At 50.6% G+C, this 562132-nt stretch overlaps 11 protein-coding genes across 25 annotated transcripts; 5 read left to right on the top strand and 6 right to left on the bottom strand.

Annotated features, from left to right (window-relative positions):
• The first annotated feature begins 87887 nt into the window (after window positions 1–87887).
• Window positions 87888–144084, top strand: UNC5B (unc-5 netrin receptor B). Of its 2 annotated transcripts, XM_049811027.1 has the most exons (17): window positions 87888–88034; window positions 126621–126842; window positions 130572–130715; window positions 132432–132535; window positions 133443–133623; window positions 134189–134356; window positions 134686–134850; window positions 135625–135657; window positions 136730–136924; window positions 137384–137779; window positions 138218–138305; window positions 138395–138563; window positions 138682–138915; window positions 139842–139991; window positions 140271–140435; window positions 140526–140710; window positions 141128–144084. In XM_049811027.1, exons 1-17 carry the CDS (start codon window positions 87938–87940, stop codon window positions 141291–141293), a joined length of 2862 nt encoding a protein of 953 aa, XP_049666984.1. In that variant the 5' UTR covers window positions 87888–87937; the 3' UTR covers window positions 141294–144084. The 2 variants fall into 2 exon arrangements, with proteins under 2 accessions (XP_049666984.1, XP_049666985.1); XM_049811028.1 differs by lacking the exon at window positions 135625–135657.
• A 3112-nt stretch (window positions 144085–147196) lies between these two features.
• On the top strand, window positions 147197–156772 carry SLC29A3 (solute carrier family 29 member 3). 2 transcript variants are annotated; one of them, XM_049811071.1, is made up of 6 exons: window positions 147197–147254; window positions 148009–148272; window positions 152389–152471; window positions 153516–153742; window positions 154936–155098; window positions 155819–156772. In XM_049811071.1, exons 2-6 carry the CDS (start codon window positions 148021–148023, stop codon window positions 156483–156485), a joined length of 1392 nt encoding a protein of 463 aa, XP_049667028.1. In that variant the 5' UTR covers window positions 147197–147254; window positions 148009–148020; the 3' UTR covers window positions 156486–156772. The 2 variants fall into 2 exon arrangements, with proteins under 2 accessions (XP_049667028.1, XP_049667027.1); XM_049811070.1 differs by lacking the exon at window positions 147197–147254 and having other exon boundaries at window positions 147961–148272.
• Window positions 156773–167449: 10677 nt separating this feature from the next.
• Window positions 167450–380243, top strand: CDH23 (cadherin related 23). Of its 4 annotated transcripts, XM_049810212.1 has the most exons (69): window positions 167450–167480; window positions 178394–178465; window positions 183400–183477; window positions 218516–218658; window positions 221864–221911; window positions 222151–222243; window positions 263105–263299; window positions 266322–266450; window positions 273509–273587; window positions 285786–285898; window positions 287929–288117; window positions 296777–296926; window positions 297727–297885; window positions 313195–313259; window positions 313822–314059; window positions 314730–314835; window positions 315235–315362; window positions 318636–318708; window positions 319004–319120; window positions 319713–319825; window positions 321902–322009; window positions 323237–323426; window positions 324317–324462; window positions 324782–325001; window positions 325654–325806; window positions 326842–326955; window positions 328179–328327; window positions 337392–337452; window positions 337809–337957; window positions 338884–339019; window positions 339223–339611; window positions 339688–339789; window positions 340746–340748; window positions 341848–341997; window positions 342801–342929; window positions 343051–343179; window positions 344461–344688; window positions 361430–361651; window positions 361734–361853; window positions 364058–364238; window positions 365102–365235; window positions 365474–365683; window positions 365863–365970; window positions 366505–366607; window positions 367477–367602; window positions 367688–367891; window positions 368124–368582; window positions 369464–369580; window positions 370152–370376; window positions 370460–370629; window positions 370911–371048; window positions 371214–371333; window positions 371779–371956; window positions 372744–372955; window positions 373489–373683; window positions 374003–374113; window positions 374298–374427; window positions 374611–374874; window positions 374999–375160; window positions 375277–375533; window positions 375804–375901; window positions 376002–376122; window positions 376304–376383; window positions 376703–376743; window positions 377046–377106; window positions 377550–377679; window positions 377761–377883; window positions 378066–378179; window positions 379128–380243. In XM_049810212.1, exons 2-69 carry the CDS (start codon window positions 178399–178401, stop codon window positions 379452–379454), a joined length of 10080 nt encoding a protein of 3359 aa, XP_049666169.1. In that variant the 5' UTR covers window positions 167450–167480; window positions 178394–178398; the 3' UTR covers window positions 379455–380243. The 4 variants fall into 4 exon arrangements, 3 of the variants coding, with proteins under 3 accessions (XP_049666169.1, XP_049666168.1, XP_049666167.1); XM_049810211.1 differs by lacking the exons at window positions 328179–328327; window positions 337392–337452; window positions 337809–337957; ... (38 more) ...; window positions 378066–378179; window positions 379128–380243 and adding an exon at window positions 328100–328159; XM_049810210.1 differs by lacking the exons at window positions 167450–167480; window positions 178394–178465; window positions 183400–183477; ... (42 more) ...; window positions 367688–367891; window positions 368124–368582 and adding an exon at window positions 368588–368660.
• C9H10orf105 (chromosome 9 C10orf105 homolog) lies at window positions 330526–343376 on the bottom strand. Its single transcript, XM_049810215.1, has 2 exons — window positions 343324–343376; window positions 330526–331028 (listed from the first exon to the last, which is right to left on the bottom strand). The coding sequence occupies exon 2, from the start codon at window positions 331021–331023 to the stop codon at window positions 330607–330609; it is 417 nt and encodes a 138-aa protein (XP_049666172.1). The 5' UTR covers window positions 331024–331028; window positions 343324–343376; the 3' UTR covers window positions 330526–330606.
• Window positions 348486–359764, bottom strand: VSIR (V-set immunoregulatory receptor). Of its 2 annotated transcripts, none has more exons than XM_049810214.1 (7): window positions 359564–359764; window positions 354218–354670; window positions 353410–353457; window positions 351907–352014; window positions 350192–350219; window positions 349540–349727; window positions 348486–349262 (listed from the first exon to the last, which is right to left on the bottom strand). In XM_049810214.1, the coding sequence occupies exons 1-7, from the start codon at window positions 359625–359627 to the stop codon at window positions 349225–349227; spliced, it is 927 nt and encodes a 308-aa protein (XP_049666171.1). In that variant the 5' UTR covers window positions 359628–359764; the 3' UTR covers window positions 348486–349224. The 2 variants fall into 2 exon arrangements, with proteins under 2 accessions (XP_049666171.1, XP_049666170.1); XM_049810213.1 differs by having other exon boundaries at window positions 348489–349262; window positions 354218–354673; window positions 359564–359763.
• A 283-nt stretch (window positions 380244–380526) lies between the features above and the next one.
• LOC126042734 (prosaposin-like) lies at window positions 380527–385423 on the bottom strand. 2 transcript variants are annotated; one of them, XM_049810324.1, is made up of 14 exons: window positions 385327–385420; window positions 384980–385104; window positions 384589–384663; window positions 384363–384488; window positions 383950–384144; window positions 383508–383651; window positions 383263–383319; window positions 382789–382896; window positions 382477–382563; window positions 382182–382365; window positions 381909–382078; window positions 381728–381808; window positions 381499–381606; window positions 380527–381408 (listed from the first exon to the last, which is right to left on the bottom strand). In XM_049810324.1, the coding sequence occupies exons 1-14, from the start codon at window positions 385403–385405 to the stop codon at window positions 381373–381375; spliced, it is 1575 nt and encodes a 524-aa protein (XP_049666281.1). In that variant the 5' UTR covers window positions 385406–385420; the 3' UTR covers window positions 380527–381372. The 2 variants fall into 2 exon arrangements, with proteins under 2 accessions (XP_049666281.1, XP_049666280.1); XM_049810323.1 differs by having other exon boundaries at window positions 382182–382563; window positions 385327–385423.
• A 3956-nt stretch (window positions 385424–389379) lies between these two features.
• On the bottom strand, window positions 389380–414425 carry PSAP (prosaposin). 5 transcript variants are annotated; one of them, XM_049809983.1, is made up of 16 exons: window positions 414320–414425; window positions 403490–403623; window positions 402371–402445; window positions 401546–401671; window positions 401082–401276; window positions 399984–400127; window positions 399409–399465; window positions 398235–398243; window positions 397042–397104; window positions 396456–396569; window positions 395405–395500; window positions 395018–395204; window positions 394694–394845; window positions 393002–393082; window positions 392311–392418; window positions 389380–391717 (listed from the first exon to the last, which is right to left on the bottom strand). In XM_049809983.1, exons 1-16 carry the CDS (start codon window positions 414360–414362, stop codon window positions 391682–391684), a joined length of 1620 nt encoding a protein of 539 aa, XP_049665940.1. In that variant the 5' UTR covers window positions 414363–414425; the 3' UTR covers window positions 389380–391681. The 5 variants fall into 5 exon arrangements, with proteins under 5 accessions (XP_049665940.1, XP_049665935.1, XP_049665937.1 ...); XM_049809978.1 differs by lacking the exons at window positions 397042–397104; window positions 398235–398243 and adding an exon at window positions 394488–394529 and having other exon boundaries at window positions 399400–399465; XM_049809980.1 differs by lacking the exons at window positions 397042–397104; window positions 398235–398243 and adding an exon at window positions 394488–394529.
• A 15672-nt stretch (window positions 414426–430097) lies between these two features.
• On the top strand, window positions 430098–439476 carry CHST3 (carbohydrate sulfotransferase 3). Its single transcript, XM_049810946.1, has 3 exons — window positions 430098–430221; window positions 436875–437111; window positions 437266–439476. The coding sequence occupies exons 2-3, from the start codon at window positions 436975–436977 to the stop codon at window positions 438494–438496; spliced, it is 1368 nt and encodes a 455-aa protein (XP_049666903.1). The 5' UTR covers window positions 430098–430221; window positions 436875–436974; the 3' UTR covers window positions 438497–439476.
• Window positions 439477–447704: 8228 nt separating this feature from the next.
• AIFM2 (apoptosis inducing factor mitochondria associated 2) lies at window positions 447705–453995 on the top strand. The gene is given in 9 exon segments (XM_049810891.1): window positions 447705–447854; window positions 447856–447982; window positions 448874–448989; window positions 450436–450555; window positions 450929–451021; window positions 451341–451449; window positions 451661–451813; window positions 452580–452780; window positions 453542–453995. Coding segments are annotated over 9 exon segments (1122 nt in total). The 5' UTR covers window positions 447705–447806; the 3' UTR covers window positions 453697–453995.
• A 262-nt stretch (window positions 453996–454257) lies between these two features.
• Window positions 454258–483946, bottom strand: LOC126042623 (core histone macro-H2A.2). Of its 4 annotated transcripts, none has more exons than XM_049809996.1 (9): window positions 483069–483946; window positions 475346–475578; window positions 467078–467184; window positions 465504–465701; window positions 463761–463871; window positions 461897–461996; window positions 460859–460948; window positions 458687–458861; window positions 454258–455141 (listed from the first exon to the last, which is right to left on the bottom strand). In XM_049809996.1, the coding sequence occupies exons 2-9, from the start codon at window positions 475515–475517 to the stop codon at window positions 454976–454978; spliced, it is 1119 nt and encodes a 372-aa protein (XP_049665953.1). In that variant the 5' UTR covers window positions 475518–475578; window positions 483069–483946; the 3' UTR covers window positions 454258–454975. The 4 variants fall into 4 exon arrangements, with proteins under 4 accessions (XP_049665953.1, XP_049665956.1, XP_049665955.1 ...); XM_049809999.1 differs by lacking the exon at window positions 483069–483946 and adding an exon at window positions 482735–482757; XM_049809998.1 differs by lacking the exon at window positions 483069–483946 and adding an exon at window positions 476016–476832.
• A 15896-nt stretch (window positions 483947–499842) lies between these two features.
• On the bottom strand, window positions 499843–561874 carry COL13A1 (collagen type XIII alpha 1 chain). The gene is made up of 40 exons (XM_049809995.1): window positions 561854–561874; window positions 559230–559265; window positions 558582–558608; window positions 556779–556829; window positions 552937–552972; window positions 551435–551461; window positions 550304–550330; window positions 549175–549201; window positions 549041–549067; window positions 548727–548753; window positions 546600–546656; window positions 540891–541007; window positions 540350–540391; window positions 539453–539479; window positions 538657–538692; window positions 537256–537318; window positions 530901–530933; window positions 529983–530009; window positions 529283–529345; window positions 527184–527237; window positions 525988–526074; window positions 525222–525275; window positions 524972–525016; window positions 524259–524327; window positions 523670–523693; window positions 522549–522602; window positions 521977–522021; window positions 521498–521650; window positions 520571–520669; window positions 519903–519956; window positions 519046–519087; window positions 518504–518530; window positions 516591–516671; window positions 514071–514106; window positions 511477–511530; window positions 511133–511186; window positions 510318–510353; window positions 506226–506312; window positions 501864–501902; window positions 499843–500305 (listed from the first exon to the last, which is right to left on the bottom strand). The coding sequence occupies exons 2-40, from the start codon at window positions 559248–559250 to the stop codon at window positions 500303–500305; spliced, it is 1932 nt and encodes a 643-aa protein (XP_049665952.1). The 5' UTR covers window positions 559251–559265; window positions 561854–561874; the 3' UTR covers window positions 499843–500302.
• Between the last annotated feature and the right edge of the window lie 258 nt (window positions 561875–562132).

Here is a 562132-nt window from a genome sequence, read left to right as displayed (position 1 = left end):
ACCTTGATTTACGCCGGCAGAAGGGCGAGGAGGAAGCGATGGGCTTGATTTTTCCTCTGCAGAGGGACGGCTCCGGGTCTGAAAAGCTCAAGAGTTTTCTCCATGGCCAAGCTGGGCTGTTCTGGCTGGGCTTTGGAGGCATCGCAGCCATTCGGAGTGCAATCTTTTCCTTCTTTAATTTTCTATTTTCATTTCATCACCATGTTCAGGACTGAGTGGTAACAGGCAGGTCCCCAAATAACCTCGTCTTCATCAACAGCATTGCTTTTCCACTGCAAGGGAGAAGAGAAGGCAGTATTTCTAGCATAGGTTTTTCCCACGTGTGGCTTGCATGCCCCCGTGGGAGCTGTGGACTGTTTCTAGAGGTCTGGGGAGGGGGACTGAGCAAAGCGAGCCCGTTGCCAACAGGTCTGAATTCACCCCATGGGGTTCACAGCCCCACTGGAAAATCCGTAAAGCTCCACAAATCAAAAGGTTGAAAAATCCCTGGCCTGGAGTCCTGAGTGCTGTAAAAAGGCCTGGGGATACACAGCCAGTGATTTGTGTGAAGGAGGATTTCTCTGAGAAATAAGGCTTCAGACAAACTTGCAGAAGTGGAAGTGCAGCTTAACGGCAGAGCTGGGTTCATTTGTCAAGCCCCTTTCTGCTTCTGTACTTAGGAGAGTGAAATAATAATTGGGAGCAAAGCTTAGGTTAATCTACGCTGAGAACATGATATTCAGTAGCTTTATTAAAAGAAGGGGTGTGGGGGGAAGCACGGAGCTTCTTCGGCTCATTTTATTTTTCAGCTTCATCTTTGATGCTCTCTGGCATTGGAAAATAACCCTCTTCTTGACTGACGGAAGCATTGTGTAAGGAAGAAATCTCAGCTGGAGAAGATGGAGAAGTTGTTCCCTTTCAGACCGGCCTCCTAATTGTGAAAGTGCCGTTAGACAGCTTTTGAAATAAGCCTCCTAGGTGTGAAAGCTCCTTTCCCTTTGCAGGCTGAAAAGGCCAGCGCGGCATTTGTAAAGCCCTGGAGAGCATTGTCGGTGTGAAATTTCCCTCTGTCCCCTTTCTAAATCCAGCTCCCTGCCAAGCTGTCCCCGAGCAACTTGGGTTTCCTTCCCACTGCAAGCCACGAGAAACCTGGCTTCTCTCTCTTGTTTTCTTTCATGGCAGGCTGCTTATTCCAGCACAGATCTCCACTGAACCCAGCGGTGGCTTTTCCACTGGTTTGGTCCATATGACCAACCTCGCGTGATCCAGGATGCTTTGCCAGGTCACCGTTCGCCCAAGAGGGAAAATAAATGCCAGTGTCTTCCAAATCAGGTTATTTTATTAAACTAGAAGTTGAAGGGAATATAGCAGAAGAGGAAGGCAGGCTGGGGAGGGGGGAGAGGAAGAAATCCCCTTCCCCCAAGCTGAGTAGCTAGATCCTGTCCCTTGTAAGCCTGGCTTGCTGGGAGGTCGGGCTGCACTTGCACCAAGCTGATGAAGGGCTTTTCAGGTGTTAGGTAATGGCTTGGGATGTCCCTGGGACCCCTTGAAGGAATTATAGGGCCATAATTTACAGCTGCTGCTATCTGAATCTCCATACATATGAGCGCCTGTCAGGAATTTATTACTAATGTTTTTATACCAGCCTTTATAATACATAAAGAAAGACTCCAGCTGCCTCTAGTGACCTTTTAATCACCTAGGGATGCATTCAGCTAAAAGCCCTACACCTGAGGTGACAAACACCCAGCCCATTGGTTGGAGCCACTTTGCTTGATGTATTTATGTGAGCTGCATGGCTTATTCTATAGCATCTCACCTCTCACAGAAAGAAAAAAAATGGCTTTCTATCTTTTATGACTGTGAAGATAAGCCTTTCTGGAGCGTAACTGGTGCAGAAATGTCTTTCCTGAGTCAGCTCAGAAAGCAAGCAGTCGTGGTTCATTTAAAGCATCTCGGGTAGGTACTTGGGTATCGTGTTTGCTAGCTGGTGGGAGGGCAGAGCGTGAAGGAAGGTAGGCTGCCTGCAGTAATGGTGTTGGGGCCGAGTGTTCTCTTCTATACAGCTAGGGAGAATCCTTTTGGTTGTATTAGTTAACTATGTTATAAAGGAACGGAGAGGGGTCAGTCCATTCAGGATGAATGTTTCTGTTTTAGCAGCACTGTTTTCCAATGTGGTTAATGGCAAGGATTAAATTTCTTTGCAGGTTTTCAGAGGAGACCCTGCAGGTCTCCAAAATTGAGGCAGACCAAATTATGATACTCTAACAGATGCCCAGACTACAATGGCTCAGATCTGCCTTGCTGAAAAATGCCCAGGATCAGTCAAAACAACAGAGTTGTAGCAGTTTGCTCCAGATAAGTGGCTTAAGAGCCTCAAATTTCTGTTCTCGTTGTTACAGCAGGGAAATGCAGCTCTCCTTACCAGGTTGCCTGAAAGTGTAAAGAACAGAAGTAGAAAGGAGATAAGCAAGAGCACGGTGCTCTAGAAGCCAAATAAGTATCTCAGCTTCTTCCAGGTGTTGAGACACTCTGTGAGCATACAGAGAGATAAGGGCATAGGAGGTCCTGAGGTGGTCTCCTAGTTTTGAAAGGGGGGGTGGGGGGAAGGTTTGCTGGAGTCCCATGTTCACTGGAAGAATAAACTTTCACATTTTTTTTGGCACTCTCTTGCCAAATTCCCCCTTGCTGAAGAGACAAATGCTTTGTGTTAGTGGAAGAGTTAGGCTTCTTCCCTGGAAAAGATGGGGATGTAGAAAAGGATAAATGGGGTGGAAATGGGACAAAAAGAGCAAGCTGCTGGGCAATGATGACCCTGAAACTTTACTAGTGTGATTACACAGCTAGTCCATCGATACTTTTAAACTTGCTGTTGCCCACCCAAGGTGCAAAGTAGTGTGTAACAACAGTGGTACATCCAGATGGGAACTGGTACGTCTACTTCATGTGACTAAGTGAAATCAGTTTAGTAGAGGCCGCCTTCTTGCCCAGGAAGGACTTCCCATGTGGATTCACCAGTTACTGCTCCTCACCTGGGTTTACCACTCATGTATTTTTAGGAACTAAAGCAAATTCTGCCATGCAGTTAGTAGGGTTGAATTGTCAAACAACTTTGTGCGGGATCTTCTAGAAATCTGAATTGTTAGTGGGCTCCAACAGTGATGAGACAATTCAAAGAAAGGGCCCATTATGGGATATTGAACACAGAAACTGAAATATAGCCTTTAGCTCAGAGTATGGAAAGAGCAGACTGCTGGGAGGGTAGGTTTAAGGGAATAATGCTCTTTTCTTGCTGTATTTTTGTTCTCTTTCCCAAGATTTCTGCTGTTGAGCACAGCTTGGGGAGGAGGTGGGTTGGATATTCCTTGGGTATGACATTGAGCAGCTGCACTGGTGTTCCTATGGCGTGTGCATATCGTGACAGTATCGCCACCAAAATGTGTAAATCCCTATGATGCGTCAGCTCACAAAGTTTGTCTTGCTTGACCGTACCCTGTTTTTTCACTGCAAAGCCGATGGTTTTAGAGGGCCACACAGACAGCTATATCTGCAAGCTGACAGCAGAGAAGGGTCCTCCACTGACCCTTTTTGCTAGCATCTCTAGGAAGTCCAGGCAGATTTATCATGTAAAGCCTCCCCATAGGTTTTGCTCTTCCATCAGACGTAGCAACAGCTCCTGGGAGTTTCTGGAGAGCTTCCTGCTCAGCTGAGAGCCAGGTTAAACTCAGTTTTCCTGGGAAATGTCTCTTGATGTATTTTACAGTTTAATATTTGTCCTGTGTGAAACATCTTCCTTCCATGCTAAATGCACGCCTATTATATGCATGGTTTATTTTCAAATTCCTAGAGGAGGCTGGAGGCTCAGGCTGTCTAGAGCATAGAAGAATGCATCTCTCCAGCACATCTCAAGCAAGGAAGCTTCCAACTTTAAGTGACTTTCAACCTAGCACCTTGGGAGCTGGGTTTTCCCAGCTGGGTTTCCTCCATGCGTCCCAGAGTACTCGGTTAGAGGCTATATGTGCAAGCTTCTCCCAGATACAGGCTACAAGCATTAGCAAGTTCAAGGCCAGAAAAACATTTTGGAAGGGCAATGTGTTGGGTTTTTTTCATTTGCTGGGGAAAGCATTTATCTCTGGATTTGTAGAAGTGACCTCCTGCAGTCACTCTGCAGATTTAGGAATCTTATCCCACTGTCAGTAATTTTTACCAAGTTGTAAGAGCTTGATTTTTTTCCACTCTAAAGCTTGGCTTATTATTTCACTTGTCATCAGCTCTGGGGTCCTGCTAAAAGAAGGAAAAAAAAAAAAACCAACCCACAACCAAACCTACCCAGTAGATCCTAGACTTTTACTTTGCCAGTAGCAGTTTGGGATGGACTTTGGATTTTAGCAAAAAGCTTCTCCAGTCCTCCTGAATTTCAGTGCGAGCTGTATTCCCAGCCACCCTCGCTTCCTGCCAATACCCCAACACTCAACCAGGGTTTTCGTTCGGTTTGTTCTGAAGACAGGGCATTTTGTAGGTTACTCATTGGGATGTATAAGTGGACGTAGACAGTGCTGAGAGGCTGGTGGTCCTGCCTGCGGTCCCGTGCTTCTTGCAGCATCCACAGAAGGGTTTGCAAGATTGAGGCGTGCTCGTGCTGCCGCAGCTCTCCATGCACAGCAGGCGAGAGAGGCAGCACGTAGTCGTTCATCATTTTGATCAAGCCTCCTGCCGGGAGCCGTGCGAGTTTCAAACGCTAAATTAAATGAACCAGTGATGTTGTTGTTTCAAAAACAACTGGCCACAGTGACTGGTGTTGACATGCATCCTAACAGCTGACGGGTCCCCGAGGAATAAAGAAAGAGGAAGGGAGAGATGGAGAAAGTATGAAAGTACATCACTGGAAAGCAAATCTTATCTTGGAAGAGTACGAAGAAGGACCTTTACTCCCTTAATAAAACTTCAGCGTGAGGAGCCACCTGCTGAGAGAGGATCCATTTCAAAACAACATCTCGTACAGAACAAGCTCTTCAGTTCACTTTGCTGGAGAAATGCCTTTTGCTGTGGTGGTGTTTGCATTGCTGAATTTTATTCTTTGGGTACTGACAGCATCTGAAACCAGAAGGGGGGAAAATGGGAGTTAATTTGAAAACATTAGTCCCTGTTTCCATGCTCCCAACTTTCTCTTGAAAAGAATCTGACCATGTGGAATTGATGATCTCCTCTTTTCCTGTGAAAACTGAAAAGCCCAGAAAAAGCTCCCAGGAGAAAAGACAGGTACAAGATCATGGTGGGAAGCTTTTCTCACCCTGAGCTGGTAGGCAGTGGAGATCAGGGCATCGGTTTGGCATCCCGGTGGCCCAAGCAACAGCATTCCCAGTGCAAACCAGTCCTGACCGCGACAGACTCGCGGGAAAGTGCAGGGCAGGTTGCTTTCCCCCCGCCGCTCATTTGGGGCTTGCAAGATAAATGTTGGATTTGAATGACTAGACTGTGGGCAGGCAGTGCAGAAAATCAATTAAAATACCAAGCAGCTTAGAAACAGGAGCTTTAATTACTCCACAGGCAGGTCTTAAAGGGGAAAGAAGCCATCACCCCTGAGTAAGACCTCCTCTACCCTTGTGCTTTTTATCCCAGGGGTTTCGGGACACCTCTCCGGCATGTTGTCTGCGCATCAAGAATAGGTGGCCAGATCTCCTTTGTGCTGAGCAAAGTACGGGCACAGGGCTTGCATCTTGTTTTGTGGCGCGTGAGCTTAGTCACCTCGGGACGTCGGCGGTGGGGGCTCCCTGCCGCGCAGGTTGTAGGGGTCCGACGGTGGCTGGGCTTTAGCAGCTGGGTGGCAGCGAGGGATAAAACTGCCCGGTAGGCAGCGTGGCCGATCTCTGTGACTAAGGCTTAGGCTTTTCATCTGGAGTAAAGGCGGGTCTCTGCAGGACCTGCGGCTCAGCAAGCACTTTGTTTATCAGTGGATTGGGTCGGCAAGCCTGCGAGACAAAAGATGCCCTTGTGCTCACAGACTTGCTGACAAAGTGATGGCCATTAGAGGAAAAAAAATCATACTTTTTTTTTCTCAGGGAACACCAGGCTGTAGAGCCTGTTTATCCTGTCTGCCTGTTTATTTGCTTTCTGCTGACTTACTGTAACATATCCAGCATGGGCCTTCAGCGATCACAGGAACCACAGGGATTTCAGCGGGTCTTTAGTGGCAGCGACTGGCCCACGGTGGCCCATCTCCTCCCTCTTCAAAGCAGCCCAACGCCGTTTGCTGTGCTGTTGCACAACCCAACCAGCATGTTAATAATACCCTGAGCGTGGAAAGTATAGAACAAAACAAAGCATTGATGAAACTCTTGCAGGCTTTCCGGATGCCTGTCCACATCAATGTCCTGCTGGGAAGTACACAGAGTGAAATAAGGCTTAGTGGGAGCCAGCCAGGGAACGGTCTGCACTTCTCCTCTCTTTTCCCAGCTTGGTGGAAGAGTCTCGGGACACAAGGTTGCTCTGCAGGACGTGCTGCTGGCTGCCAAGGGAATGAAGGAGCCTGGTTTTATTTTTATGTAACTTTGGGGTGGGGGAAGGAAAGAAAAGACAATTCTTGCTTTATGATCTGCATCAAAAGTTTGGACGCACAAACTTTCAGCTCTTCTTTCTCACTGCCTGCAACAAGCAATTCCAACTCTTCCTGGGGCTTGCTGCTCAACTGTCATTCCCCCACCTCAAAAGGAGGCAGGAGGATTTGGGGTTTAAACTCCTCATCTAAAAGAAAATAACAATAATAAAAAAGGAATCTGCCTGGAAAGAACAGAGGAGACTTCTGCCTTCCTACAGGGAGGAAGAGATTTAAAAACATTCCCCGTTGACAGAGAGATGAGTTATTGCAATCCCTGAGCAGCCTGGATGGGGCAGAGCTAAAAGCCTGCGCTGTGCAATGGGGGAGTTATTGGGGGTCTGGCGGAAGGGGACTCACACCATTGACTGCTGCTTTTTGGTGGGGCCGTGCTCCTGGCCCAGTTTGCGGCAATACTGCTCCCGGGTCTCGGATAGCTCAGTGTGTTTGCACCCTGGTCCATGCTGTCTTGGTAGGTTATTTCTAGTGGGCGATGGAGCCAGAATGGGGGAGCTGGAAGGGACCCACACTCTTGTCTGCTGAGCACTGTGCTGCCAGCTCTTGCTGTTCTTGAGAGAGTCTTGCAGCATCTGGTGTTGTTTCCTGCTATTAGCTGCGTGGCTATGTGATGTTCTCTGCTTTCGCTTTTCCTTTCTAAAGAAAGTTTCCAGGCTGGAGGCTGCCAAAAACATCTTGAAGGCAAAGACCTGAGCTCACCCAAGGGCTTAGGAACAGGAAGGAAGAGCAGTGAGAATCCATCACTGCTAATCTCCTCTTCCTGGGGAGAAGGGAAGGACCAAATGCTCCTTCTGGATCTTTGGGCTAGCGCTGGTGCTGCCTTGGGATAAGGGGGACAGGACAGGGTTCCCTCCTGAGTGTCTTCCATGTCTGCATCAGGGACTTGAGGTGCACCGTACCTGGAGCAACCCCATGCTCCTGACTGGTGTGTCCAGCTCTCTTGCAGCTGAGACCTTTGGAGGGTGTCACTTGGGCACCAAGCGGCCGTGGGCCATAGCCTTGTCCCTTATCTGGGGTCAAGCCACTTCGGGCTGCTCCCAGTGCCGCAAGGGACTGGCTGTTCAGCGCCCAGGACATGCAGCCCCATCTGAGTGCGGCTGTGTTGCGTAAACACCGGCTAACAAAGCTTCCCCCATGCTGAAGCCAAGAGATGACATTGCAGAAACAGTCTAGGTCAAAATAAATTGCTTTCTGGCATTCTGAGATTATTTAAACCCTTCCGTTTCCCAGGATGAAAGGGAACAAAGGCTCTTGCCTGCTCAGGAAAGAGCCTGGAATACCATTTCTGTGAGCCACAAGAGCTTATTAGGGGCGAGGGTAAACAAAGAGATTTGGGGTTAATTTACTCAGGAGGGGGAGGAGGGAAGAGCAGGATGCTGTTTTTTTAAAGCCTGCCACTTCTGTCAATAGCAGCAGGTTGCTGGTTTGGGTTGTCGCAGGCAGCAGTGTCTTTTCAGCGTATTGACTGGCAGCCCTGGGTGGTTTCTCTAACGGCACATTGATTTTACATGGACTCTCTTCCAGCTCAGCAGCTGCCCAGTTGATTAAAGCGGTGGCAGTGCTACCGTGTCACTTCTGACGGAGCGAAGGGGGCTCCGAGTTAGCCCCGGCTGCCCGGGGAGGGTTTTTTTCCCTGCATGGGGAGCCCTGTGGCTTTTTTTCCACTCAAAGTCTGTCCTCTTGCTGTATTCCCCCGCTCACCCTCCCATCGCATCTTCCTCCGCTCCTGCCGTCTGCTCGGCAGCAGATGCCGGTGCATCTTCAGAGGTGGAGGACGCCGGGTGTTTTCAGTGCTGTGCAGAGCTGGCAGGCAAAGAGTCCGTCGGCAAATCCCTGTCCTGGGTGAATACAGCTGTTGGCAGCAGGCGGGAGCTGTTGGGACCACTGATGGTGGGACCAGTCTCGGCTCCCAGTGCTGATCCCCATCCCCAGCACAGAGGGATGTTCTCCTGAGGCGGTAGCTCTTGCTGAGGTACAAAACTGTACAGAACCAGCAACTAGTAAACCTAGGTGTGGATTAAAAAAAATTTAAAAGCTGTTTCTTTGCTTAGTAAGTGGGTTTAGTGACCGCATGTTGAAGTTCTTTTGCTATGGGAATGTCTCCTCTGGGTTAGATGTGCATGGCAAAGAAAAGGCTTTTCCAGAGCAGTATGCTGAGCCTCCATAGCTGGGGATTTTCTCTAAAGTTTCATAAGAGCCTCATTCTTTCATGCCCCTGGAGCCAGGTCACTGAGAAGCTTTCTAGACCTTGTTCTAGCACAGACAAGCTTGCTCGGGTTTGGAAATGGGAAGGACATACAGAGAGAAAACCATATTTATTTATTTATTTTGGTTTTTTTTAATCTTATGGGTTTGAAATGCTTGAAAATTGGCCATGGTGGAAGCCTTTCTTTCCAAAAGGCATGTAGTTCCACATTAATGCTGTCCATGGAGAGCCATGGCATGAAGGGAGAATTCCTTGCTCTGAGCTTCCAAGCTGGGGACTGAATAATAAAATCCCTCTTCCCTTCCCCCCAACCTCACTTTACTGAGTGCTTTTCTCCTGCTTGGGAAAGAAAGGAGCTAGGTCTGTAGCCTAAAGGTAAATCTTTATGTCTCTTAGCAAAATCAGTTCCTGCTGGAGTCCTGTCAGGAGCAGCTTGGAGGGTGTTTGTATCGCTGGAGCGGGGCAGGTCTGGCTTTCCCTCTGGAAGGAAACCTCTGACTTTCAAAGGAAATGATCGTTCTCATCTGAATGCAAAACTGAGAGCACTTTGATTTATTCATGGAAGTACCTTGTTTTAGCAAAGAAAAATCTAAAACTTTTCCTTTTCTCCAACCCCCCCCCCCCCCCCCCAATTTGTAATATCACAGCAGATCTGCCTGTTGCGCCAGTGTTTCCCAGCTGCCCGTGGGACTCCTTGGAAGGAAAGGCCGTGCTTCCTACCTTATGGTATAGACCTGTGAATACCTGTGTACCTTGGTTTAACGGTAAGCGCCTGCAGCTTCCCCCTCTTCTATGGCAGAGCTGTATCTTGCATGGCAGGAGCATCGTGGACCAGGCGTCTGGGTTGCCTGGTTCCTTGCCAGGTGAGTTGGCAAGAAGCTGCACATCACTCCTTTAAATCCTCCATGGGGTTTGATGGACGTTTGCTGCTCAAAGCGTTTTGGTTCTGTTTAATTGTCAGGTTTTGATGAACAGCCCCTTAGGCAGGAGGTTCCCACCTTCCACTAGAGAATTTCCAAGGTTGGCAGAAGCTGTAGGGGATATTTGGGAACAATCTCTTGCGTTTTCTATTCCTGAATTTTGTATTTGGAGCAAATACTTCCATGTGGGCTGAACCTTAAAAGGATCATCGCTTGGTTATCATCATCTAAGAGTAAAACTTGAACCTCCCCATCCTCCACCTCGGGCAGATGAAAACCATGTTAAAAGCAACCCCTTCTTTTTGTTTGTCAGTGCATGAAAACAAAAACCTGCTGGGGGACTGAAGTTGAAAGTCACCTCTCTGGGCAGATTCAGAGCTTCCAGAGAGAATCCCAGTTCTCATCCAAAACTAATAGAGAGAAAATTTCCCTAGGAAATATCGGCATGGGCCAGAGAGCATTAAACTGGAACTCTACGCCAATTAATACTCATATAATTACAACGTGTCCCCTCCTACTTGCTGCTGACTTCCCCATGTAATTTTCTTTTAATTTTTGCTTAATAGGCACGCATGAAAGATTAGTTACTTGGTGCGCTGCTTGCATTTGATATGTAGTAGGCTCAACAGTAAGGAAGACTTAGATGTGCTTCATCCATCCTGGGCCAGCCCAAGCTACAACAGAGTAGCCTGCCAGAGCAAGGAGTGTGCTGGAGGGACTGATGCTGCTTCTCAGCTCTTCAAGGGATGGAGGAGCTTAAGAAAAGTGGAAGAAAAAAATGTCAAGGCTGGAAAGGAAAGGCAAAATGGTGAGTAGAGCTGCTTGCTGGCTCGCAACAGGACCATGGCTTTTGCTTGCTCTTCCCCCAGCCCCTTACTGTGCTCTGGTTTGGGTCTGTTGTAGCACCCAGCACCTTCTGTTCTTGCTCATTTTCCCATGTGAAAATGCAAAAATGGCATCTTCTCTATCACCCAGAAGAGTCTGCTTTTCCCTTGCAGAGGGAAGAGTCCTTCCATGCCAGCCCTGATGTAAAAGGCAGAGAAACTTCCCCCAGCCATGCTCTGCTGTACCAATTCCAAGGAGGGGGAAAAAAAAAAGGTCAGAATTGGAGATTTTCACAAGCATTAAATTAAAACAGTGCGTAGGGTCTGTTTTGGTTCCCGGGCATGAACATCATATCAACTCTCCACTCTGCCCGCTGTCTGATAACAGCAGTACCCACCGGCTAGGCTCAGCCTGTGGTATGATATGCAAAAAAAAAAAAAAAAAAAAAAAAAAGGGAAAGAAATAAAAAGCAGCAGCCTTGTAGCCTGGTAAATGTAATTTCAGGTGTCTCAGCCTCTCTCGTTACTCCTGTTCCCTGGCTCCCAGGTAATTAATTCTGCAGAAGGAAAAACCCAAATGTCTGATTGAGTGGCGTTACCCTGGAAGTGGCGTGCTGTGGGAGCTGGAAGCTGCTTGGGCTGTGTGCTTAGCAAGCACACCTGTATTTCTCGATGGGTCCTGTACAGGGAACAGTGTGATTTGACCCAGAGGAGGTGACGATGCTCAACTGGAGACCCACAGCAAGGCTGCGGAGACGCACGGGGGACCGAGGTTAGGTGAGAGCCCCTTTTAGGGACATCCCATAAGGATGGGTGGAAATGGGGCTTGGCAGATGGTGTCTCCTCATTAACTCTCCCTGCACAGAACAGGAAGGTTTGTCGGGCGCTCAGCCCCTTGAATATGCAGGTCCCAAGCCCAGCGTGAGCCACACCACGCAGGTTTGGTGCAGCCCCTTTTCCCGGCTCCCGTTGCGGCAGGGTTTAATGCCCCGTAGGGTTTAATAATGCCCCGCAGGGTTTAATGGTTTGCGCACAAACCACCTGAAGAAGCTTCTTGGCCGTGGCACCCTTTGCAGGGCCTCTCCCTGATGCACTTGTGAGGTAATTAGATAACTGCTGCCAACAAATACAGGCATTTAATAAGTATGCTAATTGGTATTGACCAACATGTGGCAGGCACTTTGTCACGTGCCAATTAGGAGTGCCTAAGAACTGCTTGAGTTAAAAGAGGCCGGTGATTAGACATCTAGGTAGGGATGCGGGGAGATTCCGGCTGCTAACCTGGCTGTCCTGGCACCCTGTGCCCGGGCAGGACCCTGCAGCCCTGGCAGAGAGGGATGGGACAAGCACAGGGGTGTGCAAGGTCCTATTTATCAATCCTATAAGCAGGCAGGGGCTTGCCTGTGGTGGATTAATTTGATCGGTAGCAACCATGCATGGTGTTTTTATTTATGCCTCCAGGGGTGTAGAGGTGGGATAAACCAGTTGGATTAAAGGGACCTGCTTTTACCTGAGTACGTAAGGCAGGGCTGGGGCAGAGCAAACAGGACCGTGTCTGCGGAGGAAAGAGTCCTTCGAGTTCAGCCCACGTGTGGTGGCAAAGCTTGTGCTGAGCACAAAAGAGGGGGATAAATGGTCAGCCACAGCTACTGTCCTTTCCCTGGGAATGCTCTGTGCTGGCCCGTGCTCCTACTGCAGCCTGGTTTCACCCCGCGTATCAAAAAAGTGAGAGTTAGCTCTTCCTTCCCTTTAACAGGTTTATTCCTTCATCAGACATGCACTACAAGAAGCTTTCCTTTCCCTATTTTTTTTTTTTTTCTATTGTGTCCCCAAGAAAACTCATCTAACCAGCTCTCCTCCCCAGGTAAAAATTACAGAGGGCACATGCTGCTGGATAACCAGGCAGAACAGCCAAAAAAACCCCTTTCCCACCCATCAGCTGGCACCGACTGGATGCTGTGCAGTCAGCAACTCCAGCACTCTCCCTCTGACCTATGGGTACTGCCAGCTAAAATTTCAGCCCAAACCAATAGAGTGGTAGAGCGGTTCGTCCACTGAAAATTACAGGTGCCTTCCATGCAAGCAGCGTGGGGAGGAGGTCCTGAGGTGCTCACGGGTGGTACCACCTCGGTGCTGGTGTTGCCCAACCCTGCTGCGTGGCCAGAGCTGCTTTCCAGGATGCCTCGCTCCTCTGCCGCCATCCACGTTTGCAGGTGTTTGGCGACGGGGTGTCCATCACCCCAACATCGGTCCCGCTCCCACGCGAGCTGCTTCCCACTGTACGCCTGCAGCAGCCTCCTCGGAGCGGCTCAGATGCTCTCATTCGCCTGGATTGGTTTATTTATTGCCACCATTAATTAATTTTGTTTGGGTAGGAAGGACAAGTCCCCCGAGACTGTCTGCACGCTGGAGACCATTACTGCATTGGTGTCTGAAAGCTTCAACGCACAAAACCCCCTCACTGCTGTCAGCCTGGCACAATTAATTAACCGGCACCATTCAGAAGCTGCAGTCCAGCGTGTGTCTATTGTATAACAAGGCTGGCCCTGGGACATCTTTACTTAAAGACCCACTCGGGATAAAAGGGCCTCAGCTCAGAGGCACTAGCTACTGCTAAGACCCCAAAGCTACACCAAATCCACCATCTTTTCCTGGGAAGGGGCCCAGGCGTTGCATGGAAAGGTCACCCATCTCTCCAGGTGGTACTCGTAGGCTTTTACCTTCCTCCTGATGGAGGACCTCAAGGTGGGAGCTACTGCTTCCATCTTCTGCTGTCTGATGGCTCCTGGGGCTGTAAGCTTAGCTGAAAAGCCAAAGCAGAAGCTTGTGATGGTCCCTCTTGGCCCAAATTCAGGCTCTGCATCCTTTTTATAAGAGCAGAAGAGAACGAGCCTTGCTTTCTCCAGGCTGTGCTACTGTCTCGGCACAAGTGGCTGGTCCTAGAGCACCAGAGCAAGTGAAAAGGAGCAGGAGCTGGTTGGTTTTTATAGGCTATCAGGAACATGTTTCTCAGCAATACAGTGACCTAATCTCACTCTTATTGATTTTGAGCTATATATATATACACACACACAGGGAGAGACACACGCTGCTGAAAATACAAAATCCAAACTCCTGGAAGGGCAGAAGTTGTTTCCTCTAGGTCTGTTCTCAAGCCCAAGGAAGCAAAGAAGCAGGCAGGGGGCCTGGCCCAGCTCCTGGTGGGTCTCTGAAATGGGTCCCTGTTCCCAGCCCCATGGCGTGGTCCATGTTGTATTTATGTAGGTGCTTCTTCTCAGTTCCAGGCCTGGAGGTATCAAAGAATGTTGCTTTCTGTTATTACTGCTTCCCTCCCTGGAATACGCAAAGTGGGAAGAGAAAAGCCCCAGCAAATTAGTCAGAGCCGTTTATCTGACAGGTCAGCGCTCTCCCAGATAAAGGAACAAACAGAGTTTGTCTCATGGTCAGGGTGACACTGCCACAAAAGAAGAGCAGGGAGAAGTTAATTAAACTCTAAAGAAGCCATTTATTGCAAAAGGAAAGTAAGACATGGCTTTTCTTCAATACTGGAGAAAGGTTCATTATAGAGGGAAACCATTCTTTAGCAGTTAATAAACTATTTTCTACCACCTGGCTTTGAGGAATGGCTAATGGAGTGTCCATGGCTCATTTTAATGTGTATTTTTGCAAGGTGTCCATGGCCCATTGGCTAAAATTAGTTTAGAAAACAGCTGTCTGAAAACTAGGGAACTGGAGAGCTTGGCAGGTCAGTAAGCAAAGGTAGAGCCTTTGGTGCATCGTTTTCCATTTGCCCTGCCACGCAGTCCCTACTGTGCTCTGTTCCTGCTGGGGCATGCTGGTGGCAAGCTCCGTCACTGGGCAGAAAGGACCTTTCTCTGTCCGTACCTACAGCAAGAGCCAGGAGTCGGATGCGGGCTGGGTACTGGCTGGAGCACATCTGGAATGCTTATTCCAGATGTGCTGGCAGGGACAGCCTTTTCCTGCTGAGGGCTGACACTTTCAAGAATTCATTGCCACTGGGTATATTTTAAAAAACCCAACCGAACATGATTTTGGATGACATAGACCCAGCTTACGGAGCCAGACACTAAAACAGCAACTATAAAGCCCCAGCATCTCCATGCTGAGAAACCATTTAAATTCTGACTGTTTGCTCCCAGCTGCATTCGATTTACCCTGATGACTCTCTCCCTTTGGGGTAGGAAACTAAAACCCTCTTGTTTTCCTCAGGGTCTGAAAGCACCCACTTTCACAGAGGAGCCAGTAAATACCATAGTTACAACTCCAGAGAAGAATTTACAAGCAATGGAAAAGACTACTCATTTTAGAGAGGCTTTTTCTCATTTCAGCTTATGTTAGCTACGCTAAAATTCAACAGCCTTCTTATCTATAAAGCCAGTATGCATGGCGGTAGATGTGACTTTCCCACTTGCACCCTGCTCCCCTGTGGAGGATGCTGCCTTGAGAAGATGCTTATGCCCTTGCTGATGGTATAGGACTGACGTCCACTTCATCGTGCATCAATCTGGCTGCAACTCCCTGAATTTGGGGCGTCCAACCGGGTCTGGGGAAAAAAATGAAATAACAGTATTTTCTGGCAATGCTGAGTTAATACCAGAAAGATTAAAATACAGCCAACCTCCAAGAATGGGAAAAGGACCTTATGATACTTAGTGAGTGGATAATAAAACGGCAGATGAAATTCAGGGCTGCTAAATGAAAAACAATGCACAGGGGAAAAATCATTCTAACTTTACACATATAGTGATGGGCTCTGAACTGGCTATTACTGCTCAGGAAGGAGATCTGAGAGTTATGCTAGAAATATCTATCAAAATGACACTTCATGCTCCATCGTAGTCCAAAAAACAAATATAACGATAGGAATTACAGGGAGGTAAGAGAGAGTGAAATGGGGAATGTTACTGTGCTGCTTAATGAATGTCTGGTATATCCCACCTTGAATAATTTGTGAGTAGTTCTAGTTTTCCCATCACAAAAAAAAATGGATGGGAAGAAGCCTAGAAAATTATCCACTGAAGGCAAGGATTGATAAATGAAGGGCCAGATATGAAATCATTTGTATCATAGAGCTGAAGAATTAATCAGCAATGATGGTGCAGTTTGAGGAACACTTGGTATCAGGAGTAGGGTTCCAAGAGAGGTCGGAACCCTCTAGAGAGGTTCCAAGAAGCAAAGGCAAACTCTTTACCCAGCACTGGCTTAAAATTAGAACTCGCTACCATGGCAAATTATGGGTGCTGAAAGCTTACATAGACTCAGAAAGTGGTTAGATACTTTCACAGAAGAAAAAAAAGTGATGCTGTGTGCGATGAAATGGTTGTTTCTCCCCGTTTCTCCCCATCTTGCTGTAGAGGGGCTGTGTGATTTGGCAAACAAAAGGAGCTTTGATGGCGGCTCGCTAGGACCTGCCCTGTGCCGCTGGCAGGAACCGATGGTCCCATCCACCTCGTGGCTTCGGCTTTCTGCCTTTCCCACCTCCATCCAGACCTGCTGAGCTTATTTCGGAGGCTTCTGAGCAGACCGGCGCGCTCCCAAACGCCATCTCTGAAACGGCTTCCTTTGGCCAAGCGTGGAATTAAATTCACTTATTATTTTTACTGTGAGTATTTAAAAAGCACGGTGAAGGCATTCATGGTGTTTTCCCTCTATCGCAAATGCATCGGGAGCAGCCCTGCAGCCTGCCTGGCTACCCATCCTCTCCCCGCGGGGTACGTGGGATCGGGGTCTCCTTCCCTGCCGCAGAGCAGGGGCGAGCAAAGCCCGAGCAGACTTTTGCAGACGCAATAGTCCTCAGACCTGGGAGGTGACGCTTCATTCCTCAGCGGAGCCTGGCTGCCGGAAATAATCTGCCCAATGGTCCACTTTATGGCCGGGCAGACAGGTTGAAATTCACGGCCACCACTTACCAAAGAATAATGAAACATTTCCTGAGACAGCAATAAATATCTCCTGCCATGACAACACTTACCAGTGCCTCTTCGATCCAGGAAAATGTTTTAAAACTCAGCAAAGTGGGATTTTTTTAATGCCTCTCTACTTGCTGGTTGCAGTTGCCCTGGCTGCTCCCGGTCGGGGGTGGAGGGAGCGGCGTGAGATGGTTTGTGGCTCCCTGGGGAGCTCCAGCTCTGGCCCAAAAGTGGGTGCTGGGGGGTAGGCTCCTTCCCGGACTGGACCTATGGGCCAGGTAGCTGTGCACCATCCTCCTCCTCCCATCCGCGGCCTTCATCAAATGCCCCTGACGCTGATTAAAACAACATGAGTGAGTAGCTTATCGGTTACAAGGGATCAATAACCCCTGGCTTGTATTCTTCGGTCTAAGAAAGTCTGAATAATGTGGGGCGGGGGGGGATCGGAATAGTCATCACCGATCGATAGCTCTCCCCATGCGAGCATGCGGTGGGTCAGTGGGTGAGGGTCATTTATCAATGCCACCCTCCCTCTCCCCGGCATTGCCCCGCGTCATCCTCAGAGGCTGCAATTAATTCGTCCCTGTAACGCAGAGCGAAGCAGCGCCTTGCTTGCTCACCTCCGCTTCTGCCCGTGCTGCCTCCAAGCAGCATCACATCAAATTAGCGGCGCTTAACGATAAACAAACGAGCCGGAGCGACGCATGCACGTGCTTACGTGGCTGCCCGGGTGTCAAGGAAGCAAAGCTGCCTTTGAAAGATGTCCTTGAGTCAGGAGGATGACCGGGAGGAAAACTCCTTCTCCCCAGGCTGATGGAAAGGGAGAGGTTTGCAGCTGCTGTACCCTACCAAGGGCCTTCGTTCTGGTCCAGAGCAGCTATTTCCCACCGCGAGGAGAGGCTGCCGGCATGGTCCATGCCAGGGTCTGCTGGAAATAACGCTGCACGCTCAACACGGCTGGCTTGGCTGCTTCGCTCCAGGACAGTTTTCCAGCAGAGGAGGTGCACAGCGTGGCTTCTTGGTGTCAGGCTGATGCAGATTGCAAATAAAAGCCACCAACTAGCAAAAATTATCTCTGAGGGCCTCTGGGCCCTAACATGAGGCTCAGGGGAGCCCAGCCAAATGTGGTCGAGTCCTCTTTAGGCAGTGGCAGGGCTGACTATAGTGGATGCAAGCCAGTCTGCACTGGTTTCCCCAAAGGGCTGGGCTCCCTCCAGTCCACAAAGACAGAATTGCCACGACCAGGAGAAAGCTCCGTCGGCACCCGCCACGCTGGGGACTCATCCTGCCTCTCCCAGTGCTGAGGCTAACCAGCCAGGAGCCAAAGCACAGTGGCTAGACCCGATGCCCCTGTGCACAGGGCAAGGGCGAAACCAGGAGGAGATGGGGATATTCCAGGCTGGGTCAGGGTCAGCAGAGGGCTGGGGGGATTTTGCTACCTCTGGGCTGGGTGAGAGCCTAGGGATGGCTGTCCTGAGAAGAAATGCTCTTAGCAGCCCTGGCCACAGAGGGAAAAGGAGGTGTTTGATAGCAGAAGAAAAGCTGATGGGGGGAAAAAGCATGGGGAAGCGATAGATTTTTAAACACCCAGCCAGTGAATCAGTCTCATTGCTGTGGTCACTTTAAAACAGATCAGCAGAAATGAAGTGGGTTTAAATCTGTAGTGGCTTGGGGAAGCCTGAGCAGTAAAACGAAGCCAGCAGCACGATGACTTGCTTGCGAGCCAGTTGGGGTGCAGCCCGCGAGCATGCCTCATCTGGGAAAAGCTTCGGAGGTCTGCTCCGTGGCGTCTAGCACGCAGGAGAGCTGTGCTATGCACCGTGCGTTAATGCCCAGCAGAGCAGGCAACCTCCCAGCACAGCCTGGACCGTAACGTTGCAGTCCCCCACATCTTTCTGCCTTCCTCAGAGGCCGTAACAGCTTATAGGCAGCACAAGAAGAGGGATGAGAACACGCAGCGGGGAGTGATGGGGAAGAGGGAGACATCAGATGGCAACAACCAACAGAGAAGATATTGACTTAATGGGATCAGCCCTCATTTTGTTCTTATTATCAGCACCTTGGGAGTGCAGCTTCCTTAATTAATTCCTTTGGTCTCTAAAGCATGCAGCTGAGGCTTGTGTCCCATCAGTGACTGCTTGCACTGGTGCTCATGGGTCGTAGCAGACAGGGAAGCATGGAGGTCCCTATGTAGTCAGTGCCAGGTATCTCTTTACAAACCTCTTCTCAAGCAGTTTGGCCCTCCTTTGGAGGAGAGAAAGGGCTCAGTGGGTTTTAATAACTCAGGAGGGAGGACTTCTCCTCCTGATGTTGTTATGGGGGTTTTTTTTGTTTGTTTTGCAATATATTTGCAATGTTTTTCTGTTCAAATTACATGGGGTGGGAATGGCTATTTCCAGAGGAGCTCTTCTTAATCCTGCTTGGGAAAGAGTGAGCCCTTCCACAAAGCACTAGCATCTTCCAGAATCAGCATGTATTTTGAATGTGTTTGATTCTAATGTGGAATTTTCTTGCTAGCTGCAATAAGTGCCCGGTGTGCTGAAATGCAACCAAACCTGGGTCTCCCTGCTGTTGTGTGGCCATCGATTCACTGGCTCATGGGGGAAAGTGTTTCCCTTAGTCTCCATTGACGGTTCACTGGGTTTTTAATGTGAAGCAGGAAGAAAGGAAGAGCTCAATTTATGCTCCTGGTATCACTCAGCATTTTATATGCCTTTGGTAAAGTTGCGATTGTTATCAAGGCTATCGAAATCTCCAGAGTCTGAAAATCAAGGTGAAAGCCTGCTTTCATGGATTATTTCCAGTCACTTTTCTTCTGGCTCTGCTAAAAATAACCCAGGAATAGCTTTCTTCAAACTTTCCTATTCCCTTCTGGCTGGAACAGAGAAGGTCAGGAGGATGAAAGTGAAGAAAGAGTGGGGGGAAGGAGTCATGGCAAACTCTTCACATGTATGGGGTTGGGTGAGATTGCTTGCTGCTTTGTTTGGTTTGTTGTTTTGGTTTTTTTTTGATCTAAACCTGATTAACTTTCTTTCTGCATTTCTTTCCTTTAGCTGATGCAATGGTGAAGGCTGGGTGTTTCAGTCCTTCTGGAGCAGAAAACTTGCCATTTTTAACCATTTCCCTTTGAAAGTTCATTAGAAACATCCCCAGACCTAGAGGTTGGTCTGACAGTATTACCCCCTGTGTTGTAGGACCTTTATCCAAGACCTCGGGATGATGCTGGGTTGCATATCTTGTGTTAGGATAGCTGACCTGCTTTCCCCTGCAATGGCTATAGGTTTTGTTAATTACTGGGGTGCCTAAATTTGCTGCATCTTTTTAGTCTGAAGTGTCTCCATGTGATCTAACAGGAGATAATGGTACCACAGGAGATAGCCAAGGTGTTATCCCAAGGTGCGCATCCAGGAGAGGAGAACTCCTTTAGGCCACTCAGAAATGGCAGAATAATAGCTTCTCCCCAGAAAAAGGGAAGAACAAGAAGCTTGGGGCTAACCCCAAGTGGGAAGGCGTTGCAGCTGAAAAAATCCTCCTATGGCAGAGATTTCAGCTCATTACAGAACTACTTCAGTCAGCTGCAAGTTTCTGAATTGTGATGATATTTTTCAAGCAAGGCGATAATGTGATGTTGTTTTCTTCAGCTGTTCATTAGTGGTGTAAGTAACAGTGGATCATCAGGTATCCTTTCCCATCCATAACCTCACACTGCTTTTAATATCCCTTCTTAAAAAAGGAAGACAGACAGTCCAGTCTCACTCATAAGAGAAGGCTCTTTTGCAAGACACGTGTTTGTTCTTGACCCCGGCTGCCGTAAAGGCTCCGCTCAAAGCCTCTTTATTCCTTCCTGCCCACTTCATGTCAGGGACAGGTTGCCCCTCTGCAAGGAGATAAGGTGAAGGGTCCGTCCCAGCTGCCACGTTGCTCGCTGCCATGGGTCAGCCTCTGATGGACGCCCTCCTGCCCGCAGGAGGCAAAGGGAGAGGTGTTCCCTCAACTGTGGCGTTTCCAATCGTTCCCTTTTTGCCATTTCCTGGCTCATGGTGGTCTCTTCCCCTTATAAATTGATATTCTAACCCAAGCCTAAAAAGCTGCCTTTCCCACCCAGCCCTGCTGCCCATCACACCGGATGCCAGCTGCGGTAGGAGATCACACTGCAACACAGCTGGTGCAGGAATTTCTGCTGTGGCTTGGCTAATGAGAGCCTAACTCTATCCTCGAATGTACCTCAGGTTAATTAGAGGTGGAAGCGGCCTTTTATTTTCAGGTGAAATGTGTTCCCTGCAGTTTTGCTGCTTGCCCTGAGCTGGCACAGCAGTGCTTACATGCAGGAGTGAGCGGTCTGCAGGAGCTCGTATGGGGTCCCAGCCTTCTTCCCCCCAAATTTCTGCCTCTGGGCTGCCCCGAGGACATCCAAAGAGCTGAGCTGGCTTACCACGTAGAGGAGATGCCCCTGCAATAAATTTGTGGCAGATTGAACCCTGTGGAGCCAAGAAAGACCCTCTGTTGTCATGGGGAGGAGGTCATGGGGGCTTCGTCGGGTTGGTGGCACTAGCAAGTTCCACTAGCTTCTTTGGTCATGGGTTATTGATATTGTGCACCCGCCCAATGCCTAGGCAAACACCATGTTGCTGACTTGTGTTGTCCCAACCTTTTCAAGAAGGGTTTTTTCAGAGACATCTCCCAGGATGTGAGCGGCGGGAGGACAACCTCAGAAAATCAGTAGGGGAGGCATGCGTTTTCCCAAGACTTGTGACACAAACCTTAACTCGGTGCAGGGCTTGGTGAACAAGACGTTACAGGCTATTTCCAGCTTTCTAAGCGGGGCAAAGCCAGAGTTTCCCCACTCTTCCTGCATTGGTGTAAGTGGTGCAAGGATCAGGCCCTGCTCAGGTTTTGAAGCAACTTCTGCAGAGGTCAGATGGGTAAGACAAGAGGGTCATTGAGGATGATGAGGATGGCCCCAGGGGGGACTAGAAGAGAGCTGCAGCTAAACCTTCTGGGTCCTGAGACAGCAATAAACCCTTCAGCCGCAGCGCCCTGGAAGGCACCAGGACATAGTCCGGCGCAGAGCCAGCACTGTGGGAGAGCATCCCAGGGCGGCCTGGGGTATTGGGTGGGATGCCTGGGGATCAGCAGCCACCCGAGGGACCGGCTGAGGCAATGCCAAGTGCCAGGCACAGTCGTGGGGACAATGGCCAGACAGGAAAGCTCCAGGGCTCTTTCAGCAGTTCTCCTCCTGTGTCACTTAAGGAATTAAATAATAATGTATTTATTGAATTTTGCTGTGTCATGCCATGTGCTGGAAGCAGCAGAGACACAGCAGCCTAGGTAGGCTTTAAAAATTAAAAAAAGCAACATGTGAAAGTGTTTGGCAAAATTTCTGCTGAAAGGAGGAAATAGATATTTATATGTAGATATAGTCCATCAGCTCTGCCAAAAATGTGATCCCCCTTGCTTCTCCAAAGAGAAGGGGAAGAAGACCCACAGCACACCTGGCAGGTAACGTAATGTAATGCTGTATTTTTTGGGGGGGGGAGGGTGTGCAAAGCATTGCTATCGTAAAGAGTTAAGCTGAAGCTGCCACCATGCAATATGTTCTCAAAGCCAAGAGCCAGATAGGCACTTACAGGAGACACAGACGTTAGTGGAGTGGGGGGACAGACCGCTTGGCCCCCTATTCCTTGGTAACTAAGTACCACTTATTTATAGAAGCATATTATGGGCAGAAGCTGATGTCTCTGCCTCTTCCCCATGGGGGGATAAGTGACTGTGGAGACCCACGCAAGCATTCGAGCGCAGTTTAGAGCAGCATTGATCAGACTTTGTCTAGCCGCTCCTCTCGCCGCTTCTGCTGGCAGGGCTTTGCTTTTGTTTCCCAGTCGTGCGATGGGGCTCTTCTCGCTTCCCGGTTTCTCTGGGTGGGTTTGCAATGACGTGAGAGAAGCTTGGGTTGTATAAGGAGGTCAGAAGCAAGGCAATAAAATTAAATAGCATCACCTTGTGACGTAGTAGTCTACCTCATTCTTAGACCAGGAAACATTATCTTCAAAATAATTGTTTTTGTCATTCTAGGGTGCGGGAGTGTTCTTTTATATTTACTCATTTTCTTCTCATCTCCTAAGCGACGTGCTGGCAGGCATATGATGAACCTCAGCCCCAATCGAGATGCACGTGCTTATATCTCCAGTGTGTAAAGTAATCCACAGGCATTGATGGGATCGCTAAAGGCTTGGTGTTAACGCTGGCCTTAAGTGGGTGTTCAGCCTCAGATCCTATTCATTGTGCAGAAGTGGTCACTGAGCAGCTTGTGCGAGCCAACGTTAGCCCATGGATCATCTCAAGTGGTCACTCCAGCTGTTTATTATTCCTTATAGGTAGCGTGTGACTGATCACCAAAATTACCCTCTGTTGCTTCTGCGCTCTGATTAGATTCCTGCAATTTTGGAAGAAGTGGGATAATAAATAACAAATCATGAGAAGCGAATAACAAGTGCCTCTGTTTGTGCCGAGGGGGCCTTCTTTGCATGCCGAAATGGGGATTTATCTGCTGTTGCTCTCCTCTGCCTGCTATTTTTTATTAGTCCAATGAGTTTAGGTGTGTTTTTCCCAGCAGCAGCAGCCTGGGTCTTGCTGAAGCAAAGAGCAGTTTGCAACCTGAATGTGCGTTAGCCAGGGGAGCTGGCAGCATTTGGCCAACTCTGAATCCACTGAAAAGCCTTTAAGAGAAGGAAAAGGAAAAGGAAAAAAAAAAAAAAGCTGGGGGTGGGGGGGGCGGGCAGAACCCAACCCTAATGCTTTTTGTTCCAGCAACTTTCTGCCACCAGTTAAATAGAGAATCAAATATGATCAGCCACGTAGAAAAATGAAATGAAGCCTGGGTTTGCTTGACATTTCTGCTTTCTTTGGTTGCGTTTTTGTCCTGGTGCACGTGGGCTGCAGCTGCTGACATAGTGTTGGCCGTGTCAGCAAAGGCTAGGAATAATTTTTTTTTTTTTTTTTTCACCTGGTTGCTCTCTGCCTGCTGCTGTCAGCCACTCGGACAGAGTCACCTCCCTGCATCACCTCTTCTTCGGTGTCCTTTGAAAGGCGGCAGCATCACCTTTTCGAAAGTGAGCATAAAGCTAAAACTCTTCTACAGCTTTACTGGAATGCTATGGAAAAGTGGCAGTAAAGTTGACTAGGCAGGGAGATAAATTGCCTTTGTCTGCCCATCAAAAAAAAAAAAAAAAAATCCTTTCTCTGCGTGGATTGGAAAGATATTTTTCCCCCAGTTTTTCCTCCTCTGTGCTGGTGTGGTGGGTTGACCCTGGCTGGACGCCAGGTGCCCACCAAAGCCGTTCTATCACTCCCCCCTCCTCAGCTGGACAGGGGAGAGAAAATATAACAAAGAGCTTGTGGGTCGAGATAAGGACAGGAGAGATCACTCACCAATTACCGTCACAGGCAAAACAGGCTCAGCTTGGGGAAAATTAACTCAATTTATTACCAATCAACCAGAGTAGGGTAATGAGAAATAAACCCAAATCTCAGAACACCTTCCCTCCACCCCTCCCTTCTTCCTGGGCACAACTTCACTCCCGGATTCTCTACCACCCCCACCCCCCCAAGCGGCACAGGGGGACGGGGAATGGGGTTTACGGTCAGTTCGTCACACGTTATTTTCTTCTGCTTCATCCTCCTCAGGGGGAGGACTCGTCACACTCTTCCCCTGCTCCAGCGTGGGGTCCCTCCCACGGGAGACAGTCCTCCACGAACTTCTTCAACGTGGGTCCTTCCCACGGGCTGCAGTTCTTCACGAACTGCCCCAGCGTCAGTCCTTTCCACGGGCTGCAGTCCTTCAGGCACAGACTGCTCCAGCGTGGGTCCCCCATGGGGTCACAAGTCCTGCCAGAAAACCTGCTCCGTGGGCTCCTCTCTCCACAGATCTGCAGGTCCTGCCACGATGTCAGCAGGAGGTTTGCTGTCAGCGTGCATCGGGGCTGGGATGCCACGCTGGGCTTTTGGTGTGCCTGCAACCAGATGTGACTTTCTAATGCCGTTCTGCAGCGCTGAGCGCGGCACAAGTGTTTGCAAGGGCAAGGCTGAAGGTACCGGCAATGCTCGTGAAGGCAGCTCTGTGGAAGCTAAAACCATATCCAGCCCCTTTTCTACTAGCAGTGAGTTAAAGTGCTTGCAAAAGCAGTCTGTTGCTCTCGGCTCTGTGCACTATAATGGCGTTGCAGTCTCCTCCTTGCTCCTATTTTATTTTTTTTCCTTTTTATTTTCCCTAAGGACTTTTGCTTTTGAAATACGCTGTTGATTTTTTGATCTCCTCTACTTTTGAAAAGGCCGCCAGGAAGGTCTTGTCAGCAATTTAATGGGGAGATAAAAGAAGAAGGAAAAGGGGATTGTTAACAGAGGGATAGCGCCTGACATCTGGACGGGGCTAATGCGTGATAAGACAGGAGGGTTGTAGGCAAATCTGCTGCGCTTGATCTCTCGCCAAGGCAGAGCTCGGACTCGATGGCTTTAAAGCACGTCTGTGTGGACGGAGCTCAAGGGATGGAGGATGCTTGTAGGATGTGAAGTTAGCAGCCAGGGTTTTGGGGGTGCTGATGTCCTTCCAGAAAGCTTTGTGCCACGCAGAGCTCCTGGGCGGTCCACCCGAACCTCCGCATGGAGGTGGTTGGAGCAGGCACTAGGAAGAGCAATCTCTGGCTTGTTAATTATTTGGTTTGTCTTGGTGCTTTTCCATTCCTCCAATGCCTTTGAGCTGGAGTAGCTGGTTTTTAGTAAAAACCAAGCAAAGGAATAGGAGGATATGTTTAGATGCTGGCTTGAGACTCTTCTGGGGCTTCAAACACCCTTTGGCTCCGGTTGAATTGAGAGCTAGTGCTTTAATAGATTGGGTTTGTAGCAGATGGCACCCACCACCTTGTCCCCAACCTGTGCACGACCTGGGAGGCAGCTCCGAATCTGGGCTCGGTTTTGCTGCTTGGGGCCCATTTCTGGTTCCTGTGGGCCTCCTTCTGCAAAGTTTTGCTCTGCGCTGGAGAAAAACGTGACAACAAAAGCTCAGCGCTTGGGGAAGTACTTTTCCTATAAGTGCAGAAGTCTGTGCGCAAGGAGAGGCTCCAGCAAAGAAATCGATGTTGAATGCACACTACCTTCCTTTTTTTGGTCCATACGTAGGAAAAGAGACGGGTTTGGGTTTTTTTTTAAGGGCAAAGAAGGCAGCGGTTAGCCATGGAACTAATTTTGGCTACTGCCTGCATTAGAGGGAACTCTCCATAAGAGATGCTGGCTCAGATGCTTCTTTCTCTCCATCCACAGGTGAGAATAGCTTCAAAAGTTAAATCCAATATATAAAGGCAGAGAGGGAAATGTTTAATTGTCCTGACTCTGCTGCAGGCTGATAAGCTCACATTGATTTTCTGTAGCAAAATCTCCAGAGTGTACGTGTTGGTGTGTGTGCAAGTACGTGCGTGAATGTTCCTTGCTCCTTGGGTATTTCTAATCTCCTGTTGCGTGGCGAGAGCTCGATGCTTCCTCCAGAAAACGGCCATTTACAGCACAAGTTTTTATATTATTTTTCCCCCTCCTTTTCATCCTTTCTATTGGCTTCCTACAAACTTTCCACCAGAGTGGGGAGGGAGTTCTCAGGAAAGATGTCCCTTCACAACGCGTATCCCTCAACCTGAAGCTGAAAGGCAGGTTCATATTCACCACATCATTTAAAACCATCCTGTCCAGGGGTCTAATCTCTGCCTATTTCTGCTTGTAAATACAAACAGAGGGAATAATACAAATAAAGGCAGTACCCAACTGGGGCTTTACCAATAGCTTGAACTATTTTGTACTAGAGAAGCACAGAAAAATATCCAGTTAACTCTTTTTCTATTTATTTTTATGGTTTGTTGGAAAGAAAAATAAACGAGCACAGCAAGAATGGATAGTCCAGCAAGTTTTATAGCTCATCTCTGAGGCCTACGAGCTCCAGAAATTTGGGATGTCTAGCTGGAACCTGGCTGTTTATCTCACCTGAGCATCCAAACTCACTGAGATATTTTTTTCCCAGTGCTAATTATAAAAAATTTGTTTGTCTGTAGTGATGGAGAAATGTCCAGAGCAGCCAAAAAGGAGACAAGCAGCATTTAGATGGGAGGGTGGGGGGTAGGAAAAAGAAAAAAAGCCAACCTCCCTGGAGATGTAATAGGCTTAGTAGGCCTGCTTGACACATGTCGGATAAAATAAAAAAAAAACCCACAACAATGTTTATAAGAAGATTAGCTTGAACATGGTGAAATTTCTCTAGGGACTGTCCATGGCTGAAGCTCAAACCAACAACTCCCAGGGCCTTATCAGAGTAATGAATTTCCACCACTTTGGGCCATTAGAAATCCTCCCCCCGGCCCCTTTCCCCACCCAAAACATCTTTGATTTGGGGCGCATCTGCTGGGGATGGTTCAATTTGTGCTGTCCCCCTCCTCGGTGGGACGGAGGTGCGGCGTTGGGAGTTAACTCACTGGAAATAACGTGATGTGACTATCTAATTTGTGGCTGCCACCCCTCCGGGAAAAAGACCTGTCTCTGGGCAGCAGATTATCCTCGGGCTTATTACGACATTGTTCCGAAACAAACCCTCAGGCTCCTGCCTATAATCACTTTTACATACGTGTAGGCAAATGTCTCTCTTGCCACGTCGCAGGTGGAGATGGAGCCAGAGCTGCATTACGCCGGGGAGAAGAGATGTGGCCATAACTGCTTGCATGGGCAGTGGCTGGTAACCACCGGTATTAACCACTGGTTAGGTTTCAATCAAAATTAGAGTTAGGTTTCATTTTCCTGAAAACCAGTAGACAGGGGGTTGGGGTCTTTTTTTGGTTGGTTGGGTTTGGTTTTGGGTGGGGTTTTTTTGGTGTGGGGTTTTTTGGTTTTTTTAGAAAAGCAACTAAGCAGCAAATGTAAAGAGACCAGTCTTCAAAAATTTCATCTTAAATTCTCAGCAGATATAAGTATGTGGGAGAGCAGAGAGGTTAACCCACACTTCCCTTGACTCTTTTTGCCCCATCCAGCAGTGCCATGGAGCTGCTCCAGTGTTTTCGGGGTCGGCCCCTGCAAGCCATGCCTTGCTGATGTCCTGGGGCTGCGTGCCACAGAGCTCCTTCTGCCTCTGCCACCGCTTTTTCCTTGAGTGCTCTTCTGCTAAAAGCCATAATTATCACGTTTTTAATCCATATACTTTGGTGAATCAGAACAAACACGCTACTGAATGCAACAGCAAAGTGGCCCTTTTATATCCCCTTAATGGTGGGAAGTGCTGAAGACAGGGCCAACACCAAAAGCAAGATTTTCACTAGTGGTAGCCAGTCTTTAGAGACCGTTTGGGGACCTGTTTGGGAATATTTTGGTGATAACTCTGGGGGTGCTTCTCAGGGGGCTGGCGGGGTTGGTGGGGGATCTGTGGCACGTAGCTGTGCGTTATTTCGAAGATGCGTGGTGGCGGTTTTTGTGGGGTATTGGGCGAGCAGGTTGTGATATTTGGGATGGTTCTGGTATATGGAGGGCACGCTTGTACTATGAGGGACATTTGAGTGGGATTTGTGATATTTAGGCATTCAAATCTGGAAGGTCTGAAAGAGCTTGTTGTTTTGGGCAGAGTTCTTCTGTGCGGTTTTAGACCTCTTGAGATGGCTTCAAGAAGTACAATAACGCTGACTATTTTCAAAACTATCGACGGCCAGCTCCAGCCAGGTTTATTTCTTCTGGTGCATCAGAATGCATCTGCCTGTTGTCCTGCTATTAGCTGGCTGCAGCAACGTGCAAGCTCTCGATGAGCGATTGCTTTACAGCGACCCGAGAGGGGCTCGGTGCTTGCTGAGACGAGACAACGCGCAGCCTCAAGAGCCTGCGCCTTGAACTGCCTGCGCGGCTAAAGTGGCCAGAAGCTGTCTAGAGACAGAGGCCAATGTTTGAAGCCATCGGTGGTTTTTTTCCCAGTGTATGAAATGCCTGGATCCGGTCTGGAGCAGCTGGCGGGGGAAGGACCCCGTGCCGGCAGCCAGCACTTGCATCGCCGAACCTGGCATGGTTTGGCACACTCGCCCATCCCTGGCAGCCTGCTCCTCCAGGATTACAAGCAATTAAGCAGGCGTGAAAACACAGCGACCCTCCCTCGCCACGCAGAGGCAGGAGCGAAGGCGTGGATCCCCCTTCGCCCTCCTTCCCACCCCCTCCCTGCTCTCCTGGGCATCCAGGGGTACGCGGTTCCTGCTGGCCCTACAGATTCGTATGGGAAGAGCCGTGCAAAGGGCTCGGGAGTAGCCCTTGCTTTAAAAATTGCTTTTGCAAGATTTTACTACGCCCTCGGTGCAGCAGACATCCTCTGGGAGTTTGCATGGTGCACTGCAACACATTCCCCGAGCACCAGGAGATCTCTGCCTAGTCTGCCTATGCCTCCTTTCCATGAGTTATGATCCTCCTCTTGTCATCTCCCGCTCCACCACAGTGAGGAAATTATTTATTTGGGAGGGGAGGGGCTGTTAAGGGAGATGGATTATGCGTTTAAGGTTTAAATACATGGAAAAGGGAGAAAAGACTCTTCTTCCTTCCCCCCCCGCCCCATCTCCCTTGGTGGGCTCGGCACTACATCCCGTATTTTTCATCCAAATGGAATGGTTTATTTTTACCTCTTTAGAAGAATAAGCATTAAAAGTTACAAGATGGATCGCCCGCATGCAGATCTTCAAGGGCTGGAGGCGAAGGCTGCGGGGAATATTGCAACCGAGAGGCGGCTGAAGGAATAAGTCAGTAATATGTGTGGAACTGAAAGGCAGCTGGACCATTCATTCCCATTATGAAGAGGTGCACTACCATTAATAATCATTTTAACAAGAGCTGGCCTGAGCTAGCAGGTCTGGGCTACATTTCTGGAGAGTGAATTTTTATTTAATAAAAAAAAAAATACCATGCATACAAATGAAAAGGTACGGCGGGCTCACTTCTCCTACCTGATATTTATTATTGCTTCACCTGCCTTGGAATAGGAACATTTATTTGGCTAACACATATTAAAAGGGCTGTGCATGCCATATTTCCTTTTCTACAGCACTCAAAACCCAGCATACTTTAACTTAAAGCTCCAAAAGTGCTGGTTTCTGAGCAGCTGTAACCTTTCCAAGGAGGAAAGGACCACCTCACCTGGATGAAAGCATCTAACCATCAGAAATCCTGTTTTTCTATGGGGGGGGTTGTACGAATCTCGGAGGCTGCACAGGAAGGCTGGAGTTTGCCACAACTTCTGCTTTTTGCTCAGGTGCTTTTCTATAGCTCTGGCTTGTCTGGAAAATCAGCAGGGCACAGGTTCAGGAGATGGAGCATTGGTGAAGATTTTACCCATAAAACCACATCCTTTAAAATAGATAATGTGTTCCTTTTTAAAGGAATAAATGAGTAAAAACCTTTGGGTCTTTTATGAAGCAGCCATCAGGAAGAAAGCTTTTAATCTTGGCGACTTAAGAGAACAGGGAAATTAGCTGTTAACCAGGCACTCCTCATCTACTTTATATTTTAGGGGAAAAAGCGGCAAGGCAAAGAGCCAAACCTGAGATAGGGGTGTTTGGGCTGCAGGCTGGGAGCTAACTGAAGCCCACCAGTACAATCCCCGCTCCAGCTGTGTTGCCCAAGGCTTTGGGGATGTGGGAAGCGCGGGAGGTCCTCCTGCTCTCCCATGTGCCAAAAGCATCCGTGCACCCAAATAGAAGTACCTTTATCACAGTGTACCAGTATTTGTGTCCACACACGCCAAGGCAAGTATGCAGGACAGGGGACGTACAACCAGCTATGCAGGGAGAAGGTCTTACTGATGGGGGTGAGCTGTGGCATCTTGAAGTGCCACCAGAAAATGTTCAAAAGGGCAGAGAGGTTGGGCAACGCTAAGCTAAGGTGTTCGTTTAGACGTGAAGGTCATGGCTGAGATACCTCTGTCAATAAGGAAAGGACAGGCAAACTCTGGAGAAGGACTATCCCAGAGAACTTCTCATGCCATGGTGGTATCAGAGCGGTCCTGGTCTCCTGGCACCTGATGTGGCATCCTGCAGGTTGGGATGCTCTACAGGCAGGCTTTTCTCTACAGACAGACTTTCTGCTACATTAAAGTACTTGGATTTGGGCACAGTTAAGGTCTGAGAGGTCTGCAGGGCATCCCTGTTTGTTTTATGCTGGTGGTGGTACGATCATGAAGTGAACTTAGCCAGTTTGTCCTCAGGAAAGTTGTGGGGATTTTTTAATTTATACCAAAAAAAAAAAAAAAAAAAGAGCAAGAACACAATATCAGCTGGGCTCCTGCTACATCTGACACCTTCATCTTCCCCTCCTGACGCTGCTTGGCCAGGCTGTCTGGTAAACATATTTTATGTTTTCTTCTCTAGATGGGTTGGGATAATTGATGCTCGCCTTCTGCCAAGCGCAGGGTACCACACCTGGGAAGGCACGCCACGTGAGCCACGTGCTGCGCCCTCACTGGGCACGTCCTGGGGCTAGCGAGAGCTGCTGCACCAGCAGCAAAACCCTTATTTTGGATAAATAAATCTCTTTTCCCAGCGACGCAGCTTGTTTCCCTCTTCGGACCCGGTTATTCGAGCATTGGGCTTTCAGAGGTGACTCGCCGTTGCAAGGACAGCATATCCGATTGAAGAGATGGGGGGTTTGGGTAGTGCCAAGCAGCTGTTCTTTGGAAATGAAGGTGATCCTAAGAGCCGAGGGACGGGGACGGCTCACTTTCATTAGTCACTGTTAAGATCTCGGTCCCTGGATCTCGCAAAGGCCAGGAGAGGTTGAGGATTTGCTATTTTCATGGTGTTGCAGCAGTAGATGCTACGGGCTCAGTATCTGATAGGAAGCGGAGAGTGGAAGAGCTATCTCCCTGGAGGAACCAAGGAGATAGGGAGATATCTTGTCCTCCTCGTTTAACTGAGCTTTCCTGCCTTTAACTGAGCCATTTCAGCCCTCTCCCATGGTAGTACCTTTGTTCTGCTTTTAGTGGGGGCACTTATGCAGCATTTGTCCCAAATTTATGAAGATTTGCTACTTTGAGAGCACTACCCTTCTGCCAGCTTTGCTTTAAAAGAAAACAGTCAAAAGCTAATAGCAGGTGCTGACGTACAAACACGGAGTGGGATCCCATGTGCCTTTTCTCCTTGGGAAATGAGAAGAAAACTTAAATTACTGAGGTTTCAGTTTTCTCTCTGATGATTCATTCACAGCCCTCCCATCTTGGTAGCCAGCTCGCCGCCATACCCCCACCTCCTCTCTCATACCTGCTCTTTCTCCATCTCAGAGATTTTGGAAATTCAGATCCATCTGGTTCTTTCTGATGGCAAGATAGTGTATCACAGGCAACGCAGGCAGGGCCCAGGCGGAGCCGCAGCGTTAATTAATGGTAATCCCTTAATCCTAGGGTGATGTGAGAGACTGCATTGCCCACTTTGTCCCCTCCTGAGCGCAGAGAGGTGTCAGACCCATAACAGCAAAACTGCCTGTCCAACACTGCACCAGGCACCAGAGGTGGGTTTTTTCCTCTGATTATCTACATTTGAATAACTAGGTATTATCACGGGTGGGGGCGTGGGTTCCTGCTGTTGGTTGTCCTAATCTGGTGAGACCACCTTTGCCACAAAAAAAAAAGAAGAAAATTATTTCATTTGCAATTTTAAGGGGAATTCGGGGTGGAGTTTGCTCGGACAGGTTTTCTTCCCTTCTGCCCTTCCCCCTGGGGTCAACATTTTTATTCAGAAAGGAGCCCCCAGTGCCGAAAAGCACTTGGACAACTTACCGTGTTTGATCTGGAATTTTCCTGAATGCTTTCATCCAGTTGATCAAAATTGTTCAGCTCTCAGCTATCCAACATAAAATAACTTTTTTATTATTATTATTTTGTGCATGTCAGTTCTTCAACACCTACAAGAAGCAACAGGAGAAAACGTGAAGATCACATAATTCCCACAGAAAATTGCATTTGGATGAAAAAGCCATTCTGCACCCACCCCCCCCGGAATAGCAGTTTGAATAAAATAATAATAAAAAAGAAATATTGACGAGTTCTGATTCTGGTGGTGCCTGTGTTTCCTTCTCCAAAAGGAAAGCACCCATTCCCGGCGTATGCCAGGAGGCACTATTGGGCTGGGAGTGTTAAGGCCATACTGACACAACCTGTATCCTTACCTCTCCTATTTCCCACCAGCAGACTCTGAGCTTTCAAAGTCACCAACCCAGTAGGAAACAGCAGAGCAGTGTTTTGATGGCCTATATTCCATCTGAGTCACCTGAGCTATGCCTTTCTTCTCTTTAATTTGCACTGGTTTTGTTATATTGCCTGCTTCCACGTTTCCCATTGTAAGTCAGCCTTGGGTCAAGGCTACCATTAAGCACATTCAAGCCTCCAGAGGAGCCTGTTGATATCTTGTGTTGGGTCTGGCACACGGGTGAATTTTATTCCTGGATCATGCTGACCTGGAATTTAAAAGGCCAGGAGATTTCCCCAGCTGCAGTGAGATGCAGCGCTGCCCAGGCTGGATGCTCACACAAGCTCCAGTTCTTCTGGGCTGTGCTGAGGTCAAGGCTAGCAAACCAGAGCATGAAAAGGAGGGTAATGTTTTGCTAAAATTTGCTATCTTATGACGTGAAGCTCCTCGGAGGGTCTCACACCCTCTCCAAGGATGCTCAATGCTTCCTCTTGGACCATCCTCACCAGCATGGTCCGGTCCTCCTCCCAGCATCCCCCTGCCCCTCCCTATGCTCCTCGGGATGGGGGGATTTACCCTGGTTTTGCCTGGGTGTAAGATTTAGGAGCGCTTTCACCTTTTCTCAGCATCAGCAGAGTTGTAAGAAAACTAAAACCTGGGCTTCAAATTAAAAATTAAGACTGATAACATTCTTATATGTGTCATTAAAAAACTGCTGGGTTAAGTACGGCACATTTCCACACACCCAAGAGTGCTATTCTAGGTCTAATGAAACCTCTTCCTCTAATGCAGAAAAGTATGAATGTTTCTCCAAAGCCCTCCCTTTAACAGATTCATCTCTGCTGTAAACACCAGCCATCTCTGAGGGTCTCCGAGCGACTGCTGTCGGGGTCAGTCCTGTCTCCAACCTTCATTTGCTGCTCAGCTGCACGGAGGCAAGCTGGGATGGGTTAACAGGTGAGGTGTATTCCCAGCTAAGGCCATTTAATCGAGTGGATCCAGCTGCTGGGGGATAAAAAGGGAAGACCTGAGCAGTACTGGATTGGTGAGGGCTTGCTGGGTCTCTGTTACTAGGCTTCTGCATGAAGAACTCCAGGTTTGCTGTATTTAAATTTAAGATTAGTGTTTACTAACCCCCTAAACTTTTCTTTTTTTTTTTTCCTTTATTTCAAGAGCTAAAAGGTTTTCTGGCTGTGCTACTATTTGCTTTCTGTGCCTTTTCTTTCATAGTCTACGAGAAGGGTTTGGGGAGTTAGAGCCTGTCTTTTCATCAGCTGTTAATATATTCAAGGGCACCAACTTTTCTTTCTTTTTGGTGCTTGAATTTCCTTATCTTGTAGTGCTTGGAGCAGCTTTCAAGTTTATGAAAGCTGTACGTGGGAATGCCTGGGAAGTCAGGAAAGAAGCCTGCTGAAAGCATCTCGGTCTGTGTGTAGTAACAGCAGCAATCCTTCACGTGGGAAGAAAAAATAGTGGAGGAGCATAGGTACTGCGATATATGCTGATGCTGTGTGTGTAATAGCTGTGATGTGGATAAAACCCCAGCTGTGTTTAGCCTTAGTTTTATATTGCTTTGGATGGGTGAACCGGAAAAGGAAAGAAATTAAAAAAGGAGTCAAACATGCATAAAAATTAGAGGTGGAAAGACCTAGGTCATCTACTCAATACTTTCCTGCCACTGGATGATTGTTCCTGGACTGAAATCTCTGCTCGGAGTTGTGGCTGGGAATACATTAACCTTTAAAACAATAGTATTAGAGTGTTATATATTTTCTTTAACCCAGATGCTGGAAATCTGGTAGATGTGAAGTGCGGGTTATGTCCGAGTCCTGCAGGAAATTTTTTTTTGGGGGGGGTGAGGGGAGAGCTTTCTTTGTGAAGGAGCTCTCAGCCTGCTGTAGTTCACCTGAAGGTAGTATTGACCTGGAGCACAGCCGGCCAGCCCCTCACCCAGGTGGGACTGTGCTGTGTCCTGCCAGGGCTCTGTGAGCACCAGTGCAGCAAAATCTAAGCTGTCGGGGTCCTTGCAGCAGCAACCCGGCACTCGTCCTGGTCCTGCTGTAGCCAGGACTGCTCTCTGGTCTGTCCGTGGGAGCCCCAGCTTGACCTGTAGGGACAAGGAGCGCGTTGCCTTGCAGGCGTGCGGTTGTTTTTTTTAACCTCTCGTGTATGGTATTTAAATGATACTCTGGAGCTGAACTGTAGAGGTCCTGGGTAATTTCAGTTCCTGCTTCTGTGGCTGTTTCCTGGAGGTGGAGGGCAGAGAAATCTTTCTTCATATCTCCACATTTCAAAGCAGCATAGAAACCGTCAAGGGAATGTGTCTCCTTGAGTTTTGTTAGTGCCCAGGAAGGCACTCCAATAGCAATGGCTTGCCTATGGCTTTCAAAGTGGTGCTCTTAAACTTCTGTCGGGGTTTTTGCCCATGTTTCATGGGCAAGAGGACTGGGACACCAAATTAGAGGAACTCTGGCTGGTGCCTTATCTGCTGAGCATTTCTTCCCTTCCTGAGCCTCTGCTGCTGACTTCTTATGGGCTGACATGGTGTCTCAGTTGTAAGTGGCTGGAAACTTTATCCCAAGGCAACAGGTTGGTAGACTAGGTCCAATCTGAAAACAACTATTATTTTTTTAATCTTCTGTTTGGACTGTTGTCTGCTGCTTTTTCTGAGTTGTTCAGCAAGTTGCAACACAAAGACACAGAGAGGGATGTACTGTTATTATTGGTGGTTGTTGTTCCTAAGTCTTTATTGATTTTTATGAAAGAAATAATAACAATGTGCATGAGGTATCCAGCTAACAAAAGAGGTCCTGCAGTACTCATCTCGAATTAAATATATAGAAGCAGAATCCAACTGGGATATTGACAGGCAAATACAAAGCTTTGTGATTCAGCGTAGTGCTAGAGTGAAAGCAGGACTTTGCCTTACCACAGCCCACCTTGGCGAGGAGAGACACAGCATTGTTCTGCTCCGCAGCTCGTTGAGAAACATGTCCAAAACATCTTTGCCTGAGGCCAGAAATATGTGTGTTTATCAGTAGGAGGGACCTGCTACCTGAGATTCGATGTTGGGCTGATCTGTGCTAGCTGGGGGGGAACTGGGATGCCCCCATGGCAGCAGGAGTGGGGTTTGAACCCATCCCCTTGTAATGCAAGAAGGTAACTCAATCAAACTGCTGTGCTTGAGCTCGCCCTGGCTGAGCAGATCTGTTTCTGTAGAGGGTTTCCGACAACCATTTGTTGTTTGTCTGGGTTTCTGGTGTACATCGGCTTGGGGCATCCTGCCTTTCAGCAGTAAAATGGCCATGAGGAGGGAAAGCAAAGAGAAAAATCTGTAATTGGTCTCTTTTTTTGGCCCTGCTGGATTAACCTGCCAATGGTTGATGCATCCCAAGTAGGGAAGAATGTCAGGAACCAGCTCTGACATTGCAACTGCTCTGAACTCCATCCACTTTCAGCTGATCCTAACAGAGGGGTTGGAAAAGCTCGTTCTCCTTTTTTCCCCTTACTTTGGCATGTTCTCATGTGGGTCAGAAAGACCATGTTGCTGCTGTTCCACCTGGGAGCAGGAGCTACAAGGCACAACATGAAAAGGCATCGTGGTCTTTGTAGGTTTGTTGCCCGATTCTCACTCCAGAAAGATTGAGAAATTGGAACGAGGCTCAGGTAATCTTGTAATGTCAGAATTTGTCTCTCCCTTGACTTTACAAGGAATTCCTGAGCACGATATTGAATCACAACCATATCTCTGCTCTTAAATCATTTCCTCTAGCAAAACATCACCCCATAGAGGAAGTCCTTTCAGCGAAGACAAAAATGAAAGCGTTTATCGGTTTGAAAAGATCCCTCTGTGTGCCAGAATCAGTGAGAGAGAGAATGGAAGTGTTAGTGCCTCTGGCAATGCCTTTGCAAGGCTGTTTGTCATCCCAGCACAAGAAGAAGCTGAGCACACACAAATATTAAACTAATATTTTTGGCGCTTGGTGAATTTTGATCGTCAGTTCATGCCGCCTGAGGCGGCAAACAGGAATGAGATGCAGTATCCTTAAGCTTTGTATTCATGGCTGAATTGATGCTCCTTTTATATTTATTTATAAGTATGTATGACTCTTAGTATTGCTATTTATCTGTTGTGCGAAAGAGAGATGCTAATGATAGCCAGTAGCAGGACCCAACCAAGACTGCCAAGTCAGGAAGTAAAACAGAAAATAAACTGGTTTTGGTCCTCAAGATGCTGCCTACACTGAACTGATGACATGGCAATTTTCTGCTCAACTGTGAACAGAGAAATGGCTGAGGATGTGCAGGATCACTGGAACAGACTGCGCATTTCCCAAATCTTTGCAGTTCAGTGTCAAAATCCTTCATCCTACCTAGGTGTGGGGCAAAAAAAAGAAAAGGAAAGCTGAGAGCTGGTTAATCACCAGAAGGTCAAGGCTAGCGCTGAGGCTTTTGCACAGCTGTAGGATGGAAACCTGTCCTCTTCCTCCAGATGTGCCCTAAACTGGTGTTACCAGACTTGACTCTGAGGACCTGAGTTGAGGGGTTTTTTTCCCCTCTTGGACAAACAGAGGAAAATAAACGAGGCTGTCAACCCATGACCCTTCTGCAAAGACAAGGCCACCCTTTGTGCTCCAAATAGCCACGCTGTTGGCGGAGATGTACTTTGTAGAGAGTGTACCAGTTATGTGGGCTTTTTCAGAGCTTGGGAGCGGCATGAGCTGTTATTTTCTTGAGTGAACAAGGAAGAGGCTAAGAGGTGTGAGAGGCAATAGCTTTGCGAGGAAACTGCAGTTAATCCATAGTTAAATTTAACTCCCAGGGAACATCAGGAGCCAAAGCCAAGCTTTGTGTGTTGCAGCACATGAGGACAAGCACCCTCCCGGCTCACTGTGGGTGGTTTCATGGAAGGAGCTGGTCCAGCACTGGGCTCGTTCAGCTTCTTCCTATGGGAAGATGCAAGGAAATTCCCGTGTTGTGCTCCTTGCTTCAGCCTGGGACAAAAATGAGCTGACTGACAAAGAGAAAGGAGAAGAGGTGCTGTCTCTTCTCAACCATCTTTGAGGGTGATTCATCCTCCCCAAACTCCTGGCAATTTCTCTCGGTGACCAGCAGCTCTGTCTTGTGTTGCTGACTCATAACTGCTGGAAGCTTCTTTGGCTGAATTCAGAGTAAGGAAAATTTATGCGTTGGCTTTGATCTTGCATGAAGTTGTTTTATAGAGGGCAAGGGGCAACCCGAGAGAGGGGAGGAACAAAAGATGTAGTGAGGAAGCAGTAAAGATGAAGGAAAAGGAGGTAAAGCCCAAGAAAGGAAACGTGTACGTGGATTTTGAGCAACGGGGGAAAAACATTCAGCTGATCTGAAGCCAAACACATGAACAGCATGATGAATGACACAAAACAATGTGCCGCAGTTGGTTTCTTATTGCGGCAGTGATATTACTAATAAAATCAATACCAGTAGTTAGCTAGGCCTAATAACTACACAGATCGGATCAGATTGATAATGCTTCTCCTAATAACCTGCTATTGTTGCTATTGCATACTCGGTAGGAACAGATATCATGTCTTTTAATTAAAACAGGGTCTCCAGCACTTACTCGTAGTCATAACTGGAAATGGCTAGTCCTTACCCCAGCAATTAAATCTGTCCTGGAGGGTCTTACAAATGAAAATAAAGAGAGAATCCTTTGAGAATCCCCTGCCTGACAGCCTGGCACCGTGGGCATGTGTGATAATCAGGTGAAAGGCATGGAAAATCAAGGCAATTAAAACCAGGCTTGCCCTCAGCTTTGGACCTCTCAGAAGACCCAAAATAGGCTTTGCAGCAATTTTTGAGGTTCTGACATCAAGTGTTGAGGCTACATTTCATGCTGGAGCACAACCAAAGGCCTTCAGATGTTTGTTGAAGAAGGCTGTGTTGAAATATCTGCCTCCAAGTGAGACGGGTCAGCCTGTGGGTCACCACCTCCCCCTGGCTTGAGGTGACCACTGTGCCCAGCATCTCACCTCGGAAACCTCCCTGGTGAACTCCTGGCCTCAATCAATGTGCTTCCACAAAAAATGCCAGCTTAGAGAAAACAGCATATTTAAAAGCAAAAGGCATGCCGGGTTTTATTGAATTTGTTCCAAACAGTTCTACATTCAATCACCCAGAAACTGTCTCCCTGCAGGCAACAATATCTTTTACTAACGAGTGTTTGCTGTACAAAATAGCCTGTCTTGTACTTCACAAGTTCTTTGCTCTGACTTTGCACCTGCCCTGTGTTAGGGCTCCTTCCTGCTTTTCCTGTCTCTTTGGGCTGCTTCATGTTAATGAAACCATCTGTGAAGGGGGAAGGAAAGGAAAAAAACCCAAGATGTGAGGTCACTTCAGGTCTGAAATGTGGCGAGAAAGGTGTTCATCTCGGATCCTAGCCCTGAGGGCTACAGGAAGACACTTTGGGTTGCTCTCCTGACCTCCAAGCAGAGCAGGTTGTAGTACATACAGCATTTCTGCTGAATTACAGCCTGGGTGCAGCCTTATGTGCTGTGCTGCGCTGCAAGGATGCTTTTGGCTTCCGTGGAGGGTGGGTGTGTATCGGCCACACCAAACTGATGGGTACCATGCTTTGGCTTGTTCTGACCTGATGCTCTGCTCCCACCAGCTTTATTCTGGCGTTTCTGCGGTGCAGTCAGGGCATTATGGAGGAGCAGGCTGTCCTGCACCATGGTGTTGCAGCCCACACGACTACCTTTGACCCTCTTCCACTGGTTGCCTCCTTGGTTTTAGTTTTTTCTTTTTTTTTTTTTTTTATAAAGCAACTGAATTACTACTTGAGGGTGAAGTTTGTTCTCCTTTCTCTCTTCTCTCCTATCTTTCTACTCCCAAGTTGTGGCCACAGTCTCTGGTGTTTCACCCACAGGACTGCTGGATGTCCCAGCTGTGTTGGGGCAGGGATTTAACTCCAGCCTTGGGGCAACTTTGCCAAAGCAAGATTAAAAACCTGACTAATCAATTTGGTCAGCTGAGTGTGGGTTAAGTGAAATGTCTGCCTTGCATCTCGCAGGTGACAGCCACCTTTGGAGGGGAGAGCTGGAGGAGCAGGCTGCTCCTCTCCCTGTCCCTGTCAAACCTGCGCTTTCAGAAACAACGGGAGCTTTGGGGTTTGTGTGTCTTGCAGAGCTGGAAGAGGATAAAACTCTCCAGCTGCCCAGGAGGGAAAGAGAGAGAGAGACTTTCAATTTCTTCCCTTAAATCATAAGCCACTCTAATTGTTTTCTTCTTTCCTATTCTGCTTTTTCTCGCTCTCACTGCCTCCCTTTGAATCAGGGATTTATCTTCTCTGGCACACATACACAGGGCTATCGCAGACAGCGTTGTCTAGCAAAACACCCGCAGAGTGAGTAGGTGCTGATGCTGCCGCTGAACTACTCTCCACACCTCCAGGAACCTCCCTCCCTCCCTTCCTTCCCACACCTTCTGCGCGGCAGCATCTCCCACCTCACTCCCATCAATTGAGGTGCAAGAGTTTATTAGCGAAACTGCTCAGAAGAGCAGCGAGGATGCAGCAAGGGGAGCAAAAAATGTGCTGAAGAGACTGGGAGGCGGGAGTCGGCTAACCTGAAGCACAGGAGGAAAGCCTGCAGGATTCCCAGGGTAAGGATCATGCTGGGGGGCTGTACTGCTGCCCTGTCTTGACAGCATCCCAAGGTGGGACGCTGAAGGACAGCACACATGCAACAAGACTGATTCTGCTCCAAGGTCAGCTAGCAGCCACGGCTGGATTTCCCCTGCTGTGGTTTTACAGTTAAATATTCCCAAACTTTGCCCATCCCGCCAAACCTGGGTGTAGGTGTTGTCCCAGCCCAGCCAGTGCTCCAAAAGCTGCAGGGTGTGGGTGAAGGGATGCTCAGAAAGCATCTGCATGGACATCCACCCCTAAAGCTGCTCTCCCATCGATGCCAGAGGGGTATATCTGCTCTGTGCAGGGAGACAGGTACCCCACAGCGTGCCCCCTTCCCATGCAGCCATCCTCGCTGCATCACTGCTGCCTCGTTGCAGCAGCCTGGTGGCCGTTGGCAGTGCATCCAGCCTAAAAATAAAAAGACAGATTGTCCACTTCAGCTGTAATTACTGACTGAAAAGACCCAGTGGGGGAAAAGAAGGGGCGGGGGGTGTGGAAGGGAGGACAGAGAAGGAAAAGAAGAAAGGGAGAGAGCAAGAAACACATCCTTGGACAGGTTATATCAATCATCCAGGTTGCTGCCTGTGCAAGGTCCCTCCGTGGTCCCCAGGAGGGATAACTGCATCCTGCACTGGGGAAGCGCTGCCTGAGTCATTAGCTGGAGCTGTGGTTTCCTTGGGGTGCAGAAGGAGGGGTTTCACCCTGAATTATTCATCCACCCCATTCCTGCTACTCCCCAGCAAGCAGGGCTGGCTGAGGTTGCTTAGCCTTGCCCCGGGGCCAAGCCAGGCTCTTTTTCAGGCAGCATCGAGCTCTGTGGTGTGTTTGGCTGGTCTTTGATCAGCCCTGGCCTGTGCCCACATGCAAAGCTGCCGGCGAGGATGTGCAGAAGGGGTTCTTCTTGTCAGGAACCAGGACTAAAATGCACAGGAACTCTAGATCCATGAGAAATTTTATCTGGGCTGCTTCTTCCACCCTCCCCACCCCATATGTATCCAATTTGCTTGTTTCTCCATTTTTCTGGAGTCTTTAAATATCATCCTCCCCACCAACTGGGTCCTATTTGTAGAGCTGTGGTTTGGCTTATAATTATTTTTTTGTTTTTTTTAAGTGTATCTCCCTCACCCATTGGAGAATTTGATGCTCTTTGACTGGACCGAACAGGAGGGAAGCACAATGCTGGTGCTCCTGGCACTGCTGCCGGTCCTGGCCCTTCCTCTTGGCCCAGCCCTGATGAGTGATGATGAATCCTGGGTGTCAGAGACAGCGGGGGATGAATTAGCTGGGGAAGCAGAAAGCTGTTCGGGTGACGTTCCCAGAGTCGCTGACGTTTCTTGGCACTGCAAGGTGTCGGAGGCAAGGATGGGTCCTGCAGGAGAGGTGGCACAGGTCATGCAAAGGGTCAGCAAGGAGAAGGCAGCGATGACCTGTGGGAGGGAAGTCGTGGGGTTGCAGCATCGGGGCTCCCGTGCCTGCTGCAAGATGGGTGCAAGGCAGCTGCTCCCGCATGGCTCCGCGAGCCAGAGATGCACCCTGGGGGGACAGTCACCTTGCCACCCTCGGGCTTCCCACCCCCTCAAGCCTCCTTGAGCACCCAGCTTGAGAGACCATGTACGAATCGCTCCCTGGGAGACTGGAGAAGCACTACAGCTGGCCAGAGACAGCATGACAGATGGAGAGGCGCACGCATACCCCAAGCCTATAGCTCAGTGTGCGCTGCCTCTCTTTAAAATGCCAGCAATGTCCTGTCATTATCAGCTAATGCCCTCTAATGGGTCCATTAAACAGCTCTGTCTTTGCCTTGGCTTCTAATTCCCCCTCCCCTACTCATAATCAGGCAGCATTACCTGCTTCAGAAGATACGATTACACTACTTAATTCTTTCTAAATGACAGCGCTGAGCCAGCAGCAGAGCGCCGTTCACCCTTACTTGGCCAAGCAAGACCCCTGGATGCTGGACCGAGGGTGGCAGCAGTGGCAGGGGAGACCCAGCTCTGGCACCCAGCTTTCCCCTTCACTGCTGCGGCAGCAGCGTGGCTGTCCCTGAGGGCACCCTGCCTGTAATTATAGCAGATTTATAGCAAAGAGTTCCTCTATCCCCGTCTCCCTCCCTGCGGAGCAAAAGGCTCTTTGCTTTACTTCTAACCTAAAGCAAATCTTACCAACCTGCTCTTGACCACAAAGCTTGCTGCCCCTCCAGCCGTGTCAGCCCAGATCTTTGCTTGCTGCCAGGACAAAATCTTCCACGAAACCCAGCAGGACAGACAGACACCCAACGCTGGCCCCTGTGTGCATGTCCATGTAATAGTCTCTTAAAACACTAGAGGAACAGGGACTGGAGTGACTCAAAATCGACTGCTTTTTGCTCGGTACTTGGCTGGCTTTCTCTGGAGTTTGGGGAAATTTTTAATAGCACTGACTATTGATAATATGTCACTGGGAATTTGCTTAGCACTTCATGGCACAAACACTAAAAATACAAGGTCCTGCTCCCCAGAGTGCTTGGAAACATCGAGAGAAAGCAAACTCGGAGAAGCGGTAAGGTCATGGAGAGATGTGGAAGTCCCAGGGGCATAGCCAACTGAGAAGGCTGCTGGGGGACCCAGAAGAGAAAAGGGAGAGAAACGTGGGTCTGTTGGAGGCTCAGTGTCTGCACTGAAGGGCTGGCGGAGCATCATGATTTTGGGATCCACCACCACCGTATGTCCTTGGGTCAAGTAATTTGCTTTTTTTCTACTCCCCTTTCCCTGAATATGGGGAAAATGGGGCTTGGGGGGCTCTTTGAGATCCATGCATGGAAACCACAGTGATACTTATTTTGGTTATTTGGAGGAAGGCTAAAGGAAGATGTAGGCAAGAGGAGCCACAGACTCGAGAAGCATGGTGAAATGTGTGCAATGCTCTGCATCCTATAGCAGAAGGTTATTTGTAGCATAAGGCAATGTCAGAAATAGCCTTTAAGACAATATCATAGAATGATTTGAGTTGGAAGGGACCTTAAGGATCATCTAGTTACAACCCTGCTGCCACAGGCAGGGACATCTTCTACTAGACCAGGTTGCTCAAAGCTCCATCCAGCCTGGCCTTGAAAGCTTCCAGGGATGGGACATTCACAACTTCTCTGGGCAACCTGTTTCAGTGTCTCGCCACCCTCACAGTGAAGAACTTCTTCCTTACATCTAATCTAAATCTACCCTCTTCCAGTTTAAAGCCATTACCCCTTGTCCTATCACTGCATGCCCCTGTAAAAAGTCCCTCTCTGGCTGTCCTGTAGGTCCCCTTTAGATACTGGAAGGCTGCTATAAGGTCTTCCTGGAGCCTTCTCTTCTCCAGGTTGAACAACCCCAACTCTTCCAGCCTGTCCTCATAGGAGAGGTGCTCCAGCCCTCTGATCATCTTCGTGGCCCTCCTCTGGACTCCCTCCAACAGGGCTGTTCCCTTATGTTGGGGGCCCCAGAGCTGAACACAGTACTTGAGGTGGGGTCTCATGAGAGCAGAGTAGAGGGGAAGAATCACCTCCCTCAATCTGTTGTCATGCTTCTTTTGATGCAGCCCAGGATACAGTTGGCTTTCCGGGCTACAAACACACATTGCTGGGTCGTGTTGAACTTCTTGTCAACCAACACCACCTCCTCAGGACTGCTCTCAATCCACTCATCGCCCAGCCTGTATTTGTGCTTGGGATTGCCTCAACCCATGTGCAGGACCTTGCGCTTGGCCTCGGTCAACTTCATGAGGTTTGCGCAGGCCCACCTCTCAAGCTTGTCAAGGTCCCTCTGGACGGCATCCCTTCCTTCCAACATGTCGACCGCACCACACAGCTTGGTGTTGTCAGCAAATTTGCTGAGGCTGTGTTCAGTCTCACTGTCCATGTCACCGACAAAGATGTTAAACAGCGCTGGTCCCAGTACCGACCCCTGAGGAATGCCACTCGTCACTGGTCTCCACTTGGACGTTGAGCCATTGACCGCAACTCTTTGAGTGCGACCATCCAGCCAATTCCTTATCCACTCTTCCTGCAAACTTACTGTGCATTTTACTCTCTTTTATGTGTAGTTTTATTCCTAATGACTTCTGATATGGCAAGTGGGCCTTCATCTTCTCCTTTTCATGCTGGACTGTACACTACTTGAGGTTTGTTTTGGGTTTTTTTCTCCTTTCCATGTTGCTCTGTTACAGTGTCATGCTGAGCTGCTAAACTCAACTGCAGTTTTGACAGATGATGTACTAGTTCCCTCTGCTTTGGATTTGACATTTTCATGAGCACTAAACACACATGCTTACAAATTTTAAAAAGGAAAAGAACCCCCCCACCACCACCACTCTCTCCTGGATTTTTTGTTTGGCTTCATTTTGGAGTTGATGAAAGATGCCAGATTAATGGCCCTTGAAACTGAAACCCTCTATTTAGCTGCCGGACAAGCGGGGTGAGGGAGGCCACCGTGCGTGCTGCTCCTCTGCTGCTTCTGCAGCAAACCTCGTCCTGATGGCAGCACTGTCCCTGGCACGCTCACACCGTGGCTTTGTGCCTCGGCTGCGGCGACGATGCCGCTCGGAAGGCATCATCTGTGCCATCAACCTCTCCTGTTGCTCCGTGGCTCTGGATTTATCCCGCGAAGGTCTAAATATTTCAGGACTGCGCTGCTAGATGCGGCAGCTCTGTCCTTCTTTGCAGCCAAGGTGGTGGTAGGCAACTGGTTTGAGAGAGATGATCTTCCAGAGGATGGGAGCAAGGCTTAATCCTAGAAGGGAGCCCATGCTTGAAGCCTTGTCTCCCGGCAGAGAAAGAACAGGGGAAAAGGTGGGAAGAAATTTAAAACAGCCTGTGCTGACATTCTGGGGGCCAAGGGGAATTTTTTCCTTCCACGTTGACGGAAGCAGGATCAGGTTATTTATCTCTGATGAAATGCTAAGAAATGGTTGATTGTGTTTAGAAGCATCAAAAAGGTATAATAAATAGCGCTTCCTGCTCTGAGACAAGATGAGAAGTGAGAGCGAGGAGACCAGATCCGATAACGATTTGCACACATCCTTTTTTTGTGCTGTGACTGATTGCGACTCAAGTATCCACAGTGGATCTTGGGCTAGAGAAGACACTGAGGTCTATCATCGTTTCTGCCACCTGAAGAGCTGACTAACCTTGTGTTGGGATATTACAAAACAGGGAGTACTCTGGCATGGCAGATTGTAGAGGTCCTGTTTCCATAGGGTAGCTCTGGATAATGTAGAGGGAGATGCTGTGAGTTATTTTACAGAAGAAAGGCAAGCCTAATTCTGAGGTTGGTGGGGCTCACCTAACCTTGGAAAGCCAGCTGATGAAGATCTTCAAACTCCAATCAAGGCAGAGAGGAGCTCCAGGCTGCTGTTTCGTGTATGAAAGTGCTATGAAGAGAAGGCAGCAAGGGTTTTCTGTGCCATCAAATATCAAATCAAGGGCAGCTGAAGGAGGACCTCAACACATGTAGAGGAAATCCATCTGAGTCCATACTTGGCACCCTCCCGATTTCTGTCTAATGAAGTGCTGATCCTATTACTGGTGGAGCTGAAACAGTGTGAGATTTAAGAGGTTGGTGTAGATGACTATGAAGTTGCCCCCGCGAATGCTGGGTCAAATCCTCTGGTGGGCTGTACCCAGTTGCATGGTGTTGGGGCTGCAGGTGTTGTGGCAGAGGCAGCGTTTTGGTTTTCTGCTGCCATCTCACAGAGGTTTGGTCTTCAGAAACAGCAGGCAGTGTGGAAGCCTTCCTCTTTCTTCTTTTTTTTAAATTGAAACCCAAACAGGTGAAAAAGAAATCTTTTTTTCTTTCAGAGAAAGTAAATGCTTTCTTGTAACACCTTAATTTTAAATGTGGGGGAATAGGATTTTCCTTGATTTGGGCCCATTATCAGCCCATCACGGTTACACTTCATCAACTGTACTTTGTCTGAGTTTAGATTGCAAGCTCCTTGGGCCAGGACTGCCCTCGTACACAAACAAGGGGTGTAAATAAATGGAAAAATAAACAGCCTTGCAGTGAGAAGCGGTCACCAGTTTTGTGTCAGTGCTGCTTTGGGCACTTGTGGAATAGAAGAGGCATTGCACCGTGGGTCAGCTCTCCACCAGCCAGTATGCAGATATTGACCTGCTTGCTGCCACCTCAAGGAAAAGGCAGGTGCGTTGTTCCCTCATTAATATTTTGCACTGAAAATTGGAAGTGCCATGTAAATCCTAAATGCCATTACTATTTTTTTATTATTATTATTACTACAGAGCCAGAGGAGCAGCAGCAAGCAGGAGCAGGCATCGCAGCATCTCATCGAGCAGATGGTTTTGCCTTTGCTGCCCACCTGCTTTTGCTTGCACGGGAAGCACTGACCCATGGCATTGCAATGGGTGAGGAGGGAGGTCAAGTGTGAGAAAGGCAGGCGCAGGCAATCAGGTAATATTTCCCTTTACTTGTCACAGAAATTAATGCTGTCTAAGGCATAAAAGGCAAAAAAAGCAGAGGATTTGATCTTGCTTGCCGCTTGCGCCTTGCCCCAAGCGCGGCAGCAACTGGACATCACCTTGATGTCCCTTTCCCCACTTGGTCCCTGGGGCAGAAGCTGACGGTGTGTTGTACCTCCGTGCTTGAGCATCAGCCCTGGGGGAAATGATGGGCACGGAGGAGTGGGAGCAGAAGTCCTCGAATACAGCAAAGCTGGGCTGCTGCTGAAGACAGCACTCCTACTAGATGCGGTCTGGAAGAAGATGGTAAAACAACAGGGGCAAAATTTTGCCGGCATCGTGACCATGCTTTTCTCAGGGCCCTCTTCATCTCGATCCTACATGCTCCACTGAAAAGAGCTGGCGGATGACTCTGACACACACACACCATCCAACTCCACGGGAGGAGCACATCTTAATTAATTTCAGGGCTGAACGGACGGGCAAACTCCACTGCTGGAGGAGCGCCCACCCTAACATCCCCTCTGAGATTTCCCAGTCAGCAGCTTGTGGTGAAACTCTCCATTTTATTTCAAATCCAGGGCAGAGTGTGGCTGGGCACCAGCAGGAGAGGTGGCTGAGCGGGAGCCCGTCGGGGTAGGAGGCAGCGGGCAGAGATGTGGCCATTCATTTCCCACCAAGGTGTTCTGCCAGTCGCACACGGCAACGCTTTACACGAGGAAATTATCAGGGAACAAACCCAGCTCCTCATCTGCACCCATGGGACCACTCTGGGGCACCCCCAGGCCCCCCCAGCACAAGCGATGCCAGGGAGAGCGTCAGAGGTACCGGCCCTGCACCGAGAAAAGAGCAGGGGTAGGTAACGGCTACTCAGGTGATGCCTCCTTCTTTTTTTAAGTGCTGGTGATCTGGGTGAAATGCATTTGTTTGGGAGATTTGAACAGAAGTGGCAACAGATGCACTGTGTAATAAAAACACGAAAGCCACTATTATGTTTTCAGGAAGAGAACAGAGAGGAGAAAAACTGCAGGCATCAGAGATAAACACAAGCAGAATTATGGAAAGGCAATATTTAATAGTTCACCGATCACGTTCTCATTTCCAAGGTATGTTACCCCTAGAGCTGAATTAAATATAGAATTATTTTTTTTTTTTAAAAAAAGGCACAAAAACCAGAAAATAAAACACTGGCTGCTGCCCCTGTATTAGAAGAGCTCTCCTATTTCTCACACCTGCACCAGTGCATCCCCCATTTTTAGGCAGTCCGGGTCAGTTCTTTTTCACCATCTCCTGGCAGCCCCTTCCCAATGGCTCTGCCCAGGGGTAAGTCACCCCGCTGCTTGCAGGGGCTATGCTGTGTGCCCGGCAAGGGGAATTGGGCAGTGGTTTTTTGGAGCCTCTCCATAAAGGCTGTGTTTTACCCTTCACACCTGAATGTTTCCTCTAGCACAACCCCCCATCTAGAGAAACTCATGCAACTTGATGGAGGACTGAAAGAGGCAGTAGGGAAGGGGCAGTTATGGGAGCTTCTTGCACCAGCTTCACCTCTAAAGGCTGCAACAGGGTGAAATCGAGGTCTATCTAGACCAGTATCTTTCCTCCCACAGTTGCTATAGGCATATTTTCAGGGAAGAATAAAAACAGGCAAGCTGATGTGACTTGTCCTAATCTCCCCATCTTCATGTCCCCGTGCCATTGCTTGTTGTTTCTTTCAGCAGTGGCAGTTATTCCCCTGTGCGTGAGGCAGAGATGCCAGGTCCCTCAGCTACCGGCAAAGTTTGCATTGATGTGCTAAGGCTGCTATGGATCAGCTGCTCCATGGGTCTCATTCTCCCCTGGCTATCAGGATCTATCTGGTGGCTCTTCCCTTACATCACTGTTGTGGGACCCTCCTGTTCTGCCCTAATATCTCACCAAGTACAATAGGACTTGTGAATAGGCCTTTTAGGCACTGCATTAATACCACAAATAAAAAAAAAAAAAAGAATAACTGTCCCTAAATGGAATAGCTCTTTCAAGGAGGTATTACCTTTAATCATTTTTAAATTCGTGTAAGGCAACTTGGAATTACCTACAAAGGACTCTCTATAAAGCCAGATTGTATTGCATTTAATACCTATGCTTTTAGCCCTCTCTTTCCTTATTTTCTTGTACTTAGATAGATTTTCCTTTAGGAGACTTCATTTTTTTTTTTTTTTTTTTTTCTTTCCAAGTGTCTGTGCTGGCTCAAAAATGACTCAGTACTTGATCAATACCTCTGGTGGCTGTTGGTACAGCCACTGATGGGAAGCGGGCAGAGAATTATTCAGGTGAAAGCCTCCGAGAAAAATCAGTCAGGGGAAGGTCAGTTAGTTTGCTTGTTTTAAATCTTTCTTGTTTTCAGAAATGGGGGGGGAACCAGACAGACAGACAGAAAATAGATTTTGGAGCATGCCAGAAGTATTTAAATACTCAATGGAGGGAGGTGGGAGATCATAGCAACAAAACATATTACCAGTAAAACAAAAAAAAGGCACGTTTCCAATACCACTGCACTTTGAGGTAGGGAAAAGCCCGTAAGGACATAAGAACAGACCTTTTTGGTTCAGCTGAAGAGCATGTGTACTTACCACAAAGGCTGTCCTGACCCCCAACTGTTTTCCTCTCCGGGGAATCCCGGAGGCTGATGTGATTTCTCTGCCTAGTAACACCCAACAGATTTTCCTCCCTGCCTTTGCTCCGTCCCCCCGTGAGCATACACCAACATCTTCCTCCCAAAGACGTTAAAGGTGCAGAGCAACGGTGTTGAAATTTGCAGATAGGCACAGGAGGGGAAAAGTCAAAAACTCTTTAAAGGGTCAAATTTCCTTGTTCCCTTTTACCTCGGTATGTGCTGCTGTCGTCTTCTCCAGCGCGCTACCTCGGCTTGGAGTGAGCAGGAGGACCCCCCCTGCCTTTCCCTTCTTGTCCTTGGGAATGAAGTTTATTCCTGATGCTTGCAGGGTGTTAACCCTCCCCAAAACCTCTTTTGATGCCAAGTGACGCAGGGAGCGGTCCCACCGCCTACGATGGGGACCAGTCCCATGGGAACCTGCGAAAGTGCCGCTTTCCACCTGGGACTGAACCGGGTCACACCGTGCTGCGGACCCTTCAGTGCTCTGCTCAAGGGACGCTCCGCTGTCCAAATCCTCCCCGGGCACTTTCCGCTCCAGCAGAGCATCTTGACCTTACAGCACTGAAGGTACTTGAGAAAAGACCCACATTTCTTCTGCGTCTGGTTTTGGGTAGCTGAAGGGTGGAGCAGCAGCTCCTCAGCACCCAACAGACGTCTCTGCTTGGGAAACCCAATCCCTACTGGCAACCCTTTCTCCGTGAGTCTCGCTTTCCTCCCGTCTCGCTCCAGCCCTGTGCAATGGGTGCTGTGCTACACACCATGTGTGCCATCCGTCTTTCTAACCATGTGCTATCACATCTTCCAGGTAGGGGCAGGTTAACAAATTGGTCTGGAAGGGGTTTCTTCATTAAAGGGAAACTGTTTTGGTGGGACAACAGCAACCTGTATCCCTCACCGGTCTCCAAGCACTTACAGGTGATGCCTGTACTCGGGCAAAAAAGATGTGGGGCCGAACTTCAGGGAACCCCTTGATAAAGTGTTTGCAGCCCATCGCTGTATCGGTCTGTGAAAATGTGACTGTCACCCCCAGGCTAAACCCAGCACTGAGAAACCTGACAGTCTAGGTGAAACCAGCCACAAGTGACTTCTCCCATCCTCCTCGGGAGGGAAGATAAATGTCATAAGTCATCAGCCGTCACAGCTTATACAAGGCACATTTTTCTCTCCCTCGTGCTGAGCTGAAACAGCTCTGGGTAGAGGGAGGGCGAAGGGAAAGCACGGGGAGGGTGAGGGGCGGTGGGGAGCTGTGAATCCTCCTAAACTTCTCATGTCCCTTGGGCGGGTCTGTCAGCACCGATAGAAAAATGTATGTGTAAAACTGGGGGAAACAAGGCATGCAACCACCCGAGCACTGAAAAGGCAGCCAAAGCAGGTAGATAGATGGGTGTCTGGATGGGTAGACATCTGTGCAACACCCAATCCTGCAGAGATTGAGCACAAACTCTCAGCACCTTCACCTTTGCTGAATAAATGCTCTTTTAGCAAGCCACCGCTGAATGCAAGCAGTGATGGACCACGGCGGTCAGGAGCAGTTAGAGGGGCTGAAAGTCCTCCACCCCTTCCCAGAAGCTGCCTGCTCATTTTTGGCATGGGTACCTGAGCTGAGCAAGCCCATCCTCCACAAGTCCCCTTCCTTGACTGAAGTTGCACCTTAACTGCCCATCAGGTGGGCACCCATCCTCCTAGCACCCATCAACCCCAGCCCCCAGCTCCTTCTGTGCAGCCCAAAGGCCACGGACCACATTCTTCTCCCCATGCATGGGAATAAATGAGTGCAAGGGAAACGTTTTCAGTGCCGAAAAGTCCATTTTCTTCCCTTTTGCTGTCTTCAGGAAACTCACGCAACCCAGCAGAGCTTCCTTATTCTGGGCATGGAGGATCCGGCTCTGCTTTCTACAGAGTAAAAGTCATCCCAGTGGATCGCGAGCAAGGCGGCCATAAGAAACCAGCGGGCTGGAAAGGGTTAGAGCAAGGGGAGGAGATAGGCCAGGAAGCCCAGCTTCCAGGTAGTTTAATCTTAATGGTAAGTAACAATTCCTGTAAAACCAGTTAATTTCCCATCGCTGTCATTTCACATTCCAAAGGCCAAGAAAATATTTTCAGCGCAGCGGGCAGTGCTGGGCTGCACGACCTGGCAGGAGCAGGCAGGGATGGGGATATTCATCCCATCAGGCTGGTGCGTTTTCTGCCAGCCAAATTCTGATTTGAGTGATTCCCCCCTGCCCCAGGTTTGGATGGGGGATGAAATTATGGGTCTCCCCTGAAACCCTGGTTGCTGCTGCTGCTCGGTCTCACTTGCCAGGGTGAGAGGAGGCGATTCTCATCATCAGTCCATGGCAGACGCTTTCCTTGGGCATGCCTGGAGCCAAATACAACTTCTGTGTATTTGGTAGTCTGTAGTGGAGCGTTACCCATGATCTTGTCCAGTCTCTCCTGCAGCCCACGCAATCTCTTGGCATCCGTGGCACCCTGTAGGAAGCGGTCATGCGCTCCAATGCCCTCTGTTGTGTGAAGAATCACTTATCCTCTTCCGACAGCATCCCCAAGCCATGGGCTCTGCCGAAACGCTTCCACCCCTGTTGAGGACCACCATGGTATTTCTGCTCTCAGTTCACCCCAGGGAGAAAAGGGCAAATCTTGCTGAATCCAGGATGACTTTGCATCATGCAGATTAAAACTCCGCCGCCAAACTTTGCTGGGTGATGAGTATAGCCCGGCAAATAATTCCATGCAAATAGCTTGCTAAGTGAATCGAGCTTCTCTCGCCTCTCGCAAACCGCCCATGAACACGCTGCGACCTGTGATGTCCTCAGGTAAACCAGTTATTGGAAATCATTCACCACTTCAAAATTTGTTCTTGGGCTTATGGCGTTCAATAAGCGAGCTGTGCAGATTGGCAGCGGCTAGTCACATAAATCACGAGGTGGGTTTTTTCCCTTTCCTAAACATGCCAGAAGTCAGTGGAGTGGGATGCGTCCTGGAGAGAGACGGTGGACACACAGGATTACTGAATTTTGGACTGAATTTTAAACCTTTGCCTCTCTGAGTAATTAAGCCTTGTGTAACACATCACTCCAAGGGAAAATGGACCCTGGCAGAGAACATAGTTCAGATTTAATCTTGCTGTTTTGAGTTCACACATAAATAATTACCTGTGAACTTGCTGCTTCGATCTGCCCCACTGATCAGCCTCTGTCGAGGCCTGGGAAATTCTCTTTAGTTAGATGTTTTGCATAAGATGAGCCAGAGGAGAGGTGCCAAGGAGAGGAATGTTTTTTTAACGTGAACACATGAGGCAGCATTTGCAACATTTGCCCAGAGGATATTCAGTCCTGGTATCGCTATTTTCGTGGTGGCTCTTTGCAATGATTAATTTAAAGTGCCGGCATCAGGAATCATGGGAACATATGAGAAACCCAGTTTTTGTTTTAAAATAGAAGTAAGTTTCCTTCCTGACGTTACAGAAGAGACTTAGAAAAAGGTCATCATTAAAGACATGTAAAACACCCCTCTGCTTCTCGTCTAATCCCATAGTTTTTCATTCCATTTCTTAATTTGGAGAAGAAACCCTCTCATTTGGAGTGCACCATATGGTTGCAGATCACCAAAATGGAAAAGACCATATCATCCAACCTTTAGCAGCAGATGCCCCAATTTCCCACAGCCAGGGTGCTCAACAACAGGCACGCCTGCCGCCACCTTACGTACGTCTTTCGAGAGCTTTCGTGACGAAGTTGGGCTTGTGGTTCCCAAAGCAGTAAGCAAGGTGTGTGGACTGGGGATGATGTCTCCAACCACCACTTCCCTGTGTGTAAACTGAATCTTCCCCCTTCCCACCCGGCAGTCCTTCTTGGTCACTGCTCTGTCCCCGTTCAAGGAGGAGAATTCCTGCCAGCCCCTGTTCTGGGGTGCCTTGTCCGTGCATTGTTTGCCTGCCTTGATGACGCAGCCTACTTCTTCAGGCCATCTGACAATGTCACCTTTTAGGGACCTTCACGGTGGCCATCCGCTCGTCTTTTCTTACGCTTTGTAGCTTTTGACCTCTTTACGGCTGCTGTGTGGTGCTGAGAAACGTGTGGCCTTTGGTTAGGTATGTGGAGGAGGTAATCTCTATGTCCCTCTGTGTTCCATCTCAGATGGGACCTCTTAACCAAGGGTCTTTCTATGTTTGTTTTATCCACCCACTTAGGATGAGGCATCTCATCCATCAGCTGGAGCAGGGATTTCTGAAGCATTTCTGCCACGTCCTTAACCCCAAACCCATCCACTTTTGCATATGTTGCGTGCACGTGTGCTCTGCTTCATCCCCGGTGACCCTTCCCTGCCTTGACAGTTCACCGAACAAGTCCCCTCCTTGTGTCCCCGTGCCTATCCCGAGGCTCCTCCGTCACCTTCTGTCATGACATCTTGCCTTTATTATACCCTGTGCATCTCTCCCCCCTCTTTCCATCCCCTTGTGTTAGGCACCCGGGGGCGAATCCCATCCCTTACAGCAAACCCCTTGCCTTTAGCAAGCAGAGGACTCGCAGTTATTTACTGGAGAAAGGATAAGCTACAGCGTTTATATAAAACATATTAATAATTTCGCCCTTTTCCCTCCACATTTACCAAATTGATTTTTGAACTGCTAGCAGTCGTATTGCAATAAATATAGTTGAAATCCATTGCACGTAATGGTTTATAAATTGTGAGTCATAATTCAGCGGGAGCCTTGGGTTTGGTTTGCTGGCTTCTGTCGGTGCGTGCGTGCGCGCCTGTGTTTTCCTTTCTCCAGCCCTTAAGCCTGCACAACTCTCCAGTGGAGTAATAAATTGGGAATAATAGAAGCTCTGCTAACTAAATTTCACTTGTCAGTTGGAAGATTTCATGCTGTGCGTTAAGTTCTTGCAAATAGTGCAAGGTAAAAAATAAAATAACACCCCCCGCCCCAGCGCTCCGGTCTGTGTTATCAGCATGTCTGGATGGGACGAGAGGTCCCGTTACCCTCTCCCAGCGGTGTCATCGGTTTATCCCCACCATGAAAATGGCCCCTCGTGCCTCCGGGCAGCATCGGTACTGAGGGAGGGAGTAAGCTGGCAACTATTTTGTGATGGGGTCCTCTTGCCGGGAAGCCACCAGTCCCCCTGCCAAGGTGGAGATGGAGAGGGGGCATCGGTGGGGTGGATACGGTAGCAGCGGCGTCAGGTTATATATTCAGTTCACAGCGTGGGGTCCTTCGTTTGGCTGTTGTCTGAGACGACTGTTTTCAGTACATCGCTGGATCTGTGCAGGGGGAGGTTTTGGCATCAAGCATGGGAAGGTCCTTGAGGTGGAGGAGACCTGGATGGGAGCAGCTTTGCGCTGGCTAATTCCCCAAAAGTTTGACCCCAGCAAAAGAGAGATGCTTGGGAAGAAGGAGCATCTGACAGCAGGGCAATGCCCCCCCCAGACGGGGACGGTGATGACCGCTGCCTCCACCAAAATCACTTTTGCACAACCACGCACAAGATGCCGTCCCTGCAGCCACCATCCCCGAAAACGTGGCAGCAAAGGCACCGGACAGGAGAAGCAGGAGGGTTTTGCACAGGCGGTGAGATTCCCCCAGGGTGCAGAGACCGAGCTGGAGCTCAGCGCAGCGGCCGGGCAGGAAAATCCATATCTGCCACAGATTTATCATCTGTTGGGTGAAATGTAGCACAGATATTTTTAAAACGTGGGGCCATTAAGCTCTCCAAATGGGCTGGCTCACCTGCTATTTTAACAACACGTTGTGACACCATCTTATTTTATAAGTATTCCTCTCGGACTTATTAACTCTAAGCTGTCGCATCCCATTTTGAGGGAGGAAAATGCCATCGAGATGACCGCTCCGGTCACACTGAAACTGTTTAATGAGTTTTTATGGGGCACAGGAAATTTAAGCGCCAGTCCAGGACTTTAGAGGGAAAAAAAAAATGGATGAGTTAGGAATGGTGGTATTTACATTGCTTTTCATTTTCCTGCTCTTTTCTCTGCATGGCCTCGTGTTTATTGTGAGATGGGTGCACAAGAGTCCATGAACTTCATCTGGGTCCCAGTGATGAAGAGGATGGGAATATTTAAAGCGTCATCCCGGCAACATGAAGTGTCTGCAATAGTGGCACGTTCCTGGGTGCAGATCCTTTTTTTGTGCCAAAACCCCCTTCTCCTGAAAAAAATACTCCCCCGGGTGCTGCTGGTGGCCAGCACGTGCCCTTGGGCGAGGGAAGAAGCAGCGCCAAGAGAAATGGGGGTGAGGTCATGGAAAAGGGAAAACAAACTACGTCTCGCGTCTGGGAATCGGCTGCCAGCGCGGAAGAAGGGCGGAAAAAGGGACTTTGTGGCTTCCCAGCCCTTCGGAGGCAGTGGGGGGCTCGGGGCAGCCCTGGGGATGTGGAGGGGGTTGGATGCTTAGATGTGCAGTCTGAGTCTTTTTTGCCCAAATGAGCTTATTGGGGTGGGGGGGGTGGGGGGGGGGGTGGGGGGGGAAGAAAAGAAAATATTAAAAGCTTTGGAGAAAAACACATCTCGGAACGAGATGCCGGGAAGCTGGTGAGTTTGGGGGATGCCTCCAGCACCGCCGCTTTGTCATGCCCAGCGGAGTGGCACGTCGACGGGGGACTGACCCAGCGAGCTGCCGCTCGGCGTAGGACCATGGCCCCCCCTGCCAAACCCTGCTCTCCATGTGCGAAGCAAGCCGGAGGGCTGCAAGCGGGGGCTTGGCTGTGCTATATACCCTTGATGCATGCAGCGTGCACCCTGATGCCAAGGCTGGGGTGTCAGGGCGGGGGTCTCGGTGCCCACTTTCCAGTGCCAGCCCGTTGCCCCTTCCCTGGAGCACAGCTTTCCAGCAGGAGCCGAGCGCTGGCACCCGCGGTCGGAGGAGCGAGCCAAGTAGAAGCATGACACATCCCAGAAAAACAACAAAGAAATGACTGCGAGGAGCCGGATTTGGAGGCGAGGAATGACAGCGTTTAACCCTTGGCGGGACTTGCTGCTCTCAGAGACGGTTCATGGGATGGACCAGCTGCAGCAAGGCAGGTGAATTTTGGGAAAAGAGCCAGGTGCCCAAGAAAGGCACCGGTGATGCTCGGTCCCTGCCTTTCTGTTGCCTGTTAGGGATAACCATGTCCGCCTGCAGAGGTTTTTGCCACATCAGGGCTGTAATCCCTTCACCTGCATCCTAACCCTGCTATCGGCTTTAAAGGAGGCTCGTAGGTGCCGCTGTTGGTTCTAGGATCTGGTGGGCAGGAGGTGTCAGATGAAAGTGCTTGGGGACCCCCGGAGCTGTGGGATGCACAGGTAGGAGATACAGCAGCTATAGCATAGCCATGAGAGTTGAGTGTCTATCACAGAGGGGTTTTGTTTGGGTTTTTTTACACATAGCTCTTAATAATTTGCTGAGGCCCCTGCTCTGCTACCAATACCGGCAAAGGTTTACGTTTTGCTATGCTGTTCGCTCCCACCCCACCAGCAGAGCTGTGCGAGCACCTGGTTTTCACCTTTAGAAATGGAAAAGGAAGCCTTGGTCCCAATTCCTGGCAGAGCAGTCTCCAAACTGCCTGTGCTCTGCCTCGCTCCCCTTTTAACGTTACAATCACAGCAGAGCTTTGCTTGGAAAAATTGAAAAAGTAGCCAAGAAGAATACACACAACTGCCCAGGAGAGATAATCAGTTGCTAAAACATGCCTGCTGCTCTAATTAGAAAGGAAATGAAATTGGGTTTAAAGCGGAATTAACTGAAGGCTCTCTTATCCTGTCCATCTATTGTGCTCTCACAGCCCTTCTGGACAAACGTGATGGAAACAAAAAAAGAAATCTGTTCCTCTCTGAAGCCTCCATCCCCTGGAGATCCTTCCAGAGCCTGGACTTGAGCAATGCCAGAGAAAGATGCCCAGTCCCTTCTGCTCAGCCAAAATGTACCTTCAGTATCACCAGTTGTATGGGTTCATGCAGAGCTCATGTTTCACTGCAGTCTTGTGCTAATTTTTGGCATCGAGGGAATAGGGAGAAGTAGATTGCCTGTGTCTAATAGCTGATTTAAACTGTTATAAATGATTTTCTGTTTATTAAATCTTAGTTGATACCATAGGTATCTTCTACTTCTTCAGGTGAAGGGTTAAAAGCCTGTGTCATCGATGCTAATATAATGGCAATAATGCTAATAGACTTCGCCTCTCCTTTGAAAGAATAAGCACTCTGGCCCTTAAATCTGTCCCCTTGGGAGGAAAGTGTGCAAATAGGTAGACTGTGTTATGTGGTCAACGGGCTTTTGTTGTCTGCTTTGTGATCCTTCCCCTCTTGACAACAGGGTGATCCATCCTTTGGTCTTCTCTGGAAAGGTCCTTTCCCTCCGAACGCTTGTCACTGCTCTTTGCTGTTTGGGGAATGACTCAGGGTTTCCCACACATGGCTGAGGGTTTCCAGGATGCTAACAGCTCTTAAAAGTGGGTGAAATTAAATACTAGCAATGATAAAAAGAAAGGGTAAGGTACTGACGTGACCCTAGTAACATCTGCGAGGACACTTCCCGCAGCGCATCGTCACCCTGCCTGACACCTTTTACAGTAAAACACCTTCTCTCTGCTTTGACTTCAAATCTGGCTTTGCAGATTCAGAGAAGGAAAACCAAGATGTTAGCACTGTGTCAGGAGTTTGTCTGCAAAACCAGAAAAGATGGGTCTAAAACTGTCTCAGGGTGGTGATGGGGAGCTCCAGGACAGGGACCAGCGAGGATCTCTAGCAGCATGCTGTTTGCAGGTATCGGTGGGAGAAGCCCATCGATCAAAGGGAGGATTAAAAACTGGCCCATGGGAAGACTTTGCCAACATGAACGTCACGTTGAAGTTTGAACTGCAAGTCCCAGCAGGGAAGGCCTTATCTGAATACCAGCTTGCATAGCAGTAGCTATGCCAGTTTTTATTCCTGTTGGCTGATTTGGATGTATTTATTGGCAGAAGTCAATGTTTGGAGATATTTGCTGATTTTGACATTGCTAGGCGAGCTCCTTTTCAGCCATCTCATGCCATGCAGCCTTCACCATTACCTCTGAGCCGGAATGCCAAGGGCAGGACCCTTCCAACCAGATGTCCCGAAGAGCTCAGGCCCTGGTTAGGCACTGGAGAGATGCTTCACTGTGTGCATCTTAAAAAATTTGGCTCTTCCTCTTCTCCCCATCGTCTTCCCAACATCTCCTCTCTGTTAACCTTTGCATTTAATACCTGTGCAACGCCAGGAGTTAGCAAGGTAGGAGCAGTGATGCTAGGGCTGGCAAGAGGTCCATGCATGAAGCCATCGAGGTTGGAGCAAGACAGTGTCATGGGGCACTGCACCCTGAGGCAGTGAGTTCCAGCAGTAAATCACACACACCCACCCCCCCTCAAGAAAAGGGATCTTTTTCCTTTTACATTTAAATCAAGCTCCCACCCCCACATGTATTCTTGCTGGGAGAAAGGGGAAATACCTACCTGGCACCATTAGTTACGTCTATGCTGTATTATGGCCCTCTTATTCAGCTGCTTTCTGAAACTGCCAGTCCCTGACCTATCAATCTCTCCTTGTCTCTGCTGGTTTCTATTACTCATCTCAGAGCCTCCTGTGTTTCTGCTATGTCTTTTCTTGGATTAAAAATGCAGCCTTATATTATATGCCCTCTGAGGAGTTAGGGGAATCTGATGAGTGGGCTCTTTGGAAATGCAAACGCTCAGGACTAAGGAGCTGCTGTACGTTCAAGTTCATCTTGATGTGCTGCTAGATGCGTACCAGGGTGTTTTGAAATGACACATCCACAACATATTAGAAATCCCAGCTGGGCCGTGCACGAAGGAAGTCACTTCTGGCTTTTCCCTTGGATTGAATTCCTATAGATCCCAGCCCTCTGCCCGACTGTCATGGCTTGCTCGAAGGAGATCCTTGCTGATAAATGAGCAAATTGCTGGATGGCTGAAAAATGTGCACTCTGCATCCTCTGTAATTTGTACTGCCACACAACTGTTTGTGGAAGTGAAATGCAATCGATGGATCAGACCAGAAGGCTCCAATTTCATCTCTGCAAACACTGAAGAGTCAAAGTGTTCTCTTGCCATCTTTTTTTATTTCAGTTCCACCAGAGCCCCATTCCCACCAGGCTCAGACCAAATCTTCAGGTAATTTCATACCTTTACACTTTTTGTTTCCTTTCTTTAGATGAAACTCCTTCCTTTTCCACGGGGTCAGCAGATGTACCGTCTAAATCCAACAGAAATCCTGTTTACCCTGGTTAAGGGATTGGCAAAAATGGCCAAGTGGGGTTTATCTGTCATCTAGTTCACTGGCTGTCCCGGGCACTTTTGCTGAGAAGAGCATCTCTGATGGTTTCTATCATTTCTGCCACTCATGACTGCATTGTGGCACTGCTCTCTTTGATTCAAGACCCAGAAACCACATCTTGTCCCTCTTGCACTTGCCTGCCTGCCTAGAGGATGGGTTGGGACCGTGTTCTTTGCTCCGAAGGGTTTCTGAAGGCATCTAATTTGGTTCAAACCCAAGACATAGCACAGCCCTTTGAACCAGCATTATGGAAACCTCATTCACCAGGAGGCTTGTCTGCCCTCTCCAACCTCCAGAGCTGCAGAAAGTCCACCACGTAGCAGCTGTGAGATGGCTGATCTGCATAATTTTGTGTTTTACTTGTTTCTGGGTGTTTTAATCTGTTGCAATTAGCTAGCAAGCCTTGTTTTCTTTATGACCATTTGTAGCGTTGATTGTTTGCCATATATCTCTGGGCCTGAGCCAGAGAGAGCGGCAGTCTGGAAACCAGCTGGTACCTGAAGCTGGTCAGAGCACTGGACTGATGCACAGATTATTTTATGATGACTTATTTTGACTCAGACCCATGAAGAGGTAAAAGTTTGATCTTTACCACTCTGGAGTATCTTTCCCCTAAAAAACAAACACACACACACACACCCCCCCCCCCAAAAAAACCCCAACAAACAACCCAAAAAAACCAAAAAAAACCAAACCAAAAGCAAAACCCAAGCCTCTACTTATTGACTCAAACGTTGGCTCCTTCTTCAGGTCCAGTTTACACTGAAAAACTAGTGAATAACTGTTCTTTACGAGTTGAGGAGACTTTATGCTTGATGGTGATCCACAGGAGATGGAGATTTTGGGCTTGCTCCATGAGGCTGTCAGCTGCAGAAGGAGGAAGGCACCACTGCTAACTCCTGCTTAAGTTACCTCACTTGTGCCAGTTCAGAAAAGACTTGCAGACCAAAGAGTGTAAGGACTTGCTCTCAGAAAGTTTGGGAGGAAAAAAAAAAAAAAAAAGGAGTTGAAAGCTGCTTTGCAAATCTCTTCCGTGTTGTTTGTGGAGTAGGAGTGGATGGATGTGTTAAAAGAGCAAATGTGTCTTGGGGAGGTAAAGCGTGTCCTCGGTGAGACTTGCAAAGTTGCCCGTCTGCAGGAATTGGGGTGCCCCAATTAGTGGAGAAGCCTGGGTGGTACAGGCATTGCCTGAAAGCATTTGGAGGTGGGGATGTAGAGACACCAGCCTTGCTCTGCATGCTCTCCTGGTCCTGGTTTTTCTAGGATGCACGCAGTCTGAGCCTCTCTTGCTTGGCTGACACCAGTCAGGGTCTCCCAGCAAACTCTTCCTGCCACTGCAGACCCCAGTAAGCCCCACTTACCTTCCCAGGAGGGCTGACACATAAGAGGCAGGAGCATCAGCCACCTGGGCAACTTGGGGGTTAAAAATAATCAGCCATACCTAATATAAACTCAAAAATCTGCATCACCTGAGCACTGCCACCGTTGCTTTAGCCGTGTCAGGAGGTGTGGGCAGGTGGGGACAAAAAAGAAAAGGGACTCCCTTTTTTTTTTTTTTTTTTTTTTTTTTTTTCAGGATGCAACAAATAAACACCCATGTCTTTTCAGTGATGGTGTTGTCCTTTACCGTGTCCCTATGCCTGGGCTGCAAGGCAAGAGAAGTCCCCAGGGCATAACCCTGGTGCAGAAGGGAGGCTGGGAATGGCGAGCAGCTTTCGGGTATACCTCTCACCCTCAGGATGCTGCTGTCTCCCAGGTATAGTTATGGAGTGGAGGAACCTTCCCCATCCCTCCCAAGTATTTGGGGTGTCTGTTTGAGAGCTGGGGCTGCTCAGGTTTCCTGCTGTGCAAGACGTTGCACAGAGTCAGCCTGGGATCGCAGGTGCTGCTGGGTTAGAAAGAAATAATAATTCATGTCTCTCTTCCTGGGTCACACTTGAAATTAATGAATGGCGCTGAAAAAATGGGCAAGTTTCCTTTTGTTAATATAGTTTGGACTTTTTCTTTGCCCGTGGGTGTCCGGGCACAATTAGGTCATGCTTTCAAGCTCTCTTCCAACCTAGAAAATACCAGATTTTCTTTTGTAATGAGAACAGAGATGCTCTGCTAATCACACGACTCCTGAAGCAGGGTCTTCAGTGGGGCGAAAAAGCAAATATAGTAAGCAGCCTGTGAGAAAATCGTGATCTGGTGTGACTGGCACATGTACATATCCTTCAGTAAGAGACATAAAAGCCCATGCCAGGATTCACAGGGCTGTAATGAAATCATTGCAAAGCATTCACTGCCGGCTGGCTTCCTAGGTCCAGCTCTTAACGGGTCTTAATGGGCCAAAAAATGGGAGGCTGCAAGGGGGACCCTGAAGTGAAGCCCTGATTGCAAGGCAGCGTGGTGTAAGTGGTTCAGCGCCCTCTCCAAGCGCTGAGCTTTTTCTTACAAATGGATGAGAGGAGCACGAGAAGTGGTGTTTCTCTGAGACCGCACTGAAGACGGGTATTTGGCAGGTCCCTTGTCAGGAAGGATTACTTTTTAGGCAGAGATGCCGGAGGAGAGGAATATTAAGGAGAGTTTGCAGATTTTTTCTTTCCTGGGGGACTTTGAGGGCTGCACACATGCTGTTGTAAAAAGGAAAAGCCCCCCAAAAAGCTGCTGTGGCTTGAGCATCTCTCTTGTGGAGCTCAGCCTTGGCATGGGACCCCTCCTGCAGCCACTGGGGACTCCAGGCCACTTTTCCTTCCAGCATGACCCATCTCACCTTTATCCTGCTTTTAAGACGTTAAAATGTTAGTTTGGGGGGTGGGATTTGGATGCGAGGCTGGCACCCCCTCCTGCTCCACCTACGGTGATGGGCGCTGGGGTCCAGGCACCCCAGGGCTGTGTACATGGATGCTGGTGGCCACAAAACAAGAGGTAAAAAAGGAACCGCATGCACAGGAGGGGAAAATAATCAAGCCGAGGGGAAGGAAAAAAACAACTTGTCCTCTTATAACATAAAAGCTCTCCTCCCCTTGAAAGAAATAAAAGCCAGAGTGAAATGAAGGTAAATGCCAGAGGTTTAAGTACCACACTGCAGAGTGTGTTTTAAAGGTTACCTTTCAGGGGGTTGAAGAGAGAGCGAGCGACGGAAAGGGAAGGAGTTGGAGCACTTCCCATTGCGAGGACCACTCCAACTCTTAATGGATTTTTATATCCCTGTCTGCTTTTCATGACATTATTAACATTGCTTATTCTTAATTTTTTTTTCCCTTTCTTCATCTGGGGGAAGGGGTCGGGGGGGGGCAGGAGGAAAAACTCTGTTGCCATGGCAATATCCAGCTACACAATGCACATCTGCATTGCTGATTTGGAGTAAAAATGAAGTTTTGGGGTAGTTCTTAAAGAGGAGAGAAAAAAGCCGTGTCTGGGAGCGTGTGAGTGCACACATGCATGCACATGCCAGGACAAAAGTCACAGGGTTTAATTACAAGCGTAGGAAGGTGACATTTCCAGTGCTTACCTGGCCAGGGTAAAGAAATGAGAAGCCTGAAGCCAGGTAAAATACCTGTGTGTAATGCGAATGCTGTATGGCAGACACCCCCCCCACCCCCCCGCCGCCTTGCCTTACACCTAGCAAATATATCCCCATTTGCTATTCAAAAGTTATGCCAAAATTGATCTCTGGTTTAGGGTATATGCCTTTACCTTTGGTAGGTTGTGTATGTGCCTGGCAGACCTGGGAGATGTGGGTCACTAGCTTCTAAAAGTGGGGACAAAATTGCTCTCAGATGGCAAGTATCATCTTTCTGCACCCCAGAAGGCTCCCTCTCAAAATCAGCTTGCAGGGTAAAACCCAGGTACCGCGACTGGCCTCGGCATCCGACAGCCTGGGGTACCAAAGTGCGAGGGGCTGATGGCACAGGACCTGGCAACGCGCTTGCTGGTCCATTTTTTCAGTCTGAGGTGGGCTCCTTGGCATACCCCCCCACCTTTGCCTTCCCAGCTGGATAGGCGGCAGGAGGGCCACCGAAATACCCCGGCAGACAGTTTTGCAGCGGGAGAACATCCCAGCTCCTCCCCAGGACAGCCAAGGATGCTGTCTGCCTGCTGGCCAGGGCTTGGCGTGGTTTTGCCTCCAGAAGGAAGGAGGTCTGGGGAGCATCGTGGTTCGGCAGCGCTCGCCAGCCCCCCCCGGCACGGCTCTGAGCTGTCGTGCAAGCTGCTGAAAGATGGCACAGCCCTTCCTTCGGCCCTTGACTCCTTGGAAGGGTGATTTCAAAGACAGAAACGGAGAAAGCAAAGATCTGCTCTCTCTGAGGGAGGGAAGAAGCCTTCCTCCCACCCTACATCCAGGCGGGTGGGAAAAAAGCGTACGCCGAAGGTGTCTGCTAGGCTTTTGAGTTCTGCTTTCTCCTTCCAGTTCCCCGGCCCTTTGACTGGGTTTGCTCTCTTTAATCTTGTTTTCCCGTCAGAAGGCAAACCCAAGCTGCGCATCCAGTGATGTTCAGATTCCATCGTGGCCGAATGAGCTCAAAATGACTCGGAACAAGCTGCCTGCCCCAAAAGCCCCGTCTTCCCTGCCTGCCCAGCCATAAGGGAGAATCCTATTTCAACACGCCTCCTGAGCCTGGCTTTGTTATCTGCCTGGGTAAGCTCTTTGCTCCTTGCCTCTCAAATGCCTCATCCTTATGACATGCTGGAAAAAACCAAAAACCAAAAAAAATAACCCCCAAGGGCAAGTTTTGAGTTTCTGCATGGGATAAACAAGTCACGCTGGGGCTAAACTTGGATGAGAACCAGAATTCCTGCTGGTCACCGCTCTTTTTTTTCCCTGTGCAACTGAGAGATGTCCAGGGCTGCTTGCTGGGAGCAGGGTAGCATCACCTGGTGCTTAAAACACTGATCTATGCCAGGGCTCACTCTCTTTCCTATAATGCCTGGTGGGCATGGGATCCTGGGGTGTTCAGCCTGCAGCACCCTTCTTTTCCCAGGAATGGGAAAGGATCTCGGAGTGCTCAGCCTGCTCTGACTCTTGGGCAAGGGAGATGCCTCTTCTCCGCTGCAAATCTCTTCTGCTCACGGAGCAAAAGCACGCAGAGCAGAGGCGAGAGGCGATGCAGAGACTGGCATGCATCAGCCTCGGGTTGCTTTAGCAAGGTCTGGTGTAACCTGACAGCATCCATGAGGGCTCCGGCCCTCCTGGCAGGATAAAAGGGCACAAACCTCCCCCGGGAGGGCTCAGGAGGTGGCACGGAGGGAAAAGTCCCCAGCACAACGGCAATCTCCACCTCTGCGGGTCCCAGCTCCCCCACCAGTGCCCTGACTGGGCTCTTGCTGGGTGTCAGATGGCCTCACGGAAATAAATTATCGCCTTGGCTGGGGAGGTTGATGTGATTTCATTTACTGCTGCTTTTACCAGCCACGCTCGGTGCTCAGCAGGAATCCAGGCACCGTGGCTGCACCGGCGCTGGGGGAGGCGAGCGGAGATGATAGAGGGGTCTCCCCTGGCACCGAGCTCAATTTTAGCCACTCTCACAGCTCCTGCGGAGAGGGATTTGCCATAATCACACACTCAGCCGGAGGGAGAGGAGGAAATCCCATGGCATAGGCTGCCCTCACGGGGTGGCTGGGCAGAGCAGAGTCCCCTCCTGTGGGAGATGGGGGCTGCAGCAGCCCCCATCCCACCTGGCCACAAGTTTTGCCTTCCATGGGAAAGCCTTCAGCAGCGATCCCAGCTCCGGGAAGGGGACCAGAGACAGTGAGAGGGTCGGTGGATGCTGCCTCTGCTTCGCCCGCAGCCCCCTCTGTGGATGCATCGGTGGGCTGCATCCGTACCCCCCGCCGAAGTGCCAGGGTAGGGACACAGAGAGACACCCCCTGCACCCAGAGCTCACTCTGGTGAGCGGCACAGCAGCCCCTGGCTTTATGTCACCGAGCCCCCCCTTGGAGGACCTGCCATCCCATCACCGCACCGAGCTGCCCCGACACGTCGCCAGACACTGTTACTCCAGCAGATTACTCCCCCCTAGGTGAGAAAAGAGTTAACTTGTTAAAACTTTTCAGCTTCACATCTGAAATCTGTGTTTTGTTGGCAAACAGGTAGTACAGCTAATAAAATGAACCTAATCTTTACTCCAAAGATGTTTTTTTTTTTGTTTTTTTTTTTTTGTTAGCTCCAGGGGCTCTGGTAACTGCTGCTTTGCTCTTATTTCTTTTGCTTTTATTTCCTCAGAAAGCCCACAATAAAAATACAGTGGAAACGCTTGGAGAAAAATAGTTGTCAAGACAAGCGGTTATGTGAAATACTTGGGGCCGAGGGGCGACTCAGGAGTCACGCAGCAACCAGGCAGCGCAACCCCGCCAGCTCCTCCTGCGCTGGGAAGAGCTCCGCAGGGACGAACCTTTGCCAGGGATGGGCTGAGGCTGGATTCTGGTGCTGCGCCGGCCGTGGCTCTCCCTGCAAGGCAGGAACGGAAAGGTATTAGTGCTTTTTTTTTTTTTTTTTGGTCCCCTTTTTTTGCAAGAGCAGGGTTTAGCATCCACACTTAAGGAGAGCAGCAAGCACCTACTTGTGCCACGCTCGGGCTTGTTTATGGCATGGTGGCAAAGGAGAAAGGCTGGGCAGAATAAAGAGGGAGCTGGGCTATCGGAAAGAGGAGGGGAAAAACCCACCGGTCAGCCCCTCCTGAGACTACGCGGCGCGTGCCAGTGTATATATTTAGGTTTTGGTTAGCTTTCCTTGCCTCCCAGCAGCCCCAGAGTGGTACCCAGGAGACCCAGGCCAGCGCTGCAGGAACATGCAGGCGTACCCGACGCCCGCGGTGATTGCTTAACGTGGACAGCACTCGATTAGGACTTGCGTCTATTGCTTTGGTTGATAATGCCGCTACAACGCGGCGGAGGGGGGGGAACATGAAAGCAAGAGAGATGGAGATTTAATTGGATAATTCTCACTGAAGCATCTCCTGGTTAACCAGCCAGAACCCCACCTGCATCTTTACATTATTTTGCATGTTAACAAGGTCTGCGTCCCGTGAAGCGGCTGGTGGGGCATGAGGGGTTATTAAACCTGGCAGCGCCGCTTCCATTTATCCTCCAGGGCAACTAAAGGATGTCAGTGCTCCTCTCCCGCAGCCCTTTGGGATCCGGGTGCCTGGCGGGGCGGCTGGGCTCCTCTTAGGATGCTCGCACACGGAGTTGGAGCAAAATGCTGCTGTTGAGGAGCTTGGACAGCTTTAGTGTCATTGTGAGCAGACACTATCCACCAGCAGAGAGAGAAATGATGAGGCTTTAATATATAATCTCCATCAGGGTGAACAGGGCTCCTGTTTGTTCAGGAGCCCTGGCTTTATTTTGCCTTTTCCCTTGCGTTCGACCAACGAGTAATAGCACAAAGCAGGGTAGTGGGAGCAGAACCATAGAATCACTTAGGTTGGAAAGGACCTTTAAGATCATCGAGTCCAACTGCTAACCTAGCACTGCCAAGTCTACCGCTAAACCATGTCCCTAAGCAGCACATCTACACGTCTTTCAAATACCTCCAGGGATGGTGACTCCACCACTTCCCTGGGCAGCCTGTTCCAATGCTTGATAACCCTTTTGGTGAAGAAATTTTTCCTAAGATCCCATCTAAACTTCCCTAGTGCAACTTGAGGCCATTTCCTCTCATCCTGTCACTTGTTACTTGGGAGAAGAGACCGACCGCCACCTGGCTACAACCCCCTTTCAGGTAGCTGTAGAGAGCGATAAGGTCTCCCCTCAGCCTCCTTATCTCCAGGATAAACAACCCCAGTTCCCTCGGCTGCTCCTCATAAGACTTGTGCTCTTGAACCTTCACCGGCTGCGGTGCCCTTCTTTGGACATGCTCCAGCACCTCGATGTCTTTCTTGTAGTGAGGAATGGAGCAACCAGGACAACTGAAAATGCCTGGGGTTGTTTATTTTGCTCTCCCTAATTAACCAAAACAACCTGGATGGATGGATTTCTTTCTTCCAAGGCCGGGCTGGGCACAGACATTAAGCTGAGTGGGAAAGACCTGCGAGAGACGGTCACGGACAAATGCTTAAAAATATAAATATATCACTGGAAATTTCTGGAGCTCTTCCCATCCCAGACAACCTGACCTTCAATTTGTTGAACTCCATCCCATGATTTTAATGGTTGTCAGTGCAAATGCAAGCCGGTTGTTCCTGGAAACACTGAGCCTTGAGAGAAATTCATGTTGCCCTTGTTCCCCCCAGGAGGTTTCGCTCCAAGCATTTTATTTATCTCAGAAGCATCGTGCTGTTCTCTAGGAGGTTGCCCTCTGCTCCAGCCCTTGGAGAACATGTCCTGAAAGATGTCACTTGGTGGGGAAGCAAGGCATAAATGCATTTGTCTGAAAAGCTGCAGAATCAGGCTGGGGAAACAAACACCGGGAAGGTGGAGGAAGATCTCAAGTTGTCCCCTCGCCAGCTTCGATAATAGTCCTAGCAACGAGTGGAGAGACAGGGAGAGAGCCCCTGTAAGACCCACTCCTGCCACAGGACCCCCCAGTCCGGATATTTTTTGCATTGGCTTCTAATAGGGGGAAAAATGTGAATAAACAGCTGCTAATCCCAAATTCTCAAAATTATTGTGGGTAGTTAAATTAGCAGCAGCAAGTGGAGGTAGGTGACTCAAACTGACTCATAACGAGTCACGGGGAGCATCCTTCTCCCAGAGCGTGGTCACAGCTTGTCTTGACGTAGCCTTTGACAGGTATCTTGTAACCAGAGGGAACCTCTCTGAATGCCATGAAATGCCATCAGGTTTGCCCGTGTCGGCGCCGAGTCCTGCTTTAAAGGGAGGTGCTTTTCTGGTAATTAAAATTAATGAGCTCTTACAGCTTGGCTCCATCCAGTTTTTCCCAGGTAATAAGTGCCATGGGAGGATTGGTCACTGCATGAGCTGCTCCCTGAGCTGCATGGCTCAGACCGAGAAGGGACATTTAAAATCCCTGAGATCCCTAATCCAGACATAACATTTAGACAGGGAGCACAGCTGGTAGTAGACATTAGAGACTCCTCACCAACACCCATCCGCTCCAGAAACACAAACTCCTTTCAAAACCAGGCACCTCTGCCCCTGTTACTCACAGAAAGAGACGTCAGGCTCTGGCGATCTCCAAAGCCTTGTGCTCTGGGACTTTGGATTTAGGTCAACGTAAGCACGGTGTTAATTTAGCATCAGCAGGAAAGGCTCCAGTCCCTCGAACCCATTTCTGGTAAACACGCACCGCCCTGCTTTTGGGATGGGGAGGGAGGTCTCTACACCGGCCAGCAATGCACGGCACTGTCCTTAGTGTCTCGCCCAAAAGACCAGTGTTGGCAATAGTCGACACGGCGGAGGTGCAGGCAGCAGGCACCTCCACGCTATCGGGAAGCCGCAGCTTCGGTCAACTGCTATGGTCTTTCTCCAGCTATCGTGACGGTCTCCTTTGCTGCCCAGTAGATTTTCGCCCACCCCCTTGGCAAAGATAGCGGGAGGCTTTGTGCCAGCTGCCCCTCCTCCTGAGCGGCTCTCGTTTTCATCTGATGAGCCCAAAATCAAGCAGCCACCATCCTTCTATGCTTCTCCCCTTTACCCAACATGGGGTTGTGGTTGCAAACGGAGACCTCGAGCCCCATTTCAGCATGTGAGGATGAGAACAGCATTTATAGGGAACTGCTTTTTCCCTTGACTTCACTACCACTTACTTGGTCATGTAGGACGTAACACAAAGCGTGCTGGATTGAGCTGCGAGATTCTGGCTCGCTTGCCTCCGTGGTGGTGGAAAACCGCACTGCGTTTCCCTGACAGCAGAGACCGGGAGCGCTCAGCACCTCCAGAGCCACCAGAGACCCATCGCGCAGCATCATCCGCAAGCTCTGGATGGCTTCAGCCAGCTGGAGGACCGGGAGACGCCGATTCAAGGCTCGTCGCAAATAGAAATGCACCGGGACTCATGGCTGGAGACCCCAGACCCTCCAGCCCGTGCCCTTCCCGGATCCGGCCGGTCTGGCGGATACCCCCTGCAGCACCCCTGGTACTGGTGCTGTTGGCAGGTATATTGCAGGAGGAAACTGGGCTTTGCCTCGGAGAGCGCCGGGCGTCATTCAGCAAAGGATGTTCCCAGCGCTGGGCAGTGACACACATTGTTAGCAAGGCCAGGCTGAATCAAGAAAAACAAGTGAAATGACACTCAGTGATCAGTAATTCCTCCCCCTCACTCATAACTCTGTCAGCCCTTTCAGCTGGATTGTCAAAATACGTTTGTCACAGAACAATTCCTGCTTTTTTTTTTTTTTTTTTTATTATTATTTTTTCCCCTTTTTCAGACTCTGGCTGAACTCATCCTTTTGGAACAAAACCCAATATTCATTTCCTCTCTGGGCAGTTGATTTTATTATTGGCTCACCTGCTCCTGTGGTTGAAAAGCTATAAGACTAGCTGGGTCTTCAAAATTAAATTCTGTTGGGTTTTGGGTGGTGGTTTTTTTTTTTTTTTTTTTTTCCCAGCCTCACGTATTCCATGACTGCAGGTTACTGGCAGAGATTTGAAGATATACTTGGCAAAGGTACTTTCTGTCTGGGATGGGGATGAGCAAAACAGGAAGCCTGCTTCTCTCCAAATCAGCGTCTTTCCAAAGGCTCAGACTATTCCAGAGCAGGACAGCCCTGGCTTGTGCCTTGCGCATCTTTTGCCGAGGGTGAAATGGAGCAGTCACTTACTGTTCCACTGGGCAGATGAGGCTAAAAGAGGAAAATGTGGGTTACCTTGGGGTTTTTTTCGTGGGGTAAGGCTCCTGCTCAGCCCCAGCTTGGCAGCTGGGACCCCTGCCAGGCTAGGATGGACTTGGGATGTTTCTTGGTCTTGGGATCCTTCCCAGGCTCCCTAATTCCTGCCATGGCAGGATGAATTTTGCTGCTTTGGGGACTGTGTTCAGGAGGCCAGGCTCAGTTCTGCATTGCACTGCCAGCTTTGCTTATTTTAGTTACTGATCTCCTCTGCTGGTCTAGTAGAAGAAAGATTTTGGGACAGGGAGGGAGGGACCCATCTGCATCGCTAAGACCGGCTCTCCCAAGCCAGACCCAAAATGTTCCAAGGGCTGCTTGGAGAGCTGTGTTAAGGACTTAGAAACTCCCAGTTAGCCACCACTGGATAAAACTCCTCACCTTTCTGGGACTAGGTGATGTTATCTTCAGTCTGCAGCCAGAGGAGTGAGGCCCAAGGGTAGGACCAAAACCCTAATCTCTGTTGACACCAGCTTTCACCTCCCCAGCAATATTCTCTGCCTTGCTTGTCCACGCGTGTGTTTTCCATGCCTGTCTTTTCCGTGGGAATCCTGGCTGAGACGTTTGCTCCCTCGGAGTTCCCTGCAAATGCTGAACGAGGTGCCGAAGCCAAAAGCTGACCTCATCGTTTCTCAGCAGGAAATAAGTTTGCCAACAACTGGTATTTTCACTGACCTCATATCATGAAAGATCTGCGTCCCGTCTTACCTGGAAATGCCAGCCACGAGACAACGCTGGTAGCAGGAGCCAGTGTTTTTACTGGAAGGAATATTTTTAGCCTGGCAAGGCACTGCGCTGGGAAGCTTATTCCTTCAGACAGTAATACCTTGGTCTGTCAGAGCAAGCGCATGGGCTCTCCGGCTGCAGCACCCAGAGGAGCAGCCCGGCCAGCCGGGAGCTGCGCTGGCACCGGCACCATCCCTGTACATCCCCGGCACCGCGGACGGATCCAGACCTGCCCGCCCGCCAGCGCGGGTCGAGGTCGGGCGTGTGTTAGAACACGAAAAGCAATCGCAGCTGAAAATGAGAGGAAGGGGAAAGTGTGAAGAAAACCTCCTGGGTGTCAGACAAGCCCTCCCCGAGCCTGCCCTGAGAGGTCTCCCCGTCGGATAACGCCCGGGAAGGGGGCTGCTCCGGCGTGCACGCTTGCATTACTGCTCTACCCCAGGAACTCGGTGCCAAATTTTGGTGGCCTGGGGAAGCTGGATGCTGCTGCGGTGTGTGGCATCGTGCTGAGCCGCTGTTACCAGAGCTGCCAGGTGCTCACCCGCACCACCACGCCGGCAGAGCATATGGAAATGCGTAAATGGGGTTGGGTATCCACGGGGCGAGAAGGGCCGTGTGCTCGCACTGCCTCCAGGCTGGAATTTCCCCTGTGATCCTCCCAAAAAGCCGGGTGCGGAAGGATGGAGAGCAATACGAGCTGTCATCTGCTGTGCCCGCAGACTGACTGAAAAGAGGGAAGGAGCCAGCAGACGTTACATGCCCTGTGCACCAGACTGCCCGGGCAGTTTTCTCCCTCCCAATTACCAGCTGCAATAAAGGAATGGGCAGGACCAGCCTTTTTAGTGAGACTGGGACTGGGACGGTCTGGGCTAAGTTTGCAGCCTCTGTGTGGGCTGTGCTGCTGCGCCTGCATCTTGCAAGACAGACCGAGCAGTCAGAGGGAACCATGCTGCGAGCCTGGAGCTGGTTCCCGAATAACTGGCTTGAAACCCCAGAAAAGGAGGATAAATCCCACCAGAGTGCACGCAACACCTATATTTTGGAACGTGGGGGACCGTAGGAGGGCCCAGGGGGACGCAGAGCAGGCAGGCTGGGGAAGCCCCTCTGCCTGCATCCCTGACCCGGCATCCGCACCATCGGATAACACGGAGCGGTTGCTGCCTTCGTGCTGGTCTTCCCCTAGCGAGCCCCCTTGCATCATTCCCCTTCTAAATAAAGATCTCCGGCCTCCCAATATCGGCACGCCGTTTTCCCAGGCGGTCCCAGGCTCCAACGTGCCCTGCTGAGCCCTTGCCCGTGCTGTCGCAGCATCTGGCAGCAGGAGGGGGAGGCGGAAGGAAAAAAGGGAGATGGCAGGTGAAGCTGGGGGTGATTATTTTATTCTTTTGGAGGAAGGAGGAAGCAATTTCCGTGTGGCACTCCCTGGGTATACCTGGAGGGCACAGCTGATGAATAGGACTGTTTTACTTGCCGCAGGCTGAGCCACGCAAAGCTCAAGAGAGTTTTTTTCCTGAGCTGCTCCATTAACACAAACAGACAGCAATGCTAGCTGCTGACACCAAGGTTAATTAAATCCATCTCTCCATCAATTCTTATTCAACTATTATCGATGGTCATTAGATCAGCGACAAAGTGACAAGCAAACAGTAATAGACTCATCTTAACCCTTGCGGTGCTGGAGAAGGGTAATCGGACCAGGTGAGCGGGGAGGTGGCTTCTCTGGTCAAACTCTGGCTCCAACTCTGCTTGCCCTCTCTTAGAGCATCCCACCCCTATTTGAACTGGTCCCCTTGGTAGGGCAGGTCACCACCCCTGCTCCCCCAAGGAGCAGAGTCTGTGCCTGTGTCCCTCTCTGTCCCTTTCCAACGGCTTCATGGCCCGAGGTCCCCCCAGGAGCTGTGCCGGTCCTCAGGGATGCTGGGGACAGCAGGTGCCATTCATGGCACGGTGACATGTGGATGGAAAGCAGAAAGATCCCGCTGCCGTGTCCTTCTCACCGCAACACAGAGATGGCAGGGTGCTCTGGGGCAGCTGTGCCTTAGTGGTGGTCCACGGGGGCAAAAAAATCCCCACTCTCTTTGCAAGGTGGCCCTGAACTGCACGGCAGGGTCACGGCGGTGATGCCGCCCTCGGAGGGGGGACCTACAGACCACGGGAGAACTAGTTACTGGAATAACTCCATCCGTGAAAGGACTAACAAGAATAAGGGAAATGTATGGGGTTTTGGCTCCTAGAGACCGCCCTTCTTGCAGCAAGACAGAGCTGATTTCCACCCCCACCCGTGTCCTGAAGGCCCTTCCAGTGCCACTCACACTTTTGCAGTCAAGCTCGCGGGGGAAAGCTGCTGCTGCTGCTGCTTTCCTCCCTCTCCCCCTCTGATTAACAGCTTAAATGAGAACTGAAGGCTGCCCAAGGGCTGCAATACATTTTCACGCTTCTGCCGCCGCAGCCAACAAGCCAACGTCCAGCTCTCTTCAAGGTCACTCACAACCTTCAAGTGACTTTCCAGCTCGCTTGGGGAGTGATGCTCGCGTCCCGCGGTTTTAACTCGCTGAGCAAAGAGACGGGGGGTCTCGCTGGGAGTGCTGGCGTTGGGTCTTGGGGGTGGCTCACATGGGACACACGATGACGGGTTATGAAAAGCCTGCGATAAAATAAATATGTAATTCTGTGCATATGTGAAGGTAAACAACCGATATGTATTTACCCTCATTTTTGCCTCGGCATAGGTGAAACCCTGTGCCAGCATTGCCTTTGGTGATCCATGCGAGTCTTTCCAAAAAACTGGGGTAGTCCTTGGAGGTTTTACATGCAGGTTAGATAGCCCCTTGGTTAGAAAGGATGAGAAGGACTTCTTGAGGCCACAGGGCAAAGCCACTACTGTATTGTCCAGTATTGGCAGGAGGATCGCTGTAGCCCAGAGGTCTCCAGCTTTATGCTTTCTACATTAGCAAAGTTACAAAGTGCCACCAAACACCCACCTTCAGACTGGTGGGATGGAGCTTTCGGTGCTTGTTGGCTCACAGTGGAGGCTTGCTCTGACTTCTTGACCCAGCATGGTGCCGGTAAACTATTAAAAAAATACATTTATTACCACTTTTCTCCCTCTTCCATTCTTTCTTGTTCTTGTCTCGCTGGAATTGGGCTGGCCATGGCGGTAGGGCACAGCCAGGCAGGGGAATGGGGCACGGATTTCTGGAGAAGCTGCTTGAATGCCCCCCTTCCAGGCCCTACCCAGAAGCTTTCAACGTGAAGACAAGATTTCTGAGTGCTGGTACAAGCGCCTCGTGATGACCCATCTGCTCTGCCATGGCAAGTGTTTCTTCTTGCAGGATTGCCTGGGGATTGTGTTTCTGGAAGTAGTTAATAATCATGGCACTGGTTCATCGCTCTTCGGTACATGCTGCTGCATCACTTCAGTGTTTTTGCGGGGTTCAGAGATCTCAGCATGCACTGCAAATAGCTTGCTTTGTGTAGCTCTTTACAGTGGCTTTTAACACCTGCAGAAGCTTCAACACGCTTGAGAGCCGGTGAAGAAATGCTTTATGAGTTGGTAAACCCTTCATTGCTGGAGTCGGGAAATGGGCATGCACGAAGTGAATGGCCGGGGAAAAAAAGAGCCAGGACGTTGCAAGGCGTACGTACGGCAGACCTCTGTCTCAAAACACAGCTCTGCTGCTGAAGAAGGACCTTCTGGGTGCTGAGGGAAGACCCAGTCCTTGCTCAGCGTTGACCTCTTGCAGGGTCCGTGCTGGTGCCTCACCAACTTCTCGTGCCGGTGAGAACCACAGAGCGGTGATGGCAGGTAGTGAATGCCTGCGATGGGCTAATCCTGGTCTCCTGGCCATCGCCCCAGTCCTTTCTTTGGAGAAGGGAGACCTTAGTCCCAGCAGGGAATGGGGCACCGGTGAATGGAGAAGCAGAAATGTAGTAGCTTTTCCACATTCATCTCTGTAACTGGGATATATAAGTCTCTGACGTTCCCCCTGTGCACATACCCAAGGCAGTATTTTATCCCTGCTCTTCCTCAGTGAAGGAATACGGGATGGGCACGTTAGGAAATATCCTTTGTTCCTGAGCCGGAGGAAACAGCACAGAGGGGAAAAGTTGCTTTAGGGTCAAGTGGATCACCTTAGGCTAAGGGCAGAGCCGCGAGGGAGAGCAACCGCCTTCCTAACCGCAGTCCTTGGCAGTTCCCTCGATCCAGCAAATTGCCTGTGCCTGGCAGGGACCCCCAGCTTTGCTGGAGGGCAGCCAGCCTGGGCCTGAATACGGCATCGGGAGAGATAAGAGGTGGCTCCGCGGCGGGGCGAGGAGGGGGCAGAAGCGCTGCGTGCGGTGGTCCGCACTCCTGGCCGGCGAGCAAAACCCAAGAGCAGCCCTGCGCCGGGTAGGGAACGCGGCTCTGCTCGGCAGCTTAAACCTCACGCACATCCCTCGCTTCTGGAAAAAGAAAATAATTGCCATATTCATTTGTGGAGGGAAATAATTACTTCATTCATGACATGAAGTCAATTTTTGTCCTGAACCGGAGGGAGCCCTGTACTGACAGAGGGAATTTCAGAGAGAGCAAAAACAAGCCTGGCATTTGTACGCCACAATTAAAGGCGAGAAGGAGCCAGCGGTGAGGTTTGGGTTGGTTTTTTTTTTTCCCTCTCCTTCTGTTTTTTTGCACATCAAATCAGATAACGGATAAAATGTTCTGGCTTCTCCGGCTCAGGCTGGGGCGGGGGAGGAAAGGTCTCCCTTAACTTCGTTAGCCGTGCTGAAATGTTGCGGTTCAAAAGATGACTGCGGCAAGAGAGAGCTTCCCCCCCCCATTTGCCACGGTGGCCAGGCAAGGACTGATGGGCAGATTGAAGGAGCCTGTCGGTCGTTTATCGGGGCCAGGAGAGGCACAGGCAGGCACTTAGCACAGGTTAAACAATTTACGGGAATTAAAAAGGAAAAGAATAAAAAAAAAAAAAGGGCTAGAAGGCCCTTCTGCTTGTGTCAGCGATGGGGTCAAATCTGAAATCTATTCCTTGGAAAGATCAAAAGGGCTGGGCTGGGATTTCTGGGTGAGCAGCACAAATTGCTAATGGACTCTGGGTTAGCACGCTGCCGCGCACAAGCGCACCGGCTCGGCGGCCGGTGTGGGCAGCGGCAATGGTGGGTTTTCCTCCGTGGGCTCCCAACGGAGGTGAGGCATCCCCGTTGCAGCCGGGGAGGGTGCAAGCCCTTCCACCCCACTGCGTGCCTTGCTGTCCTGAGTGGGGGTCCCTCGGGGAGCTGGGATGAAGGTGCCTCTCTGCCACGGGACCTGGTGTCCAACACGTGAAAAACGGGGGTCCCGAGAGCCCCGGGTCAGGGGAGAGGGCAGCTGGCATCCTGCAATGGGGGCACGCAGGCTCTCGCTGATAAATGATAAGCCAGAACCTTTGGTATGGCTCCTCCGCTGCAGGGCGGCTCCGGTTAAGTGCCGAGGGCCTTGCTGCAAAGAGGTTTCCCGTGCTCGGTCCGGATTGTCCACCGCTCGCTTCTGGCTGCCCTCCCAGCTCCGAGAGGGAAGCTGGAGGCACAGCTGGCTCACCCAGAGCAGAGGGGGAGGTGATATATGCATGGACTAATTGATACTAAATTATGTGGGAAAAGAGGAAACTGAAGGCGGGCGGTTCTGTAAACATATCTATTTTTCACAATCTGCACCACCATGATTGAAGCTGGTGTCAAGGGTGATATATGATAGAAAATTGATGAAACATTGATGTCAGGGGATGAATATTTCAGAAGGAACTGTATACGTTGTACAGTGCTTTGCTTAAATCTTTAACCAGTGTTGGATAACCTTGAGAGGGGTGTTTATAAGTTTATTTTGTGGCAAGGGGGAGCAGGGAGCCTGAGGGGATTTGGGGTGTGCGAGGGGATTTGGGGTGTGCGAGGGGATTTGGGGTGTGCTGCCCCAGGGAGGAGAGCGATACCCCGGTGCGAGGTTCAGCGCATCCCAGCGCACGAGGCTGCCCGGCTAAGCCAGCGCCGCAGGTAAAATCCTCGAGGCTAACATATGCCAAACCTTTCCCGGCTCTGAAAGCAAGCGCAGGACGGAAAGGTCAGCCCTGGCTCCATCTTCCTTCCTACAGCCCTCGGAGCATCCCCAGCCTGCGGCTCTCCCATTGCACCGGCTACAGCCGCTTCCCTCGACCTGACCTAATCCTGACCTCAACCTGCTCGGGCACAGCACCTCCAGACTGATGGAAAACAAGTTTACAAGCTGCTTTCTCCTCCAGGTTGACTTTTAAGCATCGGCACCTGGCTTCAGCAGGGAGGTTGTCCTCTTTCGGGGGTGAGAGTGACTGGGAGGCTTGGGGTCCAGCTGGGGAGAGCGAGGCCGAGCCGTGAGCAATTACAACATGGAGGAAGCTCAGAGCAGCTCACTGCCTGGTGAGTGGAAAAGTCCTGCTGGCTCGTAGCTATTTTGAGGTAAGGCATTAATTGTGGACCAGAGGGAAAACAATAAAGCTGTCCCCGAAATAGAAGCTGTCAAAATACCGTTGCTAGGAGTGAAGCTGAACCCGTTGTTTTTTGTTTTGGTTTGGTTTTGGGGGGTTTTTTTGGGTTTTTTCCCGCTGTTGCAGAGAGCCTGTTGGCTTCAAAGCAACTGCGAGGGGGCCTGAGTTTGGGGTTTTTCTTTGCTCCCACCAAAATCAAACTTCCCGATCTCCCCTGTGCCCAGAGCAGGGGCTGCGGGGGCAGCGGCAGCCGGGCACGCGTTAGGACTAATGCTTTTCAGTGACATTTAGAAGACGCCTAGAGGGCCCTTTGCATTTGCTGCTCTGAAGATTTGCTTGTTTATTTTGGAAATTAGCAGCATTCAAGCTTTTTTTATTAATAAAACCTCTAAGAAAAAGGCTTTTTTAACATGGAGGGAGCATCGGCTGGAGGATGGGGGTTCAGTGGGGTTTTGTTTCCAGGACGGGGAGCGAGAGGAAAGATTTACAAGCAGGAGGGGTTTAAAAATGTCGATGTTTCATGTACAAAACCAGTGTTATTGTAACACTTGGGTGTGCCTTTCCGGCAGCAGGACCTCCTGCTGCACCAGCCTGCTTGGGGCTGGTACCTGGGAAGTGTCATCATCAGCCCAACAAGGACCAGCTTCTCCCCAGCAACCCCAAATGGAAGCAGAGCTGGATGATTTACGCTTCTCCCACCCCACCCTACCCCTCCATAACCAACATTTCATCCGAAGAAGCCTAAGTGGAGGGGAAAAAGGGAGGAAAAAGCCTGCCCTGCTCCCTGTCCCGTCCCCAGCTGGGCATGTGTGGTGGTCCTTGGGGGCTGTTGGGCTTCTTTCTTACCCCACCCCCCCCCCCCCGCCGAAAGCTGCAAATCAAGACCCTGAGGCATCCGCGTAGCACCAAGATGACTCTTGTATATCTTCTTTAAAGATATATTTTTTCATTTTGCAGTGTTCAAACACCATCTGCTGTTTTGTACGGTGGCACTTTCACAGGAGGCGGTCATTTTTAGGTGTAAATTGTTCCTTAAAGTACATATTGACAGTACCGGAGGCTGAAACGGCTGGGAAAAGCCTACAGCGAGGACAAAGTACCACAGCCCCGGTCTGTAATGGCCATCCTCATCGTGTGGGGACTTTGCTTCTTGCCTTCCCACCTGGAAGAGCGTCTTTCGCCCTCGGTCCCCTCCAAACCCGGGGACAGCTAGCAACTGAGGTCCTGGTCCTGAAATACAAGTTGGAAGAAAAAAATCCCTGATCGCTTGGCTGAATCAAGGCCAGCATCACCCCACCAAAGCCACTTGGGCTTATAAAAATAAACTGGCAATGCTGCCTGTGACGTGTAACTTACGGAGGATTGTGGTTATCGGGAACAACGAGGCATCGTTTCACAGGGATGCGCTTGGCCAAAACCGGGATAACGGTACAAACCCCCAGGTTAATCCCCTGGGCACTCGGCCTCTATTTCAAGGTGAGCAAAGCAACAGCAAATACCGAAGCGAGTTAGTCCCTGATCTGCAGCTCTTAAACAAATACGATTAAAATAATCGCTGCAGCCGGGTGGCTGCTCTCCCATTTCTTGTTACGGAGTATCGCCGCGACGTAATGACTGCAGCAGCATGGCCCCATGCTATTTCGACTTTAATTTGGTATCTCATTTCCAGCTATCACCTTATTTATTTTAGAAGCTTTAATTTATGTCAGGCCAGGTATGCCAACTGTCCCAGTTACGCAAAGGTCGGGGAATGGCTCCTGCAAACAGCACGTGGGTTGGAGCTGGGTGCCGCAACAGCCTCTTCCCTGGGATCTCCTCCTGCCGCACCGGGATGACGCTGCTGGAGCTCCTGCCGTGGTCCAGGCTCAGGAACGCTCCATAGACCAAGCATCTCCAGCCAAGCACAGGGAAGCAAATGATGTTTTTCGTGTGTGGTTTTATTTTTCCTCCCACTTTTCTATTTTCTCTCTCTCTTTTTTTTTTTTTCCCTCCCCCGTTCTAGCTTCTTGCTGGCAACAACAGACGTTATATTTTGACGAGTTAATAAACATCTCCCCCGGGAGCAAAGGAGCTCCAGCATGCTCTGCTTCACCATGTTTTATGTCTGACTAACAGAGTTTGCAGAGCAAGAGGTGTTTTTCTAATCTGAGAACTCGGTGGCTCACGTTTCAGACTTCTCCCTGAAGCTGCTTCACTTCTCTGCGTCTCGGAGGCTGATACCACGATGCTTCTGTGTTATCTCCTGGGGGCTAACCCATCACTGCAATCTCCCCCGGCCCTTTCTGCCACCCTCCACCCACTCTCAACCCCAAATCATCACTTGGATCTTGTCTTCTTAAGCTGTTTATCAGCCTCAGATGTTAAGATACTGCTGTACATCTTGCTCTGTGGCATCTCTGGGACCTGCACGCTCCCAGGGCGCAGGGTTCCTTCCCATGTCGACGGGAATCCCTTCGCCGCCGGAGGGGTCACCAACGAACAGCAGGCACTGCTGCAGTGAGCTGCTGGTGGATGCCAGGTCTCTGCATCGGGGATGCCCCATCTTGCTCCTCCTAAGCACCTCCGTCTATTGCTCTGCTAATACCGAGTCCCACAACCTGTGGTTTTCATCAGCCTTTCAGACCCCAAAACCAAGAGTTCTTGACAATTTTGAGACCAGCTGGTGAGGAAGCCCTTGGAAACCTGAAGAGCAGGGACAGATGGACATGGCTCCAAAACCTGGCGCTTCTAGGATGCCCCTCACGGCTGTATCAACCTGGAGGCGGCTGCTGCCTTCGGGCCTTTTGGCAAGAAGAAATGAGACCTTGGACATGGTGCAAGGCAGGCCCGGGAAGACGGCGTGTGGTCCGAGGAGCCAAATGCCAGTTTGAACTTGTAGAACATTATTGCTCGTGAATTATGGATCGTTATTGCACCTCCTGGACGATAAATTATTGAGCTGACGTGCTGGATGGAGAGCAAGGAGCCAGTGCCATGTTTATGGCAGGCGGATCTGGCACCTGGTGTCTTTGTGGGGAGATGGGGATGTTTTTCTCCCTTTCCTTCTGAGCACAAGCATCTCCGCCTGAAGCTGGGGAAACAGCAGGGCTCTGCCCACCGTAACTCACTGAGTCAGCTGGGAGGGCAGTCACAGGCAAAAATCCCTGGCAAGGGATCTCGGAGGAGTTTGGGGGAGGTTCTCCCCAATCCCACAGGTTTTTCTGCTTGCACTTATTGGGTTTGCACTCTTGCTGGAGTTTGGGAATGGATAACGTTGATCGGCAAAAGGAAATGAGATGGGTTCCTTAAAAAACCAGGTATAGGGACGCTCACCCAAAGCAGGTGCTGGCCCCTGGCTGCAAAAACCAGCTTCTTCCCCCTCCATAGCATCAGACGTTGCTTTTGCTTGCAGAGGAGGGAAAACTGAGCGTAGTCTATTCAGTATACAGTCAGCTGCATAATATTTGTGTTGGAGATGGAAGATAAAGCAAGATAAGCAATTCTGTAAATGCAAGGGTGCCTTTCAAACACCACAGTGTACGCAGATGCAGGAAACCAACCGGCCAATATCTTAGCAAAAAGGATTTAACGGGGACCATGGCCATGCCTTCTCAGCCCGGGCGCTCATCTTTCTTACACGATGGCTGAGGACTCTTCCCGGGGAGCTGCACAAATAGCTCCAGTGCTCGGTCTGATCCCAAAGTTCGCCGTGGCCCTGGCTCACCAGCTGGCCCCCCCCCCGCTCCTGCCCTATCTCCCCAGAGCAGCCTGCCCAGCAGCTTGGCAGGGGATGGGGATTTGGCACCTCTCTGAAGCGGTCGTTAATCACCCCCAGCACCTGCTTTGGAGAAGGGGCAGGCGGCAGGAGCAGTCACCCCGCGGTTTCCAAGCCTGGCTCGGTTCAGTTGTGAAGAAGGGCTGTGAGCTGGTCCCAAGGCAGGGTGGAGAGACACTTGTTCCTCCGCCGCTTTGCTCTCCGGGGCTGCTTGTGCCACCCCGATGTGGCTTTGCAATACCCCGGGCTCGGTGCCACCCTGCACTGGGACACGGACGTAAACCCTGGTGTCCCTCCATGCCCCGCTCTGCCTGTCCTGTAGCACCATCCTGGGCACTTCTGAGGTCCAATAACCTCGCCCTTGCCCTCAAGAGGATTTGGGGAACAGTTTATTTAGGCGATGAGGCACACTATCTATTTATGTCCCACTCTGAGCTGGTCCAGCATCCCTGGCAGGGGATGGCAGGTCTGCCGAGCCCCTTGTCCCACGCGTGCTCCCGGCAGCCCCGGGCTTAGGGACTCCCTGAGGTGGCTGCTCCGTCACGTTTAACAGACCTTGACAGACCTATGAGCCCCTAGAGTTTGCCTAAATGCTTTCTGGGGCCTGTTTAGGCTGTAGGTCTCCATAGCATCCTGTGGCAATGAGTTCCATAATTTAATCACGGGTGGCGCGGAAAAAGCGCTGTCTTTTGTTTGTCCCTAAATCTGCTGCCCGATAACTCGATTTGGACACTCCTAGTTCCTGTGTTGGAAGAAACAGGGAATTATCACTGCCTTTGCACCTGCTCCACAGCACTGGTGCTTTTATACCGGCCCGCTTCTGCGGCTTTTCTTTCGCCTCTCCGTCATTCCTACCTCCTGGCAATTTCCCACTCCCCTGCCAGCCCGGCCTGGCATCGCACAGAGGATGGAGCCAGAAAGGTCTCTGCTCTCCTTCGTGGCTGTGTTTATCTCCACTTTTCTCCCACTCGCTTCTTTTATAGGTGTGGGAGAGATGCTCAGGAGGCACTGCTGATGCCGGTCCAGATGCCGATGGGCTCCCTCTGGAGCAAACCGTAGCCTTGACAAAAATCCCGAGAGCATCTTCTGGTGATTTTGGGCACTGGCTCCTTCCTGCCCGTTGGGTCCGTGCGTGCACGTGTGGACCTTTCCCCAGCCCCTCGTGAGGAGAACGGTTCATAACGCGGCTTATGGTCACCTTGGGCATTACTTATCTCCGAACCAGGCTTTCCTGGCCCCAGGAGAGTGGCTCCCACCTCCGTCCCGCCGTGGGACAGAGATGCCGTGAAGCATCGCCCAGGCTGGAGGAGAGAGGTGGCACGAGAGTCGAAGCGGGGGACAGCGGGGTGTTTGTGTCCGCCTCTCCCCCCGCCAAGCGGGATTTCCGTGGCATCTCGAGCTGAAGCCAAGGAGGCTCTGGTGTCGGTAGAAAGTGAAGCGCTTTCCCTAATCGAATCACACGCCAGTGTCACTTCTAAAGCTCTGCAAAGCAGAAAGGACTTGGGAGCCACTGAAGCACAAACACCTCCTCCCTCCCCAGCACCTCCGTGGAGACCCTGCCTCTCTCCTTGGCCGTCTCTCACCCACGAACACGGTTTGGGAGGGAGCCAGGGCAGGCGCTTGGAGATCCCACCTTTTGCCCCGTGTCTGGTGCAGGGCCATCACACCACGTACGCCATGGGCTTGAGGATTTTGGGAAATATATATGGTGCTTTGGGGTTCTTGGTCTTCATCTCTGGGGATCTTCTGCCCTCTCCGGTCATCTCCCTGACAGGGATGTCTCCCTCCAAGCAGGTGCTGGCCATGCATCATGTCTCGCTAGTCCAGTGGGTCTTCTCCATCCTCAGCTTCCGTGAAGATGCTACATCTTCTCCTGCGCCTTGTTCAGCTCCTTCGCGAGACCCTGCCAGCCCAAGCGTGGGACGTGCACTGTACAGCCATCCCGTTTGGAGGTGACGGGCAGGAGGACAGGCCCTTGCCTTCACCTCCCCGACCCAAGCCGAAAGGGGTAACCCGGGGCGCACAGGACGCCTTTCCCAGCAAGGGGTGGGGGAGCCCCCGGAGTGGGAGAAGGAAGGGTCTGTGCTGGGGGTTTCACCCTCAGAGAGCACGGGAGTTGCTGACGGAGGTGGACGTTTCTGAGCAAAGCCCTTCGTTCGGGTTTTGACGGTGCGTCAAGCACCGAGTACGTTGCTGCCTCCGAGCATCCCCACGGAGCTGTGCGCAGAGCAAAATTAGCAGGGAGGCTGGCTAATGTCGAATCGAGAGGACAGGCTGGCTCCATCCAGGTGCCCACCAGCAACAACCTACCCAGCAAAACACAGTGGTCCGCCTCTTTTGCAGGAAAAACCTGCCCTCTCTCTCTTCCTCCAGCCCTTTTTCTGCCCTAGCCCTCCCTACGTTACAGAGAGAAGCAAATTTCCCATCCTTTACAGGCAGCGGCTGGGATTTCTCCGCGGCAGTCAACGGCGTTCTCGCAGCAGGTCCGTCAGTGACAATTTCCGCAGCCTCCTTCAGTGCACCCAAAGCACGCAGGCGAGGAAATTGTCAGTAGCAGGGAAGAAAAAAAAAACATATCAGCCGCTGCTAAACTCGGTGTTTACTTCCTGCTGGGGCTTTCTTGGTAACAAGCAGCTCCCTAGAAAAAAATCCCCCCCTTTAAAAAAAGCAGGGGGATTTCAGCCCGGCTGGATTCCCAGAGCAGGGAAGCGGCTATTTGTGGAGCGAGAGATGTGGCAGGGGCTGGCTGAGCCTCCTCCTGCGGCGGGACCAGCAGAGTTCAGCGATGGCTGCTTTCCCGCAGCTGGAAACGTGCAATTTTCCCCATTTGGTCCCTGCTGCTGCGGGTGAGGCGGTGGGGAGCCGATGCCAGGCTGTCTTGTCCAGGCTGCAGCATCCCAGGGAAAGCAAAACTGTACAGCCCCAGCTTTTCCTTGCTGGGGAAGCCCTTCCCCGTGTCTCGACCCCACGTTAGCTGTAGCTTTGCTGCGTATCCCCTCTTCTTCCCCTGTGTGCGTGTCTTCAGACACTCTCTTCCTACTAATGCCTAATTAGGTTGGCGGGACTGTTTGGCCCGATAGCACGGTTTTGGATAATGCAATGCAAATTGACTCGAAGACCTATGAACCCCCAAATAGATAAGCACCTCCGGCTACCCTCGTGTTTAGCTGCCTGCGGCCCTTCCAGCTGACCACGGCTGCAAATAGCACGTGGGGGCTTTAAAGAAAATGCTTTTAAAAAAAAAAATAAAAAAATCATCTTCCTCCCCCCCCAGTAGAAAATTCTTTATACCATAAAGATGTCTTGACATCTCACTGCAATCAAGCCCAGCCTTATCCCAGATAGCTGAGATACTTAGTGAGGAGCGTGGTCACCATTTGAAAGAAAAAGGCACTTTTAGAGGACATTTCAGCCCGCTTAAGGTCCACTCTGCCTCCGAGGTTTGGGTGGGAAAACCTACCCACCCCTCCCGTGACAGCGCGACCACGGCTGAAAGGCGCCGTGACCTGGAAGTCTGAACAAGCGAGTCTTTGTCCCACCTCCTGATTATGCTTTGGGAGTTTCCTCTGTTTATTATTCATCTGATTGCAATCTTTTTTAACGCTTTAATGCACCCTCCCCCCCTGCGGCTATTGCTAGAGACCCGAATGCCTGACCGGAGATATGCACCGGAGAGGTCGGAGGGTCCCTGCTCAGATGCCGTGTGCTTCACCGGTGGGACGTGGACCGCTGGTCCTCCCGCATCCCTAAGCGGGAGCAGTCCTTCCCCATGCCCAGTGCAGAATATCATCAAATCAGGCGTCCCATCCGATGCTGGCCCTCTCCTGAGCCATACCCAAAGCGGGTGGTGCGGACCCTTTCCCACGTGCCGACAGCTTTCCCTCGGCACCATCGACCTCCATCCCTCCGGGGGGCCGCAGCTGAGTCCTGTGCAACTCGTCGCACCTCTCAATCGGCTGCTGGGAGGGGTCCCACTGCGCCGGGGATTCGATTGACATGTGCATGCCAGGCCATTAGAGGAAAATGAGGGGTAATATGTAAACACCTGGGAGGAAAAACAGCCCTTTGCCTTAATGATAGTTTGTCATGTCGTATTTTTCTAAAATTGCAAAATAGTGGTAGGCTAACCATTAATTTGCATTGCTTTAATTCATATTTTGAATACCAGACAACGACTTAAACGCCACCCGATTTAACCCACACGTTCTCGCTCATTTCTACAAAAAACCCCAAACCTGTAAAAAGGAGCACTCTGCTTCCAAAAGCGGGCGCCCTGAATGCCCGCCGGCTCCTCCGCTCATTAGTACGGATACCCGCACTGGTAGCAAGCCAGTCTTCCGAGCCCCTCAAAGTGCTTTACGCACTGGCCCGAGTGTTATCTGTGTTATTTAATAAAAGAATAAACACCCGCCCAGGCTCAGAGCCCTCTCTTGCACGAACGATCACTGAGCACAAGCACCCGGGCTTCGGGGCTGCACGTGGGGCCAGAGCCAAGTGCCGATGCGCCCTTGCGTTACGCTGCCACGAGCTGTGCGTGAGCCCAACGTGTGGCCTGATCCGGCTGGAAAATAGCCTTTTTTGCTGGTTTATTTTCCCAGACCTCTCACCCCCAGCCCTTCTGCAATGTCTTGTCTGCATCAGGCGCATCCCTTCCCCTCCCTGTCCAGCCAGGCTCTTCTTTTCTGGCTTCGCCCCATTGACAACAACTGGAAATGAGAAATTTTTTTTTTTTTTTTTTTTTTTTTGGCTCTTAAGCCTTTTCCAGCATGTCTCACTGCTCTGTAAATACAGGCTGAAGTGCAGCCGAGTGTGGGATGCTCGAGGTAGCACTCAAGGCAGCCGTATTGCTGGCGACATGCAGGTGGCCCAAGCAGCGTGGCACGAGTACCCCACGGTTTTGGGGTCTGGCCGGGGGTACCCACAGGACTGGTAAGGTGGGAGAAGGCAACCGGGAGAGCTCATGACAGCTCTGAAAGTTTTCCAAACGTGGATTTTCTTTTTTTTGGGTGATGCCCAAAAGGCCCATCCCAAGAGCAAAGGCCACCCCTGGTGCTCCTGGGTCACCCAGCAGAACCCCACGCTCCGCACGCAACACCCCAATTCACCAGCAGAAGCCGTCCCCCACCTTCTCCATCCCATCAGGGTTCGCGCTCCCCCTCTGAAGGCGACAACCGAGCTCAGGCCAAGGACCAAACCCATGGCCTGGAGAGAGCCAGGGCCAAACCCGGTTCCACCGGGCTGGCGGTGAGGCGCAGGCTGTAATTACCACCTGCCTGCCAGGGGTTTTTTCGCCCCCACTGCCCTACCCGAGAGGAACTGAGCAGCTGCCAGCAATTAAAAGTAGTTAGCAGTTCCCATGCTATTTTAACCATTTCTAGGCAGCCACGGTAGCCCCTTCGCCCTTGGTGGAAGAGAGCGGTTCTCGCTGTCGTCCAGCTCATTGCAGCCCTGCTCGCGGAGATGCGGCAACGCTGCGCTCCATCGTAACGCAGCTTGGCTGAACTTGGGGTTGTCTCATCTCCTGGGTGCCCCTCCGGTGGCGTTTAAACCATCGCGTGGAAAACTGCAGCCTCGCCGCTCCCAAGTTTGCAAACCTGTAAGTTCGTTTTCGGTTCCTTTGCGAGAAGGAGGCGTACAGGTATTGGGGAGTAGTTGCAGGATTATATCCTTCGATGTGTGATTTTATTTTTAATATTTTTTTTTTTGGGGGGGGGGGGGGGTGGTGCGTGTCTGGCTTTTTTTTAATACTCCCGCAGGTCTATTCTGCAGCCTGGGTTGGCGGGGACGTAGCAGTCCGTTCCGTGCTCCTACGGCACTCCCATCGCTAGGAGCAAAATCACGCGGTTTTTTTTCACGCCTTCAAGTCTTTTTCGCGGCGTGTTTCTCTCCTCGGCGGGCACAGCGGGGTACGGCCACGCCGGGGGGGGGGGGGGGGGGACCGGGAGGATGATGATCCGGTTCCCCGGGGGCCTCTCGCATCTCAGCGAGGGGAAAACCCAGCGCCGACCGCGTTGCGGGGCTCCCCCTTGTGCCCGCACATCCCCACTACAGACCGAGCTCCGCCGGTTGGGATTTAACGCTGGTTTTTAATTTTTTTTATATTTTTTAAATTTTTTTTTTTTTTTTCCCCCCATCCCTGCCTCGCAGTCCATCTCCCGGCTCGGCTTTGTGTCTCCTCCCGTCCCCCCCCCACCCCATTTCACCATCTCGCCTGCCCGAGGCGGTGATGAAGGAGGGGGGGGTGGGGGGTGGCTGAGACCGGGCGCAGCTCATCGCAGGCACGGCGCCGGGGCCGCCCCCCGTTCCGCCCCCTCCCCGGGGGCCGCTCCCCGCTCCGCCCCGCTCGGCGCCGGGCAGCCCGGCAGTGTGTGGCGAGGCGGGCGGGCAGGCAGCGCCGCTCCGCTCCGCTTCTCTCTTTCTCTTTCTCCCTTTCCCGGCCCCCGCCGCCGCCGCCGCCATGCCGCCTCCCCCCGGTCCCCGCCGCTCCGCCGCTTTCTTCATCCTCATCTTCATCTTCCTCCCGCTGCTGCTCCGCCGGGCGCTGGCCGCCGCAGGTAAGGGGGAGCCGGGGGAAGGGGGGGGGGCAGAAGTTTTGGTGGGGGGGGTGGGTAGCGTGTCCTGCTCCTTCCTTCCTCTCCCCCCCACCCCCAAAAAAAAAAAAAAAAAGTTCACTGCGGTTTACCTTTTTTTTTTTAGGGGCAACTCCAGGGGGGGTCCAATCTTGGGGCGTTTATTTCCTTCCCTCTTTTTTTTTTTTTCTTTCTTTTTTTTTTTTTCTTTTTTTAATATAAAGGTTGAGGGGGGTGCAGGGGAGCGCAGGTTTGGGCCGGGGGAGCTGAGCCATCCTCGGGGCCGGGGGATGCTCCGGGGGATGCGGGCTGGCAGCGCCGCCCGCCCTGCCCCGCCGCTGCCGCCTGCTGATATTTTTATATATATATATATTTATTTTTTTTTTTTCTTTCCTTGGGAAAAGCAAAACAAACCCAGCCCTGTTTGTAGTGTCGCCGGCTGTGATTCCTCAGCGGGTCAAATAAGTTAATTATTCAGCTTGGATTTTTTTTTTTTTATCTGCCTTTTGATAAACCGAGCTATTGATGGCCAAGCAGCTAAGTGGTCTTTTCCTATGGCTCTTCAAAGTTTCCTGTGCGCAACCCAATCTTGTGATTGAGATGCACTTAAATCCAGCCCTTCCGTTGGTAATCCCTGCCACAGACAATAAACAGAGGCGCGTCTCTCCTGCTGCCCTCTCTCGTTAGGACTCCTGTGATCAAATTCAGCTTTTCCGCTATATTTCACACACCACCACCCCCCCAGCAACTCCTGAAAATCCTCTGCGGCTCAGGACTTTGTCCTTTGTCATCCTCCGACGGTGGCAAAGCGAAGGTGCCGGTGTTTATCCTCCAGGTAGAACAAGATGTCTTCAAGTGTAGAGCTCGGAAGCGGAGCCCTATAAAGTTTGGTGGCTTTTTAGAGGTTTGGTACCTCTACCCCAACCATAAGCATCGGGGCTCCGGTGATGGGCAAGGTCGGCATCCCCATGGGAACTCGGGAGGAGAGCCCATCGCCCGCTTCCCACACCTTGTGGCAAGGGCTCGAGGACGCGGCGCGTAGCGCAGATCGGTCTTGGTAGTAGTTAAAAGCGTCTCCTGACAAGCTGATTTTCTAGGAAAATGAACCAAGCCTTCTTTTCTGAAGCGTAATTAAGGTGACGAGGAATTTTGGGGAGGGAGCTTAATGAGATTAATATTTTTTCCGCCTCCGTCACACAAAGATCTAGTGTGTTTCGGCAAATGGAAAACAGAAATGGCACTATTGACTTGCTCGGTGGCCTGGACGTTGCTGCAGCAGCATCCTCCAGCCAGAAGAAACTCTCCTTTGCTGGCAAGGGAGAGGTTTGAGACCTGGCAACTGGTGGGCAGCGAGGGGACCTGCGACTCGGCACGGCGTGGGATGCTGTGGATGGCAGGGAGCTGGGAAGGCTGGATTAGCCAGGCTGCTGTGGGTCAGGGTTTAGCTGTGGCCGAGCAGCCTGGGGATGCTGGGGGGGGGGGGGGGAGATGTTGGCTGAGTTGGTGGTACGGGACCCCCGTGCCTGGCTCTGTCCCGCGCAGGGATTGCATGCACCAAGTTCACGCAGGGGTTGAACTCCAACTGGGCAGGAGGGAAAAGCAAAAAACAAGTTTGACCTGACCAAGCTGGATCAGTTTGAGTCTGGGGAGCTTTCTGAAGGCACGCTGTTAATCTGGCATACGTAAATGTGTATACAAAGTTTTTAGCTGTAGAGCTATAATTAGTGTTTCTCCAGGAGTGTTGTGCAGAGATTGCATGTGATGATGCAGAGGAGGGAGCCAAGGTGGGTGCTGAGCCCCGTGCCTGGTTTTGAGGAGGGAGGGAGGGAGGGAGAGACATCGCCTGGGAAATAATTTTTAATAACAGAGAATGTACATATTGTTCGTGTCGGGTTTTGCAACGAGGCGGGGGGGAGACGTGTCGTTTCGGACCGGGGTTTGGAACGCCGAAGCGGTCGGCCCGCTCACCGCCCGGACCGCTGCGGTGCTCTCCTCCGCTCCTGGGGGAACCCCAGCTCCCACCCGCGGCCTCCCAATCCCGGGACTTTGCCTGCGGGGCTGCTCGCCGGGCTTCGTTCTGCTTGTGTGTGCTACTCCCGATAGGAAAACAACTTGGGGTGAGGATTTCGAGCTTGCTTGAGGGCCTTTCCCAACGAGGCCAGCTGTGCAGAAGGGCTGCCAAAATCCGGAGGGTGATGCTGGATGGCGGGCTTAGCCGACGAGGGCGTTTGCAGAGAGTGTGACGCTGCCGTTCTGGTGAAGGACCGTCCTTCCATCCCTCCGTTGGCGCTACCGTCAGGAAAACACCTGGGAAGGGGATATCGGCACCGGTGTCTCCCACCGGCGTGGGTCACGGGCTCCCGCGCATCGGTGGCAGGAGGCTGCCTGCCCGCTGCCGTCGTCGCGAGCGGATGGCCGGGAGAGAGATGCTTGCTCCGAGACCTGTTGCTCATCAGGAAAGCCTCTGCCCTTGCAGGAGGTGGGGGCTTGCTCGCTTGAGGACAGCGGTGCGTGGAAGGATCTGCTCTGTTTTGTGGGTTTTTTTGTCGCCTTCTCCTTTAGCTTCTTGCTTATGGAGCCTACTCTCTTAGAAGTGGGTGCTCTCTGTGCACCGTAGTGGCAGAATGAAATAGTGAAACAAGAAAAAATGGAGAGAAATGGAAAAATGCTACTTTAAAGAAGGCAGGGTCTCTTGGAAGGGGGAGTTGGGGGGTAGGGGAGAAATCCAGATTGCGTTTTCTCTGTTTAAAAAGCAAAAGTGCACCACTGCTGACCCAGCAAGCAGCTTGGAGGGTCCTGCTGTGTCCTTTATCTTCTCTTCTATTTTAAGGTCCCATGGGTCCTTTTGGTGCTGTGCACGCTGGCTCCCTTTCTGTCCCTGTCTTAGCCGTACAGCAATTAAAAAAAAAAAAAAAATTATCTGTATTTTGGGTCAGTTAAGCAAGCCAAGATGATGCAAGGAGCCTGGTTTTGCTTCCGTTTCTAGCAGCAGCAGAGCTTTCAAGTCCTCAGCCCTGTGGCTTTCTCCCTCCCGGCGTGTTTGGGGCCGGAGGGATGAGCCTGCCGGCCCCGTAGGTTATCGGGAGAGTCGGTGAGCTGGGTTTTCCTTGGCAAAAGCCAGGCTCGCAGGCCGGTGCCGGGGAGGCGGCAGGAAAGCGCCGGGCTACGAGGTGAGGACGGAAGGGGCTGGATGGAGTCTGCGAGGAGTTCATTACAGCAGATGTCGGTGCCATAAAGCCACAGGTTCCTGCTGTTTCCTATTCACTTCTATCCTCCCGGCTTTAGCGATGCTAATGCAAGTGAAAACACTTGCCGGAGCGAGGGACGGGGGCATAAATCACCAAGCCTGTTCCTTCTGCCCCCTCCTGCCATCCCACCCGCGTCTCGCCTTGGGAAGCGGGGAGACTAATTCGGGTGCGAGGGATGCCTGAGCCGGCCGCCGTCGGCCCCGCCGTGGCATTTGAAGGCCCGCTGCCTCTGATTTTGGTTTTCCTTAACGAGCAAAGCTGTAATTGGCTGTAATCGGTTGTGTTGTGCAAGCCGCCCCTGCTCCTGAGTCAGAGCGCGGTGGCACCGAGCTGACACAGCCCTGGCCCTATGGATGCTGGGGGGGTGAGGGTCTGGGTCTGGTGGCACGAAGGCTCATTCCTCTTCATCCTGGGGTGAAGGGAGCTCGGGTAATCCTTCCCAGGCTCTGCCAGAGCTCAGGACCTACAGGAAATGTTGTGGGAGATACTTTTCCCCCACCAAACCAGAGCCTTTGTGGCGCTCCAGGAGCGGTGAAGGGGTAGCTGTTGAATGATGTGGCTCCCCACATCAGACCAGGGCACTGGAGGGAAAAAAAAATAAAAAATCCTGTATGACCTGCAGTGGGGTTGCACCAGGGCTGGAAAATGCGGAGCTTTGACTTGGGAGAGGCAGAAGGCCCCATAAAGCTGCTCTGATGTCTGGTTTCACACCCGCCCTCCAAGGGACCTCTCTTGGTGGGAGCCTGGAGGCCCCTGGCTGAATGCAGCACCCTCCCTAACACTCCCTAAATCCTCCGGCTCGCTGTCCCCGCAGCCCTGCAGGCTTGGCTGACGCTTGAATTTTTACTGTCGAGGCAGTTTGGGAGTGTTGGGTTTTCTTTTAGCTTCACGCCGGGGTCCCGGCGCGGAGGGTGATGTTGTTCTCGAGGGTCCCAGCTGGGTTTTGGTTTAAAATCGGTTTTGATCCCGGCGTGGAGCAAAGTGCTAAAAACAGGGGCTGCGTGCGTGGGGGAGGCTGGGGAGCCAGAAGGCAAGCAAAGCATCCCGGCTGCACGGAGTATTATTTTTGAAGCCTCCTGGTTTTTCGGAGGCCTGACTCACGGTGCAGGAATGCGCTGGGCTGGCAGCCCTGGACCTGCTCCTTGGTGGAGGGGAAGAGCTGCCGTCTCCTCCTCCCAAGCCCGTTCCCCATCCCCTCTCCTCCCAAACCGCCGGGCTGGGCTGGTAGCAGCCACATGTTTGCTGAGCTTGGATTTTTAGGGGATTTCTTTTTTTTTTTTTTTTTTTTAACTTTGTTATTTGCTTTTTTCACATAGGGGCTGCTTTTTTTTATTTTTATTTTTTTTTTGAATGGGGCTGGGGCAGCTCTGCGGGTCGTAGCGAGGCACCTTTGGGTTGCAATCGGCTGGTTGGAGGCGAGGGAAAGGCAGAGCGAGCCCGGAGATCAAACGCAAGCCAGGCTGGGAAAGGCTGGGTGAAGCCACGCTGGAAAACGAGGAAAGGGAAGGGAAGCAGGAATTATTTAGCACGGGGCTTGCTCCAGCGTGTCCTGCACTCTGCCTTTAATCTCCTGCGAGTCCCTCCCTGCTGCAGCCCGGCACGGCCCCGCTCAGGTCTCCTTTGCTCCCTGCTGCCTTTGGTGGCTTCTCCCAGACCTGGCTTGGCTCAGTTTTTTGGGGGGGGGCTGTTCCCCGTTGCTGCGAGCTCCTCTGGACCCACACGGGTGTGTTAGATCTGGGTTAGGTTTGTGGTGAAATGCCCAGGGTGGTGGGTCCTGGTCCTCATCCCCAAACTGGGGGTTCAGGTGCTGCTACCCGGTGTAAGTTGGGGGGTGTTGAAGCTGCAAGCCTTAACCCAAACTCTTGGTGGTTGGGAGGGTGCTTTGGGGTAAATCCGGTAAAGGGACCGTCATGACAAGTTTGGCTCCCTGTGTTTCTCAGTGTTGGGCTCCGTGGAGAAATTCAGGTGGGGAAGGGGAGAAAGCAAGCTACCTGCCGCCCTGATGCTGAGCAGCAGGCAGGGCATCTCGCAGCTCAAGAGGAAGAAAGTGTTTTCATCTTTGGTGTGGGCTCTGCTTCCCATCTTTCCTCTCCCCACGAGTCCGGGCTCTGCCGGGTCCTTTGCCTTGCCTGGAGCATCCATGGATGCCACTGTGTCTTCCCTCCTCCTGCTTCAGCCCTCAGCCCCTCTCCAGAGGGGATTGGTGGCCAAGCACCCACTCGTTTTGGTGCTGGGAAATATTCCCTTTTCAGCTAATATGTTGCTGACCTTGGTCTTTGCTCCGAGGAGGAGGAATTACCAGTTCCCAAGGCCTGGGGGTGGCAGCAGAGCCGCCTGGGGCACGTGCGTGGGCTGCGGGGCAGGCACGGTGGAGGCACAGGAGTCCCAAAACTGGGCTTTCCCCGTGAGACAAGGCTTCCTCCTAGAGCTGGATCAGTCCAGGCAAAATATTTATCAGGAGGCGCATCCCATTGCCTGCCATGCAGGGCTTGGTCTGGATGGATGGGGCTGACACTCCCCCAGGATCTAAAAAGCAAACATTTTGAGCCAGTTTTTTCCCCTTTAGCTTTGCTTGCTGGAAGTTAAAGGCAGTGCTGTTTGGGTTTTTTTGTTATTTTGGTTTTTTTTTTTGGGGGGGTGGGGCTGGTGTTTTTTTTAACCCTGGGAGATGGAGGACACAAGCTGAGACACTTATGGAAGAGTAATATACCCGGTTATACAAGAAGCAAACTGAGCAGAGCTCTAGCCTCAAACTTGGAAGCTTTTCTGTGCTTGCATTTGGGGTCTGGGTTACCCCTTTCTCTGGGAGAGTGAGTCCCTTCAGGTAAGGAAGAAGACCTGTATAGATTTGCAGAGCATCTTTGGCGGTCTCCTTCTCCACCTCCATCCCTTTGCCCCACAAGTCTGGTCAGCAGCAGCCTATAACACACATATATACACACGTATAGCACAGCTGCCCTCGCTTCTCTCCCCCGTTTATTCCCGTAAAACCTAGGAGGAGAGAAAGGGCTTATTTGTACCACGACCGATCCTTTCCCTGCTCAAATACCCGGGGCTCCGAGCACGGGCTGTCCTCCTAATCGGTACAAACATTGAGCCAGACACAAAAGTCCGATCCCAGCATCTCTCCTGCTTCTGGGGGGTCCCGCCGGTGTGGTTTCCATAAAGCTCCCATGGGTAACCTTCGCTGCCCCCGCAGCTCCCCTCCTTCACAAGCCTATGCCGAGTGTGAAAGCTGAGGGATTGTTTCCCTTTGAAAGAGCGTGGAAAATCTCATTTGAAGATGTTTAATGCGTATTAGATCCATCTGCCTTTCTGTCGAGCGGAGGCCGCCGCGGGAGGAGAGGCGAGGACTTCTGAGTGCAGATGCCCAGAGCCCAGGTGGGCTTCGGGGCTCTGTGGGAGCGATGCTGTAGGCATCCTCCTCGGCTGGAGGATCCGTGTGGGTGCATTGCATGGAATGTTAGAAGGAGGTGGGGACGGGGGGGGGGAACCCCACAAGACTTCCCCAGAGGTGGAGAAATGCTCTTGGTATTGATGTCACTGCATGCAGGTGCAATTGTTTTGGATGCTTTGGCTTGCCCTGGGGATGGGATTCAGCACACCTTGATATATTGTACCAAATGGCCGTCAGGTGCAGATAAACATCTGTGCGAGAGGGTTTGAGCGCAGAATGGTGCGTGGGGAATGCTCCTGTAAGGCACGATGGTGCTTTTCCCCACCAAGCATCCCTCCCTGTTGAAGTTCTCTGGAGATGGACGTGGTGGCTGTTGATAGGAGCCCTGCAAGGGGGAGGCTTGCGCCGGGCAGGGAGGTGAGAGCACGGCTAAGATGAGACGAAGCTTTTCTCCACCCTGACTTTGTCCTGCTGTTGCTTCATGAGTCTTCCCTTTTGCAGAGTGACTTTCCTCCCCGGGAGAACCCACCAGCCTGGAAATGATCCCCAACCGCCCCCTTCTCGCCACGCTCCCTTCTCGGTTGGCAGCATTTAAACGTCTTTACGTGTTCTTTTCCACAATTTAAATAAGGAGCAGTGTGGGCTGCCCACCTCTGGGGGGGCTCCTGGCTGTACCTGCGTCTCCTGGGGTGGTGGCAGGCTGGAGGGACAAGACGTTGTAAAAACAAACCCAGGCTTCCCGGCTGGGTGGCTCGCGGAGGCGGGAGGCTATTAAAAGGGTTGTGTTGCATTGTATAGCGTGGGAGTTTTCCTTAGGCAGGAGGTTAGAGAGCCCAGAAACTCCTCAGGACAGATTTAAATGGGAGAAGGGACACGCCTGGGTGCAGTGTTGCTGTCTCCTCCTGTCTGAGGTTGCTGTCAGCGAGTGTCCTCAATGCTTTCTAGGCTGTGAGGTTTTGGGCTTATTCGCCAACAGCGGCACGCGTGGGCGCATCCACCCAGCAGCGGCTGAAGGCACCAAGAAGGTCCTCAGCAGAAGACCTCGCTTCATCGACCGTCCGGTTTTCCAATGGACTCGCCTGATGTGCCGGGAAGTTGTAGTTCTTCCTTCGGATGATTCTGACTGCTGGTTGGAGGACTGAAAGCAACTGGGATGGAGGAACAGGGATTCGGATGGTGACCGCTGGTTGGAGGACCGAGAGCAATTGGGATGGAGGAACAGGGCTTCGGAGGGTTTTATGGAGGTGGATGAACAGAGCTTCCTTCTACTGGGTTGACTGGCTCTGCCTCTCTACCATCTTGAGGGGAGGTCTCGTCCCCGCCTTGAGTGGTCTGTGAGCGGGGGCTGATCTCCTCTGCGTGCCTCTTATCCCCCGTGGAGACCTCACCATCCTACGCCATCGCCCGGCTGCGTTATTGGCTCTCTCTGTTTGGGTTGGCTTGAAGAACAGAAGGAGGGTGTTTTCCAGGAGCCAGAAAGTGGTTGCTATTTAAAACAACCAAAAAAAAAAAAAAAAAAAAGCGGTCTGCTGCTTGCTTTTCATCCATCTAGCCAAATGGAGCCGAGCAAGCATCCCCACCCTCACCTGGAGGGGCATCTCTGAAGGCTTTGCAGGGCCTGCGAGCGAAGCTAGTAATTAGCGCTGGTCATGAGGGTGGATCTTGCAACGTGGCTGTGCTGTCTGCTGTGGTCTGGCCTGGGGCCATCGCCTCGTTTCGGATGGCCGCTGCCCAGGTGTGGGATCCCAGCAGCCTCCCTCCACCCCTGTTTATCCCAAACAGGCTGGGGATGCCGCTCGGGGTGCGGGTACCTTCGCCTCCCCGCCTGGCGCGGCTGTTTTTACGGTTGCTGGATGGTGCTGTGGTGTTGCTGCGCTGCAAAATTATTTTGAAGGTTTTTCTTTCCCCCTTGACAGACGTGAAATGTAAAGACGTGCTTAAAATGAAAGCATGGCTCCTAAGTCCAATTACGCAGCAATTAAAAGTAATCGGCGGTCTGGGTCGCTGCATCGGAGACTAGGCTCGTTGAAGGGTTTTCTCTTCCAGCCTATCTTGGAGAAGCTTAAATGTCCTGGCTCTTCTGCTTTCTGGGACCTGACCGGAGGACATCTTCCTAGAGCGGGTCAAGTATTGCTGAAAATCTGCATTCGGCTGGAAGTAAGCGGCTCCCAGTGCTCAGGAGCTCCTCGCTGGGGCTGTGGCATCCCTATGGGACTCCGTAGGGTCTCCGCTGAGTTGCACCAGTCTGTCCGCTTTGGGGACACGGCGTCGCCACTGGGTGCGTGCCCAGCTCTCTCGGAGCTGCTGGGGCCGCAGGCTAATGCTTTGGGCTGGAAGGAAGAAGAGGTAGCAATTGGGGCTCCTTTGCAATCTCCACCCATGCGTTTATTTTCCACCGGAGTCTGCGGTTCCTCTCGTCCTCCCCTGGTCTTTAGGAAGAGATACTTGACTCGGTTGTGGAAGCATGTTTTCCTGGAGGACGCGCGATGCCTGCTGTGCATCATTTTGGCTGCTTTTTTACAGTCGGAGCCCTGCAAACGCCGCCTTCCATGCTCCAGCGTCGGCACTAAAGGGATTTGTTTCAGGAGAGAGGATTTGGCTGCACGGCTGTGCAGCACGGAGCTGCTCGGTTGACCGGGGTCCAGAGTGTGATGAAGCCAGGGTGCGGGCTGCCAAGGGCTATAAAACTTACGTTCTCCCCCTTCGCAGTCCCTCTTTTTTCACGTGGGTCTATGCTAAATGATTTGCTACTGGTGAATGACTAGTCTGTGCTTGGGTGAAGCAAGCAAGGCTGGGAGGCGCGGCCGTGGAGGCTTTGCACGTTAAAATCCCGTGGTGTCATAGTCCAGGGATCCCGGTTTTGGATTGCAGGAGTTACAGCCCTGTGGTTAATCCCTATCCTGGGTCATGGGTACTTCAGCTACCCTGTTTTATATATACATATATATATGTATAAAACAAGGTATGGAGGCACCTATTTCAGACTCTAAAATTTATACACCAAGATAAAAATGTTGGCTCTGCCCAAAGCTGGAAAAGCGAGCTCCAAAAGCTGGGAAGAGGGTTGGGTTTTGTTTGGGCTGAACAGTGACTAACAAGAGTTGAGTTTTTAAAACAAATGCTTGGGATAAACTGGTTATGCAAACTGGGGCGAATTGGGCAGGTTCCTTTGTAGTTTACAACAAAACCCCGGGAGTCTGGGGCGTGTTGGGGCTGGTCCTGCCGGGGATGGAAAAACCCACGCACCGGCTTTGCAGACAGGGTCCCAGCCGATCGGGAAGGATCCCGGGGGATACGTGGTAGGAAAGGCCACAGGTTACTGCGGGGCCTCATCTGTCCAGCTAAAACCTTGAGTAACGCCAATGCTAAAAACACAACGGGTCAAAAATAGATGATGCTTTTTTTAAAGTGTGGTTTTCTAATACCTGCTAAGAGGAATTCATGCTGTGCTCAGCTCCAAGAAACTGTCAGGCTTGCTGGTCCTGTGCCGCCAAAAATATATAAATTCAGAGGATCTTTGGGGTTTTTTGCCGCAGCATTCATCGGCCGCGGCCGGGAGGATGGTGTCGGATACGCAGGCGCGCCAGCAATGCTCGGTATGCTTTGCAAAGGCAGTCGGGCTTGCAGACCACAAGGCTTCTGGTTTCTATCACAGCCTGTGCTGTTTTGGCCAGGGGCATCCATCTATCTGTCCCTCTGTCCATCCCACAGCGCTCCCAGGCTCTGTGAGGCTCCCCTCGAGTGTGGTGCTTTAAGGACGCTAGGAAAAAAAGCAGCGGGTATGAGGGCCCTTGTGAATTTTTCACTTCATCCCGTGATGCGAGCCGGGGGAAGGCGATGCCTTGCTTGTCCGTAAGGCAAAGTAATGCTCCGTAAAAATCCCTCTCACCAGCGCCCGCTGGATCGGTCTTCTGGGCTGAACAAAAACCAGCTTAGGCTGCCGTCGTCTCTTAGTGGGGAAAAGCCCGGCTGCTGGATGAAGCAGAAAATGAGATGAAAACTGCCTAACAGGAGAAGAAAGATGATTTTTGCACGCGGGGAGGGGGGGAAAAGAGGAGGTGAAGTTGCCGCTTAACCCGGTCGGCAGCCTGTGCCTGCCCTTCGAGCATCCTCTGACCGCCGGCACCCGGCGGTGCCTTGGCGTCGCTGTGCCCGTTGGCCGTCCCCACATCCTAAGGGCTCGCTGCTGTTTTCCCCTTTTCTCCTGCTGGCGGAGAGGGATGAGGCTGGAGGCTTGAGCAGGGTGGCTTTTCGGTGGTCCCCGGCCGGCTGGGGAAGGCAAAGCTCCGTTTGCAGAGCGGGTTTTTGTTGTGCGCGCGTTCGCTGCCTCCCCCTTTCCGTCTCCATACCCCAATGACATACTGGCTCTGTTTTCATTAGTATTTATGGACTGGCTATAAGGGGATGCGGTGGATCCAGCCAGGCTGTTAATGACCCCTGCATGAAATAGCAAAGCCCACTTAGCGGTCTCGGCCGAGGGGTTTTACTGCGGCCTCTCCCGGTCTGCCTGTGCTCCAATCCTTCCCTTAAAGAGAGACGGGGAGGGCTGCCGGCACGATTTCGCGCTTGAAGAGAAAAGGGCTTGGATTTGTGTGCCTATGGGAGGTGGGGGAAGGAGAGCGTGTGTGAGGGTATGGAAAGTATAGGGGGGAGAATGCAAACCATATGTTTCTGCGAGGGTCAAGTTGCAGAGCTAAAACCAGCGGGGAAGCAAAAGAAGCCGGAGTCCTGCAGTTTGGCTGCGCTTTGCAACCCGGTAGGTGTGGGGGGGGATCCAGCGTGGCCTGCTGAAGGATGATTTTAAAAAATAAACCCACCCTAAAAGTTGATTCGGGTCCCTGCCTGGCACTTTGCAGTGTCGCAGCTGTCCCGTGTATTTAGGGCTGGGGTCCAGGACCGTTTCCAAGCCCTTGGGGCTCCTGTAAATAAATGGTGGGGATGCTGGGAAGAAGCTTCTCGGGGTTGCCCTGAGTTCATGGCGTTCGCAAGCTTGATAGGAAGTCGAGGGAAGAAACTTTTTTGCGGGGAAGGGAGTGCCTTCAGCTTGCTGGAAAAGCAAGGTTGATGTTGTGCCACGCGCCACGGCTGTCCTTGCGTTCTCCTTCCAGCTACGGAGAGGAGAGTCGGATGAAAAGATCCATTTTCCCTTCTCGGAGTGGAAAAAGTTATGTGCAGGCAGCCCAGAGACTTGTATAGACTTCAGACCCAAGCGATGTGAGCTGGATTGAAATGCTTTTAAAAAGAAACCCGAAAATAGGGGGACCAGCGAGCAAACTTTTTTAGCAAACTTTTTTAGCAGGGAGACATCTTTTGTTTCCAAAACTAAAGGCACGGAGACAATAGATATCTGATTCCCGGACCGGCTCTATGGAGCTGTTTGCAACCTGTCAGCTTGGTAACCATCTGCTTGCAGCCCGCAGGGACCGTGCTATATATGGGACGCGGGAGGAGAGAGGCATTGCCGTGACCCCCCCGGGGAGCAGCCGTGGGCTCCAGCCCCTCCGCAGAAGGGACTGCGGGGCACAGCATCTCCTTGGCCCATGCACCAAGAGGAGCTCCTGCACCTAAGATACCAAAAATCCCGATGGATTTATTTTGTGGTTATCTGGCTTATTTCAGGGTTTTTTTTTGTTTGTTTGTTTGGGGGAGATTTCTTTTTTTTAGCTTAATTTCCTAAAAAAATCCAGATTTTTTTTTTTTTTTTTTTTGCAGTTGTGCTGTTTGTGTGTCTGCAGCCCTCCCCCTCTTTGACTCAGAAGTAGATGTCTCGCAATTAAGCGCCTGCCTGATTAGGAAATTAGCAATAAAGTTTTTATCTAAGAGAGCTGGTTGGCCAGTGAGAGGGATCTATTAATATCCCACTAAAAAAAAACCCAACAGCATAACACTTGCCACCTACTATTGGGGAACACAAACGCCACGTGGGCGTGAGTATTTTGAGCAGCAGATCTATAGGAAAAGCAGGTTTTGTTGTGCCGCTTAAGGGACCGCATCACTTGAGCTGAGCTGGGGTACCTCGAAATCAATGAAGGACTGAGAAAAAGGTTGGAAAAACCTTAGGCAAGGTGAGAGAAGTGCTGAAAGGATGCCTTCAGGTCACGGCAAAAAGACGCTAGTTGGCAGATGACCTTTATTTGTTGTGGAAGGAAATGGTCCTTCGCTAATGATGGTTAAGTGGCTGAGAGCATCCTACCCCTGGGTCAGCAGGGGAGAGATGGGGAGGGAAGGAAAAAAGGATGGGCTTCCTTGTAGCCTACACACACGCTTTGGAAGAAATTGCTTGGCATGTTCGATGTGGCAGTTTCTTGGAACTTGCTTTGCCAGCACGTGTAAAGAAAAAAAGAGTTTAGAAGGCATTTATGTGAACTGCAGGGTCTAACGGCTGGAGGAGTTTGGGTTACTTCAGACCTCTGGGTCAAGGGTATTCTGCAGCTTTGGCTTTTCATGTTTTTGGGGAGCAGGAGTCTCTGACCTCTCTGAAAATGGAGCATCAAGGGGAAAGATGAGGGGAAAAGAGCATCTTCCCGTAAGCATCCTGCCAGCCGCTTCTGCAGGTCCTGAGGATCTCTGTGGGGTTTGATCTGGCTGGCATTTGTCCCTAGATAAGTGCCATAAGAAACCTGGCCCTTGCTTCACCGCCAGGGTGGCCTCCTGACTCGTCCCAGCTGTGGTGGGTTGACCCTGGCTGGATGTAGGTGCCCACCAAAACTGCTCTATCGCTCCCCTCAGCTGGTCAGGGGAGAGAAAAATATAACAAAAAGCTCGTGGGTCGAGGTGGGGACCATGTTATTTGTAGAGACAGTCTCAGTGCAGTGCAGAAGGCGGCTTGAGAAACCATGAAGAGGTTCTCGGGAAGGTGGTGAAAATGAGAAGCTGGAGTTAGGAAAGCAAAAGCGTGTCTTCTTCCCGTACCAGGATGTTTATTCCAGATAAAACACAGATGCAGAGAGATGGCATCCCTTTTAATTTTAAAAAATTCAACCCCAAACCTCTATTTTGAAGCTGCTGAGAATGTGACTGCCCCTTGTGATGTTTCACAGCTGAGATCATTTCTGGCTGAGTTAAATCCACTCTGGAGGTTTCAGTCTCAATCCGGCTGTATGGGTGAGCTCAGAATCTGGATTTTTACGGGGGTGGAGGGGGGATCTCAATTATTTTAGACCAAAAAGTAAAATAAAGCTATGGAGAAGCATCAGTGAAGAGAAGACTTTCAGGTTTGGGGTGAATTGTGATCTGGAGCTGCTCTGCTTTAACTGTAATTTTGCGCATACAGGTAAGCGAAACAAGAAATGCAGAGCATTTGCTAAAAGAACATTAGCAAAAGCTGGAAGGAATTGCTCTTCTTTTCAGAAATAGGCAATAGGCATTATTTTTGGAGTAATTAAATTTCACGAGTGCTTATTTAGAAAGACATTTAGTCCGTTCACTGTATTAAAGACTTTTAGAGAAGATAATAAGTCCAAGGCAAGCAGGCTGCCTCTGGGAGCAACCGAGACTCAGAGCAAGGCTTTAATTTCGGCGGTGTATCAGTGTAATAGTATTGTTTATAAGCTTCTCTTGCCACATGAAAGCAACGTTGCATTATCCTGGTTGGTCCTAAAAGCGGCGAACCAGCCAGAAGAGGCCTGATTACAGAGCAGCAGCTCTTTCTTCCCATCACTACAAAAGAATAGACAATAGAAACCGGGATCCAGTTTTAGCTCCAGTAACGCAATGCCCTCCTTCTGGTGGTCATGTCACATGCTGCCTGAGTAATTCCCATCCCTGTTCTGCCTGGAAAACCGGCCTCGGAGGGAGGGAGCAATGGCTTTGGGTGGGTGATGCTGGCATCGGGCGCCCTGCTGCGGGTGCAGGCTGGTGGAGATGGTGCTGCGGGTGGACTTTGGATGAGGCACGGAGCTGCAGGTTTGGGGAAGGAGGTGGCCTTCGACGTTCGTAGGGCCGGCAGTGCTGCGGAGCTGGGGGGTTGTTGGTTGGGGGGGGGGGGCCATCGCTCCTAGAAATGGGGAGCAGTTTGGCTGGAGCCTGGGGCTGGCTTGGAAGACTTGAGCCTGAGGCGTTGGAAGAAGAGCTTGCAATGGAAGACTTGAGCCTGAGGCGTTGGAAGAAGAGCTTGCAAAGCAGCTCTGGGGTCACTATTTGCTCGAGCCGTAAGCTTGTCATCCGTGCACGGGGGGGGACAAAGGCATGGCAAATGTGGATTTTTAATTTTTTCCTTCAACAAGAATAACTGACTCGACCTGTGGGTAGGTGCGGGACGTGCAGGGCAGCCGGGAGCTGCACAGCCTCCCTTTTGGCCGTGGTTCCTGTGGGTCAGGTTCCCGTATAGCTGCATCTTGTGCTGCTTCTCGCCTTTCTAAGGTAGTTTGGAAATAGGACAGGGTTTTGTTTCCAGCTTGTTTTGTGTCACTTGGCTTCTCCAGCTTGGGCGATCCTCATGGGATTTGACAGGTGACTGGAGAGCGAGTGACTGCTAAGGAGGAGAAGGGGGACCCCTCTGAGGTTGTGTTGAAAACTCCATCGTTGCACAAGATGTGGAGAAAACTCCTCTGGGGGGGTCATTTCTTAAAAAGCAGCTACAAATCACAGCTGGCTTGCTTTGACCAGGCATTCCCGAAGAGCTGGATGTGAAACCGGTGCAGAGAGAAACCCGCAGCGGAAACTTCCCAGCGCTTTGTACCTCGGACAAAGAGTTGGTTTGGAGTTACAGGGAAGAAAAGGAGTGCGGTTGGGGTGGGGGGGAAGGTGTTGTAAGATGGGTATTGGGACTGGGACATAGCGGGGGAGGCAAATGGGGCCCTAATGAGCAAATATGTTGTTGGGGATGATTGAGGACGCTGACCTGGGGGGGGGGGGGGGGGGGGGGGCGGGAATATCTCACTAGCCTGGTAGTGGTATGGATGTTGATTTTTCCCACTTCTCTGCAGCTTTAAACATGCAGGAGACAAACTCTCCCTGGATGCCTTGGTGGCAGGAGATGGGTGCCCCACCATCAGCATCCTCCTGCTTAGCCCCCAGGAGTGTGTGCCAGGGATGCCGCCTGTCCTGCAGATGAACCCCAGACCTGTGGCCACCCCCCAGCCTTTGGCCTCTGGTTTTCTTTAACCTTATTTTCCCCCCGCTCATTCAGTTTGCAGTTAGGAATACCTTTTATGTGCTGAAGACTTATGGTTCAGCCTGAATGTTATCAGTGCGGTGTCTGATAAGTTTTCTGCCTCGAAGCCCTGGGGAAGCGCCTGTTCAGGGTCGCTGCAATGGATTTTCCTCCTCTTTCCCAGCTGCCTAAGAATAGTGTGATTTTTATGTACTCCTTAACTGAACGGAATTACTTTCATCAGTGGAAAGAAAAATGCACGTCCTAGCCAGCATTGTCCATAAAGGCTTGTGATGCCTCTCCCTGCTTTCATAAATTCATAAATGGGTGGCAGGATGTGGTGTTAGGAAAGAATAAATCTCTGATTATTCGGATGAGCTTGGACCGTATGAAGAATGTGGCAGGGGAAGGATAAAGGGTTTGTCTCGGTGGGTTGCGGAGCTGATGGTCTGATCGTAGATATGGAGATGATTGAGGGTGGTGGTGGTGGAGAGGCACGATGGTTTTATGTGGATGGCGTAAAGGCGGAGCGGTGGAGGCACCAGGACACCGTGTTTTGTGAGAGGAGAGATGCTGAAGCATCCCTTTGACTAAACAGGCTCGCGATGGGGCTTGGCGCCGACCGTCCTCTGACGGCTGCGAGAGGTGAAGTGCGATGCTCAAAGAGAAGGGTTTTTCCCCAAGCTGACTTCTTGCCGCTCCTCTTCCCACCCCGCTGCTGGGTCTGGCTGGTGCAATGTGGTTGCGGAGCTGGGATTGAGGAGAGCATCCCCAGGACCCCGCTGCATAGGGGGGTGTCAGTGAAATTTTTGTCTCTACCACCCATTGGGATGTGGCTGGAGGGATCTGTGATTTAAAACGGTGTCAAAATAGGCATTTGGGGCAGCTTTGCCCAGGCAAAGTGAGGATGTGGCACTTCTGGAGCACCCGCTGCCCAAAACCACGGCACTCGAGAGCTAAAACATACACGGTGGGGGATTGTGCCGCCCTCCTGCCCCTACAGGGAGGGCGATAAAGGGGTCCCTGTTGTAATTCGGTAAGGCTGGAGGAGGTACCGCATGGCGTGGGATGCCGAGCATCTATGGAAGAAGCAGCCTTGTGTGCATTAATCAAAGAGCCTGCAGCTCCCCTTTCGAGCTGTAATAGCCAGAGCTGAGCGAGTCAATCCATATCTATTTAAAGCACTTCAATAAATAAAGATGCTAAATAAAATCGCAATGGCCCTGTACTCTCTCCCTGCTTCTAGGATTTCTCTAGGGGAAGGAAAGGGTGGGCACTGTCGGGAGTCTTTTAGCTTGGCTGGATGACCTACACCTCTTTCTTACGGACCTTTTATTAAAGGCAGTTTACCTGCCTTTCCCGGTGCAGCGGAGAAGCCACGATAGTACGTGTGCTTGCTTTTTTTTTTTTTCTGTGGCAGGGAGGTGACAAGTGGGAAGCTGTCTTTGCAAGCCCTCTGTAACGCTAATGGGAGCTGCAGGTTGGTGTTCCCCGGAGTTGTTTTTTATTTGTTGGGTTTTTTTTTGTTCCTCCTTCCCAAAGACTAACCCGGGAACACTTGTTGAAGGATAAAATTAAAAAGCCCATGGCAGTTTATATTGAGGACAGCGTGTTTGCTTTCGCATCACGCTGGAGGGAATCGCTCTGCTACTGTCAGCAAATAAATAAAATAAGAGCTTTGTTTTAAATTAGACTTTCTTCTGGTAGCTAATTAGGCGAGCTGATACCTGCAGTTGCATTACCTAGGCACCAACTGTACCGTGCATATTTGAGGCATATGCTTGGTGTCGGCAGCTTCTAAACTTCATTAGCCCCTTGTTATCATTTTTTTTAAAGTATCTCTTTAATTGGATACAAGTTCCTTGGGGCTCTGGTGGCATCAACAGGGTCCTTCTTGGGGAGGGGGTGCCCATGAAACCCCTGGCAGGGATGAAGCCGAGGATTGCCGATACCGCCCGGCACTCTACGGCACCACGCTGCGAGCGCAAATTCGCCGCCAGCGCTGGTGCCTGATGCTCGCCGGCCACCGAGCGGAAAGCTCTGGGTTCCTGATGGCAAAAAATAACCGCTCGAAGCTCTTTTTTTGGGTGTTAGAGCATCCGGCCCTCGTACCGGGAGGGAGCGCTGGGCTGGATCCGTGGCTCCTATCCTGCCTGGTGTAGCAAGCGGGAGGAGAGCCAGGAGCTTGGCTTTCGCCTTCTCTCCTTCCCTTCGCTGTTATTAAAACCGCTCGAAGTTCTCGTCGGGCCTGTTGGGAAGGGAGGGCAGCCCGCAGGCAGCTCCGAGTGCCAGCGTCACCCTCCTCACCGGGGAGGAAGGCTCGGGGGGGGCCAACCCTCCTCTGCCTCCCACCCTGAAGGCTGCTCCTGTCCCCAAGCTGAGCCCTGAAAGGTTTTGGGCTTTATTTTTTTTTTTTTTTGGGGGGTGGGGGGGAATGGCTCGAAGCCTTCACCTTGCATCTTTATGGGTGGGAGAGCTGCCTGCCAGCTGGGGGGGAGGAAGCGGGGCTCCCCCAGGCCCGTGCCCATGCCCAGGGCTTTTCCCAGTGGGATCAACCCAGCCCTGGCTCCTCACTCAGTTTATAATTTTATTTTTTTTTTTTTTTTTTTTGGAGCCAGCCTACCCAGGACTTGACTTTATGGGGAAATGAAGCAGAGCAATTATCCCTGGGATAATTACACGGCCCTTGCACAAGGCGGTGGGGGCTTCCGACCCCTCGGGCCCCCCCCTCCAGCCCTGGCTCCCCAAACCGTGGGGTGTCCCCCCCCCACCCCGGGGGGGTCCCTGCCTCCCACCCCTGCCCTGTTCATTGTGCACAGGGGCTGTGGTGGAGGGGGGGTGGGTTTTTTCTTCCTTTCTTCCCCCCCCACTCCCCCATCTCCTGGAGCTGTTGTAAGGGGCTGCCCCCATCCCACATTCCTCTCCGGGAGGAGATAAGGATCCTGTCTGGCGCCGGGGTTTCAAATGCGCTCCCTGATTATCAGCAGGCGCCGGGGCAGAGCCCCAGGCACCAGATAAAGAGGGGAGAGGAGGAGGAGGAGGAAGGCTGCCGCCAGCTCTGCCCCGCTGCTCCCTACCCCACAGCCCCCCCAGACCTCGCTTAACATCACCCACTATGTGGAGGAAATTGTTAATCCCACTTGAAAGGGTATTTTAATTTTTTTAAATTTTTTTTTTTTTATTATTTTTTTGGGGGGCGTGCGCACCCAGGGCTCCTGGGACGTGGTGGCTGCCGGAGAGGACTTGCATGTCCCCCACCAGCCCCTTGCGTTGCATTTCTTGGCCTTGCACATCCCTCACCAGCCCCTTGCGTTGCACATCTGGCCTTGCATGTCCCTCACCGGCCCCTTGCATTGCACATCTGGCCTTGCATGTCCCCCACGAACTCCTTGTGTTGTGTGTCTTGGCCTTGCACGTCCCCCACCAGCGCCTTGCATTGCACATCTGGCCTTGCACATCCCCCACCAGCCCCTTGCATTGCACATCTGGCCTTGCACATCCCTCACCAGCCCCTTGCATTGCACATCTGGCCTTGCATGTCCCTCACCAGCCCCTTGCATTGCACATCTGGCCTTGCATGTCCCTCACCGGCCCCTTGCGTTGCACATCTGGTCTTGCACGTCCCCCACGAACTCCTTGTGTTGTGTGTCTTGGCCTTGCACGTCCCCCACCAGCACCTTGCATTGCACATCTGGCCTTGCACGTCCCCCACCAGCACCTTGCATTGCACATCTGGCCTTGCACGTCCCCCACCAGCGCCTTGCATTGCACATCTGGCCTTGCACGTCCCCCACCAGCGCCTTGCATTGCACATCTGGCCTTGCACATCCCTCACCAGCCCCTTGCATTGCACATCTGGCCTTGCATGTCCCCCACCAGCCCCTTGCGTTGCATTTCTTGGCCTTGCACGTCCCCCACCAACCCCTTGCGTTGCATGTCTTGGCCTTGCACGGCCCCCATCAACTCCTCAAGCTGGGCTTGGTCAAGGTGCCCTCTGGGTTTTGTGAGCTCTAGGGCAGGGTCTTTATCAGTCAAGTGAGCTCCGGACCGGACAAAAGCTCCTATCACCTTTGTATCCCAGCGTGGCATCTCTGTATGCAGTTAAACCCCATGTGTCTCCTCTCTGCCAAGGAATCTGGAGGCAAAGGAAGAGGCTTATCTTCCTGCTGGTGGCTGGAATGTTCTTGCAGCCCAAAGGCGTTTCTCTGCTGGGTTAATGCTGAGATCTGGGGAAAAAAAACCCAGGGCGTTTTGCCCTCTCTTTTCACTATTAAGCTTATAAATAACAGCACAGCATCCTGGGGAGGGGTGGTGGGTTTTGGTTTTTTTTCCTTAACTTTTTTTCCTCCTCCAAGTGCAACTCTGGGCTGATATCCCAGGAATGTGATCTCTCGAGCTCATAAAGCCCAGCTTCTGGCCTCCTCCTTTTTCTTCCTCCCTTCCCAGGCATTAAAAAGCCAGGCCTTGGGGATGAACTGGTGGGATCTTGCATCCACTGGGATGCTCCACAACATATGGGGCTTCTGGTTTCTGGTGTGATCTCTCTGAAGCTTCCTGCATTAATATTTGATGCTCTTCCTTGGGGTGAACATTAAAATGAAATGACCACCACCACCAAAAAAAAAAAAAGAAAAAAAAAAGTGCTTTTTGTTTTTACTGGGGAGAGAGAAAGGAGGGGGAAAAAGCTGAAATGCAATCGTTTTTTATGGCTTCCTGGAATGGCTTGGATGTGGGTTGGACGGCAGCGGGTCAGAAGCAGAAGGAGCAGATAGCCCCCATGATTGTCTGCCGACTTGCATCTTTCCCTTTCAGGTCGTAAATATAAAACCACTACTTGAAAAACAAAAAGCTCGTTAAGCTGTCATCGGGCTCCCTCTTGGAAGGCCATAAATGTGTCTCTTAGCAGTGGCTTTCGTTCCGTCTCGACTGGGGCATAGGCACCAGGTCCCCCACGGGGCTGGAGGGATGTCACTGCCCGTAGGGACACCAGTAGCTGGTGGGATCTTCCTGACCCCACTGACGAGGGGAGTAACATCCCACCACCACAAATTTGGGGCTCCCCATCCGTTCTTGACCTGTGCCTTGGTCTGCCATGTGGACCTTGGAGTATCACCTGGAGGTATGATGGTGTTCTAGTGGGGCTGAAGTGAAGCAGAGCGTTGGCTTCTCCTGTAAAGCTTCTGGTAGGGTGATAAAAGACAATAACATATTTGAAATTAAATTTACTCTTGCGATAATGGTGAGCTGGGCGTAGGGTTAAGGGGAGAGCGTCGCGAAGCACGATGGAACACCTCGGCCAAGCAATCTCCGAGCGCGGTTGGGTTTACGGTTGCGTCGGCAATGACGAGCGGTGGCCCTCGTCGACTGCCCTGCGGCGGGGGCAGGCGCCGCGGGCAAGGGCACAGGCTCCTGCCTCTGCACCACCTCATTGATTTTAGCGCAAACAGCTCGGCTCAGCTCCTTGCAACTTGCTGAGGCGGGTGTTAAGAGATGATTCAAATAAGCAGCCCAGCAGAGAGGAGGAGGAGGTGGTGGTGAAGAGCGTCCCATTGCCTTCTCCTGGGAAGATGGTCTGCAAAGGAGCAGCCAGGAGAGTCGGTTGGTTTCGTGGCTGGTGGTTGACCTAAACGCAGGTTGTTTTGGGATGTCTGTCGTTCTGGTGGGGTTTTTCCGCTGTCTCTGGCTGCGTTACGACTAGGCAAAACAACCTTGGAGATCCTTCCTGTGCCCTGGTGTGGGGCTTGGATGTGGGGATGGCGAGGGAAGAGACCTGGAGCGGGCACCCTTGTGACCTGTGGGCATCGGGCAGCTACCAGTGGGTGCAGAAGCAATCCATCCTGGTGGGGAAAGGATATCGATATTTTATGGCCTGTTTTTCTTCTAGAGAGATATTGTCTACACTGAGAATAAGGACGCCCATCCCCGTGATCTGTTTGTCATTTAGAGCCCCGATATTTTTCTCTTGGTTACACCATGTGCTGAAAATGCAACCGCTCTCGCATTAACATCTAATTAGCAGCAGCTAAAAAAACGTGCCTGAAACGGGAGGAGAAAGAAAAGGGTGAGAAATTAAAGATGCAAAAGACCTGTTAGATCATCTGGCCCTTCCTTTGGGATTGTTTCTGCGGTGTTTTGTCCAGTCTTGCTCAAAAGTCTCCAGGGCCATTACCGCTTCCCTCAGAGGCCATTTCATTGTGTATTGAGAGAAACCTTTATAAATGTAAAAGCTTTATACAATTGAGGTAAAAGAAACAGATGGAGTCATTGTATTGTTCTTTGTAATCAGCTTTGCTTTTCATTAATTTCCTCCCCAAAGCCTTATTTAGGCTGGGAATTTTAAAGAAAAAGCAGGGAAACAAGCACGTGCGAGGGATGGTGGGAACAGGGCTGCCCGGCTCCGGTGGGTTCCTGTGCATCACCCTCCTCGCCCCGACAGCCTGGATGTGTTCAGACACCTTCGGGAGCCTGTCTGCCTGCTCGCTTGGCCAAATTGAGCTGCGGCGTTGCACACCGGGGACTGGTTCGGTGCTCTCGCCGCCTCTTGTGATGGGGTCCGAGTGTAGCCTTTCAATTTAGCTATTTTTAATGATGACAAGTAAGAGCACGCAAAAAAAACCCAAAACAAAACAAAAGCCACAGGTGGGCATCAGCTGGTGCAAACGTGGCTGAGAGTCACAGAACAAAGTCGGACTGGGCTTTTGCGGCTGCAGTGGCTCGAGGTCCCTGGTGCTCGGCGTTTGGGAGTTGTGCCCTTTGCCGCAGGGCGTGCAGCGAGATGGAATTGGGCACGCAGCATCCTATATCCCTGTCCCTGACACATCGGATGCTTTTTGCTAGTGGTGTGTTCTGGGTGAGGCTTCTTTAACTAGGTCTCTATATCCTCTGGTGTCCCGGTGTTTTTGCTTTTTTAACCTTGCCAGCTTGCTGGATAATTTTTTCCTTTCAAGTGCCTTGGTTCTTTCCCTTCCCAAACCACTGTCCTTCCTCCTCTGATATTTTTTTCTTTCCTCTTCCCTGTTTTGCTCTCTGACATCCCCGTTCTCATCCCTAACGTCTCCCTGTCACTCCCCAAGTCCCCTGCCTCGCGTCTTGGCTCTCCAAGGGGAAATGCTCCAAATTCAGGCAGGCTGCCAGCATGGGGGGCAAAACACCCCCAAAGAAATGCCCTTGTCCTTCCTCCTCTTGTGGGACACCTGAGCCACGAGCGTTACCGCCGTTGGCCTTCGGCGCTCCTGTATGCCACCGTGCACGTGTACACGATGAGAAATGAGCAGCGGGCGCCAGATGCTGCGCAGCCGGTTGCCGTTTTCTCGCCGGCGCGGTCCAGCGCCGGACCGGCGTTAATCCTCCCCGCTGGAAAACGTGAGAAGCTAATCCCAGGCTCTGCCAGAGCAAATGGCAAATATATCTCTGCCTGCGTAGGAAATGCAGAGGAGATGTTTTGGGGGGAACTGGGGTTTGCTTTGGTTTTATCTGGTGAGCTGGGGGGATCCCATCCTGTGCAAGGAGCAGCCGGTTTGCTCCGAGGAGCCGAGTGAAGCTGGTTTGCCAGAAGTTTGGTGCTTTGCCCCATGCCCCGACGCAGCCGGTGGGACGGCGAAGGAGGCAGCGTCGTCGCTCCGTGCGTTTGAGCGCGGTTATCGCCTTTCCCAGTTACAAACGCAGCTGCTGTGACCCAGACCCGTCCTAAGCATCGCCGCTTTTTCGTCGCAACCACCCCCCCGCTAGCTAATAACTCTGCGGGTTTGCTCGCATCCCTGTGCCCCCCTTTTTTCTCACCCCCGGAGCACCCCGTTGGCTGTGGGCGGGTGGAGAGGGAAGACGTGGGATGGCAGCTTGGGCTGGCGGCCACGGGGGGGAATTCCCCCGTGCGGAGGGCCTGCCGAGCCGGCTTTCCTCCCGCGCAGCCGGGCTGGAACCTGCCCAAACATCAGGCCCTGCAACCTCCGCAGGCTTCCCCGGTGTGTGCGTGGGGTAGTGCGCCGGGCGGCTCTTTCTGCAGGGCTTTTGGGGGAGTAAGAGCAGGAGATGAGAAACAGAAGAAGAAAATATCCCCAGCCCCTTGCATCTGCTGGGCAGAACCTCCTTTCTCCTGCGGAGGAGGATGTGGAGCATCTCTTGGGGCTGGGAAAGCGTGCCCTGGTGCCAGCCTGCCTCTGTCCCGCAATGCTCGGAGCCTCTACTAACGTGTCTTGCGATGCTTGGGGCATCCTTTAACGCTCAGAGCCCCGCACAGGGCTATTCCTGCAGTGCTTGGAGCGTCCTCCAATGCTCGAAGTCCCGCACCGGGATGTCCTGCTCGGCGGTGACGTGTTCCTGGGGCTTTCCACCCTCTGGCAGAGGAGCTGCCCATGCCCACCATCGCAACGGGCTGAGACGCCCGTTGCGTTCCCCGTGTGGGAATAGCAGAAGGGGTTACTCATTTTGCCCGGCGCAGAGAGGGACGGGAAGCTCAGGAATTGCATTGCTCAGCCAACGAGATGAGCCGAGTGATGGGCACAGCTTTCCCCAAGGAATGCCCTTTTGGGGCAGGGGAGGGGGGTTTGGGTACCCGTGCTGATTTGGAAGCGCGAGAGCAGGTACCCGGAGCCGTGCCGGAGGCTGGGCTTGCAGGATGGCCGGGGCCAGATGTTTCCCAGATGTTACTCACTTCCTGTCTGGCTCCTCCGCATTTAGCTTTTTATGTACTTGTTTGTTTTGGACTACAAACAAAATAAAAAGGGTTTTTATAACCCCGTTCCCATGAGGCTACGAGTTCAGGATATAATCTGAAGTCTATTCACTATTGTCTCGATCCCTCTCCCTGCCCTCGGTGTCGTCCCTGGGCACGCACAAACTCACACGCTGCTTTTGTTAAAATAGTTTTTTTCCCACATGACGTCTTTTCTCAACGGGCCACCGGGCATTTTTCCTTATGACCTCCTCCAGTGCTCAGGAGAGCGGTGGGAATATCCCTGGCCAGTGTGGGATGGAGGCAGGAGGAGGAAACACTGTGTTTCTTGGTCCTGACCTGCTCCTTGCCATGGGCTGTACTGTTAGAAGGATTCTCCTGTGCGTCTGAGGATGGGAAACTCATTGCACTGATGGTATCCAGCATCCCGACGGATTGTCCTTGTGTCAGCACTTTGCCTTGCTGAGGATGCTTGGAGCGGGATGGGGGGGATGCGGAGAGAGCAAAAGAGCCACATAGACCACTTTTAAAAGAAGAAAAGATTAAACCACTTGGATTAAAGGTGTTTGTACTTGGTCAGGTGAATGCAGGGGTTAAAAAAGAAAAAAAAAAATCAAAAAGGGGTCAGGAAGGGTATTATATAAGGGAACGCTCTCAGCTTAGGGGTAGGGAGGAGGGGAAAAAAACTTATCTAAAAGTATCGTATGTTCTGGCATGTCAGGAAGTCCCAGCAATTGCCGTAACCAAGAGCTGTTACAAGTGCAGCGACGGAGTTTTCCTCTCCTGGAAAGGACCCGGAGCAGAACCGGTCCTGCTGCTCGGCCGGCTCCTTCAGCGGATGCTCCCCTGCCTGTCCCCCTGGGTCTCGGGCATCCACTGTAATCCGCTGGGGCTCAGACACGCGGGGTAACAAAACGAAGCTGCCAGCATCCCTTTAAAATGTGTATGTTTGGCTCTTTCTGGTCTCCTCTCCCTTCATTTATATAATTTTTTTTTCTGCCCGTTGGGGTTAAGGCCCCTTTCCCTCTTTTCTTTCTCCTTCTCTCTTAATTGCCTGTTAAATAATTTAAATATTTAGGACTAAAGGGCTTCAATTATCCATTAATTTACATTAGTAATTTATATATCAGGCTGAATGGACACACTGTTAGTGTAATGGGTCCCCACGGACAGGCAGAAGCCGTGCTGCAGTGCATTTTCCTGGAAGCACAGCAGTTTCTTTACACCTCCCAGCCTTTATTTCAAGCGTATGCATGTGGGGCCAGGCTGCTGCGGAGCCCGGCACGCTCCCGCACGCTTGCAGGTGGCAAACGCAACCCCGGCTCCTTGCGAGAGGGTTGCTTGGGGTTTGATGCAGCTTTTTTTTTTTTTTTTTTTTTTCCAGTTTGAGATGCCGGCGCTGCCGGGTACAATTCCTGCACTATACAGAGCACACCTAAATATCCCCCTCTGACCTCGGCTGCAAGCGACCCTGTCCTTAGCAGGTTGTAGCTTAGACTTAGCACTAGATTTGAGACTAAACCCTGGCTTTAAGTTCAACCAGAAGGGTTGTATCCCTGCGTGGGTCTGCATTTGATGGTTGCTGCTTACTGGGGCGGAGGAGCCCTGGTCGGGGGCTCCTGTAGGCACCAAGCGGCTGAACCGGCGGAGCTCGGCGTGCTTCCAGGAAAACTCGTCTCTCTAGGAGCAGGGAGAGACCTGTGGGAAGGTGCTGGAAGATCCTCAACCCCGTCTGCCGCCTCCTTGGCGTGTGCGTGCGTTGCAAGCCCCGAGCTTAAGCCTCGCCTATAGATGAGCCTATAGACGAGCCTATAGATGAGCCAGGCTCGAACACGGCGCGCGGTGGCGGCTGCCTCCCTTAGCGACGACAGGGTTAATTTGGGAGGCCCAGCGCGGGGCGGCGGGGGCTTTCTGAGGCTAAGCCCCTTGGCCGCAGGCTAAAGCCACCCGTGGGTGCCGTGGGGATGCCGGGAATCGGATCTGGAATGGTGGGTGGCTGGTTCTTAGCCTCAAAGGCCGATGTCCCCTGGGGTGGTGACAGCTGGTTCTTCCCCCCCTGTCACCCTGCCCCAGGTCGGGGATGGGGCAATATCTATTTTCTGCATTCAGAAATACCATTTGGGGGGGTTTTGGGGTGCTTGGACACGGTTGGTTTGAACCCAACCCGATCACCAGCAAGCCCTGGGCTTGCTGGCAGCCGCGATGGGCAACTGACGGTGCCGTGGCATCGCCGGGCAGGAACAGCCAGGATCATCAGAATCCGTCCCTGCCGCGGCACGGGCGTCGGGCAGCATCTAGATGCCCCGGTCCAGGGCAGGAGGGAGGCCATTTACTGATTGGGCTCCAGGGAAGAGCAAATTGGAGCCGAGCTCCATCGCTGGGGATGCGGGAGTGTGTCCCGCTCGGAGGGGGGAGGCTGGCCCATGGCCCTGGGCGAGGGGGTCCGCAGCAGCCCTGCCTGCCCTCCCAGAGCAGAGGTCACTTAATGACTCTGATTACCCACAGCGTGGCCGTATTTAAAGCAATTAGCGCAAATCACTTATGGAAATGCAGCCGCTGGGGGACGGAGAGGAGAAGAGGACGAGGCTGGGGGGCACGGTGCTTTTTTCTTCCTTTTCCCCTGTGCAAGCACGCTTGATGCTCAGTACGCGTGATCCTTTGCCCCTGCTCCCTTGAGACCTTTCTGGATCACCTCTGGTCCCTCTCTCTTGCTGCACATCCTTCGGCGATGCCTCCGAGCCCTGCAAAAACCCATTTCGCTGCTAGCCTGGCTAAGGCTATGCCTCGGGTGTCCCGCATCCATCCTCGCTACGCTCCAGTTTTGAGGTTGGAGATGCTCAGCGCATTTGTCACTGTCAAGTCTCTGGATTCAGCATCCCAAACTTCATTTAATTTGGTAGCGTTGCACCTTGCTAGCAAGCATCCTCATTTTTTAGGGCAATTTTTATTGATGCCTTGGGGTCCTGTAGCATCGAGTGAGAAGGGACGAGAGGGGAAGGCTCGGGAGGGAGTGTGACTTGCGTGTCGGTGTATCGCTACGTGTGGGTCCGTACAGGTCGCAGCATCGGGGAAGATGCTCCAGGTGGGGTATCACCCCTGTGGGTCGGCACAGACCCCCAAAGCCGGGGGACATTTCCAGCCCTGGCACCTCCGGTGCCGAGCGTGGTACCCGCGCTGAGAAGGGAAGGATGCTCGTGGGGAGGCTGGCCCACCTGGGAGTCGGGATTTTGGTCCGTGGGGCAGAGCGGGAGCGCGTGTGCCGGAGGACAAAGGGAGGAAAGAGAAACTCAGCGCTGCGGGAACACGGACTGCATCCAGAGAAGAAAAGGTGGAAATTCCCAGCGGTGAGAAAGGAAGAAACTGGCTGCAGCGGCACGGGGTCCCATGGTATTTAAATGCCAGGGAGGGGAGGAGGGTGCCAAACAACATTAGGAAGCTCCCGAAGGCTTCCCACCATGGTGTTCGTGGGAATGGGAGCAGGAGGGAAAAGGCTTTGTTTTTTTGGAGGGGTTTCCTTCCGCTGGAGCATGGTGTGTTTCTCCCCCCAGTGTGGGCAGGGAGGCAGCGATGCCAGGCAAAGGCAGGCACCGAAAACAGGCACTCACCAGAAGACCCCCCCCCAAACCCTCCCAGCTTTAATAAAATCTCAGCTTTTTGCTCTATGTAAAAGCAGGTGCGAAGTGGTAGGAGCCCAGCTGGCTTCAGGGTTTTAGAGGGGAAGGAATAAAACTAATCAAGGTAATTGCTAAAATCCTTCTGCAACCAGCCGGAGACCTCTCTCCGTGCTGCGATGGGAAAGCCGAGCTCTGGTCTCGGGTACCTGCTCTCCTACCTGCTCTTGGCTGCAGGGATTAAAGTATAATGGAGGCAAAGGGATGGGGAAGCCTTGTCCTCTAAGCTACTCTCACCGATTGTTTGGGTTTTATTCTTTAATAGGGATATTGCTGAAAGAGTAGGGAGAGAAAAGTCTTAATATTTGATATTCAACATCAGCAGGGATTCCTTCTTTTTTTTTTTTTCCCCCCCCTTAAATCTTTTTTCTAACCCTGTTCTCCTCCCTCCCCCCTTTTTTCCTTCTGTTTTTTCCCTTATTGTCGCAGTAAAATGAGAAGGGAAGAAAAGGGCAGAGAAAGGACAATGAAAAGCAAAATATTTCCAGCCTCCATTTGTGGTGGTTGTTTTTTTGTTTTTGATTGTAGCAACAAATCTGAAAGATTAAGGGCAACTTTAAAGACTGTTTAATAAAGGGACCTTAATCAGCCGCTCTTGTGATGTTCCTCCCCCAGCTGAATTAATGGGGGATGTGAGGCATCGAACGGGCTTATTTTTATGATTAGAAAATAATGCACTGATTAAAATGATTTAAAATCAGTACAGCGTTACACCCAGCACCTTCCTCTATGGAATTGGAACACCCCGCAGGGTGGGAGATGACCCCGGCCGGTGGGGCTGGCGGTGGGAGCCCTGGCACGGGGAGCGGGTGCTGCGGGTACCGGGGAGCGGGTGCTGCTCCCAACCCACGCCTGCCGCCGAGCGAGCTGTGGGAGAAGAGTGGGAAAAGCGTCGGGGAAAGTAGGGCAGCGTCTGGCGAGGGGCCTGCGGAGAGGCTGGCTGGAGGCGGGGGGAGCATCCTTCCAGCCGGCTTTGGCTTCCCGGGGCTTGCGGGAGATGCTGGGGAGGAGAGAGTGGGTGAGAAAAAGACAAAAAATGAGGAGGAGAGAGAAAAAAAAAAAAAAAAAAGCTTTCTCCTTTTGCACTGCTTCTCCCTTCTTCGCAGCCAGCTGCCTGAACTTTTTGCTTTACCTTGTTGGGCTCGTGCCATCCCTCGCTCCCCCGCATCGTGGGACACGCACGGCCCTCCGGGATTTTGGCACAGAAGTGCCACTCGGGACCATCAAATCTCGTGAGCCGCTTTTAGAGGGCATGGCTGGGTTGTCTCCCCGCCTCGAGGTTTGGCATCTGGATGCTCAGAGGGCAAAACCTGCTCCCCTCCAGCTCACGGTCCCCGTGTGATGTGCGTGTCCGAGACGGGATGGATGCTTGGAGCTGGGATGCGCGGTGGGCAGCAGAGCGTCCTTCTCCTCCCACGGAGCACCAAGGGGGTTCGCAGCCCCGCTCGCTGCTGATTTCAAGTTGCTTGTCGTGCCCGAAGCCAAGGCGGTCGCCTCCGGATTTGCACGTTGAGGAAAAAAAAAAAAAACCAACCAAAAAAAAAAAAACCCATTGCAGAACAGCCGCCTGGAAATTGCACTCTCAGGGGGAACGCTGGGGAATTTACATTTTTAAATATGTATGTAATTTGGGCGAGGGGGAAATCGCTTTCTGTCTGCGAAACCAGCAACTTTCTTTCTCACGGAGTTAGCATTTTAAAACTGCATTGCTCATTTGAACAGGAGACCCCTTTTTTTTTTTTTTTTTCCCCTCCAGTGAGATTGCATCTTGCACTTGATTTACTGCAGTTTGAATGATAATTAATAATTCCTTGGACTTTCTGGCATTAACCGGGGCAACAAGTCCCTGTTTGTTCCTTGGTTTCTTTTCCCTTCTCTCTTTTCTTGTTGAAATTATTATTCTTTTCACAACAGAAACACAGTACATGCCATACATGTGAATAAACAGCATATTACTGCATTATCCGCTGCTGGCTTTTTTCTTTTATGAGCCAAAGCAAATAAATAAAAGTTTATATAATTATTATATCCATTAAAAATAACGCTGTAGCTCAGTAAACAGAACAAACTATACAAGAGTACTGCGACAATGGAATTAAAATAGCACAAAGAAAAGTGTCCGTGCCCATAACAAGAACCAGCACTAGATGAAATTTGGAGATAGTTTTCAAACATAACTGCTTCCCTGAAGGAAATGTGGAAAATAGCACAAAAGAAGCGAGCACAATAGAGTGTAACAGGGATTTGCTACATAATTCCTCCTCCTTTTTTCTTTCTTTCTTTTCTTTTCTTTTTTTTTTTTTTTTATTCATTCCCCTTTCCGTGGGTATTTACGGGGATTCACGAGGCTCACAGCTCTGCTCTGTTAAAACCAGAAATAAGGAACAATTTACTCCAATCTGCCCGTGCCGTGTTATAAATCTATATAATGAAAAATGAAGAGGTTTGTACCATAAGGGATCTCAGCTGTTTACACTTCTCAGGAGGCTTCGCCTTTGATTATCATAATCATAAAGATAAACAAAAGAGTAGTGGCTCCATAAATACTCCAGCGTAATGCATAATCAACAAGATAAATCTCTCTCCTCTGAACTCCCAGCAAGTGAAGTTGCTGCCAGAGCCTGGGTGTTTCTTCTCCGGGGATGGCGGTGGTCAGGATTTGGGTTGAACCCTCTTAGCCGTGGCTTGCAGCGGTACGGGGATGCTCTCGTGGGATGCACGAGGATGCTGCGGTGGGATGCCCCGTGCGAAGGCACCCTGCTTTTAGTTTTTCTCTCGGGCTGCTTTGCAAAAGCCTGACCTGGGGATTTAGCTAAAGAGATGATTTTTTTTTTTTTTTTTTTCAGTCAGGTGAAGTGGTTTTTGATCGATAAAGCCGTTGCATGCAATAACATCCTTGGCGCTGCCTTTTTCCCACTCTTTTCCCAGCAGAGACTTTGCTTTCTGTTTTTTTTTTCCCCCTTCTCGTCCGGTTCTGATTTAATAAAGGTGCGCAGCGAGGGAGGCCGGCTGCAGGCTTTTCATTTGGCTGGGAGAGGAATCTGCTTATTTTTTTCCAAGGGTGTAATTAGGGCTGGCGGGGTGCACCCCCTCATTACCCACGCTGGGGAGGAATGCTCTCTAATTATAATGTTTGCCTGCCGCCGGGCGGGGGGGGAACTGCTAACCCATCTGGGATGCTGCTGCGAAATGTCTGTCTGTCCCGGTGTCCGTCTGTCCCGGGCTGGGTGGGCTCCAGGAGGAGCTGGAGGTGATGGGATGGGGCTCGCTCCTGGCTGGATTTTACCCCGGGGGGGTGATGCCAGGTTTGGCAGGAAGGGGGATGCAAAGGGACGCTAAAACTCCTGGGAGAGGGCAATCGATGGAGGAAAATGAGCCGGTTTGTCAGGCAGAGATGCTTTGGGGAAAAGGTTAAGTGGTTTTTTTCCAAATTTAGTTATTAATAAAAGATGGGTGAGAACAGAGAGGCTCTATTGTGTTGCATGGGGGCTTTCCTGGCTGCTGGGAGCAGGAGGGGTGGCCTCCACTTTTTTTTTTTTTTGGGGGGGGGGGGGGTGTGGATGGAGAGGAAGACCCTAGAAACGCACAGCCCCGAGGTGGAGCGACACCTTCTGCGGACCTCGGCGCGCCGCCGGTAGCGAGGGTTGAACACGACAACGTGTCACGTACTGTGGTTTTGTGGTGCAGCCTTTGCTGAGTTACCATTGCACGTGCTTGGGGAAGGTGTCAGACGCCACGGGGATGGGCACCCCACGAGCACGTCAGTGGCTGCCCATCCCCGTGGCTTTTTGACCTCCAAATCCAACCTTGCTCCAGGTTGGCGAGGAGATGCCAGGTACCAGTGTTTCTCCTTGCTACCGCTGAAGGCTCCATGCTCGGTTTTTTGGCCTCTGCGGGCATTTTGGGTCTGTCCCATCCCATCCCCTCGGTCCTCCTGCGGCAGGAGAGCTTAACGAGCGCCACGCTGAGTTAACGAGGCCAGGGGGTTACATCAGCAAGCTGTAGCCCTTGGGACGACGGTGCCGAGGGCCTGTTACATCCCCTGCATCTCGCTTTCATCAGCGCTTCCCAGCTTGTGTCCGAACCCGCTTTAAACTCTTCGGAGGGTTTCGAAGGCACGGGATTTGGTGGGCTCTGTGCAAGGAGGTAGCAGGGCGAGAGCTGGGGAAGAAGCTTCACTCGGTGCAAGTGGCTTCAAATCTTCCGAACCCATCCTCAACGACACTTTTTATTTCGGGTCATCCTCCTTTCTCCCCGCTTTGCCTCCGATGGTTTGCGTCCCCGTAGAAGGGGCGGTGGGTCGTGGCTTTGCGCAGCACCGCTCGGCCTCACGGAGGATTTGCCGTTGAAGATGCCACGAGCTGCCGGCACCTCCTCGGCAGCGGGGTTTGGTGTTGGGAGACCACGCTGGTGCGCGGAAAGCTGAATTTGTGCGATGGGGAGCAGAGCAGGGAGGGGAAGGGGATGGCTCGGGGAAGAGACGGTGATGTTTTGGGGAGAGAGGATGCTCACGGTGCTTTTAGGAGGAAAACCTCGGCTATGTTTTACTGCTGGACCTGAAATTATCCCAGGAGGACATTCTGCAACGGGAAGCCCTTGGGAACAGGGAAAGCCGGGACCGGTGATGCCGGCTTCCCCTGAGCTCAGGGATGGAGTGAAACGTGGTGGGATGAGACCTGCGTCCCATGCCACGACTCCGGCATCACAATTTGCTGGAGCTTAAATGGCAACAGCGCTAATCCCTAAATGAGTCCGTTCATACATTTCCCCCAGAGGCAATAGGAAGGGAGATTTGGGGAGGGGGTAGAGCCCTGCTCCAGCCTTTCAGACACCTCCTTGAGCCAAACCGGTGGCCGGAGCATTCCCACCAGCTCGGTCTCTTGAGCCGGAGCCATCCCCATCCCTACGGGGGGATTGGGAAGGCAGGCGGCTCTCCTCCTCCAGTGCTGGAGATAAGCTGTCATTTTATTTTTTTTTTTCATTTCTACAGGAGGATTTCTACCCACCCCGGCAGGCAGGAATGGGTTTAACCATTGCCTCTCAGGCCTTCGCACGAAATAGCGCTCACCCTGAGACAGGCGTGAATGGGGGGAGATGGAAGCAGAAGGGGTTAAGTGCCCACCGCCGCTAAGATTTAGCTGGAGAAACCCAGCCGGAGAAACCCAGGCATCCTGGCTTAATCCTTACATCGCATTCCTGCCTGCCCGGTGCAACGGGGAGGGATGCGTGGCCGTGGGTGATGGGCACCGGGCTTCGCTGCCGCTAATGCTCCTGTAATCTTCCAAATATTTGGAGGGATAACAATTGCAGGAGAGAGGATTTTAACGCTTTCCTGCAGAGGTTTGCTCGGCCGTTGCTGCAAAGGGAATCGCTTTCTGGGCTCGTCATCCCTTGTGCCATGTGTTTTGGGGTGATGGAGGGGTGATTAACGCTCGAACCCGGCCCGGTGCTGCTCCCCGTGCAGGCTGCTGGTGTTGGTTGGTCGGGGTCATCGATCTTCAACCAAATTGCAAACGCTGGCTGCAAACATCTGCAAGTCACCCCCCGGGGAACAGCTGCTGTGGATAATCCAGCTCAACCCCAGCAGATTAAAATGTGTGATGAAAGATGGGGGAGAAGAGGCCGGAGAGGAAAGAAATCACCAGTGCTTATTCCCCTTCTCCCTTTTCCGCCTTGCTGCTCCTGTCGTGCTCATCCCTGGGGCTTCGGGGGGGGGGGGGGGGGGTTTGGTCCCACAGGTCAAGCCCGGAGCTGCCCCTTCCTTGCCTCTCCTCCCCCCAAAACAGATATAGTACCCAAGTCAGTGCTCCAGCCCGTCCCGTAGCACGTCACGCCGCGACACCCGACCGCGTGCCCCCGAGTAGTGTGAGACTGTGGGGTGGCGACAGCCTGGGACTTCCAAAAAGAAAAAAAACAACCCAAAAGGGAGCTGGGAAGCAGGCACCCACCTCCAGCGGGAAGGAGGGAAGCCGGCAGATGGGAACCCCCTGTAGACATCTGCCAGGGAGATGATGATTACAGTCAGTGTAGCGCGCTCTCAAATATTTATTAGTTTGTCGCTGCTGGGGTTTTTATGGCTTGTCTGATTGCAGTACTGGAAAGCCCGGCTGTGCAAGGCTCCTTCCCTGGCTTTGCATGCAAAAGTGTCTCTCTTGCGTTGCGCTGCTCCTGCGCTCAACGGGCCGAGTTGTCACCTCAGTTGGGATCAGAGCAGCGCTGGGCGAAATGGAAGGTGGCATCCGCGCACGTGTGGGTTAAAGCAGCCGTTCCCAAGGGCGATGCTTACCGCCAGCTCCTTGCAAGCACCAGTGCGAACCCTCCTGTTGACCAGGTCTTCACTGGTATTAAAACCGTCTGAACGTCTCAGTGCATAGCCCCAACCTGAGGTTGGCTGCCCAGCCTGGAGAAGCCAGAGACCTGCTTCTTGCAAGTTTTCTTACATCTATATATAATGCAACCATAATAGGAATAATAATGATAATAATAATAACATGCAAGACCATTGGAGGGGAAGTTGTCCTAGCCTTTACGGGGCTGTTTATCGATGTCCTTATTATGCTGGAGCAGACCAAAACCTTTCTCCAGCCCCTCTATCCTCTGCTCGTTTAATTCTAACACTGACAGCACTTCGTCCTGTCTATGCTAGAGCTATTTGCCCCCTGTCCTATGGGGGAAAGTGATGGCGTTGCACCACTGGGAAGGTGCTTTTTTTTTTTTTTTTTTGTATTTTGCAGTGGCTGCTGGATAGTCGGGGCAGCCGGGAGCAGCAGTCATTCCTCCACATGGCATGAGCGGGTGTGCTTTCCCCCCCGCCTCGACTGTACGTCAATTTTGGGGGGCCTCCACCTCCATGTGCGTTAGCAGAGCGAGAGGTTTCCCATGCGGCGGGTGGCCAGGCGTCAGGAGTGGGGATGAAAGGCTGGGTTGATGGCTAATGATAAATATGCCCAGCATGGTTCCTCTCCCTTTTCTCATCCAAAGTCCCTGTTGTTCCTCTGCCTTAATTCTTCCCCAGCACGTTTAAATACCAACGGCCGTATCCTGCTGGAGCCAAACGCCCTGCCCAGCTGCAAATACTTTTCTTCGGTCGCATAGGGCTGGTTTCTGGATGGAGAAATGAGTCTCCCCCTTGCTTTGGTCCCATCTGTGGGCAGGCGGGAGCCTGGGGGAACCGTGGGGTCAGAGCTCTGCGGCATGGCATCGGTGACGAGTCTGCCACAAAAACCCCATCATCTTTTTCCCTGTCTCCTGTTAGAGCTGCTTTTTTGGGCCCCAGATCTCTCTTGGCCAGAAACAAAAGATCTCTCAGCTGTTGCGAGTTTGCAGAATTTGAACTTTCCCAGCAGCTAGGATGCTTCTAACTTTAAAGTTTTGGGGTTTGGGGGTTCAAACCTTAAAAACAGCAAGTTTTTATAGCCACAAAAAGCAGGTGCTGGGTCTGGCTAGGGCTGGGGAGATCATCCTATTCGACTACCCTCATCCCCAAAGTCACTGTGCCCCCTTGAAGAAACCTGAAGCGTCGAGTTTGAGACCACCAGCATGGATTTGGGTAGACCCCTTTTCGGGACGGGGGGTCCGGATGGGACCCATCGATGTGGGGGTCGGCGGATTTTCAGTACCGCTGGTGGTGGTTCAGCCCCGAACCCTGTGCTGGGCGACCGAGGTGGCTCCCACCGCAGCCCAGAGCGTCACCCATCCGGCTGCAGATGATTGTGCGTGAGTCACAAATCTGCGATTTTCATCCCCGTCAGGCCGTGACTCATCCCCTCCCCGCTCCCAGATCTTCTCGGATGACCTAAAGTCTCATTTAGCATCACCAAAGTGGCAGTGGGGTGGGAGAAAACGTGTCTTTGGTGTTGGCTGCTGGAGGAGGACTTCTCCTTGCCCGTGGTTTTGGGTCAGGGGACACGTGCGCTTCGAGGTGTCATCCCCACAGGGGAATTTCCTTCCGAAAATTGGCTTCTTCAGGGATGTTGGGGCTTTGTGGGTCACCCTTACGGTGCCGGGCAGGCTGCAGGACTCCTTGCCTGCATCTTGGGGTGTTACCCCTGGCTTGGGGAGAAGACAAAAAAAGTGGGAAGAAAGAAAAGAAATAAAAAGCAGCTGGCACAGATACAGAAGAAAAACTTAACGGGGAGCTTCAGGCCCGCGTTACGGCCAGGGTTGATGTATCTTGGAGTATTTAGCATCTCTGCCACTGCCCTCAGCGGTGCCTCGGGGAGGCTGGTGCTGGGGGGACTCTGCCAAGAGTCCCTGGGAAACTAATGGGCTTCAAGTGTTTATATTCCTTATAGTAAGCCTGCTTTCTAAGTCCACCTGCCCTTAGAGCTGTAAAAAAAAGCCCGGGAGCCACTCCTGCATCACACCAGTGGGTTTCGGAGGATGCTCTGCAGCGCGCGCTACCTGCGCCCTTTGCCGGCCGCCGAGCTCGGGACCGACTTTGCAGGCTGCGCGCTGCAGGGATGCGGAGAGCATCATTTCAGAGAGGTTTGCACATGAGCCCACGAGTGAAGTTTTGTTGGCTGCCTCTGTTGGCAGTTGGATTATCTCCTGCCAGCCCCCTTTGCCAGGGAATTTAGATTTGTGGCATCGAAGCGGTTTTAGAAAAAAACAACAACAAAAAAACCCCCAAAACAACAACTCGGTGGATGCAAAATTGAATAGTAAATTAAAAAAAGAAAAAAAAGTGATATTTGCTGCTGTGATAAGGTAAGAAGCTGCTCAGCAGGAGAGGGGAGCCTGACGCAGGCACGGGGAGAAGTGGGGGACAGTTCAAGGTGGGGGGCTCGCACCTCCTCACACCCCCGTGCCCCTGCCCGCGGCGGGGCGCTGGGAAAATTACAGGTCTGCAAATGAGCCGGGGGAGGGAATGGCTGGCAGTGGAGAGGTGGGGAAGAGCCAGCCAGAGAGAGAGAGAAATTAGCCTGGAGTTTAATTCATTGTTTCCAAAAGAGCAGTTAATGGATTATGACAAATGTCCTACCGCTCTCCCTTAGTGCTGTGTTAAATGGAAATGGAAAGTCAATTTTCCTAAATGGATTTTAAACGACTGACCTCGCGTGGTTTTTTTCCCTCACTGATTTTTGCTCGGGAGGCAGCTTGGTCATCTTGTTTTCTTGATGCGTCTGATGATTTTTTTCTTCTTCTTCTCCTTACACCTCGGGATTCTCTGAGTCTCTCCGTGCGGCGCTGCTCCTTGCCAAGGGTGATGAAGGGAGTGGGCTCCTTCCTTCCTTGCCAGCTCCGGAGATGTTATCACGGGGCTGGGGATATTTACTTTTTCCCACACGCTGCAGTGCCTGGAGTTGAGAATCGCAGCTCTCGCTGGAGAAGAGAGGAGGAGGAAGAAAAGCTCATAATTCTTTTAGGTGTAAAGAAAAGCCTCGTGATGTGACCTGACTGCTAGCGAGGTGCCCAGAAACAACAGGTTAAGCAGTAGCATCCCAGCGCGTGTATGTGTTTTATCGGTCCTGCAATATTTGGGGTTGATATTGATGGGCGAAATGGCTAGAAACCCGTTTCCTACGTTGGATGCTGCAGGTGCCCCTCGACGTCGGTCACGGCATCTTCTCAGGCCAGTGCTGGGCATGACCTGCCGTGAGGCTCCCGCTCCTCAGGGATTACGTCCCTGGGGGAGCCCTGAGGTGCTTGCTCCTTTTCAAGACTTTTCTTGGCCCGACCTGACCTCCTCTTCTGGTTATTTTTGCATTTAGATTGTTTTTGCGAGCAAACAAGCAGGAAGATGGAGATCACCGGGGCGCTGACCCCCTCTGGGTTCTGGGGTGGAATAGCGTGAATCCTGAGTGCGTTTTTGGGAGACGTTCTCTGGAGGTGGCTGGGCTGGAAGCGATCGCTCGCCTGTGATGGGCAGCGAGCCTGTCCCCGGGGGCTGTGCTGGCAGGGGCTGCCCGTGCCCCCCCCCAGCCCTTGTGCGATGCCGAGATCCGTACAGGAGCACGAGCGCTGGCAGGGGGTGGGATCCCAAATGTGGCTCCACCAAAAAGCGGGATCTGCGTGATTTGTGCCGTCACCACGGTCAGCGTTCCCAGCACAAGCCCTACCGGCGTTTAGCTCGGAGCGTGCCCGTGCATTCCTCAGGGCTGCGGGAGGGAGGTTTGGGATGGGGGACACCAACCCCTACGGAATCTCTCTGTGTCCCTGTCGCCATCCCCGGACTTGAGTTTGGTTTGCAAAAGCTGTCCTCCAGCAAGATTACCCAGGCTTTGGCGTCGGCCAGGGCTCGGGGCATGGATGGGGGGCTGGTACCCAGGCAAAACCAGGATGCACCCCGCAGCAGCAGCTCTCTAGCTAGCAGAGATTTGCTTTTTTTTTTGCTTTCCCGAGCATCCTCAGCAAGGGCTGTTGGTGACACCACCTCACGCAGGGCAGTCCTGGGAGGGAGAGGGAGGGATGAAGCGGCGTAGGTAGGAGTTGCGTCCCTGGTGGGACGGGACTAAGGGCACCTCCTGACCCTCTCGCTCCCCTGGCAGGGCTGGAGTACAGCGACGTGCTGCCCGACTCCTTCCCCTCGGCCCCGGCAGAGACCCTCCCTCACTTTCTGCTGGAGCCGCAGGACGCCTACATCGTGAAGAACAAGCCGGTGGAGCTCGTCTGCCGCGCCAACCCTGCCACCCAGATCTACTTCAAGTGCAACGGGGAGTGGGTTAACCAGAATGACCACGTCACCAAGGAGAGCCTGGACGAGGTCACCGGTGAGCAAACCCACGCCGGCATCCCCCTGCCTGCCCTTCCCCTCTCTTCTTTCCAGGCGCTTCGGCCCTTTTCTCTCTTGCACATCCACGCTGGAGATGATTCTCCTCCAGGTAGACCAACAGGTCTCTCTGATTCCTTTCTATCATTCCCGGGTGACTGCAATCTCATGAGGTCGCTTTTGTATGTTTTCCACCTCCTTGGTCCGTGCACAGCTTGCCTCTCTTTCCGTATCATCAGTGAATTTTAGTAGAGGAGCTGCTCCTTTCCAGAGCTTTGATGAAGGCTTGATGATGGCATGGGTCACCATACCCCATAGGAGCTTGGGGAAGTCAGCCCACGTTACCCTTTGGCAGGACTTGGGGTTGTTAAATGGGATTTGAAAGGCAGCACGTTTAAAACGGATTAAGAAAAAGGAAACGCTTTCCTGCAAAATGCCTAATCAACACGTAGGAGTCATTGCCACGAGGGGTGGCAAAGGCTGGCAGCTTACTCAGGTTCGCAAAGGGATTAGATGTTTAATGGGTAATGAGAACATTTGCAGGTAGGATTTGAAATGCCTTTTAATGGCAGATGAGCTCTTCCCTGCCTCGGAGGGTAAGTCAGCTGCTGGCTGCCTGAAATGGGGGGGTGAGAAGGTGGTTTAGGCATTTTAGGGGGTGTCTTATTCCATGGGACGGGGCTCCGCAGAGCTGCTTGCCCCGGGCTTTGAAACGTCCCGGCATGAGAACAAGGTGCGGGGGTTGGTTAGATCATGTAATCAAGTAGACTTGCTAAAATTGGGATGTGTTAGCTCGGCTCCCACCTTTTCTGCACCAATTTTGGTACCTGTGCCCTCATCAGGAGAGGAGGAAAACAGTCACGTTTCCCATGTAAGATCTGTTCTCTGCAAATCCCTGAGCCTGCGGCATCCTTCATCTCCAGAGGGCTTTAAACCAAGGCGGCCTTTTGAAGTGCTGCAGCGTTGGCCCCAGAAGGCAGGCTGGGCTTAGAGGAGAGAGACTTTGTCAGCCTGGAGGAGCACAAGTACTTTTATAGAATCTCCTCTTGTCCTTTTTTTCCCCAGCCTTGCCCTTCCCCAGCATCTCCTCGGCTCTTCAGCCAGTGCTAGCCGTGAGCCGGTCCTTACTTGGACGCGTCTCTGAACCTGCTCTGCAAAGGGAAGATCATTTCTTTTTTCCCTGTGGCTTTCTGAGCCTTTCCTAAGCTGCTTCATCTGTTCCTGGGGTGTTTTTCTTCCAGAGGATCTCTTTGTGAAGGATGGCCGAAAATGCATGGGAAAGCTGTCCCCTTGCTTCTCCGGAGGCTGTTGGGAGCAACTGGCAGCACCGTTTCTCTCTTGCGGGGTTCATCTCCACCTCCCAGCTCTCACAGAGGCCAGATTTGAAACCCTCACTGCTTGAGGGCAAAGTCAGCGCTGATTAATGACCGAGCAGCCTTTGCCAAGGGGTTATTAATTTATTTATTACCTGTGGCCGCACTGGGTCGAGCCAAAGGTTCGTGCGCCCTGCGTGGGGCAGTGGGGGATGCTTAGGGGAAGAGCATTGAACGGGGACGAGGATGGGGTGATGGGCCCCCCTCTGTTACCCTCCCAGCTTTCTACAGACCGTGGTTAGGGATTCCCTGGTCCAGCGGCGATATCGTAGCAGCGTGGTCCAGCCCTGGACGGATTCTTCCCCTGTTTGTGCGTCTAAATGCCAACAGGACTCATTCTCCTCCAGGTTGCCCCAGCATCCTGTAGCAGGGAGTTTCATGGCTTAGTGATGTACAGCGTGGAAAAAGCACTATATTTCTGGCCCTACCGCTTGATCCACCTCTTGAGTGAATACCCCTTACCGAATGACCTGCCTCGTGCAACTCTTGCGCAAAACAGGCTGGAGAAAACAGCAGAAAGTCTGTGCAGCAGGATCTTACCCTGTTTTAGGGGGGTCTCATTTGCTTTGGGCCAGCATCTCCCTCTCAGATCCCAGTCTGCACATGCAGAACATGCGGCAGCAATTTGGGAAGGAAACGGCGTACACCTTCTTCGCCCAGGCTTCAAAGATGGTATTGCTGCTATCAGTGAACAAACCTGACAATACCTTCAGTGCGGAGGTGATGCCGTGCATGTAAAACTCTGCCAGCGTGGTCATATCTGCCCGGCAGCTACCCTGAGAAGAAAGGAGCTGGAACCAAAATGGTTTTTACTGTGCTAAAAAAATCTGCGTTTGCAGCACCTGCCGTTCGTAGGCAAAGGTGCTGCAAAGAGCATGGGGAACGGCTGGCCACAAAGCGACGGGTTAACACGGTTAGGCGTTTGTGACTTTTTAAGTGTCCTCAGTTAAAAGCTTGGAAAAAGGGACCTTTAAAAAAAAAAAATAAAAAAAAGCAACTTTCAAGATGACGTGTCTTGAATGAGCCAGGCTTGGTAATGCTCTGACTGCATCTGATCCAAAACATTTCATGCGGAAGAAAGCAAAAATAGGCCAAGTCAGAGAGTATAATTCAGCTGGACAAGAAGGGCTGGTCGGTAAGAGCGGCTGTATTTGGATGCCTGTAAGCCCTTTAAATAGTCACCCCTGTGAGCCATAAGCTCAGTCTACGGTTTTGAGTAGTCTTTGCTTTCGGAGGTTATGGAGATAGCAGGGCATTTGCAGGATGCTCCCCACCTTTGCAGGGCTGTTCAACCCCCCCCACCGGGGCTTTCCAGAGAGACAAGATGGTTTTGAGCCATCTCCATCCTGGGTCCTTCTAAAAGCCCTAATTTCTCCAAAAGTGCTTGGCCCAAATGCCTTTTCTTTTTTTTCTTTTTTTTTTTTTTTTTTTTTTTTTGCCCCCTTAATAGTGGCAAAATAAATCATATTTCCTTGGCGCGCGTTTGTCAGCTCTTTTGTGGGAAGGTGGCAGAGAGACAGTAATTGCTCCTCGCAGCACTGGGAGCAAGCTAACAAAATTACAGCTGGGGAGCATGCGGCTCTCTATCGCTGCGAAATTGAGGCCTTTTTATAAATAGAAGCTGCAGAAAAAGGGCAGGTATTGCTTAATATAAGGAAAAGTAGCCCCGAGTCCCTCCCACCCTCGGCGATGGCCATGCTGCGAGGGGTTGATGCTTCAGGCGAGCCTCAGCGGTCCAGGGCACCGTGTCCTGGACGTGGTGGTGCCACCTTTGTCATCGCACCCCTACCACGGCCAGGGTGTCCTGGCAGAGTTCGTGGGGGGGTTGGGGGGTTGATGGAGGTATGTAACCTTTTTTGGAGTCAGTGGGCATGAAATGCCATCATTGTTGGATGAATTCCGTAAGATTTTTTTATTTGCCTTGTTATATTTGTATTTAAACAGCAGCTGACAGAGACGGTTTCTCCCCCCAGCAGAGCCTCGGAGGCATCCTTCAAACCCGGGTGGGTGGGAAGGGGTCTGGGCAGGGACGGGGACATCAGTGCTGGGGGAGAGGGGCTGGTGGAGGAGAGTGATGCCTCTTGAAATGGTTAAGAGGTCCTAGTCCTGCCCGGCCAGACTAAGGGAGAAAAAAAAAAAAAAAAAAAAAAAAGACAAGACTCCTCCACATCAGCTCCGAGTCACCCTCCGGAGCGAACAGTCTCCCTGGTTTGCAAAGGTGCCAAACCCAGATGCCTCCAACCCGCTGCCTCTGTCCTGGAGCTTTATGCAGCCACCAGCCCTCTTGGGTGCTGCCTCAGTTTCCCTCCTCCCGGCTGCTCTTGCCGAGCTGATGCCGTCCCTCTGTCCCCTTCCAGGGATGCTGGTGCGGGAGGTGCAGATCGAGGTCTCCCGGCAGCAAGTGGAGGAGCTCTTCGGCTTAGAAGATTACTGGTGCCAGTGCGTGGCCTGGAGCTCCGCGGGCACCACGAAGAGCCGCAGGGCGTACGTCCGCATAGCGTGTAAGTGCCCGGTATGCGTAGTGCTCGCTCAGATGTGACCCCTCCGGCAGCGGTCCTGCTCCCTGCCCCTCCGCGAGAGCCGCCTGCGCCCACCCGCGCTGCCTCCGTTCTTGTTTCGTGTACATCAACGCTTCTCCCACCTTCTTTTTTCCATTTTGGGGGGCCCCAAAAGGTTTCCAGAGGGTACGACCCACTGATTTTGAAATTGTTTGCAAAGCCTGAAGTGTGACCCTGGATCCCAGGCTGAAAAAGCAGTGGTATCGAGCTACGTGGGCGTGCTGCTTCTGGTAGGAACACCAGCTGAAATAGCGGCCGTTCCCCTTCATTCCCAGCTTCCCGGGATCCCTGAGACACGGTGGGTGCAGATGAGTGGGGTTGGCCATTTCCAAAAGTTGGCTCCCTGTTGAAAGCAGTGCTTTTTGATCAGTTGGAGGTGACCCATGCTTGCTGCATGGCCCTGGTCTTACCTTCCCATCCCAGTTCTGGCTTTGCATCGGAGCGGGCATCATCCTGACCTACCTGGGCGAGAGGCCGTGGCACTACCTGGGTTAATACCGCATTGCCCATCAGCCTGCTCAGCTCTTCCAGGTGCTTTATTATCATTAATGACCCAGCGGTTAGCACCTTGCATGCTTTGCCTGAATCAGCGAGTCCGTGTCCCTGGAGTCCCTGCTGTCATATGTCACTTCTCTAAGCTGCTGTTTGTGGGTGTCAGCCTGATTAAGGGCGAGTTAATCAGGCTGTTACAAGGCTGAATTTGCAAATGAGATGGCAAAGCTGTAGGAGAACGGCCAGGCTTCCCCAGTCGTAAACAGAGTTTGCTATTAGAGGGCTAATAATCCAGCACATGATCCAAAACGGAGGTGGCTGGTGAAGCAGCTATGCCGCTGAAGGATTTAGTCTGAATGGGGAAAATGTTACGAGGCGCAGGGCTGGCTACTGAGGGAGCCCTTTTGTCTGGCCCCAGCCAAGGATTTGGCGTTTCTTGGTGCGGAGCAGATGAGAAGAACCGAGGATTTGCTGCCCTGGACCAGTGGGAGCTGCAGCTGTAGAGGGCTGGGTGCTGTAACGCAGGATTGCAGCACCATCTAGTGATGCTGCTCCTTTCAAGGCACGCCAGTGGGACCCTGCCACGTCTCCCACATCCCTGGGGGGCTCTGCTCGGCTTCTCACCTCTCCCTGTCCCCCAGTTTGGCACCAGAGCGCGATGGCCAGGTTTCCAGCAAGTCTGGGGATGCGGCTCAGCCAGGATCAACTGGGCACAGCCAAGCAACAAGCCCCCGTAGCCCTGAAATTTGGGGATTCGCTTCGGTGCTGACGTGGGAGCTGAGCTGTTGCTCATTTCCCTCCCTTCGAGCAAAGAAGCGTCCTGGTGCAGAGTCTAGAGCGGGGGGGAAAGAAACAGAGGGTTGAAGAAAGAAGGGTTAAGCTGAGGTTTAATCCTAAAAGGAAAAGGGGGTATAAGCTTGCAAGCGCGTGAAGGAAGAAAGGCTTTGTCCTCAAGCACCGTGTGCTGTCCTGAATCCATCCTGGAAAAGATGCTTTTTCAGCCCCTTCCTCCCAGGACATGTTTCGCTCTAGCCGTGCTATGCCAGAGGGCTTTCCCTACTCGTGGGCTCCTGGTGCCAAGGCGATGCTCTCTCCCCCCCAAGGTTTTGCAGGTTGCCCTCTTTCTGCAGTGGGCTGGTAACCCCTGGGTTTTCCTTTCCCTCCCAGACCTACGGAAGAACTTTGACCAGGAGCCGCTGGGCAAGGAGGTCCCGCTGGAGCACGAGGTCCTGCTGCAGTGCCGCCCACCCGAGGGGGTGCCGCAGGCCGAGGTGAGCAGCTCAGCAGCCCCCAGAAATGCCCGGTGGGGTGTCCCCTCCCGTCCCGGGGAGAGACGGGGCACGTCCGTGCGAGATGGCTTGCGGCCGTGATGGATGGCCTCGTGCCGAGACCGTCGGCTTTCATTATTCAGCAGAATTGTTTATTTTGGGCAGTGGATCTGTTACTCTGACATCTAATAACACATGTAACCTCAGCACCTGCTCAACCTACCTCTCCAACGCTTCCTGATGTGCTGTTAACCCGTTAGAAGGAAGATCTAACAAGGAGGCACCCAATGACTTGTCTGAAGGGGAGCGGTCACAAGTGAGAGCCAAGGGCTGGGAAAGTCAATACAGATGGGTTTCCCTAGCACGGTAGCGGTGGTTTCCTTGTCCACGGCTCCGTCAGGCCCCAGGAGCTGCGTGTTGGTGATAGCCATACTGTCCCATCCTTAGCCAAAACAGCAGTAACGTGTCCCGGTCAGGCCTGGTTTGGCCCAGCTTTCAAGGAGAAATAAATACAGTCAGAGGCAAGGTTGGCCAGTCAACGGTTGTGGTGCTGAGGACATCGGTGGTCTCAGTGATGAAGATGGGGAAGGCTTTGGGGCAGGTCAAAGGCTGGTCCGAGGGGTTTTGCTCTCTATCAGGGCTGGTGATTTTAGCCCCTCCGACCTGATGTTTCTCCTCGCTTGTGCCCGTACGCACGCTCGGTGACGGTATCGATTCACGCCCTTCCCAAACAGCCTAGTTAAGCCGTTGTGTCCTAGCTTAGCTTTGGGGCTCTTGGAGACCCTCGCGGTGGGGAGCATGTGGGATGGGCGTTTCCACCGAAACCCGTGATGAGCTTTCCCTGGCTGAGTGTTCAGTTCTTGTTCAGCTTAATCACTGTCCCTACCCATCCCTGCCTTTGCCTCGCCAGGTGGAGTGGCTGAGGAATGAGGATGTCATCGATCCCACCCAGGACACCAACTTCCTGATCACCATCGATCACAACCTCATCATCAAGCAGGCCCGGCTCTTGGACACTGCTAATTACACCTGCATGGCCAAGAACATCGTGGCCAAGCGCCGGAGCACCACGGCCGCTGTCATCGTCTACGGTACCGGCCCTTGCTCTTGGGAAGGGGACCTTTGCTGCTGGCCATGTCTCCAAGCCAAGGGGAAATACGGGCACTTTCTGGGAGTGGTAGGAGTGAACCCCACCAGGGCATTGCATTAAATTAGGTAATAGCCGATGTCTGCAAAACCGGAACCTCTACTAGCTTGCACAGGCTATTAGGAGAAGTTATTAGGTGTAGGTATTTCCAAGCCTTCTCGGTTGGGTACGAAGGTGGGTGGAGGTTGAACCCAGCTGGGTTGCTTAGACTCTCAAAGCAGCCGAAAAGCTGCATTTGGCTGAACTTTGCTATGAAACGAAAGATCTGCTGTGGCCAGATGCAAAAATATTTGCAAAGTGGAAAAAGGACCAAAGCAGGCTTGAGCATCTTGTGCGTGGGGTGTGCGCCACAAGGAGGAGTCTCGGGATTTGCTTTTCGTGAGGCTGAGCTGTTCCAGGGTGTCACAGAAGATGTAAGGACAGAGGACCCGATGAAGCCTAGGCTTAGCTCCAGTCCCTGCTGAAATGGGCTCCGTTGATGTGTTACCGCTGTCCGTCTCCTCTTGCAGTGAACGGTGGCTGGTCCACCTGGTCCGAGTGGTCTCCTTGCAACAACCGCTGTGGCCGGGGCTGGCAGAAGCGCACCCGGACGTGCACCAACCCTGCGCCGCTGAACGGCGGCTCCTTCTGTGATGGGCAGCCCTTCCAGAAAATCACCTGCACCACCCTCTGTCCAGGTAAGGCGGGTTCAGAAACCAGCTTGCCCGCGCTGCCCGTCCCCCAGGTTGCACGGTCCAGCTGTGCTCCTGGTGCTCCCCAAGGAGACAGGGGCTCAGGAGACCAGCCCAAAGCATCTTGCGGTCTGTCAAGACCTGAAAGAGCTGGAGACGTCTACAGAGACACAACAGGGCTGGGTTTGCTGGGAGAACGCTCCCCAAAGGTCTCTGGAAGTCCTGAGATGGGCACGGGCACCTTTCTGCTGCCGGAGACGTGCCGGCACCGGGGGGATGAGCCCCGAGGCCGTGCCGAGGGGTGTACCGACGCGCCTGTGTTTGGTGGCCCGCAGTGGACGGCGCGTGGACGGAGTGGAGCAAGTGGTCGGCGTGCAGCACCGAGTGCACCCACTGGCGCAGCCGCGAGTGTGCCGCCCCGGCCCCCCGCAACGGCGGCAAGGACTGCAGCGGCGTGCTGCTCGACTCCAAAAACTGCACCGATGGGCTCTGCCTGCAGAGTGAGTATGCGGGAAGGCGGGCAGGGACCGGTGCCGGACACGATGCCGGTGGCCGTGGTGCTCCGGCGCTCGGCCACGCTGTTGTTGGCCGTGCCTCCAAGTTGATGGGGCAGGCAGCAGTGCCGCTGGCACCTGAATTTTAATTTGTGTCTTGAACAAGGATTTTTTTTAACCAGACTTGCCCTTTCCAAAGCTAGTTCTCACTTGCTGGAAAGAAAGGTTTGGGAATTTTTGGTGGGATCTAAATGTCCCACCAAGCTTTCCGAAGCGGCGCTACGTTTGGGGTCTCTGCTGAAATAAGGCTGGTTGTGGTTAGTGGGGTCAAGCCAGGGTGGGTTTCTCAGCCCCACCATGAAAACACCCGACCTGGGTCATTGCTTGGTAGGAGACCTGGAGCAGCAGCTAGGAAAAAACCCCAATAATCATAATAATGGTGCTGCTACACTATGAGTGGGCACGCCGAAGGCTGAGCAGCCGATGCTGCCACCTGCTGCTGTGTGACACCACTGTCCCTTTAAAACTGCCGCAGCCAGAAATGCCCAAAGTCCTGTCAGCCGGGGACACGTTCCCCAGGACATCCTCATCACCAAGCTTCTACCTGGCTTTCTGCATGCCTCGGGGAACGATTCTGCTCTCCCATCCCTCCCCACCATGCTGCGGTTCCTCGTGCCCCGCCGGGCCGGCTTCCCCCACCATCAACTTTTGTTTCATCTCATCCCCATCGCACCATCGCCACCTTCACCTTTTGTTTTCTAACTTTTTTTTTCCTAACAGATAAAAGAGTTCTAAGCGAACCCAAAAGCCACCGTAAGTGCTCATTTCATGGCCATTTTGTTTCTTTGTGAGGCATTGCTTTGGTTTTGCTCTGTCGCATCCATGGTAGGGCTCCACGGCAGCTGGGGCAGGACAAGGGTGGGAAGAGGGAGCAACTAAAGCCCACTCCAAAACTCCAGTGTACGTTAAATCCCATGCTTTGCTTGAAGCTATAAATACGACCAAGTGGTGTCACACCACCAAAGCTACTCCAGCATCGGCACCCCTCCACGAGGATTCCCTTCCTCGAGTTAGGGGGCCTGGGAGTGCATCAGCGTTCCAGCTTCTGGCACGCAGAGGAGGGGGACTTGGGGACAAAGTGACACCTCCCAGTAGTGGCATAGTCCTAACGCGGCTGAGATCGCCAGGCTTAGGACAGGGCTTCGCTCCGGCGCGAAACCATAGAAACCAAGAGATGCGGGCGAGCGTGGAGCGGGGAAGGAGAGAAGGATGGGCTGAGCATGCTCAGCTCCTGCTGCTGGAGCCTTCACCGTGCTCTGCCTTCCCTCTTCATCGCTCTTCTTTCCGAGCAGATATAGCCAAGATACACCAGGCGTTTAAGGATCGAGAGCCTTGTGGCAGGGGAAGGGAAAATGGGGAAGCTGAGGGGTGTCTGTTATATAGATAGAGTGACGCTCAGTCTTTCTGGATGGACGCATAGCTCAGGTACCTATATATGAGATGCATGGATAGGCGTTACGTTTACTCCTCAGGGCTGTCTCTGTTAGGATGTGAGGGTTGATAGCTTTGTAAATCCGACCGCACAAACCTAATGTTTCTGGGCTTCTTGGTGCTCAAGTGAAGTTTGCACGAGCCGTGGCAAGGTGTCCTCCAAAGGCGTGAGGGCTTCAACCCCATCTCAATCTCTGGCATCACTCTGACTTCTGGACTGCTCTTAGAAAACACCCTCCATCCTCCTGCCACAGCCTTTCCAGCAGGCCCAGTACACATCTGCCCCTTCGTGCCTATGTCCTGAGTTAGTGGTAGGGCTGGGGAGCACTGGTGGGTCTTGACGTGCATTTCTGGTGCTCCTTTTTTCACCTCTATTCCCTTTAATCCCTCCCAGTGCTGGAGGCCACAGGCGATGTGGCCCTGTACGCCGGGCTGGTGGTGGCCATTTTTGTCTTCATCGTGATCCTCATGGCTGTGGGGGTGGTGGTATACCGGAGGAGATGCCGGGATTTCGACACGGACATCACGGACTCATCAGCCGCTCTGACCGGAGGCTTCCACCCTGTCAACTTCAAGACCTCCCGGCATGGTAAGAGCCACAGCCCATGCAGGTCCTGCTTGCCAGCTCAAGCCCAGGCAGAAAGAAAGTCAGGCTGCAAATCACAGTAGGGTACAGGTCCCCGGTGGACCCCCAGCCCCAATTTTCTAGGAGAATATGCTGATTTTTGAAGGCTGAGGGCTCCGTGGAAGTGGTCAGGTGTTGATGGTGGGAATCGGGGCAAAGCATCTGCAAAGCAGACGCGGTGGGGATTTACTGTAGGATGCTGCTCCTCACCTAGTCGTGGTGCGGAGCAGTTCCCTTCCACGTGCCCGGTGGAAGGCGGACGGATGCAGCCCAGAGCTGTCCCCGTCGTACCTCCTGCGCACCCTCTATCCCTCGCTGGGCGAGGAGGGCTTTTCGCAGGCCTATCTCCCAGTCAAGCAGTGCTTTTACATCCCCTCGTCGCCACTGCCGTCTTCATCCCATCCGTGTTTCCTCCTCCTGCAGACAACCCGCAGCTGCTGCACCCCTCGATGCAGCCGGACCTGACGGCCAGCGCGGGGGTGTACCGCGGCCCCATGTACGCCCTGCAGGACTCCTCCGACAAGATCCCCATGACCAACTCCCCCCTGCTCGACCCCCTCCCCAACCTCAAGATCAAGGTGTACAACTCCTCCACCGCCTCCTCCTCCTCGCCGGGGCTCCACGACGGCACAGACCTGCTCGGGGGGGTCCCCGCCACCGGCACCTACCCGGGGGACACCACCAGGGACGGTCACTTTGCGAACGTGCGGAGCAAAGCCCTGGGCTCCCAGCATCTCCTCAGCTTGCCCCGGGAGCACGGCAATAGTGCCAGCGGCACGTTTGGCTACCTGGGGGGAAGGCTCACCGTACCGGGCACTGGTAAGCCCCGGGGTTGGGGAGGAGGGCTCATTTGGCTGCTGAATGATCGAGGAGTTGCTCTTGTCCCAGCAGACCTGCCTGCCGTGAGCAGCCCTTTGCTATCCCAAAGCTGGCTCAGGGGAGGAAGGCAGCAAGCCATTCCCAAGCCGGGCTTCTCCGGCTGGAGGTCGCAGCCTCCTGGGACTTCGCTGGCCGGCCCTGCCATCCATCCAGGGCCTGTGCCTTGCAAAAAGATCCAACCCGTGGTTTTCCTTCCTAATACAGTGGCCTGGCTCCTCCCTGCAAGCTGAGGAACATCGGGAGATGTTTCTCCTGGGGCACTCTGGGCTGCCCTAGCTCACTGCTGTCCTTGTGCTCGCCAGCCGGGGCGGAGGGGGTGGTTTCTCCGTGGTGGTTTCTCCTTCAGTTTGTGACTAAAGCCTGTGTGTGCCGTGCTAGGGGTGAGCCTGCTGGTGCCCCACGGGGCCATCCCCCAGGGGAAGTTCTACGAGATGTACCTGGTCCTCAACAAGGCAGAGAGCGCCCTGTAAGTCACGCCGCGCCGCCCGGGCTTCTGCTCGCCGTTGGCCGCCGTGAGGCTTTCTTTCCAACCGGTGTCCCCTCTCCTCTTCCCAGCCTGCCCTCCGAAGGCACGCAGACGGTGCTGAGCCCGGCGGTGACCTGCGGACCCACCGGCTTGCTCCTGTGCCGTCCCGTCGTCCTGACCATTCCTCACTGTGCCGATGTGGGCTCCTCAGATTGGATTTACCAGCTGAAAACACAGTCCCACCAGGGCAACTGGGAGGTAAGATGGGAACGCAGCTCCTGCAGCCAGAGAAGACCACGAGCGTTGTGGGACGCGGCTCCTAGCAAACAAACCCCCCCCGGATGGTGGGCTGACCCCCAACCTTGATTCCCTGTAGGAAGTTGTGACCCTGGATGAGGAGACCCTCAACACTCCCTGCTACTGCCAGCTGGAAGCCAAGTCCTGCCACATTTTGCTAGACCAGCTTGGCACCTACGTCTTCGTGGGAGAATCCTACTCCAGGTCAGCCATCAAGAGGCTCCAGCTGGCAATCTTTGCCCCCACCGTTTGCACCTCCCTGGAGTACAGCCTCAAGGTCTACTGCTTGGAGGACACGCCAGACGCTCTGAAGGTAACGCCGCCGGCGCGAGCTGCCCCTGCTTCCCCAAGCTGTTTGCGCTGGAGGCGAGATGCCGCCTGGTGCCTCTTGGGATGGCCTGGCCCCAGGGAGCAGACAACCTGATGCAACTGCCTGCAAAGTGACCACAGTGAAATAATAAGCGTGTTTACTGCTTTCCCCGTCCTTCCTCACCCTCTCCGAAGGCGACGATGGGTGTGTTGCTTAGCTCCTGTACTGGGCCCCATTTCTGCAGACGTTACGTGAGAGGTTTTGCTGCTGCTGGGTGGGTTTTCTCTCTCCTACGCAGAAAACACTCGCTGCTGTGATTTGCCTCCATTTTCTAGAGATGCTGTTATTCCTGCGGAGAGATGTGTCTCTCCCCTCCTTGGGAGGGTTTTGTGACATAGGTAATATCGAGCGCAGCACGGGAAGCTTGAGTTTTGATGTTTTGGCTGCCTGGACCACCAGCGCGGTGGCTGTTTGAATTCCCCGTGACTTGTCCTGTGGTGTCAGGATTGCTGTAGTGCCTCTAGGTGGAGACGTAGGCAGCGCTCTGGCTCCTGGATTGCATTTTTCTCCTAAGAGCTGCTGGTGTAATAGTGGGATGGTGTTAAAAACAGATAGGGTGGCACTCCTCAAGAGAGCGCCCGACCTTTGCGTTGTCTGAGGAGTAGAGAGGCGTATATGGATGCTCACGTGTTATAAAATTCAAGCTGTAGGTGGGGCTGGCGCGTGAGATGAGTTGGCAAGTTCTTGGAGAGCAGCTGTCAGGGTGGCAAAGGCTGCTCTCCTGGGGACGACTCCCTGCGGGTTTGTTGCTGCTGCTGGCTCGTCTTTTGGCAGGAACGTGCCTGGCTTTGGGTATGGGGGAGAGAGGGGGAGAGCAGCAGCCCCTGCTCTTCTCCCGGGTCTCACGCTGCCTGTCCCGCTGCCCGCAGGAGGTGCTGGAGCTGGAGCGGACGCTGGGGGGCTACCTGCTGGAGGAGCCCAAGTCCCTGCCCTTCAAGGACAGCTACCACAACCTGCGTCTCTCCATCCACGACATCCCCCATGCGCTGTGGAGGAGCAAGCTGCTAGCCAAATACCAGGTGAGGGGCTGAGGCGGGGGGCAGCCGGGATCCCAGAGCGGGGGGACACCATCTTCAGCCAGGCACCACGGGGTTGTGAGTGTCCCGGTCTTGTCTCCAGAGTTGTCTCCCAAAGGGATGGAGGAGGAAGGGGGACCGGTTTTCTGGTCTTTTCCTGGTGGGATGCTGTCTGTGGAGTCCTTCTGTCCCGTCGCATCCCCGTGGGGTGGCTGGAGGAGGTGGGATCTCCCGAGGGAGCTGCTGGAGCCTTCGCCGAGCCCGTGCTTTGGTGGTCCGCAGGAAATCCCCTTCTATCACATCTGGAGCGGCAGCCAGCGAGCCCTGCACTGCACCTTCACACTGGAGAGGTACAGCCAGGCTTCCACCGAGCTCACCTGCAAGATCTGCGTCCGGCAGGTGGAAGGGGAAGGGCAGATCTTCCAGCTCCACGTCACGCTGGGAGAGGTGAGCGGTGGGGAGGTGGGTGGACAGCAAGGGGACACGCTCGGGAGCCGCTTTGCGCTGCAACGTCTCGCCTCGTCCTTCCCCTCGCAGCACGCCAGCTCCTTCGACACCCTCCGCTCCCACCACAGCGGTGCCGCCGCCACCACCACCCAGCTGGGACCCTACGCCTTCAAAATCCCCCTCTCCATCCGGCAGAAGATCTGCAACAGCCTGGATGCTCCCAACTCCAGGGGAAACGACTGGAGGCTTCTCGCCCAGAAGCTTTCCATGGACCGGTGGGTCTCCCCCCAGCTAGGTTATGTCCAGCTATATAGGTCCACCCATAAATATGGATATAGCTATGCATAGTTATACCCATCTAGATGTGTGCCACAGCGCCGGGTCTCTTGTCGCTTTGAACTGGCCCTTATTTATCTGGGCCGGTGCTCGGGCCGTTCCTGCCGGGGTCCCACCTCTGAGGACCGAAGGAAGGGAGGGTCATTTCAGCAAAACAAAGCTTGCGTTGCTTTCGCACGAACGCCAGCTCGGTGTAAAAATCGAAAACTGTGCCTCAAGGGCTTTGGCCTTTGCGTTACGGCATTTCCATCAGGGTTCGTGCTGCAAAGAGGTTCGCTGCTCCGGCATCCTCCCTCCTTCCGTCCCCCGAAGGGCATCGCGCCGACCTGGACCTCCTCTCTGTTTCCCCTTCGCAGGTATCTGAACTACTTTGCCACCAAAGCCAGCCCCACCGGGGTGCTCCTGGACTTATGGGAAGCCGAGCACCAAGACGACGGCGATCTCAACACCTTGGCCAGTGCCTTAGAAGAGATGGGCAAGAGCGAGATGCTGGTGGTCATGGCCACGGAAGGCGACTGCTGATGATGCTCCCCACGGCTGGCTGGCCAGGAGGACGAAACGGGGAGGGGGGACGAGGCCGGGGGACCCTTCCCCGACGGTGGGGGGAGGCACATCCATCCCCGGGCAGCGGCTGAGCGAGGAAGGGCCGAGGCCGTCGCTTCGCCCTCCCTCCCCGCATCGCTGTCAGCCTTAGAGACCCATCCTCAGCGTTTACAAGCAATTCAAGTGTTACGCAGCATTCCTCCTCCTCCTCCTCCTCCTCCTCGTGGCGTGGGGAGGAATTAGGGCTTCTCGAGTCGGGACGGGGGCTTTCCTTCTCCTTCTTCGTTTAGGTTCCCCTCTTCCTCCTTTAATAGCAATTCTGCGTTGAAGAGACGAGTACAATCTAGGCGAACGGCTTACTTCTGTCAAAAGCTTCAGACAGCTTAACAAGGCAAATAAGAAAGAAAAAAGGAAAAAAAAAAAAAGTTTCTTAGGAAACGCAAATAATTTATTATCCAGATCTTTGGATGAGTCCTTTTTAAAAAAAAAAAAAAAAAAGAAGAAGAAAAAAAAAAAGAAAAAAAAAAAAGACAGATTTATAAATCTTTTTTTGTGCGTGAGAGCAAGAGCGTTGCTGTGTCGGGGTGGCAGAGAGAGAGAGATTTAAATGAACACACTTTTGTAGGGAAAAGCGTGCGATCCAAGTTGAGCAAAACGTGTTTACATGTCCTGGGACCCCCAGGGAGTCTGTAGGGTGAAGTGCCTCTACGCCCCTCTGGTTCAGGGCCAGCTGAGACCCTCCCCAAGATTTTTTCCTTGCAAACTCCCCTTTCCCCAGCAGCAATGCCCAGCGGAGCAAGGGAACCCCCTCCGCCTGCCAGGAGGGATGAGGGATGCTGCCCTGCATTTAGGGTTCGGGGAAGGGGGGGAGTGCAACCAGATATGGGTATTTTTAATGAATTCTTCCCTGGCATCGTTTGGGGGAGCTTTTTAGGATGACTACGCCTTCATTTACATAACTTCAGTACAAACCAAAGAGTTCAGTCCTTGCACCAAGCTACCGACCCACAGGCCAAAGGGGGGGATGTTTTAAACCCATCAGGATTTTGCAGTGAGCACCCCAAACCTGGGCTCGGGGGTCAGAGGGGGGTGACGAGCAGCTCGTGGGAGGGGTCCAGGGACAGCAGAGGGCTGGCGAGCCAGGATGCGGCCCCTCGCAAACCGTGTGGGTCTCGGGTCCGTGCACTCGTGCCTGGTTTTTGTTGCAGTATTTCAGCAGGGATTCGGGGAGGGAGACTTTGGTATCTGCAAGTTGCAAGCCAGGCTGAGCGTTTTCATGCGAAGGGCGGCATCGTAAGCGGTGATCGGGTTTCCATCCTCTCATTCCAGCTCCTTTTTTTCCCTGTAACAGACTTTATGTAACGATGGAGAAATTGTGGGATGAATGGAAAGCAATCAAGGGGTAGACAGGAACGAGGTTCCTCGCAAAGATACGGTGTTTCAATGAAGGTAAAAATTTAGATTGCCTGCAGATAGAAATAGTTACTCAGTGAGTGCTATATCATAGAAATGTGTCAGTTGTTTTAAAAAAAAAAAAAAAATAGGAAAGGGATTGTAAGCTCAGGATTAGACTAGATCACACAGCAAGGCTGTGGATCCTCCATCAGTGGAAGTATTAAGAGCAGGGTCAGAGAGCAGGTCCTGCTTCGGGCTGTGATGCACGGCGTCCTGGCTGCGAAGCCCTGGACCGGTGTCGCGGGATGCCTGCAGCATCCTGCAGCGTGCTGGGGACCGGAGCAAACTCAGGGAGCCCTGCCGCGAGCGAGAGCAGGGCAGCTCGGGGGAAGTTTTCAGTATTGCTCGGGGACGGGTACGATTCCTCTCGGCAGCTCTTGAAGCAGCAATTGAACGCGTAGAGCGGCTCCCTGCTGTTTTTCGGGGTCTCCGGGCTTCATCTCTTGCTGGGTTTTTAAGGCTGTGGGAGAGAGGGGGATCTTTTTCATTTGTGCTGGATGGGAAAACTTCTGCTGGGTGAGCTGCTGTGCCACGTGGGAAGGGTTTTATCCGTCCTTTAGGTTGCGTTTGAGCATCTGATTTCTGGGACCCCGTCTCTGAGCTGAGGGAGAGTAAGCAAATTTGGAAAGAAGCAAAGAACTGATGGATCAAACTGGCTGCTGGCATTTTATAGGGCTCCTTTCTCAGTGCCGCAGTGCTCTCCGTGAGATGAGATGCTCTTCTTTTTGGTCGCTTCTGAATCTCTCTCGCTCTCATTCTCGCTGTCTCTGGTTCACGGATCACTGCGCCGGCATGCACACCTGTCTGTCCGTCCATCCGTCCGTCCCGCCCGCGGGTGCCTCTGCCTCCATCCCCATCCGTCCGCGTTCGTCTTCCCCTTCCTTTTGGTGGGCAGCAGCTGCCTAGAACCGCCGAGCTGCGTGTTTGGGGAGGTTTTCCCCATTTTGCAGACCAGGGAACCTGTGTCAGGAGCAGGACGGGGGGAGGCAGGGCTTGCCCCCCACCCCGGTCCTCTGAGCACCTGCGCCCATCTCCCATGGGTGCCAGCTCCCAGGAGCCCTCCGTGCCTCCCTCCGCAACCCGGGGGTTTCTCCGGCCGGGCCTTTTGGCAAAGGCAAACCCACGGTCCGTGTCATGCTGGCAGTGTCTGTCTCTTGCTCCGCAATCTGTTTCCATATTTATATGTCTGGGGGATGGGCCTGGTGGCATCCTCTAAAACCGCATCTGTTTATTCTGTAAACTAAAGAACTGTAAATAAAGTTTAGCATTCCTATTGTAACAAATTAATTTTTATGCAATAAATTATATTTCCTAGTCTAATAATAAAAAAAAAAAAGAAACAATCTGCTCGCTCCTCTCGCGTTCATCACTCACCAGTTCCTGCTGGGTTTAGCATCTGCAGGGATTCGGGTCCAGCTTGAGCAGCAGCAGCAGCGTGGAGATCCCCGCGAGCATCCCTCCAACCTGGCTTTGGGTCGGATGCCGCAGGCGTGCCGGCAGCGGGAGGATGTTGCTGTCGGAGTCCCTAATGGAGGTAAGCTGGGGAGATTGATTTATGGTTTGTTTTGGACTCGCATGGGTGATTGCAAGGCGGGAGACTGGTGCTACAACCACGTCTCGTGGGCTAAGCCACCGTCTCCAGCAGTTCATTTCCGAAAGCAATGCCCCTTCCAGCAAGGACCAGGACCAGGGTCCCTAATTTGGGACGGGGGAACGGAGCACGGAGCTGCGCTCCACGACTCTGGCATCCCTATCCTCCAACCCTCGCCTCGCTTCTCTGCCTCCTCCTCGCCTCGCCCCATCCCTGGCTTTGGGAACACCTCTGTCCCGCTGCTCCCCTGCTTCAGTCCCATCGCTCCGGCTCTGCCAGAGAAAGCAAAGCCAGAAAGGTTTGCGGGGAGAGGTGAGGGTCCCGCTGCCCCTGCCCACCCTTCCTGGGCCGCTCGCCTTGCCCAGCTCATGGGGACAAGGTGCCACCAGAAGATGGCAACGTTGCCTCTGCGCTGGGCAGGCGTGGGGATTCTGCAACCAGAGAAAGAAATGGGGAGAAAATTGCTGCCCTGACGCTGTGGCGATTATAACGCAGCCACGCAAAGATGCAAAACCCTCCCAGCTGGGTTATCTGGCTCCAAATCCAATGCTGGAGCAGACACCTTCTCAGAAGTGATAAGCTTTTTTTTTTTCCTTTGCACCTTCATTCCTTTAACCTCAGTCTCCCAAGTTGCTTTCACTGGGTACCTTTTGCACTAACCCATCGTTCCAAGGGCCCAAGTCTGTGATAGCTTTGACCAAAACGGTGCCTGATTTCATCTGATGTTCTATTGAAATACCGAGCTTGCTATTTCCCCTTAAAATGAAATCATCTCTGCAGTTGATATATTGAATCCAGACCCCATGACGGGTTCAAAAGTGGCTGCTGTGCCATCACTAAGTGACAACAGATTTATTCTGCCGGCGAGAGGACACCCGGGAGCACCGGAGCAACCCACGTCAGGGTCTCTTGACTTTTCCATTGCGTTTTTAGGAAATTTCCTTTGGGCCAGTCCCGCTGGATTTTACAATTCACTCACCGTGAGCCGCTCCGTATGGTGGCAAGCAGTACCAAGGGGTGGGGGGAGCTGCGCTGTAAATCCCGCGTAACAAATTTCAATCTCTTAACCATTACTTACACCCCCTTTGCTCCGTTCCGCCTCCAGCGCGGCGAGGGCAAGCAGCGCTATGGGATGCCCGGTATTCCTTTGGGGTAACCGGGAAACCTCTCTGCTCCGGCACAGCTCACTTTGCTTTCAAACCAGTACTGGCCCTGTGTTTGAGGCTGGGGTGGAAGGGAAACAGCTCAAACCCCGCTTTGAGTATCAGGCTGCCCCTAAAATCCAGCCCGAGCCCACATGGAGGGTCTGTGTTGTGGAAGGTCTCTCGAGTGTGGGTAATATTGACTCGAGGGGCCGTCACGGCATCGGTTAAGCGTGGACTGGCTTTGTTTCCCCTGCTCGGCTGTCACGGTCTCTTGTGCTGATGTGATCTGAGGCTCTTCTCCAGCAGTGGGTTTTTTGACATGATAGGTGGCAGCAGGCCAGAAATATCAAGCGAATCCCTCTGAGCTGATGGGTTACTGACTCGGATAGGCTGTGCCATCTCCTCAGGTGCTTTCCCAGCCTGGCACGTCAATGCGGATGAAAATCCCAAGGAGAAACCTCTGGAGAGAAACCCATGCGCTCCTCTAAAGCCTTTCCATTTCAGCACATCGCCGGTGGGTTGATCGCGTGCTTCTGCTTGTTTTGCTCACGAAGGAAGGGGAAAAAAAACCGGAGCATGCGTGTGTCTTGGGCTATTTTGACATCTGGGTGGCCAAGGCCATCTGATCTTGCCTCCTCGAAGGCTCGGAGAAGCTGGAGACGGGTGGTGGCCGGCCCTGGCTCCGCGGCGGTGGCCAGCTGTGCGTGCACTGGTGCTGCTGGGAGGTGTCTGGGTCTGTCTGCTTTTGTCTCGTAGGCAGTTGTACATGGAAAAAAATCCAGCTCAGACCGCCTCGGGGCCTTCTGCGAAAAATGGGGACTATTTTGCTTTGATGAAAAAAGGCTGGATACATGTGCAATGGAGGAAAAAGCAAGAGAGAGACCCAATTTGGTTATATTACCTTAGATAACGGAGATGGGGAAGGGTAAAGGCAAACAGCTGGCAACAGGAAACATAAGGTGTAAAACTCCACTAATTGCCAACACAAGCGCAAACGAATTGGCAAAGCGTGTCTGATTGTAGTGGGGTCGCAGAAAAGCCGGGGCCTCACCGGTTTATCATTTTCCCGTGTGGCTGCCCACGTACGGAGGAGCCAAACCCATCTTTGGGGAAGGAAAAAGGGCAAAGAAGCGTAGGGGAGAGGAGGAAGCCTAATGGTGTTCTCCTTCACGGTCCCACGGTGCCCTCAAGGTGAGTGTTTGGGGGAAATTGAGGACTTTAAAGTGAAATTCATCCCGATGAGGCATTGCAGGAAATTCATGGGGCATTGCAGGAAGCGAAGCGAGTTAATGGAGGAGCTCGTGTCCCGGCTCTGGTAAGGGGCCCTTCATCCCATGGAAGATGCTCCCCATTCCCCAGCATCCCCAGGAAGGGAACGACACGCTGGCGCTTTTCTGCCTTCCACCGAAACCCCAAACCCTGCCAGCACCTTTTGTTACTGCCAGGCCGTGATTAACGCTGATTTGAAGAACCCGCTCCTGATGTAAAACCGGGGGTGAGGAGGGGAGAGCCCAGTGCTGCACCTGCAAGAGGTCAGATGGAGTAAATAGTCGGGAAAAAGAGGGAAAAAGGGCAGGGAGAGAGACAGCACAACCCATCGCCTCCCTTCCGCATAGCGCGGGGCCGGGCCGGGGCCGGGGCCACGCCCGGCGGGGCGTGGCGGGGCGGGGCGGGGCGTGGCGTGGCGGGGCGGGGTTACCCGGCTCGGGGTTAACCCGGCTCGGTAGGGAAGGAGCCGGCGGGGTCCCAGTAAGTGCTATGGTGGGAGAGCTGGGATGCGGGGGTCGGAGGGAGGGTTGCGAGGCTTCCTCCTCCTGAAATGGAAGGGGGTGGGGTTTTTTGTTGGTTTTTTTTTTTTTTTTCCAAATCCCCGGATTTCTCTCTTCCTCCCTCCGCCGGCAGCTCGGCTCGGCCCTGCCTCCCGGGGGCGGCTGGGTGAGAGTTTGACGAGCAGCTTTGCAAAGGTTGTCGGTGCTGCGATAGTTTACAAGTCGTTTTCCAACGCTCGATGACGTCGTGCTGGTTTATGAGTCATTTTACAAAGCCTCGATGATGTCGTTACGTTAGTTTACGGGCCGGTTTGCAAAGCCTGGTGGTGTGGCGTTAGTTTACAAGTCGGTTTAGAAAGCCTGCTGGTGTTCACGCTAGGGTGCGGGTTGCTCTGCAAAGCCCGATGGCGTTGTTGGTTTACGAGCTGTTCCTATTTCCTGGAGCGAGCAGAGGTTTCCTGCTTTTGCAAGGCTAAGGGGATGGGTTAATTATTAATTACCCATGGAAACATGGGTGCTGCTGCAGCAGAGCCTGTCCCCACCGTGCCTCGGTCCCCTCTCCCCCACCTTTTAAGGATCCAGCCGTCTCCGTGCTGAGCCGGTTCAGCTCACTCATCCGGCATTGACTGGGCGATCACGGGCCAAAAGAGGAGGGAGCTGCACCCAGCAGCTTGCGTGCAACGGTTTGCAACCCTCATGTGAGAATATCTTTTTCGGTGGTTGGTTTTTTGCAGCGTGCCAGCGCTATGCACCCGCCAGCCGGCGGCTTTCCCCCAGACGAGGAACCTCTGATCGAGAAGTCCACGGTGAACAGGTACAGCCGGCAAAAGCCGAGTGACCGCTTACATGGCACCTACGTTATTTTTTTCCTCCTGGGCATCGGGTCCCTGCTGCCCTGGAATTTTTTCATCACGGCAAAGCACTACTGGATGTACAAGCTGCAAAACTGCTCGGATCGGGCAGGCCCGGCGGGACAGGCAGCGGCATCGGATCTGCGGGTGAGTGTGCTGCTTTTGTGGCAGAAAAAACAGCTGGGTTCCTTCCTAACTTGCTCTTTTTCCCCTCCACTTCCCCAGAAGGTGAGTGAACGTCCTCTGGGGTTTTGCTTGCTGCAAACCAGGGGTAGAGGTTTCTTTGGGGAGCACAAACGGTTGTAAGAAAGTTGCTTAAAACTAAAAGGCGTAGTACTTTGTGGTCTGTCTTTTACCTGGATTTGACGTGCTGAGGTTTAAGCTGCGTTGAAAAAATTTGACTTAATCTGCCCCATAAGCAAGGCTGCCTTTCACAGGACGATTTCTACAGTGCAAGGTAAAAATCTTTGTGGGGTTTTTTTTTTTGTCCTTCACGCTTGGTAAGCCCCTGAGCGCTGCAGGGCTCTGTGCTTTTCCAGCCGGACTCAGGCTGCAACGCCCTGTGGGCTGGGAGATAAATTGCTCTGAGCTTCTTGCCCCATGGTGAGGCATCGAACACGTTTTAGGCATTTTCTCCCTTGCACTGGCTGGTGCGGCACGTCATTCGGAGGTGGCAGCAGGGTTTTGCGGGAGCACCAGCCCTGGAGCTTGTGGCTTGTGAGAGTCTCGAGCCCCCCCGGATGCTTTACTGCTTTTCCTTCAAGATCTGGCAGGTGTGAGCGGAGCATCTCCTTGCAGCGATGAACATCTGGCTTTTGGCATATGGGACAAGGAGCTTGTCACGGGGCGATTGATGAGCCGGCCTTGGGGCGGCAGGCTTGATGGCCTCTCTTTTTCTCCCTAAAAAAGCTGTTTTCTCTTGCTCCTCCCGCCACGGCAAGATTATTTCCCTGTGCCCCACTGACAAAGCAATGTTGTTTCTTTGTGGCTGGAAAAAGCGTTGGTGTGAGGAGGCTGTGTGCCGTCCTCCTCCCATTGCTGAGCTTGTTCAAGTGGTTTGGGCACATTTTATTTTTATATAAACAGAGAGTCAGGTGTGACACCCACATTTTCGCTATGACTTCTCACACCAGTACCGCATCCACAGCTGTTTTAATTTTAATAGTTGTTAAGCCGGCTGTATTTTTGATGGGGAGGAAGCAGAGTGTCACTGACGGTGCTTGTACCGGGATGCTGAAGTACTGGTGTGCCGGAATAAATCAAGATACTGGGTGGATTAAACTGGTGGCGACCAAGTCCCCGTCGTGCCCGAAAATCGCAAATAGGCTGCCCCTGTGCTAGCAAGGATGCTCAGAGAGGGGGCGAAGGGTGTGATGTCCTCCCACGTTCTCTGCATCCCACCCGTTCCTCCTGGCTTCTACGTCACACTTAGCCGAGGCAATTCTTGAAAAAGCTGTTCTCAAGTAGACTAAGTATCACCAGGTGTCTTCTTCCTAAAAACTCTTGCACAGCTGTATTCCTGGTCGGATCAGCCATTACTTTGTCAAAAAGACGTTTCTCCTCTTTCCGTATGGCCGTGGCGCAATGCTTTTGACCTCCTCCTGTGAAAAGCAACCTGGCTTTTCGCGTGGTAGTCGAGTCTGATCAAAAATAAACCAGTCGGCCCCGTTTCTGCCCTGAGATGGTGAGCCACGGTGCTGCGGCAGGAGGGCTTGCCTGCAAACAGAGCTCGACTCCGGAAAGATGCACCTGTGACTGGCAGCCTGCTCTTGGCTCCAGCCTGCTCAGGGCTGCTAATTTCATGCTCTGTGCTCCAGGTAACGCTCTGGTACCTTCAGCCACCACCGTGGGCCTGGATTGCTTTTCCAGCCCGGCAGGAGCCCAGCTGCTGAGTCCGGGTTGAAGCAGAAGAAACACTACTTTGCAAAAGACGTCTTGGCGACGCCGGTGACTAATTTGCCACCGCGATGCTTTGTTCTTGTTTGGGTTTTGGGTTTGGTTTTTTTAAGGTACCGAGTGCACGGCGTGCATCGTGGCAGCGCGTTTGAAGATGCTGTAGTTAATATAGGGTCAAACACCTCCTTTATGTGCCTGAGGATGACACCTTCCCCGCGAGAGGCAGAGGAGGTGGGAGGAAGGCGGCTTCGCCTGTGGAGGAAGATGTCAGGTTTGCTTTGGGGATTATTATTTGTCATTAGCCAGGAAAGGCGTGCCAGTCTTTCAGTGTTCGCGTTTCTCCTCGAAAACCATGTCGGCGATAGGGAGCTTGGCCTTTGCGAGCAAGGGATGCCTGGAGGAGATAAGCCGGCCGGTCAGGGAGGGCTCAGCAGAAAGGGAGAAGAACTAGGTATATCTTGTATAGCCAACAGTTTGCTCTGAAAGCATGTCTGTGGTGGGTGGGAATACCCACGCAGGGAGAAGAGTTACCGTCTGAGCTGGATTCACACCTAACGAGCAGGAGCAAAGAAGTGGGATAAGTATGGAGCCTGATATTTTCCCTTGATCTGGGTATGGATTGAATTTGCCACCCGCCATTCTGCTGCCGCGTTAAAAATGTGGCGTGAGGGCTTTCCTTTTGCACAGAGATGACAGCAATTGAAACCCTTCTGCTTGGCTTTTCTTTACCAGCAGGGTTTGGCCGTGGGTAAGGCAAGGTGAAATTTCCCAGTGCAGTGCAGGTTCCTCAGTTTCTTAAATGCTTCCCCAATTCTCTTCCCACCGCTGGTGTGAGCACGGTTGCTGGGAATGAATGAACATTTCCCCAGGGTGCTCAAAACGCAGCATCTCTGCCGGATTACTTCAAGGACACTCCTGCTTGGTGGAAAGCATTATGAAGTCTTTTTTCCTCCCCAAAAGAAAATGAAAATTAACTTGGAAGTATATTAAATATCCCCAGGCTGGTTTGGGGGTTTGTTTTAAGTCGGTTGGTAAGTAAGTCTTAGTTTTAGCAGCCAACTTTGCATTTTGCTTTGTCTTTTCTCCTATAATTCATCATATGGCCATAGAGCTTTGAGCCTCCTGCTTCGCCGAGCCGATGCCGTAAGTGCAGGCATTCATGTCTCCATCTGTATGGACCCTCTAGGAGCGATTATTAGATTTGCTGTTGCTTACAGTAAAGCTCCTGATAGGGAAGGATAAATGAACATGCTTGTAAACTGATTAAAAGACTATGATGCAAAGCTGCAAAAAAAAAAAAAAAAAAAAAGAAAAAAGTAATGTGCAGAGAAAACGTGCCAAGTGCCTTCTCACGCTTGGACGCAATGTGGCCCCATCTCTGTAGCTAGCTAACTGCAGAAAATGAAAGCCCATCGCGATGGGGATGGATATGTAGGTCATCTTCTTTGCGAGCATCGTCCTACCTGCTGGCTGAGATTCCCGTAGGAAAAACAAGGGATTAAGCACCTCGAGGGGAGAAGATGGAGCAGACATGCTTTAACAGCATAATACATAAAATGAATTGAAAACAAAGCATTTGGCTGCAGTCTTGGCAAAGAAATCTCTCTCTCTCTGCTGTGGTTATTGCTTTCCACGTGCCCAGCCTGGCCTCTGCGCGAGGTGGGCTGGTCAATATTGACTGATGCTGCAGCCGACTTGCTCGGATGATATATGAGTCCCTGGAGTCAATGTGTATTGAGTCTCAATGTAGTTTCTCAGTGAGTTACATGCATGCAGAGGGGGAGACCGGGAGGAAAAATAATGTCCCTGTGTCCCCACTTGGGCTGCTTTTGCTCGAGCGCGTTCTCAGGCACGGTGTCCTGGTCGCTCCGCATGGAGAGGGATGCGCAGGTTTGCTAGCTATCGCAGGCTTGCAAGGCAGTTAGCTAATAATATTAATGCTTTCGTGTCCTGATTTATAAAAACCAGCCCTCACGAAGCTCGAGTAGGATAAAACGGTCAGGGGGTTTGTCCAGGATGCCAGAGCCAGCAGGAGAAATTCAGACCTCCTTATTTCGGGTGCTGCCCCATGGGGCCAGTGCAGCGGTAAGGCAGGTATTTCCTTCTCCATTTTTGCTTCTGAATTTGTTATGTCCCTAATTTCTTGAACTATCCCAGGGCTGCTGCAGGACAAAAAAGCCCCGGGACCCCTTCCCGCTGCCTGTTGTCCTGAGCAGCTTTGCAACACGTGCTACAATGCAACGAGGTGGACACCTACATCATAACTCGCCGTTTGTGCTGTATTGTGCCGTATTTAGGACCTGAAATTCGTGTGTTGTTCCCCCGCTAACATTTTTTTTTTTTTTTCTCCTTTCTCTTTCCTGGCAGGACTTTTTTGAGAGTTACGTCTCCATTGCTTCGACTGTGCCCTCGGTGCTGTGCCTCATCGGAAACTTCTTGCTCGTCAACAAGTAAGCGCTGCTCCGTTCCCGGGTCCGCTGGCCACGGCTCTCCCCGGCTTTGTCTGCGTCACTCCTGCCTTTCTCTGGCTTCAGCCGTGGCTCCCAGCTCAGCCTTCCCTTCCCTTGGGGGGGAACCCACGGGGCATCGTGAGCACAGCCTCCATGTGCAGCCAAAATCCCCGTGCCTGCCCCTGCCCAAACCGCAGCCGGCTGAGATGAAGCGGGGTGAAGCACCCTGCTCCCCGCCGGCAGCACCCATGCCTGGAGTTGGCTTGAGTTGCACCACTGTAAATAAATTCCTGATAAATTCCTTGGTTAATTGCTGGGCAAAGGGTCTTTCCTCTTAAAAATACCATCGTTGTTACCAGGGGACCAGCTGATGAGAGCTGGGCTTATCCAGGCAGGAGTAACGCCTGGCTCTAGTCCTACCAGCCGCTGAACTGGGTTAAGAAATGGACCATCTGTGCCTTGTTGCAAACTTGATTTACATCTAAAATAACTGCCTCCCCTCATTTGTACCGTTCCTTATCCCGCGTCAAACTCCTGCACTTTTGCAGGCGAAGGCGAGTGTGTTTGTGTGCTTAATTTCTAGATCCCGGCTCCCTGCCTTTCTCCCTCGTTCCTTCCATCCTGCCCCCAGGCCAGCCCATCCAGTCTCCTGGCTGGGTAATGAGCAACGTCCGTGCTCAAACAACTAATTATCTCGTAGTGACGTGCCCTGATTGCTTTCGCCCAGCCTGCTGTGTTTCCCAGGCAGGCTTTATCGCTGCTGCTCTACTTTGCTCCAGTGATGGGGATAGCTCCTGATTTCTGGGAGAAATGGGTATTTACAGCTCAGCTGGGCTTATAAACTTAGTCCTACTGATGGCAAAAGTGAAAATTGCAGAGTTAACATCTAAAGGCTTCTGAGAAAAATCATTACTTTTTATTCCTCATCTCCCTCCACCTTTATTTTCTTTGACCCTTCTCACAGCAGAGGAGTTGGTGTCCTCCGCATCGTGCCTTCACTTTATAGTTTTAAACGCAGAACTCTCTCCTTCCCCTTGTCCCCAGGGTGCCTGCCAGCGTCCGGATCCTGTCCTCCCTCTTCGTCATGCTGGCCGTCTTTCTGGTGATCACGGTGCTGGTGAAGGTCGACACCTCCGCCTGGACCACCGGCTTCTTTGCCCTCACCATCGGCTGCGTGGTCGTCGTCAGCAGCGCCTCGACCGTCTTCGCCAGCAGCATCTTCGGCCTGAGCAGCTGCTTCCCCATGAAGAACTTGCAGGCGCTGATCTCAGGTTGGTGCCCTCCAGCGGCGCCGTCCCGGTGGGATCGTGCTCTTGGGTCTTCTGTGGTCGCGTGGTTGGTTCTCTTTCTCTCCTGCATCTGGTGTTTTGTCACACGGGGTTTATTTTAGAAACTTAACTTTGCCTTAAAGATAAAGGGAAGTTGCTGAAGGAGAATCATGCTCGATCACATGAGCCGGTGCTTTTTTTTCTGTAAATACCCATAAACCGAAGTGCTGAGGGCTCAGCAGAAGCGAGGAGAGCGGCGGTCCTTCACTGTCCCTGTCCGCGGGGTTGAACATGCTGCGGAGCAGCTCCGGCCAGCGTGACAGCTTGAGCTGGGTGTTTGTTCTGTGCAGGGGGAAGAGACATGTCCCTCAGCTCCTCTCTTTGCAGCTGGAGGAATCTTCAGCTTTGCATTGTCTCCTCCTTTCTGTTCAGCTTTTTCATGCGTTTCCATGAGTGATGAGGGGCACGTTGGGAGCTGTGAGTGATGAGCTCCCTGGAGGGTTGATAACATTATAAATGCGCTGTGGAACGGCTGACAAACCGAGAGGGGAAGGGGAAAAAAATCAAGACGGAGAAGTTTTTCCCGGGGCCGAGACAGGAGTGTTTTAATGAGTTTAGCCCAGTGGGGGAAATCACCGCATCCGTGAGATGGCATAACTGTTGCTGGTGGCTTGAATTCCTCTCCGGGGGAGTGCAGAAGAGAGGTGGTTATACGTGTGCCCATGGAAAGCCAGGTTTAGGCTTTGGGCAGGCTTTGGACCTTCTCCGCAAGACTTGGCACGTGCGAGCCCAGCGGGCTGGGTCCCATCCTGACCCTTGTGCAGTGCCGTGGCTGTGTTGGAAGGGGATGCAGGATGGGACCTGGGCTGCGATGCAGCTCCACAAATAGCTGTGTTGCAGCGAGGCATGGAAATGGAGATGAGGGGGTGTGTGAAGCTGTACCCTGAGCCAGCTTTGGGGATCAGCGTGTGGGGCAGGGGGGGTGAGCTTCTTCCCCTCGGGGGGGTTTGAGCGCACCAGGAGGTATTACAAAGAGGATGCTGCTGTTTCTGGGTTCCCCCTCCGCATCAACGTCCTCTTCGCTGGAGGTGCTCTGGGTTGCTCTCTGCCACCTCGATGGCCCTCAGCTGTGCCCATCTCGGTCAGGCTGGCTCGGCCCCAGGTGCTGAGCTCTGGTCTTCTGGTCCCTTGCACAGGTCAGGCCATGGGCGGCACGATCAGCGCCGTCGCCTCCTTGATAGACCTGGCGGCAGCGGCCGACGTTACGGACAGCGCCCTGGCCTACTTCCTCACCGCCGACATCTTCATCGTCATCTGCATCATGGTGTACCTCCTCCTTCCCAGGCTGGAATACTCCAGGTGTGTGCACCGGCCTGCCGTGGGCATCCCACAAGCACGAGTTGGGAGGATTTGCCGCTGTCGATGCCGAGCGGGGTTGCTGGGGGGGACCCATGGGATGTTTGCTGTGCCGGTCCCTGCCCCGGCACCCCCCGGCATCCCACCCGGCACCCCACGCGCTCTGTCTCCGGCGCTGTGCCGCTGCTGGCCGCACTTCCCCATTTGACCGAAACCACAGACTGAAACTGGGTGCCCGCCCCAGCGTGTGCTGAGTTTCTGGCAAGCCTCCCCGGGGGGGGAGAGGGGTGCTGACGCCGGGCCTTCCAAAATGCATGAAGTCAGCGGAAAGCTGTAATCTGGAAGCAGGTGGGTCCCTGTAGGGCGTCCGTATCTGCAACATCATGCACTGATGTGCGTGACCCGTTGGTCTTGTTGGTGCTCGCAACACCTAAAACCACCTGGCCCCCCAAACGCCTGCGTGCAGTAGGTTTTCCCCGCTGTGAACCACCGAGGGTGTAAAGGAATCCCTGCTGTGGGGAAAAGGGGTTGGTGGGTCCCTGAGGGTCACCTCTGCGTTCGAGGAGGGAGCTGGAGGTGTGACGGGGTCTTTGCCACCGCCTTTGGTGGGTCCAGCGGACGTCTGTGTGTCACCAACTTCTTTCCTGCTCTCTCTCCAAATCTGAGTTTGTGGTTCCCCCCCTCCACGCTTGGCTAATAATCTCCCTCCTTCTCCTTTTCCAGGTATTACATGAGCAGCCAGGAGAGCCCATCTCTGGCCACCGTGCCACCCGACAGCTCGGTGGAGGACGAGGCAGAGCCAGGAGGCACCGCAAATACCCCCTTCCTTGCAAAAAGCACTGGCATCCCCCCACTCCGCCCCATCCTGCAGAAGACCGCCCTTCTCGGCTTCTGCCTCTTCTACGTCTTCTTCATCTCCATCATCATCTTCCCTTCTCTCTCTTCCAACATCGAGTCGGTCAGCAAGTCCTCAGGAAGCCTGTGGAGCACCAAGTACTTTGCGCCACTTACCAGTTTCCTCCTGTACAACCTCGCCGACTGGTGCGGGAGGCAGATCACCGCCTGGATCCAGGTGCCCGGCCCCAAGAGCAAGCTGCTGCCCGTCCTCGTCCTCCTCAGGACCGTCTTCCTCCCTCTCTTCATCCTCAGCAACTACCAACCCCGGGCTCACATCCAGACGGTGCTCTTCAACCAAGATGTCTACCCGGTGGTCTTCACCGTGCTGCTGGGGCTGAGCAACGGCTACTTGGGGACGCTGGTCATCATCTATGGCCCCAAGATCGTGCCGAAAGAGCTGGCCGAGGCGGCTGGGGTGGTGATGACGTTTTACCTCATGCTGGGGCTGGCCGTGGGGTCCGCCTGCTCCGTTCTCATTGTCCACCTCATGTAGAGGAGCAGTCAGGGGGGATGCCCTCGGTTTGCGGTGCTGCTGTTGGGTATTTAGTTTTGGGGGTTTTTTTCCCCAAAAAAACAGGCATGCCACGGTTTTGGGGCAGGCTGCCTGTCTTGAGGGGGGGGCGTTGCATCCAGGGGGAAAGCCCTCCTTCTGGGAAGGGGTGTCCCCTGTGCTTGGGAGGTCCCGTTGGATGTTTGTCACTCCCCGGATCAACCAAAGCAAATGGACCAAAAAAGCCTTGTGCTCCCCAGGGAGCTCAGGGAAGCACCAGGGCGGGGGGGGGGGGGTGCGCACAGGGAAACTTGTCCCTCATCCCAGTGCCAGTGGGCAAGGGTGGGTTGCTGGTGCCACCACGCCGGTTTTAAACTGAACCCGGGGCTTTTGACGGCACTTTGGGTTTCGCTGCCTCGTTGATACAGGTTTAGCCCTGCAGTGGTTTGGTGGTCGTGAGGGGATCCCCCTTCATCAAGCTGTGATGGTGGTGTTAAGCTAAAGGGAATTTGAGCCCTGGAGCACCTTCGAGCAAGCTCCGGGAGCAGAGAGTAGCCGCACGAGGGAGCAGGGCACTGTTTCGGGGGGGGATTTCATACATTTGTGCCACAAAAAAAGCATATATAAGGGAAAGCCTTCCACTTGAACTTCTGCTTGCTTTAATTTTTCCAGGTAAGATTGAAGGAAGGGCTCATCCACCTCCCAGCACGGTGCTACTAGCGCTGGGGCTGTGTGTCGTGGCCAACCGGAGACCATTTCTCCTGCTGTGACCGCGGTTGTGGACACCAACTTACCTGTCTGCAGCTGAACCCCAAGGAAAGCGAAATGCTAAGGGGTCCTAACCTAAGGTTTTTAAGGTGCTTTTAGTCTGCATTGAGGAAGGTCTTTAAAAGCCAGGGGGAGGTATTAGAGAGGCTCTGACGTGATGGTCACAGCAGAAAGCTGATTAATTTACATAGGCAGGCGGCATATGGTCTCCAGATGTTTTCAGAGGGGTGAGCTACTGTGACACCCAAAAATACAGCCCACCCGAAGAGGACTGGCTTTTAAAGTCACTTTAAATATGCAAATGCAACCCAGACCGAATACAATAATTGCATTTATTTTCTCAAATTGGGTGGATTTATGGTCTAGGAGAGGTGAACTGGTAAGCAAGGATGTAACGGCATAACTTGGCATTGGAGCTGATGCCTCAGGGCTACTATCTATGGAAAACACTTCCTTTAAGACTGGGTTGTTAGCAGGTGTTCTATTAGTGGGATGCTCTCTCAGCATCTCCCACTTGACGGAGTAGCGGCAAAGCTGCTGGGCTGGGTCGTGGGTCCGTCTCCCTGCTGTGCTGGATGTGGTGGTTAGCAAGAGGGAGGATGCGGGGCTGGTGCCTTTCCTCCCGTGGGAACCCTGGCTTTGCTGGGACAACAGCAGGATCGACGGTGGTTATTGCCACGGGGTGACACGTTGGCTTGGTGGGTGTTGGGTTTTTATTTATATAAATCCTTTCCAGTGTTTAGTTTGGGCTTGTTGGCAATACACATGCAGTTTTGCTTTACGGCTGGTTTTTATTTAAACATAAAATCCAGACGTGAGTGGAAAATTTACAGGGCGTGCAGTACCAAGGAGCAGCTTTACGGCACGCGACTTTGCACGTGCGGGCTCTTAATCCCGTCGCTTCAGTAGGTTTGCAGCCCTTTAGCCCCTGATTCTTGGCCAGGGGCTGCTTTGGCCGGTGTTGACCCAGGCGAAGGTCCACCTCAGCTCGAAGGGCAACCCAAGGGTAGCAATGCTGGCTGGGTGCCGCTCATGGGGGTGAGCGCTCCCATCGCCTCTGTGGGTGCTGGAGCGTTGCTTGGAGTGATGCGGTAGTCGGTCGTGGCTGAAAAGCCCAAGCCAACCTCGTGTGGCAACCGAAACGTCCCTTTGTGGCCTTCAATGCTTCACACTTGAGAGCTTCTTCAACTCGTACGTTTTCCCCCGGTCCCAGGTATGAGATTCTGCTTGTTTGCTGACTGCTTTGCACCTCTGCTGATCCTCTCCCTCGTGGTCCAGACCAAATACCTCTCGAGACAGAACTTAATTATCCGGTACCGTTGCTAATAAAGTTAATTCTTGATACTGTGCGACTGCTGGTGTCTGGAGTGATTTCTCTTGGAGACCCACTGGTGCATGCAGTTTTAGCTTGTGTTTTTCCTTCTGGTCATCCTTCTCTCCCAGCTTGGATTGTAAACTTGGAGAAAATCCCTGACAAGAGCCGGGTGAAGGAGCCCCGAAAGAATTGCTTTGAAAGCCCGGTTATTCTAATTTAATATCTCCAAATGACCTGCAGGTAGGTGTGGAGAGCATACTTACTGCATCTGCAGGGGGAAGCAAGCAAAAAGGGAATTTATCCTTTGTCTTTGATGGTATTCAGCTAAGGAAAGTTAGAGAAATGAGTGGAAAAATCAATACAGGTTCAAGTTGGGCAAGAATCAGGTCTGGGTATAAAGCAGGGACTGCTGGTGGGAGTGCGGCGGTACGGGGATGGATGCTGACGGGCAGCCTGAGCCATGAGCGTGTGGGTGATGCCCCTGCAAAAGGGGACGGGTAATTTATAGAGTGTTGCATATAACGGCAGGGAAGTAATTACTGCCGTATACTGCCTGGGCGAAGTCGCATCTGATGCCCTGTGTAGGCTGTATCGAAGAGCTCAAGGTAAAAAAGCAGAATGACGAGGGAAACGGTGGTTGCAGGGCAGAATGAAGGATCCTGTATCTCAGATGCGCGAGTCGAGGCACAACCACAGTTTCTTTCTTGACGGTTTTGAGTAATGTATCTTTGATAAGGAATGCAGCCTTCGACCCCAGTTTCCAGTTCAGGAATGATGTGTGCTCTCTGCTCTACACAAGCATCGAGGTGGGACAGCCAGCAGAAATACTGCGGGGGTCAAAACCCAACTTCATGGCATTTAGTCAGGAGATTACACCTTTTTTTTTTTTTTTTCCTAGGTCTCAAAGAGCTTTACAAGAGGCAGTTGCTCCCTAGGTCTTTGGACCTGGGCCACCTGAAGACCTCGGGTATGGGCAGGGTTGGGAGCTGAGCTGGGTCCATGGGTCTTCCTTGCCTGTCCAAACCGGCACTGTCAGGTTTTGTGTCTTTCTTTAATTAACACCATCCCTTCAGCTGCTTAAGAAAGACTAGCAGGGTTGTAAATGTTTTCACCATCTTTCAGCCGAAGAAAGCAGGTTGTGAGGTGGCCGGCGGGGGAAGGACCACGTGCTCTCTGCAGGGCTCGGCCTCATCTCACCCGTGGGTGTAAAACGAGCGATGCCGGCGCTTGCAAAATTCATGAGGGTGGGCCCACGAAGTGCAACTAAATCAAAGATGGGCACGAAGCCCTGCGTGGTGCCAAGTGACAGAGCCAGTGTTTGCCCAGCGCTCAGGGCCAGCATCGCTGGCAAAACAACCCGGAGGATGGAGAGTCCCCAGCTCTGCAGAGGGCTGGCAGCCTGGCACGGTCAGGATGCTGGGCCTGCCCCACGCTGGCTTCTCCAACGGCCTTTGGTGTTAAATCCAACTGGCCGAGGGGAAATGAAGGCTGTGAACTGGCAAAGCGACACCGGCAAGACGGGAGGGCGCGGGGAGCAGGAGGGGGTTGGATGAAAGGGCAGAAAGTGGAGGAGACACATCTGTTGCAGCTTCTGCTCAAAGGAGACTAACGGAGCCTACGCCTGACCTTTTTTTGTCCGCTCTCTCAGCTTAGTGGTGCCAGTTATTCCTCCCTGTTTCAGAGCTGGAGCATTGAAGTGTAGGCTTTCGGGGCTTTAAAGCAAACAAACGCACTCTAGGAGGGAAGGAAACTTTTCTTATGGATACTCATCTCCCAGTAGTTGCAAGTGACTATCCCTCTTTCTCTCTGAGCTCCAAAGCCTTGTCTCGCCCGTCTCCACGGGGTGGAGTGCCCCACAGGGTAGAAATGCCACCTTTCCATCTGTGATACCAGCCTTTGCCTTATAGAGGCTTTGGCGCAGCATTATCACCCTTTGGGAGGTGGAAGCATCTTTGAAACAACCTCCTTATCCTTCAGCATCGCCTCGGTGGTGACCGAAGAGAAGCTCCGCTGCCTCTCGGCTGCTCCGCTGTACGTGTTTTGGGGCAGGACTCATCCTTTCAGTGTTTTGTTGGGATGCGCTGCAGGTCAAAAGCCCAGATGGCCAAACTGGGACTGCCTTTGGTGGCTTGACTGCGGGAGCGGGGGCTGCTACGGTGGTGGGACGTGGTACCTGGCATGGCGTCCACCCGGCAGCGCAGAGCATCCCTGTGCATCTGCACCCGCCCCTGTCCCCGGCATCTCGACGAAGCTCTTAACGAGCTCTGGCGGTCCCCGTGGCCAGCTAAGGGCCAGCATGCATGACCTCGTTCTTAATTACTGCCTTGCGGCAGGTTCATTTGTATGGGCAGCGGGGTCCCCGGGCAGCGCCCTGTTCTGCACGGCCGCTCGGGCAGCGTGGGGAACCATCACCCTGCTACAGATGAGGTGATGCTCTCCGACCCTTGTTCCTCCAAAACCCTGCCGTCTCCCCCTCTGCAGCCACAGGAAAGGTATTTTCAAGGTGTTTTAGCTCTCGGCCCTTTTTCCCCTTCTTGCACACTTGCGTGCGCGGGGTTGAAGCTTGCCAAGCTCCGCGGCTTTGCGGCGAGCGTCCTCCTGAAAAGGGATGCGTGAGCCAAGGGCTCGGAACGCCGGCGGTCATCTTCTTCCACGGGGGCTCGGGGAGGGCTACGGTCCCCAGCAGATGAGCCGAGCTGATCCTGCCCCTCTGCGGGCGCCCCAGAGAAAAAAAAACCCATTCGGCTTTGAAACCTCGCCAGCCAGCTGCAGGCTTGCCCGGCTGCTGTTCTCCTTTTACATGTTTTATGGAGTAATTTGTACTATATTTACACGACGGTGATAAACAGTTTTTAAAATGGAAGCGAAGAAAACGCTGTTGAATGAATTGTTACAAAAAAGCCCTGTTTGCCATTCCAGCAGGGGGAAAAAAAGGGATAAAAATCACCATCCTAGGGACATGCTGTTCGTCAGATCTGGGTATTTTTTCCCTTGATTTGTGTGCCTAATGTGAGAAGAAGAAGTCGCAGATGCATGCTGAATTCTGCAGGGAACATATGCATGCATTTAAATCATTTACAGCATTTACTGGTGCAATTGTAAAGCACATTATTTTTCTGCATTTGTAATTAGGCTCTAAACAGATGGTGAAGGACTGTAGCTTCTGATTAGACAGGCTTGTGCTCTGTTGGACGGCACTGTGAGAACAAACTGAGCTGAGAAAGTTTTCTTCCTAATTTATCACACCAAGGTGGGGGGGTGTAGAGTATCTGGGGCTGGCTGAGCACGAATTCCAGCGTGCCCGTAGCGGGCTGGGCAAAGCTGAGTGAACCGGCGGGTCTCCTCCCTCTGCCATCCCTGCTCGCTGATGGATGGGGTGTACACATCCCCCCCCCAAATCAGCTTCGATTCCAGATTTTGTAACCCTGCCTCGCTCTACGCTGCACAGCTTTGGGTACCCAACAGTGCAGGATGGAGCGCCTGCTTTGACAAATGCTTTTAATATGAAGCACAAGGCTTGGGTTTGAGAAGGGGTTTTAACGCGGGAGCAAGCTCCGGGCTTGCGGCTGCGTACGAAGAGCAAACGCGCGTGCCTGGCGTTAGCTCTGCTCTTCGGCGTTGCCTTTTTTCGGCCGCCCTGGCGAGCCCTCGGCTCGGAGAGGTGCGTAGAGCTCTCCCGCGCCTCTACCGGGGGCAACGCTGGGAGCTTCGATGGCAAGGCGTGGTTGGCCCATTGGATCTTCATCGCTAGGACCTGGCTCCCATTGTAAATGCATCACCTCAGAGCCCTGCTAGCCTCATTTTTTGACCTCCAACAGCAGCAACAGCTCTTCACAGCCAAAGTGCAGGTACCTCCATGCTGAGCCTGGGTTCCCTCACGTGCACCCTCACTCCGGTTGGTGAGGAGTCACCCCCCACTACCCTGTAGTCACACAGAGGAGAATTTGTTAGGTGCTATTTGTACTTCTTCCTACAGTTTCTCATTGTCCTGGCTTACCTCCTTAAATTACAGGTGCGTGAACCCAACCAAAATGGATTAAACGGAGAGGCAACTGGAAGAACAGAGCGACACAGAAGAGGAGCACGCCGTGGGCCTGAGCAGCTCAGGTAGACCTATGGGGCTGGAAGTTGGGTGGCTGGGCGAGCAGCAGAGGTGCCTTCCATGTGTGACCAAATTGACTTTGCGTCCCCTTTGCTTGCTCCCTCCCAGCTGTGCAAACTGGGATCACCTTCCCCCGGGTTTTGGTCTTGCTGCTCCATTGGGTTACCATCAAATTTGCACACAGGGGTGCCCAAGAGCTGACCAAAAGGGAGGTCATCTTCTGCTTGGCACAGCCCTCTGGGCAGTCCCTGACCCCCCCAAAAAGGTGGACAACCCAGGCACTGCAGGGAAGGTGACACAGCAAAAGGGTACGGTGACATGCGATGGGAGGGCACATCCAGCCCGGCCTGGGCAGGGGAGATGCGGAGGGCTGTCGTGTGGGTGCTGGGCCTGTAGATGGCACCTTTTACTCTGCCTCTGCTGAGGAGGAGGAAAGAAAAACGGAGATTAAAAAAAAATAAAAAATAAACCAACCAACTGGCTGGTAAGGTAGGGCTCCAAGCTAAGAGAAAGATGCTTTTGGTGCGTGGCACGAAGTGACTCAGGGTAGTCATCCTCCGGGGAGGAAGGAACCCAAAACTGTCCCCCTCTCACCGTAACGGCCTGTCGCAATCGTCGCCAAACGGCCGCTACTCTCTGAATTTACTAACGTTCCCTAGCAGTAGGAAATTACACCCAGGGCTGTTTCAAAAGCCAGCAAAAAGCACCCCCAGCTGCTCCGAGAGTTGGGATGAAGGTGGTTTGGGGATTTTTTTTTTTTTATCCTCTTAACCCCTTCTGGAGATAAGAAGCCCTGCCAGGGGCCACTGGGCGCTCTCGGTGTCCTTAGCAGGGGACGCGTCCTGCCTACTTCCATGAGTAAAGCTGGGGCTACAAAGGCAGACGATGCATTTTGCAAACGGGGTCGGTTTTGTTGCTTCGGGGTCTGCAAAGGGCAGAGCTTCAGGGTTTCAGCCAGCTCTGTTTGGGGTGGTCCTGCAAGGCTTTTTGGAGCTCACGCCTTGACCCTTCTGGGTGCGTGTTATCACCGTGCTGCAGCTCCGGCTCTTCAGTTCCCGTTGTCCTGGCCCAGCTGGGGATGCTTAGGCCAGGGCTAGCTCAGCTAGACCTACCTCTAAAAGTGAGCTGGAAGGTCCCCGATGAAGGATGCCACGTGAATTGGGCATGTGTTACAAGTGTGTGCCCAGCTCCTGCCCATCCCACCCTCTTTAAACACATTTACTTTGCCCTCCGTATGGACTACCACCTTACAAAGACGCAATTTGAAACGCAGTACTTCTCTATTTCTAAAAGAAAAAAAGAAACCAGCTGCATTTTCAGCGCTTTTCTTCTACAGAGAGAGAAAACGCGAGCAATCCCTTAACTTTGCTCAGATTCTTCTCCAGCCTCCTTCCCTCATAAATTCCTAAACAAACAGCGTGATCCTAATATTAGCCTTAAAATTCTGTGTGAAATGGACCTAGAAATTAATTTCACACCGGAAAAACCGCCTCACCGTCAGCCGCAGCACCGGTGGTCGAAAAGAAAACCCCGCGACCGCTGTACAAATTAATTCTGCAACTTGGGTGCGAGGGTAGCACCCGGGGGACCTGCCTCCCTTGTGCTGCCGTCACGACCAATGTCGCGACGTGGGGTGCTGGAAAACCACGGATGGGGGAGAATACCATCATCTTCCAGGGGCTTGTGGTCTTGGGCGGGGGGACACAAACCCACCATGTCCCCCAAGAAGCAAAAGCGGGTGGCACGGGCTGCTTCTTCCTGAGCGAAAAGCCCTCCTGCACTCTAGCACAGGTTTTACTTACTGGAAAAAAGGATGGTAGTTTGAGGAAGCACATCGAGGGATCCTGGTGGGAGACTCCTGGGGAAAAGGAGGCGTGAAGAAATGACTGATGGTACAATATTGCACGCGCTGGTTGTCAGGCAGCTGATGTCCGTGCAGACCCTGGGGTCCACGGCAGTACGTGGTCCGTGGCAAGCAGAGATAATTCAGTACCTTAGTCGGGCAGGATTTTGCATGTGCCTGCATTTTACCTGCTCTCCATGTGATACTTTGTCTATTTAAAGATTTAGAGATGACGGCGATCCCACCTCTCGCAGCAGAAGGGCCAGGGAAGGCAGAGAGAGGAGTGATACACCGTGGGGATAGTTGGATGGAGAAATGTTCTGTGGTTAGATAGAAAATGAGAGGGGGAGAAGCCCTGCAGTACAATTTCAAGGTTGAGCGAGTGGTGCCAGGAGGCGGCGAAGGCTCTGCCTAGCTGCTCCGCTTTCGCAGGCAGGGCGGAGAGGGGAGGTCATGGGATCTGGCTCCAAAACAATAAGGTTTCCCAGTAATGAGCCCATGGAGAAAGGCTGGGATAGCAGGGAGGTTATCCTAGCCCTCCTGCTAACTGCCGCGCTCTCTGCCTTGTAGGGTTGGCACTAATTATGGTGGCCTCCGATCCCAATGGCAACAGGGAGCATCCCTCTGCTCGCAATGCATCACTTCATTTTAGTCCCTTTTTTTTCCCAGCGATGAGCTTGTTACAAGGCAATCGTGAGGGTGCATCGCCCGCGGGCTGCGTCTCAGAGCGCCGTTGCTTTCTTCAAACAGGAGCTTGGGAACATCAACTCAGTTTTGTGAACCCATGCCGTGAAATCCCACTAGTCCTCCCCCCTCGATGGGAAAGGCTGCAGCCTGGGCTCTACTGGGAATTGGACCAGGAGACCAGGCCAGACCCGCAGGCCAGGAGGAACTCAGCTTTGTTAAAGCTGACTTATGTAAAACAGGTGACAGGTCTTCAAACTGGTCAGGAGGTGAGCCGAAAGCCAGCCGCCCAGCTTGCACGCCGAAAACCGTGGTGTGGAGCCCAGACGTAGGAACCAGGCAGTGATAAAGCAAGAGAGGTGCGCTGCTATTTCAACAGAAACACTCACCTGAATTTATCATGAGACTCATTAAGTGAGACATAACTTGTGCAAAGCCAGAGTGGCTACGGACAACAACCAGAACGTGCCTTCAAGTTGGTTAAGGTGTGGTTTTGCTTTGGTTCCCCTCCCTTTTTGTTGTTTCTTCCCCTAATTAGTTCCCTGACTTTATGGACGTGGCTGGGATCGGCACGGCGCAGGTATCCCGGCTGCATACACGCTGCCTTGTGCCGATGAAGAGGACAAGGGAGGGATGAAGAGCCCAGGAGAGATAAACCACCCGGACCAGCACAGGCTCAGCTCAACACGATGCTCGGAGCCCTGCACCAGTAACGCCTGCGCCCTTTGCGCTCCTCGTGACCTGCAACTTTAGGACAAGCTCAGGTAGCAAGGGCAAATCCTCGGCAAACTGAGTACAACCCAGGTGTGATGCGAGGAACTGATTTGCCAGCACCTTCCTCAACTGCAGCCAGCTCATCGCATTCAGCTGTTTGTCAGGGATTTTTGGTTTTAACCCCAAAACAGCTGCAGGTGTGCCAGGGCTGGCTCTGGTCTGCAACGTTAGTCTCAGCCCCCACCTACAGCTTAACCAGGTTTTAGGGAGGCCCCCGCCCAATTCAAATCTATCAGCCCGGGAGCTGTAGTAATTGTCAAATTAGCAGAAACTGCTCGAGAGAGGCAAGGGCTTAATTATCCCCTCCTGCTCCTGCCGAGGCGCTTGCTCGCTGCTGCTCCAGAAGGAGGGATGCAAAGGTGAGAGGATGGGAAGGCTCCCAGTATCCCTCCAGGGGGGGCCTTTAGCAGCCCAAACTGCACTTATTTAGTGTTTTAATTAAAACTGCTCGGGATGAGGTCTGGTGGGAAGGTAAAGCTCCTCTAAGCCACAAGTGGCTGGAGGTTTGTGTGTGCGCAAGAGGGGCAGGACCCACTGCTGGGGCTTGGGGACACGGGGGGGCTGCGTCACCCCTTTGGTGCGGGGACCGGTGTCATTGCGGGCTGCTTTCCCTGGCTTTGTTGCTTCCAAAAAAGCAAGAAATGGGGTGAAGCGGTGGGATTTAGTTGCCTCCTCTAAAGCTGCTTGTAGACAGGGCTCGGACCGGAGATGAGGATTTGCCCCGCGATGTCCTGCTGGGTTTGGGAAAACTGGGAAGGCCGGGAAGACCTGGGGGCAGAGGGGACTGGTGGTAAGAGCTGAAGAGTTGGGCAGAAACGTGCATGGGTGGCACGGCAAATACAACGCCGCGTCTGTAGAAACTCCGAGTGCCGGAGGGAGAGATGCTCGGGAGGAATAATTGCCATGTGGCTGTCTTGGCGTGCCTGCCAACGCGCTGCCCGTATCGCTTTCCCGCTCATGTATGATTTACGCCTTCCCCAGGCCTGCCGGCCGCTCTCGCACAAAGGTCAGAAAAATAAACAACGCTAACAACCCCCCCCCCCCCAAATTAAACCCAAAGAAGCCGAGCTAAACTTCGCGTGGCCAGCGCCTGCCTCGGGCTGGAGTTGTATTTGAAGAGGGAACCTTTATTTTGGGGTGTCCCCCTCCAGCCAGTAAAGAGGGGGGGGGGGTTAAGCTCGGGATTTGGGGGGCCGGGTGTCCCCCAGTTTGCGGGGGGGGGGGGGGATGCTCGGTGGAGCCGGCGCTGAAATACCCGTTACCTGGGCGAGGGGCGCTGCACCGCCCCTTCCTCCTCCTCTTCCTCCTCCTCCTCCTCCTCCTTCTCCTCCTCCTCCTCCTCCTCCTCCTCCTCCCGTGGCGGCTCACTCGGCTGGCAGGGCGGCGGGGGCCGGCAGCCGCGGGGGGGGGGGGGAGGAGGAGGAGGAGGAAGAAAAATAAAAAAATAAAATAAATAAAAAAAAAAAAGAAGGCATGGGGGGTCGTCGTTGACACCGGGACCGGCCGCCACAGGTAATGTCCCCGCGAGTTTTCTTTATTCCGCCTTGATTTTATTTTTTTTTGGGGGGGGGGATGCGCTGGTGCGGAGCCGCCCGCCGTCCTCCTCCCCAGCCCTCGCCTCTCTGCTCCCACCGAGGGGGCAACTTGTTTGGGGGGGGGGGGGGGGGGGAGAGCTGCCACCATCATCATCATCACTAGTAGTAATTTGGGGGGGTGGCGTTCAGCGCGGTGGTATCGATGGCAGGAGGTGGGAAGCCCAACATTTTTCCCTTTGAGCAAAAAAAAAAAAAAATTATTAATAATAATAATAATGTGTGGTGGCATCTGCTGTCCTGCCCCTGGAACAGCAAGCGCTGTCGTACTCCCCCCCCCCAATCTCCAAACCCACCCTGGGTTTTAATTTTGAGTTTGGTTTGGAAGGAGGAGGCGGTGAGAAGCTGTAAAGTTTCTCGGCTGAGCCAGGGCTGAACTTCTTCAAAGGTGTGGGGATGCTGCGCCGCAGCGGGACTCGACTGCAATGGAAACGGTGGGGTTTGGGTTTGGGGTTTCTGTTGTTGTCGTTGCATCCCTTCAAAAAAACCCATATGGGAAAACAGCTTTTAAAAAACGACAAACTTGCCCTAAATGGTTGTTTCTTATTTTTTGAGAAAATGCTATATTTGAGGTTTTTTTTTTTTTTAATTCCCCCACTACTTTGCTTGCTTCTCTTTTTCCTTAATCTCTGACCTGCAATCCTCTTTTCTTTAAATAAATGTTTTCCTGACCACCTCAAATACTCACCCCTGCACATATCCAACTTGGCATTGGCCAGGCATCTTTAGCTTTGAACCTCCTGGAGTTGTCGCTGGAGCCTTTATTTAAAGAAAATGCTCAAACTTCAAGAGTCTGGTCCCTATTAAAACCAGCTAGCTAAATTACGTTACCCGTCCTTTTAACTCGCAGAGTTGGGGGTTCGTCAGGGGTGTTTCGGCTGTAAACCCTTTGTGGCAGGGATAGCTTTTCCCCTGGTGTTGTGTTTCGGTTTGATCTACCCGGCACCAGCCCCTTTGTTCTGATCCACGATTTTTGGATGCTATACAAAGGTAAATAATAGTCCGTGCCCGCTTGCAACTGGAAATACAGGTGTGAGGCTTCATTACTGGCATTTAATTGGGAAAATACAAAATCTGTGGTGTTGGTAGTAAAGACCTGTCCAGAGGAAAAAAAAAAAAAAAAAAAAAAAGGAAGCTAATGAGGCTGTTGATAGAAAAGGCAACAGTTCTTTTTTTTTAAAGAGAATGGGCAGAGCTGGGGTAGCTTATTTGCCCAAATAAAAGGATGCGGAGGACGGGTTGATGTGCTGCTTTTCTGCAGGTGAATAGCAGAGCTGGCTGGGGCAGGGATGCAGCCCAGGACTCTCCCCCGGGTACCCTGTGTGGGAAGGGCAAATCCAAACCCAGTCCCGTGCCAGGGATGCCTGGAGGTGCTGCCAGCACCTTCTCACCAACCACTATCCTCTCCCCAAGCTGCCTCTCGTCTCCTCCCCACCAGTGGTTTATTGGGGGGGGGGGGGGGGGATGATGCTGGAATAGGAAGTTTTCTATGCTGGTGCATGGGGGTTTTGTTGTTGGTTGGGTTTTTTTTTTCCCTGTGCTGGGGGAAAAGCCCTGTCTGGTGGCAGATCCCTTGGGCACGACCGATGTCGAGGGGTCGGGAGGGCTGGCAGAGCTGCTCTTTCCCAGTGCTCGCCGTGGCTGGGCTGCACGCAACAAGCCCGGCTCTTTCCCGGGGTCTTCCCAGCGCATCCTGCGGCAGCCTGGGATGCCTCGTGCCTATGGCCTCGGCGCACGATAGCATTACAGGATAAAGCTGGTGCGTGAATTTTTTTTTCAAAATTTTTTTTTTTTTTTCTTTTTGGTGAGGCAAGGTATTTCCCTGGGAAACTCGCATTCCAGCTGGGTGTTTTGAGGGAGGGAGTTTTACCGGTGTGTCTCCTTCTTCCCCTGTCCTGGGGAAGGAGGAGGGGAAATCCCTTTGCAATTCCATCTCCCTTCTCCCCCACTCCCTCCCTCCCCACCACAAAGATCTCTTGTTTCGGAAGGCAAACTGTGGGTTTTGTAGCACCAAGTCAAGATGTGTCGTGAAAATACAATGTTTTTTTTTTAAGACCGAGTTGTAAAACACTCCCTTTATGAGTAACTGTAAAAACTGATGTGTGGGTTTTTTTGGTTTTTTTTTTTTGGCGTGTGTGATAAGTGGGAGAAACAATGTTTGCAAGAAGCAGGAGCTGCACAGCTTGGCTGGTTGCTGTAGCTGGGCCTGGGAAGAGCACCCAGCTCCTGTGCAAAGAGGCTGGTGTCCCTCCCTGGGGGGGCATCACCTGAATATAGCAGGGAGGTAGCAGCAGAAACATTTTCTACTGCCTGGCTGCAATAGTCTCCAGAATAATGTTCGTGGTATGGTAGCTTTTCTGCTGAGCTGATGGAGGTATGCAAAGAAAAAGGGCACTGCAATCCTCTTTGGAGCATACCCCAAGAGCAGCCGGGGTGGTGAGGACATCTTAAAAAGGATTTAATTTGTGAAGTTTCTCAGATGTTCTGTGCAGATGGTCTTGAGCACAGATTATTTTTAAATTTAAGAAGCTTTAGGATATGGGGTTGGCTTGAGGAGGGGCTGGCCTGTGGCCTCTCATTAGGGTGTAAAATGTCCCAGCTGCTTGCAGCTGGGCTATTGCAGCCCAGCTAATTTAGCTGGAGGTTTGCTTTGTGAGCATAAATAGTTCAAAGTGCAGCCCAAAACTTGGGCATTTTTTCCCGCTACAGTGTCCTGCTTTTTGCAATAAGACTTTCAATAATGTTACAGGAGGATGAGGGTTAGTTTGGGGCTTTTATGGCCCAAGACGTACAAACATGGAGCTTCACGCCTTGGTGCTTGCGTTGCTATCGGACCCCATTTTAGCGTGCAGGTTCTGCAGCTGAAATGGGGAATCCCGGTGACTGAGGCTCACCCAAAGCTTGCAGGTGTCCTGGATCTCACCCGTGGTTCGGTAACGACCAGGACATTATAGCAGGAGCTGGAACAGTGTTTACGCACAGGCTGTAGTGCCGAGCTCAAAGCTTCGGTCAAGTGGGAAGGAAACCTTCGGTTGTGGAGTTTGGTGGCTTTCGGTCCGTGAAGGTGTTGGCACGTGGCTCCGGTGGGTGCTTGCTGACTATGGTGTGCTCCATAAATGAGGAAAGGGGCCATCCGGGGTACATGTTGCCTCTTTTTCTGCTGGACAGTCTGGCAGAAGCATGTGCTTGAACCCCCGCCCCAGGACTGAGGACCTTGCTGGATGTGTCTTGCAATGGAAACTCGGAGCTGGATGTGGGAGGGCTGTAATGTCCCCTCCCCAGCCTCTGCCAGAGCCAACGTTGCAGTGAGGCTTTTTTCCATCCTTAGCCTGAATTGCTTTGCCCTGGTCTGTGCATTTGATATAACAACTGCTCTCCGGGGGAGAAAGACGTTCTGCTTGGAGTATGCTGGGGAGAAAGTCACTGGGGACAAAATCCTGATGGAAATGAGGGGGGGGGATATGTTGGTGCCTGGGCTGCTGCAGCCTTGAAAAAGGCATGTAGGAGAGGGACTGGACAGCTTAGAGGGTCCTCAGCCATGGCTGGGGTCCTAGGAGGGCTTGCATGAACAAGCCTGTCACTGGTGATGAACTACTGTCATTAATCCAAATAACTTCATCTCTGCTGAATGTCTTTGTCTTTCAGTTTGACCCCCTGCTCTCGGGGGCTGCTGTTTGAGATTGAGGGATTTGTTTTTTTTTTTTCCTCCCAAGTAGCCTCATCTTCCTTTCCCTGTGCTGTCTCTTGGTTTTTTTTTCCCCCCGTCCTGAAATTTCAGCTAGCGAGTGATTAGCCACAGCGTGCCCACAGTGTTACTCCATCAGGCAAAGCCTCACTTTTATTAGCTTGAACAGCCAGTGGGCCTTGAAAAGGTCTGTTGCAGCAAAGTGCCTCTCGCTGAAAGTTAAGTGAGCTTTGTGCGAAAGCAGCAAGGACACTTCTCTCTTGATTTGGATGAGGCAAGAAATGGTCTGAGAGCTTTTGCAACTCAGGTTGCTCAGTGTGAGGGTGTTTTTTTGGATTGGGTTGGGTTTTTTTTTTTCCCTCCTCTGAAGCACCCCCATTTCTCTCTCTTTTTGAGAGCTCCCTTCCCAGCCTGCGGTTTGAGTTCCCGGAGGACTGAACAAATAGCCTTGTTGCTTCTTTTTAGTGATGGAAATGTCCAGCCTGGAGCTTAGGAGTAGCTGGAGACGGGGAAATCCAGGGTGCGCACATACCCGGGGTCCTGTGCTGATGAGACTTGAAGCGGTGTCTGCTGCGACGAGTGTTTGCCAAGGAAGATGAAGTTAAATAACTAACCCATCTTCTTTGGCAGGGCTTTGAAGTGTAGTTTGCTTACTGATTGTCAAGAGCTCCTGGTTCTGTGGCTGATGGCTTGCTCTTGAAGTTGATGCTGAATTTTTTATTGCGTTGCTCGCACTGTTACGGGTGTACTTCTTAGAGTGACGCTTCTAATGTGCTTCGTCCTGCCGCTGCAAAAAGGTGATGCTCGTGTTCAAAGCTGCACCCGAGTGTGGCAAGGAGCGAGGTGCTTATTATTCTGTAAATGGAGTGGGCAATACCTAGATGAGCGCTTTTTTTTTAATTCCACTTCACATATGTCTTCTCTTCATTTTTTTCCCCCCCTCTCCTTTAAAAACCCCAAACCAAACAGAAGTTGTGTGCTTGCATTTGAAGCAGCGCGGGCAGGAGTGCCCTAGGATATGCAAGCACAGGCTGCGTGGCAGCGTTACAAACTCGCACAAAAATGTTGTGTCGGAGCCTGAGGATGTTGGACGCTTCTGCATCGTTTTGATGGTGGTGCTTGGAAGTCCGGCCAGGCTGATGCCCGGCCTCGGTCGGCAGGGAAGCCTGCCTTCTTCCAGGCAGGGCACAAGAAGAAAGCGTCTGGCCTCCCGTTCCCCAGCAGATTTTGGGTCAGGCCTTCAGCATCTTTACATTTGCGGCTTTGTCCATTGCCGTATGTTTTTTTTTTTTAAGAGTTTGGAGAGAGGCTCCTGTGTCGTGAGACCAGACTGTGCACGCCACTTCGCTGAGTTCAGCTTTCTACCTCCTCCTAAAGCAAGAATTCCCACCCTTCTTCCCTCTCCTCCTTTTCTCCTTTTTTTCTTTAAGCTAAGCTCTGTTGCTCTTGGCTGCTTTTCCACCTTTTCATCCCACGTTAGCATCATCCGCTCTGTAGCCCTGCTGCTCCTTTCCTGCCTCGCTGCCGTGTGCTGGGCTCTGCTTTGGTGCAGCCCAGGAGCCAGGAGCCTGTTGGCTTGGTCTCATACCCCATCCCAGGCTGCCTCCAAGTTTAGGAGCTGCCGTTCTAGATTAAGTGAGGTTTGGTGATGGAAAATGGTTGCTAGTCACCATAGGCATCATAGCAACCGGTGCTGGAGACTCAATAGAGCCAGTGCTGCCCCACTCAAAAAAACCCCAAACTAAAAAACAACACAAAAATCACCCCCCCCCCCCCCCCAAAAAAAAACCCAAACCAACCCCAAACCAGGCATCGCCTCTTCCACCTACGCAAGAAAGATACTGTCTTTGCTGTGGAAGGGTGGGTGGCCATGCTTGCTGCAGCAGGGAATGGGGGTCCCCCTTCCCTAAGCCCCCAGCATGTTATTTTAATATTGCATGAATGAAGAGGTAAACTGGATGCCTGTACTTGTAGCACTAAATGACTTTTCCTTGGGGATACCGTGGTTGGGGTGTGCTGCAGCGGAGGGTTTGCATTTTGCTAATGCAGAGCTGGGCAGTTACTGGGATTATCTTATGGCAGTTGCAATAACTTGGAAAATCAGTTTCACTTCCAACCCAGACAAAGTTTTCCTGCATGGACTGAGAAGTTCAAACATGGCATTTTCTTCTGGTCTTGGGCTGTTGGTTAAACAATGTGTTAATGTTGTCTTGGCGCTAATGCTTGTTTCCTATGGGAAAGCAAACCTCTCGCAGCCCCAGTCAAAATGTTTCCATTCCTGTCCTTGTTTTGAAATGGGAGTAAACTGCTGGAAATGTGGGAAACTTTGGTGTTAGTGGTTGTTGGTAAGTAATAGCTCTAGTTTTTTCCCTGCTAGAAAACAAGGTTTAAACACTACCAATTAGCACTATGTAGGATGCACAGAGCAGCTCGGACTCGCTGTCGGCATCCCCTGGGCTGGGTGGGGAGAAAACGCTCGTGTCTCCAACCTCAGCTTTGCTTTTGGGATGAAGGAAGGGGAGAGAGCACCTTTCACACTCTTTCTCCTACAAGCACCGTCTCGGGGCTTAGGTGGGTTGTAGCAGCCATCGGCAGCCGTGCCCACTTGCTCCCTGTTCTGTGTGCATCTGCTCCCCCCGCCCCCCCATGCATACAAATATGCTGGCCTGTATTTATTTAACAAGGGAATTTTTTCCTTCACTGCAGGGAATAGAAGAAAAAAAGGGCAAAATTTTTCACTGGGAACAAATCTCATTTTCAAGAGTCCTGACAAAATGAGCCATAAAATTACAATATTTCAAAGTGCTTCGTAATTCTAGTGCGGACGGCTCTTCATCATGGAATCTGAAAGCTCAGAAAATATAAAACTCATTAGATTAAAATAAACCACCTACCGCACGGAAGAAAAGCTTATTTATCAATATCAATTTACTTCTGATTACCCTGTTCTGCAATTTGTTATTTTTAGGAATTATGATTTGTGTATAACTCATGCCAATATGGGGGGGTGGTGGTGGTGGAATTAACTTTTACTTTTTTCCTTTTGAAACCTACTTATTGTAAAGACCTGGCCAAGAAGCAATAGGAAGAAGAAAAGGTGAATTTCTAGTCGTGCTTCCATTTGAGGAGCAGAGGGATGGAAAAGCCGGGAAAGCGGGAGCCGCTGTGCTTCTGCAACTGGCTGTGTTTTGGCGTGCGGGTTGGTGCCAAGCGATGCTCTTTGCCGAAGAGGATCGCGGGGGCGGTTTCTCTGATGCGTGTTTGGTGGTGACCCTTGTTGGAACATCTTCCAAGGTGGCCAACGTGACGGAGGAAGCTGGGGAGAGCCGGTCTGGATGGTGTGCCGGGGCGAGAGGGGTCTTCCAGCGGCTGGCTGGCTGCCGTGGGCACGGTGGGCTCCTGGTAGCACCTCAGGGACTTCCATTCTGCCTACGAAGGAGCAAATGTTGTAGGTGGGCAGCGCTGGCTGCCGGGCTCCCCTCTTTGGGGGACGTGATTTGTGCCGCATCGCAGGAGAAGGGGCTTTTTGGGAAGGCGCGTACAGTTTTCCTCGCATGGAAGCCATTTGGGAGACGCTTTGATTTACACTTTCATTTCTTCTTTATGCTCCTGGAACAGCGCAGAGCAAACAGAGAGGCTGACGCTATAAATCTTGAGGCGCAAGTGTCGCGGTGCCATTTGGGGAAGGGAAGACCAGGTGGGGGGGGGGGAGAGGGGCAGGGGGTTTGGGGAGTGATTAAAAATGCCAGCAGCAGCTCGAACGTGAGAGCATCTCTGCCAGCAAGGCACAGCCGTCGCCGAAGCTGCTGCCGCTGCTCTGATGGAGGCAATTAAGTGCGTTTTGTGTGCGTGCGAGCCGTTCTCATATGCAAGTGCCCCAACAGTGCATTTAAAAATAACCAATACAGGTGCACAGCCTGGAAGCTGGTGCTTAAGCACCCTGAGAGCAATATGTGGTCCGGGCTCGAGAAAGCGGCAGCATGTCTGCTCCGGGGTTTCGCGGAGGTGAGATGCTAGAAAGCTCTTGGAGCCTTGTTGCCAACTTCACTCGGATTAATGTGTGCTGAGGACCGGAGCATGCGCCGGCCGGGCTCTCTCTGCGTAGCCAAGCAGGTGGGATCTTTGCCACGTTTAGGGATGCAGCCATGCTGTTTAAGCAGCAAAAAAAAAAAAAAAAAAAAAAAAAAGCCACTTCCCAGGCTTGGGAAGGAGGCATTTGGGGCAAGTGGGCTGCAAAACCTCTGCTCGACCTGAGCTGGTTCCTAAACTTTCAAGGCCTGGACTTCTTTGCAGAGCGGTGTTTCAACGGTAGAGGCTCCTCCGATTCCCATCCATCACCATTTAGTGCGGTTCTGTCTGCTGCTTCCCGTGCCTTGGGGAGCAGTTGCCAGCGGACTGGGAAATCTCTGGTTTAACATTAGTGCTTTTGCAGCCAGGAGACAACAGTTAAGTTCCCAGAGACGACTTGCCCAGAGACATTATTATGCTGGAAACTGCACTGAATGCTTCCTACAAAGAGCCTCTTTCAGGCAGAAGGTGCAATTTAATATGCTCTTAGTCACAATTTTTAAGTTCTCCCCGGAGGTTGCTCAATCCCGTTCCTAAATTTGCAATATTTGAGTGAACCATCTCGGAGAACCAGTGAAGAGCTGCAGTATTAATGAAGACAGACAAAATCAAAATGACATTTCAGGCAATTACTTACATAATGAAGTGACTGGCTTGGAATATACAATATTTAGATTTATCACGACACTTGAAAGGGGATGCTGTCAACCGCCTTTATTTCTACATCACGTAAATTGTTTTTCCGCTGCCCTGTTGCTTTTTAAACATGGTCTGTGAAGCCGGAAAATAATGTTTCCGCTCACTTGGGCTGATAGCGGTGCTGTTTTAGAAGAAAGTTAGCGTTTTCCTCAATGGCATTTTGGCACAGCAGAAGGCAGAGGAAGAGCTCGAGGTTGGGCTGCCTCGCTCCTCTCCATCGCGTCTTTTCTGGCGACAGCATGACGAGTTTTGGCTCTGCACCCCGGGTTTGATGCTGGTCAAGGGGGCGCAGGGGGGCCGAAACAGCAGCGTTGTCTATGTCAGAGACTTTCTCCTCCCTGAAACCTATCAAAGAAGGGGGAAAGTAGAGCAGTTTGAGGTTTTTCTTTGTTAGAAGAGTCTATTCTGCTTTTGTTGGCCGAATCTAAAGATTTAAAGGGCCCGATGTGATGCCTGGCTCCTGGGAAAGAGGTAATTTTTGTTTAGAACCTGGGTTTTTTGGATGCTCAGCTGGCACCAAACACTCAGAAGTCAGAAACTTGATGGGGGGGGCGGGGGGGTGGACGATTGAACTCTTCTGCCCTGTCCATGTTTTCTGGGGAGATTGGCACGATACGCCTAAAATCTAAGCAGCGCTGATCCCAGATGTCTTCTCAGGCTTGTGCTGAATTTCCTAAAGATGCGCAAAAAAGACCACAGCATCATTTTTCTTGCCTAGGTGCAGACCTCTTCCTTCCAGACACTCTCTTGTGGCAAAATAGCAGAAGAAATTAGAATTTAGGGCCCTTTCTATGCTGACCAGAGCTGTTACTGACTGTCTGCTGCTGTGACATATCCATCAGCAAAAATACAATGTGTGGAGCTATTGCTTTGAAGCTCCTTTAGGAGCGTCCTCTCGTTCTTGCTGGGCTGCGGGCTGCCCTGCAGAGGTAAGAACCCCCACTGTGGGGTGCCCACACATCTTTTAGGGTGGCAATGGGGTGCAGACCCCTCCACCCTTAGCTGGGCTCACAGCTGCAGCCTGTGCCCAGCACGGTGCCACGTTGGGGGGTAACCGCGCGCTGTCGTCGAATTTAGCATGTCTAGAGCAGCGAGCGGTGGGCGAACCAAAACTTGCTGTGTATGAGACCAGTCACAAGCGTAACAAGTCCCTGCTTAGGCTGATAAATAGATGTGATTTATTACTCGTTTCAGCCCTCACGGCTCAGGTCAGCGCTTGGTCTCGGGTGGGAGCTGCTTATGCATTTAACTACAGGTTCATCTCTCTGTTTGCTGCCCAAAAGGCTGGCTGTCACATACGCTCTCTGCCGTTCGTGTCCCTGGGTTTGCTGCTGTGTGGATGGGCTGAGCTGGTAGGAAAATGTTCCCCTGCCCCACACCTTTCACAGCATCTGCAGAAATCTGGAGAGCTTCAGAGATGGGTCACTGAGATATCCTGTCTGCTTCAGGCTCTCTGTGAGCTGCCTGGGGGTTTCTGTTGTGCCTATATGCTCTGTGTAACGTATATGATTTATACTTGCCTCCGAGGTGGAACGTTTTAAAATACCACGTGTATGAATTTCCTTGCAAAGGGGGACTTTGCCGAGGTTTTGTGGGGTTGGTTTGCAAAGAGCTTTGTATTTAATGGTCTGAAAACCGTGCGAGGATGCAGCCGTGCTAAGCAGCTGCCTGTTACTGTTTTATTCTGTTGCCTCGTCGTGAGGAGTCATGCGCTGTATCGAATGCGAAGCTGGGGAAATTTGAGAGGCAGAGCAGGATGCAGGCACGTTTGCAAGCCTGTCTGCTTCCAGTGCTCTCGCCAGTGCCTGTCTTGCAGCCGTCCGGGTGGTTTTTGAGAGGCTGTACTTTGTCCTCCGAAATCCCGGTGCCTCTTCAGCGATTCGGGGTCAAGCTTCCCACGCAGCTTTGCCAAAACTTCTTAAAACCCAGTGCTGATGGCTCGCTGCTGTGTCGCTCCTGGGTAGCAGCGGCTCTTCCTTACCCTCAACATCTCCCTTTGCCGCTCGAGCGGCTCCGCTCAGCCGGGGCCGCTTCTGCTCCGGTCCTGACCGCAGAGGTCACCGTGGCTTATTCCCTCACACGAGCTGAGCAAGTATACTTTGGAAAGCGGAAAATAAAATAATGTATCACGTACGCCAGATGAATCCTGGTTTCAGTTTGGAGCTCGCCAAGAGGGTGGTTGGGGCTGCATGAACCAAGAAAGTGATGATTATACTCTTGGGTGAAGTGCCCCGCATAAAAACTAAGCGTTAACAAAACGGTGATCTCCTGGGTGTCTCCCTGCAGTGCTGGGGCAGGGCTGTATCCCCCGAGCCTCTTTTGGGGAGACAAGGTAACATCCATAAAGCGCAGGACTTGACGCTGCTTTTCTGCTTTGACAGGAACCATGAAGCGTCACGCTGCTGCCGGCAACTTTCTGCTTCTCCTCTTCTTCCTGGAGCTGGTCTCTTTGGGTAAGTCATCTCGCTGTCTGTCCAGCGCTGTGCTCTTCTCTCTCCCCTCCTCTCCCTGCTGGGGTCTCATGTTTGCAAGGTACAAGGCTAATATTTGCTGTGTTTGTGGCCTTGTGATGAATATCCGAAGGCAGAGCAGCATTGCTGTGGTGATGGGGAGACGCGGCTGTGATGGGTAAGCGGATTGCCCATCTCCATTGCACGCAGTCTCGGGGACCTGCACGTTGTGATCCCGTGCAGCCGCTTTTCTTGCAGTCAGTAAAAGGGCACGCGTGGCATCAGATGGCTGTTCCTGGGAGAGAGCGGGTGGGACTGGAAAGCGGCTTGGAGGAGGAGGACGTGCTGGTGAACCCGACGGTGGTAGGTGCTGCTGGTGTATCCCGGTGGGAAGACCTTGGCAACTTCCAGACGTGGGTTCGTGAAGTCAAAGCTGGTGGCGGACCTGGCAGTAGACACGGTGTTAGGTCATTTTACGTAAATAAAACCTAAAGGAAATTAGAGGGAGCGGATAAGAGGCAAGGACGTAAACCAGAAGCTTGTTAGCAGAGGTATTACTGGCAGGGCTCTCCCTGTGCTTTCAGCAGCAAAATTATTACCCAAACTGTGCTTTAATATATGCTGTGCGGGAAATAACTCCTCTCCAAGCTGCAAAACCTCTTTTCTAATTCCAGCTGGAGGGAAGGGCAGGGCTTTGGGCAGGCAGAACCTCCGGGGTCAGCTTTCAACCCGGTGCCAGGCTCTGCCCCGTGAGCGTGATGCTCTTGGTCTTCCCCTGGTCCTTCTGGCAGGGGGCTGTGGGGTCCAGCCTGCCCCCCGGGTGGGACCCGGGGGGATGACCCCCTTCTGGTGGAGCAAATGTGCCTCTTGGGCCGGGTTTTGGTGTATCCTGGGATGCATAAGTACTGTAAACATACAGTAAAGCCCCGTGAAAATTGGGATTGTTGCATGAATGGGCTAAAGCCCCTGGGTACCGGTGGGGGGAGAGGGACGCCAGGGCGGGTGCGCCTGTGTGGCGCTTGCTGATAAACAATAGCGAGCGTGTGTCCATTTGATAGCGCTGTGCCCTTTGGAATAAAGGCTTTTCTTTCTTTTTTTCCCCCTACTAAAGCCTCAAGATGGCTCGCCCAGATTGGCAGCCTGATTAAGCAGTCAGTGGATGACATTAGCTGTGACTGACAAGCGCAGTCAATCTCCCTCTGGTGTCATATTGGATCAAGTATAGCCTCACTAGTTAACTGCCCTGTCACTCCTCAGGAAGGGGAAAAATAAGTAAAAAAGACAACCCAGTGAGTCCTTTGCCCCAGTCTGAGCCTCCTAAAACTTGCCCCCTGGAGACATCACTTGCCACGAGCGGTCCAGTACATCCCATTGGAGGCGGACTGGTGGGTCTTGCTTGCCTGGCTGGGGACTTGCTCCTTCATCCCACCCTGTGCGCTTGGTCGCAGCACCCGTAGCTGGTGTGTGCACAGCCCTGCTCCGGGTGCCCGGCTGGATGCAACAGTTAGGCAATAGCAAACTGCAAAGCCTTGGAGAGGCAGCACAGGGAAATGGGGATTTGGAGGTTTGCAGATCAGCAACGTGTCAGCCCCTCTCCCCTGAACCCTGCCCTGCCCAGGGCTTGGTTGTCATCTCCCTGAGGGGTGCCTGCCCGCGACAAGCAAGCGCTGGCACATCGCTTGTGCCTGGGATCGGGAGGAGAAGTGTGTGGATGCCCTGCCATACACCCTGGGGGCTGTAGGTGATGGAGGTCCTCTTCTCAGAAGACTTGCAAAGCTCCTGGTGAAGCAGTTGGCTAGGGGAAATGCAGCCCGAGTGGGCTCGTGTGTTTGGAAGAAGGTGGTTTAGCTCTGGCGTGGCAGTGGAATCTGCCCACTCCTGCCCAGCTACTGCTGCAGTCACCAGAGATGGGCAGAGACCTTCATCATCTCCAGGTTAGAAGGAACGGAAGGGTGCTAGCTGGAAGAACAGCTCTGCAGGTACCGTGTTCTTGCATCAGGAGTGGCCAAGGATGAGAGTACTGACTCTGAAGGGCAAAGAAGCAGCAGGTTCTGTGGGAATAGGCATGCAGGGAAGAAAATCTCCAAGCATGTCAAAACAATGTTGATCATGATCCCTTGGAGCCTGTTGGTAGCAACCTAAAGGAGGAATAAAGGGTTACAAGAGTGCGGTGGAAGTGATGGTTTTCTGCCGTGCACCTTGCTGGGGTGCCACGAGCAAGAGCCGTGTTGAGGGATACAGCGATGATCTGTCCCAGGGTATGGCTGGGTGGTTGTGGCAGTCTGGCAGAAGGAAAATCCAGCTGATGATCCATTAGATGAAGCCACAGATGACAGCTGGTTCAGAGTGATGCTTTTGGGAAGGCGTGAACTCGCTTTTGGTGGGTGGCTGTGATTCCCAAATTAATTTGTGTGAAAGGACTGGCGTGCCCAAAGCCAACAAAACATTGTCAGTCCTGGATTAAATGTGAAAGGAAAACTGGGATCCTAGAGTAGGTGGCAGGACGTGTGCGTGGAAGACTTGTGTTTCGCAGACTGGCAAGGCACCTTTTGACAGCAGCCAGATTACGAGAATAAGACCTCATGGCTAGATCTGAGATGGTGAAAAGATTCCCAAAGGCGCCCCAGGGATGCAACCCTCGGCAGTCGTCTGGGCTGTGGAGGAGTTGGAAATATCTGTGGCTGGGACGTGAGTGTTGTGGCTGGCCGGGGGGAGAAGCCTCATGAGGCTGGGGCTTCAACCGCAGCATCCCTTTTTTATTTTTCGGGGGGGTTGGTTTCCATTCATCATAGCATGCATCTTTTGACCTACATTTTCGTATCCTTCAGACGCTTTCTCTCCCCTCCCTTCGCGCTCTGCCCTTCTGAACGCTGACAGTGCAGCAGTGTGGTGACAGTCTTGCTTTTTATCCTGGGATTTGCAACCCAAAGCAGCGTCCTGCCTCCAGACCCTCCCTCAGCTTTCCCCAGCTCTCAAGTGCCAGCCGCCCTCCTCTCTTAACACACAGCTCCTGTATGCTCGCAGACTGGTGGTTTGAAAGCCTCCCAGCGCTCGATGCAGTTGGATTTGGGAGATGCAACTTATTTTCAGTATGCCGGTGATATTAAGAAATGTATTTTGAAATAGAGGGGGTTGCAGAAGTGAGTCCCCTGTGGTAAGAGCTGCTTGGTGTGTTTTAGCCTCATCTGCCCCCTTCAAAGCCTGCTGACCCCAGCACGGCAGCCAGCTACGAGTGTGCTTCGAAGCCTCCAGAGATGCCGTTAGCTCTAAATAACCCATTTTGTTGGGGTCCTTCTCATTTTCTTTCCAGGCACTTAATTCCAGCGGCTGAGATTTAAATGTGCCTTTGCAAGAGTGTGCTGCCTCTAGTGCTTTCCCGCTTCTCGAGGTGTTTAACAAACCTAGTGCCTCGGGAAAGAGGGCAGCGCTGAAAATCCTGTTACGGAGGGAGCCCCGGAGGAGCTTAGGCTGCTCCCCCATCCTGTCCCCATGCCCCCCCCCCCCCCCCGAGTGGGTTTCCCATGGGTGCTGAGCAGGTTTGTGTGGGAGCACAGCTGGGACGTGCGCTTGAAAGGTCTCGGGAACATCTTGCTCCGTCGGGAGCTTGGGCAGGCGAAGAGGATGCTGAAACTTGGTCTGGTTCTTGTTTCTTAAGGTGGGATGCTGAAGCGCAGGGCGTGAGGGTGGTGGCAAAGTGTAGCATGGTCAGGAGGGAAACCTGGATGTCCGATTCATCCGGGGTTTGCTACGCTTTTGCTTCAAGCAATGTCTTTGCTGTTGCAGCACAGCTGGGGAAATGATGGAGGTGATGCTCTGGAATGGCTGTGTTGAAAGGAGCCTGCCTGGATCTGCATCTGGTGTGGTGGGGGTTTGTGAGGGGGTGTCACGCTGCCACTCCGGCAATCTTTTGTACTTGCACGATCTTGGGGTTTGGCTCGGCTCACGCCAAAGGCGGTTAGGAGGGATCACAGCAGGGAAGCGCTGCCCTATCACTTCCAGCGAGTCCCCTTGCCAGGGGCTCTGCTCGGGACCCCGGTCCTGCCCGTCCCCTCCTGGGACTCCCCATCAACAGGCGTGAACTATTTTGGTGAGACCAGTTCAAAACTCTGCTTCCCCATGCACAGCCCTATTTTTGATGCTTGGCAGCTGAACTGCATTTCTTAAAGCCTGCGGGCTTGGCCGGCTCTGGCTGCGTACCGAGGCAAACCCATTCCTCAGACGCAGCCAGCTCAACACCAAACCTTCTTGGAAAGTTGTTGTGTTTCTCTCCTGCCACCTTTTTTCCTGCATCCTTCAAATGGTAAATCTTTCCTGGTTGACTTTTTTTTTCCCAGTTCAGGCTGCGGTGGTTGTTCTCCTGCACGTTCTGCGCTTGACTCTGTCACCTAATGAGGCTGCGGTGCAGGGTGCTGTGGTTCGGGGACAGGTTTGCAAGCTTCCAGCTCCGTAAAAAAGGGAGTAAAGAATTGAGCCTGGTTATTAAAGGTGAAAGGAGGCAATTAGAGGGAAAGGCGATCGGGTGATGGGAGAGGGGAGGTGCACCAGGTTTTGCTGGGATGGCTGACAAGGCAAAAGGCTCTCAACCGTGGGAACAAAGCAAAGGTATTAATCATGTGCTAAAACAATAATTGATGTTCCTGGTCCCTGAGCTGTTGGTTTCCCCCTTCCCCTCTGCTTCCACCCTGCAAAAGAAAATACTAAAAAAAGAAAGGCTGGCGGAGGGAAGCAGCTCCCCAACCAGCTTCTATGGGGGACCCCACGGTGCTTTCTGTCCTCCTCTTAGCCTTCATCTCTGGGGTTAGCCCTCACCATCACGATGCCAAGTGGTGAGCGCGGTCCCCCATGTGCATCTCTCCGTGCCCTGAGTCTCTCCCAGCTGTGCTGGCCCATGTACGATGTGCCAGGGAAATAATATCTTGCTTTTGTCCTCTTCCCAGGTCAGGGCAATCGGCTGCCGTACTTTGTAAACTACTTCTTCGATACCTACCTGCTGATCAACGAGGATACTCCTGTGGGTAAGTGGGGCGTGCCTGTGGGCAGGGGGTCTGCTGCTGCTGACCCCCTGATGGAAAAGCATTAAAGGAATGCTTTTCTTCTGATTGACAGATGTAGCTTATTTTTCTTTCTTTATTTAGCTAGGGATCAGTTTTTAGTAAATGCAGAAATCGACCCGGTCATTCTCGGCCTCTTTCCAGACTCTCAGTCCATTAAACTTGTGCTCTTCAATCAGGGCTCGTGACTGGCTTTTAATGCGGGAGGAATCGATTGGGAGCGGAGGGTGGCTGGGATGGAGGCTACGGAGGCCCCTTCTCCCATCTACTGCTGCCTTCAACCATGCAGCCCCAGCAGCACCCCCCTAAAAAAGGGCTCTTGCCGCAGCTAAGTCGTCACCGGAGCTGTCGAGGGTTGGAGGACTCTGGAGACGTCTCCTCTAGTGACTGCTCAGCTCAACCAGGGCTTCCAACTGAGGCTTCTGTCTCTTCTTGGGGTTGCATCTTTTGCAGCCCACGGTGTCCCGCTTGTGGGGTTTGGCGTGATGTCTGGGCAGGACATGGAGTCTTGGTGGCGAGTTTCGGATAGACGGTGTGGAAGCTCCTGGGTGGTAGCCGAGCTCTGCATGGAGATGTGTCCTCGGGAGAAGGCTTGCTGGAGCGGCAGCAGTCTGCCTGGGGAGTTTTGCCTTGCGGTGATGCTCAGGTTTATTTGCAATGGGAAATAGTACTGAAAACCACTGCTCGGGTGCCTTTGTTCGCAGCTTGCCTTCTGCAGTGCTGTGAGTAATGTAAGGAAAGGAAGGACCTGACTTCACTGTAATTTTTTTTTCTAATTTTTTCCCCCCTGTTGACTTGCAACCATGTCATTTTTCATGGCAATTCTTCAGCGAGCCCACCCCTTACGGGTTGCTTCACACCTGGATTCTTTGCTTTGCTCTCGGTATGCTCCTTGCCCCTCGATTGCCGGTGTCCCTGCAAACACACTTAGTGCTGGATGTGGCCCGGACAAGTCCCAGGGAAGGAAGCAGCTGTGCAAGAGCAGGAGTGAGAGCTGGTTGGGAACGGCTTAATGGAAACGCTTCCTCACTGACTACGTGGTTCTTGAAGTACTTGAGCTTGAAATACCTTACGGGAATTGGACTGAACTCCTATTTTGGCAGAAAATGGGGGAAGATTTCTGACGGTCTGCTTTCCAGTGAGATACTGCGCGAGTAAAATTGTTTGTGGAATTACTTTGGGGGTTGAATTTTATTTTTTTTTTAAACTTTGTATTACACTGTACAGAAATGAAATTCACTCTTAAGAATATTGGCACCCTGGGATTTTGTTTTCAGATGTACCAGAGGGAAATGTCAGCCTTGAAAGTGTTGACAGTGTTTCTGTGTTTTCTGCTGTTGGTAGCTATTTTCTGAGTTAGGCTTATTAACTTTTTTTTTTTAAAAAAAGGCATCATCTGGAAACACCTTTCTTGTATCCTGACTGGACTGTAAGAAGCAGAACAGTATGTGGCACCTCTTACCTCCAAAAAACGCGGCTCCTTTTTGGGGGTCTGTTAGAAGTGCCCATCACCGTGGCGTTAAGCGAATGCCCCGTGCGGCCCCCTCCTCCCCTCCCGACGGCATCCCCGGGCGCAGCCTCCCCTAGCACCAAACCCAGCGGTCCCCGCCTGCTGCCTGCCATGCTGAAAGGAATCTTAAGCAACAATTAAGAGATCATTCCCCCTCTAATCACTTACAAGAGTAAATTAGTCTTGTCAGGAGCTATTAAGACAGAGAGCTCAGAATTCATTAGACGAGATTGGGCCGAGGGAGCTGCTGGCGCTGCCGCCGGTCCAGGCTGATTAATTTCTCCCAAAACATCATCAATGCCCATCTGTTTCATTTAGGTCCAGGGAGAGCAATTTTCAGGTGGACTGACCCTCTAGTCAGTTATTTCACCCAGAAGTAATGGAAACACACACACACACGTGCAGAGGGAATAGGAGACGTGAGCTTGAGGAAGGCGAAAGCGATTGAAGGGGTCGGGGAAGAAATTGCGGGAGAGAGGGGAGATGCCTGGAGAGGAGGAGGAGGAGGGATAATGACTGCTTGGGCCGTGGTGGCACGAGCCCACGTCAGCTGCCGGTAGCCGGATCGCCGCGTGTTTTACTCCGAAAGCAGCAGTACCGGCTGGTTAACAGCCCTTAGAAGCAGAATTTGCAGGAGATGGACTGTCTGTCTTTATTGTGCCGCTCGCTGCCTTAAGCAAAATCATTCCAAGGGCCATTTTGTTGAAGCCCCAACCTTTTAGAGGGCTGCGGGTAAGGGAGAGCGGCGTGGCTATTGATGCCAGATGAGTTGCTGGAGGTGTCTGGCAAGGGGCGATGCTCGCCGGCGTGCTGGGGTTACCTGTAGCCCTGGATTTGTCAGCAGGTGGGGATGGGCAGGCAGCGCTCTGGGTTTCTCTTGGTTGGGGTCCCCCCTGCTGCAAAAGGGACGTCTTCTTAGCATAATGTAATGACTGGAGTCTAATTGCCCAGCAAATGGATTTGCTGTATGCAGGACAGGAATGGGAAAATGAAGATGATCCATCATGTCAGGTCTGTAACTAGCCTTATAACCACCTAGCTTGGATTCACCCGAGTCTCTCTGAAAGCTTTCATGCCTCAACGCCTTGCAAAATGCATGACAAAAGAGGCCATTCAGACGAGTGCAATTCCACTTTCCCTTCATCCTAGCGATAACATTTTAGCATCACTGGAATAATGTTGTCTTAAAAGAGTGGGAAACGTTTTAATCATTGCACCCGAGCTGATAGCATACACTTGGCTTTGCTCTCGGGCCACGCCGTGTTGGGCATGGTTGCCCGAGTGGGTTGGGGTCAATGTGTCCCTCCTGCCCGTCAGACGTTGGTCCTGCATGCCCTGCTTAAAACTAGGAGAGGGGACTAAATCTGGAGGATCTCCTCTGTGAAGCCTGCTGAGGTTGAGCAGTGCGCGACAGAGGGGGAAACCTGCCAGGATTTAGTTGCAAGGCTTGATCACCCCCCCCCCTCCCCCTGCCACCGGGCAATGTGAGCGTGAGAAGATGCTGGTGAAGCTGGGAAAGGTGCCTGGGATGGCTGGCAGGTGGGGAGGCCGGGCTCCTCTGGGGGCTTCTGCCAAGGCTGTCTGCTATTTGGTTCCCTTAGTTATTTCTGGGCAGGAGAGCGTGCAGCTGAGGCTCTCGGCTCTCTGCCCCACCAGCTTGCTGGGATGCTCTCCTGTGAGCATCACTGGGATGCCTCCAGCGCCTGGTGGGATGCTCAGCCCCAGGTCCCCCAAAGTTGGCTGCCTCAGCATCTCCTCCCACTTGTTACCCTGTGACGGTGTAGGGCCAAGGAGAACCTCTAACTCGGCAAGTCCTGCGGTCAGGGTTGCTGCTGAGCGACAGCCCCGTGCGGTGCTGACTCAGCACTCGGAGCCTGGCTGGGTGCGGGGCTTTGGGGCTAAAGGCTTCGCGTGCTCCCCCGACTCAGCAGCTTGGTGCCACCGTGATGTGGAGGGATGGGTGGTCGGGGGATGCTGAGCAGAGCACCCGCGAGGAGGAGGGGACGTGTACGTGACAGGAGGTAGGGGGTGGGTTGAAATCGTAAGAGCATACGTGCAGTGTATGGGGCTGTGTTTTCTGCTCAAAGCCCCCTTGTTCTTTCCCTTCAGCTCTATGCCTCTCCCAGGAGGCATGGGCCGTGCTCTCCATCCCCTGGGTTCACCATGCTCAGAAAGCAAGGCGGATGATTGATGGGGAATTTTACGTGCTTCTGCCCCCCTTTGCTATGTGCAACTTTTGCTGAGCTGGTAAACAGACCATAAATAGCTCGTGTTTTGGGAACAGGGTGGGTATGCCTTTGCGAGCTTACAAAAAACCCTGCTCATTTGGGGACTTGCAGATGGTGACTTCCAAATGCTGTTGCAGGAATTTCAGTTAAATACAGTAGAAGAGAGGGTGATTGCTGGAGACACCCAAATCTCTTGGTGGCATTGACCGAGTCGCAAATTCTGCTGGGGAGCGGGCATGTGGAAGCAGTCTTGCTTGGGCACCTGGCTGTCTGTTGGCTGTGCCGTTGGATGTTTGAGGATCCCAGTCTGGCTCTTGGCACTGAATAGGAGAGCTTTGCTGCCTGACAAATTTCTGATGGTGTGGTTTGACTTTCTGCACTGGGGAACTTCGACTATGCTTTCCCAGGGCAAGCTGGAGCCCTTCCATGGTGGGCTACGTTGAGCACGCCACCTCCTCTGCTCGCAGAAGGCGGCACGAGGAATTTGAGATGAAAGCTGAAATTTTTTTTCCGGGGAAACCCACACCAGCTAAGGGACTCTGAACATGTGGATGTTTCTCCACTAAGTTCTGAGGGGCAGAGCTGAACCTTGCTCTTTGAGACCTGCTTCACCAAAATGGGCCGTAGTAGACGTTTCCCATGGAGTTGGGGCTCTTACTGTGCACCCCAAGTTGCTGCACCCTTAGAGGAGCTGGGGATAGCGGGGCACCGCTGCAGTGTAGGTGTACTTTTTTGGCTGGTGGTGATTAAAGTAATTAGGTTGATGCGTGTCACTTCTTGCCTTTCAGGGCCTTCTGCGATGGAAGCTTATTTCACAAGAGGACTGGGAGAGGGACTTGGTATTTAGCTGGCAGGGTGCTCGCTGGTAACTCTGCACGTGGGTCTGAGGCAGCACATCCCTCTGATATTTGTGGATGACTTGACTTGATTCTCCATCCCAGGCCAGGGCCAGGCCAGAGGGCTTTTCTTCTCCAGGCAGGGAAGGCTGCCATCCTCCGTGCGCTGTATCTGTAGTTTCCAAAGCAATCATCTCTTCTGCCACAGCCTTTCACTGCGGTGCTGTGGTCCTGGGCAGCCAGATGCTTTGGCATCCGGGTAAAGTCCCCGGGGGTGCCGGGCAATTCAAGCTGCTGCTGAAGATATGGTTATCTGTGTGTGATTGAGCACAGGCTGTCTCGGCTAAACCCTGCCTGCATGTTTGATCCCGCAGCTGTAGGCATCTGAGGTGGCTGGGCTCCTCCATGATGGCGCTTGCCTAATGCATCACTGGAAGAAAAGAAAAAAAAAGCGCTGGCTCTAGTCTCTGCGTTCTTCTGGACTGATTAAATTGTTGCAGAGCTTTCTGGGCCAGATATCTACGCATGAGGCTTGTGGATATTCTGGTGGGGACAGCTTTGGAGGGGGGACGGTGGGTGTCTGAGCATGGGACCCTTTTCCTTTTGGTGTCTCCTGGCCCCCCTCCTCGCTTGCAGGGGGTTGCAGCTATTGCTGGGGGGGGGCTGCCCTAGCATATCTGCTGTTGTGTCCCTCTTGCTCAAAATTAAATACTAGAGCTCAAAAGTGAAAACTAATTTCATCTCTGTGCACCACGGGGTTAAAAGTCACCCTGGCAAGACCAGAAAGCATTATGGGCATCCTGTTAATGAGGTGCTAATTGGGTATTAAGGAGGTGTGACACAAGAGCACAGAGGATGGCTTTAAAGCTTGGGCTGAATTCCTTCAAAGGAGCAAGACAGCACAGGGTGCTTTGAGAGTCCAGGGCAGTGCAAGAGCCTATGGGAATGATACAAGGTAGGCTGGCTTTTAGCAAAACCTGGTAAGTTGGAAGATGCTTTGGGGAAAAATGCGGTGGCACTGGTAGAAGAGTGGATGGAGAGCTTGGGAAAGCCTACCTCTTTGTAAGCAGCGCGTGTTAAAGCAGTGGTTGTGCCCTCTTCATGCTGGTGCTGCCGGGAACTTCTTTCCCGTGACTGCATACTTGGCTGAGTTTGTGGGGAAGGGCCTCTGTGCCTGTGTTCGGTCTAATTAAAGAAACCACCTGCCTTCCCTGTAGAGGTGTTCCGTCCAAGGTGGCTGTGCGCTGGATGAAGCCTCCGTCCAGCATCACCAGCTCCAGCCATGCGTTACTGCCCTGCCTGCAGCCAGGGCTGTGCTGAGCTCTTAACACCTGCCGAGTTAGCAGGAAAACTATCCCTCTATTTGTGTGCATGTGTGTTAGTCTGCTGAAACAGCTCCAAAAATGCTCCAAAGAAAAGCTAATAGCCTTTCAGGAAGGCAAGGTGCAATGTGCAAGTGGGAGGAAGGTGAGAGCTCAACAGCCACAGGACCTTTCCCCACCCCAGTTAAACCAACGCTATGTGCAGCTACCATCTACTTGTTCAAGGATTTTTCTTCTGGTTTTCAGCTAGACCAGCTTTTAGGTATAGTTGATGGGAGAGCTGCAAGATCAGGTGGACGTAGAAGTCACAGGAGTCAAGATGGTGCAAGAAGGCAAGGGAAGCCATCCCTTTGCTGTGCTGTTGCCTCAGATCAGCTTCAGCTGATGGTGAAACCACACTGCTGCATGCTGTATATAAATAATATCTAGCTGGGAGGGCAAATGCATAGCAAAACGAGTGAACCAGTGCATGGTGGAAGTTGGTCCGTGGCTGCTTACCTAGTTTGGGGACCGCACGGCAAGTGTCCCAGCCACCCCACTGTGTTAGCACCGATGCGGTGGCAAGGGTTTCATAATGGTAAAAACCTAGCAAAGATTTTTTTTTTTTGGTGATCTGGCAGGCAAAAGGTCACTTGGCAAATATAGGTAGCCCCTAGGCTCCTTGGTTTGCTGCTGGTGGATGTTCTTAGCCATAGACCACAGGGGAGGACACCAGCAGGGGTTAAATCTGGCCTGGGGTCCAGCCTGGGATATTTCTGGTAGGTCCTGAGCTGGGTCCCCCTAAGGTTATCCTCTTCCCAGGGCCAGAAGTAGTTTGCTACCCTTGGTAGAGCCTGGGGAAACATTGCTTTTTCTGCTTTTAAAACCATCCCCTCAGCTGGACTGAATTTGGTGCCATCGGCCATCGTCAAAAAGGCCGCGTGTCCCCGGCACGCGCCCAAAGCCCACCTATTTTAAACGGCCTCTACTGCGAGCGGCTTTGGGGTTCGTACCGCCTTGTGTTTCGGGCTGGCGTTACGGCACGTACGTGCGGGCTGTTTTCCGTACAAAGGCAGGGACCGGTGTGCCCCTTCGGGCTGACAGCGCGAGCGTGTACGTGTCCATCACCCCAGCGGGGCGCGCGCATGTGTGCAGCTAGCAGAATTGATTTGGGCTTTTACAAAGGATAATTCCGGAGGAATATGCTAGTCTCTGACTGTGAGAGAGATTGAGATATTTTTGAATAGGAAACCTGCTTTGTGAGCTTCGTTACGGGCATTGCTGAGAGTGAGCGTGAATATTTCCCTTTAGAAAGGGAGGCTATAGAAACATCACCTTCGTCCTCAGTATTAATTGAAAGTGCTGTTATCCAACGGCTACTTACTGTTTAAAACTGAATTTGCGGATTTCTTGAGTGCTCTGCGGAGGAGCAGCCTTGTTTCTAAGTGTGGCATCGACCCTAATGAACAACAGTAGTTGAGGAGTATTTTAAGAAGGGGATTTCGGCTCTTGTAACTCGAGCCCTTTAGGCCCATTGATGAAATTACTTGTTGAGCTGTAGAAAGTACAGCATCGTTAATGAAAACTTAAGGCTAGAAAATTAGTTATTCCCAACATCAGGAAACTTAAGGAAAAAAGCTCTTCCCCCCCCCTCCCCCCAAACCCTTAACCCTGCATCATTAAATTAATCACTTCATCAATCACTTAAACTTTCATATCTGCTTTGCTAATAGGCAATAACTTTAATGTTTACGTTTAAGAAGGGAAAGAGAGAGAGGGAGAAGGAAGAAAGTATATTTGCAATGTGGACTCATTAACATGTCAGGGTAACCTTGCTTTTGGTAACCGCCTCATCAAACCATTTGAAGGTTTGATCTCGCCACCTTTCACGTTCGAGTGCGTGAGCCCTTGCAAGGGGGCTAAGCCCTTTCAAAAGAAACAGAGAAAGATGTGTGTTTGTGGTAATGAGGTCTGGGGTGGTTTTTCTGTCTGAGATGACTTTAGTAGCATTAATTATCTGTACAGAGCTGCCTGTAGGAGCTTTGTTTGTGGGCTGGCTTCTTGCTGGGCGTTGGGCTCTGCTCCTTGTTACCTTGGAGTGTCCAGGCTTGGATGTCCACACCGTCCCAGCTCGGTTAAATTGGGCCTTTTTCTTGGCCAGTTGGAGGCATTAGCATGGGTGCCAAACCTGATATAGAACAGGGATGACAATGTGAGTCAAGCTTGCTAAAGCAAAAAACACAGGGCAGGGGAAAAGTATATGTGCGCGTATATGTGTGTATACATTCAAATTACAAAGCTGTATATATATATCTTTGTGGAGGTATTAATATTCTAAAGGAATGTATTATGAGCCAAGAGTATTTCCCTGTACTGTAGGGAAATACTTGCTTATGCATACACTCATAATTTTTATTTTTGGTCTGTGTTTTCACTTTCAGTCTATCAATGGGACCTCTTAGAAAAAAAAAAGCTATGGTTGCAAACAGTGATAAACGTGCTTGTACATTTTGCCAGATCAGGAACTTGATGTAGTTGAGTTGTGTGAGCTTAGAAAAGAAGAAGGTGGGGGGGGGGGGGGGGAGGTACACCCCACTACCCCCTAGTTCTGTGTTTGCATGCAACATTTTCATCTGAGATCTCTGCAATCTGGATCTGCTCCACCACTCTCTGGCTAATTCTCTTGACTGAGGAGCAAAGCAAAAACACGTGAGAGGCGGCAGAATGACTCCCTTGCATTATACAACGCTCCGGCAAAGTTCATGCCACGTCGGAGGAAAGCGACGGAGCGTTACACGTCATGCTCTCGCGTCTCGGCCCGTTTTGCCATCCAGCCTGGGGCTGCGGTGAAGTGGGAGGTGTGTTGAGTGAAGGGTGCTGGGAATAGATGGGTTTGAGAAGGGCTGGCACCCAGCTGCTTGCGCAGTTTGAAGTTTATAAATGAAATGCTGCAGAGGTGCGTGGCCGGCTCCCAAATTAGCCGGGTGAGAGGGGGAACAGCTCGAGGCACTTCCCTGTGATGCTGCAAAAGGTATTCCATGATAGCCTTCATGACTCTTTTTACACAATTTTCAGACTTCTAGCCTTGAAAAAAATTAACCTTTTAATTAAACTTTCCGTGATTGGCCACTGTGGAAGTACTACTTTGTCTTTAACAAATGAAAAATTCAAACTATTCACCACCACTACCAGCTTGTCATTGTTGCTTTTTGGTGTAAAAGAAGTCATCAAAAGCAAAACAAAAAAAAAAGGTCCAGCTTCTCTCCTGCATCAAAATCATCCGAGCAATTAAAACGTGAAAATTTACTTAGTCCTCATTAACGGAAACCCACCATATTCCTGCGTGAAACCAAGCAGGTAGAAGAGAACCCTTCTGGAAACGTATATACGTGCCACCGTGGTGAGATTGCAGAATAAAACTTGCACTGTTGGGAAGCGTCTAGGCAGAAAACTGCCGTTATCCTGGTGAGCATCGCCTGTTTGGGCGTTGCGCTGCCCTGGCTGGGCTGATGGCGTGGGTGGCAGGGTTGCCTCCGGGGAAGCTTCTTTTATCGCTGTTTCTGCAATTTTAGGGACCAGAGGACACGCAGGGTGGTCACCTCGATGTTGTCGCAGGAATCCATCCCCTCCCCATCTCCTGGCTTTTAAACCGATTTATCGTCATAGTGTGCTAATGCACCTCTCTGCCTTTGAATGGCTTAATGTGCTTGATTGGCAGGGGGAGTTAATAAATTGGTTCCTCTTGTCAAACTGCTCCCGTACATTGATGGCTTTTGAATTAACTGTAACCACTCGGGGGGAAAAAAAAAGCTGGAGACAGCGTTGTTGGACAACTCGATGAAAACATCTGTTCAATTTGCAGCAGTGGTCAGAAGAGTGAATAAGCTCTGTGCGCTCCCTCTCTTAAAGATTTATTAATATTGCTCTTTACGCAAGGGGGAAAGATTTCAAACACTTGACATTTAATGGTTAGTAACTCAATTTTATTCCATTCATCTGCATGGGTTTGTCAAGTGCCTGCTCTGTTGAGGCTCCGGTATTGTATTGCGTAGGCTGTCTTTCTGCGTGTGCGCAATTAGGAGGGCGATTCGGTACCTGAATACAGAGGAACCTCTTTCTTTTTTTGTTTCTAATTGATTATTAGGTTTGAGGCGAGAGATCATATTATGGAACGTAACACCCTTTCACAAACAGTGATGTGGCTTCGTCTCTTACTCCGCTGTTCAGTTTCAAGCAGTTAATTTGAAAATAGGAGGGGAAAAAAGACTTTAAAATGTAGAAAGTCCAAGGCAGACTAACAATTCAGGGTACGGGGAGAAGCGAGGAGCATTCTCACAGGCAGAGATTAATGGTTGTTACTAATGATTTTGGGAAATAGAGGGGAAGAAATAGATATGGCAGAAGACTGTAAAATAAGTAACAGCACTGCGGAAAACCTTGACTCTTGAAACGCACCTTTTCCCATGTGACAGCTGCATCAAATTAAACACATCCTACCGGATAAAACTATTTCTGTACAAAAGAGCACTGATGTAAAACTCGGCGTAGTGGGGGACGGTAAGGCAAGTAAGCGAAGGGACCATGCAGAAAGCACCATCCTGCATACGTATCTCTCCCGCTGTCCCTGAAGCAGCTTTCCTAGAGGCATAAAGGAAAGGGTGGGGAAAACCCAAATTTCTCCCTGGCTTCTGCAAGTTGTTCTTTGTCTTGGAAAAACTGTTGCAGTCCCAGGGATGCTGTCTGCAGTCCCGTCAGGTACGGAGCTGGGAGTGACAGCTTGCAGAAAGCACATCAGCCAGAAGCCATTACCAGCCTACTTTGGTGGGGTGGGGGAAATAGTCATAAATTAAGGCTCCGTACTGGAGAGGGCAAGGCGGGGGGGGGGGGGAAATCCCAGGCTGGTATCATCATGCTGCAACAGAAACCATAAAAATTGGCAGGATCCTCCCAAGTTTACGCAACCCTGACAGCGAGGGACAGAGGAGGGTGAGCCCCACGGGCACTGGGATGCTTCGCAGCCGTTTTCTGGCAGATGGCAGGTTGAAAAAGGTGTCCCCTAAGGGGTGGGGGAGGCTGTTGCCTCCCTGGATTTTAAACCAGGAGCTTGGTTTTGCATTCCAGGTTGTAAGTTGGAGGTGTATTTTTTTTATTATTATTTTTCTTTACATGCTGCTTGTTTCACACGTCGAGGAAGAAGAGAGCTGGTCCTGTTGCAGAGCAAGCTTGCAAGGTGTGGAGGGGAAGCATTTTAAATATAATTTGCTGATTTGCTTTGCCTTTTTTTTTTTTTTTTCTTTCGAAAAATCCAGATTCTTTCAATTTCACTCGAAAAGTTGCCATCGGCTTGGGGAGTAGTTGGACTGAGCGAGACATTAGCTGGCTGCGTGATTTCATGTCTCCATCTCCAGTGTTACCCTTGGCTTTATTGTAGCCCTCGGTACAGAATCTCTGGCTCTCAGGGATGCCCCTGGGCATCGCTTTGGGATCCTGCTGGGTGGGGGAACGGGGGCAGTGGGCTCCATCTCCTGCATTGCTTCTGCTGGGTCTCACCCACCACCCATGGCACAGAGCCTCATACGTTACGCTGTGGAAAAGGAAACCCTGTGAAGGGCTTGTATGGGACACGTGCAGCGGAGTCTTGAATGCAATTAATACGGCTCGAGAATAATTTCTTACTTTCAGGACGGCCCTTGACTATTCTTTTTAACATTGGGCTTTATGGCTTAATTTAATATACTGGCTCCCTATCCAAGAGTGAAAAAACATGGCAATAGCACATGTGTGCAGTGGTAAATATTACAGCAACCTGGTCTATCTTGCCAGGCTGCTGAGCTGGAGAGGCGTACAGGAGCTGTACGTTTTGCAGGCTACACCGAGGTGGGGAAGGCTGGCTTGGCCTGCAGTATAAATAGCAATTAGCATCTGGATGCTTTTGCTGGACTTTCTCCATAAAATGGTATAAAGGTCCCTGGGCTTGAGGAGAACTGGGGCATTTTGCATGAGAAGATGTTTCCTTGCACATCGTGTCAGCAGCCTCTTGGATTTTGCATCCCTCGGGCAGTGCTTGGGCTGACACAGCCGATGATGTCTTCAGTAAGGACATCAGGAGGGGGTTTCTTTCCCCAAAACTTTCTCCTCTTCCAGCGCCTCTAAATAAAGGCCAGAATTTGATGGTTGTGGCTTTGCACTCAGCAGCGAGTGCCCAGCTTTTCTGGCCTTGGCTTCCTAACAGCAGCAGCAGTCTGGGGAAAAAAAGGCTCAGGGTCCGTTTGCTGTTCACAAAGAGCTCGTTAGTTCATATTAAAAGCCAAAAGTGCTGTGGTTGGTGGGTATCCAGCTGTCCAATCAACTGGAATCTGTTGGAGATGCTGCTTTCCAGTGTTTTGGGTTCCATCCTTCCCCCCTGAAACAAAAGCTCATCCCAGGGACCAGCAATACTGGAGATGTGGTTCGGTCCTGGTTTGCCCCTCACGTATCCTGTATCCAGTGGCATCATCCAGGCAGGCAGAGGGACAATTTTCATTGGGACATTGATCCCAGAAATGAAAAGAGTGCCTCCCATCCTCCCAAAAAAGGCAAAAAAAAAAGAAAAAAAAAAAGGGTTGGGGGGGGAACTTTGCTAGCACAGATCCGCATGCAGCCTCTTTTGAGCAAGAAACATGGATATTTGGCTCCGCTGGCTGGAGGGTGCCGGTGGGGTTGTATGAGGTGGTGACAAGGGGCTTGGCTGGGCAAGGCACTTTGCCAGGCGTGGTTTCATCCCTGTTATCTGTTAAACTCACCGCCTTGTAAAAGTGGAAGTGGCCCCAGGTGGTTGGATAATGGCATCTTTAATTGTGCTCTGAATGAGATTAACTTCTTATCTGACAGTTTGACATCTTTATTGTTATTAATGTGTGAATAATACAGCGCAGGTTTTTTTATACGTAACTTTGGTAGCAAATGTTTTCCTTTTGTTTAGCAGCGTCTGTTACTTTGCTGGTTAGCCACCTTCAGACTCCCAGGCTCCAAGGGCAGGGACGCCTGAGGTCGAGGGATGCTGCTCCGAATTCTTTCCTTATTAAATGGTAATTGCCATTGCATTGCGGCTATTCTCGTTTAGTTATTTTTTTGAACGGTGAGTAGAGGTGGCGGCAAGCAAGTCCTCCGGTGAGTTTGCAGTTACTCAGGCCCATGGGAGGGGTGATGGGATGGGACACGGGGGGGGGGGAGCGAGGGACTATGTCTCCCAAAGGCCAGCTGGGAGGAGCAATATCGGTGGGCAGAGAGGGATGGCTGGCACTTTTCCGGAGAGAGAGATTATCATGGCCCTAAAAACTGGGTATAGGCTTGCACCATTTATCGTTGCCTGGCCAAAAGGGAGAAAAATGATTCAAAATGCTGTTGCCTTACAGTGGGAAAAGTGCTGGCCGTGGGAAACAGCTGCTGCTGGGGAGGGGGTTTGGGATGCTGCCAGGGATGGGCGCAGGCGCCAGTGGGGCTGCGGGTGCTCTGGCAGGGGCTGGGCCGGCTCTCCGAGCGGCGGGGAAGGGAGCTGCGGAGGACGGGGGGCGGCTGCAATCTGTCGACTCCACAAAAAGTAGTTTCTGTGATGTAACTTGCTATTAGACGGGATAACAAGGTCAATCATGCCTTTGCCTGGGAGAGCTTCAGCCAACACTTCTATCAAAACCAATATTAATTTTCACTAATTAGGAGCTGCAGCTAATGAGTGTCACAGCTAATTTACCTCATCCATAACGAGGGAGAGGAGGGGGTCAGGCGTGTGGGATCAGCGCCCGCAAATCTGCCGCCTCCTCTGCTCTCCCTTTCTCTCTTGGCCAAGTGAGCGTTTGTCACCTGGGTGGCTTGTCGTCTGGGGGGGACGTGGGCACGTGTGTGGTCCCCCGTCCCCCCTTCGCCTTCCTCGGCGCGGGGGGATGCTTTGGGGAGGCAGAGGAAGAACCGTACGGGGAGATGCGCTGTGCGGCAGGTGGTGTCGGGTCCAATCTGAAAGGAATGAGTGAGTGATCAGGTGAGGCGGAGAGGACTCGGTAGCGTGGCATTGCCCAGCTGGCAGCATGGGGCAGAGCAGGTTCGTGCCAAGGGGGAGGGCAGGCAGGCGACCTGCTGGCTGCCTGGGAAGAGTGCGAGAGGGTTTCTGGAGCTCAGCTCAAAGCAGTGAGGTTGGGGGGGGGGGGAAAAAAAAAAAAAAAGGAGCTTGAAAAGATTTGCAAAGGAAATTTTGGGTGACTGTTGTCCTGAAGGGGAAGTCATAGTAAAGCGTGTTTGCTCTCGAAACCCTTAAATTAATTTCAAAAGCCTTTGCTGTACTTTTTGTCCCTGGTCTCTTCCATACCTTTTATCCAAATGACTGCTGTATGCCAGGGCACACAACCAGGCTGGAAAGCACCCTGAACACAAAATGATGAAGCAGTTTGTCTGTCACCATTCGTACGGTCTTCTGACTCGCTTTAGGGAGTCTCTTTCCCTGATAGAGTATTTCTGCGGGTCTTTGATTTTGTGACAAGCTGGACGAGCATTGCAAAGGACAGGGATGTTTGTGGGGATTGAATTTTTTTACCAGGTAGCTTGTGTGCTGTGCAGGTTGGCTTCCTGCACAGGTTGCAGGCAGGAGTATTCCGTGGACATTGCCAACAGTACTAATAGAAAGCGAATTTCTGATTTGGAATTATCCCTGTTGGTCCTATAAACTCGATCTGACGGCTCAGGCAAGGGAAGAAAGGGTACGCCGTCTATTGTGTCCTTCTAAAATGGCTTGGGTTTTATAGGCTGTTTTCTCTAAACAAGCTGGAGACTAAGAATTATCCACAGAGATTAGTGTTTTAAGTAAGAATACTAGAGAAATTTGCAGTCTGCTCTCAGACAGCTCATTGTTAGGGATGGCCAAAATTGACTGAATAAATGTTTCATTGGTTTTATTCATATTGCCCTGACTATAAACCTCAGGAGTCTTCCTTGTCGGAATTGATCCGTTCTGACAGCAAAAGGTTGGGCAACACCGTCAGCCCATCCTGACACGTGCTTTAAAGAGGACAGAAGAGCTTTTGCGTTGTCCGAGGCAGCTTTCCTAACAGACATCCTCCTGTTTGGGGTTTTCTGAGGCCTTGAGAAAAGGGTTTGGCTTTTAGGCATGCCCGGAAAAACTCACACAGGGAAGTGATGGGCAGAGAAGTGCCTTTCCTGAAAACCACCTCACCGAGAGCATCTTTTTTGAGGTGTCCTGTGAGGTTCAGGTGGAACCTGCTTATGGTCCCGGCTCTCATCCGTATGCATGGTGGGCTTTGCCTCTGGCAGCCCACCAAGGTGGTTTTGCTGCCTGTCCATATCCAGCTCCCCAGCTAGTCCTGGCTTGGGCTGGTTTATTACATTTTTTTTTGAGCTGTTGGTCTGTGAAATTGCCACCCAGCCTGTGGTAGTAGGTCCCAGCAGGCGTTTTGCCTCTACCTGCTCTAAGGCTTGCTGTACCCGCAAATAGCTGGGTTTCTCGGCTTGTTCCTCACCAGCTCCTCCCATACCTGTCATCAGCCTTGGTGGAGAGAAGAGTATAGCAGCAAAAGTGAATGGATTTCATATCCATATCCTCAACATGCTCAGAAATGGTAGGGTCAGTGCTCCCCTGTTTGTCCCAAAGACTTTGGTCTACAGCAGGGACAAGGGCAATTTCTGGGTGAGCAAGTCCCAAACACCTTTATAGCTTAAAACACAAACTGTGAGCCTGTAGGCTTTCCCATAGCCTTCTTTACCTTCTTCATGGAGATTTTGAGACCACAGTCAAATGCCTGCTTTCAAAACAGGTTAGAAAGGAGGAAGAATAAGAAGCAGAGAGAGCAGGAGGTAGCCCGTTCCTCGGTGGTGCGGTTCTGGTGAGAGAGTCTGATCTATTTCCAGCTACTTATCCAAAATCAGTCTGCAGATAGGTCCTCTATGTCCTTTTACAGCCTTTAATACATACGTGCAACCTACCCAGAGGCACGTGCAGTCCAGTATTTCCTTTGGCCAGAGCAAACCCAGTGGATGATACGACCCGAGCTCTGCTTGGGCAGTTGGCAACACAAACTTTTGAAGGGCAGAGAAAACTCCCTGTTAGCATTTTTCTTCGCTAAATTTGCTGACCCCTGCAGGTCAGCTCTAATCTGAAGAGCAATAGTTAGTAACATAGTCCTCTGCTGCGTCAACCCCAGGACAATTTTTCCCCTTCTTGAAACCTCCCACCATCACCAGCCTAGCTATCTGCAGCAATGGTAGCAACAGTGACAAAACACCACGTACTGTAGGTAACGACCGTGGGTACGTGCTGCGCGGATTGACCCTGCTTTGAGCAAAAAGACACAGTTTGCTAGTGTGTTGCCAGCACCAGAGGAATGTCTTGGAAATCTTAGCGGGGAAATCCCATCCTAGAGAGATGACGCCCCGTGACTGCGCTGTCTTTGGATGACAAATATGTGGGGGTTTGTTAATGTGCTGGATGAAGTTGTATTTTCAAGGTTTACCCCGATTTCTGCGGCACCTGTTGGCTGTTGGAGTTGCAGTACCAGTCACGCTACAACAATAATAGCGTGGTGCTGACAGTGAAATATAAGCAAACAGCAGCATCCATGAGCTCCTTGATGGTATTTGTGCATAGGAAGATGTAACCTCATGCATCAAACGTCTTGTGGCAATGGATTCCCGATCCTTGAAAAAGAAGGGTTGGAGGGAGTGAATATTGTTTGCAAACCTCTCGTCTTAGCTGGATCCGAGCAGGCGTGACTTGCTGTGCTGGGTCAGATGGTGGACTCTGTGTTTTCTCTGTATGTATGTATATGTAATACATTGAGGATGTGGAGTTTAGGGTGGGGGTCTCAAACCAGGGTGCGCTTTGCTTTTGCTCCCGGGTGGGAGGCTGCAGCCAGGGCCCTGCTGGCATAACGTGATTTCCCACCGAGCAGACGGGATCTTTGGGACTGCTCGGGCAACCCGAGGTTGGGCACGTTTGCTGGTGGCTGTCCCCCTCCCCTGCTCTCCTGCGTGCCCTTTGGTGGGAGTCAAGGTGGCTGAGAAAGTTTCTCTGCACTTACCGCCCAGGAAAAGCGACCTTCAGGCAGAGTAGTTCTTGGGGAAAAAGCTTCCCCAACCGTGACAGATTTGACTATAAATCTCCAGTATTAATGCCCAGGTTCCCAAGGTCTGTCATCCTGCATGCCGGCGAGGCACGTGAGTTGCTCAAAAACAACGTACTGACTCATCAGTCATTTTGGAGGCATGTCAGAAAGCTGTTGCTGCAAGCGGGGAGGTTGAAGGAAGCCTGTGAGCGTGCTTGGGTGGCGGTACGCAGGACAGATGGGACAACATCCTCAGCTGGGAGGGCGCACGGGCAGCCCAAAACCTGAGACGGCTGGGATTTATGTCATGTGCGAGAGACGGAGTTGGAAGAGAAGGAAGAGGTTTGCACGAGGTCTTTTAACTGCTTGAAAATATCTGGAGTGAGGGAGGCTCAGGTTCGGAGCCCTGGAAGTCTCGTCGCTGTTAAATGGCCGAAACCCCCATGAGATCAAGTCGAGCTGCGCAGCGGTCCTGAGCCCCATAGCCGCCCAGGGTGGGGGGTTTCATCCGCCACTTTGTCCTCTACCCTTTTCGGTACTCGGGCTCTCTGTTATACCCCAAATTGCCCTGCGCGCTTTGGGAGCAGACTGCAGGTACTGCTTGAAGCCATGTATTTTCCTTCGGTGTGCAGCTGTGCACACCCAAACCGGGCTTGCTTTTGCAAGGGTCGCTGCCGGTTCAATGCCGCGTTAGCGGTGAATAATGCCGGCGTCCAGCCAGCTGCCACCCGCTGCAGAAGGACAACTCTGTTGCAAGTGGTGACGTTATTTTGTTTCGTTTTCTGTGACTGTCTTCATGAATAATTCTTAGAGAGGAAAAGAGTCTCTCTCTTTTCTTTCTTTCTTTTTTTTTTTTTCCTCCTTATGGAAAGAGTTGGACTGGTTTTAAAATAGCCTCAGCATGAGTATCTCTTATTGGTACAGGTATTAAGTTAGTTATGAATTTCTTGCACTTTGGGTCCTAGGAAAATCCTTCCTTTATTCCTTTTGCATTCACTCTTGGTTAATAAGGCTTATTAGCACTCTTTAATAATGACAGATATAATCTCAGCCCAAATTTGAGGAAATTTTGGGAGCTACCTAGGCCAGGGTGCTCTCTACGTCCTGCCAAGGACAAGGGCTAGAATAAAGGACAACCAAAAGAGAAGAAGAAGAATGGCTGCCCTTTAACGGGAAGGAGGAAAAGAGGTGCATTTCTTGCTGATGGCAGGAAAATGCTCACTGCCCATAAAAGAAGCACCATATGCGAGTGCCTTGTGGCATGGTTGGGTTGGTGGAGTGAGTTTGGTTTGGGTTTTTCTTTGAGGTTTTTAGCTGTGTCTCATGCTGTGGAGATTTCTAACACCTGCCAGCTACTGGGGCAATGTCCCTGGGCCCGCAGGATTGCTCATCCTTTCAGGTCTGATGCACTAAGACTCAAATCCCCAGGGGGTTGTTCTGTAGAGCCAAGGGGCAAAATGACTGGCCGTAGACTCGCAGTCTGCAAATCGGAGTTTCAGGTGGAGAGAGTAGGGTGGATTTTCTTCATCCAAGAAATGGTCAAATAGCACAGGAGAAGCTCAGCTCTGGCGAACAGTTTTTCCCTTGTTAAAACCCTTAGCACTGAGCTGCCCCGTCCATGCTTCCATTGTACCCTGGGGAGGAAGGCACGCATTTAGACCCTGTTCTTCCTCATGGGAATGTCACTCTGAGCAGGCATCACTTCCAGACCGGGTCCTTGACCCCTCTGGCACGTGTTTGTGGTGCAGCGCTATTCAGCGCAGCGCTGTGCAAAGCCCTTCAAGAGAAGGAGGATGAATTTGTCTGCAGGAGCTGGCAGCGTAAGCGTGGATCACCGAGAGGGCACTTGAGAAGCGCAGGAGATTTCTGAGATGCAGTGAAGGGGCTGGTTTTGCATGCGAGTTAGAGGCTGGTGCTGCCAAAGGGGCTGGAAAAATACTCGACGTACGTGGCGCAGTCGTCTGGGCAGAGGTGGCTGGGACTTGTCTGTGATGTGTACAAGTAGCTGTTGGCAAGTAGATGCTGAATTTGGTGGTCAATACCCATCTCTCCCTCAATCAGGGCTTCGGGGGAAAGAGAAGCTTTGAAAGTCTTCACTTTGAGCAATTGAAAGCAAAAGCCTAAAACTGTGACTTATTGGATCACTTTTCTCTTCATAGATTTCCACTTTTAGAACAGTCTGTGAAACCTCAGTGATTGCTTTGTTTTTGCCTTCAAACAACCCAGCAGCTGGGATTTAGCGTGGAGTTTTGTTTTCAGTTTGGATTTTAGAATTTTATTTATTTTTACGTATGACTAAGGGAGGTTTTTTTGAGCGCCAGCTGGTCTGGACACCAAGCGAGAGGGTGCAGAGACTCGGACACCCCTTGTAGCTCTGACCCAGCTTGCAGAAAAAGCTGCATGCAACTGGGCTGTTGCAGGTCGCCTTGGCCATGGGGAACGTCCCAGGCTGACTTGTGCCTTCGGCTGGGGGTTCTGCTGGGATGACGGACACGGGGACTTGGGTGGAGGTCTTGGGAAGTCTACTGTTGAACGTGGCAGTGTTCTGGGGTAAAGGACCAGGAGCGCAAGGTCTTCCACTCGGTATCTCTTAAAATTGGGTCATCTGGCAGGTCTTCTGCCTTGCCCCTAAGAGGAATGTGACACTGTAGAGAAACAGCAGCTTGCAAAAGTAGGTGGTGGATGAAGACTGAGCACTGCTGACATCCCTGGGACGGGGTCCTGCCTGCTACTGTTCGTCTGCTTCACCCTACGGAGCTTTAGGTCTGGAACATGAGGGTTTCGCAAGCATCGCTGCTTCCCTGTTGCAACATTTGCTTCTCTGTCTTCTTAACGTGGTGATAAAGATCATGGAAAAACCTGTTTCACTTGTCCGAAGCATAAAAATTGACTTGTTCTTAATCAGTAAAGACCTACCCGGGGTGTTGTGTGGCCCCTCACCCTCTGCCAAAATGCAGCAATCTCTGGAGCAAAGCTTGGGGGCAGCAAGGGAGACAACTGCCTTGGAGCAACGCTGCGTAGAAGACTAAAACTATTCTTGTAGGAGGATTTGTGATTTCAGACGTGTCACACGTACTGTACAGGCTACAATTTGTAGTACACAGGCAAGGAGGAGTCCGGGCTTGTTGCATGCCCGAGGGATTACATCAGTCTTGGAAATAGGCCTTCACTACTTCCTTTCTCACCCAATTTTCTCTTGCTGCTGTGATGAAATTCCTGCAACAAGCATTCCCTGGAGTTTTGAGACAAAAAGCACTGGGCAGATAGGATCCTGAATAAGGAGCCCCGTGGATGCTTGCAAGGTGTTGTAGAAGTTACCAAGAGATGTTTTCACTGGTCTTTTGCATAAAGTCAATTAATTCTGGTATTCAACTCTGTTCCTGTTCTCTTTGTGACAACTTCAGTGCAAGTTGTTTTGGGTTTTTTTTAAGGAAATTCAGGCAGGCTGAATGCTGTGCATTTGCGTGAGGATATGGTCTTATGCAGGTGCTTCCACAGACCCTTGGAAAGCTCTTTCTGGAGGTACATTGCATTCCATCAAGATGCAAAGGCGTTCCCACCTGACCACAGTGACCATTTACATAGTGGCAACAGCCAGTTGCCAACACTCAGAGCAACAGTTGTAGGAGCATTTAGCACGAAATCCTTTGTCTGAAATATGTTTTTAATAAACCATTCACTGAATATATTCAAATAACAAATAAATTCCTGCAAACCCAAGTCTATTTGCAGACAACTCACAAATGAGACAGGCTAAATTAATTGAACGCTTTAGTCACTAGGGATAATGGTCCAGCTGTAACAGATCTCCAGATGTTTGTTTGCAGAAGAGTATGCTTTCATAGGAAAAGAAAAACACTCGTGGGTATATTAACTCAGAAACAAGTTTACAGCTGTGTGGTTGTGCGCTCTGCCTTGCACTCCCACCAGCGACTGCGGAGCTCTGTTCCAAGGTTTCCTCTTGAAATAAACAGCCTCTTTATTTCTCGCTCATTGTCCTCCTGGCCACGTTTAGACATCTGTGACGTGCAAAGTGAGGTAATGGCCCTGTGAAAGCCTCCCAGGCTTCAGCAAATATCAGTCTTGCTGTGCTCCGGGGTGTACCACATGTTGCAAGTACAGCTGGACCGCTGCTGCTTCCAGTTTAGGCTATGGCGGCTTAACTTTTCCCTTCTATTTGGGTGGGTTTGCTGCACAGGGCCGTAGATTGGGAGAACAAGACGTTGCGTGTTGTGTTATGGCTGCTAGGAGCTTGCAGGGCCGAGTGGAAGAGCTTTGGTGGTTGGAAAGGGGGAATGCTCTTGGTTTAATTTCATCTAAAGACGGGAGCTTTGCCCAGCTTCTACCGAAGGAGCTTGGCTTTATCAGTACGTTAGAGTCATCAGTCCGGTGTGCTCCATCCATTTCCCTTGGTCTTATTTTGTTTCTGTTGTTAAACAGCCCAAGCTGGTTTTGAAGCCCCGTAGCTGAAGTGCCCCATTACTCACAGGCGAGAGGACAATAGAACATGGGGCCGCTCTTAAATGTCTCTCCACGTCGGCGTCATTAATAACCGTAATGCTGGCATCACTTGCTTCTAAATAGCCTCATTTATCAACAAGCAATTTACTGCAGCGCTGTGGCGGGGACGCAGATAAGCTTGTGCCTTGGATACCCAGGCACTGCCTGCCAAGTCTCTCCCCATCTTCTCTTTGGCATTTGAGAAGGAGGAAGAAAGAGGGAGGCAGGCATGGTAGGAAATGCTCCTTCCAAGACGTGGCAGTTGTTGCCAGCCCCAAGGAGTTGGGTTGTACTTGGAGGAGGGCCGCTTCAAGGCCAGGACCGAGGGATGGAGGGGCTGATGAGTTGCACGCGTTGTATTTCCCCAGGCTGTCGCCTTTGTGGAGACCCTTCCAAGCATCTGGTTGTTTCTCTTGGTTCTCTTAAAGACTTTGTTTGCTTTTCAAGGGTTGAGAGGAGCAGGAAATATAACTATCAAAACTGGCTGCCTTGGACTTCAAATTTCTGGCCCATTTCTGTAAGTCTTGCTTTTACTGCAGCCACATCTAGGAGATCAAGAGGTGCTAACTCAACTCCAGAGAGATAAATCAAGAAGGGATTTCACTGCATCTTCATCATAACGAGGCAGAATTCATCACCCAGCACATGCTTTGAAACCTCAGAGAGTTACGGTGACAGTCCAAGGCCAATTTGCTTACGGATCTGAAGTCTGCAGACAAAAATCTGACCGCTAGTAGCATTTCCTTCTGGCTTTGGGACTTTGACGCACATACCAAAGCACGCTTGTGCTGGAGCAAAATACCCTGCAATATTTGCGATGAGGATGGTTATATTTATTTGTTCCCCTGAACCATTCAGAGCGCGGAGCAGCTGGGCCGTAGGCAAGCTGTAGCACTAAAGGTTTTGTATTCCCCGTGAGACTGAGAGCCTCGGGGACGTTTCATCTTTTGTAAGGCGCAGATGAGATTTCAAACAAGACATGAATGAAACCCGCTCGAACTTCTCTCGCGCAAGTAAAATTTGCTGACGGGTTTTTTTTCTTTTCCCCATTCATATTGATCAGCTCCTCAGCTTGACAGGGCTGCTGGTGGAGGAAGCGGCTCTCAGGCAGCACTATTTCAGAGGTGGCATTTTACGCTTTGGCTCATCCCTGTTACTGGAGCGCAGCTGGCGGCGTACCGACATGCCGTCGATGGAGCAGTTCAGCACCGATGTTCCCGTGACTCCTCCGTTAGCGTTGCTGGCATCGTTGCCTTGCTGTTCTGGGGGTGTCTTGAAGTCCTGCTCGGTGCCAGGACAGTCCTGGGACCTGGTCCGTAGGCGTTGCAATCTAATAAGCTTTATCTCTGACCTCATAATAATTGCAGAACAGCTTCTCTTTTCTAATTAACACAAAGCTATGTTACCTTGTCTGGGTAAGATGTGAACTACTGCGTGTGTCATCTTACTCATAAATCATTTATTTACACCAAGTAGCAAGGCACCTCATTAACTAGATTTCTGGGGTCCTGCTTTTCTTCTGTTTGCCCCGATGTATTTCCAGAAAGCTTGGTATGGCCAAAGAGAAGCAATGAACTTGAGGACGATGGGTCAGCTGCACCTTCTAGTCTCCTCTGCCCTCCTGCTTCCTGCACTGAGTGAGAGATTGCAGTGGGCATGTACCCCTTTTTTTCCAAGTTGAAGAGAGGTGACTCCCATTTGAATGATGTCGGTGGAGCTCCTGTTAGTTCATTGTATCTACTAAGTAGAAAGTAATCCCTGGAGCTAGGATTTGGTTTCAGTCCTCACTACTGTCCCAGCCGGCGGAGCTGGTTGGTACTCTCTGGACATATGGTAACTCTCAGTCTTCCGCCTGCTCTGGACCACCCTTTCTGGGAGGGATGGCAACATCTTGTCTGTCTTGATGGCACGTTTTGGCTCGATTATCCCTTACGCAAGCGTTGTCTAATCTTTCCCAGTGAGAGCGCATGGCTTGCTTCAGCTGGTTACCCAGTCTTCACGCCCAGCTGGCAGATGCTTCTGAAAATACGGGTGCTCAGCATTCCTGCTGCTACTTGGTTTTCACTGGCAAGATACCTCTTGGTAGTCAAAAAGGGAGGCCACAACAGGTCACCCACTGACATAGTTGCTTCTGACCTGTGGAAGCTCTTTGCGTGGTGTCGTGGTTTCTCTGGCAGGATCGGCAGTCTCTTGTTATCTGTGTTCTTGCCAGCTGGCAGTCAAAATGCAAGCTTGCCTGGCTTTGTTTAGAAAAATAGTCCTCTGCCCTTTGGCTCCCCAAACGGGACTGACCCCACCACTGTGGTGCTGCTGCTTTAGTCTCTGCCCTTGCTCGTACAGCTTGTTTGGTCAGTTGGCATAATTTCTCTTTTCGGGGAGCACGGTGACTCTACGCTAACCTCAGTCACTACAGAAAGCCCCCAGCCCTGTGGTTCTGACCTCAAGATCCACGTTAATTTAGAGTTCACCCCATGTTGATGGAATAGCTGGCAACCGTGTATTTTAAAGAAAAAGGGTTGTGACCCTAAGGAGGCACACTCAGCTTTCCCTAGTTCAGCTATTATTTTCATGAAACTCGTAGGAATGCTGTGTTTTCTGTGGTGCAAACCCTTCTCCCGTGTTCGGCTGTAACTTGCCAGGGAGGATCCTGAGTTGTTGGGGAGGGGATGGTTGTGGTCATTGCTGGGAATGCCTGCTGTGAAAGTACTCGTGCAGCCTCTGGTGGGTAGGTCATTGAATTAACCGGGCGTCCCACCTACGTGCACGTCCATTTTTTTGAAGTAGTGTGGTCTTCTAAAAGCTGGGTGCAACGTAAGTGTTGGTACCTCAAAAAGCTGCCTTCAAAAATGGCATTTGGGGAAGGGGGTGCTGCAGCCTGCATGAGGTGTGCGATTTGTACAGGTGGATGTGTGCGCATCATGGGCCCTTCTGATAAGGGAAGGGTGAGCGTAAGGGCAGGTTTAGTGGTGAACTCTTCTCCCTAGCATTAAGTATACTCGGTTAAATATCTTAACAGTGACCAGCTGTCCCGTGTCCCCTTTGGCGGTCTCTGCCTTCATCTTGGGGCTTGCCCAGGCACTGGTGGGAAACCAGGCTGAGGGTGAAGGTCTCACCATCGCTGATGATCTTGGTTTTCTGTTTTTTTACTGAGCCGTGATATTCGTGCAGAGGAGAACTGGGTGATGTTGCCCTGGTACCTGTGACAGAGCTTCCTTTGACCTATGAGTGTTTAATTAGTTAAAAAATGAACTCTTTTCTTTTTGGAGGGAGGTGGGGAGGTTGGGAGAAGGCAGGAAAGAACAAAGGAAATATTCCTTATTCTTTCTGGGCTGTTTCTTATTTCAAAAATTAATTAGAAAAGGATATTCTATGGATTTAGGGTTTAAACTTTGTGTCAGAAATGTTAATCAAGACCGCATTAGCAAGATTTTCCTTGAGGAGTGAGGGGGGGTGTGTGTACAGAGTGTTCAAGGTGGCTCAGAGACAGGCACGAGGCAGCGTGAAGCGGTGCTCATGGAGATATTTGGCAGCACAGCCATGCGGGGGGAATGGGTTTGCCTTCACAGGTGGGGAGCACCCTCCTCCCCCCTCCCCAGAGCTGCTAAAATTGGGATTTGGATCTCATCTAGTCAGTGCTTCTGGGACTAGTCCAGGATCGGTTTTGTAGCGTCTTTTCCAGGCCAGTTTTAAAAGCCCCTAGGCGATGTTGGGGCTTTTTGCCATTATTTAACGCCTCAGTAGATTCCACTGCTGGGATGTTTCTGCTAACCCCAGATTTATGTTTTCCTTTGCTTTTTCAGTTCATCCTGCCTCCTCCCACCCCTGTACATGTGTCTGGTGAATAGGTGTTAGTAGTCACGCGAGGGCAGCTCCAGGGAGCAAGGCTGCATCTAATATTTAGGGTTTTTCAAGAATCTCCTTCCCCAGCCTCCTGGGCAAAGCTGTGGAGGTATTGATGAAGATCTCAGCCTGATTTCCAGTTGGCAGTGCTCAGAAACGAAGGCAATATTCCTGCTGTGGTTGAATTGGAAATGGTCTTGCCTGCTTTGTACAGTCTTGCCTATGCTCCTGAGAATTGCCCTGGTCTTCAGGAAACCTCAGGCTTTGTAAGGTGCTACACCGAGTCCTCTCCTGGGCTGACTTGTGCAGTCCCGTCCTTCAATTTACAGCTCTGCTGTAAAATATCAACTTAATCTCGTGAGCTTTTCCCCCTTTATAACTCTACCATGCTCAGTGCTTATGCTTCCCTTGGTGTTTGTCCCCCCACCGCTCCCCCTTTTCTATTTATTCTGTAAGTTTACCAAGCACAGACTTTCCACTCTGGAAAGTCTAAACGCTTTAATTTCACAATTCCCTGTTGTTCTTCTTGTTCTCTGACCCTTCTCAGACAAAGGTGTGAGTGAACCACCAGTTAATTTCCTTTAAAATTAGTTTAAAATTAAGTGCCCTGGATGGTTGGCTCACCTGCAGACCTCATCCTTGTCAGGGGGCTGCTCTCCCCGCTTGTGCTCTGGGCTCTGCTTGGGAACAGGATCGCATCCCGGCTGGAACCAGCTCCTCTCCTTCCCCCTCCTGTTGTGGGGATGAAGGGGGAAGGACAGATATCAATAAAAGTGAATGAGACTTTTTGACAGAGCAGCTTCTGTGAGGGAACTTTTTTTTTATGGCGCAAACAATGGATGGAGCAGAATTTGCATAAAACTCATTAGAAAAAAGTACAAGTTTCATAAATCTTGTGATAAATTAATACGATATCATTCCGAACATGATGTATTAATTTTAGGATGAAATGAATGGGTCTGTGATCATTGTTGGTAATTATGAGGCTCCCAGGCAGTTTGGAGAGGAAATTATTTTTAAGAGGGCTTTTAAGTGCGGGAACCCTTTTCACACCGCGAATATCTTAACAGACCCAGATTCCTTCTTTTACAAGTGTTTCTTTTCTTAGTTTACTCTCCTGGGGTTGGGATTTTTTTTTTGATGCAATTGTATTTACTTCCCTCTTTCATCCTGATACAGCCTATTCCTTCCTAAACAAAAGTCCTTTCAGTTTTTGCAAACTATCCGTGTTCTCCCTTGTCCCAGGGATGGCCTTGTGGGTTTTGTAGTGGACCAGAGAGCAAGAATCGCTGGATCCCTGGCTGAGCAGGCAGGGAGAAAGGAGAGGCAGGCACCCCCTGAGGCCACTGCTGTTTGCAGGTGTTTGCCCAGGGTTGTGGGTTTTTTTTTTTTTTTTTTTTTTTTTTTTTTTAATCCCTTTTTTTTCTGGGCAGATCTGGAGATGCCATAGTGATACCAAGGCATATCGGTGATTTCGACAGCAATCCACCAGGCCGGTTGGAGAGTTTTGGTTAATAAACTGCTGTCTCCGAGCCAAGGAGGTGCGAGCCAGCGAGCAAAGGCTGTGACCTCCATCCACTGCAAAGGCACAGCACCGGCATGAAGACATAGTTTTAAACTTGTTTTGGAGACCTTGCTTGATATCTGAGTTGCTGTAAGACTTGTTTGAAGGTTGATGGAGGGAAATTGCTCTGTCTTAACTGTGTTGATATAGGTATTGACTTTAATTGGAAGGATGCCACTTCTCTGCCCGCGTGCATGCCAGCAGCCCAGTGACTGCATGCGCAGCATCTACCAGGAAAACCTCAGGTATTCCGTTTACTTTAATGATAATGTCAAGAAAGTTCAATATACCATTGATTTTTGTATTTCACCCCCTCTCCCCCCGTTTCTCTTGTAAAGTTAACTGAAGTGCTCGGTAAATAGCAAAGTAAACCAAAAAAGTCCTCTGTTATGGCTGCTATTCGTGTGCGCGCGTGGCTCTCCTTTACCTGCTGCTGCCTTCTTCCTTTTAAACAGCTTTAAACACCCTTTTTACGTGTCTCTACGAGAGCTGGGGGGAACAAAGGCAGGCAATGCCTCTTTCTGAGGTTTACCACTGGCTGTCAGGTCTGCTTATGGATTCCATCTCGACGCTTGACTCCCCACTTAAAATAACCACATGCAGCAGAGAAATTACAGGCTCCGTCTCCTGCTCTGGCTTTGAGCATCTGAGGAACTAGGAAAAACTCTCTGCTGTGCCTTTCGCCTCCCAGCTTGATAAACTCCCTCAGAAATGGTTTTGACTGCACAGATTTGTTTTCCCTCTTCTCTGTCACCTCTGTGTTTGGCTCCTTTCTCTCCCGCACGTGATGGGTGATGGCAGTGTAGTGCACGTGGTTCCTGGACCAGCTTGTCCTGGGCTTTTTCCGCCATAATTGGCGAAGACCTGTTTTTCTGATGGCAGAAATTGGTCTTTCCTCATTTATTTATTATGACCCACTTTTCAAAAGGTGCTGGTGTCTCCCTGCCCTTTTTCACTTGCTCTGCAGCACAGTAATCAGAGCAGAGGCAGCCTTGGTGGTGGGGTAAGCTGATGCTTCCCATTAGCACCTGGAAAGAGAAGTGTGTAACGTTGAGCTCAACTTGAAATGTAGGAGCGGAAACTTTCTTTGAGTTGTTCTGGAAAGTTTTGGCTCAAGTGGTTGAGCCCTTTCTGAGAAGGAGGCAAGAGAGTATCTGTTGAGGTTGCGTTTATGAAATGAGCTGGTAGCCACCTCCTTTGAGAGAAAGGCTTGGAGATGGAGGAGTGAGTTGCCCTTGTACCCGTGGTGTGCTTTTAGGTATCCCTGAGTGTATCTGAATGATGTTGGCCAGAGTTTAATCTCGGCGTGCTTGCGCGGCATGAGCTTTGCTATATATTGCAGTTCACCCAAGGTGTGCTCTAGCTGTGAGGAGCAAGGTCTGCCTGGCAGTAGCAGTCTGGAGCATGTGGTGGTCGGCCTTTGGAACCTCACGTCTTCTGCATCATCTATGGCCATCCATTGCACGGACAGGGAAACTGCTCCAGGAGGCTGGGACCAACTGGGAGGAAGAGATTTCCTGAGCCTGGGTGTGCTTTGGTTGCTCTCCAAGCCCCCTGCACTCGCATTTCCCTGCTTCACGTCAGCTGGGGTCTCCTTTGTGGGCTCTGTCCCCAGCTCTGGGCTCGTCCTCTCTGGGAAAGCGATGAAGCCTCACCCCAAGCACGGGAGCAGCTCCTACTTGCTGCAGCCTCCTGCTTGAAACTAGATTTTGCTTCATTTTCCTTGCTAGGGACTCTGTCCTTTCCTCTCCCTCACGTTGCTCAGAGATTGCTCAGCAGCACAGAAATATTGGCATTTCATCTTTTCTTTTAAAAAATCTTTGGGAAAACATCACGGAAGGGCTTTTTTTCTTCGTTTATTTTTTTCTGAAAGGTGAAAGAGAAAATGAATTACAGGCGAAGAAAAGGGAGCAGGTGACAAATGAGAAGAACAAGGTTTGAATTTCAAGATCAGATCCATCAAATCCTGACACCAAGTGCATCAGAGGCCAGTCTGCTCTGATGAACTGGGCTAATTGGAGATGCCTGTGCTGGGATGACTGGGACAGGAAGGCAGGGCTGCTGGCTAGCAGCGAACATCAGGAGTGTTGTGGGAGAAGTAAATGGGACGCGATTGTCCCATCTCCCTTCCAGGGAAGGAAGGAGGGGAGCCAAGGAAATCTGATGGCACCTACTTTGGAGCAAAAGCGTGGTGGTGGCCTTCATGTAAGGGGACTCCTCGCTGCAGGGTGCGGATGCTAAGATGATTTTTATGTAAATAAATTTGTGCTGGTTTGAGAAGTCGAATAGCAACTGAGGGCTCTCTGCCAGCTTGTGACCTTGGTCCAGGACCGTAGGCACTGCTCTTGGCATAGGGGCTGTGTCCACGCTGCTTCCCTCCCCAGTGTGCCCAGTGCCTCTGATCCCTTTGCTGCTGCTACTTAGAAATTTCTGGCTTTTTATTCTGCAACCCCCCTTGTCTGTAAGCTGAGCGCCTGTGGCGCTGGCAGGCTCCGGACCGCTCTCAGTAGCGATGGCAGAAGATGGGGAACCAAGAAGCTGCGTGGTGACTGTGCCCATGGGTACAATCCAAAGCTGGGGAAGGGTGAAAAATGACAAGCCACGGAGAAACAGGCGCTGGCTTTTAAATCCTAGAATCATAGAATGGGTTGGGTTGGAAGGGACCTTAAAGATCATCTAGTTCCAACTCCCCTGCTGTGCACAGGGACACCTTCCACTAGACCAGGTTGCTCAAAGCTCCATCCAGCCTGGCCTTGAAAGCTTCCAGGGATGGGACATTCACAACTTCTCTGGGCAACATGTCTCAGTGTCTCACCACCCTCACAGTGAAGAACTTCTTCCTTACATCTAATCCAAATCTACCCTCTTCCAGTTTAAAGCCATTACCCCTTGTCCTATCACTACATGCCCCTGTAAAAAGTCCCTCTCTGGCTGTCCTGTAGGTCCCCTTCAGATACTGGAAGGCTACACTAAGGTCTCCCCGGAGCCTTCTCTTCTCCAGGCTGGACAACCCCAACTCTCCCAGCCTGTCCTCATAGGAGAGGTGCTCCAGCCCTCTGATCATCTTCGTGGCCCTCCTCTGGACTTGCTCCAAAAGGGCGAGGGATTTAAAAGCAGGGATTAAAATGTTTTTAATGTTAAAGTCTAGCTGATGCCTGAAGTCTTGAGCTCAAAAGCCGGAGCAGTCAGTGGAGAGATTCCTATTAACTCTACTTGGCTATGGATCAGACCTTTTAAGAGAGCACCTTATTAAGCAACTAATTAGAAACTTGCCCCTTCCATTGGATCCCAGTGTCCTCCATCCCACCCCATTCCTGTGCAGGCTGTGTCAGCATCTTGCTGTGGCAGCTTCTTCTCTGCTCCTGGAGCTCAGTGCTTCCAAAACTCTCCAGGAGCTCTGGGATTCTCCTGGAGAGTTTGTTTTTTCTCTTTTCTCATCCAATCGATAAGAGTTGGGAGGGCCCAGCCCCTCTGCCTGCTTTCCTCCTTGGCAAAATGGAAGGGCAAGAAAAATATACAGGTTTACAGCTGAAAGTAAGATGCTGAGACAGGAGTTCCTGGGAGGGGAAAGTACACTCCATAAAGCAGCCAAACCTAAAAAAAAATTAATAAAATCCTGGCAGGAGCAAAACAAGAGGCAACAACAACAAAAACATTCCCGAGGTCAATCCGAGTTCAAGACTTGGAGAAAGAAGAAAATCTGTGTATGTGTGAGAAAGAGGGAGAAGTAGCTGTGATTGAGAGAAAGGAGGCAAAAGGAGACAAGATAAATTGTGATTATCTGGTGGAATCAAGACACTTAACTGCCCTGTCTGATTCCTGAGGGGAAACAAATGGAGTCTATAACTTTGCACTGCAGAAGGATAATTTGTTCCTGTTTCCTCAGCCCTTGCTGGAGCCAGGTTGACGCTTGGGCTTGCGGTGGCTCAAACAGCATCCTCAGCATGGCCCCGAGGAGAGCCTCGGCAACGTATTTTTCTTTGCAAGTGCCCTGCGAGGGGTTTCTGACAGATGTGGTACTCCTTGGGCTCTGCATGCCCTGGCTGAGCAGGGCCCTCTGCTTTTTGATGATTTCCCAGTGATGCAGACACCCGTATGTGAATGTGCTAGCGCTGCTTTTGCAATCCTTTGGCAATTCCCGAGTCGCTTCCAGGAAAGAGAGCGTGGAGGCCAGCTGTGGAGCTGCGTAGCGCTAGGTCAGGCGTTTGCCTCGGTCTGGCTTCACCTATGGGTGGGACAACAGCACCTTCCCTGTGATCACCCTGGAAAATGGAATTTCTTGCGGTCTGTTGAATGGTGACCGTGGCACAGATGTTCCAGCTGTGCGCTTGTCCTGTGCTATCCAGCCACTCTGTTCTTCCTTTCTTGGTGCAGTAAATTGAGAGGGGGGAAAAAGATAGGAGGGGACAAATAGGATTAAATAAACTGGTGCTAAAGAAATTGGTGGAGGGTAGGTCTCACAAACTTTGGTTGTGGTGGTGAAGGAGCCCAGCGTGCTCCGCTGCGGTCCTCTCGCTGCATCCTGCACTCCCGGTTTATACCACACGCCTAAACTTAGCATTCCCCTGGGGTAAAGCTTGCAAAAATCAGAACAACAAATGACAAAGCAATTGTGAAGCCTCATTTCTTATTTCAGGGATCTGTTTCTCATTATCTTCTATTTAATTTGTTATTTTATTCTGTATTTTATGCTTCCTTTTTTTTTTTTTTTTTTTTGGTAATGAGTTCAGAGGTGCTCTTAGGATGGTTATTACTGACTGAGGGACAGGAAAGGGAATGGGTGAAAGAGCTCTTAGTTTTTGGTACCTCACTTGTAAGGGTTTGTTTAAGATGGTATTTTCCTGTGATACAGTGCAGCTTACACTTTCATGTTCTGAGTTGCCCTATCTATGTCCTAATGAAGTCTCTTGTTTCTAACAAAGAAAAGGAAAGAAAAGTTGAGGAGGGTATAGGCTCTGAATATTCCTCACGTGTTTCCCTTTCCTCTTCTTTTACCTGCTAAATCTGTCCTTGATTTTGATACTCTCAGACCAGACAGCAGTCAAGCCCAGCATGCTGTTTCACATGGATCTAACTCTGCACGTCTGCAGACTGCCAGAAGGAGAAATGCAGGTGGGATGATGCACTCTGCCCAGAAATGCCTTGCCTTCCACGTTATCCTGAATTTAGGAACTAAATTCCCTGAGAGTGGGAGGTAGCTGTAATGCAAAGAGACAGAGAAGAGTTAAATGTTCATGTGCTGGCTGATTTTTTTATTTTTTTTTTTGTGCAAGTGGGTTTGCAGCACACAAGCCATAAACCTGACTGTGATTAGAACTGGGTGGGATGTGGTTTTCCTATTCTGCAGGATTTTTTTAAGATCATTTCCCTTCCACTGAGATGCGACTGAGACCTTTTGGAGTTTGAAGTATTTGCGGTTCCAGAGGGGACTGCAGATACCCTGTTGATCTAGGGTGTTTGAATGAGATGTAAAGGGGGAAGGTCTGTTTCTCCCATTAAATCTGGCAGAATAGAGAGGTACGACCCTGGATTTGTCTTGTCCTAGTTACTGGCTTTCACTGCTATGGGGACAGTCACAGTCTTGCATGTTTCCTGGGGGAAAGAAACCTTTTCTAAGGATGGCTTCAAATGTCCTCCAGAATAAAACCAAGCTAGTAGCTTGTTTCATATCAAGGCTCCAAGGTTTGAGAAAGTGGGGAGTCACTTTGTATCTCTGGTGTCGGCTTCACTAAAGAGATGGGAACGTTGCAGATGAACCAGCTGATCACAGTGGTTTGGATAAGGACTCTTGCTTTTGGGTCTTTGTCCAAAATGTCTTTGACTGTGCCCCATCACTCGCTCCTGTGTTGGTGGAAGGAATTTTTTTTCCAGTGGTTAATTCTAATTTCTCTTTGTAAAACAACTGTTCTTCCTTCTCCAAATAGAAATTTGTCTGGGTTTGGACATTGAGTCTTGCTGTGCTTTCATGCTCTGGAATAGTCATTTTTATGTATTTTAATTTGTCCTCTTCGTGAATGTGCTCGAGATGGTTTGAGTCATCTCATTCTTCTTTGTCATAAATGAAGCAGCTCAAGTTTTTAAAGCCCTTGTTAAGTGTAAAGCGTTTTTGCTACCTCTTGAAAATTTGTGACGACTTCTTGCATCCAGTCCTGAAGGCAATGCAGCCAGCCAAGCAGCTTGCAGAATTGCAGTCTTGGCAGAACCAGCTATATAGCCCTCCGAGTCACTCTTCCGAGTGCCCAAAGTGCACCATGGCTCTTCCAGCCAGGGCATGGAAAGAGCTTCTTGTGTGCTTAGACCCCCAAGCCTGCCAGAAAGGCTGTTTTTTGGGATGCTCTCCTCTGCAGCTGTGGTCTACCAACCTTTTTTCAAGGGCATTTGGAGCAGGGTTGTGAAAACAGATTTTTACTAAACAAGCCCCAGTTACCAAGCTTTTTACCTGGCTGCTTGGTCCTCCCTGTTATTTGCCGTGCTGTCACCCGAGTTTGTACCGACAGCAACTTTACATCACGTTAGAGTATCCCACTGACCGTGGCCGGTGGCTTGGGGACCTGCCAGGCAGCTGGGTCCTCGTTCGAGTGCGCTTCGTCGATGTCATACAGCACTAAATTTTTAATCAGAAAGTCACACAGTGCTAAGTCAAATGCCTTACAAAAGTCTATTATTTCTTTGCAGTTACCTTTATCTGCCAAAATTGTAATCTCATCAAAGAATAAAATCAGGTTTGTTTGACAAGGCCTATTTTCCATAAAATTGTGTTGACTGGCGTTAATTATGTTCCTATCATTTAATTCTTTATTAATGGAATATCATATCAGCTTTTTCCATTATTTCTGCTGTGATGGATGTCAAGCCAACTGGTCGATAATTGCCCAGGTCGCTCTGCTCGCTGAGCTACACCACCATGTTTGCCCTTCGGTCTGCTGGAGCTTCCCTCCTCTTCCCAGATGGATGAAATTTTGGCATCTGTTCTCCTCGGCCAGATGATTTGGTGTCATGGAGTGCTCTCACACTGCCAAAGATGGCTCATGCAGAGAATGTCCCCCCTTCCCCCATCCTCAAGACCAGGCAGCCAAGGGGATCTCCTGTCCTTATCTCCACCCACCAGCTTTTTTCCTCCTATTTTCTCCCCACTTCTGCTGAGGAGGGACTGAGAGCGGCTGGGTGGGTGACAGGCAGCCAGCCATGGTCAACCTGCCACAGCAGACTTTGAACGTGCTCAGAGGTGTCACGGAGAGGCCCAGAATGATTCAAAGAAGTTCTTATGGGGCTGAAATGAGGCTCCAAGGGTGGTGGCCATCCCTTGCTTTTGGAGCAGTAGAAGTCATCCCGCTCTGGGAGCGGTGTGTAGATCAGAGAGAGGACACAGGGCCCCCACAAAGCAGCTTCAGAGGGTCTGGGTTGCCTCTCGGGTGCCGTTAGGAAGAGACATTTACAACCGCATGCCTGCGAGGGATGGCTGAGCAAGGCCTCTGTTGTCTGGGATATTTAGGATGCTGCAGAAGATGGTTCAAACATGATTTGGCAGAAAGTAGCGATGGATATGTCTCAGCAGCATTCATGACCTCTGGGTGCGTGGGTTCCACGTATGCCAGAAAGACCAGGATTTGCTGCCGCTGCTGTGTTTAAAACAAACCTCAGCTCTGTGTCTGGCTCCAGGCCCTACTGAATCCCTGAGCCTCGAGGCACCTGTGGGCATCGTGTCTGTGTTCTTGGCCTTGGGATGTTCGCCTTTAACCTGGAAATGTTGTTGAATCTGCCGGTGGTGCCCCTTGGTGGGGGAGAACGCGAGGGCAGCTGGTAGGCACTTACTCAGAAGAGGCTTGGGTTCCTCCACTATCTCTAGTGCTCAGGATGGCCGTGCTTCTGCAGATCTAATGTGACTTTCTCTTTTTGGTAAGGGTGAGGGAGGAGAGGAGCTGTGGTTTGCTTTATCTGTGCTAGAGAGAACAGTAAGACCATGCACAGCTTGAATCCTCTTGCTGCTCAAGGCATTGTAGCACCATGGGAAAATAGTTTGGGGATGACTCAAGGGAGGAAGGCAGAAGACCTGTGTTCCCTGACAAGCCGAATATTTTCAGGATTTCTTCCTCTCTGTCCCATTTTGCTCATAATTTCTTTTCTCCCCATCTCTCCCAGGTTCCTCAGTGACCCAGCTGCTGGCCCGGGACCTGGACAACGATCCCCTGGTCTTCGGCGTGGTGGGCGAGGAGGCCAGCCGGTTCTTTGCGGTGGAGAGCGTGACCGGTGTTGTCTGGCTCAGGCAACCCTTGGACAGAGAGGTAATGCCACTTGTTGCTGAGATCATCCTCTGCTCTGAGATGTGGCCTGGGTGTTGCTCCCACGTGGAGTTGGGAATCCAGGTGTGTCCACATCAGGGTGTGTCCCTAGGCACCCTGTCACTGTCCCCAGATCAGTGGGGACATGGGGAATAAGCAGGGTGCTCTGGTTCCATCTGGCTTGTTGGTTTTCCTGGATCCTAGAATAATATTTGCAAGTTCAGAAGTAAAGAAAATAATAAATGGAAATGATCTACTAAAGAGCAGGATGCTTATGCATTCAGGGAAATTTACAGGCTCCCTCTTTAAACCTATATTCCGATCCTTTACTATTTAAAACAGCGGGTGAAGAGATGTGAGGTATGCCTGCTTATTCAATCTCATCATGATTTTTCATCATCTTGTAGATTCAGGCTGCCAGATGCTAATTTTGGCAAGATTCTTGCCTCAAAGCTGTTTCACACCCCTATTTTCAATGGTAGTTTTGGTGTGCAAAGATGGTATCCCATCCAGGTGCCTGTTTTACAAAAGCCCTGGCCTTTGCTGCATTCCTGGTGCGAGGAGGAAGGGATAGCACAGGTGCTTGGACCAGAGCTTGGTAAGACTGGGAAAATACAACACGACCTAGGCATCGTGCTTAATTTCCCCTGTGCTTTGGTTGCCTGGGTTTAGTACTTCCTTTGCCAGCAGTGGCATTGTGAAGATAAAACCCATTAATAGACGTGACAGTCTGTGCTGGTGGTCCAGGCTGGATTCAGCCAGATGTAGGGATACAGAGGAGGAGGACAGTGGATACTGCTCAAGCTGGGGAAGGGCAAACCCAATTTCACAGCGTTAAGAGCAAGGCTCTGGAAAAAGAAAGCGTTTTTCTTCACCCCTCTCCCCTCCGCCTCCCCGTGCCAACAGCTGCTGGCATGAGTCATAAATCTTCCCTTATTCAAATGCCTCCCGCTTCCCAATACTTACAATAACAGCTTTAAGCCGAGGAGGGTGATCAATAGATTTTTAGGTGTCTTTTGGTGGAGGATGGGAAGGGAGGGAGCCGAGCAGAGCTTGCATGCGTGGCAGGGCTGAACTGGGAGAGCACCCTGCACCCATCGACTGATCCCAGGGGCTCAAAGTCAGCGATACGTGGAAGAGGGTGAAGACGGACATGTGCGTAGCTTGGAATGGATACGGGGAAGGCGCAAATGGCAATTTATAGTGGAGGAAGCAGGATGGCATGGGAGGGAAGCGATGGAGGTAGATGACATGCTGGGAGCAGAGAATGCTGGCCTGGATGCATGCGATCGAAAAGTCAGGGGAGAGAAAGCCATACAAGAAAAGTGACGGGGAGAGAAAAGCAAGAGATCAATTCTTGTACAATGGAGGAGAAAAAGAGAGACTTGAAAAGGGAGAGGGAGTCATAGTAAGGTAAATGGTGCAGGAAAAGGGAAAATAGAGAAAAAGAGGAAGGAGCGAACGTACGGAGGCAAAACAATTTTAAAAGATTTTTTTACTCCCACGAAGATTGGGAGGAAAGCAGGTTTTAAAACAAAGATGGACCTGGAGTCTAAAAAAAAAAAAAGTATGTGCTAAAAGGAAGGATGGAGACAGAAATTAGCATGTGGCAGCTTTCTCTCATTATTTTATCAAGTTTCTAAAATTTAAATACTTAACAGGTTGCTGTTTATTTCCTGTTTTTCCTTTCTTCCCTACTGCTTTGTCCCTCGCGGTGGTACTGATGAGCAGGGGGGAAACAGGGGTGAAAAGCGCTGACGCAGCAGGGTGGGATGTCACAAGGAGCAGAGGTTCTCCTTTCCATCAGTATTTCAGCTCTTCATTCTGCCTGCAAGCGTTGCCCTGAGGCAGGAGCTAGGAAGGGCTTTCTCAGGTTAAATTCCCCAGCTGTTTGCATGGGGGGCCTGGGGCAGGAGGGGGTACACGCTCTGGTGAGCTGTTCCCCAAACCCTTCTCCAAGATGAACTGTTACTCTGGTACAAGCAGAGCTCCTGATCTGGGCACCAGTGCCTGCTGCCTGTCCCTAAGCCGATCTTATTAGGAATAAATCAACCAAATCTGCAGCACAGAGAGCCATTTCAAGCTTGCTTTCCAGTCTTTCCTGCATGATGCTTTGGAGACGTCAAGTTGCTGTGTTCTAGCAGCTCCGGGGCACTGGGGGTGGGAAGGGATGGCTGGGACGAGGGGAACTGAAACACCAGATGGTACCCAGGTACCAGGCAGGCGTGGTGGTCCGAGTCCTGCTGTCCATCCCTGTGTGCTTCCTTGGTAAAATGTGAGCGAAACGATTGCTGGTGGAAAAGAAAGGTCAGGAAGAAGTCGTCTGCCTCCACTAGCAATGTCCCCCCGTCCTGACACTGAAATAATCCCCTCTTCCCCACTTGTCCCTCACCCCAGCACCAGTGACTTTGATATATTGCTATTTAAGACCAAGCTGTTAATTTAGTTAAAGCAATAACGGGCAGAGGCGCCCGCACAGGCACTTTTTTGAATGGGCTTATGGGATTTCAGCCAGTTCTTACTACAGACCCTGGGCTTATCCCAGTGTTCCCAGATATGTGATATCCACGTGGCAGGTAAGTTGGGAAAGAAGCAGCAGCAAGATTTAGATGTCCTCGGTGAGACTGTATTGTATTGTCATCTCGAACAAAAGCTAATTACACAGCTTTTTCTTTAGACTTTCTTCTCTCTTTGCATCGTCCGTGTATGTTGCAGTCGGAGATGGTGCCGGGTCACAGTACGCTGTGGGTGGAAAACTACTTTTCTGTGCCTTGCTCTTACTCCCTCTCGCTGCTAAAAGCAGGCAGCCTGTGGTGTCGGGGACCGGGCAGGCTTGCAAAGAGAGCCGGTGCCTGCTAGCATGCTGCAGAAGGTTAAACAGCGGGATCCTCTCATCTACTTTAGCCTAGATGTCCGTTTAAAGTTCTTGGTGTCTAGCTGGGGAGTCGGTCCTTAGCCCCCGTACCCTCCTGACCCAGGGCAGAGCGGCTCCCCGTGCCTGTGAAATACACTGGAGCCCCGCTGGCATTAATATTTCTCAGCATTTTATACTCAATGTAGGTAATCGCACTCAAGCGCCCCTTCTCTTCTTGAAGGTCCTGAAAGCATTTTGCATGTAATAATATTGGCTAAAAGTCCCAAGCCTGCCATCTGCAGATAAACACTACAGTATCTTTAATTATATGTTTTTCTTCTCCTTCCCTTTCAGACTAAGTCAGAATTCACGGTTGAATTTTCTGTCAGTGACAGCCAAGGGGTAAGTGTGACTTCTCATTTCATGGTCTGCGGCACGGGCAGAGGGGAGCGGAGAGGATGAGCGTGGGCTGCTGGGGGACCTTCTGCATCGCCCCGGGGGGGGTCTGGGGAGCAGGACCACCGCTTGCCATCACTTGCCAAAAGCCCAAGTCAGAAAACAGAGCCACAAGCTTGCTTTAGGTTTTAAATCCAGGCACAAAGCTGACACCCCGCTCCCCGTCGTTATCCTTGTGACCGCAGGTGATCAAAGGGACGGTCAACATCCAAGTTGGAGACGTGAATGACAACGCCCCGCGGTTCCACAACCAGCCCTACAGCGTCCGCATCCCAGAGGTAGGGATCGCCGCAACCTCGCCGCACAGCCTGGCTTCTGGCTTTTCCCTCGGTGGCCGTGCTTGCTGTCTGGTTGCCACCGCAGAGCCGGTTGCGTGAGGGCCACCAAAGTACAGGACCGTCCTCCCGCCCTGGACCCTCACTGGGGTTGGGAGGAGGATTAAATGCCTGGAAGTTATTGTTGCCTGAGGACGGGCAGAAGCAAAGTGGCCGTGTTTTGGGTGTTGGGGGGAGGCAGGTGGAAGAGGAGGTTTGGAGCTTAGTCTTCACAGCCTTGGTGATGTCTTTCCCATGACCAATGTGAAGTTTGAGAATAGCTGTAAATGGGAATCTGTTTCTTTTCTTCTTCCTTTGAGCAAGAGGGGATGTGCAGCCCTTGTCACAGAGGTGACCTGAGGCAGGAATAGCTATTTCTCCAAACACCTGATTTCTGGCAGAGTCCTGCCCAAAGGCTGCTGCCCTTGCTGGTGGTTTCCTTTAACAGCTCCATAGCAGAACTTGTCCCATGATGTCCTAGGAATAAAATAGGTAGGAAGGGACCGCAGGACATCATCTGGCCCAAGCTGCCACTAAAGCAGAGAGAATTTTCTTGTTAGATCATGTTGCTCAGGACTTTATCCAGCCAAGGGTTGAATATCTCCCAACGACAGAGTTTCCACAACCTTCTGCCACTCTTTCTCCATGCTGGCCGTTGCAAAGGAGGTGACACCTGGTCACATCACCAGGAAGAGCTTCTTCACCTAGAGCTCAGCTTGGCAGAAATACGCCAGGAACTTCCAGATCTGATGTGAATTTAGACTTTAAAGATGTGGAGTGAAAGGTGGATGCTGGTGCTAGGCAGGCAAGGTCAGGGTATTACATTTGAAACAGGGGATTAATAGGGCATTTCATGTCCTCCAGTGGAGGAAACCTCTCCTTCTTGCACCCTGGTGCCGGGGCAGAGCCCGTTTTTCCCAGAGCATGCCTCGGGGTGTGGAGGAGGTCAAGTGTGCATCTGTGTGTGTGAAATCAAGCAGTCTTCGGTAATTGAGAGGTACAAACGATTGTGTTACAACGGTTTATTTAATATGCTGGCTGCTGATGCCCTGCCGTGCTGGGCTTTGATCTTTCCCTGTCCCTCTGCTGTGAGGATGAGGTTTCTTCATTAAGTTGCTTGTGATGTATGAGCTGGGAGTTTTAGTCTCATCTTTGCGCCAAGTCATCTGAAACCTCCCTTTGAGAATGACACTGGGTCAGAGTCATTTCTTCTCCTCTTTAAAGCACGAGCGGTGCAGAAATGACTTGGCAAAACCTGCATGAGCTGCTCCTCGCTCTCGCCTTTCTGCTCGGACCTCTGGAAGCTGATGGGTGGCCGTCTTGCCTTGCTGCCACACCTCCTGGTGATGGTCTGTCTGCAGAGGTCTGCAAAGCAAAAGGAATGTCGGTAGGACCGAAGGAGAATCGTCTCCTCTCCCCTGCCCTCAGATTTACCCCTGGTTTTGCTATTTACAGCACCTGGTACAGAGGACTCCCTTTTCCATGTGAAAAGGGAGATGGAGAGTGGGTTTCTGTCTCTCCTCCGGGAACTGGTGCCGTGTTAAGCCTCGGTGTTTATATACCCAGAGCAGCTGTGCCATATCTCTTCTTGTTCGTCGCTTCTGCCCTAAGAGCTGATGTTGCAAACCTTAAGCCTTCCACATTTCTGATCTTAACCTGCGTCAAGCCTGGGGAGCTGGGAGGGCAACGGTTCGGCGCTAGTTTGGAAAATTAAGGCTGGCCAAGGAAAGGGAACTGCGAGCACGCGATCTGGACAAAAAAAATAAATGAAAAGGAGGCTGAACCCCAGAGCTTCTCTCTCTCATGTCACACTGCGTTGCACGTGAGCCGTGGTTCTGTTGGGACGGGATTTCCAGGACCGTCTAATTGTTTGGGGTAGAGCAAGCCCAGTGCTTCCCCCCAGTGCGCCCGCTCTGCCACTTGGCCTTCGGAGCTGTGCTTTTCTGGAGGTCGGCCTAATCTAATTATAAGGCGTCGAGTGCCAGTTTCCAGTTTCCATCCGTGATCTTTAACCAAGGGCACTGATCAGAAGTAATGAGCCACAAACCTGTTGCTCAGCCAGCATCCTGAAGGCGCTTCTGTTCTTCTGCCGGGGAAAGTGCCCTTCCTTGTCAGGCGCTGCGAGAGCAGGGGATGGGGTCCCACCACCCAAGCATGACCCTCCAAGGGCTACAGCCCACGGGAGATGTGAGCAATGAACTTACTCTGCAAGTGCTGGCACGGCTCTTGAGGAAGAGATGCCCACTTGCTTTGAGAGCTTTGCTGGGCCACAAGTTTTCCCTGTTGCTTATCCAGAAGTACTCGAAGCTGGAGGTGATGTGGCATGGAGATGTGCCTTCAGAAGCTCATGGTAGGGGACGACAGTGTCCCCAGGTCACCCCCATGCTCCAGACAGCTCGGGCTAGGGTGAGCAGCGAGGGTGTGGGTAGCAAAATCTGTCTCAAAGAGCGCCCAGCCAAAGCCGAAGGGTCTATAGCTAATGAATAATCAGGGGCTGGAGCTTGGGGACGGGGAAGAGGCTAGCAGAAGTGCTAGTGCGGCTTTGCATAGACTGGCTCTGCACAGAATTGGCAGCTAATGAGGGTTTTTCTCTTTTTAATTTTGAGATAAATGGATATATCGATTTGCAGTTGTCCTAGCTAATGGAGCAGCAACAGAAAGGCTATTTAAACCTCACTGCTATTGTGTGGCACTAGGAAAGTCAAAAGAAGAGTGTGCATAAATAAATGGAACATGAAGTAAACTGACCTTTAAAAACAATACTGCCTCTAAATACCCGTCCTGGCGTTTTACGCAGTCCGCTTGATTTGAGAATGGGAATTTATTTGGGCACGGGCTGCAGGCTGCGATTCCTCTCTAGCGTGGGGAGGGGGGAGAGGATGCCCAGTTTAACCATGGGCTCTGCCATGTCGCAGCAGCTCCAATTACCCAGACCGGGGATCGCTCCTGTGTCGGGCTGATGCCACTGGTCCTCTGCGTTTGTTGTGTCTTAATCGCATCCCCGGCACCTGCCTGGAATAGCTGAGTGAGGGCCCGCGTGCCGGGAGAGGGACGTTGCTCCGGCGTAATCGTCCGTCCTGTCTGGGCAAGGGCGCCCCGTGATTTGCTTGTCAAAAGGCAACGAGGCGGTGCGGACGCTTTCAAGTCTGTAAAGAAAAGGGGAATCCTGCTAGAATTGGCAACTTAATTCACCAAGCTGGCCTCGACAGAGCTCATTAAGTTCTCGTGTATTCATTTCAGGCTAATGGCTGTCATGCTGACTGCTGTTTGATTTGCTATAATAGACTTTTATGGCTTTCCAGTTTGCTAGGACGTGTGTGCCTGTGTCTGTGCCCTGTGGTGCTGCTGTAGTACATTAGTTAGCCGCTCATGTGCTTGCTACTCTGACCTTCAGGGTTTGTTCTCCTTTTGGTTGCATCCCTTGCAGTTCACCTCTTGCACGTGCTCTTTTTTACCCCTCCTCATCCTCACCCAGCCCCAGGGTACCATATTTCCAGGAGTCTCAGGGTTTGGCTTCTCAGACAGGAGAGAGATATTGCTGAGCCCTTGGCAGGCTGTTGTGGCGATGCCTCAGTTTCTGACAAGTCCGATCTGCTTTATCTAATCTCTTTTTCCATTTGACTGGATCTGTAGGAAACCCAGTCTTGTTGGATTGTCACAGTTCAACGCTTTTACGTGAAGCGAGCGAGTGAAGAGGAGCCAAGCCCCCGCCTTGGTTTTGCGGTACCTGGTGTGGCATTGGGGTTGGGATGGACTGTCCCCCCTGCGTGCCTGCTAGGCTTTCCTCTCCCACCTTCCAAGCATGAGACCTTCTGGGGCACACAGCCCTCCGTTTGCCTTTGGAGCGAGCAACCTTTCAGCTTATGCTTAAAAGGCACGGCTCTGCAAGCCTCTCTTCTGCCTCTGCTCCTTCCAGGTGCTACACAGTCTACAGGACCACGTCATGGGTCCTGCTGAGGTTCCTCAAACGTTGAAGGCCATTGCGTGGTGTGGTAACCAAGTCTGGTAGCTTCCTGTGAAGAGCTGTTTTCCCCCGTGATCCACCAAAATCTTGAGCTTGCTGATCAAGTTCAAACCGTCCGTGCCCTTCTCTTGGCCCTGGAGCATCGGCAGTTTTCACGTGCTGGCAGAAAAGTCCCTTAATTGTCGGTTTCTTTGCTGAATGTTCCCTCAGGAGGTTTCTAGCGAGGTTTTCGCTCCTTCGGTGCTCTCCTCACCTCATTCGTCCTCTTACATTTAACACGCGGAGTGATTTATGAAGTAATATGTATTACGGGGTAACATCTTCCAGCAAAAAGCTGTCTTCAGCCAGGCTCTGGGCCAAAGACTGCCATTTAGAGCCCCAACCATTCACAAGATGACAGTTGCACCACGGAAAGGTATCTGTAACTTGACAGGAGATAGTAATTGTAACGGGGTTCTGTTTTCAAAAGGCACTCACTGCATCTAGTGACGAACCACAACCATCCAGTTTGGGAATGTGCTCCTCTTGTCTGGTGTTCAAGCAAGCTCTGGTAAAAGGCAGGGCTGTGGGAAAGAGTTTAAAAATAGGAAGTTTCTGGACAGCACGCAGCATCGGCTAGGTAACTACAGTCCAGCTTGCAGGTATCGCATCTCCTGAACTCAGCCCTGATTTACCAATTTATTTTAATTGGGAGGCAGGCAGGCACTTACCAACGACAGCAGTCCCTTCTGCTCAGGGAGTAGCCTTTGGGATTGAGCCTTCACAAGCTGCTGGTCACCGTTTCCATCCTTAATATGGTGGTGTAGTTGAAATAGTGGCTTTTATGATTTTATTTTTTTAATTGTGCAGAAAAGCGTTTGACGGGGAGGGGGAGAGAAAGAGTCACTGCCTTGTCCCATTGCACAGCCTGAAACCAGACCATGCTAGATGGTGAGCAGGGGCAGGGAGGGTCAGAGAAAGCCCCAAAAGCCCTGGCTATAATTAAAATTATTATTTTGCTTTAAATGGTAATAATGTCGGTAATTACATCAGTTTCCCTGCCATCCTGCCCGGGAGTCTTCAGGGGCTCATATAATTCTATTGCGATGGCTCCGAGGCCTGATGCTGTGCATATGAAGCAGCTGCAATGAGCTTGAGCTCCCACTTCAGCCACATTAGCCATTCCCTTGCACGCTCCCAGACACCTTTTGGGTTTGGTGTTTCGTTTTTTTCTGCCCCCTCCCTCCTTTAAGTAAAGAGCCTTTAAATTGAAGGAGATGATAACAGAACTGATAAGAAAGATGTTCCTGCCATGTTGCAAAATGGCCAGTAATCATTGCTGGCTGCTTTCCTTCCTTGCCTTTTTTCCTTCTTTTTTACCCACTTTTCCCCGCTCACTGTTTTCCTTCTCTCCCTGCCCTTATGCTTCCGTGTGGATTTTAGAACGGCACAAATCATTTACAATGAATAACTTATCCACCAAATCCAGCCTTCCGCTTCCCCCGCCACCTTTGTGAGCACAAAATTTGCAAGCGTACCGAGCTCCTCTGCAGCACTTCAGATGCTATTTATTTATTTATCTATTTATGGTGTTTGGGCTTTTTTTTTTTTTTTTTTTTTTTTTTTTAAATTTCATAGAGAGGCAACAAAAAAGTTAGCTAATAATTCAAGCTGTGTTCATTAAACACTGTTGGCCAGAAGCAAGCTGCTTCTCTTTCCTGGGTAGGGAAGCATCTCCATCTCCCCTCCACCCTGGTATCCCATCGGCACGGCCGGTGCTGGGGACCGAGGGTGATTTCTCGCCGCCGGTGCCTGTTGAAGCGGCAGGTGAGGTTTCGACCGGTGCTCGCCGCAGCGAGAGGGTGTCTGTTGCACAGGTACGTGGTGATAATCTGCCGCAGGTGAAACATTTACCAAACTTGCCGAGCAGCCTCGCTTTTTACTGTGTTCATTGTTGCTGAGTTTCAAAGCCAGCCTCAGTCAGCCCTGAGGGAATAGTTGGCTGACAAAATAACAGGTTAGATCTCTATACCATCTCTCTGGCTTCGCAGAGCTGGTCACTATGCGTTTGTTCCGATGTTTCTCCTTTCCAGATATTTTTTTTTGTTATTATTATTTTTGAGCAACCTTTAATTACTTTCCAACTTTGTCCAGCAAACTCGTGGAGGCAGAGACACATTGTGAAGGGTGTGTCTTCCCTTCAATAGTCTTAAGTGCAGGTGTGCTGTCCATCTATTAAAAAGCCATCTTTTAGCTGGATGAGATAATTCTTTTGAGAGGGTTTCATCTGCTCTGTAATCACTAGGTAGAATATAATATCCCTCAAAGAAATCATGCCTTCTCCCCTCCTCTCTCAACCCCAGCCTGCATGATCCGCCAAGATGGGGCTATTTCTATATTGCTCGGGAAGATTGAATGTTAAAACGTATCTTTACACGGAGGTTTTGCCAGCAGTGCTGTGGGATGCCCTTTTTCATCAGTCATCGAGAGGCCATCTCCTGGCTTGCACTGGCATGGAAGAGCAGAAAGAAGGGGAGCTGAGAAAGTAGCAAGTGGATAGGGACTGAGGGATGTGAATAATGCACAAGTCATCAGGCTGAGTTTCCTCTGACGGGTGGGATGCCATGTGTGTTGGCACGCTGGGTACATGCGGCTCTTGGGCGAGTTTGTAAATATTCATAAAGATCTCCACTTTCCACGTGCAAGCAAAACGTAAAGGGGCTGTTTAAGTGCCGGGAAGTTCAGGCGCTGTCTTGGGCATTTGTTCTGGCTTTCAGATGCTGGCAGTTCCTGCGGGCAAGAGCTTGGAAGTGCACCAGGCAGCGGCTGCCATCTTCTCCCTGCTCTTTTCTGCCAGCACCGAAGAAAGGCGCTTAAACGAAACGGGCTGCAGTGCATTGAGTGAAACGGCATTTGGGCTAAAGGGTTTGCGCAGCCGACATCAGAGACGTCTGCGGGATTTACGTAGAAACTTTTTTTTCAAGGGGTCGGGTGCTTATTAAAGAGTCATGCTGCATCCGTATGATAAGACGTGGAGGATTTGAGTGGCGTGGCTTAGGTACGGGGGGTTGCACGGGGCTGGGAGGTTTGTGGAGGTCTCTCCTTTCCTTGCACGGAGAAAGCTGTTGTGTGATGAAGCAGGGGCTCAGCTCTGGAAGCATCCTTCCCGCTGAAGGTCATCTGTGTGCAAGTTTCTTGTCATTATCGCTGATGCGTGTGCTGTGACGCCAGATGGAGAACGTCAAAGGGTCTTGAGTGACGTCTCGGGGAGAAAGAAAGTCTCCACCTCTAGCAGTCCTGTCGCTTGTCTGGCTTCACTGATGAATAGGAGGCCCTGGTCCTTTAAAACACGTGCCCGAGGAGTGAAATGAGAGACGCAACAGAAACTACTGGGGCGGAAAACTCCAAATGGCGTGGAAGTAATGTGTAAAGTGTCCTGGAGATAACAGTCATTTCCACCAGGCAAAACTTGGGCTCTTTCTGGAAGGATACTGCAGCAAGGGAGGGGAGGGGGGGCAGCCTGAAAATTAGAAATAGTCATGCTGTTCTGACCAGCATAATGCTGGGGTAGACGAAGGGGGACAGGGGAAACCAGAAAGGGGAGAAACCGGCAGATTTAGAGCTGCAAGGAAAGCTAGGGCAGGGCAGCAAGCAACTCGGTGCCTCTGTGGAGGAGCCGTCGTGCTGGGAAAATAAGACTCCCGGAGCCAAAGAAATAATCTTGGGGTAGAGGAAGAGAAAGTGTACAGAAGCATTCTCCAAGCAAGGGGCACCCAGACAAAGAGGGGAAAGGTAACTGAGACAAATCGGGAATCGCTTCTCTCAGAAGAAATGGGGACAAGGAACAACATCCTCGCTCGCCGAGCTCCTGAGCAGTCCCGGGACACCGGCACGCTCTCGGGTGCCCCGTAGGAGTTTCTTCATATGGGTGCTGAGGCCCTGCATCTGCCCATCCCTTGCTGATTTTCAAAGCTCTGCCTTCATTGCGGGTGTCTGTCCCAGACCCATCCCCGAGGTCAGGATGAAGCCTGAGCTCGGGACGGCAGATGAGAGTTCCTCGGGATCCCCTCGGTCCCGCTGGCAGCAAGCGACCGGGTTGCTCAGACCGGGCAATCTTCCTCCGGAGCAGAAGCGATGGCTTGTGGTCCTGCAGCATCTCTTGCTGCAGCAAGAGAAACTTAGGCTCGGGCTGAAAGGCTGCTCCTTTCCAGGGGACTGGAAGCGCCCGCCCGGGGCGTTGGAGCCCAACCCTTTCGGTATAATTACACTTACACATCTGGGCAGCAGATGGCTTCAAGGTCTCTTCCACGTCCCCGGCAGGAGGAAGGGCTCTCTGCTGCCAGAAACGGCCAGAGGAGCGAGGAGCTAATGAATGTGACCCGCTAGCAATTAGGTTTTGGTTTATCTCTCTTTCCTCTGGTTACGATATTCTCCCAGAAGCCTGGGACGTAACTTATTATCTCGTGCTAGCCAGCAAAGGCCGCGTCCCCTCCCTTTGCATCCCCGTTTTGTTTACCTCCCTCTCTGTACATCATCTTTTAAGTCAGCAGCGGGAGCGTGTCTGGCCGTAGAAATGTTTATTAACACATTCAGGCTGCAAAGGCAACGTGCGGGTAGCAACAGCTTGGTGCAAGGCAGCAGAAGAGCCTTCACTTGAAAGTGTTGTGGTGGTGGTGGTTTTTTTAAATTTCTTTTTTTTTTTTTTTTTTTTTTTACTCGCGTAATCATGCGGTTTGTTGTTTCGGGCTCCTTTTTCAGTTGTGCTGCCTAAATTAAGGTATGATTAAGGTCATACTCAAATGCACCGTGCTGGGGGATGGTGCCCCAGCCGCTGCCATTTTAGGTATACGGGCTCTTTTCAACCTGAAATAATTGAGCTCAGCAGCAGACCTACGAGGTGGGCACATGTTAGCATCCTTGCTCAGTGCAGCTAGGGAAGGTGAAGCTAGAGCTGGCAGAAGAGGCTTGCCAAAGCATTTTTTTCAATAAAAATGCTGGTTTTAATTAAGATGGAAATATTTAGGAAAAATGTTGCCATTTTGACAGCAAAGCTGGGCAGCAATAGTGTTTCAAAAGAACAATAAAAATCACTCTTGCAATAGATTCATTCCAATTTCTTTTTCAGAATTGCATTTTGTGTTTTATTAGTTTGTAATGTGTCGGTGACAGCCATGTATAATAAGCTTTCTCCTGCTGGTCATACTTTGTGCTAAAATAATAACTAAATCAGTCTCTCTATATGTTTTTTTAAATATTTATGTGTGAACTGAACTGTTTGTACCAGTTTCAAACTCTTTTCATTACAAATGGAAGAAATTTGATCCAGGAAGAAGTTTCAATCAGTATTAGGCAGCCATTGCTTAATTTCAACCATTAATTGCTGTTGAAACTTAAAACGGGGTTGATTTATTTCGTCAGTGTGAATAATGAAGAGAGCAGGAAAACTGAATATAGGGTTCAAGGCAATTTTGTTTAAAGAAAAAAAAAACCCCACAACTGAAAGTTTTTAATTTCCAGGATTTACTTTACAGGAGATTTGAAAAGCCTTTTTTTTTTTCCTTTTTTTTTTTTTTTTCTTTCCCTCTAAACGAGGGTGCAAACCAAATCTGGGTAGACGTGGGTTCAGACAGTGGATGTTGTGTGGGAAGGCTTGACCCGGGGCGGCGTGCTGCCGAGCTGCTGGGCATCTATGGAGATCATCTCCACTGCTGCAATATTGCCGTCAGGCCCGCTCCCTTCTGAGCAGCAGAATTGAGCAAATGTGCAGTAAATGAGCTTTGCAAATACGCTTTTGCGGTTTTCTTGCCTCCCCGCCACCCCTTTCCCGGCTCCTGCTGTGTTTCTGCTGCTCTGCCTTGCTCTCCAAATGTCAGGCTCTGCTCTTTTTTTTTCAGCATGAGCAGCTTCGCGAGGCAGTTTTGTGCACACACGCACTTGCACGTGCGTGCAAAGGGTCTCGCCAAATAGCCGTGCGAGCCAGGCTCTGTGTCCTAATGCAGTACGTCTCCAAATAACGAAGGGAAGCGTGAAGAGGGACGCGGGTGGACGGAGGGAGCTGGTGGCTCTTGCCCTGTGTCGCAGAGCCCGTCACCCACCCCTGGGTTTAGGGATGGGAGTTGTTTGTCCCTGTCTTTTGAGGGATCGACCTTATTCAGGATGCTCCGGGGGTCTTGCTGGGGTGCCAGCGTGGTGTATTCGGCCACAGCCCACCCGTCTCCTCCAAGCTCAGGCGATGGTTATACTGACAGCCTCCTTGTTTTTCAAACCTGCCTTGGTTTTCATCATGTTGATAAGACACTTCCAGCTAGGCTTGGCCCGCAATTGTAAATCAAACTTGAAAAGGTAATGGGAAGGAGGGAAGGGAGAAGAGGAGATAATTAATCAAGTCGGCCACCTCCTGCCCAGCTTGCATGTGCCGAGTCTTGGTTGCTCATACGCGTTTGGAGGCACCTCCTGCTTAGATGACCTGGGATCTGGCTATTTGTGTTAGGGTGGCCACCAGCACTACCTTCATACTGGTATTTAAGGAGGGGAAAAAAAGGAGTTTGTAACTGGTAGGCTCATCCAAGGCATGTTTTTTAGCAATTCTCAGTTCATTACCAAGAGTGGAAGATGTAAATATCTTTCCCTGATTAGTAAATCTTTATTTAGAGGTAAGTTGAGAGCGCAGTGCTCTGAGCTTTGGAGGAAGAGGGACCTACCTTTGCTTCGTACCATAACCAGACCTTGATGAGCAATCTGAATGGGGAATAATTTCTGCTGCGTGTGTGATTTGGAGGACCCCAAACCTCCGCGGGTCACGAGCTACTGAGCCAGCACTTGGGAAATCGCTCTATTAAACGTGCTGGGAACACACGGCCAGATGTGCATGTGCAGTTTTCTCAGCCTCCCAGGGGAAAACGCTGCCCTCTCTGAGATGTGCTGCCCGTGCCTCACCTTTAAGGTAGGCTGAGAGGGTTAAAGCATAAAGCTGTTCCGCTGCAGTGGTTAGCTGATGGCCCGTGAAGCATCGCAGGGATTTTCAGCTGGTTGGTGAAATAGCGGGACAGGTGGATATTTTGTTTTCCTGTATATAATTTGCGCGTTTGGGGAAGGAAATTTTGCAAAGAGGCTGTTTCTTCTGGTACGAGCCCCTGAGGACTACGGCACCGTGGTTCATCCCAGTCCTTGCAGCCAGCGGGCAAATGGGTGTTGGGGCTAAAGGGCAGGTGTCAGGCAAGTGGGGCTGTCTCTGCCCTGTGGGACGTAGCTGCAGCTCTGCCTCTGAGCACACCTACCTTGCGTACAAACTCCTGCTCAGGTCCGAGGGCTGTGTGAGCTTCAGGGAATGAGCTGAGAGAAAGCTGGAAGCCTTGCATCATCCTACCGTGGGTGGGCCAGCCAGGTATTCCACCACGTATCACAGGGGACCTTCTCTGCAAGACTTTCCCTTGACGACCTCATTTCTGAGGGCCTCGAACGCAAGACCTATCCCTATCTGCAGGGCAAATGGTACTTTTTCAGTAAGGTTGCACCTCCAGAGCACGTGCTTCATCATCGGTCCCTCAATCAGCATCTCGCTGCGTGCTCGCAACGTCATCTTTGATCTGCTCAGATGATGTCAGGAGGAGGTCGGCTCTTCTCTGGAAGATGGCAGGTCTATTTTTTTCACTTTTAGTTGTACGAAGTAGCGAACCTTCACCATGTTATTTTCTTGTTGTGAGCACCTCTGGGGGGAAAAAAAAAAGGTATAAGTGGCTGCATTGTGCTGACCTGTCTTTGTGGGGCATACGGGGGTGTCAGTGGTCCAAGCAGCAGTGATGGTGTTTTCTGCTTGCACCTAATGTGCATCTCTGAGGAGCCTGACCTCTGTGCATCTGGCACTTTGGGTTTGGGAGCTCAAGAGGCAAGCGGAGGCTGGAAGAAGAGCAAAAAGGAGCCTGATCCCTGGCAGGAGGGTGCCTGGTAAGGAAAGGAGAAGGCAGCCTAGAGGAGACCTTCAGGGAAGGTGGGCGGCAGGGCCAGGAGAGCCAAGCCTCATGCCAGCAGCAAGTCGCATCCCTTCTGCACGTTCGCGCTTGAGGCCGGGCTGCGGCAGGCATGCTTTTTTTGGGGGGGAGCATTGGTTAAAAAGCCTCATTGGAGCGTTATGGAATCGGAATGCGAAGGGTAATTGAGCTGAAAGCCATTCTCTTCCCACAGCCTGTGCTGCGGGACCTGCTGAAGCGCCCTCAAACACCAGCCCAGGAATCTTGCTGGAATAGCGGGAGGCAGGGGGAGCACCCCCTCGGCCTGGTACCCTCGGTCACCCTCCTGTTCCCAGTGCTTGTGGGCAGGGGTAGGAGATCGTCCCTATAGGGGTGACGTAGAGGAGAAGCCGGACTAGTGACAGATGAAGGTTTTGTGTGAAACAGGCACGGAAAGGTAAATAGGTTCCTGAGCGGCAATCTTCATTCTTGCAGGCATCGGTCTGCTCTCCGAATGAGTCTCTGCAGCTTGGATGGCATCTCCCTGCATCCGTCTGTGGTCACATCCTTCCACTGCACCCCTTATCCGTGCAGGACGTCGGAGCGGAGCCCCACCAAACATCCCCATGCCCCTTTCCCATGACACCTCTTGTGCAAATGCCACCCATGTGTGGAGAAAGGCTCCGGACCATTCACTGGCATGGCCAAATGGGTGCTATCCTTGAATAATTGGAAGGATTAGATTAATAAAATTAAAAAAAAGAAAAGGAACGTGGCTAGTTGGGATGAACGTCATTATTAAACACAACTGTGAGATGTTAGTCAGCGCTCTGGTCCCCTGCCTCTCCAATGGAGGGAACACGTGGAAGGGAATGGGGTCTTGGAGAGCTGCCGATGCGACGGCAAGGAGGGGATTAGCAGAAGACCCCTCCGTTTTGGATCTCCAGCACAGCGACGGTGTGAAGTGCGTGGCCCAATTGTGTACCTTGTCGTGAGTTATTGATTGCTGAACAGGCGCAGTTAAGTGCCTCTCATTAATATTTGTTTTGGTCTTTTCCCTGAATTCCGATGAGCGGAGGAGATGCTTCTTATCTCTCTCTTGCAGGTTTTCTTTCTAGAGGATTCCTCTGGCTGGTGACAAACCTGGGCTTTGTAGCCTCTCGTCCCGCTTTTGGGAGGAGGGGTGAGTTAGTAGCTGACGTGAAATCTTGGGAACTCTGCAGAAAGACAGTGAGGAACCAAAATTAACACAAAATCAAGAGGCAAAAATGCTCTGCTCACATCATGCAGATGAAATATGGATTTCCAGGCTTGGTTGGGTGTGTAAATCTCTTAAAGGGACTCTTTGGGCACATAGGTCCTGCTGGCTAAACTTTTAAATGTATGAGCAAGGGTGAACGGTGTGAGCTGTGGAGCAGGTAGCCAGGGCCTGCTTCCCAGTCAGTGCTTTTGTAGCTGGTTTTGAGGTTCCAAATTGAGAGCAGAGGCTGTGACCAGTGGCTGTATTGTCCTTATCTTCTGGGCTGTCATCGTGATGTTGGTCCTTCAGCATCTCCATCATCTAGAAGATGGCCTTCTCTTTGTTTCCATTCATCTTTCTGTTCTGGAAATGAGGCCTGGTTTGTCCATGCCTGTGACTGCTGGCCATCTCCCACTTGCTGAAGTGCAGGCTTTTGTCAAAAACAGTATCGCATTGTGGCGGTGCCACTCTGGCATCATGCTCATTTGTATCAGATGTTGCTTTTGAGGCAGTTTGCCGTGGCCGCTCGTGTTGAGAAGCTGCCTGCAAAGGTTTCTCACCTCAGCTGCTCAGTTTGCCTCCCTGAACAACCACCTTCTTGCAGAGCAAGGCATGGAGGAGGTTGTCCCACCTGCTACGTCACATGCTGCTCGATGTCCTATGTCTGGAGTGGGTCCTTATTTCTCTCCTCTATCCCTAACCCTGGTGTGTGGTGGATGACTCTTCTCTCTGCTTTTTGTACCCCTTTTCCCAGGTGACGGGGGACTCTAGATGGCCATGCAGGTCTGAACCGTTGGGTTATGGCCAGTCTCTCTCATCAACTAAGTCACAAAAGGTGCTTCTGTAACTTGACTGTAGCTTAAATAGGGCAAAGCACTATTTCTTTCTGTCTTGTATGAAATGCCTTGTTTGTTAGGCTTGACTAAACCGCAACTGGTCCACCCAAAGCTATTGAAATGATTTTGAGCAGCCGTTTCTTTCTATTCAGGTTGTGCTCCCAGGCACTTAGGTGCAGCTCCTGAAATGAAAGATTTCTGGCGTGCCCAAAAGCAGTGAAGAGAGCTATTTTAATGTGGTCGCTCCTCTGGCTTTTCAATGGAGAGTTGGGTTCAGGTCTGCTATGAAGTGATATTAGAGTCCATGGAGCATGAGAAGCTGCATTTGTTTGTGGGTTACAAATGAAGACCTGTCAAAAACCTTTTTAAGCAGTGACAGAAGTTTTCTTTTTCATGATACATTTAACTTCAAGGCTTTGCCTCCCAAGGAGGCTTGGCTCTTCTCTTTCTCCATTTCTACGAGTTCGGAAAAATACAGTTGGCAAAAGTTGCTCTTGTCCTTTTCCTCTATCTCCCCATCCATTTGGTGGGGTGTTTGGATCCTCTGGGGAGCTCTTGCTTCTGGAAAACAGTGTAGCCGGGAATGGAGGGAGTGACGAGCACTGGGAGAGAGGGGGAGTGGGACATGGGACCCCTCCTTGTGCTTGAAGCAAGTGCTTTACCAGCGTCTTGTGGGAAAAGGGTGCAGGTTATTTCCATTGATTTGGTGTCAAGAGATGTTTTTCAAAGGGTAAATGTATTTATAGGATTTCTGTCCTTTTGTTGTAAGAAGTAGGATGTTGTTCCTGGACACGGGAGTTTGCTAGAAGAGTGTCACATCGGTTCTTCATCAATGTGTTTCATGTTGCAACCCCATTCCTAGGTGTGCTATGCGGATGGCGTGTGAAACGTGGTATTGCTCATTGCCATCCACTGCGACTGAAGCTTTTATTCGGTGCAGGGCTCCGGACAGGCGTTGGGAAGCTGGTTTCAGGCACCATACCTCAACTTGTGTGCTTCCTTTTGAGCAGCTGAAACATCTGCCTGCCTGGCTGTGGGTTTAGGAATATGATATGACTGGACACGTCAGGGTTGATGGGATTAGTTTTTGCCCACCCCAGACTCAGCTCAAGAGTTGTCTTAAAGCATTTGTGGGGAGGGTAAGAAATTGTCACAATGAGTGTTTTCGTGCAAGCTCAGGAATGTGGATGCTTCCCTTCCCACCCGCAGCTTAAATACCAGGGGAGGATAGGGGATGCCAGACTGTGGGCTGATGGGTTTCAGCCTTGATGCAGAGCGGTCTCCTCTGGTTTAGGTCTTTCTGCACCAAGACTCTGAGGAGTTGTCACACCTTTTTTCTTTCTCCAGTTTACGGCACTTCCATTACCATACCTGGGGAAAATTGGTGTAGTTTGTAGCCTTCCTGGCCTTCCTTAGACCAGTTGGTTGTAACGATGTCCTACAAATAATGAGCAGAGACGCTTTACAGGAGGACACGTGAATCTCCAGCTGTTGAGCTACCCAGGAAAGTTCCTCGCTTTGAAGGGGGGATAAAATAAAAGCCGTACTCCATGTTCCAGCTGAGCAGGTCTCATCGCTAGTTAGCAAGGGTTCTCTGTTAGGAGAAGTTTCTTGCTGTGAGCTGCCAGCCCTCTGTGTGCCATGGTGCTGTGCTGCTGCCGTTCCTCGGGTCCCAGGTGGGGTCATGGCTTTGGTGGGGCTGGTGGGTTGTGCAGAAGTTTCCAGCTGCTCCTGGTCCATGTAGGACAACAAGCTGGTGTTAGGTGAAACAATAGCTGCACGTTTGAAATCCACCGGCAATGTGCTCCTGTGACCGTATATTCCACCACCCGCAGAAGGTCTGTCACAGCTGTGCTTGTTGTTCCATCAGAGCATCACGTTTTAAAACAACCCAGATAAAATAACACGACAGAAGATGACAGTTCCCTCCAAAGCCTTGGGATTGACCCCCAGTCCTGCAGAAAAGTGACTACAGCCAGATAAGATGGAATCAAACCAGATGAAGTAGCAACAATTTGCATCCTCTTAGCACATCTGACACAAAGTTAAATGGATCCTGCTTTAAGGTGAACTTAAACCCGAGCTGGCAGGAAAAGCTCAGCCAGCTCTGTGGCAGCCTCCTTCCTTCACGTTTGCTGTGTGCAAATCTCTGGGAAGACCAGTGGGACTGCCACCCCCAGCACTTAGGATGACTTACAGAGAAGATGGTGGTCCTCCGTTTCCTTGTGCGTGCTCCAGGATGAACCAGGGTCTCCACTAAGGAAGTTGCGCCACTGTAAATCAGGAGTATCTGCGCTCCTGCAGCTCCTTCTTAAAGAAAGGATTGGATAAAGGCATCGATAGCTGTTCTGGGTTTGCCTGCCTCGGTTTCCTTAGACATCTTCTTTCTTCCCCTCCTTTTGCCTTGTGCAAGGAGTGGGGGCATCCCTCAGCTGCGGAGTTGGTGGAGCAGCTCCCGGTGCCCACCATCCGTGTGACGTTGGAGCGGAGGCGGTGAGGCATGGCTAGGGCTGGCCGGGGTGCCTGAGACAGCGTTTCTACTTGTCTCCAGGTCATGGAGGTAGAGGAAAGATGACAAAATGTATTTTGCCCTGGACAGTAGACAGGTAGGACCAACTCCCGGTTTCTATCTTCCATGGGCTCTGAGTACAGCTGCTCATGGCCAATGCCATGGAACTGCCCCTGCTTGAAAAACTGCCCCTTTCCCCCTCTTTTTTTTTTTTTTTTTTTTCTTCCCCCCAAGTCCCTTTGCTCCTGATTTCGGAATTAGTAGCAGAATAGATCTTGCTTGCTTCCAGCCTGGCGTACTCCTGCTCTGTCTCTTCTCATCCTGGGTACCCGTGCTCCCACCAGATGCTCGGGCTGCTTGAGACCATCTGTCTTTGGGGTCCTGGGGTCCACAGGCATGTCTGATTGCTTCAGAGCCTGTTCCTTGTAGGTCATATCATGTTCTCTGCCGTAATGGTGAATGGAGGACCCCGAACATTTCCTCCCTTCTTCCTTGCTGTCTTTTTCCAGCAGGGATATCTCTCGCAAAGCTTTCTTGTTGCAGGCCGTATATTTTGGGTTGGCATGCCGAAAGTGCTTTCAGTTAACAGATCTTTTATCGGGGTCGATTTTCTATTGCTTTTTTCCCTTTGGGTGTGCTTGGGGGAATTTATTCTTTTTAACAGGTTTATTTCCGTGTCAGGTATTGGTTTTAAAAGGCTGGGGGGGGGCCTTTGATTTGATGCCTGGAAAATGTATTTGCTTTCTTGTCCCCTCCTGGGACCGGGAGGGAGGGAGGGATGGATGGAAAAGGGGAGGAAATTGCAACCTCTCCTGCCTGTCTAGCAACAGCTTTCTCATCCTGTGTGTGTTTCACACTCGCTTTTCTTCCACTGTCACCACCAGCTGAGTGCTGCCGGTGGTCCTGCAGGAACCCTAGCGCAGATAAGGTGCCAGACATCTCCTTGTATATTTTAAGTGGCGCATCTCTAATTCTTGCAGGTAACCTGTACCGGGACGGTTAGCCGTTGGCATGTCTGCTGGCTGCCGTTACTATTTCTGGTGGAGCTGTACTGGTGTTATCAGCTGTAGTGATATCTGTAGAAATAAGCACTTTTTCAGCTCTTGTTGTGAAAGTGTGACGACAGTGATTTCACTCACAGAAAATGTGCGAGCTGAATGAAGTCCGTGTCCAAGGACTAGGGGAATGGGGGCACAGAGGCAGGATGATTTTTTCTTTTTTTCCTTCAATGCTATTCTGCCTTTATTTCTCTATTATGTTCCACAAGTCTTGAGTTTCTCATAAATGGAACTAGAAACGGGGTTTTGGTTTGATTTGGTTAAATCACTAGGAGTGATTAAATTGAGAAATACCCCCATACATCTCCCTTGCAGCTGAGGGCAAATTTAACCACTGATTCCAGAGCTTCTGAAAATGGCTTTGTCTGAAAATGAATTTTGGCCTCTCAAAGTTCAAACATTTATCCTGAGCCAGAAATATACACAGATTTGCTCTCTAATTTAATAAAGCCATCCAAATAATATGATTTCTCCCATAACCATCGTTTATGTTTCACAGCGAAATGATAATGAGAAAGTCATTAGAAGTAATAAACAAAACAAAACCCACACAGCAAATCCTTCACCGAGCCTGACTGATGGGAAGAAGAAGAGCATTTGAGTCTTAGGCCACATAATGTTTGCCGGGTGCAGCTGTTTTGAAGTAGATGCGTTCTTGAAACATTATTATGCTTGTTGCATTTTAATAGGATTTTGCTGGCGGAGCAGGTGGGCACCAACAGTGCACGGGAGCAGGTCTGCAGTTGGGTTAAGTACCGCGCCAGTGCCAAGTTGGCATTTCTTCTTTCACCTCTTGGGGGTTGGCTACAACGGATGATTAACGGGCATCATTCATTCCTCTAAATCCTTCTCCTTATCGCGACTTTGACAAGGTGCTTTTGCTTTAATTTCCTGGTTAAGACTTATACCAAGCGCGCGCTGAATGTGTCAAGAACAAGAACTGCATCAAGATATCAAAAGTCCTCTCTCTTCTTTTTATTTAGGACTGTGTGTGCGCTTTGGGCTGCAACCTGAGTATTTGTTTCTGGGTTATCCTCATCCAGGCAAAATTTCCTTTGCCTTCGGTGTTTTGCTTCTGTGGGCGTGCTTAGCTTTAATAGCTCTTTACCATTAAGAGCGTTTACTGTTGCTCTATCTCCCTTTTGTTACCCTTTTGCTACCTGACTGTGTCACTTAAAGACATGGTTTAGTGGTGGACTTGGCAGTGTTAGGGTTATGGTTGGACTCGATGATCTTAAAGGTCTTTTCCAACCTAATCAATTCTAAGATTCTGTGACTTGACATCGTTCTCCCTGCTATGAAGTTGTTCCAGCCGGGACCATGCGATGTGGCTGGTCCGTGTCGCCTTCGTTTTGGGGTGCTGGGAGGACAAAGCAGAGGTGGCCAGAGGGACAGTGTGCCGTTGTTGGGGGTCTGTGCCCGTGCCAGGGCTGTGCCTCCGGCACAGCGTTTCCAGAACTGACATCGCTGCGGTTATTTGGCCAACGTTGTTACGCCATTCCAGCTCTGGCATTTGTTCTTTTTGGCCCCAAATAGCCCACATCTGTTGCTGCTGAGCATTCATCCACTGCCTCTCAGCCAGGCTTTGGGGGGGCGGAGGGATAGGATCTCAGGAACAGCTGGTATCTGGTGGTTTGTTGGGACTGTCGGGCTTCCTTACAGGTCTCACTCAGTGGTTTTCTGATTCAAGGACACCTTTTGTTGATTTTTGTGCTTTTAAAATCAGTGAAGGTATATGGACCCAACATAAGCCTGTTTTCTTTGTTCTCTTAATTATAATTTTAAATACAACAACGTGAGCTGCTCTTTTATGCAGAGTCAGGTCTGCAAACTGGGTATGCTGAGGGCACAGACAGATCCTACAAAACATGTGCTTTCTCCACCCACAGCCACTGCACCAACTCTTTCTATTTAGCCCCTGTGCTCAGGGGAGAGCACGATGTCTGCTCGCAGTCAGAGGATGCAGAGTGCCACAAGGTGTGAAGGTCTGCGTAGGTATGAAATGTCTCTTCCTTAAAGCTTGTTTTTCCTGCTCCCACTTGAACTTTTCTTATTTTTTCATGCCGGTTGCTGTTTTGTTTTAATCTGTTGACCCTCCCCAGACACTGAGTAGTTGCTATGCGTGTGTAAAGGTTAAATCCCATGTGTTTTGTGAAACTCAAAAATGGAAGGGTTGAGTTGCCCTTTTCTTCTTTGTTCTGTTTTTCTGGGGGGTCGTCTTGCTTTTTGCTGTGAAGAACAGTCACTTGCCTGGAAAGCTGGCAGGGAAGGGATGCTGGAAGCAGCAAGGTTTAGCAGTGCAAAAGGTTTGGCTTGGTCAACGTGGGGTTGGATGGAAGAGTTTTCTCTTGCTGTCCCCCTTTCTCAGCTCCTGCTGTCTTCTGTCCCTTATCCCTGGGCTTCACCATCCTCCTAGCTCCCAGAGGAGCTCCAAGGGCTGTTTCTGACACTGAGCCAGACGTGTCAAAGCTCCTCCGAGCTGGAGGCTGCACGTGCGGCTCCCTTTCTACTCCTGTCCAAGAGGGTTAATGAGTCCTCAGTTTTTGACCCTTCTTCCCTGACCTGAGCTAAGTGCTAACAAATAGCTCCTCCAATTAAAAAAAAACACAACAAACCAAACAAACCCGCAACCAAACAAAAAGGCAGCTCATTTTTTGTTCCTCTTGTATACATTTAATAGAAAATAAATAGTAATAAAAGAAACTCTGCTGGAAGAAGGTTTCAGAGAGCATGTCTTGTGCATTGCTCTTTTCCTGCTGTATAGCTCCTGTCCAGGCTGATGAACTAAATGGTGCAAAACCAGAAATATAACAGCTCTTTTTACCTTCCTTTGACAAAGAAATAGTGCATCCAAGCTGTCCCTGGACAAACTCTTGCCTGCTGACATTTCAAAAATTGCTCTTTTAGGGTCCTCCTCACTCCCTTCTTGCTTGCGCTGTGATCTCCCTCCTCTCCCCTCCTAAAAGAAAATCTTATTTATGTTTTCACCTTTGAAAAATGCTTTTTTAAAAAAAAAACAAAACAAACCCAAACCAAAACCAGATGTGCACACGCTGGAGCTGCATGGTGGTCAGAGAGGAGACAGCTGTTCAGGCTTTTACTCTTTTTTCCTACCCAGATATGCTGTGAGCAATTGGCTATCCCCTGAGAAAACGAGACTCCTGGGTCTCCTGGCTGCTTTCATCCAGGGGGAACTTCTGTATTTTGAGTGCACTTAGCGCTAAGTCGAACATGAGTTTCCCCCAAGCCAGTGAGAGCAGCTTCCAGCCTGTGTTTTCAGCAGAGAGCTGCTGGGTGCGTGAAACCTGTGCTCGACGAAAAGCTGAAATGCCCAGAGGCGTGCTTGTCAAAAATGTGCTCTCTCCACGTTCAGAGGGCAGATCTTTGGCTGGAGGGGCACGAATTTGTGTTTTCCAAGAGGCTGATCTTAAGGATGCTTTTGCGGGTGTACACCTGCCATATCAGGGAAAAGCAAAGTGATATTGTTGTCCTGTGTTGTCTTAGCTGCTAGGATGCTCAGATGCTCAGCTCTCCCTGGAGAACAGGATGGTTCGTGTGGGTAATGGGCTCTGCTGCGGCTGAAAACAGAAGTAATCATCACTTGGGAGTGCTGGGGGAGATCCTGGTGGCTTCCCGTGGCTTTACGGAGAGGTGTAAAATAGATAGACTCGTAATTTTCTGGGGATGTCAAAGGCTCTGTAGAAAGGGCCTTGCGTGTAGCTACAGCGTGAAGGAGTTGAGCAAAGCATGGAAATTGCTCTTTAAAAGATGCTGATGGAACATGACTGTCTTTTGTAGGAAATAAGGGGAATTGACAAATCTGATTTGTTAATGACTGCAGGGATTCTTTGGGTATGCTGGCAAAAACAAAAGAAGAATTGTAAACCCACGTTTTCTCCTGCTGCCTCTTTTTGATGCATTTCTGATAGAAATGCCAGTGCAGAGGGCAAAATGCAAGAGCCTGGTTACCTAAAATCCCTGTCGGGATGTTACCTGCCACCTTCCATCCTCAGAGCAGGGTGCACCCCAGAAAGAGCAGAGCTCCCTTTTGTAGCGGGGCTCTCGAGCCTTTGCTGGAAAGGTGTGAGGAAGATGAGGGGTGATGGGGCAGCCGCATTTCGCCGCCCGGCTTCGCAGCTCCTCGCAGAGATGTGGCAGCTTCCCAAGGCTAAATGCCCACCCTCGGAAAGGGCCCGGCATCCCTCCGAAGGCAATTCTCATTCAGCGAACGGTCGTTTGGAAATAGTCAGTCATCAGGCTCTTATGGATCTTTCAAGCCCCTCTCTCTCCCTAATAATCCCACCTCTTGGGAGGTATTGATTCTCCGCTGTTGGCTGCCTCTTGGTATTCCGCGGTCCATTTTTGTCTGTGTAAATCGCTGCGCTGTCATTTTCACGCAGCAATTACCTACTCTCAATTTCTTTCATCCCGAGTCCTTTGCCAGAGATCTAAACTCTGTATTGACAAACCACCCTGGAAGAAAAAGAGGGGTCGGGGTTTGGGAAGAAATTTTACACAACAAAAACTTTGGGGAGAGTTTCCCCTGCGGTGTGATCATCTCAAAGGTGCTCAGTCTGGTTTTTCGTTGTTCTTTTGGGGTTTTTTGTTTGGTGGGTTTTTTTGCTGTCCAACGTGAGAGGGATGCTGCAGCTCCCCAGCCTACAAATGTGACTTTATGCCTTGTTTTTTGCTTATGCTGAAAACATAGGAAATTCTTTGCCTTGCTGCTGTGCAGAGGATCAGCCTGGAGAGCTGGGGCAGCCGTTTTCCAAGTTATCCTCGATCCTCTGCTGAGGAATGAGCACCTATCTATGTGAGCTGTGGCCTGCTATAGAGAGGTACCAGGTCAAGTTAGACCAAGCACATGTGTCCGAGCAAGCTGTGCTTTGGGTAGACAAAAGCCCAAGGTGCGTGATAAGGCAGACCAAAATCAACAGCTCTGTCTACCTGAGGGAATTTGGGGCAAAAGTTTCCCCATGCTCTTGCTCTGAAGAGCTTGGGTCTGCTCGTGGTTGCAGCAGGGCTGATGGAGAAAGCAAGGTGGAAAGCTTAGGACAGGTCTCTCCTCCGACAGAAGCAGTTAGGATCAGTCAGCGTGGGTTTTAGGTCGCTCGCTGTCTCTTGTGCTATTAAACTGGTGCCTCATGTGCAAGGAGGTCACCCTGGCTTGTCACCCGAGACGGTGGCTCGGCTTTGGGCAACCTGAAAGATCCCGCAAGCACCTGGGTGAGATGCTGCGAGCAGCTGCGCGTGGGGACGGGGTTTGTCAAGCGTGGGAGGTGTCGGGCTGTGACCCCGCGGGGTGTGCTGGTGAGTGGGGATGGGGCTGCGTGGGGGGGCACCGGAGACTGGGTGCTCACGGACCGGCGGCATCGTAGGCAGAATGGACAGGCACCTTCTAATCTTCGTGATCTGTTTATGTTTTCAGTCTGGATTGCAAGGAAAAGGGCTGAAAATGCCTTTAAAAAAATGGAAGCAGATTCATACTGACATTTCTAGGTCCCAAGAGTCACCAGGGAGAGCAAACGCCTGCAAACACGGGTTTCGGAGGCCCTTTGTTACCACAGCGTTTTTTCCTAAAGACGTGGGCGCAGTTGTAGACAAAAAAAAAATACCAGACCAAATAAGGGCCAAGAAAGGTTCAGCCTCAGGCCCTTGAGCAGGAACTTTATGGTCTTGGGTAGTTCTGATGTTGATGAAGGTATCAGGGCAGTAGCTGTGAGCTTCCTCTTGCTTTCTGGGAGGTGGTCCTTTGATTCAGGGTTATGGTTCAGCCGTCTGGGAAGGGGAGAAATTTGGGAATTGGTTTTAGTCCTGGGTGATTTTTTTTTCTATTTTTTTTTCTCTTTCCAGGAGGCTGAAAGTTGAAGGAAACAGTGATTTACAGCAGTGGGGTTTCCTTCAGCCCCGTCTGCTGTGGCACGGGAGCTGCAGCCCTCCAGAAGGGGCAAGTGCTGTATTCAACCTGGCACAAAGTCACACCTCCAGACTAGAAGGCATTTTGTTATTAAAAAAGGCACGCCTGGCCGGTGAGGGTTCTCACTTGAACAGAATCCCTATCCTAGCAGAGAATAAATTAAAAAGCCAACTGGCCGCGGCTGCCTGAGGAGCGCCGGGACCAGAGATAGGGCCAGAAGTCAGATAACAAACAGTGTCCAAAATTGCAGCGCCTGGTGCAAGGCGTGAAATTAAAACCTTTTCTGCCTCCTCCTGCATGCTGTAACAAAACAGCTCCTGCCACAGTCTGCCAGCACCAGGAGTAGAGAGGAGAATAATTAAATACATGGAGATTTTTGCATCTGAGGGAAAGTCTTCCGAGGGAAAGGGTGATGCTTCATTGCCACGGACTTTGGTGCTTTGGTCCTGCAGCTGGGCTAAAGCTGGGAGGAAGGTCTGTGGGCTGCCCTGCTACCCGGAGGTGGGAGGAATCTCTCTTTTTCTGTTGTTGTTGTTGTCTTTTCCTCGGAGTTTTCTCCCTCCACCTTCCCTTTTGGGCTTAGCAGCATCCCTGGGATGTGCCGGTATCATACTGGCTCTTCTCTCCCCAGACCTTGCAGGCTTTCCAGACCTCTGGAAGGACGTTTCTCTGGAGTTACCATGCAGGAGTGATGAAGAGGGCAGCACTTTTTAATCAAAGTTACATTAGGTGAAGCTTATATTATTCACTCTGCTTTATTGCAGCTATTTTTACACGGGGGTTAGAAGTTAATACTACCCAGCGAGCCTGGTTTTGCTGAATTCTGGCAAGCACCAGAATCCATCAGCACACCCAGACAGGGTAGGAAAGAGCCCAAACAAAAAATAAACTCACTAGCTGAACTGAAAAAGCAGGCAAAAAAACCCAAACCTTTTAAAAAAACCCAGACCCTCGATAATAGAGGGTCTGGTCTGGAGGGGCAAAAACCAGCCAGGACCATCAGCTGTAATCAGCAGAAGGGCGAGATTTTGCAATCAGCGCAGAAAGGGGAGCGGGAGCCGTAGCAGGAGGGCTCGGTGGGCTGCGGTGCTGCAGGGTTAGGTTTTTTTCCCTGCCCTGGCAAATGAGCCTGGTCCTCTCCTGGTCTTCATCCACAGCTCTGGACGATATGACATTTATTCTGATTCTGCCGAAGGGATGTTAGCGCTCGGGAAATGGCTGTTGATTGCAGCCAGCGTCTCCAAGTGAAGAGTTTCAGCAAAGAAGGCTTTGCAGGGTTGCGTGGGTTTTGGTTTGTGTCGGGTTGGTTTTGTTTGGTGTGGGTTTTTTTCCCCAGGTAATGTCAAAGGTTTAAGCCATGCTAATTCCTTGGACCTGGCAAGGATGCTGGCAGAGCTGGGATCTCTTCTGCTGGTTGAAAAAAGACGTGATGAACCGAGAGGGAAGGAAGGAGTTGTCGCCGTGTTTCTAAAAAAGGGCCAAAATGCAATTTTTTTTCTTTCTCCTTTGTTTTCTCTCTCTTTCTCTGTTTCTACCTTTTTCCTGTTCTTTAACATAGAGATCCCTTGTTGGAATATGCTTTCCATGCTGGTGCTTTCTAAGCCTTTTACTGGTGTATTATCCCTGCAGGAGATGTTATGGTGAGCCTGTAGGACCCAATTGCCTTTGTTCTTGTGATGTTCCCAGGGGTGTTCAGAGATTGGGGCCCCTTTTAAAAAAAGACCCAGCCCAATCCTGAGCACTTTTATAATGAAACACCAGGTACTTTTAAAAACCACTTAAGGTATTTTTAAAATCCACTTGCCACAATTGGTGTCACCGATGGATTGCTTTCGACCCCTCTTCTGATGTGACTTCACAGCATGCTTGGTTGGTTCTTTGGGCTGTATTGCAAAGGCTGGTTCCTTTGGCAACGCTATTAGAAATTAAAGAGAAAAATTGTTTGCCTTAACGTAGAGTTACGAGGCATCGGGCCGATGCGCAGAGTTGCGGCAAAAAGCGTCATCCTTGCCCCAAAAGCTGATAAGGTAGCAGTGAGAGGGGTGCGAGGAGGCAGTCGGAGACCCTTGGTGCTGAGCAAAGAGCCGGGGACTTTCTTGCTCGGCTGAGGACTGGTTCAGGTTGTGTTGTAACACGCAAGCAGAGCGCCGTTGGGTTTTGCTACCATCCCTCCCAAAAGCGAGCTTAGGGACTGGCTTGAAGGAGAACTCGGTGGCTTTGCAAGAGCTTATAGAGGCTTTCTGCTGGCCGGGGGTGGAGGCTTCAAAAGCCTAACGATGCCAAATGCAGCCCAGGACTGCGGAGGGCAAGACCGCTGGAGCTGAAGGAGCTTGCAAAGGAGACGGGAGGCTTTAGGAGAGGGCTCTCAAGGCTGGGTGCGAGGCCGGTGCTGTTCCCTTGGCTATTAGCTCAGGAGCCTTCAAGGATATTCTCTGGAGCTCTCATGGAGCGTGTTGACAATTTAGGATGATGTTTAATGTAGCATTACTGAGCTACAGTATTATAATTGCTTGCTTGTATTAAAGTTTATCCACAAAGCTTTTCTGCAAGCAGAGAGGCACCAGCGTGCCCCTGACGAAGGTTTGAACCCTGGTTAGTGCAAAGAGCATGATGAGCAGGGGTGAGGGGAGCAGGCAGGTCTAGGAGTGCATAACAAGCATCCCTGTGGAAAGTCCTGGGCCAGTGGTCCTTCCGAAGAGAAGGGCAAAAGGAAGGGAGCCTCACACGGCGACTGCCTTGTGCTCCTGTGAAGAGTAACGTGTAATGGATGACGAGCTCGTGGCCACATGGCTCAGTCCTTCCTCTGCCACCCGTAAATCTCCCCAGCGAGGTCTTTTATGGAAGAGACGTATGGATGCTTCTCAGGCCAAGTGCTCTGGATGGAACTTTATGCCTCCAGTTTCAGTCTGGAAATGAAGAGTACGAAAGAAAAATTGATGTTTTGGCTTACCCCACTACTTGTCCCTGGCATCCCTTGCTCTTCCACATGGCAGTGGGGGCAGATCGCCATGTCGCGACATGCAGGGTATGGGTAGCGGCAAGGGAGAGGCTGGCAGGGAAGTGTCTGGGTAGTTTCTGAAAACCTTTGCAGAAGCCTCAGCTCTTCCTGGTGTTTCTGGGTGGTTTGCGTTGCTCTTGGAGATGAAAGGTTTAAGGAATAAGAGAGAAAAGGAAAAAGTTGTTATTTTTAATGTGAGGATGCATCTAAGCCATGTCCAACATGATTGCTTTTGTGGGTCCACTTGATAAGCTGAGGTTTTGAAATTTGTCATTAGAAATAGGGTGTTTGTGCTGTGACTTAATCGATGAGGCGACCAGCCCTGACCGTGTCCCACGCTGATGTTCCTGATGTTCTCTGCACTTCCCTCTGCCTCCGCTGCCTCATTGCAGCCTCAGACTTTGCCAAGGTTTGAACGATCTCCCCACCTCCTGGTCAGGTGGTTCCTTGGGGATTTAGAGGCAAAACCAGCCAATTTCATTGCTTTAGTAGCGCAAAGCTGTTGATTGTGCCAGGAGCAGGTATTTAAAGCTGTGGTGTGCGGTTCCTCCGGGGTATCAGCTTGGCACTGGTGCCTGCTCAATTTGGGGCCACCTCTTCTCCTCCAGCCTTCATTTAAAATCAGGGGAGCGGGTGCCAGCGTGTGAATCGGTGTGCTGTGCTACGATGGCACGGTTTGCAGCATCTCAGCCTTGTAAACGAGGGGTGGTAATGTTATTCCCTAAGTAGATGCGATGCAGGGATTGTTTAGCTTATCCCCATCTTCAGATTATAAGAGCAGAGGTATGATGAGTTGGGTCTGTGCTGGCTGATGGCATTCCTGGTGTAACAGCATCATGCCTAATGGTGTACCCTGCCCTTCTGCCTTGCTTTTTGCCAAAATGAGTCACCTGAAGGTCTTCAAGGTCGTGCCAGGAGGTTGAGGTTGTCTGGTGCCTCATTCGGAGTTTCAAGTCAGCTGAAGGAGAGCTCGGGCATGGTTGGGGTGCAGAGCATGCACCTTAGCTTTAGGGCTTTTGGCTTTTGCTTTCCTGGGGCTTGTCTAGGGTGAAGGGGATGGAGAGAGAAACTTAGGTGGGCTTAGAAACTTGAGCTCACCTAAGACCGACAGACAGTAGGTCCCTGCCAGACATTGGCAATAAGCTTCTGATGGTGATGACAAGGAGGTGAGTGAAGGCGAGAAACAGCAAAAGAAGAGAGGGGAAACCCTGTTTTATTCGTAATTGTGAGTTTTGTTAAGTTTGTAACCTGTAAGCCAGTGACGCTAAAGAAACAAAGTTGGGCAAGTAATCCATTTGCTCAGCTGTGAATGAGAGCAAAGCCGAGGGAAGAGAAGAACTGAAGTGACCCATGTGAAAAGAAGAAGAGACTTAACCCCATTCCTCGGGCAAGGTTTGGGGGGATTAAGCTGGATTTGTGCCTGTTTCCCCACCGTGCAGATGCTGCCCTGAGCTAAAGGTTTTGGCCTAGAATGAATGAAGGGAATTCCAAACCATTGCTCCTTTAAGTCACCCAGATGTGCCAGTCAGTGCAGCCGGTGAGCTGAGTCCTCTGAGGAAATCCTTTTCATTAGGAATCCTGCTAGACGGGGAAACAGCACGACACGAACACAGTCATCCCGGCTGATGTCCCAAGATCCCAGCCTGGATTAAAGAAAAGCAAAGCCGAAACAAAACAACCCAGAAGTTGAATGATTCAAAGAGCTTTATTGCCGCAAACAAGCCCTCTATATTTTAACTGCGGCTCGGAGGGTATGTTGCTGACCAGAGGAGGAGAAGAAATGCCCCGGCGATGTGGCTACGCAGGCTCATCCGATGGTTTGTGTCCTTCCCCTTGCGCCGGGCGCTCCTCTGAGAGGAAATGAGCTGGAGAACTGTGAAGCGAGGAGACAGGACCTCAGAGCTGCCTTTTCCCCATCACCTGCATGGAAACCCACAGCCTTGCTGAGGGCACTGATGGGACCAGATCTGTCTGTCCTTTCCTCGGGGTAGGACCTAAAACTTTTAGTCTAACTTGTTCCGCGACGCTTCGTAACTTCCTCCACCTGTAGCCAGAGGTAAGGATTACGTGCCTCTCTCTCTTTTCTCAAGAGGCTGATGACTTTATCGACCCTTTTCCTGCTAATACTCCGTTTCCAGTTCACAAATAACTGCTGTGTGCGTCTGCATGGTTAGCACAGTCACAGTAAATTCAGAGCATTACTCCTCAGTCTGTGTTTAGCGCTGAAGGATTTGTTCTTTTTATTGTTCTGGAGTTGAACATCAGTGTCTGATCTGACACAAGGCGCTGCTTCCCTTTACAGACCTTGCTGTGCTCCCACTTGCCCCTTTTCCTCTCCTTTCAAGCCAGGTTGGCTCCTGATGCTCTGTGCTCAGGCACCTTCTTTCAGGACTAGGAGCTTCTTTATCATGTACCTCAGAGCTCTTGGGTAATTTTTCCTGCCTGCCTTTGCCTCTGATCTTCCCAGGTGGGAAAAAACCGTATTGTCATAAGAAGGTGTGAAAAAACCAACTGTGCCATGCAGAGTAAGATGAGCGTGTTCTGCTTAGAGCAGAGGGCAGGCTCTGTCCTCAGGGTGCCTCATCCTCGATGTCGGTATGTGGCATCGAGTGTAACAGTGAGACAAAGCTGCTCTGCACGTGGGTACGGCGTCTAGCACTAAGCAGGGAGTTTTCAGGTCAAAGCAGGGAAAGCTGGGTGTTTTGTGATGATAAACCCATCTTTCATAGCATGCATGCTAGCAGAGATGAGTTTGGAGCATGTGGCACATATGCCATTCCTCACGCCGTCGCACCGGGATGCCGCATGAATTGGGATTCTTCCTTTTTCTTCCTCCTTTGGGTTGCTGGGTCTCCTGTCTTTATTATATGTCTTAATTAGCTTGATCTAGCTCCTTTGCTGCGTTTTCCCAGTCTAGCAGTTCAAGGGCAAGTCAGTAAGTCATCATATATTGTATTTTTTTAAAAAATATTCCCCATACACTCCTTAGTCCCAGGTTTGTAACCACCCCTTCTGCCTGTGAGCACTGCAGCGGTGGTGGGAGACGGCAAACTGGGGTCTCTCTGGGGGAACCATGTCACGACATGGCTCAAGAGAAACGCTTCGTGCTGGAGTTTGCTGGTTTAGCACGAGCGTTTCGGCAAGAGCAAAGCCCGATGACGAGACCCGAGCTGAACTGTTATTGATCCTTCCTCTGGTAATAAAGCCATCTGTGGGAAGACAGGGAAATATATTTTGAATCAGCACAGCTGTATGGATTTTGCTTTTGCTCATGTTGAGAGCGATACCTGCTCTCAGGCTGCTGCAGAGGCTCTCGCAGGAGTTTCTTTTTGATGGATCTTTGGGACCTACAAATCACAGACTTCAAAGTGAGATTTTTTTTTCTTTTTTTTCCTACTTTTCTGAGGACAAATTACTTGCTCCACCTACGGTCAGAAGTGAGCCACTCTGTGCTGTGAAAGGCGCTTTTAGCTTTTCTACCAGAACAGGGGATAAACAAGCAGTAAAATAAATAAATAAGGTGGCAAAGCGGGCAGGTTTCTGTCTGCCTGGCTAAAACGGTAGTGCAAGAGATGGAGGAAAGAAAGGTGATCCTCTTTACAGGAATGCATGTGCTAGATCAGAGGATCTTTTGAAGACTCGAGATGGTCATTGAGTGCGTGTGGGATAAAAGAAGGAGATAGCAAGAAGTTCTGGCAGTGAGTTGACTTGAAAGCAAGTCCCAGTTTCTCCTTGGCCAGCTGGGCTGGCCACTGGGTCCTCCTCCACGGTGGCTCAGGACCGCTCAGGAGCCAGGGAGAAAAAGATACCGGGCCGGCATGGAGAGGAACATGTGAATAGATAATCACCCACAGATTGCATGTATATATTTGCAGTATGCTGTATTAATGAATGCAATACCTAATGATTCGTGGCTATTATTTGAAGGGCCCCACTGTTAGAGATTTATTTGTCATTTCTTGTAATAACACCGATGATAATGAATTCATTTGTATTAATGCGGGTGTCGTGGACTTCCGTTGATATTCTGCATTAATTAATGTACCATTAAAAGAAAGTGTCACCCAATTAATATCAAGGAGAAGCAATACTGCCAGTGTCCTGTCATTAGGGTTTCATTTGTAATGCATTGTATTAACGTTCTGCCTTAATGGAAGTCATTTGCAATTCGGAGCATCACCCGATGGGCTGGCATGGGGGTGCCAGTTTGCACCTCTTGCGGCAAGGGTTACCCAAGATGAATCGATGGGGACAGGCTGCCATTAAGAGTAACCCCCGCTACTGCCTGGGCTCGGGCACGGCAGCCTGCAGCACTCCTGTCCTCCCCGGCTCTGGCACGGACGGCTGCCGGAGGTTGGTGCGCTGCTTCCAGGCATCCTTTCTTCCAGACATCCTTCCTTCCCAACTTCAAGGCTGGTGCGTTAACTTAACCCACCTTCTTGACCTCTCCCTGGGTTTAGAAAGTAAAAGGTAGTGGCGACTGCAAAAAAAAAAAAAAAAAAGGGGGGGATATAAAAAATAGGATCTGCCCAGTTTATGGTAACACCCCAGAGCAGAAATCAGAAAAGGGATTTTTTTCTCTTGCCCCATAACGTATGTTGGCTGGTGATTTGATTTTGCTCCTGAATTTTAATATTTGAGAGAAGGGATGGTGGAAAATCTCACCGGCTGCTGCGGGTCAGGGCTGCCTTTGCTTCCCCAGACAAAAGCTGCCTCTGCCAGTCCTGAGCGCTGAGGCAGGAGTGGAGACCTTGACTGTGGCCACCTGGATCCACCTGGTCCATGCCCACCATCTCCAGCAAGATTACAGCCGAAGGGGTGCTGGGCCATCTGCGGTGCATGCCCTTGCTCCGAACGCCCTCTTCCAGCAGGAAAATCACACCAGCAGGAGCGAAGCGGTACCGTCGAAGCCAGGAGCTCTCTGACTGACAGGTTTTCACATTCTCAGCATTTGCTTCTGACTTTCAAACGTTTCGTTAGACCATCTTGGGTACCCATCTGCTGTCTCCGAAATTGAGACTGACATAATAGCAGCCCAGGAAGGCAGCACGGGCTGCCTCCCAGCCCTTGCTCCAGCCCTGCCTGGCTTCTGGAAGGCTGGAGATGGATAATGGGCAGAAATGGGAGAGAAACGTGGCTTCTCCAATGGGATTTGGCTGCAGGTGCTGAGTTAGTGAAGTGTTGGCTGCTTCACCACCCTCTTCTTCTGTCCCCTCCCAGGGCAGTGGTAAACAACCTGCTTTACAGGGTGATCCCCCTTCCTAGGAGAGCTGTGTTTTTTGGTTCAGATATAGGACTCTGCAGTTCCACGTTAAAAAAATAGATATTGGTTCAAACCAGTTGGCAGCAATCTGCTTGATGTAGACAGTCTGTGCCCTTTGTTGTTTACCCATCTCCCAGTCTCTGTGTTTTCACTCTTCCAGATGATTGGTAAAAATGTCAAATAATAGGCAAAGACCTGCAGGTTCCCAGCAGGAGTCCATTAAAAATACACTTGCCTGATAATATTCCTTGTTTACAATTGTATTTTGAGGGCTCCATGCTAGCTGACTGTGTTGATTTTGAATTATTCTGTGTTCATCAATCTCACAGAGCACCAAGTCATGTGGCTTAGAGAAGATGATGTATGTGACTTTGACTCCATTGCCCTTTTCGACCAAGATTGTTGTCTGGTAGAAAGACGAGAGAGAGAATAGAGCAGGATCTATTGTCTGTCAGTCCTGTGGGAGGTGGTAATGCTGCTACTTCCCTTTAATTCCCTATTAGCCAAGAGTTACACTGAGGGGTTTGTTATTTCACTTGGAGTTGATGTAGCTGAGAGGTCTGAAGTCTCTCCCATTGGAGAAATCCTGACAGCGTGTTGGTCACTCTGCCCACCCCGCTGCCGCTCCTAGGTGTTTGCAGGGCTGCTGAAAATCATCAGGAACGGTCCAGTGAGCACCTTGGCCATCACCTTAACACTCCTTGGCAGGAGTTATCAGACCTGCTGACTGAGATGTGTCTCGCTGGAGGAGGCTGAAAACGTAAAGGTAGACTGCTTTGTCCCTGCCGGAGCTTTCCCCACCTCTTTTCCGAAGACGGAATGATCAACCTGGGTTTTTCTGATCTTTTGGACCGTGCTTCTGTGCTCACTACTTTATGCTAGCCTAGCTGTATGTTTGTAGCAGTCCATGTCGGTGGCTTTTTGGTTGCTGGAAAAGTTCCCCTGCACAGAGTATAAGCCTGCTGGCATTAGCCCTGCTCCTCTTCATGACTTCTCGTGGAGCTGGGAGAAGCCGCTCATGGTCTCCTGAGATCTAGGGCAGCAAATGCAAACCCAGGGCGCAGTGTAATAGCTCGAGTTACCTCGAAATAGGGGCTGTCGAGGGAAATGAGCTTCGACAGACAAAGCTGGCTGTCTGCTTAAATAACTTGGTAATAGTGTGGGCAGGATGGCTTCTTGAAAGCTGGTGCGGAACTTGCTTTCTTCTCTTTGCTCTCTTTCTCCTGGTGTTTCACCCACCTGGCTGCTTTCTGTCTACTTGTTGGCAGGCATGATGGTGGTTGTGCAGGGCAGGGCTGGCTGGGGATGGGGAGAGACGGAGCACCGAGATGAAGGCAAGGTTCGGAGGGAGGGAAGAGAGGAGCAATTCCCTGGCTCTGGTGGTTCGGGCAGGGATGGAGGTCATGGTGCAGCTCCTGTGCAAGCCCAAGCCTTGCATTTGCTGTGGTCTAGGGCAGGCAGCTCCTTTTGCCCCCTGAAGCTGTAAATTAAAGCTCTGCTGGATAGTGTTTTTCCTTTCCTCGCTTTCTCTTTTGAATATAACTCCATTCTGGATGAGTGCTTGAGCCGCACGGCCACTCTGCCGCTCTGGAGAGCGGAGAGCAGGGGTTGACAGGTCCCACTTATCATATCACTGCCTGGAATGAGCCAGTTGGGAAGTTATAAATAAGAGGAGGAATGTTGTGGGTTCGTTCATTTTCTTATTAGCATTTCCTTCCTCTCCCATCTTGCCTCTCCTGGGCTTGCCCCTCAAGTCCTACGCTGCAGAAGCGACGGGAGCCACGAGGAGAGGTGGCAGAGCTGCTGTGCGCCCAGTTTTTGGGGACACTGTGCTGTAAATCAGCCATCTGAGCTCCGTGCTGGCAAGGACAGACTTATCTTCAGTGGGAAACGGGGCAGCTCTGGGCTAGAAAAAGCCAGCAGCTTTATCCCACGGGATACCAGAGCATCCTCTCGCATTTGTGGCTGTTTGCCTTCTGTCTGCTGAGTGCTGTTGTCCTGCCAGCGTGATGAATTCCCCCGTGGGCTTGCTGGTTGCAATGTCCCTTTCTTCAGCTCTGTGCATCGGGTCGGGCCATATTTGCCGTGAATAAACGCTCTCAGCTCTGAAGGTGGTTATCCAGCCGCTAATTCAGTCTCCAGCTCCTATAATGCATGTATTCCAGCTGTGTTTATGGTGTTTTCAAAAGCCCCTCAATTGAATTATAGCTCTGTGGTGGCCATTTGCCAGTGTCACCCAATAATGAGGGAGGTCACTTAATAGAGATAGCAACAAGAGATACATATTAACGAGAGCTGATTGAAAGGTGGGGTGAAATTCAACCAAAAAAATAAAAAAAAAGGAAATTATCAGGTTTTAAAATCAAACTTTGAAATTGGAAATTGCTTGGCTCGGGCTAGCAGTAATGCAATTAATAAATGTAATTAAAAGTGTAATAAAGAATACAGGAATTGGAAGTCCGTGCACATCAGTGCGAGCATTTAGAGCTGGCACGCGAGCGAGGGACCCAGTCTGGCAGTCAGGCCGCTTCTGAGATGGAGCCTGGGGAGGGAAACCAAAACCGGGGGCTGGTTTTTCTTCTCAGCAGAGTCTGGAAGAAGGGCTGGCACTCATTCTGGCTCTGCTTTCACTGCTATCTCCTGCAGCAAACAAGACTCGGACAGGAATAGGCGACTTAAATGCATCCCGGGTAGTCCAGGGATGAAGGAGCCAAGATTTCAGCTGTAGCAGAAGAGCACTTGGATTCAGTGTCAGCTCCGTTACGCAGCACCTCTGAGATGCCCTGCCTTGAGCAAAAGGCATCAACCCCTCCTTCCTGCCCTGCGATGAGATGGGATTTGTGGGAGCGTCTTTGACTCAAGCTGAGGGATGTCTGAGCCGGCTTTTAGCAGAGCGCAAAGCTCCTTTCATCTGCCCTGCTGCGCGGTGGCGAGAGGCAGGGAGAGGGAAAAGAGCCGCCAGGAACAGCAGCAGGGAATTATTTAAGAGTAATGGGTTGACCTGAGATATAACAGGAGCACGAAGCAGCGAAGCATCTCCTGATGGGAGCGGTCAGCTCCCACCTTGATGCAGGGGGAAAAAAAAGCAGGACCCGAAATAGGGCTGGCGAGACTGTTTCAATGCTGATGTGAAGATCACAGTGCGGGCGGCTCGGTAGGCTGCCTGCTGCTCGAGCCCTCGTGCCCGTCGCTGTATGCCCCCCAGTTCGTTTGCATCGCCTCCTCTCATCTCATCGACCTTCAGACAGCTGTTCGGCCAGATTGCCTGCCGTTTTTCCACATTATTTGCATTGGTACAGCATGCGCGCATCCGCATCCTAATCATTTCTACCAGCTTCTGCTGGGGCGCTGCTGGGTGACTTTGCCCTGGGAGGTCAGATGGAGGTCCTCTACGTGGCCAGCCGCTGGAGATGGGGAGCAGGCTTGGAGGGACCATCCCCAAATAAACCCGACTAAACGTTTCTAGTGCCCAATCAAAGCTTGTAACAACCTGTCTGCAGGTTGGAAAAGGGGATGCATTTAAGGAAAGGGATTATCCGAGAAACTAACTCCCAGACCTCCTCCGCTTCATCTCCCACCTTTACTCCTATCTGACTCTGACCCTGCTGTAAAAAAGTCAGCGCCACATATTCCCCCTCTCAGCCCTTTGCCTGCAGGGCACCCGGTGTCAGGCCAGTTGGACGAGACTGATGGATCAAGGCACGTTTCAGGTGTTGGCGGCCCGTGGCCCGTGAAATGGTTTTGCTATGGTGGAAAGCTCTCAAAGGCGCTGTGCAAATCTGCTCCGTTAGCAGGGTGAGCGGCTGTCTGACAGCCAGAGGGTTTTATACGCGCTGGGACCAGGCGCCCTGGGCCCGGTGAAATGGCGCGGATACTGGCTTTTCTGCAAAGAGCCTTTTCTTTTTAGCCCTGTCTGAAAGAAGAGCTCGTTCACGTAGCTTTACGTATGCCTTAAAAATTGTCCACCCTAAAGTTTTCCTTGATTTGGGAGTTTTTTCCTCGGGAGTTCCTCACCCAACCCATCTCCGGTCCTTGCTTTGCCGGTAGGGTCCTGCCACTACTTTGGTCCCCAGTGCTGCTCCAACGCCAGCCCGCACCCCAGCAGAGCTGGCTCTGCAGCCCTCGGGGAACATTTGGTGGCAGACAAGAGGAGACTGTGCTCTGACGTTTTTAGGGAGTCCTGCCCAGCACCCACCGTGTTCAGCTCCGGCCATGTAACCTGCCTGGTAGGGTATGTCGCACCTCCGGAGGCTGCATCTCCTCCGGGTCGTGATCCGCCTTGTGTTGCCGCCTTGCGTTGGAGCAGCAGCCATCAGAAATTTTATTACTAATGCATTTTATAGCAGGATTCATAATAAGATATTAAAGATTGTAGGTGTGGCCAGAGACCGAGGTGTAAATATTTAAAAAAGGCCCCTTTCTGATAACCTTTTCTTCAGCCTTAGGTGCGCTTTTGCAGAGAATATCGTATAAAGGTTTGGTTCCCTAGCTGCCAACGTTCCAGGGTTAACCTAGGACATGTCTGTGTCTGGTCATTCGTGCTGGAGGGTTGCGTGGGAGGTGACAGCCCAAGCCAGGGGAGGTGTTTGCTGCAGCAGGTCACACTTGGTCCGTACCCATGAGCGCTTTTGGGTGGAAACACAACTTCTTTCTGGTCACTCAAACACGCATATTGCCTTGTTGTACTGCTGTGTTGGCGTGAGAGGGGCAAGGTTTCGGTCTCTCCTTTGCCTCTGCCTTGTGCGGCAAGGTCCCTTCGTGTTTGGATAGGGATTTTACGGTTGTTCATTCCTTATTTTAATCCAAGTCTGTCCTTGCTATTGGTGATATACTGAAATGGAGTAGCCATTTCTTGTACCTCGCTGCTTTTGGTTTGGTCTTCCCGGTGCTTTGAGTAGCCACGTATAACACATGCTGTTTCCATTCAGTATTTCCTTCCAGCAAAAAGGACCCACCGAGCTTCTTTGTATAAGATTTTTACAGCAGTTTGAACCATTCTTATTAATTTATTGCAAAATGAGGGATGGCCTCGCTACCTTGCACCCTGGCATCTATGGCCCATGGAGCTCAGCGGTATTGCAGCTGGGTAACCGGAGCCCTTTAACTCCTGGAGCTGCTCCTGCCGAGCTGTTGGATGAAGGATGGGGAGTTGGAGACAGGTCCGGAGCGGGTCCCGCTCCCTTTTGCCCTCCTTCTCCTCCACAGGAGGCATTTGTCTGCATGTTTATTTTTATCTCGCATCTGCTGGCATTGTAACAAAGATTTAATGATATGACACAGTTTTGTCACCAGTTCTTTTTTCTATAGTGAGTGAAGCTTCGTCGCTGGCTTGCTGGAGAAACTCGAAAGCTTTAAAAATGACAAAATTTGGTGACTCGTGTAGAAAACTCACCTGTTTGTCACAAGCACCTGTAGGCTGTCATCTGTCTGTGTTTCTTTTTTCCTAGACAGAAAAGATAGAATTTGCTATTTTTGCCTGTCGGTGAACTAAGCGTAACCACAATTAATCTTTGCTAAGGAAGAACAGCCGCGAGGGACCGGCAGAAGAGTCCTATAAATGGGCCAAATGCTGAAAATGCAGAAACATGATCTCTCTTGAGCTGGCCTGGCATCTCCCTGGGATGTGCCCTCTGCCTGTTATTTACCATCAAACACAAACCCAAGCGAGTTCTGTTTATACAGATGTTTTGCTCCATTGTTTAGATGATGGGCCGCATCTTTTGAGAAATAAAGACGTCGGCCCCCCGCTGAGGAATATCTTGAGCCTGTTTGACCCAAAAATGGCAAGAGGATTTTAAAGACATACTTACGCTTTTTAAGGCAGATGGTCTGAAATTCCTCTGAGTCCTGACTGTGTCCTGCCTGGGCATGAACACTGAAAATGAGGCCTTTTTTCCTGGAAGACTGTTGGTATGGGATGTCTGCATCTCACAGCTGGTTTTGCCTTGCCAGAGGGGGGTTTTTTTTGGCTTGAATTTGAGCCGGGGAAAAAAGATGCATTACCCAAAGCACTTCTCATAGGTCTGTATCCTTTGACCTGTGTGTTGTTGGGAATGAGGGCGTGCGTTTGGTAGTGAAATTTTCCCACTGACCCGTGCGCTGTGGGCAGTACCAGCAATTTCTCCCTCTGCGACCGCGCTGTTCTGCTTCAAGCTCCTGTAATGCTCCTCCTATTGCCCGGGAGCCCTTCTGCTCCCCTCTTAAATTCACCTACGCTGTACTTTGCTGGTGCACCCACCCTTGTGGTTCCAGGTGCCCGCTGCCCCCTGCTGAGCTCCTGCCCTGGGGTCCCTCCTGGCCCCTCGGATGCTTTGGTGTAGATGCCCGTGACTGTTTCCCAGGACCAGCCAGATCTTTGGCCAGAGCTGATACCCGGCTTGTATGGCTTTTGCTATCCCGGCCAATGAAGGGATCTGGTCAGCGAAGCTGTAAAATAAGGATAAAAATACGGTAATCGCCAAGTTGGAGCGCAGGCAGCGTCTGCAGGGGCTGGAGCTGACAGCACCAAAGCTGGTGACCTCAGTGTCTCTCCAGGCAGCTTCTCCTTTGGAAGGACGAGGAGATGAACTCTCTTCAAAGCCTGCTTTTGGGCTATTGTATGAAATACAATGCCGGGGAAATCAAGCTCTCCTCTTTCACAGCCGGCCGCACAGCCCCATAATCACGGGTGACCAGAGCGGATTTGCATGTTAAAAGGAGTGGCTAGGGCACTTAAACAGAAGAGGAAACATATTCATCAAGTCCAGATTTATCCTTATGAATATTATTATTCCTGGGGACAATATACCCCAGACCTCATCGGTGCAGCCCCGCATCTACTCTTTTGCTGCCTTTCCCCTCCTCCCCCTATTAATGGTTAATTTGTAATGCTCTTCATCCTGACATTGATACCCTGGTGGCTCTGGGAGAGGAATGTGAGAAGGCAGTTGTTGGAGCATGTGGACCGTGGCGGTCGAAGCCGTGCCCTGGCAGCAGCGAGGGGAGGGCTGCGGGATGCTCGGCGGCTGCTCCCACCCGATGATGGCTTGGGGGAGGCAGGTAGCCCAAAGAAGGATGGGGAGATGCTCTAGTCCTGTCTGAGAAGGTGTCTTGGGAGCGCCCAGAAAGCAAACACCCACCATAGCCCCTCCGTGAATGGATTCTCCGCCTCAACATGCTTCCCGAGCTGACAAAGTCCCGGTTCCTGAACAGTCTAAATGCACAAGCCAGGATTATGTGCTGTGTGCATGGCACAAAGTCAAGGGCTTACATTGCATCAGGGCAGATCTGGGTTAAGCGTGCCAGGAAAGGAGCAGTTGTAAGGCAAAGGATAGTAAACTGCTGGGACAAATGGGCTGGGGAGGATGTGGTGTCTCCATCACTAGAAGGCTTTAAGGATGGCAATGATTTAGGTGTAACATGGGGACAGGTTTCTCTTTGGAGGTCCCTTCTAGCTATATCTTTTATGCTTTTACGATTGCTTATCACAAAAAAAACTTGAAGGTGCTTTAAAAAATAATCCTCAGGCCATGCCCTGGGAGGCTTTCTTTAGCAGCTTGATTTAGAGTGGGGAAAAAAAAAGAAAGCAAATGAAAAGCCTAGGTGGGAACTGCAACCTCTCACAGCTCGGCAGAAGTGACACTGAAGTAAGGAAAGTGGAGTTTTGCCGGAGGCCGAGGCAAGCTTAGATGTCGGAGCATCCCTGCAATGCCCTGCGGCTGGATGCGAGTTGTGGGACATGCCCTGGGTTCCCAGCTTTGCCTGACCAAGCTCGCAGCAAATCCTGCCCACCTGCTTTGAAGGCAACTTTCTGCTGGCCTGAGCCTCACCGGGGGAAATTCAGATGCTTTGGTTCTTTTCTAGTGCCATCACCTGGTATTAAACCAGTTAAATCGGATCTCCAAGCGTGAAGCCCTGGTTTCTCGTGCTTTCTAGTGGAGGTGGTGGGCTGGGCCATCCTTGCTGAAGCCCTGGCTGTGGTTCACTGCAAGCTTTGTGGTTGCCCAAAAAAACCTGAAAATGGCTCGGTTCGTTGCTCAGCTTTGGCCAAGGACTTGCAGGAGGAGCTCCTCTTGGAAGCAGTGCCCCATCTTCTAAGTTCTGCCTCTTCTCAAGTCTCCTTTCCACCTTCTCAGCACTTCACGATACTTCTCTATGAGCTGAGGATAAATAATTTAATACGAATGAAGTTAACAATAAAACGCAGAGGCTTGGGAAGAGGTTTGCAGAAATAATCCGTATTATCCCAACTGGCCATAACCAGCTGCTGTCACATCTCGCTTCCGACCTTTGCTGTCTCCCTTTCAAGTTTTAGCTCTTTGTCAACCCTTAAGGTGGCTGTGAACGTGTTACAAACGTATGGACTTGCCCAAGCGGTCGTGATCTGTGCGTACCTGCAGCCTGTGTCTCTAGCAAAGCCTTTTTGCTTGCTGTCTGTGCTTCTGCCTTTAGAGAGACAAGAATATGCATTTAAGATTTGCATAGGAACATGCAGCTGTTCCACCAAAAATGGATAATTGTTCTCCCTGCTGTGAAGTTAAACAATAAGAAGTGCCAAACTGCATTTGCCATTGCTGATTTTGTGCACTCAGCTCCATATTTTATGCATGTAGATTAGTTCCAGATTTATGACGATTTAACTGTTAATGCCTGCGTTAATCGGGCCAGGTTCTAGTTGCTGTGGAAACTATAACTTTGAATTTTACGTAAAGTTCTGTGTTGCATTTATTGCGGGTTTTTTTGAGGCTCTCGTATTTAATGTCTTATGGTGAAAATGGAGAGGGAATCAGCGTTGAAAATAAAAGTGCCTTTGGGCAGAAAACAAGTTTCAGCAAAGAGAGTAATTTTTCTGGAAAGTTGTGATGTCTGGGAAAATAAGGGTTTGTGATAGAGTGCCATCTTGACCACAGCTGTATAACTATTATTATAAGTGTGTAACAACTATTATAGCTGCTGCAATACTGTAATAAAGAAAACAGCTGTATAACTTATAAACGTCCTGAAAATATAGTACTGAAGTTCTTGGGTCTCTCGATATTCCTTCTGGTGGGCAAAGGAAATTGCTGATGTGCGTTTGATGGGAAAACAGGCTGGTGCACAGTTTTACCGACATATTATTTTTTTATTGTATTTCCAGAATACGCCAGTGGGCACTCCGATTTTCATAGTGAATGCCACAGATCCGGACCAGGGAGCAGGAGGCAGCGTGCTTTACTCCTTCCAGCCTCCTTCCAATTTTTTTGCCATCGACAGCGGCCGTGGCATCGTGTCGGTGATACGGGAGCTGGACTACGAAGTAACTCAAGCGTACCAGCTCCAGGTCAACGCGACGGTGAGTCTTACCCCAGCTGCTGCAGAGGAGGAGGTGTTTTCTGGAGGGACTGCAATGGGGAAGGAGCTGTTGCTTACTTGTTTTATTGCCTTACTCTGGCATCTTCTCGGGCTCATCCAGCATTTTCCACTTAGGAAGGTGTTATAGCAACGTGGTGCCTGGGTAGTTTGGTTTCACCGCTGTGCAGCTCGCGGCGCACGGCTGCACCTCTCCAACAGCATCTCACACGTGTCGGGGCCTCCTGTGGAAAGGCGAGCAGCTCCCTTGGTGAAGAAAGCCAGCACAGGGCATACAGACCATTAAATCCTCCGGTCTCGTCCCTCGTGCATCGTGGCTTATTACGAGCGGATTTACCTGTATTAAACCTGCTGCGCCTCACTCCGAGTTCAGGCATCAAGAGTTAAAATTTTAGCGGACAGAGGAGAAACCAAGGTCCTAATTACAGCCAATACCACCGTACTGGGAGAGGACCCCTGGGAGATGTATGTCCAGGTGGCCGCCATGGCAAATTCATGCCCCACCTGAATGGGAAACTTCTTTCTTGGTGTCAAATCTAGCCAGAGCTCGATGGGGAGCCTGTGAGTGAGGAGCGCTGCGCAAGCAGGAGCTCTGGATGATGGCTCCTTTCCCTTCTCAGATGCAACAGAGGAAGGTGACATTCAGCCCTACGATACATCTGACCAACTCTGCATTCAGGAAAGGGGGGTGAAAAGCCTTCCTGACTGCTCCAGGCAGCTGGCTAGAGCTCTTGAAGCATGTGATTCAATCAAGATCATTGCCTTGATGCCGAACCACAAATGTCACGAGGATGTGGAGGGCTGCGCAGGGCTGCTTTGCTCTCCACGGCCACGGAGGCTGGGCATTCGCAGGGCCACAGGCAAACAGCTCAATATTTCAGCCCAATCCCTACGTGTTTGAGGCTGTGGAATTTTCCCCAGGAGCTTATTTTTCCTGAAACGTACCTCATTTGATTTTAAATGCTCCAGTGATAAGAGGCCTTTCCCGTTGTTTGTTTCCTTATCGGTCTCTGTCGCCAACATGCTTTCCCGGGATGTGCTATTGAACTATCCGGTGGGTTACAAAACATGGGACCAAACACAAGCCCTGATGGCCACATACCTTCCTTCTACATGGCAGATTCTGGTTTTCTCAAGGACACGAGGCTGTCACCTTGGTCCATCCAGCTCCATCTAGCCCTGTATCCCCAGTGCAGTTACCAGCAAAGATCAAATGGGGGCATCTCTGGTACTTGCTACCTAATACGCTCCTGCCTTCTAGTGATTTCCAGCTCAGGGAGTTCAAAGACTTAAATATTAAGTCTCTGAACTGGGCTTGATTGCAGCTGTGGGAACAATTCCTCAGCTCAGTCGCTGGTAATTTCTAGCAGAAGGGCAATGAGAAACCCAGGGCAAAGCTCAGCCCGGGAAGAAGGATGAGAGTTGCACCAGGATAGCAGGAGCTGGAAGAGCAAATGCAGTCTCTTGCCTGCCTGATGAAGAGTTTGCATGGTCCAGAGTGGGAACTGGGGTGATGGGGAATTCGGGGTGGCTGCAGGGGCTGCAAGAAGAGCCATGGAGCTGTGATTCAAGGCAGGAGCCGTTTGATCCCAGGGGTGTAGGCAGCAAGGGCAGAGAGAGACTGGAAAGGGCACTATGAGAGACAGTGGGTGAGGAAACTTGCAGTGCGCTTGCTTTTTTAGTGCTGTCTGTAATACTTTAACCAAAATTTAAGAGGTGAAGGGGAGGGGAAAAAAACATTATCTGAAGAAACGAAAGACTTCAACCTGATAACGCTAACAGCAGAGTGCGAGTCAGAAACAAGCATCCATCCAGGCCATAAACGCTGAGGCCTGCAGGTTAAGAGGATAATGTACAAGCTGCGTTGTTGAATACGGTTTAAATTAACATTAATCTTCTGGCAATCAGTCCTTGCCGCTGTTCAGAGCCATTTTGCAGAAGTGTGCGGTAACCTCTAATGGTCGCCTTTCACCACAGTGCTTGATTAGGGGGTAAGGAGAGATTTATTTCCTTCCCTTCGTGTGTTATCTGCTCCTTCTAGCAAAGGGCTGTGGGCATTGGGGTCACTTTTGAGCACCCTTGGGATGAGGGTCCAGCAAGAAAACAGGTGGCAGCACGTACCGCTGTTGCGTTGGCTGCTGGAGAAGGGTCTTGCTCTGGGAAAGTGCTTGCGGCTCCATCCGGATGGATTGTGATGGGCTGTAAGGGAGATGATGCTCCTGCTCGGAGCATCGGATCCTGCCAGTCCCCATGCAAGGCAGGAGGGAGAGATTTGCAGTCTATTGGAGCCAAAACCATTAGCCCAGTAGAAAAAAAGGAGGTTGCCACTGCGAGGATGTATCCTGCGGTTCAGGTTTCCGCTCCGCTTTCTGTGCGAGAGCTGAGGCACCCTACGAAACCAGAAGCAGCCCTTGGCGTACGTACCCTCCGCCAAAGCTCGGAGCAGCAAACGCAGAAAAGAATAAAGCTGCGACTGCAACGCAGCCCGCGGGGTTACGAAGAGCAGCAGAAACGCGAGGGAGCTGGCGGGCTTCGTCGTGTTCCAGTCGACAGGGCCCAAGCTGTGCGGAGGCATCAGCGCTGGGGGGTATGAGATGCTCGGCTGTGATGTGCTGGTATGAAAGTCTGCTCGAAAGCAGACCTGGGTCTCCCGGTGCGGGGGTGCCCTAGGGTGTATCTACATTAGGAGGGAATTTATATTTTGAAGTGTATGCTGAACAGCGTTGTTTCTTTTCCACCCAAAATGTGATGAAAACTAAAGTGGTGATTGCTTTATTTTAAAGGGCTAACGCTGGAATGATATGTGTATTGTATTTCGGCTTAGAGGGAGGTATAGTGGACAATAATTCCAGCAGGTAGCTTGAAAACGAGATGATTACCCAGACTATTTAGAATTTTTGACCCAACTACAACTGTGAGAGACTTCATACTGTTGAATAATTCTATTTTTCTGATAGAAATTCTTTCTCTTCCCCCCCCCCCCCTCCCACTCTTGTTTTTTCAAGGACCAAGATAAAAACAAGCCGCTGTCCACTCTGGCCAACCTGGCAATCACCATCACAGACGTGCAGGACATGGACCCCATCTTCATCAACCTGCCCTACAGCACAAACATCTACGAGAACTCGCCTCCGGTAAGGGCTGCTCTTCGCTCTGACGTGCGTGACCATGGTGTTGCATGGGGGGGGCCAAGGGAGGATGGAGCAAGGTTTGGGACAGAAAGCACAAGGTATCCCAAAAGAGCTGGAGGAAAACCTCTTTGCAGAGATATTCGTCCTTCCTTCCACCCATTTGCATTGCTCTGCCCTGATGGTTGCGGCTTGGGTGCAAAGCGGAGCCCTGTTTCCATGCTAACGTGCAAACGCTCCGAATCGTGAGATCCAAATGGCATCCAAAGAGAGGCAAGCCTTTCTCTTTCTGAAACAACATGTTTCAAGTCAGCTAAAAAACATTTTGCCCTTTTTAAAAAAGACAGCCTAAGCAAGGAGGTTTGGGAAGCCTGAAACCCAACTCAAATCTTTTCCTAAGCATTTTTCTTTTAAAAAGGCTTTCTGTTGTTCTTAGCACACAGTCACTCCATTTCCTCCCCACAGTGTATATGCATGCCACTTCTAATAGAAAAGTTGAAGAAAAATGTAAACATTCCTGAAACGAGGCAGTTTTGAAAATGCCAGAATCATCAGCCATTTCAGCACTTCGAGCATTTTCCCCCCAGGTTTTGCCAAATTGATCCAATCATTTTAGTTCTTCTGAAACTCGGTTTGTCAGCAAACTCGCTGTTTGTGGAAAATGTCTCCCGATCTCTAAATGCAGCAGGGCTTTTTTTTTCCCCCCCTCATAGCAGAAGACAGGGAGTGTGGCGGGCAGATTCGGCTTTGGGAGCTGTTAGCTCTGCTCCCAGCAAGGGTGCCCAGGACCTCCAAGCCCAAGCACCAGCCCGACTCGGTGGCATCCACCTTCCCAAGGCACAGCTGTGCATCCCATCGCTTTGCCTATCGGGCAAATATTTTTATATATGGACGGAAAAACCTTCTGTCCTAAAATTGTGGTGCGGCGTAGGCATCTGTAGTACACGTGCATCCTGTAACGTCTCTGGGGCACTGGATCCGAAATCCCTGATGGCTCAGTTCATGCAGTGGTAGAGGGAACTCCAGCTCACTTCAGTTTATGCCTTTTTCTTCACTTTGGAGCAAAGCGCTGGCTCTGACGGCAGGGAGAGTGCTGGATCAATAGGGCTGAGTCCTACTGTCACAAATCCCGCCATCAGACAGCACATTACCTGTCTGCCGGCCTGAAGATGGCCAAAAAATGGCTTCGTGAATTACTTTCATGAAGTGAAAGTTTCAATGCATTTCAATGCTGTTGAGATTAAGGAGTATTTCTGTGGTGGGCAGCATGAGCTGCAGGGAAGAAAAAAAATGCAACTTAGATCACTCTTAACTGGCGGAAAAAGAGCCTTAGATGAAATTACAGAAATGGAAGTCCCATGAGTATCAAAAATTATAGACTGCATCACCTTCATGGAGTGACCTGGTATCCAGCAAAGGGGATCTGGGGATCTCTCTCGAATTAATGATATATATTAAGGGTGGAGCTCAACAATCTCTTTGTGTTGATACACTGATGTGCATCACGGTTATTCCCAGAACGTACACTGTTTGCAGTAGGCAAAGCAGCAAATAATCGCTGTGTAACCTGACATAGGGAATGAACGAAGGAGCGCTCACCAAACTGTCAGCAGTTTTCTGACGGGTTTAGAGATTGTAATTTCTCTTAGCCCCATGTAACGTCTCCAAAGGAATTGAGATATCCAAGATGGATAGGTGCCACCAGAGACACAGTGAAGATGACAACTGCTGAACGTGGGCAGTACTTTTGAGGGGTACTACTTTCTGGTTTGGACCCAAAGTCCCATCCTTCCCGGGAGAAATCTCCACTGCTGGCTGAAACAAGGATGTGGCTTGCTATGGCAAGCCTGGGGTTTAACATTTAACACGTGCCTTTTCATCCTTCCATGGGAAGTCTCATCAGCTCTGCCCTACCACCTGAGGGAGCCGGTCGCACGGGCAGAGTGGAAACTGTCACGCTGCAGAATGGCTTGGTTACCAAAAAGTTAATGGCAAATTTGAGTGAGGAGTCTGGGTTTGGCCAACTCCTGTCCAAAACCAGGCTTCCAAGTCAAGCCAACGGGCCGTAGTGCGTTTGTGGGCGACGTTTGCCCTGCCGTTGGGCTCAGCAGGTCAAAATGTGCTCGAGACATCCCAGCCCCAAACCTACAGAGCAGAGACTTGCTGCTGCTCCATGCGCCCACTCTCCGTCTCTCTTGCCTCTCTTTTTATCTGTGGTGCACAGCATGTCTGTGTTCCTCTATCAATGTATCAGGGAAGAATACCTCATCTAAAGTGTATACATTACCTAATAAAATCCTTCTTATTTGGGATTATTGCATCAAATTTTAATTTCCTCACTCGAGTAACAGCATGTCAGCCAGCCCGTCAGTGAAGAGCCGATAGAAGGTGAAAAGAGTGGATAAACTGCAGCAAATTACCGCAAACAGATCTCTATCAGCCCTTTGACTGGAATTGACTGGAATTAAGAAGTGAGAAATAGGATTTTTTTTGCCGTGGCAGCTCTCTGAAGCGCTCCCCCCTCCTCCTCCTCCTGCAACGCTGGGCTGTGCTTTGCCTTTCAAGTCCCTAATCCTGTAAGAGAAGAAGAAAAAAAAGGGGTGGAGGGGTGCGAGAGGGGAGAGGAGTGCTGTTGTAGCTCTTATTTTTCTCAGGCTGGGATCTGGTAGCACGATTTAGAAGAGTTTTGGGCACATGCTTATTCAGACACTGAGAAGAAAGAAATTTCTTATCAGGCAAAAGAAGAGGATGCAGCGGGGACTTTGCTGTCCCTGGAGGTGTTGTATCTTCTTTCTTGACGCTGTTTATCGTCCCAGCATGCCTCAGACATCTCTCCCAGGGCACCCGAGTGCACCAAAGCTGCTTGCAGCTGTGGTAAAGCTTGGTGCCGTTGTATTTTTCATCCTCTGGGTCTTTTTGGGTGTTCGTCCTCACAGCGTCTGTAGACTGGATAGCATCGTCGATGTTTTCCAGGCAAGTTAACAGGGGCTGGAGGAGAGGGGCCGTTTCCCCTTGCAGAGATGCTGTTGGTGTGATGAGCCCCTGCTTTTGGACCTCAGCTGGTGCATAGTCCAGACAGCATCGCAGCTTCAGTTTGGGGATGAAAGAGGAGGAATCTGCTCGCTGAGAGACAAGCTGAGGCCCGTGAAAGCGTGCTTTATCCCACAGGGAGCCACGTGAAGGAAGAGGGGGGGGCAAACCCCGCTTGCTCTTGGTCCCAAGACTAGCAGTTGTATTCCGTTGCAATAGCATGGTACAGGTACGTGTCAAATATCATTAAAACAGTTTTAATTCTTCAGCGCCATCCCCCTCCTCCTCAAAAACTCCTTGGCTTGAAGAAATAATGTAGAATCAGTGCTATTTTTGCCCTAGAGTCTTCATAGCTCTGAGTTAATTCTTTCTTACAATATTTCCAGCCCATCAGTGTGAACACTTTATTAAAAGCTCAGGATTTTATTAAAAAAGGATTGATTTACCCCTGCCCCTCTTCAAAAAACCCTCAGATTTTGTTTGGATAATGTGCCATTCTTTATTTTCTTTGCCTTTTTTTAAGCATAGGCTTTTCCAGATTATTACTTTTCTAAACCTTCTTCCTCCTTCCCTAGAGGGAGAAAGTTATTCTGTTCTGCTGCTTTGGTCTATTCCCACCAGCCGAGTCCTTTCCTTGCAGCCACCGTTGTCTGCGGGAGGTAGGCAAGTTGTTACTTGTTTTAAGAAACTTCGGGAATATTTGGGAGTTTCTAAGAGCCACAGGTTCATGCCGCAAATACGTGGGGTGAGCCCTGGGCAGAGCTGTTGGTGCTGGAAGTCAACTTGGAGTTTCCAGGAGTAAGTGGAAGCCTTCCTAGATGTGTTTGGCAAGAGTCAGCTGGAGGATCCCTTCTGATTTAGGGGTGTAGTTGGCTGTCTCAGGGATCCAGGGCACAGCATCTCCTGTCCTTGCCATGCGAAGACCTAGATAGGGAAAGGAATAGTGTTGTGGTTTGATAGGATTTTGGAAGAGAAATTGGAAATTGTTGAGATGTGGTTGGCGCGAGGTCTATCTTTGCCATCGTGGTATGGCCATGCTCGAGGGCTTGTTTCAGTCTGGGGTGTTTTCCCATTTCTAGTCTCTCTGCTCTGGTTAGTTATCTCTGCTGCTATGGTGGACAAGGCGCTTCATGATCATCGTAGGTACTAACAGATGAGTACAGCCTGTGTGTAGTGTCTTGTTTTGCATCACATCATCTCACTCCAACACATGCTGAATGGGAATACTCCTTCTTGTTGACCGTGCTGAGCAATCATGCTCTGAGGCTGTCTTCATCACTTGTCACTCACTACAAAACCAATAATTGCCACCAGAACATGGATAAACATTGTGCCTGTCCTGTGGCACTTGTTCAGCCTCTTCCCTAGAAGGATCAAGATCGATCCTAAACATTGTGTGGATGTTCGGGGAGGGATCATCCGTTCCCAGGAGCTGGGATCTGCCAGTCTTGCGGATATTGGAAGACTCTTGTTAAGGAGCTGGTAGGAAGAAGGGAAACCAGGCAGGGCGTGAAGAGGCGCCCATGTCCGTGCCCTTGTTGTGGTTCCAGGAGACGGCATCCACGAACGGTAGGGAGCTCAGCTCCGCTCCGGCATGCATTTGTCGGTCACCGGTGAGGTGTGGCTCATCCCCAGGAGGGGCTGATGAAAGGGCTTGTGGAGAAGGAGACGGCACACGGGGCTGCAGGGAGAACAGGGCGAGACCCAATCTCAAAAACCAGCAGCGTGCGTGGAAGCCATTATCACAGGCTTGCCGAGGATCGGGTGAACCTTAGGGTGCTCTCTAGCAGCCCTCGTTCTTGAGATCAGATGTCTGGATAATTTCTTTCCTATGGACGTCTGTATGGCACGTGCTGCTGAGATATCCGAACAAGATTTCCCCTCCTCCCCTCCCCAACTTTCCCTGCTGCAACATCTGCGCTCATCCTTTTATCTCTCCCGGCAGCCCTTCCCCTTGGCTCCTACGGGAGGGACCTTTCCCGCAGATAAAGCGGCCGCAGCCTCGGCGGGCCGATTGCTATTCCTCGGCCATCGCGGGAGCCCTGCCTTCTCCCACAGCTGCCTTCCCTTTGAAATGTGCCGCACGGCAGGCGACACTTATCATTCTGCGCCGCTCCCTCGCTTTTTGACAGGCGATGAGCGAGCTGTCAGATGGACCAAGTGCCTTCACCCACCGCCCCTGCCACAGGGGAGCTCTCGTTTTGCCAGGGAGCGGAGCGGGACTCACGCCTGCCCTTCGGGGACGGCAGATTAAAGCAGAGTATGCTGGGGGAGAGCATGCTGGATTGCATGCCTCTCCCTTTTTTTTTTTTTTTTTTCCCCTCCACTTTGCCTTGCCCTCCTTTCTGCATCCCTTGTTCTGCTTTCCCACCTGCTCCTTTCCCACTTTTCTTGTGCTTTTTATCTGTGCCTGCTCCTTTGGGAGGCACAGTTATTGTCGGTGATTTAGAGGCTCTCCGGCGGCTCCTGAGCCTCACCAGCCGAGTGCTGCCCAAAGGCCAGTGACCTGGGATTTATGGCTAATGTTCTCGGTTAATAACGTGGATTTACTTAAGGAGTCCATTGAAATGCCCTCGGAGATCAGGGAATGGGCAGTCTGCCTGGCCCCAGGAGCCTTCTTTATGGCCAGCAGCGCCAAAGCATCTCCATCGAGCCCGCAGAGACGTGGCTCTGAAAGACGGGGAAGACAGCAAGTCCCTGCTTTTCCACTGGTGATGTTTCTGCAGCAGCTTTCCCTTTGGCCTTCAACTGATGGATTGCAGGGCAAACGCAATGCTGCTCCCTCGTTAGATATGCAAACGCTTCTGTTGACATTTCCTTTGAGGGCAAAAAAAAAAAAAATTGCTTCTTTTCCCACTATTAATAATCCAATGAAAACAAGAACAGCTGAGTTGTAAATTTTTTCACACTACATTAATTATGTGCGTGTGCATGTGTTTGTATTCACATGGGCTCACTGCAGTGCGGCGGGGGAAGTACAGCTTATGGAGTTGACATAAGCACATGATGTTTTTATTTAAAGAACTAAACAAGAATTTTGTATCACTTTTATGTTCTTTGTTGGTTTGGGGGTCTCTTGGCCTCGTGGACCTTTCTGCTGGGCTACAGGAAACAGGTCTGTCCTGCAGGATGGAGGATGAGGTGGGTGAGCTGGAAGTTGCAGAAGCTCCTGCCTGTGGGCAATCCTCTGTTCTCAGCATCTGTCCATCCCTCCTCCTCCTTAAAGGTTTCAATTAAAATCTCTGCAGCTCACTTAGTGATGCAGCTGGATGCCGATGGCCAGCACGAGCATCCCTCATCACCTGGGGTGCCTCATTTGGAAGAATGCAGGGGGAGAAGAGGACCAGTTGAAACCAGGAAGCCAGCGGTAGATAAAACCAGTCTAGTGACCAGTGCGGAAGGTCATGGTGAGAGGGAATTGTTGCCTTTGGTTCTCGAGGGACTGCAGAGTGAAAATCTCTGTGGCGGAGGAGCGTATCCTTTTGCCTGTCAGCCAGAGCCTGTGCAGCTGTATTGCTGCGAGGAGGCATGTCCTGGCTTTGCCAATGCTGCACCTTCAGTTCCTCCTTCTTCATCTTCTTCCTCGAGCACCGATAGCTGTGCTTACCGCACTGACTTTCCTTCCAATCTTCCTCCTCTGGGCAGGGGATGAGCAACGCGGGGAATGAGTCTGGTGGTTGCTCTCTCCAGTCCCTACGGACACTTGTCCCCGTAAAAACCTACCGCACAGTCAGGCTCGGTCTGCTCGGTGGTTCAGTTAGAGGACGTGTTCTCCTGGTCATGCCCTCAGCATCGCTAGCTACATCCTGGGTTAGCAGAGTTTTGCAGCTTGCACAGGATTGATGAGTGGTGAGCCTCGAACTGCCCCAAGAAGCAGGTGATGGGACTTTTCCATGACATGCCTTGTCCTCGCACAGGTTTTCCTAAGCACGTGGCCCATGGTAAGAGGTGCAGTGCCTTGGCACGGTGCCCCGGGAGCCCCAGCAGCACTCAGCCGGGGTGGCTGTAACGCATTGTCTTCTCTCCCTCCCCAGGGTACCACCGTGCGGATGATAACGGCGATCGATCAGGACAAGGGCCGTCCCCGGGGCATCGGCTACACCATCGTCTCGGGTAAGTCTCGGCGGGGATGTGGTGGGGAGCTCAGCAGGGATGGAGGAGTTAGCCCTGCAATAAGTCTTTGTACATCCCGTGCCTGGGAAATCATATTTGGCCAAGTTTCTCCTTGACTGTACTGCTCACTCATTTGATCCAGTGTCAGTAATTACTGTAGCCTACTGTTACGACTGAAAGCTTTTACCCCTCTGAAAAGCTTTCTTTGTTTTCGGCGCTGTTGGAGCGCATCATTCGTGGCATCTCCTTTTCCTCGAGCAGCGGACATTATTTCTAACAAATCTGACAATATCTCATAGCGAAACTTTTCAGTCCTAACGACGAGCCGCAAACAGCTCCGCTTCATGCAACGCCATGGAGGAGACCTGCAAAGAGCCGGCTGTAAAACTCTTGCTGGCGGTGCAGTGGTTATTGTTTAGGGAGAGAATGGGACTGATTACGGGCTGAACAGCTCCTGGTGGTTTCCGTGGCATTTCCCAAAAACCTCCATGCTGGGGGCTGCCCTCCCAAAGCGCTGCCGGAGCTTCGCAAGCTGGGAGGCAGTGGGCTGGACCCGCGAGGGTGCAGGGCTAGAGAATGAACCTTAATTAGAGTGGTGGAGGGTTTCTGCCTTCTGAGAGCCACGTGGATTAATCCTGCCTTCACGGACTGGCTCTGAAGCCTGGGGAACCTTTCCCAGTAGGTGTGGGTAGCTTGCTGAAACCGATGTAGCCGGTGACCCGTGGATCCCTCGCTGGGTAATGCTTGGCTCCCTTGGGTGCATAGCTTGGGGACCTCTTCTGGTGGCAAAAGAACCAGGGGCAGGGCAGTCTGGGCAGGCATTTCCAGATAAAATACAGCTGCATTTTGGAAAGACCAGTTTTTGGAGCTGGACCGGTGTCATTGAAGATGCCTTGAGATCAGCGAACCCATGCCATATCCAAGGCAGACTTTGATGCTCGCTGGGCTGCACTCAGACGCTGATTTTGTGGGGCTGCGCCCTGGAGACAGTTGGATTACTCGGGTTAACCAAGGAGCGAGGGAGCAGCTTGGTGGGACTGGGTTTGTAACCCTTTTTCTGGCATTGCTTTTGGGGGGAATCTTCACAGCAAGAAATGGCAGCAGTGCCTCCTCTCCTCACTGTGCCACATGCTTTGGGTACTGGCTGGCAGCTCCTTCAAGCTACACGTGCGGAAATAATTTCCCAGTTTCTCTTCCTTAAAGCCCAGCCATTTCAAATGCTCTTTTAATCAATCTTTAGGGTCAAGGTGATTTCACCCTGACTTTCAAGTCCACTGATCCCGACTGCAAGTATCCAGGTCAGTCTGCCTTTGAAGATGCAAGGATTATTTATTCCTCTATTTCCCTCTGCAATTTCTTCTAATGTTCCCCCAGCATTAATTAAATGAGAGGTTCCCCCAGATTGCGTGTGTCAACTGGCCAAAGTGCAGTCAGGACTTTCTTTTGACTGATACGGGCCCTTTTTCTCTGGAGACTGGACTGAAAACCTCAAACTAATTTTGCAGAGGCTGCTGAACTACTGTGAGGTTGGTGAAAGCCTTCAGCTTACAGAAACCTCACCCGGCTAAAGCCTGAAGATGGTCAGCAGCTGGGAAATCACCCTTGTCCTGGCTATTCACCCTCCTTTGGGCACTTGCTGTTGGCCACAGAGCCTTTTTCTGACTCAGTATGGGTTATACTGTAGGGATCTAATTTTCCCTTGTCAGCGCCGGTGCAATACAAACAGCTCTGGGTTTCCAAGAGCCTTTGTTTGATGGCTTAAACCTACAGAAACAACCGTGCAATCTATAGAGGGTTAATTTGCTAAATGCACCCATCCGCTCATGGTCACATCAGGCTTTCTGCTCATCGGACAGTCACGGCTGCTCTACTGAAGCAAGAAAACCTGGATTTTTTACCTGGAATGTTCACGCACGCCCTCATTTCCTTGTCTATCTTTGGTTTTCCTGCGAAATAGCCACGACGTTCCTTTGCGAGCGTCCCTCGCTCAGTGCCAGGGTAGCTGTCAGGGATGGTGGAAGGGAGCCAGGCGTGCTCCCGGAGCCTGGTGGCAGCGGGACGCGGAGTGACAGGCAGGCACATCACTGCAAACAGCCTCGCATCTGCTTGCATATGCCAAGAACTTAATCCCTGCCCCTGGTCCCACCTGGTGGGTGGCAGCTCTCATATCGGAGAATCAGACAGAATACATCAAAGAGTTATTAAACTGCTTTTTTTTTTTTTTTTTTTTTTTTTTTTCTTCCCCAAACACGAGAATTGTAGAGCATTTTCATAACTGGCCAGGAGACCTTCTCCTGTCGGCACCAGCGTCTTGCAGAGCGGTGGTGCTGGGAAGGATCAGCCCGTGGTGGACGGACTGAGGGATGACCCCCAGACACCCGCTATCGCCTCCTGCCTCCTCCCCACCCTCACCCTACCTTCGGCTTAAGGCAGAGGTTTCCGAAATCCCTGAAGGATTCAGGGATTCAGGATGCTCCGCTTCCACTTTGAATTGAGTTTGTTGACAGAGCCAGAGTTCACTATCTCCGTTCGGCTGCCAGACTGCGGCCGAGGTGCGTGGCTGAGGGCAAATTTTAAAGAAAACGTGGTCATGGGGCAAAAAATTTTTTTTCTGAAGTCAGTAAGGGTGTGAGTACCTCCCCCACTCTTAAGGCATTCTTTTATACTTTCCATGATTTGCTTCTGGCTTTTGAAAGATGATGTTACCTTCTGATGTCTGAGAGTCCAGACACAGGAACCAGCAGTTCACGTGCCTCCAAAATCCTGCTCACCCAAGGTGAGCGATTTTTTTTTTGGCAGGCAGGTAAAGCCTAATTAATTTGTCATTATCCTCAATCACAATGTTAAAGGTCAGCGAGCAGATTTTGTGCCTGAGCTGATAAATTTTTATGGCAATTTTGCAAGAAAAACCAGCCTAACATATGCGAATGGGGAAGCAAATTAAATTAGAAACCAACCGTAAGCAAAAGTGAAAATGGCTGGTGGAGGGAGTAATTATACCTGGCTCTTCAGCTCACTTGCACGAGGGGAGGTGGAAGTGATGCTGTTCCCATTTCACGGCAGGGATGGATGATGCCTCTTCCCAGCTCTCCTAGGTCTTCAGGTACAGGGCTCGCATGTGGCTGGTCTGATTTTACCAGCTGGGGTTGAATATAGAGCAGCGAGAGAGCTGAAAATCAACCTAGCTGTTTATCATTCCTTCGGTATTAATATCTAAAGCATTGGTATGATTTGGAGGTGGGGTATAAAAATTAATTTGGAATTGCCGGTCTCCTATTCAGCTCCATCCCTCGGGTAGCTGTGCTTCGGGATATACTGCAGCAGCTCTTATTTATACAGCTATCTCCAGCGCAAGGTCCTCCCCTGACAGGAAAACAATAAAACTAAAAGATTAACCATAACCACATAAAATAAGACTTAAGATCTAACTTTACGCCGCCAGCTTACAAAGCTGTTAAGCCTGAAATGACGGAGGAGCGCTGATCTAGCTGTGTCATGGCTTTGGCTAGTTGTCCTGTCAGGGCAGACGAGCCTGCCTGCCTGCTGCCTGCCTGCTGCCTGCACTGGGAATCAGTTCCATATCCTACAGGGAAAAGCCACTCAGCTGTTTCTCCCCCTTCTTTCCAATCCGAGTGTTTTAACCCCATGAAAACACGCGCTTTTTCACCCCGTGCTTTGCAAGGAGTGGCATCACCGCCTTGCAAAAAAGGCCATTTGAAAAAGAAATCCACATTGAGACCTCGCAATTCAAGCCCCTCGTGCTGACAGGCTGGTTGTTGCTGGAGCTCCCGTCGCTCCCACGGGTGTTTTTGCTGCTTTTCCCAGGCGAAAAGGAGGGTGCAGGCAGCTCGCGGCCAGTGCCCTGCAAAAGCCCTCCCTCCCTGGTTTGACAGGTTGGAGATGCTCAGCCGTTGAGGTCAGGACTCTGTTTGAAGGACAGATAATTAATCCAGCAAAGTAATCCACAGTTCCTTTTTGGCAGATTTATGGAGATAGCCTCTGTGCTGGGGACTCTGCCTCATCATCTTTCATTTCCCAGGCAAAGCGAGTGACTTGTTGTATAACACGACCTGTTCTAGATAAGGCTTTTCATTTAGGGGAACTCTCTGGTCTAACAGAGATTGATTTTCCCGGTGGAAACTGGAGAGTCCCGGCGCTCCCGGCAGGATCAGGCCTGCAGACGGCAGTGTGTTTTCACGTTTGCTGCTGCTGCACGTCGCCCGGGGCACGGGGAATCCTTTGGCTCTTTAAGAGAAGGCTTTTTATTGTGAATTAAACAGCAATTGAATTAATAAGCAGGAGGGGACTTTGGCCTGCAAGCTCTTGTTAGAAAAACATATTGTATGACTGCAGTCTCGTGCTCTTCTCGCTAGCTGTAAACTTTGGGTTTCATTTATTTCCAGGACAGTCAGGAGACTTCACGTCTCCTGGCATGAAGATGTGAAGGTGACCTGTGTTGCTCGGGCAGGCATCGAAGGGTTAAACCGGAGGAAAGGGGTCCCGGGGCTCGCTCTGCCTGCCTGACACTTTTCAGGTGCCGTGATGGATGGGCAATGGGAGATTGCACAAGGGCAATCCCTACGTCCTTCCCGGGCCTTGGAAAGCCCTGTAGGACAGAGGGGAGGGAGCACGGGGCTTTCGGTCGGTGAGCTGCTCCTTAGGGCTCTTCACAAACCCTTAGGGCATTTTTAATTTTTTTTTTCCCCCAAAGTTGATTGTTTTAGGACACTGATGCAGTTTCTGGCAAAGCACTCGCTTCCTAAAGCTGGTGCATCCCAAGGGAAGCATGAATTAAAAATCGTTATTTGCACAATGTGATAGAATTGTGAGTTACAAAAGCAAGAAGGAAGCGTGTCTGAAAAGAATTGTTCTCTGTCTTTCTTCTGGTTTTCCTGCTAAGGAATAAAATATCTCATATATATATATATATTTGTAAAAAATCAGCGCAGCAGCTCTCAGAACATGTTTTACATGGTCTTAACAGATCTGGAGTCCCTCGTTGCCTTTCTTTTGAAAGTGCAGCATTAACCCTTGAGGTAAAGTTAAGTGGCCAAAGAGGTCTCCCAGCCTTCAGCTGCTGACACCTCCCTTCGTATTTTGAGCTGACTTAACAAAGAAGGGAGGGCAAAGCAAACCGCTTCCCTGAGTCCCTTAAACCGGACACCAGGGAGAATCCTTGGAAATAGGACCTACTAATTTTAATATTCCCGTTGCCAGTTGGCCTACATTGCGCCAGCTTTTTCCCACATTCAGATCATTCGGTGAACTACTAGGGTGTTAAAGTCCTCATAAATTACACCTGCTGGGAGGGCCTTCCAGTGTGATTTAAAGGCAGTCATCATAGCAGAACATTTCTGTAGGAGGACACGCTGATGGGTGGAAAAGTGCCTCACGCCGAGTTATTCATCAAAGGCTGTTTTTCCACCCTGCCAATGCAAGGGGATGAGACAGCACAAAGAAGAGATGGTGGCTGCGGCCACAGCCCCTCTTTTCTTGGCTCCGTTGCTCCTCGTCTTCCTCCCCGCTGCTAATGATGCTTCGTCGTCACGTTGGCATCTTGCTTTGGCTCCCTGGCAATCCAGAAATCACTAGAAAGAGATACGGTTGGGATAATGCTTCGCATGGCAGGCGGTCCCCCAGCAAATGGTCTTCGGTAATTAAAACTATACATTCCCGTTTATGTGTAAATACAAAACAAAAGCATATTTTTTGTTTAATTTCTGGGACTTCCTACTTAACTTCCTGGGATTTAATGTGTATTCAAGATGTTGGCAACCGCTGGAGAAGGATGAACCTGCGCTGTCTCTGTTCGTGCTGGGGCTAGAGAAAACAACTGTTTCTGAGCTGGTTTTTAATGGAAGTTTTTCTGAAAGGTGTTGAGCCTGGAGATGTGGTGTTTATGTTAAAAAGCTGATTCAGACTTGTTACCGGGCATATTACAGCGTACTCCTTTCATGTTCTCCTGATGAGTCTGCCTACTGCTGTGGGAGAGGCAGAAGAGGTGATTTGTGGGTCTCTCAATCCAGCCCCGGCACAGTGGCCGTTAAGAAAGCGCCAGTTTTATTATGTGTAGGCATTCTTGGGCTGCGGGCTGAGAGCGTGTTCTGCAACCGCTGCCCCGAGGTGGCGGTGCCTGGCAGCCCCGACCAGCCCGTTCTCTCCGGGAACGCACGCCGTCTTCTGCGCCCTGTTTATTAGGACAAGATCCTCTGCGAGCTCGGGTGGCGGGTTAAAGTGTTGCGTTTACAGAAATGAGTGAAATAAACATTTAGGGTGGTTTTCCCTGCGTTGCTCTGCTGTCTTGACTCACCATCCAGCTGTTGGCTGCTCTCCTGCAGCAGGTTTTTAGGGTTAGATTCATGGAAAGAAGAAAGGCTGGGAGGAAAACAACCGAGCCAGGCGGTGCTGATGATTTGCCTTCCCTTTGAGCCGCTGAGCATATTTTAGATGGCGTGGGGGAACGGTGGTTGTGGTCCAAGACTCAGCATCCTTTCACGTGGTGAATTACACTCAGAGCAGGAACCTTTAAACTCTGCGGGATCTGTTCTCCTCTCTGGTACCCGGCCGCAGCTCCCGGGGACTTTGGGAGGGGGATTGCACCTCAGGTGATAAATCTCTCCTTTTATTTTCTCGTACTGTACGTTCAGTTCTAAAAAAGGGAACCGTGCGAGCATTTAATCCAAGCTTCTTTTGTGGCTCTGCAAGATCAGAAATTCTGCCAGTTGTGCTAGAACGGGCAATTAAATCTTTTGGGGAAGATACTAAAAATGCCTGTTTGCAGAGCAGGCGTGTGCGGAGGAGTGCCGGCACGCAGCTTTGGGTTTGAATCGGTCGTCCCAGAGAGAGCTGCGTCTTGTGGGAAGAAGAGCAAACCAAAGTCCAGAGCGGGAGAAACGGGCACCGGTTTTTAGAGCATCTTGATTTCATGCAGAATGAAGAAATATTGCTCAGGTTGTGATAACCCCTTTTCCTTTGGAAATAACTTGTTCCCTTTGAATTTAAGCGTGGGGCAAAGTATCTGCCCTGGCGTGCTTCCCTGCATATCGCACGGGGGCAAAAACTCAAGGTGAAGAGCAGCGAGGTGGTCACGGCAGCTGATGGACTATTTATACGATGATAACTGTGTCTGTTGCTGACTCTATGAACCACATCCAACAGCATCTATTTCAGTGCCGAGGAGTCCTGACGGAGCACATTTTGATTAATAAATTATCCAGCACAAGGTGTGTGATGGGTTCCCCTTTCACATCTCATGAAAGTCATCCGCTCCAAGTTCAGCGGCTCAGCAAGCCCTGTGCTTTTTGAGGCTGCAGCTCCCTGATACAAACGGCCCTTTGTGTAGAGGGGGGTGGGAAAATTCTTCTGCGCGGGGAAATCGGCTTCCTCTGGCTGACAGGTAGCTCTTCGCTAGAGCTGGGCAATAGCTGCATGTCTTTCTCCTAGGGTTTTGAACAATGCTCAAAGACCAAAGAGGTAGGGAAGAAGGAGGAGACAGCAATGTCTTTTTTTTTTCTCTTCTCTTTTTTTCTTTTTCTCTTTTTTCTTTATCTTTTTCTTTTTTTCTTTTTCTCTTTTCTTCTTTTTATCTTTTTCTTTTTATATTTTTTTCTCTTTTTCTTTTTCTTTTTCTTTTTCTTTTTTTCTTCCCTGGGTTTGAGCCAGTATTTTTAATGGCCTTTTTAAACTGTAAGAGTGTTGGCTGAGGGCAATTAAACATTATGGCCCTCATCTATAAAACCCCTCGTTATAGCAGTGTTTCTCCAAAATTATGCCTATGCCACCATCCGTTCCTCAATGAGCCTGGAAAAACACTGCGAATGGGCTACTGCCATCCATCCTGTTGCTCCCAACCCAGCGCCACATTGGTTCCTGCCTCCCCGGTTCCCTGCCCAGCTGTGGTGGGTGTAGGAGCTGCTGCTGTCCCTGTACCCCCACATGGACAGCGAGATGGGAAAGTTTTCCTTCTCCTTTTACCCATGTCATAACAAGAAGCTGGGCTTGTATGTCCCGAGCAAGCCTGTTCCTTGCCAGGTGAGAGCAACGAGTTTGCCAGAAATGCATTCATATTGCTGTCCCAAAGTTGGTTTTTTTGGTTTTTTTTTTTGTTCTTACCTTTCCTTTCCCTTTGTGAGTATTTAAAAACATTGTGTGTTTTGCTTTCCTTCTCTCTGTGCTCCCTTTTGCTGCTCAGCCTTTCCCTTCCCATCATTTAAGTTCTGCCCCATCTCTGATTCCTACCCTGGGTCTCTCTCCCGGTCTCTCCTGCTGTCCCCTGCCTTGTGTTGTGCCCAGCTCCACGGGCTTGCAGTGGTAGCAATGAGGTCGAAGCGGAGCCTGCCTTCCTACGGGATGTCCCTCTGGGGTGGATGCTACCTCCTAGGCAGCCTTATGTTTACTTTCTGCTCCCTGCCCTGCTTTTCTTAAAGCCATCTTTGCTTTCCCAGCATTTGAAAGCAGAGCTCCTCCTTTGCTGATGAAAGACCCATTTATTCCTTAGCTTCGCCTGCTCCGTGCAATGGAGCTGGATCGCCTGGTTCTCTGTGAACGTGCCACGTCTTTGTCCGGATGGGGAAGGAGGTGGAGGACGTGTAAGCCTCTGTTTAGCAGAAACCAGAGCATGGTCCTGGGCTTCCTTCTCAAACCAGAGGCATGGAAATGAAGTCCTCGGTCTCCGTCTAGACATGCTTTGGTGGTTCAGACTTCAGGCTAGGCAGTAGATGGCTCAAGCAGGGACACGTCCAGCAGCTGGTAACTCCTGAGCCAAGGGAGCGATCGTTTCATTGCCTGCCTGGCGTGGAGCAGAAGGTTGTGTGTGCCATGGCGTGAGTGCTGCTCGTGAGAGAGAATGCGAGGGTGACACAAAGGAGGGGGGGCAGCAGGGGCACCTTCTTGAAGGTCACTTGGCTTCGCTGTCAAGCGTGGCCACAATAGTTCCTGTCTGTGTCATTAAAACAGTTTGCAGAGCGCAAACTTGGCGACAGAAAAGTCTGCGCCGTTCCACGTCCTCCGAGAAACAGGATTATCTGGGGATCTCAACTGGGTTTGAAATCCCTGCAAAGGTTCTCCATCCCTTCCGTGTTCTCCATCACGTGTCTGTGCATTGCGGTATCACTTCAAAACCAGCCATGAGCAAACCACTGTTTGCTCTGTCGATGTGGCCGGCAGGCAGCGTTGGCCACTGGCCACTCAAGCCGTTGGCCAGAATTTTGGGGCAGCGCGAACAGAAGCTGGCTCAGCTCACGGCATCCACCTGCCTCCGAGGACACCACGGGCACAAGCGGCTGCGGGTGGCCAGCTGGGAGCTTGCAACCGGTGCAACTGGGAGCAGGACGGAGCAAGCGCTGGAAGAGCAGTGGAGCAGACAAACGGGTTGAAAGCCATCAGTCGGTGTGCCTGTCTGCACCGGCAGCTGCAGATTAAGCCGTGCTTAATTCAGGCTCGGCTTTTTCCTGGGTCAGGAAGATGACCAAGAAATAATGGGAGAACCAGGCGGGAAGGAGAAATTATACAGAGGTGGGGAGAGTGAGAGACTGGGGGGAGGGAAAGACAAAATTGGCTGGTTTGCCCCCTTTTTTTTTTTTTTTCCCTTGCTCTGAGGAAAGTGAAGACATGCGAAGATGATTAGAGAGATTTTTGCAATGAAAGCGTCTCGGGGGAATGTGCATTGTTCGGCAGCGCGAGTACTTCAGTGGGGATCACTGGTCAGAGGAATAATGAAGCGGTGGCTGGAGAGGCATTGTAGAGGAAATTATGAAAGGCCTCTGAGGGACTAGTTTGGAGACAACTCTTTCCTTTCTGAGGCTAATTTGCAAAGCCGGCAATTCTCTGCTAGCAGAAAGGCGCCCCGGAGGGCATCAGATGCATATCTGCCATCTAAGAGGTGTTGGGGAGGCTGAGCCTAGAGAAAAGCCTCTGATGTGCAGCCTGGGAGGGTATTTGAGTCCCTAATTTATTCGCCCATCCTTCAAAAAATGACTGTGGTCAAATGTGAAACACATAACCATTTTTAGGACATGGAGCTCGGTGCTGGGCTTAGTCCATTGTGTCAAATTCCTGCCCCATTGACCTATTTCCACTAAAATCCATTGGTTTCCACATTTACAGATTCCTGTCAGCAGAACAGTATTTTGTGATTAAAAAGGTGTTTTATTACACTTTATATTAGGGGGAGTGTACCAAGATTGCCCTGATGCATAAACTTTACCATGGCAACATGGCATCCTGGAGCATTTAAATGCCTTGCAGCACAATTCAATACATCTGGTGAAGTGTCCTTCAAAGCTGGTATCAGAAGAAGTCTCTTAAAAAGTCAGCCGTAAATTACAGAGCAAAGGTGGGAAGTCAAGACGAAAAGAGGGGAATCGTCCAACGGAGGAGACTAGAGATCTTCATGGATTGCAGCGAAAGTTGGATTAAATAAAAGCAAGGCTGCTGCTAATACTTTAAGTAGCCGCGCATCAGTTCATTAAGCTGGCTAGCAGTCAATGGGCCATTTCGGATGGAGAGAAGAGAGGACCAAGGACAGAAATGGGAGGCATTCGGTCCAAGAGGAGGATATAAAGGCTCGGTAATGGGGGAGAAAGGTGTTACGGCACTTAGGGCTCTGGGAGAGAGAGGAGATGCTGGCAGCCAGCGGCTCGTGAAGGCCAGGGTGGCTCCTGGGGCTGGGAGGGAGGGGAGAGACGGACCGGGAGGCTTTGGCCATCCCACAAAAGGTGCAGCTGTGGTTAAACTGGGGATGGGAAGGGAGCGGGGTGGATGCTGAGTGATGGGACACAAGCTTCTGCGGCAGCAGATCTGTCTTGCAGCTCCCTTCCAGGGAAATGACAAATGTTGTGTGTGTTCCGTTCGCGCTGAGATATATTGAGAAGAAGGGGGGGGGGGGAGTGTGTATTTTTGACTGGGACGAATATAGCGTACCTGCAGGGTTTCCTCGCTCCTATTCGGGGCTGGATCAGAGGTTTCTGCATACTGTGAGATGATGAGGGGAGTGGTGTGGGTGGCCATATGCCTGTGTATAACCTCTTTGGTCATCACTAATTCAGCAGCCTCCTCTGGTATTGTGTCGGGCTGGCATCAGGTATCCCAGGTTCCACGTACCAACTGCTTTCTTTTGTCTGGCTGATAGAGAGAGGACCTGGGATTGTCGCAAGAGCATTCCCAGTGCAGGACATTTGCCTTTTTAGCATCTGCTGGCCGTGAGACTCGAGCATTGTCCTAATCCTCTCTGGGTGTCTAATTCCAGAGGAGGAGTCAAGCTGAGGACAGGATGCTCGGCAGAGGCAGCAGAGCCTTCCATGGCACCTTGTCTGGTTGCTTGCACATAAGAACCGGCACAGAGGCCAAATTTGGCTCAAGTAGAGGAAAACAAAGCAGCTGCATGGGGTCAACATATCTGGCAAGAGCATAAAAGCAGGGCAAGAGCCTATAGTACTTACCCTAATATTCTCCCTGGCACCAAATATGTCCAGCTAAGAAAATTCCTGAGCTGCATGTGGCTTCTCTGTTATTTGATAGATTTTTCTTCTTTCATTAACCTCCCCGGTCTCTCCTTGAATACGTGTGGACTTTTATCATCCTCGGCATCCTCTGGCAAGAGTCCCCACAGTTAAGCTACTGCTTGTTACGTGAAGAATTACTTGTGAGCTTGGTCCGTCTGCACCTTCCTCTGATTAACCTGGACTGATGTCCCTTAACTCTTATATTTTAAGAGAGAGGCCATGTCTACCTCAGGGACACAGTGCCCTGCGAATGCAGGTGGTTGTTCAGAGGGGAGCACCTGGATTCGACCCAGGTTTCAGCAGTGCCGTTGCATATTTTAATAACCAAAACGCTTTGAAATTCTTCAGCTGCCTGCAGCATTTGCGACTTTATCGGCTGTTGGAAGGAAAGCACCATCGTGAGCCCTGAGCTGGGGCAGGTGAGAGGAGGAGAGGATCATTTCAGCCATTGCATTTTAAAGCACATTGAGATAATGCACGGGGTTCACAGAGCCCACTGCAGCCTGTGCCCAGCTTGGAGCTCCTGGCCTGGCAGCGGGTTCTGCTCTGTAAAACCTCTCTTTCAAACACCGGGTCTAGTCGAGCATGGAGAGGGAAGAGGCTCGTGTCCTCATGCTTTCCTCTGCGTTACCCCAAGCACCATTTGGCATCGGCGGTACCAGCTGCTTGTGCTCACGCTGCCTGTTATTTTTCTCAGGTAACACCAACAGCATCTTTGCGCTGGACTACATTAGTGGAGCCTTAACCCTGAATGGGCCGCTGGACCGGGAAAACCCCTTCTATAGCGCTGGATTCATCCTCACGGTGAAGGTGAGACCTCCTCCATCCAGCAGGCACACTGCCAGAGCAGGACGGGGAAAGCGTCCTGCTTGGGGACAACTCCGTCGAGGTGGAGATGCAAACCTGGGACACGTTGCTCCTGTGGGCATCCAGAGCCGTGATGTGCTGTTCCCCAGCCAAGCCAAGCGAGATGTTTAACACAGCCCCCTCGTAGGGTGGCCCAAAACGTAGTTGCCTCTATAGGGATGTAACCGTTTTTGGTGCCCTGCCCGGTCTCCAACTAGATCTGCCTGTGGTTCTAGCTGCTGGCAGCATGCAGATGCCCTGGGATTGCAAATAGTACAAGACATTACATTCAGGCACCTGTTTTCCGCCTTTCTCCTCTTAAAACCCTGGAAAAACAGGAACATTTTGTCATGTCAGCGGGCAGCGGTGTAACAGGGCATCGTCTGCATCTGCCCGGCGCAGGCAGGCAGGGGGAGGGAGTGATGCTGAATGTTGCCTCGTCAAGAAAAGGCACTGGAGCGTGGTCTTCCAGCCCCACCAGCCCCACCTGAGAGTGGCTCCCCGGCTCTGCTCGCAGCCCTGTAATTAAAATCAATACCAAGCTGGGCAGCTGGTTGGAAACACATTTAGAAGTATAGATTCTGCTGGACTGGGGTGGGGAAAAATCAGCGTTGTAGGAAGGGCCATCGATTGGGAGGGCAGCAGGCAGCACATTGCCTTCTCGTTTTGGCAATGCTTTGTCGGGGTGGGGGGGTAAAGGGAGAAGAAATTACCCCTCTTGGTCTCAGGCACAGGTTGTACTGTGGGGCTTTATGCATGGGAAAGAGATCCGCATCCGTCCCTGGTATCTCTTGGTTTGGGATTTTACAGTTTCAATTCAGTAGAAATTAAGAGAGGGAGGATTGCCTGGTTTTAATAGGGACAAAAATATCTGTTTAATCTTGGAAAGGTTTGTGAATCTGAAAACTTGCCTGTTTTCCTGCCTGCATGATAATGGAGTTCCAACTATATTCTGTTGATCTGATAGATTTTTATTTCCTCTCCCCACAAACTTTGCATCCTCCCACAAATGCCAACTCTCGGCGTCCTGCATCCCCAGGACCCAAAATGTTCTCTGCTGCTCTTGTCCTGGAGCACGCAGTGAAAATACAGCTGGATTGCTCCTTGTTCGGATCAGCCTGTTCTGCTGTTGTGTGCAGAAGCGGTGAATAGCAATGAGCCGTGTGGGTCGTGTTAATGTTGCTTTTCTGTGCCCACAGCAAAGCAAGATTATCCAAAGGACAAGAGGAGGGACTCTGCTTGAAAAGGCTGTTTCACAAGTCTTGCTTCTCTGGCAATAAAATCTGCGCTCTTTCATTTTGAGAAAGCAAAATTAAAGTCCTTCTTGAGACAGAGGTGTGATACGGAGTCATGACTCAGCTCTGTATTTAGACACATGTTGCCAAACCTATTTTAAGGTCTAAATCTTGTTTTCCTCTGTTGCCCTAGTTTTCTGTCCCTTCGGTAGTACTGTGGTGGTTAGCTGCCTGCTCCTGGTTCCACCTCAGGAGGTGGCAGAGGAGAAAACAGGAGTGCTCCTTGCTCCCTCGTGGTCTCCCTTATTTTGAGGTCTGTCCCCCACATCTCACAAGGCAATTTTTTGGTTTAAATGCTTGTGGCAGGGAAATCACCTACTCATCCCCTAACGCGACTCCGAGTCCTGACAACCTGTTGCATGACAGGGGCAAATGAGAACTTGGCCACAGCCATCCCAAGGGAAATGTTAATCCCCTGGGAAGGTTTGCAAGGGTGCTGTGGGTCTGAAGCATGGGTGATGGAAGAGCTGGGTCAATATCTGTCTGTGTTAATGGGTCAGCGGTGTGGAAGGGTGCTCAAGGTTAAGGGGCAATGGCAGAACCGACTGAGCATCCTTCCTTGGCAAAGTGGAAGGAGGCAAAAGCTGCAAGTCTCTAATCATGGCACGCGCACCTTCTTTTACATATATTCTTTGAAAAATACTTCTACGTTTATTCTTTGAAAAATAAAGGCTGCCCTGTTGTTTTGTCTCCTTGCAGGGGACAGAGCTGAACGATGACCGCACACCCTCTAACGCCACCGTCACCACCACCTTCAACATCCTAGTCATTGACATCAATGACAACGCACCCGAATTCAACAGCTCGGAGTACAGCGTGGCCATCCCAGAACTGGCCCAGGTGGGCTTTGCCCTTCCCCTCTTCATCCAGGTGCAGGACAAAGACGAGGTGAGGTATCCCCTGCCACGGGCGCTTCTGTCCATCCTTTGTAGGGTAGCGCTGGTGGGGTTTTGGGGGTGCAGGGAAGGCTAAGTCACTGATGAACCTGTGATGACGTGCATGGTTATGTCCTGACACCCACTTTTTCAGCTCTTACTGCTGCCGTTGCTCTGCTTGCTCGGTACCCCGAACGCAGGTGCCCTCCCCAGAGCGCAGGCACAGCATGTGCTTTAATGCAGTCAGGACGGCAAGGCCACTGAGAGCCAGAAAATAGGATTGCGTGGGATGCTGATTCTCGCCCGCTTCTGAGGGCTCTTGTTGGGCAGTCCTTTGCCAGTCTGTTTTAGAAAGGGAGGAGGTTTTCTGCTGGGCTCCCAGGGGACCTGCCAGGGAGGGGAAAGAAAGGACCTCTGGGCTTTCTGCCCCGGCGGGGATGGGTCCCGCTGCTGCCAGGGAGGAGGTAAGAGATACCCGCTAGCGAGGGGCTGGAGGAAGCATGGTGGGGACTGGGATACCAGTTCATCACCGCAGACGAGCCGGGAGCGCTGGAGGCTTGTTCCTCCCTCGTGTCAATGGAGCTTGTATTTGTTACGCACCGGTCTATGCCACGTAGGGATTGCAGCATGTTTTCCAGCCTTGGGCTTGCAGCCTTCAATTACTCTGATTATTTGACTTGTGCAGTTCACGTCTGGCTGCTTCTGTGTGCCGGTACCCTCCAACCCCGCCACGCTGTGTGGTGTCTGCTTCAAACAAGTGCTGACACCTCATGGTGAACTTTCCAAAATCCCTCGGAAAGGCTCTGGCTACAGGCTGCTACCATCCCTATTCCTCTTCAGGCCAAGTGAAAGACAAGGGGAGAGGGGTTGTCAGAATAAATGGTAATATCAGGATGTTTTCCTGATGCTTGTGATAGCATCAAGGAATACGAAAGGCACATCTCCCCCTCCCCACCAAAATCCCAGTGGGTCATCTTCTAAGATGCCTTTTCTGGATGAAATGATGGATTTGCTTTTCGCCAGCCCTGAGCGGAGTTCACCGTGCCTCGTAAAGCCACCCAGAAACCCCATTTTTTTCATGTGAAGTGATTATGACACAGAACTAATAATCTACTTGTGACATGATGTCACCATCCAAGAGTTATGAGTTCAGCCTGAAGAGGTGCAGATGAGCTATTAAGCAGATAAAGAGACTGTTTTTTCTTGAAAATGTCAATTGCTAATAAAGAAGATATGGATATGACAGATGCTTAGGATAGTTTCTGAATAGAGCCGCTGTCGTGCTTTCTGAGAGATGTCAGCAGATCCGTTCTTGAAGGGCATTGTAACACTCCTGTTTGTGCCAGAAGGATGAAGGATCTGTCATTATTTCTGGTTAAAAGCTCATTTTACTGGAGTGACTCCCATTCAAGAATTCACTTTTCAGCCTTGCTAATTTTAAAATGGGAGAATAAAAAATAGCCTTGCCTTCCCGATCGCACCAGCAAAAAATAGACTCATTCTTTTGATGTATTTCTTTAACTTCCTGAGATTTCCCCAAAAGAATTGGCTGAGATTTTTAAAACTGCTGAGAGGACCTCTTGCACTAAGGGAGTCTGAAGGAGTTTTACTGTACGTGTCTTTGGAGACTGTCATATTAGCCTGGATTGCTTTGACCGTAGCATTATTTTCACTGATAAGAAGCACAAGAGAGCTGATGTCTTGGAATATCTGGAGGGAGGAAAGTTATAAGCAATTGGGGGTTTTTTTCTACATTATCCTGCGGTGGATCTTTCTTATTTCCCCTTGTGGATGCTTGCAAATGGATTAACCACCAGGGTAGCACTTTGGGGGAAAAAAATGGTGAGAGGATAGCCAGGTTGTGAAAAAGATGTATATGAGATAGAAGTGGGACTGCATCTGCAGCCAGGCTTGTTCTAGCACTGCTTCCCGGGCAGAGTATTTATACACGTCCCAAGACCCCCAATTTTCAGTAAAAAACTTACAGAAAGGGAAGATAGTTGCCTGACAGTGATAGTTTAGATGCTCAAGTACCTCATGAGAGTTGCGAGGCTTCTACAAACCATCTGGAGTTGAGGTTGAGATGGCACCAGGCTGTCCCGGCTCTCTGTGGGTGCAGGGGTGGAGGGATGGGATGACGAGGACCGAGGTCTTCAGGCAGGGATGCGACTGAGGACGTGGCTGACAAAAGCTATTTTGCCAGCACGGCCTTCATGCTGGAGATGACACGATTCATTTGTGTAAGGGGCAAAGGAAAACAAGAAGAGAATTATACATGTCTCCAGGGAGAGCAGCTAAATAAATAAATGAGAGCAGATGGATAGAGACATATGAAATCAAAGCTAGAGTCTTCAGGAAGATCATTTTACTTGAATTTCATCTCCTGCCTCCCAACCTATGTCGTTAAGTCCTGGGAAAGCCCCTTGGCAGGTCGGTTTCTTTCTGGATCCAAGCCATCCAGCCTTGTTCTGGCCCCTCCAGCAAATTTTGAAGCTGTTCCTTCAGCCCTCAACGCTTGTTGAGGTCCTACTTGGATGGAGCAGCCCACGCCTGAACCTTGCCCCACGCAGGAGTCCTGTGGAGTTGGGCGGCCTTGGGGAACCTGCCTGCCATCGCACCCCGGTTGTGTCTTTGTAGAGCTGGGGAAAGGGGTTTCACGTGGGTCTGGCCCTTAAAACACACTGCGTAGGCTGCCAAGGCCATTAAACCAGAAGGTGTTTTGTAACCAGGCCCACGTGGCCTTTTTAAATGGTGGGGTTTTGGTCTTTCTTTCTTCTGGTGTGTTTTGCACAAACTTAAATGATTGCTTTTTGAAGGAGTTAGATTAAACGATTCAGCAAAGCACTTAAAAATGTACTTACATTGCACACAAGACCACGCTTGAAAGCATGCGCTTGAATTTACCTCTGTGTTTAAGTGCCTTTCTGGAGCTCGGCTGGCATTAACATCTCCGACAAGGTACCTAAGCTTGGTGCCTCCGAGGAGAAACCAGTTCCTCTGAGTCTATCCCTTGCAAACTCCCAGCTGCCGTCCCTCAAACTTGGTCACGGTCTTGCTCCAAGAGGAGCTGGCTGGGGGTGCAAGGAGGCATGGGGAGCATCTCAGGAGGATGCACCCGGATTGAGCTGAGCTGACCCCAGATGTGGATTCAGGGTGCAGCCAAGAGGTGTTCAACCGGGTGTGCTGGCTTTTCTTTTTGCATTCTCTACGGCTCGTCTTTTTGCATTCTCTATCGAAAACACTTGAATGCAGGAGAACTCGATACACAGGGTTTGCACAGGGTTTTGGATCCGGCCTTCTATGAAGCAAGAAAAAAGCATTAACCACTGTGCAGCTGAGTTTCTCTCTCTGCCAGATAGACAGCAAACCAATTGAATACCTTTCCAAAGCCGTTTGAGAGCTGTTTATGAAAATCTGTGAAAGTTTCCCCATATTTAGACTGAGCCTACACTCGACTGGACACCGCAGAAGACCAGTATGTATATACACTCCCAGGCTGGGTTTGGATTCTCCTCTCATTCACATTGCTCTAGATCAGCAGGGACGAATAAATCCTGTGTATGAGACGGAATATTAAAGCCTTGAATTATCTACTTTTGCAGCAAGGTTGGTTTCCAGGTTGAGAGCAAAAGCCCCGAGCTGTGGAACAAGTTTGCGTTAATTTGGAGGGCTGGTTAGCGCAGGCTCATCGGCTCCAAGGCTGGCTGAGGTGAGGGACATGGATATCCTTTCTGGATATGCTGGTATTTTACAGCGTGGTGGCTTGATGCAGTATTTTGGGGAGAAGGCAAGGGTTTGGCCGTGCAGGAAAAGGAGCAGGGCATCCTTCAGGGCATCCCCCATTTGAGCTTCCTATCACTGCAAGATCCACAAAGGTACATTAAGAGAAGCGGCAGCGTACTTTCCCAGGGCACGCCAGAGAAACCAGCTCTTCTACCGTGGCTTTCACTTGATTTTCCTTGACGCGGTTGACTGAAGAGGAAGAAAAGGGCAGAAGCTGTATAAAGCACAAGTATGATGGTCTGACATTTTAAAATAATTTTGAAGCAATTCTCCAAAATAAGCATATTGAGGAAGATAAATGGGGACTTTAAAAAAAGAAAATCCAGGCCATGGGAATACACGGTATTTGTTGCATAAAGCTACATCAGAGGCTCGCATAGGGATTTCGTATGTGCCCATGCGTGTGCAGGTGCAATATATGAATCATCCGTAGCATATATATGCATATGACAGACACGTGCACTATAAATATGATCTACACGGCAAGGAACTGTAAGGGGAATTGACGGCGCTCGAGTATTCTCTCCCAAAAGTGCCAGCTGCCAGTCGGGCTGAATTAGATTTCACAGGGGTTTTTGCAATACATGGAATTCACCAGCAAATTACCCTTAAAGAGGGAAAATCAATCATTTGGAGCAGAGATAAGCTGAAGGCGAGGCAGCCTCGGATTGATCCCGTCTGTGCAAGCGTGTGTGGAATTCAGCAGATAACCTGGGGAGAGCAGGGAAGGAGAAAACTCCTCCAGGAGGGGGGGAGCGGGCAAGGGCTGACACTTAGGACAGACAAAAAGATGTGAGAAAAGGGATGCCAGTGTGGGGAAGGAGGATCAGAAATGCTGGGGAGCATTTTGCTCCAGGCATCCTGCATCACCTGGGACCACAGTAAGGTTCTTAGGGACGCAGGGGGCAAGCGCCCGTGCCCAGTGAGCCCTCAAAAGGGTTATTGATGTTGTTGTGCTTGGGTGCTGGGTCGGCAATGGGTGCTGGGCAAGCAACGGGTGCTGGGAGCCTGAGCTGGCTGGCTGGGCAGCGGGAGAGAGGCAGGCAACTCCGGAGAGGCTATTCAGAGCACTTGAGTTAAATGCCTTGAAGTGGGTGGAGAGAATAAACCTCTTATGCCTTGTGTTTTCAAAGGAAGGATTAAGCATTATTTGTCTCTGACTAGCTAGAGCCAGGCATAAGGTATCCAAGCCGTACAAAGAGGTACTAATTGCTTTTCAAAAAAAAACAACTCTTTTTTTTTTTCTGTCCTCCTCCACCAGTCCTGAACTCTCAACTCTTTCCTTTCTTTGCAAACTTGCCAGAATGAGGGATATTAAACACTCCTCAGCTTTTTGTAGGTAATAGCCCGTGCCTAGAAAGTGGCTGGGAGGGAAGCTGGAGTTACACTGAATTTTGTGCTTTGGAAAGGCCGGGCTCTCCATTTTGGAAAAGCAAGCTGCAGCTGAGCTAGGGTAGAGGGAACCGAAGGCAGCCCTGCACTGAATCAGCATGAAGAAAACTGAGGATCCCAGGCTGCTTTTCCTAAATCTAGCTCGCTTTGTGCTGAAAATGATTGCAGGCCATCAATCTACCTGGGCACCTTGGTGATTTCAGGGAGTGGCATGGTTGAGGAAGGGTTGTTTGCTTGTCTAGGGGTTTGGGTTTGGTTTTTTTACTTTGAGTTTTAGTGTAGCCATTGGTAAGCGATGCTAAGTACTTGCTTTGGCTGGTAGAAGGTTGAATAATTTCTGAAGCGTTTCCATGGGCGCTCCCATGGGGAAGGGGCTGGGTGGGAGCAGGAGTGATGGATGAAGCCAGTGGGCGACGCTGGGTGAAAAAGCAGGGATAAAGCTTGTGATGCATCCTCAGTCAAAGCTGCAACAGCTGATGCGGCTGCTTCTGGGCTCCTGATGCAAGAAGGGATTCCCTGATTTGTGGTGAGCCATGCCCTGTGAGCTTGTCTTGCGGGTTGGGAGAGCAGACTTTTGGCCACGATTCATAGCAGGTGCATGAGCAGGTCCCACGTGGTGCCTGGGACTTCTGGAGGGACACACGTACCCACCTCCTAGCATCTCACAGCCTCACACCTGAGCTTCTGCCTTTGCCTGCCAGTCCGTGCTGTGCTAGCTGTGCTCAGGGACGGTCACCCCTCTGCTCCAGCCCCCTGGAATTTAAGACAGATATTGGGCACGTGGGGCTGGCAAACAGGTCCATCACAAATTGTTCAAATATGAAGCATTTCGGGTAGATCAGGCAGCGGTCGCTTTTTTGGAAGTCGGGTATCTGCATGAGGTTGATGCCGGCATTGTGGCAGCAGGGACACGACGCGGCTCCTATTACACGCTCCGAGAAATACACACACGAAGAACAAAGTAATAATTACGCCCAACTGCAGCTACGATTGTCTTTTAGCTGAATTGACATGAAATTTCCATCAGTTGCGGCGTCGGCTACGGCTGGGAAGAGGCTTGATTGCCGGGAAGGAGGCAGCGGGCAGCAGACTCGAGCCGCAGCGAGCGCTGGCCCTGCACGCTGGCACGGGATGTGATGAGCTGGGAAACGTGCGGCCGTGTCCCGGCTTTGTGCAATAGCGAACTTTCCTCCGAAGCCCGTTTCTTTATGGCTCAATTTGTTTCGGATGGAGCGTGCATGCAGACGGGTTTATTATTGTAGGGTTGCTAAGCTTTGGCAGGCTGCTCGTTCGTTTATGCTTCTAAAGGAAGGCAGAGGAGCCAATTTGTTTTCAGCGATGGGGAAAAAACTCAAGCAGTACAGGAGCTGGTGGCTAAGGGGTTGGAGCAGGAAAACGAGCAGGTAAAACAGGTCGTGCACCGATAGCACACCCATACATCCCGTGCTCATCCTCAGCACTGCGAAGAGATGATGCTCAGCCGTGAGCCCACCACTGCGCACCGGGACTTTAGCGAGCCTGGGGAGACAGCGCTTGTTTTTCTTCTTCACGAACACGTTTCAGATCTGTTGTTTGCTGTGGGTGGCAAGAGAAGGTAGGAAGGGGTGAGGAAAATGTTAAGCAGCTCCCCGTGGCTTCCTCCGGAGAGGGGGCTACTAGCTGTGAGCTGGGCTGAGCCAGCCCCTTCTGCTGGGCAGCTGATAACAATTTGAATATTCAGATTTGCTTTCAGCCATCCGCAGGGGGTTCGCAGGCTCTGGGAACCAGGAGCAAGGAAAGCAGCATGGGGGCAGAAACAAAAAAATAAATAGCCGAATAAATATATGAATGGCAACTCGCAGCAGCCCTCCCAAGAAGCAGATGTATTCCCCTTCTCCAGACCTCACGTGGGGAGACTGAGGCACTCGAGGGGCTGCTAATTAGGGATGGTGGGTATCTGGAGGCCGATCTCCTTCACCAGCTGGAGGGGAATTAATCCACCCGGTTCTCTTCCCACAAATACTTGGGTTTCTTTTGATGTTTCAACTTTTATCTCATGCCTCCAACAAACTCTCTCCTCTTTGGCTTCCAAGAAAATCCTTCACATCTCGCCGCCACGAAAGGTGCTTTCGCGTACTGCAGGGAGGGCCCTGGGAGAGACACCGAGGTCTTGGCAACAGAGCTGAGCAGAAATTCCTCAATGAAATGGCTTTGTGTCACTGGTGGAAAATGATCACCTATTATAAATTGGCATCTTAAGGACAGGGTGAGAAATAACGACTTGGGGAGTGATGCTTCCCCCCGCCATTCTCCATACCCTCTGCTCCCTCCCTCCCTCCCAGGCTGCGTACTGGTGTTAGGGAGCATCCTTCACTCATGCCGGGATTGCCACTTCCCAGTTTGCCAGCAAAAGAGTTTTTGGAAGCAGCCAAATCTGCCCCGAGATGGGCCCTTTTTGTTCCCTCTGTAGGGATGCTTGCTCTCCATCACCCGTTGCTGGGCTCCCGAGGCGGTGGGTGCCCTCGGGGCCGGCTCGTGTGGCTCCGTGGGTGCCCACGGGGCTTGGTCCTGCTACATGGCTCTACCAGAGATGCTCAGCTTGCCCCCCGCTCCACGGGCTGCTGGGGGGTGCGAGGAGGAGGGCAAGCGGGGATTCTGCTCATGTCGCTGGCTCTCAGCGGTCACGCTTAGCCAGCTTTTGCTATTAGTGCCCCTTCGTGCATTTAATTGGTCCCCTTTTCTGATAGGAGGGAGGTCATTCGGGGAAAATTGGAAATTCGGCTCTGGCAGCTTCTGAACTTGTTTTTCACGTGCTCTGCTGGGTCGTGCTTTGGGAAGGGGTGCCGGGCCCGGAGCGAGGGTCCTAAAATGCTGCTGTCGGTATGTCGGTGGTCTTGCTGCTTTGCTGACCGGGTCTTGGGAGAGGATGAGTTTTCCAGTTCCCAGTTTGAGGCGTCTTACTGGAAAGAGCCCTCTGCACAGGAGAGGCACTCACGCTGTGCTCCCCAGCACGAGGCAATGAAATCCCGGTGTGTGATACCCTGTGCGGTATGTGGATCTTGAAACAGTAAAAGGATTTTCCCTCCAGCTGTGTGCTGTGCAGGTTCATCCCAGGGATGCATTCCTTTCATGTGCACATGGAATTTGTATAAAATGAGTGCACGTGAAAAGAAGATTTATAGAAATCACATGCGTTGTAACTCAGTAAGCGTAATAAAATGCAACAAAGAGTGCTTAAGGTTGGTGCCGAACCCTATGCCTCAGTTAACCAAACCCAAGCAGAGAAACACTCCCCTGTGTCTCTGGTAATTGCATTTTTACATGTCTGAAGGCAAAGGGCTGTGCCCAAGCTGCTGGCATTAGCAGGTTTGCACCTGACGCACAGGCTTTGCAGTCGGGTCGGTGCTTTTGTCCGACGCTCACCCCCAGGCTGGCCCTGGGTGCCCACAGCCTTACCCCGCGGCTGTGCCAGCTCCTTCCTCCTTTGTCGCTGCCAACCTTCCTCTCTCCTTTCCCAGGGACCCAACAGCATTTTCGAGGTTTACCTGGTAGGCAACAACTCCAACCACTTCATCATCTCGCCAACCTCCATCCAGGGGAAGGCGGACATCCGCGTCCGCGTGGCAGTGCCGCTGGACTTTGAGACCATTCCTCGCTACGAATTTTCGGTAAGGCTGCACCCCTCTGCTCTATGAGACGTCTGTATTTTTAAGAGTGACGATTAACCAGGCTTCTCTTTTCCTCTCTCTAATCCACACTATGAAATTCCAGAGCGTTATAAAATGGCCAAAAAAGGGAAATAATAATAAAGGAAAAGAAGGAGGTGGGGAGGAGATTTGCTCTGCGCCTTCTCTCTCTTTCCAACATCCAAAGGCTCAGCTGCCAGAGCTTAAGCAGAGTGCTTTCCCCCTTGCTATGTCACAGAGCTGCAAAAGCTTTATAGAGCTAAAACTTTGTTTTAAGTGCACCTATCAGGCACCAAAGCTCTCCCCAGCCTCCTGCTCCAGCTTTGTCCCGCTCTCTGCCTGAGCTGTAAATTCTCAAGGAAGGCAAAGCAGGCTCATACCACACCAGCGGTGTTAGTCCTGGCAGAGGGGCTTTCAGGCATCGGTGGAGAAAGATGAGCAGAAGCCTTCCTACCCTTGCTCCAGGCTGCAGTGGGGTGGCGGGTCCTGGTTCTCCAGTTTGCCAGGCAGAGGCTGGGTCTGTTTGGGGCAGGTGGTGAAGGATGTTTGGCTCGCCCAAGGGCTGAGGCCATCCAGAGCTGAGCAGCTCCCGGGGGAGAGAGAAGGGGCTCTTTTCTATTTTTTTTTGAGCATCCATGCTTTGGTGGTTAGCACTGAGCTGGCTCATCTGGTGAGGGAGCTCAGGAAAGCATTATTTTCTCCATTAAGGAAGAATAGATAACTCTCCCAAGCTTCGCCAACAGTGTCTCCAACCCACCCCTTCGCTTCCTCTCTCTGCCCAGCTCTTTGCAAATGAGAGCGTCCCGGACCACGTCGGCTTCGCGCGCGTGAAGATTAACCTCATCAACGAGAATGACAACCGTCCCATTTTCAGCAAGGCCCTGTACAACATCAGCCTCTTCGAGAACACCACCGTGGGCACCACCATCCTCCAGGTCCACGTGAGTAGGAGCATCCTGGCTCTCTTTGCCAAGCCCTTGGCGCACGTGTGGCTCCGTGGTGCCCGTCACCGAGGGATGGGCTGGGAAACCCGGTAAGAGAGTGATGGGAGATGCTGGCGGTGGGGTGGACTGTAGCCCTCCCGTGGGCTTTTGGAGCAGATGTCTCAGCCTCTCCTGGTCTCTGGGAGACGTGTGTGTGGTTTCCACCGCACATGGAACTCCATGAGAGTCCTGCGCTAAAAGGCCTCATTGCAGACAGCAGTTTCTCCTGCAGATACTGATCCCAGCGGTCATGGTCTTGCTTCTCCCTCCTCCTCGCTGCATGGGATCCACTGAGTATTTCAGTTGCGTACATGGCTTGCGTCCATTTACATATTCACTGCCTCTTGCTTATCTTACTTCTTATCGGAAAAGATGCTCTGGTACTACTGAACTTGGTCACTTCATCGGTGAGAGTAAACGCCCGACATTTCTCTTTCAGGGTGGGTTTTCTCACTGCCCTGTTTGGAAGCACCATCTTCCTCAACCAAATCGAGGTCATTTGAGCTAATAAAAGGCTGAAGGGTGGAAAAAGAGGGAAAAGGCTGTATTTAGCGGAGTGTGGTATTAAATGGCTGGCAGCAGAACGGTGGTGCAGCAGATAGAGGTGGTGATGATAGCAGAGTATTTCCCTAGGGCTCATCCCTTCCGCATGGGTTGGTGGGAGCACCCAAAATCCCTGGCGAGAAGACACATTTCCCAGGGCGCGAGGGCGATGTCAGTTGATGTCAGTGCCAGTGTGGGGCGCAGCAAGAACCAGAACAAAACCCTGCACTGAAAAATGATCAAAATAGAAAGCAAAGCTCCGCTGGGATGGGAAATATCAAAGCGGGGAGCGTCAACACCCCTGCTAGGCTTTGAGTGCCTCACTACTGCTGTCGTTAGTGGTAGATGAATTTGCCTGGCTCCCTCTCCGGCTGCCCTCCCGGCCCCCTCCTTGCCCTCTCTCTCCCGGGACGCAGCCCCTGGTCTCCCATCCGCACAGGCGTGCCGATCTAGAGAATAAAAGCCCTGACAAAAGGGTTGGGTGTATGTGCCTGTGCGTAAGTGTGTTTACTCTACAAACAGATGGTGTGAAACTGTATAGAGCCCCCGAGCTGTTCCCATCTGACAGTTATTAATATTTCAAGCAGATGTTTAGCTAGTCAGGCCGTCAGACACTAAACAATGAGATTGTTACTGCAGCTCCTCTTTCCCCAACTTCCAGCTATGCCAGCGTTTCGGTGGGAACGCAAAATGCCAGGAGTTGAATCTTCTATGATAAATCAGAATGGATGCAATTAGTGCTGAAATCCAGATTGCCCCCCCAGCTGATCCCAAACTTTTAACAACCCTCATAAAGTACCAGCTCCTCCTGCTGTTGCTGCTCACCTTCGAGATGCAGCCCTCTGCTCGCTTCCATGGCGCTGCCCGTCTGTGCCGTGCCTCTCCAACTGTCCCACGTGCCGCAGACAACGACTCTGCTTTCCTTGCTAATAAATTCCTCCTTTTCTTTTTTTCCCCCTTTTCTGCTTGCCTGGGAGCTCTTTATGGATATTCCTCCAGAGGGGTTAGGGATGGGTTTTTGAAGAAAGCCTGGCCAGCCAAATGGAGTGCCCAGTTCTTTGGTGGCTGCTGAATGACGTCCTCATGAGAGGAGACTTTTGTGGGCTCCTCCCTTGCTCGGTGCTGCAAAATGCCCCTTTGTGCAAGCAAGTGCAGGTTTTGTGCCATGCGCTTTGAGGGCTGATGGGTTTCCAGGATGCTAAGAACAAATCTGGAGGTTCATGAGGTTGGGATGAACAGGGGAGTGCATGGGCCGGGCGAGCGGTCGCCAAAGGATGGCAGGAGCCTTCGTACCAGCCGTTGCCAGAGATGGCCGAGCGTAGCTAAAACCATAGGGGCCAAGGCAATAAGAGATCACTGCTCTTCTGCCCGGCCCCACGTCCTGGGGAAGGAGGAGAAGTTCCTCCCAGCAGCCCTAGAAGACCCTGAGCTGGTTGCCCATCTTCCAGCAAGCGCTTCCCCCTTGGCTAGCCCCCCTTGGCTCTGCGTGGTCGGGTGGGTGTAGGCGAGGGGAAGGGGTTTCCTTCGTGACTCGGGAAGAGCAGCGAGCCTGCCCTGCCGAGCAAGCAGGCTCCTCGCTGCCGCCCTTTCCCCACTGCCCTCTGCTTGGCCAGCTGGAAATGGAAAGGCAAAAAAGAGAGCAAGCAGACTTCATTTGCGGTGACAAATGGCCATTCGTCTCTGCAGCATTTCAGCTCCTAATGTCAGTGACAGGAGAGAAACATTGCCTGTTACACGTATAAATCAACTGTAAAACAACCCGAAGTGCAGGCAGCCAGCAGGGACCCAGAGCCGCTGCCTGCTTTCCGCTCTCTGCCTCTTTCCCTTTGCCCAGAGAAGCGTGGACTCGGATACGTGCCCCTACGGCTTCCCGGGCAAATCTCGGTTACTTCCCTGGCACGGCGCAGCCTTGTCCGCCCTCTAAGACTTTTTTGTCTGCCCTTTGTTCTCTATTTCACATTCCCTCTGTCCCTCTATCTGTCCATCCATCCATCCGTCCGTCTGTCTAATTCTGTCCATGAAAGGCATTTATCATATAGATTCAGGTAGTCATTTGCTTGCACGAGGACATCTGGAGAGTCCAGGCTTCACAGGAACGGCTCCTGCACCGTACAGGGAGGCTGCAATATGCCCAAAGGCAGCCTTCTCTCCTGCCTCCATGCTCTTTACCCGTGGGATAAGTCCGTTAGGCCAGAGATTGCTTCTGTGTTTGCTTTTGCAGAGACCAGCGTTAAGGTGTCCTTACTCCAGTCAAAGCTTCCAGGTTGCCCTGTAACATAAATTACCGCGGTTTGGAGTTACGTGGGCATTGTAACCCAACGGCCAAGCGGAGGGAGGAGGAGGCCATCCGGAGCTCTGCAGTTGTTAGTGGCTTCTCCCCATGCAAAATTCTCTTTTCCCCTGCCCCAGGCCCTGCTGTGCAGGGGAAAGCCAGGCTGGAGAGGCTCAGAGGTCCTGCACAGCGGCACGCTCCTTCTGCAAGGCTGGTGTAAAGCAGGGAGGTGACCAGAGCTCAGCCTGAAGATATGGGCATGTTCTGCCCCAGCTACCAACAGATATTGAAATATTATTTTTTTTCTGAAACAACTGGCCATGAAGCCTTTTAATAACATAACAGAAAAGGTCAGAGAAAGAATTTCACACTTCTTGAGCAAGCAGGCAGCCAGTATAACTTCATGCCTTCCAGGAATGAGAGGCAGCGAGAACATACACTGAGCCCTAAATTAACTGGGGTCTGCGACCCCCCCAGCCAGGTGCTGCCTGGGCAGTCAGTGGCTTTCGATGGGTGCTGGCTTTCCTAATAGTGGGGAGCGGGCTAGAAGACTGCGCCCTGGAGAGGTGAGGTGAGCCAGGGTGCCAGCTCCGGCACGGGGCTGTGTGTGATAGGAAGCCCTGGGGAAGGACAGTGCTCAGGTGGATGAAAGGCCATTCTTCTGCTACAGCGACGATCAGGGTCTGCGATGGGTTTAACGAACATCTTCCAAAGCAAGTCCCAGCTACTCATTTTCTCCTGGGGTAAGAGGAGCAGGAGAGAGGAGGGTACCTCCAGCCATGTCTCTCGCAGCTGAGAAGCCCAGTAGCTGGAGGAGAGGATGAGTTGTTAGACTAGAGACCTGTCCGCATATCTCAGACCAGACGGAGGATAAATCCATTGCAGAGAGGATCAAATCAATAGGCAGACGAAGGAGGGACAGATAAAAGGGCATGGTCCGACATCCACGCCACTATCTAACAGTATCAGTACAAGCCTTGCGGGAAGCAAGGTCTGGCACAAATGGTGATGTTCCCGAGGCAAATCCCCTCCTCAAGGAGAACGATAATTGCCTGGGAGCAGGGAGTGAGGGGGGAAGACCCAGAAGGAATGCCCTCTGCTTTGGGACGGAGCGCTGGGCAGGGGGTGAGGTCCAGGAGTAGGGAGGAGCTGCTGGGGCCAGTCCATTAGTCCTGTTTGAGTCCAGAGGCAGCAGAAGCCCTCAGGTATGTGTCCCCATGCTCTTGCTCCTCTCCGTTCTGCTCCAAGCCGCCTCATTGCCGGCAGCAGGGAGAAGTATCGCTGCTTCGCAAGTCCTCGTGTAGCACGGCAGCTGAGACGGGAGCAGAAAGAAAAGTCTCAGGGTCCTACACCCGCTGGCTGTGAAGAGGACTGATGCTGGTCAGGCATCAGACCTAGTTGCTCAGGTCTCTGCTCCTTCCTTTTCCAGGCGTGAAGGGTTTGAAAGCGGTGCCCTGGGCTTGCATCCCATTAGCTGTGGTGGGGCTCCCGTGAGGAGCTCTCCTGTGACCCGGGGAGGGGGACAGGCATTGGCACCAGATGGAGCTTTCAGCTGGGAAACTTTTTTGGGTAGAAGAAGCTACGAAAACACGGCCTTGCTTCTGGGGTCACCGAGACCCAGCCCAGCTTCCAGCGAGCTCTCCCCAACAAGGAGAGGAGCCGGGGGGGTTGAGGCCAGCATCCCCTCCTGTCCTTTCGGTGATGCGCTGGGGCTCCGGCACCAGCCGTGCCCTTCACGTGCGGTGGAGGATGCTTGGCTGGGAAGAGCAGGGAAGGTGCGAGCGTGTGTTTGTGCCTGTGGCGTGCCCAGGTCCTGCCACCTTGTGAGCTCTGAGCGCCGTGATCGCGGAGCGGAGAGCACGGTGCCCCTCCGAACCTGCTTTGAGAGCAGCTGCCGTGAGCTGGCGTCAGCGTGGTGCCGGCTTCCCAGAAGCCAGGGACCTGCACAGCGGTGAAGGCACGTGGCTCGTTCTCCATTGCTGATGTATTTGCTAGACCTGGAGGAATGAAGAAAGGGCCTAAGACAACCCAGCAGGAGGTAAGAATTAAGGGGCGGGAGGTCTCCTTAAGCTCCTCATACGCTCCAGATGTGCACAGCAAAGTCCTCCTGAAAAGCTCCGATAATCAAAATCATTAAAGCCCAAACAAACCAAGAGTAACTTGGTTTTAACACAACAATGCATTTGATTTGCCTTGAAGGGTCTGGAGAAAAATGGTTCTCCGGGGAAGTATGGAAAGTAATCCTAGCTCCGTGATCCCTTCTCTCGGCTTTATTTGCCCCAGCCTGGCTTGGCTGCGCAGGCTGGGATCGGTCGCTGCCGGCTCCATCAGCCGGCCAGCTGGGGAGGCTGCTCATGGCTCCCTCCCAGCCCACACTCCCTGGCAAATAGCTGGAATGAAGAGATGGGGGCACGGAGGGGCTTGCGGGGACTTCTATCTCCACACAAGTTTCTCCCAGCAGAGGCATTAATCCCTGCGGTCCCCGATGCTCTCCCGCCTGCTCTTCCTTGCCCAGGCCAGGTCAGACAAGGCAGCTGCCCGTTCAGGCACCTCTCTCAGGCCAGCCACGCTTTAAAAATAACATTAACGCCTCTCTGGGATGGTTGTGTAGAGATTTGTCCCAAATGCTTGCTGAGTTAGTGATTGCCTTCCCCCTGGAACCTTATCCTCCCCCATCCATGCAAGGTCATGCTCTTGGTGTCCTCCTTACCCAGAAATTCCTCTGCTCTGGGATGGTGCTGGGTTTCTCCCCAGGACAACCACCCTCAAGAAGTCTGAAGGAGTTCCTGAGACTTTTCAGAGCTTTGAAATGTTTCCCCCACGCACGACTTTTTTGGGCAAGCGTGCTGGTGTGCTTTCCAGAGTTCTCTTTTGCAGAGCCTCAGGAATAGTTTGAGCGTCTCCAGCAGTCCGCAGACCTCCGACTATAAACTACGGTGCCCGATTCAACTGTCAGGCATTGATTTCAGCGTGGGAATGATTTTCTGTAGCTTGTGGTATGCAGCAAGGCGGGTAAAATAAGCACCGTGTTCCCTCAGGACTTGATAACCTGAACCTGTAAGGCAGTCTTGTGCTTTAAAAAACGCCGCTTTCGCTTTTTTTTCCTGAGTTTCAGATTATAATTTTCAGATTATAATTTTATGGAGTGTGGGAAGAGAAATTCCCTCTGTCTTTTTTGCTAATGCATTAGTCTATTTATTCTTATGTAAGTGTGTGTGTGCGTGTGCAGGCATATGTGTATATATATTACTTTTATATATATATATATTCTGGTTCACATTCCTGAATAATCCCTTTCCGCTACCCTCCATGGGTTGTCCCCTCCGTGATCGTTGTGCCCAACACATCCATTCACCTAGATTCTTGTCTTCTCCCTCCCTGCCACTGCGCTTCCTCAGGAGAAACCTTGTTAGTAAGAGCCTAATGAAGTAAATGCGCTAATTAACCTTCCATTACTCTCCTCATTAAGGCAACCTTTAATTTGGTTGGCAAAGTTTCTCTCCTTTACCACCCAGCTGTCAGTTTTCTTCTGCTTCTTCGATCTCTCTTTGGCCTCGCATCGGGGATGGGAAAATCGATCCCGGCCTGATTTTCTTTCCCCTTCTTTCCAGCCAGCTGTAAATGCCAGTCAACAAGAAAGTAATAATGTAGTTTTCCCACCCTGGGAAGGAGAGTTGCAGGCATCAATAAGCACCTATTTAAAATGCAAATCGCTTTCTCAATCAGCCATCAGCCTGCCGCTGGTGGGGGCACAGGGATGTCGTTATCCGTGGGCTCCCGCATCCTGGCGCGGAGCTTTGCAGCGGTCCTGGGGTGGCTTTGGGGTGCCCGGGAGGGTTGCATCCCTCCGGGTTTGTCTGACTCCAAGCAGACGCGGGTGGGATGGAGCTTTGCAAACCTGGGGGGGTTTCCTCCGGTTGCCTGAGCAGCCTTCGGGTCTCACCCCACCCTGCGTCCCTCCGTCCCTTTGGTCAAGTGCACCCGCTATCCCCTAACATCTGCTGCTGTCTTTTGTCTCCTGCTGATCTCCAAAGCTTTTCTTTCTCTTTTTTTCTTAGAGGAAAAGTGAATGCTGGGGACAGAAATAGTCCAGGGTAAAAGGCGGTAGAGGCTGAGCGGAGGAGCCGGCTGTAGCTTTGAGCTGCTGGTAGGTGAGGTGCTGTGCCAAGGGGCTCAGCCCGAGCTGTGTTTTCTCTTTCACGTGGTGATGGTGACAGTATGGACCAGCCTTCAGGGAATGCCTACGTCATTCCCGATTTTGGGAAGCTTGCATGGAGTAAGGAACATAGCCAGTCAGAGCAGGGAGTGAGGTGGGGAAAAACCCTGCAAATTGATGGATGGATGAAAAGGCTTCCAGGAATGAGCACGCTTTCAGCTTCTGCAGGGAATCAGGTGGGAGATAAACCATTCTCTGCCCCATCTGTGGTACCTGGTGTGCTCTCCCAGCACTGGGACCAGAGAGTGGTGCAGCCCAGCATCTCACGGGGCATCACTGGTCAGAAGGACAGCATTTCGTGATGCTGCCATGAGGATAGCAGAGGGTTTCTCAGCCTTTTCCAGTTGACTCGCCCTCTAAATTTTGCTCAGGGGATTGAGTTTGTGTCCTGCTCCTGCTTTGCAGTAAGTCACCTACCGCACCTGTGTTAGAAGTAGTTTGCACCTCCTCTGCCTTCCCGCATGGGTTTGGGGAGTACAGGATGATCAAACACTGGGAGAAGAGGGCTCCCAGGTCAGCTTCCGTCTTTTTTTTTTTTTGTTTGAAGTGAATGCAAAATGTATCGGAGAGCGTGATGCCAGGGAGAGCTGGGTGTTGCAGAGGATGGGCTCAGGAGGAGAACTCCCAGTCGCAGGCTGGAGGGACTTAGGATGTGACCTCTCTTTGGGGCAGCAGTAACAGGGTGCGCGTCCTTGCTGGGAAGGCTTTGGCCTGGGCATGGCAATAACGGGGTTTTACTTGGTCCAGGTGAGAGCCAGGGCAAGGCTCGGCCTTGGAAGGGAGGTGGCAGAGGGAGGGCTAATTTCTGATGTCTGCTAAGCCTGGACTTTGTCCCTCCCTCCAACCCTTCTCCCCTCCCCTGGCCCACACTGGCTCCCCTGGGGAGCTCACCCTCCCCATTAGCATCTTAATTGATCTTGTTGTTCTCAATCACCCCGAGTGCTCCGACTCCAGCTATGCTTAAACAGAACAAAATCTCTTCCAATTTCCCCACTGCTTAAAAGAAAATTGAATCCTTTATCTGCCAGAGGGGAGGAAAACTGCAAATACGTGAAACAGTAAATAGTTAAATAATCAAAGCAGACAATTCCAAATTGCCTGGAAAGTTAAACATGAATGGCTTGACCTCTTCCTGCATGCTCCTTGTTTTTTTAAAAAAGTGAAAATATGCTTGCACTCCTTGTTCCCGTTAAATACTCTTATCAATCCAGCTCTGTAAATAAAGGGAAAGGGAGGAGGGAGTTACCAGGTAGCAGCGTGATTGACGGATCTGAAGTCCTCATCTTTCTGTCAGGGCCCAGTGCTCCTTGGCTGTGTTTATCTCTTTAATCTAAATATCAATCCGTAAGACCAAAATGGGGTGGAATAGGAATCATGACAGCCTGAGCGCTGAGGAGAGAGACGCTTATTGCAGCTTTTGCAGCCACTCCCTGTCCTGATGGAGCTGTCAGAATAAATGCACAGCTAAAGCGCAGAGGTGGGAGAAAGAAAACAAAATCACAGCCCCCCCCCCCTCCTCAAAAAAGCCAATCCAACCCATGAGATAGGAAAGAAAAACACAGAGCAAATGCAGACCTGCTCCTGTCCGAATTGCATCCTGCAAAGCACAAGCAGCGCAGCAGGTTTCCCCTCACCCTTCCCAGTGTTCCCAGTAGGAGATGGGGTTGGGTGGTTTTCCCTTGCTGCTGGCTTTGCCTGGTGATTTGGGCGGTGGCTGGAAGATGAAGGGACAGTTTTTCCCAAGGTGACGCTTGCTGCCGTGTGAACACGCCGGCTTCACGCATCCTTCTCGGCAGTCCCTTCAGGGCAATCGCCGTCTTCACCTCTATATGTCCTCTCCCAGACTCCGCACCTCTGAGCAAGGGCAACTCATTGTGCTTTCCCACCCGCAAAGCTCCAACAGAGCCTCTTCCCCTGGGATTTTAATCTGTTTTCCAAGCTGGCTTCCCCCATGCCCCTAGCACCCAAGTCTCTCCCAAAGCAGCCAGGACTCTGTTTCCTCGAGCAAAGAGCTCCCATGCGAATCAGCACCCAGTGGGTGCCACTAGCTGAAGCGATGCTGTGACAGAGGCAATGTCACCCCGTGGACAGATGCCATCGTGCAGCCCCTCATGCTGCTGAGGAACTGCTGTTGGGGTGTTAAGGGGAGGCTAATTTACCTAAACCGGGCATTTGGGAGCCACGAGATGTGTAAATCAACCTCCTGAGTTCCATCGCACCGTCCAGAGGCCACTTCTGCCTCGGGCCGTAGGCTCTGCTTGATCTTCCCACGGCTGGCTGCTGTGTCCTATAACCAAACCTCTTTTGGGATCTCTGGTCACAGGAGTAAAGCTAAGGCTCTCCATCCCCTAAAACACCCAAGAGAAGCGGCTGCTTGATGTCTGACTTGGATGTAGTTTCCAGCTCCTGGGGAGCGAGGATGTTGTCTTCCTAGAGCTCATCCTGTGGCTTCTGGACCACGGTTTATCCTCGGGCTGAACAAGGAGCATCCCCGTTGCTCTCTCTGGGAATGCCTCTGCCTGGTAGGGATGTGTTTTGGGCTTGCTACCCCTTGCTGACAAACTCAAAAGCCCGTTCTCCGGCTGGGTTTGCTTCACACTCGGAGCAACCACGAGCTGCATCCAGATTCAGGGTGAATTATCTTCATTCCTGCTGGACAGAGGTTGGGCTTTGCCGTTCCCTTTCTCCAGGCTGGGATTCAACATGTTTGTGTCTATCTCCAGGCAGGGACTGGTTCGGCTTTTCCCTCCTCCTTTCCTTTCGTCCCCCCTCTCCTGGCTGTGCCCCAGATGATGCGCGTCACCTGGTTGAAATGGAGTTGCAAATGGTGGGAGGCGCAGCTAGCTTCCAGGAGCTCTTGCGAATACTTCAGAGATCATTGGGGATTTATATTTCCTCCACCGGACTTTGACCTTAATTTCTTCCATTTTGCTGGGCTGTAAAATTCATTAGAGACCCAACAGTAAAGTGATTGAGATGTCAAGCCAGGCAACTGTGTGGTTATTTAATCTATCAGATGTGCCGCTTGCCATTTAGGTGGACAACAGGAGAATATGAAATCAATACGGTTCATTAGCGGAGTACTTGTGCCCAGCTCCAGCGTGGAGCTCCAGTAAAACCCACCGAGGCGGGCGTCTAAATGGTCTTGGTGTCACCTTGTGCGGTAGAAACCCACGCTCGAGAAGGCCGCTTCTCTCGCTCAAGGGCCGTTCTTCGTCAGCTCACATTTTAAACCCTGGTCTCCAGCCATTGCAACAGCCCGGCTACAGTAAATTACTCCCCGCTAAATCAAGGCTGCCCAGGCAAGTGTTAACCTCGCTCGCAAGGAGCTGACGTTGCAGGGGCCCGCTGTTATAAAACACAATCAAGGAGGCTGTTGTTTTCCCCGGTGGCTGGCAGAAGAGGTGGGGAAAAGCTCTGCAATTCCCAGGGGGGTTGATTGGCTATTTTTCCCCCCCCCGAGCCAGGTTCAGCGCAACCCTCTGGGGTCCTTAGCAGCGACTGAGCTCCAGGCTGGGCGCGTGGTCTGGAGCTGCTGGGGAAGGCAACGGCGGCAGCGGTACCCCGGCATCACCCCGGTTCTCCGCTCCCACCTCCCTCCTTCCCAGCTAATCACACCGCTGGACTCCGGCGCGGTGATGCCAGCTAGCCGCCGGGCTCTGCTCGCACCTGATTGCCACCTCCCACCAGGCAGCCGCTCTTTAAAGGTTTGGGAAAGAGCGCGGTCGGGGCAGGTGATGCCGGTGAAAGAGCTGTTTTCCATCTGGGAAGGGCGTAATGACTCTAAGTAGGTTTTCCATTGGTTTTCTTGATCCGGTTTTGCAGCCCAGCAATTGCTTCTCATGGAAGCTCTTGGGCCTTCACGTTTCTCTCTCCCAAATCAGATCCCAAGGCAGGTGGATACCAGAGGCTAGCTGTTATTCTGCCAGGACCTGAAGATTGCAATAGGTTGAATTTAAGAAGGGATGCTTAACACATGCAGGTTTAAGCGGCTTCAAAAATCGGTATGATGACAGGGCAAAGCTCCCCACCCTGGGTTGCTCGTACCACAGTCCGAGCATCCTGTGGCTGCCCCAAAGAACGATGGCATCTGCCTCATTTTCCTAGAAAACCCAAAAAAAGTGGGAAGCAGATGGGAGTCCTCCTTCCATTTGCTTTCATTTACGGCGGTGCCTTGGTCTCCCCGCTGCCCAGCCGGTGTGGCCAGGGGAGCAGGCAGGCAGGCAGCGGCGGGACGAGACTCACGCCCGGTCACTCCGGCACCCTGACAGCTTTTTGACATTCGGTAATTGCTTTCCAGCTACGACTCTTTTAAGCAGAGAGCTTCTGGCCAAAGCAATTTGTTCCCCATCAATTTTTATTTCCTGGTTTCTGCATGCGAGGTAGGGGAGGGAAAACAAAGAGGGCGAACGAGACCAAACCGAGCTGGAACCCTCTCCGTCAGCCCCGCACAGGTGGAACGGTGGGAAGGATTTGGGTCCCTTGGTGCTGGCGGAGCTGTCTTCAGGCAGGCAGGACACGGCAGCCCATCTCATCCAGACGGCAGCAAGTCGACTGTCTTTCCAACGCGCTTTTCTCGCCCCTGCAACCAACCTCCGGCTGCTCATCCCTGCCTGGCAGGTTTGGGGGGACATCCCGGGGGCTCCGAGGGGGATCAGCGCCGCCCCAAAAGGCTCTTCAAGCTTTTCCCCACTCCTCCTGCCGCGCTCCCTGAAGCTGCTGTGAGTAGAGTTAATCTCGGGCAGTTTAAGGAGTCATTGAGTGGGGCTCGGCGGATGATGAATGTCGAAACCATTACCGGCGAAGCTCCATGGAGCTGTTTAAAACTGAGTTCTCCCATGTAAATTTCTGCTCCATCAATCCTGATGACATGTCAAACATTGCTATTGTTTCCCGAACAAATTGGACGACATGCCCTTTCCTGCAGATTTGCCCACGAGAGCAGAACTGCTCGCCGGCTCCTCGCTTTTGTCTCCGGCTCTGCCGGCCTGGGAGCCGGTGGGAAAGGATGGACAGCATGGCCCTTAGTGGGACAAAAGGGAGGCATCTGAAATATTTGTGCTTGGGGGATGGAGGTGGACGGAGAGCTGGGCCGTGGGTATTTTTGCGAGCTTAGGATTCACGTGCCGGGTGCCCACGCCGTGCTGCAGCTCAGTAAATTAATCCTTTGGGTTATCCAGCCTTCCTCCTCCTGCTGCTCTCCCGGAGTTTAGCTGTGCAAATGTGGGTTTTTTTAGAAATGGGCTGCGCCGGTGACAGCTCATAAAAGTACAGATGTGGACCCGCGTTCTCATCCTGCCCTTTTGCAGGCTCCAGTGGGCAAATCCTGCTTTAATATTCTGGGCAGGAGAGGAGCAGCCGTAAAAGCCATTTGATTGCTTCTCCAGGTGGAACCCCAGGAAACTTCCAGCCAGATGCCTTTCCTCCCCCAGCTGTGGTGATAGATGCGTGTGTGCCGGGGGGGGACGACCGGTCGGCGAGGGGGGTGAGCAGTGGGAAAACAGCTGGTCCCGAGGGATTGCAAAATGCCCCACAAAGCCGTCGGCTCGGGGGGATTTGGGATATTCTGCACACGGGATGCATGTACTCCCTGGGAGCCATCGGGATCGCTTTGCAAAGGCTGGGGGGTGGGTCGCCTCCCCAGAGGTTCAAGCATCTGAGCATCTTTTTTTACCCTTAGAGCGAAAAAGTTTGATAATGTAGAAACGAGCATAGATCCAAAATTAAATATGCTGAGTGTGCATCGGTTTGCTTTTTGCATATTCCCTGTCACGCTCAGATAACCTGCTCCATTGCCCTGCATTATGTCCATGATGTTCAGCTGCCAGGAAAGCCATTAAGCAGGCATCACCTTCCACCTCCCCTGGTGTAAATCAGGGTAATTAATTAGCCCGGCTGGTGAGGTGGTGTATGGGGCAGAGTTAGGCTGCCCGGCCTCCTGGCTCCTCACGAGCGGGTCGCTTTGCCTTGCTGGCAGTTTTGGCTGGCCCGGCATCACCGCAGCTTGGGGTCCAGCACAGCCTTCTGGCTCGGCTCCCCAAGGTCCCACCACCTCCCACGCCGAGCAGCATTCTGCTAACCTTCTTTTAACCTTCCTCCTTCCCTGTATGTTTTTCTCCCCGGCAAAAGAAAATTACACTTTCCCAGTGTTGTCTATCACCGCAATAAGCACTTACAAGTGCAATTGTACGGGGCCAAATGAAGGGAATTAGTTTTGCCCGTGCTTTGTGGCACTGTCAGGCCCCCTGTAAATCATTATCACATCACCAGCCGATCCGGGTGCATGGAAAATGCTTTTCTGAGCTCCGCTTTCACGCTCGCCACTTAGGGATTAATGGGACCTAGGGGTTCGCAGAGGTTGTGGGCATAGAAATAATGGCAGAGAAAAACCCTGGCTGAGGGGTTGAGGGCTGGCTCGTACCAGGCGACACTGAGGATGCTCAAAGTGCTCAAGGATTTGGGGGAGAGAGGACCCAGGGCCCTTGTTGGCTTTGGGGGTTTGCTACCGCGATTCGCAGCCACCTGGGCTGGCGGCAGGTGTTAGGACGGGGGATTAATACCATTATTAATTTGCTAAGGGAAGCTGGGATGGGCAGACGGTTGATCCTCCTCCCCAGGAGTTTCCACTCAGAAAAGCAGCCAGGCTCTGGCTGGGATGGGGCATCTTCATAGATGTCCTCCCTGGTGTCCTCTACGGAACAAGATGCACCCCAGATGGGGCTTGGCCCTCCAGGAGCAGGTACTGTTTACTCGACAGGCATCTCTCCGGGCAGATTTTGGCAGGTTTGTTCCATTTTGCTGAATGCAATTGCAATGCACGCGAAAAGTAAATCGCGTCTTAGCAGTGGAGAGGAAAATCGGGAAAATCAGTAGGTCTGAAAGGTTGGCTCAACCAGCGCACCCTTCAGCTGGCATAAAGCAGCAGGAAATTACCACCTGAGCTGGGGCAGTGTTTGGGGAGAAAAAAAAAGGAATTAATTCTGGCTCGTTTTCATGCCTTTTCCTCTCTGCCACCCTGTGGTGTGGCAGGTAAACGGTGTGCGGGGGTAAAGCAGTTTGATGTGCTCAAGCTCCTACTCTGCTGTCAAGGGTAATCAAGGCCATCAATAAATCAGGAAGGTTTCAGGAGCGGGTTGTGTTCCATGCCAGTCCTAAAATACAGCCTTTTGATGGTATCTGGACATAAAATGTGTCTTTGACCCTGCTTTTTCACAGACCTGTTGGTGTCTAAGTAATCCAGACAGGACTCAATTTACAAAATATACTGGGGGAGAAAAAGGATATTTTGGGGCTTGTATTCCACTTTCCTCACCCAAAAAAAAAATTTCTGCTCCTTTTTCCTGCCGCTGCTCATGCATATTTTATATATTCATTAGAGAAAAGACTTTAAAACACCCATAAATCTTGCCTTGCTCATCCAGAGCTGACACACCGAGTTTCACACACCTTCCCCAGAAGGTGCTGGTTGCTTAGCCGTGACCAGCCTGCTCCAGCTTCAGCAGCTGGCAGCGGCGTTCGTGCATCCAGTCCTGCCGCCGGCAACGGCTTGGCTGGGAGCCGGCACCGCACGCCCGCGCCGCAGCATCCCAAGAGGCATCGGTCCGTCGGTGGGGTTGCAGCAGATTGCACCCCCAGAAGGGCTGTCTGGTGGGAGCTGCTTGTGGAAAGCAAGGTCTAAATCCCTTTCCCTGCTTTTCCTGGTCCGTATTTTAGCCTGGAGGAGTTTTGAAGCGGGGATGGGGTTTTATTTCTCTCCCCATGGCCCCAGGCATGCTGCCAGCCCTGAATGCGCAGGGAACGGTAAGAGATGTGGATGTGGGGTCCCAAATCTTTGGCTTCATGGAGCCAGGATGGGTGGCCGGCAAGAATTGTCCATGGAGACCTTTATTTCACCTGTGCTTCCCAGATTAGCTTAGCGTGTCAGGGAAAGTAAGTAGGCATAAAACTTCCCGCTGCCAAAGGTTTTGGGAGGGATGCTGAGAGATGTTGACGGAGGGCTGTGATCTAGAGCAGGCTGCGAGCAGGGAAGTGCAGGATAATCCAGGTGAGCACAGACAGCCCCAGCCCTGCATCTCGCGGGTGATAAATGGCAGTGCACAAGGTCTGCGCTGGCGCTGCCCCGCTGGTACCTGGATAGAAGGAGGTGAAGAGGATGTAATAGATTCACTAGCGTGTCTCATGCAACGTTGCCAGAAATACTTTCATTTATTAATTAACTTTGCTGGGTTTTTTTCAGGCAACTGACAATGACGTGGGCACATACGGGAAAGTCAGTTATTTTTTCAGCGATGACCCTGACCGGTAAGTGTGACTGAACCACTAGCATGACTTTGATTCTATGAAATCCCCTTCTAACCTTGCTAAGAAGCCACATGGCAATTAAGGGCATTTGTTATGTCCTACCTACGAGATACCCTCCGAAAAGCCTACCATGCTGTGTCCCAAAGGGATGAGTTAACTTCAGTACATGCCTGATGTTCAGCACATTTAATCGCTTTGCTAAATCGGGACCTACAGGCCTTGCCTGGGACCAATAAATGCATTTGCCAGCAAGTTGTTGGCCCTGGAGCACCACCTGCAACCCGCTCTTGGTGAGCAGTTAGGGAAGGCATGTGGCTTGCCCAGCAGAAGGGATTTAGGGGCCTCTGAGCCCACTTTCTCTGCCTGTAGAGCAGCACTGAGGATTTCTACCCTACCACCACCTGCGCTGAGCTCTTGAAGATGCTCTGGGACCTAATATCCCTCAGAAGAAAGCCATGAACTTCACCCACCTCAGTGCTCGCTGTCAGGCTGCTGCCACCCCATCTCTCCATCTCCAGCGTGTGATCACCAGGGCTTTCCCCCTCCTTTCCTATCCCCTCAGTTTCTCGCTGGACAAGGACACGGGCGTAATCCTCCTGACGGCTCGGCTGGACTTCGAGACCACGCAGCGCTACACCCTGACCATCATCGCCCGGGACGGCGGAGGGGAGGAGACGACGGGGCGCGTTCGGATCAATGTCCTTGACGTCAACGATAACGTCCCCACCTTCCAGAAGGAGGCATACCTGGGGGCCCTGCGGGAGAACGAGCCCTCCGTCACCCAGGTGGTCCGGCTCCGGGTGAGGAACCGGAGCGGCTCCTTCGCTCGGGATGCTCGGTGGGGAGACGGGAGCGGGTTAGGTCCCTCTCCACCCCTGCTGCCATCCTTCCTACATCCCTCCTGAAAAATCCGTTGTGCTTTACTGCAAAGTGCAACCGGGTGCGGTGCTACAGCCATGGGCTGCCTCCCTCCTTTTCCTCTCCTCTAAGACCTGTGCCTACACGGCATCCCCAGGACCTGGGGCTTCTCCCAGGGCACAGGCGCTGCCTCCCTATGGCCTTGCTCTGCTCGATAAAGTCAGCAGGCATGGAGGGGAAGGTGCTCTGCTGTTGTTGGAGCTGTAAGCCTCTGCTGTAGAGGGTAGGCAGGTAGGGAATGTTGTTTGTTCCTTCAGCACAAGAATAAATTTTGCCATGATGCAAAAGCATGACTTTCCCTCTGTGGGACCAGGCTGGATGAGCGCTGCAGGGAGGCGGGAGAGGGGCACCCAGCGAGTCCTTCCCGGGAGGCAGAATGGGAGGGGAGGCTGGTTTACAAACCCCCTCGGGGCCCCTGATGAGTGCATCTTCCTCCATCGCTTTTCCACCCTCCTTGGGCCGAGCCTGCACCTCCCGTCCCCTCGGCTCGCTCCCGTTGCACGTCGCCAGCACAGCTCCTGCGCTCATTTACTCCCTCTGCTCGCACCCTAGGCATCTGATGAGGATTCCCCTCCAAACAACCAGATCACGTACAGCATCGTCCAGGCATCTGCCTTCCGCGACTACTTTGACATCACGGTGTCGGAAGGGTACGGAGGTAAGCGCCGCTCCTAGGACCGCAATGCCGCTGATGAGCAGCAGCAGCAGCTCGGGCTGCCCTCACACCTCTACAAGCGGTCGTGTCAGCAAAGTTTTAAGAAGCTGCTCCAGCAGCTCTTCTGCTTGTCCCGACCTCGCCTGCAGCGCGGTCCTTTCCAGCAGGGCTTGAGTCAAGCTGCTGCAGAGCCATGTTTCCGTGACTGTAGAGCTCGCTCCGGTTTATGTCAGTGCAAGGAGCTCAGTAATGCCTACCACTCATGGTTTTGGGGTATTGCCACCTCGAGCGGGTACTGTTGGCCCTGGGGAGGTGGTGTGCACGGGCCACCCTCCGAGCCTGCCCGCCATCCTGCTCGGTGCGTGAATGCCCCCCTGAGCGCCCTGCTTTCCATCCTTTCAGTGATCAGCGTGAACCATCCCCTCGACTACGAGCAGGTGGCCAACGGGGTTATTTACCTGACCGTGATGGCCAAGGATGCCGGCAACCCGCCGCTCAACAGCACCGTCCCCATCACCATCGAGGTGTTTGTAAGTACGGCACCCAACGGTCCTGTCGAGGTTTTCCTGCAATTGCTGCATTGCAGTGCCGGTAATCCATCAATAACCCAGCCAGACTACCCCGCTCTGTGGCTGTGTACATGTGGATTGCAATTACATAGGTCTCATATGTATATATGTGTCCTATGTGTCCCAGGTACATATGTGTCATACGTATTGGTTAAAGAAATGCTGTCCTTGACATTTGGGAAGGTCTGAGTGACAGAGGGTGAGTGAGCATGTCTCTGAGGGGGTGTCACCACGGACAAGCGCAGGCAGGCTGTCCTGACCCTATGCACCTCCTCCCTTTCCTTGACTGCGCCCAATGCACGGGAAAGACGCTGGAAGTAACATGGTAGGAGCCCCAGCTAACCACAGGGTGAGGACCAGAGCTGGGGACGGGGTGGAGATCTACTCCCTGCCCTTATTTTCAACTGGGGAGGTTCATCGAGCACCCAGTGAGCCCTTCTTTTAGCTTGCAGGGAACTCCTGGCTGGGATGCTCTCCACACCCATAGCCAGAGATGCTCGCTGCAGCTCGGATGCAGAGGAGAGAGCTTTGGCTGCACATTAGCACACGTAGTGTCGGAAATTATCAGGCCCTGAATCAATCATGGGAAGTTGCTTGTTTATCTCCCCAGTGCCGGCTGTCCCAGCCGGGCTGCGGGCTTCGCCGTGCATCTCACGCGCCAGCGTAGGTGCAAACCCCCTCGAGGAAGGGTTGCTGCTGGGAGAGGTAAAGCGTCGCAGCGTTCCTCGGGAAGATTAGATCGGATTGTCACTTTGAGGCATATTGTGGTTTGAGGACGTCTGGAGGGAGGTATCGGTGATGGAGACAGTTTGCTTGATAACCTGTCAGTCTCGCAGTGATGGGATCTAAGCCGGGCTGGCGGCAGCGTTAGTCTGGGAAGGCAAAGAAGATGAAGTCCACAGTGCCATAGGATGGGAACAAAGTCCCATGAGCATGCCTCTCCTCCAGCTCCCTCACCGTGCTCGGGAGAGGGGGAATAAGGCAGTTCTGGGCACGGGGTTAGTGGTGGCTAAATACACCCTTCCCACACTGTGCTTTAGACAGCATAAACACCTCTTTCTAAAGACCACACTTCAGTGGGTCATCTCCTCTGGGTTGAGTCTGTACGCTGGGGGGTTTTGAGTAGCTGTCACTTTTCCCACTCTGAACCAAAGGGCTTTTCTCTCAAGTGGTAAAAAAGCAGAAAATAGGAAGAAAATGAGGAGGAAGTGTTTCACAACAGCACTTGAGGAACAAGATACGTGCAAAAGCAGAACGAGAGTGAGTGTGGAGGGAGGTAATTTTTTTTCATCCTTTGGTTGTTGGTTTTTAATAAAGAAGTCAAACTCGCCTTGTAGATTTCCCATTAGGGGACAATACGCTTTTGTAGAGGGAGCCGCCGAATCAGAACTAATAGCACGCGCCATGCCAGGATCCGGGGAAATATCACCGCTAATAAGTTTCTGCCTCGCTCCCTGCCGCTGACGCCCTGTTCGGGGCGATGAGCCAGCGACTTATAGCATGCGTATGTCTGGAGGAAAGGGGGTTGTGTGCTTAGCATGAACATCTGTGATTCTCAGCATCCCTGAAGATGATATGATGGCTATCCAAGGGTGAGGGAGGAAGGCTGAGGGTCAGGGGAATGTGGGAAGCTGGTTTGAGGTGGTTAGCTGGATGGCCTTTCCCATGGGAGTGGTGGAAACGTGCTGGGTCCCATCTGGCATCACTGTGGGTGCTGCAGGAGGCAGGCGGGAAGGTTTCCAGAGGGGAGCTTTGGAATTCAGGTTGCTCAAGTGGGAAATGTCCTTCTCAAGTAGAAAAGCCATGTACCGTGCTGCAGGCAGGTCATGCCAGCTCCGGCCAGATGGAGACCCGGCCAGGAGTGAGTCCCTGCCTCCCCGGGAGCCGGCTTGCCGGGCCGTGGCGGTGCTGAGCACAGCCTGATGAACTCGGGACCGCTAATGAAACGGCACGGCGTCTGCTCTGGCTTGCGTCCACCCAGCCGGGACCACGGCACAGCTCACCCAGGTCCGGCTGCAGGTGGCACACGGATGAGTGTTCAGAATCTCCCTTTGCTTTGCCTTTAACCTGCTCGGACCTCCTGGGTTTGCCCTGGGGTGATGACCCCAACCCAACTGTGCAAGGAGGAGGAGGGACGGTGAGGGCAGCACCCCGGGCAGCCGGCAATTTGCTCATTACCCTCGGAGGAGGCGCAGTGAAAGCTGAGTGATGCAAAGGCTGATTAAAGACCACCTGCTTCTGGCAACGAGAGCAGAGGATGGCAATTTAATTGCAGTGCGATGGGCATCGTTGGCACGTGAAATTGCCTCAAATATCAACTTTGGTGGCAGCAGGAGAAGCTGAGCCTGGAGGTCCATCAGCAGCCTCCAGGTAGAAAATGTCTCCAGAGCAGCCCCAGGGAAGCGGCAAAGTCCGTAACGGTGTTTTAATGTCCTGGCGGCTCCATCCTTCCCTCCGTAGGCAGTTCGGTTTGGTTCATTTAAGGCAGGTTCTTAACATTGTTTATACAGCATTTAAAGCCTCCCTGGGGGAGCTTTAAACTGGTCCAAAATCTGTTTTGAGGGATGTTTCGCCCAATTGCTCCTGCCTGGTTTCACCAGGCCAGCCGTAGTCGCCGGCAGAGACAGGCTTGGCGGGAGCACATCAGTATGCAAATCAGCTTGCCCCCCTGAAAATGCTGTAGCTGCTTTCTGCAAAGACCCACAGCATTCCTCCACTTCAACAGAGGCAGCAAAAGCTCAGCAGCTCCCCCGGCCAGTCCAGCCTGCGTGGTGGCCTCATGGCCGGGGTGACCCGGAGCACTAAGCCACTCGTGTGCTGCTCCAAGAGGGAGGAACGGGTCTGTGCGTGATGCTGCCGGGCTTCGTGCAGCGTCTGAGTCTTCCCGGGAGCTTGCGGTGGAGGGAGGAGCAGTTCCGAGGATGCTGGGCTGCAAACGGCAGCGGTTCCTCAGACCTATTGCGTATTGCCCGGGATGCTGGATAATGACCTAGTCGCTATTGTCCCCGATATATGGCTTAGCCAAGTCACTGACAAGTGACTTGCCTTAGCCTCAGCTGCCTCTGCAGTGAAACCGTGTACTCAGACCTGCGGTGCCTTACCCCTAAGGCCTTCTTCCCCATGCTGATGCCTTGAGCTGGTCACATCTTGAGATGCAGTTGGCCAGGAGCATCCCCGTACCAGGCTTTCGCAGCTACTTCACCATTTTGCCTCTTGACCTTCTCTTTGCTTCAGGATGAAAATGACAACCCGCCTACGTTCAGCAAGCCCTCCTACATTATAACCGTCATGGAGGACATTATGGCAGGTACGGAGCACGCCCCTGCTCTTTCTCCAGGCTAGCAGAAGGGCCCTGGGGGTCTTACAGCCAGAATGGGGTAGGTGATGGGGTTTGGAGGAAGCAAAAGCTAGAGACCTGGCAGAATTTTATAGCCGTGGCATCTGGGGGTTTGGCCCCACTGTGCATGCAGGCGAGGGGACCCCTTGGCCAGGTGAACTCTTTAAGGTGGGTGCAGGAGCTGTGTGGTGGGACGGGGCAGCTGGGGAGAGCCTCTCCAGGCTGCAAATGCCTCGTCCCAGCCCGCTATTCTGCTTCCCCCAAGGAGCCACAGTGCTGTTTCTCAATGCCACGGACATGGACCGGTCCAGGGAGTACGGGCAAGAGTCAATCATCTACTCCCTGGAGGGCTCCTCACATTTTCGGATCAACGCCCGCTCAGGTGAGCCTCCATACGCGCTCTCCCTCTTTTCCTATCCGTTCCCTCTCCTGAGTTTCCCCTGGTTTTCTTCCCCATCATTTTTCCTCTTTCACCCTCACTCCTTTCCCCGCCCTTCCCTCCTCTCCCCTGAGCAGCCTGCTTAGGAGAAATGCAATTTAAGGAATTCACCAGATTTCAGCCACCAGCACTTGCTCGGTCACCATGAGAGCTTTGGCAGAGGCATCGGTGAAAGCTCAGCTCCTGGTGGCACTGACACCTGAGAAAAGGCTTTGCCTACAAGGGCTTACATTAGCGAAGGAGATGCTGCCCGCCTTCCCTTGCTGGCATCTTTTTTGGTTCATTATTTGGGCAGGAACGAGCATAAGGGATCGCAGGCAGTGGTTACACAGGCTCCCGTGGGAAGACACAACACGACGTTTGCAGGAGCTTGCTGACAAGCTGACCCTTCCAGCGTCCATCTATTTGAAACAATCAGAAGGAAGGGCCCATTTGTAAAGGATCCTGTCTCTGATTCTGAGTGTCCCCTTTTTTTCACCGGTGCCCCTGTTCACCGTACAACATCTCTAATCCCTCTCATCTCCTGTGGCTGCAGGAGAAATCACGACAACATCTTTGCTGGACCGGGAGGCCAAATCTGAATACATCCTCATTGTCCGGGCAGTGGATGGAGGCGTGGGCCACCACCAGAAGACGGGCATCGCTATGGTGAGTGTGTGAAGGAGCGATTCCCATCTCCTCGAGCCACCAGTACCCGCCTGGGGCTGGCATTGGGGAGGACTGCTCAGGCACTGATGCTTCAGTTCCTCGTGCTAGCAGTGTTTAATTTCAGCTGTGCGAATTGGATAAAGAGCGTATAGTGGTGTCTGCCCTCTGAGCTGCCCCCACCGCTGCTCGCAGCCTTTGCAGAATGATTGTCCGGGCTGTGTAGACCTTGAAATCAGGTTCCCTTTCCTCGCAAACCATTCACCCAGGAGCTACTTGACCTTCCAGAGCTTTATGTGTCTAGCTCCCCGTGCAAGGGAGGTAATGGGTACCTATTCCACCCACAGCACGGCTCCCTGTGTTCATGCCTCTTGAGAAAGTTCTTAGTTGGAGAGCCTGCAGGCGCACTTAGTTGTTCTTGATGACTACTATTCACATACTGCCTGGATCGAGGGTTTCCAACTGGTTTATGATGCCTGGGCTCCTCAGAACGTTCTGGTGGAGGTGCAAGCCATTGTACTGCAGATGGAAGCCTACTGCTTTGCCTTGCCCTTCACAGATGTCAGGGAGACCCATTGTTTGCAAAGGGTTTGTAGAAGTCTTTGGAAATACCACGAGGTGAAAAGCCAAGGATCCGTCTCTCGCTGCTCACGGCACCATGTCGGTTTGAACATTCCATGACATTTGGGTGCTCTTGCCCCTGGGACGCTCAGGTTGGGTTGCAGGCGAGAAGCCCAACAGAGCTCCATGCAGAGAAATATTGTGGTTGTGCTGAAGAGATCCCTAAAATAATTGTCACTACTACTGAGGGCCATCGGGAAGTGTGTATCGGACTAGAAGCTCCCTTGGAGCCTCCCAGAGGCACATGACAGCCTTGGCCGGGCAACGGCATGGCCCGTCGGATGCTCGGTTTCCCTTTGGGTCTCCAGATGAGATGTTGTTCTTCTAATAGCTTTATTGAAAGGCAAAACAAGGTTTTTGCAACACAGATTGTAATTAGGACCAAAAAAATGCATCATGGTTCCTAAAAAGTTAAAGAATATTAATACTCGGTGAGAAGTGGGTGGCCAATTAGGTTTGTCTGCTGTCATTGGCAAAGATAGAAACCTGGGAGTCAAAGCTGTTCCTTATAATAATTTTTGATCTGGGAATAAGGGTCCATTCAGGGGCTTTACAAGGTCCCCAGGTGATGGACAAGCACCTGGGGTGTTCAGAGCAGAGGTGGGACACCAACCTTCCCCAGGGACCATGACGGTGCCTTGGCTTCTGCCCGGGGGGCACATCCCCAGGGACTGTGGTGTCCAGATTTGCTTCTTCTACCACGGGGTGGCACCAGCAGCTCAGCCTGGTGCGGCCACAGGACCCCATCACTTGGGAGCAGAGAAGACCCCAGGAGAAGCTCCACCGAGAGACCCTGTGTGGGGGTGGCAGTCACCGAGGGCTCCCTCCTGCCCCCCTCCCCTTCAACTGCAGCTCTTCCCTCAGGCACCTTTATAGATTCGTAGTCTGGATTGAAACGGGTGATCTGGGGAGGTGAGAGACTCACAGACAACAGGATGCATCCCACAGGCTATCTACTGTCACTTAGATGCCGTTTCTCACGCTGAAAATGCAGATAGGTAACACTTCAGGGCACCATCCCCTCCCATGCTCTCTTGTCTTTGCACCTCCCACCCCCTGTTACCGAATCCTCCCCCGATTTCTCATTTCTTTCTTTTTTTTTTTTTTTTTTTTTTTTGCTTTTTACCAGTCACTCAATTTTTTTCCTTTCCTGCCATGCTCCTGCTGAGCCCACTCCCCCACCACCATGACCGATTTGCATCCCCTCCCCACAGTGAAGTAGCTGCTTGAAAACACACCTCGTGCCCCTGCGGTTGTTTTAACTGCAAGGTAATAAGTACCTGTGAGCCAAACCAAGATCAGATATGCCAAGCAGCCTTGGCTGTGAAGATGCAGGAGGTTGTTTTTCTGCTGGTTTTCCCTCCGGAGGGGGAACATGCGTTGGGTACCCGGTGCTGCCGTACACCCAGAGGGAGCCGATACCGCCTGACGGAGCGTTGCTTGCTTGCTCTCTTGCAGGTGAACATCACGCTGCTGGATATCAATGACAACTATCCCACGTGGAAGGATGAGCCATACTTCATTAACCTGGTGGAAATGACCCCCCCCAACTCGGACGTCACCACGGTACGTGCGAGGGAAGGCGACTGTTGCGCTAAAAACATTTTCCTTTCACCCGACGAGGTTGTCACCTGCTTGGCTGGCGCAGGGAATCACCTCCGAACCGGTGTCACCTCCAGTCAAGCACCATCTTGCAGAAGTCCATTTAAAAGGTTACTCCTGAGCCTCCTCGCTCCTGCCCATCCCATGCGTTTCTCCTTTCTGCTGGGATTTTTTTTTTTTCTCCCCAAATTGTGTGGGTTTTGGCCAAATTCTCCTTTTCTTAGCCTCGCCTGCGACCTCCTTCAAGGACCTCTCTGAAAGACATTGATTTACAGCCTTTCAAGTCCCTCTGGTGAAATAAAAGAGAAGGAGAGAGGGAGGCTTGTACTCCATCACGCCGGGAGAAAAATGACGGGCACGAAATGGAAAATAAATGAGGGAAAAGTGAAGAGAATCCACAAAATCATATAAGGAGGAAGGCTGCAAAAGAAAAGGAGTTGGGGGCGGCGGCGGGGGGGGAGAAAGGTCTGGCAGTGCAGCCCGAACCAGAGCACGGCGGTTTTCTCTCTTCCGTGCGGCACCAGCTCCACTGCTCGGCCCCTGCTTGAAGTCATCTTGCCTTTGACATCCCAATTAGTTGCTGGGAAAATAATTATTGTGTCACTGATACGATGTAAATTCAGCTGCAGGACAAGCAGTGGGGGTCGGGGAAGTTATGAGCGTAATGAAGTTGGGGGTTTTTTTTAATGTAAATGTCCCCTGTAATTAAAAATGTCACAGGGAGAACAATAAAGCACAAAATGTCTGGCATGGAAGAGAACTCCACCGGTGAATTATTTCCAGTGTTTCCGACGTGGCAGCACAAGTTCCTCCGCATGCCTCTTTGTCCCTCTTTTATTTTTCTGAAGGGCGCTTGTTTTCTAGCTGGTTTTATTTAAAAGGAGAAAAGCCTGTTTGATTGCTGCGTGCTCGTGTCTCTCTTGCCATGCCATTACCTCCTGGGCTTGCAGGCCAATTTCGGTGAGATTTAACACCGCAGTAGAGGTCTCAAGGGTACAAAATCCCTGCAAGTTATCATGAAAATATACAGCTGTGTGGAGGAAGGAGAACTTCTTGCCGCCGCTGGTATGGGGAAGCCTGTCATGGGAGCTCAGCCCCGTTTAATTAGACACTGGCGAATCTACATGGGGATGCACGGTGGGACTTAATTCCCATCACCCTGCTTTAACTTTGGCTGTTTCTTCACGGCAGGTGGTGGCCATCGACCCAGACCTGGGGGAGAACGGCACGGTGGTGTACAGCATCCGACCCCCCAACAAGTTCTACAGCCTCAACAGCACCACGGGCAAGATCCGCACCACCGGCGTCCTGCTGGACCGCGAGAACCCCAACGCCCAGGAGGCCCAGCTCATGCGGAGGATCGTGGTGTCCGTCACCGACTGTAAGCCCCGCTTTGGTCCCACTCCTCTTTGCCACGGTGGTTTGTCTTGCTCCACCGTAGCTAGAAATTGCTGGGGCTCAGGTCATGCAAGTGTCACCCTCCTCACCCTCCACTTTCCCTCCCTGATGGTTTTCATGTGTTGAGTTGAACTTTTCTCAGCCTGATTTTTTTCCCTTATGATGAAGTTTCTGGGCTTTTCCTGTTTTGAGCATAAGTTGTGAAGATGTTTCTGAGGTTAAAAAATGAGAGTAGGTTAAAACCTGCTGCTAAAACAAACCAGAAACCTTCAAAGTGCGAGCGCACTCATTTCTGTAGCAGCCCTGACGGTGAGCCTGGGAGGCAGAAACTCCCCCTCTTCTCAATCGGGCTCCATCAGTATCTAGGAAAGTCAATTGAGCAGGTGCAGGGAAAAGAGCTGATCAAGTGGTGAAATGTATTTTTCTCTGGAAATAGTACCTTAGGGAAACTCTTTTAGGAAAAAAGATAGAGATACGAAGATCATTTTCTATTATCCAGCCTCTTTCCTAGAGCCAGGAGGCAGACACAACCTTACCTCTACCCCTTTCTATTTTTGCATCACCTCTGCACTGTGCTAAAGCCATCGTCCCAGCCCTCCTGCCAGAAAGACAGAGATAAGCACAGACTGGTGTTGCTTTTGCTTTTTAGCTGCATGCACAGGTAGCCATCGGTCTGCCTTGCTTGCCTGCCAGGTCTGTGCCGTTAGTCCGACGGACTGCAGTGCAAGGGGTAACACGGACAGGTCAATGCCTCGAGGAGGCAGCCCCGTCCTGCACTACTGTCTGCAGAGGGGGTGAGGGCTCCTTTTTGGGGGAAAAGGGTGGAAACAGCTCGAGGCATTAACCGTGAAACCCCATTCCTGGCTTCTGCAGGCGGGAGGCCACCCCTGCGAGCTACCAGCAGCGCCACGGTTTTCGTCAACCTGCTGGACCTGAACGACAACGACCCCACTTTCCAAAACCTGCCCTTCACTGCTGAGACCCCCGAGGGTCTTCCCGCAGGCTCCTCTGTCTTCCAGGTGAGCGTGTCCCATTGCCCCCATGCCCCACGCTGGGAGCTGCTGCTGCCGCTGCTGCCATCGCTTCTGCAAATGCTTCTTCTACATCCTCTCCATCGTCTCCATCCTCTAGCAATGCAACCAGGGGGATGCAGAAGAGGTTGTGGCAACCCACCCCGTGCACTCTCTCCTGGCAGCGGGGATGCTCCGAGGCCCTTTTGTTTCAGCCCAGCATCCCTGGGGGCAAAGAAATGCTCGGGGTTTATGTGCTGTGGTTTTCATTGTCAGGAGATGATCGGGCTCCCCCATGCTCAGCCCTTCCCTCTGCTCTCCCCACCAGGTAGTGGCCATCGACCTGGACGAGGGTCCAAACGGGCAGGTGACATATCGCATGCAGGTGGGGATGCCCCGCATGGATTTCCTCATCAACAGCACCAGCGGCCTCGTCACCTCCACCACCGTGCTGGACAGGGAGAGGATCGCCGAGTACTACCTGCGGGTGGTAGCCAGCGATGCCGGCGTGCCCTCCAAGAGCTCCACCAGCACCCTGACTGTCAAAGGTGGGTGCACCAGGACCCCTTCCAACCCCTGTCTGGCCGCAGGGTACCCTCCGGTCCCAAAAAGATGGGTGACAAGGACACCTCACCAGGGGGGAGATGTGGTTTATACAGGAGACATAGTGAGACCCTTATTATGTAGTGTGTCTTTAATTTGATGCATTTCTACTCACTGGTTTTACGTGAGCCTAGAGCTGAGGATAAGCATCGCCTGGAAATAAACTGACCCTGGATTCTCCTCAGGCCTGGGTTTAGAAAAGGAAGTTTCTGGTCCTGCAACCCCAGAGCCCTCTGCCATATGCTGGGAAGTACTGAGCTTATATTTAAGCCCCAGATTTTCCTCTGAATGGGGATAGAAATGAGTCTGTGATTAAAGTTAGTGTTTGCACCAGTTATGTAGGGTATCTTTGCACATGGGCTGTGAGCTGTATGTATCAGAGGCAACCAAATACAGCCTGCAGCCGTGCGGATCGGGCCTTACTGCTGGTCTGCAGGCATCCCCACCACACAGACGGCAGGGAGCAGAGGCAGAGCATTCCCTGGGATGCTCGGAGCAGCAGGCAAGCGGGTTTGGGAGCCTGGTGGACGGACATCAGCCTGGCATCTGCAGGAGGGGCAGCCCTGGGGGGGCACTCAGCTCTGCTCCCCTTTTCAGTTCTGGACGTGAACGATGAGAACCCCACCTTCTTCCCAGCCGTCTACAACGTGTCGCTGCCCGAAAACGTGGCCCGGGATTTCAAAGTGGTCCGGCTCAACTGTACGGATGCCGACATCGGGCTGAACGCTGAGCTCAGCTACTTCATCACTGGTATGAACCCCTTGCAAAGCGCTGCAAAGGGGAGCGAGCTTTCCTTGTGGAAAGGAGCCAGGCAGCCCCCAGACCTTGGCCAGGGTGTTCTGCACATCAGCACTCCCTTTTCCAGCCCCTCCAAAGCTTGTACGGTATCGCCCTCTGCCGAACAGCCCCGCTTGGCTCCCTGCTTTGCTGACCGCTCCGCCGCTATTCCTTGTCCTGCTCGGGGTGAACGCTCATCCCCGAGCATCCCTTGTCATCTCACGCCACCGGGATGCAGCCAGGAAAAAACAGGAGGGTGGGCTTAACGCCGCTGGGGTGGTATTCGCTTAACGCGTATCGAAGGCTGGAAAGCCTTTCTGGAGTTTTAGGGCATCTCGTAGCCCGGTGTGCGGGTGGGTTTGGGTGGGCAAGGAGCAGGTGGGCAGCGATGCCACCCGGGCAGCGCCTGGCTCGAAACGCAGCCGCAGCACCTGCAGCGGGAGGGAGGCCGGGGAACCCCCTGGCCACGCTTTGACTTGCAAACTGCACATGCGGCGTTTAGCCCTCAGGAAGAGGGCAAAAAATAGAAGCGTCACCGGAGAGTCATTTTTCTCACAATAACAGCCTCACGTTTCGTGTCACGGCCCCTCTGGCCTCCCCCGCAAGAGAAAAGGTGTGTGTTGGTACCGGGGGCCGCAAGCAAAGTTACCCCAGTTTTCTTCCGAAGCGTTCAGGAAATGATCTGGCATTTCTATGATTCAGCTTTTCCTACAATATCGCTCCTTTCCTGTGCTGTGCGGCAGGCACGGCATTTGGTGTGGCAGAGAGAAGGCGCCCTGCCCGCTTTTGCTGCAGAGAAGCTTTGCCTAGGATGAGATACGAGCTTGCCCAACACTTGCCTTGCTCCAAACCGTATAAAACGCAGCCCTTCAGCAGGGCAGGCTGAGCACTTGCGATTTCCACGGCCGGGCTGACCCCGTGCCCAGGCTGCAGCATCCCCTGCAGCGTGGGCTCTGCTCCCTGCATCCGGACAACGGGCGACCTGGTCCTTGTCCTTTGCTGCTGCAGGTGGGAACCAGGATGGCAAATTCAGCGTCGGCTTCAGGGATGGGGTGGTCAGGACAGTCGTGAGTCTGGACAGGGAGACCGTGGCATCGTACACACTGATCCTGGAGGCCATCGGTAAGGATTTCCCACCGTTCCCGCGGGACCGCTGCCAGGCAGCCACGCGGAGTGGCCGTTGCACGTGCTGAGCTGCCTTGCAGGCACGGCAGAGAGACGGCAACCTTTGAGGCTCTCTATAAACCAGAGCCTGTGTTTGGCATTAGCATTTCACAACCCGCGTGTATTAATACGTCCCGATTCTACCGTGACTTTTGCAGACAGTAAATTCACCCCTTGGGCTCACCCAGCCCCGGGGGTTTCCCTTTGCACTGGGGAAGGCAAGGCCCCCATTGCTGCGAGGCTGCATGCTGTTCGGGGCAGACCTCCACCCAGAAATGCCAGTGCCACAGCATCAGTCCCCTTAATGCCATGCCAGCCCTTGGCTCAGTGGCTGCTGATTAATCCAGAGCCACCTGGCACGGAGAGAGGGCCTGCGTGCCAAACCCATCTTGGCCGTCATCCCCAGAGCTTTATAATGATGTGCCTGTTTGCAGAAGAGTTGAACGTCCCTTTTGAAAGGAGAATTAAGTGGCCTGGTCAGAAATCTTGGGGCACGGCTTTGCAGGTGCCACGGGGTCTGCAGCGGGGATGCTGCACCGGCTGGGCATGCAGAACCGGATCCCAAGTGGTAAAGGGTCCCTTCTGCCCTTCCGATGGGTGTCAGACTGCCTGTGTTTTCCCAGTCACCAGACCCCAGCTGGGTGGGTTTAGTGCTCACTTGTATCGGGCACATTGGAAAAACCAAACCCAGCCTATGCTCCCCATTGCCTCATCCTTCGTGACACAACCAAGAGCCGTGCTGCGATGTCTTTATCTACTGAACGTCAACCGGTCCCGATGTTCTTTGGCTGTGAGCTGAGCTGGGTCTACAGAAAACTTATCAGACCCCTGCCCGTCTTCATCTCCCAGATCCCTGACCTCCAGCAGTCCCTTCCAGCATACATCACCCTCTTTGTCTATGGAGTTGCAAACCCTCTTTAATGACCGGTTGCTTTTCCAGCCTTACTGGGCAGTACCTCCATGGCAGAGCTTGGCGGTGGTTTGGCTTTTCCTTCTTCTTTCAGGATAGGCAGAAAAAAACCTCACGGTTCAGTGTGGGGTTTGGAAGCTTCAGAAAAGATGGATGATTTTAGTTTAGAAATGTTGGTCCTGTTATTTTCAGCAGCCGAAGGCTGAGCACCACCTCTGCAAGGAGGAGATGGAGGTGACCGAACCTCCCCTCGCCTTTCTCTCCCGTACAGACAACGGCCCCACTGGGAACCGGCGCACTGGGACTGCCACTGTGTATGTCACCGTCCTGGACGTCAATGACAACCGACCCATCTTTCTTCAGAGCAGCTACGAAGTCAGCGTCCCCGAGGACATCCCAGCCGCCAGCAGCATAGTGCAGGCACGTGGCTCTCTTCCACTGGGCCCCCTGGGTGGGTGAAGGGGGTTCCCTGCTCTCCGTGCCCTGGCACCGCAGCTGTGAGCTGCAAGAAGCCCAGGGCAGAGATTTTCCCTCGCCATCATCAGTCTGTTCCCCCAGCCCAGTGCGAGATGTCTTCTTGCTTGTGCGCTCCACTGCTCCTTTGCTAACCCAGACTGTGAGCACCGGGGAGGCGACAGGAAAGCACAAGGGAAAAATAGGAAATTCACCCCATTTCTGCAGGAGCTGAGAGGAGAAAACCCAAGCCCTGTGTTGGCGAGGCCCCTCTGCCTGGCTGCATCCCCGCTTTCTCCCTCCTCCCAGCAGAGAAGGGGTTGAGAGCGGAGGTCTCAAAGGGGAGGGAGAAAAGTGCATGCAAAGAGATGCTCTGAGAGGGGGGGGGGAAATGGAGGGAGAAAAGCGTTTGGACTTCGCTTTCAGTTTTGTTCCTCTTTGAAGGAGCGGTGGGCAGAGCTGAATGGCTCAGTGAGTGCTGAATGAATGCGGGCATTCACTAAGCCTCCGAGGGCTTCCAGCATCCCTTCAAACCCAGGGCTCTTCTGGAGCGGGCACCAAAGGCTCTTTGCAGAGGGCCCTGGGAAGGCTCCTCCTGCCTTGAATACCTCTCCCGGCACAGGGAAAGGGGCAGCTTTGTCCCTGGCTCTCGCGGGCAGGGTGAGTCACCGGGAGAGAAGAAAAGAGCCTTTCGCCTCTTGCAACAAAGGTTTGCTGGGAGTCACGCTCGGGGTGGCTGGTCCCCAAACGCCGGCCCTGCGGCTCCTCGTCACCTGCTGCACGGCGGCACGGTGTACGTGATGCCCGTTGCACCGTGCCTGTCTCGGGGGTCAGGCATCTGCCTGCAATCCCTGCACCCGGCGGGGGAGGTGGGCAGGGGAGCAGTGCAGGCGGAGGGACACTCTGCTGTGGGACTCCGAAAACTGAGCCGGTTTTACAAATCGAAAGACTGTGAAGGGAGGAAATCCGAGTCTGACATCAAAGTCCCTTTTTTTAGAGCATGTTTCCCAACAGAGAGGGATGACCTTGGAAGTCTGTGGCAAAGGAGAGGCACTATTTGAGGGACGTTTGTTTTCCACAGAACAACATCAGAGGGCAATGGAAATGGGCAATCACCTGGGCTAGTTTAATTTACACCTTTAACAGTGAACCATTTGTACGGAAGCTCTCCCCCTTCAAATACATCCCCACATCCCTATGGCAACAAGAGAGTTTTTGAAGGTTTCCCATCCCCTTCTCCGAAAGCCAGGCAGCCCAGGGCCGGAGGAGAGCGGGAACGTCCCAGGCAGCCCAAGGGAGGTCCTGACGCTGAGCTGCACCCCGCGAGGGTCAGAAACCATGCGAAACCCAGAGAGCCAGGGTTTGGTGCTTGCCATGGGACCTCACCGGGCATGGAGACTTCACCCGAAGGGGTGAACCTGACGGCTCAACTTAGCACGAGCTGCAGACCTGGAAGAACTAAACCGGTTCTTTTTCCTACCGATTTCTTCAAGCACGTCAGATTACCTGCTGGCCGTTGTACCCTTTCCCAGCAGAAACGAGCAGCTCAGCCTTGCGCGGTGGCTTTCCAAGCTGGCAGCTGCTGCGAGCTTCAAAAGGCCTCTTTAATGCATTTACAGGCATGTTTACCTGCTCCCGCTGCTCATTTATTGAAGCAGGTTTCCAGCAGGCAGCCGTAGCGCGCATCCTTCCAAGCATCAACTGCAGCAACCCGTGGCTCGTTGCATGGGGAGAGGGGAGACGGGGACCGGGCAGCGCACGGGGAGCACGAGCCTTCCTCCACCTGCTCAGGAGCAGGTCTCGGGGGCAATCTCAGCTGAGGATTGCTTTTTGTGGAGCACGTTTGCCCCGGGATGCCTCTCTTCAAGGCGATATTTGTTAGGCAGCCAGGTTGCTCTGCTCTAGCCCAGGCTGTTTGTACAGGTGCCTCGCAACTTGCACAATGTTTTCCAAAAGAAATTAAGCGGCAATATTTTTTTTGACTGCCCGGTGATAGCTGCGTGTGGGTGTAGTTTGGATGCCTCCACCTTTCCTGCCAGGAAACAGTAACCTGGAAAGCATTCTGGAACACGAAATAGCAAAATCTCCTGTTGTCTTGCAGAGCCATTGCCTGGAAATGAGCTGCTCCAAGGGGCTCTGCCGGGATGCCCAGGATACCAGGGGCTGCTTGAGGAGGGAACTGAGCCGGAACCAAAAGCTTGGGAAAGAATAGCAATGCGGGGTGATTTAGTTCCTGCAGAGCAGGATCACATTTTGGTGGACTCCATGATGTCCCAGTCCTGGCTGGCGGGGGAGCTTCTGGGGCAGGCGAGCTGGCTCTGGGACACTGGCCGACTCCTCCTGAAGGTGTTGATGGAACGGCGCAGGGAGCCCAGCCGCTTCCAGAGCCTCAGCTGGGGCTCGCTGGCATCCGCCGGGTGATGGGGCATGCACTCGTGGGGCCCAAAGCGGGACTGGTCCAGCGCCGCTGGCTTGCAGAGGGTGACAAAGATGACAAAGGTCGCCAGGAGGAGGAAGATGCAGACGAGCGCGACGATGACGGGCAACGGCTCTGCCATCTTGGGGGATGCGGGACTGGGTGGGACCAGCTCGGTGGTTGAAACCAGAAGCCCAAGGAGAGGTGGGGTGGGAGAGGTCCTGTTGCCAGCGTCCTCTGTGCTCATCTTCCCTGCAGTGCACAACAGGACACAAATAAGCGACATGGGGTGATTACCACCTAGAAGCTGGACACCACCCAGACAGCCACCCTCTGTCCAACCTGATGGATTTTTGGCTCGCCTGGATGTCCAAAATCCTCCTGGCCGTGTTTTCTGTGACCCAGGGGGTTAGGAGCCTGTCTGCTTTGCCAGCAGGCAAAGCGCAAAGGTGGGATTTATACCTGCAAAGTACTCCCCTGAAGTGCAAAACCATCTGGCAAAGAAATCTAGCACAGGTGCTACTACATATACGTGGTACCATGGCCTCGGTGATGACACCTGTAGAGAACATGCATGCATGTTGCATGAAGCTTTTCTGGAAGCGATAAATAATTGTGTACTAGAGAAGGTCCAAAATCCTTCCCCCAAGCTGCCAGGGTTTGGTTCTTCTCTATTCCCCAGAAATCTGGGTTTGTCGAATTGACCGTCTTTTGGGGTTTTTTGATTGTTCCCTCTCCCCTAAAGAAAGGGGATAGTTGGTTGAACCTCTGCCCAGATAAGTCCCCATCGAGCTGCAGTATTGCACTAGCATTGCCTTTTCTTTTTTGCAGGGGTGAAGTGTAACGCCCTCGGTCTGCTCGTGCTGAAAATCCTCTTGTGTTAGGTGTTTTGCTGACCTGCTTTCAGGTTCAGACACGTCGCAGGTTTCTCAGCCAGTTCTGCAAACAGTGACGCAAACCAGCTTCCCAAAGCCTCCCCAGTAAGATCTCTGACCGAACGCTTGATGGCGACTGTCCTCTCCTTTCCCCGCTGGGCCAGATCCCCCCCAACTCACATCCCCAGCGCAGTTTGCACCCATCGTTTTGTTCCCATGCACCCATTCCCATCCCTGGACTGGCTGTGCCGGCAGCCAGCACCTTCCCAGCTCAGAGATGAGGGCTGGGAAAATATTGCCGTGCCAACCCTCTGCAATGCGACAGCTTGGCTTGGCCCTTCATGCTCTAGCCTGTATGCTGGAGGTAAAGTTTTATTACGCTGACTTTCCTACAGAGATGCGGGAGTTAGAAGAGTGATGGAGGGATGTTAGGCTGGTCCGTGGCCGGGCAGTCTCCTGGCAAGTACAGATTTGGATTGACCCAGTTTAAAATTAAGAGTTTAGGAGGGGACAGGCAGGGTCTCCGGGTCTGCCCTTGCAGCCACCATCTCGAAGCCACGCAGGTTTGCGTAGGCAGCAGCCAGACATTCACCGGTAAAGCATTCAAAAAAGGGGAGAGGAGACATCAGCGAAATGTCTTTAATCACTCATTGGAAACTCTGAAACGCCCCGGCGGAGATGAGCCTGGTGGAAAGCAAGATGCTGCATCAGAACAGATAAGCATCGCTCACCATCCAAATTACACAAGAGGAAAGAACCTTAAGCAAACACTATGAGAGCTGCAAGGCCGAGCGCTCAGAGGTTAAGGAGTCCTTGAATTCGGGTTGTCTGTGCCCTAGCCGTACCCTCTGTGTGCGGGTTCACACTTAGGTGGGTGAGCTCCCAGCTTTGGTTTGCCAGGACCCTGCCTCATCCCGGATCGCTCCTGCAGGATCTGTGCTCCTCCCCTTGCAGGCAATGAGCTGAGATACGGAGGGACTAAGGTCAGAGGTTTCCACTAGAGTTGGGTGCCAGGTTTGAGCCACTTTGGAGATGTGATTTATTTCTGGAATACTTTGCATCGCCTGGGCTTGAGCCTTCAAAGCTGCGATGCTGGCAGCCTCGGGGCAAGGACTGTATCGGCCTGGTCAGAGCTGGGAGGCTCTGGGGAGATGTGGCTGCTTCTATGGGCCAGAGCCAGCTCTGCGCTTAGAAAATGGGAAATGCAAAAATAAATGGGTTGGCATCTGAGAACGCCTTAGCTCGGGTGAATCCCCACGTGTATTGCAAGCAGGCTCAGGGGCCAAGGCTCTCTTCTGCTCCTCTAGAGTGCTGTTTCCACTTCCCTTCACCCCAAAAGCATTTCTTCATCTGGCAACCTCTCCTTGCCTGGTTCAGCCCTTTCCCCTCCAGCTTTGGAAGCAGAGCAGCCCCTGACAGCCTCAGCCATCCCAAAGACCTCCCTGTTCCGTGGGCAGGCTGCTCCTGTGCGCTGCCCGGGCATGAAAACCAGCAGGCAGGGCTGCTGCTTACCGCTCACACCACAGGCAGCCTGAATCAAGGTTACCACGGCTACCTTAATTCTGGCATTTACTGACCGCACGTGGTTTGGCTTGGTGACCTTTTATTGTTCATTAAGAGCGAGCCGGGAGGTATGGGCAATTTCTTTAGGTAGTTGTTTTGCTCCGTTGGTGGTGGCTGTAGGGTTTTTCTTTTTAAATCCAGCTGACAGTGTGCCTTAGAACCACGCTGGGAGGGATCACACTGATGTTTTCCCAGGCTTTTCCAGCCGTGCACTCTTCTCCCCTCGCTTCTCATCCATCCTCTCCTCACATCCAGCTCGGCTGGCAGAGCTGCAGATTCAGGGAAGGTCCAGGCTGCCCCTCACCTGATCTCTTAAGCCCTTCCAGAAACGGAGCAGCTAAAAACCTGGGAAATCTTTGTAGGGTACACGTAAGCAATGACTTTTCTTTAGGGCCAATAAGTTTCAACGTATTAACATACTCACAGGGGATTTCCTCCTCACCTCCTGCCTAACACAGAGTTACAGTGGTTTCAGCAGAATTTCAGCAAAAAGTCACCAAGATTGGAGTCCTATCAGCAGAAAGGTCAGGGTGTGATAAGAGCGGCACTCCCCGTGCCCTGGCCGCAGAACGCGTGGGGACGAGGTCTTCCATCCCACGGGGTGGGAGCTCGATGCCTTTCCCAAAGCACGGTAACGGACTGGTCACCCGCAGCATTTTGTAGCCACTGGCCAAGCTGCTGCCTGCATCCCTGTTTGTAGCATCGCCCCTTCCCAGCATCACCCCAAGCCCCACATTATTAACCCAGGTGGATTAATAAGAGGCTTGCCCAGCCTGGCAAACCCCCCCCCCCGCCAAAAAGGTCATCCTTGCCTGATCAGCTCTAACAGGAGACATCCCCACGAGTGCTCAGAACCCAGCACGGGGCACGAGGCAGATGAGGATCGGAGAGAAAGAAGAGAAACTGCAAAAAGCAAAATGCTCCCAGGGAAGGTGGAGAGGAAGGAGAAATGATTCTTGTGCGCAAGCAGCAGAGAGTGTTATTCTGCCCAGCGCCGGGCGCTGCCTGCCTGGCCTGGCCCAGCTGCTTAATTTGGCAGGAGTTTTTCCATATGCTCTCCCTCGCTTTTCTCAAACTCCTGCAAAGAAAAGGCTGTTTTCAGGCACTACTGTGCCTGTAATACAGCTCAGATGAAAAGCAGCTCTCTTTCCCCTCCCCGTCTCGCTTAGCGACGCTTTTCTGGAGCTCCCCAGCTTTTCCCAATGCACTAAATCTTTCTCCTTGCTTGCAGGAGGAGGTAATGCGGGAGGGGATCAAACACGCAGCTTAACAACCCGGATAGTTGGGTAGCGAAAGCAAAGGGCTGTAAGCGATACCGTACCCCATCGCTGTCGCTGTTAAGCGGCAGCGCTGCGTCTGCAAGACTTTCCCCCTCTCCCATCACCGGGACAGACAAAGCAACGCAACGGGGGAAGGCAGGAGGGATGCCTGACTTCAAACCCACCCCAAATTTCACATGTCCCTTCCCCACCCCGTTCGCAGCCCTTTCCCCAGCAGCACGTCCCTGGCCTGCCTCGCTCGCCCCTCGGGATTAGCCCGAATGGCCTTTTGTGAGTTTGCCATGGGGATTTGGGCTCCCTACCTCTCACCGACCAGCCGAGCTCGGGTTTTGCCTCCCGCACGCCTGCCTCGCCGCCTCTCCCACCGCACTCTGCGGGCTGCCAGCCCCCTCGTCCCTTTTGGAGGGCAAGGGAGGGTGGGAGAAAGGGGGCAAGCCGGGCTGAGGACAGCCCGAGCATGCAAAACCAAAGGGGCCCCCGAGCCCCTTCCCGGGATTTGCCACCGTGGCCGTGTCCCGGAGCTGTTCCCCGTTGGGACGAGGGGTCGAGCCCCCAGGACTGTGTTTTCCCAGGCTTTGCCCCTGTGGGAAAACTGAATGGTACAGTCGTGGGCTGAGCCCCCCGCACCAGGGAGGGGGCAGCGGGTTACCCTCCGTACGCCTGCTCCCCCTTTGCCCAGCAACTCTGCGCCAAGCCGCTTGCTTTTTTTCCCCATCCTTTTATTCCCTTCCTCCTTTTCTGACCCCTTTGCTGTAGCTGGGGGTGTTTGAAAGGTGGCCTGCAAAAAAGCTGGCTCTGCCTGCAGTCCGCTCTTTCTGTAGCAAGGGGATAAAGCAGGCTGGAGGCACCCAGCCTTGCACCTGCAACAGAAAGAGCTTTTCTCCCATCGCTTGCACTCAAGTTAAATTGTTTTGCCAGGTTTGGGACGGTCTGTCAAAAAGTACCGCGTCTCCTCTGGGACCTCAGTTAGTCAAAGCAGTGGCAGCGGAGCTTTTTCCAGGCTGCAGGCTGGCAGGAGCAGCTGTTGGTTTAATGCAAACTACTTTTTTTTTTTTTTTTTTTTTTTTTTAAATAAAACCCAAATACCTGGGCTGACCCATTTCACCTGGTTTATGTGCCAGAGCTGCCTGCAGCAAATGCTTGGGGCGAGCTGGGAAAAAGATGGCTAAGGGGGTGTTTGCAAGGTGCAGTTTGCTCATCACTTTGAAAACCTTTCTGTTTGCTCACCTTGAAATGCATTTTCCCGGGCACAGCAGGGCAGGGGACGGCACAAAAAGCTGCAAAGATTTGTCTCCCGTCCCTTAGGCTTCCTTCCCACAGCTGCTGCCCCAGCACCGTGTTTCGGCTGATGCCATAGCTCTTCCCAGGATGGAGCCGGTGCCATGCCAAGGCAGCCCGTCTGCCTGGGCATCGCTCGCCTGCTGGTGCGGTGCCCATCCATCATGGAGAGGAGACAGCCCAGCTCCTGCCCAGAAATGGCCTCGGGGAGCTGCGAGGGTGGAAGAGCCGGTGTGGGAGGGAGAGCTTTCTGCTGTGAAAGGAAGGCGCTGGGTCCGTGGTGAAACACGGAGCAAGGCACAGGGTTGTGTCTGGCCGTAAGCGAGATGTGAACTGGTCTGGGACGGAGGCAAACAGCGTGCGTGGCACAGATAGTTCGCAAGTGCAGGGGTCAGCATTTTTTAAGGTTTCTGGTGATGCAGGCTGATTTGGTGGAAGGGAACAAGAGCAGTTCAAGGCAGCTCAAAACTATTTCAGAAGAGCTTCCCTGACTCCTTCAAGCGTTTTGTGGGGCTGTGGGTGAAAGCCAGCCCAGGGCTTTAAAGCCGAGCCCCTATAAATGGCCTCGCTGTTCCCGCTGCACGTGCATCCTTTGCAGCGACCCCTCCTCTTTTCAGTGCACAGCTGGGCGCAAACCCCCACCTGCCTGGAAAAAGGAAACTGCTGGGGAATATTTGTAGGGAGAAGATGCGGCAGAAGATGCCATGCCAGGGGGAAGGAGGCGGAGAATAAAGGCTAAGGCATTCTCCACGTTCTCACCCTGGTAATTCGCAAGCAGCCACCGCTGCGGTCGTGGTTTGGACGCTTTGTGGGAAGTGATTTCTGCAGAGGGGAGATGCGGTGGCTCAGGACCAGCTGGGGAGGAATCCCTGGCTCTGCTGTCGCTCGCCAGGTCCCGCTTCCCAGCTGCCGGGGCCGGTGGGCTGCTGGCTGGGGTTTGTGGGGAAAGTACTGCAGTATTGTTCAGCGACACCAGAGGGGACCCGTGACTTGGGTTTCCCGGTGTGGACGGCTTATTTGATACGTGCATGGACTGTGCAGTGCATCACAGCTAAGTGCATCACAGCTCCCACCCACCGCTCGGGGTCTTGCGAGGCTTCAGACCAGCGTCGAGACCACCAGCGTGCTCTGGGCTGGTCGCGTTCGCGTTTCTTTTGGTAATTTTTACATATGCGGCTGCTTGGGTGACTTGCCCTGATGCCGTGGCTGCGTGCCCACCGGGCACGGGAGCAGCTCTCCCTGCCCAGCTCAAGCCAGCTCTGCGGGCAGGGAGGCTCCATCCCCGGCGGCATCTCCAGCGGGGCAAACATCGACGTGCAGGGCAGGAGCGATGGAGGCACCTCCACCAGCACACTGACCCGTGGGTTTCATGGCATGGTCCTCAGGCTCAGCTCTCATCCTAAGCCCATCCAACAGCTAACCTGGCAGCCGAGGGCCCCCGAAACCCCCTGTCCCTGCTGTCCAGTGACGAGGGGAGGGTAACTTATTTTGCTTTGCGGTCTGTAAGCTCCCTGGCTCAGGTGGAGGAGCGGGATGTCCAGCCTCAGGAGAGTGGGAGGATTTGTCACCGTCTGGAAATCTCTGCCCTTCAACTTCACTGCTTTTCTTTTCTCATGAAGGTGAAAGCCACAGATGCAGACGAAGGTGTTAACGGGAGAGTGTGGTACAGGATTGTCAAGGGTAAGTCCAGGTGCCCCTTTATGCGTTTTGCACCAGGCTCTGGCCAGCCACACGCACAGCCTCGGGCGGTTGCGCTTTCCATCCTTTTGCACTTTGCAGCCCACAGAAGCGTTTCCCCCACCCCTGAGCACAGCATTAGGGTTAATTGCTGGTGGATGATTTGTCATGGAGGGATGCCGAGATGCCGTAGCTTCTGGCTTGACCAAGGCCAAACCCTGATGTAGCTGGAGGCGATGGGGCTTGGGTTTTGCTCAATATTCTTCCTCCAAGATAGGTCCCCGGGGAGGGCTCGGCGTGTCACTAGGACGGATGCAGAGGCAGTGGGCAGCATCCATCCCGCTTTTCCCTCCTGCCAGGAAACGAGCACAACAACTTCCGCATCAATCCCAGCACCGGGCTGGTGATGCGAGGCGTGCGGCACCTCGACAGGGAGCAAAACTCCTCTCACGTCCTGGAGGTGGAGGCCTACAACACGGAGCAGGGACCCATGAGGAGCTCCGTGCGGGTAAGGACCTCGGGGCTTCCAAGGGCTGAGCAGCATGCCTGGGAGGTGGAGGAGTTCAGGCAAAATATTCGGGATGCTTCGTCAGGGAGCAGTCATTTCCAGCCCTTGCAGGCGTGCAGGAAGTTTGAGAGATCTGGCATGGAAATGCTGATGAAAAGTCTCCCGGGGCCGCCCGTGGGTGGAGAAGAGGTTGTTGGGGGGTTTTTTGTTGATTTTTTTCTTTTTTTCCTGTGACATTTCGGTGCGAGGAGGCTGCTAAGTGGTGCGGCAGTCACTGTCAGAGGGAGTCCCGCTCGGCCGGTGAGATGTGGTTCAGCCTCCGGGAGCCTGTTAGAAACTATGTCTCCTGGCCAGGCATCTATGTAAATAAGCCAGGACCCAGTGGCAATAATCTTGAGCAGTGACACACCAGTTTCCCACAGTTCCCACGAACCCAGCCCTCTGCTCGCATCTATTTTTAGACCCACTGGTGGGGTGGGCTCTGGCTGAGCGTGACATGCCCGCAGCACCAGCAGCAAGCAGAAAACCAGGAGGAGAAAGGATGCTCCCTGGGGAAACGGCAGCTCAACCCGCTGAACTTTGAGCAAAATTTCCCACCGAGTCATCAGTGTTGCTATGTTGCGGGGTCTGTAACTGCAAAGTTTTGAGCAGGGGATCCCAAAGCACAGAGAAATTAATACACAGACTGTACCTCCCTCTGGCCAGGGAAGGACTGAGTCACTCTGACCACGGGGCTTGTCTAAATCTACGATGTTAAACTCTGCATGTTCGCTCTCCATCACGTGGTGTTTGTAGTAGAGATAACGTTTCTCCTGTGCAGCAGATGAGTGCCGTGAAGGATATATTTCCCCTCACAAGTGTAAGCAGCTGGCAAGGGTTCACAAGCCTGTCCGGCTCACCTGTGGTTTCTCGGGTGGGTTTTGCAGGTGATCGTCTATGTGGAAGACGTCAACGATGAGGTGCCCGTGTTCACCCAACGGCAGTACAACCGCCTGGGGCTGCGGGAGACGGCAGGGATAGGGACTTCGGTGGCGGTGGTCCGGGCCACCGACCGAGACACAGGTAGGAAGGTGAGGGTGAGAAACACCCAGCTTCTGGGGGGAAGTGGCAAAATCAGCCATTGCACGGACCCTGGCTCGGCTGGGTTGAAATCCCCACGCGGGATGGGCTCTGCTCCGAGGTCGGGGTCGGTGTCGGCATCGGTGGTGCCTGCCTCTTCGGGATGCTCCGTCCAACCGGCGCCGTGGTTCCTGCTCCTGCCCCAGGGAACGGCGGTCTGGTGAACTACAAAATCCTGTCGGGCGCCGAAGGGAAGTTTGAGATCGATGAGAGCACAGGCCTCATCACGACGATCGAGTACCTGGACTACGAGACCAAAACCAGCTACCTGATGAACGTCTCTGCCACGGACCAGGCACCCCCCAACAACCAGGGCTTCTGCAGCGTGTACGTCAGCCTGCTGAATGAGCTGGACGAGGCCGTGCAGTTCTCCAACAGCAGCTACGAGGCCGTGATCATGGAGAACATCCCCCTGGGCTCTGAGGTGCTCCGGGTCCAGGCCCGCTCCATCGACAACCTCAACCAGATCACCTACAAGTTTGACCCCAACACCAACGCACAGGCGCTCTCCCTCTTCAAGATCAACGGGATCACTGTAAGTAGCCACAGCGTGGTCTCTCCTGGTTTGCTTGGCCACCAACAACAACGAGGCTGTTGTTCGTCCTTGGCAGGGTGTGATCACGGTCAAAGGCCAGGTGGATCGAGAGAAAGGGGATTTCTACACCTTGACGGTGGTGGCCGATGATGGAGGACCAAAGATTGACTCTACAGTGGTGAGTAGCTTCTACCCACTTCCCCACCAACCTCTGTGCTGGCAGAGCTGACCTCAGGTCACCTCCCTCTTCCTCTGGCATGGGATGGCGTGTCCTAATTGTCCTCTCTGCTCTGGCCACCGGGGTCTGGAAACCCTGATTTGGGGGAAACCCTGCATTTGCATAAGCACGGACCGGTGCCTTTTAGCTTCTGCGTGTCATAGGGTGGGATTTCTGAGAACGAAATTAAAAAAAAAACAAACCACCCCAAACTGTAGAGTTTGCAGGTCGCTTACCAAGCTAAAACAGTTTTGAGGGAGATAAATTTGGGGGCCTTGAAATACTTCACAGTGGTTTATGTTTAAGAGGGTTATATTTGGCAGTTTCAAAGGCAGCCGAGCAGGAGGGTGATTTGCATTTCTCCGCTGGGGCAGAAGGCACGGCGGGTGCAGGGTGAGCCTGGTCCCCATGCTGTGGACAGGGGCAGCTCAGCTGGCACAACTCAAATTCTGCTGGTTTGGCCCAGCTGGAGCAGCAGGGACCCGAGGGGGCGCAGGGGGTGAAACCGGAGGCTGGCCTGCAGGGATGGGCAGCACCCTGCGTTTCGAGCGCTCTCGTGTCTTGGCGCATCTGTTGCCTCTAAAAAGGATGCTGGATGGCAAAGGCAGCGAGGCTGCAAGCGCTGCCTGTCCCCACCCACGGGTGCTGGTGGCTGTGCGCTCCGCACGCTGCCGTGCTCTTTTCTGAGCCTCTCCCAGAGCGAGGGGCAAATCCGCCAAGCTTATCTACAAAAACCGAAGGGATACACCAACAGACGAGCCTCCAAATCACCACAGGGGGGTACCCGCAGCCCCTGACACTGCTCCGCTGGGACGCAGGGCTAGCCCACTGCCCATTGCATCTGCCCACACCTCCTCATCCCCCACTAACACTTGGTTCTTTGTTTTCTCTGTTTCCCCTCTGCTTTCCTCCAACAGAAGGTAAGCGTGTCCATCATGCTGGCATCACCTTGGGGGCCAGGATTCATCCCAAACTCTGCATTGAGCTACAGGGAGGGACCAGGGCAGAGGTCTCCAGCCCCATCCCACCAGCACCACCAGCCTCTGTGACACCCCCCCCCGGGACATGGTGCGACGCCCGTGAGCCACCCTGCTGCTGGCGAGCAGAAATCCCAACGCCCTGATCTGGCACTTGGGACAGCAGCTGCCGGATCCATCGCAGCAGCTGAATGGGCTCTCCCCGCTCCTGGCTCCCTGTTTTTAATTCAGCAGCAACAATAACCGAATCATCCCGAGGCACACAGCTCGCTCCCCGGCTTCCTCCGGGATGTTGTCGCATTCAGCCTGGCCGCACCTGGGGGTTCAGGGCACCCATAAATAGAGCCCCGGGAACAGAAAGTCTCTTCCTCTCTCATTTCTGTGTCACATTGCAGCTCTTTGATTACAAACGCAATGACAGCATTTCCTCTGGCTAATTGTGGCCGAAGTAGCCCGGTCCCCGGTCACCTGCGGTGGAGTGCCCCTCTGAGCATCTCCTGCCCGGTCTCCCACTCACCCGTGTGCCTTTTCCCAGGAGGGAGCTCATGTCTTCTCTATGCCCACCTTGCCCTGGTTTAGTTAAATACACACAGCGCTCTCTTCTTTGTGCCCGTTTAACTTTAAGGCAAACCCTGCCCAACCTCTGGTGCTGTGAGCAGAGATGAAATGGCTGCTCGTGAAAAGCTTAGCAGGAAAGGGTCAGCCTGCAGCAGCGTGAGTTGCTCCATCCCCAGCTATTTAGAGGATAAAAACCCATAGGGTGCTCCATAGAAAAATCCACCAGCTGAGAGCTGTAGCACCCTGGCACTCTCTCTCCAGCCTCTAAGCACCCCTCTTCATCATCCTCTGCAGACAGGGATGTAGCTTCAGTTCCTGGGCTCAATTACCTGCACCCATTCCCACATGGCATGGACAACGCTCACGCTTTTGGCACCTCGGAAGGGTGCAGCGGGTCAAGAGTTTGCGGGGGATTTCAGCGCGGCTGTTGATGCCGGGTGGGCAGGGAGCCGGCTCCTGCCTGAGTCCCGTGCCATGCCCACAGGTGACCATCACGGTCCTGGACGAGAACGACAACAGCCCCCAGTTTGACATCACCTCCGACTCGTCCGTGAGCGTGGCAGAGGACAGCGCCGTCGGCAAGCGGGTGGCTGTGGTCCTGGCCCGCGACCCCGACGCTGGCAAAAACGGGCAGGTAGGGAAGTCGGCGCAGCAGGTTCGGGGCTGCCCGTAAGGCTGTGGTAGCGTTTCACTGACGCAGAAATGCCTCCATCAGCATCTTCCCAACCCCTTCCCCTGCTCTGCATCCCTGCGAAAGCAAAGGCTGGTCGTTGACGCCGACGGTGCTGGGGATGTTTGTGCAGCGGGTACCAGCGCTTCCCCTGCAAGAGAGGAAAACGCTCGTCCTTGGGCTGTCTGGGGCAAAGAGCTCTGCGGGACACGTGTCAAAAGGAGCCCGGCAATCTGAAAACCAGCTGTGGCCTCTCCCACCACGGGGAACGGCAGCGAAGCCCTTGGCAGGCTGAGCAGGAAACTCTCTGCCGCTTGCTCTTTTCTTTACCACGCAGAGAGGCGTTAATGAGGTCCCGTCTGCTCTCGCTGCAGTTTCTGTCTGAGATGTCACAGGCAGGGCTGGAAATTAGGGGGACTCTGCTCTGACACCCTCAGAGTCAGGTCTGGGATTTTGGGGTCCTTTAGGGAGACACTGTCTTCTTTGGTGTCTGAAAGGGACCTGCCACATGCTCCATGCCACCCTTAATACCAAAACGTTGCTAGCACCGTAGGAGGGCTGTGGGTGAGACCGGGGTTGACCCACGGTTGGGGTGGCTGCAATTAGCCAGGACAGCTGTGGAGCTCAACATCTGTGGACCTTTTAAAACGCTCAGAGCCTTCCTGAGACAATGCTGGGTTTATAATTGTAGGGTCTCCTCTCTCTCCTTCCTCCTCACAGCATCCTATTGCCTGCCCTTTTTTTTTATTTCCCGGTGACATTTCCAGGTGACTTTCTCGCTGACATCGGGCAACATTGGCCGGGCTTTTGAGATCCGTACCACCAACAGCACCTATGGCGAGGTGTTCGTGGCACGGCCGCTGGACCGGGAGCTGCTGGATCACTACACCTTACGGGTAAGCACCAAACCGCCCCGCTTACCTCCTCGGGCTTCTTCTGGTTTGAGCATCGAGGCTATTTTCCTGGGGCTGTGAGCTTAAAAAGAGCCTTTGTTTGAAAATCCACCCCCAACTGCAGATCCAAGCCTCGGATGGCGGCGTGCCTCCCCGGAGGAAGGAGCACACTCTGCGAGTGAACGTCCTCGACGTCAATGACAACCCCCCCATCATCGACAGCCCCTTCGGCTACAACGTGAGCGTGAGCGAGGTAAGCGCGCGGCCCCGCTCCTCCTCTTCCATCCTCCCAAGGTGAGGTCTTGCCACAAGGCAGGTGGGGACAACTCCGTTGGCGGCCCCTTGCAAACCTCACCTTGGGTCATTCAAGGGTTGCTGGCCCCTTGCAAGCCCTCACCTGTGATGGCCTCCTCGTTTTGGGCTAGGAGAGAGCTCTGCGGGCAACTTAAGCCCGTGAGGCTGCAGGGACCAGGAGGAAGGAGAAGTGGCTACACGCCCATGGAAATGCCACCGAAATGACACAAGAGGCGGCAGGGTGCAGAATAGGAATTGCTTTCAGGAAGCAGCTCGGCAAGAGCTAGATAATTAAGCAATAAAACACAATCAGGCGTGAGAAAAGTCAACTTATTTCCTGACAGTTTAATTCCTGGACCGGGGGGGTTCTCAATTTGATGATGAAAAATGAAATACGAGTAATAGCCAGTGACACTTAGCTGTGAGGAAGTGGTGCTCATGATTAATAGCTTTGCATTAAAGTTATTGCCCTGTTAGGATTTTCTTATCTATTTAATACATGTTCAGAGCTGGTTGAAGAACAGAATTTCTGTTTTGATTTCCCCCGTAATGGGACTATCCAAAAATAATTAGCCGAGCTCTGAGTCCATTACACAGCCTTCACCTTTGCGCACACACTGGTTTTTACACTCTCCCAGGCTCTGCCAGCCTAGATAGGACCTAATGCGCAGCTTTCTGCGGCAGGAAATCAAAATCCTTCATTGCAACAAATGGGAGATGTTGTAACATATGGAAAAAGAGGTGCAATTCCAGCGTGCAGCGGCAGCTGGCTTTGGTGACTTAACAGCAAATGTCGCCTGTTAGTTTTATTCCGTTTCTTTTCAAAAGCTAATGTAGAAAATACATTTAACTTCAGAGTTTCAAACCAAAAGAGATCTGAGCACTCAAGGAAAGGGCAGAGCCTCCCATCGCTCAGCCTGTGGCTGATTATCAGCTGAGCTATCCGTTGCAGGGCGAGTAGCCTTGGTTAATATTTTTGCACAAAGATGCATTTATTACTAAAACATCATTCGCAATAAGCACTGCAAAAAGAGCATCCAGGAGCTGATGAGGGAGTGCAGCCTTCTGCTCAGCTGCTGGGTGTCAGGGCAGCGAGTTTGGAGCCTCAAGCACCGCAATGCCTGGAAAAACCCCTCTCTATATTAGAATTATGTTACTAATTATATATTTTATATATTATGAGGCGCATGCAATTTATGTCGTGTATCTCTGCTGCTCACCCCGCCGTCTCCCCCTGCAGAACGTCGGGGGTGGCACGGCGGTGGTCCAGGTACGTGCCACCGACCGGGACGCCGGCCTCAACAGCGTCCTCTCCTACTACATCACCCGCGGGAACGAGGACCTGACCTTCCGCATGGATCGCGTCACCGGCGAGATCGCCACGCGTCCCTCCCCGCCGGACCGCGAGCGGCAGAGCTTCTACAGCCTGGTGGTCACCGTCGAGGACGAGGGCAACCCCTCCTTGTCGGTGAGCCACCAAAATGTGCTTTTTGAGGGGGGGAATGGAGCCGGGCAGCACTGCGGGAACGAGCTTAGCATTGAGACGTCGAGCATGAAGGCGGGGAACAGGCACAGGGCACGATGTTTCAGTGACCAGGCCATTTGGGTTATGACTCGGGGTCCAATCCTGCTGAGTACAGGTTTGAGCCAGAGCCTCCTTCGGCGCCTGGACCTGCGGGACCCTCTCTTGCAGTCGTTTGGGGAGGTGCCGTCTCCCGTCTGTAAATGCCAAAAATGTCAAGAGCATCCCAACGGGCAAGTGTGCTGGCGGCTGCAGGAGTTGTCCTGCTCATACTCCGAGTCTGAAAGGTCCTGGGCTGTTGCTCACCCATCTCAAGGCAGGGGGTGGCTGGAGCAGCAGCTGAACCATGGTTCACCGTGGACCGATGTGTGTCTGCTCTGGTGCTTGCAAATGAGAAGAGCTCCGGTAATTACCGCTATAGCCGTTGCCGTCCCCACCTTGCGAGATTTGGGCAGTTCTTTGGTCGCGTTGCTGCCGTTTGGAGTACCCTGCCTGCAATAACTGGGGTCTGGGCATGAGTTTGGGGGCTGATATGAGACCCCGTCCATCATCCTTTGGTCTGGGAAGGTGGCCACCTTGCTTTTTAGCTACCAGTGTGCCAGAGTGCCTGTCTTCTCTCCCTCGCACCTTCCCCACTCCACGAATTTCAACTCTCGTTATTCGTGCCTTTAAGGAGGACTCTGGTGTGGGAGCGTCAAAGGAGAAAATAACGTTTGGGGCATTTTCCAGCCCCGAGTCCTTCCTAACCCCACGGCTCTGCAGGGCTGAGCGAGTGCCTGTGTCCACAAAGCAAGCCCAAATTGTGACAGGGGGAGGCGTGACACCCTTGGCGACACAGTGCCATCCTTCCTCTCCCCCACCTCCACCTGCTATCTCTTGCCATCTCTCTGATCTCCCAGCAGAGCTCTCGCTGCAAAGCCCTGCTCTACATTTTGAGGAAACAGGTTGCAACCAGCGGCGCAAACTGCGGCTTGCAACTCTCGCTTCAGGCTTTGCACCTCAACTCCTCCCTGCTAGGTAGTTCACATGCTTGCTTCTGCAACACCATCTTTTTCTTAAACCCTGCAACTGCTGGCGGCTTAAATCTAGGTAAGACTCTTCCTCCAGAATGAGAGAAGGCAGCTTTGTGTAACTGCAGCACTCGATAGCACCAGCTCCTCCTTGTCCCCGTTGCCCGGGCGCCCTGGGAGCATCGCTGATGCTGCCCTGGCGAGGAATGCCATGTGCCGAGCCGGCAAATCCCATTGCCATGGCAATGCCCTCTTGCCTTCCCAGTGCCGGCGAGGACAAGTGACACAGCTTATCGCTTCACGCTGCCAAAGCGGTGTCCCAGCAGCCTCGCTTGTCCTCGGGGTTTCTGCTGCGTGACCACCACGTCACCGGCGCAAGTTATGCCAGCAGCGACGATCAAAATCCCGCCACGCTGAAGCGAAACAAAGCATCCAGTGACCTGATAACTGAGCGGAGAGAAGAGGTTTGGCCCTTTTCGGAGCTCGAGGATGCTTAGGTCTTGCAAAAGGCTGCCCTGCGTGTCGCTTGCCGACTGCTGGCCTCATGCCTGGGTGATGTCTGTTGGGAGTTTGTCACCCACCAGAAACTTTGGTTTCACAAGTAAGTCTAGGCTGATGCAATGATACACAAAAGGGATTTTTTGTTTGTAACTCGTACATCCCCTCGTGTGCTTCAAGATTTGGTTTTCTGAGTATGGGAGAGGCAGAGGAGGCATTGCTGGGAGAGGACTCGAAGTCCCACAGTGATCCGTGATACCCAGGACAGCAAGGGTGCATGGAATACCGGCCGTACTCTTGGGAGCTGAAAACGCAGGGGCAAAATGGTAAAGTCAAAATGATGCCAAAAGGAAAACATTTGCCCCAGAAAGCATTGCAGGAAAGAAAACCTTCACAAGCTGGCGAGCTGCAACTGGAAGCTCTAGGTGTCCTTGCGTGGGAATTGCAGGAGTCCCCCGGGGTCTGTCTGACCCTGGTGCAAGCCTACAGCTGCACCTCCCCAAGGGCTGGCCCTGCTCCGGAGTCTTTGGGACGCTTCCCGCAGCAGAAGGAAGAATGTCTGCCCAAGGAAGCTGCAGCACCCACGTGCACCGGAGCAAGGCTCCTCCTGGCACCGGCAGACCCGGGCACCAGCAGCTGCAGCAAGGCAGGATGGATCGGCAAAGCCGCTCCTCGCTGCCAAGATGCCTATCTCGCAGCTGCTCCCAGCCAGGACAGCTTCAGCCTCTGCAGTTTCTCTTCCCATCCACCTACTCCAAAACAAGAGTTCAGGTGAAGCACCGCGGCAGCTCCTCACGAACGAAGCCCCGAGTGCTGATGCAGCGGAAAACAGCCGGCAGCGGGGAGCCAGCTCGATGCGTGTTCCCACGCCGGGCACTCGCAAGAGCTGGTGGAACCCGGCAAGGTCCGTGAGGGCATAAGCATCTTGCTTGGTCACCTTCACCATAAGCATCCTGCCCGAAGGTGCGGCGCTGTGCTGTCTTCTCCACCGGTGCGGGGGGGGGGCAAGGAGGGGTGCCAGCACCCAGCGTGCCAGGGCTCCTGCTCCAGCATGTGTAAAACGCTGGGTAGCCATCCCCTCTTTCCCCTAAAAGTCTTTAGTTTTCCTTCTGGTGAGCTTTCCAGGTGGGAAACAGTCCCCGATGCCACGCGGTGCCCCGACGTGCCGCACCAGTGCCTCTGGCAGAGAACGTGGCTGCTCAGCTCACCTCTGCCACCCACCGCACCTGCCTGCGGCACAGGGCAGCCCAAAAAAAAACCAGGATTCCTGCAGCACAGAGAGAAACCTGTTTCCAACAAAGCTTTATTCCGTCGTCAAACAGCGCGTTTGTTAGCAAACGGAGAGACTCAGAGAGGGTTTCAAAGCGGTTAGGACCTGCAGGCTGGCAAATCCCCTGCGTGCCTTTCCAGCTGCAGCTGCTGGGATGGGGAGAGGGAAGCGCTGGAGGCACCGGGCGAACTTCCCCAGAAAAGCCGGGAAAGGGGCCGAGCCGTGGCTGGCAATAAAGCACGAGTCCCGTGCTCAGGAGGTCACATCCGCGCTGGGGGCATTGGTGCTGGCTTCTCCTTTATCCCTCTGCCTGCGGCCAGACTATCTTGAAGTTGCTCTCGCTGAAGCCAACGCCGGATTAATCAAATCCTGCAGCGGGCCAGGCTGTCCCCGGCCCATTGCAGAGGCACACGCTGTTTCCTCCAGCTACGTAGTGTGAAAATTCGGCGTGCTGCCGGGGATGCTCTGCCCGGGCACGCTGCCTGGTATGGCTATTGCTGAGGTCTGACGCTGTTTTGGTATGACTAATGTTTATGTTTTTCTAGTGGCAATTTTTTTCCCCATTTTACAACAAAAATAGAAGCAAGAGAAAAAAAACCTGAACACACCTTTTGAGTAAACGTGTCTACCACAAGGTTTTATCTCCTCGCCATGGGCTGAGTCATGCTGGAGCCTGACCCACGGCTTCTTTTGGATAAGCAATGCCAGGGTGCCGCGTTCGGATGGAGGATGCTGTGAGGGCACCCATGTCCCCCAGGGCATCGCGGGGTCCCCCGGCGTGGCTGAAGGCAGTGGTCCCGGGGATGGTTGCTCTGGCCGTGCTGGCCCCAGGGGGATGGGGGGAAGGCCCCCACTGTGTGCTCCCATGCCTCCACCTCTCTGCAGGGACGCTCGGCCATGTCACAGGAACATCCTCCAAAACCCTCCAGATGAACTTTCTAATTTACAGGCATTACAAAAAAAAACCAAAACAGAAAATCAAACAAAACCCATAAACTTCCTTTTTTTCTTTTAATCAGCACTGATAATGAAACAAACAGAAAGATAAATTCCCCCGATCCCAAGCCGAGGATAAAATTGCAGCAGAAATAAGGCTCCTCCTGACACGTGTCCAGCCGAAAACGCGGCAACCTCGCAAGTCCGTGGCTGTCTCAAAAGGCTGGTGGGGAAGGAGGGCTCCATCAGCGGCAGGGAGCCTCTCCCCTTCCTGTTTTGCAAAGAAAAATGTAGTACAAGGCTGGCCGGTGACCCTGTTTTGTCTCGCGGTGGATAAGGTACTTTACCATCCGCTCCCAGAGAGGATGTTCAGTCAAAGATGCAGAAACAGGTTGATGTTGCAGAGCTTGAACTCCTGGCAATAAGTTAAATCCTCGGGGAAGTTTGCAGGTGCGGGTCATCCTTCCTTCCCTGCATCCCCGATTTTTAGCTAGTCCGTAAAACGTGAGCAGTACAGAGGCATGCTCTTCTCCATAGAAATAAGTAGTTAAAAACTGAAATCCTGGCAAAAGAGGTTCACTTCCAGCCCCAGGGCAGAGCCGGGACAGGAGGCAAGGGCAGGGCTCCTGCACTCAGCTTCATTTTTTAAGACTTTGCTGCCCGTGGCCCTGCTGCCCTCCCGGGGGGGTCTCGGCTGGGCGAGCATGGCGCGGTGGCTGCATGGTCTTTCCCGGCTGCGGCTGGGGCGTGTGGTTTCCTCCTGGGTCTTTAGGCTTTCAAGGAATTTGGTGAGTCGGGAACAGGATCTGGAAAAGGACAGACCGGGGTTATTAGTCCAGCTTGCAGCTGCGGGGATATGCTTCGGGAAGTGGCCAAACTCGTGCTTTTGCACTGAAAACAGGGGATTTGGGTCTTTCTCATCTTCAAAGCCCTGGGACTTGATGTCCCACATAATACAAAATTTGCAGCTGGTATTTAAACCCCTCTTTCCCACTCACCGCCACCCCCCCCCGCCGCTACCCCTTTCCTTCCCACCCTTCCCGCAGTGGTCCCCACGAGGGCTCAGCATCACCGGTCACTCACCCAGCGTTGGGAAGAAGCAGTCCCCGGGGCCGGGGGGGGACAGGGGGGTGCCAGGCTCGGAGAGCAGATGCCGCCCGGACTCGGAAGGCTGTCGGCTGGCCATGTAGGAGAGCTGGGGTCGGGGCCGCTGCTCCGTGCACGCCGAGGGGACTGCCTCGAAGACGGGGTTTTCGATGCCCTGGGCGCTGCTGTGGGAGAAGAGAGAGTGTGAGAGGTGAGGATTTGCATTTTTATTTCAGGAGGTTTTTTTATCCCTAAGGTTTTGGCTGAGCGCTGGGAACAACCGAGCAGGACAGGGAGCAGGTTCAGGTGGTGGCACCTCAGCTGAGAGCAAGCGGGGGGAAAAGCTTAGACAAAAGGCACCGTGGTTTCGAGTTCTCCTGGGGCATGGGGAGATGCGTGCCTTGGCACAGGCAAAAAGAAAGGAGACGCTTCCCACTCGGAGGAAGGGAAGAGAAACAGCGGCTGCCCGGAAAGGGACAGGACCCCAGGCGTGGGTGCCAGCAGCATCCCCTTCGCTCTGCCGGGCTGAGGGCACACGCTGGCTTCAAGGGGAGGGGAAGAGAGGACAAAGACCCTTGTGGGGTCTGGGATGCGGGCAGAGGGGGTGCGAGGAGCTTGGGGGAAGGTGGAAGCACGTGGGTTTCCTCACCTGTCCATCCTGACAAGCTCATGGGCACCTGCCAAAGACAAAACGGTTGGTGTGAGTGCTGGCAGCGTGAAGCCCAGTGTCAAACCCAGACCCTGCCACACTGTGGCAAGATATCGCGTCCCAGCGAGAGAATCTGGTTGCAAAAGTATGTCACGTAGATGGTCACGTACCCAAGGGTCAGGCCACTGAAGAACACCAAAACAGTGCTGGTTTCTGGTGTCTAGTTCCTCCTCTTCCTCTCCATTCCTCCCTCCCTTTCCCCCTTCTCTAGCATCAGCCTCTTCTTTGCTCCCAAACCTCCTTCTCCGCATCCCTGCCGTCTCCTGCCTTGTTCACTCCCCAGCCCAGCCTCCTCCCAGATTGAAACCATAAGCTCCGAAGAAGGGGGAAGGAGGTGTTTCTGCCGGTGCGGGGGCAAGGCAAGGTGCAGCTGCGATGCCCGGGCTGCAGCCCGGCCCCGCTCGTGCCCAGATGCACCCACCACCCACCTGTGACACCCTCCCAGGGCTCTACAAAACCCTGCCCTAGCATTTGGCTGCCCTTGCGTTTGTCCGTGCAGCACCCTGTTATTTATTTCCTCATCCCCTTTGCCACAGCAGATCCCACAGCCCGTGTTACTCGGGTGTGCTAGACGGCTGCACGGCGAGCATCCCGAGCCGAGGCGCACAAGTTTCGGCCCAGATTGTGCCGATGGAAAGCGCTCGGTGGAAATAACCTGTAGCTAACCTGGTCTGAGACACCCCAGGAGCAAATCCCCTCTGGGTTTTGCCTTCCATTTTGGGTTAAATAGCATCCAGGTGATAATTTACAGCACGGGGCTGAGGGGGGAAGCTGCAGCCCGCCCACGGCAAAATTGGATGCGTGAAGGCATACGGCCAGTGTTTTCAGCCGGGGACGGATGTCGAAAGCGCAGTTCCCGTTCTCGTGGCTGGCATTGCGCCCACTGCTGCTGCAAAAAAAAAAACCCCACTTCTCCAAAGGGTTTGCTCAGAGCCGCACAGCCGCCCACCAAGCTCGGCGAGAGGAACCACAGGGCCCCCGGCTTGCCCAAGGCCTGATGAAATGGCTCTGCCGGTTAAGATGGTGCCCCTTTCTGCTTAATTACTGAAATCACTGCAAGCCAGGCACGGGCAGGAGCTGGCAGCCGGCTTCACCTCAGCACAGCCTGGTTTTCTAGGGCTGGGGCAGTGGGGGGAGAGCTGGCTTGCTGCAGTCCTATTGCTATAGACTTACAAGGGTTTTTTTTAAAGAGAGGGGGAGAAAAAGCACAAATAAGGCTTTTTCAGTCACTTAGGAGGTAAAGCTATTTCAGCTGTGTGGTGGAGGGAGGGATGAGCCAGCTCTCGCAGTGGATGGGGAGGAAAGGGCTCAGTGGGGAGGGGGCCTGGCAGCATCTTTGCTGCCTCAGTGCCCCCAGCACGCTCCCGGGGTGTCTTGCGGACCTCGTGGGTCCCCCTCCTCGCTCCTGGACCCCCCCCCCCCCGACTCCTCGCCGGTAGCCTGCAGGCATGCCCGCCCCTTCCCAGGACACCTTTAGAGGAGGCACCTGGCAGGGACCTGTCTTTGGGCCACCTTCCACGGTACCCGTGGGACTCGGGACAACCGAACCAGCTCACCCCAGCGGAACATGTCCCATCCCACAAATCCCATGCTGACGCAACCCGGGAGATGAGACGGGTGTCCCCGCCGGCGGCTGGCGAGGGGAAGGTACGTACGTCTGCTGCTGACGGCTTGTCTCTGCTTGTAAATCAGGAGCAAGATGAGGGGCAGGCAGAGGATGCCCACGATGCAGGCGCCCGTCGCCAGCGCGGCGGCTGTGATATCTGCAACAGAAGAGAGCAGAGCTGGAGCGGGCAGTGGGGAGGATTCGCTTTGCGTTTTTCCTCAAGCCGTAGCAGAAGCACAGGGCAACACCGGCGTTGCCCCACGCCTGATGCGATGTGGCTCCGGCACGCACGGGTGGTCCGCTCCTAGAGGGATTTGCGCTGGGATGCCGTGCCGGTTGCGGACATAAGCGCTGAGGCATCGTTTTAGGACCTTGACCAAAGTCCTTCATTGCTGGAGGACATCCCAAGGTCTTTCTTTGGTCTTCTAGATATGAGGAGAGAAGCAGGGGCCCGGATAAAGCCCTCTGAAGTCAGCAAAAAGGCTCCCAGCGATTTCAAAGTGTGCTGACTCCAACCCACAGCTGGCTCGTCAAAATCAGGCTGCTTCAAAGTACTCGGGAATCAAAGGGCTCATTACGCAAGGCCTCTGCTAACGAACATGCCCCTGGAGAACACTATCTGTGGAGGCTCCCCAGAAAGGCTGGCAGCCTGCGGGCACGTTTGTGGCCATCAGGGTCCACGTGGGATGGCTTGTGGCAGGTCAAGGGCTGCCTAAATCAAGGGCAGGTTCAGCTCAAGCCCTCCTCTCCCACGCATCCATCTGGGGAAGCAGCGTTTTGCTCTGGGTGTGGTGTTTTGAGGGGGGATTTTTTTTTTCCCCCCTTTTCTTCTTTGCCTGGCAGGACAGGGTGTTCCAGCACTTGAGACTGAGGGTTTGAGACAGAAAGCACTACTCATGGGGAGCAGGGGGCAGTTTCCCATGGCCCCAGCCATGCTGCAAACCAATTTTAGCAAAATCTGCCCGTTTAGCAGCCTGCAAACAGGGATAGACAGAGCGACCCACTGAGAAACCACCTGCATAGCGAACTGTGGGCACCTCCAGCGTCTAGACACAGCACTGGGGGAGCCTCATGTTGTCTGAGTGCTCAAGCAAAATTTAGGTTTCCCCTGCTAGAGCATCGCTGCTCGGGACGAGGTGGCATGGGCTTAGGATGGCGGCAGGGTGTTGCAAGAGGTTCCTGCAACTCTTTCCTTTTCTGTCCCTTCCCATCTGCTCATGGCAGTGGCTGCTAAATCCCTAATCGTGTTTTGGCGGGGGGGTGGGGTGGGGGGGGTGGCTCAGGTGCTTTATAACCACAGGGTGAATGATCTCCGCGGGCTTCAGGACAGTCATGTCTAGGTGACGGGCCAAAGGAGGCTCTCCTCAGCCTGATAACGTGCCTGTCAGATGCACCCTGTGGGGACAGCCTCAGAAATCACCCTCCTGACACCTGACCGTGAGGTTGCATCGGGACACTGGTGTGTTTATAGCAAGAAGCCTTCCCTGGGGAAATAAATACACGGGCCAGGATGGCGAGCAGTGCATTGGAGAAAGAGGTTTTTTCCCTTTACCTTTGCTGGTGGTGGTATGAAACGTGCAGTTTTGAAGCCCTCCTTTGCCTGCAGAGGAGAAGAGAAAAGCGTGTTAGATCTCAAGGGAGTCGCTCAGGTACCACAGAGCTCCCGCACCTGCTAGCTGTGCTTGCCTTTGCTCACCAGTATTGAGAAAATCAGCCCAGAGCATCCCAAATGCGAGAGTTTAATCCTGGAAAGCTTACACTGAAATCCCTGCTGCAAGACCCCTTTTCCCTTGCGGCAGCAGAGCCCGTCCCTGGCCGTGCAGGCTCTTTTTTTTTTTTTTGGTTTAAAAGCAAAACTGTCTATCCTCACGTGGCAAATCAAGGACAGGAGATGCCTTTCCCTCCATCTCGGGCCTCTCTGGGCAGCTCTCCCCCCGTGGGCTGCTGCCTCAAGGTTATCTACAAGCCCTGCATCCCTAGCAATGCCTGCAGCCCTCACCCAGGCTTGAACCACCAGCCAGCTCCTTTTAAGTTGAGGTTTGTTTTCCTCTCTTCCAGAAAGAGGTTGAAGAAGATCAGTGAAACTATGTAGCATGGATTTTATTGCAATCTAGCCTCTTGACTTCTTTTTTTTTTTTTTTTTTTTTTTTTCAAATGTTCCAATGCTCTCTGGCCCTAATTCAAACCTTCAACATCTGCTCCTCTTCCACCCTTGCAACACAGCTTGGGCTTTCAGCATCAGCTTGCCCGGCCTCCCCTGATGCTGCACCCCCCCCCACCAACCCTCATCTGCTGCCTTGCCCCGAGGCACCCTGGCATGGATGGGGGGGCTGGCAGGGGCTCCCCTCGACCCCCCTCACCTTGCTGGATCTGCAGCTCCACGAAGCCATGAGCGACCTGCAAGGTGTGGGGTTTGCCGTGCTCCCGCCTGGCCTCCACCGCGTAGCAGCAGTAATTCCCGCTGTCCTGCAGCGTCAGGTTCATCACCACGATGTGAAAGGCACCGTGGTGGTCGGGGACAAATTCCACCCCGTGATGATTAGCTTGCCCCCCGAGGGTGGATTTTTGGGTGCCGTTGCCCAGCGGCTCATGGTTCTTGCCCAGGTCGTGGTGCAGCTCCTTCTCGGTGACGTTGCGGATGTGCTTCTTGTCGGAGCAGCTCTGGTCGCCGTTGCTGCTGAAGTACCAGGTTTTGTAGAGCAGGTCGTGGCGGTCGGCGAGGGGACCGCTGATCCGGCAGGTCAGGGTGACGTTCTGGCCCTCGGGGCAGATGCAGAGCGAGTACGGGGTGGTGATCAGGAAAGCTGCTGGCCCTTCTGCCGGGGAGAAGGACCGGTGGCTGAGTCAGACCCTACAGTTCTGGCCTTACCCTGAGTTCGTAGCAAAAATGGGGATCCCTCCCCAAACAAGCGCTGCAAACCCCACCACCGAGGTTTGCCAGAGGAATGGCTAGGAGTTGCAGAGAGCAATCGGAGAGCATCAACACCAGCCTGCAGGCAGAGGGAAAAAGGACTTCACCCCTGCCCTTAGGGCAAGAAAAACTCGTGAGCTCCCCATATCCCACGACAAGGGAGATGGGAAGCGTGGCGTGAGCCCTTCGCTTGCTCTGTAGCAACATCCCAGCAGGACTGGGAGCTCAACTTCACCCTAGAAATAAGCCCTGGAGGAGAGGCATGCTTTAAATACAGCTGAGCGTAGCTTTTAATAGCAGTGGAGAGGGAGAAGTTTGCCCAGAGCTGGCAGAGGTGTGGGGCAGAGAGGTGGGGGGCTTCTACGGGGCACCAGACCTCTGCAAATCATGCAGAGGATGAGAAGAGAAGCGGGGCAGCGGGGTATGGCTCGTGAATGAGGAAATGCAAGTGCTGCTGAGCCACCTTCGGGAAAAAAAAAAAGGCAAAAAAATAAAAAGAAAATAGCTAGGAGGAGCCCGTGCCCCCCGAGATCAGGCGGGGAGCGCGTCCCACCCTGTTTGTTTTTCAGCCCTTGGGGAGGAGAGGGGGGAACTGGCCGACGCCGACTGCGAGGAGCTGCTTGAAAATGAAAACAATGTTCAGAAAGAAATCCCTGACCGCTGCTGGCTGCGAAACGTGGGCGGGAGGCCTGGCAGAGGCACAGGAGCGAGGGGCGTACTTCGGCATTACTGGTCCCATCCCAGCGCACCAGTGGAGGGTACTGGTGGGCAAGGGGAGCTGTGCGTGAGGGGTGAGGAAAGACCAAAGACTGGTGCTCTGGCTCCGCCACCGCTTTGTGTTTGCAGAATTGCAAATGACACCTTCGAAAGCTGAAGGATAAGGAGATTCTAGGTTCATTTTCTTTAAATTATTGAGCAAAAAAAAAACCAGAGGTTCCCGGGGCTGGTTTGCAACAGAGAAGACGGTATGAGGACAAGACGTTCTTTTTATTTTGCTAACATCCTGTTGTGCCATTAGCCCCGCCGCCGTTTCGCTTTGAGGTTTTTCATTTGCTATATCGAGCGGGTGTCAATCGCAGGCGGGGTGCGCTGCGCCTGCCCGGAGCCATCCAGCCGGGCGAGAGGCTCCCCATCGCGTCCTCCTCCGTGCAGGGTCACTGTGTGACCGCCCCGGCATGGGGCTTCGCTTGAGAGAGCGAAAGCGAAAATGTCCTCCGTGCCTTCCACCCCTCGTGCTTATTTAGGGCTTTTAGGACGATGGTGACCTCTTAAGCCCCGTAAGAACAGCCATGAAGCCCCCGCCGTGTCCCAGCAGCCTGCCTGAGGGTGCTATGCAGGGAGAAGGGGGGTTTTGGGGAAGGGATCTGCCCCATTGGACCCCCATCTCCCAGTCTGCGGCACACAGTGCCAAGGAGACCCGCAGAGCCGGGGACAGCGTGACTTTTTCCGAACCGCTCCGGATAATCGCTGCGGCATCCCGCAGGGCGTTTCAGCAGCAGCACATCCCCACGGCTGCTCTGGGGCAGAGGTTTGCGTGGCTTGAGTTCAACGCTGCCTCGTTTAGGTTTATTTTCAAGGCCTGGCTCCTCCTCATCCTCAGATGCTGCTGGGGCCGGGGCGCTTGGCCGGGCTGGCTGGGTTTTGGCAGGCAGCGGAACGGGCGCCCCACCTCCTTGCCAGCGCGTTGAGCACAAAAGGCACCTCAGATGTGTTTCTCGATACCTGCCGCAACGGGAAATGTCCCATTCACATCGGGGCTCCCCTGGGAGCCAGGGGAAGGGAAGCCAGGGCTCTATTGGAGGAAGCCGCACTTCCAACACCTTGCAAAAGTATCTACGGGAGCCTTTGTTTTCCACCACCGCCACCCACCCCCCCCCCAAATAAAACGGGGGCCGTCCCGCTCATCCCCGCACAGTTTGCAAAGCTCTGCCTTACTAAACCATCCAGCCTCCGCCCCCAGGGCTTGATGGGAACCGGCTGGATGGAAAGTCAACACAGCCCACGCTTTTCGGCAGCGGCGTCCAGCCACGGGGAGGGGCAGAGGTTACCACGTGTGCGAAGCCTTCGGCATTACGGACTTCCCTTCTTTCTCCCGAGCAGGGGAAGGCTTCCAAAAGCCATCGAGTGGAGGAGAAAACAGCTGGGGAGGAGAGCTGGCAAGGCACGGTGTGCCCTATAGCAGCACCGGGGAAGTTGTTGTTCCCTCCCCAAGATGTAACGAGGCTTTAAAGCTGTGCTAGATGCCAGATGGTACCCGGAGGAAATGTCTTCTGACGGCGTCTTTACGCTAAAGCTCACGGATCTTAATCTCCTCCAGGCACTGTGGGCTTCTTCCATGCCCAGACCCCAGGTTTGGCTCCATCCCACCCCGGTCGGACCGTTCCCTTTGAAGTCAGAGCTGCTGGCAAATGCCAAAATAAAGCCAGATGCCCGTCTCCGCGCATCTCCAGCTGACAGAGCCTGGACCCGTTGAGGTCCGAGCCAAGAGCTGTCATCTTGTCACCATCTGGTAAAGACAGAGGAGGTCTCAAGTGGGTGCCAAAAGTGCCCCTCTTCCTCTTTGGCGCCTCGGTATCTTCGGCTCTGACCTGTGGCGTCGCATTGGTGCGGCACAGAGCCCCGTGTAGCGCTGGTACATCCCCAGCGCCGGCACCACTGCCTAGCTTGAAACCTGGGAGCTCTCCTTTCAGAGAAAATGAAATGCAAAAAAGTGCTAATGCTGAGGAGGCTGTGTTGCTTTGCCAGCCAACAGCTTAAATAAAACAGGATTTCATGCCAAATTCTGGGTCGGTGACCAAAAGCCTCTCCTGGCTGCTTCTCCTAACTTTGGTCCCCCACTTTGGCAAGAAGGTGTTTGATTTACACTCCTGTGACTTACGGAAGTGATTTCCACATCATGCCACCTCTTTCTACTCCAGGGAAATCTGGGTGGGAGGGCTGCAGGCTTTGGAGGGGCTCACCTGCTGCAGCAGAAGGGCTGCCAGAGAGAGAGAGGCTGCTCAGTGCTCGAGCGAGGAACCTGGCTTTAATTCTTTTTCTGGGAGCTTTTGTAAGAGCCTGACATGAAAGTGCCACAAGCCCCATCACCACTGTGCTGTCGTTATGCTTCAGAGTTATCAGCCAGGTGAGATGTGCAGGAGCATCCATACCTCAGCACAAGTACTTACAGCAGGAAAGAAAAAGGAGAGAAAAAAATTTACTGAAGATGCCAGAGGTGCCTGTGTTAATTAATGGCCCTCATTCCTGCATCCCGAGGAGGCAAATGGCTTTTCAGCAGCAGGGCTGCTCCCTGGGTACCCGTCATCCAGGCCGTGGGGAAAGCAGCCTGGAGCTGCTGCAGCCACCGCAGGGTCCTGCCTTGCTCCTCTCCCAGCACAGCCCTGGCTCGGGGACAGGGTCACAACGCCAGCTTTGCGCTTGGGATGTGATTTTGGAAAGCCCAGCTCAGCTGCCATCCCTTGGGTGGAGAGGAACCACTTCCTCATCCAGCTAGCTGCCAGCATCCCCAAACTATGTAGGAGCTGGATGTCTCCAAGGGCACTACTTCTCCATCAAGCCCTGCTAAAATTAGCTGGGGGTTCAGAAAGTTTTGGCAAGCGTGTGGTTGCACAAAGTTCAGTTCCTCTGGCACCAGGCTCACGTTGAACATCGGTGTCCCAGCTTGTTGCGTTGCAGAAGGCCTGCTGTTCAGTCCCAGCACCCCAGATGCATAAATGAAATAATCCAAAGCCCCACAGAAATGCTGGGAATTGTTCCCTGATGTTGAGAGTCTCGGATCAGAAGCAAAGCATGCTTCAAGCCACACCAGCCTTGCTGTCCCAGAGGAGAGAGGAGAAGGGACCCCCTGCCCCGCTGCAGCAGGGCATCATTTCTTCCTGGGGATATGATGGCAGAAATCCTGGAAGCGGTCACTTTGTCATCCCGGGACAGAGGGAAAAGCCAAGGCCGATAGGATGCTCGTCCTCCACCTGTGCAGGGCAGGGGGGGGGACCACGCTCCTTCCCAGCTTTGTTCTCTGACCCTTCGGCCACAGACGAACTGCGGTTTTAATTGCCACTGCCCCTGTTTCACTGCCTGGCCCTGGAGCCCCGGTATGGAAACACTGCCTGCCAGGGCTGGTGCAGGGTCAGGCATGAAGCAGCCCCCTCCCAGAGCATCCCCCCGCCACACCGGCGAGCGCCCGGCGAGCTTCCAGCACTGGGAAGCGCTTGCTCAGAGAAGGGAAACTCAGCGACCGCACACGGCGGTCCTGGCCCGGCCAGCTGCCCACCCGGAGAAGCTGCCTGGCACGTCCCAGCAATTACGGTGGAGCGGAGCATCCACAGGGAGAGCATCCCAGCCCTGCTCACACAAACCGCCTCTCTCCGCTCCTTTCACCGCGATGCAGCCAGGGACCTCCGCGGTGCCGGGGCAAAGTGCCGTGCGGGGACGAAGGGTGGCTTTTTCCAGTTTGGGATCCCCACCAAGGGGCTGGCAGGGACAAGGGGTGCTGCTTTCCTTCCATGCACTTTAGATCAAAGCAAAAGAGGAAGGAGGAAAACCCAATCCCAGAGTTTTGAAAACAGCAGCTCCCCTGCAGCCCCTTTCCCCCGACGCAACCAGCCTCGCGTGAAAAGCTGGCTTGATCCCCGCCTCCCCCCCCCCCCACTCCAAAATCACAGGGTGAGAAAGTAAATAACCCCCAAAATACCCTAAATTCCTTGTGCTGAGGCACAACTCCAGCTGGGCAAACGCTCTGCCCCAGCGAGGAGAGTTTCTCTGAGCGGGGAGGAGAGGAAAGCGAGCTGGAGCTTACCGTGGGAAGCGAGCAGACAGAGCGCAGCCAGCAGCAACCCAGGCCGGGGGGACGTCACCTCCATCGCGACTGGGGTGACCGAAGGGAGTTCACCTCCACCGAGCCACCCGTACGCTCTGAGCAGCCCCGCAGCGGCAGGCAGACTCGAGCACACACAGGAAATTTCATTGAGATATTACGTGCAGCAATGGAGAGAACTGCGAGCACCCCCAGGAGGTGAGATGCAGCAGGGAGCTGGGGGTGGCCAGGAGGGGAGCAGCGGCACCCCAACGGGGCACCCTGCCGATGGGGGACGCTTCAGTCCCTACCCATTTGGGCAGCAGCGGGTGCATCTGCTGGTTTGGTGGTTTTGGGGTTTTTTTTCCCCTTACAGCATCGCAGGGGGTAGCTTGGAGCAAGCTGGTACCCCTGCGTGTGTTTTCGGGGTGCACAGGAGGTAGCTGAGGAGGATGCTCGCCGTACCGGGGGACGTGTGGGTGCTGAGCCGTGAGGGGCTGGGGTGCTGGTCGCCCACCCCTTCTCCGGCAGGAGCCGATCCCTTGGGGCTTGCTTGATTAAAGTGCATTTTGCTTGTAATTATTGTTTTTCCCATGTTTGTGAGGACCTGGTGGGCAGAAACCCTCCTGAGGCAGGTACGGGGAAGTGTAACTCAAAGCGGTGCCAACTGAGGGAAACAAATGGAGCTTTTTCCCCCAAAAAAGGGGAGCAAAGCGTCCCCCTCCCACAGCCCGTTTACACAGGGAGAAGCCTTTACTCTGCCCTCAAATAGCAAAGCAGCACCGTGGGCGTAACTCCTCCTGGAGCCTCGCTTCAAAAGGCATCCAAAAAAAATCTCCGGCTGCAGCTGAGGGCCACCTCGTTTCAACACGGTGTTCCCTGGAAAGTGGAGCCTGGTGACAGGTGGAGGTTTGCAAACCGCAGGAAAATTTGCTGTTAACCTGCTCTGAATTTGGAGGGTGCAGTGTAATAGAAAAGGAGCTAATTACGCTGTGGCTTTGTGGTTTTTTATAGCAAACGGGGTTGTGGTGCTCTCGTCAAAAATGTAACCCTTGCCTGGCTGGAAGAAATTTGTGGCTGGGGAAGGTGTAGGCACAAAGTCCAGAGACTTCAAGAAAATGGTTTATCGTCCGGAGACCCCCATCTCTGAGCTGAGCCCTTAGGTGGGGTGGCATGCTTTTGTCACCTCCCTGTCCCCAGGTGTGCCCCCATGGTGACACACCCAGAAGACAGCCTTCAGTAAGGACATCCAAGTGCCTGTGCAAGGCCAGGTACAGCTGGCAGAGGGTCAGGACAGGCTGAGCCTGACTGGTGGTGGAATTGTGGTCAACAGGTACATGACGGGACCCACGGGAGGTCAGTCCGGTTGTCCGAGATGCTAATTTTTGTTCCTGCCCAGAGACATGGCAGCATCATGTCTAGGTATTTTCCATCCTATCATGTTGCCACCCTCAGTAATAACAACCCCAACGTCAAGGCGAGGACTCACACATGCCTCCTCCAAAGGCACCAAGGCACGATGGGGTTCAGCCTCCGGCTTTCCCTCTGCCACAGGATGCTCCCTGGTGTGACCAGCAACGGTAAAAACTGGGTGAAAAGGAGAGGGATCCCACAGAGACATGCTTTGCTTGGGAACAAGGATGTGATTTAATCTCTGTACCTTTATCTCTGTACCCAGCCGTTACCTGGAGATGCGTCTGCAGCCATGGCTCGTTTCATTTTGAGCCCTGCATCTGTTTTGTGTCTTTTGGCAGGGTTGAGCCCACGTTGGTCATTGACCTTGACAGGTCCAGCCTTCCCCAGCCAGCTCCAGGGACTGCAGAGCCGATCCTTCTACGGTGCTTAACACGATGTCTCCATGTCCCACAGGCCACCACCACCGTGTACGTCACCGTCCTGGACGAGAACGACAATGCTCCCGCTTTCCAGCAGCAGCTGTACGAGGTGACCCTCGACGAAGGTCCCGCCACGCTCAACGCCACCCTCGTCACCGTGCAGGCCCTGGACCGGGACGAGGGACCCAACGGCACGGTTGCGTACAGCATCACCGAAGGCAATATCTTGGGTACCTTCCACATCGACAGCGCCACGGTCAGTGAGAATGCCAGCCCCATCCCGGCCGTGTCCCTGTCCCGCTCCCTTCACTCCCGGCCGCTCTCCCTTCGCCTTGCAGGGACAGATCCGCACGGTGAAGGAGCTGGACTACGAGATCAGCCACGGGCGCTACACCTTGATCGTCACCGCCACCGACCAGTGCCCCATCGTCTCGCGCCGGCTGACATCGACCACCACGGTAGGGAGCTGCCGGCGGGGTTGCGCCACTGCAGCCTCGTCGAGGTTGAGGAGTTCCCCCTCACACAAGCGGTTTCACATCTCCTTCCCAGTGGTCACCAGTCACTTTTCCCAACTGTGGCCTGTTTGCCCAGTTGCTGTCACCCTGCTCCCTCATGGGCATTGCAAAATAGGGTCGTGGGCAAGGGACACTCCCGGGTTAATTAGCTCAATTATTTGGTCCTGCAAAGACACAAACAGAAGAAATTCCCAGAATTGCTCTTAAGTTGCATTATGTTTTCTTTAGATGTCCCCTTGGTCCTTCTTGCTTGAAGGGACAGTAGGTAGTAAAGCATTGCTATAGCATTAATTTCTGCTTCATCTTTATCTTCTCAGATTATTTATCTACTTTTAAAAATCCTTTTTCACGCTTTGTATGGAGGTTATTTAAAGCCTCTAAGTCATTTTTGTGTTGCTTTTCTCTATAGCTCTTTCATTTTTCCTGGACCACGGTGACCTGAACTCAGTGCACTGCTCAAAGTGTGGGGAGGGAGAACTAGCAGCTCCAAAGCAAACGTTTTGCAGGAATTGAATACCCCAATTATTTTTGTGACCAAAACCAAAATTTGACTGGTTGTACAGCAGACATTCTCCATGCCCACATTGATTTGGGGTCCGCAGGTGGAAGAGATCGGTTAGATCTTCTGCCTTGGCTCCCTGTCATGGACCGTTATGCCTCACCCAGATATCGAGCCAAGCATTTTGTAGTCACCCAAAAGGAGATAAGTTCTTGTGTGCAAAGGAAAAAAGAGAAACTGAAGGGGAGATATCAGTGTGGGAGATTTCCATGGATAAAATCTGTCCCCGCAAGTCTGGCAGTGCCGTGCTCCACGCTTGGGCTGAGGGGAAGCCTTCAGATGTGTGCGTCTGATACCGCTGGAGATGCCTTCCTGGCCCAGGAAAACTGCAGCGGAAACCTTAAGACCCGGGGTTTAACTGCCAGCAGGGAAGGCGGCAGCTGCCAACGTGCTGCAGGCAAAGGCAGAGCTTTCCCTGCTCTTGGCCCAAGCAGAGATGTGAACTTGGAAACCCCTTCAGCAACAAGTACTGAAGCTAGAGAGGATAGGAAATACCCTCCCTACACGGCCCATGGAGTTTGTGCCAGCACTGTATGAAAGCATAGCTTTTAGGAAGAGGCTTAGTGATTATTTAAGATCCCAAGTGATGGGAAATCCATCACCCTGATAAGGCATGCCAGTGTTTATTTTCTCCACTGCTAGGAAATGGAGCAGAGACTCAGATAAACTCTTCTGGAGATTTAGCCAGTAACAAATGCCCTTCTGATGGATTTTACTATCCTCTAACCCCGGAGGTCGGAAAGCTCCTCATATTTCAGTATCTCTCGTGACCACCCGTACCACCAAATCTCAACCTTTTATTAGTCACTGGAGACTCTCGTCCTCAGGCAGCATTTCTGGGCTGTGCAAGGTCCCTGAAGCCGAGCAACGGGATAACCCTCTTTGCAATATAGTATAGTATAGAGCTATATAAATGTCTTCTATGTAGTGTGACTCAGCTAAAAAGCAAGACTCAAGTTTGTTGGAGCCCCAGCTTTGCCAGCAGCCCCGTGGTCTACTCTGCCCTAAAACTGTTGATGCTTCCCCCTTTTGAGATCTGTAGAATAGATTTCTAGACAGCTAAGTGTGTCGTAGGAAGGGATGCTAAGAGGGGAAACGTGCCAATGGTGGCGTTTTGTGTTGGACTAAGGACGCAAGCTGCAAATTTTTTCAAGTTTACTCAGCATTAGGAATGAAGCCCTTGGTGGAGGAAAAGGAGCGAGCGAGCGTGCTGCTGGCTGCAGAGATTGGTGGTCAAATCCATGTCTGTGGTTTTTATCTATCCAGCTTGGGTATCAGGATGTGAATGTGGAGAACATTGGGCTTTTGCACTGACCTCTCCATCATGCTGTGTGGCCCAGAGGTTGAAAAGGGCCCCACCTGTGTGCGACTGGAGTTTCATAGTGTTGCTATAGGATGGGCATGATCAGGAATAACTGAGTTTGAGTCTCTGAACTGTGAGCTGGATGTTCGGTGAACCCAGCAAAGCCAGAGATACGGGAGGTATTTTACAATGTCACTTGTCCACGGCTTCCCATGGCCAGAGGGCTGGTCTCCCCCTTCCATCCCTCTCCTCTCACCACCCTCCACCCTCTCACCCTGACCGCAGGTGCTGGTGAACCTCAATGACATCAACGACAACTGTCCCACCTTCCCGCGGCCCTATGAGGGTCCCTTCGACGTCACCGAAGGGCAGCCCGGCCCGCGCGTCTGGACCTTCCTGGCCCACGACGGCGACTCGGGACCCAGTGGGCAAGTGGAGTACAGCATCATCGCCGGGGACCCACTCGGTGAGCGGGGACGTGGGGCCATCACCTCTCCTTCTGCTTGCCCCATGGAGAAACCTGGCTTGCCGGAGCGCAGGCGGAAGCGTTTCAGAAAAACCATCCTCCCTCCCAGCGAGCGCTTCTGTGAATTCAGCCTTTCGACACCAGGAAATCCTGTTTTGAGCAACAGGAAACTTAACCTGTTCGTGGCTGGCCAAGGGGGTGGCCAGGGGTTGTGCAAGGGAGGGGGGAAATCTGTTAAACAATAAAGGCAAAAAAAAATTTAAAAAAAAAAAACAAAAAACAAGACCGCAGAAGTAGAAACCGAGAGCTGTAATTACACAGCCCCGTTGCCTCACCCCTGTGGGTTTGCAGGGCATTTGGGGACCGAGTTGCTGTGCAACCCGTGACAAAGCTGTAGCTCCAGCCCCACCAGCAGCCCAGAGCAGGTGGCATCTCTAACCAGGGCTGTCCCTCGGGGAATAGGTGGTGACTTTAGCCCAGGCAGAGCCCGGTCCCATCTCCCAGCTGACCCCGCTGCAAAGCTTTTCCAGAACCAGGATACAACCCCTCAGCTTGGGTGGGTCCGTGCCATGTAGCCCACCCTGCTCTGGCCATCACAGGGCATGGGCAAGTGCCCAGAGGGCTGTTGGCATCTTCAGAAAGGCCCAGCCCAGGGGCGCAAGCTATTTGGCCATTCAACCCATCCCCTGCTCCTGCTGCTACCTGGGGGTGCATCCAGGATAGTCCCCAGCTGCCACAGGCATGGTTTTGTCCCCAAATCCGCCATGGTGCCCGTTCCCCGGCTCCGAAACAAGCCGTTCCCCTGGGGAACGGGGCCATTTGCAGCAGCATGGCACGAGCCAGGGCCCTGCTGTCTCTGGCAGGGGAGTTTGTGATCTCCCCAGTGGAAGGGGAGCTGCGGGTGCGGAAGGATGCTGAGCTGGACCGCGAGAACATCCCCTTCTATAACCTCACCATTGCCGCCCGGGACCGGGGGGTGCCCCCCCTCAGCTCCACGGTGAGTCCCCCTGGGTGGCGTGAGGGGCTGTGGGGTGCCATCCCCACCCTCAGCTCCTTCCTCCTTGTGTCTGCCTTCACTCTCCTCCCCTTCTCCTTTCCCCTGTCCCTGGGGCTTTCCTCCCCCAGACCATAATGGGCTGAGTGGGGAAGCCCACATCTTGCCTAGGGGGGGCAAAAAAAGGATGGCAGGGGTGGAAATGGGTGCCACGTACCCACACCACTTCTCTTCCCGGCAGATCGTGGTGGGCGTCCGTGTGTTGGACATCAATGACAACGACCCCGTGCTCCTCAACCTCCCGATGAACCTCACTCTCAGCGAGAACGCCCCCGTCTCCAGCTTTGTCACCCGCGTCCTCGCCCGGGATGCGGACAAGGGACCAAATGCCCTCCTGACCTTCGACATAACAGCGGGGAACACAGAGAATGCCTTCTACATCAACAGCACCGTACGCCCACAGGGGGGTGGGATGCCGGGACATGGAGGGTGGGCACCTCTGGCCGTAGAGCCCTACCTTCCCTGGGTACCCATGGGAGCCGCCTGGCATCCCTGCCCGGGCAGGAGATGCCCCGGAGGAAGCACTCCTCACGTCCCTTGTACCTATTTTCCTCCCTTTTTTCTGAGTAGAGCGGCATCGTCTACGTAAACCGCCCGCTGGACAGGGAGCGGCTGGCAGAGTACAGGCTGACCATCACGGTGAAGGACAACCCCGAGAACATACGCAATGCCAGGCGGGTAATTACAGACACCGCCGGGGCCTCCAGTGATGCAGGTGGCAGGGTGGGTGGGAGAACAGGTTCCTGCTGTGGCCAAAACCAGGCGGTGTATTTACCCACAGTGTTTCTAGTAGCAGCCTCATCTTCCAAAAGCATCTGGGGGTCACAAGGAAAGGGCTGCAACCCCCTCCCCAGCGGAGAACAGGACCAGTAGGGTTTAGGGCAAGTCCAACATTGCATGTTGACTCCATTCAACAGCAGTAGATGTCATGGAAGGTGGGAAAAGTTGGGCTGGAGAACTGGACAACCACAATGACACCCTGTCCTGCCAAGATGTCCCACGCATCACCCGTCAGGGTGCAGGCTGGGAAAGGATGCCCAGCCCGAGGCTGAGGGTCCCTGCAGACCCTCCAGGGTGGGCCAGGGAGCACAGCATCATGGTTGCACAGGACTCCAGCTCTGACCAGCACCAAACTGGAGGTGGGAGAGGCGGGAGGTGAGCTCAGGAAAAGGACGTTGTGGTCATCACCCTCTTGTCCCTGTTTTCCTTTAGGATTTTGACCTGCTGGTCATTTCCATAGCGGATGAGAACGACAACCGTCCCTTCTTTACCCAGAACTCCTACCAGGCTGAGGTGATGGAGAATTCATCCCCAGGTAGGTCTCTCTTTGCTCCCTTAGTGGCTCCTGGAGACTCCCTTTGGGGCTGGGCAAGGGGAGGTGTCTCCTGGCCATCGTGGAGGAGACACGACGCTGAGCAGGGAAAGGTTGCAGGTCAGTAGGACAGGAATGCTGAGTATGAGGGGCTCCTGCCGACTGCCCAGGGAGGTCAGCCTTGAGGCTACCGTAGCTTTGGTCCATGCTGCTGGTGGAAACCCTTCCTGGCACAGCTCAGGCACAACCCTGCAAGAAATCAGCCCTGTTTGGGAATTGTCCAGCTGCAGACAGCAAGAGGTGCCTGTGGTCTGAGCTGATCCCTGAGGGCAGCCTTGAGGGCACCAACCTGCCCAATGTCTCTGCAGGGGATGGGCTGCCATCTCTCCATCACAAGCACCTGGAGCCACCTTGCCATCTTGGTTAGAGATAAAACAGTCCAGCCTGTCCAGGTAGACATTTCCCAGCCAAAGAGCTAGAAATATTCTTCTTTTTTTTGATGCCTTCCTGCCATTTAAATTGCTCCCTGCTCCAAGATTTCAGGTACCTCCCTGTCCCATCATTGAGGGACATCCCAGGCAAAGGGTTTGGGTGCCTCCAGGTGATGCCCTTGGCGTCAGGGTTCTGGTGCCGCCCATCTGATGGATGTGTCTGTCTGTTTGTTTTTAGCTGGACGTCCCACCACCTTGCCTGGGCCTCACGAGTCGGTCTGCAAGGCTGCAGCAGCTGCCCCCCCCCCCCCGCTGCCTCGTGCCTCTTGTCAATTCCTCCATCCATTCATTGCCGTCCCTCATGCGTCACCGGGGTGGGAGGGGGACGTGGGGGTTCCACAGGGGACTGCCACCTTCCCTAACCTTTATGATCCCATCCAGGGACTCCGGTCACGGTGCTCAATGGACCCATCCTAGCTCTGGATAGTGACCAGGGCATCAACGCCATAGTGACCTACCAGCTCCTGGAGGCATCCTTGGACTTCTTTGTCATCGATAACAGGACAGGTGGGGTGGCTCAGCAGGTCCCTGTCCCCAGCCAGGGCCACCAGTCAGCCGTGGGGTCTGTCACCAGTCTTTTCCCCTTCTCCAGGTGTCATTTCGGTGAAGCCTGGCAGCGTGATAGACCGAGAGGCTTTGCCAGACCCTTGCCTGGAGTTCACGTTGGTGGCTCGTGACGTGGGGGGGCTGAACAGCACCGCCAGCCTGGCAGTGACCATCCTGGATGACAATGACAACCGCCCTGTCTTCCAGCCGGCATCCATCACAGCACGGCTGCGGGAAAACAGCCCTCCAGGTCAGGAGAAGGATGGGGCTGGAGGTGAGGGTGGGCAGTGGGGAGACCTGGGTGTGCCCCTGGGACTATGAAGATCCCAATCCTAGTGTCAGGGCTGGCCGGGATAGGGTTGAAGGCAAAATTTGGGAATTGGGGCTGCCCATGTTGCTTGATGGTATTTGCCTTGGGACTGGGAGCTTGTTGCTGCTGCCCTCCAACCCTCACTTGAGAGGGCTGCGTCCCGCCTTTCCAGGCTTCTCCATCCTCCAGGTGACGGCCACGGATGCCGACAGCGGCCTCAACCAGCAGCTGGATTACCGGATCGAGAGCGGTGGCCAGGACAGGTTCCTGATTGATGCCACCACGGGGGTGATCCGCGTGGCCAACATCAGCATCGATCGGGAGGAGCGAGATGCCTACCGGCTGACGGTGGTGGCCGTGGACCAGGGCACGCCAGCGCTCTCGGGCACCGCCACCGTCAGCCTCTTCATCGATGACGTCAATGACTGCCGGCCTGAGTTCATCAACCCCATCCAGACGGTCAGCGTCCCCGAGTCGGCCGCCCCTGGCACTGTGGTGGCCGAGGTGACTGCCATCGATCGGGACCTCCACCCCCGCCTGGAGTACTACTTGCTGGAGATTGTGGCCCGCGACGACACGGATGCGCTGGTCCCCAACCAGCAAGGAGCGTTCGCGGTGGATTTTAGGACAGGTAGGAGAGCAGGAAGGGCTGCGCGGGCGATGCGGACCCCTCTACTCTCTTCTGCTTCTTCTTCTTCTCTGCCTGGAGGTAGGTGTCCGAGGCACAGGGAGATGATGCTCCCCTCCTGCCTCCCCGCTTTCCTCCTCCAGCTGCCCTGTCTCACCCTGCCCTGTCCTCTCTCCCCCGCCCAACTGACTTAACTAACCCTTTTCTTTCCTTTCTGCCTCTTGGCCCGCCAGGTTTGTCTCTGTGTCTGTGCTCATTTGTCTCTCAGCGCCATCCGTCTCCTTCCTCCATCTCACCCATCACCATCACAGGCGGCCCCGCTGCAGGCTGGGGGCTGCTCAGCCTTGGCAGACCGGACACGGGCACCCTCGCTGTGGGGACCAAGGGGGGGATTCCGGGGTAGGTGGTGGGCTCTGGCCTCGGGAAAGGAGAGCCAGGAGCTCCCTGCATCTATTTTGGAAGCACAGAGCTGATCCGGAAAAGAAAAACGCCCTTGTTGGAAAGGATATGGGACAAGACTTTTAAAGATGCACGGATGCTGATCTAAGATGGATGGGGTCGTGCGGGGAAGCAGCAGCAGTCGCTCCCAAACCCCTCTTGTCGGCACAACCCAAACCCTTACCCCGGCTGAGGGAGCGTGAGAACCTGTTAGCTGGGTAGAGCGGAGCAGGCAGGAAGGCAGGAGATGGAGAGCAGGGGGAGAGAAGTTATCTATCTCGTCCTGTAGCTATCAAGTGTTTTCCCCGTTTAGCCTTTGGAAAGAGGCAGGAGAGCAAGCACAGCCAAGGGTGCAGCAGTCGGCTGGTCCGGACTGGTCTGCTGAGGGTCCTCAGTGGGGGATGCAGGCACAGCCTGTGACCCCCCCATCTTTTTGGGGTTCCCAGGAGCTGTGAAGATCAAAACTCCCCTCAACCGGGAACTGGTGGCCACCTACGAGGTCACCATCTCCGTCCACGACAATGCCAGTGAAGTCATCGACCGCTCGGTCAGCGTGCCCAATGGTAAGCGTGGGCTTTACCCAGGGAGCGTGGGGCCAGGGCTGGTGGCTGCCGGGGGCTGGCACAGCCTTTCCCAAGCACCAGCGCAGGTTCTGGGTAGCCAGCAGCTCTCCCACCTCCCTCTCCATCCTGATCAGCAACATTTCCAGCAGGAACAGTCCTGCACCATCTCCCATCACGTTTGGGTTCTCCTCTGAGCCCTCCTTTAGGAAATGTTCCAGAGATCCCAGGGCTGCACAGGGGATCGAGAGGACCACGTGCCCGCGACCGTACCGTGGGAGACACCCATTGTGTCTCGCCACCCTGCTCCTGGTAAATCCAGGCCCATGTGTGAGAAAGCACACACAGATCAGGAGTAGGTCTGAAGTAGGAGACACTGTCCCACAGTCAGCTCAGGGCATAGCGGCTTTGCTGAATATTGCCATTTTTCTTGATGAATCAGCTCCATTTAGCTGGTTTTCATGGAGTTTCATGCTGGTAACTTTACAACCCCTCCTTCTCCCCTCCTTTCCCTTCTCTTTCTCGCTTGTCCTCTTCCTTTTCTCTTCCCCTGTGGTCTCCACCATGGCCACAGCCAAGCTGACGGTCAACGTCTTGGATGTCAATGACAACACACCCCGCTTCCGCCCCTTTGGGGTCACCTATTTCACCGAGAGGATCCTGGAGGGAGCCACGCAGGGCACCACACTCATCTCCATCTCAGCAGTGGACCCAGACAAAGGTGCCAATGGGCAGATCACCTATGAGCTGCTGAACCTCTCCCCAGAAGGCTACGCCTGCCTCGAAGACCAGTCAGCAGGTCGGTAGCCTGGGGAGGTGGGAGTCTGGGGCAGGTCGGTGGCCTGGGACAGGTTTCTCATTTCAGGGTCTGCCATCCTCTAGGGAAGGTCGTGGCCAACAGGACGGTGGACTATGAGGAGGTGCAGTGGCTGAACTTCACCATCCGAGCTTCCGACAACGGCTCTCCCCGCAGATCTGCCGAGATCCCCGTGTACCTTCAGATAGTGGATATCAATGACAACAATCCTGTTTTCAGCCAACCGTCCTACCAGGTGAGCTGGGCTCCCCCGTTCAAGTCCGCGTGGGGCTGGGCAGTGCCTGCCTGGTGAGGACAGGCACAGAGCTGGGGGTTCTCCAGGGACACCTTCTCTTCCCTCTGTCTGTGCTTGAACCATATGAAGAAGATGGTCAACCCACCAATGTACCCTGTGTGAACGTCTTGTTCTGGGTCCAGCTGTGCCCACCCCTGGGTGCCACCCTACGCCCTTGGTTACTGCCTGCTAAAACAGCAAGTGATGAAACAACCGGTCCTGCCTGCTCCCTTTGCTTGCAGAAAGCTGTCTTTGAGGACGTGCCATTGGGTACGGTCATCCTGAGGGTCAAGGCCACGGATGCAGATTCTGGGCGTTTTGCTCTCATCCAGTACAGCCTGGGGGATGGAGAGGGCAAGTTTGGGATAAATCCCAACACGGTAAGGATTGGGTTCCAGCCAACCGAGGCTGGAACAGAGCGGGGAAAGGGAGGGGAGGCTGAGATTGGCCCACCTCGTGCCTTGCTCCCACACCTCACCTTCTGCCCCTTCTCGAGTACCAGCTCTGCCAGACGAGGTCCACCTGAAGGTCTCTGTGTGCTGCAGGGTGACATCTACATCCTGTCAGCCCTGGACCGGGAGAAGAAGGATCACTACACACTGACGGCCGTGGCCAGGGACAACCCTGGGGATGTCTCCAGTAACCGTCGGGAGAACTCTGTGCAGGTAGGGCTCTCCTCCTCCCACCACCCCTCACGTGGGGGTCACCAGCAAGAAGGTGTTAAACCTCAGGCCTTCCTCCCCAGCGAGCTAGCGGGTGGCTCGCGGAGGAATTAGGCAGAAGGAAGACCAGATGACGCCAGGGGCTGTGGGGTGGATGGTGCAGGGGACTATGTGCCACGGGGACAGCACGTCAGCAGGAGGGGATGGAGCAGGAGGGGCAGGGAAGGGCGACGCTATTGTCTGCAAGTGCTCCGGCGTGAATGGGTGCTCCGGCCGCGGTGGCCCCCATTGTTGGAGGCAGGAATTCAGCTAGCAGAGCAAAACGAATAGCAGGAAGGGCACCGTGCTCCTGCAGTGGAACCGCAGGTCACGGCAGGGGTATGGCCCCCGGGGGGCTGCCCGGCTGTCTCCAGCCTCACGTCACCCAGCCGGCTGTGCCTTGTCAAAGGTGCTGATCACAGTCCTGGACATCAACGACTTCAGGCCCCAGTTCAGCAAAAGCCAGTTCAGCACCAGCGTCTATGAAAACGAGCCGGCAGGGACATCGGTGATCACCATGACTGCCACTGACCTGGACGAAGGGGATAACGGCGTGGTGACCTACAGCATCGAGGGCCCTGGAGCAGGTAGGTGCTGGCAGCGGGGGGGTCCTCCCCAGGGAGGAGGGTTATGATGAGGAGCAATTGGAGGAGACATGGGGGCCAAGCCTACATCCTGCATCCTGCCAATGGCTTGGAACAAGGGTGTGCACTTGCTCCCAGAAGCAATACCGAAAGCGTGCAGCCACGTGCTTTCGATATTGCTCCACAGTTCCCAGTTCCTCATGGTATGGCATGTTATGGCTTTGCCTGCCTTCGTCCTGCAGCCCAGCCTTGGCTTATCTTCTTGTCTTCCCCACCCCGGCAGGACTTTCTATATACACAAGTGTGTCTTGGAGGAAACTCTCTGCATGCTTTAGAGGAAATCTAAGAAGGGCTGGGAGATTGTGGGTGGATAGTGATAGTGCCTGAAATCCAGTATATCTCTGCACACCGAGGAGTGCTGGGAGCCAGGCAAAAGCCAGCATAAATGTAGAGGGGAATGGCAGAACATTCATTTTCCTGAGACCCACGGGCTCTTCTGACCACTGTCCTGGCCCAGCCTGGGTAGGAGTGAAATGCAGCCAGGGGTGGCCTGGGAGCGCTGGGCCCTTGGCACTGCCCGGTGGCAGGGATGCAGCAGTGAGCAGGGATGCTCTGAAAACTCTTGAGGCCACCCACATCCCTGGCCTCAGGCAGCCAGCTCTGCTCCATCACTTCTCGACAGGAATTTCCCACCAGTGAGGGGTGTGCTTCAGCTGGTATACTGGTTTCTAGTTGTAATTTATCTGGTGCAAAGTGTCCTGAGCCAGAGATGTGTTTTTTCTGCCCACAGAGGCTTTCAAGATCAATAAGGACTCTGGGCTTGTCGTGTCCCGGCGGCGCTTGCAGTCCTACGAGAGGTTCAACCTGACCGTGGTGGCCACGGACAAGGGACGTCCCCCTCTCTGGGGGACCACCATGCTCCATGTCGAGGTCATTGACATCAATGACAACCGCCCCATCTTCGTCCGCCCGCCCAATGGCACCATCCTTCACATCAAGGAGGTAAATCCCTTGAGAGGGAGCAGGGGTCATGGCATGCTGATACCGTGCCCGGGAGCGCTCCTGCCTACTGGTGGCAAAATCCATTCTCCATCTCCACCAGGGATGAACCAAGACCTTGATTTAACATGTGGCAAGAAGGTTTGGGTCATGGGGCTGGAGAGTCAACAACAGCCCCTCTCCATTTGGGCAGACAGGGATGCTGGGGCAGCTTTGGGAACAGAAACCCCAGCAACACACAAAATAAGGAAACAGCCGGTCGCTGCCTGCCAAGCCTGTTTATAAACAAGGGCCAAAATGCTGACATTTAAGATGTTTCTCCTTTCTGCGAAGCCAGACTTGGCTCAGCCAGTCGCCGGCACGTGCACGGAGCAGCCACCGTGCCGACGGGAATCATGGCTCCACGTTGCCAGTCCCCAGTTGGGTTTTGGGCAGCGGGAGCCTGCTGACCCCAATACAAGGGGGTTTGGAGGGGCAGGGGGAGCAGGGGGCTCATGTGCAATGCTGGGGCTGAGGGGCTGCACGTGTGCGAGCAGGAGATCCCCCTGCGGTCCAACGTCTATGAGGTCTACGCCACGGACAAAGACGAGGGCCTCAACGGAGCGGTGCTCTACAGCCTGCTGAAAACCGGGGCAGGGAGCAAAGACTGGGAGTATTTCAGCATCGACTCGGTCAGCGGGCTGATCCAGACGGCCATGCGGCTGGACCGGGAGAAGCAGGCAGTGTACAACGTGAGCCAAGCGGCAGTGCACCCGTGGGGTGGCCGGGATGGTCCTCGAGGCTGCGGGTCCGGTGCAGGGTCGGCGGGATGCAAGCGATGTGGCAGGCACGGGGTCAGCTGCCGCAGTCGTGAAGATGTCACACCTTAGCAGGAGCTGGGTGGTTATCAAGTGCCATCGGGGAGTTGCATCCTGGTGGGCCAGCTCCTAATTCCCTGTTAAATCCCCCCCAAATCCTCTGCCACCCAGCTGTTCTCTCTGTACCTGCCTCAGCAATGTCTCCTGGCCCACAAGGCTTTGCCCAGCACAGCCCTTTTGTCTCTCTCCCCAGCTGATCATCGTGGCCTGCGACCAGGGCCAGCCAGCCTACGAGACCATGCAACCCCTCCAGGTTGCACTTGATGACATCGATGACAACGAGCCCATTTTCCTCAGGCCACCCGTAAGGCGCCAGGATGGAGGGGGTGGGACGCAGGGGATGCAGGGATGGGGATGCCGGCGAGCACACGTGATGAAGCACGCACCCCTGGGCATTACCATGGTGGGGAGCACGATGGGATTTGTCCACTTTTATTTAAAGCCAACTCAATGCTCCTAACCCTCCCTTCTCCCGGGGTCTCTACCAGAGGGACAGTCCCCAGTACCAGGCGCTCTCCATCCCCGAGCACTCGCGGCCGGGCACTGTGGTGGGCAACGTCACTGGTGCGGTGGATGCAGATGAGGGCTCCAACGCCATCGTCTACTACTTCATAGCAGGTGGGTGGCAAGCGGGGAGGGGGTGGGATGGGCAGCTCTGCGTCCCCCCGCACACTCCTCGCCAACAGTTTCCATGGCCCTATCATCTCCTCGCTGCCTTTCTGCCCTGGTCAGCGGCTGAGGTGGCGTTTCAGAAATGTCGAGCCTGAAGGGGACTAACGGGGCACCCCTTTCTGCACCCAGCTGGCAACCAAGAGAGCAACTTCCAGCTGAGCCGAGAGGGGAAGCTGCAGGTCTTGCGAGACCTGGACCGGGAGAAGGAGCCGTACTACTCCATCATCGTCAAAGCGTCCAGCCAGAGGAACTGGTCCCCTCCTCAGGGCCAGCAGGTGGGCAGAGCCCATCTCTGGGACCTCGGCGGGGATCTGACCCTTCAGGAGGTGCGGATCTTCCTGGACGACATCAATGACCAGTCCCCCCAGTTCACCAAGTCGGAGTACACGGCGGGTAAGGGGTGCCAGGGGCTGGGGGGGCACCAGAAGCCAGAGGTGCTCTGGAGAAAATCCAGCGTGATGAAGGGGCAGTGAGAGCCAGCCTGGCCCCAGGTCCCTGTCCCGTCTCTCTCTCAAAGGGGTTGCCACCGACGCCAAGGTGGGATCGGAGCTGATCAGAGTGGTCGCAGTGGACGCTGATGTGGGCAATAACAGCCTCGTCCTGTACAACATCTTGGGCATCCGCTACATCAAGCAGCACTCCAATGACTCCGAGGAGGTGGCCAACATCTTCAGCATTGGTGTGTACCCTGCATGCTGCAGGAGCACAGGGCCATGGCCAGAGATGTTCCTATGGCCAAAGACGTCCCCATAGCCGGGGTCACTAATCCTGGGCTTGTGACCATCCTTCCCCCAGGAACCCTTGATGGAGTCCTGCGAACTTTTGACCTCTTTACGGCCTACAACCCTGGCTACTTTGTGGTGGACATCATGGCCTCTGACCTGGTGGGCCACAACGACACAGCCATTGTGGGGATTTACATCCTGCGGGATGACCAGCGGGTCAAAATCATCATCAACGAGATCCCTGACAAAGTCAGGCAATTTGAGGAGGAGTTCATCAGCCTGCTCTCCAACATCACGGGCGCCATCGTCAACACGGATGACGTGCAGGTAACTACTCACCTTTGAGGTTGCTTCAAGGGGTAGGTAACCTTCCACATGGTGCTTGGGAGGTGTCCTTTGAGGGTTCCCTGTCTGTATAAACCATAGCTCTGAAGGTGACGGATACATCCCAGGCTGGGGTGTATCAAAGGGGTCCAGACCAACCCCATGCCAGGCTTGAGGGTCTCTTGCCACATAAGCTTACCTCGGGGCATGCTCAGGAGATGCCCCGGGAAGAGACACCTCTCCTGCATTGCAGACCTTGCTGTCTCTCCCCAGTTCCATGTTGACAAGAAAGGCCGGGTGAACTTCGCACAAACAGAGCTGCTGATCCATGTGGTGAACAGAGAGACCAACCGCATCCTGGACGTGGAGCGGTACGTCACCTGGCCCACGACCCAGCCCATCGCCTGGCCCCTTGAATTCTCAGGGAGCCTCATTAACATCAAGATGCCCAAGCAACCTTTCTCTTCCCAGGGTGATTCAGATGATAGACGAGAACAAGGAGCAGCTGAGGAACCTCTTCAGGAACTACAACGTGCTCGATGTGCAGCCCGCCATCACCGCCCGCGCCCCGGACGACCTCTCGGCTCTGCAGGTAACGGCCCAGCTGGGGCTGGTGCTGGCTGCTGCTTGTACGTGGGGCAATGTCCCTTCCCATCTTCCATGACCCTCCATGGGCTGGAGAGAGGTTTCACCCAAATAATTTTGGGCAGGTGCCCCCCCGCCAGGTGCTGACTCCATGTCAGACGTTGCCACTACACCTTTGTCTCTCCTAGATGGCCATCATCGTGCTGGCCGTCCTGCTCTTCCTGGCTGCCATGCTCTTCATCCTCATGAACTGGTACTACCGGACAGTGTGAGTAACGCTCGGGCTCTGCCCCGCAATCCCCACCCTGGGCCAGGGGGACCCATGTGGCCGCTCCTGGCACTGGCAGTGCCAGCAAGCAAAGGAGGGCATCAGCTTCCCAACACCTACTGCGGCAGGGCTCAGCCCAAAATATAACACCTCTTCCCCCAAAATATACGGTCTTAATACTGATAGCACCTCTCCCCACCAAGCTCGCCATCCTTATAGATAGAGGGGCTGTTTGCAGGGTTCCTGCAAATCTGTGTTCCCCTCTCTTTTCGAGCATCGTCTTTATTTTCTTCCCTGATTTGCTGTGTTTCTTTTGCAGGCACAAAAGGAAATTGAAAGCCATAGTGGCTGGCTCCACCGGTGAGCAGTGTTTGGGGTTTTCCAGCTGCATGAGACAGCAGGGTGCATGAAGAGCACGGAGGGGTTACACGGGGGATGTCAGCAGGGCGTAAATCAGAAGCGACCCTGCCCAGCAAGGCAGGAGGGAGGCTTTTCTCAGCATCCAGGGTCTGCATTATCAGCTGCATCCCAGCGTGTTTGTCATGTCACCGGTGCCTTTCTGGTCACCGAGTTTCCATCCCCGATAAAGAAGTGCTGCCCCATGGTTTGCTGCTCAGCCTGCCGACTTGCTGCCCTATAACCCCCGCCCCTGCCTTTTGCAGGAAACAGAGGCTTCATGGACATCATGGACATGCCAAACACCAACAAGTACTCATTTGATGGGTGAGTTCTTCCCATCCTTTCCCTGCCTGGTTTTCCACCTTGCGGGATCGCATGCTGCTCCCGAGAGGGGGATGCCTGAATTTTGCAGCCTGGGATGCGCGGGAGGTGGAGACACGATGCCTCTCTGCTCCGCGGAGGGATGGGGCCAGGCATGCCGTGTAGGGCATGACTCTGGCCCTGGGACGCGTGCTTGCCTTGAGAGCTTTCAAAGCCAAAAGACCTTGTGCCTTCTCCTGTGACTCCATCTCTGCCAATACTGGCCAGGCTCAGGGTAAGCGGAGATGACGGGCGGGTGACGACACACATCTGGATCCAGAGCAACCGAATTCATGCCTGCACAGGGCAGGAGGAGGCAGCGCAACCTCAGCATCTAGGCTGTGGATGGGGTTAGGGATGCTGCCGCTCTTTGCTTATGCTGAGGGCTGCTCCTCTCCCCTGGGCAGGGCCAACCCGGTGTGGCTGGACCCCTTCTGCAGGAACATGGAGCTGGCAGCGCAGGCGGAACACGAGGACGACCTGCCAGAGAACCTGAGCGAGATCACTGACCTCTGGAACAGCCCTGCCCGCACCCACGTGAGACACGGCCCCCACCGGGACACCTCCTACCCGCACCCGACACCCACACGCCTCCTCAGCCGCTCTCTCTTCCCCCAGGGGACCTTCGGGAGAGAGCCCTCAGCGGCCAAACCCGAGGATGACCGCTACCTGCGGGCAGCCATCCAGGAGTACGACAACATTGCCAAGCTGGGGCAGATCATGCGGGAGGGACCCATCAAGGTGAGTGATGAGTGCGGGCATCCTCCACCAAGGGGTCTTCTCCTACCGCTCCTGCTTCCAGGTTCATGGCTGCGGCGCCAGAGGGTGATGTTCCTCCAAAAAATGCTGGGATGAGGCCAGCCTCCCTCTGACCAAACCATCTCCCTTGCGTAACCCATCGTCTCTCTCCCCCCTCCACCCAGGGCTCTCTCTTGAAGGTTGTCCTTGATGATTACATGCGCTTGAAAAAACTCTTTGCCCAGCGGATGGTGCATAAGGCCACCGCCAGTCAGGGGGACCGCTCCTCGGTCTCGGAGGTAGACGGGACGTGCATGGGCATGGGGAGATGCTTGCCGTGCCCTCTGGGATGCAGTGTGTCTTCCTGGCCCTGCAGGCTGCGGTCACTCCCCGTGGCCGTGGTCTCCATCACCCAGTGGTCCCCCCGACTCCCTGCTTGGCCAAAATGAGCCAGACGCTGGTTTTCCACTGAGCCTACCGGTTCCCTGCAGTGCCCCAGCTCTCATGACCCTCTGTGATTCCTCTGAGCATCAGCAGCACCCCGTCCCTCGGTCTCTCCCACCCTGGGGGAGGACCCCCCTCTTTGCAGGGTGGGCTCTGTCTATCACCTCCCCATCTCTGCCGAGGCTGGCCAAGAAGTTGCAGGTCCCTGCACACATGCGGGGACATCTTTCCTCCTCTCTGCTCCTCTGAGCTTATCAACCCAGCAGGTTTTTGAGACAAAAAGGCTGGGACAGATGGTTTTGGTGCAGAAGGGCTGATGTGGGGAAAAAAACCAGTTCCTCCTGTAGCCTTCCCCCTCTTCATGGGGAGCGAAACATGGGGCAAACAGAGTAGAGGAGAGCAGTGGAACAGGAGACACCTTTCAGCCCTTCTGCCCTCCAACCCGCCAGCCCATTCAGCCTTCCCTTGACGCCTTTCCTTGTCTGCTTCTTGCCCCACCACCCTCATACAACCTCAAATCCAAGCCTGGGTCCAAAAACCACCCCCGCGGGGGCTGCTGCAGGACATACCACCCGGGTGGCAGCCAATGCCCGAGCCAGGGCACCCACCCGACAAACAAGTGATCTGGCTGGAGGTCGTCATTGCGCTGGTGTTCCTACTCACCACGCTCTGAGGTTGCTTCGGAAGAGGAGGGTCCCATCCCTCCTGCTGGGCTCTGGCATTGCAGGCGGTTCGGAGGCAGGGAAGCCAGGATCTGGTCTGGCCGCGGTGATGATTCTCCCTGCTCTGTGGACCTTTTGCAGCTGATCCAGAAGGAGCTGGAGGAGGAGGAGGAGGAGTGCAGCCCCGGCCAGGGCAGCCTCCGCTTCCGACACAAGCAACCGGTGGAGCTGAAAGGTCCCGACGGCATCCACGTGGTGCACGGCAGCACGGGCACGCTTCTCGCCTCCGACCTCAACAGCCTGCCCGAGGATGACCAGAAAGTGCTGGGTCGTTCGCTGGAGACTCTGACCGCCGACTGCGGGGGCTACAGCGACCACAACGCCCGCACCGAGTCGGCCAAGTCCACCCCCCTGCACAAGATGCGGGAGGTGATCATGGAGAGCCCGCTGGAGATCACCGAGTTATGACGAGCGGTGGTGGTGGTGCTCCTCTAGGCAAGCTGGGGCCGGCGGGGATGAAGCACGGACCAGGGGGGCCGTGGTGGGGGCCAGGGGCACCCCGAGACCAGCGCTTGGCCCCCCCTTCCCCTGCAGGAGGAGTCCAGGCCAACCGGTGCGGTTCGCTCTGGCAGCCTTGGAGAGCTTGGCCCCGGGAAAGGGCTCTCAGGACCGGTATGCTTTTACTCACCTGTCATTTATCCATGAAAGCATTAAATTTTTTTTATTTTTCTTATATTTTTTTTTTTTTTTAAAAAAAAAAGAAAAAAAAAAAGATAAACAAATCCAATGAGTCCAGCCTGGACAGGGGTGAAGGTGCAGTGAAGGTGCGGATGATGTGCCGCTGCAGCATCCCCAGGCAGAGGCTGGGGACAAGCAGCCGTCACACCTCAACCACGGGCACGGGGAGGGCCGGGGCAGCGCAGGGAGAGGCCAAGTCCATTTGGCATTACTGTCACCTTTCTGGCAAGGAAAGACCCCCCTCAAAAAAAAAAAAAAAAAGAAAACAAACAAAAACCGAAGACATTTCTCCATTTTGCTGGCTTTACCAAAACATGTTGCAATGTTGAAAAAGAGAGAGACTGACAATAACTGGGGCTTCTGGATGTGGAGTGCTCGTGCGTGTCTTTTCTTGCCCTTTTCTTTCCCCTTATCTCTTGCTTTCGGGTTTGTTCGTTCGGGGGTTTGTTTCCAATCGTAACCTTTGTGGAGAGTTTCGGGCACGGTCTGTTACGGGACTCAGAAATACACTGTCTATGGCTTTGGGTAATCTGTCTGTCGTCCTTCCTCCCCTGCCACGCCACACCAGATTCATCATACCCAAACCACCTTTTGAAGAGAAAAAAACCCCCTTTTTCCCCTTAATTCACCCCTCAATCCATCATCTTCGCAAGATACCACCCTGGGTGTTGCTACAGCCCGGATTTTGGGGGAAGCATCAAACCTCCCCCAGGTTTGCCCCCCCTCGCTGCACCGCCAGCCCCCAGGAGAAGGAGAAAGGAGACAACCAGCCGGGCTTACGGGAGGAGTTTATTTGCAGTGAGATGCTCCCGTGCACACTCAGGACCGTGGGCATCCCCCCGTCCTGCAGCGGGTGGGGGGGGGGGAACGAGCCAGCAACCTGCTGCCCCTCACAGCCACGGCTGGGCTGGCACAGGACCCACCCCCCCTGGTGGGCATGTGTGCATGAAAGGAAATATCTTTGCCCCCAACCTCACTCATTTTTTCGTTCAGGGAATACTTAAAATATATCTATCATCTCCAGCAATCAGCCGGACACAAAACCAGTGTACTGCGAATGTCATGCAAAGCTGGGCATTGCAGGTAAATTTAATCCACTTTGTTTCTTTAACTGGTGACCAGGGGAAAAAAAAAAAAAAAAAAAAAAATAAAAATCCACCCCAATTTGAAGAGGGACCAGAAAAGGGCTGTGCTTGCCAAAAGCCAAGGGACCTGCGGTGTGAGACTGCCAGCAGCCGGGACTTTGGGGGGGGGTCCAGCGTTTGGGCAGCAGAAACCACCCCAGCCCATGGGGATGGATCAATGTTGCAGGATCTGGGCTTTATGAGCGGTTCACGGTGGGATGGGGATGGGGATGGGGATGGGGAGAGATGGTGGGATTTTGCAGGCAGCCTCAGAGACAATGAGGCTGAATCCTCAGTCCTGAAAATACTAACGAGTCCCTTAACCTGATTTGGAAATCCAAGCCCCAGGGGTGGAAAAGGGAGTGGCAGAGGTGGCTGGGGCACCCCACAGCCCCCCGCCGGGGTGGTGAGGCCGGTGGGTTCCTGCCATCGCCATCCACGGGCACAGGCGCATCCCAAGGGAGGGAGTCTGGGATCCTGAACCAAAACGGCAGAGCAAGCCCGACCGGCCGGGGAGGTGGCTCCTAGTTCCATAGGTGACGCCGGCAGTGCTCGACAGCCTGCGGGAGAGATGGGGAGGGATGGCGGGGGGGAGACAGGGACCCCCAGCACCCTGCCGACCCAGGGGAGGGGACACGGCCAACACTTACGTGGCACTCGACCGCCGTGGCCATGTTCTTGCACCAGTAGTGCGGGCCCCAGGCACAGGGGTCCGAGCCCAGGAGATCCTCCTCAGGTGAGTCACAGGCTCTTATTTTCTGCATTGTGAAGGAAAAGGATGGAAGGGGAAGGAAAAAACCCCCATGAGCGCTGCTAGGCTTGGACTAAAGATGCCCATGTGCGTCCAAGCTGCAGCACCCATGGTACGGGGACACTTACAGTGCAGACGAAATTGGGGTCCATCATCTGCACGAGAAGCCGCACGGCCGCTGGTTCGTACTGTACCACGAGCGCTTCGCACTGGGAAGGAGAAAGAGGGGGTGAGGCCGGTATTCGGTGTTCGGGAGTATTCCATCCCGCTGGAATGGGCACTAACACCCCCCCCCCCCCCCCAGCTCACCGTGCCGGTGAACGGCGTGGGCAGAAGCTCGCAGCCCTTCTCCAGCACGTCACCCAGCTCCTCCAGCGTCTCGTTCTTCAGCAGCTCGTTATCAAAGTAGGTGATGACAATCTGGCAGACGTTGCAGAAAGCACCCGCGCCCACCGCCAGCTGCTCCAGCGCAGCAGTCCCTGTGGGACATCATTGAAGAAGGGAGGGGGGGCGGGGGGGCATTAGCACCCTTCTCCTTGGGGACCCGGTGGCTGGGTGCCACCCAGGTCCCCCCCAGCTCACCTCGGTGGGCGTCCCCGGTGCGGGGGCAGCAGCGCAGCATGGTGCAGACGGCCACCGGGTCGGTGGCCTCCAGCAGCATGATGACCACGGCTTTGCCGTAGGAGTCGACAAAGTCCTTGCACTGTCCGATGACGCCGTGGGGCAGCATGTAGCACACCTTCTCGATGTCGTTCACCAGTTGCTCCTGCCGGGAGAAGGCAGGCAGAGGGAAACCACCACCCCCTTCCTTGCTGCTCCCTTTGGTCCCCCCTCTTTCCCAGCCCCGGCATCCCCGGCCCGCAGCGGCGAGGCTCACCTCCGTCACGTTGTTCTCCAGGAGGCTTTCGGCCGCCTTCACCACAAACTGGCACAACTCACACAGCGGTGTGGTCCCCTCCCCGTCCTGTCGGGACAAGGCAATGGGATGCACGCCGATCCCCCCTCCAGAGCCACCTCCATCCCACCCAGCCATCAATCTCCCACGAAAGACATTCCCCACCTTGGAAAAATGGAGATGCTTAAGGAAAAAAAAAAAAATATGCAAAATTAAGCTCCCCCTTCCTGGAGTTAGTTTGGATTCTAAGGTGCATGGAGGAGTCGGGGGGTTGGGGGGGGGGTCCCTGCTTACCCCCAGTGTGCTCAGGACCTGCGTCACCTTCTCCGTGAGCAGCGTGTGGAGCGGCAGCGCCGAGGCAGAGGAGCAGAGTCCCAGCTGGCCACACAGCTCCATCGGGTCCTGGGGAGAGAGAGAGACATCCCAAATCAGGTGGGCATCACCCCCCCAGGAGGGTGAGCCTGCGCCCACCGCTTCCCCATGAAGGGTGATTTCAGCCCATCGGGGCAGGGATCTCATTCACTTCAGCCTGCTGCCAGTGGAGGGGCCAGAAAATGGCAAGAAAAAATGAAAATACAGAAAGTAGTATAGCGGTTGCAAGCCAGAGAGAGGGGGAAATATTTTAAAGTTTGTAGGAATATAAAGCGGTGGGTTTAAATAAAAAAAAATAAAAGCAGGGCCCCACATTTGCTGATGAGGTCCCCTTGGCTGTGCTGCTCGCCCACCCATGGGCACCCACCTACCCCTGGCAGCCCCTCACCCACTTACCACGTACTGGAGCAGCCGGGCAGCCGTGTCCGCATATTCGGCCAGGTAGCCTTTGCACTGTGCGGGGAAGACAACGGCATCAGTGCCCAAGGGCAGACACCCCCCTACCACCACCCTGCCTGCACCCCCCCCACCCCAGCCCCCTTGGTGCTGTTCGAAAGCAGATGGCTGCAAAAGATGCGCCCGTGCCACGGTGACATACAGGAGGATGAGGAAGGAGCCCACGGGGTGCTGGTACCCTTTACCTCCCGTGCCAGGTCGGGTGCCAGGTCCTCGCACGCCCGCTCGGCGTGGGCCATCAGCGTCTGGGCGAAGGTGGTGTCGGTCCCCAACTCCAGCTGCACGGCTGCCACCAGCTGCAGGCAGTGCCCGCACACCTCTTCCGTCTCCTGCGGGACAACATGGGCAGGGACACATCGGTATCCCCCCCAAAATATAACCGAGCACCCCCCAATGCCCGCATTTGCAGAGCTGGGATTTAAATGCCAGTCGCAATCTGGGACAGCTTTTTGCTCCCCTCCCAGCATCTTGCAATATCCCAGCCCCAAATTGGTGACACCCCTAATAGATGCCATTTCAGCTGTGCAGTAATTTTATTTTTTTTTTAAATTATCGTTAAATAGGCAATGCTTAGATGATTCTCGCCCTTGAACAGCATCAATGGCATTCTGGCCTGTGCCACGGTACCTGGTCCTCGCCACGAGGCAGGTCCTGGGGATGGAGCAGGAGGGGCACATTGGCGATGAAGGGGGCGACCAGGTCAACGAAGTCCTGAGCGGGGCCCGTGGGGGCCGGCGGCGGCTCCTGAAACTTCAGGGCCCCCGTGGGGCTTTCCCGGGGCTGGCACAGCTTGATGGTCCCGCACACCACCTTTGGGTCCGACTGGGGGAGCAGAAGGGTGGGGGCTTGGGGGGCCGTGTCTGCCCCATCACCCTGCTCGCCCCCATCCCCGGGTCATTTCCATCCCCATCTCCATCTCACAAAGTTTTTGTCCCAGGCTCCAAGAGCATCTCTTGCCCTGCAAGACCCCAAGACATCCAAAACCGTGGGGAAATGCAAATCCAAGGTCGGGGGGGGGGGGGATGTCCCCAGCCAGTTACCAGCACTTGCTTGCCCAGTTGGATGAGGATGAGGATGCCGGTGTCTACCATCTTCTTGCACTTGACAGACCAGTCCTGGAAGGGCAGGTACTGGCATTTCTTATCCAAGAAGAGACGTAGCTTTTCCTAGGTGATAAGGGAAGAATTGAGGGCTGGGCTGACCCCCACGGTGGAGCGGAGAACGTGCCAGCCCTGCCCCATCGCCGCCCCCCCAACCCTAACCCACCTCAGTGCGGTTGTCCTGCAGGATCTTGCCCACCACGGAGACCACCACCTGGCACAGGTGACACGGGATCCCCTTCTGCTGAGAAAAAGGACACGTTGGGATGCTGCCACAGCACCTGGACACCCCCCCACACACACACTTGCTCCCCAAATCCTAACCCTTCATCCCCAAAACAGCCCTTTGGTGGGCATTTGGGAATATCCCGGGGTACCGGCTCTTTATCGCTCACCCTCCAGACACATTGCTGCCCAAGAACATCAGCGGATTCTCCCCTGGGTGCCCAGCATTAGGGCGGGCAGGCTGGGATTCTCCCCCCAGCCCCATGTTTTGGGGCAGGATGGGCACATCCCTCCCTCCTCCTGCATCCCCCCCCCCCCCCCGGTGTGGTTACCCCCAGGGCCTGGTCCCAGACAGTGATCCGGCAGAGCTGCAGTGCCCCACATTTGGCCGCCGTCACCACGTCCCGGCACCAGTCCTCCGGTCGCTCGCTGCATTCGTGGAGGGGGCTGGCCCCGGCTGCAGGTGGGGTAGGAGACCGTCAGCCCCTGGGGTACCCCGAGACCATCTCCAGCCCTGCACCGACCTCCCCACCAGTGCCCCAACGTCAGCCCTGCCCCACGAGCCGAGGGCGACGGTCCTCACCCTCCCGCTGTGATTCACCCTCAACTTTCGCAACGGTGGTTGGGTTTTATAAATTATTTTTTTTAAAGCCAACAAAGGCCGGCTTTGCCGGGCTACCACGTGCTGCAGGCTTTTCCAACAGGATATCACAGCAGCTTTGGACCAGCATCAAAAGCAAAGTGAATTTGGGGATCATCCTCAGCCTCGCGGCACCCTTCGACACACTGGGGAGGCAACCGGTTATAAAAACAGCAATAAATCTTGCAAAATGAGCAAAGCAGGGGTGCCGGCGCTCGGCCCCGTGCAGCAGCTGGTTAGCCACACCGTGGCTCCCGGCAACGATTGAGCAACCCCTATTTTGGGTGGTTTTCTTTTTATTTCCTCCCAACGACAGCATTTTCTCCTGACTGCAAATCCCCGGCGTGGCAGCGGCAGCATCCGCCACCCAGGCAGCGCGGTGGCATGGCGCAACGCCGGCGGTTTAATTGCCACCTTGGCGTCTCAGGATTCATTCGCGATGGAGCAAGTGTTTATTCCCACCGGGGGCTGTGCACACTCAGGATGCGGCCGGGGAGAGGAGGCGAGGAGCCGGTAGAACCCAAGCCCTTTGGCTGCCCTGCTTTGGCCAGAAGCTGCTCCAGAAAGTTGGGGAGCAGCACATGAACAGACAGACGGACATACCCTGCTTCATACCCTCTTCCAGCCGGCGTTTCTAAGCAAAGCACGACCCCACCAGAGCATTTGCAGCCAGCTTTTACCACCCAGCCCCGGCCGTATGATTTTGCACAGCAGGAATAAAGCCAAAGGCAGAAACCGCTCCTTCCACCCATCCTGCCCTTACCAGGTTTCTCCCCAAAAGCTGCTTTTCCTGCAACGCCTTCGGCTTATCCACAGAACATGTTGGGGCAGCCGCTTGAGATGCCGGGGCTCACCACAGCAAGTCCCCAAGAGTGGGGGCCATGGGGAAGGGGTTCCCAACCTCCCCCTGCTCCCAAAAGTGCTGGCGCAGCTCGGCAGGTGCCGGGTGGTGTTTCAGCCCCGATTACCCCATCGGGCTGACAGCAACACCAGGGCAGGAGCGAGCCCCGGGGCAGGGCGAGTCCCCCCGCCGGTTTCCCATGCACGACTTCCCACACACCTCTCCAGCAGCGCGATGCCGCGGTCGCCGCATCAGCTGAGAGATATATATTTAGGTGTTTTGTTTTGTTTTTTTTTTAACCCTGGCGCTGGCATCAGGGCGAACAGGAACGGCAAGTCAGCAGAAGCATTAAGGGGCAGCACCAAAAAAAACCAAAAAAAAAGGAGGAGAGGGGAGACAACCACCCCACAGGTTGTTTCTGAGCAGGTCCCGCCTGACCCACAGACACAGGCATCTCTCGCCGCCCCATAAGGATGCTGCCAGCAATGGCATAGGGGGATGAGCCTGGTCTAAAAGACACCGGTGGTTTGGACTTACACCTTTCTGGCTCACGGTGGCTTCCAGCTCAGCGCTTACTCAAGCTGAAACTCGGGCAACAAATGCTGGGCCAGAAAAATAATAAATACTAATCATAACACCCCCACTGCTGAAAGCAGGGGAGCTTCCCCAGCTGCAAAGCATCGCCATGGGGCAAGCAATTGGGGCAACCAGTGCCCCATGAGCTCTCCTCCACATTTCAAAGCCACGCCAGAGCTGCCTCATGCTGACAGACACCCAAGGTGTCGGACGATGCCGTTTTCGGCAAAGCCCCGGCACGGGGTGAGGCAGGGATGCTCCCACGCTGCCATGGTGGCCCCAGGCCAGCCCTGTCCCTGGCTACCAGACCCCCAGGGTGGGGTGGTCTTTGCTCCAGGGGGGGCAATCCAGTACCGAGCTCCGGATCCAACAGGGCCGTGCCAGCATTACATGGAACCCCGGATCGCACCGGCCGAGCCGGCAGAGCCTGGCAAGCAAGTTGTGACGTAAAACCCGGGGGTGGCGGCGTGGGCCCCAGCGACCCAGTTCTTGGCCTGGCGCGCACCTCTGGCACAGCAAAAGCCATCCATACGCTCTTCCCAGCATCAAAATCCCTCTCCAAGGCTTGCAGCGGCCCCCAGTCCCGCAGCCCCGCCGGCCGTGCCGTGCCACGCAGCCGAGCCACCGCTACGAGAGCCGCCCCGTGGCTTCCAGGGCAGGCATCGCCCGAACGACGGACGTGCTGCGCGTAGGTGAACTTTCCTGCTCTGCCTGTTGCCGGCTGGAGCACCTTGGCATATCCCCCACCATTGCCAGGCCACGCGTGTGCAGTCACGACTCCTTCACCGCAAAGCTGGCGCCTGGGCAGGTCACGTCAGAGGAGCCCAATGGGTCAAGCCTGGGGTAATTAGGGAGCAAAAGGGGATCTTCCCTCTAAAAAAGTAGGATCTTCCTTCTAAAAGGTGTGGGGGGTTGCCTCCAACAGCAGAGCTCCGTGGCTTCCCCAGGGAAATTTCCCTGCAATAAGTCATTTCCCCTCAAGCAAGGACCAGGGATCTGAAACAGGCTTTTCCCAACTTGTTTCCTGGGGATGGGCAGGGGATGAGCTGGGTATCACTTTCTCACTTTTATCAGGGGGATACCTAAGGAACAGCAGCATTAAGATCACCTGCAGGAGGATTTGCTCACCAATACCCAAAGCCCCAGTGGTGAGAGGGCTCCAAAGGTGCATAGGGCTGCAGCATTGCACCCCGTCACCCTACCTGGAGCTCGGCAAGCCACAGCAGAGGAGGCTTCCTGCCTCCCACACCTTGTACAAGGTCCCTAAGGAAAGGGGCAGCTTCAGGTGGCACCATGGTGACTCCATCATGCAAGGACAACAACATGGTTTCCCCCAGACCACATCTACACAGCCACGTCCCAACACCAAGGGCAGACAACAACGCAGCCCTCTCCTCCATCACTGCCGAGATGCCCCACCAAAACTCCCCTCCTTCCATACCCCGGCAAAACAAGCTCCATCTGAATCCCTGGGGTCTGGAGAAGGGAGGGAGCAAACCACTTTTTACCCCAAGATCATCTTTAAGGGCAGAACTTGCAATGCTCGCATCCAGGTGGGCAAGAGGTAAAGCAGCCGGTGGTGCTGCCTGCCCCAGCTCTCCTCTGGTCCACCTCGAACACCACAGAGGGACAAGAAAGCACGCTCTGGAGCTTAAACACTATAGCTAGGAAGAGTTTTGGGGTTCAGAGGGGATTTCTAGGCTCTCAAGTCCTAGCCCCAGGCCTGGCCTTACCTTGGTAGGAGCCCAGGCACACAGAAAGGATCAGCACCCAGCCACTCCATTTGCTCTCCATGCCGTTCCTAAGATAGTCCTCAGTGGCTGGTTCCTCTCCTGTGCTGCTCCCAGACTGAGGAATCTTGGATGGGTTGGGAGTAGTGAGAACCCACACCTACGCAGGGCAATTACCACACCCCTCTCCTTACGCCTTGATTATAAAATCATCACCAACCTGCAAGCGGAGGGAGGGACCAGAGCCAGGCAGGTATTCCCAGGAAGTCAAAACCAGCCCAGAACCTGCTGCTCGACACTAACCTCGCCCCTGCTGGCTGCAAAGGGTGGGCACAGCAGGGGGAAAACTTGTCCTAATGCCATGGGATATAGCCATTTTCTGTGTCCTTTGCTGAAGGGAGCATCATCCCTTACAAAAAAAGGTCAGCAGTATAGATATTAAAGACCAGCAAATTCAGGACAAGTGAATTAAAGTGTATTTAGAGGCAGTCAAGTAGTTCACATAAAGCATTTAAATGACATTTCATTCAAAATAAAACAAGGAATTAAAACAAAAGGAAAGCCACGTTAAATGCAAGTCAGCACTGAAGCCTGATACCAAGCAGCTTCAGCAAGAACTCCCTCCAGCCTGCGCAAGGCAGAGAAATTGCAACACAGGGCTGTTGCCTCACATCAGGCATTGCGTTCATCCAGGGAAGAGAGCGACGATGGCAATCCCTGGCAAGCCTCTTGAACCTGCAACTGCACTCAATATAACAAAGGCTTGATGGGACACGCATGTTGCGAGGCGATGGCAACTCAACGGGAACCTGAATCCTGCCATTCAGCCCCAGATTCCCAGTGACATTTTGGGACATGCCTTCTCCTGGCTCTGCAGCAAAGGGGAAGCTAACAAGAGCCTTCGGCAACGAGCACACAAGGAAATGAAATGCACAAACTTATCGGTTTACAGAAGTTTTTATTGTTCATTAAGGAAGCTTTTGTGCAAAAATCAAGACAATGTTCTTTAGAAAGCAACTGCACGTGTCCCCCCAGCATAACTCAAGCAGGTCAGGTGCTACAGTCCACAGGAAGGGAGAAAACTAACGAGGCTCCCAGCGCTAGCACAGGATTTCCCCTGGTTCACCTCACCTGACAGGTTGCTAGCACAAATCCTTCACTGCTAAAAACCCAAGAAAATTAAAACCTTGCCAACCCATAAGAGCAAGTGTCAATCCATCCCCACCTCCCCCAAAAAAAAAAATTCACGTTAAGAGAATGCCATCCAGTTTAAAAGATCAAATACTGTACTACATGCCATGGTGTAACACAACCCGTACCTCCAGGGCAGCAACGTTGAAGGGAGCCCATTTCCTATCTGGCGTATCTACCCCAACTGGGATACACCACTGGAACCTCTGCACAAGCCTGCCAAGACAGAAAGCTGCAGGTATTTTACAGCTTTATGGGAAATTTTTTTTTTTAAAGCCACAAGTGCTTCAGTGTTCTGTACAAATGCAAACAGGAAAGACAAACCAGTATCGCTGTCTGTCACCACTGCCCAGACATTTAGTATGTACACGTAGTAACAAAAAGGCTTCAGTCAAGTGGTTTTCCATTAAACTACATGAAAATTACTTTGCTTGCTGCTAAAGCATTGTTACCAGAGCACCTGCCTCACCCAAGACACCACAGGAACAGCAGCAGTTGCCGGCACCTTTCTGAACAGGACTGGAATTTTCAAAGCCCCACCTCTGCCCAGCTCCTCCTTCCCAAAGGCCTCCTCAGAGCTACTTTGGTGCCTCTATTTTGGGGGTTAACTTGATCAGAACTACGCACTACATGCTGGTCAGGGATACAGAGTCCGTCTCAAGCAACATGAGCATGATTCTCATTCTCAAGGCCCCTACACCTCAAGGGCCTGACTTGTTTCCAGGGTAGCAGCCTACCTTGAAAGGCTTTTGTGCAAAAGTTCAGGCCGTTTCACTGGGATGCTGCAGAGTTGTGAAAGGCAGGTTGTCAGGTATGCCAGCAGAGCTGACAAATACCTACTCCAGGGCTCTTACCATCTGCCATCTCTGCCTGCTACTCAAACACATTTCCCAACAGAAATGGGAACTCTGGAAAAAAAAAATTTATACTTCAAACTACTCAGAAGGTGAGTGTCAGTGAGAATGGGTGGCAGCAACAGAAACTGCCCACAAGCCTCATAGCGCCTCTGAAGTTTTAGATGACTGATACACACACTGAGAGAAAAAACAGATCAAGGAACAAATGGCAGTTTACAATAAAACCCATTTTTCCATGCGTTCTGCCCTCTACGCTGACCTCACTTTGACATATGCACAGCCCCTGCTGACTCTTTTCCCCTCCGTCTTCTACCAACCCAGCTCGCTCCACCTCCTCGGCACCCAGGCTGGCTGTAATGTAGGACGCTCCAAGACTAAGCAGAATTGAGCAACTAGGGTAAGAAAAAAGGGAGCCAGATATTCCTTAAGTACATCAGCATGCTTCAAAAGACTGAAATCCCACTGTACAGGGCTTGACAGTAGAACACCCATGCTTAGACTGAGTAGTCCAAGGAACTAAAAAGGATATGATCAAGGGTGGAGGGAGGGTTTCCTTAGCTATGATAACACCACTAGCCATAAGTGTGGTCACTCAAATGCAAAAGCGTGGTCACTCAAGTGCAAATGCATCTTTTTAGGTACCAGTTACTTTGAAAGTTAGCTGGGCACACGAAGTCCCCTCCTGTAGAGCTTTGAAAATTCCAGCCAAAGGGATTCCCAGATTCCCTTAGAGTTTCCCTACGGTTACACAGAAAATTAATATTCCAGCCAGATGTTAAAAACGCAAAGCATGTTATCTTCCCAATGCTGACTACAGAAAGACATTTGAAAGTTTAGTCGCTATCTTGTTCTTTGTTTTTAAATTAAAAGATAATAGTCTTGTCTCATTTCACCTTCTCTGCCATTCTTCCCAGCACCTAAAAAACACTTCAGCCTACCAATTAAAAATCTACAACACACTGACTATTTTTAGGAGGATAATGAGTTAAACTGTACAATCAAAAATATCTTCGTTAAGTCAACAATGAAGATCTGATCCTTCAACAGCAGCACTGCTACAGAAGAGTTACAATAAAGGAACTTGAAGGTCAAATTGTTAATGAGGCAGAGAGGAGGGACATTTGAGATACAGCTCTCCGCCAACCTCGGCCCACATTTTTAAGAGCCATGGCAAACTTTCAGAACTGGAAATTCTTCTTCTAGTTCCACACATGACGTTTGCAGTGATCAACAGCCTAAAGGAAAAGAAATAGTATATGTTAGTGGAAAAAAGCCTGGTTGCAAACAAGGGTGCATCTACACATGCAATTCAACACCTTATTCTGAGCCAAGAGCTTGAGAGCAAGCCTGTTTTTCTTAAAATAAGTGATTTCAGAGAGGACTAGAATAAATAACATCCTCATCCCTACCCAGAAGCTTCAGGAAAGAACGCTGATGACCCTTAGCCATTAAGGCCGGGCAAAGAAAGCATCAGCCCACAGCAATACTGGAAGCCAATTTTCAGAGCCCGATGAGAGGTTGTGACATGGTCTGTTGGCTGGGGGAACACGGACTAAATATAAAGCTCACACTGTACCTTACTACAGATTCTGAAATGCTAATAGACAGGCGGGGGATAGGAATGAAAGGGAGAGGAAACAGTCTGCTTTAAGAAAGCTAAGGGCTATGGAAGACCCTACAGTAAAACTCAACCACCTCTAGTTGGTACCCTTTTGCTACCTGAAACTGGAATTCCACTTGAAAGTGTGGTATAGAAGCCAGAAAAGTAGTTCATAAGGAGCTATCAAAGACCAATAGGGAACTTGAGACAGAATCCTGCTTTACGTACATTGCACTGTGCAGCAGTCTCCATGTTCTTACACCAGTAGCCTGGACCCCAGACACAAGCATTGTCCCCCAGAAGAGGCTGTTTAGCTGATCCACAGACTCCAAGTTTCTGTGAAAAGAACAGCACTGGAGTCAGCATCTTTCTATTTGCACTAAGAGATCTCAACTCCACCCTTACGTCTGAGCTTCTACCTGACTGGGTGTGGAAGCAACACTGAGGTAGCTTCGGGAGCTCCCACAGTACCATGCTCAACTGGCAACTGCCATCACACTTGCAGCTGAATGAGTAAACATGAAGCAGTAATCTGACACAAGGAAGAATTAAGTTACCATAACTGCTTCTTCATATTAATTTTTGAGAAACAGAGCTTCTAGGAAGGGACCTTTCTCAAGAAATGTCATTTAACTTCTTCTCATCACATTCAGGGCACACTACACCTTGTTACTGAACCTCAGCAGTGGATAACCACTGGCAGCTCTTTTCTTCTATCCTTCCTTGCACAAGGCTGGCAGTCAGACAGCTGTCCATTCAGTAAGCCTGAGGCCTTGCACAATCACATTTGCTCCAGGCATTCAGTGTGCTGATTTTCATTCCAGCAGAGTTCCTGCATGCTAGGCACTGAAAGGCATACAGAAGAGTAGGCAGTACTGTATCAGAGCCTGTACTCAACAGAACTAAATGCAATACTCACGGTGCAAACAAAAGTGGGATCCATCATCTCTGCCAAGAGTTGCACAACCACGGGTTCATACTGTTCCACAAACTGAACACACTGTAACAAAACACAGGTTGAGAGATTCTCCTGTTAAAGCCTCAGAAAGAAGAGGAAGATACGGTCTTCAGCAGGCAGGCCTGTACACTACTCCAAACACCCCCAATACTACACTCCAAACTGATAAACCAGAGGCTTGAGCTCTACAGATCGAAAAGGACTCAGCATCACACCAATCACACAACTACATCATTTTTTGCTAGCTCATACCTGCCTGCAGCTGTCTGCAGACAGGTTATGATGAGAAAGGGGTCAAAAGGAAAAGAAGCAAGCAGGACAGACTTTGGGAAAAGAACCAAGCAGGGCAGGCTTTGATTTGCAAAGTCTAGTCTCTAATTGTGGAGATCACTGCTGTCTCAAGAGGAAAGCACACTGAAGGAGCTGGAGACAAACATCCTGAACAGGACGGCAGCAATGCAGTAATGACTCTTAAGCACTTTTAGCCCAAGTAGTTACTATTCGCTTCAGACCAGGCAGCAGTACGAACGCTTCCCGTCAATAACAGTCAGCCCTCTAGTGGAGAGGCCATCTCCAAAGCACAGAAAGATATTGGCATTCTCAGCAGAGACTAACGGCACCAATTAATAAGCAAACCACAGCTATTAAACAGCCTCGCAGCAGTTAGCAGGAATAGCTGTTTCATAGCTGCTTTAAGCCTGTCTACTGTATACCTAGTAAACTTACAAGCAGTTGCCGCTTGCTGACACTCAGCAGCCACCTAATAAGACTTCCAGGTAAATCTTGATAGCAGTGGCCTAACAGGTGTTGCTTTTTGCTGTCTCACTGGAATCATGCCAGCCTACTTCCAATTACTTTGCTAATCCCCTGAACAGGATCAGTGTTGAGAAAAAAAACCTTCAGCTGTTCCCACCCACTGTTCACAGAGTACTTCCAGGCAAACCTTTACTGACTGCAAATTAGTACAACAATCCAGCCAGTCAGTTCAGGCCCTTAAACATCTCCATCTGTTCAGAGGACTGCCAACCCCCAAGGATGGGGAGTGCAAAAACCTAATCCCCCTGCACCCCAAACTCCTTCTAGCATCTAGCAGAGGAATACTGACTACTCTTACAAAAGCCACCAAGAGGTGCTGCTCTCTAGTTTTTGCAAATATTCTGCAAGATGTTCTGTTCACCTCTATCTGCCTTGTTCTGACTGGAAAGCAGGATGCCACACAGCAAGGCCCACGTGGTCATTTGACTGTCTCAGATCAAGCCTGCTCCCTTCTCTTTTGCTCTACTGCACCTGAGAAGCAGCTATGCTTCGGTGCTAACTAGTAAAGGGAAAAACCTAGGAAGGATCAAGTTGCTGAACACAAGCCAGTTCCAGCTGCACCTGTGGAAAGTTTGTCTCCAGCCAGAGGCCAAGGCAGTTGGCCAAACACAGAGACCTCTATTATGAGTACCTGGACATTTATAGCAGAAGTAGAGACACTTGAGAGACGGACCTAAAATTAGCATGTAGACAGAATATCAGGTGAAACTCTCAGAAAATGAGATAAGCATAACTGTTACTGTAGGACCTACTTAAAGCCAACAAATCAACAAGGACAGTTCCCAACAATCAACAAGACCATTGCTTTTCAGCCTGCCTCCCGCACAAGTGCTTTACCTGATCACTGACAGACTCTGGCAGGAAGTGACAGACTTTTTCCAGTAAAGCTTCAATTTCAGCTGTTGTGGCATTCTTCTCTAGTTCTTTGTCTGCATAAGCTACCACCATCTTGCAGATATCACAGAAGCCACCTGCAGGTTTCACTAAAACTGAGAAAGGAAAAAAAACCAAAAAATGCACAAACATCACTGCTTAGGTAGTTCCCACAACTAAAAGAAAGGAGGCAGCATCAGCAAAGTACTAAAGCATGTGTCCTCAAAAGACAGATAATCATAGGAGAACTAGCTCATTTTGCAACACCACCGACTCCTCATTACCAACCTGGCTGCTGTGAAGGCTTGCTGGCTGCACAGCATTTCAGCATAACACACACAGCTTCAGGATTCGTCGCCTCCAAGAGCATGTCAATCAAAGCCTGGCCGTAGACATCTATGAAGTCCTTACACTGGTCTTTGACACTCACTGGGAACAGGTAGCAGATCACCTCCATTTCATGCACAATCTCCTCCTGAAGCACAATGAAGGATGTGGGGCAAGTGAGGAACAGAAATCTGACTCAGTTCACAAGCATGTGTTTTCTTACTCCCTCCCACCCAGGATGGAAATCTTGCTTTCATGAAAAGGGCAATAAAATTAACTTTCCCCCTCCAATACAGCCCCATTTTAGCCAAAGCCTAGGACAAGGTACCATTTCCATCACTTACACACCTCTGTCTTGTTGCTCTCCAAGAGGCCAGTCACTTCTTTCACCATGGTCTCACATATTTCACACAAGGAAAAAGTTTTCTCTTGAACTGAGGCCTTCTGAGTACACAGAAGAAACATACAAAACAATAAAGCAGCACTTGACCACATTTGACAGGAACAATTTGTAAAAGATCAGTCTAACAGCATTCACATTCAGGTGTAGCACACCAATTCATTTACCTAGCTGGCCAGTTTGAGCTGAATTCTAAAGGTCACTCAGAACCCAAAACCAACCTCAAAGGTCTCAGTAAAAAGCCTTTCTGAACGAACAGTCATTTTGTATGACTAATTAAGACTGTAACGCCCAGGTTGTATAACGAGGGGAGTTGAATTTAATAGACAGAGAAATAAGTAGCTCCACAGTGACTGGAGTTAAGGGAAATACGAATTGTTTTTTCAAATATGTTGAGGAGAGCACCCTCCTGTTTGCAAAAAAAAAAACCAACCAACCTAGAAATTGAGGGACTTGAGGGAAATTGTTTGGAGCCTGAGGAAGTTACTGTCCTCAAAAGAGACTTTCCTTTCCAAAAAAACCTCAGCCCATGTCTCCCCCAAAGGCCATGGGAAACTAAGGTGCTTCTCCAAACTCAGAGCTTCAGCATTCTGACTCTGATCACTCATCTGCACATGCAGAGTGCTGTCCCTTTTTTAAAAGGGATCAAAGCATAACTCCCAAATGTGGAGCAAAACTCAAACTCAGCAATTTGCCCTCTAACATTTGAGGTGTCATTTAGAATGGCTCCTATACTCTACTGAAGGAACAAGAGTTCCCATTTCAACCCTGAAGCCTTACTCTTACAGCTTCAGTTTAGCATGGGCTCTGCTATTCTAACAAACCAGTAAGCTCTCCTACTGCATAGATGAGCATCAGAAACAAGAGGCCAGGAATTTATATGCAGGAAGACTTGGATTATTCTATGCATAAAAGTTCCTGTTCTTCTGTTTCACCTAGCTCATTACACTAACGGAAAAAGGAAGGCAAAGCTGTTCGAGTACAAAAAGTCTATCTTACCTCCACAGTTTCCATTTTTGCTTCATGAATCACTTGAGCTGGCACCAGAGTCTGAAGGGGAACAGATTTCACTGAAGGACAGAACCCAACCATGGCACAAATATCCTTTGGTTGCTGGAAAGAGATGTATAAGCAATTTTTTTTTAAAGTCTAGAAGACTCTGCCCTATCTATGGAGCCTGTAAGCAGGCACAGAGAATGAAGTTCTAAGAGGCTCCAACACAACTAGAAGTTTCATGACTACTTCTACTTCAAGTATTGCCAAAGCATTTGGTATGGTTATAGGCAGGACAACTACCAGATGAAATTTAGCAATTCCTTTAAAAGAGGAAGAGGTTAGGCCACATCCATTTAAAAAACCCATTTACCATGAGCTAATACACTACGCAAGCCCTTCAAAGGAGTTGACTTAAGAGCTACCAACACCAAAACAGGCCACCAGCATCACATTAGACCTGCATCTGCAAAGCTGCTCCCCTGAAAGCTTTAAGTAATCACAGAAGAGGCTAATTATTCTGACTTGAGTTCACCCAAAAGCTGAAAGAAATGCCTAGAAGAAAGGACTCCTTCTCCCATCCACAAACTACCTTCTTTAAAGCATCCAGTAACATCACATTTTGCAAACAGATTCCCACATTACTGAACGCAGCCTATAAGAAGCAAAAAGTTACCATGTTATAATTTAAGCCTAACCTTTTTTACAAGTATCTGCAGTAACTCTATTTCAAGTGTTCTTTTCACATTAAGAGGGAAAACTGCAAACAGAAACAAAGCTTTTAAAAAAGCTTTCCAAGTCTTTCTCAAAGGTTTTAGAAACATACACTACTAAATGCAAAAGTAAATGCCAGACATTAGGCAAACTGCTCTAAGTAGGCCACATTATACCCGCACAAAGTGAGAAAGGCTGTACAGAGTAATACACAAAACTTGAGTTTTCCCACCTGAAGTCTACTTAAGCTAAAAAAGTTACCTTTGGTCCTACAGGTAATTAGATGATCGTACCCCACCCTGTCACCAGGGCATCAAGCTTCTTACAGCAGAGGCATGTGTATGCAACAGTTAATATGTCATGCCACAATCTCATGCACAGGCAAAAACAGTATCTCAAAGACACAATGCTGCTTCAGACTACTCCAGGCAGTACCTTTAAGTCAAGCCCTTTAGTTCATGCATTGTAAGAAGCATTTCCAGGTATTAATGTTACAGCAACACCCACATACACACAACATGTTCTCTCACAGAGAGATGACAGACACAAGGTCTCCCAGGACTGGTTAAATTAAAAGCCCAAATAGCTCTAGGAAGCAGGAGCCTAAAGGCCTCCTGCGTCTCCTTTTCAGTTCATATACTCCAAATATCTATATATCTAGTTGTCCTAGATTTAAAGGTTAACCAAGAAAAGACCCAGGGACAGCTTCACTCAAGCACTTTTGAGCCCAGACTTTAAACCAGAAGCTGACAGGAGCCACCGGCATGCTTTTTCTACATCTAATCCTTCTTGTAAGAAAGCGAGCATATTTTCTGCTCCACTGGCCAAAGCATTATCAAGCTGAAATCTTAGTAGCAAAAACTGCTATCTGGAGCTGGAAGTAAGACTGATCCACTGGATGAAGTCTAGTCTTTCTCTGGTTTAACCACATAAATATCCCTTGTATCTGTCAACACTGAGTACAGTCACACCATGTACACAGCTAACAGAGCAAGAAGTGAACTACAAGCCCTTTAAGAGCAAGAAGTGAACTACAAGCAGGCTATCACCACAGGCAAGTTGCTCACCTACCTGATCCTTCTGTTGACAGGGGAGATTGGAGACAGAGGAAGAGAGGAGAAATTAAAGATAACAGTTAAGAGAAAAAAAAATGTCAAGCACTTGGAACTGCATATACTCTTTCCATGAAGATGATGGAACATGACATGGTCCCCACCCCAAAGATCCTTAGCATTGCTACAGCAACTCACATTTAATTGCACAGTGCTAACCAGCATTATTCACTTGAAGTTATTAAAGCATCCTGGGCAAGACTACCTCCAAAGAGTCTGAACAACACTCAACCAGATGCAAGGTGTGGTCGTATTCCAATTTCAGGTATTAGCAACACACTGTATTGCAATGCTTAAAATGAGAAACTAACTGTTGTTGGAACAAAGATTTGCTTTGCCCCACAAAATGCTTAAGAAGCAGTATGAGCTTCTAAGTAGCCTTTAGCAACTGCAAACAAAAAAAGGCCACTGTGTTGCCAAATTCAGGGTCAAGTCAGACCCATACTCTATTCATGAATTCACCTATCATTTGTTATGTTACTTGTGGCATCCAGGCACTGCATTCTCTAAGGAAAGGCTTACCCTTTTATTTTTTTAAAGGCTTTGAGATCTCTGGATAAAGAGGTGCTATAGAGGTGGTCAGAGGAAAAATGTATTGTATGTTGCTGCAGAAGACCAGAGCTAGTACAGTACCACTCACTTTCCATGGCTCCTTATCAAGAGCTCAGAGAGCAGGAGTCTTGAGATAGCAATTCCAGAAGAAGGATGTTTAGTCTTGCTTCAAATAGACACATTATCTCTAACACTTGAACCAATTTTGCAACACTGACAAAGATCGACTCTAATATGCGTAACACGGTATTTGGTGGGGCGGGGGAGTGGTGTAAGTACAGGACTGAGATAAAAGAGTATAAAGGAACAGATGTAATGCACCTTCTGTGTTTCAAAGGATTAGTGTGCCTTTTGCACCACTGAAGTGGTTGTGAAAGAAAAGGAAAGTGCTAAAGAAAGCATTCCGAGACTGAAGTTACTACCCAATTAAATGCCAAGTTCAAAGCATTAACACCAAGACTTAGAGAGCAAGGGCTCTCCCCAGACTTTTACTGCAGTAAATATTTCCTGTTTCCAAATAAGTTAGCTACACAAAACAGAAAAGTGAACTGAGAGCAAATATTATATTCTACTGATCTTACCATGTGCATCATCATTTGGATAGCCAAGTCAGAATATTCAGAGATATAGTTCTTGCACTGCAGGAAGTAGGAAAAGAAAGTCTTGTAAATATCAAACCACTTAAGCTATAGAGTTAAGCTAGAATTTTCTAATACATCAAGGTATTAATTTACCTGCTCTACTTAACTACTCTGTTGTCTTTCAGAGCTTGTCCCAAATATTTCAGGTTACACAATCACTGCATACATAGCTGCTTATCTGATGAGGCCTTTTCTCTTCCTCTCAGGGCAAAAGCACTGCCCCTTCATTGATATGACCACATTATCCTGCCAGATTGTCTTTATGAAAAAGGCCTTTAAGGACTAGCAGCCATCTTGAGTCTTTTTCTTCCTCCCCAGTCCCATACACACCACACCACCCAACTTGACCAGAAAGTTTACAGTTTCGGTGTTGTTACTGTTATACTGCGTAACATATCCTACATGTGACACACTATTTTATTAAATAGAGATCACATTCAGAGGATTAAGGCACCGAACAAACTATTTTATGTTTGCATACAGGAACAGATTTTTAAACAAAAGAGATAGCTTACCATATCAGACATTCCAGGTCCCAAACGGTCACACTCCTCCTTGGCATGAGCAACCAAAGACTTTACAAAAGACGAGTTTGTCCTCACAGCTTCCTGAACATCAGTAACCAACTGAATGCAGTCTTGGCACACATCCCCACTTCCCTGGACAAAACAGTGAAAGGAAACTTAAGCTGACATATCTTCACATAACACGTTTTAGAAGCTTCCGTTTTAAGAGCTATTTTAATCTATATACAAACCTTAATAAATACTCTATAGAGAACACTCAAAAGCCTGAGCTTCTTGAAAGTTGAATAGCTATTCCTGAATAGACAAGCTACTGCCAGTGTGCGCACCAGCCACTAGATGGAGATTAGGTACCTACTTGGCTCTGAAACCCGAGATAACTGTTAAGATACCCAATCTCCAAAATCTGTTGGTTTTGTTACAGACCACAGTGGGAAGGTCTCTAAAATTGGCATAGATCTTACCTGCTCCACCCACAGCAGCTTGTTCTGCACCCACTCCACTGTTTAACTCCCATATCTAGGCTTGCTATCAAGAGGCAGCCTCTACTCACAAGTTCATTGTCTCATCTACTCCCCTTTGTCAACTATTTGTTCTTTTCTGATCCAGTCTGTCACCTTTGGATTGAGAGAGGAATGCCTCCCCTGAAGGGCACAGCTAGCAGATTACTCAGAATGTGGGAGAATTCTTCCTTTGAACACTGGTGCCAAACCTGCTCTCAGAAGAAATTGCTTCCAGTAAGACCTGCTTGACTGCTACAGTCCTGAATGGGAACAACCCAGCACAAAACTAGTCTTTTTAGACTGTGGTTGTTAATCCAAGACTATACATACGGTTCACCGGGGCTGCAGCTATCATCTTACTTAACTTTAAACTCACAGGTTATGGGAAGAGGCAGCTGTCAGTATGGAGCAGCACAAAATTGAATAGGAGACAGTCACCCAGCTGAAGCACATCAGCTTAATCTGAGCCCAGTACCACAATCCCTTACCAAGTATCATCAGTAAGTTCTTACGCAAAGGAGCACTGAAGCTCTGGAGCAAAAAACATGCACTTCTCTTGCACACTGGAATAGCATTGCACCCTTACCTTAGACTTCTGCTTGGGTTTGTCTTGAGGGTAAAGGAGAAGAGGCACGTTAGCCATGAAGGGGGATGCCAGTTCAGAGAAGTCCAGCTCTGGTATCTTATTGGACTGGAGCTGTTTCTGAAGTTTCATTGCTGCAAGGTGCTTCTGAAGAGACTGGCACAGTGCGAGGGCACTACATACAACTTCAGGTTTGTCCTAGGGGAGATAAGATACATACATGAAGCTCTAGACTGATGGCACTTTTGTATGAAGTTCAGATTAGATAGAGTCACTCAGCTGAAACATGGTAGGAAGGGAAAATATTTCACAGCAAGGAAGCAGTCTTCAAATTTACACCATTAATTGCAACATCAATGATCCATACAGGATTAAAGGACCACATGCACAATCTTACATAGAAGAGACATTCAGGCATCAAGAGGAACACAATTTTTTATTACAACAGTTGCAAATTATCTACTTACTAGCTCTTCTTTGATCATATCCATGATAACTGGTAGGTAGGAATCCACAATTTCTTTGCACTCAGAGACCAGGCCTTGGTCAGGAAGAAACTCACACGTCTTTTCCAAGTAAGAGCGGATCTCATCCTATAAAAGATGAGGTGAGCTATAGACTATCAAAATATCTCTCTCTGATGCCCTTTCCATTCCCCAAATGCATGACACAAAGCCTAAAAAAAGCCCCTTGGACTCAGGTAGCTCCAGGCAGTTGACAAGCAAAACTAGAATGAGGTTTTACATTATAGGCCTATTTTCCCCAGTCCTGGACCTTCGATGAGACCCTGTCAAAGTGAAAACATGAAATACTGCCTGCACAACACAGTCTTGGCAGCATAGAACATTTACATTTAGGAAGAGGAACTGAAATTATGGACTAGTGGGACAGTGATTTGTTTACACAAAGTACTCCTAAGGTTCACAAAAGAAAAAGGGAAGAAGTGCCCACAACCAAGATGAAGTCTACTTGGGGTAATCACCCACTTCTAGAGACTGCAGTATCCCACCTTTTAAGATCGATGGCCCACTGGCACAAGAATAATTTTATTAAGCATCTACAGTCAATCAGGGATGTGTTAGAGCGTGGGAGGCTCCAGAATTTGCTAATCTCTAAACCAGAAGAGGCTGCTTAAAAGCCTTCTCCCATGTACTCTGGCCCCTTTCAACATTTGCTGCTTAGGCTGGGAAAACATCACACAGACTACTCTTTCACCCCCTCACTTTGGGATCTTGTTAAGACAATGAAATCAAATACTGCCTTGGGGCAAGGAGAAAGGGAGCTTTGCTTACCTCAGTGCCATTATCCTTCAAAACCTTGCCAGCCACTGTCACAAGTTCCTTACACAAGTCACAGGGGATACTGTTCTGGAGAGATATGTAGAGAGTTACTTGGAGACAAAATCAAATACTTGTAAATGCAGTGTGTGAATAACAAGCATCACATTTGGAATTGAAGTTAAGGAAGGAATACTGGCTGAAGCCAGGGTGGAAAGAGGTGTTTTTAAATAAGGAGTGAGGCTACTCCAAGCATGTCCAGCTCCAGTTTCTTCAGTAAATCAACACAGTATGAAGAATCAGGCATGTTACCACTTGCTCATTTCACCTAGTCCCACCTCCTTTGAAGTATAAAGTACATTGCCCCAAGAAGCCTTCTCCAGAACCTCTTCTAGTATGTATGAACTCTTTGAAGTGTGAGGTAGAAATCTAAGAACTTTTCAGGCAGCTTCACTCATTTCAGTTGTGCTCTGCCATTCTGACATTCCTCCCTTCCCCTGCTTTTCCACAAACTGAAACATACCTCAGCACAGATATAGCCAAGGTGGACAGAATGCGTCTGTAAGTAAAATGCCTTTATCCCCTAGAGAACTGTGAAACAATACCACAAACTACAGCTACATCTAGCAAAGCAGCACTCACATTTAGTGCAAATGCAACTTGAAAAGCCACACTGAATGTAACATTTGTACCATTATTTACTGTCATGGCTTTCAAAATTTAGCATATGTTTCATCTTTTGTGGAACATTAACTTATGAGAAAGACCTAAAGAAGCACAAAGCTTTATTTGCAATGAGCCTATCAGGTTGGCATTGCTCAAGTTAAGAGTAAGAAAACCGTGAATTAGGAGTTGGTTTAATAAAGAGGAACAAGTCTGAAATCCACTAGCTCCATTCCACACATTGCTTAGTGATTGTGCAACAGGTCACAGGAGAAGTCAACAGACAAGTTGTGCAAGGCAGAGAAGTGGAAAGCAACCTTTATCTAGCAACCACATTAAGGCATAGTAACCAAGGCATAGTCAGATGTAGCACTTAACTCTGATCAGAGACTTGACAAAAATCTTCATCAGCATATGGAAACCAGCTACCTCAACTACAGGTGGGAAGAAGTCTCAGTAGTTGATACTTACTACAGTAGGCTTGTTCCAGACATTCTGCTGGCAGTGTTTCACCGCTCCGCACTGTGAGGCTGTCCGAACACTCTGACACCATACCTCTGGACCCTTCACACAGTCCTTCTGCCACAGAACGGGGCTTGCCACAGCTGCCAAAAAAAGAATCATTCTTTCACAGTTGCACACTTGAATGACTTCCACTCCAAAGCAAGCAGGTTAATGCTGTACAGTATAACCAGAACCTCTCCAGTATGCCATTTAAGTTTACTAACATTAAGCACATTTCAATCCAGCAATTTCTGACCTGAAACATAAGAATGAGTCCCAAATACAGATTACACAGCCAAAGAACTCAAAAAAACCATAACAGTTGAACTTCCCTACTGAAGTGGATTTTGTAAAACAAAAAATTAAAACAAACCCCCACTTTGCTTAGCACACAAGAACTACCAGCTGACTTGAAACAGAGAAACTTCTCATTACAGAAATCTACACTTCAGACAGCTGATTCCCAAAGCTACAGCCCCACTGTTGTCCCATCCTACCGTCCTTGCAGTCACTTCAACTCTGAATGAGCAGTCACATCTAGCTTGTAATTGTTGCCTGCATTCCTTCTCCCAGGTAAACCACCCTTTTCTCATATAGCAACTGTGAGAGCTGGGAAACTAATTGGATTAGAATCCACAACAAGTCCTCCATGTAATGTGTGCATTAAGAGCCAGGGGCAGACCAAAACACTAACTATAAAACAGAAAGTTTCAAGAAAGTCAAAGTAAAAGAGGAACAGAAAACAATGAGACATGTTCTAACATATAGTTTTTAAACCCATTAAGTCTGTTTAGACTTTGGTTCCTCTTGGTCAGTTCTTGAACTGTGTGCAGAAAAATTTGTGGGGGTGAAAAAAAAGTACAAGTCCTTGTCTGAACATTACCTCCCACCCCACATGGAATTGCCTTGCAACCTGTGAAGTTTTGAAGTAAAACACAGAATACCATTTCTGGACAGTCTTCCTAATGAAACATAAAAGATCTGCACTATTACTAAGTAATAGGACAAATTAATCAACTGCACCTTTTAGCTGACTCTTCAAGAGTTTGTTTTGTTTTAATTGTGCTGTCTGGACTGCACATCCAAATTCTCCCAGTTTTCTAAAACCATCCTATCTGTCAGCAGGCTCAGTTTCTTTAGCAACCTCCTACATTGCACTAACCTATGAAGAAACAACTCCTAAAATCCTACCGCAGACAGGCTCCAAGGAAATCTGCTGCTTACAAGGCACTGCTGTCAAAGTTTTAGAAAAAAATTAAATTGCCCATTCAAACCTATTAGCCATATATAGGTGTTGTTTAGGAGTCATTATATCCACATCAATGCTGTTTACACATCACAAAATGCTGTAAAATTACACTGTCAACCAAGAAGCAGGAATTAAGTTGTTTAATTCCTACGAAGCTTCTAGTAAGGTTATGACAGATGACAATCACTTTTCCATTTCTCACATCTCAGTTCTAAGCAATTAGAGGATCAACTTAATGGCTAAATTACCAGTGCATCTGCTAGGTACATAGCCACTACACATCAGAGACAGATAAACACTGCTTTATAGCTAGCATTCTGCAGCCTTCTCAGCTGTTGATTTATAAAGCCTGTTTACACTGGATTTCAGAGGAATGACCCATTTATTTTAAGAAAAATGTGCTTTGCATGCTTGATTTTTCTACACAAGAGCTTGAAGTTTGCCACCCTCTCTCCCAGCAAAAAGCCTCATTGCGTATTACTCTTCAGCAAGACAGCACACTAGGACTGCTGGAATAAGGACCCTAGGAATAAGATTTCAAACCTTCTAATAAAGTATGGTTAGCAAAATATTTACAGATGGCCTATTTTAAATTACAGCATTATTGATCTGGAGGCACTAAGCATAGTTAAGTATCAGTCAGACTGGTCAGCCAAATAGCTGTCAGCTCTGGCAGGATGACAATAAACAAGTATACACTTGGCTGAGCGAAAGAGTTATTCTTCCCTTTCAGATACTGGTATTAACACTAGTAGGAAGGCTCTGCAAGGCAGAGTGAAGCTCTGGCTAACGTCAAGCAAGACCTTGACTTTAAAGAGTGGAATTAAAGAGCTTCCGACTATTTACAAGTATAGCTTTTAACCTATGCCTTTAGATCTGTAAATCAAAAAAATTACCCCCCCTCCCCCGTTTGAAACATACTGTAAAACTAAACTATAAAACTACAACAATAGTTATTCCAAGCAGTTTCTCAAACTCTTGATCTGAGAGGCCGTTTAAAACCCAAACTGAGGAATACGTGCTGTAACTTGCACTGGTTTGATCTAGCTCTTAATAAACTTTCAGGTTTTGTGCGGCTTTTTACTTTAAGATCTTGTCACTGCATGACTTTCCAGAGCCATACCCACTTTTGGCAGAATGTCTAAGAGCTAGTCTTGTTCCTTCTGCCTCATAGCCTCTGACCAGGTCATTAAAAGCACATGACAAAATAAATACTATGCTTCAGATTTATGCTTATTTATCAGCTTTTTTGGCTGTACATCCTTAACATTCCCTGCTGCATGGCTTCTGTATCAAACAGGTGCTCACACACAGTCAGTCACTAATGCTCTGACTTGCCAGGACACAGCAAGTGGTATTGGCAGGGCAGCAGGGTTTTGTCAGGTTACAACACTGGGGTGGAAGAAAACCAAAGAGCAAGGCAACAGTCTGAGACCTTTTGAGGTGAGCAGAGTGCAGGTTGCAGATAATTCTACTCAGAAGGGGGGGAAAAAAAAAAGAGTCTGAAAATTAGATTCATTTTTGACAATACATCAACTACTTGATGCCTCTGATTGCGCTGCTTCCCTGCATCATGTCTCACCAGTTTGGAAGGAGAAAAGGTAATTTCTCAGAAGATACGTACACAGCCATATTCTGTTCAAAGCACCACCACTGGGCACAAAGTCACTTCAGATTTGAGAACAAGGACACTAATTGTATCTGCAATCCTCTACAGAAGACCAAACCCACAAAATCTCAGAAGAGCTCAAGATCAGGAATGAGAAGTATCAAACTGTTCATAAGCCAGTGAACACTGAAAACTAGGTTTTGGATGCAAGTAAGTACCCCAAACACCTTCCCACAGGTATTATTTAAAGTCCTCACTCCTGCACGACATCAGAGCAAGATGAAATACCAATATAACTACATGACTTTTCTGTCAAAAAAGCCAACAGATTCAGGAAATCCAACTCAGCTATGCCGTGAGGATGAACACTTACCTACAGAAAATAGAAAAAAATGGAGGAACAGCAGTGTCCTCTCAGTTACAAAGGACACTGGGAAGTTCCTTCCTTCTGAGGACACAACTCTACATTTGATGTTTTCAGTACCGACCTTTCTGGTCAAACAGTGACTAGGCAAATTTGTTAGGGCCACACACCACTGGCACATTTTAGAAAGCAGCTACAGAACAAAGACAACGCGCACTAAGCATGGCCTCTTTTCTTCCATCTTTCACAGTAACTTTAAATATAGTTAAGCTTGTATTAGTTTATTCTGTATTATGTTGAAATTTTTTTATTACATAACTCAATGTCTAATATGAAAGGATGCACCTTCATTGCAACAGTATCCACCCTCCCTTTCTGAATGTCCTAGGAAAAACAGAAACAAAACTAAAAAACTCTGCATTAATTCAGATCTTGCAGATTGAGAAAATAGCCTGAAATGCTTTACTGTTCCCACTACTTTCTCCCTTTAGCTTGTTCTCCTATTTAATTATGAAACAGCATTTTTTCCTCATATATTAACTTGTTACAACAAAAGCAAATATGTCAGTGAAGTGTGTTAAGACATTGTGCTGTTTCACAACAGAATGAACAGTTTCAAATCTAACAGTTATCTTGCCTGTTCTCTCAAAATAGCCTCTGCTACGAGAAGAGTGACACCTTAATGTGGTATTTCACATCCCCAGCACAGCTGCAACCCAAGAGAAAACAAAGCACTGTTGGTTACCTCACACAACTCTTAATGCTTGTTGGATAAACCCAATGGGATTACCTTCTTAGTTATCTCTGGCATCCCTTTATTTTATATATTGTTCTTTACCTAAGGTCATCCATTTTTAAACAGATTTCTCCTTTCTCTGTAGATTAGCTCTCAACAGTCACATGTCATGCCCACCCAAACCTGCCCCCCTTTCCCCAAAGTTCTTACAAGCCACTGTTTTTAGAGCACCAAACAAGTCTATCTGTGAAGGCCAGGGTGCTTCTTTACTTGTCCTCTTCACTGATTCCTCCCTGCTTGAACTGCTTCAGAGATGTGGTTTCTTCAATTTTAGAAGGAACAGTCTTTGCTCCATCAAGTTTTCCATAAATTAAGCAGTGAAAGAAAATGGAGAAGGAAGGAAGAAGGGGGCATAGAAATGCAATCCACATATAAAGGGTATGTGTTTCAGATGTGAAAGTCTTCAGCTTTTGGGCTTCTAGCCACGCTGACAGCCCACAGGCACCCTAGGATCCTTGCATACACTGGCAGCTTCTCAAAACAAAATTTAAAAAAAAAGAGAGAGAAGAGAGATTCATACCTACTCTGACCTCTCTGATGCTTGTCTTTGACAGACAAGAGAAGTCATCTCCCAGAACATGCATTGCCTCAGAAACACAGCCTGAAGCCCAACAACATAACCAAAATACTCCAAAAAGCTGAAGGGTAACAGCAGAAAAAGGAAGGAGAAACCTTTTCTTTGAGGTCCTGGTCAGCAACCTAAAACTGCCAGAACACCAGCAACACAGTCCTGACAAGTGACAGCTACTTGTACACTGCATGGGGCTCTGCCAGGAATTCACAAAAAACAGTTTAAAGGCTGTAAAGATAAAGGGAAACCTGGAACTCACTCTCACAGTGGTACTATCCTACTTACTTCAGCAAGGATGCATCATCACTCCCAGACACTTCTTCAAAGCAGGAATCACTATCACCTCCTTCCTCAACACTAGACATGGGGAATGGAAACGCTAACATATGGTCAGAAGTTACAGAAGCAGAGGTGACAGCCCCCTCAGACAATACCACCTTTTCTACTTAGAAAGCTTACAGAGCCATGCACATGAAAGCACAGTTCAGTTCTTCAGGAACCTAAAAGAAAGCTTATAATGGCTGGATTACCATTCTGCAAAGAGCTACTGGAAAATTGTTAGGTAATTACCTTTCCTGAGAATAACCTTCCCTCCCCTCAAGCATTTATTTTATTCTTCTTCCAGGGAGAGGCAGCCTGAATTTCTTCCCAAGATTCTCAGAAAAACATCCCAAGCAACCTCCTCCAAAGCTGTACTGAATCTACTAATGAGACTTTAACGATCGTGCTTAAAAGTTAACACCTTACATAAGCTTCTATGAACAGGGATTCTATATGGGCCAGACCAGATTCCCTAAAGACCCAGAGGATAAACCAGAAAACTATCACCCAGAACACTACGAAACTGAAATTGAAGACTCAACCTTGGTGTGAGCAGCATTTTCACGGACAAATTAACCTGCAGTTGGCAAGAAAAGGAAAGCGCTGAGCTGCTGTTCACTTTAATTGGTTGAAGTCCAACATGGAAGATAACTTGGGGTGCTGTCAACTCTTATGCCTTTATGATAGTCTAATTTGCTCTGAGTATATTAACATATTCATCAGGAAGGATGCTCTTTCCCAGGCCATCCCACTTGGCAATGTTAAAAAAAAGACCACTCATTATCTCCCAGAAATGCCCACAGACCAAGTGACTGCATCAGTCTCTGCTGTTCTGTGCTCAGCTAGTTACTGACTTTTCCCCATTTCTTTTGCAAACTGCAAAAGCAAAGTGTGTTTAAGTTAAAGAAGTCAAGAGGGATCAACTTCTCTTCATCAAATCTTACAAAGTGTCAACAAGTCAAGGAGTGACCTCAACCTGAAGTTATCTGAAGGGCTTAATACTCCACAGCCTCTCTCATCATTTAGTTAAAGTAAAATTTCAGAAGTTGTAACCACACCACACGCTAGTAACTCATGCCAGAAGTTTACTATGCCTCTGGATTAACGAGGCAGTAAAGTGACCACAGTATTTGAGAGACTACATGCAATTTGCAGAAGAAATGGATAAAATCTGCCTAGTTGTTATCAGTATTGCAGACGTCAGTTAAAAATCAGTCTTCCTGTCCAAAAAGCTTGAAGCATTTGTAACTAGTGCAATTCACAAGGAATTAGTTTTGAGTTAACGCCAGGATTGGGCTCTTCCTCAAAATGGGGAATGCATTCTCATTCTGGTGCGCTACCTCTGCTGCAAAACATCTGTTCTTATCTCAGATGCTCCCTTGCTTCCCTCACCAGAAGACAAGCATGGTAAGAGAATCACAATGAAGTTAAAGATAGCAGAGAACAGGATGAGCTAAGACAGTAAAATCAGCTCTACTGTCCCAGCACATTGTCCCAGTTACTATAAAAGTTGCAAGAGAATAATTTCCACATTGACCAGAAGTTGCCAGCAGGTTGCCAAGCAAGCCCCAACTTCCACCTGAGATTTTTCTGTGACAAACTAGAAGAGATATTTGGATGTTCAATGGCATCTGGTAGTCATTAGGAGTAAGCAGTCCCATACAGTATGTTAAGATATTCCCAAGAAGTAATGAGAAGCATCTTTCCCTGCAGCACATCCCTGTAGAAATACACCTAAATGTTTTGAACATACTTATTGTCCATCTCTACTCTTTCTGGTTTTGGTTTGCTGGTTTTAGGTTGGTTTTTTTTTTTTTGGGGGGGGGGGGGGGGGGGAAGCAGGGAGAGGCAGGGGGACAGAGACCCAACAGATTTCATGCGAGTCTCTGCAGAAATTCTGTATTTAACATCCCCCTTTCACCAGGCAAATATATTCACACCACAAAGAACAGAAAAGTCTGCTAGTTATGCAGACAGACATATCTGCAAGAGAAAACAAAGTTCCTGGCCGCAGGTCACACTGCAGTCCCAGCAAAGCACAGGTGAACTCCAGAGGCATCTAAGAACTTCAGAAAACAGGAGGGCAGTTCAAGACACTGCCAGGAAGAAACAGAAGAGTGTCAGGAGCAATGCTCTTTTTCACACTGCTGCCAGAGAAGTGCTCTAATGCAGAATGAATGCCAGACGTGGAAGACAACTCAACAGGAAGCTCCCCCCTTAGGGAAAGGGAAGACATCAGACCCCTGCAGCTGAGCAACGAAAGTATGCCAGGGGGATGAAAAATGACATTTTAAAGAGCAGCTTCAGGGAAGACAGCAGTTAGTGATGGCAGAGCCTGGAAAAGTCAAACTGTAATGCACAAGGTGAAAGAATAACCTACCCAGGAGTACAGTGATGAAGCAGCTGATAGCAGGAAAGAAGAAAGTGTTAACCCATAATCTCTGCATACTAATAGCTTGCATCCCATATGTAAACATAGTCAAAGGATTTTAAACCGTTTCATAAAAACAAGCCTTGAAATCTCATTACAAGATTCATTTACTCAGCATCTCCAAAAAAATCTCTCTATATGCGATGTTTTCAGTAGAGAACACAGTTTGAAAACTAGTCAGGGTAAACAGTGTAAACGTGAGACTCCTCACTCCAAGAGGAAGAAAAATACTGATATCTGAAATTAAACATTGCTCCATGACCAAATACACAGACAAGCATTGCCTTCAAAATACATGCACACACTTCAAAGATCACAGAAGTACCCCTTTTAACTTGCAGTAGGAAGTCTAATATCTTAATAGCAGTAAATTAATTGCATACAAAAGCTGCTACATAAAGAAAAAAATGGAAAATGGACTGCAAGTAAACCCTTAAAAAAATGCAAACCCTTTTTTTGTCTTGTAGTTCCAAGGCATTGCCCCAAGCCTGCTTTGAAGAATCAGGTCCACATGAGACATTGAAACAAAAACCCACTAGCAGCCAGCAGTAACCAGTCCTGCTTCCCCTCCAGATACAAAGTAAAAAAAATCTTCCTGCATGTTACACCAGAAAAACACTCCACAAAACAGCACAGTCCAACCTCCTGGAGAGTCCCAACTGACATCACCGTCACCTGACAGAGACACAGTTCAGTTTTGCTGACAAGCTTCCACTCTCTCGTGGTATGCTGAATAGCACAAACTGAGATTGTAAAAAGACCGCATAAGACTTCAGAAGCTCTGCGGATGTGATCGCACATACTGCCAAGCGCGACCGTGACCAGGCAGAACAGCTTGTGCAGCTCCTCCAGATACAACCAAGAACTCTATTTATACCTCTTCTGCAAACAAGGAGGAGATTGTGCAAGGGCAGGTTTAGACAAGCCACATGACTGGTGCACTATCAAAGCACTGCTTCGTTATGTGACAGTTGTAAAGCACCTCATGCCCACAGCACTCCCTGTTATTCCTCTAAGAAAACAGGGACATATTTTTTTAGAGATATAGGACTCCTTCCACTGTTTGCCTAATTTAATCTACAGCAGTGGGCTGCACCAGCCCAGCCTTTTTGTTAGAGACCACATTCCCAAACTAAGCAAGCGTGCAAACTACAGAACACAGTCCAAGTTCAACTATCTGCTTTTTCCACATCCTCCAGAAAATTCAAGTCAGACTAACCCAGCCTTCAATTTTCCTGTCCCCAGATGTTCTGACCAGTGTTTGATAGAGGAATTATGCATTAGTTTGAAATCTTGGAAGGAAGGAAGACTAAGTCTACTATTTTAGGGGGGGGGTGAAATAACTGCATCCTCAAACTTACTTTTCACCCCAAGCTTAACTTTTATTTTACCATGAGGAAAAAAAAAAATTAACAATCATCTCAAGAGAAACTGACTTCTGTTTTAACTGTGCCCCAGCCTTCCTTCTTTCCTGATCTCAAAGACAAGCATATCTGTAGTCCAGAGTCCTATACATCCTGCTTCAATTCCTTCATGTCTCGCTTAAAGGGAAGATACACAGAAGCACTGCAAGTAGGTCAACCAAAAACCCTCTCATGGCCTACCAGCCATGCTGTAAACCAGCCAAGTAACTCCATTAGGATACGCCAAGGGTGGTGAGATTTTGATACAGCTAATTAGTTAGCTTAGTAGACAAAAATAGTTTTTCAGGTTGTCACAGCAAGGTCTTCAGAAAAATCTGCACTATGCTTTCATAGGTGAGTCAATTAGTATTCATAACAAAGCTGGTGAAAATAGACAGCTGTTTATTTCTGTTAAAACAGTGACTTCCTAAAGAAAAACAGGCCTAACAAGTCTTCTGCTATGCTCAGTTGCATACGCATGGCTTTAACAGGCAGACCAAGCTAACTCTCATTGCTGAACTGGTTTCTCATTACAATTTCCCTAAATACACTAATGGGAAACCTGGTAGGTACTTCAAGGCAAATCCTTTTCACTTTTGAAGCACAAGAAACTACAATGATTTTAGTGATTCAGAAACAGTCCCAACAGAAATGATAATTGATGGCAGCTAATTCAGTGCAGAGTGGACTCAAAAATCGTATTCTTAAAGCAGATAAATATGCAGACTGAAAGCTGACATTTGCTTTCTTTCCAGCCTGAAAAGTCTGAGATTCTCCATTAAATTGTCCACATACCAGTATATTAAGACTCCACTTAAGCACTAGTGTACAATCATGCAAGATCTCAAAGGCAGAGTTTACTGTAGTCTGCCAGTTGGCTATTCCCATGGCTTTTAAACAGCTAGTCAGGGCTGGTTTTTAGTTGACTTGTGCAACATCGCAGGTTAAACTCGTAAGCAAGTAAGCTCTAGGTTTAAAACTGCCTTATGTAAAGGAAATTTATCCAAAAACTTGTGTGCATCACTGCATCAGACCTTCAATTTTGGGGTTTCTAGCCATTCCATCCCACAACCTGAAGGCATATTAGCCCTCCAGTCTATGAATTGTTTCCGTAGCTTTGTCTAGTTTCTGCAAAGTACAAAACACAAGAATTGCCTTTTCTAGACTCTAGTCCTACCACTAATGGCAGAATATGTTATTTCCACCACAACCACCACCTCCTACCTCAGTAACAACAGGTAACAAGGCAGCAACATTAGTGGAATTTTCCACGTGCAGCAGGAGACCCTAATGAAATGAGGCTGCTAAAAGCATGCAACAGAAAAGGCTACCTCTTGCCATCTGAAAGAGGATTAACGCCCATCTATCCCTGAAGTGTCAGAGATAAACAGAGCTGCTGGCAGAAAAACAGTTCCTACCAATTGCTCTTATTTGGCTCTATGAGCCGATACAGTTGCCCGATTAGCGTCAGATATGGATACAAACCAATCCGGTGCTACCACACTGTCATTAGGAGGTCATTTCCAGCAGTGGGAAAGCCTGGTTTCTCACAGAGACTTCCCCCTGCCTTTACCTGATCGCTATTCCTGGGCGCTGCCCGTCCTAAACATAGCTTTTCCACCACCGCAGCCACCCCGAAGGCAGCCTTGAAATCCCCGCTCGCTTCCCCCCACCCTCCCTCCCTCCCCTCCCCAGGCCCTGCTCCCCCGGCAGGACCGTTAGGCCCCACACCGGGCTGCGCCACCCCCAGGGCTGCGGGGCCCGGACAGGAGGCTTCCCCCGCCCGCCACCCTCCCTTATCGCTGCCTCCTCTCCCTGCGCTTTCGGCAGCCGGGCCCGGCTGGTCCTGCTGGGAGAAGAGAGAAGAGAAACAGCTTTAGGCCCGACCGACCTCCACACACACCCCCCACCCGCCCTGTCACAGCCGCCCTCAGCCCGCTCCCGCCCGGGCAGGCCCTCGGTGCTGAGGGAACACCGTCCCCAGACCGCCGGGGCTAAACGTGAGGGGGAAAGGGAGAAGAAAGCGGAGGCCCGGGCCGTCGGGGACGCCTACCGGCCGCCAGGAGCCCGAGGAGGCAGAGAAGCCGCCGCGCCATCGTCCCCGCGCCCGCCTGCAATGCGGCTCTACCGCCGCCCCCCCGCCCCTATATAAAGGCTGCGCCGGGCGCCACTGCGCATGCTCGCCCGCCGTACCGCCCCCCCCGGGCCCGGCTGCTGCGCATGCGCCGGGGGAGGGGGGCGAGCTCCTCACGCCCCTCACCCACCCCCACCCCCCCCCGCGCATGCTCCGTCCGGCGCCGTCGCGTCTCCTCAGGCGGGCTCGAAATGGCGGCGGTGAGCGGTCGCTGCGTGCTGAGGAGACGTTGTTCACCTGGGCTCCTCTGAGCCCCTGCCGCTTGAATCTGCCCTGTCTGGCTGGAGGAAAGGCGCTGCAAAAGGCGGTTTGTGCAGGGCCGGCCCGAGGCCCTCCACAGGCGAGAGGCCGTGGGAGCACCACAGGGAAGAGGGCCCCCATCGCTCCCCCCTGGCTCGCTTTCGGCTGGTGGCATCTTTTCCAGTTGCGCACCAGCAAGGAGATGCGCCCCGGCGTAGCTTCCCACTCATAGGTTTCCCATCTTGTTGCCTGGGGCTAGGAGGTGAGGGGCGGGTGCCTGTTTTTCCTTCCAGCTCATCGCTGTTGTCACTGGGCAGCTTGGTATCTGTGTGGTCCAAAGGAACAGTAATTAAAAGTACAATTAGGAAAGACAGCCTGAATTGACTTGATACCTCCCAGCCTCTTACTCCTGCCATATCCCTTGCACTGATTCAGCCAACTGGAACAATAAACTAACCCAGAAAAATACACAGTATTTTCCAGCTGGATCAGCAAACCAAACCAGCTCAACTGAGGGCCAGAGCTGGTCCCCCACAGACAGAAGCCAGGCTCACCAGGACTGCACAAAGCTGCTAGACCAGCTCCCCTTCTTCTCTTAAACCCACACTTGGGGCTTTGTGTTGCTGGAAGAAGGGTCCTGATAAGCTAGGTGCTTCTCCCGGCCGGGGGAGCTTTGCTTGGATATCCCCTGCAGCCTCTCTGTAACTCACAGACTCATCACATCTGAAGTGCTCATGATCTGTGAAGATTATCCTGCCCAGTTGGTGAGGATCTTCAAGGTATTGCCCCTCATCTAAGCGCTTACAAGGTATTGCCATGTTAGGTCCCTACCTACGTGTTTATTTTTCAAGGACCAGATTTGTTGATAGCATTTAAGGTTTACTTGCAGTTAGGAGGAAGTGGATCTGTTCATTTCACTTTGCCAGCCTATACCAAACAGGGTAATGCACATTTCTCCTCTTCTTGTGAAGATCGTCTTAAAATTAAAAGGCAAGCTAAGAAGCCACTGTGGGAGGCTTGTTAGCTCGCTCTTTGCAAGACAGCAGGTGAGCTCTATGCTTACATAGGGCCTTTGCCCCCTGCCAGTCAGCACAGCTTCATTCGGAGCCTCTCAAACCTCTGCTATCCCCCTCTATCAGGAGCCAGGGCTCTTAGGTAATTGCTAAAGGAGCCAGACGCACCCAGACTGAATCAACCAGGCCAGAAAGCCACCCCCAACAGCAATTTTGGCCAGACTAAGCAAGCAACCTTTACTCTGGTGCTAAAGCCACCCTGTTTAGGCAGGGCTCAGCGTGCCTCTCTTATCTCAGGAGTGCACACAAAGTGTTGACAAGGCACCTTGACTTTCTAACCAGCAGTCAGCTACTAGCTTAGGAACACAGGAAAAGAAAAAAAAAGCCTTGTGAAGAATATTTAAAAGGGGAGTTAAATAAGTCTGTCTGGAACAGGAGAGCTATTTCAGCAGTCAGGGTGTTTTTCTTCTGGGAACTGAAGGACAGGAGTAAGGAAGGAATAGCATTGAGCTAACAGGTGCCACCCCCAATCTGTTCTCATTTTGGGCACTAAGACCACCAATGCTAGCCCAGGCTTCCCTGGAGCTCTGCCAATTCCAATTGATTTGGGGACCTTTTTTTTTTCCCCCTCTCAAGTATAGAACAGCTTCCTGACAAGTTGTCACCATGACATAGCTTTCCTGGTTTAGCCATGCAGCCTGCTAGTTTTCTCACTTAAAAATGGGATTAAAAGAAATAAAACGGTGTCAAGAGCTCAAGCACTGGCCATCTGCCATCAATGATGGGACTGTTTGGAAGAGTGAGAAGCTCCAAAGGGAGCTCAGCCTGTTGCGACCAGGTCCAGCTCACAGACATGAGGACCAACTGCATGATGAGAGACCTCGCACAGAGGGTGTGAACTGCAGCAGTCTGCTGTCTGCCTACCACCTTCCACTTTCACTGAGCTTCTGCTCAGATTTGGGTTTTTTCCTGAAGATAAACCTCCCAGATAAGGTGTCAGATGAGTCTTCTCAGGAAGGACCATGGCTTCTCAGTAGTCACATACAGCTGAGTCACTTTGCTGTGGCTGGGAGAGAAGGGGGCCTTCCTGGCCTAAACTTGATTTTTAGCCCCATTTTCTGGGAGGCACATGATCTGCATAGAGAAAATGAGTAGGAAGAGCCCATCCTCCCTCAGGCTGGAAAACTGCAGCCAAGCAAGGGACTCTCCTGCAGCAAAACACATGACTCACTTTCCAGGGGCTGGCGTCCAGGAGCGATGCCTCCCCTACCAACCAGTTGGACCAGGCTGGCACCAGAGCCCAGCTGGCTCCAGAAAGCCTGATGCTCGGTTTTGTCATGCCTACGGCACATAAATTCCTTCCACCATAGCCTCACCCTCTTCACACCCAATTCTCTGCTTTGCATGAGCGCAGCGCACGTGAGGCATCTCTGTTTGGCAATCTCAGGAGGCCAGCCAGAGGCCCCTGCAGGCTCTGGTTTTGCAGCCTGCCACAGCCAGCTCTGTGGGATGAGTGCTTTCATTTAAAAAAAAAAACCAAAAAAAAATTAAAATAAAGAAATAGAAGCATTTTTTGCAGCAGCCTGGCTTTTGGACCATTTTGCATTTCCACTCAGACTGCAGCAAGCCATGGAGAGGAAGCAAAGCCAGCCACAAATTACAGCCTGGCAGCCTCGGGAAGAGCCTTGGACACATTTGAAGTTTGTTCCAGCCCAAGCAAGAGCAGCCTCCCTGTGACTCACCAAATGGTTTGGCTTGCGGGTCCCGGCTGGCCTAGAGACACAGTCCCCACCACACACACACCCCTCACCGCTAACAGGCTGCAGAGAAATAGCTCCCACTCTGATGTACATCTCGGAGCAGGAAGCAGAAGAGCATTTTCCGAATGGGAAGGCAATGCTGCAGGGACTGCATCCGAGGGCAAAGCTGCAGCTCGACGACAGCAGGTGGGACAGCAGCATGTCCCCCCTCCTCCTGGTACTGTTGCTCATCAGCCCCTATGGCAGGCTTGTTCAGCTCCCTAACAAAGCAAAAAAACCCTGACTCACAGAAGCAGATGGTTCTTTACTGGATTAGTGGCCTGAATCAGCCCAGGGTGCAGAGAGCACCACACGATGGGCTGTGGGAGCGAGACAGCAGCAACCCTACACTGCTCCGGCCTCTCAGCCCCTCACATCAGCACAAACAGCCGCACTCTCTGCCCAGCCTGGCGACTGATCCAGCTTTAGGAGCGATCCATTCCTCTCCCTGGGCAGTTTTTTGCCTGGATCCAATTCTCTGTCTGAACACTTGTGGCAGAGTGGGGTGAAAGCAGTTGAGGACCATCCCCTTTTGGCAGCTGCACCACAGCAGAGCTCTCAATTAACACTGGCGTGATCACAGGCCACACTCCTTCCCACGTTCAGCTCAGCCATGACTTAATTATCAAAGGGGGTCACATCAAGTGCACTGGATTTTCTAAGCAAAGCATAACATAAAGCCTCCAATGACTGCAGCTAATTCTCATTTCAATATTTTCTTTGTCAGCTGTCACAAGTTTTACATTTTAGTTACAAGCTGCATTTTGTTTCAAGGTTTCCTCAGCATTTTAGGTATTACTTACTGGGATTAGACCCCTATTCCAAGGCAGCCCATATCCCAGGGCAACTGTTACTTAAAGCCAAGTAGATCAGCACAGAGAGTCAGCAGCCATAAATGCTTTGCCCTCATGAACCAGGATTTCTGACCAGCACTAGCAAGACCTGGAACAACAACAGTCGCCAGGAAAGCAGATGATTCCCCTAAATACAGAGGAATCAACACTGCAGAATCACCTCGTCAAGCCCATGCTTTAAAGGATATGCACAAAGATGCAGAATCCTGTTCTTGCTCTCATTGTGTCACCTTTTTGGGGTTGTAAGCAGCAAGAAAGCAGCCAAAGCTCTGCCACAACCTTTGAAGGAGAAACAGCTTTCTTTTTATAAATGGAAAGGAGAATTAAGTCATATGTTTTTTTCTGAATCCTACTTCCCCCCCCTCAAAAAAAACCCCCATTAGTAATATACATCTAGGTTACCCAGGAAGATAACAAAGGCAAATGAATAATGGATTCAAAAATAGATATCAGAATCCCAAGAAAATAAAGTCTGACCAAGCAAAAGAGGAGGAGGATTTTAGGATACCTTTGGTCCACATTCATGCCACAACAGAGGAAAAGCTCCCCAGCAGCCCCCAGGAAGCACTACCCCTTTTCTTTCCTAGCTTGTCTGGTAAAGATTCAAAGCAGATGACTCAGGCTGCTTACTGGGAGCTAAGATCCTCTCCGGTAAGAGGAGTAGGCTTGATACGTTTTAGGATTTCTGCAGTAAAAGGGAGGGATGAATAGAAGAATGCCCTTACCTATTCTTGCCTATCCGTGCTCTCCCTCTCTCAGTCACTTTGTGCTGTTGCATTAAAGCTCACCACTGTTTTCTAGAGCAGCCGGGTCTTTGCAGGCTCATCTATCCCACAGAAGAGCCACTTCCCAGAAGGTGCTTTTAGTGCATCACCTTTTTTTAAAAAAAAAAAAAAGAGAGGGGGGAAAAAAAAAGAAAGAAAAAAAAAAAAAGAAAAATCCCAACCTTTTAAAAACCTTCCCAGCCCATTTCTAAGAGCTGGCCCCTCTCAAAGGGTGGCATTATGAAGAAAGCAAGTATTTAGTTTGGCCCTTCAAAGTCTAAGGAGAAAATATCACCACACCCAGCCCTGGCTGACACCCCCTTGCGCATACCCTGGCAGGCTGCTGGGGCATCAACAGGGTGGTGTTGGGGCACGCGACCGATGACCACCGCTCTGTCAGCTTCCGAAAGGAGGTACTCACAGGGAGTTTTGCAGGCACCCCAGAGAGTAGGCTGCCAAGCAGGACATGCATTTTTCAAAGCAAATATCAAAGAGCATGGCCAGGCCTTGCCGTTAACTTGGACGGGGATAGCGAGTGCACAGGTGGGGACCCCATGTGCGTAGGATCTCACTTTCACTGTAATGTTTGGTGTGGAGTGGAGAATATCTTCCCTTCACAGAGCCCTTGGGCAGAGCAAGTGTTACTGCCACATGGCTCTGTCCTCAGGGAACAAAACTGAGCATTGCTCAGGTGTCACAGAGCAAAGTCTGATATTCCTCTTTTCCGTGCATTCACTCCAAGGTAAAAGGCAACATGTTCCACACCCTCATCTTCCACCTTCTCCTCCTTTACCTGTCCATTGCCTTTGGGCTTATCTCAGCTCCCAACACAGGGCTGGCAGCCCAAACGCCACCACCTTGCTTTTAGCACTGCCAGCCAGAAATGGGCAAAACTTGCCTGCCAAAACCAAAAAGCTTTTACAAAATATGGGGCTGAGTTCCTTTTATTTGCTTTCTGCTTTGCAGGTTTTCAAGGATTACACTTAGAAGCTCTAAGGACTTTTTCAGCAGTGCAGACTCTTTCAATCCAGCCCTTTCACAGCAGACGGAAAATCTGCTTTGACTCAGTTCAGCTCACACGGAAGTGATTAGATAATCACGGGACTCCAGGAGCCATGGCTTTAAGAAAAAGTACAAAGTATTATAGGCTTTGCAGAAAAAATAAGAGTTGCCAGGGGACAAAAAGCTACAAGGTCCCATATAAGAAACCAGACAGAGAAGATAGCCATCCCTCAGACTTTCTTCATACAGTTTCCCCTGCTGTTGAGATACTTGCTTTCTCTTCCCTCATTATCCAAAGCAAAAGGGAAGGCACTGAAGGGAACATACTATGTGGGGAAGAAGGTACACAACAGAAGAGTTTGGACTGGAAATAAAAACCCAAGTAAGCTATCCTCAAAAATTTGGGTGAGCAAATAGAGTGTTAGCTGGTACATAGGGAAAGGAGTAGGAACAGATCGGGGATATCGTCTAGTCCAAGATCTTAATAAGCAGCCCCAGAAGTCAGGCAGGGATCAAGTAGGGGCCGCTGTTTGCCTGCACACCAGTCGCTATGCTGTTGCAAAGTCTGCAATCCCTTTTCTAGGTCACAAACTCAGGAGGCATCAGGCAGCACCTCTTCACGTGTGATCTCGCCTCAGCTGTGCACTCACGGTCGAGGACATTTAAGCCAGGCAGTGGATTTCAGTGAAGTTTGCAACAGCAGCTAACCGCTGGCCAAAACTGGCACAAGTTGGGATTAATCAAAGTCACAAGAACACAGTGGGGGAAGTGGTGAGTCCAGCTACTGTGGCTTTCACTGCAAGGTCTTTCATCATCCTACAGTCACCAGTGGCATGCAACCCACGCCCAGAGTCGTGGGCATCTGAATAGTTGCCCTCTTGTTACAAAAGGCTGAAAATACAGTCAGACACTTAATCTCCCTCTTCCATTGTCCTAGCTAAGTCTGGGATTTAAATCATTGGGAGCAAGTTGCCCACTGCAGTGTTCACCCCTTGCTTGCTCCAAGTCTGACAGAGATAGCCCACATCAAACTTCCTGTGCTTCTTTTTCTGTTTCTTCACTTTCCAGCTTCATAGAGCAAAAGCATGTTTCACACCAGGAGAGAAAGCCAGCTGGACTGCAGCACAAGTAGGGCAGGCAGCTACAGTTCAACACCTTTGGATTTCACAGGAGAATTCAGCAGCACCTTTCCCTGCTAGCAACCTCCCCCTCTGTGTCCTTCCCACCATTCACCGAACAGCAGCTGGGGAAACATTTGAGCATCTCCTCAAAACAGCAAATGTAGGGCGAGAGAGATGTTTTATAGATTCCATGGGCAGTGCTGTGACTAACGAAGTATCGCCAGCCTGCAGCCCAGTTTTCCATGGCAATCACAATTTCCATGATTATCACCCAATGTGTGTCTTTGAGACTTGCTCTTCATCTCTTCGCAGAACTGAACTGGTTCAATAAAGGCTTATTTTAACCCTCAATTTGTAAATCACAGGCCAGAGAAAAGTCAGCACCACCACACAAGATCAGCTACACCCAGGAAATAGCTAGATCAAAATTCACCTTTCTGCTGAGATTTGTTTGCTATGGTGAACGTCAGAGAAGAAACAATACTCCTCTTATCCTTCCCCAGGGAAGGGCAGAGAGGCATAGGAGTTAGCTCTCAACCCTGGGCACTGTCATCCAGCCAGCTGCAGAACAAAAGCATGGCTGAGCCCATAGAAAAGAAAAAAATGCAAGAAACCAGTCTGTAAAGAACAGCAAATGTCATTCCTGGCTTAACACACTGGGTCAAATCCACCATTTGTCGAAGGACAGAGAGAACAACTGACCCAAAACCTCTCAGGAGCCTGCCACTAACCTGATGAAAAAGAATCTTCCCCCATTTCCTACTCCCTTCACTAGGCCACCCTGCAGCTGCCCTTTAAAACTTATCCAACAGCTGCTTCCCCTCAGGTTGTAATTTTTTGTTGTTGTTCAGCAGCAGCTGATCTCTCTCTGTGCTCCTTTAGTTGGACAAGGTTCAGAGCCATGTTCTGTCCTTGCTAAGAGATCTGCAAATGAGAGTTAATTAACCCTGAGAGATTTGGAAACTGTTTTTCCATAAAAATGAGGATTATCAGGTTTGAGCTGCTCCTATTTCACAGGGAAGCTTAGAAAGCAAACAGGTTTTGCTCTTACTTGGTTTTCCTGATGCTGCCTGGGGCAATCAGAAGATATGTGGAATTTATAGTGATTTCTAGCAAAAGAGACTGGGTTTCTCCATAATCTTTCCCTAGCTTGCTCTGAACAGCAGGTCAAATTGTTCTCTTGCTGCACTCTAAGACCATCATGGTGTGGTGGTTCGTCCTACAGGTGTCCACACAAAGCAGGTGATCTCCAAGCTGGATCTGGTCCTTCTCTCTCTCTGAGACCTTTGGGTTTTACACCAGGAGGGTCCTGCCCTGTGTCACACACCATCTCTCGTTCCACAACGCGCCCTTCAAATGAGGCCCACCACATCCAGAGCTGCCAAGGTGGAGAAAAGCATGTCTCATACTTGCAGGCTGCCAGGATGCAACAGTGCCATTTGCTAGAGGTGGATCTTCCAGAGGTCCAGCTACAGGGCTTGGCTGGCCCTAGGGACATCCCAGTGAAGTTCCCTGGCTTCTGGGCAGATACTGGTTCTCTGTTCTTTATCTGCTCTGGTGGTTTTGTTTAGCTTCTTCGTTGGAAAGGTCCTTCCCTCTTGTAAGCAAGGCTTCAAAGGTCCTGGTACCCTTATTGTGGGTTAAGTAGCAAGGATTTGGTTATCACCAAGCCAGACAAGGTTTCCAGGCAGAGGTGTTATATTCCTTTTGCAAGCAGACCAACAAGGCTACAGCATGACTTCTAGGGGATTGTCAGAAGCCACCATCTGCCCTTCTGCAAACAGTGGCTGAGCTCCAGGAAGATTTAAAACACACTCCCCCAAAAAACTGGCAGTCAAGCAAGCTAGTAGCAGTCATGCGCAGCAGTGAGCTCTGATCCTTCAGCCAGTGGCTGGGGAATCTCAAGCCTGAAAGGTGTTTCAGAACAGGATGAATGTTTGTCTGTCCGGACAGGGCTAAATCAGGTTTCTGTGGGTCCACAGTGATGTTCAGAGTGAAAGCATATGTCTGAACTGATGCTGGAAGGGGCTGCCCTGCTGTCTCTTGCACCCTGGCCATGGGCTCCTGCCACTTCGCTGTCTAGGGACAGACTGACCCTGAGGACATCTGATCAGCTCTTGATCCAAACTAGAAACTCACCCTGCAAAGGAAAAGCAATAAAAGATAAGTTTTCAGGCTCACGTTGCTGCAAGTGACACAAAGGAAGGGAGAGGAAACATGTGCCAGCCACGTAAGGGTGGATTTATGCACATCGCAAAATTGCAGGGCAACATAAAAGATGAGATACAAATAACACTTTAGGGTAAGGAAATAAGCTGCATCAATAAACCTCACTGATGAGAGCATTCAGCTTGAGAACCCTCTTCCAGCCTAAGGTTTCTTGAAGGTTTCATCAACATTTGGGAACATTTTGATAAAACCACACTGTCTCACAAATGTCTCGACGCCAAGGGTTTGGCTAAGATATTAATAAGCCACTGTAGCCAGAATTTACTTTCATACTCTTAAGACCATCTCATGATGTTGTCGGTGAGGAGCAGAAGAGGACACCCTGCAGCAGAGGGCATCCCTGGCACACACTTTGGTGTGTGCCTGTGCCCCCGTATTACACCACCAATGGGAGTTTTAAGAGGAGTTAGCAACTAACCCACCACGCAGCAAAGCTAAATCTTCTATTTTTATCGCACAGGCTTCAGAGAAGCACAGAGAAAGCTTGGTACAACCTTGCAAATCCCGTTGCAAACACCTGCTCTGCTGTGGAAACTTCCCAAGCAAAACCCAGCTGGCAACACGGCTGAATAGTCCAGCACATTATGGGTGCTGAGCACCCAAAACCCTGAGTCACCCCTGGGGTTTTCTTGGTGTGGAGTACCTCTCAATAAAAGGTGGTTCTCACTTCCTTATTTAAGAGGGGAGAAAATGGGACAAGTCATGGTTTTGTAGACATTTCCTCTCCCGCTAAGGCTCAGAGTGGGTAACTGGTGCTGTTTAGCTCCTTTTCGCAGGGGTTTCTCTTTATACGCAGGCCAGTCGGAAAGCAAAGCCCGCTATCAGTCTCGGTCAGTCTCCCAGCCATGAACATCAGGCAAAAGGAGTGTTATTTGGTTGATCCTAAGTAGAGTTCCCTGCCCTGAATGGTGTGTTGGGAGAGTGGGGTGCCTAGACAGGGAGTTCTCCCCATTTGTAGAGAGCAAGGAGACCTGGATTTTACCCAGCTGAGGATGCTGCTGACCTTACTAAGATGCTGACGGGCACCTGATAGCATTTTTTTCACCATGGTGCAGCTCCAAAGCCAATTGCGCTGGTACAAACACGTTTGCAGTCTGCATGTAATCCCCCCTCTCTTCTCACTCGCCTTTTTTCTCTGTACCAGAGACTGAAAAAGCCAAACTGGAAAGCACAAGGCTTCCTGCTCACCTGGGAGAGCAGCAGACTGGCCTTGCTGGCTGTCCCCAGCATGGGGACAGGAGAGGCATTTTCTACTGGTGTTACTATTTTAAGGTTTACCAGCCTCTCTTCTCATGAGGCATCCCCGTGGCTCAGGTGCTCTCATCATGTCAAAGTGAATCTTTGCATTGCAGGTTTGGAAAGTGTTTGTGATGATTAAAAATAAACTAACTTCTTTATTTCACCCTCAGCAGTTTTAGAGAAACAGAATTGAAAAAGGAACAGAAAATGCAGAGTGGGCTTACTTGAAGATCTTGCAGAGGTTGCATGTGGGGGCTGCAGGAGGCAGCGAGGGAGGGATGTGCAGAGGTCAGTCAAAAGCACGTCAGCAGTGAACACTGAGTTTCCCACCAAGTTCCCACCCTAATTATGTCCACTTGTTTTAAACACACCTGCTGGGGGAGGGAAAAAAACATCAACTGAAAAGCTCTCCGGGGATCTCAGATAATGAGATTTGCTGGGGCTGTACAAGCCAGTTTGCCTACAGAGGCCAGCTAGGAAAGCAACCACGAAAAAGCAGCCATCACTACCAGCTACTGGATAGAAACTGGCCAAGTATCAGTTCACCGTGGACAGCAGCGACTCCTTCCTCGGGTCATTTGCTGAGCAGAGGATGGCCTGAATAGCCACCCATGGCAAAGCGCCGTTGTGCCGGATGGTGAGCACGGTGCTGCTGTTTCCCTTGCAGAGACCTTGGCCTGCTGCCCCTGCAGAAAATGATTAGTTCCTTTAATGGACCCAGGCCCAGATGTTGTTAATGAGTCAGGCCTAGCCTCCAGCAAACGCTCCTGGTTTATGGATCACCCTTTCCACACTCTTTGCTGGCTGTCATCTCCCCCAGACCCTGGGTCCTGTCAGCGGGGCTGCTGTTCGGGCTTGCTGTCCTCTTCTACTTTCTGGGCACTTGGCTTTTTCTTCTGCGATGGCAATGCAGGCAGCACCTTTCCCTCAAAAGCTGACATACCAGGGCTGTACATCGTGGTGTTGGGTCCATCGCTCTGGTCTGAAACACCCCCTCCGGGGGGGCTCTGCCAGCAAGGAGAGGCATTAAAATTAAGAGAGGAGAGAGGCTCCTGGTGGCAGCAGAGATGCCAAGAGGGGAACAGGCACTGCAGGAGGAAGGCAAGGGTCGGGCAGGGAGCAGGCAGAAGCTGCAGGCTTTTAGCTTAATCCAAAAAAGAGAGGTGGAAGGAGGAACCGAAAAAGCAGATGTGGGTTCTGGCCACACTCACTTTCCCCCTCCGGCTTGCAGGACCGGGGCGGGCACACAACTTTCCACACCGGGAGCAGCCACGACGTGCTGCCGAGGTGGGGCTCGGCTCCCTGGGAGAGGAACCACCACCCCCCCCCAAACCAAAGCCGGCGCTGAGGCAGCACCCTCTCTCCCAGTAAGGGCAACGGCTGGCAAACTGGGCACCAGTTTGCAAAGGAACAGGCCACGGGGGTGGTTTCGGCGTGCGGCCGCCAGGTGGCGCCAAAAGCCCTCCGCGGGCAGCGCGCAGCGGTTAATGCAGCCCGGGGGTCTGAACGATGGGGTTAAAGCACTTAATTTCAAAGTTCGGCTTCTTTATAGCCCTTAGCATGGGACCTATGAGCGCCTGAGAGGGTGAAACATGGTTACATGGGGAGAGATATCCCCAGAGGTGGGCTTCGTTATTGAAAGGTTGTAAAAAAAAAAAAAAAAAAAAAAAAAAAAAGAGCTGGGAAAGTTTCAGCTAATAGTTCTGCATTCTGGTAAGCAGGCTAGCCTTGGCAGAGAGGATGACAACACCCTTGTGAAGTTTACGTGGGAAGGTCATCCAAGAGGAAGAGTCCAAAGCCAGGTGGATCGCTGATTGAAAATGGCACCCGGCCCTTGGAAGAAAAACAGGACTTTCCCGTTGATGGTCACAGGGAGCAAGTCATCAGAGCTGCCCTTAAAGCACCTGAGGGTGCTTTTCTTGAGAAGGTCAAGTATAGGTTATAGGTAGGCACGCTGTGCTCAGCTGGAAAACTGGGCTTTTCTGCTCCAGCAGGGCATTGCCTGCTTTTCCCTCAGGGCACAGGTAGCCTTAGTGCCCTGGGACGACTGTACGTGCACCCACACACACACTGCTCCCAGCTCTGCACCCTGGCGCTGAGACAAAACTCCATCTTCAGATCTTGGCTGGCCAAGTCAGGCTCTGCACTAGGACCCGTGCTGCATGTTTTAGTTCAGTGTGAGCATCCGTGTGGCTTGAGGTTCCCCATCCCTTTTGCTAGAGGAACTATGGGGCTAGAGGAAACAGAGAGCTTCTTCTGACATGGGTCCCAGTTCCCTAGGCCAGGTCATAGCCATAGGATGTCCTCAGCCCAGCCCCCGCCAGGAGCAGGTCCCATCAGCAGCTGCCCCGCTGTCACGGGGAGGATGGTGAAATCCTGCCCTTTGCAGATGCCTGTGCAGTCCTGTCCTCTGAAACCACTGCACCCAAGTTCCTTTGGCCTCTGGAGAATATCGTTTCCCGGGCTGCATTTGCAAAAGAACCTTGTGCAAAAGGAAATCAGGGTGTTTGCAACTCTCATTTTGCAGCTGGCAGGTCATCCCCCTGTCACACACCATTGCCTCTCCGAGGCACATGCCAAAAAGCAGCTCGCCGCAGTGTGGACACCTGACCATGAAAAGCAGAAGGAAGACTCCCAACAAGTTTCCAGCTTTCTGGGAAGTAAGAAATAAATCTGAAGTGAGTCCCTGCAGATTCAGTCTTGAAACGAAGCTGGGGCACCTTCTCCATCTCATAACCTCAGACAACAGGCGTCCTTCCACTGTCTCTCGTTTCCAAGCCACATCATGACCTCCTGGGAAATAAAATCCTGAAGTACCTCCGGGGGAAGCAGCAAAGTGGAGGAGAACCAGGTTTTCCTTGCACTGCAGCTTCCAGACCATTTCCAGTGCCCCATCACCATGTCCTGCTGCCAGATGCCACTGGACGGTGCTTGAAGGGACGTGGGGACAGACTTTGGTGACACCTAACCCGCAGGCGGATGCTACACTGGCTTAAACAGAGCAAAGTCCAATGGAGGCTTTTTTAAATCGGAGCCCAGCCTGGTCACCACCACATCATCAGCTTGGACCAGGGGCAGAAAATGTAAGTCAGATGCCTTTATTCCCTGAAAACCCAGAGCATCCTCGTTGCTATAGCAACATGTCCCCCTTTTCTTGCTCCTGATGTCATTCTGGGGACCACTCCCCTGCCTCCTGCCGCACGGCAGGCGTGTGTGCATGTGTATGTGTGTACACACGCGTGTGCAACACAGGGAGCGAGAACAGTCTCTGTTATCCCTGGGGAAAGAGGAGCAGGTGACAAAGGGAATGTGATCCCACAGCTAGCGAAGGGCGGAGGAAACACAACTCCCTGCCTCTCCCACCACCTCTCTCGGCAATTTGCGGAGAGGAGAAGGCACTTTGTTCCTCCCTGTGCCAGCTTTACTTATTGATGAAGCGGGAAGGCGATCTCCATCCAGAGCTCCGCATGTGCGTGCAGAACAGGTAGGGAGAGCACCCCGGGCTTGGGCGGGCGTGCTCCAGCCCAGGCTGTGCCCCACATGACAGCTGTGCGAGGAAGGGTCCCTCCTCTGCTCCTACCACCCACCATCCCCCTGGGACCACTGCAAAAGCATCCTACAAAGGCAGCGACACTCCGCTAGCATGGGTGTCCCACTCCCCACCAGCCTCTCCCTGCCCTCATCTCAAAATTATTCACATATTAGGGATGTATTTTAACCAAGATCTTCTCTGCTGACAAAATCCAAGGCAGAATTCCCTATTTCAATTGAAATAACAAGCGAGGAGCTTTCAAATGCTTTGCAGTGTTTCAGAACCCCACACAACTCCTGCAGTGCGCGGCCAGCCAGACTTATCTGCTCGTTTTGACGTGATTAACCTGACAGCCTACACAGGCCTGATCCTGCAAGCCCTGGTTTTGCCTCATTTGGGCAGAGTTTGCGAGACGCTGCCCTTCACCCTGGCTCCATCGGTGGCTCTGCGGGAGCCAGAGCCGCAGCAGGAGTGTACCAGAGTTACCGTGCCCATCTGCAGCTGGATCACCGAGTTACTGGCTGCGGGATGCCCACTAAAACCAGAAAAAGCAGAAAGATGGATGGACGGATGGAGGCTATACCCTAAACATCACACCCAGGCTTTCCTGCCTTGATGTTTGCATACAGACTGTGCCACCAGCCCCACGCGCTTCCAAGCAACACCGGGCAGGTCCACAACATCCCCGCGTTAATACACATTGCTACATATATATGAATACGCACGTGTATACATTTGCACAAACCCACTGTCACTGCAAGCACGGTGCTGGCACTCTGCGCTTAAACCCATACACGTTACCTTCGTTAGTAGGAAGCCACTAACAAGCTGTGCAGGTCATCGCACACGAATGCCAAGAAAACCTGCATTTTTGCCTGTGCCACATGCGTAGCAGAAAAACTATGCCAGGAATGTGAAAGAGGGCTGAAACTTTTTATTGGGACTAGTTTTTCGGATCTCTTTCTGCCTGCAAAGCCAGATGTCTTTCAGCTCTTTGGTGTCTAACGTTACGGGGCTCTGAGGGAGCTGTATGAATTTCTGCACATAAGCCAGAATAGCCATTTCTATACAGTTTAATGCTCCAGACCCTGAGCCTGCCCTGTGGGGACGGTGACAGCCAGTGTCCCCCAAAGCTCCCAGTCTGCTCCCGGTAAGATGCTCTCACTCCTTGCCCTCCCAGGGCACACAGGCTCATGCTCACCAGCACAGCACACCATGCTATATGGCCATCGCCAAATGCACCCACAGCTCCTGTAAGGGGAGAAAAACGGAGTTTGGTAATTTGGGGAGAAAGGTGCCGACCCTGGAGCCAGTTTTGGCTGGGGAGAAGGAGAAGGAGCCTTCCCACGCCTGCGAGGTGGCCACGGAGAAGATGGAGCCAGGTTCCTCACCCAGTGGGAAGGCAAGAGCTGGAACAGGAGAGGTTCGGAGTGGATACAAGGAGAAACATTTTCCCCAGGAGGACAGCGCGGCAGCGAGCAGGCTGCCTGGAGAGGTTGTGCTGACTCCAACCTTGGAGGTTTGCAGGATAAAGCCCTGACCACCCTGCTGTGACCCCGCTTTGCGCAGAAGCCTGGACAGGAACCCACGGCCCGAATCGCCCCACGGGAGGGGACTCGCCTTGGCCACCGTGGGACATTTTTGCGGGGTGTCTGCGCGCTCCCAGCCCCCCATTTCCCCCCCCCCCCCCCCAACCCGCTCCCAGAGCCCGGGGGGACCCTTGCCAACCCGGGGCCGGCAACTCCCGATTTCCAAGCTCGACATGTCGGGCAGGCAGCGGGCAGGCTGTCCCGGGGACCCTGCCCGGCTCCGCCCCGGGACCCGCGTCCAAGAGCCGGGGCCTCTCCCCCCCCCCGGGAGGGAGGAAGGAAGGAAGGAAAGAGGGAGGGAAGAGGGGAGGGAAGGAGGGGAAGAAGGAGGGAGGGAGGATGACAGCGCCGTGAAGAAAAGCAGGGGACCCGCTGCCCTCCCTCCTCCCGCACGGCAGGACCAGGCGAGCGAGCCCCGAGGAGCCGCCGCCGCCGCCGGGTAGGTGCAACGGGGACCGATGGGGCTGAAACCGGAGCGTAAACGGGGAGGGGACGGAGGACACGGACCGGGAGCGATGGGCAGCGGTAGCGGGAACCCCGGGGAGAAGGGGGACGATGGCGGGCGGGGGTCCGGCCTTTCTCTCCCGGCTCCGAGGGCACTTGCTGGAAGTTGGGCTGTGCGAGGAGAGACCGCCGCCCCGACACCCGGGCAGGGGGAACGGGCCCCCGGGAGAGGCCGGGGGCTCGGCGGCCGCATCCCCCCCGCGGGGGCGGCCCCGGCTTCTTTGTGCTCTCTCCGGCCTCGGCCGTTCCTTTGTCTCCGTGCGGGGCCCCCCGCCGCCCGCTCCCGGAGCGGGGCAGAGCCGGCGATGTCTTTCCGCTGGCCCGGGCTGCTGGATCCCAGAGCCCTGCCTTGGGAAAAGAAAGTCCTCCGGACATACCGCTCAGCCCGAGCAGCTCGCTCCGTTGCTTTCTTTCGGGGGAAAAAGAAAAAAAAAAAAAGGAAAAAAAAAAAAAAAAAAAAGGTGGGAAAAAATTTTAAATTAAATAAGGGCGAGCTCTTCAGCTGCAACGCTGAGCTTCCGTCCGGAGCGAAGCGTGTCTGGGCCGAGAAAAGGAGACTTTCTCACAACCATCCCGGAGTTGCATCATCCGGCCTGTCAGCCCCTACCAGGGAGGACTGGAAAGTTGTCCTCACCCTTTCTCCTCCTGCCCCAGGACCGCGGGGGCACCCTGGCCCTCGGCCGGCTCCTGGCCACCAGGAACCAGTGACTTTTCTGCTGGTGCTGGGGCACCGGCACCTTAACGGCCCCAGGCGCCCAGACGGGACTTGGCTGGCATGGGGTTACCTTGGGGGGGAAAGGGCCGCCCCGGGCAGAGTCCCCGCTCGGCACCTGAGGGGATTTTGGCAGCTGCTCCCAGCCACGTTCGGGGGAGCTGATTGCACCCCATGGCCTTTGCACCGTGGGACACGAGCCTGGCTTCGATCCCCAGGGGAAAATGTCTCCTTTTCCACAGTCAATGATTTATGACACCACGCCAAGACAGGGATTGAACTCCACGATTTTCCCACATCTACCGAGTTGCTTCAGTGCAGGACTCTTTTTCACATCCCTGGACTCCCTGTGCTGTCAGGACCTGGGCACATTCTGCTTTTTCCCAAAAGCAACAGGGATTCACTGTTCCCCCGGTGAACATCTCTCGCCACCAGTCCCTCCCAGAGGTCCCTGGAGGGCTACAGACGCCTGTCTCGGGGTGAAAGGGGAGCAGAGCGGGGCACAGAGTGAGTGGTATCCCTGGTTTTTGGCATGGGTTTGGCAGAGGAGCTTCCAGGCTAGCGTGGAGCAGTGGGGAGAAGGAGCACAGGACGGTGGGAGGGACCGTGGGCTCTGCGCCCCAGAGAAAGGGCTCATTGAAGCAGGGACGGGCATTTGCGGTTCCCAGCGTGGCCGGGGGGCGACGGCACGCACAGCGGCTGGCATTGTGCTGCCGGCGCCAAGCAAACGGGGCTGGGCGGTCCTCTCCCCCGTCTTGGTGGTCTGCTCTCCGGATCCCCTTGTTGCCCGGCAGGTTGGCGCATTTGATCACGCACCTTTGCGGCAGGTGGTGCTGCAAAACTCACCCCACCAGCATCCGTGGTTTCCAGCAAGTTGGTTCCAAGGTTATAGGCTTGTTAGCTAGCTCAGCTGGTCCTCGCTGGCTCCTGGTCCCGATGAATCCAGGGCAACGCAGCCCAGCACGCCTGCAGATGTGCAGTTTTATTTCCGTGCTCGGCACCGATGTCTCTGAAGTCCCGTCACATTCACCAGGGGCTCAGGCGGCGGCAGCAGCAGCTCTCTCGGTTGGGTCAGGAGAAAACACCTTTCTTTGGACACCACCCAAGGTGAGGGAGAGCAAAGACTGCTCCGTCCTGGCCACGAAGCCTGGGCTGGTCCTATCGCTAGCATTACTGTGCCTGACACCAGCCTCTAAATCCCTTCTGGGCAGTGCTTTTTAGGACACAAGGAGCAAGGACAGCTCATGTAAGTCATCCCACAGCTCTGTGTGCCTCCTCGAGGGGGATAATGAACAGCAGACAGAAGATAACCTCGCACACCTGGAGTTTGAGAGCACATGCAATGAAAAACAAATTGTTTAAGTGGTGCTTGTTTGTACCAACGCCCACTGCTGCTGCTCCTGAGCATAATCTCCGGTCTCTGCCCTCACCTGCATGCTTCAGCTCCCGGGGTGGCTTTGCCCTGGGTGCCCAGTTAAGAGGAGAGCAGAGGACCAAGCCAAGGCGGGTTGAAGGACTAAGGGGCAGAGCCAGGAAGGGAATGGGGATGAGAAACAAGCGTGGCCCCTGCGTTAACTTGAGGGACCAAACACGCGGAGGAGCAAACCCTTGGCTGTGTACCTGGATGGCTGCCCAAGCCAGGGGGACAGTTCTTCTGCCCTTCCCGTCCTCCCTGGGGGACACAGCCCCTGCTCGTGCCCAGGTTTCTGTGCTGCAGTGGGATGGGTTGGGGCTGCCGCAGGCACTGGTGCCCTGTCCCTGCCTGAGCCAGAAGAACTTTGCATTCCCGACTTTCTCCTCCGATGGGCAGTTTTCAGGCTTCAATTTGACAAGTCTCGGGGCTATTCTAGGCAACTTTATAAACATCATAGGAGGTGACTTTTTTTTTTTTTCTTTTCCCTTTTTTAGCTTGAATACACATGGGTTTAAGCAAAAAATACCTGCCCAGGCAGCCTCCTTAGCTGCGCCCGGGGGGCAAACCGAAGCGGTGCTGTGGTTGTGCCATGCCTTGGAGAAAAGCCAGGGGCAGGATCAAAATTGCTGGGAGATGAAAGCAAAGTGGGAAGCGTCAGTGGCACGTTTCCCAAGGCCAGCCTCGGGAGGAAGTGGGGAGCGGAAATAGAGTAAATACAGAGAGAGCTCAGGGTGGTTTTTTGTTGGTTTTTTTCTTTTTTTTTTTTTCCCCAGGTTGCAGACAAAGAGCAGCAGGGAGAGCAGATAACCGCCCCTGTGCCTTATCTCTTTGTTGTTCTTCTCCTGTGTTTTGCTGGCTCGCGTTGCCGCTGTTAATCTGATGAAGCAAAGCATCGCAGAGGGAATTACTCCAGGGGCAGCGAGCTCAGCCGAAGATCCCCACAGGCTCCTTCCTCCCAGGAGCCGGGCAGGGATGCATGGGGGCCGGGGGGCTGGATGGCCAGAAGGATCTCAGGCAGGGAGGGAGCTTGCAAGTAGGTGCTTTGCCTCCATTCCTTGTCCAGAGCTCATTTGTTGCCTGTTGAGTCACCAGAGGAAAATGTGACTTCATCCAGTCACACCTCCAGCTAGCTTCCCCCGCCAGCCCACAGGCATCTTTTCTTTCCTGGATCCCACCCAGTAGGTGTTCAGGGCAGCTGGAGGAGGGGGATGAGAACCCTAAGGCTTTGTGAAAGACCCTTCCTTTCCCAAAACTGAGCCAAAAACCCCGGTTCCACTCTCCCAGGCAGGCAGCGCCGCGAAACACCCTATGGAAGTACAACAAGAGCATCCCTTCCCTCCTTCCTCTCACCACAGAGCCTCGCCATCCTTGCTCTGGGGCTATGCTGCTTTTCTCACCCCACCTCCAACACCGGTGGGAGCATCCATCCGATGAATTGACTTGCTGGGGCAGACTTGAATGGTTTGGCATCTCTGTAATTGTCCGAGTCCTTCCTTCTTGCTGTGGCAGGGTTGAGTTAACTTGCTAGCAGTGGCGGATATCCACCCGAGCAGTTTTGTATGGGAACAAAACCCCCACCACCACCCAAAAGAAAAAGCCCCTTTGCTGGCTTTGACTTAGCTGGGAAACCTGCAAAGCCTTTTACCATCTCGCCAGCGGGAATTGTAGCCGTCCCTGCTGAAATGAAAAGCATTTCCAGCCTGAGGGATAGGAAAAAGCAGGGAGCAGCACCGGGGGAGTTCCCCCAAGCCGCGTGTGCCGCCTTCTGGGGCGTCTCAGTTTAACGCTCATGGAAATTATTCCGTCTTGCTTTGAGATGTGCAGCGTAAGAGGAGACCGTTGGCTGGCTGCTGCCTGCCGGCGCCAGAGATGATGTCCATCCATCTGCTCCCACTGCCGGGCGCGCATCCCCTGGGAGCGGATGCTGCTGGTGCATCCCCGGGGCGGTAGCAGCATCCCGGTGGCTCTCCTTGCACATCCGACCCGGCGGAGCCCCGGCAGGCGGCCGGAGGGGAACGTGCGGGGCGCACAGAGCCCCTCTGTTCCCACTCACAAAGGGACACTTGTGGCTTGCTCGCTGCCCCGGCCGGGCTGCGCCTCGCGGGCCCCAGCGAGGAAGAGCTTTAGGATGCCAAGCAGGCCCCAGCCAGCCTCGCCGGGTCACCCCGCGTGTCCCCCAGCCCCGTGGCTCAGCTCTGCAAGGAACCCCACGCCTGTCGCCGCCGCCCTGCGGGTCCCAGGCAGGAGATTTGCAGCCGGCTGTTTATTTAAAGAATTATGTCTGCCCCGGGGCCTGTGAATCGGGGGTTTCGCCAGCGCTGCTGGAAATGGCTCTCTGTGTCATCCCCGCAAGTAATTCCTGGTCTGTGGCTCATTTGCGGTCGGTTGGCTGGGGGCATTAGAGGGGGAAAACCCCGTGCTGGCTTTCCCCAGGGATTTTGTCTGAGCAAGCGGTTGATGCCATCCTCCCGCTGCGTGCGTGCTCTGGGCAGCGAGGCAACGGTCCCCTGCGCCGGGGAGGCGAGGGCAGGGATGCAAGACCACCGCCACTGCTCCCCGGGATGCCGCAAACCCAAAAGTCCCTTGCAGCGGCAAAGCCAGCAGCTCTGCCGGGTGCCGAGAGACGTGGCTGCACGCCGAGGGCTTTGTATATTTTATTTCTTCTCTCGGTTGCTCAAATACTCCGACAAGTCCTGTCGTCACAGGGGCACCGAGCGGGACCGACAAGGGGGGACTCGGGGGACGGCGCGGCAAAGGTCACCTGCCCCGGCTGCTGGCCTGTCCCCGAGGAGCGGCGTGCTGACAAACTAAACTAACAGGGCTGTTAAACACACACACATACGTGTGCGGGGGGGATGTCGGTGCCACTGACGGCAGGGGGAAGGGGGGAGCCGCTGCGGAAGAGCTTGGGAGCCACCAGGGATCTCCAGGATCCCTGCGTCCCACCAAAGCCCCGGTTTCCTGGGTGCGTAAGTGCGGGTGTCTCTTTTTAGCAGCTTTTGCTGGGAAGGAGATGGCTCAAAGCCAAGCCCTGAGAACTGAGTGGTTTGCTCAAGCTGGGAAACTCCTGGCCCTCCCGCAGAGAGGGCTGGGATGCTGCCCTAGCCATGGGGCACATCCCTCTCCTCCTGCCCACGTTCCCTCCTTCCCAGCGGGAGGGGCATACAGTGAGCGACACCAAAAAAATGCACATTTTGGCTGCGGACAGCATTGAGGAGGTTTGGACGTGACGCAATGCCTGGCAGGGCTTTCCTGCTCCACACCCTGCCGAATGCCATGGGTACCGCGGCTCAACCAAGGCATCTCCCCTCCAGCAAACCTCAGGGGCCCCCCCAAAGGACGGGGCTCTGCCGGGCTCCCTCGCTTTCACCCCTGAAAGCAGGGGTGCGACAGGCTGCCGGGGTCACGCTGGCAGGAGCCAAACCAAAGCTAAATAGACTTTCCCTGAGTCACCGAAAGTCTGGCCAAGAAAGCAGGACAAGCAAACAGCATCACCCACGTGGCCGGCTGGATGCCGGGCGTGCGAACCAGCGGCCAGGTAGCAGGCACCGGCAAGCCCTACACGTGTAAATTTGCACACACGACACATGCTAGGGACCTGCCCCGGGGTTCCAAACGGCAGCTTTGACCCCCAAAATCTCTACCACCTCCCAGTTGGGATGTGGGTTTTGTGCAACTCGGAGCAGCTCCTATCATCACCCCCACTTCGTCGACCCCAGGAGGAAGAGGAGGGCTGCGGCGGGAGGGATGCCGAGTCTCGCAGTGGGTTTTGCATCCTGCACCGAGCAGCTGCACCGTCATTTGTTTTGGGTTTTTTTTTTGGTTTTTTTTTCCCTTTTCGGAAAAAGGCCCCAGGAGCATTTTACACCCTGAGCGGGTGGGACTGGCAGCAGCAGCAACATTTTCTGGCCCGCCATGGTTCCTGGAAACCCTCTGGCTTTCATTTTCGTGGCTGAGCAGCCGCTGCTGCTGTGCCACAGGAAGGCGGAAGCCACGCGGCCCCACGCTGGGGCCCTACGGCAGAGCCTGCGACCCTCCCCAAAAGTAGCTCTTTCCAGAGGCTGGGAGCCACGATGCCCAGCGGATCAGGATGAGGAGCTGCTCTTGCACCCGGGGGGGGGCCTCGCTGCCTGCAGCAGGTTTTTGGCCGGCAGGGAGCAAGCAGCTGTCGGGGCGGCGGGGATTGAGTTTCAGGGCTGGCAGGGGCAGCCAGCAGAGGCGCGGGAAGGGGTCCTGTCGGGGAGATGTATTTCGGGAAGGAGGAGGAGCAGCCGATGGGGGCTTTGGGCAGCTGCTCCTCACGGGCGGGATGGGAGCAGTAGGAAGGAGCTCCCCCCCTTTTTACTGCTTTTGTCGAGACCTCGTTGCTCATCCTTTGAGGGAAGGGTCAGCCTCTGACCCCTGCCCGCTCCCCCCTGCCCGCAGAGAGCCACCACCGCGCTGACCCTCCTTCTCCCCGCAGGCAGGGCCACCCGGGCCAGGGCCAGCAGAGCAGACGATGCCGGGCGGCTAGCCCAGGACACCTCCCCGGTGGGCGGGAGGGACGCGTGCGTGTCCCCCCCATGGAGATCCGACGCGCTTTGCCCCAGGATTCCCGGGAGCTGCTGCACTGCCTGAAGATGAGGAGCAAGTATGCCGTCCTGCTGGTCTTCGTCGTCGGCCTCGTCATCATCGAGAAGGAGAACAACTTCATCTCCAGGTAGGGAGTGGGTACCTAAGTTGCCTCATGCTTTTAATCCTTTCTCTCCCCGACCCCCCCCAGCTCCTGGGCAGCGGGATCCCCCCCCAACACACCCCGCTAGGACGCGGGGGTGGTCCCGCTCCCCTCCAGGCTGGACTGGGTCTCCCCACAGGGTGTCGGACAAGCTGAAGCAGTCCCCGCAGGCGCTGGCGGAGGCCAACGGCACGGAAGCCAGCCCGGCGCTGGCTGAGAACGGCTCACTGGCCTCGCTGCAAGAGCTGGACGCCGCCTTCTCCCAGCTGAGGTCTCACCTGCGCAACGTCACCCTGCAGCTGGTGGGCGACGGGGACCCCAGGCCGCGGCGGCACGTCTTGCTGATGGCCACCACCCGTACCGGCTCCTCCTTCGTGGGAGAGTTCTTCAACCAGCAGGGCAGCATCTTCTACCTCTTTGAGCCCCTCTGGCACATCGAGAGGACGGTGACCTTCGAGCCAGGGGGAGCTAACGCAGTGGGCTCGGCCCTGGTCTACCGGGATGTCCTCAAGCAGCTCCTCCTCTGTGACCTCTACATCTTGGAGAGCTTCATCTTGCCAGCACCCGAGGACCACCTGACGCCCTTCATGTTTCGACGGGGCTCGAGCCGCTCGCTCTGCGAGGAGCCTGTCTGCACGCCCAGCGCCAAGAAGGTCTTCGAGAAGTACCACTGCAAGAACCGCCGCTGCGGCCCCCTCAACATCACCCTGGCCGCCGAGGCGTGCCAGCGCAAGCAGCACGTGGCCCTGAAGACGGTGCGCATCCGGCAGCTGGAGTTCCTGCAGCCGCTGGTGGAAGACCCTCGCCTGGACGTGCGCATCATCCAGCTGGTGCGGGATCCCCGGGCCGTCCTGGCCTCCCGCATGGTGGCCTTCTCCGGCAAGTACGAGACCTGGAAGAAGTGGGCATCCGAAGGGGAGGCTCCCCTCCGCGAGGAGGAGGTGCAGCGGCTGCGGGGCAACTGTGAGAGCATCCGTCTGTCAGCCGAGTTGGGGCTGCGGCGGCCGGGCTGGCTGCGGGGTCGTTACATGCTGGTCCGCTATGAGGACGTGGCGCAGGCGCCCTTACAGAAGGCAGAGGAGATGTACAGCTTCGCCGGGCTCCCCCTCACCCCCCAGGTGAAGGAGTGGATCGGCAAAAACACGCAGGCGCCCCGCGACGGCAGCGGCGTCTACTCCACCCGCAAAAACTCCTCTGAGCAGTTTGAGAAGTGGCGGTTCAGCATCCCCTTCAAGCTGGCGCAGGTGGTGCAGGATGCCTGCGCCCCGGCCATGCGCCTTTTTGGCTACAAGCTGGCCAGCAGTCCCGCCGCGCTGGCTAACCGCTCCTTCAGCCTGCTGGAGGAGGCACAGCCCTCCTGGGTCACGTAACGGCGGAGGGAGGGGGGAACGGACGGCGGCGGGGGGGAATGAGGGGCTGCAGCCGTGCTCCCGGCCGGCCCGGAGGAGACTCGGGGGTCCCTGCTCCCGGAGATGCTCCTCGCCGCTGCCGGGTGGAAATCGGCAGCCTCAGGAGCTGGAGCATCCTGCCAGAGCTGACCCCGGGGTCCCGCAGAGCCTGAATTACACAATTTCCTCCGGGAACGGGGAAATCGCAAGGTTGAGGGGCAGTGGGGAAAAGCGGGGGGGGGGTTCGGCACCGGGGCCACCTCCCCAGCTTGGGGACTGTGCCGAGGAAGAGGAGGGTGAGGGCGAGCAGAGGGCGACAGGACCAAGCACCTCTGTGTTGCAACCCCCACCCCCAGCTAGGATGAGGCAAGGACAAGACCTCCGTGGTGCCAGCAAGGACCCGGACCCCAGTGGCCTTACTGGTTTAGTGCCTTCATACACCAGCACAGACTGGGAACTGCCCCAGAGGCATGCTGGGGCAGGAGTCACCTGCAGAGCCCTTGGAGCACTTGGGCTGCAATGAAATGAGATGACTTTGTAGTTTGGTCCTCTTCAAAGTTGGTTTGGGGTTTGGTTTTTTTTCCTTTTTTCCTGGGTATTTGCATACCAGGGTCACCAGGCAAATTTATTTATTTATTACATGAAAAAGAGGGGGAGGCAGGTCAAGGGGCTAAGCCCAAAAATCAGAGCAACACAATGTACCGCAAAGAAACAGAGACACACCCAGAGCCGAGGTGGCGGAGGTCAGATTTTGGCCGGCGACCACCACATGCCCTACCACACGATCCCGGGAGAGCCCCCGGGGACCGACAGGCTATAACCCCCCCCCCCCAGACCCTCAGCAGAGTGCGGCCGGTACCAGGACTGCACCCACCTCAGGTGGGAGTGACTACAAAACGCGGCGCCTGCTGGAAGACGGTCGGACTTATTTAATTAAAAACGAAAATGCAACAGCACGGAGTCCAAAGCGTCTCCTGTCTCCTTGGTATTCGTGTGCACCCCCCACCCGGGGGGGAAAACCCCAGAAATACTTGCCAGCAGCAAGGTGCTGGTCACCAGTGGGTGACCGATACCTGGTAGAGGCACGGGGAGTTTTGGGGTGTTTGCCACATGCAGACGTTCACCCAGCAATAGCCTGGTGCTGAGCTGCCCCCTCCAATTCACATTTAATGAATTAAAACACCTATTTTTAGCCCCCCTTTGCAGCACATCCTTTTACTCCCCGTGTATTTTGAGTTACGGCAGCCACCCAAGGGAGAAGCCAGGCACTTCGGTGGAGGGTAGGGGTTCTCTCTGCCTAAGACTTGCTGGGGAGCTGAGGGAGCCCCGAGGGGTCCCCGCTACCCCCCAGGTGCGGCCAGCAGCCCCACGTCACCTCTCCCCAGCCAGAGCTGTCAGCCAAAAGCAAAAATAAATAAGTAAAATCAGGCGGCGGCTGGCCGCAGCTGGGCTCCCTTTCTGCCGGCGGAGGGCGGCTGGGAGGAACGCGCCTGGGCCCCGGCGATGAGCCGCGGCTGGGGCGAGCTCACAAAAGCTGTGTTTTTGACCCAAGAGGGAGAACAGAGGCGGCATTGAGGAGCACGGGGCCGGCCGGTGGGGAGCAGCCACGCCGGAGCCCTGGGCGGCCGCCTGCTCCCGCCGGCTAGGGAGGTTTTCCGAGCGTGGCCGCCTTGCTCGCTGGGGAGCATCTGGCCTCAAGGTGTGAATTCAGGGTGCTCGACGCCAGCCGGCTGGGGAGAGGGTGCAAAAGTGGGGTTTTCTTCGTATTGAGCGGTGTGGGTGATACGCTCATCGCTTGCAGGCACTGGAGAGCCGTCAACCCCCTCCCTGTCTCGCACGCAGCTCTCGGCATCACTGGATTTGCCGAGTGAATTGGGTTTTGTTTGGAGGCTTCCCGCCGGGAAAGCGGTGGGGTCGCCGAGGTCGCCTGGATACCCCGCGGCTGCGCGCTGGGAAAAGCCCACGGAGCTCGGCCAGCACGAGAGGGAACACGGCTGGACCCAGGGCAACAGTTACAGGCAAACGCCTCTCCTGTGCTTCTGCAAAAGTACCCATTAGTTTGGCTTTTGCAAGGCAAATAAAGTTTAAATTAATTGTTGCTTTGCAAAGCGGCACGAGGGGTGAATAGCTGGTCAACTGCCAGAGCCGGGAATGGGACGTCGGAAGGGTGGCCCAGCGTTCCTCTCCCATCCCACCGTGCACGGAGGAGCCTCGGGGCTTGGGTAAAGCAAGGTTTAGGGCGCAAGGACAGGCAAATAAAGGAAAATATAAAGCAAGCGGTGAGGAAAGGGGGAACTGGGCTGAGCTGAGGCCAGAGGGGATGACGACAACCACCCATTCTCACCTGCGCTGCCTGCACAGCCTCAGCCCTGGCTGGCTCCAGCCTGTCATTTCTAGCTAAGTACAAGCATTTCTTCCTGGAGACCCTCCAGCTTCCCGTCAAAAATGTCATAGGACAGAAAGAAAACGCGCCCCGGAGCCATGCAGATTTCTGTAGGGGCTAATTGCTCTCATTAAACCCACGCAGCCGTGACTCCAACGCGGTGCCAGATGCATTGGGAAGCCATGAGGGACACACGGCTCCTTTCAAGACCGAAGCAGCCAAATTCACCCTGTGCCAGCTGGGGGGAGGTTTGTCCCCCCAAGAGAGGCACCTCCTGCCTACCCTGCTCCAGCCGCTGCCAGGCCTTGCCCCAGTCCTTCCCCGTAGGAGGAAAGGCATGGATTTGGGAGAAAAAGCACACATTGGGAAAGCCACAACAAGAGGCAATGCCTTAGAGCAAGGACGTACCTGCATTCAGCTGGGCCACGCAGGAAGCCCACAGCAGGGGCCGCAAGAGATGCAGCCTCACCTTTCCTCCACCCACACCGATGCCAAAAAAAACCCCATCCTCTTTTCAAGGGATTCAAGTTTTCAGAAATAAAACAGCTCCTGAAACGACCAGGCTTGCCTTAAAACAAGCAAACAAAAGAAAAAAAACCCTTCACTTCCCCATCCCAGGGCGGCTCCCACCCCTTCTATAACCTGCCCTGTGCAGGTCAGTGCCTGCAGCTGTGCTGCCCTCAGGCTCACCTGCTCAGCCTGCCACAGCTGTATTTTAGGGGAAATTTAGGCCCATCCTAGTGATGCTTATTGTCACCAGAGAGACATTTTCTGCAAGTAGCCCAGAGCAGCGAGGGGACACATGTCCTGTGGAACAGGGCCACCAGCCAAAGCCTGCTTCTCCTCGGAGTTATTGCAGGTGACACAAGATGATGTAGCACCAGTGAGAGCTTTAATAAATTATGTATGCACTGTTCCCTTCTAAATGGGATCTTTCTGGTTAATGCTTCCCTCCGCCAGTCTAATCCAGACTTGACTTTGGACGGCAGGTACACCCTGCTGTTTCTCTCCCTGCCTCTCGGAGACACTTGGGGCTCGCTGGGGCCATGCTGGCGTGGCTGACCTTGCTGTAGAGAGGCAATTCTTGCTTGAGTCAGAAGATGCCGGTGCCCACCAAGTAAGAGAGTGGTCGAGGCAGGCAGGTCTCTGAAATGCCACCGTAGACACCGTGCTGTTTAATGCAAGGCCGAGGTGGCAAACTGCTACCAGCAGCTGGCACGGTGGATGTCTGCCGGGCCACGAAGCTGCCAGGCTGGCCGACAGAAATGCATAAAAAGGCCTTTTTCCAGCTTGGCACGAGGTTTGTCCCAAATCTCAGAAGTCGTGGCTGCTCCACTGGCTTTCCTGACATCCCGTCCCCTTCCCCTCGCTTGCTCTAGCTCCATTTAATGGGATCGGCTGAGCTAATCCCCCGTGTCCCATCGCAGCGCTATCAGATGGGATTTCTGCACCGGGGCTGGAAGGAAACCCATCGTCCAAGCAATCGCATGCCCTCACCCAGCCCCGCTGGCTTCTGCTGGAGGCCGGATCCACCCTCGCTCTTCGCTCCACTGTGGAGCTCGGTGTGGTTCCCGCAGGGAGCTGGTGCATGGCTATGGCTTCGCCACCTGAACCCCGGATCAGTGGGGGTACCCGCGGGCCAGCGAGGGACCAGAGGCTGCAGCATACACGGACATTTCAGCATTAAATGACAGCCTTGTTTTCTGTTGTGTTTTTTTAAGAGACTGCATGCCTGACCAGACCGCATTTCTTGGTCTCCATCCCATATTTATCCTGTAATTACACCTTCGGACAAAGGCTGCCTGTCTGTGAGACTGATTTTTTTAAGGATACAGTTTTATTATATGCTGTGCTTTCACTGTAATGAAATCCTGGGGAGGGGGGGAGAAAACTCCCCACAATTTGGGGGTGAAAGCTGTTCTTTCTCAAAACCTGCCCCAAGAGCGAAGGAGCTTGCCTAAGCCCTCTCCCTTCTTTTTCTCAAGGAAAACCCAACCGCTGACATCCTTTCTCCTTGTCTACCACCCCATGAGGATTCATGCCACAAAACCCCTCTCCATGTTGTCCCGTAAGAGAAAGGTGCTGCCGAGCCGCAGGCTCCTCTCCTGCAGGAGCAGAGCCTTGTCAGAGAGGTCTTTGCAATCCTTATAGCCAGCCAGCTAAGCTGGATAAAGCTGATTAAGGTCCTCTTTGCACCTGCTTGGATCACAGCACAACAAGGGATAAATTCCCACAAAAGGGCATTTCCGTAAAATTCCTAGTGGCCACCACACACTTGGCTCTGGAGGGATAGGGAAGATTTGTTCCGCGTGATAACCAAAGGCAGTTATTGGAGCTGTTTGAGCAGGGGTTTTCTCCAAGGGGAAGGAGAGCCCTGGCACTGCCTGCGCTCACCCCATGCTGGGGGCTGCCGTGAGCCTGGCCGTGCTTCAATTCCCCAAAACCTGCATTGGAGTGAGCCTCCCGACAGCCCTAATTTGTAGGTGCCTGATGATAGGTGAGATGAACCCTGCTGCCGGAGCGCGCTGAGCCTGGCAAATTCATCCCATGTGTGGTAGCAGGTTAGGTGGGAAGCAAGATTTTCGCTGTGCCCTGCTGCGTCATGCAGGGGAAGAGGAGCTGGGGAGCACCCCGGCACAGAGCCCGCTTCAGTTCCAGCAACGAGGAGAATAGCGTTGTGGCACAGCCCCGGGACAGAGTGAACCCCCGCTACCAGCTCCCCGTGGCTCTTCTTCTGGATACAAAGATCAGCTGATTCACAGAGACCATAGCATTTCACATTTGGGGTTTTCCTGAATCCCTTTTCCGGGTGGGATCTGCGACCAGTTTATGGGCTGGCACGTACAGAGGCACTGCCTATAAATACACAACTGGCTGGTCCAGCCTGACCAAAATAAGGTGACTTTGGTGCTGTGGTTTATGGGAAGTGGCCAGTGGCTGGTTTTCTCAAGCTGATGTCACTGAAAAACTGGAAACAAAAATGAGGTTTGTTGGGGAGAGACTAAATAAAACGGGACCTTGTTGACTTTTGCTAAAAGTAAATTTTATTTTTAAGGTATAAAATAGCCAGTGTTGACGCTTAAAAGCAGCAGGTACCAGTCTGAATTGGTTTTTCCAGGCAATTCTTTGCCCTGGACTGACCCGATTACACCCCAGCTGTGGCAGAGATCCCCGAGGCATGCGGGGGTGACCAGGTCACCCGGGGCAAAATGGGAAACACTGGGGCAGGTGCCAAGGATGGGCAATACGGTTTGTCTAGCGGAGAGAAATCCCTCACCTCATCCCTGGAAAACCCAAAAATACCCTCTCCTTGGAGCTGTGCAGCTGGAGGGCTGCAGCGATGCTGCTGCCGCCGGGGCTGTTGCAGGACGATGTGCAGGCAACGTCTGCAGGCAGAGGGAATGTGGCGCGTGACGCTGCTGATACAGAAGAGGATGAGCACGCTCGTCCTCGGGTTTTGCAGAGATAGCTGCTAACCAGATGCACAGTAACAAAGTCTGCTTGGGAGCGATTACTCCGCAGCGAGTTTGGTGACATTTATTGTTAAGTCCTGAACCATTTGTTTATTTTGTGTTTGTGAGGGATGTTTTTCCCTCCCACATTGAGGCCAGGAAGAGCTGCAGCTGGGACAAGTCTCCTTTGGTTTTGTGGCAGAGACATTGTCAGCGGGGGGACCCCTCCAGCAGCTCAGACTTGGCCGGTAGGGATGGGGTCTTCAGGCTGGCCCAGGAGGGAGAGCAACTCTCCGGAGGAGAGTAAAGGGAGGGATGTTAACGCTCTTCCAGGTTGTTGAGGGCTACTGCAAAGTTAAAGAGGCTAACCTGCTCCGATGCTCGTGGTGGGCAGGACGAGGAGGCACAGGCTTATCAGGGGTTCAGGCAAGTGCAGAGCAGGGGCATTCGTGTCATCCTAAGGTCTTCCTACGTTGTAGCCATTCTTCAATTTATCATACTCAGAGGGATGTCTATTAGCTCTGGCTGATGCTGGATTAAACCTGATGAGGGGAGCACACAGAGACAGGTGTATACCCACGCTGCCTGCGTGGCGTTTCAGAACTGCAGGGGAGGGGCAGGAGCATCCCGCAGAGCCCTTTCCCTATGCCCCTTCCTTCCCACTGGACCCCTGCCATCCCACAGGGAGCGTACGGTCCACGGGGCAGCTGTGATGAAAAGGCCAAGGAGCATGGAAGAAGCCAGGGCAGACCAAGCACTGCCCCCAGCCTCCCCATGTGCCTCCACTGTACGGAGCACCAGCAGAAAACAAAACCCTCTCTGAAGCTGACCAGCTCTTACTGCAGCCTTCTGTTTGCAGCCGTCTGGAGAAATATCATCAAAACAACATATTTGCCAATGCTGAGCACGCACCTGCATGCAGAAAGTTCCCTCTGACCACAGTTTTGAGCATTCAGAGTTTCTTCCCGTTTGCCTGGAGTTGGATGTGAGGTTTTCACAAAAGCTCCTTTTACCCACCCTGTTAGTTTTGGGCACTCTTTTTGCCACTGACCTTGTCTTCCTTGTTGGTGCATCTCCAACTGGCCAGCTCAAAAGTTTTTTACCCTTTTTTTGAAAGGTGATCTTCTCGGTGTACAACCGGATTCACCTGATGATAGCTCTTATTGCCTGGGAGCGATGCTGTGGAGGGCTGTCCTCGCCAGTGACTTTGTCTCAATTTGAAGGCAAGCAGAGCACAACCAAACCCACCACTGGCAATGCCTGGGAACACTTTGCCTTTGTCTTGGAGGCAGATGAAGACATTTGCCTTGTGAACAGCAGACTTAGGGCAGGAACAGGATCTTTTTCTTTGTGGCAGGTCTGGTGCAAATATACCTGAAGGGGGAAAACACCACGTGATAGGGGAAAATAGGGGAGTACTCTTGGAGTAATCAATTTCTCTCAGCAGCAGGTATAGGCTGTAGAATAGATGCAAATGCCTGGCATGAAAAGCCAAAAACCTCCCAGCCTCTGGACATTCGTAAATTCCCAGGTTTTCTGGCCAGAAAGGGTGCCTCTGTGTTTGGCAGCTCTGGAGGATTTATCTTCCCCAGATTAATCAAAAGGAGTTTTCCCCCATTGAAAATTTTAGCATCCTGCAGCCGAGTCCTGCGTAACAAGAAGCACAAACCTGCCCTCAGCTTATTTCAGCTGAGGCTGTGGGCTTTCCTACCGAGGAACTTCCTCCACTCCCGGCTTTATTGTCAGCCATTCCATCCCTCCTCTCCCAGCTCTCTTCCAGGCTTTAAGGTGTGCAGTGGAGAGATACCCCCCTGCTTTCAACCCCTCTGCCACCCTTCTTCCCCAGTCCCTGACAGAGGGGAGAGTGTCCAGCACCGCACGCTGGACTTGGACACCCGTGTCCCCATGTCCCCACAGCCGAGCCGGCTGCACCCTCTGGTGGCAACCCTGAATCCAGGCCTTGCTTTTCCTGGAAAAGATGCGACTTCCTTCATCGTCACCCACCCACCAGGTTGGGGGGACTTTTGCTGAGGACCACACTGGGAAGGGGGCTTCGGCACTGGACCGGCGTTGGCTGGAGGAGGAAGGAGGAGCAGAGGGAGCCTTCAAACCATCATGGGAAGGGGAGTGTGGGGGCAGCTCTGCCAGCTCACAACGCCGCAGTGTGCACAGCAGCTATATTTATCCACAGGGCCGGCAGCTATATTTATCTGGAATGCCACAGGAGCCAAAAGTCTTCGGGGTAATTTCCGTGCTGTGGAAGAACACGATCTGGATGTCCTTTTCACTGTAAACCTCCTTCTCTGCTCCCTGCTCACCTTCTCCAGGGGCCTTTGCTACCTTCTCAGCTTCTCCCTACTCCTCCTTACATCCTACTGTCTCACCACGGTGATGCTGGGCTCATCTTCCCTTTGTCCCTCTCGCATAGCCCTCTCTGGGCTCCTTTTCCCACTGCCGCTGGGAGCAGATACATCTTCACTTCTCTCTCCATGGGAGCAGTTTCTCTTGGTGAAGTGGGGGGGCCATCCTCTGGCTCCATTCTTCACCCAGCCTGCACTCTCGGCCACTTTGTGGGTTTCCCAACGAGCCCCTCCAAGCCACAGCCACTAAGGGCTGCAGAACATGAAGTCCCCTGGCAAGGGCAGGAGCAGGGCACCCTTCTGTTCCCCCCCAAAAGGGGGCCTTGAACCAACATGCATTTAACCAACATTCATAGCTGACAAAGGACAAGCCAAGGTGGACAGACAAAGCCTGATGTTCGTGAACTTTCCAAAACAAAGCAAAACCATCTCCTTTTTTTGTTGGTTGGTTTGGTTGTTGTTTTTTTTTTTTTTAAAGATGAGCTCATAACTTTTTAATGCTGGGGTTTGGCAGGACTGACCACACATCCTCAGCATTAGCAGAGCCTCTTGTCTCGCACAGCATCGTTACCCGCTGCCAGGCTACAGCTGCCAACCCCGAGCCGGCAGGCTCAGCCGGGGCAGTTCCCCCAGTCTCTGGGTGTTTGCTTAAAACACAGCCCTTGGTTCCTAAGACCGTTAGGGTCCCCCTCTCACATGGAGCCTGTATGGGAAATGGGGGGGGATCTAAGGAAGGTGAAAGGGAAAATATTCTATATTTGGGACTCTGGTGCTCACCTGGGCAGCCGCTGTGCCCTGGGCAGGAAGCATTGCCCCACCCGGGAGGACCAAAGTCTGCAGGCTGGACTCAGACCTAGAAAAACCCAGCTCTCTCCTACAGCTTTGCAGTTGCCAACAGCTTACTTGTCAGCCTGCAAACGTGACTCCACCCGCCGCGGGGAGAGGCGGAGAGCGAGGAGGAGGAGAAGGAGGAGGAGGAAGGATCTGGCCCCCCCGCCCCAGCTCCATGGGGCCAGCCCCCTGCTGTCAGCTGCCCGGCTGGGTTGGGCTGGGTTGACCCGGGTTTGGTCTCCCCTCCCAGGCTTCAGCGCAGTACGATGGGATCCCGGGTGTCCGTGGACGATTCCGTGCGGGTTGTTGTGGTCGGGGGGGGGCTTCGGAGGCACAGCGGCCGCCAGCTTGCTCAAGTCGTGGGCCATCCCCTTCGTGCTGGTGGACGTGAGAGATGCTTTTCATCACAACGTCGCTGCCCTCCGTGCCGCCGTGGAGAGCGGTAAGAGCTTCGTGGACTTCCACGGTCACCCCCACTGCGCGGGTCCTGGGGGATCACCCCCAGCAGTGACTGCGGCAGCTCGGAGGTACTCGGGGAGTGACAAGGGACGGGATACTGAAAGTGCCGCCTCTGCCCTGGTGAGAGTGAAAGAGCTGATGTTTGCCATCTGGAAAACAAATAACTTGGCTCTGGGAGGATCCACAGACCGTCTGTGTTAAGCTAATTGCATGTCTGCTGGGAAAACAGCAAAAACTACTCAGATGGTCCCACATTTTTTTTTTTTTTTATTTCAAGAGTTTAGAAGGTGACTAAGCTAAAACCAGCAGCAGCTGGAAGGGATGAATGAATGTCTTTCTGTATCTGGTACTTGAAAAGTTGGGCAGCTCAGCAGCGAGGCCCTGGCTGATAAAACTCTGTCAGTGAGCTGCTCAGGCTTGTCTGGGACTTCACTTGGGAGGCTGGGCTAACCCCATTACTCCAGTTGCTGGGGATTTAGGGTGAAAATCTCACGTTCAAGGCTGGGAACAAGCATCAAAAGGATGCCAAAAGCTTGGCCTGTGAGGCCTCTGACATCCTGCCTGAAATGCCCTGAACCACAGTGGAGGACTTACTGGGAAACCAGTACAGGAGATTCTGTATGGAGAGCAGAGAAAAAGCAACCTAGCTGAGGGTGTCACCTGGCCTCTGAGGAGTTGATCTTGTCACCAGATCTGAGGCAAATGTCCTGAAGCTCATTGCTGGGCAGAGATAACACAGCAGAGGCCCAGCCTGCCGTCCCAGTTGCATACAATGCTTTTGTCTGAGCAAGGATGGCGTGAGGGCAGAATGGGAGAGGGGTTTGTTAGCCTCCGCAGAGGAAGATCTCTTCTCTGTTGTCTCCTCTTACCACAGGATTTGCCAAGAAGACTTTCATCTCCTACTCTGTCACCTTTGGGGACAGCTTCCGACAAGGCAAGGTTGTTGGCATAGACCCTGGGAGGCAAAGAGTCTTGCTCAGTGATGGCGAGGTGGGTGATGCAATAACTTGCAATGAGTAACTTGGGTGCCTTATGGGATCACCTGCTAATGCAGGGTGCCAGCCTTCGGCAGGGTGTGTTGTGAATCTCTCCTCCTTGGGGCTTTTCTTCAGCTGTGTTGTGGCTGCTAGAATGCAGTACTCCAAATCCAGGCTATGTTGGCTTTGACTGGTGATGTCTGGCTGGAAAAATGACTTGGAATTTAGGTTCCAGACTGCTGTCTGTGCTTGGAGTCCTCTGAGAGGGAAAAAGCAAGACGAGCAGGACCACAGGGCACCTACAGAAAATGTGCCTCTGAGCAGGAAGGAGCGTAACTCCCATCTGCCAGAGGAGGGGGGTGTGTGTGTGTACAGGACAGAAGGATGTTCTGGGAAAAACAAACTGGACCTTTGCCCTCAAGTTGAACGAGAGCTGGGAATGCTGTCCAGTTGTGGCAAAGATCCCCATATCTCCTACAGTGTGGGTCAGCTGAGCACACAAACCCCAACCTACCCAATGCCCCTGGCTTAAGAGTTCACATGCACAACAGCGTTCCTGTTCTGATGTAACCCCCAGCTTGGCTGAAATGCCTGACCCCAAAGAAGCCACAACCCAAGCCCTCTGGGAAGTCACCGATTGCTTTCCTCTAGGTTTTTGCCATCTGTGGGCAGATATACAAATGCTCATGCGTAATACCGGCCCTGTAATGCTAGGAGGTAGGGAGGAATGAAACCATGACCTACTTCTATGGAGTGCTGCCCCAGAGAGAAGCAGGCTCCCAGCCATCTCCTCTAAAACCAAGAGGCAGTGTGGGGAAATACTGTAGTGTTTAATCAACCCAAAGAGCTTGGCAACAGAGACCATCTTTCCTGGCATGCACTGAATGGCACCATCCCTTCTAGCCAAGCTAAGTGGCCTAGAGCCGTGTTGGGATGTGGGTGTGCAGTAAATACCGCACCCCGTCTACTGTTCGGATGAGCTTTTATTCTTAGAGCTGGATTTAGAGCTCAACAAGTAACCCTGGAGCTCAAATCCTTATCTAACTGCAGGAAGAAACAAGGGCAGCAGCTCTGGTGACTCTTTTCAGCCAGAGCATTTCACCTCTGTACGGAAGGGGGTGAAGGAGAGAAGTTAGCCTCTGGACCCAGCTGTGATGGTAGCTTCAGTGTCTGGCATAAATATCAGGTTATTTCCTGTAAACTTAAGGTAATTTCTTTAAAGCTCTCAGCTCACCTGAAGAGTGGTGCTTCTCTCAGACCCTGAGGAAGGCAGTTATTTGGTGTCACCTGGACCAGGTCTCTTCCTAAAGTCACTTTCTGACAGTGGCAAGTCCTTTCCTAGTTATCAGCAAGGGCTGGAGGAGAGGGAATGAGTAAATGGTACCTAGGAGGCAACAACTGAGTTCTAGGCTCTGTTTTTAAGAGGTCTAACATCCTATTCTACCTCTTGCCCTCCCAGGAACTTCACTACTCCCATCTCATTCTTGCAACAGGCAGTGATGGGCCATTCCCTGGGAAGTTCAACAAAGTCATTGATATGGAAAGTGCCATCCAGACCTATGAAGATATGGTTAAAGAGGTGAGGAATCAACTTACTTCCTAGGAAGCATTGCCTGCCTCTGGGTATCTGGAGCCATCTGTGTCTAAGAATAAGAGACCATGATGCCTGCAGGGACAGGCCAGGGCAAGGAGCACGTAGTACTAGCTTGTCTCGCGTTCTGCATGCCCCAGGGGAAGATCAGCTGTCCACACAAGGGGACACCTGAAATGCTCAACAGTGTTACAGTGTACACAGGGTTCTCGGTTTTTGTTTCCTCTTAATGAACTAAGTGGTTTACTGCTGTTGGGCCAGTGATGTATCTCAGAAAGGTCTGTTCATGGAGTGGCTGAAGGTATCTGACTTCCTGCACTTAACAGTTCTCTTGTAACTTGAGTTTCCTCTTTACTTCAAGATTGAGAAATCTGAGCGCATCCTGGTAGTGGGAGGTGGTGCTGCTGGAGTCGAGATGGCTGCAGAGATCAAAACAGAGTACCCAGCCAAAGAGGTATTAGCATATTAGTTACAATTAACTTCATCCTTGTTTCTGAGACTGTTCTTCTGTGATGGTCCTGCTGGAGGTATCAGAGATCACTGCAGATCAGGAGTTTCCATGCAATGGCAGCCTTCACCCCTGCTGCCTCCTCTTCTGCAAGCACCCTATAGCCCGTCACCAGCAATTATTGGCACTAGATGCTGTTCACTGGCTCACTCTCCTTGGGTGTTAAGCAGGGTGGAAGGAAGCTAGCTATAGCTGCTCCCACCCAGCATGCGGCAAGTCCTGTCCCATTCCTGTGTCCCCCCGTTTGCTGTTTTGTCCCCAACAGGTCACCCTCGTTCACTCAAAAATTGCACTAGCGGATCCAGAGCTGCTAGATAGCGTCCGTCAGGAGGTGAAAGAGATTCTCCTCAGAAAAGGAGTGCGCCTCTTACTAAGTACGTACTTAACAATGCCTCTGAAGATCTAGACCCTGAAGCTCTATAAGCTGCTCTTCCTTTAGCCAAAGCATCTCCTTCTGATGCCCTCTTTCTGACTTTTTTGACTAAGCATGGCTCCCTTGAATTCCTGTTTCTCTAGATACATCTGGGCTAGCTGGAAACGGCAGCCTAGTAAAGGTTTGTGACCCCGGGCTCTCTGTTGCAACAGGTGAAAGGGTCAGCAATGTGGAAAACCTCACACCAAACCAGTTCCAGAAGGACATGGTAGTAAGGACCGAAAAGGGCACAGAGGTGGTTGCTGACATGGTGGTCCTGTGCACAGGGATAAAGATTAACTCTTCAGCATACGCTGCTGCATTTGGTAAGTGGAAGAAAACACCAGGTGGGGAGAAACAACACAGTTCTTCAATGTCTTGTACTTGGGTATTGTGAGGTTAGGAATCAACCTTATACAACCTGCAGTGGTAATTCCATGATACAGCAAATAGTCCAAGATCACACTAAATACTTAGCTGTGAAATGTGACCTTCGGAAACTTACAGACCATAGATTGAGTGGCCAACAGTCTTCTCCAGCTCCTTCTGCTAATGCCTCCAAGGAACCTTAGTGTCCTAGTTCAGTATGAGGCAGATGACACCTAGAAGTTGATGGTAACTCCTGCTGTCAAGGCCAGGATTTTATCCTAGATATAAGCTTGCTGACTTCAGAGCAAGAATAGGCTCAGCAGATTCAGCGTTCTTGCTGAACTATCAGTGTCACAGGGCATTCAGCCGACTAGTTATTCGGTGATACATCGTCTGTCTGAGTCCTCTTACAGCCCAGTTTCAGTTATGGCACTACGACTATGGAGCGGTATGACGATTATACAGTCTCTTTCTCAGGCTGTGTATGCTAGCTCTTAATGTCTCTACTGAAGTATCAAAGGATGATTCATTGCATGAGACTGCAATAATTAACTACGGCAAGGCAAAAAGCACCTCTTCCCTGACGTGTAGAAAAGAGGGTGAAAAACCAACTCCTCGCTTTGTGTCAATGACATGTTTGATAACATCATCAGCATTTTGGGGTCTCGGGCTACAACAAGCAACACAAAGCTCCTTCTGAAAACTTACTGTTTGGCAAAACAGGGGACAAAATGGCAAGTAACAGTGCTTTGAAAGTTAACAAGCACCTCCAGCTGGAAGGCTATGAGAACATCTATGCCATTGGGGACTGTGCAGATCTGAAAGAACCGAAGATGGCCTACCACGCTGGGCTCCATGCCAACATTGTGGTGACAAATATCATCAACAGCCTGACACATAAGCCTCTTAAAACCTATGAACCAGGTAAGGTAATCTCCTAGCACCTGGCCTTAGCTGTTGGGCTGCTTTTCTGCAGGGAACAGCTATTTAACATATATATCAGAACTTGCATGGGACACTGATTAGAGGTGAAGGAAGTCACAGCTGGGGTTGACTGTATAAGCTTATAGTTCAGGCTTCATCTTAGTTCTTACCAAAGATACTGTAGATGTTAATTACCTGTGTTAGTCTATGGATGCAACGTGTCCTTTCTTCACTAATGTCTTCCTGATAAATCTACTGGTGGGTGTCTGCTATTCATCAAACTTGTTTCCTTTTCTTTAAATTGCTTAGTGTCCAATTGAATCCTAGGAACAAGGAGATGACTTGACTTTCTCCTCCTTTCTCCCCCTAAACTATACAACAAACACAAACTGAACAACCTAGCCTCAAAAATCTAGTTAGGCAATGGGTGTCATTAATAAGCAACTGATGTAAACACTTACCATAACCATGTTGAAAGCTGCTCCACGTGGATGGAGGATATCTGGAGAGCAGTTTGTTTTTTAAAGGCTACCTGCAGTCCCATTATAGAAAGAGGTAGAGCGGATGGTAGAAAGGAGAGTTGCAAGTAGTTCTCCTTGGGCCTGCTTCTTTTCTTGTCATGCAGCACATGGGTCCTGTGCTTAGCAGTAGGTGTGGGCGTGAGAGGGGGTGGGGATGGGAAGGGAGGGTTCGGAGAAAGTGCAACACCTACGTGTAGCAGGGTTTGATGTCTAACTTAAACCTCTATATCATCTTTCCAGGGTCACTAACATTCCTGCTTTCAATGGGCAGGAATGATGGTGTAGGCCAGGTGAACGGTTATTATGTGGGACGTCTTTTGGTGACCATCGCTAAGAGCCGGGACCTGTTTGTCTCCAAGAGCTGGAAGACAATGGGACAGACAATGCCCTCTTAGGAGGGGATCAGTAAAAAACCAGCAAGGAACACAGCAACCTGAAGAGGGAGAGGGTGCACTTCTATTGCTTGGATAGACTGATACTGTCTCCTGCAGCACCTCCTAAAGCCACCTGTCAGCATGCTGCATTAAAGGGGTGCCCTGCCTTGCTGTCAAGGGGAAGGAGACACTTTCCAAGTGAAGTGCACAGTTCTCATGATTAAAAAAACAGGGAAGGAATGTTTCTTTTACTTCCCTGTTGAGATAGCTCTGAGCAAGAAACCTGGTTTACCTTGATTTGTAACAATAAACACTGGTTTTCAAAATCTCTGTGGTTTTTTTGTTATGTGGTTTTTCCTTGGCTTTCTCTGCTCTTGCTCTTCTAAAAAGTACCTGCCTCTTACAGCTCTGGAATCTGCTCTGCAGCATGCAGGAAGAATAGCTTGCAGCACTGCCTGGGGAAAGCCTGCCTAAAGCCTTAAAAGGCTATGGTAATCCTGGAACTCAACAGAATATAATGCAGCTTTGTGTCAACATCTCCACAGCAGCTTTAATTATGTCCCTTATAGCACTGTACTTCAGCCAGAAGAGCTGGTTAGTTGCATGCTAAGTGTGACACAGCAAGCACTTAGTTACAGATGATGCTGGGTTGGTTGGCTGGTTGTTTTTTTTAAGGTGAGAAATTCCCATAGCAAAAGTAGGGTTTATAACAATAACCACACTTGACACATCTTTTTCTTTTTTCTTATAAAACAAACAAAATCACCATGAAATATTCTCAGTAATTACAGAGATTATTGTGAGTTAAAAGCAAAACAGAAGCTCCTCATGCATCACTTACTCATCAAATCCTTTTCCTCTCTCCGTGGGCTAGAGGCAGAAGTTTACCATCTACCCTCAAGGGAGAGCAAAAGGAAGCAGAACATTTTTAAGAGCTTTCTTTAAAGTGTGTGTGTGTGTGTGTGTGTATGTGTGTGTGAAAAATTCATCACTACAAATCTAAAATGAGGTTACTGTTTAAAAACTCCTAAACTAAAGTAACAAGGGACACTAAACAAATTCCTGAAAAGAGATGGTAACTCAATTGCTTAAGGTGATATAAATGGCTAGAGGATGCTGATAGCATGAAGAAATCGGACTAAACCCCTCTCATCTCTAGTCACAGCTCTTCATCAAGTCACAACACATCACACTACTACCACTCCCCCTCCTCATCACATTGAAAAAATAAAACCCACCTCTAATGCTTTTAATGCTACTCAAGTTTGTTGAAAAATAAAGTTTCATTTGGCTGCCATTGCTACTTAGTGTCTAGCTTGGCCATTTCTTGCACATAGATGCCAATACTTTCACTGTCGAAGAGCAGAAAGTAAATGTTCTTCAAGGAGGAAGAGCTGGTGCCGTCAAAATGGGTGGAAATAGCTCTTAGAGTCACCTGGGCTGCCGTCTGTTTTGGGAAGCAGTTTCTATGCGGTAGGGGAAGAAAACAGAACAAGTGAGTGTCAGCCACCTGCGCAAGCATTATGCACACGTGATGCTGAAAGGAACAAGCCATAGCTGTGATAACAACAGGCTGTTGTTAAGACAGTGCCAGTTGCAGTTTTGCAATGTGTAAATCCCAGAAGCAAACCCCAACGTTTTGACAGCAATATTCATCTGCTGCTGTATTAGTTTCCTTGCTGGCATAGTTACTGTTTTCATTTGCTTCTACTTTTTATAACCACACAAAGTTTTTTAACATTCTCCCTTTGAATTAAACTTTTCCATGCCATGCTGGGCAGACTAAAAAGTTCAAGGGATAATTATTTTTTTTTAGTTGAAAAGTGAAAAAAAACCCAACTCCCCCTCAACTACTTAGCTGACTTCCTCACTCTGTCATTAAAAATACTTCGATGAGACTTCAGTGGAAATAACAGGAATTACAGCCCCAAGCCAAATTAAGGCCAAGACGCATTCATTCATTCATTTTGATGGTAATATACTCTAACCTACAATCTGAAAAGCTAAAAGCTACCAGTCTTTAGAGTAAGTGGACTTTTCAACTGTGTTGACATCTCTTGGGGCACCTGGCCCACATCCTTGAGATTCAAGTTTCTTGGCAGCAGCATTTTTTCCATCTTAATCATTCTCATCCTCCTTTACCAAGTCACAAAACCTTTCAGCTGCAACACAGTTCCTTCACCCTCATCTCCATGCTACAAGGTAACTGGCTGAGAGCACATGGCAGAGAACACAGTAATTATGAAGGTCAGCTGCTTTGCATCTCTGTTTATATAAAAATACAACTGCTACAATACTGGACATAATTTCAAGAACTGTTCTACAGTTTGAACTTGATGCCTGTCTAAGAAAATACTCTGCCTTGCAGTATGCTCATGCTTAGGAAGGTCTCCACATTGCTCTACTTGTCTAACACTAAACAGATTCCTTGACCTAGAAAGCATCCCTTCCTGAAGCGATACATGTGTGTGTCTGCCACTGACATCTGGAGGGAAGGACACTCTCCTGCATTCTCTGCTGGAGTTTCTCCGCTGCCTGACAATGCTTGTAATAATAGTTCTGCTGATTTTGCACAACACTGAAGAGTGTCAATGCAGTGCTCGCTACATGAGCATGTAGCAAGCCTTTGAGAGTCTAGAGGAGACTTTACTGGGACATACTGAATTGTTTGAAGGCGAGTTAATACCCAGCTGAGATTTCTGGTGGGTCTTTGGGCATAACGCTGCTGGCTGCTCTTGAGTTTAATGCTTCCTACTTATATTCTGCTGCATGATAATGCTCCAGAGGAAGTTAGATCCATGCCAAAAAAATTGGCCAGCACAGCCTAGCCCATGTCCTTCCTCTGAGGCAGGATTGCATATAACTTTTCTGCTTCTGAGAAAAGTTTGTCTAACCTATACTTAAGAGATCTTCAGTGATGGCGCAACATCAGAATACACAGATAAACCATCTCAGGGCCTAACAATCCTTACACTTGAAAAATTACAGTATTTCTTTTAATAGCAACTGCTGCCTTTGCAGTGGTTTTTCTTCCCCCCGCCCACTGATAGCACTGTCACGTGCATTTGTTTATATTTCCCTTTCTAAGTGTAGTACTACTCACTTCTCCTTACTCTACTTCATGTTAGTGATTTCAGACTACTTATCATATTTGTATTAAAAACCATCCTAAAAGGAGCTTGGAAACTAGTCATCAACAACTGCTGTATCCATATTCATTGTAATCTAAATGATTACTAGCAAACAGATTTTCCTATTTTTAGTCCCTGGACGGCATCTGCAGCAACCCAGCTAATACGCCTTTCTCGCAGCAAGCTATTGATAAGGACTTTTTGAAAATGTTTTTCAGTTAATTTATATCTGCTTCACAGCACAAGTAATTTCATCTACACTGCATTTCTCAACTTTTTAACAACAAGATCATACAGGTGAAAAATCCTGGCACAATTGAGATATCCCATCTATTGCTACATTACATCAGTTACTGTAAACAGTCCCTAAGATGGGACAGAAGAAAGATGAAAATTCACAGAACCGATACAGCATAATTCCTGATCTACTCAACAAAACCAGCATTTCTTGAGCAGACGTGTAGGTGGAATAAAATGATAGCAAAACCATTAAGTCTTATTTGAAAAACTCTGCCTTTTTTCATACAATTTTGAGGTCCTTTGACAAATAAAGTGTAAACCAGCAGCACCTGGTAAGACTTACTCTATTTTCTGTTAGCAGGAGTAATTGTAAGAGCAACAGAGAGTGAAATGGAACTAAGCAGCAGAAGAATCTGCACTATGACTAATGTGCTCCAAGACTGGATTATTCTTAGGTAACACTCACAGGAGACATGAGGTCTACAGAGACTATTTCTATTGGTATTAAAAGCTACAGTTAATTTTTGAAAGCTGAGTGGTAAAATAATTTATCACATTTTGCTTTGACTGAACACTATAAACAGAAAGATCTGTGTATAAATCATTAAAAATTGCACTGCCCCTCTATTTTTTCTGTTGCCCTGATCCATCAAAATATTAAAGTGTCTGTGCAAAAATGGCATTTTCACCTCCTGTGTATTCAGTGATGTGTGGCGATTTCACTGATCAAAATGCAGTTTTACTTTCATTTTATTCACTACTGGACCAACACAACTGGACTGTACTATGTACTCTACTCTCTGGGCTTTACTAACAAAATCAGTAGTTACATTTCAAATTAAACATAAGTGTGCGAACTCCAGCATGAAAGAACAACTTCTGCAGTTAGCAGGGTTTGTGTAAGGTTTCTTGTGATCAGAGACCAAGCAAGATTAATGAACTGTCAGTTTAAAAAAAAAAAAACAAAAAAAGAAAAAAAGAAAAAGATAAATACTTCGGATTTCTTAGTCAAGCACGTTTTATTTGCTAGTTATTGAGAAAGAAATGTATAGTTTCATAGCTGGTTTCATAGTTCCCTTTTTAAAGCAGAACTGTATTTGAGAAACAGTGATTTTCTTTTGAAAGAAAACATTTTGTGTGACTAGTCTGTTTAATATATATTTCTTGGGATGACTTAAGTGAACACCCCCCACTTACCTAGCTCAGGGTGCATCACTGTTACTTCTCTTCAGTATTATGCTGGTATAATCTTATTAGTACAAATGTAGTTTTAATAAGATTCACCACAGCAAAAATAAAGTGACATAAAAACTGAGGTGGTGTAGGCCCATAGTAGAAGAATGAAAATTACTGCCTAGCAACAGAAAACACAGTAAGTCCACTCAGCTCTCCTGTGGGTTAGCTAATTTCTCTCTATAAAGGCTTACTGGTTGTTCCAAGCAAACACTGCACTTCAAGGTCCTTTAATCTGGAGAAGCACAGTGTCAGAAGGCACCTGCCACAGCCCTGTCTGGAGGCAGGGTCAGCCCCTTTTGTGCCACAGATCAGAGGGTACCTGTCTATCACAGCAGCACATCTCCGACAGCTAATTATACCACTGCTACCCGATACAGAATCCTCTTATGCAGAAAGAGTCATACCTGCCACTGGGAAATGGGGGGAAAGCCACGGATTTCAACTTCTTGTCTTCTGCGGCTGTTAAGCAGTTCTTTACAGTCTCTTCAAGCTGCTCTTCACACTTGTCTGAGCCCCACTGTGGGATGTGACAGTGGATGACAAACTTTGCTGCTAGGCCGCTAGACTGAGTAAGTGCAGCTAACACAAATGAAAATATAACATTTAGTTTTGAATAGAAACCACCCCACAATGACCTCTCAATCCAACGTACTTTCTTAATTACATTACCTCCCCAAAGAAATACATTAGGAATTAAAATATGCCACAATGGCTCACCTGCAGTCATAATCTGTCTCGTCATTACTTTTGTAATCAATTATTATTTCTTCAGAGACCAAAGAACCCAGGGCTTATTTGGTTAACACAGTTATTCAATAATATTTTTTAGCTTTCTCATTCAGCATGGCCTCTGGATTTATTTTATGCAAAGTATCAAAACCTTGCACTGAACACAGTATCATTAATCCCCGAATAGACATTTCGGCAGTGCTGTCACAGCCTTATCTGAATGCTTTGCACAGATATTTAGACCCACTTCACAGCTGGGTAATTTCAGATAATGACATGAAAACCAAAGATGTTTGTTGAAAGTCTCCACCAGTTATGTCCAATTAGAAATCTCAGATTAATTTTTCAGAAAGCCTAATATTTCTCCAGGACCTGCAGAGTCCACAGCATGGCAACAGTTTGCTTTTGCTGCAATTGCAACCATTAGCACTTCTGGAAATCTGAGTCTCTGGAATTTCAGGTTAAACAGCCTGCAATAAGCTGTGCAATTAAAGCCCATGGATGAAAAACTTGGATTTATTCACTTGTCCATGATCACAGAGGAAGTCTGTTGCAGGCACAGAGGAATTCTGTCTAATGCTTCACTGTGCTACTTAAATTTCAACCAGAAAGAATCATCAAGCCGTTAACCATAGGGAGCAAATTGACTGAAAACAACACAGGTATCCTGTGAGCAGCACTTGAATTCAAGCCCATTAGGCTGGAGCTCAAGTGTTTGTAGTAGACCTCCAGTGATTAACAACAATTTATTATCACTTGCATCAAAACCGGAAGGGGCAATTTCAAACACAGCAACACAACACAATGCTCAAGAGTATACATTTTCCTGTCTATTAAACTAAGATTATCTTCTTTCCTGCAACTGCCTTAATAGCTTAAAAGGAGTCTATTTTCTAGTTAGGTAATAATGTTGACAAAGAAAAGTAGTTTACTTTGATGTTATGGCATATATTTTTGATTCAATGTGAAAGTGAAGCATAATACCTTGTACAAAAATTTCCTTGTCATTTGAGATTATAAAACTAGGCTATTCATTTAGGAAATTTCCAAAACTAGACTATTTAAAGCATTTAGTTTCTTGACTATTGAGATACTAAGCCAAATAAAGCACTAGAAGATACATTGTAACTTTGCTCCATCTTCCCTCCAGCCACCTTCAACCCCTATAAACTGGTTTAATTTGTCCACAAAGGAAGGCATAATCTCAAGTCCCAAACTATTCACTGCTACAGATGTGTTAAATATTTGAAGGGAGCTCTTCTGTAATTTGTATTTCTATAATGTAGCTGTAGTGCCTGGGAGAAGAGCAGTAATTGCTTTCCCAAAAAGCATGCCAGTTCTAAAGATCGTATCACATCTTTATTTGTGTTCAAAGTAAGGTAATTGTTTGGATTATACTGTTCATCAAATATGCATAAAGCAGAATAATTTAAAAACTACCACTGTTCTTATACCTCATATGTTAGCCTGAGAGTTGTTTGATTCTCACTAAGGAATGCAGTACAAACAGGACAGGAAAGATGGCACAGAGGTGACAGCAGAAGTTTTCCTTAATTTTTGGACTCCCACAGGCAGGAGTTGCCTAAGATAAATTAATCAGCCTGCTGTAACTTATGGTGGCACCTAGAAGCCCAAAGACAGAATGTGCACATCACACAGGTATCCTATTCTTCCTTTCTTTTCATCTAAGCAGGCTATCCATATCAGCAACAGCTTTGAAGAAGAAACAGAAACGTTTACGTCACATAAGCAAAGGCACGTATATAATCAAGAACAGATCAGAATGTCCAGAGAAAAGAACATATGAAATGAGCTGTTTCCAAAAGAGAGCGTAGTATCCTTTTTACCTTCAGCAACTTCCAAAGGTCCTTGAGATTTGCGAAGCTCTTTCACCGTTTCTAAAAACTCTTTCCCTCCAGCCTTTTCCAATGCCTTGCCTGCAAGGACACAGAGCAAAAGGCCTTGGCTTCAAAGTATCAGTATGAAAAAACAACTCTACATTATTTAAAAGAAGAACATTGTACACATATTATCCTGTTTCCCTCTATCAGAGGCAACTGATGTTTATGTTTACCACTGTATCTAGCCACAGATAAAGTTTACTTTTTATTGGTTTTGAAAACCCCTGCCTGTTATTACTGGAAATTACTTTTAAGAATTATCTGTAAGAATGCTGTCTTACTCTGACTTATGGCTAAAATAGTGAAGAGTGAGATTTTCAGAACTCAGATTTTCAGCCTCCAAAATCAACTCAACATACAAACCCTACTACTTTCTTTAATAAACACAGCTGGGATGCCAGTGAAGGTCTTGATGACTGACTGTATAAAACAATGATCCAAAAGCCCGCTACTAGATTCTGTTGCCTCTCTATGTGACTGACTGCATATCTTTTTTACCTCCCCCTTGCTTAAATTTCCATATTTGTACACGTTATTACATTATTTGTAATAATATTTCCTTATTTCACATGAGCAGTATAAGGCTTTGAACATGAGTATTTCTAAAGTATGTAAAATCCTACAATAAAAAGCATAATTAGAAAACTTATTAATATATAATTTTTTTCATAGAATTTTTAGAGGCAAGTGTAAAAATAATTCAGTAAAGACTGCAATAATGATTATTTACACCTTTGCTGCTCATGTGCTTCAACAAATTATCTGTGTTTTGACTGTCGTAAGGCATCATTAAAAAAAAGATAAATTAGTGATTAGCCTGTTATACCTAGTCAGATCCAGCCTGATTTTCAGAAGTGTTGTAAGTGATATTTTATGGCCTGGGGAAGATTCAGATGAAACATGATGGGATCTCAGCAGGCAGCTAGTAGACCAGCTACTGTTCCAACTCTAGATCTGTTTTTATTGCCTGTAGTAGAGCCTCACCTATTTCCTCCTTGAGGTCTATTTCAGCAGTTGTAGGGTGAACGATGCCTTCTACTTTCATGGAGCCAATATGGCTGATGTCACTCTGTGTCAGAGAAAGCTGTAAAATAATAATGAGGGAGTAGAAAAAAAATAAAATAGTAATCCAAGTGCAAAATCATTTTCATACCAAAAAACTAAAATGAAAGAAGGCTGGATCCAGTCTTTCAGAGATTAGTAGTCTTACTGTGTTCAATATGTGTGATTCTGATTTTTAGCCTTTAATTAATCTCCAAACCACTCAGATCATTTTGTGATATGCCCACAGCTTGGGAGCTTACTCCAAAGGAAGTTACTGCTAGAAAATTCATGTTCTAGCACCACACACTGAAGAGAAAAGGCTGACTTTGGAAATGCTTTTGTTTAAGGAGAAAAACACTAAAATTAGAAGGCTTTTCTGTAAAAACACTTGCCCCCAGTAAATTACTGTAAGGGCTGAGAAGAAGGGCTGGACACTATCCTGATCTATAAAGGCTTCACCACCCCACTAATTAATTACCCTTTCAGTTCCTGGCATAAATAAAATATGGAATGCTTTACCCACCCATGCATCTGGATATAGGAACTGGCCAAAACTTGATGTCTCAAGGTGCTCAGAAAAGGCTGCTCCCCAGATTTCACAGCCTCATCACTTTGAGCAATAACACACGAGAGAAACCCTAAAAATCATTAAAAAGACTTTACAGTTGCTGAACATGTGCCCAGCACGCTTCATTTCTTCCAAGATACACTGTGGTACTTAAGTCCTAACCAGAACAATAAGCACTGCCCATTTTAGAGAAGAAAGTGAGAAGCTGCACAGATTCTGGAGGAACTTAGGACAGGACTGAACTCTAATAAAGGAGATCAAAGTTTCACCTACCCAGCCAGATTACAGCTTTTAGCAATCTTTTGGATCTATTATGTGTCTGGCACATTCTAGACCACTGTTTTAGCAAGAGATAGGATGAGACAGACTGAACTCTTAAGTGCTGCTTCATAAAACAGGGTACACCATCAGTACAGGGAGCTTACAGAAGCAATTTCAGGAAGAACACTTTTTCCAGATGACCTTACTATTTCAAATAATAATAATAATAATAATAAAAAAATCTTTGCTGTATCTCCATTGTTAAATCTGTAAGAAAAACTCTAGCTTCACTCAAAGGGTCCAAAAATTAAGGCAGGCAAAAAACTCTCCCTCTTGGCGAGTACAGGGAAAAAAAAATGTACAGGACCAACAGTTGGCTGGACACCAAGGACACGTGGGTATTTTGGTGGGACAATTTTGTAATTCTGGCCAGGCAAGGTGTCATAGTCTGTGCTGAGATGGAGAAGCAGGCATGCCCTGCAGCTCTGGTGAGGTCCTCAATTTGAACAGTGAAAGAGTGGCGTCACACAGCCCACTTTCAGACAGAGCACCCAGGCTTCTGGCACAAACCAACACATGGAAGTTGCTGGGTGATCCTGGGACCTGGCCCAGAAATACTCTTTTATAAATAATAAATAGTCTAGAAGGTTAAACCTGGTTTGGCAGTATGCCAGGCACAACACAGCCAAGTCCAAACTGAACAAAACTAATACAGTTTAGGCCAAGAAATGAATCAGTATGGCGCTCTCTACAGAAGAGAGACTGACCAACATTATTCTTGGAAATCTTTTATCTGCAGACATATTTGTTGAGACCCTCTACTCCATCCATGACTTGAGTGAGTTTTGGCCTTAAATTTGGGACCACTAAGGGAGAATGTAAAGAAGATTTTGTACTGGTGTTAGATCAAAAGCATCATTCCACTTATGCTAGGCTTCATTGCTGTGATCCCAATCTGTACTAACTTTGTATTACCTTTTGTCCTGGCACAAGGCTCTTGGAGGACAAGATAGTGAAACCATCCCCAGGACCATCTTCAGATGTTGAATTTGAAGCGCCTTCTTTTTCATTGTCCTTTTGTTTGTTCTATTTGGGGGGAGAAAAAAGCAAGAACTCTCAAAGGAAAAAAAATAATCAGCATTTACCATTATTCAGTAATGGATGGATTTAATCAGTTACTACAAATCTCATCTTCTCAGATCAATATATTACTCATAGCCTTTTAATCCCCAAAGATTATATAACAACAGAGGTCTTCACTGTTTATATAATGCTAAAACATCAGAGGTTCATCTGAGGCATTACATACGTTCGTAGTCACATTAAGAGTCAGGGCGCCCACATCCATCTGCAGTTTTACTAACAATTAAGATTGTATTTATGTGTGAGTGTATGGTAGTTTATTTTTGCTGCTGACAGAGCAGAGCTCATACTAAATCAAACTTAGTTACTTAGTAACCCAGTCAAATGCTCCAATCTGAAGGAAACATCTTTATAATCTGAAAAAAATAAAAAGTCTCAGCTAATAAATCATACATCTGAATCCATATCGACAGGAGCAAGTCATCACACCTCCATACAAGCAGTCAGAATGACAAAATGAAATAACTAATAGCTGAAGCTTGAATGCAAAATCCCCTTTGTGGGGGACACTCCTTTATGCAGCCTAGCTCCAGGAGCAGGAAACCTGTTCCTACCAGAGCTGCAGGAGCACATATTCACATCTCTTAATATTTGATTTAAGGTATGTCAAGAAGCTAACTCTTCCTAACAAGTCCCAAACTCTGCATGTGCACAATTCAAAGTAAGGTGGTAGCGGAGATCAATACACAGAGGCATCCTATTAAGCATCTTATTAAGCAGCTGTTTTCTTTTTAAAAGTTGTTTCTGTGTATTCTCAGCTATGGAAATGTATTAAACTTAGAGGCATCCAGAAAGGTGTGCTTAACACAAGTTTAAAAAGCTTAGGTCAAAGCTTAATATTGTTTAATCCTAACCAATCAAAAATTTAGCAGCATTTTAAGATGCATGCTCTGGAATGACAAACCAAGAGCACTGATCTGGGTTACTGCTTTACCAAATTAAACCATTTAGGATGGTGATAGAGGATGGGCAACCATAAGAGAAGGTGCATTGGTCGAGTTCTGATTTATTTATTCTTCTTGCAACTCTTAAAAACCATTAACAGCACACCTAAGACCACATGAAACAAAGAGCTTGTCAAACTAACATTTATGTACCATGTCAGGACATGTTCTCTGGACAGTGAAAAAATCTTTTAACAGCAACCCGGTAACTGCACAAGTTACATGACAAGAAGGCATGACATCTCTCAAGTAGAAAATGCTTCAAAAAACAGCTTACTTTATTTTAAAAGCTAGAGTTCACTGCCACACAATTAGCGTGGAGATAAAGAGATTCTACAGTTATCAAGAAAGTATTGCAAAGGGTGACATGGAAACCTGAAAAGTTTCCCTCAAAGCTTTAAAGGTTTTTGTTACAAAAATTCATTAAAAAAAATACTGTGTTCGCCTTTATTTCTAAAGTTTAGAGGGAAAAAAAATCCTGGTGTGTCTACTATCAACTCCTACCTCCCATTTCCAGTTGTTACAAACAAACAATGCAGAAGCACCAATTTATTCCTCCTCATAGTCTTAGTTGGCTTTGATCTACTCCCCCTCCCACACCTCTGGAATCCCATATCTGCCTCATGCTTACCTTTTTGGGTGTCCGGGCCTTGGTAGACTTTGCCTTCTTCCCACTCTTTTTGTTTACCATGGCTTTCCTTCCCTTCTTCTCAGGAGTAGGGGAAAGGATGGTCTCAGATTTGCCTTTGGCACCCCGTTTCTTGGCTAGAAGCTCTGGCTGAATTCTGGGCAGGACACCTCCACTTGCAATAGTCACACCTTTTAGCAACTACAAGCAGAAGCAGTGTGAAGGAGCACATTACAGATTCTCTTAGTTTGCACTCAGGCTATTTTTGCTGACTACATTACACATACACAAGTAGAGTCCACACTTCCTAAAGCATTGAACCTTATGCCTTTATCATGAAAAAAACCAAACAAAAACCCAACCCAAAAAACTATTAGGGAGAAAATCCACAATAACAAGAAACCTGACAGGTGATGGTGAGGTCAGCCAGCACACCCCAGACAACTCTATTATCGTACTGGTCAATCACTCTTCTCTCTTCCAGTGCTGGTCTTTCTGCATACCTGTCCTTGGTGACTTACAAGCAGTGAATGAGGGTAAGACATGATAAGCGCCTGCAGGCTACCTAAAAAAAAATATGATTGCACCACAGCCCTGCTCAAAGGAGGACTGGCTGCAGATCCCTTTGGCAGGGAAACATTCAGTGAAAGCAAGTATGAGCCCCAAGAACCTGCTTTGCAGTGGTGAACAACGGGAATGGGCTGTGATATTATGTGGAGGACAAAGTCTGGCTAATTCCTAACAGACAGCACTAGATCTAGTCCCCTCTTCAGAGCCCAGTGACCAACACCACAGAGCAGGGAATGGGTTGGTAGTGTTAACATGCTTTTCCCTCTGTTCTGGCCTCTGTTTTGACTTTTCAGTCCCCTTGACTGGAAACAGAGCTAGATGACTTTATGGGCCCTGCATTTTCATTATTTAAAGCGGTCAAATTAAGTGCAGTAATCTTTCACACGGGGCCAAACAAGAAGAGATCCTCTGATGCTGACTGAACCTTTCTGGCACCCCTGAATGCTGCAATTCACAGCTCATGCCATGATCTCTCCTCTCACTCAACAAGTTTAGCAGATGCGATCCCACAAGAGATCCTCAGAGTCACAGCACCACAACCCACAGTCTGGTTGCTGATAGAACTTGGGCTTACAGTCAGGGAGGCACTCCTGGAAGCAGCAATAGCAGAGAGCGAGCTAGATCCCTACACAAGATGGGCCTTGCAGCCAGTATAACAGAAAACACACATCATTTCTACAGTTTTTTGGAAAAGGTCTTCCATAAGGCACTTATTTCTTCTAGTATTGGATGTCCCTGAGGGAAAACTTAAGCATCAAGTTTAGCCACTTCAACAGGACTCACAGGCTACAAGAGAAGCAACATTTATATCCAGAGGATTTAAGATGAGATGTCTTAGAATCTTCTTTTTTGTTTGCTTTTATTCTGGTGGGCACAATCTTGTCATCTTCTGCTCTAATAATTGTGTTCTCATTCATGTGTCACACTAAACTGTTTCTAACCTTCTGTGATAGCAGCTTCATTCATGCCACAGCACGTAAATCTTGCACTGAAATGTAAGCAGGTACCTGATTCAGTTCCTCATCATTTGCAACTGCCAGGAGGATGTGTCTGGGGGCAATTCTCCCTTTCTTGTTGTCTCGCGCTGCATTTCCTGCTAATTCTAGAATTTCAGCTGTAAACACATTGAGATAAAAATGAATAACAAAAATGCAGCTTATATACACCCTGTAAACACTTTTTACATTCCTTCTTAACATCCATTTACCTTTTCAGGGGCATTTCCCAATTTAAATGGTCTTTGCTACAGAAAGGCAGAAACCAAACCACACTCAATGTGTTTGTAAATTTACATAAAATAATCTGTCCTTCCTAATTCCCTGAAGGATAGTTAGAAGAAAATATGCTAAGCTTGGTTCACATAACTTCTTTTATGAGTCCCAAGTCAGAATTCTCTTTCAAAAAAACAAGAAACACCCTACAAAAATGTACATCTGCAGTCCAAAATTTAGCAGTAACCCTGTAACAACAAAACAGTAAAGCATGCAATGAAACCCCAAACCTAGTACAGACAGCTCTGACAAAACAAAAAGGATTCTCAGGATCAGGTAAGACGAAGACTGAGGTGCATTTAAAGAAATACTTTGAAAGCCAACAAACTAGCCAGGCAATGCTGCAATTCTGCATTAAAGGACATTGAAAATCTGAGAAGCTTCATTTCAGAACAAGATATGAAGGGTTTGACTTAGAGGCAAGCAGAGACAACGTAAGAGCTTCAATGCATGAACTATTGGTAGAAAGTTCCTTCTGTATCTCCAGGAACAGCAGGTCATGTCAAAAGTAGCTTCTCTAAATTTGTAGTAACTTTTATACTGTGATTAAAGTCACTGATCTTTTTTCTAATTGTTATAGAGGAAACACAGACACATCTTTCTGGGTTTATTTAAACCATAGCAATCAGTATAATTCATTTAACTTACACAGTTTGGCCCCTACTCAGAAGTTATTTCTCATGTAAGAACTCTGTTGAAACACTGAGAAGGAAGGAGAAGGGAATGTTTTGCTCCAAATAATCATAAAAATCATATTCACATCTTGTTTCATTTTAAAAGTATCCAGTGTCCCTGTCTTCTGTTTTTTGTTTTTGTATTTACGTTTACCAGTAACAGGGGTAAGAAAGTTACAGCCTATCAGTGTCCTATTAATGATATCTTACTCCTTTTTATCAACTAAATAAAGAACCATAATGATTATAAAAAGAAGAACTTTCATGAAAAATTTAGTGGCAATCTACCTAATGCTCTCTTGGCTAAAATCCAAAGGATTTCAACAAGAGGTTTAGTTCATGGGAAAAATACATGCTTTCAATTTCACTTAGAATAACAAAAGTGCATACTTGTCATCCAGTTTTCACTACTATACAGCATGCATACTTAACTGAATGTTGGAGATGTAAAAGCCATTGTTTAGAATTATGTGCATATTCACAGTGAATTGTTTAAGAAACAGCCAGTGTCTGTTGAAAATTTTCACAATTACTCATGCACCACTTTCAAGAAACATTATCAAAATCACAAAAACAAGCACTTAAATTTTAGGAAATATTAGAACCATGGTTGCAATAACTAGGCCACTGCTATGACGAAAAAGTATGCGATGGAACAATCAGAAATAGTATCACACCACAAATAGACACTGGGTCTACATCAAAAGTTAGGCCAGCAACCTCGGCTCTGGCATTTCCTAACTTTGGAGCATTTGACTTGGACTTTAAAGGAGGAGACTGAAAAGAGATCCCGCATAATCCAGCTATATTTACCCCTGCAGGGCTGCAGGGCTCGAAGTTTCAAACCCTCCTCCCAGACCTCTGCCAGTGGAGCTAATGCAGCAGAAGACAGCAGGAACAGATTGCCATCCATTGCAGGCCAGCATAAAGCAAGAAAAGAGACCCAGACTTCTCCAGTGGGTTTTGCAGATGTGTGCTGATAGCAGAGGAAAATTGCATCAGGAAAAAAAAAAGCAACACATACTTACCTGCATGGTAACTGAAGTTCTTTCAGATGTGCCAACAACAGGCACATCCTGCTACCTGTGTGCTCACCCCACTCCCCCAGGTTCTGGGTCCTTTGGCCAGCAGCATCCTGATGGTGCACTCAAATCTCCTCTGCCTAATGTTAAGAGCAAAAAACGCAGAACACTCAAATGCCAGCCATCTACCACAGGACATTGGGAGGAAGGGAATCCAAGGAAGAGATGATGTATGGCAGACTGTGGAATATGCATATAACTTATCAAAGGATGCCAATTATTTGCATAGGTGAATAACTGCCTTACCTCCTTCTAACGATTGTTTATATGCATATTTTTCTAATGCTGGAGGCAGGGACTCATAGTCTTAAGAATGTAAAATGGCACTTGCAAAATGAAACATCAAATCTGTAGGCTTCAGTTATCACATCCTCTGCTGATAACAACAGAGCCCTAAAGAAACTGCTTTACATTTCAAGTGGAAACATCTTCACAGCTGAGGTTACCTAAATTCTACTGAGAATATAGGTCCTATAATAAAGTCCTATACTATAACAAGCTCTCTTGAAATCGGGCATCTTGATATTCTCAGACATAAGTTGTTTTATCTTTATGTGCTCTCAGCAGCAGGCATTAAGAATTAAAGTGAAATCTGAAATAATCCTGCTTCCCTCAAGATTCAACATCCACAAAGATACCTCCACACTGGAAGCATAACTTCACATTCAGACATCTTCAGCGTAGATAGCTACAAACTAGCTCATTTATGCCCTCCACAGTTTACTTTGGCCTCTGATAGACATCAAATGCTGGTCAACAGAGTAATGCCCAGAACTATCCATTGACTCTACACAACACCTAGTGTTTTTAAAGGAGCCTTTTCTCCTGTTTGATAAGCACTCGGGACCAAGGAAGAACATAACTGTTTTCCAGCCAACACAAACAGCAGCCATGCTATGACCTGAATGGGATTACATCTTCTCATCCTGTGACATAGAGGAAAAAGAGGTTTCTTTAGCAGATGGATCAACAGATTTGGAGTGTCTGGGAATTAAAAGCATCCTAGCTAGGCCAAAGCTATTTGTTCAGCTGAGCTCAGCCTGCTTTTGTGAAGTGCTCAGCTGGACCGATAAGAAAGATATATGAGAACTACTGATAGCAGAATCGGAAAGATTTCAGACAGGTTATCTTGTTTTCCACTTCCCCTTTAGGATAGGTTTTGACAGTTGCTGTTACACTACCACGTACAAATCTACCCAATAATACCTTTTCTCTGAAAAGACGTATCAGATGATGGAGTCCTTGGTCCTCCATTTGCAAGTGGAAAAGCATCTGCTCGATTTTCTCTTGATGGCAGATGAGTGAAACAGACAGAGGAGTATGCCACCTGATGTCCTTTGAAGGAGGAGGTATTTGCTGGTGTGGTGTTCTGCCCTAATTTAGTGAAGATGGCTTTCCATTGACATCTTCTGTGAGTTCCTCTGACCAGCACACCATTCATGTCTTCTGCTTCCTAAGCAAGAGGCATCTGTATTCTTTGCCTACATTTTGGGAAGGTGCATTATGGGACACATGCAGTTGATGTTTGATTTAGATGATGATGACTGTAGTCAGCCCCGTGCACACTCAGAGCATAGTCTGGCATGCATCTGTTGCAAAGTCCATAAATCCAATGGAACCGAGGCCAATTTTTCAGGGAGTTTTAACTCTGAAGCCAGTGGAGCCCAACACTGTTCCAGCAAACACAACCTTCGGGATAGGAATTAAGCTGCAGTTTTGCAATATGATATTCAAGCCTAAGATATAAAACAGCATAGAGAGATTATAAAAAAAAGCCTTAGAACACTGATGAGATCTTCTTCACATTAGCTAATCAGTCGAGGTAAAAGTACCTCTTCTCAAGACACACTACGGTGATTGCTGGCATTTTAACAATGGGGTTGATAAGCCAAAGCGCAGATTTGGCCTTGATAATGGCAGTGGGGTGCAGCAATCTTGCATACAAAGGGAAAAAATGGGGATCTATTGGCTCATAACACAGAACACATACCAAAGCCAAAAGGCACTCTGAACCATGTGGCAACTGGGAATAAGGATGCTCAAGAGGTATATGCACCATCTGGATGATGCTAGTCAAGAGGCTCAGTGCTTCAGGGCAACACAAATATAGGCCATTAACAGACCACGTGCATGGCTGATCACTCACAGGAGAATCACTGGTCCATGCTAGGCCCTGGATGAATGCAATCAGACAGCTCTGGTCCTGTTTGACCCTTCCAGCCTCATCCCCCTTGCCCGTATTCCAGCCATGACTTGCTTTCCCAAGTCCATAGCCCATTCTCCTTTCCTTGGCAATCCACACTTGAGATTTATATCTCAGTTGCCTTTCCTGGACAGTCTCTGTCTCTCCCGTCTACTCTTCTCAGCTGTTTTAACACTCAGGCTCAATCTTCCTTTCTAGGTTCTTCATTATCAGCACCCCCTCCATCCAATCCTTGGCCCGTACCCTATTTTTCCAACTTACTCTTCAACTTCCTGGCAGGATTTTTGGACATGCCTTGCCACTTATTTGCCCACTGGTCACCAGTTCAGCTCTCCCCACTAGCCAGATCTGTTCCCGGCTCTGTCTCTAACATTAATATCCTTCTCCCGTTACCATTGTCTCCCCAGAATGTTATGATCTGTTCCCAGTCTCCTTCTCTGACCAGTGTGGAACCTGTTCCCAGTCTCCCAGTCTGCTTATCCAGTTAATTCCAGCCTGCCCTTCCCACCTCACAGACAGTAAGTAGGATTAGCCTCTCCTTCAACTCCTGTTCATGTACTCCCTGCCCTCAGTCCCAGACCTCTTGCCATCCACCTCAGTGCGACTTTTGCCTTCACAACAGGGAGCTTCCTCCCCTGTGCTGCCTGGTACCGCTGAGACCACAGAAAGAAGACTCCCTGCTCTCAGTGCTGTGACGGACAGCAATGAGAGGGAAAGTCCTTCTGAGCACCCATAGCCATGGGCTGAAGCATGCTCAGCCACTGCGTGGAGTGGCCTATGAGCAGTCCTGTCACACATCGGAGCTGAGAGGTTGAGGCATGCTCCATCACTCTGGGGGGACAAGGCATAGGCAGTCTGGGCAGCACTGGGAGCTGAGAGAGGCTGGAGCATGCTCAGTGACGACCAAGTCTTCAGAGATTCTAGCTGTTAAAAATCAAAGAAGTGTCTTCTGAGCACGAGCAACCTGTGGTTCTTCAAAGTTACAGCTTGGCCAAACAGAACAGATTTCTCTGAGATGGCAGAGACCACCCTCTCCCTTTTGTAAAGCATGAAGTCTCTGCTCAAACGCAGAGAAGCACTCAGGCATTTAGAGAATTTCACATGAATTGTTTTAACTTAACAAAAAAACATGGTTCAACTCGCTTCTGTGAAACAGTTTAAGAACCAGACTCCCTTAGTCCCACCCTCCCAGATTTAGCCTGAAGCAGTTCCCCTGTATGCAGCCTTTCATTCTGAGTAGCCACCATTTCATAGTTGCAAGTCCATGAGACAGAACTGGAATTTTTAGGAGGAAGTATCAGATAATGTTAAGAAATGTTACCAGTTTGATATATAATAACCCTCCGACAACAGCCTTGGAAAACCAAATTTTGTTTCTAAAGGCTTGCCAAAAGCAAAGACTATATTCACACATACGTATTAGGAGTAACTAGATCAGCAGGGTTAGACCTTGCTAGACATTTTAATTGAAATATCCACCTTTGTAAACTTTTCAAACAAAACTCTGGATATAGTACAGAAAGTTTGGTTTGGAAAGACCACTATCCACAAGCAATAGGTGTTTGCTCAGAAACATTACTCCATTCTGTTACAATATATAAAGGGTTGGGGTGAGAGGGGGTTCTCTCTCTGCTGAACCAAGCAGCTTAAAATAACATTCTCTTACAATTTGTGTAGGCCCCCAGCCTACACATCTAGCAATTTTCTTGCCTGGCTGACTACACATTCTTTTTTTCTAAAACAAAATGTAGGCCCACACATAATCTGTCCTTACCATATTAATGATTTAAATTAAACTGCACTTACTAGCCAGAAGCGGAGCCAAGATACACACTGTTCTAGTTCAAGTAATAGGTAAACAGTGCTGTGCTGTGTGTTATAGAAAGATGACCATAACTCAGTCTGCACTACCAAAGTGCTGCATATACCAGATGTGCTGTTGACAATTTATTACTACACCTTGTAGTAATTGCCACAGCTCAGAACAAGCTCCTCCAAATGTTTATCCTAGAAACTCCTTTGAATGCTATGGATCCCTGTGGAGTGGGAAAAGAAGCAAAGTATTCCTCCCCAGACTGAAGGTCAGCAGAGTCACTATGCAGCACATTATTCAGTTAGAAAAGTTAGTGCAATTTCCAAAACCCATATAATACGGTTTTCATCTTGCAATACCCAGACATCCAGAAGTCTGTAGATTACTTCTAAGCAATTCACAATCAATGATAAAGTAAAGCAAACACACCTTGCTATAGAGAAATTCGTATTTACAACATTCCTGAAGAGGCCTGAACCTCCACTAGCAAACATACAGGGGCCTACCAACAAAAACAAGGTTGAAAGTCACTGTAATAGAGCAAGGGAGCTACAAGAGCTATGAATCCTCTGTCTCTACTTTTCGCCCTAACTCCCTGCAGCCTCTGAAGCATCCCTGCTGAGTTGCACTCCATGTTGCAGCTAGCTAAACAAGCTCCACGAGTCACAGACTTCCCCAGTGCAGCACAACTGCACCAGCTTCACTAAAGAGAGATTTCTGCAGTTACAAGACTTCACTCTAAGGGTATGAAACTGGGTCGTGCAAATATGAGTATACGTATGTTCTTAATGAAGTGAAAGATCTTCTCCAAAATCACTTTAGAGAACCAATCTTTCTCTATGATGAAATGATCTTAATACAAACATGTTTGTTCTTACACAGTAAAAAAACAAAATAAAATCAAACGAGTGGGAGATAAGGCTCACCATCTTGGCTTTTGATTCTGCTTTTCAGTGGTGTTTTGTTTTATTTTAAAATCAGCTCTTTTTCTGGACTTACCTCTTGAAGGAGCTGGGGGTGAACATAAATGCAAGCTTAAACATTTTGTTTACATTTATTCCACATAAGCAATACATTTTCACTCCAACTCCAGAAGTAGCCTCAGGAAAAAAAATAAAAATCGATTCTCTTCTTGCAATTAATCAGCACAGATGTGGAAGTTTCTGTAATATGCTATTAGGCATAATCATAAATTTAAAAAATTAATAGTGAAATTATCACTATTTCAGATTTTCTCTATACCTCTGAAAGGAAATAGTGCTTTTACTGTTTGGTAGCGAGAACAGGCTTTCATGTGTAAAAAAGACAGCAATGTTTACATAAAGACTGGCATGCTGTTATATGGACAACTAGGCTCCACGCAAGCTGCTTCTTCCATCCATGCCACTTTGGCAATAAACTGTGCTTCTGAAACACAACCCTCTCAACTAATTCCGTCCAGGCTTATGACTCCTCACAGATTCTCTAATGCACCTCAGTCTTGATCTGTAACACCTAAGTAACCTGAACCAGAATCCACTCTGCACCGGGCATTGTAACAATTTGCTAAGGTGCTATTTTCCACAATGAAGAAAGAAACCAAACAGACATGATCATAGGACAGTCTGAAATATTACAATACATCACAGTATATTGCAGTATATTGTATCACCATGTGACATCTGCCCCTTCCTCTGGGGTCAATTTCAGAAAGGAAGGGAAAAGAAAACTCAGGGTACGTGGGAAGATTTAAAGCCTGAAATAGTTTCTTTATACACTTAGGCAAGCCAAAAGGATTTTTAAAATACAAATTAACAACCTCCATACTTCATAACACTTTGACACTGGTCTGCAAGGAGAAACGCAGCCAGCAAAATAAGAGTTTGTTCACTTAAAAAGCACAATAGATGTACAAGGTGGGTTTGCTTTTTTTTTCTCCTCTTATTTACATCCAGGTGTATCAAAAGCCTAATTCATATCGGTTTTCTCTTGGACAGAAACTATCTAGACGTGACTCCTCACTCTACAAAGCAATAGAAAATAATCCTTCCAACTAGTGACTGAGCATGGTGCCTCTAAAGGAGAAAATTTCCATCCTTAGCCTCTTCAAGAAGCAAATTAACCTCCTTAGCATTTTAAGCAAATTTCAACAAATCTTGCACCAAAAGTGCTGAACACGTTTGTATCCTATCCCATGGATATCCCTGGCTTCTGTGCACGATCAGCACTTCCAGGATCAGGTTCTTGGTTTACCTGCTAGATACTCTATGACGGCTGCCATGTAAACTGGTGCTCCAACACCTATCCGGTACTTGTATGTTCCTTTCTTTAAGTAGCGCATCATTCTCCCCACAGGGAAAATAACGCCCGCCCTGCTTGAGCGTGAGAGTTTGGACATTTTCTTCTTCCCACTTCGGCCTGACATCTTGCAGCTTTGTGCTTTTCAATGTGCTGGTGATTCTTAATCCCTTGCTCCAATCCAAAAGCTGCAAAAGGAAAGAAACAGGATTGGTGTTCAGCATGTGAGAAACATCTTTATACATTACCTTGTTCTTCCAGAAGAAAAAGTTCAAACCCATTCTCAGTACCTATTAAAGCTGAGGAATCACTCATTCGTAGTTGAATAACTGGAACATTTGCTATAACTTTTCTTTTGACTACTGCACTGTCAGCATTGCAATACCACAGGAAAAGTCATTTGGACAATATAACAACAACAAAAAAAAAAAATCAAACAAAAAAAAATAAAATCAAAGGCACATTAAATGAATCTTTAAAAACAAAACTAAATCACACCAAGGCAGACATCTGCAGTGTGGAAGATCTCAATGTTGATTGTTAAGTTTAGCAAATCATAAACAGCTGAGAAGTACTGGCATAATGGACAGCATTAAACAAGCTGAAAAACAGATACCGGTGCTACCTGTAAGTAGAGGAAGCCATACTGTTCGCGCAGGAGAAGATAAAACCTTCCAACAAACACACTGCTTCTTCATGGGTCTTTTATATGGGGAATTTCATAAGCGTGGCTGAAGAGGAGAAGCAGGCAAGCAGCTATGCTTCAAGCACCTCCCTTTGTGCTGCTCTGGCCTCAGTAACTGAGCCCTGGAGGCCAGCTCACAGGCTTCACCACTTTCGTAATGCTCCCCAGATCACCTTCACAGCAGCTCCTGGGAGCCCCAGAAGCCTTCCTCCACAGAGCTAAGAGGAGGTCTTTAATCTCTCATCTTAAAAGGACTGGCTACCACATTATTCTGTCCATCAAGATCCCTGAAGATATGTTTTTTCCCTGCATTAAGAGCCAAATCTAGTCTATACACAGGAGCAAAGAAAACAAATCTCATTTTTTCCTTGTTTTTCTGGCAGCTGTGAGATTGCAGGCAAACAGATGACAAACCCTGGAGTTGCCACTCCATTTCAAAGTGTGCACGTGGTCGTAGTTACACCCCTAGTTCTCACTCAAATAATGGGGAAGTTTTAACTGTTTACAAGAATTGTTTTCAACTCCATTTTGATAGCTGCCTTGGTGGCCTAATTATCATCGTGGTTACTCCTCTGATGTAAACGAAGAGCATGTCTGCCACAGATGGTATTTCTGTCAGTGAAGGCACAGCTATGTAATTCCCAGTATTCTTTCACCTCAATGAAACAAGAAAACAAAAGGAGGGAGATAATTTGAAAAACATTATCATGACTTCAGATGATATTGTTAAATTTTATCATAATCTGCAAAATATCCTTAAAAAAAAAAAAGTCATTTGACACCACTGCAAGCCCTTGGAAACAATTAACATTCATCCAAGGAGGGAATAGAAATCTGTGTTTTGTTCTTATCCTGCTTATTACAAATCAAGTACCTGTCCCATATGAAGCCAGACATTCACAGAAACCAGCTCATCCGTAAAAGCCAGAGTCAAGTGTCGGTTTCTGTGATAACCTAACTTGAATGCTGCTTTCACTTACAATATCAAGGAAATAAAATCACTACAGGGTCTGCAGGGATCTATAACACCCTGGCGTGTCCTTGTCTATCAGCCAGATAATTTTTTTCTTTCTGCATGCAGTATATTATGTGGGCACGATAACAAAAGTTGGGAAAGATTAAACCAGTAAACTTATCAGACACAGACACCTCAAAATTGATGTTGCTCATCATCCCACTCCAAGTTCCCTGCAAACTGCCAAACTGGAATCACGAGTGGTGGTAAAAGAGCTCATAAACTACCACTTGCAAGCGCAGATTAAAGGCAATGGCCACTTCAAACAGATAAAAGTGGAAAAGATTCCCAAGCAATTCATTAATTGCATTGATGCAGGAGTAACCAGTTGTGCTAGGAAGCAGCTCCGCTGACTAGGACCAGCAGGTTACAGGAGGCTGGGGGAAGAGCTGTTGTGAAAAGGCAAACCTTGCATCAAGGTGTATAAGCAAGAGGACAGCCAGTGCTGAGCTGAGAAGCTATGTCCAACCACAGATACCACACTTCAGGCACGCGCAGCAATGAGAATCCAAAGGAGGGTGATAAGAACAATCAGACGTCTGACACAAACTAAAAGGGAAGGCGAAAAGAAGCAGGAAGACATGATAATGGTCTTCAGAGGTGTAAAAGGCTGCTTCAAAGGTGGAAGGAGTAAGTGTTCCCTCTAAAAGTGACAGGAGAAGAGCAGGACTGTTACAAAAGCTGTGTAGCAGGGAAGAGAGCAGAGCACTGGACTCGGTCAGATGGGGAGGTGGCAGAATCTTCCTGCCAGGACAACTTTAAAATGGTTAGAGAATGTATGTCAGAAATGGCACAGGCAGCGTTGGATCTGCCTTGGGACTGGAGGCTGGATGAGGTGATCTCTCGAGGTCCCTTCCTCCCAGCCCTTTTGCTCAATGAAATTTGCAATTTGTGACAAACCCTATATAAACTTTCAATTTCATATTATGCTACTGATTAACCTTTATAAAGTGTCCTTTTCAGTTCGTGATAACTGACATTCAAATTAATGAATAAACGTAGGCTGGGAATTAGGTTTCTAGCCATCAGAGGAGTGAACTTCTGGAACAGCCTTCTCTTATGAGTAATATGAGCAACAATAACTCATTTTAAGGTGGAACTTAATAAATGTATGCACTAGGCTATGATCCGATTCCTGCAAGACCAGCAAGACAGTTTCATCACCCGAGAGTTCAGTCCTGCACTGAAATCCCTACAGAGAGCCATGCTGAAAGAGTACACTACAACCAACTATGTATCACAATCATATTGAGCTAACCTCTCATATATTTGCTCCTATAGTACCAAATCAATGAAAAAAAAAGGCAAGCATCATGAGATTACGTCTACAGAAAATACGGTGGTTGCACTTGATCTCTGTGATAGAAAATCAAAACGTGTTTGCATAAATAAGCACACCGCTTTGGTGCATACTGTTGCATTATATAAATTTCTGTTTAATTAATCACTTCTGGCTCATTCTTCTGTTGCCTCACTGAACTTTCCACCCCTGTCTATCCCTTTATTTCTCCCTTCTCTCTCACAGCAAGTCTCAGCCATTTTTTCCCCTGCTGCCAAGGCAACCTTTGGAATCCCAAAATATTTTTCCAAATACACTGCAGGTAACAGATCAGGTATGTTTGCAGGATTTTGTGAGAGCCTAAATACAAAAGAAGTTTCAAAACTGTGCTAACACTCTCTCTCTCTTCTTTGCAACTTACGTGGATCTCGTGGTTAACCACCACGCAGCTGCTTGCTCATTTCCCTCCCACCCAGTGGGATGGGGGAGAAAATTGGGGGGAAAAAAAAACCAACAAAAAACTGATGGGTTGAGATAAGAACAGTTTAACAGGACAGAAAGGAAGAAAATAATAATGATAACAACAATAATAAAATTACAATAATATAATAAAAGAATTGGAATATACAAAACAAGTGATGCACAATCCAATTGCTCACCACTTGCTGACCAATGCCCAGTTAGCTCCTAAGCAGCAATCCGCCCCCAGGCCAAGTGCCCTGTTTATATACTGGGCATGATGTCACATGCTATGGAATACCCCTTTGGCCAGTTTGGGTCAGCTGTCCTGGCTGTGTCCCCTCCCAATTTCTTGTGCCCCTCCAGCCTTCTTGCTGGCTGGGCATGAGAAGCTGAAAAATCTTTGACTTGGTCTAAACACTACCCAGCAACAACTGAAAACATCAGTGTGTTATGGACATTACTAAATCCAAAACATAACAGTAGACCAGCTGCTAGGAAGAAAATTAAGTCTATCCCAGCCGAAACCAGGACAGTGGACCAGGGTATACTGGGGAGCGACATATACAACAGTATGTTCTTATCTTGTCTTGGATCATATGGGAGGCAAATTTTGGTAGAAAGCTACGGCGTAGTCACTTCTACTAGAATACAACTCCTGTGGACCTGGACAAAGAAATATGGTATGCTGGGGTTGCCAACGATCTATGCTAGGCACTTTGGAGGGTGGACGGTAAGGGAATGGTTCACAGGCTCAGGTCACCAACAGTCCTTGGGATCTCACAGCTCTCTTGCACAGAAGAGCTACGCCTGGTCTGCAGCGAAGCCCCAGGAGTTCAGGCCCTGCCGCCTTATTCCTCCCACAGGCCCCTGCCTGGTTTCCCTTGGAGGATGCACATCAGCTCAGCCCTGACACAGTTACGTGAGGCACTCACCTGAACTGCTCCAAAGCTGCCAACAGCTGAAGAGCTACAAGTTGAGTACTGCTGTCCTAATTGCTCTCTTCAGGTGATACAGCTAATTGTTCAGGGCTTATCAGTTGAAAAGCACTGCAGTCTACCCACAGTAGTTCCCTCACTGCCAGCTGATTCATCATCTCTACCTTTGCCCTTATAAACTACAGTCTCCAATAAAAAATACAGCCATAACATTTATGTGAAGTCCATCCTCACTGATTTAGAACAACTGCATCTATATCTGGCTACAACAACATCATGAGGCTTGGGCAATTTAAAGCAATTTTTTCCAATCCCTTAATTGGTCACGGCACACTCCTACTCTGCCATGACTCCAACATCCCTGTGTTGCTATGGGGGATTTAGTAGCTACCGGATCTCCAGGAGCTCTCTACAGCATGATGAAAATGGGGCAGACTTTTGCAAGCTGGGCCTTCCTCTGTGAATTCAATCTTCTTTGGAGCCCCAAACAAGCAGCAATATTTTCCTTCTACGTGCCAGGAAAAGAGCTCTACCTTCTTGCCACTCTCAGGTGGGTCTTTCCACTACAGACACCACCACCCTGTTTTCTTCCACCATGGTTATCTGCAGAGGGTGCTGACTGCTGCACAAGGACAATGGAACAACAGAACGCCCATGGCCATTCCTCTCACCGTTGTGCAATCCCCATCCCACACCACATCCCAATGGATCAAGTTTTACCAAAGCAACCTTAAAACCACTTTCCAGTCCTGCTTACACAGATGCTCAGAAGAACAAAATCTCATCATCATCTTTAGGTGGTAAGGACACATATAATTTTTAGAAAAGTAAGAACAGCCTGCAGACACGGAAACACATTGCAACCTCCAAGTGAGCCTGCATTTCAAAAGCTGGCCAGGAAACAATTTCAGAGATTAACATGTCAAGATCTGGCAAGAAAGCACGGGTGCACATCAGAAAGTTCAGTGCGGTAGAAAATGCCTAAGCTACTTCAAATCTAAATTTTTCTCTAAGAAAAGTCACAGAAAACAGCAAAAAACAGAAAGCTTAGTGTACACAACATAGCACCAAAACTGTTGCAGCCCTGGTGGAGAAAAGTAAATTCTGGCTGTTCCTCTTCACATCCCAGATCACACAAAAGACAGAGGCAAGCTAAGGTAACAGCTACACCAAATACGAAATGCACACTAGCAACTAGTTATCACTAAATATTTGAGCAATAATTAGGTAAATTCCTGGTCAGATTAAAATAGCAGGCATACAGCTTACCCTTCTGGACTTTACAGGTGGCTACAACATCATCTGACAGACTAAAATTTAGCACAGCGTGCCAAGTGCCCTCCCTCAGACAACTAGAGATTCAGAAGCGGACATTACACTGGGAGCTACACCAGAAACTGACACAGGATAAAATGCTCAGGCACTGCTAGATGCTGACCTCAGTGTCCTGGCTCACAGAACTAACACCAGAGTCTTTGCAAGGCTTTGTATGGGAATCATTTCTACCAAATTTATTCACCGCAGATGCATTGGACACCATTTACAGATGGTTCACGTGTACTTGGCGTCTAGGAGTCTTGAATTCCAAATATTGAGAAAACTTGAAGTCAGCAGGCAAAGACTGAAAGCAAGGACATGCAGGACTATTAACATGCCTGCACTTTCCTCATCTCCAGCTTAAGAGCTATTTGAACAGTTAGGAATCAACAAGCAACCTAAAGACGTTACGTCTAGGGGTCAACTTAAGACTGTGCGCTCATATACAAATGCCACTTTGTGAAGATAACTCAGAAGACCTAAAACTTGTTACCTGAATAAATCAGCAAGGCACAACTGATGCGCAAACATAGCTTTATTCAGTGGGCAAGCAGCAAGCTTCCTGGACTCAACCTACTCCAAACTGGCAGACACAGAGCGCGTTGCTACTGAAAGAAGCTTCACGGGCACACTGAAGCCAGAAACACCCGGGGGGTCCTTGAAGAGGCAACTTCTCCTCACAAACTGCTGAGACTGACCCCCGGCGGCACAACACAGCTCGCAGGCTGAGGGGATGACCCTCGCGATTGACTCAGACCGAGTCTTCTTTTGATCTTGCTGAGGGCCGTCGAGTTCGCGGGGGCCAACCCGGTCACCGCCAGGCTCCCGAGGACACCTCAGGGCCAGGCGGCCCGTACCGGCAGACCGACCGCGGCCGCCCTGCGCTGCGCTGCCGGCTGAGGAGCGCAGCCGTTACCGGCCGTTGGCAGCCCCGCCCCGCGCACGCCACGCCGTTGCCTGGACACATCCGCCCCGCCCACTCCCCCTCACAGCACCGGCGCGCCCGACCCCACCTCCCCGAGGGGGCGGTCCCAGCGGAGCCCGGGCTAGGAGGAAGCGCGCCGATTGGTCGGGAGCCGCTGAGCGACGGGAAAGGGGCTGGGGAAGGGGGGGGGGGGGGCGCGGCGGCGCCGCGTGCGCGCTCCGTTGCCGGCCGCGCAGGCGCCCTGAGGCGCGGCGCAGGGGAGAGTGGGGGGGTGGAGTGGCCGTTGGCTTTCCCGCGCAAACGCTCCCCCCCTCCAACCCCCCCCCCCCTTCACCCCTCCACCATCCCTTCAGCGAGCTCCCTCCCGCCGTCACGGAGGCTTCGCCCGCTGCCTGCGGAAGGGGCGGCGGTGGAGTTCCGCGGAAAACGGGGAAAAAAGCTCCCGCCGTTTCGCTCTGGCTGCGGGGCGCGGGGGGGGGGGAGGGAGGCAGCGGAGCGGCAGCCGGAGGCGCGCGGGGACCCGCGCGCAGGCCCCAGGGAAGCCTCGCGCCCCCCCCCCCCCCGCGCCCCCCAGGGCCGGCCCCGCTCGCTCGCGCGCGCCCGCCCGCCGCCTCGCGCCCCAACCGTCGCCCGCAGCGGTTCCTCACCACAGCCACCCCCCCCCACACACCTCACACACACACCCCCAGGTCCCTTCCCCTCACGGCGGCCGGCCGCTGCCCCCACCCCAGCCATGGCCGGTCCTTCCCGGGAGACTGCGGAGAAAGGCAGCAGCAGCAGCGGCGGCGGGAGGAGGAGGAGGAGGAGGAGGAGGTGGGTCGGGGGAAGCCGGGAGCGGGGAGAGGGAAGGAGAGGAGCGGGCCTCGCCGCGGCCCCGGAGCCCCCGCGCCGCCGCTCCCCTCACCTGCCGGCGCCTGCCGCCGCCTCCTTCTTCTCTTCCCTTCCTCTTTTTTTTTTTTTTTTTTTCCCTTTTCTCCCCCCTCTTTTCCTCCTCTCCTTGCCCCCCCCTTCCTTCCCCCCCCCCCCTTCCCTTTTTGGCTCCCCCACCCCCCGCCCGCACCCTTGCTCCGCCTCAGCCGCCGGCTCTCTTCCCGTATTGTATGTTTCAATGGCGATGGCGGCGGCTCCTCTTGAGGGGGGTGGAAGGGGTTTCCTCCTGCTCCGCATACCGCCTCTAGGAGGAGTCACTGCAGCCCGGGCCTGCAACAACCCCCCTATCGCTGCCGCCCTCCCAGACATCGCTCCGCTCCTCCTTGCCCGGGCCCCAGGGCTGCTGCTGCCGCCGCCGCCTTCCCGCAGGCACCCCCTCCCCGCCTCTTCCATCGCTCCCCACCCCACGCACGCTCAGGAGAGAAAGGGCTCCCCTGACCCCAGTCCCCAGGAGCTGCTGGGCTTGCATTGGTCGCGAGGCATAAAGGAAGAAAGCCAGGCTTCCCGTCCTTTTCCCTGGTCACAGGATGAAGGAGTTTGGAGCCGTAGAGGTTTCAAAGGAGTCCCAGCTTGGGCTAATGCTCGAGGATAGGTTTTGAGGTGTCCTCCGCCCACCCTGCGCGGTTTTTGTTAGGAACGGAGCCGCCCATCCCTATATCCCTTAGGCAAGGTGACCTGCACGTCTTGGTACGGTGCATCTACTCCAAACGTTCCAGCATCCCCAAACTGGCTTAAAACAGCCGTGACAAAGAGTACTGGCAGTTCTTTGTGTCTTGTTTCGTTGAAGCATTTAAGGCGTTCACGAGCTGTTCAACTCAGCCACGAGGGCTGCAAACTTAACTTGCTTTCTAAATGAAAGCTGAGTGTTTTCTTTCCCCCACAGTTGCACGGGTTCAAGAGCTTGAGCTCCAAGATATGCAATAAGTGATTGTATTACAAGTCTTACAGTATGTCTGTTGGCAGCGCCAAATACATGATTGCAGACTGATGCAAACAGAAGAGTGCAGGGCTACACCTCTTAAATGGATCTCGGGGAGATTTTTACACAAAATTGGGTTTATGTCGTCATTCCTGTACAAACATCTTGCATCGTTGCACTAATTTTGCCTGAAAGATATTTGGGGGCTATTGTAATGCAGTAGGAGATACAGTATTAACCCAGACCACTCCAACTCACATGCAGCGTTACTTCAGGAGGAAGGCTGGGAACAACAGAACAGAGTGATAGAGAGACATCCATGCTTTCAGCATTCCCTTTGTCGCTGTAAAAAATCATAAAGATTCACCGGCTTCCCAGAGTTTGTTTTTGGCTCTGCCAAAGTAAACTTTGGTGTCTGCATGGAATTGCATTTGGTAGGAAAAAAAGCGATGAGATATTCCTTCAGGTTATACTAACTGTGGACCACATAATCTCCTGAAGAAAGAGGGCGTGAGTTGAGAACCTAGGGTTTTCTCAGCTGCTCGGTGACCCTGGGTGAAGCATTTCACTAAACACGGCTGTATTTTGACTGTTACTAAAATGGAAATAAAGATACCTTTTCTCTTTTTAAGCAAGCCATTTGGTGAGTAAGAGAGCTAATGCATTTATGTGGATTAATGCTTTGGAGTCTATTCTGTTCCCTGCTTCTTTTTGAAAACAAGGTCAAAGTGCTTTGAAACCATAGGAAAAAACCTCAAGTGTATGAGTTTGAATTATTTTACATGTAAGGGGAAGTCTTACTTTGGATCTTCCCTGTTGAGACTTTGAACTTGGCAAAGGAAAAGGATATCTGTAGAATTGTAAGTGTATTGAACCATATTGGGAGGGTAAGAGGAATACAAAGGTTTTCAAGTACTAAGCATAAAAATGAAAGACAACGTAAAACCCATGTGAAAAATGAGAAGAGCATTTAAGTTTTTCTATTTCCAGATACAAATAATTGCATCCAATAATCCTAGCAATCATGCATGTGGTACATAGCTTTGTAATTAAAAATAATTTGAGATGACACAAAATAAGCATCACAAATTTTTGAAAACATTCCCAGTTCGTTACAGTTTAACATCAAATAGTTGCTGTGTGATAACAACACAAATGTGTAGGAGGTCTTTAAAGGAAAAAAAATTATGTCTTCTACTGAGACAAACTTTAAACATTAGGACAACTCATTCTGTTTACAAAAACATTTTTTTTTGTTTATAAACAACATTCTCCTTACGTTCAGGCATATTTTCAGCTTTAATTTTGTGTTTTTCACATCCACCACATAGGTATGTGCCATTTGGATGGATCAGGTGAAATAAACTGGTGTAAGGGTGGGGGTCCTCTGCACATTTGCCTTTCATCGTATAATGGGGTCATCAAATGTCGCAGTCTTAGAAGAGGCTTACCACGTTCAGCGAGTACGGGGCTGTGGCCTCCTAATACAGCTTTTGTGTTCCCTGAAATAAGAATCTAATTCCCTCAATTTCTTTATCACGCACACCAGCTTGCTACCAGTTTTCACGTCATCAGTAAGAACAGTACACCCCAGGAGCAGTTGTGCCCCTGAGCAAGTCACTGTGCTACTGGGAGTAGAGCAGGTATGAGAGTAGGGCTCTCCTATTTTGCAGCTGGTTTCTGCTGCTGCTTACATTGTTTCTTTGGGGATTGCAGTCTGGGAAGAAAGAGTTCCTGTGTTCCAGGAAGCAGCACCAGCACAGAGAGAAGCTGGATGCTTGGCTACCCATGCAATGGCTAAGGGATGGCCACCAACTTACAAACCATAACGCAGCCCTCCTGCAGTAGGAGACTGAAGCAAGCAGCAGTGCTGCAGAAGTGTGAGAGAGGAGGAGGTAAAAGCCCTGCATAGTGTACCACTGTTGGGTTTTTTTTTTTGTCAGTCACAAATGTCTGAATTTTAATGCCATTTTTCATGCCTTTGTGGTTTTTCATTGTCCCACTATAAAGTTAAATTTCGCCTCTGTATTTCTTTCTCTGGTGGATACAGCTTATCCTTATACCTAAGTGTAAACAGCATTATATGTATATTTTATGTTGCTTCAAATATTTCTGGAAGATTCTGAGTTCCTTTGTGACACAAGAATAAAAAATTTTTTAGTAGAACAGATCAGAGCAAGGCAGCATTTGAAAGAGAGTTACCACACGTGAATTGCTCTGCAGTAACTGCACTTTTGGAACAGCCTACTTTTTGACAACAAGTAAGATACACCGGTTTTTCTCTCCATCTCCGAGTTCACTGTTGAACACTAAGGCTGCAATGGAAATGTGATAAAGCAGTAGGTCACCTAAACCACGTAGTGAGGAATTGGGAGGGTGGATATCTTCACAAATTCTGTAATGCAGAATATGACTGAAAGTCTAAGATTTTTCATCACAATAGCTGTGTGTTCTGGCCATTTAGATCTAGTTGTTCAGGGAAGAGTTGTTACTAACTAGCATTCTTTGAGGCAAAAATTTGCAATGCTGGATTGAGAAAGAGCTTTCCCCAATCAGCAGGAGCAGAGTCTGCCCTCAGTAGGTTGTGCAAAGACCATCTGCCAGTTGACTTCCAAGTGCAAATACAATCTGTTACTTTGTCAAAATAAACAACATATCTATTGATGGAGCATTTATAGACTGCTGACTCCCTAACTCCCCAGCTATTGGAAAAACAGCCTGTTTATGGCACTCTCACTTTTGGACAGAAGCTGTTACATCTCAAACATTGTAATGAATATTTCATAGCTTCAGAACCAAGAGATACAGCTTTACTCTTGCTTAGGCTGGCAGGCATCCAGGGTCCATCCTCCTGCATCCAGGAGGCAGTACAGTAATGTCAAGTACTCTGAAAGCTCTATATTATGGGCATAGATAATCCAGGAATTTTATCAAATCAGTGTAAGCATTGTCATGTCGTTAGGATAACCTAATACGATCAAAGTTGATGTGTGTATATATTATGGCAGTAGATAACAGATGTAATAACTGAGTTCTGCAAATAGTCTATATTTCTGTAATGACTTTTCCCCCCTCTTTGAGGCTTTTTTTTTTTAACCCCTCCTTGAGCCATTTTTTAATCCCTCTTCCACCCTCCGTACAACTTAATGGGGTTATTATGCTAGTAGGATGTGTACAATGAGCTTTTCTTCTTAAAGAAGCCAGAAAAGCTAAATCCTAACTTTTTTGAGAACTCTCGTGTAGTAGTATTTTTCTAAATTAGATGATCCCGCATACTCCAGAATTAAATGTTTTTGCATGTGTCAGATTCTGTCATGGCATTTAAGGTAGACTGATGGTTAGGATGTCTTCAAAAGTCACAGATTAGCAAACGCATAAGCAAGAAGGAGAGAGGTCTTTCCTGCCCAAACACCAAATGATTCTAAAATTTAACTGCTGCTTATTAGCTTAAAAAAAAAATAATAAGAAAAGGAGTGTTTTCATCCTTGTTATTTAAAAAGGAGTGTTTTAATCCTTGTTACTTATCCTTAAACACATCAATGATCTCTGCAGATTGCAGAGATCATTGTCTTGACTCTATTCCTTAGTCATGTAAGTAACAATACTAATTTAATACAAGTATTTGAATAGTCATCTTTATTCACAACAACTGTGATTTTTTTTTTTTTCAAATGGAGATGTACAAATATGTCTTTCAGAATTATGGAAAAAAGAATAAAGGAACAAAAACCAGAAAATAACATTGTGTTCAGCTGAGAAATAACCTGTAGGATTCCTCTCCACAGCTCAGAAACAATAGCCAGAAATGGGTAAGGTATAGGGAAAATTGTTGTGGTGATCACACATATGGAATGGCTTCTCTGAAGAATTAAACACGTTAGGACTTCTAGCTGAGAAAACTGAGAGGTGATACAAGAAAGGACACAGCTGATTCTTTTGGCTTGCTGCTCTATGCCTCCAAAGGAATGCAGTTTTGATATTAACCAGTAAAAAACAACAACAAAAAAACCAAGACAAAACCTATTTCAGGTTTGGGGAAAGCTGGATGCATAAAGCAATAAATTTGTGAGTGATGATTTTGGCCACAGATTAATATGATAACCAAGCACTGCCAATCTAAGAGGCAGAAAAACCTCCATCTCTGTAACACATGTGAATTTCTTGAAGCAAACTATTTGCAACAAAATGTTCGTGCTTTTACTATAGCACAGTGTTTTAGTGCAGAAAGTGACACATCCCAGCAGGTGTCTGGGTACTTCCAATAAAATTATGTTTTGACATTTGTAGAACTACATTGCTTTGTTGGAGAAGCAAAGATGTAGCACCATGTCATTGCACCGTTTGATCATCAAGTCACTCATCTACAGATCACTCCAGATCTGTACTGCAGGATACTGTCTTAGCAAACTGGCATCTCACGTTCTACCAATTTTGCAAAGGGATTTTTTGTAGTTATTTCTGATCAGTTTTTCCTGTGCTAGTAAATGTGTTTGTCACTTTGCTCTTTGGAATAGTTTGGAGCTGTAATACACATTTCCTTTCTCCTCTGGTGATATTTACAAGCACGTTGTCTTCCTGGATGGGACCATTAAGCTCCAAGTTCTTTTCAGAGAAACTTTACAGGACAGGACAGCACTGCTTGTTTGTCTGCTTTTATAATTGTTCTTCAGTTTGATTTAAAAGAGTCAATTTGAATCATTAAAATAACGGACTGGTTTTTTCCTGCTAACTAGAGCCCTCAGGGGAAAAGAAGAAAAGAATAAATCTCAAACTGTGACTTATAAATAAATGGCGATGCATTGAAATAAGCCTACCTTTGGGTCTCATGTTTGTCTGAGGCAGTACTCGGCAAACCTCCAAAACATTTATTTATTGCAGAAGTGCAAAATTTTACTGCTCTCCCAAGGTATAATGATATACATCCAGGAGCCACCATTTTTATAAAGCAAAAGTGACCTTAAAGCCTTAAGGAATTATAGAAATCATATGTTTCAAACGCATTCTCCAAGTTGGAGCATCCAAACATGTTCATTTTTCTACATAACTTGATGCATCAGTCACTCTTAAACATCCAGATCCCTGAGGATTTTTCCTTGTGATCCAAGGCTCATTATATCTCTACCCAGAGGAGGTCAGGAACAAGGCACTTACTTTTGCTGTCTGGCAACTCAAGAGCTAAAGGTCTTTCAGCAAATGACTTTCATTTCAAGGAATCACCACTGTGTCGGTGCAGGTGTGCCCTTTGGGCTAACACAGAAACAAACCCAGGTCTACAGGAGAGGAGGAGTAAATAGCAGTCTCTAAGCAGAGTGGGGAGGGAGAGATGGATGTTCCTGGAGCTGCCTGTTTCTCCCTCTTGGCTGCAAAAGGAGCCAAGGGAAACTCGCTCCAATGTAGATGTCTAATTTTCAGATATCTAAAGTGACATTAGAGGAATATATCACTGTGGGGTATAGTGCAATCATTGGAATAGCTGTTATGACATTCGAAGCCAAAGGCACCTTCCCCCTCAATACCCTGCCTTGCCAAAACCAAGACAACAGGACAGATTCTGCTATTCCCAAACCATTTGCCAAAGGCTCAGTCGTCTGATTTGTTGGGTTCCCCCACCCCACGTTAGCAGGGATTCTTAGAAACTGAGCAAGCATTTTATTTTAGATAGGGTCCCTTAGCAAATAGCTGCTGACTCGTAGATTTGGAGATGGATGTATGCCACCTTATTGATTCAATTTTGAGGAAAGGAATACGATACACAAAGCTGATAATCATGATCATTTCAGCATGGGCATAACTAGAGAGTCAGTCTCTACTTTCCTCTGGTCTTGGCTCTGTCCCCTCTCTTTGCGCTCGCTTTCTCAGTTCCACCATTCGTGTAGCTTTGTGTTTTATGGTTGATTAATTCATGTCTTAAGAGCGAGCTCTAATAAGGCTGTTCATGCAATGGGAGGGTTCAGGCTGTCTCTCTCCCATGCAGGTTCCCCAGTGTCGAGTAACATAGCTCAGCTGATGTTGCTGCCTTTCCCTTAGCACAGGCACTAAGACAGACTCTGTCCTCTATCCAGCTGTCTGTTTCCACAGAGCTGGTGATAACAGTATTTTTGAGACTTGTGTCCCTCTGCCAAACCGGTTGAAATTTGCCACCCAGGTTCCATAGATACCAGGGCTGACCAGCAAACAGCAGCAGATGGCGTGGTTGCCTTAGGATAGTAACCTAAAAACCAGCCCCGAAGAGAAAGACAACGTGTAAGTGAATTTATGGCTTATTATTTGCATGAGCTGTCATTTACAAAAGACAGAAACTATGTGTGAGTAAACAGGTGTTTTTATAAAAGGGAGAAGAAAGTATGTACATCATATGTAACAAACGCAGATTGTACTGGAATATGTATGGCACACAAATTAAAATAGAAACCTCACTAAAACGTTGACACAAAGGAGTAAAGCTTCAACACAAGGCACAGGGAATTCATCAGACTCCTCTTGGAAAACGACGGGATAACACTTCAAACGTGGTGTCATGTTTACCATTGCAACAACCATCCAGCCCAAGACATTTTTCATTGCCTTCCTCCCTGTTTTTTTTAGCCCTCCTTTTGTTTTCCAAAAGTCCATTTCCCAAGCTAATTTCCTCCTGGAATCTCTCATCTTTACTCTCATAATAATGTAGTGAATAGGCTAAGGTATTTAAAATAGCAATATGCAGCTCTTGCGTAGAAGTTTTCATCATAATATAAAACAGTACCTCTGAATAAGATAAGCACTATTTTCTTTATCTGATAAATGGATACTTGACGATTAAACATATAAAATTTCCATCTTTTACAAGAAGGTAGAAATGTTTTAAAGGCATTTTAATTAAGCAGCAGCTTACTTTCACAAAACAAATTTGTTTACCGCTGAGCAGTGATTTACCAAGTTCTTTAAGTGTACCCCCTAGTTTCAAGGACAGGTGTGGTTTCATTGAAATCACTGGATTAGTTAATGGACACAGGAAACGGGTAACTGAGGCACAGTTTTTGTTCTGACACAAAAATTCATAAGCTATTTTTCATTCATATGGATAGAAATTGTTTAACTGAATCCCTTTCCTCATACATGTTATGTGTTTAATCCTTGAGTGTCTTTTCAATTTTTATCACACTGAGAAAAGATGTGCTTAAAAACTTAATAGTGGAAAAATATTTATAAAGAAGAACAAAATAATTACAATATTTCAATTCTGTTATGATCAGTAACTCCTTATGGATATCACAGCTATCTCTGCTTTTCTAAAATATCGCTAGAAATTGCCAACATGGAAATCAGAATTTCCAGGATTAAAAGACAAAGCAAATCAATGTTATCATATTACCAAGGAAAAAGTGGAAAAGAAAAAAACAAATGCTCATTTTGGCTGAAAAAGCTCCTACTGAGTTTGAAAAGGTTGTGGGAAAGAACAGTCCTTCGTTCTCTTCATTCTAGCAATTATTTAGTGTGGAATTTTCTTGAAAACCAAAAAATTCCAAGTAGCTAAACTACGTCAGAAGGAGTTGAAATGATGCCTTAAAATCAGCACAATAAGAATAATAATTACTGGTAACACAAAAGTATATTACAGCACTTACATTAATGATTGCCAAATAACATTGGATATAACATCCAGCCTGAAAAGTTCAATATAAAAAAAAAGTGTAAAAAGCATATTCAGATTTAAATGTCTCAATCAATCAGTGTTATAAGAGAAAGAATGCCCTGCCAAGACCTACTCATAACTTGTCACTTTACTACAGGTATATTAAATACTGTACATTCTATGCCACCAAAGGAAAGGAAAAAAACCAAACAAACAAAACAAACAAAAAAAAAAAAAAAAACCCAAACAAACTTAAAATCTCTCTTGCAAAATTCAAGGAAACCAGATATGCAACAACAGCATATTGCTTCAGAAATCATTCTCCTGCAGGGATTAGGTCATTAATGTTTGACTGATCTTTGACAGAAAGTGTCCCAGTATCAAAGAATTTGGTGTCCAAATTATATAAAGATGAGAAACAGGGGCAGTGCCAATGATGCAAGCATTCCAGGTGTGGGGAAAGTACATCAGGGAGGTGGTTTTTTGTTGCTCTGAGGACTCTGAATGCGGAGCGGGTATCTACTTGACACCTCACAGTTTTCTTGGTAGAGCTAACTTGCCTGGATGGGGGACACTCTCCTGCCCACCTCGCAAGCCAGGGCACGGAAAGCAGTATCTCCTCCGCAGGACACGCTGTGGTGCCAGGTGGATGTGTGCTCTAGGGTGGGTTGCGGGCTGTAGCCTGGCAGGTTGCATTGGCACCACCTTTCAGATCAAAGGTGTACCTTTAAAGCAAATCTCGCCGTGCTTTGGCTCACGGCACGGAACAATCTCTGGATATACAAACTGGATGCCCACTAGATGAGGCTGAACCAGGTGGTGAGCTCCAGCAGCACACCTCATGTGTCTGAACCACTAATGGCAGTGGTTAGTGGTTCACTAACCACTAGGCCAGACTAGAGCAGTCAAAAATTAACCCTCCTAAAACAAGACAGTTTCCTTGGCAGGACCTGTTCTGTTCCTCAGACCTACTCTTCTCATACTACACTGATTGGTAACAGACATATGGCCTGTAACTGAGGCACTGCGAGTTGTATCACAGAAGAGCCCGTGACATCTGCAGGTTTCCCCCAAAAACCAGAAGCTCCCTCCCATTACTGTGCTGTTCAACACCTGGAGTCAATTTTGCATAATTAAAAACTATAAGAATAATGTGGAGTCAGGCCATTCCACACTGCATCAAAGGGATGCTCTTGGTCCTCCTTTATAGCAGGGGAACACAGCATGCGCAATATAACGACGACAATGCTCTGCCCTGATTTACCCTATCTTTAAATTTAAAACAGTGAGGGACAAGAAGGAATAACAGAGTAATCCTCTTTGGTTAAAGAAGTGGAAACAATGATGAAGGGTAAGCACGTGCCACCGCTGAGAAGCAGCCCAGACGAGGCCCAGGTGCCTCTGCCTTTGGTGCGGCTGCAGACTGTCGGTCCACGTGCACTTCTGAGATAGCGTGCTTCCTTTGGAAGACTCCCCAAAAGGGTGAAACTGCTTGTTCTGTGGCACTGCTGGTGGTTTGCAAGAGCAGGGTAAAAGCAAATCTTTGCAGGAGGGTAGAAGGGAAGATTTACTGAAGCAATATTTTGACACACTACTGTGAGAAAACAATGGAATTATCACAAAATGGAATTTCACACTCCCAGCAAACCCCTGCCAGAGACAACGGACTGACAAATGGCATGCAATGGTAAGCAAGAATACAAGTTCCGCTCCACAAGTTTCACAACCAGCCCTCTCATACCTACCATTAAGGTCTAACCTACTAAATTCTGTGACAGCAGTTCAAACAAAGACACGTTTTGCAGGAAAAAAAAAAAGTTTAACAGGTTTTTCTTTCAAAAAAATCTGCAATATTCTGACTAACCCCAAGTCTGTTTCAAAAAGAACAAATTTATTAAATAACTTCAACAAGCAAACAAAATCATAAGCTATAAAGCTAAACTGGTCTTGCTGCCCAGCATTTTAAACAGTAGAAGCTTTCCAAAAACTCCAAAAACTATCAACAAACATCTACAATCTTAATTCATGTTTTGCCATGATGTGTTCATCAGATCAAAGTGTTTGACAAAGAAGGTACTAGAAGGGAGAATTATAGCAGGAAGGATAGATAATAAAAGTGAGTGGAAAAATTATCAAAATGTGACCAACAGATTTTCTGGAAATGCAGAAAAGAAAGTAGCCATTTGGTCTGGGACAAAGACATCTGGAAGCAACAGGGACAAAAAACAGGGCAAGAAGAAAAAAAAACCCAAAGAAGTGTAAAAGAAGGGGAGACTTTCATCCAGCAAAGCATTTGCATGTAGGCTCAGTGTGAAGCAAAGCCTAAATATAAGCTGGAACATGAATGCATTCCTGGATTTAGAGGAGGGAAAATAATAGTAAGAGACAACAATACTTTAGTAGGTACCTACCTACTAAAGGTAGGTAAAAATTGCCATCTTCAAGAAAACATGTTTCTTTTAATTGCTATTTCAGAACTTTCTAGCTAAGGCTGAGATTTCGGGCTGTAGAATGCTGCTAAAGAGGACACAGCGACTCTTGCCAGACTAATTGCTTTACAACAGACCACCTAAGATAGGAAGAGACCATTTTCAATCATCTGGTCCCTAACATAGCCCTTTTGAATTTTGTAAATGTGAAGGAAGAGTTTTAGAGAGACCGTTCTGTCTGGGAGAGGTCACTGGTACCTGGTCCCTAGGCATGGCCTGTGTGGATATGCTTATCCCCACAAAAACTGGTTTGCCTATGGAAAGCACCATTTTACTACTGAACTTAAGGAAAAAAACCACAATAGGAATGTCCTTAGGACATTTTTGGTGAGGAACTTTTACAAACTTATTCCAAAAGCCCATTAAAAATATACCTAGAAGAAAACACAAGAAAACAGAAAAGAGCAAACAAATCGCCCCCCAAAAATCAATAAAAAGAAAAGGAAAAGTAATATGATCAAACTATATATATAATTGTTTTCATTAAAAAAGAAGGAAAAAAAAGCACACCCACCGCCTGCAGTTCTGGTCAGGTTCTCCCCTCCTCCCCCCACAAAAAATGTAAAAATAAAAAATACAAATAAAATAAATTAACCCTTTCATCAGCCTGGTTCCTAACTGAAACAATTTCTTCCCCTGCTACTCCATTGACTGAATATATCTGCTTGAAATCTTAAGAAAAAAACCCTGTGATTCTTCAGATGAAACTGAAAGTAGAACATTTTTCCCTGCTCTTTGTATCCTGGAATTATTTTAACAGCAGACTTTCCCTGCACTGGTGAGAGGAGATGGTTGCTGAATACAGGCATCTGGATCAGGAGGTCAGGGTTATTCCAGCTAGGTTGGCAAAGGGCATCTGAATGAAGGTTATTGCCTTTCTGGGACTTGCTCTGATTTAAAAGACATCACTTTGAACTTTAAATCAGTACTTTCTCTCTGAACTGTAATGTGAATTGCTTATCATTTAGTTCTGCCTAATGATTTAGATAATATAATTCATTAACTCTAATAATAATAATAACGGCCCTGATTCACCAGAGTACTTAAATATGCAAACAGTATCATTTAGGCCACCAGGAATCACACCCTCAAAGTCAAATATGTGTTTTAGTGCTTGGGTGAATGGGATTCCCAACACACTCAGTGAAGCAGAAATGTTACGAGTCATGTTCTTAAGATATGTACTTAATAATTCATTTTTGTTTTTTTAATAAATTGCAAGAGCTGTGGTGGAAAGACATGATAGCTTACATGTGAATGGAATTTAACCTTCAGCAATGGGAGCCGAGTAAAGGGTGCCAGATTTGCACAGCAGTTGGTACGAAGTATCCCAAGTTGTGTGTTCTGCCCTTCAGGCAGCTGGGAAATGTCCTCTGCACCCTTCAGCACTTTGCCAAATCTTTATTTCCCTTCAGTGAACATATTAAAACATGTAACAGTAGAATTTAACCCTCATGATCCTTATTGTCCATCTGGAAGTACATCTGTTGAGATATACCCACAAAAAGGGCCTTAATGGGCCAGCAGAATAATGTTTCTGGAGGGCTCCAGACAAAATACATCCAGTGTGCATGGTGGAGACCAAAGCAGTAGTACAGGAAGCAAAGGAATTATTCAATGAAACCAGATTTTTTTCCACAGTCCACATTTTCCTCCTCGGACAAAATATTTCATGCCTTCAAAATCCAGTATGGTTTTCCCTTTTTGGCAAAAAAAACCCCATTTCTTTATAATTTAACAGGAAAAGAAAGTTTGTGATGAAAAGGTTAAAGATGGAATCATCAATGATATAGGTGGAAGTTTGTCATCTGGTAACCAGAAACGGTAGCAAAAAGTTTTTTCATGTCCTCTCTGAGCAGCACTCTGAACTGAACATGGCGGGGGGTTCGCTGATTTTTCTGAAGATAATAGTTCAAGGATTTCTTTCTTGGATCAAAAGACCACACCCCCACCCCCCACCAAATATTTTCTATGTCTTGCACTCATTTATACAGCAGCTGCTGGAAAATGAGCCTAATTCTTCATCTGAAGAGTCTGACCACAATAATAGAATGAAGTGAAAATGACCAAAGAAAAAGAATATAAATGGTGTCATTTTCAAACCCTGCCACTGGCCTCTGGGAGAAGGCAGAAAGCAAAGCAGAAAGCGTTGGTATGCCAAGCTCCCGCAGCCCCAGCAGGCAGCATCTGGGCACAGATTCCTGGTGTGCAGTTGAAGAACTCTTCCCAAGCTCCAGGGTAGGAACTTGCAAAACATCTCCAGCAAATCTTCAGGAAGGTCCTTCTTCTCCTTTCATTCCGCTGTCATTTCTTAAGCTTCTCCACACTCGGGCTCGTCTCACTTTTTGGCTATCAGCCAAGGAGTTTGACCCTTGAAGTGGCAGACAAACGGTTTCACATGAAAATGGCCAGGCAGAATTAACAGTCATCGACAGTGACAACAACCCAGTTACAGATTTTAGTAGGGATGGACCCTGAAACTAAACCAATTCAGGGTGGTGCAAACCCAGCTTCTACCATTTGGGTTTTTCTTGAAATGCAAGGCGCTTAGGTTTGGGAAGAGCAGCTAATCAGTAAAATCGCACTGATTCGCAACCTCTGGTTTATCCGCAGTGGCTGATGAGTTTGTATCAATACGAGGGGCTGTAGGCTGTGGGAACAGCAATCCGAAACAGTTCTCTACTTCAATTTAAAAAACAAAAAACAACAAACAAAAACCAAACAGGCCGTGGTCTGCAGCAACCACAGGGAACATTTGTCAGCATTTTCTGACCTTTATGATAGGCAAGCGGTTATCTTACACATACTTTCTCCCCAGTGCTAAATCAGTTGTCTTTCATCATCTATACTTTAGTGCAACTGCTGCAAACAATCTCGGGTCCTTTCCCTCTCTCTGCGCGTGTGCCACGTGAGGTGCTGTATTTTCTTGGTCGTCAGCTGCATGAGACACTCGCAGCTCAATGTGCAACAGAGGCAAAACTTACAGAGAGGCACTGTGGGGTTGCCAAAACACCCACACGCGCTAGGCACCGTCTGCCAGTGTTTAGTGTGACAGGCTGAGCTCGCAAAAGCATTTAGGTGTGCCACTCCTACTCAGGTGCCTGCTTCCTAGGGAAACCTGTGTGAATTAGCTACCTCAGTGCCCTTGAGAATTAGGTTTAAGAGCTGAGTTTTCCTCACAGCTGAAGTCTATCAACTCCTTTTGCAGAGATGCAAAAGGAGCTGCTGGTTTGCAAGTGAAAGTAAAAATTAAACAGATTTTTCAAGTCAGTAGACTCTCCTCCCAAATATCATTCTCGGGAAGGTTTTAAAATGCTTTTTGCTGAATTAAGTTCAGCATTTTAAGGGTATGCCAAAGGAAGCATTAAACAAGTCTCAGAAGGTCATGAATTCTGCTGCCCACAAAAAAGCACCTTTAGAGCCCAGCAGCTAATTTGAAGCCAAACCAATGCTATGAACAGAATGATCTGAGATAACAAAGAAGAAAAAAGGTAATAAAGATGAGAGCACACGTTGACACCATATATGTGTGTGCATGCATTTTGCTGACAGAACATAGTTGAGTCCTATAGAAATTGTGGCACCAAAGTCTCTTGTGGTTTGCAGTGGTGTAAGTCAGGAGCATCTCCACTGATAACAGAAGAGTTAAGCTGGGGCAAAGCTGGAAGTAAAGAAAATCAAACCTCTTTTACTCAGACACTCTCTCCTCCCCTGCCTCTTTGCTGACACAAGTCAGGTACTTTCAAGAGTTCTGGCAATTGCATTTCAAGGTCCCCTGTGCCTCAGGCAAAAGCTTTCTCTCTCACAAACACATCAGTTGAAAACCAGGCCAAGAAATAAAACAGGTACCATATCACCTGGGGACTCCTTCACCTTTCAGTAGCTGTGTCAAGACAATGTAACAGATGTATGCTCTGTTTGCTTTTAGATCAGACAAACCCGAGCAAACACAATCCCATGCAGCACAATCACAAATAACAGTTACAAAACAAAAATACACAACAGACACTAAAGGGAGCAGGAGGCATTGGCAGGTTCTTCTAGGGACCTGTATGTTTTTTAGGATTAAACATGGCCAGCATTTTTCAAAGGGGCTGAAGCATTCAAACTACCTACCTTGTGGACCAAGTCCTACATGAACAGAGTAGACATTCACCACTGCTGCTGCTGCTACTACAACCTTCCAAAACCAGGGCACCATACCTGGTTGAGTCTTTAGTAACTGGTTTGTGTTTAACAGGTGTGCAATTAAAACACCACAGTTGTGTGGCGTTCCTTTAAATAACTGCTGTTCCAATGAGCTGAGCTTCACAGCTGCAAAGCCTTGTGACAGGAGGTTGGGTCTTATATTAATGAGATATACTATTGAGAAAACATCCAAGAATCCTTTACTGTTCTGCAGTTACATTTTTTTTCTGTGCTGTTTCAGCTCCAGTACCCCAAGCATCTCATGAAAGCATAGTGCATGGAAAAGTTTCACCCAAAGGACAATGTTGGCATGAGAAGAAATGGTTGTAAATATTGTGAATTACTTTAGGTTGAAAGTTGCAAGGAGTTTCCCAACTGCGAGAGCAATCTGAGTTGGGAACAGCCTGCGGGACAGGGAGGCAAGGGACACAGGGTGGTAGAAACCTCAGTGGTTTTTAGATGAAGTTCAACAAATTTCTGAAAGGGTGAGGTGACAAATGGATTGCAACAGTCAGGGGCTGGGCTTGGTTCTTTGGGCAGTCCCTGGCAGGCTTTTCCTCTACACACAAGAGAAGCACATCTCCCACGCTGTTGTTTTACTCTGATGGTGCTAAAAGGCTGTATGGAATTGGTTGGAAAAAATAACTCATTAATAGCTTGTGAACAGATGAATAGTTGAGTATAGGGGTTGAATAGCTGAGTATAGGAGGCGGCGGTGGCAGTGGTGACCACTTCAGCTGGGACATTGTAGCCAGGAGAAGCTGTTGTGCACGCAGCCCGTAATCCGTACGTACAGCACCACAGGGACTCCGGTGGTAAGAACTACATGGCGGCACTGTGGGAGAGGGTGCCAAACTCCTTTTGTAGTGGCGGCATTATGCAAAGGGCAGGACTTCAGCGGATCAGTCTAATGAATTGCCGCTTGTGTTTCTTCACGGGGATCTTTAAATACTGATAGCTTCGCTCTAATCCCCTGAAACTTCTGGGCTGCAAACTGTCTGTCCCCCTTACATGAAGAGCCGAGGAAAGTGGACCCATTTTAGGGAACAGATTTAGGCTTCCACTCCTTTGCTCATTTTCTAAGAAAAGTATATTGTGATGTTCACTTTAGTCTGATAGTATAATTTTTCTTGATGCTTAGTTTAGACTTGAGACATTAACGAAGGTAGGTCAAGAAGGATAATTAAGATGTACATATGCAAATTACAATGACACTGCTCTGCAAATTTGCATGCGACCTTTGGTTAACATTTAAAAAAAGCCATGTGGATTGATTTATCTAATAAACATTCATTAGGATATCATCGATGTATTCTGCCATATGCTTTATTTTAAATGAGGCTTTAATTAAGCTACTTGCAGGCCTACAATTTAGAAAGATGTTAGAATTCCTTGCTGACCAGGGCTTGTTCTCATGAGGGTTATTCCATCTTATGGAAGATGCTTGATTTTATTTTTATTTACTATTACTTCCAGCTCATGGGAGGTGCTCTATTTTAGCCAGAGGCAAGAGACTAAGAAATTCTCTTTGTACGTGCTAACTCCACAGCTCTTGTGGAAGGTGTTACCATTCCTGCCCAGCCAAGGAGCAGCTTCCAGAAGAGCTGGCGGGAAGCTGCGCTTGGCTGTCTGAATATGATCAAGAAACAGACCTTGTTTGATAATTGTTAATCACGGAATCTCTACGTTCCCAGGGTACAGTGGCTACTGTAAGGTTTTTCAGCAACGCCTTAATTTAGTCACAACAGAATCGTTAATATTTCCATTTAATAAAAAATACATAATACTTCAAAATATTCTTGAATGATTCCAGCTTGAAAAATGAAAATGACCTTTAAATCTATACAGGGCAGTTCCTTTGGGCACTTTTAATGCAATAATTTATTAAGTTCCTATATTCATCACGTGTGCACAAATACCATGTAAATATTACAGCTGTACTCCATGACAAAACAAGCATAATGCAGACATAGAATTATACAGAGAACTGACAAACGGGGAAGAAGGGAGATCTAGTATTTTCTGTACAAAAAAATACGCAGCTTTTTGATAATTTGTAAAAATGCATAACTTTTGGCATTTCAGAGAAGAACACTGTATAAAAATAAATATTCTATGTACAGTAACACACACAGGCCAGTCCAGGGTTAGAATCATCACTGCAAAAGAAAACACAAACAGGTGTTAGTGACAATTCACTAACAATTGTTAGTGACAGCTCAGCCAGGGGGAAGGACCACTTCATGGGATGGAAGGACAGTGGGACAGCGTTAGGGAAGCTGGCTCTGGGGTCTCCAGGAGGAAAAGAAATGGTGCTGGATCTCAGCAGAGATCTTTTTCACCTCCCTGGGCTGTGAGGATGGGAGGGTCGATCCGGGCTGACTCTCTACGTCCACTTTCTTCCCACTACTGTGGCTTGAGTACTTGGCACTAATGCACACAGCAGGTACTGAAGGCAGGCTAGACCCTGAGGAGTGGCAGAGGGGTCTATGGGAACCTCAGAAGGGGACTCCTGAGGCAGCTGAACCATCAGAAATAAAGGGAGAGCGGAGGGGACAGGTACTTACACCCGCCCTTCAGTGCTAGCCCAGAATCGATCGAACGAGCCTGTTCCCTTGGAGCAGGGACTGCCCCAAGCCCAGCACTGCAGCCCAGCTGCCAGGCCGCCCCTCAGCGGGAGCACTGGAGGGTCTGGTCTGGTGCCGAGAGCCCGTTGGGGGTGTGCAGGGGCACGGAGCCACGGCTCATTCGCTCTGCTGAAAGCAAGCCGTGAACTTCTGCCCCACTCCCACCAGCCTCCCGTGGCACCCAGGTTACCTGGGGCATGCCAGCTCCCAGCTTCTGGTGACAGAGCTGACTAGGTGGAAAGCTAATCTTTATGCAAGTGTGAGAGCACTTCAAGGCCAGGCAGCTCAAAGGCCACAAATACAATTCTCTCCTTTTTAGCCCATAAAGCTCAACAGCAATACATAAACGTCCTGGTTTCAGCTGCGACAGAGTTAATTTTCTTCCTAGTAGCTGGTATACTGTTATGTTTTGGATTTAGTAATGTTGATAACACTGATGTTTTCAGTTGTTGCTAAGTAATGTTTAGACTAAGTCAAGGATTTTTCAGCTTCTCATGCCCAGCCAGCAAGAAGGCTGGAGAGGCACAAGAAGTTGGGAGGGGACACAGCCAGGACAGCTGACCCAAACTGGCCAAAGGGGTATTCTATAGCATGTGACATCATGCCCAGTATATAAACTGGGGGCACTTGGCCTGGGGGCAGATTGCTGCTCACAGACTAACTGGGCATCAGTCGGCGAGTAGTGAGCAATTGCATTGTGCATCACTTGTTTGTTCCAAACATTTTTTTATTATTATTGTCATTTTATTATCATTATTATTATCATGATTAGTTTCTTCCTTTCTGTGCTACTAAACTGTTCTTATCTCAACCCAGAAGTTTTACTTTTTCCCCCTGATTTTCTCCCCCCATCCCACCGGGTGGGAGGGAAGTGACTGAGCAGCTGCGTGGTGCTTAGTTGCTGGCTGGGGTTAAACCACGACAACAAACAAGGGAGAGTCTTGCTTGCTGCTTTTCAGGGGTACGGCCCTGGAAATCCCATGCATGCCTCCACACCGCTTTTGCTCTTAGCCAGACTCATCGAAAAACATGATCAGGACCTGTAGCATTGCCAGCTCAGCACAGTCACAACTTTCCAGGATTATTTTACCTTATTCCAGCAGCCTTGAACTGGAAGGCCGTCTTCCCCCTGCAAAAAAGATGGATGAAATAGCAGTTCAGGACACAGAAAATAGTGCAGCGATCAAGGAAAGAAGGAGTGGGTTAACTACTACAGCTGCAACAAACAGTCTGAACCAGGGCTGGAGGAATAGTCTGAAAGATATTCCTCACCCCTTTGGAGGGACCCAGACTTCTGGCTGACATAACCAGTGTAGCTTGAAGCAAGGGCTGGGGTTGAAGAGGGGGGTTGCCTGCAGGCTATGCAAGGAACTTATGTACAGGAGGTCCGTAGGCTTGTTCTCATTCTTCGCTGAGGAAGGTGTTTAGTCAGGCTTCCCTGAAGGAAGGGGGGAACACAGGAGGTCCCATTCAGCCAGAAAAATACTGCAGGAAGTTGGCAGTGGAAAGCACGAGATGGCTGCTCTGTGTCCTCAGGCTTGACTCTGTAATGCTGTGGTTATAAGCAAACCCCAGAGGCAGCACTAACCTTGGGTCCTGAAGAAGGTCTAGAAAAAACCTCCACTTCCTTTCTGCCCTGTTTGTTAAAGGGTTTGCTTTATTGTGTGAGAGGTTGCCCAGCTGTCCCCTCTTGCCTCCAAGAAGATCCAGCTCCAGGGAAATTAGGAAGGCAAACAGCTGGGCAGACCCTGTGCTGCTTGAGGATGGCTCAGCTGACTCCCTGAGAGAGGGGGCTTTTGCCTCAATAAAGTCAGTGAGATTTCTGCAAAAATCCCCTGGCACTTCCGCAGCCCCAAAATCTTGTGCTACACATCCCAAGGCGGGCGTGTGATTATTTTTTTTTTAATGTTGAAGAAAGTTGGATACTTCAAGGGCTGAGACCATACGGTTGGGAAATGCTTTTGTGAATTACTGCCATTAATTTCATCTCAGTGCAGCCCTATTTGATGTGAGAAAACAGGAAATCATGTCAATGATAAGGTGCTCTTGAGCAGGACATGAAGTCAGATGTGAGAAGTCAAATACTTCTGCTGTGTGTGTGTCAGGTTCGTGGGTTCAGGGGGTGAAATTGTACAATGCACGATGCAGGCACATTTCTTCATTCAAATGACTCAGTTCTCACTTCTTCAAGTACTGCGTGAGAAATCTGCAGTGCATTCATCCCATTTGAGAAGGGGAAAGGAAAAAAAAAAAACAAACAGAAAAGCAAATGCATAGTAGTATATTGAGAAATAAACTACTTAAAGGAGATGCGCTTTCAAGGGACTGATGAAATGAACGTTGCCATGATGCTACAACCATATTGCTTTTCGATTGCATTTTTTAGACTATGGTCTCCTTGTGATACTTCCTCCCCCTCCCTCCCACTATGTGGAAATACTGAGTTACGGGTTAATGACTGGGTAAATTGTGGCGTTCCCATTGGTACACTGGTGGTGGTTGGAATGACTGGTGTAGTTCATTGCAGGAGGAGATGGGAAGTTAGGTGTATGAAGGAATGGGAGGCCAGAGAGTTATAGCTTAGGGATCAAAGGAAGACCAGGGTCACAAGGAAGTGTTTGTTGCAGGCGAATTTGCTAAGAACGGAAATGCAACATGCTTATTAGTACCACGTATCTCCTTCCACATTTCTCAGATTTGTAAAGCATTAGTTCACAGCCTCTATAAGTTACACACATGGATGTGTCAGCTGGATGCTAAGCTTTTAACCTAGTTGGATCAAAAACCATGCTTATTCACGTTCCCAAGCTAGCCTGCATGCCAGCACACTATATATAAAAAAATAACGGCATCTGTATTTCACCAGATTTTCTGGCAAGTTTCCCTTAACAAAAATAGGTATGAAAAGAAGTGTACGTTCTAAGATGGCTATGCAGGCTCAATCCAAACTGACAGCAGAGATAAAAAAAAAGAAAGGTAGTCTACCAGGACACTGGTAGAATCCTCGTGCCTGTGTAATTAGGTGCCTTATTCAAGCCAAAACTTATTCCATAAAAAACCTGGCTATTATCAGTGGGAGGCGAAACAAACAGCTCAGTGTTTTTTCTCCTTTGTGGACTGTTCTGGCCAGGTATTATTCCACCTGTTGGACTGGCAGAAGAGTTTCTGTCTGTTACCAAGAATTTACAGAGCAGCAACTGAGACTTTGCAAGTGGTCACCGTTATAGTCACTGCCCCAAAGAGACAATGGCAGTGCAGAAAGGAGGGAATGCTGGAAGGAAGACTAGTGTTAGCTCTTCACAAAGGTCAAATAACAAAGGCTTTTAATGGCAATTTCAGGGCTAGTTTCCTCAGGAAACTAAAAAAACCTTCCCAACTAAATGTGGTTTTTTTCTTTGGAACACATTTTTCCAGCTACTTGAACTAACTGATACTCCATCCCTTGTAAATGGCATCAAACACCTTTAAGTGAGCAATAAAGCTTGAAATAACCATCCTCAAGCAGACCTAGTCATGCCAAATGGGGGCTGGAAGGGCAGGGGAGTACAAGTTTCAGTGTATTACGGAATTGTCTAGACTGCTGTAGGGAGCAAAAAACCTCACCTGAATGCTGCATTTCCAGAAAATCTCAGAGTAAGTTAATACCTTGGTGATGTTTAATGGCACACTTACAAATCAGTTGAGGTAAAGTGTTCCTGAACACCTTTGTCCTACAATAGTTGGGTTAGATGAGGCACTAATACAATAATCATCCTTTAATGCTTGAATAAGATAGGTATCAGTAAACAGGCAATTCCAAATTCAAGTTTCTTGGATGCTATGGGTACCATTTTGACTTCTGGGGAGACTCACAAATCGGAATTGTCTAGCAGGAATTGAGGGAGATAAGTGTCCAGTTAATGTGTTTCACATGGCCTTGTTAACAGGATAACTATTTTTTTCAGTCATCTTAATGTATAGGGTGACTGAGGTAATACCGAGTAGCGTCAGGCTGTGCTAGCCCCATACAAGCACTTAAAAATGGAGTTAATGAAGGACATGAGCATTGCAGCTCCTTGCTAGAAAGCCAAGCCAGTGCGGAGACAGGTCTTCATACATGAGTCTACTGAAAGTTCTCAAAGTGAAGGCAAAGGAAGAATTGAAGCAGTTGTAAATAAATTTGCATTGCCACTACATTTTTCCTCATGCCACAAAGTAATGCTGACAGCAGCTGTGAATCATAGCACGAAAGGAAGGGCCTGTTTCTGACAACAGCAGTGCAAGGAAGGTAGGATGGAGATAGGTAAGGAAGGAATTGCCAGGTGTTTCTAGGGCATGCAGCTATTCGGAGGTATCAGAAAATAACAACCAAGATACAAAAAAGCAAACTAGCATGCAGGAAAGGGAAGGTACGCCATACCAATGGGCATGGGGCATCCAGGCCGTCCAGCCCAGGTAACCCCGGCTCACCCTTCTCGCCTTTAAAACCTCGGAGACCCTGTTTATGAAATCAACCACTATCGTTATTTCAGTTACTGCCAGTCACCTCCATGTCACGGGAGGAGAGGCTGAGTCCCCCACTGGGACTGTCGCAGGGCACTCTGCTGCATACCCAGAATACAGATGGCCCGTGTTTTCAGGTTTAGTTTTGTCTGCGTAATCAGTAGTTGCAGTTTCCTTTCTGGTTTTCTATAATCTACGAGTCAGGAGGTACTTCTCCGAGTTAAATCTGAGAGGATGGGAATGGTGTTTCCTCCCTTCTGAAATCACCCATTCTTCCTATCCTCACTAGGAAACCCAGCAGCTGGATTTCTAGATGCATGATCCAGAAGTACTCCTGGGATTTATGTCAGTACTACAGATTTTTGGCAGTATTTGCTCCAGCGTATGAGTTTAGATGAAAAATGTGTACATATTCCTATATTTATTCATTTGTCTAGATTTACAGACAATATATTTTGACAGAAACATATCCCATTTAAAATGACTAAGATTTGTTTTCCCGCTGGGTAATGCAGCTTGAGTGCCCTGTGTCGCTCTCAGGTGATCACATCAGCTGGCCGTTATTCCAAGGCAAGAAAAACAGCATTCAGGTTTTGCCATTACGTAGACATGATGACATTAAACATTTCCAGAGAAGAGCCATAACTAGCAGCAAAGGAGGCACAGGGCTCTATCCACAAAGGAGAAAGCCCTGGGCTGCCAGCACATGGGGTCATCCCCATGTACCCCAAACCTTTGTGAGCTCCGGAAGAGGAAGGAATATAACCATGGTCACCCAACGGCCTGATTGCTCAAAGGATCAGTGGTTCCCCACTGAAGAAAGCAGCTTTGCCATAGACTGCAGTGGGAACCAGGCTGGGCCTTATCTGAGTGTTGTACTTCTGCAAGACCATTATTTATGTTATGATTTCCTTCTTTCTTCCCAATCAACAAATCTTAAAACAATACATTTGATGTGAACAGAACATACCAACGGACAGGGTGCATCTAATCCAGGCGCTCCTTGGTCTCCCTTATCCCCTTTAGACCCTCTAGAGCCTTTCTTGCCCCTCTCCCCCTGTAAATAATAGTTTAGTCCAAGAAAAAAAGAATACACAAAAGCTTTAGGATCATCCATTTCAAACAAATGTCAGTGATAGTTTTAAAAAGGATAAACATTTAGGAAACATTTTAAAAGAAGAGAAATCTCTCTTTGAGATGTTAAGTGAAAAACAACGTATGGAGCTACTAACCATTACTTAGCTGCATAAACACATCAGCCATTGCTAAAATCCCACACTGACAGATGTAAGGGCTCTGCATCAAAGGGATTACAAGTGCCTCTGAGCTTTCTGGACAGGCCTATGGTCAGCCAGAGGAGCACCACTCCTCCTCCGTCAGTACCATCATTAGGAGTCTACTTCTCTGGGCTTCCTATACATTCAGTATAATATACATTCAGAGAGAGAGAGGCACATTCTGAGAACTGGCTGACCCTAGACTCCCAGGATGGGAAAACACCCCTGTGGCCAGCAGCTTGCCACCCCATCTCAATCTCCAGGTGCCTGGGAGGGTCCCTCCTCTGCCACAGGAGCTCGGGTAGCATCTAGATGCCTAGTGCCTGAGATGACAAGACCCGCAGCAGACCCCAAGCAGGCTCTCCTGCTGTAGCAGGAAGGCATTGCTGGCCCAGACTCCCTGTGTTGATTGTACTCTTTCCTTTTAGGGTGTAAAATTACTTCCATATCCAAGAACAGCAAAGCTTTAACTAGAACAAGTGTGCTTGCCTGAGCCCAAAGAGGTTTGTGCACTGGGGTGCATCAACATTGCTAAATAGAAAAGGGCCAGAGACTGAAGTACTCAGACCAGACAGCGTGCAGAGCCTGGTTGTCCTTTGGGATGCTCTGGGTAGTGCTCCCCCCAAAATACCTGTTAGACGAGGGACTAGTCCTAAGCAACACGGCCACAGGGCAGCGACCTGTCCCTGTCTCTCTTATTTAGCAGCACTGACATACTCGAGGAAGGTACGATTCCTACAGTGGTTTGATACTCCACAGGCTCCAGCTTGAGTTACACCAGAGCTGGAGCAGTGGGGGGAGACAAATTTAAAAAATCATAACCAAAGGGGAGGGATGCTCTTTTATGGAGGGGCAGCATTCAGTCAATGAAAGCCAGCTGCAAAAGGGGCTGAGGGAATGCCCAGATGCCCTGTTGCCCCTTGGCAACATCCCACCCATAGCAGGTCAGCCAGGGCAGGGTATAGCGTGGGTATTTGCCAGTTATATCTACACCAAGTCTTTCTGTATAACAGAGGAAATTCTCAAAGCTGCTGAGCGTAAAACAGGGGAAGGGGCTGGCTGCTGCACAGGCAATTGAATATAGGGTCCTTGTGGGGAGGGTTAAAGGAATTAAGGGATAAAATCAGACAGCACAGGTTGCTGTTTTTTCTTTAAAAAAAAAAAAAAAAAGTGTTAAACCCAAAGCTGGCAAGAGAAATGGATGGGAGAGGAGAGGCAATGAGGATAAGTCACCCAGAACCAAGCACTGGAACAGAGAGGATAATCCAGGAAAATGTGGCATGGGTTGCTCTGGAGGAAGGAAGAAGGAACCAGGAAGAAAGGCAGAAGAGGAGGAAGGGATAAAGGGGACAAAGGTGGACCTGTAGGAGCGAGGAAGACGCACATACACACAAGAAAAAAAACACCACAGGCATTAAAATAACAGTGAAGATATGAGCTTCATAGCACAAGGTCAGGGTTTACACTTTTTCAGCTGGGTTGCTTGAAAGGCCATCTGTTCCCATTGCTATCTAGTGCCACAATACTGTCTCTGCCTGTCCCCAGGCCCACCTATGCTGATCTCCCACTCCAAACAAAGGGCAGCAGGACCGTTTCTGGGATTTTAAAAGCACTGCTCTGCCTAAAGTAACAAAGGATTTTGGCAAACTATTTGGGAGCTTAACAAGGGTTCCTCATTTTTAATGTGCTCAACACTGAAAATCTTCATATTAAAGTGCCATTGCATACCGCTGCTGCCTAAATGAAAAAGAAGCATTTCAAATGAACACATTTCCCACTTCCAAAGAGGCGGGTGTTGTATCCCAGCCCCCTGTGGAACAGGTCAGAAGCGGAGTGTTGCCTTCTTTTTTTCGTTTCACAGCTTTCTTGTTCATTTTGAAGTCTCCTGGCTGAAGTGCCATAGTTTTGCCAGCAGTTGGGAGAGACTGTCTTGCACTTCTGAGGAGGTTCTGACACAGAAGCTGTGTGTCCCACTGCAGGGGAGACCTAGCACTCAGCTGGGAATACTGGGCTGCAGAGCAAACCCTGGGGAACCAGCACTGTGTCCAGTTCTGCTAAAAGGTACTTGTCAGATGTCTCTAGAAAGGGATGGAGGCATTCAGACAAAACAGCTGTATAGAGGGGACTCACCAAAACTGTGCTGTTTAACTCCTGTAAGTAGTAGTGACCTGTTCACAATTTTTGAAGAGGGGCAGGAGTGAGGGGAAGCGCCTATATAAAGACTCAGTGGAAAAAGTGGTATTTTCTAAGATCCCACCCGCAAGGATACTGCACTTGCCCATTTACAGTCTCAAGTTTTCTCACACTTTTTCATTTCAGAATAATGGTTGCAGCGAGGCAAAGTGCACGCATGCTTCAAGGGGCCAGCAAAACTTCCCACTCATGCTTTCCAGCTCATCTTCTACAAGGAGGTGCTGTTTCTCCCAGTTTTCATTTGCTTTTATGCAAGAGCTCAGAGAAATCCTATCTACAGCTAATGAAAGATCCTTCTTTTAAATAAAATACCCAGTTTAAAAAACAACTGAAAAAGTCTAGGAATTCTGTTAAAGTTATTTTTTGTTTAGAAGCCACACAAACAAAACAAAACGCGTCTTAATGAAGAGGACGTTAAGAAGCAAAGCCAGATGCAATGATTAAAAAAGGGGAGAACTTTGGAGCTCCCATGAAACTTGGACCTTTCTCCCCTAGTTTAAGATGCCAGTTGGCTACTGCTTTCCAAAACTGCCCATTCTGTGCAGAGTAAGGTCAGAAATACATTGCAGATAAAGGACAGAGAACACTCACTATGTATCAAAAGCAAATTCATATAATAAAATCACCATACGGGCACATGCACTATAAAACTTTACATTTTCAGATAAACTTAGGTGATACCAGTCTCTTAGGAAGAGAAGGTGTATGTGTGAGTACATGCATAAAGATATACACATGTGTACTATATTGAACTACTTGACATATCTATACAATTGTAATCTTACAAAGACTCTAATCCAGAAGTCATTTATATTTCTAAATATAAATGATGCTCAACTATATCTCTCAACTGTTTTTGTTAAAAAGATTTAGAGCCTTAACAGGCAAGAAATTCCTTACATTGTGGAAAACCTGATGAAAAAGCAAGGAGCTTCTCAACATGCGCTTTTTAGTAATGTTTATTTTTCTATAACACAGGTGGTATGACAGAAAAGCAGCCATTCACGTTATTGGTTTTGACCCAACTCTTCATCATCACATCCATTCAGGACAATGCCTGAGGAGACTTCATGTCTGATTCTTTAAGGTAGGCCAATTTAATTTATCTTTTCCAAATTTCCATCTTCCAAATTCTCTAGAGGTTCATTTGCTAGAGGGCAACTTTCCTTTTCACACTTCAGGGGGAATTTAAAAGTAATATAGTAAGATTTGCTGGCTTCACCTCAGTTAATTCTCATGGGAATCCCTACACACATCAGTAAATAGATAAGCAGGATTTCCTAACGTATGCCACGTTGGCCGAAGTCTACAACACGTAAAGTCCCATGCTTCAGTGAGAACAGGGCTATGACAACAATGAACACACTAGAAAATCCCTCCTATAGCTTTCAGATAGATGTACCACAATGTCCCAGGTGATTATACGAGCTACGGGTATCACCTTCTAAAATACAAGTTTGTAAAGTTACTTATATGAAGGTCTAGCAGACAGAATTACATGCTGGCTACTTGAGGGTGCTCAGGAGTTAACCAGTCTATCACTGTGTGAAGATGTTAGTAACTAAATTCAAGAAGTTTGCCTGGTAACTTACCCGGATTCCTTTGTCACCAGGTAGACCTTGTAAACCCTGAAATACATCAACACAAAAAGAAAGATTTTAAAACAAGTATGTCCCATTGTAGTCCCGCTTAAAAAGAAGAATGTGTGCCCAGGAGTTTGTTTTTTCCATTTGTACCAATTGCTCGATGGTAAAAAAAAACCCTAACTTTTCCAGCAGACAACCTCCTCTTCACCTCCATTAGACATCCAGGTTGTAACACCACTACTATTGCTTCAAGGGTTCTTCAGATAAAAACCAAACTGGTTTAGAGAACGCAGTCCTTGAAAAAAGCAGCAAACTTCCTTTTTTGGTTAAACAACAAAGCAGCTCCATGATTACATAAAACTGGTGTTCCAACACTGGCCCTACTTTGCAAAAAGTAATCCCAAACAGTGGAAGTAACCTCGCTGAAGACAGCATTTGTCACTGCAATGACAAGACAGGGCCCTCTCAGACAGGTGGAAGGCAGGCACCCAAGCTGTGGAGAGGTAAACAGAGCAGATGTGCTCGAAAGCAGCATTTTGGACTAAGATACGTATCCTGGGAGTGCCATGCAGCTTCTTTTGGTAGTTTGAGGACCAAAGTAAATTAAGTTTCCCTTCAGCTTCATCCACCTCATTCTGAATCATTGCTCTGAAGTTATCAAGCTCTTTCTGTTGCTCCCATAGTATACATAAGTGTGTAACTTCGGTTCTTTAACACCTAACCTAGCTGAAATTGCAAATGCTGTATTACAGCAGCATCTTAAGCTATCAGCCAGGAAACAAGCACTGTAGATAACAAATCCCTAGTACTCCCATACTTACAGGAAGCCCTGCTGGCCCCATTGGTCCTACAACTCCAGGATCTCCTTTACTGCCCTGAAACAGAGACAAAAGAGTAGAAATTGTTACATTCCTATTCAGTATAAACAGGCAGCACAGCAGTGGCTACAGCAACACTATAGAAGAAAAGTAAAGGACAGATTTCAAAGCACCTAAAAACCCCAAGGATGAGATACTCAGAAATCAAAGAGGCCCAGCTGAGGGTCTTATAAGCACAAAGAGAGAGCAGTTCCAGCTCTAGAAAAACCTAGAGATTCTCCATCCCAGAGAGCTGTGGTAGCTTCAAAGTAGTTACAGAGCATTGGTCAGTTCTGAAGCAAACTCACCCTTTCTCCTTTTGGTCCTGCTGGTCCCGAAACCCCAATTGGTCCTGGAGTACCCTATAGTTGTAGGAAGGAAAACACATCAGGACATTTTCCCTCTAGGGCCTCATTAAAGCCAGGAGACACTGCTGCTCCTTTAGGAAAAAGCACAGCTGGGAAGGACAGTCTGGTGATGGAAGGCATCTAGCACCACTACAGCTTTCAGTGTTGGTGGCGATGGATTTGAAGTAGTTGTTATAGGCAATTTGAACACCATGGGAACTGCTACATTCAATCACACCAGCACCATTTTACAGAGCCTTATTTTTAATTTTGAAGCTATCTCTTGACAATTGTTACAGCAGGCATTTCTACCAATTCCACAGGAGGGAATTTTTTCTCTCTAGTTTATATCAGACAAGGCTGAAAGCTGTAGCAGAATAAAGGCCATTTAGATGATAAGCAATTTTCTTTTCTTTATTTCCTTATTTTCTTTCCCCCCACCCGGAGTCAGCTGAGTTGAGCAAAAATGAAAGAGTTTAGTTACTTGGTGGCAGGCAGCCGGTCAGTCATGCAAGTTGAAAGACACCATGCTGCAGAGATGAATGCAGATGCATGCATACACAGATGCAAACTAAGAGGGGTATCATTCAGTCCCAGGCCCTCTGTTCCCTTTTTGCTATTTATGTCACTCCACCAGGCTCTCAGTCATGCTAACAGGAAAACCCAGTCTTTTTGCTAACCCTTTGACACAGGGGCCATCTCCCATTAGCATACCAAACTCGCTTCCCAGTGCTGTTGAGACTTGCTTGGGCTTTGGGAAATTAACCCGATGAAAGTTGATCTTTCATGTGGGCAATACAGCAGTTAGGCAATAGTCTTCTGGCTAAGAAATCGGGCACTTTCAACTCTATACAGAGTCCTTGAACTTGTTGTGGAGTGTTCCCTGCTGGAGGGTCTCTTACAGCTCTCCCAGACCACATTCTGCAGTCTAGATAAAATACAGCCTTCAAATTTGCAGTGTGTAGTACACCCACATAACTACATCATATAGATAGGTGGTTACCTTCCTAGCCCTACATCACCACATATTTTTAGATTGGCAAGAACTCTGCTAACCATTTAGGTATTGATCTACAATTCCTTCACGGAGCCTTGATAAAGGGATACTTTTGAGGCCCATTACCTGCCTTCTAGGAAGAGCAAAGGAGAAAGCATCCAGAACAGGGAAATCTTTTTCTAACAGCCTTAAGGAAAATGGCCTTGCACCTTTTTCGTATGAGCTCACAATCCTTAGTCACTAAAGTAACCCCTCTGATGTGAGCAGGATGACTCATGTGGATCAGGAGAGCTTTTCAGACAAGTTAAGATCTGCAGAATGTAAGTGGAGAAGTAGTCCATGCAGCACACAACTTAAACGCAGTGAAGGAAGTGAGAAAAATCAGGCTTTCCTTAGATTCATGCACAGGAGTTCACATCCCAGAAATCTTAATTGCCTGCACATATGCATCATTTTAAGATCATTTAGTGCCATGAAATACATTGAGATCTCACCTGCACATTTGTAAAATTAAATCTACAATTTCCCCAAACAAGCGAGTGTATAAGCTGTCATTCAGATTCTGTTCAGAAGTTCTAGAGCAGCTGAATAATTTCCAGTTACACCGAGGAGGAGAAATTGCTTTTTCTTTTTAAATAGCCAAATGGATTGTGCATGGGTGATGTGTGACCTCCCAAGAGGGATTAAAAATATTTGGCCCTTATTTAACAGCTGCTAGCCAAGAATAGCAGAATAAGGTTAGCATTACTTGTCTCATTCTGAATTTCACAGACTGAGATGCTTAGGCACAAGGAGTTTATTTCCTTCACATCTCACAGTAAGTTAGCAACAAGAGGTGGGAATCTTGCATCCTCCTGCTCCGCTGTCAGATGTCGCTACCTCTCAGAGGTACATACTAGACTGGAACACACCCCACGACCCCCACCCTCACGTATCTGGGACTAAGGAAAGCACGTGCGGAGTTGCTGAAGTTGCATGGCATTCTGCTGCTGAGAGGTGAAGGGCTAGTCCTGCTTGCAGAAGGTCTTTTAGATGCAACTTCTCCTCATGGTGAGATGCTTACCAGGCTATGGAGAGATACCTGTAAGCATACCTGCAACCCATGGCAATGCAGCCTTAAGTGCCATGTGCGAAAACAATGCACAAAGCCTTTTGCTCACAGGACAAAACACACCAGCATTATTATGCCTAAGACAAAACTGAAGAGCTACTGCTGTGAAAAGGTGGCAAGCAAGGCTACCATGGAGAATGACAGGATGGAGACCCCTCGTAATAAAGAGGACAGGAGAACAGAGCATCATGGAACCATGCAGAGGTTTCATTCATCTTGTTATAAAGTAGAACAAGTAGGCTATGATCCCAGGATCCAGACAGACTCGTAGCATCAAAAAAGACAAGTGTGTAACATCACTTCTCCGTCTAAGTTTAACCCCCCTCCCAAGCCTGCTTTGGAGAAAAGACAGTTATTTCTGGTGTAAACAAGACTCTGGTGGAAGAGACAAGACAAATCACGATACAGGGGAGGAGGAACGTAGGGTAATGGAGAAATGGAACTCACCGGTGGTCCAGGCCTGCCGTCTAAACCTGAAGCACCCTGAACAGACGGGGGAGGGTTAACAAAAACAAGGCAAGAGGAGAGGGGAGGAGGGTGAGGGGGAAAGGAGAGGGGAGGGGAGAGGTGAGTGAAGCAGTGACTTGAGACAAACATATGCTTGCAATAAACAAAAATTAAGATCTCAAGGACAGGTGATGGTACTTACAAGCAAACCAACAAAAACATAGAAACACTGAATACATATAATGTTGACCTGCAACTTTCAGATCCCATTAATAATGCAAATTTCCCATTCTCAGTGCCACCGAGAAAACCCCTGAGGAAGCAGGTGTTCTGTGACAGGTGATGAAAAGGACAACGTGACAGTGGAGTTGAGACCTGCATTGCCTTTGTGGCAGGCTGGGCTACACAGAGAAGACACAAGGCTCAGAGGCCTGTGGTCACAGAGGCATTTATAAGCAGTGCAGAGCCATCAGCCATTCAAGTTCCCACCAAAAAACCCAAGTCTTGTAGGTGCATGCTTAGTGAGCTGCAGGCTTGCTCCACTCTACATCCAGTTGTTTGGAGGCTTATAAAACCGGTGGCTCATCTTCCTGTGTCACCAGTACAGATTTACACCAGATTGAGTTTAAGTGGCACTTTTCTGTCTGCTTGGCTCTTGCCCTGAATTTCCTCATCCATAAGACTTTACAATGGTTCCACCCAAGGTCCGTCTGGCCCAGTGTCTTGTCTCTGACGGTAGCCAGGGGAGAAAGCTTTTGTAGAATATAAGTACCAAAGATTGAGTTTTCCTCCACTTATGACAAATTCCTCAGCTTGTTGGCCATAGAGAAGTCCAAGGCTACTGCAAACAATCAGTGCTGAAATGTGCTGAAATTCTGGCATGATGTCAAGCCCTAAATCACACTTGAAAAGGCAGCAGATCCAGCTGTGAGATTTTACAGAGTCTGTCTTTGAAATATTTCAGTACCTGTTTGGCACTGCATTTAGTTTGACAGGCTGAAAACACACTGGATCAGGAATGGAAAAGCTTTTGAAGAGATTTAGGTAGGTCTGAGGAGGGACACAAGGTCCACAATATCTCTCTGATCTTACTAACAGCTCAGTAACTGTGCTTCCTAGCTGGCCTGCTGATATTGTTGATCCAAACACAAAACATTTCTAAAAGGACACTTCTGGGCCAGTCTTCCCCCCTCCAGAGCTCAGGACGAGCGATGCGAAAAGGCAAGGGACCCTAGTTTCTCATAGGGCTCACTGCTGTAGTAGAACCAGCTAGCACATTCCCTGCTACACTGATGAGCTTGTCAGGATAATTGCTGGGGCATCTTCTGCTCAGACTGTCACGGGGACCTCCTTCCCCTGTCCTGATAACACACAGACTTGAGGGAATAACCATTTACACAGAAAGCTTCCATTTGCATTTCTCAGGGTAAAATAGGGACTGTGTTTTTACTTCTCACTGCTTCACTGAGGCACAATCCTTTGCACTTGAGCTTTCCGAAAGCTTCGCTTTCTCCCTGCTGGCTCTGCATGGAGCCACAGTGAATACACTCATGATGAGCTCACTAAAGTGCCTAGAGCTCGATGAGAAGCATCCAGGCCCTAGAAGGTATAGCACAACTAAAAGAGGAAAACATTTTACAAAGACACGCACATTTCAGCCAAAGTCAGGGACAAGGGATCTGGGTTATCAAACACAGGCTGACAAAGTCACACAGTACACAAGATGCGCTTTGCAGTGCTTGTTTCCAGGCAGTACATTTAGCAAAGGGAGAGGGTGTGCTCTGCCACCAGTGCTTTTTATGAGGAGAGAACTTAGGGGCTGGCAGAGCAACTGGGTGGGACTAAGTTACCACTAATTCATTATCAGCTGTCAGCTCAGACAGTGGGTGAAGAAGCTTTTAGCAGATGTGAGCCAAGAGCTTCACAAAGTCTTCAGGTTTATATCTAAAGTTCCTGTAACTCATTATAATTCTGCCACAATTCCTCCTTGCTAAGCTAAGCAGTGCACCAACACTTGTCTAATGTGACTGAGTTCACATACAGCAGGGAACACAGCACGCTTCTACCATGTCAGGGAAAGCACTGATTCCATTGCAAAAGTGATAGCAAAGTATTGGCTAGTGAAGAAGCTGGATGCATTCAGAACCACCAAATTTTTGTACAAAGCTTGGCCCAGGTGATAAACGGCTGGGAAGGTATTTCCTTTTCCACATCTTTTTGACTTCTGTTTCTGGTCTAAAGTGCAAAGAACCCACAGGAAAGCTGCTGTTTGTTTTTCCCAATCCTGCCAGAAGCAGGAAGAATTAAAGTGATCACTGATCTATTTAACAGCTCTAAAAGATGAAGGTTCTGTAAGAAATTGAGGCTTTAAGTTTAAAAAGCAAAGGCCCAGTTATTTATAGATCATCTCTTTCTTTGACTTTACATATCACATCCCTGCATGCGTCTCCTATTGAGAGATCTTTTTACAGCTGATATAAGTTTGGCTCATAAAGTGCTGCTTACTTCCTGGATACTTACGGGTAATCCCAGTGGCCCTCTGTCTCCTTTTTCACCCTGGGCACCCTTCTCTCCTTTCATTCCATCAATCCCTGCTTCCCCCTAAAGGAAGGATGGAGCAGAAAATAAACCCACCGTAACACCACTTATATAACAAACATTCCTCCCTTCAGAGAGCGCCGAAGCATTAGAGAGAATACAAGAGGCAGCAGAGCAATGCTTTAGCTTGATTCTCAGCCCAATCTGAAGAAAACCAGTATCCGTCAAGTGACCTCTGCGTGAGCACCTGTCTTCAGTCAATGGCAGTAAGAGAAGAGTCAGGCCCAGTGGGTCAAGGTGGTCAAACGGGAACTGAGGTCACTTCTGTGTCACTCTCTCTGCTATTGCAGGGAGCGTCAGGTAAATATAAGGAACCAGAAGTTATCCGATAGGTTGGTTTCACATTTTAAGATGTGGATTCATTGGAAGTGAATGACAGGTGTCTATAAGCTTTGAAGAAAAATCATACTGAAATCTTTTTTGGAAAGATTTTTGTAAATGCAAAGGCATCAGGTTCAAAATTTTGGGGAAAATAATTTCATCATTCCTTTTCCAACTATATTTTTTAAATTCTCTGTTATAAACTATAAAGCAATATTAAACAAAATACTCCTTTTTCATAAATTCAAAAAGCAACCCAAGGCTTCCCCCACACCCTCCTGTTCATAAGGTATTTTAAAACATTATCTTGGTTGCATTTTGAAACAGAAGTATCAGAAGAACCAAGTTTGCACAGAAATGGTAAGCCTGGTTGCTGTACTCTCCTACAACGATAAGACACCACGTTGCTGGCCCACTCTACCAGCACTCCAGTTTCCATACAGCCATGTATCACTGCCCTACAACGCTATTTGGCTTGAGCACATACCTGGAAGAGTTACTTATTTCTGATGTGTCTGCAAAGGGTATGAAATGTTCTTCCTCCCCACTACTGAAAGCCTCTTCACAAAAAGACTTGTTGCAGGGATGGAACAAAAACTTCCACGCTCACGACATCTCATTGCACCTGCTATTCAGGCCTACATGGTTCAAGGAGAAACTGCTGCAGTACTTCCTCTGCCTATAATCCAGTCTGTGCTGTGCCAGACTTTCACCTGCATTTGTTTGGCCCATACCTCAAAGACAACTCCATCTTACGGAACTTTCCCAGACACTTGATATCAGTGGCTAGTGAGTTACAGACAAGCAAGACAGATAACTGTATCTGTAATCAACACTTGGAGAAAAGATGAATCAGGATAAATATACCATCCCCTTTAGCACCCAAATAGTACTGGTAGCCAAATCTAAGCATAACAAGAAGGATGAAGACACTGCCCACATTTGCCAATCTCTGCCAGAATGTCAGAGGAAAAACACAGGTCTCCTTGAACATTTCCACTCAAATATTTTTTTCATCTAGGTACAGTTTTACAGCAGGTAAACCAATGGTGCAGGCTGAGCATAAACACATTTAGATGAAGATTAGAAAGCTTCTCACCACCAAGAACAGCGAAGTCCTTGAGTGGCTTTACAGCAGAATTTACAGGGTACAGAACCTGGCTAATTTTAAGCTAGAGCTCAGTTACTTAGGGTTGTATGACAGCCTGTCCAGCCCACTGTACAGACCTGCACCCTTCAGACAAAGATTGCAACTATGTTCTCATGGAAAGATTTCCAAGGGCCAGTGACTTCCTACTTCTTTGGGTGAAAACTGGAGAGAATGACCAGTTTTCTGGGTCCTAAAGCGAGTGCTGCTAATCCATTTCCTTCAAGAAAATATCCAGAAGGATTTGTCCTCTTACCAAGATAGAAGAAAAGTAACATTTGAAAGCTAGGAAGTTGTTATTGAAGGGAATTCTTTCACTTGGGACAACTCTAGTAAAATTCCAGAATGTTATATTTTGCAGCCTTACCTTCGGTCCTGGGAGGCCCTGAAGACCCTGTATTTGGGATGAAAGACAAGATATGAGTAATATTTAAGGATATGCTTTAAAATCCAGGTTATCACAGTTCAGCATGCACTATAGAGCTTTCGCTTTCTGTCACACTGAGGGCACAAAAGCTTAGCCTGAAGGCCTCTTTATTTGTGTAAAGGGCACTTCATGTACTGTTCTCATCTGGTAATGAGGCGGCTTTCGCCAAGAACCACCTGGCAGTGGGCCAGGCTTGCTATTAAGACCATTTCTGAAGTTGATCCCTTTAATCCCATTCATTCCATCTTGCTACTGTCTTCCCTTTCATCTCAGACAAACCTAGCCTTCTCTCTTTACCTACCCAGCCCATCGTAGCTCTGACCTACCCTGGGGGGTGGGTTTGGAAGTGATACTAAGCATGTTACTGTTTCAATGCTGCAGTGTTTCTGGCTTTTTTCTCTGCCCAGAACCCTCCCCAGCCACTTCCCGCTCTATCCTCATTCCCACGGTCTTGCTCCTCAGGTGAATCACTCAAAACTTACTGGAGGTCCTGGTGGGCCTTGGGGTCCAGGGGGGCCAGATATCTAGAAAGCAATGCAAGAGAAGTCACTGTCATAATCTGCTGCCCTCAGCAGGTAAAGGGAACTGCTCAGAGGGGAGGCAGGGCACAGGACGCAGCAGAGCTCTACCAGGCTTGGAAACCTGGACTCCCCTTAAGGACTGTGTTAGGAAGTGGCAGCAATGCAGGACAGTGGCTGAGTAGAAGCAGCAGGACTCTGGGGAAGGTTATGCAGCAGTTGCAGATATTTAGGAGGAGGGAAAGCAGTGAGTTTTTTCCAGAAAAGTTCCACTTCCACTGCTCTACCACCATTCCTGCAAGGAGGCACAAGGTCAACAGCTTAGCAGCTGTTTCAAAAGATAGGAAAGAAGGTGGCTTGCTCCACACGTGCAGAAGAGTGTTTTGATAGCCTGTGGGACTCCTTGCTGCAGGGTGCTACAAAAGCTAGGGGTGAGCTTTGAGGGGAGAACAGACAAATTCAAGAACACAAACCCTATTGAAAAATACATATATGTAGATACATGCAAGTATTGTTCAGGAAATCCCTTCGCCGCAAGTGCCGAGGGAAATATTTGTTATGCTTTCCACGATCTTCTATTCTTCCCTAGGCATTCATTATTGATTGCTTGTCATGAGCTAGATTGTTCTTGTGTAAGGGAAAAGTAGGGCATCGGGAGCTAGAGGTGGCTGGTGATTCAGTCCCACAAAATGAAGCTTGCTGTCCTCAATGAGACGTGTGTCATAAGAGGGTGGGATGTGCTGGTTTTCAGCAGCACTGCTGCCACATCATCCCTCCCCTACTGCCGAGATTGCAGAAGGAAAATGAGAAAGGTGACCTACCGATTCTCCTGGATTTCCTTTGTCTCCACGCTCCCCAGGTTCACCCTTCTCTCCCTGCACACAACAACAGACCCTGTCACCACCAGCCACACTCTGGAGTCTCACTCCATCAGAAGCCATCTGTGAACCACTCACGTGCTGGCAAGCAGCAGTTCCCCAAAGGAGGAGTGGGAATGTACCATCTATTTCACAAACAGCTCACCTGCGGCTCTCCTGCACCTCTGCTTCCAGAGGAGGCACCCTACAAAGCGCAAGGCCTCCAGGATTGGTATCTCACAGCTGTGCAAGGGGAGTGCTACAGGATTTTGCTTGCCTTTCCCCAACAGCAGCCTGACACCTCTCTGCCGTGCTGCAGCCTCTGAGGGAAGGAGCAACGATGCCATTCTGCCAGCAAACTAGGCGTCTCGGCTGACTTTGCCACGCAGGCTCTGCAGGCAGCTGCCAGAGCCAGCACCTCCAGACAGCAGTGGGGGCAGATGCCCAGCTGGCCCCCTGCCTGCTGCTGGAGACCTGACGGATGTTCAGTGACACCTAAGCACCTAACTAAGGGGTAGGGGTCTGAGGCTCCTGAGATACTCAGCACTTTGAGAAATAAACCCTTGTGTGTTGCTCTGTGCTGTTTTCTCTTTGCCAAGCAGGAATGAGCAGCCTGTCTTTTTCACTCTTACTGTCAGTCCTGGAAGTCCAATGGGACCCGGCAATCCTGACGGTCCTGGCATCCCTTGGTCACCTCGTTCGCCCTTCTCTCCAGTGGGGCCATCAAGACCCTATGGATCAAGAAAGATTTGTGGACTTTTTGCAAGACTAAGTCAGGCAGACATATGAGACATCATTGCAAGAGCTGAGACTGGTGCTGGTCATCCCAAGAACACACTGAAAACCCCAGACAACCATCAGGTGTCCAGGGAAATGCAGGGCTTCACTAGCGTTGAAACCGGACGTGCAAGTGCCTGAACATCCTCCTGTCATTGTGGATGTGCCGGTCCCCAGAGCAGGGATGGGGTACTGCTTTCCTGCCTCCAAGTTCTGCTCACGGTTACGCAGTTTGCTGGAGCCCATGCTAGAAAGCACTCCCCAATAGCCAGCTGTTGTGACAGCAAGAGTTTTATCCTAGTAATCTTGTAGAGAGGCAGAAACTCATTGCATAAAACCCTCTTGACTAGTGCTGAGGACACAGAAGTTGTGACAGTCTGAAGCTGGGAGACTGGGCACTCTGCCCCGGTTAGTGGCAGGGATGTAAGGGGTTACTCCATGCAGTTGCCCTCCCAGGAGGGCATGTGCGCTGGTACCTCAGCTGCCTTCTCACAAGTCAGGCCTGCTTGCTTACAGTGGCGTTTCAGTTTAAGCAATACACCAGGCAACAAGCTGAGGAAGTGACTGAGCAGGGCACGCAGCTGGGGACAGCCACTCCAGCAAGATGGACACATCTGCCAGGGAGCCAAGACGTCGCTTCTGTACTGGCATACTTCATACAGCAGTGATGAGGTGCGTCCAGCACCCACATCGGAGGGGCTCTGAGGTATCCAAGAAGTCCCAGGCCCTTGTTGCATAACCTGGACAGCCAGCAGTGCTCTGAGAGGCTTTGATTTACTCACCGGTGAGCCAGCTTGTCCCGGCTCTCCTTTATCGCCCTTTTCTCCTGTGACCCCAATATGGCCTGGCTCTCCCTTTATTCCAGGTGGTCCATCCTTCCCTGGCAGTCCATGAGGGCCAGGGGGACCCATTTCTCCAGGCTTGCCACGTGGTCCCTAAAAGAAATCCACACAACACAGAGTGAAACACAGATAAGAGTAAGGTTACTCCTGCAGGGTGAGCCCCTGGCCCAGAACCTCTTTCACTGCTCAGCCTCTCACTCGCAGTAATGCCCTTTGAGGAGTCATGGGGGGCAGGACAAAGTAGATTTGCCGTGCCATCCCAGCCACTCCCTATAGGTGAGGACTTTGATAAACCATTAATGCTCGTTTTTGTAAAGCAAAATAATTTTTTCTCCTGTGCGAAAAGCAACCGTGCAACGTTAGTGACAGAGGTAAGACCACTAAAGGAAAGAGCAATCCATAGTGGCACCATGTCTTACCTTTTCTCCATCATGGCCTGGAGGACCTGGCAAGCCAATTTCACCCTGAAACACAGAATTGTTGCTTTGGCAGTTTGAAAGCAGCTATTCTGACTCCTTCTGCATGGCACTATGATGATGAAGGGTGGGCATTACAGAAATAGTCTGCAGGGACTCTGGTAACTAATAGTCACAGAAAAAAAAACATGGAAACCCCTGCTGAAACAATACATGTCTGACTGCCTAAGAATTTCACCAGCCTTGTTTATCCTGACTGACAGTTCGCAGCCCCAGTGCTATAACATAGTTCCCAACCAACAAAATCCCTGCACAGAGATCGGTTCCCATAAGCTGCTTCCTAAAAGGGGAGGGCAAGCAGAAAGGATCCTTCATCTTTCTGATAAGGCATTATCATTGTGGGAAAAGAGATTTTCAGGATATTGTGCATGAGGAGGAGTGGTAGAGGCCAGCAGGACAGTCTGATAGTGCTGGACAGGGAGAATAGGAGCGCTGGTGGGGGTTGTGTGTGGGAATTCTGCCTGGCCTGCTCCTGTGTTTCCCTGAGCTCTGCAAGTGCTGAATTGAGCAAATACCTTCTGTCCCGGTGGCCCTGGAGGTCCAGCCACACCCGGAAGTCCTGGGGGTCCCTAGATAAAGAAAAACTCATTTTCAGATTATCAACAGGGCCTTTATTTTCATGTTTTGAAACCAAACAGATCTTCTGAGTTTAAGGGGAAATAGCGGGGCAATTTTCCCAGGGACTCCTAAAATTGCATTTGCTTGGGAAGCCAAGCAATGGAGAGTTCTGAGTGAGCAGCAGGCCAGTCCAAAGTGAGTTGTAGATATGTATGTATTTCTTTACATTTTCATGGAGGAAAACTAAAATGACAACAGCTATCTGCTCCTGAAACTAAGACTAACTTAAGGTTGTCCCTTCCTATCTACAAAAGTACACTTTTAGAATAGAGATCATAGGAAACACTGTACTACTTAGATCCCAAGCACAGCTTAAGCAGAGGTAAATGGCCCTAGTATTTTGAGCAGATTTCCTGATCAGTCTTGGCCGTTACCCTTTAAGGAAACCTAGGGAGCAGTTTGGCCTAGCAAGTGATGCTGCTTACATCTGTGCTGCCCTGCCATACTGCATTTTAAAAATCCATCTTCTTTCCTAAGCAGGTTTCTTGTCCTGAGAAGCAAAATTCAGGGATACTTTTTCCCTTATTTTGGCTTAAAATAACTACTTTACATTTCTTTGTCTTCAGAGGGCTTGTAGTCACTGCTGTTTTAAATGATCAGTTTTGTACAGGACTGTTATGTCAAGTTATACTTATCAATGGTGAAAATATGTCCTCCCCTCCCATCACAGAAAGTGTCCACCACAGACTGCCAGCATAAGCTCTCTCACAAAGCACCCAAGGCCTCCTTTTTCCGTGCTTTGGTCAGTCCCCCTTGCTCTTCCCTGCTCCTTCTGAGCAATCCCTGTTGTGAGCAGCATGTATTACCTCTTAAAGCAGAGAAATAAAGGGCCTGATTAGAATTCAAGAGCCATGATCAGAAGGGAAGATGAGCTCTTCCTTCAGCTGTCAGCTGCCCCTACTCCAGCTCCCAACAGCAAAGGCCAAATATTTTAGCTGCACCTAAATTGTCAGGCCATCTGCTTAGGATGGACATATGGCTACTTGCTTAAAACCACGCAGCAAAGCTAGAAACTCACCATCAAGGCCAAAGTTCGTATTTCCTAGGAAAAAAGTAAAAAAAAAAAATCAAAAAGGAAAACAGCCATTGGAAAGCTAAGCTTTTTCCTGGAGGTGGTTTGTTTTCCACTAACATAACACTGCCCCAAATGAGCAAAGAGCCTACAAAATGAACAAAAGCAAAAAACTAGCTCTGAGTCCCATGGAGCTGTTATTCTATGATTTCCCCTTTTTCCAGGTAGAATCCAGGCTAGCCCAGAGCTGGGCATAGCCACTCGCTCACTGCACATCATCAGTGCACACTCCCTAGGAAGCTTTGCAGTCCTTTTATTCACCATCTACCCCAAGTCACGTGCCACTCTTGAGGCGATTCACATCACCTCTACGTCCACCAGTGTTAATATATCAATTAAACAAGGTGCACAAGTATTTACCAAAACACTATATGCAGTGAGCTGTAGGATGACGGGGACTATGGAACAACCAAGTACTTCCTTTTGCTGCTACTGCCGAGGAAGCAGATCCACATTGTTCCCAGTTGTCTGCACCCCCAGGGAAACAGTAAAGCTGCCAGCAGTCGCCTCATGGGCCAGGAGGGCAGTTGCTCACCTGGAGAGCTTCGCTGATGTTACCATCATAGTCCATCATATCGTCCTTCCCAGGCTCTCCTTTGGGGCCCTGAAAAATACCAGCTCTTTAGCCAGGGCCTGGGGATTGCCCTTCCCATGGGGTACTCGGAGCTGTGGTTCACCCTGAAAAAGGGGTCTCAGAGGGGCCTCTTTCATGAGCCTCCAGTTTTTCCTTGATTAAGCAAAGCTCTTAAAGGCATATGTTATAAAGGAAACACTACAGAAATGTAGCCAGACAAGCCCAGATCACCATGCTATGACCATCAAAGGTGGCAGGTCTGGTGAGTGGTGAAGTTGAGGCCAGAATCCAGGAGCTGGATTGTCTGACCGATTGCCAGACTTGAGCACACACCAAACACCCTCCTGCTGCCCTTTGCTGATATGCCAAGGGCCTGAGTTCAGACTGGGATATCCAAACCCACCTCCTTCTATGAATGAGCCGAGCATCCACCCTGAGTTGGCCTGAAAGACTTTTTTTCCCCCCTAAGGTGGGGGTGTCTTCTGATGAGGGTATGGAGTAGAGAAATGGCCTGTCTCAAACTCAGCCATTGCCCAGCTATAAGCATTTTTAGTGACAGTGAGAACATCTGTCAAGAAAGCAGAGGCCCAATCTAGACTGTCAGTGTGGTCCCACTATCCTTAGACCTCTTCAAAAGGCCAAAACTCTTCAAGCGTTAGTGGAAGGACACCTACCCTTGGGCCCATGGGTCCCTGGTCTCCCGGTGAACCAGGTTCCCCCTGTAACAAGAAGAACATGCTGTTAAAAAAGCCTATCCCTTCACTTGCTTGAGCTCCAGGAATCACTGTTCTCTGCTGGTCCTCTGAAACAGGCTGGGACTAGACAGCTTAATTTTAAAATGCTCCTTTTCAGCTAAGTTTTGTACACGTAGGAACAGACTTGCAGCTACTGAACCTGGCGCTGGGTTGTGCAGAAGGACTGTACCTTTTCGCCCCGTGACCCTGCAGCACCAGGCTGGCCAATGTCACCAGCTTCTCCCTGAGAGAAAGAGAAAGGAAAAGGGATGGGTTTGTATTCTGTGGAAGGGGTGCGACTCTACTGCTGGCTTTGCATTTCCAGGAGGAAGAAATGCACCAGCCAAGTACCCCTGCTCTGCCCTCTTCTCCTCGGGTAACCCAAATTTCCTGCCATGACGTCCTACCAGGTGCCCTTCTCTTCTACACAGTGCAGAGGGAGTATTCAGCACGAAGGAAAGCAGCCGGTTCAGACCCAAAGTAAGTGCACAGGAGGGCTGTTCCAAGTACATCTGAGACTGGACCTCAGATTTACGTGTTCTTGGTGACCTTTGCCAAAGGGGCAGGACTTTACTGCTGCTGCTCCTTGAGGAGGTGGAAGAGGGAGGGGAGAGAAGACTTTTAAGGCCTCCGTCCTGCCTCCCCGTGTCCACCCTGCCTCAGATACCACAGGGACTAGAGGCTGTCATTGATTCTGAGCAACTAGTTTCTCACAGAGCCTAGAGGGAAGTTCTCTGAGCACAAGGAGGGTATTTTCCTCCCTGAAACACAGTTCACAAATTCTCTCACCTTCTGTATTTAAAACAACAGAACTAAAACGCTCTGCAGAACCTGATGTCCCTTCAGCAGGTAATTAGAGGTGGGCACAGATGAATGCAACCTTTGCCCCTTCCTACACACCTTGTGCTGGTCACAATCCCTCACAATACACAACTCACTGGAGGAAAACCACTCACCTTTGGTCCAGGGGGCCCAGGCAGACCTGGAGGGCCAGGTTCTCCTTTACCTCCCGCCAAGGCATTCTCAGCATTTCCCTTCTCTCCCTGTTTGCAAGGAAGAACAAGCCACATGTCACAGTTCAGTCTCTCCATCTCCATAATTTCACTTGCCAAACTGTTGGCTTAGAGAGACAGGGCCCAAGACAAGTTGGTCCATCAGCTGGCCTCTTGCTAGCCCAGAAACGTCACTGCTCCAGAGTCACCAGCTGTCCAGGAACCAGGCCAACATAGTTCTGCCTGGGGGCTCCACCTAGAGCCCTGCCAGCGGTCACAGCTATCGTCAGCCCTTTGGCTGCAGTGCTGCTGCTCGGCCCTTACTCCCCAGTGCCATATAAAGCCACCTGTGGACAGACCTCATCCCCCGGGCTCCAGTTCAAACACAACTGTTTTCTTCTACTGTTGAAATTGAGCTGATAAAACCACCTACCACCTGATGATGGCTTTTTTTGGTATGGCTCGCTCTGGAGCTGTGGTCATCAGCCAGTCAGCCCTGTAGACCACATCCTTTGCACAGAGCAGGTACAAAGGCAGTAACAGGAAAGCTTTGCTTGCACTGAGTTGCCATTACACCCTCATCCTTTCCTGAAATGGCCACTGTCACTCAGTGCACTGTCCCCTTTCCTGAAGGAAAAGCACCCTGTAAAAGTCTGATTTGAAAGGTGTGATTTCTATCCATATCCCGGAGCATAGGGAAAAAGCCAGAGTTTCAGAGCTTAGCTTTAGCTGACCTGCCCTGGGTCTCTCCGAGCACAAGGCTACTCCTCCACCTCAGAGCACTGCAGTGCAGCTCCCAAAAAGCCCATCTCCTCCTCACATGTGGATCTTGGAGCAGGAGGGAGGCTGAAATGCCACATTACATCTGAGGTTATGCTTTTAAAGGCAAACTACTGGAACACGATTCCGTGGTCACGTTCCCAGGACCACAGCCTCCCCGTCACTGCAGGAAGGCATGCAATTCCTCACAAAAAGGCATCCTTTGTGTGACCCCATCACATCCCTGGCTGGGGCTGACATCCACCTGAGCTTCACAGAACATGCTGCTGTACGCTGCGACAGTGACCTAAGAGCGCATGAGCTGTGCACAGCTGGCACAGGAGGGAGGAAGGAAAAGGGATGAGAGTGGCCCCCCTAAAAAAATCAGAGAAGATACAAACCTTCGTGCCAGGGAGTCCAGGAAGCCCAGGTTCACCAGCTCGTCCCTTCTCACCCTGTTGGTAAAACAGACATGGTCGGGCTGACTCTGCAGGCTCTCCGTCCTGGAGAAGCAGCCGAAGGATGGATGAGCTGCTCCTTGTTTCAAACCCTCTTTCCCTTCCCCAGGGGATTTCATTTTAGACATAGACAAGGCGTACTACAGCAGCACCTGCTCGGGACAGTGAATGCTTTATCCTGTCCTCTTGACTATCTCTGCACACCATTGCTATTTCTCTCCAAAGGAAGGTGAGTGGGAAAGAGATCCAGGATCCCCCCTGTGCATCTTCCTTATCACTCTGGTCTGCTAAACACTTTTCCCTGTCAGTCCTTCAGCACAGGCTCTTGCCATTCCATACACGCAGAGAAGTTTTTGCCCAGGGCAAATTTTATGTGGAGTGCAAGACTTTCTCCATGCCCTGATATAGTTCAGCTCTTTGCACAGAAACTGTCCTGCTGCTTGAGCCCATCCCAGTTTTCACAGCTCCTCATTACACTGTGAATTACACTGCTTTGCTTCGGCAAAGATCTCACAACCAACATTCCCACACCTCTCCCAAGGGGCATTTCCTGCTCCTGTTCCCTAACTCCAAATCCCAGTCTCATCATGCTCTTAAAAAAACCCCAAAACAGTGCAGTGTCTCAGCAGCCAAGCTCTGTGACACATACTGGTCATGAAAAGCAGTGAAAACAGGAGTGGCAAAAATGGCAAAGACAGAAGATGATGGTTTAAAACGATGCCTGGAGAGCAAGGCCCGCAAGCTGAGCTGCGTGAGGCACCATCGAGTATGGAGGATGCCACAGGGCAGTGAGCAATGGAGGGCATCCAGCATTCACTTGGTGAAGTGACTTTGCTTAGTTCACCATGACCTCTGGGTCATTTTTTGAATATTGGAGCTCAATTAGTGGTCTTTATGTTGAAGTTAGGTTCTATTCAGCCCATTCCATCCAGCTGCTAAGCCCATGGTTTCCAGCTAGAGTGTCCTGTTCAGGAGTCTGCATTTTGCCAGGACGGAGAGTGATATCAGAGGTTTCTGTTACCATGAAGACATGTTTCAAATGCATCATCAGAAAAAGTTGTGTTCTTACCTGCACTCCTCACACCTCCAAGACTTAACAACTTGTACAGATTACACAGAACAATTCAAAACTTCTTTCCCCCAGCAGGTGCCTAGCTGTCTCCACAACAGCAGCACAACAGATCAGCAAGGCTAGCAAAGAGTTCCTCTGGGAGCCATGCTGTTGCCTGCAGAGGCTGGTGCTGCACACCCATCTCATCAGAGCTCAAGGGCACACATCTGACATGCAGGGGACTTGCATCAATGCTCCATGAACAGACATGCACTGGTGGCTCCGTGGAAAATAATTAACTAGCAGCAATCTTATTTTTTTAGGCAATTCTAGAGTGCAGTGACCCCTTTCTTGAAGGTAATTTGGCCTCCAGCCACCTGTAAGGCCCCCCCCCCAACTTTCCTCCCCTGACAGAGCATGCACATTGCTGCTGTAAATTAATGCTTCTCTCCCTGAAAAGAAGGAAAACATTTGCAGGACCTCATATCCAAAGAAAATGTTTGGCCTTGGGGGTTTTCGTAAGGATATAACCTCTAATCCTGTCCCAGGCTTCTGCCTTGCTCTGCTTTTGGTATCCTACTTTTCATTCAGGGACTAGTTTTCAATACACATGCCCGTAAGGGCTACTGAAAAACATCCTGTGCTGCCTGAACAATGGCGTAAAGAACCAGATTTCTTGAGGAGGGAGGTCAGATTACTGAATCCCTGTTTAAGGGGTTATTTCTGGAGTCAAAAGATGCAGCACTGTCCTTAATTGTTCCCAGGACAAGACTACATCCCAGGCATCTCATGCTGCCCTGCCTGCCACCAGCCCCCCACCTCCTGCAAGCAGGAACACGCAAACACACTTCACCAAGGGGGGCAAGAGCCAGAAAAGAACACATAATCCCCCGCAAGCACGACAATGCAACGCAAAGCAGGCTCCCGCCAGCTCCCGCTCACAGGAACACAGCACTGCCAGGACACCAAGCCCAAACACGCAATGTCCTACCCGCTGCCCCCTCTTCCCTGGCAAACCTGGGGGGCCCATCCTCCCTGGGACTCCAGGATCTCCCTTCGTGGGGAAGAAAAGAGACAGAGAATGTGTCTGTTACATGGCTATCGCATGCTGTAACATAACCCAGCGAGCCTCAAGCAAGAGGAGCCAGCTGTTCAGAAACCAAGCCGGCTGCTTAGTGATGGAGAGTGATGGGGTATTTTTGTACTGTGCCCGCCACAGGAACTCAAACCAGGTCACGCTACACTGAGACAGGGGAGACTGTGCAGGGCACTTCATGTGGTGCATGACAGAAGAACGGCCCCCTACAGTGGGAAGACTCCTGGTGGACACAGAAGTACTGGGAGGCAGAAGGAGCCAAGGGAAGGGGGAGAGGGAACATATTGCTAAGCAAAGTGTGCTGTGCATATTTTGTGGAGTAGGGAGGAAAGGGGGAAGACAGCTGGACGATATTCCCATCAACACAGACAGGAGCAGGAGGGAGGGAATCTGTTTGCAGTATGGTGCCTCTCTCACTTGGCATCACTGGATGCTACTACCCTTTTGCTTACTCTGGCAGGTGCCATTAGGGTCTGGATTTGGGCACTGGGAAGTACAGAGCCATTCCTCAGCTCCCTCAGCTGCTCTGGGAGGGGGAAAAAAATACACAAACAAATCAGAAATGCAGGCTCAGAGCAAAGCCTTCTGAGAGTACCTTTTCTCCTGGAGTCCCGGGCTCGCCCTGGTGAGGAAGAGACAGGAAAATAAAGTGAAAAACCAGGAGGACAGAGTACAAATCTTCCTAGAGCTATCAAAGTGGAGGAAAGAACATTCATCTGTGGAGGCCTTGGCCTTGTAAATAAGGGCATGAGGATACTTTAAATGCTTATTAGTATTTGTACCTGGAGCTTGCTTTATCTTCATTAGCCAGCTCTTAGGCTGCTGTAAGAAACCAGCAAGCCTCAGGCAAGCGGCTTCTATAAAACTGAGTAAGGACCTGACAGTATTTTAAGAGAAGATTTACCAGATACAAGAGAGCATAATGAGACAAGACTCATCTGCTGGCATTAAGGAATTTGCCTACTCCTAGCTCTGCGCACACAGTATTTTACAAAATACAGTTTCACAGGATGCCACAATTACAAAAAGTGCCTCGCAGAGCAAGGCTGTGGTTGCAGCTGGGGTTGAAGGGAGGCTGTGTTGATAGGGGATCAATGTGGCATCAAGGAGAAAAACCCTCCCCACTAGCCCTGGAGATAACTTCTTTATTTCTTTCTTTTCCCCCAGCAGCTGGAGGGAATGAGGACAACGGGTCGTTGTCTCATTGCGTGTCTTGGATCCCCGGGGTGACTTCTAGCCCCCTAAATCTGCACCTGGCCCTTTGCTCTGTTGCCATTCCGACACTGCTGTAGAGTACCACGAGTTCACCAACCTCTCTGCCCAGAGAGGTGCGGAGGAGCAGAGGTGCTGCTGGAAACGCATCCAGTACCTCAGCCAAAAGGAACAGCAGTTCTGATATTGCCCTTTAGTGGGAGCTGTCTGACCATTTTCCTGTGCCTTGTGCTCTCCTAACTCCAGCCCCCGCTCTTAAGCGTGCCCTACTTATGCCATTGCAGTGTAGTGTAAAACTCACCTTCAGTCCTGCGGTGGCCAGCCCAGGAGCGCCCTGGCAGAGAAAGGAAAGACAGGAACACCTTGTTTGAAACGAATCGGACACAAACTTTTAAAAACAAAACAGTATCAGCCAGGTGGAACTAAAAAGGCAAAATCCACATCTTTTCCTTTCTAAAACTCAGAAGTAATGCTGTAACACCACACAGCACGCATCCTCCTTCCCTGTGCAGGTCGTTCACCTATGGCAGTGGCTCTGCTTTCCAAAAAGCTCCTCCAAAGGCAGACATCATGAGCACAACCCAGTCAAAACAACCAGATTTCCCACCCCCCCGGTTTTAGTCCTGCAAGTGAAGCAAAGGCCAACAAGCAGAACAGCGTCAAGTAACTGAGGAATGCAAAGACAGGCTGACGACCAAACACCCAGTTCAGCGCTTGATCCCAGATACATCAGCTCAAGCATCCCGAGAAAGGCCAGCTCATACCCCAGGGCCTTGGTCTTGCCATTTCCCCTTATTCTGTTTTTATTACAGAAGACAAACCCTGCAGTAAAATGTTTTCAGGAGAGCTCTGAAGCCAGCCACCTTAGGGGAAAAAAAAAAGACTTCCAAGCACTGCAATTCAGGCATCATTCTGCAGCACAGAGCAAGCCACCACCATGAGACCACGGAGTCCAGCCTGCCCTGCAATCTGAGACAGGTGCTTCGAAACCCCAGGAGGCAGCTGTTCCCACAGGGACAGTCACATTTCCCTCGACAGCATTGATGCAAAAAGCAGGTCTTCCCTATCAACACTTTTCTCTGAAACCTCTGTATGGCCTGTGTTAGTATTAGTTAGGTCCTGGTGAAAAGGCCCAGTTACAAAAGCAAATATGAGGGATAACAAAGGTCTAAGGAGAGGGGTGGAGGTGAAGTAGTGTTAGAAGGTGAGAAATGAGAGGCACTGAGATGCAGCACATGAGACAAAGGGGAGGACTGGGAGCCAAGTTCAAAGTGAAAAGAGCTTGGAAAAGTTCAAACAAGAAGGAGTGGGGAGCCAGAGAGCAGCAGGATCATACCTCTCAGCTTTCTGAAACAGAAATCAGGGACAAAGCTAAAAAACACAAGGACAGAAGATGGAGATCAGGGATTCTATGCAATAAACGGGGGGAAAAAAGCATTCCAGATCGTCTCAGGGGTCAGTAGGTTATAGTGAATACAGGCTAGTGTCATGAAAGGGATTACATGCAGCAAGTGGCTTCGGTTAGGCTCTCACAGTGCATTTGGGATGCCTGTTCCTCACTCTTTGGCCTTTAAATGGCAGTCAATGCGGATGATTTTCTAGTATTTATCCTAAAACTCCAGTGCACACACATGCAGGCTTGCTCACACACTGACCCTGATTCATTGCTGCATTAGTCCAGGTTCACACTTGTATAGCCCTACTGATCACAGTGGGCTAACACACATTGCTGAAGGTCGCAGCGGTCACTTGGGACCCCCAATTTACAAAACACCAATTCCCAAGAAGCATCAGCAACTGGCCGCTCTCACTAGTGTAAAGCATTAAGATCCTGATGTTGCAAGACAGCATCGGACTGGGCATGCCATTTGCTTTGTAAAACACTTCTTCCCCCACCATCTCCGTCATAAATTAGGCCCTATATTTTGCAATATAGAAGCAGAAAGAATTCAGCTGAAGATAGTCATTGACTAACAGACACACACACAAATCCAGGTGATGCTTGTGCATCAGGGACAGTCGAGCAGTACGGGTGAGATCAGGCAGACAAGCGTCACTCCACTGTTTACAAGGTACCTTAGTGCCATGTCTTCCTGGCAGCCCTGGCATGCCTCTCTCCCCCTGGAAGCAAAGCAAGAAAGACAGAGAAAGAGAGCAAGAGACACGAGATGAGTCCTCCCAGGGCTCGGTGAGGAGTGCCCAGGGCACAGGTGATGTGAAAGTCTCCTGGGTGAGATGGGGCACAACCCATTTTCCCCACCTGACTCTCACTGAGCTGACTAGCCCTATCCATGGCCATTTCCCACCAGTGGTACCTCTCAAGCCTGTTGTGTACAGCAGGACCGACCCTGCTGAAGTGCCACAGCAACAGTGCTGGGGATAAAGACAGTCTCTGTATCCTGCTACCACATCCCACGCCATGGTATTCTGCACGGCATAGGGAGTTGCTCAGTCTGCAGTGACTATAGGATGAACAAACTTATCTGGAGAAACAGAGAATCCAAGGGTTGCCTTGTATTGTTAGCCTGAATTTTATCTGGTGGTAATTGGAAACTAAAACATCTTCAGACAATCTGCATACTGCTGTTATTTTGTTCCAGGTGCTTAGTCCTTGCTTTTTTTAAAAGCACTTTTTGTAATCGTGGCATCCTGTGAACTGTATTTTGTAAAACAGTCTAATACCATACTATAGATGACCTAGGCAGCATGGGTACCTCCTAACCTATGCAGCATACTTAACTATGGTATTTTCAGCTGTGAGAAAAATAAAACAATAATTATGAACGCTTTGTACTGGAGAAGTGGGGACCACTCTCCCTCCCTCCCTCCTTCCCAACTGTGCTCCCCCTTTTGCCTTTTTTTTTTCTTCTCTTTTCTTAAATGAGACCAAGCAGAGAAGACCAATGCTTTATGCTGGGAGGCACCCGCACTGCTTGCAGAGGCTGCCCCCATAGAGCAGCCCTGCATTTGAAAGTAATTCCCCATCCCAGAGACTTTCCTGGAAGAAACTGCCTGCCTGAGGAGCTGTTTAATTCTTTAGCCCTGCAAAAGCAAAGCCACCACACTGAGATGGAGCAAGGTAGCCCCTTACAGGGGGCAAGTTACAGAGCAACCACCCTACCCTGCATTTTCTGATGATGGCTTCAGCTTGCTTGCACAGCCCCCACTGGCACTGGCAGGATCACACAGGCACTAGAGCTAATTAGAGAGCAGGAGCAACAAACATGACACTGCACCATCAAAGAGCAGAAACAAACCCCAGAGCCAAAACCAGAGAATAAGCAGGAAAAACAACTGTCCAGAACATCTTTAAATCCTTATGTATTTGAAAGCCATTGTAATACAGTAAGTACCCACTGGGCTGATCCCTTTGTGATCCCCCAGTGCCCTTTGGGCTGCACAGGGTACCATAGCCAGGCAGCAGGAGCCCACCAAAGCCAGCACTGGAATGCTGCAGCCAAGCCAGAAGCTGGGAAACATCACCAAAGGTGGATATGAAAGGCAAAATGCCTGGCACAGGTCCCCAGCAGGCTCCAGGTCAGCAGCACCTCCCAGCTTTCCTGAGCTTCATGCTGATTTAAGAAATACCTCCCAAGTCTCTTTTAGAAGAGCTAAGGTACACCTCTCCCCTCCAACACAGAGGAGACCTCCATATTCTCTTCCCCTACACCTGGTGTGAGCAGCTTTATACCCACTGGGTGCCAATCATGAAGAGCATGCCCCATGCTGATCAGCTCGTTAGCAGTACTGACTATGGGCTGCCAATTAAAACAGAGACCCTTCCTTTTCTCCTCCTTGCTGTGAAAGGCAGATTATGAGGGGGTTATTGAGCAAGGCTGTGGACAGCTTCTTTATTGCTCTTTCCTCAGAGCATGAGAAAAAGCGTCATCCTAAGGACCTTTCAAAAAAAAAAAAAAAAAAGAAAGAAAGAAAATGTCAGCAAAGCTGAATGTGATGGCTAGGCTGGAAGGCAATGAGTCAAATGCTTATTCAAAGGACCCAGGTGATCACATTCACTGGCTCTCTAATGGCCTTCATGGGACACAGATATAGGTCTCGACATGATCAAAGTACAAATGGTGGCCACAGAAGAAAATAGCTAAGAGAGAATCTATGTTGTGCTGCATCTGTCACTGGGTGGGGAGAGCTTATTAAATGAACAAGGGGTCTGTGTGAAACCAGTAAGCCTCGTCAGGCCTGAAACGTTCTTCACTGCCAGCAAAATTGGTCACTACAGCTAAACTATGAATCAGTGTTTGTCCGGGGCTCCTGAAAACAAACAGAAGGTAGAATCTAGCCCAGGTAATTGGATCCAAAGGTGGAAGCGTTAAAAGCCTTCCAGAGTCCCAAACAATCCTCCTAGGTGGGAGGATGACAGAAAGAAGCAATTTCCAAAGACAACAAATGCATGCGCTGTCGGATGTTCAGGAGCTGCTACTGGGTGATGTCTGGCTGCTGATTTAAGGGTACCTCTCTCTGCACTTCCCTTTCAATTCCTCTGAGCAAAAAAGAAAGGAAGTCGAGAGAAAAGTAATCCTGACAATAACAAATGAAAGTCTGTGTGTGAAAGAGGAGGCCGCTTTGGGACTGGGAAGTTCCTTTGGAGCTGCAATTTAGTACCACAAAAAGCACGGTGGGTTTCATCTCCGCTCGTTATAAAGTGGGATGAATAAGGGCCCAAGAACATGTCTCCAGGATTGCCCTGAGTCATTGCTCTCTAACACAGAACAGGGAAGGCTCTCATCTGTGGATGACCCCAAGACATCACTGGAAGACCTGGAGATTTGCCCTTTGCCAGAGCCCAAATGAAGGGCTGTTCAGTCCTTGTACATGGGTGCAAGCACAGCAGGTGTCTGCTAGCGGTGAAACATGGGAGTAGAAGCAGGGGTGGGACACAACTTCTCCTTCCAGACTTTCCTCCCTCCCAGGCCACGCTCTAACTTCAGTCCTCCAGTTCAGCTTAATGGGAGAGCACCTGGCTGTTGAGACAGCAGCAAACAAACTCCTAGCCCCCAAAACACATTATTTCTGGGTGCAATTCTGCTTTCATTTACATTGGCACAAACCAGAATCGATGCCTTTGTGTTTGATGGAATTACACTGATGTGAAGATGGACACAGGGGAACCTTTGGACTTTACATGCACCACAGTATTTCTGAGGAGGTATTGTTTCCTTGTAGGAAGACAATCGCTGCTGTTCTATTCAACTATTAAGCCAGAGCCTGCATTCCCAAAGAACATTCCTTTAAACTCAATGTAACACATCCATGTTAAGTTCTGAAGGGGCCTTTTCTCCCTTCAAATAGCGATCCACGCAGATGGAAAAAATATAGAAAGTGTATATGCTGCACAATAAATGAGATGCATGCCACATACTAAATACTTGAAATGTATGTGTCACTGTTAGTGCCTTTCAAGGTATTACAAGACTAGTCTTTTCTCATGATGTTTAAGATGTATGGCATGACACAGTACGCTCTGAGTGTCATGAACACTTGCCAATGTTGTAATGTTTTAAGCACAGTCTACATTGAGTAATATACTTTAAATATATGGGTACAGTAAATTTCAGTCAAATAGATAACATCTGGGCATAAACCATATGAGCCTGTAAAAAGCGTCCAGAAACAGACAGAAAAGCCTGGTGCCAAACCTCAGCCTGAGTTGCAGAGTTTGAGTGGATTTGATGCATCAGCTGACCAGATTTTATGAGGAAACCCCAATCTAGCCCATCAAATGGAGAGATGTAACAAATCATTAGCAAGCTTCATAGTCAAGAGAAATGCCTTTGGTAAGAATCGAATTCCACCAAATGGATGAAGGCTGCTTTTATTGCCTGAGCTTGGAGTGTCTGCCTGTGGTTAATCAGAGCACAGATGTGTACTCCATTAAATACCCCACAGAGCTGCCTCAGACCCAACTTCCTCTTACAACCCATCGGCCCAAGGAGCAGTATCTCCCAGATGATCTACTGCGTTAGAAAACCTTATTTCTCATGCCTACCTTTATGCCAGCATCCCCTTTTTCACCCTGCCCAGCAAAGGAGAGAGAGAGAGGAAACAGAGAGGGACAGTGAACATAAAAAATCAAGCAAGAAGTACAATCGTAACAGCGAGGGCCCAAGAGGAAGTAGCTGAAAGAGGGAGTGTGCAATAAATGCAACCCCAGGCCTCCAGAGAGAACTGGCTCATGGCAATAACATGGTACCAGCCTGAACGCTGGCTGCAGCCCACCCCTCCCTGGGAACACAAGGCAGTTTACGTCGCTGGAGTGGATGCTGGACGTCACCCGTACTAATGCTTTCCTACATGTTTTTGGTGTAGAAAAACCATCAAACCATTTCATGGACCAGAGTATCCTCATTCTCCCAGCCTTAATGCAGAAGCCTCTAAAGGCCAGGTCAGTTTTATTCTTTAACGGGGGCCTGGGCAGGGCTGTATGCAGCCCTGGTTCAGGACAGCAGGGAATCGCTCTGGCCAAAATTTGCCCAGGCCCTTTACAGAGGAGTGAGTTTTTCTGTTTACGTGGCTTATACCAGGCTCTAGAGAACTGCCTCCAGCCCCTGACCTTCTGTATTCTTTTAGCATGTCTCTAGGCTTGGGTGCCACTTATCTGCCCTTGGGAGATGGCCCCACTGACTGAGTTCAAGGGTTACCTTGGGGCCAGTAGCTCCTGGGAGGCCATGTGCACCGGGCAGGCCTGACTCACCCACCTCACCCTGAGAAAGAGAAGAAAGAAAAGGGAGGAAGAAGCAAACTCAGTGAGCAGCAAGAAAAGGATCCTGTGCGTTGCCTGAAAGGTCAGCAAAGATGTCCCGCACAGAAGTGCCCACCACACACCAACCTACCATCTGGGTCTCTCTGGGAGAGGAGCACCATTCCACATCAAGAAAGATATTCAGGGTGCAAAGCATATGGATTGAAGGGAGTGGTCCCATGATTCTATATCATATCAGAGCTAACATCTTTGCTCAACTCTTTGCCCTCTTTTCCCTTTTCCCTGACCCACTCACCAGGGAGGATTTTCTCCCCTACTTTCATCCATTCCTTCCACCTTTCCCAGAGAAAGGTCACAACCTCAGGCTCATTCCTCCGAGATCAGTGCAGGCTCTTTTCTTGGTAAGTAAATTAGCCAGACAAGTTGTTTCATGTAAAAGGAGCTTGTAGGAGAGGCCCTCACTACGAGGTCGTTGCCGGGACCCCCTCACCGCTCCTGCGTGCTGAGAGCCGCCCACCCAGTGCACACAGAACAGGATGGGCTCTTAATGGAAAAAACGACGGTTCACTGGAAGAAGAGGCAATAAATTGCGTCTGTCTCCAGGAGTGGGCTGTGGTCCATGGGGGCTATAATTTCCACTTCCTGACATAACAAAAACTTCTCAGTTTATACAGAACTAATTAAAAAGCATTCAGGTCTTGCCATTTTGCTCACAGAGCACCCATAAAGCAACATGGAGATAACACGGGACACAGGACTCCTGACTGCTGGGAACATTCACCTTCTCCTTCTCCAGCTGACATCTCTTTAGCAGTATCTCTTCATTCCCTCTCTCCCCTTTGATCTTCCTTTGTGTCTTTCCTCTGTCTCTTTTTCTGTCTCTTCATTACGCCCTCTGGGCTTGACAACCCTGCTGTTAATTAGCTGCTGCTGAAGATATTTGGGCATTGCCAGCTTCTGCCTTTTAACCTGGAGCGGGATCGACTCTTTCCTGCTTTATTCCAGAGAGTAATACATAGCCAGGGATTTGGCCCTTTCCAGCCTCCTGTTCAGGTCTGGATGCACAGGAGGTATATTTCAGCCTGGAAGTGGGTGTAGAGAGGCACGCAGGTGGGGAGACATATGTACTATAGCTACTGGAGAGTTAAAGATATCTCTGGGTCCAGCCTCTCCTTATACAGGTGACACCAGGGGATCTGTGGGTCTCTCGCATCCCCATGTCCAGCAGGAGCAGAGCTCAGCAGAGGGCTCCAGAGGAGTCCACAGATTTGCAGACCTGATCCTGCAAGGCATCAGTGCACCTTAATTCATTTAACAATATTGGAGCTCCCCTTCTTACCTTTCTGCCAGGGTATCCCTGAATTCCAGGGTCTCCCTGAAAAAGGCAAAAAAAACAAAAGAAAGTGAGGCTTGGCCTGAGAAGGACAAATGCCTGCCCTTTTCTCTGGGGCAATGCTGGGATGGAAGAGCATTCCATGGGGAAAGTCCACCTTTTGCTCAGAATGACTCCACTGAGTTCCTGACCCTTCAGACCCATGGGTCACTGTTACCTGCACTGGACTGAGCCCTAGCAGGAAAGGTGCAATAAGCACAGGCAGCTGGATAACTCATGCCAGCTCTGTGCCCCAGCTCTGCGATTCCTACCTCCTCACCCTGGCTACATATCTCAAATAAAAACAAATGGGGGTGGGCAGTTGCAGCTGAAAAACAACAACAACAACCCCCCCCCCCCCCCCCCCCCCCCCCCCGCACTTTGGCAAGTGAATAAATGGGAAACTGTGGTGGAGTTAACAATAGCATTGCAAAATCAGTTCCTGAAGCGCTGGTAAATGTTTTGAGAATGGAAGAAGCCAATAAAGCTGTGTGTGGCAAAGAATTTTGCAAGAGGGGCTGATGAGGCGTGCCTTGCTCAGTCAAGATGCAACTCAGACGTGTCGCCTGCACAAAACCCATGAGTCAGCACACGGGCCGGGCCCCAAAGGCAATACTAAGCAGGGTTAGAAATCTTTCTCAGCTATTTGATGTAACCTCCTTTCCCCCTCCTCCAACCATCAAAATGTACACATCTCTCCTAGCCAGGAGTGTCCACCTCTGTTTATCACCTTGCTACCTCTAAGTGAGGCAGGATGTCTCACCTTTGGTCCAGGAGGCCCAGGTAAGCCCTGTAAAAAAAAAATCAAGAGACACTGGAGTTGGCAAATGTAGACAACATTACATGGACTGCAGGGTGATGGGAGATGCTGACTGCTTTGGTTTGAAATGCCCCTTTACAGAGATGATTTGCACTGGTGAGCTCAAACATCCCCAATCTATTCTTCATGTAGATGAATACTATCTTAACCCATATACCCAAATAAATTCATGCCCATAGTGCTCCACCCCCCCCAGACCTGGTCTCGCTGAATCTGAAGACCAAAAAGCTGCTTTGCCTTATGCATTGTGCTCCAGAATATTTTCTGTTTCTCTGGCTTTGCTTGGGAAACTTGTTCCCAGCCCAGTGTGCAGCTCTGGAGTAAATCAGCCATTTGCAGCTTGCTCTGACAAGCTAATTGGAGAGAACATATTAACAAACAAACCACTTGTGTTTTTAAATGAGAAATCACCAAACAATTTACCTGATATGAACCATGAAGCATACCAGATATGTGTATATGTAAATATAAATAAACAAAATATCCATGCAGGACCTGCCTTCCTGATGTGAGCAGACAGAAGGAGAAAACTACTGTAGATATGCTCTGATGCCTGCGTCACCCTTGGTGTTGCCTGCTTATGGCAATTCAAATGTTCAGTCATCGCATCCTTGGCTCCTCAAAGCTCAAAGAAAGATGAGGATGCTGGCAGAACACCCAACCCCTCTATCACATGTGCAGAGGCACTTTTGCCTCAGGGGACAAGATTTGCTTGTCCTGCTAGCAGGCCTTGAAAACTCTTGGAGATGGAAACTCCTTTCATGCTGCAGTCGCTGCAGGGCCAGCGTGTCATGTTTCTCCCTGTAGCTCCCAGGAACGGAGCTGGTTTCTGGTACCCACCTTTCCGTCTCTGCCAGGCTTCCCCGGTTCTCCCACTCTGCCCTGTTGCAAAAGAGAGAGGCACATTAACAGGATTCTCCGCCCTGTCCCCTGCCATTTAGCAATGGCATTATTTTAAATAGTGCTTCTGTTTTCACCCTCATTGGCTGCTTCCTACCAGCCTGAGAACAGGACAGGGGCAGGACTTCAAAAGGGTCGCAGGGATTCTTATCAGTCGGGTTTCTGCTGTGAGTAGGACAATTATACCCTGTGTATTACTTCCTCCCTGTGGCTGTCTGCAGAGGCTAAGGAGGAAGAAATGGGCCTGGTGTCACCCACTCACACGTGTGTGTCCAAATAGCAACAGTGCAGGGCGCACACCTCCGCCTTCCCTCCCGCTTGCCCTCCTTCCTGGGAACTTCTTCCTCCCCGCACATCTGCATCCCCTGCAAATCTCCTGTCCGTGGCTATCTTGGCTTCAGAAGAGGCAACAAAGGCCAGAGGAAATTGTCTGTGCCCTAGGGAAAGAAGAAGCAGAAGGCTTTTTCGTAATTGGACTTACAGGCGGCCCAATTGGCCCGGGCTGTCCTGGGGTTCCTTCGGGTCCAGCTGGTCCAGTGGGCCCTGGTGGGCCAGGGGGCCCCGGGGGACCTTGGATTCCCGCTTGTCCTTGTTCACCCTGCGGTTTGTTAAAACAAAGGGTTATCGGCAGGCAGAGCAAACCCTTCACACCCCCACCCCAGGGGCCCAAGGCAGGTCAGCCTGGCTGAAGCAGAAGTAGGTAGAAGCAAGTCCCAGGTTAGTGCCAGGAGAGGTTTCCAAGAGCGAGGGAGAGCCCCACTGAGGACGACCAGGCTGCCTGGGCAACAGGAGCCAGCACCCTACGGCTTGCAAAGACATCTGAGGCCACCTTGTCAGAGCTCTCTTTAAAAGGGATCTACAGATGACTGAGCAGTCCAAAGAGATCTTTTTCTTCATTGAGTCAGTCGAGTACAATTTATATGTCAAGGAGTAACATCTCTTGAGCTTCTCAGGAGGTTTTCCAAAGCACTTGACAGTCATATGTGAAGCAAAGCCTCCCATGACCACACTGGCACTTCCAGGCAGAGCCACAGTGTCTTACCTCAGCCTATTTTTTTTTTCCCTATGCTATATTTGTTGGACAACACTCCCTCTGTTTTGCCAAAGACCAAAAGTAGAAACGCCACAAAACCAAAAGAAAATAACACGATCATCATGGCATTTCTGGAGCCCGCCCAAAACAGGCCTATGTACGCCAGGCAGAGCCTGTTTTTGTAAGATTTAACAAGCTAGTGCGTGCAGAGCCACCTGCCATTTTAAGCTCTCTGAAACGAAGCCGTTTCAGCCGGTTCCTCCGCAGGCCCCTCAGTAGCCATTCGGTGGCTGTGGCTCATGCCTCAGCAATGTCATCTGGCCCAAAGGACCTGGACTTGGGACCAAGCGGCGCTGAGGAGACAGTGGGTTGGAAACGCCACATTTGAATTCCAGACTGCTGATCTATAATTGATGAATCCAGCAAACTCCTAAGGCGCCATGGCACCCATGCTAAGTGTTAGTCTCATGGGCTCCCCTCCCATTCCCCCTCCCTAGATAAAATATCATGACATCCTACTGCTAGCAACCCAATTTAAATTTGAAAAACTCTCCTGGATGGATCCATGGGAAGCTAGAAATCAAACATGGTTGTTTCTCAATTATAAATCAATGTGTGTGCAGTTGGGTTTCTGCTGCATTTATCCTCTCTACAGCCTTATATGCTGCTGCTGGGTAAAACTATATCTGCTCTCATGCACTTTTGTGTGCAGGAGAATGCATGAAATCTGTCCCCTGCATGTGTTCCTACCAAGTGCGCTGTTTATCCTGGCTGCCTTTAGTAAAACATGCAGATACAGGGATGTTTGCTTTATTTAGAATGATAAATGAAAATAATAAGCTGCAAATTTCATCCCTTCTGCCATGAGCTGTATTAAAAGAAAATTTCCAACACGTGGGCCAGGCTCAAGGGAAGCTCAGTCATGTGTGGATCAACAGCCCTTCTCCTCAAGAGAGCTGCCGCCTCGCCGTCCGACCTGCAGCCCATGCTGGGAAGCCTGCTGGGCCAGGCAGGAGAGGTACCCTCTCTTTTCCCGGTCTTGTAAGTGGATCCGGGCTCACCCTGTGGCCCATGCAAGGGAATGCAGGATCCTTCCTCAGCTACCCTATCCTACATACTCAGTGCTATCCAGCCATCCTGTAAACGGTCTTGTAGCTTTTAAACTCGGGAGGGAATTCGGATCCAATGAAGACAAGAGGTTTGGAGGACACTGAGTGTATTTCTAGATTTTGTCTTGCCCTGACCTCTCAGCCCAGCTTCAGAGACTTCCCTCCCATTGCATCTTACAGCACCCCATCACGGGTGCACTAAAGGGTGCATGCATCTTACAGCACCCCCACCATGGGTGCAGCACGGGAAAGCAAAGGGGGTTTTGCCTCTCTCCCTTTAGCACTCCCTCCTCTACTGCCACCTCAGCTGCTGTCAGCCCAGTCCCTGCTCCAGATTTAGGGCACTAAAATGCAGCACAATGCTGGGAATAGGTGCTGGCACCCCAGCAGGGGATGAGGAGATGGGGAGAGCCGGAGCCCTGCCCCAGCGCAGGGAGTGGGTGGAAGGAGGAGCTCACCCAAACTCCCGTTCCCATTGCCTTTGCTTTGCTGCCTTGGACAGAGCGTGCTTTGTCTGAGTGCCCGTCCATGCAGATCCCTAAAGACGCAAAATGTTACTACCACATCATTATAGTCTTATTAATGCACTCAGCAGAAAAAGACCCCCACAGAGCTAACTGGATGGTAAGTGGATACAGTAAGCTGGAGATCAGGTGTCATTTTTATCAGATGTCATTCTGTATCTTTAGCCATTGACTGGAGCTATTTTTCAGCTCTTTTAAACACCAGTTAGCCACCTGATTGTGCCCCAGCAATGCAATGCTTGTTCAGCCTCCTAACACGGGTCTCTGCTAAGCCCATGTCTCTGCTAAGCCTAAACCCTTGGGCAAAAAGCTCTTGCTGATGGGCTGAGAAGCAGCAGCAGGATTTTCCTCTCTCAGGCGCTGGTGCTAACATTTATTTCACAGCCTAACATTTTTTCTTAGTATTCATATATTGGGCTCCTGGAATTGCCTGGTGCTGGCAGATCTATAGGAGTGGATTACACTTTGTTGCACTTAGAGAATGAATACAGCAACACCAAAACCGATTGTGGCAAAATTCTCCGTGAAGTTAGCCTCTGGGGACAGAGGGAATTTGCAGCCCTGGCTGACGACAGGATGCGAGGCAGCTATTCAAATTTCCCACTTCATCCTGGATACGAACTTCAGCTTTCAGAGCCTTCCCAAGAGGTCAGTCGTTGGCCTGGCTCTCCAGACTGTCGCTCTGAAGGGCAACCAGCACAAGCCATGGGGTTTGTGCGGTTCAAATGCTGAATCGACAGAAACTGAACTGAGACCATGGGCTCAAGCGATAGGGTCAGGATTTTGCCAGCCCTGGGCAAAGACCAGGCACCTCTTGGTAAAGGCCTGCAGTGCAGACTGCAGTTCCTTGCTAGCATCTGACTGTTTAGACAGGCGGGGGGGGGGGCGGGGTGACAAAACCCAGCCACTTAATAGAGGGTGCCCAGCACACTTCAGCAGGGTAATTACAGTGGTTTGTCCACACAGGAAAGTTAATCCCAATTGATGGAACAAGGGAGCTTAAAGTGGGCTCATTAAAATCTACATGCACTCTGACTATGGACACTCTTATTCACTATTCATAAGTCCATAATTCACTTTATGAATTCATGCCCAAACTAAACTAAACTAAACATGAATTATGACCCTGGAAACCAAAATAAATGTGTTTACACAAAGATTTAATGCAATTTAATGAAACCATTATAAAAGCTTATTTAAACACATTTTCCCAAGTGTCTCAGACTAGACTAGCCCCTAGAAGAAGTGTTTGCCTATTCATTCATCCCAGTTAAATTTCACAGACATTAGCTGCATTTCAGCAAGAGGTTTTTAAACTCTTCTGGAGATTGAATATGCAGGAACTGACTCCTTAAGGTAGGAGACTGCTTGTCAACAGTCCCGAGAACAGTTTCATGGCCCATTTCTTTTAGTTTAAAAAACTGGCTTCACTGCATTTCTTTTTAGCCACATTATCACATCAAAGATTTCCTCCGCTTCAAAGAAAGTCCCTCATCTCTGCACGAACCTCTTGGAAACCCCTCTGTAGGGGAAGAAAGACAGGTAGCAACTCATTAATGGCAAGCATCGGGGTAAGCTTAGAAACAGGCAACAAGGAGGAGAAGTCTACCTGGAAAGTGCGTCTCTTTATGACCGGAGGTGGAGCCAGCCGCACTGAATTGAGGAGAGGCAACAGCTGAAGAAGATCAAACCAGAAGGTCGCAGGGCAAAGGAGGCCGTTAGGGCACCAAGAGTCAGAGAGCAGACAGGGGAGAGAACAGAGAAGAGGGGAACAGAGAAATTGCCATGAAAATAAACCCCCGCGTGAGAGCCGTGCACGGAGGGCGCGCAGCACAGGTACCTGCCGGCAGACCTCTGAGCTCCTCCGCACCGTGCGTTGCTCACGGGGAGACTTGCCATGTGCCAGCCCTGGCAGGTGCAGGGTGGCCACCCGCCAACCTGACGCTCCTGCTGCACAGAGCTTTTACCACTTTCTCTGCTTGGAAATAAAACTTACCCAGGGGATTTTTGTCTCAGCTCCACTGATCTCCTCAGGCAGTATTTACTGCAAGACATCCCCCCCACTGGCTCTGCTCAGCTCTCCAGTGACAGGACTGTTTCTCTTCATTTCTCTTCATCAGATTTGAGGCAACTATCACAATGACAATTTTCTCCAAGTTTTCCACATGCGGTTTCCTAGCTCTATCCATCTTCCCTTACAAGAAACGCGGTGTATTTCCAGGCCTCACCCTTCCTTGGCTTGTGGAAGGGAGAGGCTAGCTGGGGACAGCAGCGGGTATCAGGGCCAGCAAACAGGTCCTGGTGTGGTTCATTTAGCTGGGCAGACACAACCCTCGCGGCCAAGGGACAAGACTGACGGGACTTGGTGCCTGAGCCCTGAGCAGGGTTATTGCCTTGGGAGCCTGTGCATTGCTTTTCCTTGTTTAATAGTAACATCAGCCTCTGACTGCTTATAGCCAGGAATGCTGCCTTAGGGCACAAAGCTGACCCGGACACACAGAAATCAAATGCACTAAAGCTCAGGAGCATTTGTTCATCCTTCTGGTGTATCCAGTTTCCACTTGCATGCATGCTGCTGTCACCCTGGCACCCACCGTGCCGGCTCCAGGCCCAGGAATGCTCCTCTGGCCTGATCTACTTTCCTGTTCCTATCAGTTTTCCATTGAAGCTGCTCTTGATTTACACAGGGAGAAGAGAAAGAGGCTTTCCGTGCTCAGGCACAAAAATGTCTCCCCGTGTGCAACGTTTCCCCACGTGAGCTGTGCGCTTAGATCTGAGAGGTGTGCCCATAGGTCTCCCACCACAGTAACCATACGCATCCAAGCGGTGCACTTTAATCCCTTTAAACATCGTTCTTTGTGTTTGCAGAGAAAGCAAGGATCCAGTCCTGTTGCAAAGTGAGGTGGCAAACCGATATTACAGCATCGCCGCTCTGTGATCAGGCAGTTGTGTTTGAATGCACTGATCCAGACAGCCAGAAGCTATCACAACAAAAGCAGTGCTGCTGGAAAACCAGTTAGGCTGATTTTATCTGAAGGAAATCCTTCTCTTTCTAAAAGACAGTGCAGGAGGCCCCGTAGCTCAGGAGAGCGTTTAGGAAGGACCGCACTGATGTTCTCAAGGGGGATGTTGCTGTAAATCCCCACACCCTCATGCTATATGTGCCAAGCATGTCTGCACCAGTGACCTAGACACAGCTGAGCTGGCTTTGCCTGGCTCCTCAAGTGCTGAAGTGTACCTGAAATATTATGCAGCTTACAGGGAAGCAGAGGGAGGGTGCTGGAAAGGATAAGGAAGAAAATGGAGAGAAGCAGTCCTGAAAACAGAGGCAAGAATCCAGCAATGGATTCAGGTGCAGGTAGGAGAGTTTAGAGAAGAAACCTGAAGCCTCTTCCACCCAGCTCCTGCCCTGCCCCCTGTGTCCCAACAGCAAGCTTGTTTCAGAAGGCAGCGTGCAATATTGGATCCGCATCCTCGTGCCTTTGCATCAGAACTGGGTCTTGTCAGATCATTACCCCACAAACCTTCAGCGTAAGGATCTGGTTAGAGCGCAGGGCTGCAAGGGTGGTACTTAGGTATTCCTAGGGGACAGTGAAGACAGGTGACACAAATGGGGTCAGTTAGACACATGGCATTTCTGAGAGCAGATGGAGCACGGCTGGTCCCCCCTTTCCCTGAGCTGAGCACCCTTCCCCAGCGCAGCACTTCAGAGCAGCTCGAACGGCCAGCCCACACCGAATGGGTAGCCCCATGCCTGGGCTAGTCCCTCACAGCAGTGCAGGCCATACAGACTCATACAGAAAAAAAAATAGGAAGCTACAACACCAGCCAAGGCATACATCCTGACCTTATATTTCCTTCCTAAGAAAACAAAGACGAAACAAAACTGAAACAACATCCCTGGTTTTTCAGGACGCTGTTTTTCATTTCCTTGCCCAGGACATCTGACAAAGGACCTTGTCAACCAGTGAAGCAAGAACAAATTGCAATTCAGTCAGATGTGTAGCATTTTTACAACAAGGCTCATCCTAATTTTCATTTTGGGAAGAAGAGAGGGAACTGCTGATTTGTGCCTGTGACCAGACCCTTCAGGACAGCCCACCCTTGAGCTGATCTGAGGATAATCACCCTTCCTGTGACCACGTCTCTGCCTTGGAACGACTCGTGGGCTTTTTAAAATGTTGACCTTGCTGCCTCATGAGACCAGAAGCACCTCCATGAGAGGTAAGGAAACGTCACCAGGTTTGCTGGGATGTGAGGCTTTGCACCCGCCCTTTCCCCGCTGTCACAGCCCTGCAGCGTGTCACCCTGGGGTGCCTACAACCCCAACCCACCAAACCAGTGTGCCTTTGTCCCCAGGTCTGAGCCCAGGCTACTTCCAGTGATGCACAACCTGCACCTCCGTTTCCCAGTGTTGCTGTGGGTCCTGCCGCTGCTTTTCACCTTGAGCACTGAGGACAGTCGGAGCTAAGGGCTGTAACAGGAACCCAGGACACCGCTCGGGTGAACATTGCTGTTAGTTTCTTTTTAACATAACAATCTAGTGAGCTGGCTCACCTAAATAAACACAGCTGACCGGCTATTATTGTACAGGGACTGGCACATACCTACGGCCCCCTTCTCCCAGGCTGCCAGCCGAGCTCTCTCCCCTGCCTCTGCTGCTCTGAGCATCCAGGACCCTGCTCTCTCAGGGCCAGGGATCAGAGCCCAGCTAATTGTCCAGAGGCCCGTCAAAAATAAACAGAAAGCCCTTAAGCCTGTCTCCCTGTACACCCAGATTACAAATTCCAGCCACTTCATATGATGTCGTTCCAATGCATTTCCAGTGGATTTTCAGCACTCCGGTTGTTTTTAGAGGTGGTTAAATTTTACCACTGTAATCCCCTCAAACCCCATGATGTACTCTCTCCTCTCTTGGCTGCAGTACATGCCAGCCAGGCCAGGATGAAGAGGCAAGTGGGGCAACATCCTGGCTTTCGTTAAACAGTTGCTGGCATCAACCCTTCTTCTCTGCCTCTTCTTTGGAGGCAGAAAGCCCACCAGGCTGGGGGACCAGCTTACCAGGGACCGTGGCCAGGGGTGGTCAAGGCAGGGAGCACAACCCTTCCTCTTGTCTCTATGCAGGGTTGAGACCAGCATGAGGGAGAAGAAAAAGGGAGGAATGACGACAGAGTTTCCCCAAGGTCTGCAAACCCTGCACCGCTCCTGGCCACACAACCGCAGCGGAGGCTGTGGAAGCAGGATGGAGCTGGTGCAGCAGCACAAGGTGTGAATGGGTGACCTCTACTCCTCCAGAAACACCAGGTTTCCTTGCTTTTTGGAGTGAGGACACAGACCTTTCCCGCTCCAGCACAGAGCATGGAAGGGTCTCCAGGAAGCAGCAATGACAGCATTTAGCTGGGGGTCAGCCCTGGTGGGTAGGAACAGACCGGAGAACCAACATCCCTTCTGGAAAACCAACATCCCTCCTGGAAAACCTTATCTGCTGCTTTTCTGTGAAACACATCAATCAGCCAAGCGCTGCCCTCAGGGCCCAGATGACGCAGCTTGTTAATGAAACGATCTATATTTCCAACAAAAAGCCATTCAAACGAAGGAGGATTAACATGCAGGAAGGCACGGGACAGACGATAATAACGCTAATGACTTACCCTGTGCGGGTACTCTGCACACTGACCCTGTGAAAGGAGGGGATTAAAAGGAAAGAGTTTAAACCACGAACAGAGAGGACCAAAATAGACACATGGGGTCAGACCCAGAAGGTGTAAATCATTGTGACTGTATTGAATTCAGTGCAGCTACGCCAGTTTGCACCCAACAAGCGCCCTGCCTCCTGTCCCGTATCCCCAGAGCCCTCTCTTCTTGCTGTATTTCTCAGCTACTCAAAGTCAGACCAAGCAGCACCAAGTCACTTCCTTGCACACTTTTTACATTTAATTTTCAACATGTGTCCCATTAAAATTACCTTTTCTCCTTTTTGTCCTGGGGGTCCCTGTGAAAGAAAAGTGATAAAAAAGGCCTCAGTAAATGAAGGAGTTCAGTGCATGCAAGGGGAAAGGGATTAGGAGAAGGTGCAATTGCAAGAGATGGGATACTTACGGGTTGTCCCCTGGGACCTGCAGCACCCTTTAAAGAAACATAGTCATGAATGCGAGATGGATTCCCATTTACAGTGACAAGAAGACAAAAACTCTCAGCGTATGGAGTAGGTGGAAACTCAGTTTTTAAAAACAATTGTGGAGAAAATTCCCAAGAGAGATCTGGGTTCTCTTTGTTACTCTGGAGGAGTGAAAATGCACACATGTTCTGGCTGCACCACGGGGGGGGGGAATTATTAAAAGGAGAGGGGAAAAATCATCAGGAAAACACACCCTTATTGTTCCCAGGACCTCAGTTGACAGTGAATCCCCTTGGTCGAGGCACTGGGACCAGACCAGAAGCAGCCAGGACTGAAGCCTGAGCTGCAACTGCCTGAGCTAGGATTGCACAACAGAGGGATGTCAGCTCACCCCTCCACCGAGGAGCGGGGAGGGGCAATCTTCAACATATGCTTGCCAGAGGGTTATATTGACACTCCGGCTCAAAAGAACAGAATTAGCAGAAGAAAACATTCAGCATTTCAGTGAGCAAAGGTGACTACAGAGCTGCTAGCTTGGCATACTCGAGTTTGGGGATTTCATCACCAGAGATGTTGAGAGGAACAAGACCGCATTTGGGTTTCCATCAAGCGGGGCCTAAGTTTATCATTTTCAACCAAAAGCATTTTAGTACAATGTACACATGAAACAGAGCTTCAAGAGGAAGGAAAAAAACCCAAACACATTTAATACAAAAAATATGCTTTTTTTGTTGTTGTTAGATAAGTTGAAAGCTGCCAGATGTGTTTTCAGAAATCTTTCCACCAATTTTTACTTCTGCCGTGAGGCCAACCACGAAAAATGTCAGCTCCCAGAGTATATTTAAAGAACATAATTGCTAACTGCAAGAAAAACATATCCCATGCATAACTAAAGAGTTGCTGTTGTGACATGATGAATCTGATAGCCATAATGTAAGAATTACAGATGTGCGTCCCAGTACTGCTATTATGAAGTTACAGAACTAGGGACGCAGCTAGTGCATTAGCTGAGCTAAGATCGCTACCCTGCCTATGAGCTCATTTCCAGCTGAGAGGCAACGTTATTTCAAACCAACGCGTCACCCGCAGGCAAACATATATTTTTTTTACCATCTCGCCCTTCTGTCCAGGATGACCCTGCAAAAGAAAGAAAACACATATCAGCTTCAGCCACTGCAGTCTCTAGAAGATGTTGACTTAACCCACTTACCCCTTGCCTCAGGAAGCACCCACAATTCCTATACCTTGTCAAGGGAGGTGCAACACCATGCAGGTGGAGCTTTGCTCAGACACTTAACAGGACACCGTTCCCTGCTACCCCAAATGCTGAGAACAAAGCTCTGGAGGATGAATAGGGGTGCAAAGGCTCTGCGGGGCATGGCTGGGACACAGTTAAGCCCCCCTCAGGCTGGCAGAGCAGCTTCAGCTGAGTGCAGTGCACTGCACCTTGCTGAGGCTCACGTGCGTGTCCCCAGAGCAGTATAACAGAGAGGCTGCTGCGTCTCTTTTGAGGGTGATGTTCCTCAGGGCAAAATCAGGGTCCAGTTGTAGGAAATTGAGTGCCAGAGGTATGTGCTACCAGCTCCTTCTCCATTACAGCATGGCTGGAGGAATTGTGGTGGGGAACGTGGCTAAGTGGATGCCTGGAGCTATGGGTTTCATGTCAGCTGGGTTCATAGGGAAGTAGCTGTAACTGTGTCTAGCTCTCTGAAGGATGGGAAGAACTTCGGTCTCTCTCTCTACTACAAAGCTGATTATAAGGAGGCTCTAAGGACAGCATCGAGGTCTTTATAGGGTCCTTTCCTCTTCTACTGCAACTCTTTGCAGCATAGCAGCAAAGCGAAAGAAGCTGTAGGGTCGACTTCACATGAAGCTGTTGGCTAAGGCAGAAGGCTGGTGCCTAGGGGAGCTGCTCTGTCTGATTCAGGGTGGGAGTGCCTGCTAAGGCTTCCCCTGCAGCAGCCAGGCTGTTGCACTTGTGAAGTGCTATTTTATAGATTTGCCTAGAAAGGAAGCAGCCACACTCTGCCTTCCCTAATCTCCTGACTCCTGCATCTCCCCCAGGGCATCTGTGGTATCCTCCCGCCTGCCAACCTTCTAATTTTCTTTTAATCCATGCATGTGCATGACATTGCAAAATAATCCTCTTAAAAAAACATACTTTATAACACGCAGGCTGGCAGGACAGTGGGACCTAGCAGGAGGCAGGGCAGAAAGCCTTGAGGGAAGCTGTTTGCTTACCGGTTTGCCATCCAAGCCAATAGGACCCTGAAATAAAAAAGGAGAAATGATGAGAAATGCTTTCACTGGGGTGTCTGTCCATCCGCCCCAGCAAGCACAATGTGTCACAAGATTGCACAGACTGGGGAAAGGATGAAGAGGTGAGGTGACTCTCTCTACCCTCCTGCCGAGTCCTGGCAGGTCCCTGGCCCACTGGGTACCAGCCCAGCTTCCTGATTGCTTCTGCAGGGACCTGCTCACTGTCAGCCCATTTCAGCAGCAATGCTGGAAAAGAGAAGGGAAGGGAGGAAGGATTCATGGGCAATTTGTAAAAAACCCTCAGCATTTCAAATTTTGCAGCATCCTGTAAACTAGTTGAAAATCAGCAGTTTTCTTGAGACTTTGATTTAAAAAGGCACCCCCCCTTTGGGGAAAGAGGAATTTTTGCAAATGATAGAATAATAAAAGTGTCCCAGGGAACAGGTGACATACAGCTCAGCAGCATGTTGAAGGTACTATTTGATGAGAAACAGGCTCCGCAGAGCACTGTCCCACCCGGCACTTTCTCATGAGCTGGGCTGATTTGTTTTCTGTTCCTCCAAAAGCCAAAGACCACAAAGGCCTGGAGAGATCTGCTTCTCCTCAGCCCAGGGGCAGCTCACAGCCCCCCTTTTCGCAAAGGGCAGAGCCTCAGAGCCCTGTCAGACAGCTCGGAAGCTGCCAATTCCTCCCATTTTCCAGGCGTGAGAGTCTCCCCCGCAGCCCAGCTCTGGCACATCGCATGTCCTGGAGCAGCAGCTGAGTTGCCTGGTGGGAGCAGGGATGCAGGGGGTGTTTGTGTTTGCCTTAGGCTTCCTAGCTGTCCAGGATAAATGCATAAGAATAAATAGCAACTGTTTGAGTTCTCCAGCAGCCTCAATGTTTCAGAGAGTGTTGCCAGCAACTGTAGGACTGAAAGGAAATTTGCTTTGTCCTGGGCTTCTTTTCCATTCCCTTGCCCATCTGTAACAGTGTTAGAGAAAAATCCCCCCTCATGCTTTTTGTCCTGTCCCTTTGGCATGAGCAGGGTGTTCAGCCTAGCATGGTCCCCGGCCAACCTGCATCACGCAGGGCCCCATTTGGATCACAGGCGCTTGCTGCTATTGCAGTATCACCTAAAGGCTCCATTAAGGTTGGAATTTCACCTACCTAGGGGTTTTTTTCTTTCTTTGGGGGTATTTCTTAGGGTGGTTTTCTTTTGCTGAACAGATCTGGCTTCAGCTATGTTATTTTAACACTTGGGGTTTTTTTTAAATTAATTTCCTTTCGGAGTTGTGTGGTTTGGTGTTTTTTTTTCCCCTAAGTATCATTTAAAAGAAAAAAAAAAAAAAAGAAGAAAAACAAATGAAGAAGAAATTACTTTTTCCAGTGATATCAGATCAGGTTCTTAGTTTCAGACAGAAATTATGAGATACAGCAAGCACTAATGAGGCTTCCTAGTAATATCACACACCCATACCTCATAAATTAGCAGTTACACTTACCGGGAATCCAGGAAAACCTCTTGTTCCAGGCTGTCCCTGGGAAGGATGAAACGGAGACAGCAGTTTAGAGGAACTGAAGTGGATTTTGATGGACCCTAAGTCCTCTCTATGGAGTCTTTCCTCCAGCCTCTGCCCATTTATCCTGCGACTCTCTTCAGAGTTACCCAAGACCCAATCCCCCTCCAAGGGGAAAGCGTCTCGGGAAGGAAGGGAAACCTCTCATCCCCACTCCAATTTGTACAGGGCCAAGAAAATGCTGGAGCAGGTCCAGTTTGGACTGCAAGCAGCTTCCTTGAAGTTTCTACATTAATTAAATGGGTGTCCCTAGCCCATATACTAGGCTTTTGGAGTGTATTCCAGAGGTTGAGCTCATTTTATGGCAATTCTTGCTGCCATAAACTGGAGGCGTTTAGTGCAGGGTGCTGCTCTGTGCAAGACAAACCTTGCAGGTCACTGGTGTCTAAATACAGCCATCCTTCTTCTCCTCCCCTCATCTCATGTCCCAGTGCATTCATTTCCCTCACAAATAATTCTGGAGGAGAGATGATTTTTTTTTCTTTTCTGTTTTATGTCCTCTGAGAGCTGAGAGAAAAAAGAGAGTTAGGTAGTGCGATGAGAGGAACATGAGCACCAAGTTCTTTCCCCTGCCTCTTTCTGGCTAGCCAGCACTGGCTACCAGTTTGGGATCGGGTACAGCAAACACTGGCTTGGGATGTGTTTGGCAGCTTCTTCATCACCCACTTAAAAACACTGAAAAAAAGAAAATGTCCTGACTGTTAATTTTTTATAGTTCTTCAGTTTCTGGAACCTGTGACATCGCAGGTCACAGTTACCCTAGATTTGTGGGTATCCAGTAAAGATACTATTTTACTTAAGGATTTTTTAATCTCAATTTCCTGAAGAATATGCAAGCCAAGTCAGGAATCAATATGGACCAGACTTCAGCAGATCTGGAAGCACACCCATGTAGATGGAAACAGCAGGATGAGGTGAATCCTGTACCACACTCATTGAGTGATCACTGCGGCATCTTGCCTTCCCTGAAAGCCATGCTACGATGCCAAAAAGCCCAGGTTTCTTATGTATTTTCATGCTTTGCTTTGGGGAAGAAAATGCTTTCTTAGGCAATTTGAGATACCATGACCGGACTCCGAGTCCCACAAGGGTTTCCTAGGAAAGATCTGGGTATAAACAAGGGTTTGCTTCTGAAAAGAAAGGCACATGGGTACATCTCTGCCTTAACCAGAGCGATCTTGTGTGGTGCCAAGGAAAGGGAAGGGGAAGGAGGGAAAGGGCCTGCTGTTCTGCGAGGCTGAGGTTTGCCACAGCAAAGCAATGATAATCCCTTGGGAGAGAGCTCAGAGCCACGCTGGCAGGAAAAACCTTCACTTTCAGGTTACCTCTCCTCCGGACTCCCTCTATCTGCAGAAAAACTCAACGAAGGTTTACCCCTTAAGAGGATGGGGCCAAATAACTCTTGGCAGAGTTTGAGGGATGCCCCTACCACAAAATGCCACATGTTCCACTGAACAGTTCTGGTTTTATACACAATGCTACCAGGACCTAATTGCATTTGCACTGTTTGTTTAGTTCTGCAAAGTTGAACTTGGTCAGCTTTGCTTTGCAAGATACATATAAAACCACCTGGTCCTGTTGGCCAGTGACCAGGAGGGAAGATAGGCTATAAATTCAAGGATCTGTCCACCAGTGGTTTCTGAAAAGGTAAGAACCAAGAAAAGCCTAGCCACAATTCATTAAGTTTGGTTCCCTGTTTGACACCTCCCTGGACAAGAAGTGCTAAAAAAAGAATTAGGGAGAAAACCTGGAAATGGTGCAATTTGGCTTCCTCTGTAGACTACAGGCTGCTGCCTCTTTCTCCTTGGAGGACAGCAGAGTGATTTGCACGGTATCAGGCCAAAACAACAGTTCAGCAGCGAGCGATTCCAAGAGACTGTTTTTGTTGGGTGGCTGTTTTTCCTTGTCTTCTTTTTAAAATGTTGATCACATGAAGTATGTAATCCTGGGAGCTGCCAAATCATGGAGACTGTCTGTTTCTGCCACTATCGGCACACTGTCCCTCTCTGGCCAGAAGTTAAGCAGCTCTGAGCTCAAGCGAAAACTTTAACCTCCAAACAAAAATCTGGAAACTATTTGTCATCCCACGTCTTTACGAGTGGCCCCTTGGCCAGGGTTTCCGTGTTTGTCTTCAGTGCTCAGCCATCCTTTTGACCTATCACCAGCTCCCTGGGAAACTGGATCATCTTCACAGTAGGCTTTGGGGGTGGAAGTGTGGGGTTGTGCCAGTCCTGGCACCTTGGGGCTTTGACTGGTATAGGCAAAAGCCCATTTTAAATATCATTTGCCATCTAAGTCTTCTGCTGCTTTGGAGATGCAATGTGTCCTGCACTTTTCCAAATAGCAGCAAAGGCAATGAGGCAAAGCAGACATTAAAAATTGTCCTGCAGACCAGGCATATGTCCTTCAAGAACAGTGGTGCCTGTCTCTGCAGAACCTACAGTGACAGGGACTGACGGCTTTTCCCTTCAATTTCTATAACCACACTATCCAGAAGGCTGAGAGCTACAGCTTGTGAGAAACAGCAAAAGCAACGGGGCATCTACCCTCCAAAATCTTCTGTTTGTGGAGCAGGGTGGTCTCACTCAGAGCTTGGCATGGAGAGACCTGCCAGCCCTTCCTCCTCACCTGGTCACGTGGCCAGGGACCATCTGCTGGGTATAAAACACTTGGGGAGACCTGTCTGTGTCTTGGGCTTCAGTTCTGTCACTTCTCAAACTCCAGCATGCTGGACAGGTGGGCCTGGGAACCAGCAAAGCTGTTTCTTATTAGAAACACTTATCATGGGGCTTTTGGAAAGTTAATTGGAAAGCCAGATGTAGCCACGTGTTTGCACTGCCTAGGTCTCTCTCACTTGACCTCTGCTGTGAAACAAATGTTGCTGGCGGCCCATCCTCACCGCAGGTCAAGGACAGTGCTCTTCACAGGTTAATCAAAATCGGAAGTGCCCACTGGGAGGGAGAATTGAGTCTCCGGGTCTTTTTTCATGGAAATCTCTGGTGGAGGCTGGGCAAGGATGAAGAGGAGAGGACTGGCTGCATCCGCACAAAAGCAGAGGCTTGATGGCTGAACCACAGCACAAGAAACATCCAGCATTTGGGGCACATAAATGCTCCAACCCTTCACATTGGTCTTTTTTTATGAGCCTATCCTTGAAAAAAGCTTTGTCTGGCTGACTCGTTGCACCTTGCAGGGACACTTTTGCTGGAAGAGGGTGCAAAATCCTGCCTACACTTTCCTCGGCTCCCCAGTCAGCTAAGAGACTTTCCAGATAGTGCTAACTGTGGTGTCAAAGAGTTTCCAAGACTTTGGGTACTTGACAAGGACCTCTGAAAAACTCTGAACTACCCATCTTTGTGAGTTCCCAACTCACCAGTTTAGCTCTGATCCTGCTTTTCTGCAAAATCAGGGGGGGTGTCCTCTGCTAATGAAACCAAAGGCTGAGATTAGCCAGGCAAAGGGCATATTTTCTCCAAAATCGGTAGCAGCCCTGTTGCAAGAAGGTAATATGCTTCTTCCTTTTAAATACAGGAATATGGTTTCCTTGCAAGGGAAGGCTTCCTCATTTGTTCTGGAGTATGAGCTGTAATTTCATTATATATAGTATATAATAGCAGTATAAAACCAAGCCTGGCTCAGCACGGGAACCACATTATACAGAGTTTTTGCTCTCTCCAGCTGATGCTGTGTCTTACTGCCCCTCCTAAGTCTTTCCCTGTAACTTGCCCACATCCTGCATCAGTCAAAAATAGAGAAAAGCCACTTACGGGTGGACCACGGGGCCCGATGATAGACATGCCCGCTTCTCCTGGCGCACCCTGCAGAGACACAAGGAAGAGGAAAAGGGGTGAGAAAAGGAGGAGAGGAAAATACAAAGACAATTATATTCCCATCAAGACCAGGGTTAAATGAGGGTGTTCAAGGTGTGAGACCTTCACAGCTTATGGGACAGCTGCTATTCTGGCCTCCTAGAGCTCTTGCCCCACGCTTTGGGAGAAAAGATGTCATTTGGAGCTACTCAGATGTGCCAGAGAATGGAAGCTGCACAGCAAGGAAAACTATAAACACATAAAACAATTTCTGGTAAAACAGAGGTTCTGCCCCATTACAAGTGTGAAAGATGGCCTGAAACCCTTGCTGTTTCCTTCCTATGAGTCCAGCAGGACTGTGTTCTGCAGAAGAAAGAAAATAAGAAGGGATGAGCTGGGCTTCAGGGAAATGGGAGCTGTGGGCAACAAACTGGCTGCCTCCAGAAATGCCTTACTTGTGTGCTTCTCAAACTCAGTTGGGATGTGGATGAAAACAGCAAAGGCATTGCTGGAAAAGAAAACAGCTGCCTCTCCAGCTCCTAGCCACCCACGACGTGCAACGGGCAGGACATGTCCCCATCTTTGGAAAACATGGCGTATTCCTGAGAGGCAGCTCCAGAAGCATCCAGGACTGGGGAGCTTTGGGATGGAGCATCCCATAAACCAAGCATCCTGAGAGCCAGCAGAACTCTCTGCAAAACAAAGCTGGGGCCTGCCAAGGACCTAGGACTCTCACGGAGGGCTTTGGGGAAGCACGGGCAACCAAGAGTGATTTTTCCGTTGTTTGTTTGTATCTATCTACTGTCCCTTCACATTAAAAGCTTTGGCCAGGAAGAAATGCAAGGACAAACAAAGAAAAAGCAGGATGGCTTCAGGCAGTGAAATCTTGGTCTGTTAGATAATGTTTGTTGGCTCCAGTTAGCAAGCAGTAGCTTGAAAGCAAGGAAGGAGAATCTCTGTCCTACCTTGCCCTTCCTTGCAGTGTTTTTCTCTCCATCTCCTATGAAGAGGAGCAAATGGGCCTGGTATGGCAGTGCACAGATGATCCCCCTATCAGGTGAATATTTATCCCTTTCCTAGTTTCTAGACATTGTTATTCAGTTATTCACAAACACCTCCATTTTGCTGTTCTCATGGGTAGGAGGTACTCTCAGCACTGGGGTAAAATACACTAACACTGAAATGTCAAAACATGGGGGCCAGCAGTAGGATGCTTTGCAAACTACCACTTCTTTGCAGCTACAAAACACCAATTCGCTGCATGGCAAACAGTTTGCGAGATGGCATCCCACAGACTTAAACTACAACATCAGTTTTCCTTAGGAGGAAGAGGCCCACCAGAGGTCCCACCATGTCAGAAATAGGAGCGTGCCATGCCATTTTCTTCCTTGCTATGGCTTACACCAGGGATTGGGCTAATCTGGGAGGTGGAAGGGAGCTGCGGGTTGATTAGGGCAAGTGGAGCAGCCAGCAGGGAAGAAACTCAATGGTTAAAACCCAGGAAGCTTCGAGGGGAGCCCTGCGTGTGCCCACTGGCTCTTATGCTGTTAGTAAATCGTCATAAACAAGAAACACCATCTTTGGAGGCTGAGTGGCCTGGAAGGAATTTGGGAGATAAACTCGCACTGCCGGGGAAGAGGGGGCAGCCCAGGGAGGTGAAAGCCCAAAGCTGGCTGCAGCAGCCACGACTGTGACCAGGGAGTTTGGGCTGGCCCAGAGGAAGACAGTCGGGATGCTGTGGGCTGCGAGGAGCTGACTCACCTTCTCTCCAGGTTGCCCTTTTAGTCCCTGGGTCAGTGGCACCCATCGCAGCCACATGCAAGAGGGTGCGGGGGGGGAGGGGGAGAGAGAGAGAAAGAGAGAGAGAGACAAACACAGGCATCAGTGGCAAGGGCACGCTTCCCCACCCCAAAACCCTGGCTATGGGGCTGGGATGAGTAGGGTGGCCTCAGGTCCTGCCCCAGCCCTCTTCCCCATCCTAACCCTGGGATGCCCGAGCAAAGAGCAGCTCCAAGCCAGGCAGGGGATGGCCCCCTTTGCTCAGGGCAGAGTTACTTGGAAAGGGCAGCTGCCGGTGGCAGGCAGGGGTGCATGTTAGCAAGCCCACAGTTAGCAAGCCCAGCCGGCGCATGAGGTGGCAGCAGGAGGCACCCAACTGGGGGGATGCTGAACCAGAGGCGGGCCTGAGCAATACAGCAGAGGGATGGAAACAGCCCCCCCAGCATGTATGCAGTTTGCAGGGCTGGCCACCCTGCTGCGACAAGGAGAGTCCCTCAGGTATGGGGCTCAGGGAGGGTGGCTTTGCTCACGCTGACAGCTACCAAGGATCATCCTGAAAGCCCCCCCCAAATTCTTGCGGGTTGGAAGAGGATAGGGAGGACAAGGTACATGCAGGAAGTTTCAACTTACCGGCCGCCCAGGGATCCCCATCGCGCCTTTGTCTCCCTGGCAATTAAGGCAAAATCAGAGGCAATTGGAAACTGGCCAAAGGCAAGGTTATAAACCAGCACAAATGAGCTATGCCACAGACGTGGCTTCGTGCTGCGGTGCAAGTGTCCAGGGATTTTGAGAGAGGGAGAGAGCAAGTTAGAGAAAGAGGAAAGTGTGTTTGCATGTGCCCAAACCTGTCTTTAAGAACATGCGTAAGCCACCAGTTCACTTGTGCATATGACAAACCAGCACATCTCACAACAGAAATTACATATGGCAATTTAGGCAGCAAAAGAAGGGCAAGAGTTTTCAGTCTAACAAAGTATAATCCCAATTTCCAACACTTCATAAAATCCGGGTCCTGGGAACTGGCTTCCTGCAGTAGCCAACTGTCACATTTTTCTCTTTCTTTACCAAAGTCATCCGGGTGTTTGCTATTTATTTATAGAGTTATCACTTTAAAACAGGATTCTTTTAGACTTGAAAATACAGTCCTGTCCAGAAGCAAGAGAAAAATGTGGGAAAACAAGCTGACACAGGAAAAAGCATGTCTGGAAGAAGACATATGAGCAGCTGTGTTCGGTGTCCTCTACCCCTTTGAGATACTTCCCAGTGCACTGTCAGGGTGTGAACGATCCTAACAGTGGTTTGGGGAATGACTTTGGGTCAGGTGACACTGAACAGAGCCTTGTAAACACATGAACACAAGACCGGTGGCAATTTTCTTCAGCCACTTAGCTACAAGGCAGTTTTCTGCCTCTTACAGATAAATTTAACTACTCAAAAAAAAAAAAAAAAAAAAAAAAAATCAACACCCTCTGCATTCCTGGTCACCAAAATTGAAGGCTGTGCAGATTTGGAAGATAGCAGCTGATTCCTAAAGGATCTTGATGATTATGGCTTTAGCGGTCATGTAGCTTTTTCTCTATACTTTGCAAAAATGACATGATAATAATCTCTCAGTTCTGTTTCCAGCAATGTTTGGGGTTTCCTTATGTAAAACAGAGTCTCCCTGCCTGTGGTTGCCTGCATCTGTAGACATAAACCTAGTTTTCTTGTTTCTGCAGCTGGAGACACCAGCCCCATTGGTGCCACCTCTCTGTGCCTTCCCCCATGTTCAGTCCCAACATGTGTGAATGTAGTCTGAAATCTCTGGAAGGGGAATGCACTTGACTCTATTTGTTTTGCCAGGTGTACACAGAGGCTCCTTTGGCCATGCATCCCAAACTCAGACATTATTGCCTGGGATCAAATCGTTACCCGGTGAAAGTTTAGCCGCTTCCCTCTGTGGAGCTGGGTGGCCATTCAGTATCGGGGGAATTCCTTTCCATGCAGCACATGTTTTGATAAATTGAAAAGCAATATATGCTTTGCAAAAGCATTTCTTGCAGATGGATGAAACACTAAACAGCTGCTTTTTTTTTTGTAGATGATATGAGAAACTGCTTTCTTCTAGGGTTTTAGGTGGGTTCTCAGTCCCACTAGTATTTGTCTGTCTCTGTGTGCCAGCAGCAAGCAAAATTCCCAGTGTCAGCGTCTTGCCCTGGGATTACTTTGTGGCTGCTGGAGAACATAATGCTGAGTTTTCCTGTGCTTTTAGTCCCTTAAATGCTGCTTTCCTCCAGAGCTGAGCTCAGGCTGATCTCTCTCATGGGTTGAGGTAAAAGCTGATTTTGTTTCTCCTGGCTCTGCTGTGGCTGGTGCCCGAGCAGGAAGAGCCCGAGGTCAGAGCTGAGCTGTGTCAGGTCTCCAGCGAGTACCTGGTGTCGGAGTGGTACATGACGGCACCGTGTCTGGTATGTGACTGCGCAGCATTACAGCCCTCCAAGCAATAATAGCAAAGGGGGAGCTCCCAGTAGGACAGCAAATAAATGCCAGATGTTTATAAGGAAAGGTTGTCTGTGACAGGGAGCCAGGAAAGAGCACTCGCAGGTGGATGATACCATGTAGGCTGGTTACAAAGTCATGCAAAGCTGCCTGCAGCTCCCACATCGGAGCTAGAGGAGCATGAAAGGCAACAAGCAGCCTGAGTCAGGGGCAGAGCCAGCAGCACAGTTTGCATTTTGTTTGTTAAGAAACTGCCCGGTAGGGCTTTTGCAGTCTCCAGGTGAGCAGCAGCCTGGGAAGCAGGGAGCCATCACCAGGAAACACGCAGCTGTAACCCCAAAACCCACATTCCTTCCTCACTCATGACTATCTATCTCAGATGCAGATACTGTTATTATGGACTTTTCCATTTGTCCCAGAGTGACCTAGGCCTTTTAAATCCTGCTGCAATTAGCAAGCCCCATCAGCAAGAATACTGCACACTGAGCATCTTCAACCAGAACCTCAAGTTGACAAAAGCATCTTCTAATGTAGCATGTTTCCCACATGCAGGAGGATTCATAGGGATTATGTTACCCTTAAGTTTGGTCCTACAAAGCTCCTGTGGTCCCTACTCTGTTACGAGCCATGTCCTGTTTGCAATATGCTATTCCGCATCAGGTTTGCTATGCAAGATCACTACCTTCTCCCAGCTTACGAATCCTAGAGGCCTACTGATGAAAGTATTGCCAGACAGAGAGCATGAGGGAATGAAAAAGAAAGAATGAAGTATTTACCGGGAGCCCTGGTCTTCCTGTAAGTCCCTGAAACAAAATACACAGAAACGGCGAAAGTTAGCTTCACACTCTGAAGGGAGGGCTTGATAAAGAGACGAAATCACATGTAAGGGTTTAGGAAACGGAGTGGTTAAAAACTCTCCACAGCTCTTTGACCATCAGGTCTGATTGCTTCGGTTTCCTAACCTCCTGTTTGTGAAGTTTTCTCTCCTTTCGGCATGGCTGTACCCACAGCTCTTCGCACGGCTCTGAAGGTATCTGCAAGTCCACGGAGAACAA

This window comes from Accipiter gentilis, chromosome 9 (genome assembly GCF_929443795.1).
Source record: "Accipiter gentilis chromosome 9, bAccGen1.1, whole genome shotgun sequence".
Lineage (NCBI taxonomy): Eukaryota > Metazoa > Chordata > Aves > Accipitriformes > Accipitridae > Astur > Astur gentilis.
This window is presented reverse-complemented; position numbering and strand designations above follow the sequence as displayed.

Excerpts from the sequence above, each read along its gene's own strand:
- UNC5B (XM_049811027.1), top strand. The coding sequence starts at position 87,938 with ATGCCGCCTCCCCCCGGTCCCCGCCGCTCCGCCGCTTTCTTCATCCTC. Across the intron at positions 134,357-134,685 it reads CTGCACCACCCTCTGTCCAG|TGGACGGCGCGTGGACGGAG; the intron begins GTAAGGCGGGTT and ends GGTGGCCCGCAG. Across the intron at positions 134,851-135,624 it reads CGATGGGCTCTGCCTGCAGA|ATAAAAGAGTTCTAAGCGAA; the intron begins GTGAGTATGCGG and ends TTTTCCTAACAG.
- SLC29A3 (XM_049811071.1), top strand. The coding sequence starts at position 148,021 with ATGCACCCGCCAGCCGGCGGCTTTCCCCCAGACGAGGAACCTCTGATC. Across the intron at positions 148,273-152,388 it reads CAGCGGCATCGGATCTGCGG|GACTTTTTTGAGAGTTACGT; the intron begins GTGAGTGTGCTG and ends CTTTCCTGGCAG. Across the intron at positions 153,743-154,935 it reads CTTGCAGGCGCTGATCTCAG|GTCAGGCCATGGGCGGCACG; the intron begins GTTGGTGCCCTC and ends TCCCTTGCACAG.
- CDH23 (XM_049810212.1), top strand. The coding sequence starts at position 178,399 with ATGAAGCGTCACGCTGCTGCCGGCAACTTTCTGCTTCTCCTCTTCTTC. Across the intron at positions 288,118-296,776 it reads AGGTGCAGGACAAAGACGAG|GGACCCAACAGCATTTTCGA; the intron begins GTGAGGTATCCC and ends CTCCTTTCCCAG. Across the intron at positions 337,958-338,883 it reads CCATGAGGAGCTCCGTGCGG|GTGATCGTCTATGTGGAAGA; the intron begins GTAAGGACCTCG and ends TGGGTTTTGCAG.
- C9H10orf105 (XM_049810215.1), bottom strand. The coding sequence starts at position 331,023 with ATGAGCACAGAGGACGCTGGCAACAGGACCTCTCCCACCCCACCTCTC.
- VSIR (XM_049810213.1), bottom strand. The coding sequence starts at position 359,627 with ATGGAGGTGACGTCCCCCCGGCCTGGGTTGCTGCTGGCTGCGCTCTGT. Across the intron at positions 354,674-359,563 it reads CTGTCTGCTCGCTTCCCACG|AAGGGCCAGCAGCTTTCCTG; the intron begins GTAAGCTCCAGC and ends TCTCCCCGGCAG. Across the intron at positions 349,728-350,191 it reads GAGCTTGTCAGGATGGACAG|CAGCGCCCAGGGCATCGAAA; the intron begins GTGAGGAAACCC and ends CTTCTCCCACAG.
- LOC126042734 (XM_049810323.1), bottom strand. The coding sequence starts at position 385,405 with ATGATCCCCAAATTCACTTTGCTTTTGATGCTGGTCCAAAGCTGCTGT. Across the intron at positions 383,652-383,949 it reads TGCCTCGTGGCGAGGACCAG|GAGACGGAAGAGGTGTGCGG; the intron begins GTACCGTGGCAC and ends GTTGTCCCGCAG. Across the intron at positions 381,809-381,908 it reads CCACGCCGTTCACCGGCACG|TGCGAAGCGCTCGTGGTACA; the intron begins GTGAGCTGGGGG and ends TCTCCTTCCCAG.
- PSAP (XM_049809983.1), bottom strand. The coding sequence starts at position 414,362 with ATGGCGCGGCGGCTTCTCTGCCTCCTCGGGCTCCTGGCGGCCG. Across the intron at positions 401,672-402,370 it reads TGAAGGATAATGGCACTGAG|GATGAGATCCGCTCTTACTT; the intron begins GTAAGCAAAGCT and ends CATCTTTTATAG. Across the intron at positions 399,466-399,983 it reads GACCTGGAATGTCTGATATG|TGCAAGAACTATATCTCTGA; the intron begins GTAAGCTATCTC and ends TACTTCCTGCAG.
- CHST3 (XM_049810946.1), top strand. The coding sequence starts at position 436,975 with ATGGAGATCCGACGCGCTTTGCCCCAGGATTCCCGGGAGCTGCTGCAC. Across the intron at positions 437,112-437,265 it reads GAGAACAACTTCATCTCCAG|GGTGTCGGACAAGCTGAAGC; the intron begins GTAGGGAGTGGG and ends GTCTCCCCACAG.
- LOC126042623 (XM_049809996.1), bottom strand. The coding sequence starts at position 475,517 with ATGTCAGGCCGAAGTGGGAAGAAGAAAATGTCCAAACTCTCACGCTCA. Across the intron at positions 467,185-475,345 it reads CGTCATAGAGTATCTAGCAG|CTGAAATTCTAGAATTAGCA; the intron begins GTAAACCAAGAA and ends ATGTGTTTACAG. Across the intron at positions 455,142-458,686 it reads CCCCCATTTCCCAGTGGCAG|AAACTGCTTCCCAAAACAGA; the intron begins GTATGACTCTTT and ends CCTACCGCATAG.
- COL13A1 (XM_049809995.1), bottom strand. The coding sequence starts at position 559,250 with ATGGGGATCCCTGGGCGGCCG. Across the intron at positions 524,328-524,971 it reads AGGGACCCATGGGCCCAAGG|GGCCCCAAAGGAGAGCCTGG; the intron begins GTAGGTGTCCTT and ends GGTATTTTTCAG. Across the intron at positions 506,313-510,317 it reads CTGGTGACAAAGGAATCCGG|GGGGAGAGGGGCAAGAAAGG; the intron begins GTAAGTTACCAG and ends TATTATTTACAG.